Below are 576,716 nucleotides of genomic sequence, written 5' to 3'. Positions count from 1 at the left end.
CAGGTTGCTTTCTATAGAACCTGTTTCTGAACACGGGTAGGTTTTTTCTGTTGAGAGGCAAATTACTATTCCTTTGGTAATTGAAGATGCTCATTAGCATCTGAAAGTCTTGCAGTATAGACTCTGGTTTCAGTTATTTATCCATCCAAACAGTATTTGTTGAGCACCTATTCTGATCTGGACTTTGTTCATGAGCTGGTTACAGCAGTGAGAGATGCACGTGGCTCCGCCTTGAACATCTGGTAGGGAACAGAGTAATTAAAAATTGTAGTGACTGCTGTGAAGGAAAAGAACTGTGGGCCATGAGAGAGAATGATGGGGGATCTCTATTAGAGTGACATTTAAGTTGAGACTGATGGAGAGGTTGGTGTTGAAGAGTGGGCTAGGCAGAAAACACAACATGTGCAAAGACCATGAGGCAAAGAAGGTTCTGGAAATAAATAAAATGTTGGCAGGGTTGGTAATGGCAGGAATGAGAAAAGGCCAATGAGAGTGAAGAAGAGTGCAGAGGGAACTAGATCATTCCTTTCAAGCTGGTAGTTGGCTTGCCTGCAAGAAGAGGAAGCCAAGAGCTCAATGATCTTGTGTTTGCAACTATGTAAAATAACAAGAAAGGCAAGTAAGACTGTATCTAGCTTTAGTGTGCCTAACAATGAAATTCTGATTCAGTAGATCTGGGGCCTTGCCTGAGACTCTGAGCTCTGCCAGACTCCAAGGTAATGCCAATTCTGCTGGTACCAGGAAAGCAGTGTGAGAAGCAGGTGTGTAAACCCCCTTCCCCACCTCTCTCCCCACTCATCTCCTGGGCACCTGGTTCCTGCTTTGTGTGTTTAGGACATAAGTCAGTCAGCCCTCCTGCTTTTTTGTGAGAGAATTTTACCTTTTCTGGTACAAATATTCTCTTGTTTATCATCGTCTTACCTCCAGCTCAAAATACGATTGATTATCAAGATTTTAAAATTTCTTTTGTAAAGATTAGCAAATCTTACCCTATGGTAAGTAAACTGTGCACTTCACAATTCAAATAGTGGAGAGGTGGTGATAAGATAACTTCAGAGGAAGGCTTCCTGGCATTTTCTCTGGGACACTAGCTGGATCACTTGGGATAGATAGCAAAAGCAGGATGTGTGGTTGTCCTAGCGTAACAGTGTGCCTGTGACGGATGTTCCTGAAATGAAAAGTGGAGTGGGGCCTGAGCCCTCTCTGCTCAGTCTCCTTCCTACACTACTGAAATAGCTGTTGTCCTTTCTCCATCTGTGACATTCCTTTTTGCTTCAGTTTCAAGCTCATCTCCTAGAGGAAACATGTTCAGACAAGTCAGGAGAAGGTATGAGCTTTGGCCCTACCAGGCTCATCCCGAGACCCATCCACCTGGGCTTTGATTTACTTTTAATGACGTAGGTCCTGCTTTCTTGGGGGCAGAGCTCTGGTTTGGTGGACGAGTAGGTACGTAACATGTTTCCTGTGTCTGAGAACTTGGCTAATGGCAGCTGAGTGATGCAGATTATAAAGGAGTTCATGTAAGTTCAGGATAGAGGCTTCTCCACTCCGAGGCCTTTCGGATGATATTATTGCTGCTCTGATATTTATCTAAACTCCAGTCACATTCTTGGACATCTGTTGACTAGTTTCTGACTTCCTGAAGTGCTTTTCCAAAGTGAGATGTGGGTTCCAATGGGGGTGCATAAGATCATTTGGGAAGATGTACAGATGATATTATCTTTATTTTAATGAATTTGGGAAAAAGAAGTAACATGTTAAACCTGTGATTGGACTTACTTGATTTCTTTACATAAGGTCAGGTTTAAAAAGTGTTTTCTCTGATATAAGGAGGCTGATTCATAGTGGTGTAGGGAGGGGGAGCATGAGAGGAATAGATGAACTCTAGATAGGGCCGTGGGGTGGGAGGGAAAAGGAGGGGGCAGGGGGTTAGCAAGATGGCGGAATGTGATAGGCATCATTATCCAAAGTATATGTATGAAGACATGAATTGGTGTCAACATACTTTATATAAAACCAGATATATGAAAAATTGTGCTGTATATGTGTAATAAGAATTGTAATGCATTCTTCTGTCATTTAAAAAAAATTAATTAAAAAAATAAAATAAAAAACCTCCCAAAACAAACAAACAAACAAAAGTAATGCAGTAAGCTGAGGATAAAGCTTAGAGGTAGAGCACTTACCTAGCATGTACTAAGGCCCTGGGTTTAATCCCCAGCATGCAAAGTAAAAAAAATAAATAAAAATAAAATTTTCCATAAACTAATTTTAAAGGAACATAGTAAGTAAACAATAGTATGAGCTATGAGGAAATAAGAAATCATAAAGGTGATATGCAAATTATGGAATCCTAAGGTATTCAGCACTAACAATTGAAAGTGTTACTCTTTCCCAAGAGAAGTGCTGCTTAATGGAGAGAAATTATTTATTTAACACATATTTATCAAAATGAATATAATATGACTTTTGCCCCTGTGGAGCTAATGAGGAAAACAGACCCGTAAAAAAATAATCACTAGATAAAAACACCAGCTCATAATTATTATGAACCATCTACCTGTCAGCGTTTTGCATATAGATTATCACATTTCATGTGCTCAAGAATCCTCAAAAATATGTTAGACTTTTATGTCCATTTTGCAGATGTGGAAACAGTGGCAGAGAGGTTACAGTGATTTGTCAGATCATCCAGTTGGAAGTATGGCCTCAAAGCTGTTCTGCCTGGCAGCCAGGTGTGCCCAGGGCTCTGAGAGAACAGGGGAGTGAATGGCAGTGAAAGAGAGAGCCCAGGGGGGCCAACCTGGAAAGAGGAGCTCCGAGAATTCCATGTACCCATTGCACTAACTGCAAAGCGAGGGGATGGGAGAGTGCAGATTGATTTGAGGGATGGTCAGTATCTCAGTGCTCAGTGAGTGGGAGTTTAGGATGAATAGAGGGGTCAGTGGGACATACTTTTGGAACTCCAGGGCCTTCTGTGATGAGAGAAAAGAGAGGATCTGGTTTGGGAGTATCTTAGTTTAGGCTTTCCAGAAGCAGACTCAGCCATGTGTTTGTGTGTCAGATGATACAATTGCAAGGTCTCCAAGGAGAAGTGAGAGGTTAGAGAAGCAGCAGGGTAGGGAAGGAGAGGGAGCCAAGCGCTGGGAGATCAGAGTCCTATCGAGAGGAGCACTGGGCTGGCCATACAGGGGCTTGGAGGGGACCTTCTGCTCCAGGGCTGTCCCTGGCTGAGGCACCCAGATTCATGAGTTATGGGTTAAAGGTCAAGGGTGGGGGGATATTAGTTCCCAGGTAAGGAAGTCAGGCATGTAAAACTGCATCAGATCTGAGGGGACCTGAGGGGGACACTAATGTTATCTGCTATAATGGGAAAGTCTGGCATGATAGGGCATCTTTCTGGAAAGGCCACATCGAGGACAAGGGGGCTTGACATGCCTTCATCTTTTGCTATAGCTAACTCAACTGCACATGTTCATATTTTATTTATTTATTTTTAGTTGTAGATGGGCACAATAGCTTTATTTTTATTTATTTATTTATTTTGTATATGCAAATTATGGAATTCTAAGGTATTCAGCCCTAACAATTGAAAGTGTTACTCTTCCCAAGAGAAGTGCTGCTTAATGGAGAGAAATTATTTATTTAACACATATAGCTCTACCACTTAGCTACAGCCCCAGCCCACATGTGCATATTTTAAAGTAGAACCTATGCTCTTCCTAACCGTGACCTTGAGTTGTGTCCTTCTTGTCAAAATTCCTTTCTAATTTGAATTTAAGAAGTTAAAAACTTTTTGTGAATCCATCTTAATTCCCAGAGAGAGTTGACAGACAAAAAAATCTATTATCATGTCACTTATAAAAATCTTAATGAAAAATGTGAAGAGCAGAATGATTATAGAGGTGGTTTCGTAACACATGGTTAAGGTTGTCTTATTGCTTCATCTATTTAATATTTTTTTTCAATTCATTATTTTTTAGAAGATAAATTTGGTTCATATTGTCAGCCAGGAGGCTTTTCTTTGCTAACTGAGAATAGAATAATAGAGATGCAAGGTGCATTCTTTAGGGTGGAGGAGTAGGCCTCTCGCTTCTACCCCGTCTGTCTTCCAGCCTCTCCTAGCTGCATGCCAGGCTCTGTGTACCCATGTAAACAGTGGGACAAGGCAACAAGGGGCTCAGCTTTGGTTTGGACCTCACTTCCTTCACCTCAAGTGGTATAGACTATGGAAGCCCTGTGTCTATGTCTTTCCTCCTCTGAGTGTGTGCCTGCTAGTTATGTGTTTCAATTTTTTCATAATAAAGGGTTGGAAAATAAGACATGCCTACGCAGGTGAATAAAATAGGTGACATCTAAAAGAAAAAGGAATTAAAACTTTGAAAATTAGATGCAGTTCAGTGGAATGCAGAAAGTTCTAGACTTGAAGGTTCATAACAGATTATGGGATACATGAATATTATAGGCTTCTGGAACTTGATGGTTCTGAAGCCATTTCTAAGACAAAATAGATTGTGTGTCGGGGGGGGGGTTCTCATCAACTAGTAAAAATTATTTGAATTAATGCTTTCTTTAATTTGGTAGGATTGTTGAAGGAAAGGGAGAGTGTTCAAGTACTTTTATTAAGTTTAGCGTGTCTTAGTGATTCAAAATTTCAGTCTAGGATAATTCCAAACTAAATCTAGATCCCATGTCAGAGCCAATGCTATTCAGTTAGAAATGTGATACAAGCCACACATTTAATTTTCAATTTTCTGGTAGGCCATGTTAAAACTATGTAAGAAGAAATAGGTGAAACTAACTGTACAAGGTTTAACATAAACCAATATAGCTAAAATATTAATATTTTAAAATGTCATCAATATATAAAGTTTTAATGAGACATTTTACATTTTTGTGTATGAAATTTTTAACATCTGCTATGTATTTTATAGTTATAGTGCATCCTGCTTTGGAGTGGCCATTGTGTCGAATGGTGCAAAGCTAGGAAATATGAAAAAGCATAGTTCAATTATACCATATTTCAATTTATTTGATTCAAATTCAAATATGTGATTTTTCACTCTTCCCTCCAAAGAAGAAGAAAGTTATATAAGTAGTACGGGTTATTTTGTCTAGGTTTGGCTCCATGTGTTGCAACATGGACTGGATGTACTGTCACAGAAGTAAATCTGCTCTTTCCTACTTGGCCTGAGTCCTCACAGGCCTCATCTAATATACACTGCTTGCACATTGAGCATGTTTTTTAGTGTTTATGTATATGGATTATTTCTTACAAAATGGCCCCTAACACAAGCCAGCTTCTTTATCTGGCACTTACTTGAAGATAAGAGTTGTGGGTTCCACGGCTGGAGGGCAGCCTGACTGTGATGGACTCCATGTGGGGTATCAGCATGTTGGCTTCCAATACATAGCAATTCAGATGGTCGCAGCAAATCTAGCCATTGGGCTTCAATAGAGAAAACTTCCTATATTTTATGGGCAATTTGATGGAGTTTCAAGGGTAATTTTGACTTTTGTGATTTTCATCTTGAATTACAGACAAAGCTGTTACTCCTGTAGTAAAATGGGCCAATGGAACAATCATTTATTGGCTAGACGTGGTCTCCTTCTTGTCCCTGCTCCCTACTCCTGAAGAGGGACACTTAGGATCCTCCTGCTAAGTGAGGGCATACCACCAGTGACAGATGGATGTGCACGTTGGCCTGCCCCACCTGCTCAGTTGTCCTTGTATTCACCATCTTTCCTCAGTACTTTCCTTCATCCAAACTTATCTTTTCCTTCTCATTCTCTCAGGACCCTGCTTCCTGCTGCAAGCAGTTGGCCATATTGACACAGAATTCATCCCTTGGATGCTCACACCTGGATGGTCTAAGGAGGGGCTTATGTTGGAGGTTTTGCCTGGATAGACAGAGCTCCTTCAAAGAAAAGACTCTGAAAGCAAGAATAAAGTTGGGTGGCCCTTCAGATGGTTTCAGAATTACTTCTGGAATAAGATGATAGGGATCTTACAAGTGGTTCTTACTATTAAATGCTGTTGGTGCATGTAGGCAATCAAGTTAAGGTCTTGGCAATTCAACTTTGTTATTATAGCAACTCTTTCTGTAGATTTTGTCTTATTATGTTTTCCTTGAACTTTCTGCCAAAATTTCCTTAAAATGTGGCATTATAGACAGGAGTTGCCTAGAAAAAGATCCTCTACTTTTAAAGCTATTTATCATCAAAGCACTAAAATAATAATTTGTGATGTCTGTAGCAGAATGCAAGTAAATGAGTAAACATAGCTTTTATTTTAGTGTGAAGTTTATACTTTCAACTATAAAATGGTACTTTTATAGCTTTGTGTGCTTAGGTAATTGTAGGTGTGTATCAAAGCTAATACAGATTTCAGATTTTATGTATTTAAAATAGAAAATTAATACATTTCAACAATGCATTAAAATGTAAAAAATTGAAAATCAATCATTGTCTTTTTTTATACACATTGAATGAAAAAAAAAATCACCTGTTAATACAATATAAATTTGGCATTTTCATTGTTGTTCTCCAAAGGTGGTACTTAAGGTACCTCACTTGGCACTAGGTGATGTTACCTAAAGTTAGTAATTAAATCTGGCTCTGAAAACATTTCCCACTAGATTCTAAGTTTCTCAAGGTCAACACTAGGTCTCTTTATTCTTGGCATTTAACATATAGTAGGCTTACAGCATAGATGTTGAATAACACTTAACTTTGGATCTCTGAGGCCCTAAAAATTATGATTTGCAGAAATAATAAAAAGGCTTGCTGACACGATTCCTTAAATATGGGGTAAGAAAGGTCAAGGGAGGGGTCCAATGTTCAGGGAGCAGCTACTATGTGCTGGGTATTCTGACAGATTTTGTTATATCATGGCATCTATAATATTAGCCTTAGGTTCTATGAAGCTTTCTATATCCATTTTAGAGCAGGGGACAGACCAAATCATATGGCAGCTAAGTCAATTACAATGAGAAACCACAAACAATGAAAGAATTTCTAGGTCCTTGTAAGTGATTTCTTTATCTCAAGAACTTTCAAGGACAGGGAATGACTTTGCATTTTTCCCAGAGTTCACTATAATGGGATTAGCCTTAGAATAGTTTCTTGGTCATTATCCAAGTCTTCCTGACTCACTTCAGGGTCACTTCTGGTCCAGCAAAACGTTCTCTGTTCCAGAGGCCCAAGTTAGGGTCATGAACTCCTTTCTAACCATACTCCAGGGTAGAATTATCCAGAGCATGGCTTCTGTTGTATGAAGACCACCATCAAACCCAGCCAGCACGACTTTAGGTAGTTTATCTAATAGCTGTGTCAATGAAAATTTTAATATCTAACTTTTAGGCCAAGAATGAATGAGCTTATTGTTATGAAAATTGTTGACAGGCTGTATCAAGTATCCATTGCCACAATAATGCTGTGCTATAAACAACTGTAAGACTTCAGGGGTATGTAACAATAACTGCTGATTGCTCATGTGTTTGAGTCTGCTGGGGTTGGCTAGATGGTTCCATTGATCTGGGTCACGCTTGTACACATGTCTGTCACTGATTGATCTGGGCAGAGACTACGGGGTTACCTTGGCTGTGGTCCATATGTCTCTCTACTCTTTCAGGCTGGCCTAAGCATGTTCTCATGATGATACAGAGGTGTAAGAGAACAAGCCCTGAAGTACAAGTCCATTGCAAAATTATAAGTTTTGTGGAATCACTGGCCAACATGAGCACATGATTGATTGAGACCAGTGTCAAAGAGTGATGCAGGTCGTAGAAAAGTTATATGACAAAGGGCATGGACACAGGAGGAGTGTGAAAATTGGGAACATTCTTAATATATCTATCATAATAGACAGTGGGTGATCTAGAACAATTGTCAGGTTTTTGGCTCTTTAGCCTCTGAACTCCTTTTCTGTTTTGGGTATTCACTTTATCTCATGGGTCTTGGTGAGAGGCAGAACCAATCTTCTACTAAGAACATGGAAAAAAAAGTAGGTTAAAATATTTGCTTTTCTGGGGCCTAATGCCTAAAAGAATGAACCATATGATCTGAACCTGGCTATTCTTATGTACTTGCCTGAAGCTCTGGATCTGGAGCTGGGCTCCAAGAAAGCATGGAAAAGCCACACAGGCAGAGGTGGTAGAAATGAAATGATGGTGCTGTCAACTCCAAGGGGAGAACTTAGAATTCCTTTATTCATTATCATTACCTTGGAGTCAAAGGGATGAGTGTGCTTTCAAACTCTGCTTTGGACAAATGACTTAGCCTCTCCAAGCTTTGGGTTCCTGATCTCTAAAACAGTATACAAACCATGAGGAACTTGCAATTCCTTTATCCATTACCATGAGGACCAGACTGGCCTAGACTGTTGGGGAAGGAGAGTCCTGGAGCAAAGCTAAAACATTCTGGTTACTCCAAGTGAGGACCCCCTAGGAAAGCCAATAGCTGGCCAACGTGAACCTTAAGATTGGCCCAGCAAGATTACGGAGCTACTGGCCAGCCTCAGAGTGACTCCAGGGACACGAGCAATAAACATTTATCATTGTGTATCACACTTATTTTGTGTCTCTGGTCGTTAGTTCGATGGCATTATCATAGAAACAACTAACGGAGATACTGTACTAGACTGGTTATGTAATGGGATCTTCAGTAAAGGTTGCTTACCGTCTGTTGTTTCTGTCCATTTTTGGAGCAGGTCCTCCTGAATCCTTGACAATTATGAAAGTCACTCAGTATCTTTCAACAAATTCCCTGGAGCTTACATCAGCCAGGGCCAATTACTGTTTCCCACACTTAGGGACTCTGTCTAGCTCAGTGCAAGATGGCACCAGCTCTTGCTGTTCCCCATTTCTGCTGAAGGACTGCTGCTTTTCTTGCTGAACTTGTCCCATCTGAGTTACACAGCATCTGATGCCCTGTCTAATTGGGAGGTACCCATTCTCCTCACGCCTTCTCCTCTTAATGTGCCAGCTTCTTCCTGGTCTCACTTCTTACCCTCCTCACAGTGAAACAACTGCCGTTGTTCTCATGCAAGTGATTCGTCTGTTGGATGTTTGCAGAATCACCTGTGTGTGTGTTCATGTCAACATTGCCTCTCGTGGAGAGTAAATGTTCAGTGGACACAGATGGTGTTGATTTAACTGATTTTTTTTTTTAACACCACATAGCCATTCGCTTGATTAGGTGGGTAGAGCAGCCTTCTGAGGATGATGGTTAATTCAGCTATTGTATAAAGACAGGTAGTTGGTGGCCAGTTTGATTTTTTATGAAAGAGGTGGCCTGCACTGAGCTCTCTCTCAGTTTTTTCTCAATAGAATTAAAGAAGCTTGAGAGAGCATTTGACATAGTGAGAGAGGGGACCTTGGAGTTAAAGGAATGATGTGCATTTAAACTCTGCTTTGGACAAATGACTTAGCTTCCCTAAGCTCCAGGTTCCTGATCTCTAAATGGGGATACAAACCAAAATCATTCTTGTTCTTGGTTAAAGTTGTTGTAAACCTTGAAAGAAATATTTATAAATGTGTTTTGTGAACTGTAAGAAACTAAATGACCAAGGGTCTAATGACAGGTGCTGACTGTGTGGGGCTCCTATGACCCCAGATTTATTCTTTGGGGAGGCCAAGGGATGACAAAAAGCCAGTATAATTCTGGAGTTGGGAGTCAGTGTCCAGGTAAGATTTTGGGGTAATAAGATAAATATTTCCTGGATCTTTGTCCATGGCTCCTGCATACAGCTTCCAAATCCTTTGGATTTTCCTAGATGATAGGAACATTTGTTCCAATTTTAGCTTTCTCTTGCTGAGCTCCTTGATGGCTTCAGGATGTAACTATGTAGTTGAAGGATTGGAACTTTCAGCCCCACCCCCTGAAATCTGGGTAAAGGAAAGGGTCTGGAGACTGAGCTAATCAGCAGTGAACTGTGATTTAATCAGGTACGCCTATGTGATAGAACCATCATAAAAAGAGAGCTTTCACGTTAGAGGACACATTGAGTTTCTGGAAGGTGGGTGAGCACATAGGAAACCTGGGCTCCATACCATTTCACCCATAGCTTACTCTATGCATCTCTTCCATTTGCCTGTTCCTGAGTTGTAAGCTTTATAAAAAACCTAACCATAAGTGAAGTGACTTCCTGAGTTCTGTGAGACCTTCTAGCAAGTATGGAACCTGAGGAAGGGAGTCATAAAAACCCCAACTTAAAGCCAGTTGGTCAGAAGCATGGGGGTCCTAGAACTTGAAATGGTGTCTAAAGTAGGGCAGACGTGTAAGACTGAGCAGGTCTTCACTCACTCCAGGTAGTTAGTGTTAGAAATGGATTGAATCGCGAGAAACCCAGTTGATATCTGGAGAGTTGAAGAGTCAGTTGGTGTAAGATACATCAATCAAACAAATGTTTGGTGTCAGAATCACTGTGAGTTAAAGCAGTTTAGAGTAATAACTTCTCTGTCCTCGTCTGGAACCAGGAGCCACAGACCTGGCTGTGCCAGGCTATCAGACAGGGATGAAGAGTCCATAGCATGTGTGCACCAGGGCTTGGCTCAGGGCAGTGCCATCTGGCCTGGCTCTCTCACTTTTTAACAAGAAGGCCAGTGAAGAGACATACGTAGAATGAGTTCTCTAAGTGTAGGATGCGTATGAGTGTTACAGATGGGAATTGCTTTTGGCCATAAGTAATGGAGACCTGGAATGTAGCGTTCTAAATAGTCTTCATAAATTTTATCTTTCTCATCTAGAGAGCAGTCCTGAAGTCTACGGAGGGCTGGTGTGGCAGCTCCATGCTCAGAGACTCAGGCACCTGATAGTCGACTGTCTTCATTTTTATGGTGTAATACTTTTTTCATAAGAACTCAAGATAGTTGCTAAGACACCAGACATCATGTCTATATCTCAGGCTGGAAGAATGTCACTAACTGAATCACTCCCTTGAAAGGACTCCTCATAAAACACCCTCTAGCGACTGGCTTACATCTCCTTGCTCAAAGGAGGTTGGTAAATGTGGCTTGGGTATTGAGGTTCTAATAGTAAAATGGAGAGCAGATGTTGGAATGGCCAATTTGTTGTCTCTGCCCCAGGATTCTTACTACTCTGACACCCCACCATCATGATGTACAGTCTTCGTGTGGGGGGACACAAAGTGGGGACACAAACTTTTTGGAAACCATGTAGTAGTATTGTTTAAGAACCTGGATTTGGGAACAGATATTCCTAGTTTTAAATTTGCCTCCACCACTTACTAACAACATGACCTTGAGGTATTTTCTCAACTTTATTGAGCCCAAATTTTCTTGTCTGTAAAACAGAGATCATCATAATATTAATCTCACAGAGTTCCTGTGTGAATTTAGTAGTTCTACAGAGCTATTAAGCATACTGCTCGACTCTCAGAAAACACTTGAGAAAGAATTCTCCAGAAACACATGAAATGAGTTATTAGTGAGTCATAGGCTCATTTGTTCTATAACTGTGAGAAAAGGATATTTCACAATCAAGATGGGGTATTAGACCTAAATAATTGATTATCTAACTACTGGCATCAGAATTCCTAGTAGGAAGGAAAATGCCTTTGAGTTGGAAATTGCCTTGGTATGACTGGGGAGGAAGAGGGTAAGTCCTGAGAGCTTGAGAGTAGGGGAGATGTGAAAGGAGTGTGAAGGGGAGAGAGAAGAGACTAGAGCAGGTACCACCAGCTACAGCCCACTGGACAAACACCTCTGGCCCACAGCCTATTTTTATGGGTATCACAAACCAAGAATGGTTTTAAATGGTTTTGAAAAAAAAATCTAAGTGGTAACAATATTTTGTGACATGTGAAAATTGTACAAAATTCAAATTCTAGTTTCCATAAATAAAGTTTCATTGGAACACAGCTGCACCTGCCCATTTACATACTATCTGTGGCTTCTTTTATGCTACAATGGCAGAATTGAGTAGGTAGGTTGGATTGGAGATCCTATGTCCTGCAAAGCTTCCGAGTTTACCGTCTGGTCTTTCACAGACAATGTTTGCTGTCCCTGGACTGGAGAGGAATGTGACCAGACTGGAGAAGTGTGTGGGTGAGTGTCGCAAGGGGGCAAAATTGCAACATATGCAGTCAAGGGGAGAAATAAAGAATTTCCATGTGCTTCTGCCCCTTTCAATGCTTTATTCACTCAAATTACTCAATATAGTTTCACTCTATAGGTTCTTTATCAAGAAAACGACAATCCTTAATGCTAGGCACTACAATAGACATAATCAATTCACGGCACTGCAAAACACACTTAATCATGATAGGCTAATAACAGACATTTCCTCTGCAGGCTAAGTTCAAAAGTCTTAAGTCTTAGGCTTTGAGTCCAGCAGATGCACACTCACTCAGACCGCCATGATCAGGTCCAGAACCAAGGCAGGCTCTCACCAAGGTCCAGACGAGGCGGTAGAGTTTGAGAGCGGTGAGGATCATGCAGAGGCCAGGAACTATAACAAGTGATGGGATGTCAGGTCCTCATCAGGCTCTCCAGCTTGAGTGCATCCTTGTTTCGGCTGGCCGAATCCCTGTTCCTTTGTTCTGTCATTTATACTAAATTTGGGGCTTTTGACCCCCTTTTCAATCCTTATCAGCTACCACGGGATTTCTCAGTGACATCATTTACCCTGAGGTCAGAAACATCTGGTCTGGTGGTGTCCACCCTGATCTTCTGCCTTTCCCCTTATCAGGCCAGGACAGCCTGCCAGGGGCTTCGCTCTGTTTATCAGGGTGAGGGGAAGTGACTTGCTTGAGGCCAAACTGGAGGGATCTGTGGATGTGCCTGGTGAAACTGCAGGTCTTTTAAAATGAAGTTTTTAAAATGGAGTTGCTTAGGCTCAGGCCTAAGGCCATCCCTAACAGTGAGGCAGCCACCTATTGGTGGTGGAGTAACTGGAGGACCACGTATGAATGACGTATGAATGAAGGGGTGAGGGTTTGTTATGAGCCGAACTGTGTCCTTCCCCAAAGCCGTACGTTGAAGTTCTCACCCCATACCTCAAAATATGTGACTGTACTCCCAGATGGGCCCTTGAAAGAGATAATTAAATGTGATCTTGAGAGTGGGCTCATACTGGCTCTAAGCGGATATGCTAATGTCCTCAGGAGGAGGAGAAGGTTAGAATAGGCAGGGGAAAGACGTTGTGAAGAAACAGGGAGAAGAGAGTCATCTACAAGTCAAAAAGAGAGGACTCAGGAAAACCCGCCTCTGCCACACCTTCATCTGGGAGTTCCATCCTCTGGGATTGGAGAAAATACATTCTGTTATTTAAACTACCTGGCCTATGTTTTTTTGTGTTATGGCAACCAGCCCTAGGAAATGAATTCAGGATTCAAGTTAAGTTGTTTGTTTCCTGCAGTATAATTTCCTCCTTCATCTTCCTCCCAGATCTTTCGTCATGTCTATAAGCAGCCACAAAGTCTTGGGTGAGATTTTTAATTTATGGATATTTAAAGAGAAGGCAGAGTTTCCCGTCTGGGTCAATGTGGTCAAGAGCTGCGAGACAGTCCATTGATAGAGGAAGAGAGAGATGACTGAACTCTAAACCCTCTGCCAAGAAACCCGAAGGAAGGCTCTGGCCTTCCTCCAGCTGGACGTGGGTTTAAGCACAGTTTATCTAGATTTTAAAGCTTTGTATCAGAGCCTGGTTACAACACAATCAGAGCAGCAAACACCCCCCGTGTGGCGTGGAGAAGGAAAGCCACCAAGAGACATGACAGAGGCACCTGCCTGCATTCCTCCACCCTGATTCGGGGCTAAACCCCGAGTCATCACAAACCTCTAACCTGGGATTCCAGATTTTTTAAAAAAATGTCTTGTTTCTTCTATCTAAGCAATCAGAGTACTTTTTAAAATAGAGAAATAAGCAAAAAGAAAGGTGTTTTAAAAGCCACCTTGTCACAAGATCTGCCACTTTCATGTCCAAGTGGATGGTGCTCTCTCCCAGGCACTCCCCTGCCTGCACTCCTTCCATCCTAGAGCATCCCTTTATGCTCAGGCATCACATCTGGCTCAGAACTGAGGCCAGACAGCCTGCATCTATGGGAAATATTGTTTTGGGAAAGGCCAGCTCTCAGAGGACAAGGGTCATTTTCTCCCACTCCTCCAGAAACTTGTGATGAAGAAAGAGAATGCATGTGCATGCGGCTCCTTTCCTCACGTGGCCGTATGCTTGCTTTTGCTTTGACATGGTACTTCCCTAAAGTGGCAGCCACAGATTGGAGCTTGGTGCCCAGACTTGGTTCCCTGCCAATGCCCTGCTTTAGGACTAGTCTCTTTGCTTGGCAGCTGTGCACCAGCTACACAGCACGCTCTGCCTGTCGCCTAGAGGATGTTAGAGAATGGGGGTCGCCCTCGGCACTCTAGGGTTAACTTAGTAAATGATTACAGGGATCTGTCATTAACAGACCACTAGGAGGAAAGGTTAGGGGCAGCATCTGGCAAGTCCTGGGGAGGAAACCTGCCTCTCATTTAAGTAAAACCCATTGAATGACCAGGGTCTCCTTCCAGGTTCATATCCCCATCTGCTGAACTGCTGTTGTCAGAGGACCTCTAGCTGTCACCTGTCTTCAGAATTGCCTCCTTTGAAGAGAGCAACTTTGCCCAAGGACATTCCCTCTTCCCAGAGGTGCATGCTTGGCGAATACCCTGCAGACTCATCTCTGTCTCCAGAGCCTGCTTCCTGGAGAAACTAACCTGTCAAAAAACCAGCTGAACACGCCCAGCAAGGAGCACCTGGATGGTACCTTGGTCCTGTTGCCTCTGGAAACAGGCGCTCAGCCCACAGGCTATGGGCGCATTGGCACAAGGAGCTTGTTTCTCTGTCTCGGAGAATGGGGTTCAGAGAGCCTTAGCAGAGAACCTGGAGGAGAAAAGAGAAGGAGGAGAAGACAAATGAAAAGGAGAGGCAGAGATAGATAAAAATTGGGGTTTTCTGGAAGCATATATTTGATTGTACTTTCTGCTCTAGTAGAAATTCACACTAGATGTTTAAAACAAGACACTCGTGAAAGAGAACATTTCAGTGTTTTGAATCTACAGTATCAATGGGCAGTATAATAAGAGGCATGGAATGAATTTTCTGTCTCCAAGAATTTGTAAAACTTTCAGAGTAGGTGCAGAAGTAGGCCACACCTAAATAAAGTGAAACTCAGTATACCCAAATGCAAGAAATGGAAAAATGAGGGCAATGGTTTCTAATTCTGATTTAAATAACCCTATACTTCATTTATTCATTTGTGTACTTATTAGTTAATTCATTCTTGTATTTATCACATATTTATTGATACTCTTTTATGTACTAGGTGTCATGCTATGTTCTGGGGAATCCTGAAGAGCTCATATTTTAATGAGGAGGTGGGACCAGGAAGAAAAACAAGAAAATAATTACAGCAAAAATTTTAAAAAAAATGAAATATACTGTTGGTAAAGCTATAGGGAAACCAGCTCTGTCATATATCATTGATGATTTCAGAAACTGGTGCAGGAAATTTGGCAATAATAATCAAAGTTGGAGAGAGAGATATCCTTTGATCTAGCAATTCCACTTTGAGGAGTTTATCTTAAGGGAAAAAAATGGTGTGAAATATCATAAGCAAAAGATTATACACTGCAGAATTATTTATAATGAAATATTGTTAAAAAGTGGTGGAATGAGATGGACATCATTACCCTAGGTACATGGATGACTGTACATATGGTGTGACGCTACATCCTGTACAACCAGAGAAATGAAAAGTTGTGCTGCAACTGTGTACAATGAATCAAAATGCATTCTGCTGTTATATATATATATATATATATATATATATATACACCTAATTAAAAGAAATTAATTAACTAACAAAAAATATTGTTAAGTAACCAAACTGTCTCTAAGTTGTGGGACAGCCACACCATGGAATAACATATAATTATCTAAAAGAATGAAGCTCAATATAGAAATCTTTGACATATGTTAAAGTATAGGGTCAGACCAGAGTAAGAACGTGTATAAAAAGAGAGAAGAAAAGAATACATTTATGTGTATGTATGTACATAGAATGTCTTAGAAAGAATACTTAAATTATTGCTAACGTTTGTTGCCTCTGGTGATGGACAACCAAATGGCCATAGCATAGGTATATACACTGTTCTTACCTTAGTATGACCCATTATATGACCCTCCTACTTTTTAAAAAAAAAAATTAAAAGTTCAGCTTTTGGGTCTCAGAGGCAAAAGTGAGATATAAAGGGGGAACATCATTGTTTGGAAAGCCTGTAATAAGACTCATATGTTGTGCCACTGCTGTGGCTCTAAGACCTACCACCTTTAGGAGTTGACATGTGACTGATGTGGCTACCTGCCAAATGCAAGAACAAGTATAACTGGAGTGCCAAAGCTAGAAGATGAAAAGCCACCGGGACTGATCGAATGGGGCACCTAAAATCATGTAATGCAAATTCAGGCACCGATTCTGGCCAATCAGCCACCCCATGAATGTTCTGGATTTAAAAAAAATAAAAAAAAATTAAGAGTAAACATTTTATAAAGAAATAGTTAACGTTAAATGAGCAAAGTGCTAATAGAGGTTGGTAAAACTACTAATGGGCTGCACAGTAGACATGTGTGAATTATAATACATATAATGGAGAGCGTTGGGTTCAGACTCTATATTCTTTAATCCTCAGGATCCAGTGAGTCTATAAAAATAATGGCCTTAGAGCCTTTCAAACTTCAGAATTTTGTGATTCACCATTTGTAAAAAATTAAAGGAGAGCTGGGTACAGTAGCACATGCCTATAATCCCAGCAACTCTGGAGGCTAAGGCAGGAGAATCGAGTTCAAAGCCAGCCTCAGCGACTTAGCAAGGCTCTAAGCAACTTAGGGAGACCCTGTCTCTAAATAAAATATAAAAAGGACTGGAGATGTGACTCAATGGCTAAGCACCTGGGTTCAATCCCTGGTACCAAAAAAAAAAAAAAAAAAAAAAAGGGAGAGTTGGGAGAACACTCCCAGTAATAGTTAACTTAACGGGTTCTTATCACACCCAACGGCTGGTTCTGTAGTTGAAGCACACTGGCTGATCAGGTATCACTCCATTTCTCTCCTTAATCAAATCACAGCAAGTAACTTTAGTACCAGGAGTGGGAGGCTTCTGAATAATGAAAGATTTCCCTTTGTTGTCTGGATCTATATGTTTCTAGGAACACACCAGCTGTTTTGTTAACTTCCTGATGTGGGAAGAATGAATTTTGTGATATTAGAAATTGTTGAAGGGGCTTTAGGGGGAAAAAAACCTTAAAGATTTATTAGATTTATTTATCTCAGTTTTTAATAAAGCAGGGAAAGAACATTACAAGTCAAGGAGTGAAGCTGGGAAAACAAGCCAAGGCCAGAGACAGGAGTAATGACAGGAAAGATGCTGGCCTGCGGCTTTTTGCCGAAGTGAGCTGCCAGCCCACACTTCATTTTGAGCTGGGTCTCCCTCAGTGGTGGTTCCCAGACTGTATGGGAAAGTTGCCCTCTTGAACAATGCCATCACTGAGGAAGGCCCTGTCCACCCACGGAGCACTTGCTACCTAGACTAATCCACCAGAGCTCACTGCAGCTGGAGTTCTGATACCAGTCAACTCTGGTTTCCTGCACAAGGTTCTCGTGACTTCCATGGGGTCAGATTTACTAGATGTTTTATTCTCAGGCTGAAAGGCTGTTGATGCACAGTTTTTCAGGAACTTTTCTCTATTCTCCCCTCACTTTATAAGAGAGGCATGAAGCACCAGGGCCTGGGTTGCCTTGGACACCTCCGGGTGAGTAGGGATCCAGGGTCTGCTGTACACTTGGGGTGGTTCTCAACAAAGGACTTATCCTCCTTTTAGTCAGGTAGAAAGATTTCAGGTACCCAAGTCAGATCCTGTGAGAAGTCATTTCCTAAAGATGCCTGATGACCCAGCTGCACCTCCCAAATTCCAGGCCCACCTTCCTGCCCCTGAACCGTTCAGAGTGACATGGAATCTACTTCTTGCCACACCCAGCCTTCCACACACTCAAACCATCACACACCCTGTGTGCCACCTTTAATAAAAATATTGTGATCAGATGTACATAACACAGAATTTACCATTTTAATTATTTTTAAGTGTGTTATCCAGTGGCTTAGAACATCCACCTTGTTGTGCAACCGTGATCACCATCCATCTCAAGAATTGTTTCATCTTCCCAAACTGAAACTCTGCCCATGAACACCAACTCCCCATTCCCCCTCCCCTGTCCCTTGACAGCCACCATTCCACTTCCTGTCTCTATGAAGCATCTGCTGTTGCTGCCTCCTGTAAGTGGAATCCTACTCTGGGTGGGCTTTTGACTGGCTCACTTCCTTGGCATGATGTCAAGGTTCATTCGTGTGGCAGTGTGTTCCTCCATGGGTTTTCTCTCTGTCTCCACAGCCTTATCTCCATGGCTCGGCTTTCTCTTCCTCTCACCCTTGGCCCCGCCTGCCCTTCCCCATCTTTTTTTTTTTCTGGGTACTCTCTATGACCCTTGATCTGTGGTACACAGAATCCTTAAAAGGGTCATAGAAATGGCTTCCACCTTCCATAATGGAATCATCGAGGTTGAGATGCTCAGCCTAGAGCAGGTCCCAGATCATGTTCTTTTTTCAAAGGTGGTGCTTTCTCAGGATTTAATTTTTTTTGAAGTCTTTATTTTTGATTTCTCGGATTTAAGGATGCTGATCCATAATGTGCTGTGTGTGTTGGGGGTGGGGTGGGTGGGAGGATTAAGTGAACTCTAGATAGGGCAAAGGGGAGGCCCTGTCCACCCACTGAACATAGGGGTAGGAAAGATGGTGGAATGCGATGGTCATCTCAGGAACTGATTTTAACTTCTCAACTTGACAGTAATGATGGTAAGAGGATCAAGAAAGAGGGGTGGGGGAGACCAGAGAAAAGGTTGAAGTTATGATTTGGATGTGAGGTGTCTCCCCAAGAGCTCATGTGTGAGACAATGCAAGAGGGGTTAGAGGAGAAATGATTGGGTTATGAGAGCCTTAATCAAATCAGTGAATCAACCCATTGATGAGTTAACTGAGAGGTGACTGAAGGTGGGTAGGGTGTGGCTGGAGGTGGGCATTGGGGGCTCTGGGGTATATATTTAGTATCTGGTGAGGGGAGTCTCTCTTTCTCTCTCTGCTTACTGATCATCATGTGAGTTGCTTCCCTCTGCCACACTCTTCCGCCATGATGTTCTGTGCACCTTGGGCCCTGAGGAATGGAGTCAGCTATCTATGAACTGAGACCTCAGAAACCATGAGCCCTCAAATAAACTTTTCCTTCCCTACCATTGTTCTGGTAGGTCTTTTGGTTACAGCAATGAAAAGGCTGACTAAAACAGTTGAAAAGACTTTCTCCTGACAACTGATAACGGACACCCTGCTCAACCCATCCTTGCCATCTTTTGGGGGATCTGTTCTTCATTTTCCCACCTCCTTGGTGTAGCAGTTTCAAGTCTCCAGAAGGTTCCTTTCCACTTTTATGGAATTGTCTCTGGTTTTCCTGTATGTGAGACAATAGAACCAGAGCAGCGAGGTGGCAGGGGCTCCACCAACGTCCCAGCCTTTTCTGAGAACTTTATGTGAGGACCACACAAGGGCAGGGTGTGTGTGTGTGTGTGTGTGTGTGTGTGTGTGTGTGTGTCAGCAGCCAGCTGTAAACCAAGGCTGAGCCTGTGTGCATGTAAAGAGGTTCAAAACTCCATTGAAAAAAAAAATTACCTCTTTAATCTCTTAATTTTCTTCCTGTTGGTGATGTGAGGCTGATGTATCTGGAAGCCCATAGGTGGAAGATGAATGAATTATTTTGCAGCCCCCTCGGGTTGTTAATCAGGTATGTGCCAATCACCGGGCGAACAGCAGTGTTTGCTGGGAGATGGGGCTGCTCCACAAAACCCGCGCAGGTTAAGAGTGACCCAGTTTTAATGGGAGGGTTCAGACTCTGTGATTTTCCTATTATTGTACTTAATATGATTGCCTATTATTTCTAAGAAAAGGGAATTGCTGGCAGCCTCTTTGTGGGATTTTTCTGGAAGGGCTGTCAGCAGCTTAAATCTAGCCATTCTTTTCACCAGCCACTTGTCAGGTCATCTGTGATGGGCAGAATTGGACACTTACAAACAAATAACGTCTTCCCTGTTTGATTCATCCAAACAGTCTCTTTGCGGGGTGTTGGTTTTTATTTGCATTTTCTGTCTTAGCTACTGAGGTATGAATATTATAATTGTATTTGAAATAGCTGAGTTGGATGCCTGTGTGTGTAATGGCTCCCAGGTTTTGGTGCTTTGCTTTGGTTTTTGTTGGGTGAGAAAGAAATTAGTATTTTCTTAACTGCCATCAATGGTTGAAACTACAAAAGAAAAGGCCTCAGGGTGTTCTGGGCAGGGTTGGGAAGCCAAGAAGCTGGTCTGAATGAATTTGCTGTTTTACTCAATCTCTGCTGCTTAGAATATTCTGGAAGCTGTCTTGAGAAAAGAGTGAAATAACCTGAGTGGTATAACCACCAAGTGTGGGGCCTGTAGAGAGGTTGTCTGTCTGTCTGTCTGTCTGTCTGCACCTCACCCTGCCTGGCTGGCCTGCTTCTCCACCCTGTCTCCATGGGAGGGGCCAGCTGGGCTCCTCCCTGCATTTTCTTTTCCTTTTCTGGAATGTTCTTGTGCAAGCCCCTTATTTCTACTGTTTTCATCTGAGGGGGAGCCAGGCAGTCACGCCCTCCTGATGGGTTTACTCGGTGCCCATCAGGGTAGAAATTGAACTCTGCTGAATCACCTCTCAGTCTCAGGCTCACCAGAGTCATCACTGGAGGCTGGTGTCCTTTGCCCACACTGCCTGAAAGATCTGATTTATTCAGTGTGCCTTTGAGAGTTCAGGCCTTTGGTTTGCAAACCCTCATGGAGGGGGCCGTGCTCTGTGTCAGCAATTCTTTACTTAAGGTGGGGTGGAGAGGTGGGAGTGGTGGTGCAGGAGTGTGTGGAGGGGTTGGAGGGGTATGGATGCTGAAGAGTGCAGGATCTGATGTTGGCCTGCTTGGCTGGAATTCCCAGCTCTGCCAGGGGCCAGCTGTGTTTCTTTGTACAAATTACTTATCTCTCTGTGACTTGGTTTATTTTCTCTAAGATGGAATTATTTACTGAGTTTTTGTGAGGATGATGTAAGTGACTCCACATAGCACTAGGATGCTGCACAGTTAATAAATGTTGGTCCTCTTCCTCCTCCTCCTCCTTGTCATTGTCATTAGCACTCATTGTCTAGACATGAGCTGCTTGAGGACAGTGGCTGTGATTTACCCAGAAGGGGCTCAGCACATGTTTGTCGAATGAATAAGCGAATGTTACATAGTGTAGTCTTTCCTCTTCACTTTTTCTTTTAGGACTGATTCTGTATGTTTCCCTTAGTTTTCCTCCTTCCATCTTAAAGACAAAAAAAAAAAAAAAAAAAAGGATAAGTGTAATTTTGGAAAGAAAGGAAGATAAAACACCCATGAGCTCACCTAGCAAATCCTCCTCCTTAGTTTTCTCTGTTTCTATTTGGTCACTTAAGGTTGATTACTGTTCAAAAATGTTCAGTCCCTCTCCTCCACGTCCATGGGAATAGTAGGCTTCCCTGCTCATTTGATGTTGGGTGTGGCTGTGTGATTTTCTTTGGCCTCCTGGGAAGGGGAGTGGAAAGTACTCTCTCATTCCCTGTGTTGGACTCAGTCATTGGATTGGCTTTGACCAGTGGTGTATAAGTGAACACGAGGCACGTGGAGGATGGAAGTGCGGATGTGCAGTTGCACTTGGCCTTTGCTACCACTGCCATTGCTACAAGGGGAGCTTCCTCCAGGTGGCTGCTGGCCCTTCAGCCTGATTCCTAAATGGACTCACATGAAGCAGACCCAAGCCCAACCTGTATCAAGCTGGACCTGCAACTTGAAGTAAAGGTGTCCAGATAAGCCCAGTATCATGTGGATCCAGGGCTGCTAAGTAGCAGGCATATAAGAAATACGTGCTTATTGTTTGTTATGCAGCCATAACTGACTGATACACTTACCAAAGGGTGAACATAATTTGCTCATAGGCATAATGAAAACTCAATGCTATTTTTATATTTTAGTTCACTATGCATTGTATAACAGTAAAGTTTTTCCTGTTATTACACAGATTTTAGTCATTTTCAACCTGCAATTTAATAATTTAAAAAATTCATTTAGAAAATGGTAGTATAGTAATATTGACTCCCCTAAATTGAGAACTTAGTGATATTAGATACAGTGTTATGGATGTATTTAACCCTTTCAACAATCCCATGAGTTAAGCCCACTTACCACTTCATATTCTCAAGGCCAAAGGTGGTACAGCATAGATTTAAGCATGTAGACTTTGGGGCTAGACTGTCGGGTTTGAATCCTAGCTCTGCTACTAAGCTGTGTGACCTTGGGAAAATCATTTAACTTTCCTCACCTACTATCATGCTAATGATAGTAGTATCTATTTAATGTGAAGTCTAAATGAATTAATGTACTTAAAGATTTAGAGTAGTCCTTGGCCTATAGAATCTGTCTGTTTTTATTATGGTTGAAGGAACTGAATTTCAGAGACCCTGGACAGCTTGCTCAAAGTTGTTTGATTTGTAAATTATAGTTTGGGGATTATTTTCACCCCCGCCCCTGGCATTTATAAATTGAAAATACACAGAATACTCTGTTGCTCTGGGAAGTGCTGGTCGTGAATTCTTAAGCACTGTTCAGGGAAGAAGGGATTCTTGGCTAATAAGTTTGGGCACTAAGGCTCCACTGGCAAGCAGAATTTTAGGCAGAAAGAGAAATTGAGTTTCAGAGGTTCTAATGCTTTGCTCAGTCACATGTGTGGTTAGTGGTAGGGAAAGAACAACTTGTGTTTCTTTTAACCCAACACTGGAAATGTTTCATGGCACTAGTTCATTTCTCTGAAAACTATCAGTAATTGCTCATTTAAAGATAAATAAAGCCAGGTGCAGTGGGACACACCTGCAATCCCAGAGGCTTGGGAGGATGAGGCAGGAGGATCACAAGTTCAAAGCAAGTCTCAGCAAAAGCGAGGCACTAAGCAACTCAATGAGACCCTTTCTCTAAATAAAATGCAAAATGGGGCTGGGATGTGGCTCAGTGGTCAAGTGCCCCTGGAGTCCAATTCCCAGCACTTCTATAATAATAATAATAATAATAATAAAAGATAAATGAAGTGATCCACTGAAGATCAACTTTTTGTTGTATAACAGAATAACCTACTTAAAATTAGCTAGCTTTTGTTTTTTCTTACTGAATTAGGAGAAACATTGAACTACTTCCTTGGTTATGTTTGGGCTAGAGAACACGAGGTGAGGTAGGAAAAGGATTCCTGCCCCGTCAGGAAGAGAGAGCCTTTCCTGCACCCTGGACTCCCAGGGGGAGGTCTGGTCTCTCATTGGATGTTAGCATTCCTTGTTGTTTTGAAAACAGAAAGCCAGCAACTTCATATTTCAGGGTCAAAGAGACAAAGCCGCCCTGTAGGGTTTTTTTTTTTCTCCTATGTCTGAATCCTTTAGTCCCTCTCCAGGTGTCCTTATTGAACCGAGGGGGAGTGAAGTGAAACTTTGGCACTTGTGCACTAAGGAGATGATAGGTTGCAGGTGTGTGGCTATGAATACTTGGGGGAGAAAAATAAAATAAGTGATGCTTCTGGTGGGCAAGTGATGAGCTTTTGACTTGGCTTCTCTGGCTGGAGCCATGGAAAGGAAGGCTCTCTGCAGGAGTCAAAGGGCTGAGGAGCTGACCACTAAGCCAGGGGCACCTGGAAGGGGCTTGCCTCCCTCATAGGACAGTGGCTGCTGTGCGTGCGGGGAACTGGACCATACCTGGACCATGCAGCAGCACAATACAACTGCAGCCTCTGTTGGCCCTGGGGAAGCAGAGACAGTGGGGACAGTGGTGGGCAGGCAGATCCCCAGTGTCTCCCCACTGGTGAGGGAGTTAGGTCGAACCTTTTCTTCTAAGATTTGCAGCCTAGAGACTTGCATTTTGTATCATTCATGGAGAGGCAGTTGACCAGGAGGGATGATAAGAGTATCTATCACTTCCAAGATGGATCAGGAAGGGAGGACTTGGGCCTCTTCTATTTTGACTTGAAGACATAAGATAGATGGGAACATATTTCCACTTGAGTGTCATAGAGCTCCCCAAACCAGGTCCAATCATAACTCCTAGGAATTATTTAGAGAGAATATTGGCAATGTCCCTGTTTTTCAAATGGAAAAAAAAAATCGAGTGTGCCTTCTTCTGATTTACCCTCGGTCTTTCTGCAACACCCTCAGGAGATCAATGGTCGAGAGAGAGGATATGAAATTTTGTTAATTGCTTTCATATTCAGACAAAAGCTATCAAACTTTGTTCATATTGCAAAATAGAAAAAAAATATATTTAATGACATGGAAAAATGTTCTCAACATAGTGCCAAATGAAAAAAAAGCAAGTTCATCACCAGGATGTTCAGTGAGATCTCCTTTTGCAACATTAAATGGATGTATCTCTGCAGAGAAAAAGTCTGGAAAGATGTATTCCAACATGCTCACCGTGCTTATTCTTTGTTTGATGCACTAATGGATGCTTTTATTTCTCCATTCTGCTTATCTGCACTGTTTGAATATTTTTATGACAAACATGTATTGCTTTTATAATAAGAAAAAAAGTGCAGCATAGGTTTTTATTTAAAAAAAAAAACAAACTGAAAGCAAATCTAAACAACCCAAAAACCACTGCTGCCTTTGTGTTCTGGGTGGTGGGGACAGTGAGGCTCTTTCATCTAATGGGGTATGGATGTCAGGGCTGAGGAATAATGACTCAGTGCCAGTGGAAATACAGCCGGTGGAACAAGTTTCAAACAGGAAAGTGCTTGTGGGCTTGTGGGGTGACCTCTGAGGTCAGCTGCAGAGCTTACTGCAGATTCCACCAAGGGAGTAAGAAGATCCAGAGGGTGAGGGTACGGGCTGTGGGGCGGGGCACGTCCTGGTTTAAACAAAGCAGCTTTGATGTGCTTCCCAGGGTGCTGGCTCAGGAGTGCAAGGCCTGTGCTCTGTGTTCAGCCAGGAGGGGTTATAAACATCCATCTCCATAGGGAATAGCCACCCGCTTTGAATCAACCACAGAGGAAAGATTTACAGGTAATTTCCCCTCCCCCTGCAGAAATGTGATTAAGCAAATGCTTGGAATCATTTTTCTTCCTTCCTCTTTTCCTACACTGAAATAGAGATGTTTTTGTTTTTCACTCATTCTCCATGACATCTGTAATGACATTTAATAGACAGATACTGGCGTTCCGTAGGTGCTCACACTGTACTTTTCTCACATCTACTGGGAGAGCCAAGCATGCAGAATGTGCCATTCCCCATTCTGAGATGAGGAGGGACTGCCAAAGCTGCGGGTTCTGGGCTGCACAGAAGATGGGCTGGCTCAGGCCTCTTATAGGGAGCAGCCTGTCCTCCTAGGGTCTTCCCACTTTGGTCCCAAGTCCGGGTTGTCTGTGTGGTGAGGACTGGAATCTACCTCGACCACCACACTTTGGAAGAATGAGTTCAGAGAAAGCCTGGGGAGGGGCTGGGTGTGCATTTTAATGCCAACTCTCTTTGTAAGCCTTTCCTTGAACATGTGTAACATGATACCAATAACTTGAGCTGGACACAGTCATTTTTTTGAAACCGCACTTTGCTGTGTGTGATGTTAGAAAATTTAGTTGATTTCTTTTAGACTTAACTTTTGACACCTGTAAAAGAATATCCCCAAGGTGCTGGAAAAATAAGTGGTTCTTTCTACAAGCAAACACATTTGGAAATCTGGGCTAAAGGAAATTTAAAGGGGTTCTTCTCAAAGCCTTTAATATGCTAATGAGTCTTAGGAGTTAAAGGGGTGAATAAAATTAACGAGATAAGTTTGAAAAATGTATGGCATGGTGACCAGTACTGCTGAGAGCCATAGCCAAGTAGGAATGACGCATGGCAATTTCCTTATCAGCCTACCCAATGTTGCTTAGAGGGGGGACTCTCCATTGTGGAAATGGGCTTGCCTTGGACCCAGGTCATTTGCAATGACATTGCATGAATGTTTGAGAAAGGTGACCCTGCTCAAAGACCAGGGTGGATCCGGGTTTAGGGTGGATCCGTGTTTAGGGTGGATCCTGCTGAGAATAGGGTGGTTCAAGGTTTAGGGTAGATCCTGCTGGGAATAGGGTGTATCCTGCTGCCTCAGGCACCCGCTCCTTGAGTTCCCATTGAGTTCTCCTAGGATTCAGAGAGTATTTGGTATGCAGAGCCTGGTGGAGTGTGTGGATTTTCCCCAGAACATGCGTGTAGAGTGCCGGTGACAGTTCGAGAATAAAGAGTTGCTGTTTGAATCTACAAGGTGTGTGGTGGCTGGGTTATTTTGTGCCCAGACAGACTGTGGCACAGTACATAGTAATAACCAATAAACATTAACTTCTATAATTATTAGCTATCATAATTTGAGGCTTTCCCAAACTGATACATTAAGGGTCCCTATCTTCCCTCAACTTAGAATTCTATGGAACACATTTTGGGAAAGGCTGACCTACTCATCATTCCCTATGAATATTTAGAGACATTTGTGACAGAACCCAAAATGTAAAGGAATCTTCTATCTGATTTTGGGAGCATTTATAGTCCAGAAATAACACTAGATCTTATTTGAATGATCTGCTGACAGAATGTTGTCTTGCTTGGGGATGCCTAGTTTTTGTACTATTGAAGTCTTCAACTAACTGGATAAGGCTCACCCACATCATGGAGGGCAATCTGCTTTATTCGGAGTTCACCAATTTAAATGTTAATCTCATCCAGAAACACCCTCACAGAAACATCAAGTGTAAAGTTTGATGAAACATCTAGGCACCATGCCCATCCAAGTTGACAAAATCATTCATCACACCCACTATGAGTCCTGCATATCCGCAAACTATATTTCTTTAGTTTACATATTTGTAGGCATGAAATCCCATAGGATATATTTCTAGAGTAAACATTTTATGTAAAATTATAAATTTTTAAAAGTCTTTTTACTAAATTATCTTCCAAAACAACCATTTTAAATTTTACTGTACATACTGAGTTCATGATTCTATTAATCTCTCCACCCACATGACCCATGAATATTATCTTCATGAACTTTGGGTATTATCTTTAAAAAAAAATAAAAAAAGGAATTTGCTAATGTGATGGGAAAAAAGAAAAAAAGAAAGGAAAGAAAAATAAAAATAGAATCTCATTGATGGAATTTGCATTTGCAGTCTTGATTATTGTGAAACTTACATTTATTAGCATGTTTATTGACCATTTGTATTTCTCCCTTGGCTCTTGACCTCTTCATGCCTTGCCAATTTTTCTATTAGCCTCTTTCAAATCAGTGAAATTTAAATATGTGTTTCAACCTTCACCAGATTTCAAAAAAAAAAGAGGCAAAATTCCAAGCAGCACTGACAGCTCAGTGAGAAGCCAGACTGTGAGCCCTGCCTTGGTGTCCCTACGGGGTCAGAGCCCAGGAGCATTTCTCTCCCGCTACACCTTTTTCAGGTTAACACAGCAACAGTAAATACAGAAATAAACAATCTAAAGACAGAAAACTCCTGAGAACAAAAAGGCAAAACTCATAACAGAAAAATATCACCATTGCCCATAGCTCCTCAGAAAAGAAAAAAATGAGCTTCCTGTGGGATGTACTTATCTGATTGTCTTGTGGTCTTCAAAGCAGAGAGGGGGCAGAGGGTCATTCTGTAGACAGGGCAGGACCCCCTGAGACAACCATGCCAACCTTTTAGGGGTGAGTTATTTGTATCACCTCAAGGCATTGAGAAACAATTCTAGCATTGTCCACAGCATTTTGATATCCTGGCCCAACATTTTTAGAGAAAGGTCTTAAATTATTTTGTCATGAAATCAAGCACAATTTTATCACTCAACAGAGGATAAGAAAGCTTTAGGGGGAATAATAGGTACCTCTCTCTCTTTTGGGACCATCAATATTATGTGGGTGCATGGAAGAACTATAATACAGTATGATTGTTATTTTTACCTTTCTTCTTCCAAAGTACAGGGTAGTTCTTTGAATTATCGAGGGCCAGAACCTCTCCAAACCCTTCCAACCCAATAGAGGTGACAACTTAGGTGGTCTCTAGTCTTAAGACCAACTAAAGTTGTAAGAAAGAAACTAACCACAATCTTTGAAGCTTTGAACCTTAGCTATTTTAGCTTTTTGGAGCCCATTTCTAAGGGATCTGATTCCAGAAAATAATCAGCAGAGAATGGTGGTACTGCAGGAAAACCTTGGGGGATGATGGACCATTAACTAAAAAGGAATTCTGAGAAAACTGAAACAACTATCTTGTTCCAGTTCTAGTTTTCCTAGTTAACTTCTGGTTGTGTATTTGGAAGAGATAAAATTGAAACTTGGCCTTCCTGGAGATAGGGATAGGAGAGCTCCTGTCTCTGTGATCTTCTTTCAGCCACAATTCCTCAGTCACTAACTACACCAATGATTCTGTCAAACAGTTTGGTGAATGTCTCAGTCAGTTCAGGCTGTTATAACAAAACACCAAGGCTGTGGAGCTCACATAGCAGAAATGTACCACCTCCTTGTTCCGGAGTCTGGAAATCTGAGATCACAGAACCAGCATGGTAGAATGCTGATGAGGGCTCCTTTGCTGGCTTGCAGACAGCTGCCTTCTCGGGAAACATGCAATAGTCTGCAAACTAATTGGTTGTATAATCAATAATTATGGTTTCCAAAGAAGGAAATGCCCAGTGGTATCAGAAGAAATGATTATAACAGCTCTTAAAAGTTTTTAAATTTACAGTTAAAAACTTACTTTGTGTATTTTTAAAGAACACATACTATATTTATTATTTCTTATAAGGGCACTAACTGTACCACGAGGGCCTCATCCTTAAGGTCTCATCTAAACCTTACTACCTTCCAAAGGCCCCATCTCCAAATATCATCACCTTGGCGGGTGGGTAGGGGTTCAACATCTGAGTTTTTACAGACAAAACTTACTCGGCAGCAGTGAACTTCATTAAGACAGTGTGATGATCAGTTCCCGAGGCAGTTCTCCTTTGCTCTTCCTCCTTTCTCTCCCTTGTTTCCCGTTTTTCTCTTTGTTCTGTGTGTGGTGTCAGGTCCACATCCATGGACACTGTCAGGCACCTCACCAGCCAAGGCAAGGAGCTGAGCTTGTGAAAGGCTGCTTCCTTGAAACCTGTTAGTATTGGTTTCCCGTTGCTTTCGCTCGACCATAGTTCAGTAACAAACTGCACTGCATATCTTGGTGAGCAAGACATGGTAACCGTAGTCCTCCAGCCTACTGGGGAACAACTTGGACTGAGGGTGGGGGCATAGCTTTTTCTAAATGGCCAACTAGTAAGTATTAAGGTTTTATGAGCTTCAAGGTCTCTATCATAACTACTCAACTCTGCCGCTGTTCCATGAAAGCAGCCATAAACAGTATATAAATGAGTGAATGTGGCTATTTTCCAATAAGAACATTATTTATAAACATTAGGCAGGACACCCATTTGGCCCATTGACCACGGTCTGCTGACTCCTGAATTATCCCCTTTTACTCTGATTCTTGTTCACTTTGTTCCTCTCTGTGTTCCGGCATTTTTTCCGTCAAATATCTTTTTTTTTTTTTTTTTTTTTTTTTACCTGTTTCCTTTCTCCTATTAACCAATTTCTTTGACTCTGTCTTCAGAACTTGCACCTATTCTCTGAAGCTTTCTACTCATGGCTAGTTTGGGTAGTCTGTGATGTAACCCCTAAAGCCTGAATCTAGTGCAGCACCTAAGCAGATGTTTCTCTGTGGGAGGTAAAAGGCAATCAGACACAATGAGATGGTGACTGGATGCTTTCCCTTCTGCTTTGAACCACTTCAGGAATTTCAATGCCCATTATAGTGTACTACACCCCTGGGGAGGAGTTGGGAATCCACAGATCAATGGCCATCCCTCTAATCCTGGTTGCCAGGCACCTGTAGCTATGGCAATTCACCAGTCATCTTGATTTAGATCTTGACTGTGTGGATTTCTTTGGGTAGGAAGTCGATGGCACATGCTGACAGTCTGCAGTCTGACTTTCCCACTGAACAAGGATCAACTGTGGCTGCAGAACACCTTCATCTCAAAGCAGTCTTCCTTGGCCTGTCTTTATCCAGCTTTCCTTGTGGGACATGTCCAGTGAGGCTGATGCTGTCTCTTCCATAATGGATTTCATGTCTGGAGCTTCCTCCATTGCTTCCTCTCTGGTTCAAGCCACCATTGTCCTTCATGCCTGGATTATGCCCCCTGCTCTCACCCTTGCCCTCCCACAGCCACCACATGTAACCTCAACCGAGCAGATTGTGTCATCTTGCAAAACAAAACAGATCTCTTTGCTCCTCTGCTCAAAATTCTGTAATGGCTCTACAGAGCAAAACTCCAGAGTGCTTTCAGAACTTACAAGATCCCAGATGACCCCATCCCCCCTCCCTCCCATGGATATCCAGACTTTTGTGATTTTTTTCCTGCTGTTGGCTCTACTCCAAACAAGTCCTCTTGCTGTTACTCAAATGCTCTAACCAGGTTCCAGACTCTGCATGACTTCCTCACTATATTCAGGTCTCTGTTCAAATACCACATTTTCAGTGCAATCTTCTCAACTTTTTTTTTTTTTTAAATTAAAAGGGGTGTGCCACCACTTTTCTCTGGAGCACTTATACCAAGAGATTGTATGCTCTCTTCTTTATCTGGGTATCCTCTCTACTCCACTAGAATATAAACTCCATGAGGGCAGGGGATGCAATCCATTTGATTCATTGTTTCATCCCTGGTGGTATTTGACACTTAATGGAGAGTTCACTAAATGTTATATGTAGTGGAATGTGTGTGTGTGTGTGTGTGTGTGTGTGTGTGTGTCTGTGTCTGTGCATGCATGTACACACACATGCAAATTTGTGCATGTTTGCATATTTTGATGAATGGAGAAATAAATGAAAGTGAACTTTTTCTATGTTCCCAAAGTCCTTCCTTCATTAAAGTCACTTCTGTTAAAAATGACCCACATGTGTGATTGTGTTTGAGGTAAATATAAAGTAATTAAAACCATATAAAGATATTAAAACCATTAGCTCTGATGAGAGTGTCAGAATAAATGAAATGCTGCCCAAGTAAGAACAAGTCTCATTTCTGGACTATAAATGCTCTCAAAATCATATATGATTCTTTCATATTTTGTATATTTACATATGACATCATATTTCCTTTGCTTGTAGAAATGAGAAAAATATGCACATTAAATATTAGTAAGGAGTGATAAATGATTAGCCTTTCCCAAAGTGTGTTCCATGGAACTTTAAATTCAGGGAGTTGTTCTAGGTAAGAAAGGGACACTTAAATATGTCAGTTTGAGAAAGCTTCAAATTATGATAGCTAATAACTATAGCTGTTAATGTCAATTGGTTATTACTATGTTCTGGCCTCTGTGTCATACATTTTTCAAACCTACTTCTTAATCTTGTTTCAGCCCTTGGACTCATAAGACACATTAACATATTAGAGGTTCTGAGAAGGCTGGTAGTAAAGAACCCTTTTACATTTCCTTTAGCCCAGCATTTCCCAAACTTATTTGCTTATAAAACCACTTATTTTTCTAAAACCCTGGGGATACTCATTAACACCTCATGGATCTATTGTTCTATAAAATGCAAATTGAAAATGCTGCTCTAGATAAGGAAATTAAATAGAACAGAATTATAGCAAAACAGATTATTGTAAGGAACTAAATAAGCATTGACCTTTAGGGTCTTTTAAATTAAGATAGTTATCTGCTGGACTCCAGGTGATAAGTAGTGATACCATCTTCTTAGGCCTAGTAACATAATCTCCCTTTAATTGTCCAAGAAAATAAAATTGTGTTTCTAAGGATCGATACTTCCCTAAGCATAACTTTTTTATGCTCTCAGGATAGATCTCTGGTTTCACTAATCTAAACCCTGTTCGCTTAAAAAAAATGTTGGTTCTTATAGTCAGGAAGGGATTCTTAACACTTTTCATCTGGATACAAATTTTTATCATGTTAGGATGGAAACTACAGAATAGAAAAATAATGAGGTTGAATGAACATAGGCTGGTGTGAAAGTGTGTTGGAGTGTGCGGGTGCATGTGTGTTAGCGTCTGTTTTTTGGTAGCTTTTTCTGGCCATGGAATATGGCCTTCCATACTATGCCACTGAATGGGGACTATAAGGTCTCCTCGTCCAGTACTGTAGCTGGTGGACACCTGCCCGGGGGACTTGGGTGTCGTTGAAGAGTGGAGTGAGTTGTGTCTCCCTCCTCTATCTTCTTCAAAGAAATGAAAGTCTTTCCTCAGAGTCCGCTGTTGGAGATGGGTAGGGGAGTGGGCTGGAATTTAAAGAGAAAAGAAACTGTTCCCCAAGGCAAGAAAATCTCTATGGATGGATGAATCTTACCATCCCAGTCAGTCTTTTGTCTGTCCACACCTGCATTTCTATATAAATCTGTTCTTCCCAAACGAATCTTCCCTTGGTGAATTTTCACCCAGACTTAATGATTCTTGCAATGATAATCTGCCACAGTGGTTCCTACAGTGGTAATATGCTGCTCAAGTTTCCTTGAGAAAGCACCTGCTTTCTTGCTCTGATGGGAACTTGAAACATTCAAAGGCGATGAAGAAAGGAATGCAACGATTATGAATCTAACATCATCTACCTCTTCTGAAAAGTCAGTGGAGTGGGAAAATGATTCTGTTTCCTCAAATAAGCCTGTCATTCCTTGAGAAAGAGAAGGAAGTGACTTACAGTTTCACCAGGGAGAAGTCTGAGCAGAAAGATCAAGTCTGAAACCACAGGATCTCTCCATTGCTGTGTGCCACATGACTCTGGGCCCTGGGAGTCTGGTGCTTCATGGGGATGCAGGAGATGGCAGAGAGAGAGGGATGGTGGGAAGAATAAATGCTGCATCATTATTCAAGGCCCTGGCTTCTATTTCTGAGGTACTGGAGCATTGCACAGAGTGGTACAGGACAGGAATGAGAAAAAAGGCGTCAAGTAGGAAACACGAAGAATCCTACATGTTCTGTGTATTTTAACTTGTTCAGCCCTCATCATGATCATATGAGACGAGTTTCATTTTTATTTTCATGTAATATACAGGAAACTGAAGCATGGATAATTGATGGCTTTCCCAAGGTCACACAGTTGGGAGGTTGTGGGGCCAGGATTGGAACCCACATGGGCAAACTCCAGAGTCTGGGTCGGTGCTTCAAAACACTTCATTACACTGCCTCAGCCTAGTGCAGGGTAAGAGCTAACCCTGGAAACCATGCCAGCCCTCCCATCCACTTACCCTTCTTGTGTCTGAGTTTTCCCACCTGTAATCCTTCCCATCTCATAGGGCCATTCTGGTTATTATTTTTTTTATAACTTTTTATTTATTTATTTATATATTTATTTATTTATTTATTTATTTATTTATTTATTTATTTATTTATTTATTTATGTGGTGCTGAGGATCGAACCCAGGGCCTTGCATGTGTGAGGTGAGCGCTCTACCACTAAGCCATGACCCCAGCCCCCGCCATTCTGATTATTTAATGCAATAACACATCCATAAAATGCTTAGTAGTCTGACACCCAGGAAGCTCCTCAAAACCACAACAGCTTAAAAGATGAGTCCAGAAGGAAGTTTGGATCAGGTTTGTTTAACACTATGAAAGGGAACAGGAACCAGTATCTAGAGCCGTGCTGTCTAGTAGAAGGAACTACAATGACGGAAAGGTTCAATATTGGCTGTGTCTCAGATGGTGACTGTAAATGGCTATTGAACATTGAAATGTGGCTAGAGATACTGAAGAACTGATTTTTAATTTTACTTAATTGTAATTAATTGAAATAGCCAAAACAGTTGCTTGGAATGTGGGGGTTGGAGAGATGGGGAGTAGAGGGTGGATGAGTGGTACTATGGTCTGGGTAAGTGTCCCTCAACGGCCCTTGTGTTAAAGGCATGTTCCCCAGCTCATGGTGCTATTGGGGACCAGCAGGAGAAAGTTAGGTCACTGGGGATGTGCCCTTGGCCTATTCCTCTTGCTCCTTCACTTCCAAGCCGCCATAAAGTGAGCAGCTTCCTCTGCCTAGACTCCAATCACGATGTCTCACTGCAGGCCCCAAAGCAACAGACTAACAGACAATGGATTGAAACCCCATAGACTCTGAGCTAAACTAAACCTTTCTTCTCTTTAAGTTGATTATCTTGAGTTTTTTGCTACAGTGATAAACAACTGACTAACATAGGTAGGTAGGGCCAGCAAAAAACAAGAGAGAGTTTACCAACAGACATGAGAAAATTTTGGATATGATGGGTATAATCATTTTTTTTGATTTTGGTGATAGTTTCATAGGAGTATGCAATTTAAATTTGTTAAATTGTCCACTTTGTGAGCAGTTTTTTGGTATGTGTTTCATACATACCCTTATAAGGATGTTAAATGACAAAAAAGACCCCAGGATGAATCCTGCTTGTGCATGGTTTTCAAACAGAGTTTCTAGGGAGGCCTTGTTGTTTGCTGAATTTCTGGGGCTGGACACTGGGGGAGTGATCAGGGGAACAGGCTGCTGAGCTCAGCTTCCAGCTCTGCTTTCCGCAGAGGTGCTGTCCACCGCCCTCTCTATCTCTGCTAGAGCTTCTCAAGTCTTCAGGTCTCTGCAAAGCCAGTTAAGAGTGGGCCTGTAAGAGTGGGCTTCAAAGACTGGCAGCAGGTCATGGGAGACTGTCGGGAGGAAGGTTGGGGAGAGCATGACATGGCCATGGTGGGTGGGATGCAGGGGATGCTCTACACTCTGCTAGGAACCTAGGGAAGGTCAGCATTGCATCCCACTACAGATGAACTCTAGAGAAGGGCAGGTCCCTGAGAATGGACACACTGCTCACAGGGCTCCTACATCCAAGAGCAGATGTTAAAAAGGCTGGAATACGGGATGTGAGCAGCCGTAGGTGTCTGCGTCGTACTGGGAAGAGGTTTGTACATTGTAGTGCATCCATGAAAGTTCGGGAAAATATGCTGAATCCCAAGTCCTCTCCTCTGGAACTCTGATTCAGGTGGTTTGGAAGAAGGACTTGGGGATCTCTAAGTCCTCCAGGTGAGTCCAGGGACTAGGCAAGAAGCAAGCAGGTGGAGTGGGCTGAACACTGGCTCCAAATCTCAGCTGCCCTGGCTGTGTGAACGTAGGCATGTTCTAACTTTTTAGAGCATAGATCCTCATCTACAATGGCTTGTTTGGCCTTAGGTGATGTTGTGGGTTGAATCTGTATCCTCTGTCAGATTCATTATCTTGAAGCCCTAAAGCCCAGTACAATGTAGCTGTATTTAGTGACGTGGTCTTCAAAGAGGTGATTACATGAAAATGATGTCATTGGGGGTGGGTCCTATACAATATGACTGGTATCCTTATAAGAAGAGACCAGGACCCAGACATGCATAGAGGAAAGGTCACCTGAAGACCCATGTAGAAGATAGTAATCTGCAAACCAAGGAGAGGGGCTTTCGAAGAAACCAAACCCATCGCAGGCTTGATCTTCCACTTCTGGCTCCAGACCTGTGAGAAAATAAAGTCCTGTGGTTGAAGCCACCCAGTGTGTGGTGTTTTGTATGGCAGCCCTAGCTGCCCAATGAGAAGTTTGCAGTTCCTTGCAGACAGAAGCCCACGAAATAGGAGATGCAGTAGTTACTAGTACTAATCACTTGACAACAATCAGGAATTCCCAAGAGCCAAGAGCACATAATCTGGCTTGGGTCTGCTTTCCTGTGGGAATCACATTCCAACTGTGTCCTGCAGGCTGGAGAATCTCTGCCCAGGAAGAGCAGGCAGTGCCCGGTGTCAGCAAGCCATCTCTTGGGATGCAGGGAGAACAGAATTTCTTTTCTCCTGGCAAGGTGTTGGCGTGGGGCATAAACCTGTCAGGCGATTATGGTATTGTGCCAGCACCCGGTGGAGTGGAGACTAGATGGGGATAACTCTAACAAAATAGCAAACTGCTAACAAGGAGCCTGGTTACCAGGATTTTAAAAGGCATGCTGAGCTTTTCAGGGAATTTAAACAAGAAATCAGCAGAAACCACAGCCAGGAGGAAATGGGATGTATTTGCCTATGTCAGAACGATGTGGGGAAGTGTTAGATGAGCGTTTTGCCAAGATTTGTGCCCTTCCCCCACCCAGCCAGAGTTCCTTCTGCTGGGTTCCCACAGTGCCTACCTCTGTTCTGAGTCTGAGCTCATTGTTTCCAGTGTGTTTGCTTGCCCTCTCTCCTGTGGAATCTGTGGACTCCTAGAAACCAGGATTTTGCAATATTTATCTCTGTCTCTCAGGTGGGTGCTGAATGGAAGCTTGAGCAGTTAAGAATCTGAAGCTAGTACTCTCATTTTCTATTATAAGGTATTTTCTCTGAGCCAGGCACTGTTACCACGCATCTTAAAAACACTAACTCATTAAATCCTTTAACTGTCCTTTGAAATACATGATACAAGGTACAGAGAGGAAAAGCCTTTGCCCAAGGTCTCACACCCAGTAGGAAGAAGGATTCAGACCCGGGGAGACTGGCTCCGGAATTTAGCCGCAAAGCATGCCGTCACCAACATGGGTTAGTGGCCACTTCCCTTCCACATCAAAGGCTCTTAACTATTTCTGTGCTATGTCTTGGAGTTCCAGGGCTGTCTAGGAACTCTTTCCCTGAATAATATTTTTAAGTGCATAAAAAATGCATAAGATTAACCAATTATAATAAAACCCAGCTTTAAAACCAATTATAATGAAATGCAATTCTAATGACATACAGCTTTAAAATATCCTGATTTGTTAGTTTGTGAGCTCATAATATACAAGTTTCATCACTGACACATTAAATGTCAAGCGCTCACAGTGGGCCTGATTAGCACTGTAATTTCCAAACAGTCATGAGTAATGTTTAGAGACATCATAAAGACATCAGAAAGCAATATTTGGAGATAGGCATCTGTAACAACTGTAAAGTGACTGGAAGAGACCTGAGATTTCCACTGGTGACCGAGGCACAGGCGCTGCTCCTACTACTGTGCCTTGTTGTCTACATGCAAAATAGAAGGAAATGATAACGTTGAACTGGAAGAAAGCAAAACTGAAGATGTGCATTTCTTCAGACTCTCTGAATTCAAGAGTCCTGCATGAACCCCAGTTAGGAACCTCTGTTCTAGATGCTCTACCTTTCATTTCTCTTCAAACTATGGCACATGGGACAGCACCACAGCACCACCTGAAAGCTGTGAAGTACAAACTCTCAGGCCCGCCGGCCCCAACCTAGACTGCATTTCAATAAGACCTTGGAGAAGTACTGAAACGTATGTACTTGCTTTGGTTTCACCAGCGAAAAGCTGTCTTCTGGAACGTGTAGAAACATGACTGTGATTTGTGCCTACCATTCTCTCTGTCTTTTATAAGCAAATTCCAGAGTGAGGTGTAAACAGAGTGAGGTGTAATTTCACTGACTGGCGACATTGGCACAATGGCCATTGTGGTGTATTCGGCTTCTCGGTGCCTCCCTAGGGCCACCTGTGCTCAGGGCAAAGGTGCTCTTATTCTCTGTCTTTGCCTCCTGCCGGTGATGAGTGGACCGACAGGTATGTCTGCTCCTTGGAGCCAGTAATTGTCTGCTGTTCTGCTTGTGGCCAGGAGTAAATCAGTACACTTCATGTGTAGGTCATTTTGGCTCTCAGACCCAAGACCAGTTTTCCATTCCAGCTTTTTCAGCACTAGAAGAGAAACAGCGTTTTAATTCTCTTCTTAGCTCTATTTCTCAATTGGTCCTGAACCTTCTGAGGAAGAAGCTGATTAACTAGCCCCCCAAATCCCAACAATATTGGCTTCTAGAAAACTTAACGCCAAATGTCCAAAACTCTAAGAATGCTTTTTTTTTTTTCTGTAAAAATTTTATTCCTGAATCATTTCTCTGGCCCTATTCTTGTTTTTCCTCTTACTTTCTTCTTCTTTTGAATTTATGTTCTCTTTCTGTTATGTAAACTTGTTCTATTTTCTCTAGCCTGAGAGGCTTCCTTAAAGCACTCTTTGGAATAAATCAGGCACACATATTCATAAATAAACAAAGATGCAAATATAAAGACGAATCAATATTCAAGACTGAAGAGACAGAGGCCGAACCTATCTCAGGTCATGGCATTGCCTAACTTCAGGGGTGCCATTCTTGTTATTTAGGTAAGCAATGCTTTTTTTCAGTACAATAAGGGACTACAAGACAAACAGTGAGATTATGCAACTGGTGGCTGTGGTCCAGGACTTTTGACAGATTTAGTCTCTGTATACTAGTTGGCAATGTGTTATTGAGAAAGATAAAGAAATTTCTGGTAACCAAGGGCAGTTGGGGGAGGCTGTTCATTTGTTAAAAAAAAAAAAAAAAAGCAAAACTGTTCTTAAATGATTCTAAAAATGTTCTACACTCTTGGGATACATGGGTGAATGGAGTTGGCTTCCCTCTTCGCTTAGCTTAGAGTATTCAATGCTTTGAAAGCCAGGAATTGAAGCACTGCATAGAGATAGGATTATGCCATTTAACTGTTAAATGAATCCAACTACTTCACTGCACTTAGAATAACTGAGCTCTTTGTTTGGGCTACAGGCACTGTCAGATCTAGTTTCCCCTGCCTCTTTTACCAGCCTCACATAGTACCACTCTCTGAAGCTCCTTCCAGCCTAAGAGTCTCTGCATGTACTGTTCCTTTTGCCAAAACACTCATCCCCACTACCTTCACCAGTCCATCACCTGTTAGGACTCAAATGTCACTCTTTCCCAGAAGCTTTTGCTGAACCCTAGCTCCATCAACCCAAGTCCCCTGTTACATTCTTCACCACCCTCATCGTAATGTTAATGAGTTCTTTTTGCAGCCATTACTTTTTTCTCTATTGTTTTTCCTACCAGACTGTAAGCTTCTGAGACCATGGTCTGAGCTTGTCTTATTTATTACCACTGGATTGCCAAGGAGGCCTGCAGTGCCTGGCATATAGCAGGAGCTCTTTGGGTAATTTATTGAAGAAATGGATGGAACAATGGGAACCATCTATAGACATGGCTACAGCCTTGGGAAATATATTGGATAATGACAAACATAAATGTGAGAGGGAACATATTTATATCATTACAAAAAGAGGACAGAGGATGGATTCCATCCTGAGGTCCTGAGCATGCAGAGAGGCCATTGTGTGCGAAGTGGGTCAGCTGTGGGCAGATGAGCAGCTGTCCTATTTTCAGAAGTATGGGACAACAGAAAATGGGTTAAAACTGCAAATGAAGAAGAAAGTTAAGTCCTCAAGAAAATTTTGAATCTCAAGAAATTTGGATTAGCTCTGGAACTTTGGACAAATTCCCTTAATTCTCTGTGTGCCATTTATCTATTTCTGTTTTAAAAAGATGCTCATTGGTACCCACCTCATAGACAGCATGGAGATGTAATTTATTCTTCAAAGGAAGGCACTTTCCAGAGTAAAAGGAAGGCAATGGGTGCTATTAATAATTTTGCTCGGATAATAGGTGTAAATTGGAACCATACCCAGCACACAAAGTACAGTCTTTCTACTGATAAAGTTTAGAAGAATAAAGAAATGGATACACGTCACTCTCTTAGATACATATCTGAACATGGGAAAGGCTAGCTACCACCACTAAGAAGTGGTCATCTTTCTGGAGACTTCAGGAAAAGATGGAGAAGGATTTTATATTTCCAAGTTCATCAGAATTTAGTGGCTTTTTAAAAACCTTTCTTTCTTTCTAATGTGGTTCATTCCTATTGTTGAATGGAGCAGGTATCTATCAGTTTCATTGCTGTGAAATATTCCATTGTGTAAATACATCATGGTTTATTTATTGATCCCACTGATGATGAGCATTTGGGCAATTTCAAACTTCTGGCTATTATGAAAAACATTGTTTAGGACTCTTCTTATCTTTTGGGTGTACAAGTACATATTCTATAGGGTTTATGTTAGACCTAGGAGTGGAATTGATGGGTCATAGGAATATGCATGTTCAGCTTCAGTGGCCTCAGGTGAACAGTTTTCTAGGATTGTTGCACTAATCCACTCTTCTACCAGGATATGTGGGTGTTCAGTTGCTTCTCATTCTTAACAGGCATTATTGGTCTTTCCGTATTTTTCCATTCTGGAGGTTATCTTCTTACCGGTTTAAAAAGATATTTATAAATTCTACCTAATTATAACACTACCTCACACTGCCGTTTCCTAGGAGCTAAGTGTCAGGGTCTCTATCAGATACTTCATAGATTTGACTTCACTTAATCCATGCACAAACTCTCTGTGGGAGGTGCAGTTGTCTCTTTTACAGATGAGAACCAGATAGATTCAATAATTTACTCAAATGCATAGATCCTAAGAGGCAAGCCCAGGACTAAGACGCAGCACAGGTTGGTTCCTGAGTGCAAGCCCTCTTTGACCTCACTGTGCTGCTGACTCTGCAGGGGTCAAGATGAGGGTGGAGAAAATGTTGGCCTCAGCAGAACCATGAGGCAGCTGAGTCCAGTAGCTGCCTGGCTGCCTGGGTGATAAGACCTTGGGAGTGGTGGGGTGGGCAAGAGGTACCAATGCTCTCTTGGTCTTACCACAGGACACAGTGCGTACTTTTCTTTCTGTGCCATTAGAGATGCCCCCATTGTTCCCAGGGGACATGCATTTCAAGGAGGTGAGGAGATACCCTGATCTAGCAACAATGGTAGTTTAAGTAGAGTTGGTCCTTCTTCCTCCTACTCTGGAAGAAACATGAATCCTTAGACTACTCCAGGCTGGAATGGGTTGGCCTTGGGTTCTTTTTTTTTTTTTTCCAAGATATTGTTGTTCTTATTACCTCACAATCCTAGAGCTTCAGGAAGCTGTAATAATGACTTCAGAAGGAAGTTGTGGAAATGAAAATCATTCTGGGGAATAGCTCCATTTTCCCTAGGGTCTTTCTGAGGTTCCCCACTTGCCTACCTCTCTTCTCTGTGACAAACCCGGATCTCCTCATAGCAATGAAGTGCATTCCACCACAAGGACCAAAGGCACGTCCTCTGGGCACACTGTGTTCTTTCATGTGTGATGCGGGAATATGACTGGTTTCCAATTTCCACATTCCCACGATCCACCTGGAGGCTTTGAAAAACAAAATGTGTCTTTAACCCAGGTATTGGTAACTTTGACATTGCAAAATAAACGTAAATACCCAAACTATGAAACAACAAACAAAATCAAAACAACTGAATGTTTTTACCATCCCAGAGGCCCTTGTGTGCCCCAACCCATCATTAACCCTTCATCCTCTCAAAAGTATCCACTCTCCCTGTCTTGTGGGATATTGTTCCTGAGTTGTTCTATATAATTATATCACTGAAACATGCATCCTAGACACTTTAGCAGAATTTCTTTTTGAGGGAAGTCAAATGTTTTTCAGACCATGGTGCAGAAAAAATGGCCTTCAGAAGCCCTCTCTTGTCTTTCTCAGCCCACATGCTCCCCCTTTTTTTTTTAACTGATTTTTTTTTTTAAAATAAATGACAGCAGAATGCCTTACAATTCTTATTACACATATACAGCACAATTTTTCATATCTCTGGTTATATATAAAGTATGTTGACATCAATTCGTGTCTTCATACATGTACTTTGTATTGATGTCTTTCACATTCCACCATCATTGCTAATCCCCTGCCCCCTCCCTTTCCCTCCCACCCCTCTGCCCTATCTAGAATTCATCTATTCCTCCCATGCTCCTCCTCCCTACCCCACTACAAATCAGTCTCCCTAAATCAGAGAAAATATTCGGCGTTTGTTTTTTGGGGATTGGCTAACTTCACTTAGCATTATCTTCTCCAACGCCATCCATTTACCTGCAAATGCCATGATTTTATTCTCTTTTATTGCTGAGTAAAATTCCATTGTGTATATATGCCACATTTTTTTTTATCCATTCATCCACTGAAGGGCATCTAGGTTGGCTCCACAGTCTAGCTATTGTAAATTGTGCTGCTTTATACATTGATGTGGCTGTGTCACTGAAGTATGCTGTTTTAAAGTCTCTTGTATATAGACCGAGGAGAGGGATAGCTGGATCAAATGGTGGTTCCATTCCCAGATTTCCAAGGAAATTACATACTGCTTTTCATACTGGCTGCACCAATTTGCAGTCCCACCAGCAGTGTATGAGTGTACCTTTTTCCCCACATCCCCGTCAACACTTATTGTTGTTTGTCTTCATAATAGCTGCCGTTCTGACTGGAGTGAGATGCCATATGCACATTGTTCATTGCCCTGTGGTTCCTCATCTCCCAAGGCCAGCAGGCTTGTGCTTTCTAATCCCCATTTTGACTGCCTCTTTTTCTTCTGGAAAGCAGCCCTTAAGAATCTTGGTAGACATCACTCTCAGTGTCCTTCCTCAGGCCTCTGTATGAACTTAAGATGACTTATTTCCTCTCCGACTTTTGGAAAAGTCCAACACTCCCTTTAATACCTAGGTCTAGTGACTTTTCTTCTTGAACATTTCACTAACTCTCTCCACAGGCTTATTTTACTTTCTTTTGTGTTCTCAAGGCATATCTTAGATGCTTTAATTATAGTTCCCCTGACTATATAGTGATGCTTTGCTCACATGTTTGTCTCCTGGGTTGACAGGGGCATGAGAAATCTGGCACCTAATAGGTGATCAATAAATATCTCTTGAGTAAAGAAAGACTATAAAGAACCATGCATGTTCTTCATAATAAAGATGTTGTGTGAAATGAATGCTTGCAAAAATAATAAACTGGGAGTGAGCAGAAACAAGCATATTTTTAGCCATAATTGTCAAGTAACAAACCCACAGGATATCTAAAAACTATAGTCAGAAGATATGGGGTGAGGGGACACTTGGATATGTGCTGAAGAATACCAGATAATGCCCTAATGAGAGCATAAATTTTGAGCTACAAGAAAAATTTAGTTTTTACTTTTTAATTAAATGACATTTTATAGTTCAGGAAAATCTTTAAAATATGCCAACCACTTTTTAAAAATCAAAGTGATTAACATAATGGCTAGAAAATATTAAACATTAAAAAGGGAAAGAATTTTTTTAAAAAAGCCCTTTCTATCCCACCTCCCTCTTAAGCTACTTGTTGTTTTATGGAATCTTTTAAAGAAAAATTCTCCAGGACTGTTTTAGGGGATCATAAACCACTTCAAATATTTACTTATCAGTAGAGAGCCGTGATCCAGAGTGGACTTTGGCATCAATCAGATCTAGGTTCTAATCCATTACTTATTACCTGTTTGAGCTGACAGAGGCAAACTTTTCTGTAAAATCTTGAGCTACACGTTGGCTTAACCACCATGGATTCTTAAGGATGATAATAGTTCATTTTTACTCCTCTTGCTCCCTTTTTTCTAATGTTTTATAGTTTAATCTCTTGGATTATTGACTTGAAAGTAAGAAAACCCAAGTCCTGATTTATTTAGCCCCAAAGTCTCTGTGAGATCTTGGTAGTTTCTTCAGCCTCTACTCTGTGTGACCTTGGGCATCCCCCAGGCTCTGTACATGACCATGGACAGGTTCTCTGTGTGGCCTTGGGAAGTCCTCCTATGTTCCTTGGGTCTACTTCTTCATCTGAAAATAAGTAGCTTCTGCTCCCTTGGTCCTTTTGGCTCCAAAATCTTATGATTCTGTAGCTTGGAGATGTGACAGATCTCATGAAGCCACCCTGTTTTCCCATGTGACCTGGAATACATACACAGCGTAGGTCCCAAGATCCTTCTCAGAAATTGCAGTAGTGAATTCTTCCCTGCCTCAGAAGCCTGTTGTGAAATGAATGAATGAATACCAGAACTCTCTTTGATCTCTCTATTGCGGGATAAGGATGATGTGAAGACAGACCTTGCTTATTATTATTTTTAGAAATTGCCTGAAGGGAGACTAGACAACAATTTCAGCAAAAGGCCTGTGGCAGTCTACCTCAGCCAGCCTGCCTGTTGATTAGAAATCTTGGGGGCACTCAGGGGAGGAGTGGTTCTGCATCTCAGGGTGACAGAAGAATAGAAAATGAGTAGTCCTTCCAGAATATTTATGGGTCACTTTATGCTCCCAAGCACGGGCAGGGAGGCATGCTGCAAAACGACATTTTTAAATCAATACTGGAGATATTTTTTGCAGGTCTTACAGTGATTTAGGTTTTTTAAATATATGTAATGCTGTATTTCTAACATTCTGGAAGATAGAGAATATACTCGGTTCTTTTACCAGGATGCTAAATCACAGAGCTGTGATAGAGATGTGAAATGGGCATTCAGCAAAAAAAAAAAAAAAACAAGCTGTCAGAGATGAACATATCTAAACTGCTGTAGTCTATTTCAGTTTAAAAATGGAGTTGGGTTTCCTGGGGAGCCTAATATATAGTTTTCCATCTCTAATTAATACAATCTCTTAAGTATGGGTGGGGAGTGTGTGTGTGGAGGTGGGGCCTGGGATGGGAAAGAATTAAGGGTAGGGAAAAAGTAGAGAGAAGGCAAGTACCTTTTAGTAAATTTAATGCAATGTGAAGTTGTAAATAAGGTTGGCTTGTCACAAGGTGCATCAGACTTGTTCAAAGGAGTTTAGCAGGCACTTCACACACAAAAAAATGGAAATTTAAAGGGCCAATAAGGTTGTGTAAAAGTGCTTAACTCTATCGGTTACAAGGGAAATGCAGGCTTAAGCCGTTAAGAGGCACTACTCCATACCAATCAGACTGGCTAAAATTAAAAAGACTAACAATACCAAATGTTGAAGATATAGAACAATTGGAATGCTTATGTATTGCTTGGAGGAGTGCACATTGAAAATAACTTTGTACCAACAATCTTGGAATAATGTTTGGGAGTATCCTAAAGGTAAACATATGCCATCTTATGGCTTAGGTATTCCATACCTCATATCCATTAAAGGACATACATGAGACTGCTCATATCCTCATTATTCAAAATGGCCCAAACCAAGGAATAACTCAACTGTCCATCAACAGTATAATGGATAAATAAATTGTGTGACATTTGCACATAACACAGCAATGAGGGAGAGCAAACTATTATCACACACAGCAATTTGGATAAATTTCACAAATATAATGTTGAGGAAATTAAGCCAGTTCAAAAGAGCATTTATTGTGCAGCTCCATTATATGAAGTTTAAACAAACAGAATTAATCTACAGTGATAGAGGTAAGACCAGTAATTTCTTTTGGAAATGGTATTGATTAGGAGGGGAATGAGAGAACCCTTTGAAGTGCTAGAAATGATCTGTAGTTCAACTTAAGTGTTCACATGTATAAACAAATGTAAAAGTTTATTGAGCTTTACACCTTGGATTTGTGCTTAATATTGTATCAATCAATATGTCAATCAAAAAGAAAAAAAATCAGGGGCTGGGGTTGTGGCTCAGCACTAGAGCGCTCGCCTCGCACGTGCTAGACTCTGGGTTCGATCCTCAGCACCACATAAGAATAAATAAGTGAAATAAAGGTATTGTTTAAAAAAAAGAAAAGAAAAAAATAAAACTCCATTTGTCTCTAAATCACCATGAATTATAGTTTATTGTGCTATACTGGAAAAAAGAAACTTGCCTGTGTCTTCCCTTTATACCACAAGTTCCTTGAGGGCAGGGACTATAGAATTTCACTGTGGAATCCACAGTGTCTAGGGATATTGCCTATTGAGTAACTTTGCTAAATGTTTATGGTCTTACTTTTGTTCACCTGGACTGAGGTGCTGTTTTGATATTTTCTGTCCTTTTAAAAACTAGAGCTTGTATTTCTCAAGTCATGTTCCATAAGGCCTCTAGAAAAGGGTAGAGCTTCGTGATGAACTCTTCCTGTTATTATAAGTGATAAAGTGGGGGTACAGGGATAAAACCATTTCTGCCTTGGAGACACTTTAGAATCATGCACTTCGGAATCAAATAAGTTAGGGGCAGACTTCTAGCTCTGCTCATCTCAACTCTGTTTAAAATAAGGTCAATAGTATTTATATTGCAGGGTGGCCATGTGGGTTCAATTTTTAATTTTAGGAAAGCAGATGGCATAAGGTCCCTTCCCCATAGTAGGTGCTTAATTAATGTTGATCCCTTCACTCTTTTGTTATATTCTTTTTTCTTGTTGAGATTCATGATGCTAGATGACCCGGCAAGAAGTAACATTTTTCTGATGTTCCATGTCCTATCTCCCAATTATGTGAAACTGGGAAATTTCTCTCTGAAATTCTACTTCTTGTCTTACCTGTGCAACACAGAAAACAATTCCCAACTGCCCTCTGAGAATGATCAAAACTCTTAATGGGAGAAAAATAACCCCTTCAAGTTTGGGGTGAGAGTATAGAAGTCTAAAAGTAAAATTCCATCTTTCTGTGTCTCTTTATGCATTTTTTTTCAGAACTTCTATGTCTGCTCAACTTTAAAAGTTATCTCAAATCATTTATTAGACTCTTTGAGGGTAGTCCATTAACTAAAATCAAATACATGGCACATGCTTCAAATCCATCAATATTAAAAAATTTAAACCTCCACTCATGCCAACTGAGCTTCAAACTCCTTTCCCCACGATTTCCTCACGTCTCCCCAAAGGTCAATAGTAAGTTGTTAAAAGGAAATCAGGTAGAAGGAATGGGCTCCAACTTTTAATTTGAGGGGAAAATGAGACATTAAACCATATGCAATTATGAGGTCAATTGTCCTGAGTGTGGATGCTTTTATAATGCTAATGGAGGTTAAAGAAGTTAGGTTAGGAGACTGAAGAAAATGAGAACCTCATGTTAAGGGCCCTGGAGGGCAATTCCTTTTGCTCCATTCAAAAGGTGAAAGAATAAAGTAAGACATGTCAGCTTGTGAAGGTCGTTGAAAAATTGTGTCAAGTCAGCTTTTCATTTCGGGTTCTAAATACCTGAGAATAACAATTTAAGAGGAGGAAGGTTTTTGTTTTGGCTCAAGGTTTCAGTCCATGTTTAGCAAGTTTCATTGTTATGTGCCTGAGGTGAGGCAGTGCTTCATGGCAGAGAGAGAGTGTGGCAGACCCACCTGCTCACCTCAGAGTGACTGGGAATCAGAAAGAGAGAGAGAGAGAGAGACAGAGAGAGATAGAGAGACAGGGGCAGGGGGAAGGGCCAGGGACCTAGGGATGGGAAAGAATTAAGGGTAGAGAAAGAGTGGAGAGAAGGCAAGCACCTTTTAGTAAATCGTATGCCGTGTGAAGTTGTAAACATGGTTGGCCTGTCACAGGGAGCATCAGACTTGTTCAAAGGAGTTTGAGGTGGGGCCTCAAACTAGGCCCACATCCTACAGCATACACCATCTTCCAATAATGCCGTCAGCTACGAATCCCTCAATGGATTAATCCACTGATGAAGTCAGAGCCTTCACGATCGAATTGCTTCCCCAAACCCCTCACCTCTGAACATTGCGACACTGGGAACTAAGCCTTCAACGTACAAATCTTTGGGAGGATACTTCCATTCCAATCCTTCATGCCAGCAATGTAAAGTTATTCTCAGTTTGTGTAGTCTTTACTCCTGTCAATTTTTTTTCTCTCACCAATAATTGCCTACCCAAGCATTTCCCAAACTCTTTCCATGGAAAATATGACCTGCCATGTGATTTATGAAGCTAGCATCCTATAGACAAGGAAATTTGGGCTTCTCAGCATAGTGTATGTTCTACTTTGAAGATTTACATTTGCATATATGCAATAAATTCCCTTTGTTGCCAAGTCAGCATTTCTCCAAATAATTTGAATCCTGGAATCCTATTTTATTTTAAGAGAAATGGCCCACGGAATACAAGGTGGAAATTGTTGGCACATACATGCTGTGAGTGACTAAAACTTGATGCTAAATGCATCTTTTCCTATAAATGTAACTATTATATTTGGTTTTCTAGAGCTTTTCTGGAACCTATTCCATTAAAATTATGAACTAGTGTAATTTAGACTTAATTATATTATCTCTACAACTTAAAGCCTATCATCAGCTTCACATAAAACCTATTATTTTACTCTTTTTATTCATTTTGATTAAACCAAATATCCCAAATTCAATTATGTAAATAATATCCATAGAAAGCATGGTCTTAATAGTGCAGTTTCTCATGTCTGCTTCATGTGTTTAGGTCCATTTCGGTGTACACATATCTTTTCCAGAATATACTTTATTCTTGTTCTGATGTCTCATAGCGACAATTCTATTGTGTATTTCTAAACTTTGTAAAAGGATCATCATGGCTTTAGAGCCAGACAGCTATAAGTTTGAACTCAAGCTCTAAGCCAAGTTCCTCCAATTCTCTTAGCCTCAGTTCCATCTTTAAAGTTTGGACACCAAAATTTACATTGTACACTTGTAAGGATTCAATGAGATTTATTTCCTTCCTTCCTTCCTTCCTTCCTTCCTTCCTTCCTTCCTTCCTTCCTTCCTTCCACCTTTGTGTCTATTAGTCTATCTTTCTACCCATCCATCATCTATCTATCCACCAGTTTAACTTCACTCTCCAGGGTATATAATTATTTAATAATCGTGGGTTATACTCTTTTCTAGTTGGTTGATGACATTATAAACGTCTATTCCTCCTGTTTCAATTACCTAATACCTAACACAGACTGAAGGAAGGTTTGCTTTCTCTGTAAACAGCCATTACTGAGTAAGTACTGACATGATTTGTATCTGACAGAGTAACTTAAATTTATTTCCTGTCCTTAATATATTTTACAATTGTGTGGCTCAAACTTGCAAAAGTCATCTTGGTCCTGAAGTCACAGGTGAATTTTAATGTGATGCTTTTCTAGTGCAGGTTGCCTTGTAGTTTTCCTATATAGCTAGTTCCTCCATCTCATATGCTGAAGATGCAACTGATAAAGATTTGTTTCGGCTCTTAGATGAAAAAAATGAAAATTTGAGAGAAGTAAAGGAACATAAATTTCACATTTCTAAGGGAATAATACCAATGCTCACTGGGAGCTTATTGTATCCTACTTGTGTTTTCAGGTGGGAGCTCCAGACTGTAGGATGGCTTGGTTACCAAGAAAATTGGCTTGAAATGAGTTTTCAAGAGCAAATCAGAATATAACCGGGTTCTTTGCCTCCTCTTTAATTTAGGGAAGATCAAAATACATGCACGTGTTCTGGGATGTTTGACTCAAAATTTTAAAGACTGGGAATGTAAGTGGAATGTGTGTGTGTGTGTGTGTGTGTGTGTGTGTGTGTGAGAGAGAGAGAGAGAGAGAGAGAGAGAAAGAGAGAGAGAGAGAGAGAGACAGGGAGGGAGGGAGAAACAGAGCAGGAGATACTTGAGGGAAGAAATGTGTACACACGAGTATATGTGTTTTTGCACAGTGAGAAAGGCACGTGACTTGTTTAGGGTGGAACATAAGTTTACTGTGTTGGTTTAAAAGATTAATATACCACAAATTAAGGCTTTTGATTTTCCCTTATTTTTCTGTTAAAATCTGTCTTTCAGAAAGGAAAGAAATGCCATATTTTAAAAATGAGAATCTCTTTGGTAGAAATTTGTGAATTTATGACATTTTCTTGCAGAAATGTCCAGAGTTAACATTACAAATATAGTCAGAGAGAGAGAGAGAGAGAGAGAGAGAGAGAGAGAGAGAGTTTTCCCCCTAGTATTCTTCTCTACAAGCACCTAATATTCCATTATTTACTCTAAGTATCAAAGTTACGTTTTTCTTTTAAACCAGCTACTTTTGTAACCAAGAAGCTGCCAATCAAGAAGATCTGGGTATTTGCAGTGTTTATTTATAGAAAATTATCAATAAAAAGAGTTTTCTTAATATTTGCTTTGTAATTACATTTCATTGAAGGACAGAGAATGAGAGCAGATATTGCATGAACCATAAGAACTATTATGGGAAAGCCACCTTGAAGGATGGCTCTCAAATTGATCACAAGAATGCTTTTGTCAACCTAGGAGAAAGTCTTAGTGACTGAGAAAACTACCTGTAAGAAAGATGGTGAACAGTGATGAGATACACTGTACATTTTGAACTTGATCTTTAAAAACTATTTATCAGCCTGGCAACAGTAACAGCAGCTCTCTCCCCCATCAATAAGGCTGTATTGCTGTAATACTTGAATTTAAGTCTCTCAACTCCTGCAGCTTAAAAAAGAACGAGCATTTGTTAGGGGTTATATGATTTCATGACTTGGATCTGGGTTTCTAGACCTCAGTGCTATTGATGTTTGAGGCCCTTGAACTGTAGGATGCTAGGCAGGGAACCCACTTCCACACACCAGGTGACCCTCTTGCTCCAAACATACAGAACTTGCTTCTATTCCGTCATGACAAATGTCTCCAGACAATGCTGGATGTCTCAGGTGTGTTGGGGGAGGTGGTCCTTGATTAAAAACCAATATGTTGCAGTAAGAGAAAACAAGGAGAACTTTAACAAAAATATATACTTTGTATTTTTAACTGTGGAATGTGGTGTGATATTTCAAGACATGTATACAATGTGTAGTGATTGATCAGGGGAATTGGTACACCAGTCACTTCAGATAATTATCATTTCTTTGTGTTGGAAATATTCCATATTCTCTGCTAACTATTTTGAAACATTTCATTTATTTTGCCAACTAGAGTGTTACGGTTTGGATATGAGGTGTCCCCCAAAAGCTCACGTGTGAGACAATGCAAGATTTGGAGGAGAAATGATTGGGTTATAGCTTTAACCTATTCAGTGAATTAATCCCTGGTGGGATTAACTGAGTCATAACTAGAGGCAGGTGGGGTGTGGCTGGAGGAAGTGGTTCACTGGGGGTATGGCTATGGGGCATATATTTATATCTGGCTAGTGGAGTATCTCTCTGCTTTCTGATCATCATGTGAGCTGCTTCCCTCTACCACACTCTTCCAGCACGATGTCCTGCCTCACCCAAAGCCCCAAGGAATGATGCTGGCCTTCTATGGACTGAGACCTCTGAAACCATGAGCCCTCAAATAAGCTTTTTCTCTTCTACAGTTGTTCTGGTTGGGTCCTTTTAGTCACAGCAGCAAAAAAAGCTAACAAAAACATAGTTATACTGAAAAGCTAAGATCAGAAACCTCCTAGCCAACTATCTGTACTAGTCAACTGTCCTTTCCCATCTCCCACTCCCATTCCCATTCCAGCCTCTGGTGACTACTGGTCTATTCTCTACTTCTGCAAGAGCAACTTTTTAGCTTTCATGTATAAGTGAGAACATAGGGTATTTGTTTTTCTGTGCCTGACTTAGTTCCCTTAATACAATATCCTACAGTTCTATCCAAGTTACTCAAATGACAGAATTTCATTTTTTAATGGTTAAACTATAATATTCCATTGCACATATATACCACAAAGGATGACTGGTGAACATTCTGTGGTTACAAATAAACACAGTATTTCTAAGAACACCAGAGAAAGTAAAAAAAAAAAAAAAAAGTAGGTGATTTGAGGGGGCATAAAGTTTATTATCATCAATGAAAATGATAATAATTGCCAGTTGAAACTAGTTGGATTTGTAGAAAGTCATACTTCTGGTTGTGATTAAAAAAGAAAGTTAATATAAAGTATACACAAAGGAAAATATAATACAAAAAAAGGTGCATATAAGTGAATGTTTAATTTTTATTGTTTGAACAGGTAGCAAGGCATGCATATTTATGGATGCTTTCTATACTGTTAAGCAAGATTTATTTATAGATATATATAGTGTTTTTATCTGTATAAACAAGAAGAAATGAACAAAGCTTGTCAGTAAGGCAAAGAGGAAAGAAAAAAAAAAGTAGTGTTGATACTCCAAATAGGAAAGACTGACTGGTGTTCATGGTTTTATATAATAGCCAACTTGTAGCACCCAATAGTTGATTAACACAACAGAAATAAGCATTAACTATTTAAAAAGACAGTAATATACAACAGTATATTACAAAGTTATAAATTGGTCAAACAGTGTGAAAAATAAAAGTATATTCACTAATGCCTCAGGCCTCCCCCCCAAAAAACCTTTTAGTTTACTAATTTTAATAGTATTAAATTTTTAATACAATACTAATGCTTTAAACTCATCTACTGACTTCTTAATTTGTTATTGACTCCACCAGTTCTTTTTCCAGTGGAGTCTTTATAGTTTCCAATTGTCCATCAAAATTCTCCAAGTTATTTGATTTCTTTCACACATTAATCACAATTATTTTAAAGCCCTCATCTTATAATTTAAATACCTGGATCACCTGCATTCAGATTTTTTTGGTATTTATTTCCCTTTGACCTTTGGTTAGTTCTACTGTTTTAGTATGTCTGGTTACTTTCAGTTGAAAGCCAGACATGAAGTTTTAGCAATAGTTTAAGGTTGTGGACGACTTCTATTTGGAGAGGATTTGCGTGGTTATCAGGTTGCTGGGCTAGGAAAAGATACCTTTAATCTAAGTGAAGATATCTTCATATGAATCTTGGTGCAGTGTTTGATGAACTGATCTACATCTTAATATTTATCCCTCTGGGGGTCTCAGCTGTGATTCACAGCTGTCTAGGGTCCCAGCTGTAATTCAGAGCTGTCTACCTAGATCCCTCCTCAACAGTAGGACCTGGATTCAAATTTCTCTCCTATCTTTGGATGTAAAATAAAACTGCTCCACACTCTGCTTCTCAAATATTGTGCCTTCATTCTTGAACTGCAAATGCCCCCAAGGACAAGTGGAATCAAATGTTGGGATCACCTCTCTGAGCTACCATTCCTTCTGGGATTTTGTTCCCACATGTCCTTAATGCTTAGTTCTTCAGCACCTCCAGATTTCTTTGCTTGTGTGTATGTGTGTTGGGTTGAATGTATTGGAATAAAAATACATTATATAAATAAATATATATTTATTAACATAGTAAATATTAATATATTTATTTATATTGTATAAACAAATAAAATATTATATTACATAAATGAAATATATATTTGATTCCATTATGGTGAAACAAAAATTATTATAGTGAAAAGAATAGATCTTATGAGTTTAATGAGGTTTGACAAACTTAACCATGAAACCCATACACTAGTTAAGATATAGAATATTTCCGCTAACCCCCAAAGTTCCCTCATTTCTCCTTTCCATTTATCTCCAAGCCTCAAAGGAAACTGTTGTCCTCAGTTCTCTCAGCATAGATCTATTTTGTCTGCTTTTGACTTTTACATAATGGAATTGTGCAGTAGGTACTGCTTGTCTGGCTTCTTTTCATTCTAATTAATATTGTTGAGACTAATCCATTTTGGTGCAACACAGCAGCTTATTATTTCCATGGCCAAGCCATATTTTATTACGTGAATGTACTGTAATTTATTTCATTCTTTTGTTGATGGACACTAAGATTGTCTCCAGTTTTATTGCCGTGTATTATTGTACAAATCTTCTTCAAATGTCCTTGTTATTTATTTATTTTAAAATGTTTTTCATTTATCTTGAGTAAATACTTAGGAGTGGAATTTATGGCTCACACTGTCGTGTGTATTTATTTATATATAATAAATATCAATAGCCTTCCAACACATATATCTTTCATATTGCCAACAAATCAGGTCAATATTTTGGCACAATGGGAATGATACTGAAAGCCAAAGAAACTCACGGTGATGGAGAATTTCATGTGTCAACCCAAGTGGGCTGATGCTAAGACAAGTGGCAAAATGTTATTTCTGGGCATGTCCCTGAGGGTGCTTCTGGGCTTCTGCAAGGGATTAATATTTGAATCGGTGGAATGATCCAAAGAAGAAGCCCTTTCAGGTGTGCAGAGGGGGCGGAGCAAGAGAGAAGATGGCGGAGTAGGGAAAGGTAGCTCCACCCCGCAGCTCCTCAGCACCAGACATAGCGGGAGGACTGCGCCTCGGCAGGGTGAGTAACAGGGCAACCTCACTGAAACTTTATACTGAACTGAAAAAAAAGAAAAAAAAATCATAGAGCTACAGAGTCTGTGGCTTGAGCATAAGAAATAATACCTTAGAGACTCGCCAGCTCCTGCCTCCAGGAGAGCGTGGACAAGACACGTGTGGTCCGTGGGTAAGAATTAAAAAATAAAGAAAAGTCGACCTAGGGAAACCCGTGGTTAACAGAGGAAGACTGATTTTCATGGACATAAAGTTGGTAGGGGAGCATTTCCGTCCTCAGGGGTGGCGGTGGGGGCTCACCCTCCATGGGCGGGAATGGCTCACCGGGGCTGCAAGCCGTCTGTCCACGCGTGCGCCTTGCGCTGCTGGCAACAGAGACAAGGGCCTGGGAACCATAAGGGAAATTATTAGCAGCCTATGGAGACAATTCCCAGAGAGCATCTGAATCAGCGAGACTGAAACCTAGGCCATTCAGCCTCTGGATCCAAGGGAGCAAAGTCCCATGACAGCTGGCACCCCATAAGAGTGCGAAGACCCTCACAGTGGTGGACACCTGGTAATTCATATCCATAGAGATGAAGGGGAAACCTTTGAAGGCTTAGTCCTGTGCCCTAAAAGTGGAATTTACCAGAAGCCCCAGAGACCCAGAAGTCCAGCAGAGGTTGGTAGCTCCACACCATCAGGACATATGGATCAAATCTCCAATACTTACCAAGAGGATTCCAGAACATATGGAAGTCCAAACTCCAAGAACTGGAAATTCTAATCTAGCACTCTATCACCCCCCGCTATAGGATTACACAATTCTTCAGCACTCCACAGTGTGGCTCACCCAATACTGGGAGACTAGAACCTGAGAGCTCCTACATCCAAGTGGTAGCTAGGTGAGGAACACAAGGACAGTGGCCAATAACAGCCAAAAATAATATAAAGACTGAAAATCCATCCCTGCCAACAGATTTGACCACTGCAGCAGAAACAAACCCTCAATATCTCTCATTAATGTTTTTTCTTTTCCCCCTTTTTTTCTTATTTATTTTTTCCTCCATACTCCCATTTTTTACTCTGAAGCGTTTTTAAAAATTTTTTTAAATATAATTATATTGTATTATTATTATTCACTTTTTTTTCATTATGCATGATGTGTTATGTGAGTGAGTGTGTGTGTGTGTGGGGGGGTTGTGTATACTCTCACTGCACACAACTTCACTTATACATTGATAGCTCTCTCCTGCATGTGTTCATTATTCATACACTTAGGTGGGACACAGTTATATGAGAGTTTGAGTTGTCTTCATCTTACATTTGCTGGTTCATTTATAACTAGGCTAGGGCCCTCCTGTCTCCCCTTCTTCACTCTCTGCCCCCAGTGATAGCCTAAAATTTCTGTTCCCTCTTCCTTTCTTCTTTTTTCCCCTAACTTTCAGTTAACTTATTATTCCTTCTTCTTCATAGCTGACACTTGCACCCTATCTCCTGCCTCTTTTCTGATCACTTTTCCAAACATTTTAAACTTTCTCTTATCTTCCTGTCCTATTTCCTCTTACTCAAGAAACTGTAATCCCACTAAATAATAGAAATTATGTGGTTTGTGTAATTCCTATCCCATTCAAGTTGTTTGATTATTAATACAATGGATCACAAACAAAAACAAAAACCTGCTGTTGAACACCTGATAGTTCACTTTTTTTTTTTTTTTGTACTGATGTTAAATGCTGATATTGCACCATTCCTGTATAGGTGACCCGTAGTGTTATAGATGTCAAAGTAGACACTGGATATTTGCCTTAAGGCTGTACATCTGTTGCTGACATTAGTGATATTCCTGGTTCCCTCCTCCCTCTAAGAGAGGCTGGAAGGAGACTGGGATATTTCAAGATCACAGAGCAGAGAGATACTGCTTCTGAGAAATACTCATATCTCAACCAAGCAACAGTGAATCTCGCCCCACACACATTCTAGCCTCTCCTGAGCCTTACTCCAACTCAAAGAATTGAGGAGATGAAAACCCTAAACCCAAAACAAGGACTCCAGGAGGAACAATCAGAGAGGGACCTCAGCTCCTACCTCTTGACATCTACTCATATATCAGAAACAGAGAAGTCCTCAAACAAGATAATTACACACAAAAGGACACATGTAAAAAAGAGGAAGGGGAATCCATCTCAATTGATGTGCAAGTCCAAGACACCAGAAAACGTGAGGAAACAGGCATAAAGTTTCCCCTCAAATTTTACCATCACCCAACAAAGTGGATGAAGTCCCAGAGAAATTTACAAAAAAACTGATTATAACAATGTTCAATGAACTAAAAGATCTAAAGAATGAATTGAGAAAGCAAATACAGGAGATGAAAAACCATTTTAACGTAGAAATAGAAACATTGAAAAGACACTAATCAGAACTCCTAGAAATGTCTGGATGTGGTGGTATATGGTTGTAATCTCAGTGACTCAGGAAGCTGAGGCAGGAGAATCCCAAGTTCAAAGCCAGCATCATTTGGTTATATTTAGAAGCAAACCAGTAAGGATCAGGTCTGATTTCTCAGTTCAGACCCTAAAATCAAGGAGGGCTGGAATAAGATATTCCAAGCTCTAAAAGAAAACAACTGCTGTCCAAGGCTGCTAAAATCTGCAAAGCTCAGTTTCAAATTCAAGGGGGAAATAGAAACTTACCATAACAAAAATAAACTAAAAGTACTCATGACATCCAATCCAGCACCACAAAGTATACTCAAAGATAAACTGCACACAGAAGAACTAGAAACAAATCCCAAAGTTCCAAGTAGAGGAAGATTAATAAAAGAGTTACCAAATAAGAATTATGACAGTATTAATTATACAAAAAATCAAAATGGCAGGGAACCATAAGCCCATATGCATATTAACACTGAATGTTAATGGTTTCAATTTCCCAATTAAAAGACATAGATTAGCAGAATGGATAAAAAAAAATCCAACTATATATTGTTTACAGGAGACTAATCTCATTGGCAAAAGGACATTTACAGGCTAAAGGTAAAGAAATGGAAAAATATTCCACACAAACAGAATAAAAAATCCAAGCAAGAGTAGCTATTTTTATATCTGACAAAGCGGATTTCAAGCAAAAATTAGAAGAGACAAAGAAGGCCACTACATCCTGGTAAAGGGAACAATCCAACAAGAAGATAATGTAGTAAATGTCTATGACTGAATGTTAGAGCACCCAAATATCTATCTATATGTCTAGCTGTATGTAAATATAGATATACATAAATATAGTTGAACCAGGAAGATATAGAAGATATAGATAGCTAAATCTTACATTTAATTTCAGATAGGCCCCAACACAATAATACTGGGTGACTTCAACACAATTTTATCACCAATGGACAGGACATCAAAACATAAAATCAATCAAGATATTTCCAACCTAAATAAAAGTGTAAATCAAATGGACCTAAAAAATATCTACAGATCATTTCACCCCAAAACAGATGAATTGACTTTCTCAGCAGTTCATGAAACTTTTTCTGAAATAGACTGTATTTATGACAGGTCATAAAGTAAGTCTTAGCAAATGAAAAATAAATTATATAATACCTAGTTTCCTATAGGATCATAATGGAATGAAACTAGAAATCAACAGAAACATAATAGAAACTACATAAATTTATAGATATTGAATAATATTCTTTTCAAGTAAGAATGAATCAAAGAAGATATGAAAGAAGAAATCAAGAAATTCTTAGAAATAAATGATAACAGAGATACAACATATCAAAATCTCTGGGACAATATGAAATCAGTTTTAAGAGGAAAACTTATAACACTTAATGCCTATGTTAATAGAATGTAGAAATAGAAGATCCCAAGTCAATAAGGTTAAAGATTAAAAAGGAGATATCACCATAGACCCTTCTGAAATTCAGAGAATCATCAGACACTATTTTGAAAATTTATATTACAATAAACTGGGAAATCTAGAAGACATTGACAGATTTTTAGACACATACAACCTGCCCAAACTGAACCAGGAAGATATAGAAGACTTAAACAGACCAATGTCAAATAATGAAGTTGAAACAACAATTAAAAGCCTTGCTGAATTCTTCCAGAGGAAGAAATTAAAAGGGAAGGAACACTCCCAGATACATTCTATGAAGCCAAAATCAAAGACACACCACGTAAAGATATCTACAGACCAACATCCCTGATGAACAGATACAAAAATCCTCAATAAAATATTAACAAGCTGCATTCAAAAACATGTGAAGAAGATAATACACCATGATCAAGTGGGCTTCATTCTAAGAATGCCAGGTTGGTTCAACACATGCAAATCAATAAATGTAATTTACCACTTAAACAGAATTAAATATAAAAATCACATGATCATCTCCATAGGTATAGAAAAGACCTGACTGTCCAGCACCCCTTAATATTAAAAATGCTAGAGGAGCTAGGGATGGAAGGAACTTACTTCAACATCATAAAAGCTATTTATGACAAACCCAAAGCCAACATCATATTGAATGGAGAAAAAGTAAAAGAATCTCCTCTAAAATCAGGAAGAAAACAAAGCTGTTCACTCTCATCACTCCTATTCAACATAGTCCCCCAAACACTGGCCAGAGTGATCAGATAATAGAAAGAAATTAAAGGGATACAAATAGGAAAAGAATAAATCAAACTATCTCTGTTTGTTGATGACATGATCCTGGATCTAGAAGACCCAAAAAACTCCACCCAAAGATTTCTAGAGCTTATAAATGAATTAAGCAAATAGCAGGATATAAGATGAACATCCATAAGTGAATAGTTTTACTATACTTCAACAGTGACTCAGTGAAGGATGAAATCAGGAAAACCATCCCGTTCACAATAATTGAAACATACATACACACACCAAAACAAAAACAAACAAAAAACACTCAAAGCCTTGGGAATTAATGGAATTAATCTAACCAAGGAGGTAAAAGTTTCTACACTGAAAATTACACAACACTGAAGAAAGAAACTGAAGAAGACCTTATAAAATGGAAAGAGGCCTCCCATGTTCTTGGATAGGCAGAATTAATATTGTAAAAATGGTCATACTACCAAGATCAAAACACAGAATCAATGCAGTCCCCATCAAAATACTACTGATATTCTTCACAGAATCAGAAAAAATAGTCCTAAAATTCATTTGAAAGAATAAGAAACCCAGAATAGCCAACACAATACTGAGAAAGAAAAGCAGTATAGGAGACATCATGATAATTGATCTGAAATTATACTACAGAGCTATAGTAACAAAAGCAGGATGATATTGGCATCAAAATAGACTGTTACAGTTAGATATGAGGTCATGTATGGGACATTGCAAGAAATTTCAGAGGTGAGCTGATTGGATTATGAGAACTTTAACCTAGTCAGTGCATTAACCCACTGATGGGAATTTGCTGTAGGCAGGTAGGGTGTGGCTGAAAGAGGTGGGTCCTTGGAGGCATGCTTTTAGGGATATATTTTGTTACAGTGAGGAAAGCGTTTCTCTCTCTCTCCCTCTCCCTCTCCATCTCTCCCCCTCCCCCCTTTCCTTCCTTCCCTCCCTCTCTACTTCCCAGGGTGATGCTCTAAACTGCTTTCTTCCACCACACTCTTCTGCCATGATTTTTTTCCATGCCTTTGGCCCAGAGCAATGGAGTCAGCCATCTGTGGACTGAGACGTCCGAACATTACACACCCAATGTACTTCTCCTCCTCTTATTGTTCTTGCCAGGTCTTTTGGTCACAGCAGCAGAAAAGCTGACTAAGACAAAGACCAATTTAACAGAATAGAAGACACAGAGACAAGCCCACGTACCTACAGCCATTTGATATTTGACAAAGGTGCCCAAAATATATTTTGGAGAAAAGACAGCCTTTTAACCAATGGCTCTGAGAAAATGGGCTAGCTATATGTCGAGAAATGAAACTTTATTCCTACTTCTGACTCTGCACGAAAGTCAAATCAAAATGGATCAAAGATTTAGGAATTAGACAAGAAACCTTGCAATTCTAGGAAAAAAAACATAAGGTCAACAATCCATCGTATTAGTGCTGGCACCAACATCCTTAACAAGACCTGTAAAGCACAAGAAATAAAATCAAAATCAATAAGTGGGATGCCGTTAAATTTAAAACCTTTTGCACAGGAAAAGAAATGAGTGTGAAGAGAGAGCCTACAGAATGGGAGAAAATCTTTTCCAACTACTCCTCTAACAGGGCTTTAGTATTGAGAATAGATAAAAAAACCATAAAAATCTTCACACACACACACACACACACACACACACACACACAAATAACCCAGTCAATAAATGGGCAAAAGAACTAAATAGAAACTTTTCAACAGAAGAAATACAAATGCTGCTGGGTATGGTGGTGTATGCCTGTAATCCCAGTGTCTTGGGATGCTGAGGCAGGAGGACCACAAGTTAAAAGGCAGTCTCAGCAACTTAGTGAGGCCTTAAGCAACTTAGCAAGATTCTGTCTCAAAAGAAAATTTAAAAGAAGCCTGAGGATGTAGCTCAGTGGGGGTTCAATCCTCAGTACTAGAGAGAGGGGGAGGGGGAGGGGGAGAGGGAGAGGGAGAGAGAGAGGGAAGGAGAGAGGGAAGGAGGAGGAAGAGATAGCAAACAAAAAAAAACAAAAAAGGAAATACAAATGGCTAACAACTACATAAAACAATGTTCAACATCTACCAATCAGGAAAACGCAAATCAAAAGTACACTAAGATTTCATCTCACTCCACTTAGAATGGCAGTTATCAAGAACACAAGCAATAATAAATGCTGATGGGGATGTGGAGGAAAAGTACCCTTGTACGTTGTTGGTAGGAATGTAGACTAGTCCAACTATTCTAGAAAATGGTGTGGAGATTTCTCAAAAACCTAGGAGTAGAATCACTATATGATGCAGATATTCCACTCCTTGGTATTTGTTCAAAAGAACTAAAATCAGCATAGTACAGTGATACAGCCACCTCAATGTTTATAGCAGCATAATTCACAATAACTAAATTATGAAATTAGCCCAGATGCCTGTCATTAAATGAATAAATTAAGCAATTGTAACACACACACACACACACACACATACACACACACACACACACACACACAAAATGGAGTTTAATTCAGCCACAAAGAATGAAATGATGGCATTTGCTCGTAAATGGATGGCAAAGGAGGCTATCATGCTAAGTGAAATAAGCCAGACTCAGAAACTCAAAGGTTAAATGTTTTCTCTCCTATGTGGAAGGGAGGAGAAAAGGAAAAGAATATCATGCAAATATAGGGAAGATCAGTAGTGTAGAAGAAGGAGATCAAGAGGCAGAGTGGAGGGGTAACAAAGGGGAATGGATTCTTTAAAAATCATGTTATGTGCATACATAAATATACCACAAGGAATTTCACCTTCATATAAAGTGAAAAGAACCAATAAAAAATAGATATGTAGAAAAGGAAGAGTGGAGAACAAGGGAGGGGAGGGAGGATGGGAGGAGAAAGTTGGGGATCATGAACTGAAATTGAATTCCATGTAGTTGTGAGTTTTTAGGGAAGAAGTCAATTACTATGTATCGCTATAATGCTCTAATAAAAAAAAAAAAAACAGAGGAAAAGTGAATTCATTCTGTCTTTCTGAGCTGGAATGTTTGTCTTCTCCTGCCCTTGAACAGCAGTGAGCCTTGTTTTGGGGCTTTCAGACTTGGACTGTGACACCATTCTTTTCCAGTTCTTGGTCCTTTCGGTTTGGATTGGAACCATACCACTGGATTTCCTGATTCTCCAGCTTGCAGGTGGTAGATTGTGGGACTCACCAGACCCCATAATGATATGAACCAATCCCTTATAAAAATTCTATTTCTATATGTCCTATTTATATAAATCCCCTATATAAACAGAGAACCCTGATTAATACACTCATTTTTGAAAAGCAAAACCTGAAAAATGAAAGCTATGAATGTAAATTTCCCATAATTCAATTAGAGAAAGTTTGTGATAAAAATATACTTAACTTAGTGATCAGAGGATTGACAAACTATGCCCCACATTCAAAAATTAACAGGTCCTCAATCAAGCACCATCCTTCTAGATTTTTTTTGGAGGTGAAATTCATTTTCTTTGGGGTCTAGAAAAATTACTGAAAGTTTAGATAATTTAAAAAGTGGTGTCTGGCCCACAGTGAGATTTTTAAGGTGTCTTTTTATCAATAATATAAGAAATAAATGTATTAGGATGTGGTGAAAAAGAAATTCATTTTGTTGTGATAATATAAATTGGCACAGCCTGTTGAGAGCCACAGCCAAAGCTTAAAATAACCCTTTTTACTCTAAACTTTTTAAATTTGGATTCATCAGGGCTTAGTGCTGCGGCAACAGCCATTGTGGAAAACAGTATGGAAACTTCTAAAAAATTACATAGAACCATCATATGATCCCCAAATCCCACTTCTGGGTATATATCTGAAGTAAAATAAATCAATATATATATATATATATATATTTTTTTTTTTTTTTTTTTTTTTTTTTTTTTGGTACCAGGGATTGAACCCAGGAACACTTAACCACTGAAACACATTGCGAGATCATTTTTTGTATTTTATTTATTAGAGACAGGGTCTCTCTGAGTTGCTTAGGACCTTGCTAAATTGCTGAGGCTGGCTTTGAACTCACAATCCTCCTGCCTCAGCCTCCCAAGCTGCTGGGATTATAGGTGTGTGCTGCCATGCCTGGCTATAAATCAGTATCAAAACATGTGCTCCCATGTTCACTGTGGCATTATTCACAGCAGCTAAGATATGGAAATAACCTAGGTGTTCACTGATGGATGAGTAGATGAAGAAAATGTACACACACACACACACACACGCACACACACACACACACACAATGGAGTGTTCTTTAACTTTAAGAAGGAAATCCTGCCTTTTGTGACAACACGGATGAAACTAAAGGGCATTATGCTAAGTGAAATAAGTCAGTCAGAAAAAGACACATACTACAAAGTATTACTTATATGTGGAATTAAAAAAAAAAAGTCAAACCCATAGAATCAAAAAGCAGAATGGCGATTGCCAGGGCTTGGGGTAGGCAAAGTAGGGAGATGTTGGTCAAAGTGTACAAACTTTCAGTTATAAGATGAATCAGTTATGAGGTTCTAATGGACAATATGGAGACTACAGTTAGTAAAACTGTTTTATATTCTTGAAATCTGTTGAGAGTAGATCCTGAGTGTTCTCACTAAATAGATAAATAAATAAATAAGGTAAACTATGTGAAGTGGCAGATATTAATCAACTTGAGTATAGTAATCATTTCACAATGAATATGTCTATCAATCATCATATTTTATGCTTTAAATATGTACATTTAATTGTCAATTTTATCTCAATGAAGCTTAAAATAAATAAATAGATTAAATAAACGAATGGTGTCTGGTAGAATTCCCGAAATCCTAGGAAGTGATGGAAGCTGAAATCCTTAAAAAGGATGAACTTTTTTTTTTTAGGTTAAATCCATAATTTTAGCATTTATGAAGTCGTTTTATGACGTGGAATTATTTTAAATAGTATTGAAATCATTGTACTTTTGTTGTCTTGGCCATTCTTAAAAGGCACTGAAAGCTTTCAAAAGAATTGATGGTAATAAATTTGTAATTGCATTTTAAATAGTATAAGGGAATTGAATTAATCAAAATGTAATCAATGACTACATGCTCAAGAAAAATAGGCTTTCAAAATTTCCTTTATTAGGTATATGAGTCTAATGAATTGATCGTTAAACAAAATACTGATGGGTATTTCCACACACAAAAGTCCCACAGACACTAAAGGGCGAGCCTGTAATGATTTTAATTCCTGGAGTTATTAAACTTTGTCTCACCAAGAAAGATAAAGCAGTTGAGCCAATAATAATTAGATGTCTAGTTCCAATATGTGGATCTAAAGAGCTAATTACTCAAGGAGAAATTATTCTCTCATTCTGATATAACATCTATGGGGGAAATGGATAAGCAAGGGGCTTTTGTGAACTGTGAGTTGCTGGAATAACCTTGTGGCCAACTAAGCAACTTGGATATGACCCTAGAAGGTTCATGAATTTCTCTCCAAGGTCCACCACCTCCAACTTCAACTCAAGACTCTTCTCCTTGGAGGGTGGAAATCACAGTGGGTGGGATGAGCCTTCTCAGTTCTTCCTCCTTTATTCTTTTCATCTAGTGAATAAGAGTCATTTCTTTTAAAATAGGTGGGTCCAGAAGACACCTATTAAGTCTCATGGGGGAGGGTTAAGGATGATCAGGAAAGTGGTTTCTCTGGTGGACTTCAAGGCCATCTGCGTGCACATTCGAAGTCTAACAGGGAAAGGTTACTGTTTATGAAGTAGATAGGTAAAATCCAAACACAATGGAGGAGTCAGCCAGTCTAAAAGTCATTCAAGAGAGTATTTGTAAACATTGCCATCAATTTCCAAGATCATTCCAATTCAGCCATAGTGATGATTGACCATCCCTCATTAAAAAGCATGATTAATGTGGGGTTTTAACTAAAAAAGTGTAAACATAGTCATTTTGACTGTAGTTCTCATGAAGTCAATCATGCCTAGCGGAAGGGGGTTCAGTGTGAAGTTGCATAGTTGCTTGTACTTCCCTACTGAGTAGCACCCTTCAGGCTTACAAATGTAGCAGGGGGCTATATTTTAAATTAATGTATTTTCACTTTTAGAAATCCCTAGATACTTCTAATTGTCTTTTCTTTCTCTCCTCCCTTCCAAATCAATAGTGTACTTTGCTTTAGGGGAAGATGGATACGGCATACAACAAAGATGATGGACGTTGTTATCTTTAACTTTTAAGAGTTTTGAGAGTTTGAAAGCCAAGTTGATTTTGATTTGTGAGAACTAAGCACTTGAGATAAAAAGGGACTTTTATTTTGAGCATCCGAGAAGGCACAGTTTGAAATAAGTTTAGTCTGAGCTTGGAAACTTAGATCTGAGTACTAACACTGGAGTACAGAAGGATTAGGATATGGAATCTGAAACTCTTCCCCATATTAACAGAGATCCAAATTCTACACTTAATGGGGGGTGGGGAGGAGAATTGAAGAGGAGAATCAGAAAATTAGGTTGGAGCCAATTTTACTGTGGAGGTGTTGCAGTCAATGCCCCATGAGGTGTTGCTGTGAGTGGGGTGGGCAGTGATGTCTCCCTGACATTGCTGGTTTCTGGGTGTCCCAACATCACCCCCAGACTCCTTAACCATGTCCACACCTCTCTGTAAGTAGCTACTTTATTGAAGGTCCCTGAACCCAGTGTTGGATCACAGTGTCGCCTGCCAGAGCCCTGAAGTCTATAAGATCAGATGGCATCTGGACCCAACAAGAGCTCCACATAGTCTTTTCAAAGAGGGGAATTCCTGTCTAAGGGAGTTTACTGACTTATTTATTTAGTTAGTCAAAAGTTATATTTAACTGAGCAGTTTTTGAGGACTCATTATCTGGATCAGTTATCATGGTAGGTGTTGTGGTATTGCTATGAGGTGTCCCCCAAAAGCTCCCGGGTGAGACAATACAAGAACATTCAGAGGAGAAATGATTAGATTCTGAGTGCTGTAACCTGATCAGGGGATTAATCCACAGATAGGGATAGGGATTAACTGGGTGAGAACTGTAGGCAGGTAGGGTGTGTCTGGAGGAGACAGCTCATTATAGTGTGCCATGTCTTTGAGGTTTATATTTTGTCCTTGGTATGCAGACATCTCTCTGTTTCCTGATTGCTGAGTCCTGAGTGGCTTTCCTCCTCCACACCTTTCCACTATAATGTTCTTCCTCCCTCTGGGCCCAGAGCTATGGACTTGGCTATCGATGGATTGAGAACTCTGAAACTGTGAGCCAGAAATAGACTTTTCCTCCTCTATGTTGATTCTTTTCAGGTCTTTTGGTTACAACGACTGAAAGCCGACCAAAATAGTTGGCAATGCTATGATCTTCCAAATTTTATGAACTGGAATTCATAAATTCACTCTCTGAGTGCTTTATATGTCTGTAAAAAACACTATAGCATATACTATATGTGTTTTTGTAGGGACAAGACAAAATTGTCAGCAAATGGAGACCATGTGACCCCTCCCAAAACATGTGGTTTTGAGAGTTAGGTTATCATCTGGAGATGTGGGGAGCAAATTGAATCCATGGTAACAAATGGAAGACCACTGTGTAGGCAGATCCTATATTTGCTCAGTAGAGCCCTACTGGAAGATCTGCCTTCTTCTGATATGTCAATCTAATCATGTCAGCTCAGTCTCTTAAATCTTGCAGTGCTCCCCAGTGTTTGGATAATGAAAACTGACAATACTGCACCTGCCTAACCTGACTCCAGCCTCCTCTGGATCATGCTTTCTGGACTTGCCCCACACGCTTTCTTAAAGTCCTTTGAACTCATCGCCTACTTTCCTGCATTAAGCCTTTCCATATTCTATTTTCTCTACTGAGAAGCCATTCCATTTCCTTCCATACCTATCACTTTTTACTCCTGATCTTAGCTCAAGGGCCAATTTCTTGTGAGTGCAAGCTCCCTGACCAGGTTGCATTTTCTGTCAGACCCCTCCTGCCATAGTGTACCTCTCTTTTATTGGATGTCTTGGAATTTTGCATTTGGTAAATGTTTGTTTTTTGGTCTTTTTTTATGTACTTGGAATTTGACCTAGAGGTAGTATACCACTGAGCTACATACACAGCCCTTTTTATTTCCAGACAGGGTATCACTAAATTGTCCAGGCTGGCCTCGAACTTTCAATCCTCCTGCCTTAGCCTCCCAAGTAGCTAAGATTACAGATGTGTGCCACTACACCAGGCTGAATGGTTGAATGTTTGTCTTTCTATCATAATTACAATCATAACAACAATAATAGCTAATACATATTAGATACTATCTCTGTGCTGAGAACTCTTTCAAGGGATTTAGATACATGAGCTCATTTGATCTTCACAGTGACTGGGTGACATTGGAGCTATCATTAGCTGCCTCCATTTTATAGATGAGAAAACTGAGGCATAGAGAGGTCAACTTGACCAAGGTTAAGTAGCCTAGGAGGATGGTGATCACATCTGTTTGGCTTGCCCTTGGGTACTGCTATGAATTAAATTGTCCCTTTCCCTAAACTAATACATTAAGTCCCCAATTTCCATGTGACTGTATTTGGAGATAAAATTAAATGAGGTCATAGAGGCAATGTCCTAATCCAATAGGATTGGTAACTTTCTAAGAAGAGGAGGAGTGAGAGAAATCTTTTTTTCTATCAGGACACAGCAAGAAGGTAGCTGTTTGCAAATCAGAAGGAGAAACCTCAGCAGAACCGGACCATGCTGGTTCTGATCACACACTTCCAGCCTACAGAACTGTGAAAAGACAAAGTTGTGTTTTTCAAGTCACCCAGACCATGATATTTTGTTATGGCAGCCCAAATGGACAAAGACAAATACCCTCTAGCAAAGTGTCTGAAATGTAGCAAACACTCAATTACTATTTATTGACTGTCTGAATAAGAGGATATTGGAAGTGAATCTCAGATCTGTCAGTTCTGGTCATTAGGCTCCAGTGGTCACTGCCAGCCCGCGATGGGGTATGGGCACCAGAGTATGTTGAGAGACTGGGAAAAACAAGAGAAAAGAATCCAGAGGACAAACAGTGATTAAAGAAAAAAAAAAGCGTATTCTTTTTGCTGGTCTTGAGACATGACAGTATGTCTGGAGGTTTCAAGGTGAAGGGCTGGGCCCAACTGAATGCATGACAGATGTTAGGAAAAAGGGTTGCTATTTGTGATTGGCAGGGTTCCTGGGAAGTGGACCCTAGATAGGTGCTCCAAATCCTACTCTCTTGGAAGAGGCCACCTGGGGAAAGAAAGCTGAAGGTCACATGTTGTGCTCATTTATTCCAGTTTATTTTATTTAATCTTTCTCCAGTAGATAATACTTCACCCAAAGATATAATTGGACTCTTCCAGGCCAAGGACATATTTCATGAGGAAAGAGCTTTCAGAAGTCTTTCTGTTCTTCTGGACTCAAGAGAAAAGCGAGCAGGGGTGAAGAGCATGCAAGTATGATGGATTTTTCTGGGCAATAGGAAGCTGTAGCGAAATAATGAATCACTGAAATGCAGCCTTTCTCTGGGATCACAGGCACGTTTTGAAGACTTGGTCTTTGGTTAAGCTCCAAATTTCTCATACTGATAAACTGTCAGCATCAAAGGGGAGGAGCATGGGAAACAAAGCTCAGTAACAAGTGTCATTCTGTTGGTGTCCAGGGAAGGGCGTTAGACTGGGAATCCTGAGATGTATTACAGTTTTGGGTTTTAACCTACCCTGTGGTCCTGATCAAGGTTTTCCGTCCATGTACTCTGGTATTGTGGCTCTGCTGTTAAGTTTCTGTGACTCTCGATGAGGCAGAAGGTGTTGCCTGTGGCTTCTTCTTTGGCATAGAGGAGAGGAAGGAGAAAGAAGGACTTAAGACTGTTTCTTAAGTCCCTTTCCAAAGCTAATACATTAAGTCCCCAATTCTCAATGTGGGTTTACAGCCTAAAGGATCCTGGAAAAGATCTTGACATTCAGCAGCTCTCTGAGTCTGTCAACAGATATGGTGATGGTAGGTAGTAAGCATAATAGTTTCATGTGTAAACTATAGGGTACCTTTTAGTTCTATGGAGAATTCAGTAATTCCCCTGGGAGGCATTGCCGGCTGCTTCTGGATGCTGTTCCTGCCTGGGAAATCACGGAGAGTAGTGGGGAAGCATGTCCCCTTTATAGATCTGTTTGAGGATGTGCGCCTGATACCAGAAAGGAGAGATGTCCTTAGAGTCCTAGCTCCACGATGATGCATACCCAGTCGCACTTTGAAGGGAACAATTCTCATTGTGGAGATGAAGCAATATTATAGAGGCAAGATCACCTAGTATCATGCTAGAGTTTTTCTCACAATAAGCTCTCCCATCTCACAAAGTTCTATCTGGATCTGCTTCCATTCTTCCAGGGAGGGTAGGAGGAAAAGTGTATTTCCCCATTTCATGGATGGGAGAACTAAAATAACAGGGCTTACAACTTTGTCCAAGGTCATGTAACTGGTCAGCAGCAGGGTTGGACCTCTCAGCCTCGTCCTTTTTGTTGTCATTAGTAAAGTACTATGTTCAACATAAGCTTTATTTTAGTCTCTGTGTTTTTTCCCCCTTCTTTCAATAGCTCTGTCTATGTAGGAAGTTGCTTATTGATTTGTACTAGAGTTTCCTTGTGGAAGTCAAGGTCAACCAAAGAAACTCTGCCAGGTGAAGCCTCTGAAGGAATACCAGTTCTAGGGTATACGTAAGTCATCCAGCAACAATCATAATAGCTAAAGTTTGTCAAACCCTTACTGTGTGCCAGGTCCTATTCTCCTTATCTCTGTCCTCTCCGTCAATCCTCACAATCACCACATGAGTTAGGTACTAACATGATTGCTATTTAGCAGATGAGAAAACTGAGACTCAGGGAGGTCAAGTAAGTTTCCCAAAGTCACATCAGTAGTGGAATTGTGTGGTGTTGACGTGGCTAAATGAAATTGTGTTCTCAGAACCTCCTTTCTTTCTGTGGTCCTTGATTAGGGCTGACCAAAAGATAACTTTTCCTGGAATTTGGAAGGTGAGAGTTAAATAGAAGTCTTTACTCTCTAAATGTTATTGTGGTGAGAAGGAGAGATAAGTTCTTGGGTATCAGAAGATTCTAGCTTTCCTCACATATCATTTCTCCATGTCCAGTCTTCTTCCCTACGACCATCCCACCATCAAAGGCCTTAGACCCACCATGGGAGATAGGACAACAGCCTTCATTGACTTTCTCACTGGCATTCCTTATGGCCCACACCAGAGTTGGTCTTTGGGCTACCTGATGCCCCTTCAGCCTCTGACTGGCCCCCCTATGCCAGTGCTTTAGGAGGGCTGGTGAGTGATTTTTCTTTACATTCCACTCCCTTTCTTGGGAGTTCTTCTCATAATCGTATAAGGCTTAGGGCTATCTCAACCCCCTTTTCCATAGTACCTATGGTGGTTGCTTTCTTGATTGAACTGTGGCTGATATATTGTTGGTGAAAGACAGAGGTGGGATTTGAACCCATATCTGGCAGACTCCAAAGCCTACACTAATAACTCCTCATACAATGATTGGAAATGAAGAAAGACAAATTGTGCCAGCCAATCCTTCCAAATATAGATAATGAATTATAGCGATTTAAATAAAAATCATGGCTTTTCTCTCTTGGTGACACTTTTCACCTTTCACAATTTTAAGCTCATTTGCATTGACAAAAAATGATTCCCAGTAGCCTTTCAAAATCAGAAAGTTTGCCAGCTCTAGTTCTTATTTTGATAGACATTTGCAGAGAGCCAAGTTCTTCAACTGCATTAACACTGGCAATTGAGGCTGAAGGATTCTTTGTTGTGGAGACTGTTCTTTGCATTGCAGGTAGTGTCCTTGGTTCCTACCTAACAGATGCTAGTAGAAACCCAAAATTGTGATAATCAAATGTCTCAGGGGGTAAAATCACCCCCATCTGAAAACCATGGGTATAAGCAACGAATACTATGGAGTAAGAGGGCAATTTCTTAGAACTGGAAGTCACTCAAAGATTCTCCTCCTGTACCACTCTGTGTGATGAACAGCTCCCTTAGTAGTGCCTTCAGGTATTCTCACTGTGAACTCATTTTTCATCCTCTCCATCCTCTCCCTGGGTGACCGTGTCCACCACCTATGAGCACAGCACCCACCCTGACTGGACCTCAAGCTGGTCTCCCCAACCAGTCTCCCTGTACGCTCTTCCCTCTTCTCATCCATTCACTCCATCAGAATTTGTAAAAGACACCCCCACACAGTGAGGTTACCAATCCAATACTATGAGTCTTAGAGAGGAGAGGAGGAACAGGGTCGGTGGGACTATAGCTGTTTGGAATAACTGTCAGCTAAAAGGAGAATAATGAGGGGCTGGGGTTGTGGCTCAGTAGAAAAGTGCTTGCTTTGCACATGTGAAGCACTGGGTTCAGTCCTCAGCACCACATAAAAATAAATAAAAAGGGGCTGGGGATGTGGCTCAAGCGGGCTGGGGATGTGGCTCAAGCGGATGTGGTAGTGCGCTCGCCTGGCATGCGTGTGGCCCGGGTTTAATCCTCAACACCACATACAAAGATGTTGTGCCCACTGAAAAACTAAAAAATAAATATTAAAATTCTCTCTCTCTCTCTCTCTTCTCTCTCTCTCTCTCTTTCTCTCTTAAAAAAATAAATAAAGATATTGTGCCCACATATAATAAAAAATATTTAAAAAGTAAAGAAAAGAGAGAACAATGAAGTGACCTATGACAAATGTTAAATCTCAGCAGTGTTTGTGGCCTTCATCTTTTTTCCTGAACTTTGTGAAACATCTTATATTTTAAGAAAGGGAAAAAGTCTATCAAACAGTTATGATTAGCAATGTGTTAAAACAGCAACTTTAATTTTTTAGGTAACACTCATACAGTCATATCAAGGCTAATATCTACTTGTGCCCCAGAGATAATATGCTCCTCTGTATGAAGTAAGCAGATCCTGATTTGACTTGGCAGTCTGTCTTCTTCCCTCCCCTACACTGGGCTGCAGGGCAGAAGCCTGGAGAGCATGAACAGGCCCAGCTTGTTCCCCTCTGCCTGTTCATTCCCCCTGCTCACTGGGGTTGTTGCTTCACTTCCCAGTTATGTGGGAATGAGGAGAAAAAGACACACGTTATAGCTTAGGTATGAGGTGCCCCCCAAATTCTCATGTATGAGAGAATGCAAGAATGAAGAGCAAAATGATTAGATTATGAGGTTTTAACAATTAATAGATTACTCCACTGATATTAATTAACTATAGGTGGGTAAGGTATGGCGAGGAAATAGGTCACTGGAGATGTACTTTTGGGGTTCATGTTTTGTCCATGGCGAACAGAGTTCTTTCTGCTTCCTGGTTGCCATGTCCTGAGCTGCCTCCTTCTGCCACACCCATCCACCATGATGTTCTGCCTCACCTTGGATCCAGAGCCATGCAGTTGGCTGACCATCGACTGAACCTCTGAAACCATGAGCCAAAATAACCTTTTCCTTCTCTAAGTTGTTCTTGTCAACTTTTTGCAGATCCTCCCTTTTTCCCTAGGTATGAGACCAGATCTGAGAGAAATTTGCAGTGGTTCTCTCTTTTCTACTGGCTACAGTTGGCATCCACTCATCCCAATGATCTTTGAGAGGAAGTCCCAGTGACAATGGCTTTCTGCTTCTCCATCCCCAACAACTCTGAAAACCCTTAGATGTATTTCCTTGGTTTTCTCTATTTGGTAGTTTTTTGACTTTTCCACTCTACTTTCTCCACCCATCCAACTCCTTATCTGTTTGTCACTTTTAAACCTCAACAGATACATGGAGTAGGAAATGGAGCACGGTGGTCAGGCTTGAATTGCACTGTATCGTACTATACTCTATTGGATTTCTACCTGATGCTTGTTGCTTTCCATCTGTATAGCCATCTTCCAGTCTATCAATTATTTATCCATTTATTTTAATATTGACTGGGTACTTTCAACATTGAGTTCTTTGTCCCTTGCTTAAACTTACAACATCCAGTTTACACATACAGAAACCGAAACTCAGAAAGATTAAGTAGTTGAGATAATAGAGAGTCTGGTTGGCCATGTTCTTAACTCCTACACATACTGCCTTCTGAGAATGGAGATATGGGTGGCATCTAAGGGTACATGAGTGGTGATGGGGTGGGTGGAAAGAGAAAGAAAGTGTCCTGTCTCTTTATGTTTCAAAAGTTAAACCCAGCTTATTTTCTAGCCCTACCTTTGTCCAGGCCACAAGTTTGGGTATACATGTTGGAAAAGTGAGGGTTGAAAATGAAGGTTTAGCATGCTGTGAACATGCACACAATTCAGCGACCTGTTTGGTGTACTCTGGAGTCATGATTTTATGAATATATTAGTTTCCTAGGGCTGCCACAACAGATTACCACAAACTTGATGGCTTAAGACAACCAGAAATGTATACTCTTATAGTTTTGGAGTCCAGAATCAAGTTGTTGGGCAATACTGTGATCCCTCCAAGGCCTCTTGGGGAGAGTCTTTCCTGGCTTCTTCTAGATCCTAGTGGCTCCTGGCATTCCTTGGCCTGTACTAGCATCCTTCCAATCTGCACCTTTATCTTCAATTGTTCTTCCTCCTGGTGTTCTTCTTCCTTTTTTTTTGTTTTTGTGCAAATTTTCCTACCTCTTCTCTTTTAGTAAGGACTTGTCATTAGATTTAAAGTCCACTCTGGTATAACATAAGCTCATCTTGAGGTCCTTACCTAAATGACCTTAGCAAAGTCCCTTTTTCTAAATAAGGACACATTCTGAGGTTCTGGGTAGACATACCTTTTGTAGACCACGATTTAATTCACTACAATAAGTTTGTAATGCTAGACAAGTTTCTACAACCATGAAATATCATACTGTCATTGCTCTTTCACATATGATGTATATGGATGGATGGGAGGCCCAGCGGGCCATGTGCTTCTGCAAGCCAACAGAGTCAGATGGCACTGAGCTGCCTTGATTCCTTCAGTGCAGCCTCCTGTCTATAAATAAAAGTCTATGCACTTTACAAAGCTAATGTGTCTTTCAAAGTATTCAGGCTTTTTGAAGAGAAACCTTAAAAATGGGAAAATTGAGCTCAATATGTGTGAAAGAACAGTATCTTCTTCATGGGAAATCTGGAATACACATTTCAGAGTGTAAGAGTTTTATACAGAGACATGAACACATAGCAACTAAGTGAAAAATCATTGCTGCTAATATGCCCATCCTAGGGACTTGCTCTATTTCCCAAGCAGTTTCATGAAAAACTTTCTCTCTGAACTGCCTGGGAAGAATCAATACCAACTGGGTAAATCATCACAGCCTACGCTTCTGCTGGCAGAGCTGGGGAGGACTGCTTGTTGAAGTGTCTGTCAGGACTAATGAACACTTCCAGCAGGGTTTGCTCACCTTTCCTCTGACCAAGTTCAACTCACATTTCACCCAAAGAGGTGAGTCCCAAAGGCTCAAGTTTCACATGTCTAGAGATACCTGGTCATATTGACCAATTTAATTTTTGGTTTCTCAGGAAATAGCACAGATACTCATTTGTCCCGTGTTTGTCTTTTGGCAATGGAACATATTCAGTTTAGCTCTGTAAACATGTCCCCAGCAACTGCTTGGTGTGGGGTGCCATGTTTGCAGAGTGTGGAGTAGTCCAACCCTCTGGGGCTGCTACCTGGGGGACCCAGAAAGTAAACAAGCAGAGACAGGAAGGTAAGGGCTATTACATAAGACTGGACAGGACTCCATGGCAACCCACGTAGGCATTGATAAATGTTTTAACATTTTTTTCTTAATGCAAATGAATTAACATTTCTGATTTTTTAAAAAATAGAGATATGAAAAAAATTTAAAAAGAAATAACATTTGGCCTATATCTACATCTATGTGCACCTTGTATCTGGTCCTGTGCCTCTGCATGTATCTATAACTTTATCTATAACTGTATACACAATAGGCTTTTTTCTATATATAATTTAATAACAAGATCATTTTGTGTATGTACTCATGCATTTTGTTTTTATATACTTGTTTACTTAATAATATTGCCATATTTCCATATTACATGTATTCATCATCATTTTTATGACTTATATATTATTCTCTTATATAGACAGAACTTAGTTATTTAACCAGCCTCTTACTACCGTGAATTTCATTTTATAGATAAATCGGCATGAATCCATAATTTCGTCTTTTGGGGAAAAAAATAAAATCGAAGTCTCAGGGATAAAGTGAGCTGTATGTATAGAGCTTTTGCCACAAAGGAGTAAGGAAATTCTCCTGGGTTGGGAAGCAGAAAGAGGAATAAGAAGATGTGAGGATGTGACATTGGAATGGGGGCTTCAGGGAGGAGCACACTGTGGCAGTCAGTGGGTGGACAGGAGAAGTAGGGCCGTTTATGAGGAGGGAAAAAGGACAGAGGCTAGTGCAGGGTGTGTTCAAGGAGTTGGAAGTGATGCCCTGGGATAGCAGTGTGGAATGTAAAATAGTGCACACAGAGCTAAGGAGTGCATTCATCATCCCAAGGGGCCAATAAGTCTCCACGGAGAGAGAGCATGGGATGCAGCACTCTGAGTGTACCTGAATCTCCAGGGTTTTATGGTTCGAAGTGCGCACTCCCTGGCCTTTCCTTCTGGAGGAAACGTTCATCCTTTCTCTTTCCCTTTGAGAATCTTGTGCAATAAGGGACGTGAATGATAGGTAATGTTGCCTATAGTGATAGTGTGGAGTCAGGAAGAGAAGAGAAGAGAAGAATCATCATTAGGGATGAAAGGGAGCTGCTGAACATATCTGGGTAGAGGGGGCAGATTCCAACTTGAGGACGAGTCTCCTGCTTCTCCAACCCTCTGTGGTGAAAGACTGGCTGTTTGCTTCCCTTTCTTATGTATCACAGATGGATAGTTTTAGATGGTATAATAAAAATGAGTGATTAGAAAAAAGAAATAAAAATGTACCAAATGTAAGCACCAGTTTTTAATTATTAGTCTCATCAGACATAAAATTGCTTGTCAAATTGCTATTAAAGTTTCAAATGCTGCTCTCAGTCTCTGTTCTTACGTCATTGCAGAGCTGTTATCCAGGGTTGCTGATGACCCTATTTCAGGAACTCTGGGTGGCACAGGTGTAGTCTGTACATGAAGAAAACTGGTTAGAGGAAGAGAGACCATTTAGAAGGCTGTTTGCAATATTTCAGATGACAGAGAGCATATCTGGGCTCAGCGGAAGATAAAAGCAGGGGTTTGGAAAGAAGGGAAAGATAATTAACAAGTAAGGCATTTGCTTTTACTTTGGCCATTTAGTTTCATGCTTAAAAAGTACTTTCTGGGTTATTTTCTTTGCTTTCTTTCTTGTAGCTACATTAAAAAAAATATTTTCCCTAACCATTTGGAAGGTTTGTATTCTATATTTTTAGCACTACAAGTAGCTTTTACTATGTTTTGCAAAATAAAACTTAAAAAAGCCCTTCCTTTTCTCTAAAATGAGAAATGTTAAACATTTTAACTTCTTCCCAGCTTCTATTTTTCATTACATGACTTTTGATAGTGTCATTTGGGGATTTATACTTAAATTCTTGCTATTAATAAATGCTTTTTTAAAAAAATATTTATTTTTTAGGTGTAGATGGACACAACACAATGCCTTTATTTTCTTTTTTTATGTGGTGCTGAGGATCGAACCCAGGTCCCGCCCATGCTAGGTGAGCGCTCTACTGCTGAGCCACAATCCCAGCCCTTAATAAATTCGTATGTGGCTTATATGTCTCATCTGATGACTGCCGTTGATATATTGGAACCATATTCATAACATTTAGACATAGCCCATGTTTAAGTGGGCTTAATGTTTACAATAGGCATTTTTTCTCTTTGTTTGGGCTCTTTTATTCTGAATCACCTCTTAAGATGACTGATGAAAGCAATAAGCAAATTGCCAGGTAACCAACTGGTGGTTTGTAATGTGAGGAAACAAGTCTTTTCTAATACCTTCTCACCAACCTGCTTCAAGGCCTTCTTGTGTGTTCTACCTCACTGAAATGGTAATATATCCAGCATGATTGTTGAGTTCTGATGCTCTACAGCTGGAGGCATTGATGGGTTGAAGTTGAATGATTGCATTGATGGTCCCACTTAGTTGAGGTCTCCGGTCTACCTTCTCTGCCCAGGAGCTTTGTGACCCCTGCCCAGCCTGACTTTGGCTCAGTCATATGAATTGTTTTGACTTAGTGCCAGCCATGGGCTGGGAAGTACCCACAGTGTTTACTCTGTCTTTTGAACACTTGTGACCACAAGGAGACTGAGCTAGGATAATGGAGAATGAGACATGAAGAGACCTGTCAAGTGGACTCAGTTGTCTAGACGTGGCTGCAGACAGGTGAGGTAGCCTAGCTCAGACCAGCAGAACTTCCAAGCCAACCCATTATTTTGTAAACAAAAATAGTTTATATCTCATTAGGGTTTTGTGATTGTTTTGCAGCATTATGATGGCAATAGATAACAGGTTCAGTTTGCTGCATAAGAATATATTTCTTTTGACAACCTATTTGATAGAGAATTACTGGGTCATACACTTAGCTCCAAAACTTTATAGATTTCCTCCATTCCAGTGTTAAGACTTGATTTTTGCTTTGGGTTAAATTGTGATTTTTCTCTTGGTATCACCAATTATTTATAAGTTGAGTTTCTTATCTCCATCCTATTTACCAATTCCTTTTCATCTTTTTAATCTTTAATTGTATTTTTCTTTTTCTTGAATTCTATTTTTTTCTATCAGTTTCATTTTTGTTTAAGGCCAAAATTAAATCTCTTTTCCTGTCATACTTTCTTTCAATTCTTGTTTCATAGGTTTTACATCTGCTTAAATTATATTAGAAGTTCATTTTTTTTACTTGTAATTACTCTTTTTTAAATAAATGCTATTTCTTAGTATAGTCAAGGAACTATGTTCCCTCTCCAGTAATACAAAACTGCAGAACATTTTAACAGCATGTGACTATACATATGCACATATTTCTCTTTATATATATTTATTTTTATGTGATATATATTTATATATATGTGGTGATATAAACACACGCACACACACAGGCACACATATTTCTGGCATTTCCAACCAAAGAGTTATGGATTCTTCCTCATTATCTAACACCTAGGTAATGACATCCTCTTTGTATCAAAGTTGAAAGATGGAGAGATATATACAGATCCTAAGCAAGTTTCTGTTGTGTTTTGGGCACTTATCTGAAAAAGCTTTCCTGGATTATGAGCTCTTACTTTCTTCTTTTCCAAATATGATAAAGAAAGGTATTTGTAAGTAATCTTGAGCAATGTGTAGTTCTTTTGTCAAAGCTGCACAAGAAAAATTGCTATTCTTATTTCTTCTGGTTTCTCTCTTTTCCAAAGGCTGCCTAAAATCCCAAGATGCAATGCTTCATTTCCTATTTGCTTCCTCTTGGGGCCAATAGAATGATCATCTATGATGGACATGGAGCTGTACTGTTCAGTGTAGTAGTCACCAACTATCGGTGGCTATTGAGCACCTGAAATGCATCTAGTTCAAATTGAGGTGTGCTCTAAGTGTAAAATACGCACCAGATTTCAAGACATTTTACAAAGATGAAATGTAAAAGAGCTCATTAATAGTTTAAGATATTGTTCTATATTAAAATGATATTTTGGATAAATTAAAATATTCTATCGTAATTCATTTTACCAGTTTTGCTTTTATAAAAATGTAGGTATTAGAAAATTTAAAATTATTTGTCTAGTACAGATTGTATTTCCATTAGAAAAAGCTGATAAAGACAGATACAATAGAGAATGTAGCAAAAATTTATGGTCATTTCAGAAAGGTATTTTCTAGTGAATGCTGGCCCTTTTTCTCGGGCTTGAGAATACATAGGGAAGGTTTGTGGAAGGTACTGTCCCCAAACTACATAGATACAGGAAGGAATGAGAAATTGGGGCCTTACCTCCTCATTGCATTTAGGTGGAATTATTCCTAAAGTTTGGGAAAATACTAATATGTCTATTTCCACTGATATTTCAATTTTCCTCATTGAAAATAGAGGTGCTATCATGACCTGAAAATCTCTCACTCTGTTCAGAAGTATAAATTTACATTCCCCTTAAACTCTTTTGGAACAAGCTGTATCATTGCATAATTAACAGAAAAGTTTTATTCGTATTTCAGACAAATGTTAGAGGGAATTTTCTTGTGGTTTTCAAGCTAGTAAAAATGTTATTTTTTTCTATTACGATTTTATCATTATTATTAAATTTTATTATTGTTATTATTAATCACATGGAGAAACAGCATTGCATATATCAATAAGGCCAAAAATAAAACTTGCATTGTCCAAGTAGTAGCTGTTTGCCTGCACAGGGGTGAGCTGGTGTACTTGGAACAAGGGTCATAGTTTCTTATTGGAGCAACCAGCTGGATAGGAGGAAATGTTTAGGCCAAATGTTTGCTTTTAGTCAGTTTGTTTGACCATATTGAGAAAGGGTATACTATTAATTATGGAGGATGATATGAATCCAGGAGAAGTTTTCTTTGGACCGGACAGAAAAGACTTGCATTTCCACTTTGTAGCTCATTAGCCGTGTGATTCTAAGCAAGTTCCTTCATTTCTGAGAGTCTCCTTCCCTTATTTTGTAAAATGAGGCCAATGAATTTCTATCCAAAGTGGTGGCTAAAAGGGTGATATGAAGTAACATGGCGTTTAACAGGAGGCACACTTAGGAGAAGGTAGCCGCATTTGAAGATGTAAATGTTTTGGGGATTTCCTAATTGCTTCAACTCTGTCTCTAGTTGACGGTGGTAATCATTTAGCACAAGCTGAAATATTTTCTAGTTCCATCTTTTACCCATTTATTTGCATATTAATTTATTTATGTTTTTTGTTTTGTACTGTTCTGTTTTGTTCATTCATTCACTCAACAAGCATTTATTGATTTCACAGGTGTGTTCTCCTGGAAAAGACACTGAGATGGAGTTTGAGGAGGAAAATATTTAATGAGGTCCAACATCTGTGAAGGTAAGAGGTGGGAAGCAGAATTGTGCACAGGGCAAGTAGAACTATCCTACAGGTGAGGGGTCCAGAGCAGGTGTTGCCTATTGGAATTGTCTCTGGCAGCATCTGTACAACATGGCCATGTTGTTTACTGGATGCAAACGGCCCTGGGAAGGATGTGACCTCCAGCAATGCAAGGCACAGCTGAAGCAGCCTCTGAAGGAGCTAAAAGCCGAAGGCTGTGTGATGATTACTTTTTGTAGGGCCCATCAAGTCCTTCCTTGAAGAGCATCCAGGTGGCACAACTTCATGCCCACTGCTGATGGCTACTATGCACAGACACTGTACTAACTTGTGGGGTTGGCGTGGTGAACAGGGAAGATAAATTTCCTCATCTCATGGAACTTACATCCTAAGCTGGTTTTCAGAATTTTCAGTCGTCTCTATATTTCAAATGAACAATCTTCTTTAGATGGATTGTCTCACCATGAAACCAGAAGAATAGACTAATGTCCTCAGTTATTAATCAGGAGAGAAAGAAAGTCACAGGTGTCTCTGTTTTACAGTAACAGAGAATCCTCCTTCTGCTCATTTCCTGCTGATTTTAGCAGTTCCACAAATACTTATTTTCTCTCTTGTGCCATGCACACTGTTAAGTACTGGAGAACAACAGTGAACAGTGTACAGTTGTGTAGGGGAGACAGACACACAAAGATAACAGCATTAAATAGGGAGTTATGGGGCAGAGACCTAAAGGGACTGCTGAGAACACAGAGGCAGGGAACTTCTCCTGATCTGGGCATCTGGGGAGACTAGAAGGAAGAATATGGGTCAGACAGATAAATAAACTTTCTGCTTTTAAGTAGTTTCTTTCTTATTTCATAGAAAAAAAAAGAGCAAATCAAAAGTCTTAAACATTTATAGAAGCAATCATGCCAAGAGAATCAAGGTTATTTAATGGGACAAATGGATTTTTATGATTCTTAAATTAAGGTTCTCAAGAAGAAGTTTTCCTTCATTTTAAGACTTGAAAGCTTAAAAGGGTTTCCTGTGGGGCCAGAAAGCCTCACATTGAATGATGCTGGTTCTTTGTAAATGATTTCACTCTCTGTGTTAAACTGCAATCATGCCTGTAAGAGGCCATCTATAAAGAGAAAAATCTGTGCACTTCTGAATGTTATGTGCTGCACAGTCACTTGGCTTAATTTGAGTTCTGTTGAATTGTTTCTTCTTACCGACAGCATTGTGGGCATCCTGGAAGAGGTGGAAGGAAGGCTCATGAGTGTAAATGTGTCAGCCTCTTGCCCCTTAGCAAGTCTCCTCACTCAGTTTGCACTCCTCTCAGTTCCCTTGGCTCCTGGGTGACACCTATTAGAAAACAGGGGATCTTAACAGCAGTGTGCGTATTAGAGACTACATCCCCTCCTCACACAATGAATGAAATGCTCATCAAGATCCTTGTGCCCAGATTGTATTCGCTAATACAAAAGCTGGAAAACTTTAGTCAAAAGTTTTGCATTGTCCAAATATTGGTTAGTGGGATTTCTGTCAATGGTGGCTCCAACCCAGGGGAATATCAAGTGTGGGGAGGGAGTTGGAGGTTTCAGTGTGCCAGGGTTGATTTTAACTCGATTGGTACTGAATCTGCCTAAGGTGAGCTGTGTCCATAGGTAACCCACAAATCTGCGGAGTTCGGCATTCCTTGTGGGCTGTAGAGAAAACGGACTCTCAACCTTTATCCGTGATGGTCTAGGAGGTTCAACACTCTCTTTAATAGTTCTACAGCTTCTTTTGGCTTCACATGTTTCCTGGTCATCTCTGACTCCCATTTCTGGCTTTTCCTTAATCTCTGTGGACACTCTTGCTCTGGGGAACACTGGTGTCAGCCTGAATGATGGTCAGTGGTCCTTCCCCTGGAGTGTCTTTCTCTGTCTCCTCCCAAACATGCCGGATATTCACTTGTGATCGCTTCCACTGGAGAGGTGACAGAGGACAGGCAAGATCAATGATAGTGGATTTCTCTGTTCTTTAATGAGACCCTTAATCATGGCTGCACCTGGAGTTGGATACCCCACTGTTGCATAAGGTGCTCCTCTTTCATCTCTCTCAGCTTTCTTTTTCATTTTCTGTTCCCACCCAAGATTACTGTTCTACTCCGCCCCCCCCCCCCCCCCCCCGCACCCCGCCGCTTCTTTTAAATGATTTTGCTCTCTCTTTTTTGTTTCCTTCTAACACAGTAGGACTCAACCTTGGGCTTCAGAGTTGAAAATACTGAAGTTTAGGCACCATTCTGGAAGCTTCCAATTTAATCAGTTTGATGTGAGACTCAGATAGAGGTTTTTATTTCTATTTTACTATATTTTTTCAAATAGAGATTTTTTTTTAAAGGCACCTTCCTCTGTTTTCAAATATGCAGCCAGGTCTGCATCTTTGCAGACAAGATAAAGCCAGCTCATGTCTTCAGAGATTCATCAGGACTTCAAGAAGCTCTACCACTAGCGAATAATAAAAAGGAAATACAAAACAAAGTGTCACCTCTGTCTTCTAAAGGTGATGCCAGTCTTCTCATCATATTAATACAAATTGGGAGACTGAGGCTCAGGGAAGTCAGAAAACTGCTCGGGATTGCACAGCCAGGGAATAGTGGTTGGTGAATTCCCAAATCTTGTCCTGCTGTCTTTATTTTCAGTTCCTGCCACTGTACCTCGTGCTCAGGGTATTGCTTCTTCCACTCATTCCTGGTTCCCCAGCTCCAGTAGAATCTTTGTCCGTTTATATCAGCATTATGTTGTTCTTTCTGCAAAGAAAAGCTCTCTCTCTGTAGCCCAGAACATTCTCATTTATTTCCAGAATAATAGCTAACACTGATGAAGTGCTTATTATGTGCAGGAACCCTGAACTACAGAGACGTCATGTAAAAACTTGGCCAAGTTCACCCAGATTGTAAGAGCAGAGCCCTGATTCAGACTTGGTGAGCTACTCAGTAATATGTTCTAGAATCACCTGAGACCTGGTGGAAAGGTGGCTTCTGATGCTGTAGGTCTGGGAGGAGCTGAGATTCTGCAGCACTGACCAGCTGCCAGTCATCAGTGTCTACTCTCAGTACACAGATCTTGGTGGTATTGCCTCTGTTTTTCACATTTCGAATCACTGGGGGCTGAGTGCAGTGGGCTACATTTCTTTGCAATTTCTGAATTTTTCTTCCTTAGTAAATGGACTGGGGCATTCTGGTCCAGCGATCCCAAGAGTACTACAAGGTCATAGATTTCATTTAACATTAATTAAATGAATTAATTAAAAAGCAACCATTACTCAGATTTAAAAAAAATGAGGTTCCCCTAGGAAGGGCAGTAAAGATGGATAATAGGCAAGGTGATGTAGTGTTGGGAGGTAGGATAGGACATTTGATGTCAGGTGGTGACAGTAGATGTTTTAAATTCTGCTCTTTTGGCCCTTCTTTTATTAATTTAGGGAGAAATCTACTTTGGCCACCCCAAGCTTCTGTGAAATGCAAACTGCAGAGGGAACTTTAAAGACAGCTCTAACAGTTGCAGATCAGTCCACAGCTCTTTTACTGAAGGCAGTTTCTTCCACGTGATTTTTTTTTCTTTCTTTTTTTAGCTGCCATTCTTCATTTTGATGTTCAAATTCACCAAAGCTCTGTGACTAGAGCCAGGGTGATTAGTGCTGTGGGAGAGCCACTTATCACGGGAGCCTGCTGCTGTGGAGAAGGGCAGGGACACCCATGCTAGGCAGGGCATGGCCTGCCAGCCAGGGTAAGGGAAAGAGTTTCATTACATGAACAGGCAGCCCTCTGATACCCTCATGAAAGCAACCGGCGTTGAGCACATCGTACACTATGTGGAATACTTAATTACAGAGGAAACTTATGGGTTCCAGTTGACAGAATAATCTAATCAATATTGCTTACTCCAAACTCTAATTTACTTGTCTTACAACTCATTAAATTTGAAATATTATTGATTTTCAAGTAGATGGCTTAGAGGATAAATAAGTCCATTTTTTTTTTTTCTTGGGGGCCTTCCTTTGAGTTTGATCTGTGGACCTTCAGGCAAGGAAGCTCAAATCTCTTCATTAGGCAGTGTTTGCAAAATAATCTCACTAGACATACTCCACTGGTGCAAATAATTTGCCAGGACCCTGTATTTCCCAGTGACTGTTGCTGAGTGGGCTATTTTCCTGTTTCTGATGAGACTCTTTCCATGGCAAGGGCCAGTGAATTATATGATTTGAGGGGACACTTCAGAGTACATACTCCTCTGAAATGCAGTTTCTTTGGATTCCACAAAAGATACGATGAACTTTCATATTCTACTGCCCTTAAAAATCTGGACCAGATTCTATTCTTTCTTTTATCCTTTTTTTTTTTTTTTTTTGGTGGGGGGTTGGGGATGGAGGGGGAACTGCAGGGGATTGAACCCAGGGCCTTCTACATGCTAGGCAAGTACTCTACCATTGAGCTAACCTATACTCTCAGCCTTAGATTTCCAAGCCCTCTGCATTTTCTGGAATCTGTCAAGTCAATGGCTACTGTTAACCATTTGCCTTATCCAAATGCTAAAGTCAATGGGTGAATTGGCGTGAGGGCAGGAATACTCAAATGAATTAGACTTGGGCCGAGGTAGCATTTTTAAATTTAATTTTTAAATAGGTACCTATTGACGTGATTCAAAATTCCAAAATTCTAAAAAGCTATTCGGAAAAAATAATTTTCAACCCCTGCCTCCCTAGCTCATCCTGTTCTCTGCCTCATTCCTTCTCTTCCAACAGGAAAACACTATTTTTGTTGTTGTTTCTTTGTCACCTGCTAGAGTGTCTTTATTTTTTCCTGTTTTTATAAGAGATGGCATATTATACACACTGTTCTGAACCTATTGTGTATTTCATTTGTTTTTTTATTTACTGGGATACTTGGGGAAATTTTCCATATCAATACATAGAAAATACCCTCATTAAAAAATCCTTGATAACTTTCCATCATGTGCAGATATTATGATTTATCCAATCAGTCCTCTATTGTGGACCTTTGGAGCCTTTGAAATGTTTTGCTATTACAAGGGAATGATCAGGCACATAGATACACAAATGCAGAACGACTTTGTATATAAATCATTTTGCAATTGTGCAAGTATATTTGTAAGAAATAGGCCTCAAGGTGGAGAGCTGGGTCAAAGGGCACATGAAAACCATTGCCAAATTGCTCTCTGTGGTATGCCTTGTCCATTTTTGCTCCCACCAGCAATGTATGGAAATCTGAGCTGGCAATTGTGATTCACCTCTGCAAGTGCTTACATTTCTAGGTCAGAAACTACACTAGTCAGGATTGCAAACAACAAAGGAGAGTTAATTGAAGGCACAAAGGGTTTATTGAGATGGATAGAAGAAACAAACAAACAAACTGGTGCACAGACATTGGGAGGATGAGGGAAGTAAAATCAGCCAAGCCCTTTCTATGTGAACTGTCTTGTGAGAATTGTGCCACTGGGCATGATAGCTGTGGCCTCTGGTCATCCTTGTGTTGCCCAAGGACCCCAACCCCTGACCTTGCCCTTCCACAGGATACAATCTCTAATCTCCCCAAGAGGTGAAATAGGAGGTAATTTGGCTTTTATAGGGTTATAAGGGAGGGGGAAAGGGTAGGGAAACTCTGTTAGCCTCTCTTTGCCTCCCGGCAAGAACACTGTTGAGATGTAGGGCAGCCAAAATAATGTGCACTATGAAGACAAAGTTACCTCTTCATTTTCCTTTTAATTTGGGTGCATGCAGAGTTATTTTCTTGGATTTTGCAGGATTAGGACCCATATTTAAAAACTCTTCTGGCTTTAGGACCTGAATTGGACCTAAAATCTGCTACTGAACCCAAGACGAGATTAATGCATCTGTTTAGGGCTCAGTCGGGGAGTCTACCTCATTTATTGATCACTTCTGCATGCTAAGCAAGCACACTCTTGGCCAAAGATTCCGAGTCAGGAATTCTCCCAGCTAATTCTGCTTCTGCTCTTCTGATCAGTGGCTTAGCCTTGGGCAAGCCATTCTTCTTAAGCCTGTTTTCTCATCCACGAAGCAGGGATGATAATATTGACCTACTTTCCCTGGCTGTTGCAGGATTCGTTAATTGATAGCTGTAAAGAACTCTGGAAAGCTTTAGAACCTTCCCCACCTTTGTTTCCAAGCCCGTTTCCCCTGCAGCACCCCTGCCACTTGTGATCTAATTTGGGCTGGCGTGTGGAAGGGAACAGATGAGGGGCTGGGGCACAAACATGGCTCGTTTTGTATTTAAAGAGTGGGCTTGAACTAACCAGGAGGGAAGGCAGTTAGCAGTTAGCAACTGTTAAGGTTTCCATGGAGCCCCTCCGCCATGGGTCTAACATGCAGGGATCACAGAAGCACAGATGCCTTAGTTCTAATTGCTTTCCCTGGTTGTCATCCTCATACATAAATAAATTAGCAGCCCAGTCCTTGACTCTGATGGTATGAATGGCTCAACCTGAGCAGCTGTTGCAGAGTGTCTCTGATATTAATCACGCACTCCTTTCGATGGCGGTGACCTTAAGGTGAAAATGTCTTGCTCTCCTTCTGGCAGCTGAGCAGCAGTCAGCCTGGGGAGTGTGTGCAATGCACATGTAGGGGAGAAGGAATCTACAATTCTTATCCCAATTATAATTACAATAATAACATCTTTATATCGCATAAGGGTTTACAATGCGTTTTCATGTTGCTAATCTCCAGTGGGCTTCGGCAATGCTGGGAGGCAGGTAAAAATGATTATCTCCTCTTTGACTAAAAATCTCAAATTCAGAGAGGTCATCAGTCCTAAGTTCCTCTAGCTGGAAAATGAAATCTTTTCCCCAGCACACCTAGCACTCTCAGCATTTTATCATTTTTTTCTTTAAATGATAACTAATTATATCTAGTTCTTCCCTTTGATGTTGGTGCGAATTGACTCAGAAATGTTAAAGGGTGCACATCCACCCTTGATGAGGTGCTCACGAAATGGCATCTTTCTATTATAAGTGAGTTACATAGAGGCAGAAAAATATCATCTGATCCTCACTCAACTCTACCTGGTAGGTTATCATTGTTCTGCTTTACAGATGAAACATGCCGAGGTTCAGAGAGATTAATAACTTGCTCAGGGACACACAGACAGTCTGAGCATTCAAACTCAATTCTATACAGCTAACCCTAAGGGGGAAAAAAAAAAGAAAGAAAGAAAAAAAAAATACCAGGAGCTGAGGGTCCAGCATTGCCCTCATGGGGCAATGTATGGCTTCTGCATGGGGCAGAGTATGGCTTCATTTCCATGATATCAAGAGAAGAGCTCTTAACTAGTGAGGTGGAAGTTGAGGGTATTGGAGGAGCAACAGGAGGAAGTTACAGATGTTGGGTGAAGATGCTTCACTCCTCTGTTCTGGCCCTGCTGCCTGCTGTGTCTGGGCTGTCCCCTTCCAGTGCTCCTTCCCTGCAGGCAGGCCTGGACTGCTGCCTCACCAGGTCACCTTGGAATTCAGCCCAGGTTGGGACTCTGAGTTGGCTTCCTTTTGTACTTCTTATCACAGTGTCTGGCTTCATGTATGTGCCTAAGTCTTTGCCTACTATCCATGGCTCCCCTGACGCCAGGGACACCAGAGGGAGCTCAGCAGGACCTACATCATGGAGGGAGGCAGAGACCCTTGCAGAATGTACCCTCATCCTTCCTGTAGGAGCAGTTCTAGGAGGCCTTTTGCAGGCTCCTTGACAGTTCAAAAGAGTGAGTCAGCTGTCCACAGTGGCAATCCGATGCACACCTTTACTTTTCCTTTTAATTTTTTCCTTCCCTCTATTACCTTCTTCTGCTCCCTAGGATCACTTTCACAATAAACTTCCTGTGCCCAAGTTTCCAACTCAGGTTGTGCTTTTGCGGAACCCAAAATAAGAAATGGTCTTCGGAGCATTACTCACACTTACATCTTCCCATCTGGGGGCAGAATCATGTGGTACTTAGGACCTGGATTTTAATTTTGGCTTCTGTGTGACTCTGGACAGGTCAAAAAAACTTCTCTGAGACTGAGTTTACTATTTGTAAGATGGGAGTTGAAATAATCTTTTTCTTGTGGGGTAAAACTTTGTGTGTACCAAATGAATGATTATACGGAATTCAGCAAATGCTGATAATTCATCTGTTGTTGATCCAGTTCTCATATGTTGTAGTGATTTTAAGCACCTCCACCCCCCCAAACTCCTTCATCTAATATCTTGTGGCCTTTGGTTGGATTTCCTAATCTCTACCAAGAGGCTAATTTCCTAATCGGTTTCAGTTTCATAATCTGTTCAAAGAGATTAAAAAGACTGGCTGAATCGGGGACTGTGGGAGTTAATTACTGGGTAAGTAGCTAATGCATAACCTGGAACATAATAGTACATGTTTAGTAAAAAAGAGCTTTTAACCAAAACAACAACTGGTCCCAGCTAGACTTAATGGTTTCTTCCTTTGAGTTCACTTTATACTTCTTTGCACTTCCAATGGAGTTATTCTGCATTTCTCCGTCCCTCCTCCAAGACTACAAGCGGTAATGTGTCATTTCTCCCTGGACCAGCTGGAATGCACCTTGACTCAGTGGCAGGGGCTTCAAGAGTCACGTTAAAGAGTCCAAACTTTCAGAAGTCATTTAGATCGAATCTCTCCCTAGTTGAGGAGGCAGTGGCTCCAGAGTTTAGTAGACATTACCTAACATTCATTGGCAATGTCCCGACCAGGCAGGGGTGAGGCACATGAGATGAGGTGGAGAGGAGCTGGCCTCATTTGGCCAGTTGCACTGAGGCTCTTGTCAAAACAGTTTTTCTTAGAGAAGGCAATAGGATTGAGCTTGAAAGGGGGACTCTTTACCCACCAGTTTTGGCAAAAGATGCTCTTCCTAGGAAGCACCTGAGGCTTTCCGGATCATTTACCCCCCCGTAAATTTTCCCTGTCAACCAGATTCAGGACATTCAGAGTAACAGGAAGGGCACCTCTCAGGGAGCCTGGCCATGGGGCAGTCCTCGGGACTGAAGGGTAGAAACAGCTCTCTTTGATCTTTTCTCCCTGTAGTTCCAGGCATGACTATATTCAACCTCGGTCAACTAAGGGTACACATGCCCTGGGAAGAAGGTGGCCCTAATGTGTTCTGTAGCTGGAGAGGGCTGTGGAAGTGGGATGGGGGTGGGGGAGATGGGTAGCATCTGGCAGACAGCAGAGAGCCGTCATCTGCAGAGAAGCTTGGGCATCTCTTTAGGGCTGAGGAGGAGAATGGCTTCTTTGTTATCTGTCCCCTGGGTAGTTGAGCAGCAGCGCCCCCAATGGCCCAAGCTCATGGCTGGAGTGTTGGCCCTGATTTGCCTGGAAGGCTCCAAGGGAAATTTATTTCCTCTCATTGTTTCTTGCACCTCCATCCCCTTCAAGCACACACTTGCCAGCTAACCCCTCTGTGCTGATTTCAGAGGAGGCTAACATTTTAGTGGTAGAGGGAGATGGAAGTCAGAGGTGGTTCCTGAGCTGGGGATTGCTGTGTCTGAGGGATTGCCTTCCCATTTGGAGGCAAAACTGGGAACTGTGTAGGGCCGTAGCTGAGACCTAATGCAGCTATCTCGTCTCTGAATGTGGTGGAAACATGGGATCGGAACCTGGTTAAGAGGCCATCTCCTCCCCACGCCTCTACCATGCAGGATTCCACTTAATGCTTCACATGTGGTGACAGAGGCTCCCTTCCTCCAGAGATATCCTAACCAAATATTTCCACCCTGCCCGGATCTCATCCCACCTCTGTAAAACTAAACCCACTTCAGCTTCTTCTTACCCACCTGGCCTGTCTTTACTATCTTTTACCACATTTTCTTTACCAGGTCCCGTTTACAGGTTGGTGTGGCTGGACCATGGTTCTTGGGCTTCTTTTTTGATCACTGACTTAAACGGCCTTATGCAGGTCCATGACTTCCAGGTCTATGGTGCCATTCCTCGTTTCTCTGCATGGTGCGTATCCTTTATGCCTCCAAATTTGCATGGCCAAAACAGACTGTGTTAACTCCTACCCCCAACTGCCCTTTCTCTGCATTCCCTAGCTCAGTGAATGGAATCATCCTTCAAAGGGATTGATGTTGCTGAGTGTAGTCCCAAACACTCTCCAGCACCCCACACATACCTGTTACCAGAGGTGCTTTATAATTTCTACTTGTCCTCTGAACCAATTTCTTTCTTGTCTTCTCTGCTGTAGCTTCAGGAGGCTAATTTCTGGGACTGTACCATTTAGGATCTTTTACTCCCTGGTTCTGGGTTGGTTCAGTCAAAGGGAAGTCCTGGGAAGAGAAAGAAGTGGATTCTTTTATTCTTCTTGCTATTTCCCTATGAGGCTCTGGTTTGGCAGGGACTGTGATCCTCCCACTAGGCCCTGGCTTTGGTTGGACAGCTTTCTCCCCAGGGGTTCAGTTCTTTCCAAATTCCAACAGCCACTCCTGTCCTCACCCTTTCAGGTCAGGGGTGGTAACAGCTTCTTGTGTTCTTAGTCCTGGTGTGTGAGCGTCCATCTCGGTGCCTGCGACTCTGCTTACAGCTCCCTGTGCACCAATCCTTCAGTGGACTCTCAAGAGCTCTGTCTGGAGTGTCTCTACAGGATGCTGCCGGGCGTATCTGACTGTGTGCATGCCATCCACGGCTCTTTCCTTTGTATTTCTCAAATCTAACCTTGACTATTTTAAGGAAGAGGAAGCTGGTTTTCTGAAAGTTAGTCACAAACGGTTCTGTGAAATGGTTCCACCCACGTTTCTCATTATTGCTGTGGACTTGACTCTTGGTTGTTTTCATCTGCATGGTTCATGTTGATGGTCCTTATACTTTGGCTTTGTTTCCTGCCTGGGAAACATCATGACCTTTAGAATTCCCTGTAGTGGTTGAGGACTTTAAATTTCCTACATAACATTGATATCTGCTCATTCTCTTGGATTTTGCATTTTCTGTAGTGAACAAAGTATGGAACATGTGCCATCAAGACTGATTTCAGGGGTGGGAGGATCTGTGTTTGGTTTAATGCTCTATTGTCACAGTCTTTAAATAATTTTTTTTTAAACTCAGGATTTAACCCAGGGGTACGTTATCCCTGAACTATATCCCCATTCCTTTCTATTTTTATTTTGAGACAGTCTTTTTTTTTTTTTTAAAGAGAGAGTGAGAGAAGGAGGGAGGGAGGGAGGGAGGGAGAGAGAGAGAGAAGATTTTTTTAATATTTATTTTTTAGTTATTGGCGGACACAACATCTTTGTTTGTATGTGGTGCTGAGGATCGAACCCAGGCCGCACGCCTGCCAGGCGAGCGCGCTACTGCTTGAGCCACATCTCCAGCCCCCTTGAGACAGTCTTGCTGAGTTGCTTAGGGACTCTACATTGCTGAGAGTGGCCTTGAACATCCTCCTGCCTCAGAATCCTGAGTCACTGAGATTACAGGCATATGCCACCACACCTGGCTTGAAATAATTTTTAAACAGTTTTTCTTTTGCAGTAGATCTTGCAAATTATGTCAGTATTCCTGGGTAAATATTATACAGGTTATTTAGTTCATGGGTAGACACAGTAATGAATGACCCTGAATCACACAAAGAAAGAAATGATTTCCTTTTAATTTGTCTTTCAATCCTTTGATTATTTCAAGGAAAATGTTTTATTTTTGTATTCACATAACCTTTATAGCTCTCTTGATACTTGCTAATTCTCTCCTTTTCAATGGAGAGAGTAGGGCTCAGATTCTGTGCCTTTATGGGCACATAATATTATCATTTGCTTTCATGATTATCTTCTATTTATGGCAAATGATACTACTTTTTTCATTTATGAAACTAATATAAAGTTTCCTTTAAAGCAAATTTGAATGAAAATCCAAGTCAGTTAAAAGCAGGATGTTAGTTTAATAATAATAACAATTTTTAAGTATTTGTAAGAATAAATTAGGTCTGAATAACACTGGGTTAGGATCAAAACCAACCTTTCTTCTATTTTAGCTCCCTTGAAGCCAGTCTCAAGCCCAATCTGCCTTTGAAGATTCTCATAAAAGATTGTTCTGAGAATCAATATGAGAACTGGGTAGAAAGAATTTTAGTTACTTCTACTTAAAGTCTTTGAATGATTTGAGTAGCTCTGATTGAATAACATTCAACTTTAACCCAGAAGCAGGTCTAGGAGGAGCAGAATTAGAGGGCCCACTATAAGATCAAACCATGCATATATTGGTAGTCCTCACTCACACTGTGCCTGAACCCTGACAAGTGGAGAGAGGACTATGGTGACACCTTGGGTGACTGCAGTAAGAGGACTCATATTTCTCTATAAACATACAGTGGGAGCTCCTAAGTCATCTTAAACTTGGGGTTTCAGTGTTCAACTGATGGGAGGGCCTGGAGGTGCTCCATTTCCCAAGAGCCAGTTCCTGGGGTTCTGTTTGGACAGCCGTCCTGAGCCAGTGATGCAGATTCTGTCTGTGCACCTTTTCATCCCTTCATGTGACAGTGAAGGTGACAAAAAATTTTCCCTACTGGCTACATCCTTTATCTTATTACACCCATCATTGAGTTCATTGGCTGGTATTTAGAAGAGGAAGCTTGTTAAACTAAGCTGTTATGCTTGTGGTTTTAGAGGTTGGTATATAGACAGTTCTAAGGAAGGAAGAAATGTGCATGAGTGGAGAGAAATACACAAACTTCGAAGAAATTAAAAAAAAAAAAATCCTCACTAGCACAAAGCATCCCTGAGTTCATTTTGTATCACTCAACTCCTGATTTCACCATCCTTTGGTCTGCGGTCAGTAGTATGAAGTGATTTCATTGGATGGGAGAAGGGGTTTGATTTAATTTCCTGGGCCCACCCCATGTTGTCTTTGGGGGCTGTGAATGTGGTCCCACTCCATCCATTCCTCAGAACTTCTGGATGAGACAGGTCTGTTACAATGCCATCTTCTGCCATACCTTAATGCCTAACTCGGACATTCCAATGCAGGGAACCCAAGTGCAGAGGAGAATTTAACAACAGCATTAGTAATGTTAACAACATTACCTGTTCTGTTCCAGGCACGGTCTGAACGCCTTACTGAAATCATCCCCAGCTCTTGGAGAAAATTTAAAGGCAAACTTTTTTTTTTTTTTTTTTTTAAGTGCACTACTCATTGCCTGTTTGCTCTAATATCCATTCCTTGCCCTTTCTTTCTCTTGCAGTGTTCTGTATTGCAGGGAATCGCATTTCCTATGTTCCCTTGCCAGCAATTTTCAGTGACTTTAGCCGTTAGTGTGAAATTGAGGGTCAGAGACTGAGAATCCCATCCCTTCTGCTGCCTTGGGTGGCATCTCTAGCTCAGCTCTGTGTCCCTTAATTCTACTGGGGTCCTCCAGATCCATGACTCTGAGAGTTCTTACCACTTCTTTCCTCAGTTCTCCAACTTCTTGGGTGGTGGCAACTTCTTGTTGTTGCTTCACTGAGTCCTTGTAGCCTCCATCTCTTAAAACTTCTGGGTAACCAGTTCTCTGAGTCAGTATATCCCCATTGGAGCAGCTGAGATTGCAGCAGGTTTCCTGGATGGCCTGCCTGATACATTATGGCAGAGGTTAGCAGACTTTTTGAATAAAGGGCCGGATAGTAAACATTTAGGATTTGTGGACCAGAAAGCAAAATTGTGGCATCGATTATGTATAGTTATTTATATAACAAAAAATGAAAACAGGTTTCCTTTATCGGGTGTGGTGGCACATACCTGTAATCCCAGCAATTTGGGAGGCTGAGGCAGAAGGATTGCAAGTTTGAGGCCAGCCTCAGCAACTCTATCAAGGCCCTAAGCAACTTAGGGACACCCTGCCTCAAAATTTTTAAAATAAATAAATAACAATGAAAATAAAAAGAAGAAGAAAAAAGAAAACTGATTTCTACCTGTTATTTTTAGTCCACAGGCCCTAACAAAGGTAGGTACAAGACAGACTTGGCCAGTAGGAAAGTCTGAGATGAAACCAATAAAGAAGTCACTACAACAATCCAGGCAGAAGCGGGCAGTGTCTTGGGAAAGGGTGACAGTGGCCAGGAGATGAAGCACAGCAGCTGGGCTGGAGTCGTATTCTCAATCTGACGTGAAAGTATCTGTCCTGAAATACAACCTGGTCACGCCACTTAGAAAACCACCCCAAAGTCCTAGAGTGAGCTCTGTGGGTTCAGAATCCTGCACCCACCCCCGCCAATGGGAACAATGGTGGGAAGAGAAGAGGCTTCAGAGAAAGAAGAGACAGAAATGGTACCCTCCTTGCTCCTGTGGGGCAGCAGGCAAGGGGATGAATGACAAGGAGTTTGGAGAGATTTGGATGACAGGAGATATTGTCTGAATATGGTACTTTCCTTTCAGTCCAAGCCCTTCAAGACCAGCTGTCTCAGGGATTTCATCCAAGCACAGTTAAACTAAAGGTGAACAAATGCATGCTTTCTAGTAGTGCTCACTCTAAGCTGAGAGGGTCATTGTCATTTTAAATTACCATTCACAGCAGAAGTTCTTAACCTAAGGCACCTGGAGAGAATTCAAGTATCTGTCGGCTTGGATGGAAAAAAATATATATTACTTATTTATTTTTGACTATCATCTGAATGAAACTTAGCACTTCCTTGGGTGATAAATATAGACCAGAAACCCACAGTAGAATTAACAGTTCCAGTAGCCATTACAACATACCTCTATCTCACATGCCTGTATTGTGAATAGCTTGAAATATTCATTACTTCAACAACTCTTACTGCTCCTGCCACTAGCTCTTGTTATTTAATGTTTAATACAAGATTCACAACTATTAATACACCACCAATTTGATTTTTAAAAATATTTTGGTAAATATATTTCAAAATAATGTGTTTCTTTTGTAATCCTGTTTATTTTATGCTGTTAAAAACATTGCCCAGCCTCTCAAAACCTACAGAGGAGCCCCTTCCCACATGTGAATGCTCCTGCTCGTGAGAAGTGTTAGTGGGTGGTGTTGGTCCTGGTTTGGTGGCAGTTATCCAGCACCATTCTTTCTCTTAAGCACCTGATGGTTAAGAGGAGCCAACTGTGCTCCCAGCCTTCTTCAGCACAGAAGCACTTAGCTAATTGTGCTGAACTCAGGGCCAGACCTCAGGGAGAGAGAAGCAGCCAATCTGGGCCCCTCGGGCAATCAATTATTCCCCTGAGCAGAAAGATTGATAGCTCCTGAGCATCTCAGTCCAGCTAATAATACTGCAGATGCTGTTTTAATTCCAAGGCACATAGTCACCCCAGCCTTGCTTTTTAACTTCTCGGTCTAAAATAAGAGTGAGGGAAGTAGCTTCCAGAGATGGAGTCAGAGGTGCCAGTTGGGGGGCCATTTTAATAGTCCTGCATCTTGCTCCTGTCTATTTCCATATTCACCCATTTCTGGCCACTGATTTGAATTTTCTCTCATCCTCTGGTTATTTTTTTTTTCCAATTTCTTTTTCAGGTTAGACAGTTGTCTTCCTTGAATGTTCTGAAATTGCCTTTTCTTCTACTAGAAACCCCTCAAAATTTTCTTGTCCTTGTCTGGACCTCTCTAATCTTTGAGTCTGAGTGGAGGAGTTAATTTATTGGGTTTTCCCCCTGCTATTTGTTCAGACCCTTGCAACTCCTCTAGGGCTCTGAGAAGACCTTTATTTCTCTTTCTCTCTCTCTCTATATATATCTTTTTCTTTAAATCAAGTTTCCCCATGATGTTGATGAAAGCTTATCCCTGAGAAGACAACCAATTCCAACAACTTCAAGCTCAGCCTCAAAGTTCTGAAGTTTAAATAACAGTTTCCTGCAGCTTGCTCTGTGATTGGAAGTGTTGAACTTTCTTTCCCATTGTGGCTGAAGAGAACTTACCTGCCTTCCTCTCACTGCTAATTTACTCCCTACTTCTGCCGGTCTAATCCCTCTAGGGGGCTTTCCTCCTCAGGATGGATCAAAGAGAATATTGTCATAAGAAAGTACTATGAACAAGTATATGCTAACAAATTGGATAAGCTAGAAGAAATCCGTAAATTCCCAGATACATACAGTCTACCACTATTCAATCATGAAGAAATATAAAATATGCACAACACAATAATAAGAAGATTGAATCAGTAATAAAAATCTCCCATCAAAGAAAAGCCCAGGACTTGATGACTTTACTGTTGATTTCTACCAAATATTTAAAGAACTAATAATAATGGCTCTTCTTAATCTTCTGAACTCAAAAGTAAAGGGAATACTTCCAAGTTCATTCTATGAGGCTAGCACTATCCTGATACCAAACCAGTCAAGGTTACTATAAGAAATTAAATTTATAGGGCAATATCCCCAAAGAACCTGGATGTAAAAATCCTCAATAACACACTAGTGAATGGAATTCAACAACACGTAAAAAGGATCATACACCATGATTGCAAATCACTAACAAAGTGAAGGATAAAGTCATATGATCATCTCAATAGATGCAAAAAGCATTTGACAAAATTCAGCTCCATTTTATGATAAAAAAAACTCTCAATAGATGGGGTATGAGGAAATGCTTCTCAACGCAATAAAGCCACCTATGACAAGCCAATAGCTAACATCATTCTTAACAGTGAAAAGTCAAAGCTTTTCCTTTATGGTCTGGAACAAGACAAGGATGCACACTCTCAGTTCTTCTTTTCAACATAATGTTGGAAGTCCTATCCACAGCAATTAGACAAGAGGAAAAAAATAAAAGACATCTTAGTAGGAAAGAAAGAAGTGAAATCATATCTACTTGCTGACAATGTAATCTTATATCATAAGGCTTATATCTGAAGACTCCATCAGAAAAACTGTTAGAATTGATGATGAATACGGTACAGTGGTAGGATAAAAAACTCAGTAGCATTTTTATAGACTAATGATGAACTCTATCTGAAAAGGAAATTCAGAAAACAATCCCATGTGCAATGACAACAGAAATTTAAATACTTATGTGTAAATTGAGCCAAGGAGATAAAAGTATACTGAAAATTATAAAACTCTGATGAATGAAAATGAACAAAACATAAATAAATGGAAGGATATCCCATGTTAATGGATTGGAATAATTAATATTGTGAAAATGTTCACAATACCCAAAGCAATCTACAGATTAAATTCTACATAAAGCAACCTACAGATTCAATGCAATCCCTCTCAAAGTTCCAATGTCATTTTTCCAAGAAATGTTTAAAAAAATTTATGTGAAACCATAGAAAACACCAAATAGCCAAAACAATCTTGAGTAAAGAGAACAAAACTGGAGGAGTCATATTTCTGGATTTCAAAACGTATTTTAAAGCAAATTTGATTAGGAAAAAAAAACAACCCAACAGGGTACTGGCATAAAAATGGGCACAATGACCAATGAACAAGAGAGAGAATCCGGAGAAAAACTCATACATTTGGTCAACTGATTTTTGATGCAGGTGCCAAGAACACACAACGGGGAAGGACAATCTCTTCATTAAATAGTAATGGAGACTCTGAATATCCACGTATAGGAGAATGAAAGGTTTAACTTACACCATATACAAAAATCAAATCAAGTTATATTAAAGACTCAACTATTAAGGCCTGAAAAATGTAAACTGTTAGAAGAAAGCAAATTTGGAAAAGCTTCACAGAATTGTTCTGAGTAGAGACTTCATGACCTGAAAATAGATGATGAAAGCAAAAGTAGACAAACAGAATGGTATCAAACCAAAAGCTTCTGCACAACACAGGAAACAAAGTGAAGCGAGAATCCACAGACTCAGATGAAGTATTTACAGACCCGACTTCTAATAAGGGGTTAGCATCCCAAATAAGAAACTCAAACAATTCAATTGCAAGAAAATAAGTCAATTAAAAAATGGGCAAAGGATCTAAACAGATATTTCTCAGTTGAAGACCCACAAATAGCCAATAGGTATATGAAATACATGTGCATCATTAATCATGAGGTGAATGCAAATTAAAATCACAATGATATATCACCTCACACATTTTAGAATGGCTTTTTGTAAAAAAAAGGTGAAAGATAAGTAAGAATTAGGATGTGGAAAAAGGGGAACTCTTGTATTGGTAGGAGTATAAATTATGAAATTGTGGAAAATTATGCCATTATGGAAAACACAATGGAGTTTCCTCAAAAGACTAGAAATATAACTGCCATATGACCAAGTAATTCCACTTCTGGGTATGTATCTAAAGGAAATGATGTAAACATATTGGCATTTCCAAATTCCTTGCAGCCTCATTCACAATATTCAAAATACAGAAACAACCTATCCATCAATGGATGGATAGATAAAAAAAAATATGTACACATACACAATGGAATACTATTCAGCCTTACAAAGGGGGAGGATTTTATTATTTGTAACAACATGAATGAATTTGGAGGATGTCATGCTGAGTGAAGGGAGCCAGTCACAGGAAACAAATACTATATGTTCTTACTTCTGTGTGGAATCTAATAAAGTTGAACTTACAGAAGTAGAGTAGAATGGTAGTTAGGAGAAGATGGTGGGAAGGAGAGAAAGGAGGGAATGGAGACTCATTGATCGATGACTATAAAGTTTTAAATAGGTAGAAGAAATAGAGTTTGAGATCCATTGCATAGTAGGGTAACTATAGTCAATAAGGATGTAGTTTCAAAATAACTTGAGAGTAAATTTTTAAATGTTTTATCATAAAAATGATAACTATCATAAAATATCGATCACCTAGCTAGGTGATCGATATTTTAGTTTGATTTCATCATGCTACATTAAATAAATACATCAAAACACATTGTTTCACACAAAATTGATTTGTCAATAAAAAATAAAATAAGTAAATACTATTGCCTACATATGACACTCCTGGGAGCTTCTCTTGAAGTTCCTACTGAGGCATGGAGGACATGTCCGCTCACTGTAGCAGTGGGGACCTTTTGCTGTGCCTGTTTCAAGCATAGGAAATCCCAAGAGAGGCAATTCTTCCAGCCCTGCCTGGGAATGACCTTATATAATCCAGGTATTCCCACTGTTGTGCATGTGGTAGTGACAGGTACTGATTATGGCCAGGCTTGTGTACTGTTATCTCTCAGGATGCCCATGGTGGTCTTTAGCTAGTTTGTATTCCTTTTAATTGATTTCTTTCCTAATGATTCCCTCACCCCCATAACAAGGAACTTTCAAGATCCTAGAAGGAAGCCAAGTTCCACTCACACGGAGGAGAATTTAAAAAGGGTACCATAAGAGATGATGCATCCAGGGTCCAGGGAATACACACAGATGCTGAGGCACCCTGGGACCTGCACTTGAAGGAACAAGGGCAGAGGCTGTGCTGCTGGAGCCACAGGCCAAGGCTGTCCATCAGGGGTGGTCTCCACAAAGGGATGTAGCCACTGCCAGAAATGTGGTGAAGGAGGTTGTAGGTTAAGTCTACCCTTTCTCATTCCCTTCTCCCGCCTTCCCATTTCCTTCTAGTAGCGCCCATTGGCTGGATCTGGTCAGAATCCAGAGGACGAGGAGACATCTCTGGTCATCTGGGACACAGAGCAGAGGGGAGAAAAGCAAAGGTGGAATCTGGGCAGGTGGAGTGCTGCGGAGAGGGTGGCGGCAGGTGGGAATAGGGAGCAGTGCTCTTTCCTGGGCTGGGTGTCTCCTGGGGCACCATCTGTGTGTGGAGCCCTCCAGTGTGTGGAGCCCTTCTTCGCTTATCACCAAAGGTCCTCTCACACTGACAGATGAGTGAGCAAGTGACTGTCACAGAAGACCACACACGCTGCGACATTCAGTGCAGTGCCACCTCTTCCCGATGAGAACGTCCTCCCCAGAATGCTGGGGCCCTCTCCGAAGACCTGAGGTAGGCCTTGTCCCTCCTGTCCCCAAGCAGGGTGCAGTCTCCTAGTGCCTTCTTTAGTCTTCAAGCTGCCAGTCCCACACACCTCACCTGAAGTCCCCTTTTCCTCAGAGTGATCTGTCTGTCCTTCTTGCCTGGATGGATATCTGGACTTTCCATAATTGTCTCCCATTATGAGACAGTCAGGGAAGCAGTTTTTTGTTTTATTTTTGCAGAAGAGAGAACTGAGAAACCCTGAGTTCTTTGCTCTTTGGGCTGTTAAAAAAAAAGTGTTAATGTTTTGGATAATACCAGATTTTTAATTTTTTTGAAACTATTAATTTATTTTTAATTGCAATAAAAATACATAACTAAAATTTATCTTTCTTGCTATTTTTTTTTGAGGATTGAGCTCACAGGTATTCTATCCCTGAACTATGTCCCCAGCCCCTTTTATTTTTAATTTTGAGATAGGTTCATGCTAACTTGCTCATGCTGACCACAAATTTGTGATCCTCTTGCCTTAGCCTCCCAAGTCATGTTTTAGCCATTTTTAATGGTACATTTCACTAGTGTTAACTATATAGAAAACCTTTGGTAGCAAGGGGTTCTGAATCCATGAATTCAACCAACCCAGACAAAAAAAGAATGTAGTTAAATCTATAATGATTACACCTGTACTGAACATATAGATGTTTTTGGTCATTGTTCCCTAAGTAATAACAACTCTCTATATAGTATTTACATTGTTTTAGGTATTCAAAGTAATGTAGAGATGATTTAAAGTATGCGGGAAGATGTGGTTGATTATATAAAGAAGCTCTGCCATTTTATGTAAGAGACTTGAACATCTTTGGATTTTGGCATTCATAGTGGTCCTGGAAACAATTCCTCATGGATAGTAAGGGATTGCTAGCTTCACATTTTAATGCAACTAGTTCTTAGAATAATCTCATCAACCTTGAAACTGTGTACCCTTTGCATGGTTCCTGTAGCCCCACCCGCACTGTATATAGCCATCTTCTAGTTTATGCTTGAATTTTTCTACTTTAGACACCATGTATGAGTATTTATCTTTTAACTTATTGTCATATCCTTAGGATTTTTCCAGGTTGTAGCATGTGAAAGAATTTCCGTCTTAAAGGCTAATATTTCCTTGTATGTACATACCACCTTTTCTTTTTCTGCTCACCTGACAGAGGACATTGGATTGGGTTCACTTCTTGGCCACTGTGGATAGGGCTACAATGAAGCATGGGTGTGCACGTATCAATTCAAGATCCTGTTCTGAATTCTTCAAGGTATGAACCCAGAAGTGGGGTTGTTGGGTCACATGGTAACTGATATCTAATATTTTGAGAAGATTTCATATTGCTTTTCATAGTGGCTGAACCTTTTTACACTTCTACCAACAGTGCACAAGTGTTCCAATTTCTTCACATTTTCCTGGATGCCTAATATTTCCTTCCTTTCTTCTTTCCTTCCTCCTTTCTACCCTCCCTTATTAGTAGACATCCTAATGGGTGTGAGTTATTACCTCAGAGCTCACTGTGGTTTTGATCCGATTTCTCCAATGATTAGTGATATTGAGTGTCTTTTCATATGCTGTTGCCCATGTGTGTATCTTCTTTGGAGAAATGTTTATTCCTGTCCTTCGCTCATTTACTTGTTTTTGTTGTTGAATTATAGGAGTTCTTTATATACTCTGCATGTTATGTGATTCGCAAATATTTTTTACTCATTCTGTCGGTTGCCTTTTCACCCTGTTGATTCTTTTGAAAATAATATGAGATTTTACCCAACTTATCTAATCATAAGAATCTCTGGACTCTTGTTGAAAATGTGTATTCCCATCTTCTTGCTCGGGAAATTCTGGTTGAGACATAGATCAGAGACCATGTATCTGAATTTTTAATCAGAACCTCAGGTGATTCTAAAATCAAGCAAGTGTGGAATACTTTGGATTCCATTATCATAGGCTGCAGAGTGGAGTCACTTCAAAAGCTTTAAAGGATATACTGATGTCTTGTCCTACTTCCAGAATTTCCTGATTAATTGGGAAAAATTAATTGTCAATAATTTGAGACCTGGGTGTTGTTTTTCTTTTGAAGCCCCCAGAAAACACTATTGGCCAGCCAGAATTGAGGACCACTGCTCTGTGTGTGCCCCTGTAGGGCAGGGGCTCCTGCTTCTGATAAAGTACCTATTTGGTTTGTATTTGCTGTACTTCATATCTCAGTCTGTTACTTTGAAAGTGATTCTTTTATTTATTACATTTGGAAGTTGTTCTTGTCTGCTGAGGTTGAGGCCTTCACAGGTAAATCGGATGTTTCTGGTCAAATCTCTGCACTGTGGTGGGGGAGTTGAAAACACCTCTCAGTTTGCTTTATAGCTGACCCTGTAAAGGTTTTCCTGCTTCTGTGGAAATTACAGGAATAAATTGAAGAAGTTTGTCTCCACAACTGCTCAAAAGAATAAGCCTGTTTTCACTGGACCACTTACAGTGAACTTAACACAACTATGTGTAATGACTGGACCCTGTGAAATAGTCTCTTTATTCACAACAATTTGTTTTTTTTCAAAGATCACTAAACAATTAAAGTGATTTCTGTGCCAACTTGTATGGTGTGGATGTCTGTCACTGTAACTAAAAACAAATTAGGGGAATAAAAACCAATTGGAGAATTTACAAATTATCTTCTATTTATCTTCAAACATGCTAACTATTAATCAGAAGAATCTGATAAAAGAACAGAATCTGGGTTTAGATGCTAGATGTGATTACTTTGTCGTCTGTCTATAGGTCTGTTGGAATTGACATCTGACCTCTCTGGGTCTCAATTTGCCCGTCTTAATCAAAGCACTCACCTGGGAAGACAAAATGAGCCATGACATAAAAGTGATTTGTTAACCTCATATGCAAATAAATACCAGGCCCTTAGTAAGTGGAGGTTGTTACCATTGCTGCCTTTGTCATGAGCTGTTGTGTTTATGGATAGCACTTTCACAAATCTCTTCTCACAGAGAGGGGAACTCTCCATCTTCACAGTACCTGCCAAAGACACAGAGCCGTCAGAACATGGAATACTGTTGGGCTCACTTTCCATCTGGGTGTTTTTGCTAAGTTACTCCAAACTGTGACCTGCCTCCTGTTAAATGAGCACCACCAGTGGTCACAGCATGGTTTTCTTCCTTTAGCCCATTCAGATGGCCAGAACCTCCCCGACCATGCACATCCTTTCAAATGAAAAGAGAAATTGCCCTCATCGTTTGCCTGTAACTAGACTTCAGTCATGCTAAAGTGAGGACACTCCTACTCCCAGGTGCATTTTAAACCTTTTTATTTGTACTGTGGACCCGTTTGTCAGGTTATACACACAAAAAAAAGTTTGTATAAATGTTTATTCATCTGATAAGTAAATTTTTTAAAGAGTATGAATAAGTTTGGGTTTCTAACATGGGACAAGGAGACTTAGAGAATGAAGGCAGATGTTCTTGGGGGTGTCATCTGGGGCAGGAAAAGATTAACTTCTGGAGAGGTGATTGAGAACCTCTGATATTATGTATGTGAAAGTCATGTTGATGTAAGAGACAAGAAGGAGACCCTCCTTTCCTAAGCATCTGCTGCATATGACCACTGTGTGAGCTATGGCATGTCAGTTTCTCACTTGGTTCTCATAACAATCCCACTGGAGAGGCAATTATTTCAATTTTATAGAAGAGGCCCAGAAATGGCAGTGTGACTTGATCAAGTTCACACGGGTGAGTGATGTGTTTGGTTTCAAAGCCCACTTGTGTTCTCCTCTACCATGCTGACTCAGGGGAACCAACCACGGTGACACTGAAATGGATACTTGAAAGTTACCAAGGAAAAACACAAAGATTGTTGTTTGACATAAAACGGTGCTAGAAAGAGTCATTTATATCCCCTTTATGCCTAATTACCACATAGCACGATGATTATTATGATTAAATATCTGACAGATGAGTTGGCTGTACATTTTATTTGATCCAAACAGAAAGCACGGCACATAAGGGCCTCATCTTCATCATTTTCTGTCCATGCGGCATGGTCCTTTGTTCATGACTTCAATAAATTACAAGCAACATTGGTCAGCAGTTCCATACCACCAAGGGTAGTCCAGACATGAAACAAGGCAGAGTCACACATGGCCCACATATAGCCTTTGCATTAATGTCAACAGAAGAAAAATCCATTATTTACTAATTGTTCCTCCCTCCTGTGTATAAACATTATTGAGAAAAATAAATACACTTTGACTTAAGTGACTGAAGTTCCTGCTCTGGTTATTGAGTTTACTGAGACTGGTTTTAAATTTTGTAACCAAGATGAGTGGTGAGGCCCCCAGTGAATGAGCACATTAATTAATTTGTTCTTGGGAGAAAAGGGAGGTTGTTTCTTTTTGAAGTCTTAAGACATGCCAGATAAGGCAGATATTATCACTATCCTCGTAATAAGAAAGAAAAGGAGACACATCCGTAAAAGTTGCACAGCAAAGACGATCAAAACCAGGTTTCCTAAATCTTAACCCACTGCTTCCTGACCCATCACAGTGCCATCTCCCTTCCACCCACGCTCCCATCCTTTGCAGATTCAAACAACCTCCCTTTTCTCCCAAGAACAAATTAATTAATGTGCTCATTCACTGGGGGCCTCGCCACTCGTCTTGGTTACAAAATTTAAAACCAGTCTCAGTAAACTCAATAACCAGAGCAGGAACTTCAGTCACTTAAGTCAAAGTGCTTGAGTGTTATCATTACATGGTGTCTGACTTTCATCAGAAGTGGCCTGAAGAAAAGCAGCCTCTATACCTAACCTTAGGAACCCTATAACCTAACTCTTGTCATATTCTTGTTATGATACTTAGTATGATACTTAGTATGGTCCCAATCTGAGGGACCATATTTGAGGGGATTCAAGGGGGGACCATACTAAGATGGAGAATCAGGCTCCAGTTTTTGAATGGAGGAAGTTCAAAGAATTAACATATTTTAGAACTGCTGCACAGTTGGTGTGAAACTTGAATAATCTCTTCAGAATTTCCCTGAAAGTGGAAGAAGCTGGGTTATTTAGCTATCAGTTTCCATTGCTTTTGGTTTAAGATTCTGGGTGGCAACCCAAGACAAGACTGAGTGAAACTAGGAGAGGGAGATGTGAAGGAGACATAGCTGAGGTTCCAGGGATGCTAAAGAGCTCTGCGGACCACTTGGCGGCCGGCCTCAGACTGGTTCTGGCCCACAAGTGGAGTACCTGTAGGCTACCTGAGGGGTCTGAGTACAGTTTTAGCCTAGGCCTTCCTCATTATTTCCATTTGTTGTGATCAGAAAAATCGTCCTTTTTTGCCTTCATATTCTTCAGCTGAAAACTCAACTGAGGATTTTCTTTTATTTCCTCACGCCCCTCCTTGCTTGGACTAACGAATGATTTCCAAATGCCATGTAAATGGGAGGTACTTATAAACATATACACATACACTTGCATCCACAAAGACAAATTGCACCCTTCTCTGCTGTGCTATTTCTGGTACTAACCTTCATTTGTGATGCCATATTTATGTAATTACACTGCTGCAGTGGTGGATCATGATTCTAAAATACAATCATAATCACCATCAGAAGAGTTGCAGAGGAGATGAAAAACAAATGGAAAGCAATGAAAAGCCCTTGCGAGTGGGTTTTTCCTGTTGCCACCTCCTAAGCTCAGGCCACAGGATGCTCTGCCTCAAGGCATGTGCCTGGTGTGTGGATGTGCATGTGTTTGCATATGTGTGTGTTTTTACATTAGATCTTTTTATAAATCTGGGCAAGTGATGAGACTGTGAATACCCAGTGAAGTAGCTTATTATTTGGAGATTACCATTCTTCTGCTTGATTGGGTTTTTCTTTTTAATTATTTGTGGACTTAGTATTCAGAGGGTCTCGGCCACAGAATGTCCTATGACCTAGGTATCATGCTTCACACCTTATTACTGAGGATATCTTTTTTTGTAATACTTTCCTGGTAGTAATTTTTAAGCTAGTCTTCTGTGCTTGAAAATAACTTTTTACATTCAGAATCCATCTGCCCCTCCCTTCCTGATCCCTCCATTTCTCTTTCACCCATTATCTTTTTTGCAGCATCCTTCCACCCCCATCATTGACTGAGATGCCTAAAAATTCAATAGCATCCTATTTTCTCTGCTGGGCAACTTGCCAGCTAGAAGCTCAAGGGTCTGGGTAGCTTTTTTGGGGACACTTTCTCTTCTGCTTGCTATATTCTTGCAAATCATTTGAAATCCTGAGTGCCTTTGCAGTGCCTGTAAGCTGAATTCTTCTTTTCCACAATATACTTTGCCAAATCTTTAAACCTTAAAGCAGTTATGCTTCTAATTTGGAGGCAGTTTTTTTTTCTTCTTCTTCTTCTTCCAGAAAGTTCCCTATAGCTATTGCACATAAAATCCTATTTTGAATAACATATATTTGGACATATTGATGAAAATATTTCTTAAGAATGTGTCTGTTTGCTAGATTGGGGAAGAAGACTTCAGGAAAATGGAAGGGAATATTTTAAATTGTAATTTTTAATTAATTAATTTCAGGGGCTGGGGTTGTGGCTTAGTGGTAGCGTGCTCGCCTAGCATGCGTGAGGCATTGGGTTTGATCCTCACCACCACATAAAAATAAAGACAATAAAGTCCATCAAGAACTAAAAAAAAAATTAAAAAATTAATTAATTTCAACCAGGACTTCCAATAATGTTCACTCACTCCTGGCCAAAAGCTCTGTCACCCCTTAGGATCATCTGAGATCATCACCTATCATTGACACCCTATCCTGTTTGTTGCTGGTCATTGTGCTCCTGTGTGCATTGGGGACAAAGAGTCTGTGAAAGGGAGTATCAGGGGAGACTGTGAATGGGCAGCCCAGTTCCCTTTTATTTCTTCATTAACGTGTTGTAAACACCAGCCTATGAACATCTCAATAAATCTGTCTCCCTCGTTCAATGCTTCTTTTGGGTTTACAAGAAGGGGTAGTTGGAAATGTCATCTTTAGCCAGCATATATCCTGCCAGCTTTAAAATTTCATTTCTGTGACTTTATCATTCTCAAAATATTTTTAAGGTTCAATGGAGGGAGATCTTTTAAGATATAGGTTGAGGAAAGGAGTGTTTGTGTTGGTCTGTGAGATGCATGGCTGATATCAAAGCCAGGAAATAAGTAAATTTCAAAAAAATTCTTTTTTATTTCATAAATAAAAAATAATTAGCCATGACTTATTTCAAAATAAAATTTTAAAATGTCATAGGGATCCTTTTAGATAGATTCCTTTTACCGATCTAAGGTTAAGAGACCGTATTTCAGGAAGAATCTGTTCCTCTGACTCTGTTCTCTTCCCGTACCTCCCCTGGCTTCTGAAGTCTTGCTGTGGTTTAGCTGCAGGCTGAGGTGCTCCTAGCTATGTTTTCTTCCATCACTGATAGCAATTTCCCTCGTCTGTGGCAACAACACATATTTCTAATAAATTAACTGCTCAGGATTGCTGTGTTAGAGGTATGGGGTAGGACCCAGTGAAGTGTTGCAAATTATTTTTATCTCCTACTCCCTGTTAAGCAGCGGTTGTTATTCTATTATCTGTGTTTTGAATCTAGCTGTTTGATCCTTGGAGTCTAAAAGTAGCTTCCGTGCACAGTTTTATGGTGTTAGGGATGCCAGTTGCAGCTATAAATTCCCCCGCTTGAGCCACATCCGCTTGCCACATCCTGAAAATGTGTTTGACTGTATTTCCCCGCTGTACACCTATATATTGTGACCTGCGGTGATATCACTTCCACGTACATTTCTCTTTCCCTTCCTGATAAACCCACCAATTCTGAATCCATGGCAAACACATCGCCTCTTCCTCCACACCGTGCTGACCTTGTTGTTTCTTATGTCGCTAATGAAGTGTTACAGACAGCATTCCGCGGGGAGATTTGCAGGAACCAGCCTCTCTTTTTCTAGTGCGACAATTAGATCAACAAGAGAGAAGAGAACCATGATCAGAAAAACCTTAACTTCTCCAGACATTAATTCCATCTGGGCATTTTGAGAAGACTAAGGAAGAGCTGTGTGTCGCTAAGTGGTCAGTGCATCCTTCATAAATTCAACCTACACAGGGGAACTCAAGGGACGTGGAGTGGCGCATTTCCATCTGCTCTGATAACAAAACTCTGTTCCATCTGGATGGATTAAAGCCAAGAAGGGAGGAGATGGGGAAAGGAAAAAGAGAATGTAAAAAGGTAAGCAATGGAGGTTGGGGTTGTGGCTCAGTGGTAGAGCTCTTGCCTAGCATGTATGAGGCACTGGGTTTGATCCTCAGCACCACATAAAAATAAACAAAATAAAAGTCTATCAACAACTAAAAAAAGTTAAAAAAAAAAAAAAGATAAGCAATGGGAGTGGCTTGTACTTGCTCACATCCGGGGTAAAAACAGGTTGAGGTTAATGTGATGCAATCTTTTTTTTTTTTTTTTAATGGCTCTTCCATACTCTTCTTGCTTTGGGCTTACTTTCTTCTACTTCTGGTTTCCTCACAACTACTCATTGCTTCTAATGCTGTCCCAATGCCTTCCTTGATATGTATTTTCAGCATTCTCTCTTATCCATTTCTGGTTTTAAATACCCAAGAAAGAGAATTCTACAGGAGCAAATTGTGTTTTCACCTGCTGCCACCCCAAGGTTATGGGCAGGCCTCTGCCATGATGTTCTGCCTCACCTTGGGCCCAGAGGGATGGAACTGGCCGTCTACGGACAGAGACCTCTGAAACTGTAAGCCCCCAATAAACATGTCCTCCTCTAAAATTGTTCTTGCCAAACTAAATTGTTGTCAGTCAAACTAAAGGCTTTTGCTTGCTGTAGATTTGCACATCTGCAAGGAACCAGAATGGCCAGGTCACAGGGGACAGAATATAGCCAGAGGCTACATGTTCCACAGAGGCTGTGGGCAGGCGCACTTTGGGGAATGGTAAATAGCAGCCAATCTCACCTCAGCTTCTCCTCCTACACAGTACACACACAGTATTCATGCTTGTAATTAATTGTGTGCCCTACATGAACCTTGGGTCCAAAGGCTCACAATCAAAGGAATCTAGCACATGGCAATGGTAGGGTGCTGGTTGTTGATACTTTCAGTTCAAAAGGAGAGACTTCTGTGTTAAAATACGCAGCAGGAAATAACAGCAACTGCAAACAAAAAAAAATCCTCAAGAGTGACTTAACTCATGGAAGATATATAAACAATCATTTATGCCCATAGAGAATGAATAAAAGATCAAAGTTGGAATAACAGAACAAAGAGCCTTTCCCCCCCCCCTTTTTTTTCCTGCTTGAGAAAAGTCATCCAACAACTAGAGATCTCAATATTCAACTATTTCGATACATGAATATACAGTACGTAATCCGTAATCCTGAGTCAGCTGGAGGCTTACCGGCTTCCAGCCTTACGATTCCCCTGTCCAGGGAGATTTCGCTGCAAGATTTTGCTACTTCCCAAGGTAGAGGTGTGAATAGGGTGGCTGCTTGTGTCCTGTGGGCCACTTGGGTTCAACTACCTACTCTGTCCTGTAACACATCCCCTCTATTATGAATCTGCCTCTTGCTGGAGTGTGTGTGCTCTTCTTTGAAGGCTTATTCTTCACCTCTCCTCCAGGGTTCTCCCGATGGCCCCATGTCTTCTATTTCTCTTTATTTTTTGGGCAACTCAACTCTCTCTTCAGAAGTCTTCTCCCAAGCTATTCTTCTAAATCTTTCAAAAGAACAAAACAGAATTGAGGGATGTTATAGTTTAGATATGAGGTATTCCCCATAAGCTCATGTGTGAGACAATGCAAGACGGTTTAGAGGTGAAACGATTGGGTTATGAGAATTTTAATCTAATAGGTGCAATGATCCCCTGGTAGTGATTAACTGGCTAGTAACTGTAGGCAGGTAGGATGTGGCTAGAGGAAGTAAAAAGCTTGGGCATGCTTTTGGGGTACATATATTTTCCCTGGTAAACTGAGCTTAGTGTCTCTCTCTCTCTCTCTCTCTCTCTCTCTCTCTCCTTCTTGGTAGCTATGCCCTGATCTGCTTTCTGGTATCACACTTTTCTGCCATGATGTTCTGCCTCACCTTGGGCCCCGAGGGATGGAACTGGCCGTCTACTGACAGAGACCTCTGAAACTGTAAGCCCTCAATAAACATGTCCTCCTCTAAAATTGTTCCTGTCAGGTCTTTTGGTCACAGTGATGAAAAAGCTGACTAAAATGAGGGACTTCCACTTTATAGCTTCCATGCCTGTAAGGAGGCAGTTGCAGTTAACAAGTAAGGTGTATTGTACTTTATGATTATAAAGTCCCACAGAAGTGTGAGATTAGGACTAATATCTTCCTTTTGTCAATGAGAAAATGTGAGTACTGGGGTTAAGTGAGGCACTTGGGGTCACTACCCAATTAGCATGGCAGCTTAGATGCCAATGTGAATCTGTGTTGCTGCCAGGAGACTCAAGGAATGCCTCGGGCTCCACATACCTGCATTTCAGCAAAACGTTTTATCTCAATCTGTTAATGCCTCCTTGCTGGACCAGGTGGATTTATGTTCCTGGACAATTGGTTAGATTTATTTCTTACTGAATGGCTATTGCCAGAGTGTTTATTTGTGAATCACTATCAGATGAGAAAAAGTTAGAATGGACTTTGGGCACTTAGCCATGGAACTGTCCTATAGTTACATATCTCTATGCCTGTGATAAAATTGCATAGAACTAAACACACACACACACACACACACACACACACACACACACGTAAATGGGTAAAATATAACTAAGTTTGGTGGATTAAATCAATGTCAAACTCCTAGTTGTAATAATGTCCTGTAGTTTTATCAGGTGTTACCATTGGGGAAAACTGGTTAAGATTGTATGGGGTTTTTCTTCAACTTTGAGTGTGTCTGTGACTATCTCAAATTAAAAAATTAAAACAAACCCAAAACCTAGTGAGTAATCTCTATGATCCAGAGAGGACCTCAGCCAGTAACTGATATAAATTCAGCTATTGCGTGTTCCCCAGGGTAGGCCAAGATTTCCTCTACCTGTCTCCATGACTCAGGCATGTTCTCTCCAGGTGAGGCTACCTCCAGCTAACATCTGCTTCCTCCATCTAAGGCCTGGAGATCTCAGAATTGGACACTGGATGCTTCCCAAGTGAACGAGATCTTTTTTCTGGTGTTCACTGCTATAGTTTGAACATGGTTTGTCCCCCTGAACTCCTGAGAGGAGTTTGATGTTCAAAGTCATGATAATGGTTTAGAGGGTAGAAACCATCTGATTACTGTGTTTAGAGATTAAACCTTTGGAATGTGATTAGAATTAGATAAAGTGATTAAGGTGGAACCCCATGAATGAATCCTGAAGTTTTTTTTGTTTTGGGGGGGAGGTGGTACCAGGGATTGAACTCAGTGGTACTTGACCACTGAGCCAAATCCCCAGCCTTATTTTGTATTTTTATTTAGAGACAGGGCCTCAATGCGTTGCTTAGTGTCTCACTTTTATTGAGACTGGCTTTGAACTTGCCACCCTCCTGCCTCACCCTCTTGAGCTGCTGGGATTATAGGAGTGTGCCACCTCACCTGTCAATTATGTCTTTATAAGCAAAGGAAGAGAGACATTCAGACATAGACAGGTATGCTCCCTGTCTCTTACCATGTGATGCTCTGCACTCTACCTCAAGATACCCATCAGGAAGAGTATCACTAAGTGAGGCTCCTAGACTTTGCACCTGTAGCACTTGTGAGCTAAAACAAACATCTTTTCTTTATAAAGTAGCCTGCCCCAAGTATTTTTTATGGTAATGACAAATGAACTAACACACATTTTATTCTCATGCAGTTATCTCTCACTGATATTATTTTGTCACAATTATTTTAACAGTATTACATGACTAAATGACAAAGACGATAGATCATAAAGTAGGGAAAAAAAGGCAATGCACCTGCAAATACAGTAACAGTTTAGTTTCCAACTTTTAATGAATGGTCTATAGACCCCAGACTCAAAGTTGACAGTACAAATAGCCACAAAGAATAGTGAAGAAAATTATTACATGTAAAATGAATTGATGATGTTTCAGAACAAAATATTGAACACTACTTCAGTTAAAAATTTTTTTCTCAGTTTATTTACTTTCCAACACAGAATGGAGACTTCAGAGGTCAGGGCAATGTCACAGTAATTCTCTGAGTCATTGTGGTAAGACAAAACTTGGCAATTGTTTTGCAGAAAAGTTCAAGAATTGCTTTTTCCATTTGTCACTCAGAACAGAAGTTAATCATAAAAATGGCTATTTGAAAATAGCACAACTCTACAAACAGGGATTCTTCAGAGTCTTTCCAAGATCTCAGAGTGGTTCCTAGGGTATGAAGACAGATTTTCTTATTAGGCATCCAAAATGGCAAGTCACATCTTCTGTTATAGTTTTTGTTCTTTAATTCTGATTAGAGCATTGAATATGAAAGAGATTTTTTTTTCAAATTTAATGAAATTTATTTATAGGGATAATTTATTCTCTTATATGGCTACTCAGACATCCAACCATGGTCAGAGAAGAGGAAATGATGAGGAAAAAATGAAGCCAAAGATGGGACTCAAATTGTGCATTGCGTTTGAGGCTAGAGTTGAGAGTCGCTTCTGTGCAGCAAGGATGCTGCCTCTCGCCCCCATCCTCAGGAAGTTCTGGAGACAAGAAAGATCTCTGGAAAGATTATGCCATGCCCTAAGTTACTTCCTGAATGATCCATGCTACTTTCTGGAGTTGCTTCAGTATTCATCAGACTTCCTGGCAAAGAGAAAGCACTTGTTATTTGCTGGTTCTTGTTGCCATTATAATTATCTCATTTATTATTTCCACCGTCAAAGTTTAGTAATGAGAAAAGCATCACTGGATGGCCTATCGCCTCCTTTTCTTCTGATACTACGATGTCAGGGCTGGAATGAGATCTTGCGATGATGGAGTTTTATCATCATTGCTTGATCTTCTTTCTTCATGGGTGGAGGAACAAACTGAGCTTTCATGATTCCTGGACCAGGCAGAGATAAAACGTGGTCACTCCTGTTTTGAGAATCCTGTTATTTTCAGCAGTTCTTGGCAGAGTATTCAGAATCCCTGTGTCCCAGTCCAGCACTGTGCCCTGGACTCACACCCTTGGTGTATTCTGTCCTAGTGAAGTGGCTAACGCGTATCCTGAGCCTTCAGCATCTCTAAAAATTATTTCCTCATACAACTAATATAGTAGCTGTTTGACTTAGAGCCACATGCCTCGTTTTACTTAACGTTGAACTCTACGTCAACATTTCAGACTCTCCAATCTGCAGTGGGTAATGCTGACTTTGGCCCAGTAGCCAGAGAAATTTCTCTAACCAATTTATACCCAGTCAGAGCAGATGCTACAATTTCATTATTTTGGACCACTATCAGCTCTACCCAGAACCCGTTGCAGCCCACTATCCCTCGCCAGATTTGTCTCTATCTCACAGTGTCAAATTGGAGTGGCAGACACAGCTTTATTGATATTGCCTTCTGGAAATTTCCCACTTACCAATATGTTTGATTCTTGGAAACATGATTTAGTTTATCCCAACAAAATCCTATAACATCAAATGTGAGCAGAGGGCTTAAGATTAGGTTTTTGTATTGCTCATTTCTGGTTCACTTGGCCATTGCTAAATGGATAATTCTGAAAAATTAATTATGGAAATCTGTATTTTTTGACAAGGCCAGTTCAGTTGTCACATCTACATACTCCTTTGTCTCCCTTATCCAACACCATTACATTAATGGATACCCCTAAGCTATTTATTCTCCAAACTACATCTTAAACTTGGATTTCAAACTGAACCCAAGACAGAACATGCAGCTGAATATTTTATCAATGAACTGGTCAATGAAAGAAGAAGAAATACAAATCTCTGATAAACATGAAAATGCTCAACCTCTCATAATAAGATAAACATGAAAATGCTCAACGTCTCATCATAAGAGAAATGGACATCAAAATGAGACATGATTATAAAAACTGTCAGGTTAATAAAAATTTGTGTACGGGCAAAGATTAGAGCTCCATGCTTCTATCTCGTTCCCTAAACAATTTGCTAAGCTTTGTTTTTACAGGGGTAGAATTTTTAAGAATTCTCTTTAGCACATTGGGTTTGGCCTCTGGAAAACCATCAGGGAAGATAATCCAGGTACCAGCTTTGGCAGCTTGTTCTAAATTAGAGCAAATGGGTGTTAGGTTGGGTAAAAGTCGGAAAGCTGAGGAATGCCTCCAATATCTTGTTCCTTAGCGGTTCTTGGAAGTTTTAAATCATGAATGTGCTCTGATTTAACAGAAGATGTTGGAAAGAATGGAAATAATATTGAACACCTTTTGATAGGAAAGGTCCACTAGGCAGGCACTGGGCTAGTGAGGCAGACCAGAGACAATTATGACACAGTTTTTGATTTCCCAGAGCTGGGATAACTGAATTATCTAACAGACCAAATAACAAACATTGAAGGTGAAACTTGGTGCTCCATCCTAAAGTCTGTTGTGGAAATTCCAAGGACCAGAGACACATGAAGTGAAATAATCCAAGAGTTCTTTCTGAAGAGGGTGTTACTTGCATTGGAACAAAAGGAAAATTTGTACAAACTCGGAAGCAGCCAGGAGGCCTCCAGATGAGCTCTATAGTAGTGTGGGCAGACAGGCAGGAGGAGTAAAACTTGTCAAGAAAATAGCATGAAGATAAGCTTCATCAAGGTGGAGGTTCTTGTTGAGAAGAAATAAAAAATAAGTTTTGCAGCTGAAATTTGATTATGACAGCTCTCAAAAGCTTGGAAGAGAAGTCCAGAATCTAGGTAGGAGGCTGCAGGCAAATATTTGATCTCAGTGAATGTTCTTTGGGCATCTTCTATGTGTTCTCAAGGTTCTGCAGAAACAGGACAAACAGGAACTGGCTTGTGCCCTGAGGGCTTGCAGGTGATAGCAGATAATAGATGTGAAAGTGAGTCTTAGAAAGATTAGTTTGGCAGGAATATATCAAGTCAATGGAGAATTAATGAACCCTTAGGACAAAGCTTGAGGCAGAATGCAAACTGAAGGCAAGAATGTCCAGCAGCTCATTGGAGAGGTAGCATCGTGTTTGTAACCCAGTGTTTTCAACTGGGGAGCTTCAACTGAAATTTTTAGAGAAGAGAAGTTAAGGTTTCCAGATTTAGCAATCATGTTTTTCTTCAGTGTAAGTATGTCCTGTGCAACATACGTTGTTTATCTAAAATTCACTTCTACTGAGCATACTGTATTTTGTCTGGCAGCCCTAGGAAAAGTCCCATCTACCATCCTGTTACAGTTTCCGCAGCCCACTTCCTATGGCAAAGTCCATACAAGTTGGTGGACTGGGCTGAATGCTCAGGAGGATATCTGGCTTCAGTTAGTCTGAGTGTACATGTTAAGTTCTTGTTAAATTGACAAAGACCTTCTATTCCGTAACAGCCACCTATCACACAATAAAATTTCTCCTATCTGCAAATATCCTTTGTAAAAGAATACCTGTGTTATGATTTTAATTTTTTTTTTCTCATGGTACTACTGGCGATTGAACCCAGGGCTTTGTGCATGTTGGGGAAGCACTCTACCACTGAGCCATATCACCAGCCCCTGCATCCTACATAATGAAACTTTTACTAATAAATTCTCATAGGTTCTAATGAGTTCTTAGTGATAGGATTTCCCCCGCCAAACCCAAACACAAAGAACTAACCCTGTAAAGAATAATCTCTGCCACATTTGCTTACTCTGGTCATGCTCCTCAATGTCACTTACCCTCTAAAATTTATGTACTTGAATGTGTAATGTTTTCATCTCCAGAGGAAAGAGGAGAAGGTGAGTTCTTCACAGTTTTATCATTTTGACGTCAAAGATTCCAGCTGACTGCCACTTCCCATCTCCAACACCCAGCAAGTTAGCTCTCCAACTGCTTGTCAAACATAAAAAAATCAAATCAAATCACCAAAGAGTTCAGAAAATGGAGAGAGGTGTGGAGGGTAAAGAATAGTTGTGAGGGGCCTTTGACATCAATTTCACTCTCCGTGGATTCATAGGATTTCTTTTCTGCTTCTTTTACTGCAAAAAAGATTTGACTTAAACTCTGCTGTGTTACAGACTCTCGAAAACTGGGGATGCTATTTCTAGACTTGTAATTTATGTAATAAAATTTCATGGTCACAAAACCACTGGAAGACTGGCGCATTTGGAAAAATTGGATTTTTGTTGAAATACAGGATAATTGCAACAACAATAGCCCCAGAAAATGCAAATCACAATAAAGGAACAAGTGGAGGATATGCAGCCTGAGTAGGCATCTCTGATGGCAAGCAACAGGAATTTCTTAAGGAAGCTCAAGTGAAAAGCATTTTATCTCAGGACTCTAATGGGGTTTGCAGGAGTTATAACTACTGGAACCAGGAAGCTCTGAATCATCCACGTCTCTCTCTGCACCCCTTGGTATTGCCTCACCCATTCCACAAGAGAGTGGGTCCCTTAGTTTGTTTACATAATTTTCCGAGTCCTATTCTTGTGGCTGAATATCTACAGTGATGGCATCTCCATCCAACTGTCTACGAAGGAGGCTCTTCACTGCCTATCTCGAGTCAGGTATGCATCCATGATGGGCGAAAATGGATCCATGGCTTCCTGTCCCCTTAGCCTGACTCTGGGGATGGATTTGGGCAGAGGTTTAGACAGAGCAGCTACATCAAGTGACATGATAATGCGGGTGTTTTCCTTTGCATATTTTTCTCTAGTTGCTTTTAAGCAGAATAACTGGTTCGTTTGTGGCCTAATTTTTTTTTCTGACTTTGGATCAAGTTCAAAATTCACTGAGTAAATCCTTCAGAACATCTGATCTTGTGTTATGGGTTTTGTGGTTTAGGTTTCTCCCGGAGTCAATCATACAATGGATAGTATTGGGGTGGAAGTGCTGCCCCTAATATCATTTCTAAAATGTCCCAACTTCTGTCTTGGACTTTCTAGACCCCCTGTGATCTGTATTACCAAACAATTGATGCAGCTTAGCTTGAAGTGGGAGAAGAGGAATCTCTTTAAGTGAAACTTGCTAATCAAAGGCTTGAAACTTAACAAAGAACATTTCACTGAATAATTGGTTACAGCAATTGAGTTTTCTACAGTTTTTTTTTTTTTTTTTTGCCTTTTCTCAAGTCCTTTCAAGTGCATTGTGTGAGAATGGGAGTAGACCAGAGGGAGTCGAGATGGCCTTTCATAGGCTTCCAGTTAAGCTTTTAATTTACACTGGTTATCTATACCAGCTGATGCTCCCACATCATTATCTGTGAGATAGTGGAGAGAGAGAGAAAAAAAATGGCATTCTATTTTTTTGTACCCTCTTCTCCTTGAGCCCTTGCATCTTCATTTAAAAGAAATCAGGTGGGCAGGTGAGAGGATTGGAAGAAAGATGGCTTTTAATAGCTCTTGAGATCAAAGTTCCAACTACATCCTTAAGTGCTGACTCTGGCTTCTCTGATGTCTGATGTGGTATTCTCAGTTCCACCTTGTGTGTTTTAAGAATTTTGTACTTCTCAGATTAAAAACGTCTTAAGGAAGACAGCAGGCCATCTGGAGGTGGCATAAGTAGAGCGAATGCTCTTCAAAATCCACCTTGTTCATCCTACTAGTCAGTTACAACATAGCTGGCCCCAATGCTAGCCTTGGATTTCAGTCCACAGAAGCCCAGGATAAAGTGGTGTCTGTAAAGAGCATGTATAAAAAGAATGCTGTCCACTTGGGAATGCTGAGTGGTTATTTCTTTGACTTTATTATCCCCCTTCTCCTTCCCAAGGGACTTCAATTGGATAGAGACCATAGAGTTGGAATTTTATGCTGGAGAATGGACTGGTCAGCCACAGCAGGAAGCCAGGTGTTTGATGTCTGTGTAGACACTGAATTGAGGGCAGCAGCGGCAGGATCAAGACTAGGATTTTAGCACTGAAAGCTGAGTGGCAGAAGCCATTACCAGTGTCCGTGGAAAAACTTACAGTGAAGTGGCAGAGAACGGGGCCTGGAGAATGGGAATGGGAGAGGACTCAGGGCTGGTGTTGGGACTCTGAGTTTAAATATTGAGTGAGAGTATCCTGGTGCATGGGTTCTTAGCTGCATGTCATAACAGGGTCTGCCTGTGACTTCTGGCATCCAGCAAGGTTGTGGGTGTGACGGAGGAGCTTTCTCTTTTAGAACAGCCAAGAAGTTGGCAGAACCCTCTCTGTAGGGACAGCATGACCTTCCTTAATACCGCTGTGTTCCACAGTGTTTGGTTTACAGGAAAAACTTGCTCAAGATTTTGAGACCCAGCGTTTTAGTCGGCGTTTGCATTACTGTAACCAAAATATATGACAAGGACAACTTCGAGGAGGGATTGCTTATTTGGGACTTGCAATTTCAGAGGTCTCAGTTCATTGATAGCTGATTCCATTGCTCTGGGCTCAAGGTAAGACAGGACATCATGGGGACGCTGCTCAGCTCATGGTGGGGCCAAGAAGCAGAGAGGCCAGGAAGAAGGAACAATAGGAAGAACAGTCCTTCCAGGGGATGTACCCAGGGATCTACCTCCACCTGCATACAGGTACCATTACCACCCCCTCCATTCAAACTGGGATGGACTGGTAGGTTAAAGCTCTCACAGTTCAATCATTGTACCTCTGAATATTCCTGCCACAAAACAGAAGCTTTGGGGAGATGCTGCCTATCAAGACCATAAAGCCTAGTTATCTCTGCCACGCGACTAGCGCTGGCTTCATGAAAGAAGGTTCTTCGATTCATGAGTAAATGCTAGGGAGTTTTTAATTAAAGAGACAAGACTCTTATTACCTTTAATACCAGCTCCGGGACGGCTTCTCCTAGCTCCCGCCTCCAGCCACCTAATATGGTGGCGAGGTTTACAGAAGAGACTAGCAGGAGAGGGAGAGGGAGAGGGAGAGGGAGAGGGAGGGAGAGGGAGAGGGAGAGGGAGGGAGGGAGAGGGAGAGGGAGGGAGGGAGAGGGAGGGAGAGGGAGAGGGAGAGGGAGGGAGGGAGAGGGAGGGAGGGAGGGAGGGAGGGAGAGAGAGAGAGAGAGAGAGAGAGAGAGAGGGAGGGGGGGAGAGGGGGAGAGGGGGAGAGGGGGAGAGAGGGGGAGAGGGGGAGAGGGGGAGAGGGGGAGAGGGGGAGAGGGGGAGAGGGGGAGAGGGGGAGGGGGAGGGGGAGAGAGAGAGAGAGAGAGAGAGAGAGAGAGAGAGAGAGAGAGAGAGAGAGAGAGAGAGAACATGCCAGGGAGTGGGATTTTATTGGGGAACAAAAACTTCTGGGGAAAATCCCATCCAATGAAGGTTAAGGGGGGCAGCATCCTAAGGTCAGGGGCGATGATTGGGTCTTCCGGCAGTGGCCAGACACGCCTCTCTATGGATAATCCCTCGGACCTGGAGGAGGGTGGGGAAAGCTCTGACACAGCTGTGTCTAGGCGCCTCTCACCCAGCCAGGGAGGTAACTCAAATCACGTGCGAGGATGGCCTCCCACAGCTATCCATGGGTAACTGCAGCTCTGTGATGACTCCATGGGATTATTCAACAAGAAGATAAGGAATGGGCTTGTGATGCCATGGCAGAGGCAGCTGGAGGCACTTGTGGTCAAAGGTTAGCAGGTAGCTCCGCTTTAACCTTCATTCTTGGCTCAAGAGAGAACATACCTGCCACAAAGCTGTGTATGTCCTGCCTTAATATCTCAAGGAGACGAAAGTTGTATAGTTTTTTCAAGTATTGTGGCTGCTTATGCAAATGCCTGACTGGTCACTTCATGAGTGGGGTGGGTGGGGCAGAAGTGTTGACAGGCTCACATATGAGTCAATTGGATGGGGACAAAAACTAATTTTATAAGACATAGAAAGATAAGGAAATATAATGGTGGGCCAAATCAGAGACACCATGGGAATGCCCAGGGTCAGGCTGCAGGGATGTCACACATATACACCAAGTCCAGAGGGTTCAAGGAGGGACTAGGTTGGTAAAAAGAGGACCTGATCAGTAAGTGACAAAAGTCAGTAAGTGACAAGGAATGAGTGAGAAGGGCGGTGGTAGAGAGGCAGAATGATGTGCTGTCGACTACTCCACTAATCAGGAGTGTAATTTATCAGTTCGGTATGTCATTCAATCATTGAATAAGTATTGTTTATTAAAAGGTACTGAGTATTGAGTAAGTTCCAGGTTTTAAATCTTAGGGTATAATATTCACAGGACCCAGGCACCAAGATGGTAGCAGAAGTGCTGTGACTTGAAAGAGGCTTATAAGCAGATGGAAGGACAATGAGCAGATGGAGCCAATGGAGGCTCGGGAGCAAAGGGGAGGCTTCAAGAACAAGTAGGAGTTAAGTAGAAGATGTTGTTTTGGCCAAAGAGGACAGTGTATATAAATGTTCGGTGAAAACATGAAAGTCCAGTGCTTTGGGGGAAGCCACATCATGTTAGGAATCACTGGAGTATGAAGTGCTAACTGGGGTGTGGTGTGGGATGAGGATTCGGATAAAAGAAAGGACTTGAAGGACCTCCTAAGTTGTGGTGAGGACTTTGCACTTTATGCCCAATTTTTTTTTAAGAGCCACTGTAAGTGCTTTAGGGAAGAGATATGCAATCTGAGCTATGTTGGGAGCTGGGCTTGGAGGTAAGAGTGGAGCTGGAGAGAGAGAGATGGACTGGAGGAGATATAGGTTGTCAGAGTGACAGGGTTTGGTCATTGATGCAAGAGGTAGTGGACATGACATCTAGATTTCTGGACTGGACAATGGAAGGTGGATTTTGTAGTCATTTATCCATTTGTGGAAATAAAAGGAGGATTGTGTCTTGGAGGGAGAATAATGAGTCCAGTTTTGGATGTCTTGCCTGGGGAATTGCAGGGGGAAGTCCTGCTTTTGAACTAGGACAGTGCCTGTCTTGATGGGGGTCGGGGTAAGGACCAGGCCAACCTCATTATCAGTTAATGGCCATGGTTTATTTTTCCCTCTGGTAAAGAAGAGAATCCACACCGGGAAAACAAGAAATTTGGGGCTGGAATTTGCCAGAGGGACAAAGCTGTAATCGAGATGTGCAACTTCTGAGTGCATAAACAAATAAAATCTAAAGATTCGCAGTGTCACAAAAAAGAATTCATGGAATTTCACTTGCACCAGTGGTTCTTATTTTATGAACTCCTTGACATGCTTCTGAAACAAAGAAATTGTTTTGTTGTTGTGTTCTGGGAGAGCTTCCAGCAGGGCACACCCAGAAAATGGTGTACTTCACAAAAGATCGGCCATCTCCCTGGGCTCTGATTTTCTTCTCCCTGGGTCAGTATTTCACAGTTGTCAGGCTATTGCCCAATGCCTGCCTGTCTTAAGCCCCAGAAGAGAGCCATCTGTTGAGCTATAGAATGTTTTCAGCCAGAATACATGCATCGTTATTCTAAGCGGGGCGTGCTGTTGCTTGTAGAATTTTTTATAGGTGGAGGCCCAGCATATGTTCTGAATTAGAAGCTCTCATCTGCCTGTGGCAAACCGTAGCATGTGCAAGTGGAAATTCCCTCCTGGGTGATCCTGGAACTATTTGGAATACTATTTGTTCAGATATATCACAAGTCCTTTCGTATAGCTCTTCCTCCATTCCCATTTAATCTTTGAATACAAAAATGTCTCTCTGTGTGTGTGTGTATGTGTTTATTTTGGATTGTCTCAAACAAGAAGCATTGCCCACTTTCTCACTAGGAACCTTCTCTTTGTGTAGAAAGAGAACCGTATATAGAGATGCTGCCGTTTGGATAAGTGTCCCTAGAGCCCGCTGTGTTAAAAGCTTTGTTGTCAGTCTGTGGCACTATTGGGAGGTGGTAGAACTTTTAAGAGTCAAGAGTTGCAGGTAAGAGGAAGTTAGGTCACAAGGAGAATGCCCTTGGAGGTGATATTGGCACCTCTTTGTTTCCTAAGTACCATGAGGCCAGTATGACAGACACTCCCTCCACAATATTCTACCCCAAAGCTATGGGGCCAACTGAGCATAAAAAAACTTTAAAAATGTGAGCCCAAACAAATCTTTCTTCTTTTAAACTTTATTACCTCAGGTATTTTGTTACAGTAGTAGAAAGCTGACCAAAAAAGGAGAACACACTTTTTAGTTAAGTTTTTTAAAAGGAACTTTCTATACTTCAAAGGACGTATTTGGTCAATTTCAAATTTTTAAAGGCAGAAATATTTTGAATTTAAGGTAGTATTAGTGATGTCTGCTAGGAAATAATTCCATTTAACTGCTTCTGGTTAGATTAAAGTTCTTGCTTCAAGACAAAACAGCTGAAAATAAGAGGGGGTGTTTTGGGGGAGAAGTGCATTGTAGGGATAGATCAGTTGTGTGGGGTCATGATACAAATGCTGAGTGGTTGTCACCTTTCCTCCTTGCCCTGCATAAATCAAGATTGTTTCCCAGAGCTAGGAGACCGGGAACACTGTAGCACAGAGAGCTGAGTGTGCTCACTGGGTGGGAAAGTTCATGAATGTCAGGAATTTCTTTATCTAGAATAATTAAATTTTGCTGCAGGAGAAATATTTTAGGATTTTTAACATGTAATGAGGCAAAAATTCTGGAAGTTTTTAGGTGCAAGAGATTGAGGTATCCTGGGGACAGAAATAGAGTTCCAACAAGGATTATTAACGAAAGGTGGTGCATGGAATTTTCTCAATTTGGACCTGATTGCTTTTCCAGCCATTTTTCCTCCCTTCTTTGTCCATCTCTAACACCTTTTATCGTTTGTACCGTATCCTCCTTCCCAATATTTATCTTTAGTTTAAAATTAATGCATACTATTGTGAAAGAAAGAATATATAAATAAATACAAAAAAATGCCATTCTCTGAATCTCAATTGTAAATTTCTTGGAATAGACTAACAGAAAACCCAATTTGATTCCTGCTGAAGTTGGGAGGCCTGCCTCCATGAAGCAAGTACAATTTAGATACAAATGACCTTGCTGCTTTTCCTAAGGTCATGTGGTATTTTGGTGATGAAGCTCACCTTTGTTTCCTTGTTTGTAAAATAGGGATATTCCAATTCACAAAGTACAACTGTTGGGAGAATAAAATGAGGTCATTCTTGGAGAAGACTAGCAACTGGCATATGGTACCTGGCATATAGTTGGCACTGAATACGTGGTACCCCTTTAATTATCTAAGGGACAGCTTGACCCTTCCAATGGGTGATGTTTCTAGAGAAAAAGATGAGCTCACAATGCTTTTTCCTTCTGTGCTTCTCCCTACTGCACTTCTATAATGTTGTCTCTCTCTCTCTCTCTCTCTCTCTCTCTCTCTCTCTCTGTGTGTGTGTGTGTGTGTGTGTGTGTGTACACACACATGCCACATGTTCACATGTGGAACCTTATTGTACAGCATGGACTGTATCATACAGAAGTGGAGTTTTCTCGAAACTTCTCACTAGTAATATGCATTCTTATCAATCTTCTATTGACCCTACCATGTAGTTCAGAGCATCACTTAGATGTTACTGGCACCTTCAAGCACATCTGCTCAAAACCATGCTTGGAGGGTTGAAAAATGTGAGCGTGTGTGTATAATGCTATAAAGTTCTAAATAATAAATTAAAGGATAGTTTAGAGTCCTAATTATAGCCCTCTGGGTTAACTTCCCATTACAAATTAAAATATCCATCTTGACACAAGTTTAATTTTTTTCAAAACACCTGTTCTGAAAGGAAATATATTTTTTACATAATTGGAACTGTGACACTTTGAAAATATTTCACTTTACTAGAAAGTCAGTTATGTTCCAGAATAAATGTTCTCCTGCGGAATGGGGAAAAAATCAATCCTCAACAAAAATCCCAGCTAACACATGCAGAACTCACCCATCAATTTTCTTTCTTTTCTCTTCATCCTTATCATTTTTTAAAGTCAACAATAAGCCCCTTTGGTTCTCTTCTCACATTTTGAAAAAAATCATCAGAGAAGCAGAAGTGTGATCAGTTAACAACTATTGAGTTCTGAAAATAACAACAAAGCTTCTATCTTAAACCATCCACAAAAATCGGAGCAATTTCCATTACAACCTTGTGAATTAGGCAGCTTATTTGTACAATCCATTTTCCTCCACACCAGTTACCCATTTTATAAATAATATTCTGGTGTTGTGAGTGCACAACATACTGGTACTTCACTGATTATTCTATCAATCCAGAGAGGTAGGTGATGATACAGGTACCCTTGAGGACTGACTTCAATAGGACTGGAGTAAGAGAATTCTGGTTTACAACGGCTGTGCCATTTCCTAGGCATTATTTACCATAACTGGATAGCAAAGGAAATACTTGTGTTTCCTTAAAATAAGACAATTTGTGAGGCCTGTCACAAGAACTGGAAAGATTTCTCTCCCTTCTTGATTTCCTTTTAACTACCTCCATAAAACAAAGGAATTGCCAAAAACCTTTGGATGCTTCCTCTGTTCTTCATGAAAAGAATTGCTTAATTGAAGTTAGTGACCTTCTTGTCTTCTCCATTCAAAGATCACCTCTGCTCCTGGAAAGGGATGTCAGGGGAAAGAGTTCTGCCTTCCACTGGACTTAGAGAGTTATAATCATCAGTCTCCACATATTATACGCTCTCTTTAGAGTACATTAAAAAGCCATAAGATGCAAAACATACAGTGTATGTACTTTATTATCTTTGAAGGCCTGATGGGTAAGTTCAGATGTGGACAGCAGGAGAAGCTGGATTTAAATAAATTTCCAAGCACTTCTAATGTTCTGCAATGTTCTCACATATTCTAAGTTGTTGCTGTGAGTATCACTTCTAGGGGCTGATTGCCAGCTACTTTCCAGTGTTTATTTCTGTTGTCTTCTATACTTGGGCTGTTTCTTTCCTTCTGTGTCTTCTTCCTCAAAGATAGAAAGGCCTACAAGGGAGAGGGAGCTTGGCGTTTTGGGGGAAATACAAGTAGTTTGATCTGATCTGGATTTCAGACTGCTGAGTGGGAAGATGTGGTGATGAGGCTAGAAGTCTAAAAAGTCATGTCAACCTTTCTGCTGGGTTTGAAAATAATCCTAAGGACAAAGAGGAACCATTGATCATTTTACAGACCAGTGATACGGTAAGATTTTTGCTTTAAAAACATCACTATTAATTCTGGGTATTAGGAACATGGGTGTCCATTTTATCATTCTTTGTGTTTTCCTGGATGTTCCAAAGTCTGATTCAAATGAGATAGATAAAGAATGCTCATTCTGGTAATAGAGTAGAGAAGGGAGGCAATGCACCTCTCACTTGGAAAATTGTGACAGTAAGACTGGGGACGAGGGTGAGCTACCGTGGCACATAAGCTGTTGGACTGGGGCACACGTAGGAGGTAGAATTGGGGCTGGGGACAGGTGTTGTTGAAGTTTATGGAAAGACAGGTGGGTAAGTGACAATCCATACAGGAAGATGGGAGAAGATGACTATGTCTGCTTAGGACCAGTTTGAAGTGCCTATGAGTCATCTTTGTGGAGAAGTCTTTCAGGTATTTGTATCTTTGAATCTGGGATGTGGGAGAAAGTTCTGAACTGCCGACGTCAATTGGGCCCTGTCAGTCTGTAGAAGACAGGAGAAGTTGAGATGGTCAAGAAAATGTGAGAAGAGTATACAGCCAGTGGTGGATGACACTCCAGGGGTTATCTACAGGTATCTTCAGGCCTTGGAATGTTAGAGGAGGGAGACTAAGAAGTGAACGAGAGCTTATAAAGAGGAAAAGTCATCACGTGTCCTAAAGGGATCAAGTGTGATAATTCTAAAACATCATTTTTGCTTCAATGTAGCAATAACAAAATTTTAGGAAAGAGCAACGATAGTGGAATGGCAGGAGAAGAAGCCAGATTACAAAACGTTTAAGAATTAAATGATAATAACAGCTATCATTTGAGAGCTTACTATGTGCCTATCACTGTGCTAAGTTCTTTTATGATACATATTTTATATTTTGTATTCACAGAAACCTGGTAAGGACAATTAATATTTACTCCAGTTTTTCTTGAGAAAACTGAGATGCAGAGAAGTTAAATCCTGTGCCCACAACCACATAAATCAGGTGGGGAAAGAACCATTCTGACTTGAGACTGCTTTACTCTGAAACTCTCTCCTCCTTAGAGAGGAGGTGGGACAATGGTTGTAGGGCTACTTTCCATGAGTGAGGACATGATGTGGAAGAAAAGGGAAGAGAGAACCAGAAGGGCCAGCCCCTGCAGAAGAGGGGTTTTGTCTGTCTGTTTTCAAGATGGAATAACCTGAAGTATGTTTAAATACTGATGAGGAAGAACCGGGAGAGAAAGACAAGGTAAAGATCTGGAGAGAGGAGGATTGATCTCCAGGATCGTTTTCCTGAGCAGGTGACATGGGGTGGAATAGGATTCATAGTATTTCACCATCATCATTATCTTGGGATAGCACCAGTGGGATCCTGTTTCCGTCAGCTTTGTCAGTCAGCTTCTATGACCAAAAGACCTCACAATGACAATTTTAGCAGAGGAAAGTTTAATTGGGGTTTAAAGCTTAAGAGGTATCAGTCCACCTATGGCTGGCTGCATTGCTTTGGGCCCAAGGTGAGGCATCATAGTAGGAGGGTGTGGAGGAGGAAAACAGCTCAGAACAAGGCAATCAGGAATGAGAGAGAGAGAGAGAGAGAGAGAGAGAGAGAGAGAGAGAGAGAGAGAGAGAAGGGGGGGGAGAGAGAAAACACTCCATTCACCAGGGACAAAGTAAAAAAAAGACATGTCCCCAGTGACCCACCTTCTCTGGCCATGCCCTGCTTACCTACAGTTATTGCCCAGTTAATCCATATCGGTGGACTAACCTCATAATCCAATCATTTACCCCTGAACTTTCTTGCATTGTCTCACAGATGAGCTTCTGGGGGGTACCTCATCTCTGAACCATAACAGATCTCACACAGGTTAACTTGGAAGTAGATGGGTGAGGAGGCTCTTATGTTTCCTAATTCCTATTTCCTTGCCTTAGGCTTCCTATTTCCATGTGAAGGAGGAGGTGAGGGGCTTTCCTAAATAGAGTGTGGTGATAAGGTAAAAGCTCAGATGAGCATAAAGATTTGCATTTGCCTGTGCAGAGAATGGCAGAGAGTACTGAGCAGAGAAATGTGGAAAGACTCCAAGTAGCACTGAAGTAAGTCCCAGCGAGGGCTGGAGTGAAATAAAATTTGTAGTGAAATTGATCTGGGGCAGAGTGGAGGAGACAAAGGCATAGTATATGCTAGATGCTTGGGAAGAATTTATTTAATTATGTAAAATGACGTAGGTAGATAGATAAACATTGAGTTTGCATTGACTTATATTTCCCCTTGATGTCAATTTGTTTTAAAAATCAAATTTCGCACATCAGCTTGCTATTAGCCCTTTTCTCAAAAAGGGAAGGAAAAGAAAATAAATCCATGTATGTGATTTTATAGAAATTTAGATTTCAAAATAAAAACTTTCCTTAATAAGCTATGTCCTGGGTTCCTTTTTACTGCTCCTTTAGTTCTGTAAAGCTCTCAAAACCTGAAGGAAGCAGACAAAATTTAGAAAGATAGAAAAAAAAGAAGAGTAAGAAAGAAAAAAAGAAGGGAGAGGGGAGAGCAAGAAGAAGGACCAGGAGGAAATGGGGGTCGGGAGAGAGACAAGGAGAGGGAGGGACCCTGGTGTGGCTTTGGAGTCCTGATACACCAGTATTATTAAGAATTTCATTGTTCCTGGGGCTCACTGGCATTTCCTTTATCTGAATTTTCATTTTGTGGAAATCCTCCTGGGTCCTGGCCAGTTCACACAGTGACTTTGTAGTTCACAGCAGTGATTGACAGCTTTGCAAACCACGCTTGATGTCTGACAGACAACTACATCTCTCCTGCTAAGTGTTGGATTTAAACTTCTTCATAGCTTTGCAAACCCCAGCATGGGGGTTCCTCTCAAGACCTCAATCTTTGCCTGACTGTCTTCTCCCATTCTTCTCTAATTGCAAGATGGTGTTTCAAGCATTATTTTCTTGACAGAAAGTGGTGGGGCCCAGTTGAAAATCCAGGTGCTGCAGTGAGCAGTCTCCATCTGAATGAACATTTTTAAAATCAGGGCCAGATGGCATTAAGGATGGGAATTTCATATCTTCTCCTATGAGAGATCTCCTACGAGGGAACAGAGCCACTTTGGTGGCTACAGAGATGTTCCTTTCAGAACCTTCCATCAGACAACTGATGGGCCATGTCGCCACTCCCAGATGGCCTTAAATCAAGCACTCTTGAGCCAAATCATGGGGGAGTTGAAAGACGGGCAAGGCTTTTAGAATAAACTGCCATGGTTTGTGGTGAGTTCTTGTGAATACATGTGAAGGTCATGACATCCCATTTTGGAACACAGGGCCAGATTTCAGGAGATGGACCTCTTTTCCTGTCTGACTGTGCTAACAATGCACCCTTCATTTCATTCATTCATCAAATACCTCTTGAAGGCCTGCTATGTTCTCAGCATTGTGCATTGTGAAGCGGCCCTCCCCTCTCACGATTGCATTCCTCCTGGGATCAACACTGAGTATTTGCGGGAGGAAATAAAGCTCCTGCTCTTTGAGCACCCTCCAGAGCTTGCACTGTATCGTCTTCTGGCTCACCAGAACGCCTCCAGGTAAGAAATACGAGGCTCATTTTACCACCTGAAAACTGAGGGTTAGACATATGAGGTAACTCTGGCAGGCCTGAGATTTGAACCCTTGTCTCTCTTTCCACTAATTGAGCTGCTAGAAGACAAGAGTAAGGTGGGAGATTTTAGTTTTCAGAAATGCTGTTTCCTCATATGGCTGCATTTTAGCAATTGAAGCAGCTGTTAACTCCTTTGTGCAAATAAGGGTCCACTCAGTGGTCATTTTCTGAGCAGTGAAGCTGCATATGAAGATACAGACTGGCTAAAAAATTATTTAGTTGGGGGTATAAATCTGAAGGTCTCACAAGATAGGGCTAAAGAAAGAGCTTTTAACTACAGTGAAAAGCTGAGTGGTTTTAAAGACACATTCATTCTGTACTCATTCTCCATTCCACTTGGCACCAGCATAATAAGCTGATAGATGTTAAAGGAAGAAGAAAGGAGAGGAATTTGTGTTGGTCAAATGCCCTTGGAGGGCACGTCACCTGTGTCATTCCTTGGAGTCATTACACACATCCTGTAAAGGGGGTGCTATGGTTTGCATGTGGTTTGTACCCCAGGGTTTACATGTCAAGAATTTTGTTCCTAGTGTAGTGATGGTATAGAGATGTTGGGAACTCTAAGAGGTGGGGACATGTGGGAGGTCCTTAGGTTAATTGGAGGAGAGCCCTTGCAAAGGACCACAGGACCATAGCCTTTCAGCTTACATTTTGCCATGTGATCTCTTTTTTTTTCTGCATGTGTTCCCACCATTGACATCCACCCTGAGGTGATGACCAGACGGGCCCTCACTAGAGCCTGCACCACACATTTGGACTTTCAGCCTCTGAAGATGTGAGCTCAATAAACCTTTCTACAAATAAAGTTAGCCTGCCTTAGGTATTTCATTATAGTAATAAAAAATGGACTTACATAGGGGGATGAAGAAACTGGGGAGGGGAGAGATGTAGAAGCTTTGTCAGGTAAGAAGGTAAAAATAATCAGGATTTGAACTCAGGTGTATCTGCCTCCAAAGTATTTTTTTTAAAAGAGAGAGTGAGAGAGAGAGAGGGAGAGAGAGAGAGAATTTTTAATATTTATTTTTTAGTTTTTGGTGGACACAACATCTTTGTTTGTATGTGGTGCTGAGGATCGAACCCAGGCCGCACGCATGCCAAGCGAGCGCGCTACTGCTTGAGCCACATCCCCAGCCCCCTCCAAAGTATTTTATTTGCACTTTTTTTTTTTTTACAGCAATGAGATTATTTGGACCTGGGAGAGAAGGGAGTAGCTGAGGGGTTAGATGTCACCTCAGCTGGAAGCAGACCCCTTACTCAATATCCTGGGCTTTTTGCTGTTTCTTCTTTAGTTCCAAAGGGAGTTTTATTTAGAACTGAGAAAGCTGACTATAGCTACACACATATCTGTGAATTTTCTTTTTTAAAAAATTAATTAATTAATTTTAATTAGGTATATATGACAGCAGAATGAATTTTGATGCATTGTATACATTAGCAGCAGAACTTTACATTTCTATGGTTGTACATGATGTAGCGTCACACCCTATGTGCAGTCACACATGTACCTAGGGTAATGATGTCCATCTCATTCCACCATCTTTCCTACCCATATGCAGCCTTCCCACCCCTTTATACCCTTTGCCCAATTAAAGTTTCTTCATTTTTCCCAAGCCTCTCCCCCTTCCCATTATGTATCAGCATCCACTTATCAGAGAGAATATTTGGCCTTTGGTTTTTGGGCTTGGCTTACTTCATTTAGTATGATATTCTCCAACTCCATCCATTTACTTGCAAATACCATAATTTTATTCTCTTTTAATGCTGAGTAATATTCTATTGTGTATATATACCACAGTTTTTTATCCATTCATCTATTGAAGGGCATCTAGGTTGCTTCCACAGTTTAGGTGTTGTGAATTGAGCTGCTATAAACATTTATGTGGCTGCCTTAATATAGTATGCTGATTTTAAGTCCTTTGGGTACAGACCAAAGAGTGGGATAGCTGTGTCAAATGATGGTTCCATTTTAAGTTTTCTAAGAAATCTCCATACTGCTTTCCAGAGTGGTTGCACCAATTTGCAGTCCAACCAACAATGTATGAGTGTGCCTTTCTCCCCACATCCTTGCCAACATTTATTGTTGTCTGTATTCTCTGCCATTCTGAATGGCATGAGATAAAACCTTAGAATAGTTTTGTTTTGCATTTTCTCTAATTCTAGAGATGATGAACATTTTTTCATGTACTTCTTGATCAAATGTATATCTTCTTCTGAGAAGTGTCTGTTCAACTCCTTAGCTATTGATTGGGTGTTTTTTTTTTTGTTTTTTTTTTTTGGTGTTAAGTTTTTTGAGTTCTTTATATATCCTAGAGATTAGTGTTCTATCTGACGTGCATGTGGCAAAAATTTGCTTCCAAAATGTAGGCTCTCTGTTCACATCATTGATTGTTTCTTTTGCTGAGAAGAAGTTTTTGAGTTTGAGTCCATCCCATTTATTAATTCTTGATATTATTTCTTGTGCTTTCGGAGTCTTGTTAAGAAAGTCAGGGCCCAATTGACATGATGAAGATTTGGGACTACTTTTTCCTCTATTAGTTGCAGGGTCTCTGGTCTAATTCCTAGGTCCTTGATCCACTTTGAGTTGAGTTTTGTGCATGGTGAGAGATAGGGGTTTATTTTCATTTTGCTGCATATGAATTTCCAATTCTCCTCGCACCATTTGTTGAAGAGGCTATCTTTTATCCACTGTATGTCAAGTACACCTATGTCAGGGGTATTTGACCACTGAGCCACATCCCCAGCCCAATTTTGTATTTTCTTTAGAGACAGGGTTTCATTGAGTTGCTTAGCTCTGTGTATTTGCCTACTGGATCTCATAAGATTCTAGAAGTCTTTCCCCAGAAACTTTAATATCTTACAATGTTATAAGGTGGGAGAAGCACTGCTTTTGGACTTGAGAATCTTATTTGGAGCCCTGGGTCTACTGAGGAGCTGTGTATCATTGGGGAAGACTGAGATGCTTTTGGGCAAAGTCCTAAAGCCATTATTATTATTATTGTCATTATTATTATTTTGCATGTTGAGTGGAAACAAAATTACGTACATGATTCATTAACACATTAAATCATTCATTCACCCACTCATTACTGTGCGGGACACTATTCTAACAGTGGGAGTTATGGAGGTGAGCAAGACGTATTGCATGCTCTTTCTTACAGGGCTCATGTTCTAGTGGGGAGACTGGCCCTAAACAAGAAGAAAATACATGAATGAAGTAGCTTTGGGTTGTCTCATGTTACATAGAGGAAAAACAAATAAATAGGTTTATACGATGAAGCGATGATAATGGTATACAGTGGGGAGGGAGCCTATTCTAGACTGGTGGGCCAGAGAAAGCTTCCTGAGGAGGTGACAAGTGAGTCAGCATCATACTAACAGAATGAACCAGTGGAGGGAAGCACACTTCAGAGAAAGAAGAGAACAGTGAAAAAGAGGTGGACAAATGTGCTTAAAGTGTTCGAGGAGGAGAAGGGAGATCTAGGGTGACAGAGGGCAGGACCCGGTGATGTAATACATGTAAAAATATTTTGCATGTTATAAATCATTTCATAAAAGTTTGTTATTTTTATTTTTTTCTTACTGCTGCTGCTTTCACTTCCTCCTCTTTCCATCCCTTCCTTTCTTTCTCCCTCCCTCCTTCCTTCCTTTTTACCAGTATGGCTTCTCAAGTGCTGAGTTTTTTAAAAAGTTTTTTTTTTTTTAAAGTTTCCAATTAATTGTGATACTTCTGTAAAATGTCCCAGTCTTGCCAAATAACTATGGAGGCTTCTAAATGCTGGTTTTGGTTTCTGTGCCTCTCTCATGGTTGGCCAGTATTATCATGGTTCACGGACTACACCTCGAATGGCGCTCTCCTCTGTAGCAGGATTTCTCTGGCCCAATCTTGTGCCCAGGAGCTTTGTTATGGGCAGTTGCTGACAAGCTCTAGTAGCCCCATGTTTGGTTTGCAAAGGTGCAAGGAGCACTGAGGAGAGAGCATTGTGGCCTGCTGAGCTGGGCTCTGTGATGGGATCTGGAAAGAAGAGTGACATCTAGAGTAAATTGGGTTTGAAAGTTGAGCTGCGTCTGCCACACAGACAAGGAGGAGAGCTGAGGAGGGGCATCTACAACTTACTTTCCATATGTGTTTTATTTTACAATTTGTCCATGTAGCACATGAGTCGGAATCATTTTATTTCTGTGGGACATAGGATTCAAAACCACACCGTGGGCATTTGTGTAAGCAAATACTGTAGACTTCAGTGTGTTGTTCAAAGATCCTCCAGACTCTCAGAGACAAGCACCTGGAGGTTGGTGTAGAGTCACCTTTAGTTTCTCCTGATGCCATTGTATAATAAAAAGGCCCAATTAGCCAGGGCATCCCAGTGGGGGATTTCACAAAGAGTCTAGGAGGAGAGCAAGGACAGATGGGCATTCCCAGCAGGGCTCAATTCCCTTTACGAAGTTTGAAAGGCCAGGGGAAGTGTCCAACAAGGTAGAATCCTTGCCAAGGTGAATTTTGAGCTGGCTTGAAAAGGCTTGAATAGTGGCTGACTCTTAAATGGGGAACAGACAAGGTTATTGAAACCATCAGAGTGTGCCTTGGGGTGTTTCCAACAGCCTGACTGACTCTCCTGGGCTGTGAGACTGGTGGAGAGGTGAGGGCCCCAAGCCCTGGCTGGGATACAGAATGGAGATGAGGATGCCAGGTCCCGAAGGAGATAGTGTTTGTCAGGGGCGATGCAGGCATTTTTCTGATACCTCAAACAGTGCACAGAAGTTTTAGGCGGACATTTGGCTCTAAATACAGGGAACAGTAGTCTCCTCATTTCATCTTAATTGTCCACAACTGAAACTCAAGCAGAACTTGTTTGGAAGATTTCATGATGGAGTGTCCCTCTAGACAGGATAAAATTGCTTTGGGCTGTTTTGAATAGCTACTTTTGGTTTGGCAGACATAAACCCATTTTCCTTTTCTGCGATATTTGCCTTGCCCTGTGATTTAAAAAAAAAAAAATGCTTGAGAATTTAAAGATTTGAAAACAACCCACAAGGCCATGAAAGGAACTCCATCTTATTCAGTTTCAGGCTCTGTGGGTATAAGTGTCTCCACCAACTTGAACTCTGGTTTTGAAAGAGGAATGCCATCCACGTTCATGGCAATTTGGAGCAGAGCAGTTGAAAGCTTTGGAATTTGAAGTCGTGTATACCCAGGGTTGAAGTTTTACCCTGCCTCTTCCTTATTGGGGGAAGTAATTTCATCTCTCTATTTTTCTACCCTTGTGCATAAAATAAGGTGCTTATAAAACGTCCTTGTTAAGTGTTAAATGAGATACCTGGAACACAGTACAGGGTGCTTTCAGTCAAAGCCTGATGTGATCATCACACTATTTGTTATTGTCTTCTTGACCAACTAGAATCCAGAGGGCTTATTACTAGTTCGGTCCTCTCTGGATATCATTGCTGTGTGACCACTGGATCACTTCCATGCTGTTGGTGGCCCTGTTCCTTCTCATCAATCTAATAGGCAGTGTTTGTTTCTATTTTTTTTTTTAAATTTCATGCAGCAATGAGCTTATGCTATTGTACTAGCTGCTTTGGCAAACATAACAAATGGATTTTAAAATGACAGGTGGGGTGATGTAGCTCAGTGGTAGAGCACTTGAACAGGATGTGCAAATAATAATAATAATAATAAACAAATAGCAGAAGATAATAAATATTTATTGAAGATCCACAAATGGTTTTATTCATTTTATCTCATTTAGTTCCCATAATATGTGTGCATGATAGATATATTATTTTCATTTCATAGATGAGGAAAGAAAGCTTGGAGTGGTACATATATCTGTGCTCCCAGCTACTCAAGAAGCTGAGGCAGGAGGATTGCTTGAGCCCAGGAGATCAGAGTCAGCCTGGACAGCACAGCAAGATCTGTTCATTTAGGGAAAAAAAAAAGAAAGAAAAAAATGAGGGACGAGTTTCTGAAAGGTTAAGTGACTTGCCTAAGCTCACACAGCAATTATGTGGATTTACATTGAGCTCCTTGTGCCTCCTAAGACAGTGCTTTTCTTTTTGCACCATAACACCCCTTTGCCTTTGATGAGCTCCTGAGCTAGTAAGACAAGAGGAAGTGCACATAAGCAACAGAAAGCTAGCACATCCAGGTTGGAAGGGCAGAAGCATATCATGCAGACAGCTTGCCAACCTTGTCCTTTTCTCTTCCCAGAGTGAGCAGTGGAAAGTAGGGCTAGGCCCAGTAGCCATAGCAGTTCAGGTCACTGGTGGACTTGGGACCCAACTGAGGACAAGATGACTCTCTCCATTCTTTTGAGACACAGGGACTAGTTGGTTGGAGTTGGATGATTGAATTGGGAGATTGTTATGTGTATTCTATTATTGTGCAACAGCTTATCACAAATGTAGCAGATTAAAACCACACCCACTTATTTACGGGTAATTCCTGTACATCAGTCCTGTGTGCTGCATCCTCTGCTCGAGTCTTAGAAGGCTGAAATCACAGTGCGGGCCTAGCCGTGTTCCTCCGACAGCATTCTGGGGAAGAATCTATTTCTAAATTCTTTTGGGTTTTCAGTTGGATTCAGTTTCTGCGGTTGTGGTTGTCATAGGACTGATGTTTTCCTTTCCTTTCCAGTTGTGGACTAGGAGCTGTTCTTTTATTTCCTAGAGGTCGCTTGTAATTCTTGCTATGTAACACCTTTCATCTCCAAATCCAGCAATGGAGACTCTCCCTCGCATTGACATTCCTTCATGCTTCTCCTGTTTTTCTCAGGAAGAACCCAGAGCCTCTCAAGTCTCACCTGATGGGATGGCTGAGCCCACCCCCACAGTCCTCTTTTTTTTTTTTTTTTTTAAATCAAGTGTCTTGGTGGATTTTCTGTCGCTATATCTGAGTAGCACAGACAGGGAGATGTATAATGAGTAAAGGTCTATTAAGCTCACAGTTCTGAAGGCTGAGAAGACTCAGCTGTAGAAAGCACCCCTAGGAGCTGTGGACTCTGGTCCTCACATCCAGGCAGACTGTGGTCAAATGAGAAGCTGGGGGGAGATATACTCAAGCATTGCTCTCCTGGCCCCTCTTAGATTACTATTGATGTGCCCCATTAGGGGAACCCAGTTGGAAGCCAGAGGGCACCTAGCCAGTTGGTATCATCCATACACATCAGCCCCCTGCATATAGAAGAAGGTGGTGAGAGACTGGAATGGATCTGGAATGGATAGAAGAGACACAGTTTCCTCTAAGATCATATTACCTCTCAGGCACTGGCTTTATCTGGGACATGATACAGGGCACATTCAGTCCATGAAGATATTTGTTCACCTGGGGGAGGGTGCATGTGTGTACACATGCAGGGACTGGCTTGGTGGCCGTATTAGTTTGCTACGATTACTACAACAAACTACCACAAATTTCATGACTTATAACAACACACCCCTATTTTCTTATGGTTCTGGAGGTCAGAAGACCAAACTCAGTTTCTGAGGGGTAAAGTCAAGGTGCCAGCAGCTGGTTCCTTCGGGAGGCTCCCCAGGAGAATGATTGCATCATGCCCTTTTCAGCTCTAGCAGCCACCTTCTCTCCTTGGCCATTGGCCTCTTCCTTCATCTTCACTCCAATCCTTGCTTCCATCATCAGACTACTTTCTCTTTTCTCTAATAGAATTTCCCTCTGTCTGCCTCTTACCAGGACCTGTGTTTACATTTAGGACTCATTGGGATTATTCAGGAGAGTCTCCCCATCTCAAGATCCTTGACTAGTTTATATCTGCCAAGTCTCTTTTGCCATCGAAGTTAACATTCACAGACTGCAGGTATGAGGACCTGGTTGTCTTCAGGGGTCATTATTCAACTCAGGAGAGTAGGTGTGGACTCTTGTATCACATGGCTTGAGTTCAGATTTCAGCCCTGCCATTTACGAACATCATGACCTCAGAGGAGTTACCTAGTCTCTCTGTGTCTCACTTTCATCTCATTGTCTGTTAAATGGGGGATAATAACAATAACAACAATATGTGCACAGCATTATTTTTGTGGATTAAATGAGATAGTTAATGGAAAGTGGTTATCCCAGGGCATGGTAAACAGTCAATAAATGTTGATGATTATAGTTTCTACTGTTGTTCTCTGGTACTTATGTACCTGTCATTTTTGCTGCCAAAAGTCATTCTCTTCTTCTGCTAATAGCAACTTACTTTTCCTGGGGAACCTCCCTTTCTCCACTCTCTAACCATTCAGTGTAGGTGGGGCCGAATTCACTCCTAGCCCCAGTTCTGAATGTGGGACCCGGACTAAGCCCACCAAAACAATTTCCTTGACTTGGCCCGGAGAACTGGTTCAATGATGGACGTGTGAGCCAAGTTGGTACAAGCAGTGTGAATCCCCAACTTTCTCAGGAGTGCCCATGGAGGGAATATTTTTGAGGGATCACTGAAAGAGACTATGTGAAACTGTAGCCAGGAGCAGCCTCCCTAAACAACATTTCTAAAGTTTCACCATGTGGTAGAGCCAACCCAGATGATGAGAAATAGAATTAAGGGAAGGAGAGGGACCCCTGAAATCTGAGGTTAAGCTTCAAATCCAGTTGATCCTGAGACCAGCACTTTTGTTATGTGAGCCAATTAAATCCCTTTCTTACTTAAACCAGTTAAAATTAGGTCTTCTGTCATTTTTATGTGAAGGATTTTCAGAGTTATGGGAGGTGGGGAATCTTTTCTTTGGTGGGGGTTGGGTGGGAGGGGGGCAGGGGGTGGTGAATACAGACTAATTGGCCATTTCTCAGCCTCATTAGATTCACAAGAACCCAGAAACCTCAGCCCTTTGTCCTTGGCCCCAGAATGTCACTGGGGTACAGTGAATTATCTAATGTCATTCCCACTCCTTCCAAAATGATGGTGACTTATTGAACATCTCCTATGTGCCATCCATAAGGATGAAGAATCCTTTCTAATGCTCCCCACAACATTGTAAGGAAAAGATAATTTTACAAACGGAGAAATGGAAATTCAAGGAGTTAAAGAAAAAAATTCCACAGTCATGTAGTGAATGCTAGGAAAAGTAGAGGGTTCAAACACAAGGTTTGGTTGTTGTTGTTTGTTTGTTTGTTCATTCAGAGCTTGTCCCTTTTCTCTTCTGCTACAGCAACTCCCATAGGTCCTCAGGGAAGAGTCTCTACAATTGGGAATGAACTGGTCCTGTTTGCAGTAGCCTTAGCCTCTGGGCCTCTCAGAGGTTGGGATTATTCTTCTGTTCTATGCGTTACTCAGAAGATGCTGTGAACACTTAGATGCCAAGAACCTCCTCTCTTTGGCTGTGTTTATTTGTCCTTCTGTCCTTCCATACTTTCCTGTGGGTTGTTTACACCAACTCACAAGTTGGATTTGGTCTAGGAGATTTCCTTCCATGTTCAAATTAGACATTCTATGCTCTTGGGAACCTTTGATCCACTGGATTTATCACTCTATTTACAGGTATATGTCTAGAATGAGACATAAGGTATAGCATAAAGCAAATAGGAGGTAGCTACCACCTTTTGAGCCCTTGAATTCCAAAGGAGATAATAATAGCAATTGATCAGTGAATAATAATCAACAAACCAAACCCATACTCACATGCAAAGATGAAACACTGTGTTGAGATGATAAGGTTGGGCACCAGATGTACGTGTGTGTGAGCTTTACACCCACCAGTTTCTAACTCTGGGCAAATTGCTTAATCATTTATCCCTCAGGTTCTTCAACTACAAATTGGAGATAGTAATAATTCCTCCTAGGGTCACGGTGAGGATGGTTGCTATTATGTGGGAGGATCATAAATGCTGAATGGCTATTATGAATGTTAAGTGCTTAGCCCAAAGCTTTGCTCATAATGAGAACTCAAAAATATTAGCTATTTGTTAGTGTATGTATATGTGAAAGAAAGTAGAATATTTATAGTGTATATACAATCTGTCTAATATGTATTCTACTTTAGTCAAAATTTTGCCCTAGAGACCACACAGTTACCTAGCTAGAACACTTTTAATGAGAAAAACTGAATCTATTATCCTTTAGGACCTTGGTCAGGGACCAGAAGCCATAAGCTTGATACATAGTTTTTGGATTAGGGATGCAGAAATCAGCTACTGGGCTGGGTGGGACCTCTTCACTAACTCTAAGGGGCACCAACAGGTTCCTTAGAAGAAGAATACTCAAGGCTGGTCCAGCAATCAGAGCTGAAGTGCAGGGGTCCCTTGGTTTCTGCAGAGAGAACCAGGGAGAAAACACTGTCAGGTATTAAACAAATTCACACCAATCTCATAGACACTCATTTACCAACTTTTTTGGGTGGTCTCCCCTCAATCTTTATACAATAGTGGAACAGCCTTGACTTTTCTTTCCCAGCTGCCACCAAACGAGTACACTCTGGAAGCCCTGCTTCTGTTACTGTCCTGACCTTGCCTTCTGCCATTGTTGGAGATTTGGTTGGCTTCCTCAATCCCTGCCCTGGGATGCTGGAGTTGGGATGTGAAGTTCTTAGTGAACCTTCTGAACTGAGATCTTAGAGGGTTGGGAGATCTGGGACAACTCCAGGCATGAAATGAGAAATGACGTCAGAGAGAAGGGGAAGGAAGCTCTGCTTCCAAGTATTCTTCAATTCTTATTTTAGTCTTCTCCCATTCCCCAAGGGTCTTGAATATTTTTGAGTCATGATCAATGCTACTCCCTCTTTTTTTTTCTAATACTAGTTTCCAATGTGTCCTATTATTTCTTAAAAAAGGATCTACATAGGTAATACTCAACTTTTCAGATATCTTGTAATTTTGTACTTTTGAGATGGAGAGCACCTCTTCAATGATTAGGAGAGACACAAGATAGAAATAGGTTTCTTACTTAACAGATCCTGTGGGGACGCATGGCACACCTGGGGGCCACAGACACAGAGGTCAGGGAGTGCAGACAGGGAAAGAGACAGAGAGTGGGGAAACATGGGCAAATACCCATGAGCATTATTGAAACAAGTTTCCCATGGGAGTTTTTATTGATGGGGCAAGAGTGCAGAGGCCCAGCTCAGTGACTGAGCACTTGCTCACTGTGTAAAAGGCCCTGGGTTTTAGCCCTGATACCACCATGAAATGCATATAATTGATGGAGCATACTTATTAATTAATTTAGACTGGGAAGATATAGAAAATCTGGATGGGGACACATAGTGACCACCTACCTTATTGGTGGGCATATAAATTCTAGCAGTCATTCAGGAGAGTAATCTGGTATTCATATGAAATATACATATACTCCAATGGTCTGCTTCAGGGTACACTGCTTAAAGAATTCTCACACAGGGCTATACAAGGATGCATATGGCTCTGGCCATTCTAGCATTGCTTGTAGTGACAGGGAGCTAGAAGCACTTCTATTACCAGGAAAATACATAGGCAAAATGTGGTTTGTACACATGAATACCATGGAAGAGTCAAAAGATATGGACTTACGGCACACATAGCAAAGTAAGTGGACATTAAAAAGCTAGTGCTTAGTAGAAATTAATTAATTTTCTTAGAAGAAAAATTAAATATGTAACCATCTGTCTACATGGGATAAAAAGATGTGCAGAACAAATAGCAGTGCATACTTACAACATGTACCTTAAAAAACATTAGAATGTTCCCTGATGGAGCAGGGAACAGAAGAAAGAAAGGTTATAAAAGGAACTAAGTAATCAACTCACCTCCACTAGGATGGATAGTATTAAAAAACAAACAAATGGAGAATAACAAGTGTGGGTGATGATGAGAAGAAATTGAAGCCCTTGTGTTTTGATGGCGGGAACATGTACTATTGCAATCATTAGGGTAAGCAGCATGATAGCCCCTCAAAAAAGCAAAGAAGAATTACCATATGGTTCAGCAATTCTACTTCTGGTAATATACCTCAAAAAATTAAAGGTAGAGATCTCAAAAACTATTTGTACCATCACGTTCACAGAAATTCTATTCATAGTAGGCAAAGTGTGAAAGCAACCCAGGCATTCATCAATAGAAGAACAGATAAACAAAATGTGGTATACGTATACAGTGGAACAATATTCAGCCTTAAGAAGGAAGGAAACTCTAGTACATGCTACAACATAGACAAACTTCAAGGACATTATGCCTAAAAAAAAAAAAAAAAAAAAAAGTCAGTCACAAAATGACAGACCGTATGAGGTACTTGGAATCACCAAATTCATACAGACAGAAAGTAGGAGAGTGGTTGCCAGGGTTGGGAAGAACAGCTGGAAGTTGTTCATGGGGACAGAGTTTCAGTTCTGCAAGATGAAAGGATTTCTCAGGATTGGATGCACAACAGTATGAATGAATGAACATAACTCTACAATGGTTACAATGGTAAATCTTATACTATTTCTGTGGTTTATTTTACCACAATTAATTTTTTTAAAGGGGGATAAAATAAATAAATGAGAGTAGGGCATTATACACACTAATAATGCCCCATGGACCAAGAAACGGTTGACCCAATCCTTTTCACAAGAGATGCACATTTATAAGAATGTGGAACAATTTTTGTGGTCCTTGTTTTCCCTAAAAGCTTTAGACTATGGGAGTAGAGACAGTGATTTTAGGACCCTTGGTCTGGGTCCTCTTTGTGCTACTTGCAACCCTGTTCTACAAGATGAACCTGGTCGATTCAGATGAATTGGGAGGTTTTATGTTCCCATGTTTTTCTCCCATCCAATATGTCTCAACTTTGAATTGGCAGGATTTATTCCAGTTACAAGGTTATTTCTTTCCTTTTTCTTTGTTCAGTTCAATTCCATTTAATTTAAACCTTGCCTTCTCTTTCTCTGGATTGTTTTGGATTCAAACTTTCTGCCAGAGCACTACCAGCTCACTTCCACTTGGTATGGCTCACACAGTTGAGCTCGGCACAGTTTCAGTCTCTGCGTGGAGACATTTAACACAGCGTCCTCACTCAGATGACCCTAGAATGGCATAGGTGGCCTCTGTGTGCTACTACAAGATGGATAGTGCCCTCTGCATGGATTCTGAAGTAGCCCTGAATATATCCATTGGGTATGAGGCTAGAGGTGTCAGGACTGGACGTGGCTCCTAGGTTGGGGGCACAACTGGTCTGAGATTGTTTATGATTCTCAATCAGATTGAGCAATTCTTTTGGCTGATCACAGATTCAAAGTTTTATCCTACATTGGAGCTTAAGCTTTTCTCCTCATGATTTTACAAAAAATGATGCATCAAAATCCCCTTAAGTTGTGAGCTGACTTGATGATTCAGTTTCACTGGTGGAAATACTAGGCAACCATGTTTTCTTTCCTGGGTTGCTCAACTGAAATGCTTAAAGTTTTGTAAAATAAGTATGTGGAGGTCAGTTGTTCCCTTTCTATTGGTATCTGTTCAGAAATTACTACTTGAATGGTTGAAGTTTATAATCTTTGATACAGTTAGATACTTATTCTGGTTTTGATCAATAAAGCCATATTGGTTAAGATTCCTTCCCACTACAAAAGTGCAGGAGTCAATTAACAAGTTGGACATACAAACACACAAGGTGTGTGTGTGTGTGTGTGTGTGTGTGGGGGAGAGAGAGAGAGAGAGAGAGAGAGAGAGAGAGAGAGAGAGAGAGAGAAAGATATGAAAGTAGCCTGAAAACACTTATTCATGGAGTAATGATAACTTGAGATGCTCCTTGCAATAGCTAAAGATTTGAGATTTTTATGGCCAGTGTGATAAGGGATATGATAAGTAGAAAATCAGCCCTGTTTTTATGTCAGTCAGCATTACTTCCATTTCTTCCAGACAACAGCCACTCTAGGCCTGATTGCTTAAGAAACTAAAGCTGTAAATTATATGTAATTTTCTTATGTTACATTTGTTTTTATTGGGTAGGAGTGGAGTTGGTAAGGGGAAATAATTTTCTTAAAAACCAAAATGAATTGATACATGGTGCAGTGTGGATGAGCCTCAAAGACACATTTCTTCCACATTAAGTGAAAGAAACTGATGCCAAAGATCATACACTGTAGGATTCTACTTATATAAAATGCCTAAAAAAGGCAATTCAGAGTGTCAGAGAGATGATTAGTGATGGCCTGTGTTAGAAATAAGCAATGACTGCAAATGGACAGAAGAGAGCCATTTTGGTGGTGAAAATGTTCTTGCATCAATTTTGGGGAAGAATTGCATAATTGTGCAAGTTTACTAAAAATCATTGAATTGTACATGTGGAACTAATGAAATTTATGGTAGATAAAATATTTCTCAATATATCCACTAAAAAAGAACTATGCCAAACAAAAGCCATATATTCTTGCTGATTGCAATGGTAAATGTTGGCCCTATATACCGTCTCTTCTTTTGCCTCTTTACCTGAGGAGGAGAAGCAGATCCCCTGTATCAGGAGACAATAATTTTCTATTGGTTGCTGTAAACATTACCTGAAATGCTGTGCAGCAACTGTTCTGGGACTGAATGGACCTTACATCTTATGTCTTGGCATTATACTGGTCAGAGTTGTACCTACTTAGTGCTAGAGAGTGGTCCCCTGCCTGCCTCACTGCTTTGTTGCTGGCTCTTCATCTTCTTAATGCAGGTGGACAATGGGATCATCACTTGCCACCAAGGTGCTGTGTGAATTTTATAACCTTAACACTTGCCATACTTTATCATAAAATGGGGTTTTAATTTTCTGTTTGCTACTTAAAACACAAGCTCTTCCAAGCTGAGAGACCATGTGGTACTCTTCTCTGGGCTCTCAGGACTGGACACATGTAATGGATGCTTCATAAATGTCCACTGGTTTGAGATGACTTTGTTAGAGAGTTGCTGCTGATTTCATGGAAAGGGATGTAATGTTATGGTTGGCTAGTTCTGTAAGCACCAAGTCATAGGTACACATTTCATTGTGTCAGTTTTCTTATTATCTTATTTTAGGTCTTAATTGACACATACTATTCATGCAGTACAGTATGATAATATGATACATGTGAACAATGTGTGATGATGAAATTAGGGAAATTAACATTTCCATCTCTTCAAACATTTATTATTTCTATGTGTTGGGCACATTTGGGCTATTGAAATATGCCTTAAATTGTCATAGACCATTGTTACCTCCTGGGATGCAGAACATTATTAAAACTAATTCTCCTTTCTAACTCTGTTTTGATATACAGTGTGTAACCTCTCTCTAAACCCCCACTTTCCTAGCTTCTATTGGCTTCTTCTGTTCTACTCTCTACTTATATGAGACGGAATCTTTTAGCATGAGTGAGAACATGAGGGATATATCTCTCTGGGTCTGGCTTATTTTACTTAACAGAATGTCCTCCAGTTCCATTATTGTTGAGATAAATGGCAGGATTTCACTCTTTTTATGGCTGAATAACATTCCATTGTGTATATATGCCATATTGTTTGATCTGTTCGTCTGTTGATGGGCATCTTTGTTGATTTTGTACCTTGACTATGGTGAATAGTGATGCAGGAAACACAGGAGTGTGGTGTCTCCTTGGTACACTGATGCCATTTCTTTTGGATATATACCCAGAATTAGGAGAGCTGGATCATAGAGCAGTGCTATTTTAGTTTTTTTGAGGAATCTCTATATTGTATTTCATGATAGCTATACTAATTTACATGCTCGCTAACGGTGTACAAAAATGTTCTTCACAATATTTTTTGTCTTTTTTATAATAGCCATTATAACAGATATGAGATTATGACTCATTGTGCTTTTGATTTGCATTTCCCTGATGATTAGTAACATAGAGCATATTAAAAATGCATTTACTGGCCATTTGTGTGTCTTCTTTTAAGGATCCTCTATTCAGATCATCTGCCTATTTAAAAAAATTAGATTATTTATTTATGTTTGCTGTTATTTACTTCCTTATATTCTGGATGTTTCCCTTGTCAGATGGATAGTTTGCAAATATTTTCTCCCATTCCATGGATTGTATTTTCACTCTGTTGATGCTTTCCTTTACTGTGCATAAGCTAATTTTTAGTTTGCTATAATCCCATTTGTCTGTTTTTGCTTTTATTTTCTGTGCTTTTGGGGTCTTATCCAAAAAAATCTTTGCCTATGTCAATGACTTGAAGATTTTCTCCTATGTTTTCTTGACTTACATTCAGGTCTTTAATCCATTTTGAGTTGACTTTTGTATAGCAGAGGAAGGGGTCTAGTTTCATTTTCCTGCACATGTATGTCTCTGACATACATTAATTTTATTTTACTATAATGTTTCCTAAAATACCACCCCAAAACTCAGTGGCTAAAAACAACAATCATATTCTCATGGACGTGTGTATTGGTTGAGAGGTTGGTTTATCTAGGCTTTGTTCATGTTAGCTTGGCTGGAACCTGTAGGTTATATTCAAGTCCTCTCTACCTGTCTTTCTTCCTCCTCAGACCAGTGAAGCTACTGGCACATGTTGCCTTCTTGGTGATGGCTAGAGAGTAGAACATAAGTGGAAATATGTGATACTTCTTCAGATCCAGGCTAAGAACTGCTTAATGCCACCTACCCATTGACTAAAGTAAGTCATATGGTTATTTCCAACAGCAGGGCCTGGGGAAAATGCACTCAACATTTAATTTGAGAATCTGTGAAATTACCAGGCCAGAAGAATATGATATGGAATTGGAAATAATAATAATGTCATTTGCTCATTTGCAAATGCTTTCCCTGATTGAAATGATGAACCACAGAAAATTAAAGGGTGTATGTGGAGACATGAGAAATGAGGAGTAATCGAAGCTCTACTTGCCCTGGGATTTCCCATTGGATTGACTCATACCTCCTAGTTATGAAAATATTTCTGCTCTTTCATTTTGACCGAACTTAGCTTACTGATCTCTTTCATAAGCATAGGTAGTAAAAAAATGCCAGGTCAAGAGGCAATTACTCTGATGCGAGTTTATAACAGAGCTTTTGGTGAGAGCTGTAGAGGCAAACGCTTAGGTCATCATTTCAATTTCAGAAACTGTTGCTTTCACCTGCCAAGGAAACGATACTCCAAAGGGGACACAGTAGAAGGAAATGAAAATTGTCCCCAGTGCTTGTGGAGGCTGAAAAGTTGTTCTACCTGACAGAATAATAATGAGGTTTTTTTTTGGAAAGGTTTCCATTTTCCAAGGATGCCAACACAGAACGATCATTTAAATGAAATGTTTTGACCGGTGTGTTTGCAGGCAACACCTCTTACCTTGTCTTTCAGCAGATTCCTTTTCATGAAATAAAAGAAGTCTTGGGGAACAGTTACAACCAACCACAGAACAAACTCAAATATAGGAAACACATTACAAAGGCCCGGTTGGGAGCAGCAGCTCTCAGTCCTGACCTTTTCTTTTTTTTTTTTCTTTTTATGTCATTTTTGAAAAATAAGTGTTGTATTTCTGCTCCATTATTTTTTTGCCACTGAAACAATGTATTTTTATTTGCTTGCTTCTTTAATATCTATGAAGTGTTGATGTAGTACCTGCAGGCTACATTGTGACTACTGTGACCAACAATCTCATTTTGCCCAGGAATAAAGAGTGTCCCAGGATGAGGATCTATAAGTTTTAAACATTGGAAGAGTTATGAGAAGATAGTATGAGAAGGAAGAAAACAAGGGCCTAAGACAGAAAATAACAGATAGAAACTTACTTGGAAGGTGGTGACCAAAAGAGGAGATATCCAACCTCAGGTGCAAAGGAGACCTGGAGTTATGTCAGAGTGGAGGGGAGAATATTCAGAATGAGGCAACAAAATCAGCAAATGACAATGAACTTGGTGTATTTGAGATACTAAAGGCAGCACTGGGCTGGAGCAGGTGGGGGCAGGAGGAAGAAGGCTGGCAGGGCAGGAGAGAGGTTGGAGAGAAAATAATGGCTTTGTAGGCTGTAGTTGGAAGTTTGAAGATGCATACAGAAGAGCCAAAGAATTGTAAGCATCCTTTTTATCATATTCAACATACCTCTGTCAACACTCATAGTGGGAAACAGAAAATAGTCACAGAAGTCCCCTCTCACTCCCTTCCAGTAATGATGGCTCCATTCCTGCCCAGGTTATGGCTAAGTTGACTTTTAACAGAATCCAATATTTTGCCTGTTTTTGAATGTAGCCTAAACAAATCATGCAACGTGCACTCTTGTGTTATTTTTTGCTCAACAGGGATCTTTAGATTCAGCTGTATTTATTTCTATCTATGATTGAATTTATTTTTATTGCCATTGGATAATCTATTGCATGACTGTATAAAATTATTCGTATATCACTGATGAACATTTTGTTAGTTTCTGATTTGGGTATATTTATAAATAGTGCTGCTAAGAACGATCTTGTACGTATGCACGGTGTACTATTTGGGTGGACAGGAGTGTTGATTCCTAAGGGTAAAAGTGTTGGAGAATAGGGTATGTTTTAGTAAGCGTTGGGTCACTGTGACAAAAAGACCTGACAGAAGCAACATAGAGGAGGAAAAGTTTATTTTGGCTCACAGTTTCAGAGATTTAGCCACTGGTTGGCCAACTCTATTACTCTGGGCCCAAGGTGAGACAGAACAGAAGGGCAGAAGGGAATGGCAGAGGGAAAAAATCTCAGGATGTGACAGTCAGGAATCAGAGAGAAAGCTCTGCTCACAAATGACAAAATATAAACCCCAAAGGCATATTGCCAGTGAGCAACTGCTTCCAGTCACACCACACCTGCCTTCATTTATTGCCCAGTTGATGCGTATCAGTGAATTAATCCACTAATTGTGTTATATCTCTCATCTAATCATTTTACTATTCATTACTGCATTGTCTAACACGTGAGTTTTTGGAGCACACCTCATATCTAAGCCATAATGATATATATGTGTATACATCTGTAATAGATACTGCCTATTAGGTAGTTCCAGTTTACACTGCAGCTATCAGCGTGATAGCATTCCACCTGCTCCTCAGCCACTCCAAACCATGGTAGTATCCCTTTGCCTTCTTCATTTCCATCATCCTCATGCATCTAATGGTGATGATGCAACATGTCTTTAGTCAGTCCCCAGTGACTACTAGGACTAAATTCCTTTTTGTGTGTATTTGGACACTTGACTATTCTCTTTTGCCAAACATTTCACTCATTTTTCTATTAAGTAGTCCTTTCTTATGATTTGTCTGAATTATATCATATGCTAAAATTGAATTCCTTTTCAGATACATGTTTTACCTATACCTATTTTAAATTTATTTTTTATTTTTTATTTTATTTTTATTTTTTTATTGTTTTTAGATATACATAACACTAGAGTATATTTTGACATATTATACATACATGGCATACAACCCATTCCAATTAGGATCCCATTCTTGGGGTTGTGCATAATATGGAGTTACCCTGGTCATATACTCATATACAAGCAAAGGAAAGTTATGTCCAATTGATTCTACTGTCTTTCCAAATCTCATCCCCCTCACTTTCCTTTGTCTAATTCACTCCCTACCCTTCCTTGTTGTGATTTAGCATCCACATACCAGAGAGAACATTTGGCCTTTGTTTTTTGGGGACTGACTCATTTCACTTAGTATCATAGTCTCCAGTTCCATCTACTTCCCAGCAAATGCCATAATTTCATTCTTATCACTGAGTAATTCCATTGTGTGTATACACCACATTTTCTTTATCCATTCATCTGTTGAAGAGTACCTAGGTTGGTTCTATAGCTTGGTTGTTGTGAATTGAGCTGCTATAAATATTGATATGGCCGTGTCACTTTAGAATGCTGATTTTAATTCCTTTGAGGATATGCTGAGGAGTGGGTTTACTAGGTCAAATGGTGGTTTCATTCCAGTTTTCTAAGGAATCTCCGAACTGCTTTCCAGAGTGGTTGCACCAATTTACAGTCCCACCAGCAATGTATGAGTGAACCTTTTCCCCTATATCCTTGCCAATATTTTTTGTTACTTGTATTCTTGATAATTGCCATTCTAACTGGATTGAGATGGAATTTCAGTGTAGATTGAACTTGCATTTCTCTAATTGCTAGAGATATTGAACATTTTTTCATGTATTTGTTGACTGTTAACATTTGTTTTTCTGTGAAGTGTCTGGTTCCTTTGCCCATTTATTGATTGGGTTATTATTATTATTTTTTGTATTAAGTTTTTAGAGTTCTTTGTATATCCTGGAGATTAATGCTCTATCTGAGAGGCAATTGGCAAAGTTTTTCTCTCATTTTGAAGGATCTCTGTTCATGTTCTTGATTGTTTCTTTGTTGTGAAGAAGCTTGTTAGTTTGTACATCCCATTTATTGGTTCTTGATTTTACATCTTGCACTTTAGGAGTCTTAATGAGGAAGACTGAGACAACATGATGTAGAATGTTGGGCCTACTTTATATTCTAGTAGACACAGGTTCTCTGGTCTAATGCCTAGGTCTTTGATCTGCTTTGGGTTTGTGCAGGGTGAAAGATAGGGTTTCGATTTCAATGTACTACATATGGATTTCCAGTTTTCCCAGAACCATTTGTTGAAAAGGCTATATTTCTCCAGTGTATGTTTATGGCACCTTTGTCTAGTATGAGATAATTGTATTTATGTGGGTTTTTCTCAATGTCTGCTATCTGTTCTATTGCTGTTCACGTCTGTTTTGGTGCCAATACCATGCATTTTTTTTAGCTATAGCTCTAAGTACAATTTAAGGTCTGGTATTCTAATGCCCCCTCATAAATTTTCTTTCTAAGGACAGCTTTGGATGTTCTGGGCCTCTTGTTTTTTTCCAAATGAATTTTCTTTGCTGCTTTTTCTGTTTCTATGAAGAATTTCAATAGGAACTGCATTAAATCTGTATAATGCTTTTGGTACAGTGGCCATTTTGACAAGATTAATTCTGCCTAACCAAGAATATGGGAGATATTTCCATTTTCTAAGGTCTTCTTCAATTTCCTTCTTGTGTTCTGTAGTTTTCATTGTAGAGATCTTTCACCTCTTTGCTAGATTGATTCCCAAGTTGTTTTTTTTTTTAAATTTTTTGAGGCTATTGTGAATGGGATAGTTTTCCTGATTTTGCTTTCAGCAGATTCATCATTGGTGTATGGGAACACAATTGATTTGTGGGTGTTAATTTTATGTCTTGCTACTTTGATGAATTTGTTTTTGAGTTCAAGAAGCTTTCGAGTAGAGTTTTTTTTTTTTTTTGGTCTTCTAAATATAGAATCATGTCTTTTGTAAAAAAGGGATAGTTTGAGTTCTTTTCCTATTCATAAATTCATAAACCTTTAATTTCTTTCTTTTGTCTAATTGCCCTGGCTATGGTTTCAAGGACTACATTGAATAGGAATGTAAAAAGGACATCCCTGTCTTGTTCCAGTTTTTGGAGGGAATACTTTTAAGTTTTCTCCATTTATAGTGATGTTGGCTTTGGGTTTGGCATATATAGCTTTTACAGTATTGATTTATGTTCCTAGTATACTTCGTTTTTCTAATTGTTTGAGCATGAATGAATGATGAACTATGTCAGATGCTTTTTCCTGCATCTATTAAGAGAATCCTGTGGCTCTTGTTTGTAAGTCTATTGATGTGATGAATTATGTTTATTGATGTCCATATGTTGAATCAATCATCCATGGAATGAATCCAACTTGATTTTGGTGCACTATCTTTTAAATATGTTTTATATGCAATTTGCCAGTATTTTATTGAGAATTTTTGCATCTATGTGCAACAGGAATATTGTCTGAAGTTTTCTTGATAGGTCTTTGTCTGGTTTTGGTATCAGAGTCATACTAACTTCATAGAATGAAGGGTTCCCTCATTTTCTGTTTCCCATAATAATTTGGGGAGTGCTGGTGTAAGTTCCTCTTTTATGGTCTAGTAGAACTTGGCTAAGAATCTATCTGGTCCTGGGATTTTTTTTCATTGGTAGGCTTTTGATGGTATCTTCAATAATTGCTTGAATTGATCTGTTTACATTTTGTATGTCCTTCTGATTCAATTTGGGTAAGTCATATGTCTCTAGAAATTTGTCAATGTCTTTAGGATTTTCTATTTTATTGGAATAGAGATTTTCAAAACAGTTTCTGATTATTGTCTGTATTTCAATAGTGTCCAGGGTGATATTTCATTTTTATCATGAATTTTTGTGATTTGAGTTTTCTTTCTTTTTCTTCATTAGCTTGGGTAAGGGTTTATCAATTTTACTTATTTATTCAAAGAACCCATTTTATGTTTCATTGCTTTTTTAAATTTTTTTTTTGTTGTTGGTTTAAATTTCATTGATTTCAGCTCTGATTTTAATTATTTCCTGTCTTCTACTTCTTTTGGTGTTGATTTGTTTTTCTTTTTCTTGGGCTTTGAGATGTAATATTAGGTTACAATTATTTGGCAATTTTCTATTCTTTTGAAGAATGTGTTCAGTGCAATGAACTTTCCTCTTAACATTGCCTTCATAGTGTCCCAAAGATTTTGATAAGTTGTGTCTCTAATCACATTTACCTCTAAGTATTTTTTTAAAAATTTCATCCCTAATTTCTTCTACTATCCATCTGTCATTCAATAGATTCAGGTGTTTGAGTAGCTTCTATTTTTTTATTTATCATTGATTTCCAATTTCATTCCATTATGATTTGAGAGAATGCAAGGTTATCTCTACTTTTTGTGTTTTTCCAAAAGTTGCTTTGTGGCCCAAGATATGGTCTATTTTAGAGAAGGATTTGATTGCTTTGGAGAAGAAAATGTGTTCAGTCATTGATGGATGAAATATCCTATGTATGTCTGTTAAGTCTGAATTATTAATCAATTAATTTTTAGTTCTGTAGTTCTTTATTTAGTTTTTGTTTGGAGGATCTTATCCAGTGATGAGAGAGGTATGTTAAAAGTCACCCAGTATTATTGTGTTGTGATCTATTTGCTTCTTGAAATTGAGAAGGGTTTGTTTGATGTATATGGGTGCTCCATTCTTCAGGCACATAAATATTTGTGATTGTTATGTCTTGTGGCTGTATAATTCCCTTAAGCACTATGAAATGACCTTCTTGGTCCCTTCTGATTAACTTTTATTTGAAGTCTACTTTATCTGATGTGAGGATTGATACTCCTGCTTGTTTACAATATTCATGTGAATGACATTTTTTTTTTTTACATCCTTTTACCTTCAGTCTGTAGATGCCTTTGCCTTTGAATCAAGTCTCTTGAAAACAGTATATCATTAGGTCTTGTTGTTTTAAAATATTTTTTAGTTGTTGTTGAACCTTTATTTTTAAACTTATTTATATGCAGTGCTGAGAATTGAACTCATTGCCTCACACATGCTAAACACACGCTCTGTGACTGAACTACAATCCCAGCCCTAGGTCCTGTTTCTAATCCAATCTGCCATTCTATGTCTTTTGATTGATGAGTTTAGGCCATTTACTTTCAATGTTATTATTAAAAAATGATTTTTTATTTCCTGTCATTTTGATTTATTTCTGGTTTTTAATTTGAGTTAATTTTTCCTTTGATTGATTATTCTTCTAGTGTAGCTCCTTCTTTTGCTGTTTTACACTTTTATTTTTTATTTCTTCTTCATAAAATATTTATTGAGTATGTTTTGTAGTGCAGGTTTTCTAGGTGTGAATTCCTTTAACTTTTGTTTATCATGGAAGAGTTTTACTTCACTGTCAAATCTGAAGATTAGTTTTGCTGGGTATCATATTCTTGGCTGGCATCCATTTTTTTCAGGACTTATTATAAGACCTTCTAGCTTTGAGGATCTGGGTTGAGAAGTCAGCTGAGATCCAAATTGGTTTCCCTTTAAATGTGACCTGTCACTTTTCTCTGGTAGCCTTTAAATTCTATCCTTATTCTCCATGGAAGGCATTTCATGATAATGTGTCTTGGTGTAGGTCTATTGTAATTTTGTAAATTTGGAGTCCCGTAAGTCTCCTGTTTTTGGTTTTCCATTTCACTCTTAAGATTCAGGAAATTTTTGATATTATTTGATTGCAAAGATGTGCATTCCTTCGGTTTGTATCTCTGAGCTTTTATCTATTCCTATAAAGCTTAAGTTTGATCTTTTCATGTTATCCCATATTTCTTGGAAATTCTGTTCCCAGTCTCTTAAAATCTTCTCCATGGTCAACTTTATTTTCATGATAATATATTTTGTCTTCATTTCCTGAAACTGTGTCATTAAGTAGTCTAGTCTGCTGGTTATGCTTCCAATGAATTTTTAATTTGGTTTATTGATTCCTTCATTTCAAGGATTTCCAACTGATTGTTCTTCAGGATCTGTATCTTGTCATTGAAATGATCTTTCACTTCTTGTATTTTCTCTCTGTTTTTTTTTTTACATCATCTTTTACCTTATAGATCAGCTTAACCATGAACTTTCTGAATTCCATCTCTGACATTTCCTTCACTGTGGTGTCAATGGAGTCTATTGTTGAAGTATTCTGTGTTGTTTGAAATCATTTATTCCCTTGCTTTTTCATATTGTTTGTGTGTTGACATCATCTATCTGGATGGATCTGATGCTATAGAGTTTCTACCTTATGAGTTTATAGTGTCCCTCTATATTAGTAGTGCCTCACAGATTGCAGGAGGAACTCAATTATAGCAACATCTATGCAAATGATATATAGCAGTAGATGAGGTCCTTAGTTTCTATCTAGTATTAGTGGTACAATATGTAGAAATAACAGGATAAGCAATTTCAATAAAAATGGTAAAAAATTGTGCATTATACCTGGCTTAAAATCAAATAATAGTTGTTGTCTATGACTTCCACCATATTAGTTTTTGCTGTAATATTGGTGTGTGGGGGTTAGACATTATATACCTCAATTAATATTAAGAAGTGTTAAGGATGGAGTTGAGTATGAGAAAGGAAGAGATAGGAAGGGAGGAAAGAAGAGATAGGAAGGGAGGAAAGAAGAGATAGGAGAGTATTTGCAATTTCAAAGGGTGAATGGGACAGATGTCATTGGGATTTTGATTGGAATTGCATTAAATCTGTGTAGTGCTTTTGGTAATATGGTCATTTTGAAAATATTAATTCTGCCTTTCCAAGAACAAGGGAGATCTTTCCATCTTCTAGGGTCTTCTTTGATTTTTTTTTAGTGTTCTGTAGTTTTCATTGTAGATGTCTTCTTTCACCTCTTTCATTAAGTTGATTCCCAAGTATTTTATTTATTTATTTATTTATTTTTGAGGCTATTGTAAATGGGGTAGTTGTCCTAGTTTCTCTTTCAGAGGATTTGTTCAAAAATGCAGTTGATTTGTGGGTATTGATTTTATATCTGCTACTTTGCTGAATTTATTTATTAGTTCTAGAAGTTTCCTGGTGAAATTTTTCAGATCCTATAAGTATAGAATCATGTAATTGTCAAATAGTGATAGTTTGATTTCTTCTTTTCCTATCTGTATCCCTTTAATTTTTTTCTTTTGTCTAATTGTTCTGGCTAGATTTTCAAGGACTATGTTAAATAGGAATGGCGAAAGAGGACATCCCTGTATTATTCCAGTTTTTATAGGGAATGCTTTCAATTTTTCTCCATTTAGAATGATGTTGGCCTTGGGCTTAGATAGCATAGATAGCTTTTACAATGTTGAGATAGATTCCTACTATCCCTAGTTTTTCTAATGTCTTGGACATGAAGGAGTGTTGTATTTTGTTGAGTGCATTTTCTGCATCTATTAAAATGATGATAAGATTCATATGTTTAAATCTGTTGATGTGATGAATTACATTTACTGGTTTATTTATGTTGAACCAAACTTGCATTCCTGGGATGAACCCCGCTTGGTTGTGGTGCACTATATTTTTGATATGTTTTTGTATTTGATTTGCCAGAATTTTCGCATCCATGTTCATTAGAGATATTGGTCTGAAGTTTTCTTTCTTTGATGTGTTTTTGTCTGGTTTTGGAATCAGGGTGATACTGGCTTCATAGAATGAGTTTGGAAATGTTCCCTCTTTTTCTGTTTCATGGAAAAATTTGAGGAGTATTGATATTATTTCTTCTTTAAAGGTCTTGTAGAACTCAGCAGTAGATCCATCTGGTCCTGAGCTTTTCTTGGTTGGTAGGCTTCTGATAACGTTTTTTATTTCATCACTTGGAAATGATCTGTTTAAATTGTGTACATTATCCTGATTCAGTTTGGGTAAATCACATGACTCTAGAAATTTGTCAATGTCTTTGATATTTTCTATTTTATTAGAGTATAAATTTTCAAAATAATTTCTAATTATCTTCTGTATTTTTGTAGTGTTCACCATGATGTTTCCTTTTTAATTATAGATTTTAATAATTTGAGTTTTCTCTCTCCTTCTCTTTGTTAGCATGGCTAAGGGTTTATCAATTTTATTTATTTTTTCGAAGAACCAACTTCTGGTTTTATCAATTTTTCCAATTGTTTCTTTTATTTCAATTTCATTGATTTTAGCTCTGATGCACTGGTAAACTTAGGATATGTTGTCAATGTGAGAGAGGAATAAAAAACAGAAGAATATAAAGGAGGAGAGGGAATGGAATTTGGGTGTCAGCAATAAAGAAAAGAGAGAGAGAGAGAAAGGAGATAGAGTAGTGGCAATGATGATACAAAACAATATCAAACTATGCTAATCAAAAACCCTAAAAAACCATAAAAAAGAGAAAAAACCCTAACCCTCAAAATACAGGGTGTGGGAAAATAACACCTCAAAAAAAGAAAAAGAAGGAAAAACAAAAATCTAGGAATGAGGAGAGAGAACCGTGATGAAGATGTGGGCTTACTTTTTCTTCTGTTAGGCACAGGGTTCTCTTTTAGTGTCTGAGTCTTTGATTCACTTTGAGTTGATTTTTGTGCAGGGTGAGAGAGATGTTCAATTTCATCCTGCTACATATGGATTTCCAGGTTTCCCAGCACCATTTATTGAACAGTCTATCTGTTCTCCAATGTATATTTTTGTTAGAGTCTGTAAACAAGTCTGGATGGCGCCTGGCAAAATGTCAGAGGGAGTGGTTTGTGAAGTAACAAAAGTGAGCCATTAAGTGTGGAAATTCCTGATTGGTTGACTGCTGTATCTAGTTTATGTTAATTAGATAATCTGTGTGGAATGTATAAATACCGCTCCTGTCCTACAATAAATGGCTTCCACTCCTGCTGTATCAATGTACACAAGTTGTTCGTCACCCCCCAGTTATTTTGCTGCAGCCAGCCGGGCTGAGGCATATTTTTGGCTCCTTTGTCTAGTATGAGATAGCCATATTTATGTGGGTTTGACTCTGTGTCTTCTGTATTGTACCATTGGTTTACATGTCTATTTTGGTACAAATACCAGGCCATTTTTGTTACTATTGCTCTATAATATAGTTTAAGGTCTGGTATTGTGAGTTCTTCTGCTTCACTTTTTTTTTTCTTTTTTGCTAAGGACTGCCTTGGTTATTCTGCATCTCTTATTTTTCCAAATAAATTTTATGATTGCTTTTTCTAGTTCTATGAAGAATGTCATTGGGATTTTTATAGGAATTGAATTAAATCTATATAGCAGTTTTGGTAGTATGACCATTTTGACTGTATTAACTCTGCTTATCAAAGAGCATGGGAGATCTTTCCATCTTCTGAGGTCTTCTTCAATTTCTTTCTTTAGTGTTATGTAATTTTCATTGTAGAGGTCTTTCACTTCTTTGTTGGATTGAATCCCAAGTTTTTTCTTTTTTTTTGAGGCTATTGTGAACAGGGTGGTTTTTCTAATTTCTTTGCAGTGGATTCATTGTGTATGTATAGAAATGCACTTGATTTATGGGTATTGATTTCATATCCTGTTACTTTGCTGAATTCATTTATGAATTCTAGAAGTTTTCTGGTGAAATTTTTAGATCTTCTAAGTATAGAACCATGTCATCAACAAATAATGATAGTTTGACTTCCTCTTTTTCTATGCACATTTCTTTAATTTCTTTTGACTGCCTAGTTGCTATGGCTAGAATTTCAAGGACTATATTGAATATGAGTGTCTTATTCCAGTTTTTATAGGGAGTGCTTTCAATTTTTCTCCATTTAGAGTGATGTTAGCCCTAGGCTTACCATGGGTAGCTTTGAATGATGTTGAGGTATGTTCCTATTATGCCTAGTTTTTCTAGTGTTTTGAACTTGAAGAGGTACTGTATTTTGCCAAATGCTTTCTCAACATCTATTGAGATAATCATATAATTCTTGTCTTTAAGTCTATTGATGTGATGAATTATGTTTATTGATTTCTGTATGTTGGACCAAACTTGCATCCCTGGCATTTGGTATTTTATCTCATGTTCAGTGAGGATCCATGGATGATATAAGCAAGAAAAATGACAGGATCTGATTTGTTTGTAAAAGTTCATGCATGCTGCTTCCTAGAAATTAGAATGGAGGGGAAGGAGAGAAGAAGAGAGTTCATGTAGGGAATCAGCTTCCTGTATGATAATGCTCAACAGAAGATGGTGGTTCAGGACTGGCAGGATTCATAGATAATGGTGGGATTGGTATAGAGAAAGAGGGAGGAAGGGAGGGTTATCTTGGCTTGCGGTTTAGGTTTGTGTGGCTAGTGATGCCAGTTACTGAGATGTAGAACTGGGGGAATTTTGGGGGTGATAGAAAGAGAATGGAGTATTTTTTTAAAAGAAAAATATATACATGTTAAGTTTGAGATGTTTCTAAGGCACAAAAGTGGAGATATCTGGACGTTTATAGATACATTGATTTGAAGCTCAGACTTGGAACAGAATTGTATTGTTGAGGAAGGAGATGAGTCATCTGAACTCAAGGGCCTTAGATACTTTCCTGATGTCTCAGGAGGAAAAACTGATTCCTCCTATTCTATTTGTGCCTTTGTATTAGGTAGAGATTTCTGTCATAGTATCACTAAGATATTTTTTAACTTATTTTTTATTTTAAGCAAATCTGTCTTACTCAATTAGTCTGAGATCATTGAGGCCAAGGTATTCAATGAAGTACTTATACATTGCAAGAGTCATTCATTTTTGTTAATCAGATGAATGGAGTTCCTTTAAAAAGAAAAATATGAAAGTTAATAAAAAAGCTTTTTCAATCAAAATCTACCATTCACCAGAATTCATAAAATGTTCTGCAAATTCCAGTAGTAAGTCAGTAGGACAAAGAAAAGCTTCAGTACTTGAACAAATAAAACAAAGTTTGTTTCCAGGATATCCAGATTGCCTCCTGACCTTGAGTAATGTGAAGATTCTGAACTTGGTGCCTGGACACAAAAGGCAGGGCACTCAGCACCTCCCTGGGGGTAGCGGGGGGGCCCTGTCTCAGTAGACTGTCTGCTCTGCAAACAGAAAGAAGATGCAAATTTCCACTTTGAAAGGACATGAAACAAAGCAAAAAAAAAAAAAAAAAAAAACTGGGCAAGAGAAGGAAATTGATACCTCTTTCCACCTTTCTATTTCCTGTGCCTTTAACATCCTCCCAAATTGATTCCTTTTGGAGTCAAAGGAAGAGTTAAATGCATTAAATGGAAGTCCTGTTTGTTTTCTAGGCTGATTCTAAATATCAGGGCCCAAATTCTATCTCACTGCTCAGCTGAGGCTGATTTCAGACCTTCCCAGGGAAGCGTGAAGCTCAGTGGTCCAGAAGAAGAAGGCAAAACTTCAGTTTCGTTAACTTTTCCAAGAGTTTTGAAATTCTGCATCTCATTGCCTGGACCTGTTGTGTCCATAGATATGTAATGAGATCTGAATTGCAACTGGCAAAATGATACTGGTGAGATTAATTATAACAGCTTTAAATTTTTTTTTTTAAATTGTAGATGGGCATAATACCTTTATTTATTTATTTATTTTTATGTAGTGCTTAGGATCGAACCCAGTGCCTCGCACATGCCAGACAAGTGCACTACCACTGAGCACAACCCCAGCCCATAGTATATATTTTTTAAGTCAACATATTAGAATGATTATTTAACATGTAATATAAAAATAATTAATGAGCATCTAATATTTTTTGTTTTTGGTTTGAAGTCTTCAAAATTAGACACATTTACAAGTACTCAGTCGCCACATGTGGTGAGAGGGCACATATAGACTGCATGGGTCTGGATTTAAACACCAATGCAGCTATTATTGAAGTCATGCTATCCAGAAGTCTGGCTTTGGTATAACTTCTGTAGGTTTTCTGAGTCTAAAGACTTCCTCCTCCACTAACATTATCTTCTCAGAAACATCCCAGAATCTCCATTTAATTTTCTCTCCATTCATTCTCTTCTTTGGTTTCTGTTTCCCCTGAAACCAATTTTGGGCAAGACTTAGTCCTTCTTCTCTACCTTCCTCCATTTCCTTTTCAGGGCCATGGGTGCTTCGAATATTGAACTGTCCTGCTAATATAGTATGTGGAAACATGCTATATTATAAAATAATATATAAAATATATAAAATAACAAATGTGGGGGAAATATGATTCTGACAGCTTCAAAATTCTTCAAGCTTCTCCTTCTGCAACACTGGAAGCTTCTGCTGCTTTCCTACCTCTGTGCAGGGCCTTCAGCACTTGTTTTGAAAGGTGGGGCTCACCAAGACCCTCCACTTCTTCAGCTTTCCCTATTACCCATAGGAAGCCAGAAGGAGGCTTCCTATTAAGGGCCTGTCTTCCTGGCTGTCGGCCCTCTGCCACAGCAAGACCGAGACTGACAGGGAGACGATCTCTGAAGGGCCCTGAACTGACTGACATTCTCACTGAATGTCTCCCTCGGATGGGAAGGATCAGACACCTAGGCTATTTCCTCTTACAGGACAAATGGAGCATGAATGATTCCTAGGCTTGCAAAGGGGCACAGGGTTATGATGAAATGCAGAGTGGGTGTTAATGGGCTTGGACTGGGGTAGCGAGAGGAATTGGTTCCATTAGTTTGTGAGAATTTAAAGGACTTTCAAAGAAGGAAATAAAAAAGCAAAACCAATTTATTTCCATGCCAACACAGATAAAAGAGCACTGGCTAATGGCCAACTCAGTCACCTCAGGCATCTCCCACCCACTGGCAGCCTTGGCAGCTGGACCCAGGTCCAGGCCAACACGCCTCAGCATGGTTGACAGCACCGTCTCCCACTCCTCACTCTTCTCCCTTCCCTGTTTGCAGTGAAATGTCTGACAGGCACAGCCCAGAGAGGATTCTCTTTGTGATCTCGCTGGAGGATTTCACCTTCTGGGAGAAAAATCTCAATGAATCGTGGAGTTGCCCGGGACTTAGGAAAGGCTGAGTAAGCAAAACGGCAGCGGAGGTCCCAGGCTAAGTCAAAAAGCCTGCCTGAAGTGGTTCACGGCTGTCAAGAGAGGGCCGACAAGCAAACTTCTGTCTTTTCATTAGACATTCAAACAAAATAAGAATGTACTCTAGATGCTGTCTCCAAAAAACCCTTTGTGACCTGAGTTATCAATCATCACCTGCCTTACCCACACGGACAGTCTGGATATTAATAAAAGACTTCGAGGAAGCTTTCCTAGGCCTGGGTTCAGAGTCTCAGTGTGGATGTGTGAAGGGGTAGTTTGGCAGGGTAATCTGGGGCTGTCACGTGGTGCATCTACTCCTGCCGTAACTCTCTCTGAAATATGTCTGCATACTCAGATAAATGAAGGGAAAGGGCAAAGTGAATACCCAATCATTATGAAAAATGTTATCCTTATTGTGGGCAATTAAGATATATTAAGCTCGTTTCATGTGAGAAATATGCAGATCAGATTCATGGTAGGTTAATCACAGAGTTGAATGTTCAAACTTTTTATTTTTTTCAAGAGGATGATTAAAGATTCAAAATTCAATCATCGATGAAGCCAGTCCAGGAGCTGGATGACAGTTTTCACTTCCATATGCCATGGTAGATATTCTCATTTCCTCAAGCCCAAAATATCAGAGAATCCTTTTCTGTAGTAGACTGTCGGGTCCTACCCATTCTTCCTTCTTCTGTGATAACACAGCTCCAATTTTGCTTGAGTACTTCTACTGCTAATGTTTCCAAGGATCTGAGTCATGATTAGTTCAAGGGCTTCGAGTCATCCCATTTCTCTTTGTGATTGGTTTGTGGTTAGGCATGGATTGACCCTGTTGTAGCCAATAAGATGAGAGGGAAAGATTTTTATGGTCCTTCTGGGAAATATTTTCTTCCTGATAAAATTAGAAGAATGTCTGGAGTCTCCTTGTGGGACAAACCCCAGGTTTAAAGTCTGCGTGATTTGTCTTAGGTTGGCCTCTTCAAGAAGCCAATCCTGAGAACAATAATTAAGTTCGAGAAGTTTATTTAGTAAGTGATCTTGGGAAATAGCAGTAGGAAAGTAGGGGAAGTGCTGAGGAAAGGAAAGGAGAAAATGGGATGTGTTTAATGAGCAGATTCTTGCTGTGGGAAACTGAGAACCTACACTGCCAGGAACAGAGTTGTCCCACTCAAGGGTTAGGGAAACCAGAGTAGTGGATAACTACTCAACTCCTAGGAGACATTGTTTGAGCATTGCTCCTAGGATGTTTCTTCCTTAGTACTTCCAGCCTGCCTGGCACCTGGGATGAGAACATTCTTACATCTAGAGAGAGCCTTAAGGCAGGTGCTGGCCATCAGAAGACTTTGAATCAAGATGCATTTGAGGGGTGAGTTGTGAATAATAGGGGCGGGCCCTGGCAGTTTCTGCCAAGTTGCACAATTAACCAACTCTGGAACTGTCTTCCTCCAGCTTTCTTTTCATATGAGTAAGCAAAGCCCTATTATTTAAGCTATTTTAGGAAGATGCTGTCTTAGGACCAGAGCTGCTATTTGACTTGTATACACTGGAATAGTATTGTGGCTTGTTTACAGCTGACATCCATTCTGATGACTCAGTCACCTGTTTAAACGGATCAGTGCCAATACTGTGCCATTTAAAGAAGTATTTCAGTCATACTTGTTTATAAAAGTATAGAAGCAGCGTGTAAGAAATTTTGCTCATGGCCTTTCTTATTTATCCACTGATTAATAACTGACCTAGAATTTTTTCTAAAATACCATTTGCATCCTATCACTTTGTTTCTCAAGAGCCATAGTTTACAGATGAAATTTCTCAGCCTGACATTCAAGGTCTTCCCCATACAGTCCCAACCTGCCTGACTAATCTGCTTGCCCACTATTCTCATGCATAAACCTTTCATAATAATAATAGCAACCACTATTTGTTGAGCGCTTGTTCTGTTCTAGTTGTTGTGCCCAGTGATTTACCTGCTCATCTAATTTACAGCACAAATCCAAAGGGTAGGCAACTTATTTAATAGATGAAGAACACTGAGGTTTCATGAAGTCACACATGAACAGGAAATAGATTCCAGGCCTTTCTAAGGAAAGACATCATGTTATAATTTATTCTCATATAGACTCTATGCCTCTGGAGGGGATATTCATATATACTTTAAAATTTTACCAGTGCCTTACATGATTTTTGAACATATATTAGATTTTTGAAAAAGCATTTGTGAGGTGACTGCTCTCCGCGGTCCAGGCGGAAGACTGTCTGACACCACGACCTTTCCTTTGAATCTCTCCGCCCTTGTCTTCTATGGCACCACTCTGAAAAGGGAGGAAATTATCCCAAGATTGATAAGGAAAATAATATAAATCAGAACCAACTGATTTAAATATTTATTGAGGGCATGTGGAGAAAAAAGGATTTTCATATATTGCTGGCAGAAATATGAGGTGTTTCTGCCTTTTTCAGAAAGCAATTTAGCAGTTTCTATTAAGATGAAAAACATATATATTCCTTTGGACCCACCAACTAAAAATTGTAGGAATTTATCCCATAGAAATAAAAGCACCAATACATAAAACATATGCTAAAATGGTTTTTTTTTGCAACATTGTGATGGAAAAATACTAGAGAATATATGAATACCCATCAATAGTGAGATGGTTGAATAAATTAGGGTGTATAAAAGTATCAAGAAATCTTGTGCAGTTATTAGAAAAGACAAATTAGGGCTATTTAAGGTGATTTTAAGGAATTAGCACATGGTAATGTGGAATGAGAAATGCTAGAATCAGAAAAGAATGTTTAATATAATCTTTTTTTTTTGTAAAATAAACAATGGCTAAAGCTGTGTGTGTGTGTGTGTGTGTGTGTGTGTGCATGAATGATATGAACCAGGAGAAAAAAATAACACAAAAAACCTGTTTTTAGGGCTGAGGATGTAGCTCAGTGTTAGAGTGCTTACCCAGTGTACATGAGGCCTGAGGTTCAATCCCCTAGCATCACACCAAACCAAACCAAAGAATACAATATGACAACAAAATGTTGTTAGCCTGAATTACCTGGAGAAGAGAGCAGGGCTGGCCTGCAATGCCACTTTGGAGAGAGGGTAAAGAACACTATTTAGGAGAAGAAGAAAATTACATTTCATTAAAGAAAAAAATGTGCATCTAGGAGAATTACGTTTATATACATGAGTATGTGTGGAAATATTTTCAATTATAAGCAATAAAGTAATAAAGCAAATGACAACAAAACACTTCAAAATATTCTGCGATTCATTCTGACATTGTACCACTGATGTATGAATAAGGGAGATCATATCTACCCTTATGACTGGTGAGGGGAGGTGACTTTTGTCTACAAGAGAGTCCTTTCTTCCCCCCAGTCTTAGTCTTGTGATCACACTCATCTCCCCATTTCCCTTTGCAGAACACGTGCAGGCTTGACAAGCATTACTGTAGGTTGGGCCACAGCCATCTGTTGGATGCCTCCTATATTCTTGTTTTTCTTCCACAGGAGTTGCCCCCTCTTAGGCAACACTTAGTAACCATTAACCTGAAAATATACTTTTCCCTGGTCTGTTTTTCACATCCCTGCCTTGGTCAGCCTAGGACGTGTTCAGTTATTTCATACATATTCACATTTCTGTGAGTTATTGATGCTCACATTGAGATTTCTGCTTCGAACACAGAATCTTTATTTCTTAGAAACTCTCCAAAAGGAAAAAGAAGGGTGAGAAACACAAACACAAATTCCAAACTACAAACAGGTAAAAGGGCTGCCAAAAGCAGCAGAGTCCAAGCAAAGGGGTGCATAAGAAGCAGAGAAAAATGCCGTAGCTAGGGAGCTCAGAACTAGTCAGAAACAAGCTGCCTCAGGAAAGTGAGAGCATACCTCAGGTGGACAAATCTAAATTCTGGGAGTGGCTGGAACTTCCCATTCCTGTATTCCTTTTTCAGAAACAAAGGAGATGAAGTTCCAGGAAGAATCACATAGGTAAAGCCACATTGTCAGGAAGCAGACTACTTCTGTGGCAGATGAGTGGCGGAAAAAAGTCTTCAAGTTGCAAAAATCTCAACAGTTGTCTATCTCTATTAGCTGGGAAGAAGGAAAGGATGAGAAAACTCTCACACACACAAAGTCAAACAGTGACCAAGTGCTCCTGGAACAGGAAACCTACACAATACAAACTCTCTAAATATAGTTGTTATAGAAAATGAAAGAACAAACAAGGCTCATCGTCGGAGAAAATGCCCGTTTATTGAGGAACAGTTCTGCATATTTATAGAGCCGGGGGTGGTTTGACAGTTATGATAGTTTAATGGTTGAACGGTTTGACAGTTGGCATGGGGTGCTTTCTGATCGGTGGGTAAGGATCATGTGAGTCAGCAGGGCTAGTCTGATTGGTGGGTAAGGATCATGTGAGCCAGCAGGGCTCACCATTGGATGCTCTTCTTGGGGGATCGGAAAGTTAGTCTTTGAAACTGGGTGGACTCCCAACAGAAAACATTCACCAATCTAGGTGAGTAATGAAATATTTATAGCACAGGATCAACATAAAATGGAAAAGACAGGAAACAGTTGGCAGAATCAATTCTGTTCAAACAACAATGTTACTATCAAAAAGAAATCATAATCAAATTTCCCATCATAGAGTAAATAAACTTAATTTTTCTCTCACCTTTATTGAACTAGAACACAAAGTAGAAATTTAAGAGCTCAGAGAGTAGACAGTGTCTTTGTCAGTCTGGGCTGCTATAATAGAATACCATAGACTAAATGGCTATATGAGAGAAATTTATTTCTTATAGTTCTTGAGGATAAAAAGCCTAAGATCAAGGCACTGGCAGGTCTAGTGTCTGGTGTCTGGTGAGGTTCTACTTCCTTGTTTGTAGAAGGTCATTTTCTCCTTGTATTCTCACATGAAGAAAGAGATCGTCTCTCTCCTTTCTCTTATATAGGCACTAATTCCACTCATAAAGGCTCCACCATGATGATCTAATTACCAAAGGGGTCACCTCTGAAACCATCATATTGGTAGTTTAGGCTTCAACATATGAATTATTGGGAAATGCAAATGTTCAGTCCCCAACAGATAATGAGAACACAGGAACAGATCAAATACGACCCTGGCAAAATACATGAAAGAAAATAGTAAATATTAAATGACCTTATAAATGAACATTACAGAGTTCTTGAAAAAATAAATTAACTGACTAAAATTGGATCGTGAAAATGAAGAAAGGATGAAGAAGGAAGAGAAAATATTAAATTCATCTTTGTTTATAGTAAGGAATTAAGAGGTACTATGTAAGTTAGAGCCATAAAAGTAACTACTAGAACAGAAATATATACGACACTAAAGATGAGAAGAAACACAAAACAAAGCAAGAGATGACATGTTCAGGAATGTTTTTAAAGCAGAGAAAGAAAGCATAATATAAAACAGCATGACAAACGTACCTGTCATATCAGCACTTATAAATGAGTGAAAATCTGCTGTGAAAAGAAAAAAGCCTTTCATATAGGAATCACCAAGACATACCCAAACAAGTTTTCTGGACTTCAAAGATGAAGAAATAATCTCCTGGGAAGTCACTTTTAAGGAAAAAAATCAACTGGCTACAAATTTTCCCTAGCAATAGTCAGTGCTAAAAGACCATGGAGCCATAGCTAGGAAACTCTCAAGGAACCAAGTAGGATTCTAAGATTTGATACCCAGACTAAAGTTGTTCAAGGATGAAGACAACAGATCAAAACACAAAGCTACGCAGAAATATTTTCTGTGAGCTTGTCTTGAGATATCTCCTAGAACAAAGCTTTGAAAACTGTGGCCCTGGGGTCAAATCTAGCACACTACCTCCTCTGCCCTAGCCCCTGTGGATTTTTATTGGAATGCAGCCACATCCATTCATTTACGTACTCTCTATGGCTGCTCTTGTGCTGCAATAGAAATGTTGAGTAGTTGGGACAGAGTCCTTATGACCCATGAAACCTAATATGTTTACTTTCTGATGGTTTACAGAAAAAAAAAAAAAAAGCCAACTGGATCCCTGAGCTAGACTATAAGTTCTTTTAGGGTAGGGAGCCAGTTTTAGTTCTTCATATAGCCTTAGAACTTACTCAAGACATATATGATGTGCTCCATAAATATTTGCTAAATGAATAAATACTTCAGTTTTCATTCTTTCACCTTGGGCACACTCACCCCACCTGCCTCCTGAATATCCTTTCTCTTCGTTCCTCAAAAAAAAAAAAGATCTTTGGTAAGAGAGTGTTTTAGTTAGCTTTTGCATTGCCATGCCCAAAATACCTTACAAAAAACATCTTAGAAAAGGAAAAGTTTATTTGGGACTCCTGGTTTCAGAGGTCTCAGTCCATAGATGGCTGACTCCATTGCTCTGGACGTAAGGTAAGTCAGCATAACATGGTGGAATGGTCCATCAGAGGTCAGCAGTTCAACTCATGGATGGGGTCAGGAAGCAGAGCAATAGGGAAGGAGCTGCAGGGAAGATGCACCCTTTCAGGGAACACCCCCAGTGACCCACCACCACCAGCCACACCCCAGCTGCCTACAGTTACCACTCAGTCACTCCACTCAAAGGATGATTAGGTTAGAGTTCTCCTAATGACATCATTTTATTTCTTCATGTTCCTACATTAACAGAAACCATAAATAGAGAGGCAAAGAGAGGTTCAGAAACCGTGGGATAAAAGACTGCAAGAAACTGCAAAGAGTTAAAACACTGGCCAAGCATTTTGCAGAGTGTTAGTCTGAGCAAAATTGCATTTACTGAATTTCTTTCAGTTTCAAATATTGGTGAGAATACCTTGCATTTGTGCAATGATCTACAGATAACAATTTACTTTCTGTCTTGTCCTTTTTTTCTGCCCAACTCCCATTTAAATTTGTTCTCTTATTAAAAAAAAATAGTTTTCAGGAAAGAAAGACTACCATTAGCAAGTATATAAATTAAAGAAAAACATTGCTTATTAAATCAATCCTATTTCTCTTTCCTTAGAACTTTTCTGTCTCTTTTCCTACCCTCCTCTTTGATTCAGGCTGGAATAACTTGGAAACCTAGGATGGTTCTGAGCTCTAGGAAAATAGATTTCGTTCTGATTTGCAAGAGAAGGTAGAGTGATGGTTGAGAACGTGGCTCTAAGGCTAGGAAGCTCAGTTTTAAAGCTCTGTCTTGTCTCTTCCTAGCTCTGTGGCCTTGGGTGGGTTATTTACCTCTGCTATGCCTCGGCTACCACATCTGTGAAATGCACGTCCTGACAGCCCCTACTTCATAGCATTATGGGAAAATGAAATGTTTTAATATAGAGTAAAGCACTTACAATAGTGCTTGGCACATAATAAGCATTCACGAATGTCAGCTAACATTATTGCTGCTGTCCCCAGCTTTTACTGTTTGCTGTTAAGGGAACAAGTAACCATTGACTGGCTTATACAGTGGAGTCTGCAGAAAGTCATAACAAGAGTTTGGATAAGAGGGCCTGGGATGTGTATGGCTCTAGGCTCCTCAGATGAAGTGTTTTCTTTCCCTTGATCTCTGCAGGGTAGAGACTCCTGCTCTATGGTCTACAATATCTCCCCATGGTGCTGATTTCTGTGTGCCTTAGTTAGTGCAGGCAGTTCCTTAGGAATTCCACTTTCAGTTGATTATTCAGTGAAGATGGTAAAGATGACTCCCTACAGCTCCAGGAAGAAGTGGTTTCTGGTTTTTGTTATTTTTGGAAAAATTGTTAGTATGCCTCATCGCTGGTTAAATAGATAAGACTTCAGCTTGCTATATTTCCGTGCATTTGGGGCCTCTCAGGAAATGATACATAATGCTGCTTTAAATATTAAGTGTCTCAAGGAATTGCTTTCATTTGATTGTCACCAATAGGGTTCCCCTTATTTCAGAGACGAAGAAAGCAGTTCACGCTATAACAGTGTCTGAATGCAATAACAGTGGTAGTTTGCCTATTCTGGTTTGTCTGTCTACAACCATACTCAGACGTGTTTTTTAATTTTTTTTATTTAGGATGTTCTTAAGACATCAAAAAAGATTAGCTAAAAATGACCTAACCCACACCCTAAAATTAGAACTGTGTTACAATGACTACAATAAGATTTTCAACACTGTAACAATGCAAAAGCCACAAAGGTTTTCTAGTACATTATCTTATAAACTTGATATAAATCTTTACTAATACAGTTTTAAGTTCGATGTGCAAATCTAAATGCTGGGCTACGGTCTGATTAGGCAACTTGTAATTGCTTTGGAAGTAGCTACATACTAGAAAGAATTCTAAGGATTAAATTAGTTCATACCCTGAACTCACTCTCCCTCCACACCTGGATCATGAGTTCTTTAAAGATTATATAGAATTATTAAATATTTGTAAGATTCCTGGAATTCATAATCTTCAAATACTTGTTGTTTTCCTTTCTTCTTTTTCATCATGAAAATAGAAAACCTAAAACTGTGGTATATATGTGTATTAAGAATTGTAATGCAAAAAAAGAGTACATGTATAATGGCATAATTTTGGCATGAACATACTTTATATACAGAGTTACTAAAATTGTGCTGTAAATGGTTAATAATGAGTGTAAGGCATTCCACTAGTGTCATGAAATAAATAAACAAATAAATAAATGAAAATAGAAAACCTATTTGATGTGTGAAGGGTAAAAATTGCTCCCAAGGGGGCTGGGATTGTGGCTCAGTGGTAGAGCGCTCGCCTAGCATGAGTGGGACCCGGGTTCGATTCTCAGCACCACATAAAAATAAAGGCATTGTGTTGTGTCCATCTACACCTAAAAATAAATAATCAAATATTAAAAAAATGTGCTCCCAAGATGTAGGCTCTCTATTCACCTCACAGATTGGGACACAGCCACATCAATGTTTATAGCAGGACAATTCACAATAGCTAAACTGTGAAAACAACCTAGAGGCCCTTCAATAGATGAAAGGATTAAAAAATGTGGCATATATACACAATGGAATTTTACTCAGCAATAAAAGAGAATAAAATCATGGCATTTTCAGGTAAATGGATGGATTTAGAGAAGATAATGCTTAGTGAAGTTAGCCAATCCCAAAAAATCAAATTCCGAAAGTTTTCTCTGATATAAGGAGGCTGATTCATAGTGGGGTAGGGAGGGGGAGTGTGGGAGGAATAGACAAACTCTAGATAGGGCAGAAGGGTGGGAGAGGAAGGGAGGGAGTATGGGGTTAGAAATGATGGTGGAATGTGATGGACATCATTATCCAGAGTACATGTATGAAGACACAAATTGGTGTGAATACACTTTGTATACAATCAGAGATGAAAAATTTGTGCTCTGTATGTGTAATATGAATTGTAATCCATTCCATTGTCATATATAAAAAATTAATTAAAAAAGTAGAAAACTTAAACTTTAATTTTCAGTTAACTAAATTAAGGTGTTTTATTTGAGGTTATTCAGACCATAGTAGTAGACAAAGCAATTAATGACCCTACTATAACATCTACTATTCTGAATCTTGCATTATTAGCAGAGATACTTTCAACTTCTTGCTTGGTTTCTGGGATGCTGGTCATCATTAGGAGCATGAATAGTAAAATAAGAATATTTAAAGTGAGTGTTTCCTAGCTTCTTTGTTGTCAACATTTGGAAACCAACATTGATATCTTTTGTAGTCTGTTGTTCATTTTATAAACATAGCCGAGGCCTGCCATATGGCAGTTTGATTCACGGGTTAGTCTTCAACACTTGTGTCCTGATGCTTCTGAGCTGATGTTCAGGGAGAAATGATTCCTAACTTGTCTCTATGATAAGACCATAGCTCATCTGGGCCCTGCAAGCAGCTATGTTGTTTAGATTATGGACATCATTTCATGTCTTAAATCTGCAGTTAGAAATATAAAAAAGGTCTTTATTTTCCTTCAATTTCTGTAAAATAAAGAAATCTTTGGATCCATTCCTTCCTTTACTGGTCCCTCTGCAGTGGAGATTCCACTCGGAGGTGGTTAGAACAGAAGCTCCAAACTTTAATAATTTTTAGAAACAATGAAGAAATTCTCCCTCTGTGTCAGGGGATTGACTTTTTTCCTTAGAATCATCTTCTGATTCTGGATTTCACTTAGCTTTTCTTTATCACCTTGTAATATAGACATTTTATAAGCTGGCTAAAATTTGGTTTTGAAATAAGGTGTGATGTACATAAATGTACATTGCTAAGAGTTGCATTTTAAGTAAAAACGATCTGTGCTTGCTTACTTTTTGGTTTCTATCATCTGGGGACTACTCTGAGATCTACAATGAGATGTTTGTGTTTGGCTGGGATGAAGAATTATGGAGAAGGGTATGTGAAGACCAGGCAAGGTGAGAAGTCAATAACTAGCTTGAGAAGAGTCCAAGGAAAACAAAATGAATATGGCATGAATGGACAATGAAGAGGTTGGGATGGAGGGAAAATCCCCTTTGCTTCTTAGGAGCTCTGCCTGCCATCTTCCCAGTCCTCATTTATGTCCACAATTTAGTTAGTTTCTTTGCATAGCCCAGGAGGCATGAAATAATGAAAACATATTGACTTAGCCCAGTGAGTAACAAGAAAAGTGACCACTGGTTAAATAATTTAATCTCTTTTGGCTCTGAATCCTCATGTAAAATAAGGGAATTGTTCCTTTACTGCATTTGTGAAATTCACCCATGTTGTTCTGTGTGGTGGAGTGCTTTCTTTTTCTGAGCAGTAGACTCTATTTCTACTATACTCACTATTTACTGTAGGTGGACATGGAGTTTCTAATTTTTTGTCTATTTTGAATAAAGTTGCTATGAGCATTCTGCTCAATTTTGGTGGATATATATGCTTATTTCTTTAGGCTGTGTGCTCAGGAGTGGAATTACCATGTCATAATTTTATGTTTACTTTCAAGAAGAAATACTAGTTTTCCAAAGTGATTGTGTCAATTGGCAGTCCCACCAAGGATGACCAGAGTTCCATATCCTTATCAACACTGGGTATTCTTTTAGTAGGTATAAAGATAATTGTTCATTTATTTTGTCCTTTATTCACTCTTAATAAATATTAATTGATAAGTTAGAGCACAATAGGCACCATGCTATGGAGAGGGCATGAGCCTCATACTTGAGCTAGGGGCCCACAGACTTGCATAGTTCATGTTATATGCACACAAGCAATATACAATTTTAAGTGCTGTTAGGTACTATATGTTAGGGAGGAAACTTATTCTTCCATTCAAATTTGGGAATACACTGCAAAGAGGAGCATTGTACTAGACCATTTTTTGTTACTATAACAAAATACCTGAGGCAGGGTTACTTTAGAAAAAAAATAGTTTATTTAGTTCATAGGTCTGGAGATTCAAGAACATGATGCCAACTTCAGCTCTGTTCGGATAAGGTCTTCATGGAAGATAGCTGGAGCACGGGTGAGAGGGCAAATCACATTATCAAATAGGAAGCCAACGAGCAATCCAGAAGTTGAGCTTGTTCTTACAAAAACTCTCTCTTTCAATGGCTCCGAAGTCCCATGAGCACAACCTTGGATGTCCCACCTGGCCCCACCTCCTAAAGGTTTCCCACTACTTTTCAGAACTTCTACAATAAGGACCAAGCTCTCAGCACATGAATCTTAATGGATCACTCAAATCTTATCCAAAACAAGGTGGGGAGGATCTACCCTTTTACCCATCTCCTTGGATCCTCTGCCAAGGAGAAGTTGTGGACTAGACTGGTCAGAAACTAAAGCATTCACTAGGCAGCAACACTGGTGTCTTTCTGGGCATCAACCGCAGCCCTCCTGCAAGCTGTCCTCCTGCATCTGTCTTCTGTGTGTAAGGTGGAGCAACAGCTGGGAGGAAATCAGAGAAGGCTCAAGTGAGGAGATGAGAATTTAGCGACGTCTCAAAATGACAGGTGTGTCTATGGATGAAAAACTTGGGTATGGGTGATCTGGTTAGAGGGAACAGAAAAGACAAAGATTAAGATTGTGATATCCAGGAAGCCTTAGTGCTCTGGTTAGAATGGAACGGGGGATTGGAGACCGACATGGTAAAGCATGAGGCTGTAAGGTAGGGAACAGACAAATCTTCTGGTGTCCGTTACAGAGGGAGATCTGTGGAGCCAAAAAGACTGTGGGTGGCCTGTGACCACTGGTTCTTGCAATCTTACCCAAAGAGTTCCAAGTGAGTCACACATAGTCACAGGAAGGAGTTTATTACAAGGGAAAGAAAAAGAGGGGAAAGGACACTCTTAAGAGACAAAGGGAGTGGATCCCCTCAGAGAGATCCACTAGATATAGCCCTCTAGTTTTATTGGGGGGTCTCAGGGAAATTTCCAGAAAGTCCCACCAGGTTGACCTTTTGACCTTTGACAGGCTTGCATCAGACATGTAAGTCCCCGCCTCACACGTTCTCACCCCGTGGAGGGGAGATTTTGCTATTATAATGACATTCTAAAGATCCAAAGGCAACTCTGGGTCACCTTGATCTGAGCTGACCAATTCTAAGAACTTGTTATTACAGATTTTACGGGGGTGGTGGTGGAAGTCTTTGCTTCTAATTATCCCGTCTTCCTGAGTTCTGGAATCTGGTTTGTGTAAAGGCCACAAAGTCCCAGGGGCTTCAGGGTAACTTGTGTTCTTCTTATTGGCAGGAATGAGTTTTTGGGTCTGTATTTTTCCTGTAGATAACAGTTTTTTTCCTCCTAAGTAATATAGCATATCCTATTGACTTAGGCCAAGCATGACAGCAGGTAAATTTTCTTTTAAAAGAAAAAATATGTGTGTGTGTGTGTGTGTGTGTGTGTGTGTGTGTGTGTTTAGTAAATGTTATTTGATTGACACGAAGATAGTTAAAGGCCCGATTCCAATTTTCTGAATAAAATTCTGGACTCAACTAAATCAGCTGATATAGCATGTTGCAGCTGAAATCAAGAACTGTAAGAAACTTCACACCAGCTAAGACATCATGTTGCAAGGGACAGACAATCTAATTCCAATTGACCTTTTCAGTGAAAAGGATGAATTGCTTCATGTGCCTGAGCAACCAGAGGCAAGAGCAGCTCCGTAATTGGTTGATCTAGCAGCTTGGTGGGAACACCAAGGGCTTGGTTTCTTTCCATCTCCCTACTCTAGTTCAATTTTCTTCTAAGTCTAATTGCCCTTGTGTCTTTAAGGTGACTGTGATAGACATTGGGGTTGTGGGGTTCCTGTTCAATGATGGTGAGATACAAGGGTATTTTAGCAGTCTGAGCAAGAGTTCTGAGGTCAACTGAGGTACATCTTCAACCCTTTTTCAGAAAAATTTTATTTTGAGACAGGGTCTTGCTAAACCTGTACCTTGTATAGGTAATAAAATGTCCATTGTTAGACTCATGCCTGATTATAAACACCAGGGACCACTATTGGAGTGGGGACAGGGTTGAGCTATTTTTTTAAAAAAATATGGGTCTCAGGGAGAGGAGTGGCTATTCAGATAAAATCTGGGTGCTACTAAGGAGGGAAGGAAGGAAAATGTATTGGGTGTGCAATCAAAAGTCCTTAGCATAAACTTTAAACTTTTGTATACCATTAGACCAGCTTCTAAGACCTGGCATTAGGTTTACTGATTTATGTAGGTCTACATTTTAGCATGTTTTTCCTATTGATTCTGGTAATGCTCCATGATCTAAAGTACATGACTTCTAGTCAAATGTTTTTAAAAGTGTTTATGAATTCTTTCCCCTAACAATGGTACAATTCATACTAAGACTTAGAGAATACAGGGGGAATGAGACAATTTGAAAGGATTTTTTTTTCATTGCATGATGAGTGCCTGTTTTCTAAAAGGGGGTGAGGATAGTGTGTGCCAAGTGGAAGTACTAAGCATAAGCTTTGAAAAATCTATTGTTCCTTTTTAATGAATGCTTTATATTTCATTAGAATTCCTCTGCATATTCAGAGCCATTTTGGAATACTTGCCAACAGTTAATGGCCCTGCTGCACTGGTAACATGTGGGGACAGAGGAGCTTTGTCATGTCATCACCAAGACTGCTTTATGGAGCAAGTCCATTAATCAAGGCAAGCAGGGCACTTTGCACAGATTCAGGCCTGGGGAAGACCATCACCTCTACCAGGGAAACGTGTATCTAGAAGAATTGGGATGTGACTCAGTCTTCCCTGGAAGCAACTGAGCTTCAGCCTGAGAGACTCTACTCCCTGGAGGAAACCTGGATGGTTCAGGTATCAATTACCTGGATGTGCCCCCTTTGTTGACAATGAGCTTTTTTGTACACGTCTATGTTCAACTACACACCTGAACCTCCGGCTGGCCGTCCCAACATTTGAAGCCCTCTGAACAGGCCACCGCTTGCTCTTTTCATACCATGTCCATACCTTATTAGAGGGAAGTTTAATTAATACAGGAAAGACTTTATAGATGTGATAAGTTTTTAGAGCCGGTGATAGTAACATAAAATGCCCATATATATATTTATTCTTCTTTTTATTTACTTTACCTCTGCCATGGATTCTTTTGAGAATCAATCTCTCTCTCTCTCTCTCTCTCTCTCTCTCTCTCTCTCTCTCTCCTTCCCCCCCTCTTTTTGGTTCTAGAAACCCCGAGGTACTTTATTACTCAGCTATATCTTCAGTCTTTTTATTAAATTATTATTTCTTAAATTTTAAGACAGGGTCTTGTTAAATTGCTTAGGGTCTCACTAAGTTACTGAGGCTGGCCTTGAATTTGCAATCCTCCTACCTCAGCCTCCAGAGTTACTTGGATTACAGGTGTGCACCACCATACCTGGCCTCTCTTGAGAATATTAAGAAACCTATGAATCCTTTCCTTAGAAAAATGCATGTAAATATGCTATGATTTGGATCTTAAATGTCTCCCAAGGTCCGTGGATTAAAGGCTTGGTCCCCAGGCCATGATGCTATTGAGAGGTGGTGGAATTTTTATTAGACAAGGTCCACTGGAAGCAAGTTTGGTCACTGGGGGTTCCATTGAAAGATAATTTGGGCCTTGGCCGTTTCCTGACTCTTTTTGCTTCCCTGTCACCATAAGGTGAACAGTCCCTCCTCCATGTACTTCCACTGCATGATTTACTGTGCTGCCACAGGCCCAAAGCCACCAGGCCAAATGACCAGGGACTGAAACCTCTGACACCACGATCCAAGATAAATATTTTAAGTTGATTTTTTTCAGGTGTTTATTACCTAGACAGAGAACTAACTAACACAACATATAATAATTTCAGTGTAATTTTCAACCTATCCATGACCAAGTTAATAGAGCCCAGACTGAGGAAAATAGGCCTTTAGATGGATGGTATGAAAAGTGGAGTTCAGTTACCATAGTTCATTTATATGCCTGCTCTATTACTTATGCAGTCTTCAGCAAACTGATTAACCTCTCTGTCCCTGAGCTCCATTATCTAAAAACCAGGGATAATATGAGAACCTACTGTCTAAAGCAATTGTGGACAATAAGTGAGATAATATTATAACCTGACACCTACATGTCATGCTAGAAGTTGACATCCAGTTGAAGGAGGAGCTGGATCTTGTCCAAACCACATATTATTCTTTACCCATCCCCTGATTTAGATGGCAATGTCGAAGATGCTGTCCACCACATCACATAATGTCAGGCGAAGGTCAATTGACCTACTATACAATGGGGAAATATGGGAGGGTTTTAAGTAAGAAAGTGATATGATCAAATTTTTCATATTTTCCTTTTTCTTTGCATTGAGTGTGCAGATGGTACACGGAATGGAAGCAGAGTGGTCTCTTTGGGGAGGAGAGTCCAGGATGACACTCAGGATGCACACCAGGGAACATGAACAAGGGTATTAAAGAGTGAACTAGGTGGCTAGTTGGTGTGGGATGTGCAGGAGATGGAGGATAATTCTGTTCTGTGTGGCTCTGTGGTTTAGTGGTGCCATTTATCCAGATGGTAGCTGTGTTTGTTTTGATTTAGAAGTAGATATTATAATTGCAATAGCTTTGTTTCAAATGCTCGAGTGATGTTCACTTGGAGATAGCTGGTAAGAAGTTGAGTGGATGAGGAAGGTCGGGTGGATTATGGGAGGAACTCATCAGCATGGACATGATATGAAATCCTTGAGCAGTGGACATAACCTGAAGAGAGATTAGAAGCACATCAGCATTGACTGAGCAACAGGGGAATTAGTAAAGGAAACAAGGGAGCCAGAGAGGAGGGGGAAATGGTGATTTGAGTCACAGGCTCCAAAAGATGGAGAGAAGAAGGGAACATTCAGTAAAATCATACCATTCCAAATGCTCATGTGAGATTAGGACTCATTATACATTCTGTCTGCCAAAAATGTTTCACTGAAATACTTGGGGAAATCCTTCCCATAGTGAACTGGTAAAGGAATGGGTTTGAGAAAGGAAAAACAGGAACATACACAACTCTTTTTCAGCTTCTGAGTTCAGAAACCAAGGTGTAGGGGCTCACAGAATACAACGTGGGAAAAGCTGGATGCGGTGGCAAACACCTGTAATCCCAGTGGCTCGAGAGGCTGAGGCAGGAGGATGGCGAGTTCAAAGCCAGCCTAAGCAAAAGCGAGGCACGAGGAAACTCAGTGAGATCCTGTCTCTAAATAAAATACAAAACACGGCTGGGGATGCGGCTCAGTGGTTGAGTGCCCCTGAGTTCAATCCCCAGTACTCCCTATGCCCACCCCCCAAAAAAAAGAATATGGGGAGAGGGTCTGTTTTAGCTTGGGCCGCCATAACAAAACGCCACAGACTGGGTGGCTTGTGCAATGAACACTTACTACTCTCAGTTTTGGAGGCTAGGAAGTTCAAGATCAAGGTGCCAGTGGTCTGGTTTCTAGTGAGATCTCTCTGCCTGGCTTGCAAATGGATGCTTTCCCATGTGTTCTCACTTTCCCTTTCTATTGTGCTTTTGAAGAGAGGGAGGCACCTGCCTGGTACCTCCTTTTATAAGGAGACTAATCCTCTTGGATGGGGCCCCATGCTTATGACTTCATTTATACTTAATTATTTCTGTATCTCCAAGCATATTCACAGTGGTGGTTAGGGTTTCCACATATGAATTTTGGGAAGGGACACAATTCAGTCTATAGCAGGACATCCAGATTACTAGCAGATTTTTTTTTTTTTTCCCTCTGAAGATTTGGCCTACCAGTGGTAAGGCTGGCTGCCTTAGTTCCAGCTGAAAGGGACATTTTCTCTCAAGGACCCTCTATAAACTAGTTGTACTGGTTGGCTGTCCAGCATCTATTTCTCAGAGATATGTGAATACTGCTCCCTGGAGTTGTGCACAGCAGCCACTGGCCACTGTACCTTAATAGCTGTGTCCATTATAGTGGCCTCTGCTCCTGACCACAGTGATGGTTGGTGGATGGGCCTATATCTCATCAGGCTCAAGCCAAAGATACTTTCAGGACTTTGATTTAAACTCTCAGGGTTGCAAAGCTCATTTCCACCGGGTTTATACCAAGGAACATGCAGCCATAGAAGCTCCTGGAGGTTATTTTATGATCAAAAAGGGAGAACCTGCTGAGGAGCCATAGCTAAAAACAGGGAGAGAAGGAGGACTGCCTGCACCCGGCCTCCCCTCTAGTCACCTGGCCTCCCCTCTGGGCACCCGGCCTCCCCTCTAGGCTTTTTCAAATGTCATGCTCACAACTTCTTACTATTGCTTAGACCAGTTGGAATTGGGTTGCTTCTTTTATGTCACCAAAAGCACGGTAGCAAATACTGCTTTCCATTTCTTTGGACACAAATTTATAAATAAAAATTAAAACATCCATTTAGTTTTTACTCTGCAGTTCATAGGAGTACTTCACATCCATTATCTCATTTGATCCTGACAAATGGCATGCCATTTTACAGATGAAGGTCTTTAGTGGACAATTTGTAACTAGAATTCATAGCTCTGATTCTTACGCACCACCTCCCCATTAAACCCCTTTTAAAATAATCAGCAGAGTGTTAAATGCGTGGTTCCACGACTAGTGCTGTCTCCATGTTGTTTAGATTCTAAAATATTGTTTTGAATCACAGACGCCCTTTACAGAGGCTATGGCCTGAGTGAATAATCGACACCTTGGTATTAAACTGCATCAAATATGAATGAGTTCACAAAGACTCAAAAAGCGACTTCACACACATTCCTCCATCCAAACCCAGGTGGATTACAGCCCAGAATCCTAAATGAACTCCCATGCTGTCCCTTGTGTTTATTAGTTTAAGATTATAATTATTATTGTCCTTAGTTTTTAGAATTTTTGGAAAATAGGAGAGGCACAAGAAGGCGAAAGCTTGGAAAAACAGGACCTTATATTCAAAGCAAGTATTGCATACCCAAATATTGATATTAAAAATAAATCTAAAACAATTCTAGAAGAGAACTAAGGAGTGCTCTACTTGTGGAAATTTGGAGAAGAATTTGACAATCACTGGTATAAGTCCTGCCCGTCCAGCTGATTTGGACACGAATAACAAAGTTCGTTTTATTCATAGCAATGGCTCTTAAAGAATTTGGTTACTGTTTAGATAACTCAAAGGTATCCCACACTGTCCTGTGATTTCAGCAACATGTTTGATAATCTCCTCTAATAGCTTTACAGTGAAGATGATAAAATGAAGACTATAAAATCAGAGGTGCAGTAGATTTATAGGTAGTTTAAAATCCTACCCCAGAAGTCACTGTGCATCCCTGTGTATGTGACTCAGTTGCCGAGAAAACGGTTGGCTCCTCCTCTTTTTTAAAACGTTGTGTTTTCCCTTTCATCCCCTCTTTCCAGGGCCATTTTACCTTTTAAGCACTCATTCTGGTGTACTTAGTAAGGGAACTTCCTAGCCTTCTTGAATATATTTATTTTGACATTGCTGCAGCTTTGAAAATGTATGGTGGGGTGTGTGTGAGTTTAAATTTACACAGCGGAACTGAGATATAAATCAAATTCTCCCTCTTTTTTTTTCCTTCCACTCAGTGTTGTGTTTCTAAGAACTATTTATGTGTACTTGGTAAATCTGGTTTATTGCTCCTGACTATTATATAGTTTTCATAGCATTTCATGCATCCACTTGTCGGGTTCTACTTATATCTCTCCTAGAGATGAATCTTGCTTTCCCAACGATGTTGCTATGAATATCCCTCAATGCATTTCCTTATGGACACGTAGGAGAGGTTCTCTGGGGGATATGCCCAGGAGTGAATAATGCCAAATCGTTCATCACGTTGTCTGAGCTAGTGTGCACTTCAATCCGTGTCTACGGGGATTCCCTTTTCTCATAACTTCTTAGCATTTGATGTTATCCAGTTTCTATTATTGTCAATATTATTTGTATAAAGTTTTATCTTGTTTTTGTCTAGTTCATTATGAAATTATCACTTCATTTTCTCTAAGCCAGATGCACTTTCCAGTTTTTGAAGTTCTCATTTATATCTTTAGCCTACCTTTCTTTTGCTGATTTTCAGAAATTCCTTCTAGTTCTAGGTATTAATCACCCAGGCATTTGGATCTTCTCTCAGTCCATCACTGCCTGGCAATTTTGTGTCTTTGGTGAAATTTCCTCTAATTGTGAGGTGGTCAAATCCATATGTCCACCTTTAAAGTTTATAATTTTGGAATCTTATTTAAGAAATCCTTTCCCATTCCAAGGTCTTGAAGACATTTTCATACGTTTTCTATTCTCACCTGTATGATTTTATCTTTTCCATTTAAGAATTTAGAATATATTTGGAATTCTGCCCATTATGATATGAGTTTCCCCTTTATTTTTCTCCAAGTAGTGAACCAATTTTTAACTAGATTTATTAAGTAATTTAATTATCTCCTTTCTAATTTATGATAACAAATATATTATACATACATATGCAAACATGTGTACAGAATTCTACATTATATATCGTTGGTTCTTATTTTGGGTTCTTGTATTTTATTTATTTATTTTTTTCTTCTTGAACTAGTAACATGCTTTATATAACTATAATATGGCTTTATAATATACCTTACTTTCTGGTGGGATAAATCATCCATGTTTTTACTTATTTGTAAAAACTGCCTCTACTTTTTATGGAATTTTTTTTTCATAAAAGTGGAAGATTCAGTTTGTCAAGCTCCTTCAAACAACCCTGCTGGGTACAAAAATTAATTTGAAGTGGATCATAAACCTCAATATAAAAGCTAAAATAAAAATTGAAACGTGCTTATCAAAGACATCAATAAGAAAATTAATACACAAGTCACCGACTGGAAGAAATACAAGATAGGTGTCTAAGGAGTAGTATCTAGAATATATAAAGAATGTATACAAATATACATATTATAATATATGTATATAAATATATTAATAATAAAAGACATATAGCCTTAAAAAAGACAAAGGCAAAAATTTGAACAGATGTTATAACAAAGATACTGAATTATCAATAAGCACATAGAAAAGTGCCCAATATAATTATTCATCAGGGAAATGTTAATTGAAGCCACATACATTACAATGGATGAAGTTAAAGTAACTGACCATAAACTGTATTGTTTAGGATGTGAAGCAGCCACAAACTGGTGGTGGAAATATAAAATCACAACCACTTTGGAAAAAGGTTGACAGTGTCTTATAAAACTAAGTGCTCAACTGAAAACTTAACCATATGATACAACAATTTCACTCTTGATTTTTTACTTACCCAGGAGAGGTGAAATGTGTCTTCACAGAAAGACATATAAAAATGTTCAATTTTAATCATTATAGTTCCAAATAGGAAACATCCTGGTTATCCCCATCAATATGAAAATGGATAATCAAACAATGTTACATCCATTTGGTTAAATAACATTCAGCAATAAAGAAGAATGAACTACCCACACAGTTAGTAGCTTGGAAGATTCTAAGAACATGTTTAGTGAAAGAACCTTGAAAAATGGAGTATATATTGCATGGATTTGTTATGTCAGTTCTAAAATAGGCACATTTTTTCTTTCTCCAGTGGAAAATATCAGAAAACTGGTTGGTTGTGGTAGAGTGCTGGAGTTAGCTACAATGGGTACTGTAACTTATCTTGATAAAGGTTTAGTTTACAAATATACCTGCATTTGTCAGGACTGGTTCATACACTTTTAAGATTTATGCATTCGTTACATGCATGAAATATATTTGTGTGTATTTTATCTCAAAAGAAAAAAAACCCTGAAAATCAGTATTGAGCTCTAGTTAATAATATGCACACTAATATATAAATGGGGGATGTGCAGTGACATTTGCAATTTACTTTGAATTGCATCCATAAACTAAGATGGGTTGATTGATGAAGATAGAAATGGATAAATTATTTGATAAAGCAAATATAGAAAATGATTAGTGGTAGAATCTAGGTGGAGAGAATACCGATGCTTGCTAAAAAATTCTTTAATTTGGCTGCTTTAATAATTTGTTCATTCTCTTGAGTTTTCTTTGTAATTGATCACACAGTTTCTAAATAATGACTACTTATTTTCTTCTCTCTCAGTCTTCCAGCACCTGCAATATGATGCTGAACAATAATGATGATAGCAGGTGTGGTGGATGCTTTGCATTAGCTGGCTAAGCATCTTTCCCAACCTCATCTTTTCTCCTCCTCTGGAGAGAGTATACAGAATTAATCAAACATTTTGCTGGTATATATTGTAGGAGAGACTTTATGGTCCTGGAGCTAGCATTGCTGCAAAGGTCTTCCTGGTTCAACAGGCAGCTTTCAGACAATTCTTGTCTCTCATTTTAAATAAAAAAATCATTATCTAATAATTGATACCACAAAATAATAAGTCTATAACATATTATGTAAGTTACAATGCAAGATAACAAATTTAACACCTGTGCTAAATTACCACAAGCCAAATTAAGAACTGGAAATATTATCTACATTGAGTATTACTGTTCCCACTTCTATATCACCTCATTCTGAAACATTATCCTCCCAGAGGCAACTACTCTCTTGATTTTATTTCTAATAATTCTTGCCTATTTATTAGCATGTGTATGTATGGTGCTAGGGATGGAACCCAGGTCTTACACATGTTAGGCAAGGACTCTACCACTGAGCTACATCCCCAGCTGCACCCCCCCGTCCATTTAGATGCTTTTATTACACGTGAATATGATCTTTTTTTTTATTTGTAGTCTGATATAAATAGTATTATCTACATTGTGGCTTTCTTTCACGAACATATAAAGGTATCTTACTATATTTAGTCTTCTAGTTCTTGCCTTTTCCCCTTAATATTATGTTTCTAAGATTCATTCCTATAGTTATTTTTGTTTATAGTTCAGTTTTTAATACTCTGGACTATTATTTGAGCAGATTTTTCATAATTTATTTATTTATTCTGTTACTTGAATTTTTAGCTATCCCCTTATTTTTTATGATTCTATTATGAACATACTAGTAATAGTTTCTGGTATACATGTGCAAGAGTGTTTCCAGGGTGTGTCTAAGCAAGGAATAGCTGTGTCTTAGGATATGTGAATTCTCAAATTTAGAGGAGAGGGAAAAATTTCTCATTACGGTTGCTTTAACCATTAACCATCTGCCAGAAGTGTATAAGTTTTTATTGAATCATACCCTTTGGGACACAATGTTATAAGATTTCTTAATTTTTGCCATCTAGTCTATTTAAAATGACATCTTACTATGATCTTAATTCATTTTCCCTTCATGGGTAATGCAGTTGAACATCTTTTCCTGTGTTTATTTGCTACTTATAATTCTTTTCTATGTGAAATACTAAACCATGTCTTTTGCCTACTAAATTTTTTTAGTTTATTTTTGTAGTTGATTTGAAAAATTATTTCTATATTCTAGATATTAGTCCTTTGTAATATGTATGTTGAAATACTTTCTCCTGTTTTTGTGTTCTTTTTATCTACTTTTAGTATTTTTGATGAATAGATATTAATTTAATGTAGAATTTTTCAATCCTTTGTCTTATGCATAGTGATTTTGTTCTGATTTGCTGAAATTAGATTGCTGCTTGGGAAAGGAAATAGGATGTCAGGGACTTGAGAATGTACTTTATGCATTCAATTTAGAATTTTCTCCCCAAAGGGGAGCTTGCATCCCATGGAGCTATGTTTGAACAGGTATGAATGACTCTGGGGAAAGTTGATGAGTAATTCTTTTGATTGGCCTCTAGGACATTTCAAATATGGTCCATAAGGCCCAGAAAAGATAGATTCAATAAAATTAAGGGTGGTCACAGCTTATGTAATTTCTGCTCCATGTCTAACCAATGACTCCACGGTTCATATGAGTGAGAGATTTTACATTGCACACATCATCCTAATTGAGCACTTCACTGTCTTTTTGGTGTGAAAAATGACTGTGTTCATCCCATCAAGTGGAATAAGATGATTATGTGCACTGTTGTTTCATAATAGTTATCCCATCAATAAAACATGATTTCATATCTTTCAAGGGGAACTAAAGTGCTAACATTTATTTCAAAATAAAAAGGGAGGAATTTATAAAGGCTTTCTATGTAAAATCCTCTAAGCCATTTAAATATTAAGAGTAGTATTTCTAAATTTACCTTTTTATATGCTATAGCTAACATAAGGTGGGGACAAATATATAATAGCTTAGTTTAAAAGGAGCAGGAGAAATATTGAATTGGAAACCTCTCCCCTTTCTTGATCACACTGTAGTAGATTGATTGTGAGGACAAGTGAAGCTCTTTATTCCTCCCAGTATCCATACTGTTCACAAGGTGACATTATTACCCTCCCATAAAGAGTAGAGACTAGGTAGGGATTGTCTGAGGCCATTTTAAAGTATAGCTCCCAAATTCTTTGACACTCTTTCCACTGAGAAATGGGCCTATGTTCTCTCTCCGAGTCTGGATGCTGACTGACTGTGTTATAAAAGAAATATAGTAGCCTGCCTACCCATATGTTATTATTAGTCATTGCTGTTAATTTCTTACTGTGCCTAATTTATAACTTAAACTTTATCATAGGTGTGTACGCATAGGACAAACATAGTATATATAGTGTTTGGTTCTATCCATGGTTTCAAGAATTCACTGGGGGGTCTTGGAACATGTACCCCTGGATAAGGGGAGTCGGCTGGATAGTGGACATGATGTTGTATGGTGTCTGTCTAGGCCTCAAGAAACCAGCTGCCAGCATTTCCTGTCTCTTTTGATGGTTGCTCTTAGGACCCAGCCATTATACTCTAAGAAGCTACTCTGCCCCCTGTAATGTCTGACATGGAGAAGAATTTGCCTACCCAGTGGTGGAGCCATCTTGGAACTGGGTTCTCCAGTCCTGGTGGAATTGCCCAGCTGACATCTAGTGGAGCAGAGATGAATTGGCTGCATCAAGCCTGGACCAAATGGCAGATTTATGAACAAAAAAAGTGATGACTGTTTTAAACTACTGTCTTGAGCCAGTTTGTTCCATAGAGATAAATAGTTAGAATACTGCCCTTGAAGATGGGCTGGCTATGTATTTTACTCTGATAATAGGACATGGACAAAGTGATGTTGTGTCTGTTCAGAGCTTATATTTAGACTCTAAAGGCCTTGGGAACTTCTTTCTTTGTGCACTGCTTTTGGAACCTGTTGGAGGTTGAGAGGCATGTGGCTCAGTTGCTTAATGATCCAGGCAGCAGCAGCCTACCTTTGGAAATATGAGGACCTTCTGCCAGTCATCTTCCCATCAACTGACCGCAGATGCATGAGCAAGCTAGTCAAGAGCCACAAAGCCTGGCCCAGAGTAGAGCATCTTGAATATTTCTATTACTAGAGGAATCTTTTCCTCCATCATTAATTAATTAATTAATTAATGGGAAAGGTGACAGATCACAGTAGCAAGTTCATTAATAACAAGAGTAAATTTTAGAAATGAAATATCCAGACAATGAACGCAATATTCCACTGAAAATGTGTGAACTAAAGTTGTATGAATCAATGGGAAAAAAATCTCGCAAATACAATGTTTGGAGAAACAACTTAAGCGACAAACTCAAATATTTTCCTGTTACACTTCTGAAGTTTCTCAGTATTTTCCTGTGCAATTGGACAATGACATTTGAATAGGTTGTATGGGAAGAAGTGGGGATCATAGCTTATTTGATAATTAAAAATGGATTTAATCAGTTATGTAAGAGCTATCAAAAGTCAAAATCACAAACAAATTAGGTTTAAAGATGGGACTTGCTTTTGTTTGTGATTCTATAATTGGGCAATGGTTCATTATATGAAATAGAATCAGTGCTCCCAATGGGCATGACAGAACAGTTGTTTTTTGTAAGTTGGTAATAAAGAAACAATAATAATTTTAAAATAAGATCTTAGGTTACTTTTCTTGTAGGGGCTGAAGCAAGAGGGACTTCTTTATCATAATGACTCAGATAGACTGGCTCTTTCTGATTGGTTTCTGTGAATTTCCTGTTTTTAGGAAAAACTGGGCTGTTTGGGGGCTGTACCTGCATCCTTAAAGTTTTAATTTGATCATATGGCACTTAGCAATGGTTATTCCATTTTGGTGGGGTCTGGTCTGCTGGGGCCTAGAAGCTCAATCCAAAACAAAGGCCTCCCATAATTTTGTTTATTAGAATATTTCAAAGTTTTATAAAAATTTATTTATATAAAAATATGTCTAATGAGTCATCTGTCACAATCAATGAGCCCTTGGTATTTTAATGGGCATGATTCTTGACACTTATGGAGTATATACAGGCATAGCAATGAAGTTAGACTTTAGCTTTAGATTACTTTTATGAAAGAGAAAAGGGAACCAAATATTGCTCAGAATTTGCTCATGTAATAAGATTTTCAGAAGTTTTATTTAGTGTATTTAGGACATTCCTGTCCCCTTATCCCAAGGTCTCAGGTTCGACTTGTAGGACATGATTTACTTCCACCTCAATCACCCTAGGAACTAGAGTACAACCACAGGATGAATTATTCTGACACATCCTGAAGTCCATGCTATGGAGGCTTCCACAAAGCTTAAAGATTCTTTCATATTACTGGTGAATCACTTCTGTGCTTGTGATTTTCACACTGCCAAATAGTGTTGCAGATCTTTGAGATCTAAGATTCCCTCAATCAGGGGCTCTTGCCCCCTTGTCCCCTCCAAGTCTGCTCTGTGCCTGGATGCCAGCACTTCTGAAATATGCTTGGCAGTGCTTTTTCTCCTTCCTAGTTTTGTGTTTGCTGTTGATTTGATTACTCCTTCTCTGCTAGAGGTGAGCACACCCACTCTTAGATGTGTGACCAGCAGTTTCTTGTGGTAGGATGTATATACATCTCTTCTCCTCAGATTTGAAGCTCACCACAGTGACTTGCTTGGGCCAGTGGGATGCTGGTACACAGCCTGAGCTGAAGCTGCTGGCATGGTTGAGCATGCTCTCTCACTCTTTTGTCATGACCATGAGAAGAATTTGACCAAGACAGAAGAAAGTCCAGTGGTGGAGCAGACCTGAGCCTTACTCACATCTACAGCAGAGCCCCCCAGCTCCCTTGCACATGAGAAAAAGAAGTATTGAAAGTAGGAGCTAAAAACTGACTAATGTAATTTTCAAGTTGCAATTCTCAGAGCTATGTAATTCCAAATTGTCCATCATCTGAGGAAGTTGATAATATGTCAACAAATTACTATGACATAGCCATTTTACCATATGAAAATATATTGATAATACCCTGTATAGCCAATAATTGTCCTGTTTCCTCTGCTCAAATAACTTTTATTAAAATATGAATTTGGGTTTCTCCTTAGATGTTTACAGGTATTGTTTCTTTTCCCTTGTCAATATGTAATTTTCAAAAAGGCAAAAACAAATCCCATGGAATTACAGAATGAGTACATGTCAACCATTTAGCCAAATCATCAATGAAGAAACAAAATAATAAAACAGGTTATTTCTAGACATTAGCAAAAAGAATTTTAAAAAAAGGATTGCTAAGCTATATACAAAACTGGTTCATCTTCTACAGAGCAATAAACATTAACTTTGAGGTCTTCTTTACTGGACTGTGGAAACAAATACAAACCAACCAAATGAAAAGAGGCAAAGACTATCGGTCAGATATTGCAATGGAGTCAGTCACTATCACTTGTATTTTGGAAAAGACTCAAAGACCAGCAGAAGGGTAGGATAACGTGAGAGTGCCACAGAGAACTCCTTGGGTGGAGGTGGCCAGCGCAGAGAAGCTGTAGATGGGCTAAAGAGCAGTGAGGTGCTCCATGTGATTGGAGAGGCTGTGTATTTGGCTTTCTGTTTGGTTCTAAGTTAGAAGGAGGGATAAGCATTTAGGAAGTTGTCAGTTATTGATTGAGTTCTAGCCATTTGGGACCAAATGTTACCTAGGCTTTTGTTTGACTTCTTGGATTTTTATTAGAGAGTGAGTGGTTTGACTTCCTGGAGGTCAGGCTGGCTAGAAATTAGATAGGCTGGCTTCCAGGGCTGGTTACTACAGATTACAGATTGGTTTCCTGAGCTGATTCATACAGGTTGTGGGTCAGAGTTCTATTTTTACATATGATCTGACAAATATTAATTTGTATATTAAGTCTATTAGTAGAGAACTCTGCAAATTAAACGTAGTATATAGGCTTTATTCAAACATTAAGGACTAAGTCAAACACAGATCCATACTTCTAGAAAATGACTCAATCCCATGTATAGAGATATTAAACAAAATTCTAGTAGGCATTAAGAGATATCCCACTTCCCCTTTACCTTATTTCCAAGTTTGGGATAAATTTTTAATGCTGTGTATTAGGAAAAGATAAAAACTCAGGAAACTGGGAATTTTCTGTTCAGTACTGAAAAAATGTAAGAACTACAAAAGCACAGGATAGAACTACTCTTAAAACTTCAGTATAAATTTATTTCAGGAAGAAAAGGCAGTATTAGAAAGACCTATGTTGGCCACAGGTTCAAAAGCATTCTCCAGTCTATTTACCAACTATAAAACTTGAATTTCTAAATATTTACCTTATTTATTCTTTTAGTCTATTTTTCAATTCATTCTCAATGTGAATTGAAGACAGATATTGTCCTGAGTAATTACTTCCTACTAGATAACATTCAATAAATTAGATAAGACCTCTAACACTGACTCTTGAGCAGGAACATATGAGAAACTGGACACGCAAAACTTTTTTGACTTGAAATGCCTTTATTTCTCTCTATCAGAGCACATGTAGGATGATTGTTTTCAGCATTTTATTTTTGGATCAAATTTCCCAAAACTCTCAAATGTCTAAATGATGTGCATTTTATACTTATGTAAACTATCTCTTTTCCAAAAACATATAAAACAGGAAGCATCTCATACCATATTTGGGTGTTACTTGTCCTTATCCACATATAAAGTTTTTAATTTTAGTAGGCATCTAATTGTGGACCAACATGGAATAGTATCTTTAACAAGAAAAGTCTTTAAAATATAATATTGACTCATATGTAAATTTAGGTAACTAGTTTTGGCTATGAGAAAAAAATAAAATCTATATTTATGCTTCTAATTTTATTTTAATTGGGTTTTTTCAAGTACAGGTAGCCTTCTTATTTTAATAATCAGGTAGCCTACTTATTTTAGTAGTATATATGTGGCCAGTTGTCAACCATCTAGTTGTCCACTAGGTGTCAGTGCATCCCTATACTGAAGTAACTAGTAGAGTATCCATCTGGTGACAAAAAAAGAAAAAAGAAAAAATCAGGAGGTTACATTCCTGCCTTCCTCTCAGTGGTACCAGAGAGGCCACAATCAGGCCAACTCGCCATTGTTTTCATTGTAGGATGGACTCAGATTGCTTTTGTCATTGTCTGACTGACATCTGCAAACTCTGGTTTCAATAATCTCTTGCTTCCCTCTCATTAAACATGGCAGGCTCCAATTGAATTTGAAGAGGGTAATCGATGCTTTGTTTTACTGTGTTAAATTAATGACATGGAACAGAACTGAATGCCAAGACCAGATGACACACAAATAAACGTGTCTCTCAATCATGTGGTTCATTTATAATGACCACCAGAGTGAGCGATTGCACACTCAGTTACTACAGTCATCCTGCCTAGCATTATTTCAGCTGTGAGCGACCAGAGTTCAACAGCATCCTCTCAGCAGAGAACCAGACTTGTTTTGGATGTACAAAATATGTGTAAAATAATAGAATCATGTGCTCTTGACTTCAATATGAGGAAATATGCTTTTTAAAATGTATTTATTCATTTGTTTACTTTTGTGATGCTGGAGCTCAAACCCAGAGCCTTGTGCATGCTAGACAAGCACCCTATCACTGAGTTACACCCCCAGCCCATTCTGAACAAGTATTTAAATACTTGACCTTGGTATAGTCTCAGAGGAATTCATGTAGTTGATAACTATGGTTTCAGAAGTGTTTGCCTAGCACCCATTCATAGTGGCAATCCCTGAATTATATCTGGTTGAGTTAAAGCTACACTTCTCAAAGTATTCTTTGAAGAACATTGGTCTCATTGGAAGGGAATAGGCAATACTAAAAGTATTTCATAAAAAATTCTGAGAAAACCAAAGTAAAACATGTTTTTCTCATGTAGGACTTCCTAGCATCTTTAGTGTCCTTGTGTGTAAGTATGCAAGAAGAGAATATGGGATGCGGGGATTTTATATATATTTTATATAAAATTATCATCATGTATATAGTAGATGGACACAATACCCTTATTTTATTTACTTATTTTTTTTTTGTGGTGCTGAAGATTGAACCCAGTGCCTCATTTATGCCAGATAAATACTCTACCACTGAGCTACAATCCCAGCTCCAGGGATTTAATTTTTTTTTAACCATAGGATAATTATTTCAGAGTATCTTGCCAAATAAGTTGATTTTTGAAAATGTGAAAGAGACTTTATTTCCTTCTATATCATATATTGAGCACCCATTGTGTGTTTAGCACTCTATGGAAGTATATAATAATTTGGGTGACATATGAAGAACAAAGTGTACAAGGCTTAATTTTTCTAGTAATGTGTAGTTATCTTTGTATCTCAGGACATTTACATGTATCAAGTTTCAAAGCCTACAGACCACCTGAAGTAGGCACCAGGCATTGCTATTGGACTCATGTTGCACAGGAGAATGAGATATTTCCCTTTGTAGACAAAGAAATCCTTTCGGTTGGGGTGGAAATCTTTTAGCAAGTGGTTGACAAGAAAGATGTTTAGCCAAGGGGAATTTCATGGGAGAATGTGGAACCCTTGGCAGGTAAGAGGCAGGCGCTTAGAATGGAATTACATGATCCGAAAAGCAGGCCTAAAAATCTAACAAGCAACATTAGAAGCAAGAATCAGGGTAAAAATACACAGAGAGCAAAAGTGAAGGCATCTAATAGAAATGTTCAGTTTCTAATGGAAACCAAGGCCTTAATGCTGAAAGGAGAATTCTGGGTCTGATGCTTCTGTTGGTGAACAGCAGCAAGAGGCTTTGTGAAGTGCTCACGGAAACCTGAGTGAAGCAGACCTTGGCTGCTAGATACAGATGTGAGCATACCAAAGACTGGGCCTCATCTCCTCTGTGAGAGGTTTGCAGGGTGGGCACCATCTGCTATCAGATCTTTCAATTGGCTCGCAGTCATGTTCCTGGGATCGAGAACACCTTCCCTCCCATAGACACTTGCTCATCTCTGATCACAGATTTCTAGTATTTTCTCATAAACCTCAGCGAAGGCTTGTGACAAGAGTGTGATGAAGGAGTAAAGTCACATGTTTTCCCCTAAGAGAACACTGATAAGATGCTTAAAATATGAGAATGAGCTGCATCAGGTAGATAAATGATGTGTCCTGAATTTTCAACCAGAGGCTGTGGGCTGTGGTTGATTGATTTAAGTCTTTAATAATAATTCATGTTTAGATTTTACTTCACCAGCTGGAAATACAAAATAAAATCACTTTTTCAAAAATTTTCTTGAGATATCACATACAGAAAATTAGACAGATCATTAAGTATAAATCTTGATGGATTTTCAAAAACCAAATGGACCCTTTAAATCAGCTCCTAAGGAAGAACCAAGCCATTAACAGTGCCCCAGAAATCCTTCTGATCCCCATCTACCCATTACTCCATGACAACAGTAACCACTGTCCAGCTGCAAACTGCCTGGCTCAGTTTTGTCTGTTTTGAATATGTACATGGAATTTTATACTGTGTGTCCCTTTATATATGATTTTTTTCTGCTGGATTGTGTTTTGAGATTCATCCACATTATTGTGTGTAGGTGTAGATGGCTCATTCCCATTGGTTTAGAGAATTTCACCATGTGAATATCTTGCCACTGATTTATCCATTCCATGGCTGAAGGACATGGAGTAGTTTGGAGGTGACTGTTATAGTGCTGCTATAAACATTCTTCCATGTGAATTTTGGAAAATTCATGAATGGGTCAAATTAAAAAACAAACAAACAAACATTCAGATCTATTGGTATAGAACTGACAGGATCTGATTACGAAAAGTCCACAGTTCACTCTCATTGATCTCATTCCCAAGGTAAGTTCAAGGATGCCAACATTCAGCCCTACCACCTTAGAAAGGAAGCGCAAAAAGTCTAGTACATCTGCCTCTAGCCCTGTTCTTGGCTGCTCTTTCAGATGCTGTCTGCCGCAGTATGATACTTTTGCATCTAACCATAGGAGACAAGAACCTTTATGTCACAGTCACTACCTTACAGGGTAACCACAGAGATATGTGCTCACTGGACTAGTTCTTGCCACTCTTCTACATAGAGACCTTCCACATGTTGTGCCCATGAGCCAGGCCTGTTAGATTAGATGAAGTATAGGCCTTAGGTCCTCATCTGGAGTATCCATAACCAGCTATTCTCTAGTTTATAACAAAAAGTAGGCCTTGCTTTGGATTCTGAGTCTCAATTTAGCATCTGTTCTTTTTTTTTTTTTTTTTTTTTTTTTTGTGTGTGTGTGTGTGTATGTGTGGTACTGGGGATTGAACCTAGGGATGCTTTACTGAGCTACATCCTCAGCACTTTTTTTTTTTTCATTTTGAGACAGGATTTTGCTAAGTTACTTAGGGCCTCACTAAATTGCTGAGACTGGCCTGGAACTTTCCATCTTCCTACCTCAGCCTCCTGAGTCGCAGGGACTACAGGCGTGTATCACCATACCCAGTGGCCATTTCACTCTAGTAGTGAGTGTCCTCAGAATCACCCCCTGGCCATTTCACTCTTAAAGTGAGTCTCCTCAGAATTCTCTGTTGACATTTTTCTTCCAGGGCCAATATGATCTATAACATGTTGGAGCTCTGAACCCAATACCCCAAAATATGGAACCTAGGCATACCAAGTACTTTAAAGTGAAGAATACTGGGATTACAGAAGCAGGAAGGTCACTCTGGTATTCTCCTGACTTCTTCCCCTAAAGTAGGTCCAAAAAAAATTCATTGACCTACTTTCATCTGAAAGTGCAGTAGGTCAAAGACCCTCATTCCAGAGGATGCTACTCTAAACCTTGATGCCAAGAATAATCTGAACAGACAGGCCTTGCTGAGCTACCTACAGTTTATTATCGCCAGGCCAAACCGTCCTCTAATTAACTTCATTATGACTACCTAATCAGAATGCACAGTTTCCCCTGAAACTTTGGATCTTCATTTCTGAAGGCCCTGTGTCAGGTAAAACTTACCCTAAGTAAACTTGTGTGTTGTCTCTTGTTTATCTGTCTTTTGTTTTGGGGGATTCCAGCCATGAATCTTGCAAAGGATGTGGAACTGCTCTTACCTTTTCTTCCCTACATACACAACTAGAAACTTAGGAATAGGCTCTTGAGGTTGCTCCCATTTCTCTCAGAAGGCTCCCGAGTCCTGTCAGTTGATGAATTCACATAAACACATGATGGGTATGTACCACCAAAATCCATCTGCCATCAGCCCTAGGTGTGGGGCCTTGACAATGCTAACACATCTTCCCACAGAGCAAGGATGCTTGCTTTCCATTTGTGTTAGTAATTGGAAGAAAGAGTGTCCTTTCCAAGGTGACCTAATATTGAACCATAAAAAGCAACTTGTAAAAGGATATATACATGATACCATTTATGGAAAACTTAATCCCTCACAAAAAATAATGAATTTTATTGACAAAAGTTAAAAATAGTCCTGGAATTGAAACATAGTAGTCTAAGGATCCTGGTGACATCTGAACAGGGGTAGCTGTGGTAGAGTGGAGAAGCCACTGGAGGCAGGGGACAGTGTTACCTGTATTTGTGATTTTTTTTTTTCAGGTTCATCCCAAGCAAATATAACACACTGTTCATGCATCTTAAATCCTGGCAGTAGGGCCATGGATGATTGTTACATTATTTTCTGAACTTCCACTTACGCTTGAAAGAATCTCGTACTTTCAAATTAAATTTTCTAAAGTTTAAATAAATGCTAAGTTGAAAACACTCACTCAAATGCTAACTTGAAAAATGTTGAGAAAGCCAGAAGCAAAACTGCATATGTTGTATGATCTCCACCATGTGCCAAAGGAGCGAAAAGAGAGATGGGGAAACAAATCATACCAGAACCTTGCTTGTTTCTAGTTGGTGGGAATCAGGGTGGGGTGAGTGTTAGAGGGGAACATCGCATGCCCTTTGTATGCCTCCTTATTTTTCTGATGGTCAGAAAAATTATTTTGAGCTGAAGACATTTGAAAGTCCACATGAGCAGAAGGAGACTTTGCCTGTCGCCACACCCTTCACTTGCCCTTATCTGCCTAAGAAGGCAGAACCTTCCAAGTGAATCCAACTGCTACAAATCTTCCTTCCAGGGAGCTTCCCCATAGGAATTGAGGGTAGGAGTTGGGGCACTGATTCCTATTAGTAGAGGGACTGGGATGAGCAACTGAATAAACAAATATGGTCGCCAAGTTCTCATCCTGTCATACCTCCCCTCTGCTCTCCTCGGGGACAACTTACCTTTCCCCAACATCATTCATTCTTTTTTTTTTTTATAAGTGCCTTTTCTCTCTTTCCCTTCCTTCTATTAAAACAGTACACAGCCCGCAAACTCTGCTTCTTCCAGCCCCATTTTCTGTGAGTGCCTGATGACCTATTCTTATACATTTTGTCTTTTCTCCTGTTAATTTGACTTTTGTCAGTTTAATTTGCTGGCCTTCAATTTCAGAACTAAAATAGGCAGAGGAAATCTTCCTTCCTTCCTGACATTATCTGCTTAATTTTTACCTCATTATTTGAATTACATAAATGAGAGTGGGAGGAAAAGTGAAATACGGTAAAGAGAAGGAAAAAATAAAACCCTAAAAAACGGGCCCATGCATTTGGCACACCAAAGACCTTGCATGTGCCCACAGTCACTTTGCCATGTGGGAAGGGATGGCTGGTTTCTGTTAAAGGAAGGGGATGAGCTTCTGCCCCCTCTGACTGTGAGTGCTAGCAATTTACTCCACGAAAATTGGTTTTTATCTCTGCAGTGTTTAGAAGAAGTTGAAAAGAAGCCTGGCAGGCCCTACTTAGGACTTTCTTTGAACATTTCGGAGCTTCAGGCAGGGACTGGCTAATCCTGCTTAAAGGAGGCATGGGCTTGTTATTTGAGCCTCTTGTAACTTGCGTCAAGTGCATGCCTCTCAAATTGCAATAGGCATTTGTTTGAATAAGAAGTCAGTTAAGAACAGGACCAAGAGGGAGAAAATGGCTACTTAGTGGAAGGAGACATTGCTAAGGATAAAGGACACATGGAGTTAAAGCTTCAGCAAGCATCAAATCCGAATCCATCATACCCCCCCCCCCCCATTACCTGAAAATGTTCTTACCTGAATGCTGTGCTACCATTTTAGGGGGATCTCCACAAATATCTATGTTTTCTGAAAGCATCCTTCCTTCCGTCCACCCATTATCCCCTAGCAATTAGTCCACCCTTTATCCCCTAGCAATGCTTCTCAAACCTCAGTGTGTGTGTGTATCACATGATCTTATTACCCATGAGACTCTGGGGCAGCAAGTCTGCAGTGTGACCCCAGATGCTGTGTTCCTAACCTGCTCCCGAGTGATGGCCAGTTTTCTGGTCTACAGACCACACCTGCCAATTATAGCAACTGGATGCTCGTCAAAAGAATACTTATGACATGAATTGGATATATTGCCAGAGAAAAAGGCAGAAAAAGAAGAAAATGAACAGCTTTTGAGCATCTATCATATGCTGAACACTGTTAGCTCATTTAATGCTGTTTCTTACCTCAGTGTCTTTAATTAAGCCAGGCTTTCCATGTGGGAATGTGTTTTATCCAGGTCTTCATTTTCTAGCTACTAAGTTCTGCATTAGCTTTCAAGACTCAGTCCAGGTATCCAGTATTCAGTAGATCTTTTCCTGAAAGGAAGAAATCTAAACCTGATTCATTCTGTATCCTGGATTCCTACCAGGATCTGACACTCATTTATAGTTTAAGTATTATAGGAGAAAAGAAAAACAAAGCAAAACAAAACCAGGCCTTTTCTTCTATTCTCTTAGGTTCAGGATCTGAGGACTATAAATTAAACTGATAAGCAACAAATTAGGAGAAAAAGCATACACATTTTATTTAATTTTACATGCATGGAAGCCCCAAAGAGAAATGAAGACCCAAACAAGCCAACTAATAAGCTTATTACCATTTTAACAAAGGGATGTAAACTTGTGGAGAGGTGATTAAACCCAGCCAGGGCAGGAAGGGGTGGGGGGGGTGTTAGGCTTTTAGAACCAGTGAATTGTGGGGAAGCAATAATTTGGGGGACATTGGAAGACAAGGGTTATTTTGGTAAAGTGTCTTTGTGTGCACTTGTCTTGGTGCTAACTTTTCCATCTTCTGAAGAGGGGATTTGTCAGTCCTCAGTTCTCAGAAGTTTTTTTGCTGACAGATAAAGGAGGCTATGAGAAGGCCTGTTTCTGCATCTGTTGAGTTTCAATTGCCTTTAGCTCAAAATGATCCATCTGCCAAAGTGGCCTATCTTCAACATTCAATATATATTTCATAAGGAATGGGGAAATCTAAACAACAAACCTGGGAAATTGACATCAACCCAGATTTTATAAATGAGGAAACTGGGGCTTCAGAAGTTACCTGACTTTACCAAGATTATAATGGAAAGAGACAGTATTCACCCAAGAGTATATTAGTTTAAGATCAGAATATCTCAAGTCTCAAAAAAATATGTTGTTTGTACAAGTAGGAGGTATAGTTGGACATAACCTAGTTGTCCATCCTTTGGGGACAAGATAAGCAAAACACGTTGGAAGTGTAGTACTAGAATATACTAAGCAGCAGAAAGAAGCAACGAATCTGTGGAATACTTACACAAGCAATCTGGCTAAAGTTTAAAAATATTGTAGTACTGAGAGTAAAAGGTAAGAAATAGAAAAAATCCATAAACTTAATTTATGCACACCAAGTAGTTTCCAAAATAATTTTAAAATTCTAGATTATGCAATCTAGCACATTAAAGTGTTCACATGTAATAGGGAAGGAAGTTGAAACTGGAAATGGGAATGAAAAGCAATCATTGCATAAAATGAAGAGGTGGCTTACATGGAGTGAAAAAGTCAGCTCTCCAAATTTAGGAGTATGACCACCTCAACTGTCCATACCTTAAGCTCAGATGATACAACAATGTATCACCCAGAACCTCCTGAATCAAAGTGGAAAATAAAAGTGAGGGAGATGTAGAAGGATATAGATAGCCAGGGCCAGATGGCGAGTGAGGAAGCCAACGGCAATTCCAGACCAAAAGAGCAAGAAGAGTGTCTTCCAATGAGGTCCACTTCTTGGTTGATGAAAGTGCTTGTGGACACAAGTGAGGGGCCCAATCAGACAGACTTGTGTATACTTGTGCTCCTAAGCAGAGGATCCAATAGAAAAACTAAAATAGATGCATGAACATGGTGGGCACCAATTGTAAGTACAGATGACCAAGATTGGGAACAGACCTCACGGATAAGCAAGCTGTCTTTATTAGGTGGTGGTGGAATAGCACATGGCACATTTTCAATGGAGAAAATGGTGACTGATTACAAATGGTGTTTGTTTTTGATAGGTCTTAATGAGAGTTAATCATAGCAGAATGTTTATGGTGATTTAATCATTAGAGACTTGGGACATGCTGGCTAGGCCATCAGGAAACTAGTTGTACTGGTTAAAAAAAAATCTAACTCAGAAAAACAGCTGTAAAACCTTGGAACTCATTGTTACTGGGATAAAAGTCCAGAGCCTACAGCCCATCTGTTTTCCTTCCCCTCCAGGACTCAGTGTTACTGGGAAAGCATGACAGCGCAGAGCCCAGGGCCCATTGTGTGTCTTCCTCTCCTTCCCTCTGGATCACACTGTCCTCCTTTCTCCCTGGGGGCTGTTATTTTCCTGTTCTTGGGGGATGTTGTTTTCCATATCCTACACCAATGAACAACAGTGAGGCAAGCATGGAGAAGGGAGGAGAAAATACAAGGAGGAAATTACAGAAACCACAAAAAGAACAAACCCAACTTCCCCAACCTACTCCCAGCTCTGGAGCTCCTGCTCTTCAGAGAGGTCTGTTACTGTCCCTTTTGCAATGAACCTGCTGTTTGCTTGCTAGCCTTGTGTCCTGTTCTTTAATTCTTTGCTGAACAGAGGCAGTGAACCCTTTTTTCTTTTGTCTTCTCAAGTGATTCTTAGAGACCCCAAACAGATCTGTCTTAAAGCCACCTGGCTTTGGGTCACCAAACCAGGCCAAGAATAGCAAAACATAAGTTGCCAGAAGGCCCCATAGAATTCTCCCCAGTGTCAAATTTGTCCTTTGTGTATAAATGTGAGTTAGTTAAAGCTGCATTACCTCTGAGAATGAGGAGCTATATAAATGCTAATTATGCCTGAGCAAACTTAATCTCCTATTTATCACTTAGGGAATTTCCTTTTCAACTCGCCTTCAAAGGAGGAAAGAAATCTGTTGTTATTCTCACCAATGTTAATTATTATAAGAGTTAGGCATAACATGAACCATGAAGGAAGAAAAGATAATATCTGATGTTGGTGAGGGTGGAAGGGTAGGCTGCTTCTGCTGTTGTTGGTGGGAGTATAAATGGACACAGCTCGCATCCTGTCTTCAAATCCCTGGTTATAGGAATTCATCCTGCAAAACACTGTGAAGGCATATGCACCAGAATGGCTATTTCAGCAATGATTGTCATTGATAAAGGAGAGGAAACAAAACTCAAATATCCTTCAATATGGAAATAATAGAACAAATGGTATATCAGGAACTGTTCTAAAGAATGAGAATCTGTACATACTAATCTAGAAACAGCTTTTTAAAATGAAATGTTTCCAAAGAATATTGCTAATAGAAAAAAAAAAAACATATGGTAGAAGAGCATGTGTAATATGACACCAATTTGGTGTTTTAAAGAAGAAAAGGAAAATAAAACATTTTAGAATGTGTGAAAAAACAAAGTTGAATACATATGCTCTGATTTGTTAACAGTGATTATTTCTAGGGCATGAGATTGGAGGAACTTCCATTTCAGATATCATGTATATATTAAAGAGTTGTGTGTCAACCAACTCTGCATTAGATTTTATACTTAGAAAGAGAACAATAAAGATTTGTTGGTTCCCTAGCATATTGAGGAGATGGAAGTTCAAGAAGGTCTCCCTTAATCTTCCTACACTGTGTACTAAAGACTTTAAGACAATATGCTGTGAGAACTTGTGTTGATCAGTTAGATGTTTTATGGTCAAGGGAGTTTACTAAAAGAAAGTAGTAGCTTATTATGAGAACAAAATGTTTCCCTCATATCCAAGCAAAAACTACCAGCAAGTGACTCATAGTGGGGTGGGGGGGGGAGCATGGGAGGAATAGATGAATTCTAGATAGGGAAGAGGGGTAGGAGGGAAAGGGAGGGGACAGGGGATTAGCAAGGATGGTGGAATGTGATAGACATCATTATCCAAGTACATGTATGAAGACACGAATTGGGTATCAACCTACTTTATATACAAACAGGGATATGAAAAATTGTGGTATGTATGTGTAATAAGAATTGTAATGCATTCTGCTGCTGTCATTTTTTAAAAATCAATAAAAAAACTCTATCAGCAAGAAGTCCAAGCCAGAACAAGTATTTATACACAGAAGGACCCTAAGAAAATGTACGATGCTCTAAAAAGAAGCCACTGGTTTTTATAACAACATCTCTAATATTCTGAACTGATCATTCTTTTCAATATATCTTTCACTGAATCATAGGACATGTTCTAGTATGCAGTTGCTCTTAATGTATTTGTTCCATCCTCCTCCCTAAAAAGAACAGTGAGTCAGGCAGTAGGGAAAATCCCAGTACAGTGAAGAAGAAATTATTAGGACTTCAGTTGAAGTTACCTTGGGGCACGTTAACAGCATCATGCCTAGTTAGGACCCTGGATCTCCCAGGGAGGCTGCATGCAGTAAGCTGCAGGAAGCTGAAGAGCCTGAATCATCTGTGTGAGGAGGTGCATGGGAAGGGGTGTCTGCAGGTCAGGAGGTATACAGGAAGGGGTGTCAGCAGCCCACAGCTTTGCATTCTGTTTTCAGGGAACCAATATCTTGTGTAAGTCAGTCATGGTAGGGTATCAATGAAGAGAACCCTAAATAAGAGTTTGGAGATGTGTGATGAATCTTGTCTGTATCACCAACTAACTTGTTGATTTCAAAGAAGTCAGTTGTCTTTTCTAGGTATCTGTTTCCTTATTTGAAAATGAGACTAAACATAATACATATATAGTCAATCATTCACCAAATCAGATGGTTATGAGGATTAAATAAGATAATGCTTATTTAATGTTAAGCATAAATGCTTAACATTAAATAAATGCTTAGTTCAAATGATAGGTAGTTGGCATTTGATACATAATACAAATGATGACTGTCATTGTTGATAAAACAAGATATACTCTGAAATCAGAATTTTTTGGATGGATTACTGCTTATCTATGTAACAAATCACAATCAATGTTTATAATATCAGACAATTTCTATGGGTTAGGAGACTGGAAGTGATTTAGGACAGTGTCCCTCAGGGTGTCTCATGAGATATTAAACCAACGTAGTCTTTTCAAAACTTGACTGGAGCTAGCAGATTTCCCTTTCAAGATGGTCACTAACGTGTCTGGTAGGTTAGGGCTGTTATTGGTAAGAGGCCTTGACACTTTACCATGTGGACCAGTTCATAATTCTCCCTGAGGAGCCTCATGACATGATCTGTGGCTTCTAAAATGAGTGCTCTAAGAGAGCAAGAGGAAGCCTCAACTTCACTATACCATACCCTTGGAAGGTATGGAATAGAGGAAGTCACATTATTAGGTAGCTAGTCATCCATAGCAGGAAAAGAAGGACTTCCTTGGGTGACCATGAAGGCTAAACCCTGGAAGATGGGGGCCTGGAGAGTCAAAACCTCCCCAGCCATAATTAATTAAATACTGTTGTTTCAAGATCATGTCACACCCAACCAGGTGGCCAGGCTCTTCCCTCATCACCAAAATCTGTCACAACTGCCCAACCCCTCCTTGTGACCAGGACACTCCAGACCCTAATAAACTTATGCCTACTACTCTGAGCAAGGTATCTGAAGTCTTAATGGTGCTATGACAAGAGCTGGTAAGAAAGGACCGCTGTGACTGCCTAAGCTCCATGACAGACCCTGATAACATTTGGTGTTTGTTGCCCAATTTTGCCTGATCTTGTTAGGGGACAGACACACGTGAGTGGTGGGAACACAAGGTTAAGGGAATAATTCTATAAAATGGGCCCACGGTGCGGACCCCCACATGCTTTGTTTTCTAAGAAGCAACTTGCCTCCAGTCCTCCCTGGCATAAGTGGACAGGATATGTCCTATTCCTCAGCAAACTACCTGTTTTCTGCAGGAGAAGTACAGACCCCATATAATGTTGATAAGAGGAACCCAAGTTACTATGAAGGGGGAGACTTTTGTGACCCTTTTCACAGATTGGATCCTGGAGATAAAAACTGTAAGAATTTAGAACTGGTCAGCATGGACCAAAGGGACTTAGAATTGTACAGCAGTGAGGTCTTGGAAGTCCAATGTCATCCTGTTGTCTGTCAAAAGTCAAGAGGTGGACCTGGGCAGAACACTCTGGAACCTAATAAAGGAGATATGAAAGTTACAGATATGAAAATGTATTCTGATAAGGGAAATTAAAAGGAAAAGAAATGTTTCTGGATGAGAAAGTATTTTGTATGGAAAGGTCTAAATAAGTTACAAAAGATTTGTGGAAGATAAATCTCAAAAAATTTGTCTATGTGTTTATGTTGACTGAAATTGTCATATTCGTTTCAAGTTATTTCAGGGGTCAAAATTGAATGTACTGATATAAAACCAGAATCTAATTCTCTATGTGCTAAAATAGCAAGCTTTTCTTAAAACATGAATTTACTCTTGTTTATCAATACAATTCCTTGAATCTATAGGTTTTTATTATTATTATTTTTTATAGGTTTTTATTATGTAGGATAACTAAATCTTAAATGAATTAGGGTTTGTTTAAGTACCTGTCTGTTTTAAAGTCTTCTAAATGATTGCTTCATAACTGGTAAACAACTGTTATTTTAGGTTTGACAATGTATTTGACACCCTAAATACATGTGACTAAATATATGCATACATCTTAGGGCTAAATATGTTTGAGTTTTGTCTAAGTGTTACATAAAAGTTTATAGAATAAAAGCTACGTGGTTTAATATAAGCAAGTTATTGTATAAATATTCTCTTATACATAATATCTGCACTTTTTCTAATTTATTTTTTTTGTTTATATATGACACCAGAATGCATTATAATTCTTATTATACATAGTACAATTTTTCATATCTCTGGTTGTATATACAGTATATTCACACTAATTCCTGTCTTCATACCTGTACTTTGATTAATAATGATGCTTACATTCCACCATTATTAATAACCCCATACTCCTTTCTTTTCCCTCCTACCCCTCTGCCCTATCTAGAGTTCGTCTATTCCTCCCATGATTCCCCTCCCTATCCTACTACGAATCAGCCTCCTTATATCAAATAAAACATTTGGCATTTGGGTTGTGGGGATTGGCTAACTTCACTTAGCATTAAATATCTGCACTTTAAACATACAAAATGGCCACATTGTCATTTAAAAAATGGTTTATATCTGTTTGCTTTGACTAAATAAAAATGTTAATATTGTATAAATTGAGATGCACTGGGACACCAAATAGTAAGCCTATTTCTGATCATTAGCAGTGTTTCCTAAACTTATTAGGGATATAAAGGTATTCTTGGATTTTTATTAGTGCTACTGATCTATGCAGACCTATGATTATAGTTATCCCACAGTATGGATTCTAAATTTTACTTTGAAAGTTAAAATGAAGTTAGTCTAAGGACATCTGTATAATTTTGATCAATATTACTGGCTTCTTTGTATATTTGATGTATTCATGTTCTCTAAATATACAAATCTTTTAAAATGTGAAGCTTAGGAGGGCACTTTACCAAGTTGGTGTTCTCCAAGCTAAAATTGTTTGTAATAATAGTCTCTCAGATTTATATAAAAATTCCAAATTTAGTAGGGAATCTATAACTGTCATTTGATGTTTTGTAAGTGAATAACAATAACCTGTCATCAGTAAGTTACACATAAAAATTTTATGTTACTCTTGACAGTGGGATGGAAATTTAAGTGTATTTTTGGAAAGGTAATACAGACAGTCTGATTTACTTAAAAGTTGGCAATGTGGAACATTTTGCTACTTTTTTTCACAAGAAGTTAAGAGCTCTCTTAGCCTTTGTTTGGTTCATATTTCAAATGTAGTAATATATTAACTGATGTTCACATTGACTCAGGAAAAAATATATGAGAACTTTGCATAATGGTAGTTAAAATAAAACACCTTACCTAAGATTTGCCAAGAGGCCATCCTCACCTAGCAAGAGGCCCATGACTGTCTCAAATGAGATTTTGGCCAAGTGAGAATTAACATTCCATTTGGCCCAAGGATGGTTTTCAATCTGTGGGAGCCAGACTTTAAGATGGGTCCCATGAATCTCACCCCATGGTTTTGGCTCCCCTGTGTGCTTCCCTCCCACATTAGGTAGGCAGCTGATCTACATGACCAGTTGAGCACTAGGAAAATGATGCCTGTGATGCTGTGGACATTATAGACATTAAAATTGAAACACATTACTTCTACTTCAAGACGAGGGAAACTGGCCTGTTGGATGTTTAAACTATAACTGGAAAAAAGTCAAGGATGTAAAAGTACTAAGGATATTTTGGCCCTTGCCCTCTAAGGTCAGCCAGGACTCAGGGAACAACAGGATCCCTCTAAGGGTCCTGAAACTCTGGTGACTCACCTGTCTTCCCAATCAGGGTGATCATGTGAATCCTAAAGGACAGGAAGTGAACATCTGCAAAGAAGAGGTTATTGGAAAGGGAAATGACCCTGATGCTTCCAGGTGAAGCCATGTGTGTTCAGCAAGATCCTGACCCATCCTGGCAGATGACACAACTGATAGAAGAAAGCTAAAGGAGACGAGAGGCTTTTCACAAGTTCCCAAGAGTGACCCCTGATGAATCTCAGCTGACCTTAAAGGTAGATAGGAACGAGATCGATTTTGATCAATTTGATCTTAAACACCCAGCAGAAAAGTATAACCAAAGAAGACATACCATTATGAGAATGGAACTTGAGATGTACATTTGCATCAGCACTAACTAACCAGGAGTCCGCCAACTGCAGCTATGGATATCTGGACTAGCCTGATGCTAAATACTCTTATGTCCATGTCTTACCTGATAGAGAACAAAGACTTCAACTTTGCACCCTTTCAGCAAGAAGCAGCCAAACCAAATGCATACTTATATATTCTAAAAGAATTCAGGGACCCAAGACTTTGACCTGGAGGAATGGGAGACATGCTAGATAACTAGTCGCCATGATCAGGTGAGCAGGGAAAGAAATATAGGGCAACTGAAAACCACAGGGAGCTTTCTTGGACAAACACCTTGAAGATGGGGGCCTGGTATGTCAAAGCCTCCCCCAACCATAATTAACTACATCCCCTTAAGAAAAAACATTGTTTCAAAATCATGTCACACTCTATCCTTATTACCAAAAGTCTACTTCCCATATATTCACAAAAAAGTTTGCTGAGGGTTAGTCAAGAGATAATAAACAGATTAAAGGGGCATAAAGTTGAGAAAAGAACACTGGGACCTGGAAATCTTTTAAAACCCCTGACTTGGCCATTCCTTCTCCTCTCTCCCTTGAAAAGGTCCCCTTTTTACATTTTTTTTTCCTGTCACTTCTAAAAAACTCACACCTGCTACTCTGAGTGACGTGTTTATCATCTTCCTGGTCTGATTTCAAGAATGGGTGAGAAAGGCTGTCTCCGCTCTGGGATGGACCCTTGCCCTGTAACAACATGTCTTCATTCATTTCTTTTTCATTCATTTCTTTTTTCAAAAACAACAACAACAGCAAAGAACTTTATTTTGGCTTGTGGTACTGGTCCAAAGTTGAGAGTTTATATCTGGTGATGATTTTCTTGCTGATAGACTCATTGTGGTGCCGGGCATTTCATGGAGAGAGACAGGAGGCCTGGGGAGACCTAGCCAAACTGGCTGTTATAGTAGATTCGCTCTCCAGGTAACCCATTAACTGTTAATCCATTAATCCACTAATCAGATTAAATGGAGCCCTAATCATCTCATAGAGGTCCCACTGGTCCCACTACTTAATATCTCATAATGGGGATTATATTTCCACATGAGTTTCACAGAGGACCAACCACAGCATCACACATCATTTTCCTAGTGTTCAACTGGTCATGCAGGTCAGCCCTACCTAATATGGGAACAGGGCACACAGGGGAGCCAAGACCAGGGTGTGAGATTCATGGAACCCATCTTAGAGTCTGGCTGCCGCAGACTGAAAACCATCCTTGGGCCAAATGGAATGTTAATTCTCACTTGACCACAATCTCATTTGAGATAATCATGGGCTTATTTCTAGGGGGATCAGAAAAGAATCAGTTGGAAGAAAGCAAAGGCAAATAAATTATGATATCTATACTCAAGATATTTACTGTCTAGGAGAGAAAACAGCTAATGAGGGCAGGGAAAGAAACTTGTGAGTCAATATTTTATTTCTTGGGTAAACAGCAAATAATCATCATAATCATTAGCCAACACACATTGAGGGTTAGCTGTATGCTAGGGAATGTACTGAACTTCTTACAGGTAGTAGCTTCCTCAATGCAAGCAACTCTGCCCAGTGAGTACTATTATCATCCTGCATTTCAGATTATCATCCTGCAATTGATATATAGAGGAATTAAATAGCAACAGTCCCAAGATCAATCCAAGAGTTCAATCATGGATTGAAATTCTGTTTGGACAGGTCAGCTCCAATTTATATTTTTAACTGCTGCATGTATCAGTCTGGGTTTGATCAGGAAAGCAGAACCACCCAGAGTATTATGGAATGAGGAATTTATCATAACAATGAGACCTTACAGAGCAGTGGGAAGAATTAGAGAACTAAAGATCCACAAATAAATGTTGATGGACCAAAGAAAGGTCAGGTATTAATCTGCTGGGGCTGCCATACATAACAAAGTACCATGGAGTAGGTCATTTGAGTCGCAGAAGTTCATTTCTCACAATTCTGGTGGATGCAAGTCGAAGATCAAGGCGGCAGCAGGACCCGTTTCTCCTAAGCCCTCTCCCTGGGGCTTGTAAAGAGCTCTTTTCCTCTGATGTTGTCACATTGTTTGCCCTCTGGGCTTGTCCGTGTGTTCTAATCTCTTCTTCATATAAGGACCCCTTGTCACAGGGCCCACACATATAGTCTCATTTTAGCCTTATCACCTTTTTAGGGGCCCTAACTTCAAATACAGCTGTTTCTGAGGTCCTGGGGATTAGAGTTTCAACCTATGAATGTTGAATGCGTTCAGCCCTAAACCCGTTGCTCTTGAGCCCCGGGGTGGGCAAATGAGTCCAAGTTTTCAGGGAAACCTAGAAGCTACTAGACACATCCGGCAGCTTCAGGGGGACTGCAGAGGGTGTGAATGTAGCAGTCCATGGATGTTGGTGGCTCTCTGTGACAAGCGCTTTGCCAAGTTCACATTGGCGATGGGCCTGGGCTCAGCACCGCTCATCAGGACTGGCCAGGGGAAAGGAAAACTGGAAGTGCAGAGGGAAGGGAAAAGACCTCATCCCCGGTGTCTACTCCCAGTGCCTCCCGCTAACATTGAACTTCAGATGGTAACGGCTGCTGCTTCAGGTCCATGTCCCAAGTCTTACACAATTTCACTTTTGGCAACTCTAATTCAGACTATAAAAGAAAAGGAATTTGGGGAAATCCGGTCCCAAGTGTAACCAAGTTTTCAGAAGAAAATGCAACACACTGTGCAATCCTGCATCTCTGGTATTAAGCTGCCTCTGGAGAAGAAAGAATCTCTAAAATCTCTTATTTTGAAGTACTCTGGGTTTCCATGGTCAGCCCTTTAAAAAATCTTGCAGCCCATTAGAATCACAAATAAGCCCTTTGAAACCAGATCTAAAATAAATTATCAATTCATGATTACATACACCAAGGGGAAATAACTTGCATAAAATGTTTATTGTATGTCAGGCACGATGCTAGGATCTTTTTTATGTATTGTGTCATTTAATGTAATAGCTTCCTAAGTAGTGTTATTGACACACCTGATTTGAAAATGAGAGAACATTGACCCAGAGGGATAAAGCATTTTTCTCACAATCATATAGTTAGTAATAATAAAAGTAATGACTGACTTTTACTGAATGCTTGCTAAATGCCTGACACTGTGATTTAGCAGCATATTATCAATTCTTATTACCACAATGTTTGAGTCAGAGGCTATTATTATTCTTGCTTTTCCATGGAAGAAATTGAAGTACAGAATATTTCAATGTATGAAATGTCATCCAAGGTCATTCAGCAGCTCACCAGTGATGCCACATGTGGCAGGGACAATTGTGCTTATTAAACATTCTATCTGGTCTCTCATCTTCCAGGATCCTCAGTTGTGGCCATGTGACTACTTAGGGACAACGGACTTTAAGCAGAAAGTAATGTGTATTACTGAGCTGAAATGTAGAAGAGTGTGTGTGAAGTTTCTACTTTTTCTCTTCTCTTCCTGGAGCCCCTGGAATAATAACATTTGATGGAGTGACTATCAACCTGGGTCCCTGAATGACTGTGTGGTGCACAGCCATCACTCTGCTGACTGCTGGATGTAGAACATAAGGAGGAAGCAGACCTCTTTTATGTTGAAACAAAGGGGTTTAATTTTTTTTTCCTTAGTACATCCCTTGCTAGTGTGTCTCCTGGAACCTATGACTTTTTTTTTTTTTTTTTTTTTTTTTTTTTTTTTTTTAACTACCAAGCTATGCTATCTTTGCCAACTGATAGGGTGGAATGACAACTAATGTGTGAAGCAATATATGTGATTGTTTTCCGAAAATAAGAAAGCACAACAAGATAGCAAGATGTCACAAAAGATTCCCTCTAACCACAAATCCTGGACTTACTGAGGTCAATTATGGCAATCAGTGATGATCTTCCTTGGAAGAATCTCAAGGAATAATGGTAAAATTTTGCCTGATTACTGTGGCTGTGTTTCCTAGAAGTGGAGAAAGGAAAGGAGAACAAATAGAGATCTAGAACAGGGGTCAATCAGCTATGGACTGCCACCTGTGTTTATAGGCGAAGTTTATTGGGATACAGTAACCCCTTCACTCCTTCGCTCATCCAATTATATTTTGTTTATGGCTACTTTTTGGTTGCAACAACAGAGATGAATATTCGTGACAGAGACCATATGACCCACAAGGCCCAAAATATTTGCTCTCTGGCAGTTTACAGAAAAAGTTTGCTGACCTCTGACTTAAAGGTACTGAAATATGAGCAAGAGGCATGAGGCTTTTCAGGAACCCTGAAAGACCTTCCTTCCAGAGCTTCCCAAGGGGCCTGCTTATGTCCTGAAAATTCCCTTCTTAGTCACACTTTCAGGTTAAATTAAGGCCTTAAAGGGGCCCATAAAAATGCAAATGAATTATCTGCTAACTCATTACCCCAATTAACTCCAGGATACTAATTCCTTTCCTGGGTCCTGTCTGTCTTTATTAGTCTCCTGGGAGAGCAATGACTGCAGAGCAGGGTGGAGGGAGCAGAGGAAAGAGTTTGGATAGTCTAAGAGCAAGGTTGGAAGGTTTCTGTTAAACCACTCTTCAGCCTGACAAATGGAGAATCAGCATGAATTGCTTGAGAATTTAGATGGAGGGGAACTCAAGAACCACTCCTCTGTAGGTGGATGCAACCAAATTTCTGTGAATGTGTACCAAGATTAGGGTGAAGGGTGGGTAGCATCTCTCTGATTTGGGAAACACAAAGGCACATACTCTTGTAAATGACATAACACCTACTCTGTGGGTAAGTGTCCTCTTTCTAGAATCTCTGGCCCTGTTTTCTGATTGATTAAGTTTTTGCATATGTCAGGACTTAGTTTAAGCTCATCTCCTCCAGGAAGCTGTCCATCACTGACCAAGAGTGGGCGAGTTGTTCCCTTAGAGTCTAGCATTATTCCTATTATCAGTACTTCCCAGGAAATTGGGGCTCATATTCTAGGTCCCATGCTTTTTAGAGAACTTCCTTCCCTTGTGGACAGCATTTCTCCCATGGGGTGAAGAGTCCTGCCCTTCTTCTAGATCATTCTCTATAATTAAAATCCTACAATTTCCAGCTCATATGACCTTAGGCTGCTTCCAGGTACCTGCAGAGGCAAGTTCTATAGTCCCCATAAGTGCTATGGACGGGCCTATCTCTCACAGTGCTTTCCTTATGGTATTACTTTGATTCTTGTGCCATTAGACTGTGAATGAATTGGGGGCGGGCAATCCTCCCAATTCCTAGCTGAGTAATTGTCTGGGGCCTTGTTATTTGCTGCATTGCAGAGCAGCACCTTGAAACAGGGCTGCATGACAGCCCCCATGACTTCCTATCTGAAGAAATCCTTTTGTAGAGGCTGAAAATTCACCCAGATTCTCTCCTCTGTGGATCATCTGCAAAATTCTGTTGCCTGAAGGCTGCCGGGCTAGAAATGAGCAAGGAGTGCTTCCTGGCAGACTTTAATTCTACTACATGACCTATTTATAAATGATGAAGCATCTTTTAAAGAGATGATGAAATGAATGAACTTGCAAAACTGTAATGAGACTCTGCAGCCTAAGAAGGTTTGAATTGGGAATGCTTGGTGGTGGGCTAGACAGAGAGAGAGGGATGAGTTGTGAATGTGTTCCAAGATTTGCCCTGGCCAGCACAGAGTTTCCATTCCACCAGAGCAGAATCTGTGACTTGAGGTTCCTCTAACTTGGATCTAGAATGTCCTTCAAAGGCTCATGTGTTAAGTTTTGGTTGTCAATGCAGCAATGTATAGAGATGAGGATTTGGAGAAGTGATAGAATCATGAAAGCTCTGACCTTACTAATGGATAGGTTGATAGATTCATAATTCAGTGACATTCTTGGAAGGTGATAGAAACTATAGGCAGTTTGACCTAATTGGAGGGAGTGGGTCACTGTGTGTGGGTGACTTGAACAGGTGTATCTTGTCCCTGGCCCCTTCCTCACTTTCTTTTCTCTCTCTCTCTCTGCTTTCCAGCTGCCTTGAGTCAAGTAACTTTCCTCAACCATGCCCTTCTGCCGTAATGCTCTTTCTCACCTCAGACCCAAAACAATGCAGGAGCCCGAACATGGACTGAAACTCCTGAAACTATGAGCCAAAGTGAATCTTTTCTAAGTTGTTTTTCTGGGGTATTCTGATCCAGAAATGAAAAGATGACTAACACAACCTGTTTATTTAGGGCTTTGACTGTTCAGTTTTCTTCAATACTTATTTTTTAAAATTGATTTATCGAATTCCAGATTGTAAAATATTCAAAACTATTGTGAGTGACCTCAAATTAAACATGGTGGAATATTTCACCAAGAAAATCAACAGAAACTACCAATCAGGATTTCCATCAACCCCTCCCTGAAATCCACCTGGTTCACCAGCACACCCCACTCAAGCGAGGGGGCACTTATTTCTCCCAATTCTCACCAAGAATATTATCAATACTTTTAAGTTTTTAAAATATGTTAAAAATTATATTTTATGGTTGTTTTCAGTTGACATTTTTTCATTCACTGGTGATTCCAAGTGTCTTGTTTTCTATTTGTATTTCTTATTTTGTGAATTAATAATTCATCTTCTTTGCTCATCCTGCACAAACATGCAGGAGTCAGAACCAACATAGACCATTTCTGTTCTTTAAATATTTATTTCTAAAGTCATAAAGTGTATATGTTTCTTTAACAAATTCAAAAGAATGGAATATGTGGGAAATTAAAGAACATCCTCTATCTTCCAACTCAACATCTCCTCTTCTACAAAAGTAACTTCGCAGTTTAGCCTTATAGAAATTTTCTGCAGCTATGCAAACACGTGAAAACCAATATGCATTTTTCAGATAAATGGAATGAAATTACACATATTTTTACATCTTTTTTTTGTCTTATATTTTTTCCCTCTAAAAATATATCATAGACTTTTTTTCTGAGTTAGATCTACACCAGTCATTTGGATGACTGCAGAAATTCAATAATATTGTCTTCTTAATAGCTATTTAGGTCATTTCCAGTTGTTTTTCTTTTCTTTTTTGTTTCTAGAAATAAGGCTGCAATAAGCATTCTGTGTATGTAAGTGTGTGCATGTGCAAGTTTCTGCACAAGTAGGCTTGTTTCCTTAGGATGCATTCCAGGAACAAAAATCACTGAGTCATTAAATACTATATAGATAGGACTAACTTATCCTGGACAGAATTGTAGGCATGCCCCTACTTCCCTAAAGGAGGTAATACCTATTTTTCCAAATTCTTTCCAACAATGAATATTGCCAATAGTTTAAAGTTAGGAAAGTTAGTTAAAAGTTGCATTTTATTGTTATTTTTACTTGGCATTTTTTTTTCTTCGCTAGTGATTCCAAGTGTCTTGTTTTCCACTTGTATTTCTTCTTTTGTGAATTAGTAATTCATCTTCTTTGCTCATTTGCTGTATCAGTTATTTTTATAAAATGTAGTTTGGCAATTAGTTTATAATATGTACTGCAAACATTACCTACAAGCCTATTTGTCTTTTTGACTTTGTATTAGGTTTATATGGAAGTTCTATTAACATTAGACTAGCCAGGGGATAATTTTGTGAAATGTAAATTCTGTCAATACCTAAAGCATAAAAGCCTCATTTAATATTTTTCTAATACGTTTTGCTTTCCAGTTACATTTAGGTTTGTTTTTATCTACGTAGAATCTATTTTTGCATATGATGTAAGATAAGGAAGGAATTTACATATGTCAAACTATCATTCTTGCCTTGCAATATTGTTCACTGTAATAAAATTAAGAAACAACCTAGGGCGGGGGTTGTGGTTCAGTGGTAGAGCACTTGCCTAGCATGTGTGGGGCACTGGGTTTAATTCTTGGCACCACGTACAAATAAATAAAAAATAAAGGTATTTGAAAGAAAAAAGAAAGAAAGAAACAACCTAAATGTTCATTACTAGGGGATTAATTGAGTATATTGTGGTTAATCTAGACCTTAGATAAAGTGTACATCATAAAAAGAAATAGGTCGGTGTTTACTGACATGGGAGGATGTGGCTGAATATAGAACATACAGAATAGGCACCGCCAGGGTTTACCTCGAGGCCATGCAAGCTGTCCTGCCATCTCCATGGAGCATGATGGGATTGGTATTGCTAGAGCCGAGCAAGGCAGTAGCCCTATTCATTGAGCTGCCCCCTTCACTGACATGGGTGACACACACCTTACTCATCTGTCAGTTTCCTGCATCTCCTTTCTTCTTTTGGAATATTCTTGGGGTTTCTTTTCCTTGGTAGGCCCCCACATGGGTTTTCAATAAAGCTCCAGGAGAGCTGTCTTCATATCTAGTAGAACCATGGAGGAATGCCAACCTCCCAGCTAAACCTGAGCAGTGTGGATCCCCCTACCATAGCCTTTCCTCACCATGTCTTTGTGGGATCCCACCTTCATTTCTAGCTTTCTGACCACTCCTGGCATAATCAGGCATGTTCTGTATCTACTGCTCCCCACCCCAGACTCTATGTATCCCATGTCAAATTCTCCAACAACACTCTTATGCTTCTAGTAGGAGCAATTTGGGGTGGACCTATGAGTTTCTGTAGCTTACCAACTATCCATCTTGGAACTAATACCTTGGCATATAGGAGGGAACAATCTATGGAGGGGCATTGACAGTCAGTAGGGGATGAAAGACTGCATTGTAAGAGAAAAATTTTTCATTGCTTTCCTACGGTGGGAATACAGAGCAAGAAAACATCACTCTATTTGCATGGATTCCTGGTAGACTAGGTGTAGTTCCCTGTCCTTTGACTGTGGACCTGTTCATGCAGTTTGCTTTGACCAATCATATATTAGTGGATACAAATCGAGTAGAGACTTGGAATCATCTAGTGTGACTGGATTAGAGTTCTGCCATTGCTCTGAAAAGAACTTGCCCTGGGTAGCCTTTTAGTCCTACAAGAATGAGTCAGGAGAAGGAGAATGAATTGGAGCCTTAACTCGAAGTCAAGCCTGACTGAGCTCATCCCCAATCTATAAACCACAGTTAATCCAAGACATATACACAAATAAGAAAAAAATGTGTGTTGTCAATCACTGAGCTTTGAGATGTTCTCTTACACAGAGACAGCATTGTGAAAATAATAATTGTGTGTCCCCCCCCATTATCTGTAAAAACACAATCTCAGTTTTACTAGGGCAACAGTGAACTCAAACCAAAGAGTATATTTCTAAGCTTTATTTGTTTTTTGAAGCTTTTTTTTTTTCATTGCTAGATAAGTCTGTGTCACCGAGATCTGGCCAACAAGATAAAACATGGAATCGAAATTCTTGGGTTCTGATGAAAAGGAAAAGACTCAGCTGAGCATTGCACACAACCCATTTTGCCCTTTTGCTCCTTTTTCTTCCTGTTTCCGGCTTCAGTGGCTATCTCTGCATCATGAGGTATCTGAGGGATGGAAGTTCTAGGATAGAGCAGGAGAAAGAGGAGAGCCTTGGTCCCTGAGGGCTGTGATGCTCCCCCCAGCATGCTGCATTGACCCCCTCCAGACTGCTGAGAGTTGAGAGGAAAGGACTGGTCTGTCTTGTTTAAATCACTCATAAACCCAACTGATAATGCAGTATAATGTTGACTGAAGATGAAGAATATGATTCTCTACTTATGTTCTTACTGTAAATATAATACAATGCAACATCTATCTATAAGGACAGGACTAGAAGTTACTAGTTTCCAGTGAGATTGTGATGGGAAACTGTCTGTGGAGTGACGGATGAATGACTATATTGCTGTGAGGCAGCCAGACCGCAGGGCTAGCTTTGGCTTCTGATTCTAGCTGTGAGTAAATATTAGTGGTGTCATTTTGGAAATACCATTTACCTTCTCTCAGTCTGAGTTTTCTCATCTGCAAAATGGAAATGCTATAGTAAAACCCTCCTGAAAAGCTAATTGTGATTGTAAATCAGCTATGGTTAGAATGACTATAAAATTTATGGTACTTTCTGGGACATTTTTGAGAGTAGTAAGGATGCTACTGGGACTTTTCTAGCTATACTAGGTATAATGCAACTGGGGTTTGAGACTGATCTCCTTTACCCAGTGGAGGGATTTATGCTAAATGCACATTCTCTGTGCTAATCATTTTATGCACTAGCTAGGCATAATCAGCCTTGTTCTTACAAGTCTAATAATGAAAACTTTTTCTATTTTTTTCCTATAAGGTAGGTGGAAGAAAAACTAAAAGTGTATATCCTCATCAATTTTGCAGTAGTGCAATCTGAAGTTTTACACACTTACATTTGGGGGCTATTTATTCCAGATTACAGGGTCTTACTGTAATAGCACCTACACGTGACTATCTCCAGCATTGTCACAAGAACCACAAGCACTTGTAATGGGACAATGCTTTGAAAATTCTAAAAAAACTTATAAAAAATACTAGCAGATTTTATTGAAAAGAGAATGTGACTGACAGCTGTTGGGGTAACAATAATCACTCTGGATTATAAAGTCAGCAACAAAGAGATAATAAAGGGAGACGTGAGTTATGTGCAAACACAGTGCTAATAACGTACCCTCGGCAGACCTTATCTCCTGAGAACAGTCTCTGGTAAAATTGAGATGAAGACATCTTTAGATAATCACGATTAAGGAAATGGAAATGGAAGCAAAAACTAGTGTGTGTACAGTATTGCCCAAGTTGGATTCCTTTACCAGCTAAGCACATTATGATATAACCATTGTTGTTGCTGACTCCAATGTGTTATTAAATACAAAGAATTATTGTGATGATTGTTACTCTTGCAATTACATATTAAATTGAATTTTAAAAAGTACTTTGAAAACATTACATATCTTTCAGGTAGAAGTGGCCTCCAGGGAGGGGTCATTTGGGCCGCTATATCCGACTCCTGTATATATATATGAAATCCTGACTCAAACATGCCATTCACTTGCATAGTTTCCTGCCTGAAATCAGGCCATGAGTTCCTCATCTCATTCAGATTGACTCATGTGCATGCCTTTATTCATTCATGAGCACATTTTGGGTGCCCACTATCTTTCAGGTGCTTAATACAACAGTGAACAAGCCACAGAAGATGTTGTCAGTTTCCTGCACTTATCCCCTGTTACTTCATCCAGCTCCTTAGGGTTCCCTGCCAATATCTGCATCTTGTCACCTGAAGATATTCTCTGAGTAGTGGAAGATCACTTACCATCAGGGCAGGCAGCCCTTAGGCAATGACTAATAGGACTAGTATCCAAATACCCCTATTCCCTTTCCCTCAGATGAGATAACTGTGAGGCATGTTTTATTTAACTTCCCAGAGTTACTCCAAAATGCAGTTACCAGAGTGGCAATGGCTTGATAAAACCACCTCAATTCACTTCTTTTTCCTGATTATTGCCCTGTTGGGGCTGTATGGACTTGCTTCCTTAAATTCTTACATCTGATTTTGGTTCTAGAGTTCACTTCTGTGGGGATGCTTGAAAGCATACCCTCACATTGTAGAAAAAAAGGATTTCAAACTCAATTGCTGATAGGGGCCAAGAAGGTATGATAAATGAGAGAAAAAAAATTGCATTTCTACCTGGAGTTTTACCAATGACCAACAAATAGTATTCAAGGAGTTCTGCCTAAAGATGTTTGCTTAATACCTGTTATTTCCTACCAGGGTAGGAAATACTTCCCAGGAGGCCTGAGAAAGAATGACTGACTACATAAATTCAATAACCCTCTACTCATTCATAGCGATCTATCAGTTAACCACCCATGCATTCACCAACCATTGACTTTCCACACATCCTTCCGTCCCCAACCTGCCCACAATCCATTCACTCATCAACCATCCAATCACCACCAATTCACATGTTCCCTCACTGCTCACCTTCTTACCAACTATCTTCAAACTTTTAAAAAATCTTCATTCTGTGTACACAATCATTTTAGAATTTTTCTGAATACCTCAGGCTATTTCACATCAAGATGCTACTCTGAGTATTTCCTTTTAGTAAATCTTTCATTTTCTTTAATATGAAGATAACTTGTATTTGTCCTTCACACCACTCTTGAAAGTTAACATCAATGGTGGATGCTGTGGTTTGCCACAGATAGCCTGATTCGGCTATTGGGAGTGTTGGTTGTTGATGCTCATATACATCTATTCCTTGGGGACCTTGACTGGCTGATGTGGAGGAACAAAGTCCTTTAGGGTCTCTCTTAAGGTTCATCACAGCTCTAAAGCCTCCTGGGGTTGGCTGAGGTCTTAGTTATACTACAATGCAGTCTGTATTTTCCCCTGTCCGACTCTGCTTCCCTCACTCCCTTTCACAGCACTCCCTAATCAACCTCCTGCACTCAAAGCTCAGAGTCTCGAGGTTTGTTTCTAAGGTAACCTGACCCATGACAGTATCTTTGTAACATCTTCTTCATTTTTCCCAAAGACAGAATGAAAGACAGACTCAATCACTTTTAGCTTCTCTTTTATGCCCTGACAACTTGTACTTAGTTCATAGGGTATCTATAGGTTAGGAAGACAGAGCCACTATTAATGTTAGTGGAATATGAGATTTAATATATCAGACCTTTTTTTTTTTTTTACATGAAAATGGAAGATGTTAGGGAAGGGAAGCAGGGGGTGAGAGCTTCAGAGAAATAGTCACACTTCATGTTTACCAGCAGTATAGGCATTGGCCTGTAGGAAAATCTGATGTTATACATGTCTGGCTGCTGATGTGGGACTCCAAAGGAGATAATCATGGAAAGAGGTGCAGACATGGCTGCCTCTATAAAAGCTGTCCCCATGGAGTCTGTCACTTTGGCAGGCTGCAATCAAATGTCTTTTGGTGAACTTGAACCCACAGGTGGTCAAAAGGGCTGGTAATCAGGAAGTTAACCTAGATGTGGATGACAGGGGGAGGAGGACTTGCGGGGCCCATCTGGACATATCTCCATCTACTTGTCTTTACTTATGATCAATATAACCTTCTAAAGTGATGACCTCTGGTTTCCCAACTCTCACATGGAATTTCTGTCTTAGTCAATTCTAACCTAAAGACATAAAACAAGGGTGGTTCTGGAAAATATGATTTCCAGCCATAAACAGGAGCAGTGGAGCCAAACTGCCAACAGGTACTGTAAGCACTTTTGACCCTAGAGCATTTAACAGATTGCCTCAGTGTTAAATTTTTCTGCAGAGTGCCTCTTTCTGGATTAGGAGTAGATCAATTACAGCCTGTGCGTCCAATGCTGCCTACTGCTTGTTTTTGTAAATAAAGTTTTATTGGAACCCAGTCATTCTCATTCATTTACATACATCTGTGGCTGTTTTCTTCCTATCATGGCAAAGTTGAGTAGTGGTGACAGAGATAGTATGACCCCCAAGCCTAAAATATTTACAGAATCTTCTACTCTAGACTATGGGATCTGTGAAGCCTGGGGCTATCTCACTTCTTTTTGGGTCCCCAATGCATTGCTTCACACACTGCAATGAAGAGTCTAATAAATGTTTTTGAAATAACTGAATGGATCTGGGAACTAAAACCCCATGCAATTATTAACACAGAAATCTATAAGCATAGTTATTGGAAAACTAAGAACTTTCTTCCTTTGGAGAAAAATATATGATTATATTATCAAGTGGTGCAGGAGATATCAGGAAATTGTGGGTAGATTTGATGAAGGCACTAAGTTCCCAGAAGAGTAAGGAAAGAAGAATGGAAAATGGAAAATAACCTTAGGTTGTAGACCTGGCTCAGTAATTTTCTAGCAATGTCATCTAAAACAAGATATAGCTATCGGACAAGTATAAGAACATCAGCTTGGCCAAGTTCAAAAGATTTTTGTGATGAGCTACTGATTGATGATGTGAAATATTCTGGAAACTGCAAAGCACCATCCAGATACATGGGACAATTTTGCAGTCAGAAATTTTTTTTCAGAATTAATATGGAGCAACAGTTTGGCCGGACCCAAATTCTATTTGTGCTTTCCTAAGGGGTCTTTAAGCTCGGTTGAATCAACTAGGACCTAGGCCTGCACCCCTGCTGTGAGTTGTGATGCCTCACATGTCAGAACATAGGGTGGGGGTATTGGTGGAAAACAGTCTTTTCCTTCTAAAAATTGTTCATGTCTTCAATTTCTCCCTGGCAGTGGAGTTCAGCTTTTTATAGAATAGCATCTGATTTGTCAGCAACCTTTAGGTAGCTTATTGATTTAACATTTCTTTAGAGATGCTAAGAAATATGTGGTCTGCTGACAGCAACAGGGAGCTGTGCCTTGAAAGAGGAATCTGATGGCTTGTTCCCAGCTGTCCTGGCTCGGGGCCTTTGCAATCACTGTTTTTCAGAAAATTGTTTTAAATAGAGTTTATGCTCCATTTTCAGCATCCTTTATTTTTCTTCCTTTTTGCCCAGCAATCAAGATTGCAGTGTCTTTGCCTGGTATCTAACACACTACTGCTGAATGGAGTCACTTCATGGTGACATAACCTAAGTGTGAGAGAAATTTGCTTTGGCAAAATGCTAAGGTTCATTGTGTTAAAGCAGTCGGGTTCCAGAAATTTGCAAAGACCTATTTATCTATTGTTTCAGAGCACTGAGACTAAATAGAATTTGTGGAGCTCATCTATGAACAAGTCTCTTAAAAGGCAGGGGCAGGGCTCTTGAAGAATAAAAGGAAAGAACTCACCTTAGAATTAACTCCTTTTAGGTAGGAGGGTTTCCAAGTACTGATTATGCTTTTTTTCCAATCTTCTTCATAGTTCCTGACTTCCAAGGGAGAGCAACCTACTAATCTGATTGAAGTATGTTTTATTTGCAGATGGGCTACTGTGCCTTGGAATTGGACATGAACTGGAAGATTTTCTTTTGTTTCCTGATATCCATCAAAAAAGATTTAAAAGAAATTCCATTTTGGCTTATCTTGCATGAACCTGCTCTCTTATTTTGCAAGCCCTTTAGAGAGAAGGGGATGCGGGCAGAATTGCTCCTCTGTCAAAATTTTTCTAACAATGACAACATATAAACAGTGTAGGCGAGGTCAAGGTGTTCATTGTCCCTCTTCTCCAATTTCCTCTTTCTTGTGTCATTCCAAATAATGAGATCTAGGGGTGAATTAGAATGCTAAGATATTCATCCTGTCCTAATTTGCCTAGGACTTCTTAGGCTTCACACTGAAAGACTAGTATCTGCCAAGCCCTCTCAATCCCAGGCAAACAGGCCCAGTCCCTCACCCTAGACCCTATTTCTGCCTTCAGACTAAGCCATAGATTCCAATTTAACTATTGAAAAGGTTAAAATAAAAGTTTTTATTTTTCTTATACTTAATTGACCTAACATCTAATAGTTTGTTCAAAGTAAAAATAGCAACAATGCTATTAAATCCAACTTAACTTTTAATGGGGAGCCTTAGATTTGAGATTATGGAGGCTGCTTCAGCTACTATTTAATTGCTACTTGAAAAATTTTTAATTCCAATTTGACTTCTCTTTCTTGAAACTGCTTCGTCATTCTACAACTGCTTGGAAGGATGACACAGAACCAGGGTTCATCCCTTGCCAAAATGGTTCGGAAAGTGACTCATACCATCCAAAATGACTGTGTGCTTCAAAGACCCTGGGATAAGGAGTTGGGGGAGCAGGGAGAGCAAAGGACATGGTGGGGACAAAGATGAGAAGAAGGGAAACTAAAGACTTTGAAGAAAATGGATCAGTCTTCCAAAAGAAGAAGCCCAAAAGGGTTTCCTTTCTTTTTTTTCAACATTATTAATTGGTACATTATAGTTGTACATAATGATGGGATTTGTTACATATTTGTATATGCACAAGATATAACTATATAATTTGGCCAATATCAATTCCAGCATTTCCCCCTTTCTTCCCTACCTCCTGCCTCCAGGTCTCTTTCCTCCACTGACATCCTTTTGATTCTTATGAGATCCCCATATAGTTCCATGTCTCTGGCAGGCTATTAAAGCCCCATCACTCCAAATTTGAGATGATTTGCTCATCTTCTGGCCAGAGGGGTTACTTTTCATATCCTTTAAGGGATATCAATTGTTTCACAAGTGAATTATGGAGAATTGCCCAATTGTATTAAATGGACTACTTTTTAAATTATTATTCTGAATTTGGACATCATTACAAAAATCCAAAAATTTTAGTTCTTTTGAAAATTGGGCAACTCTGTGAAATACTGAACCCTATTCTTTGAATAATAGTGACCATCTAGAGTTAAATAAGGACTATGTCCTTCAAAGTCTGCAGTACTGTAGCAGACAGGCCACTTCTCACTCCAGCAGCCACTCTCTGGTTGTTATCTCCAGGAACCCAGGGGTATTTAACTTTGCCAACCTTGAGTGAGGGTCTGTCATTATGGCATCCTTTGTTCTGGTGGCTATCTCCTTGGACTTTTTCTGCCCTTCTCCACCTCTCCTCCCACATCATCTCACTGTGTGCTAATACAGCTTCATGTAGAATTAGGTGTGATCTCTAATGTTGATAGATCAAACATTTATGTACAACGTCCATTTCAGCACCATCCTCAAAAACAGCAGAATCCAAAGGCATTCAGGGTATAAAATTTGGGGTATAAAATCAATACTAGTCTCTAAATTAGCAGCTTCCCCTGATCAGCAGTATCAGCATCATTTGGAAACTGATTAAGGAAGCAAATGCTCAGGCTCCAGCTAGACCTACTGAATCAGAAGATCTGGGGGTGGAATCCAACATTTTTTTAAATAACCTTCCAGATGATTCTGAGGCACAAAAGTCCAAGTACTACTGGTCAAATTTTCAGGTGGCACCCATTTACTGAAAATATGCTTGTGTAAAAGAACGAATGTCCTTTTTTTTTTTTTTTTTTTTTTTTTTTTTTTTAGCTCTTGTTTGAAGAGGATGTAAAATACCTTCCTGTTTTTTTCTCCAGTTGTATACTGTGGAGGTGAGAGAAGTATCTGTTTGCAGTCCCAAAATCACTGCTTTGTGAGAGAGATCTGAGGGCTTTTTAGTTGGAGACTTGTTCACTTTCTGTGTGGTGGGATCTTTATTGTGGTTTAGAGCATTTCTTTTCCTGTCACTGACAAAAAGAGGGGAGGGTGTAAATATCCTCCCCATGGTCTGTTAGTTCTTGATGAGATACTATTTGAACTGCTCCTTTCTTTGTACCATGGACATAGATCTTGTCGGTCCAAGCAGACAATAAGTTCCTTGCAGCCAGGAGCCTAAAGTTCAGCAAAGCCCAGCTGAATGATCTGAATGAAACAGCTTCATTCACCTCCTTAGCCAAAGATTATGGAAAGGACTGAAAAACCCATTTCTCAGTTTCGCCAAGGATGCCCTTGTGAGTAAGAACTGCCAAGGTAGCTCCAAATCATGCTACCTGTGTTGCTGGTATCTTTTATCAAATGTCCCCGAGAATCATCCATATTAAACTGAGCAGCCAGTTCACTGAGGGTCCAGGCAGTTCTCTGAAAACAAAACCTGGAAATTGCTTTCTCCCCAGCATATGGACCATGATTCCCACTTACTAAGCTAGGAAAAAGAAGAACCCTGTTTCCAGGGTAGCTGGGAAGAGGCAATGGGTGTTGGGAGACAGGTGACAATTTGATCATGTGGTTATTTGGCTGGTGGCCAGGCTTTGACCTAGCTTGCAGGTTGATGTGATACATTTGGACTGTGCTTTCCACTTAACACCATGGTAGAGTCGACTCTCAATTCCTTCAGGCTCCCTGCTTCTTGTACCCAGGAAATTGAAACAAAAAGGAATAAGAGATATGTCAAACAGCTTCAAGGGGGGCATTAATTCAGTCAGTCAGTGCTTTGTTCAGTCTATCATTTCATATACTCCTATTAAGCTCCTGTGGTGTGCAGAACAATGAAAGAGGGTATGTGTGCATGTGTATGGGTTGAGTTTCTTTTCTGTTATGCTCCAAATAACTGTTTTGATATTTCTGTAATTGATTTCATTAGTTAATTTTTATTCATAATGTTGGGGGCATAAGAAAGAGATGCAAATAAATGCTAATTTGTGAATTAATATTTCCAGCTAAGGCCCTTGCCATTTTTAAAGGGAAGAATATTGCAGTGATAGTGGAATTCAAAATTGAAGCATCTTTATCGTCTCTCATTTGATCTGGGTAGACACCCACCCTGACAATGAAAGTCTGAATTCTTGAAGACTTCTGCCCTACTTGTATGTTAGCTCTTGGGAAGTATTCACGAGATACTGAAAATACTACCTTTTGCTTCCTTCCCTGCATCAGAGAGCTGATGAAAACTTATCTTCTCTTTCTCTTCCAGTATGGCTCTCCCTTCTTTGCCCCTTGGTAACAGCATGTGCTGAGAGAAAGGAAAAGGTACTTGGTGGGATGTGTGCACTTCAAACTCTCCTGCGGAATTCATCTGTCACACAGGTTTTGTGTTAGCTTCAGGCCCTGGGGGAATTCCTTCAGAGAATGGTGAAGTGGAAAACTTTATTTGCAGAAAGACAGCAATGACCTCAGCCTAGTGTGCTCTTGCAGGATTGGGCACCGAGTATTCAGTTCAATGGAGGGGTTTCACTGCGGATGAAGCCCCTGCCTCTGCTTCCCCCAGAAACCTCCAGGCTGTAATAATCCTTTCCTTCTTTTGAGTGTGGTGCGGGGTATGAGGTCATGATCTTATTTCTGCTGAGGGAGCAGCAGCTTCTGATTTCATTTCTTTGGTTATTTGGGACCTCCAGTGGGAGACAGGAGGGAATATATATTCTGGACCAGACCCTTCAGCCCAACCCACAAGACCTTTAACTATCCAACATTTAAAGCCTTACCAGTCTTGTCTCTTACAATGCCTTAACTCCCCGTGCATACTGCCCCATGGTCCACTCTATAGAAAATGGTTACCATTCCATACTGCTTAGCACCTTTTGGTCTTTGCACACCTGGTCTATGAATCAGTTCAACTTGGAGAACATCTGCTCATCTTTTAAGGCTTAACTCAAGCATCATCCTTTACGACAAGTACAACAGAGCTGAGGATGTAGCTCAGTTGGTAGAGTGCTTGCCTCACATGCACAAGGCCCTGGGTTCAATACCCAGCACCACAAACAAACCAAAACAAAACAAAAACAAAAAAATAAGCCTAATGGAAAGCCCATCAGAGCTCTATCTCTTCTGTTCTATACCACCCCTACATAGAATCAACTATTCTTTCCTTATGTTTGGTTTATACCCATGCTGTAGTGTTTATTGCACCTTTTGTAATATTGTTTTATAAATGATGGGATACAATCATAGTGTTTAAAAGTGAAGTCTCAGAAGCAAGACCACATGGATTCAGTGCCAGTTATGCCACTTCTAATTGTTTAATCTTTGGAATGTAACTTGTTCTCTGTGCTTTAGTTTCCCCATCTGCCAAATGAGGGTAATAATAATAGTGTTTACCTTATAAGTGAGAACTAGCCTTATGAATTATTTTGGAGCTTCTTGCCGGTATCAGATCCCAAGAAACTCTAGAGGATCTGAATAAAATAGGGTGAATCTTCCCTACTTCTGAGACCTACAGTGTTTTAGTTGCAGATGCAGCCAGAGAACCCTAAAACTTCGACCCAATACCTCCATCATGATGGCAATTTGACAGCTGGGTCATTAATGGTTCACAGGGCAGACTGTGCACCACAGCTGCCAGCTAAGTTGGCCAGAGGTCAGATCTGGGGAGTGCTCGCTTAACTGAGACACAACATGAGTCATATTTTAATATCCCTTCCTTCCTATGACAATACTGTTTTCAGAGATCATAGTACAGTATTCAGTAATCATTATTTAATTTATCATTAAACAGACATTCACAAAGAATAAATTTCAATTTTTAAAATGTTATTCACATTTAGTAAAACATTTTATGAATGAACTGAACTTTTTATTCTCCAAACAAAAATATTATGGCTTCCAGTTCATACTCCTTTTCATTTTAAAACATTTTTGGCACCAGCAAAAACTCCAAGTATTCACATACTAATAAAACTAAAGTGACACAAGTTCTATTTCTTCATATTTGTAGTTATTGTACTATTAGTGTTCATTTAGAAGTTATAGCTCAAACACAGAGATATGTACTATTGCAGGGATTTAAGTGTGAATTGCCTTTGAGATGACCTGGAGTAATCCAAATTCTTATGAATTTGTTCTTCAAGGTATAATAATAACAATAATAATTGAGCCTGGGTGTGTTGGGGGCCAACTATATAGTCAATTAAAGAAGTTGTTTCAGAAAAGTTTTGACCGTATAGTTGACTATGCAGTTCTGAACTGGAAGATCAAGCACAAGAACTGTTGTATTACTCAGAGCAAAATTGCAAAGAGAAGAAATCACAGAGAAAGAACTTATGTAAATTGCTCTACAGACCCATGAGACCTAAGATGTAAAGGGTAAGCAAATAAGATATGGAAGAGAGTATTTATAAGTGAATAATAGAAAGAAACTGATCTTAGGTGATAAAGAGTATTGAAAATAAAAAACAAACAAACAAAACAAACAAACAAGCAAAAATCCCTCAAAACCCTGAGTCTGCAGAGTTCTGAAAAATGTACTAAGCATTAGTAGACAGTATTACTAAGAGAAAAGCTATACAACTCCATATATCCTGGTAAAATTGCTGAACTTAAAGGGTAAAGAAAAAATTCTATAAACTTCAAGATTGAAAAAAAGTTATGTAGAATGAAAGAATCAGACTGTCATTTGAACTTTATTTTGGCAACACTACAAATTTATGAGACAGAGCAATAATGTCTCCATATAACTCTAAGAAAAAAAATCTATGTCTGGAGGATCTTATATTCAGCCAAGATGTTATTCACCTGCCAGGGTAAAAAAAAATAAAAATACAGTTTATGGATTGGTAATAAGCCAGAGAAAGTCTGTACCTTACTTGCCATATACCTATGGTGTGGGACAACTACTGAGATGGGGCTTGGAACAAGCAGACCCCAAAGTGGTAAGCAACCAGCAATGCTGGAATTAACGGAGGTATACAACATAAGAGGTAAGTGGAGGTTTTGAAGTGGAAGAGGCCCACTACCTGAATAATACTACATTAGTAAAAGTTCCAATCTGGCTTCATAACCCTGGATAATGGGAAAGCAAAAACAGTTAAATAGTTCCTCTTATGGAGTCTAAGGAGGTAGAAGAGTGAGACAGGCTGACTTTTTGGCTTGTGACTTATATCAGGCTCTCTTGCTCAGAAAGGTCTGTGCTTAATTTACTGCTCTGATGTTGCTGTCTTGAAATGACTGATCATTTTGAACTAGTGGCTTTGTGCTGTCATTTAGCAATGGGACCTGAAAATTGCATAGCTAGTCCTGAATAAAGAACTCCAAAAGACTGAATTTCAATCCTGAATTCAGCAAACTTCAATCCAGAAGACCCTGAATTGGAAGGAGTAAGAATTTTCTCCTGAATAGAAATGGTGGCTTGAGAACTAGGTTACAGTGAAAAATGAGAGAAGAAAAGCTAGCTGTTAGAACGCCAGCCTCTATGAGGTGTATACCTGATAACACACAAGCTGTTGCAGAGCAAAGGTCTACCTTCTTCATTTTTGGGTGTCCCTGTGGGACTTCTCTCAGGCAAGGTTCTGATGAAGTTAGAGCTAAGGAGCTGTCTGCCACCCTGCCCACCTCAACACACCTCACACCTCCTGCAGAAGTGACTGTTCTTGGGGAATGGCGGTCTTCCTGGGTGGTGGAAAGCATTCTGTATATGAATGTCCAATAATCTCTAATGTTTTGATTTCAATGAGAACATTTCAAAAGCTGCCAGGTTCTGTGGTACAAGTTGTCAGGAGACACAGGACAAACACATCGGGGCTACTGTTCACAATGTAGTAAGAGATAGTCATCTCTTAAATTCCCCTTTCCTAACTCATGAGCAAAATGGCTCTCTTATATTCTCTCCTTTCCAGCTTTCTAGGTTTTACCTGGCTCTCTATATTTCTTTTCTAACTTAAATAATCTCTTGTATTTCATCACACCTACTAAGGGGGAGGGGAATCTCTGGGTTTGGCCGTCCAGCTTCCATGTTCTTTTCTGGCTCCATTTTTCTCTACTCAAATCCCAGATCTACAGGTGGAACCCATGTCCACATGTATTTTGGTCAGCATTTTAATTGTTGTGACCAAAAGACCTGAGAAAAGCAATGTAGAGGAGTAAAAGCTTAGTTTGGCTCATGGTTTCAGAGATCATAGTCCACGGATGACTGACTCATAGCTCTGGGCCTGAGGTGAGGCAGAACATCATGGCAGCAGGGTATGATGGAGGAAAGTAGCTCAGAACATGGCAACTAAGAAGCATAAAGAGAGTCTGCTCACCAGGGATAAAATATAAACCCCAAAGGTATGGCCCCAGTGACCCACCTTCTCCAGCATTGCCCTACTACCTGTAGTTACTGTGGTTTTACCCAGTTAAACCATATTATTAGATTAGTCCATTGATTAGGTTGTATCTCTCAGAATCTGATCATTTTGCCTCTGAAAATTCTTGCATTGTCTCACACATGAACTTTTAGGGGACGCTTCATATCTAAACCATAATAAGGTGAGTCAGTTTCTGCATTCCCTAGCCTCCATGACTATTTGGGAAAGGATGGCCATATGCTCTGCTATCCTAGGATTGTTCAGAGAGTAAAGAAGGCAATATTCGTGACTATATTGGGTCAATATTTGTTATGATTTGGGTATTTGAGTTGTCCCTCAAAAACTCCTGTTAATTTAGGAATATTCAGAGGTGATATGATTAGATTATGAAAGCTGATGAGTCCATTCTACTTTGAATGGACTGATTATTAACTGTAGGCAGGTGGGGCATGACTGGAGAAGGTGGGTCACAGGGGATGTGTCCTAGAAGGTGCATCCTGTCTGTGACTCCTTCCTCTCTCTCTCTCTCTCTCCACCCCTTTGTCTCTCTCTGCCTCTTGACCCCACCATGAGCTGAGCAGCTTTCCTTTGCAATGCCCTTCCTCCAAGTGCTGCCTCAAGTTGGGGTCAGAGCAATGCAAGAGGCCATCTAGGGATGAGGAACTCTGAAACTGTGAGGCCCAAATAAACTTTCCTTCCTCTAAGTTGTTCTTGTCGAGTATTTTGGTCACAGTAATGAAAAAGATGACTAAAACAGAAATCAGCACCAAGAAGTGGGGTCATTACTATGACTAACCTGACCTTGTGGTTTGGAAGTCTTCAGATCTGGTTTGTGGGAAGAATTTTGAAAAGTTTAGAGATGCAAGCTGGAAAAGCTTTAGAATGTTGTCAGTGAAGCTTCTTGGGGAATTCTTATGGTAGTTCAGAAAACCAAAATGGTGATAAGAATGCAGACTGTGCATGAGATTTCAGAGGGAAATGAGAACTCTTTTGGGAATTGAACTAGAGGCCACTCATATTACATCTGGGCAAAGAACTTGGCTGAATTTTGCCCATGTTCTGAGATTTTATGGGAGGCTAAATTTAGAAGTGATGGACTAATTAATTTGGTGGAGAAAATTTCAAGGCAACACAGAATTTAGTTGGGGGCATTGATATTGCTGGTAAATTTGAGCCAAGTTTACTGTGATAATCAAAAGCAAAAAAGAGAGCTAAATGGGGCTAAAAAAATCAAAAAACTTGAAGCTTGGCCAGAAAAGTACATGTAAAGCTGGGGCCAAGAAAGTTGTACTTGTTAAAGATATTATAGCCACTAAAGAGATGTTAAGTACTTTCTTTGTACAGGAGCAAATTAAAAAGATGGCATCTCAGGAATTGATTAAACCATACTCATTACAGGTTTAAGGAGGTAGAAGGGGAAGTTCCATTGACAAGAGATAATGGGGCACCCTGTGTTTCCTAGGCACTTGTTTCACCATGCTGAGCTAAATAGGCACTCTGAGGTCACTGTAACCATGATTCCAGGGAACTCCGACACTCTCTAAGCTGGCAGTAGACTTCAGATTCATCAATCTGTTGCTGGTTCTGCAAGAATGTGGGGTGCTTAAGTTAAGAGGTCATGGAAACTTCCATCAACATTTCAAAGGAAGGCTTGGGAAGCTAGATGGATTGCAGCAAGGTTGGGGTCCCTGCAGGTTACATCTGAGAGGGTGATGCAAGCATCTGTGAAGGTGAAGTTGAAACTGGAATGGGGACCCCAGGAATTAAGAAATTCCAGTAACATGGATTCTCTGCCGAGAGAAACTGCTGGCTGTAGAGAGAGTCAGGCTAAAAGGTCATGTGGGCTGCACAAACCCTTAGTGGAAACAGCCATGTGTCCTAGATGCTATATGCAGCATTCTGGGACCTGTTGGAATGAGTGGGATTAGGTCTTGCTTTGGCTCCATTCCTTTTTATTCCCTTTTCTTTTGAGATGGGAGTGTTTACTCTCTGTCACTGTACGTTGGATATATGTACCTTGTTTTGATTTTTACAAGAGCTCATAGCCAAGTTTGCTTTGAATTTCAGAGGAGACTTTGGACTTACACTTTGGGATAATGCTGAAATGGTTAAAACTGCATGATTCCTAGAGATGGACTAAATGCCTTTTGCATTGTGAGATGGACATGAGCTTTTGGGGGCCAGGGTGGAATGTAATTGTTTGTATATGAGGAATCCCCCCAAAGTTCCTGTAAATGCAGGAATATTCAGAGGTAAAATGATTAGGTAATGAGAGTTATAACCTAACAAGTTTATCCTACATTCAGTGGATTGGGTGGTAACTGTAGGTGTGTGGGGCACGACAACCTGACTTAGCAGTTTTGAACTTAATGAGCATCTAGGAATTTGGAGGAAAAGGAGGAGCTTTTCTTTTCTTTTGGCTAATGCATTATGAGGGTGACATATTGGAAATTGATGTAGACACTATATAGCCATACTGTTCTCTGAATATGACTCAGGGAATCAAAACACAGAGGAAGACAGAGGTGGGAGCTCCAGCATCAATGCCGCAGGTCCTTGGTCCCTTCTTCCCACTCTGTCCATGAGAATCCATTTGTGTCCGTACGCTTACCTCTGTGTGGAAGCCTTCTTGGGAAGTTCTACCATTGTTTGAAAGGAGATCACAAAGCTGACCCTAAACTAGCTGTGTTCTAAATGTTCTGTTTTATTCATCATTTGTTTCATACTCATTTTGTCCCTTTCATTCAGGTTTTAAACTTGGAGCCATTGCTCTCTTAGATCTTCTTTTATCGCCAGAATTGCACAGGTGCGCTCTCTTCTGTAGATCCAGCTGATATTTTTCAAAGCCTCTTGGAGATATGTCTTTCTTTCCATGCTTCCTCCTGACTTGAAGCCTGCCAGGCTTCATTGTTGAATTGTGTCAACAGCCTCTGCACAGCCTTTTGGTTTCCAGACTTCCACTTCTTCTAATGTAAGAGTTATTTAATCATTTTTTTTTTGTATGTGGGTGTATCTGTGTGTGTGTGTGTGTGTGTGTGTGTGCGCGCGTGCGTGCACACACACATGCTGTGGACTCTCTTGGCATGACTCAAAGCCACTCCAAATAACGGTTTTAAGTGTACAAAGTAAAATACGTAGGATTACAAAGCAAACCAATTATACTAAAATACAGTTATTGAAATAGAAACCCTCCTCCTGTAAGTTTATGAATGTGTGTTTCTATAATAATGCTTATGCAACAAGAACCAATGGTGGGTTCTGTAACCACCATAATTTTAAAACAGTAACAGTAAAACTGTAATGGGATATGAAAATATCTATAACTTATATGTTGACAAATGTGCAAGTACTATTGATACTACTGTAGTCTGTTACTACATTCAAAATAGAGGAAAATGCCACATTCCAGTTGAGATTAGTGCAAATAAAACTTAAATTTTTCCCACCCAGGTATTTGGTCCCCAGGATAAGAGCCTCTGCCTTAATCCATCCTGATGTAGCTCTAATTTTCCCCAAATTATGTTTTCATCATCTCACCTCTTTCCTCAACCTACTCTGGCTGCCTCCTGCTTACTGGAACAAAATCAAATCCCTAAACTTGGACTTCATGAGCCTTCATGGTGTCTGCTGCCCTGCCCTTCAGCCTGCCCTTCCACTGTTCTTCACCTTAGATTCTGCTATCCAGCTAGGCTGAGTTCCTGACTATCTTGAGGACACAGCAAGTGCATCCCTGTATGTTTTATTGGGAGTTCTGTATTTGCTAGTGATAGAAATATTATTTACCTAAGCAAAAAAGATTCAAATATAAATGGATCCAGGTGTGCAAATAACACTTCTTGGTGTCTTTCTATATCTCTTAACTCTTCCTTATTCTGCACTGATTTTAATTTCAGGCAGGATTTCCCTCATCCTTGCAAAATAGCACAAGAAGCCCAGGTTTTCTTATATTTTTCAGCTTATCAAAGCCAAGAAAAAGAGAACTTTATTCTAAATGGTGCCAAGAGAAGCCCTTGGAATTCCTAGCTGTCATAAGATTTGGGTTCTATTTTTTTCCCTTGAATTAATTACAGTGAACATAGAGCTAAGTATTCAGACTGACCAGGCCTCAGTAATATGCCCAACCCCAGAGCTGGGGATGAGATCAGCCTAATCAAATTTCATGGGAAGAACAGGGAAGAGACAGATCCCAAGGAAAAATCAGTTTGCTGTTACCAGTGAAAAGATCCTTAAACTGGATAGGCAAAATCAGTTCTAGTTCCTTCCCTAAAATATGCTCTTCTCCTTTGTTTTTCCCTAGACAAATTCTTTCTTTCATTCACAGCAGAAGAGATAGTTGATATTGAGCACCTATTGTGTGACAGATGCTCTATACCCATGAACCAGTCTTAAAATTTATAGTCATGGCTTGCAAATACAGTAGTATAATTCAATTTATTTCTCTATAGTCAAATTAAATTTGCTGTTTATTTCTGGAGGGAGTTTTTGAAAATCAAAATAACTCAGATTCTTCTGCTTAAAACTTCATTATGGGAGCAGTGTCAGTAATTACTTCAGGCTTTAAATATAGTTAATTCAAAGTTGAAACTCCTGGTCAAGGCTCCTTAGGGATTCTCTTTTGCTTCTTTTTCTCTCTAGGATGGTACCTGAATATAAAAGGGAAATGTGCATGGAGCCATAGCTACAAGGGAAGGGTGTGTTCCATTGGCCATCCTCGCCAACCTTAGCTGAGCTCAGGTATTCAGTTCATGGACTGAGCATGAACTGTAATCATTATTCCTGTGTACCTGACACCCAGACCCCTCCCAATGCCCGGACCCTCCCTGCCTTCTTCTAGGGGAGATATGGATCTCTGGTACTCTTGCTGACTATATGCCACAAGCCTCTATTTTTGCTTTACTTTCCTACTTTCCAGTGAGGGGCATATTCTGAGGGAGTATTTTCCCAGAACTACTGAAGTGAGATGGGAAACCCCTTGGCCTTCAGCATGTCCTGAGTTCAGTGCACCTAATTGTCTATCCACTCACACATGTCTATGTCCACTTTCCCAATGGGGAAGGAGGACTAAATCTTTAATCTCATCCTCTCACATTTCTTCTAGGTCATCTCCTCCCTGTGTGGTGCCTGAACTGTTAGGACGCATCCTCTTCCTCTTTCCTCAGATCTTCTGAGCTTAGAAGCTGTAGATTTTCGAAACCAGCAATCACTGATTTTCCCTTTTCTCTTTAAAACTCCCAGCTCTTGAAAAACGAGTTATGACTTTCACAGCTATTGCCTCTGAGCCTGCTTTTGGAGCCAACTTTGAATATACAAAGCTGAACACCTAATTCTCTGTCCTAGTCTCAGTTTTGCTGTCCTCCTGAAGCAATAAAGCCTTAGTCTTAATGGTGCGTGAGCAGCAGTCAACAATCTTCTTTAGTCCCTTGTTGCTGCTATCATAAATTGCCTCAAATGCAGGGACTTAAATATAAAAAAAAATGCGTTGTTTTAGAGTATACTGGAGCTAAGCAGTTCAAAATGGCTTTCATTAGGCTGAAATTGAGATGTTGGCAGGCCTGCATGTCTGGAGCCTCTAGAGAGACTATTTCTTTGCCTTGTTCTACTTCTAGAAGTTCTCAGCATTCCTTGGCTCATGGCCCTGAATCAGTCTGACCTGTTTCTATTTTTGCATCTCCTTCTCTGTCTCTGACCCTCCTGATTTCTTTTATAAGGACTTCTGTAATTACACTGTCTCCAGATGATCCAGAATAATATCTTAATCTCAAAATCCTTTACATAATAACATCTCCAAAGTCCTTTTCCCATGTGTGGCGACGTACTCCTGGGCTCCAGGGATTAAGATGTAGACATCATTGGGAGCCATTGTTCAGTTGGTCATACTACCCCAAAGGAAAGTATTTATTAAAAACAAAAAGATATTACCTACCTCTGAATTCTAACTCCTTAAAATTTCCCAACAATCCTATGAATTAGGTGCCATTATTCTTTTTGACAAAAGAGGAATGTAAAAGTAAAACACAGGAACCTCAAATTCAGGTCTGTGACTGCCTGACTTCACAGCCAATGTTCCTTCTGCTACTTCATGAAGAGTATCTCTTTTCTATATGTCCCCAGACCAACCACAATCTTCTTTAACCCAAGTCACCATATCACATCTTCATGTCACAGCTCTTCAGTAGCTTTCTTTGTTGTTTTGAGTGTTGAGTGCAGAATGTGCATGTTAATGAGTGTGTAAAAATAAATCTTCCTTGCCAGACAAGATTGTAATTGCCTAGAACTGTGATGTTATCTATTACCTCTTTTGAACCACTACTCCATCAGAGAGGACACTGCAGTGTGGCCACAGAATATATATCATCATAACAATTTGCTGTTTTGATAGTTGGTACTAGAATCAGCATCATCCTATTCAGTTAGACAGCTAAAATTTATGGAGTTCTTACCATAAGAGCTCCAGACTCTGGGCCAAGCTGGGAGACAGAGGTAAAGGGCATCTTCTATGTGAAGAAGGTATTTACAGTCTGATAGCCAAACATAGTATCTACTCTTCCTCTTTCCATTGAACTTCAAACTATGAACCCTGTTGGACAGTATGTGTCAATTATTAAATACTTACATGAACCCTAAAATCTAGGGCTGATCTTATTTACTTTTGGTTCCTTTGCTTCCTTTTCCGTGATGTTTTCCTTATTTCCTAGACAATTCTCCTGGATGATTAAATCCCAATTTTGGATTAGCAAAATGGAAAGCAGTTTGGTGGTTTGATTCAAATAAGGCATGGTGACACTTGAAGATTATGTGGACACCAGGAGATGGAATAATTCAACCTGATTACTCTTTGAGACAGAAAGAAGGACCTCTGAATTATGGACGATTCAGTATTTAGATTTCCCAGATCCCTGAACGTTTTTGTCAAGGGATCATTGACTGTGATGCCACACTTTTGTAATTGGTGCAGTCAGAGGCATCTGCAGAGCTGGAAGTGACTTTGGGACCAAAGGGATAGCTACTCACTAAGCTCAGGTGCACAGCTGGTGGAGAGAGCCTGCCAGTGTCTCAAAAGCCACAGCTTCACTTACCCCAGCCACACTGATCTCTTATCCATCTCCTAGCCACCACCCTGGTCACCTTTTCAGGAGAAATGGTAATTAGACAGAGGTTGCCCCTAGAACTTCTCTTCTCCATCACCAGGACTTTGACCTTCTTCTCTCTCTCTCTCTCTCTCTCTCTCTCTCTCTCTCTCTCTCTCCAGTGATTGCTCTCATGGAAATGTCTGATAGTCTTTAAATATAGACCTACATAAAGATAAATATATAGATGTATATTTTAAACCTTATCATTACCAAAATTTTGGGTGCATCATAACTCCTTGGAGATTAGACTAGAAAACCTCACCCTTACTATCCTGCATTAGAACCTTCAGGCATGAGCATTTAAAAAAATGTATTTAAAAAGAAAAAAATTCTTGTCAAATAATCCTGCTGTCCCAAATGTTTAAGAATGGGGGCTTCAGTGCAATTCCCTCTTCCTGGTTTATCTCTACATCACTCATTGTGAAAGGACACTTCATGTATCTGTGAACAATCAGGCAACACTGAGTCCTTGATGAAGGGAGGCGGATGTGAGAAGGAATAGAGAATTTTAAAAGAAATGCAAAAACTATTAAGCTATTTTTGGAGTCCACTTAGGGCAACATTCAGTGGCGGGGGGGTGGCGCTTTATAAATAATATTTCATATAATCTTTGTCAATCTCGCTAAAACAAATAAATGTTATTGTCTCCATTTTTCAGAGGGGGAAATGGATCTCATAGCAGTTCAGTAACTTGACTAAGGCATGACAGCCAGGATATGGAAGAAAATCTGGTCACTTGGGTTTTTCAAGTCTGTGTTATTATGGCTTTGAAATACACCATGGGGACTGGAGGCCGGGAAGGCTAGCTCCACCTGCATCCATGGGGTTTCCTAAACTACATTCCTTAGACCAAGGGTCTGTGAAATATAAGAAAATATCTACTTCCTTCCCCCAAGTAAAAGGGTTCTGTGATCAGGTAAGTTTTGGAAATGCCCAGTTTCAGTAGCCCAGTCTTAGAGAGCTGCAGGAACATGTAAAAACCCTACAAAGCCATGAGCAGGAAGGGAACTTGGGTTGAGCCTGTCTTTTTCACGTGTTCCACAATCATGGTGCAGTGTTTTGAAGACATGTTGCTTCAACTTCTGGGGAAATATAAATATTTGGGGAAATAGCAGCTTAGAATATAGGCCACTTCCTGCTTTGTAGGGTATGGGAGAGAAACAGAAGAAGAAGATGAAGCCGTAGGGTGGAACCAGTGCTGCTTTGTCCTTCACACAACAGGGACATCACACCAAATCTTCCAAAAGGACACACACACACTCTTCCAGCTCCTACGTAATCCTTGGGGATGGAACATGGACACCAGTCACTGCTTATGGACCACAGAACTCTTGTTACACTTATAAGCCACCAAGGACTGACTTCTCAGTTGATTCTGATGTTGCTCAGAACACATTGCAATAATATCATGCGCTGATTTTCTGGGTCAATGAAAGCCAAGTAGCAGGAAAGAGCCTCTCCTTGTGCTCCCTCGAGTCTTGTGTGTTTGCCTGCTGCACAGCCTTCGGCTAATACACCTCAAGGTACAATTTTAAATTAAAAATCAAGAAAGTGTATTGGATTAATTCATCATGACTGGTTTTCTACCTGGAGCAAAACAGACTTTCCAAGCTACCCATTCAAGCTTGCCCGAGAAATGGCACAAAACCTTGATTTTCCCCAAAGCCGTAGCTTGCTGGCAGTGTGAGACAAAGGGCTGCTGAGCACCTGGGAAGGGAAGGGCAGGGCTCCTGGCATCTCTGAGGCACACCTGCTAGTTTGTTACCTTGGCTAACAGGACTGCCCTGTTCTCGCTGGGCTGTTTTATCTACTGATTCCATTGTACATTGCTGGAGGATTTTGAGTTGAAAATGCTATGCAGTTAATTATAGAGCTAATGAGTGCTGGGGAGCTGGCTTTCAGATTCTATCACTCTAGGCAATAAGAGGAAAAAGTGCCACATAACATTGCTTTGCTCTTGGGGAGTGAGTTAACAGAGTCAAAGTCAGATTTTTGAAAGGCAGCACATTCCGAAGAAAACCGTCCAGATTTCCTGGATCTCTGGCCTCCATCATCTCACTGAAGCCTTTTCCCTCTTTCTGGAAAGGCCCATTATGGAGAGCACTTCCCTCCACAGCATCACAGTTGTACCTAAAGTGGAGAAAAGACGTGATATTCTATCAACATCACTTCATCCAGGTCTCCCACTGATTCCACACCCGTGTAAATTCCGGGCCATCCGTGTGTTATAATTCACCAAAGAGACATTCCATGTAATGTAGACATGCTTTCTTAGGAGGCTACTGGAAGCAGGTCTCTGAAATAAATGAGACCCTTGATATTAAGAAAATGATGGATTCTATGCAGAAATGAAGTAAAGCTCAGGCCCTCAGTAAGGGTGGAGGGAGGCCATGCTGCAGACCCAGGGGCAGGACAACCAAAGGCTCCAGCAATGAGATTCTAGAGAATAAATGTGATTTGAGAGGTTATGGGACAGCGCAGAGGGAATTATCAATCATTATGGAAAACAAGAAGTAAGAAAAAGCCCTTTATTAATTCTAGGTACAATGAAATTTATAAAAGAAAAAAGTATTCATAGTATACGACTTGACATGGTAGTGAATCTGAACCGTATTCGTAATATGTAATAGAGTTATATTGAGATGAAGGATGTGTATGTGGGTGGGTGGAGAGTCATAAAACAAAAAAAAAACATATTGACTACTATAGATCATTAATAAATAATTTCTAAAACTGATAAATCCACCAAAAGCAAGATGATACGTACTTCAGTTAGCTATTAAAAGTAGAAACATAAAATAGCAAGGAGTTAACTCTTTACTAACTCAAGCCTTAAATTCATGGTTTAGCATGGCTGCTCAGTTTCCAGCTATTATATTTGCATTCTATCCATCAAGAAGAAAGAAAGTACAAAGAGAAAGTAAAGGATATTTTTTTTCAGGTTATCTTTTAAGGTTGTTTCCTGAACATTATGTATAATGCTTTTAGTTACTGTTTTGGTCAGCCTTTTCATTCCTGTGATTAAAAGACCCAACCAGAACAATTTTGGAGGAGAAAAAAAAGTTTATTTGGAGGTTCACAGTTTCAGAGGTCTTAATCCTTAGACAGCCGGCACCAATCCTCAGGGCTCCAGGTGAGGCCGAACATCATGGCAGAAGATAGTAATGGTTTTCTTGTGTTTCCATGAATATAAAGGAAGTGGACATCAAAAGCAATAGTTTGGGCCATAAATCAGTAACACATCTCAGGAGCATAAAGTAAGACCTATTTATTTCCAAGGTATTAGAAATCTTCTTTAGAGAATTCAGGCACCTTTCTACTATGGCTTTTCTCTTCATTCATAGTTTTAAGCAGTAAGAAATAGTGGCACTTACTCTAGAGATGCTGATTTAAGCTCATGCCAGATCTTATCCTCTAAACTTCTTTGCTGGAAAATACTTCCACCTTTCCAAATCCATATCTGCCCCTGACTTAGAGAAGTTCTAGTCAAATTCTACCTTTTTTATTACCATGAATACAACAGTGTATTTTAGGAAGGATCAATCCATGTGCCATGTTAAAATGCCCACAGCCACAGGGAAGAAGAGAAAATGCTGAGCTGAGACAAATAGGGTGCATACTTGTGATGGAAGGGTAATGATCTAAAATGATAACAATCCTATTATTATATTTAAAAGATAGCCTTTGTAATAATATGATTGCTGTAGCTTGATTTACTAAACACTAGGTGCTTTTTTCATAGACAGCTCTGATCTTCAGCAACTCTACAGGAAGATAATTCATCATCTCCACTTGAGAGATGAGGAATCAGGGTTCAGAGACATGCAGTTTCTACACTAAAGTTTAATAGCTAGGCAGTGGGGTTTGGGCTATCTGACTTCAAAGTCTGTGCTTTTGGGGTAGTTTCTTACTCTGAATTTTTGGTGGCTATTCCATCCTAGGACCATCTATCCAATATTTTCTGACCATCTCCTGTCTTAAGTACTGAGCTCTCTATACTGGAGAGCACATAACTGAACTACATAGAATGTATCCTAAAGGAGGATTGTCTCTTCCGTGTAGAGAGAGGCCACAGCACAGATGCAAAGCTCACAGTTAAAATGCAAGGCCATACGTGCTAATTTGCTCAGGACAGTCCTGAATATTGCCTATCTCAGAATAATTGTTAATAGTACTCTCTTCACTCACAAGAGAGAGGGTGATAGTAAATGATGCTATTATTGCCTCAGATCCTGGTGCTGCCCATTCAGGTCAGCCCACTTTCTAGCCCTGTGTTTCTTGCCTCTGGGGCTCTTTCTTGCCACTGGAGTCTGCTTTGCTAATGGTCAGAAGTGTTGGGAAGTGAATGCTTTGTGGGAGCATCTCTCCACCATCTCCATCACCGTGGATGACTGCTGGAGTGCCAGTACCACCCTCTGGGTGGGATAATAGAATGTCCTGAGCTGGCTCTTTCTTTCTCCACGGGATTAAGTCCCAGTGGTCTGCAGTGCTAACTGGCTTCAGGATATATTGGCTGCCTTGTTTCCCTGTTTCTCTCTCCTTATTATGTTTTTCTATAACTTCCAAATAATGTGTTTGCATTTGGACTCGTGTCTGTCTTTCCTTTTGTCAGTGATCCAAACTCAAACAGCTCTCTTACCTCTCAAAAATTCATGGACTGTGGTTTGATACCAGTCTTGGAAATCAGGATCAGGTCCTCATTCCCCTGATGTTGAAGATGAAACACCCGAAAAAATGCCCAAGAAAGTGTAGAAAGCAAGTTTTACTTAAGAAAGAGACAGACCAGAGATAGCAGACTTCCCTGGAGAGGAGTGGGGGCTCAGAGCTGGATGCCCACAGGAGGGGTGGGTCTTGCCCCTTTGTAGATCTTAGATTTCCTCTTCCCCTCCCCACCTCTTCTTCCTATCCTGTGTGCTTTCCCAAAGGCTAGAAAGAGCAGCCCCGGGGGTAATCATTTGTGTTAGAAAGTGCAGATCTGCAGAAGTGTTAGCAGCCCTTGAGCAGGGGGAGTCAGAGATGAAGGTGTTAGCAACCCATTTCCTTCCCTTTGATAATCAGCTACCTGTCCTTTGCCCCTGTCTCACCTTCATGGGTGTAGTGAGATTTGAATGTGACCTTGACATTTGGATATGATTTAAGTAACAGCATGAGGGGACAAGGATGGTGTTGATATTGGCCAGGCACGCAAGGGGACAGATGATAGAAAGGACAGGCTGGGGATGAATAGTGGCTCTCTGAGATGAGGAAAGACAAAAAAAAGCAGGAAATGGATCTTAGGCCAGGGAAGAATCTCTAGCTATCCCAGGAATTTAAGCAGAGGAGTGAAAGTTTGAGAACCCTATTTTAGGAAGCCATGTCCAGTAGTGGGCAGGCAGACAGGAAGAGGGAAAAGAGAGCTGAGTCACAGAAGCCATTTGGGGGAAGGTTGATGTGATTTTAATAGGAAGAGATGAAGGGCGAGCCCAAAGTGGAGGAAAAAATACAGAGAGGGAGGATGGTCATGAGTCATTTCAAAGGAAAGTCCATTTCAGTTTGGTGGGTGACTGGCCACAAAGGATGAAGGACAGAGATGAGTCAGTGGTGACTGAGCTGTCAATCCACACACCACCCTCAAGTCAAGCTGTGAATAGCAGGATGACAGGCTGGTGCACTGAAGAGAAACCAGCTCTCTGGAATACTGGAGTGCATTCTGCATCTTGCTCTCTACTCTCCCTTCCAAAGGTCACACGAAACGCCTGCTGATGGTGGCTGCTCTCTAGAGTGTGCCTTTCTTCCATCAAATGAAACATTGCTGAAGAATGCAGGCCCTGGGTCAGACTGAGCAGGCTTTAATAAATCTTCGCACTGTTTGTTGGGTGTGTGGCCTTGAGCAAGCTCAATGATGTCCTAAGCCTCAATTGCTTCATCTTTTTAATGTGGATATAGTTCATTGTTTTTCCTTTATTGTTTTAATATGGAAATAGTTCATTGCTTTTCCTTAAGGATTTTGTAAGATAATACAGGGAAGTATGTGGGACCCCTGCTTAGAAAAGGATGCCAGTTTTTAAAAACAATGAGGTGTGAACCGTCTCACTAGGTCTTATAGAAGATATAAAAAGGGGTCTGTTCAAGTATATCTATATCTATGTCTATGTCTATGTCTATATTGATATCTATATCTATCTACATCTAGATAGATATTTTTATATATCTATAGATATACTTATATCTATCTAGATATAAATAGATAGATAGAGATAGAGAGATGGAGGTAGCTAAATATCTCTATGCCATCCTTATCCTTGTCTCCATCCCTAACTCTGTCTTTGTACCCAGAAACAGCTACTGCTGTTCAGGATTCTGCAGGAAATGCAGCATTAGGACTGTAGATGAGGGAAAAAGAGTCTTCTCAGCTTCATTTAAAAAAAAAAAAAAAACTCTAGGTAACTACAATATTGAAAAATTTTTATTTTATTCTTTGCACTCGAGATCATATCCCATTTCATGGATGGCTTTAGGTCAATAAATAGGTCTATTTTTTGCTCTTCAAAAGGCTCCCAAACACAATGCATTTCAAACAAAAGTCACCACCCACTATCCTCCCTTTCACGCTGCTTACCATAAAAATGGTCTCCAGAACACAGAGCTCTGAGCCCCTAGTTCAGCTACTCAGTGGGGAGGATGCGCTGTGAATCCTGATAGACAGACCTGAGCTCAGTAGGCGCAGTGGTCTGGTGGGGATGCTGACAAAAGGCTGCTCACCGCCCCCTTTCATTCTCTTCTAAACTCAGTGCTGGTTTTGAGTCTTTAAATGGCCCATTCAAAACGCAGCTTTTTCAGAAACTGGCTATTTAGTTTAAAAAGGACTCTGAATTGACTAAGATGTCTCATGTGGCACTTTTCTTGAACTTCCTGGGCGTGTTTGACTGAGGCTTTGTTGTCACCCAGAGCATGGTTGGTCCTGCTCCTGCCTGTGGCCCCCTCTCCAGGAGTCTGGTTGGATGCAGACAAATCTGTGGCTTCCCTGGACTCTCAGAGATGTTCACTGGGATGGTCTAGTTTGACCAGCTGTGCCTGAAGCCTCCCACAGGACCATGTCCTGTGATTTCAGATACTTAACAGAAATCTGCAGCTGCTGGAAATGACTCTCCTAACTCTTTATCAAAAAGGTGAGATCCTGAACCTGTTCATCTTCCGGCTTAGACCCTGTCTGAGCTGGAAACAACAGATTTCCGTAATCCACACATCCTGTTTCCTTAGAGAAAGATCTCATGTGCTGAGAACAAAACCCTAAAGAATAGGCAATGAACTGGGTGAGGGACCCCTGGAGAAGGTGGGGAGCTAGAGAGGATGAGATATGCATCTTTTAGTATAAAGGCCAAAAGGCTAAGTTGCAAGAGAAAAAAGAAGTCTTTCTGTTTCATTGTGACTCCAGCCTTGGGTAATTATAGACTGGAATGATTTGAAGATTAGTTTCCTTCTTTAGAAAATTATTGGGAAAACTACTGAATGACAAGGCACACTACATAGTGAGTCTCCTGAAGTGGCATCTCCTCTGGGACATGGAGTTTTTGAGATGGCATGATGCTTTTGGTTCTCTCCTTAGCTGATGCCACCAGACCCAGAGATGCTGGGTGGTTATAACTCCCTGCCCTCCCCATCTCCTCCAGACAGCCCAGGGCCAGTGAATGACTTGCCAAGGGTCCAAGATACCAGCACCCTTGCTTCTGGGAAGGACACATCTAGAATTCAGTGTGGAGTCCCATGAGGTTAAACCTCAGCAAACACAACAACTTCACCTGCCTTTTTAAAATCTGTCTTCCCCCCTTCCCTCATTTCCCTCCAAGTTTCCTCCAAGGGCACCTCTCACTAAGTTGCCTATCCAAGAACCCTCCCTCAGCTCTAGTTCTGCACAGCACACCTAAAACACTAGGCTTATCAAAGAGGCAACCAGAACATGCACTGGCTCCTCAGGGGCAGTGAAAGGGGGCTGACTGTTTCTCTCCTTTTTACCACACCCTCAAGCAAATATAGGCTTACTTGTGAGCACAGAGAGGCTCCTTATAGAAAAAATAACTTTCTCAGTTGGTTGAGTATAACCTTCTTAAGTAAAGAGAGAGAGAGAGAGAGAGAGAGAGAGAGAGAGAGAGAGAGAGAGAGAGACTGCCAAGGCTCTTGATTTCCATTGGAGTTTTCATAAAAATGCTTACTGTGGCATGGGATTCTTAGAAGTTTTTTCTTCTAATTAGAAAGTGACTCTCTTCCCCACCAACACACTTACACAATTATCTGACTACTCTAGAAAATTACAATTTTGATTTTCATTCTGTGGGTTTCAATTCTTTTTGCCAAAACCCATGACTTTGAAATGCTTGAGTTTCCTTAGAGCTAATTAGCTGTAAGTATATTAAAATGCCCATTCCTTTCCAGAAAAATCTATCTGTATAAACATTCCACAAAGTGCAAGATTTTTATTTAATGTTTTCAGGGCTTTCATCCTGAGTGGATTAATTTAATACCAGTGGGAAGCACTTGAGCACATGAGTGGACAGTTGTGGAAGAAATATGTATAAATTCAAGGGGGGAGGGCTTTCTCCAGTATTTTTTGCTCCTTCTGTTTATGCTGCCTCCTAGTCAAAGGGGAATGTCTTCTATGGAGCTCTGCAGAAGCACCCATGAGATGCTTACTAAAGTATGTAAGAGGAGGAACTGGTGAAGGTGTGGGATAGAAGGCTGTAAAATAAGGCTGCAATAACAGGGAAAGTGCCAGAAAGGGGTTCTCTATGGGCACAAAGGATACCTGGAGCGTGTAAATAATAGCTGGGACTTGTCTCTGTTGGAGGAAAGAGACTGGGCTTCTGGTATCCCTCTTTTACAAGTCATAGGTCAGAGGCCCTGTTTAGTCAGTTTCTGGGTGACTTGATGAAAAGATCTGACAGGAATAATGTTGAGAAGGTAAAGTTTCTTTTGGGTTCACAGTTTCAGAGGTTTTTCAGTCCAAGGTTGGCTGACTCCATAGCTCTGGGCCCAAGGTGAAATAGAACATCATGGCAGAAGGGTGTGGTGGAGGAGAGCAGCTCAGGACACGGCCACCAGGAAGTGCAGAGAGAGAGAGAGAGAGAGAGAAGGAGGAAGGGAGAGGGAGAGGGAGAGGGAGAGGGAGAAGGAGAGGGAGGGGGAGGGGGAGGGGGAGGGGGAGGGGGAGGGGGAGAGGGAGAGGGAGAGGGAGAGGGAGGGGGAGGGGGAGGGGGAGAGGGAGAGGGAGAGGGAGAGGGAGAGGGAGAGCACTGTGATCACCAGGGACAAAATATAAACCCCAAAGGCAAGTCGCCACTGATCTGCTTCCTCCAGCCACCTCCTACCTGCCTACATTTGCCACCGGTTAATTCATATCAGTGGGTTAGTCTACTGAACAGGTGATAACTCATCATCTAATCATGTCACTGTTGCATGTTCTCATATTTTTCACCCACAATCTTTTGGAGGAACACCTCCTATCTAAACCACAACAGGCCTACAAGAGAGGAGTAGGAACTGGCATTTCTATTCTTTTTTGACGTGGGCAAAACTGCTCCAATAGTTCAAGAGCAGTTGTTCATAAAAAACCCACAAGTGTAGACTGTTCAAAATCAGATCAAATTAACGGGAGAGTGACCACAGGAACAATAAATGAGACCCAGTGGGGTCTGGGAGAAACTCTGATAGAGTCCACCATGAGGGATCAATGGAAGGAGAATGTATAGGGGGTGTGGGGCACTTGCTCCAAGCCAATCCAAGTTTCAGGCATTCAGACTAAAGAATGTGCTCCAGGCTACATATCAGCCCCCCAAGGCTGCTGCCAGGTAACCCAGTCTACTCTGGCCCCTGTGTGGTACAGTTGGCTGAATTGCTGCTTTGGACTTCCTTTGGGGCCTACCTTCAGGCAGCTCTAGGATAATTATGTTTTTGTGCTGTCAGTTGGAGTTAGACAAATTAAACCTGTTGTAGGGATGGGTGCTCATAATTAAAGATGTGAATTCTGAGATGTGAAGAATTCTGAAGCTGTGGATGGATGCAAGCAGCAAAATCAGCAGATCAACCTTTCTTCAAAGTGCTTGTGGGCCTAACAGTTCAGGTGTAAGAAGCAAGCAGAGCAGGTGCCCAACTCCTGAAGAACACCTTGGGCCTGTGGCCTTTCCCGGATCTCAGTGGGAAGAAGTGCGTAGAATCTGTTGGGAAGCCAATCAAATGGGCACGGATAAGAGAGCACAGAGAGGCCTTGGCAACATGAAGAGGGAAAACTGGAAATAAAACCACCTATGAGAGGTTGCTGATGGGCCCTCTTTTGAATTTCAAAATGTTGCCTATACACCAAAGCTGAAAATAAGAGTCACTTACAATCTAAGACAAATGACCAAGGCATAACCAACAGGGCCTGTTTTGTTCTTTTGTATTGCTATAACAAAATACCGGAGACTGGGTAAAGAATAAAAATCAATTTCTTCGTGAATCTGGAGGCTTGGAAATACAAGATGAAGGGGCTGGCGGATTCAGTTTATACTAAGGGCTTGCTCTCTGTATGATTAAAAAGTGCCTAATTTTGCATTCTTCAGAGGGAAAAATGCTGTGTTCACACATGGAAGAAGGGGCACAAGGGTAAAAGGGACTAGGGTATGTCCTTCAACCTCTTTTATTTTTTATTTTTATTTTTGGTGCTGGGGATCAAACCCAGGGCCTTGTGCATGCAAGGCAAGCACTCTACCAATTGAGCTATATCCCCAGCCCTTCAACCTCTTTTATAATAGCACTAATCCCATTCATGAGGGCAGAGTGCTCATGACTTAATTACTTCCCCAAAGTCCCCACCTCTTAATACTATCACATTGAGTGTTAGGTTCTAACATACAAATTTTAGAGGGACACATACATTCAGATCATAGCAGGACTCATGGGTTTACTAAAATCAGCAAAGGTAAAAACAGGATATCCAATATTTAAATTTTAGGTATATGATAAATTATTTTTGGTATAAGTATATCCTAAAAAGTTCACGGACATCCTTATACTGAAAAATTCATCATTAAATAAATATGTGCCATGCAACATTTTGGACATTCTTATGCTAAAAGCAATTTATTCTTTATCATAAACTTAAATTTAATTGAGAGTCTTTTATTTGAACTGAAAACTTCAGGCCCAAATTGTGGTAGATGCAAGTCTTCCTCTACCCACTCTGCACCCAATCCCACTGTCCTTCCTGTCTCTACAGTGGGAAGGTTGGACTGGGAGATAGTCGTTGTTGACAATCTTGCAGGAAGAACACTGTGGGGAAGAGAGAGGCTTTTCCTCCCTTCCATGTACAGGAGGAAGGAGAACTATCTTCTTCTGTCTGAAGCAAGGAAGGTGCATAGTCCTCAAGAACACTTATGAGACTGGAGACATTTGTTCTGCAACAAGAGATGTTTATTCTTAGGTTGGATACCTGCTTGGGCAGTGACCTTGCTGATTGGCCCCTGTTCATACTAAACAGGCCCAAGAGAGGAAGGACTTGGAAAGAGGGGAAGCAGCGAAGCTGACTATATCCCACCCTCCCCATTTGACTTGGAAAAGATGACATCAAAGACATGTTGTGCACAGCTGGGCTTCTGCTAGAGGATGCCTGCTAGATGAGGAGATCCTAGCAGCAGAGGTCGTGGGAAGCAACTGGTCAGAGGCCATGGGGCTGTGCGTATGGGAAGGATGGAGTTGGATCTGGATCTGGCTTTTGCTTTAGAGAGCCCACCCCTGTGCCTGTAAGCACTTGGAGGAGACCTGACACAGGGTCTTAGGGTCTTGAGAGCCAGGGATGAAGGCAAGAAAAGCAGCCACAGAGGACAGGAAGAACTGGTCTTATTATGTGCCTATGTAAGTAATGGCTTCTTCTCCTTCCATTCCTTAACCCAAAAACTTGGAAGAAATGGAGCCTCGGTAGGAGGGCAGGTGTGTGTGCCACATCCCCTCCTGTCCATACTCTGTGAATTCAGCTACAAGTCTAGTGGTTGGTTGATGTGGAAAGTTTTGAAGTGAACGCAAGACTGAAATTTAAAAGTAGTCCAGACCAGCTTTAATAGTTGAAACTTGAGGAAATAGTTTGGAATTTCCCCAAGCGTAGTTAAGAGACAGAAAATGTGGATTTGATAAAGTAAGGATAAATGCACAGATGAAAAAAAAAATCTACACTCTGATGAGAAAAGACACTCGATAAACCCATTCTACCCAGTAAATAGAATCCAACAAGGGTTGAACTTGTGTGCTGATGACCTCTGGTGCTGCCACATTGGCTGCCCAAGGAAAGGATGTGACTGACCACCCTTGTCTGCCAGCACAGAGAAGGCAAATGGGAAGGTACCCTGCTGTGCTGGAGGCCCCCCAAGAGAGCTCTTTCTGAAGACTCCTAGCTAAACCTGGACCCAGACTGGCAGGGAAGAGCCCCTCAAAGGGAGAAGAGTTCTAGGTACATGGATTTACAAGGGTATGGATAACAGCTGAATGAATATAGGTGCCTTTTAAATGAAGTGCAAATGATTTGGTTTGTTGTCACTAATAAGTGTTTAAATTGGAGCACTGCACAAAGTTATCACTTAAATAATGTGTCATTGATACTGGAATAATTTGTGCCTATATTTAATCTTGAGATGAGTGTCTATAGGTAAATACATTCAAGTAAAAATGCTTACTGGTGTGATGGATGCCATGATTCTCTTCCAGTTCTGATTGCATTATTAAGAATAAAAGTTTCTGGGTGAAAACTCAGCCGACAGTTGTGCTGATGATATATGAGGCAGGGTTGGACCTGGTTCACATCTCCACGTTTGCATTAGCCCTGTGCGGTAAGATCTTGCATATGTCAGTGAAAGTGAAGCCTTGACTCATAGGTTGCTGCTTTGGAAGTAAATCTGGTAAAAAGAAAGCAGGCTCCATTTTTCCATAGTCAATTCCAGCTGACAGTCCTTGCTCTGAGCACTACTTTCTACATCCCTTTCACCATGTCAGACACAATGCATTTCTTCTCTTGCTGCAAAAGCTGTCAGAAGAGTTTTTCCAGCTTCCTAATCTATGATTTTCTAAGATGATGGGTAATAATATTCACATTGATCTTGCAAATCAGTGTTTGCCATAACCAGTTCTTTCCCATGTACCACAATCACTGCAGTCAAAATGGACTTTCATAAGTTTGCAAAGTCTGAAGGCAAGAGGTGGTATTTTAAAAATCACAATTGTATTTAGTCGTATTGTGTCTTGAGGTTGAAAGCAAGCAAAATTCTCTTATCTTTTCCTTGGCTGGCATTATTAAGTAGGATGTTTTTAGAAAAGGATTGCCGATAAATAATTTCCATTTTCTGTAGCTTTGTGACCTTGAGAAAATTATTTAACTTCTCTGCACCTTCTTTATACCATATTTAATGAGGATATAATAATGTCTTCCTCTTAGAGTTGGCTTGAAGATTCAGAGGCCTTCTTCTGTGTATCTCTGTGTAGGTATAGGTACAGGTCTAGATAAAGATACAGATATGGATGCAATCTCAGATGTGTTCCCAGCACAAAGAAGACTCTTACTAGATATTATTGTTATCATTCCTACTATTGTTATCAGTTTTCAAGATAGTAATAGGAGGCAGTGTTGCATAGTAGAAAGAGCATACTCAGGTTTTAGGGAAAGTGAGTTCTCACATCCTGGCCCTGCCACTTACTGTGAGGGGTTGGGTGACATAAATGACTTTGAGCCTCAGTTGCCATATCACTAAATGCGCTAATCTTGGTACAAGATATTCTACAGGAAAATTAAAGAATGGAATAAGAGAATGTTTATAAAGAGCCCAGCACCTGTAGGTAAGCTCCTTCCTCCATCTGCAGAGGGCCACATTGAATGACACTGAATTTTACGTCTGTATATCTATCTTTGTCCTCCCTCATTTTGAGGAGAAAAAACACATGGTTTCCCAGATCCAACCCCATTTATTTCTTCAGCAGAAGGACTGATAGATCAACAGAAATCAAATAATGTATTTGTAGCTCAGTGGTGGAGTGCTTGCCTAGCATATTGTGAGGCCCTGGGTTCCATCTTCAGTACCATAAAATAACACAAAACAGAAATTCCCTCAAATAATAAAGCTGCTAGTACCAGCTGAGTCTAGATAATTAATTTAGTGGCCATTATGTGCCAAAGTAAATCAGAATGACTGATTCTGTTTTCCTCTCAGAACCTCCTGCTGGAATGGCCAATGCCTGTCAATCTGCACTGACTGAGTCTTAGCATTTCCCTGGCCTCAGAAGTCATCCAGGACACAACATGACCATGGTGTCATATCCCCTGGCAGAGGAGCCCTGGGCAGGTGAAGGAATTCACCACCTCAGTGGTCCTCCATCCTAGCTAGATGCTGGAATCACTCAGGGAACTTTAAAAAAATTCCTAGGACCAGGATGCACTATAGCACAATAAAGTTAAATTTTAAAAAGCTCTCCATGTGGTTTTGCTATCCAGTTAAGATTGAGAAGAACAATTGTAGGCAATTCCACCCAGATCTTCACTCAGTGGGGAAAATCAATACCTTTTAATGGAACTTCATAATTACAATTATTTAGCTATTCTTGCTTTGTGTGCTACCCACCTGTTTTTAGAATTCTAATAAACTCTATTGAGGTATTAATTTATATAGAATAAACTGCACCTATTTTAAGCATTTAGTTTAGTAAATTTTGACAAATACACACCTTCATATAATCATCACTGCAATTGTGATGTAGACTATTTACATCATGCCAGAAAGTTCCCTTGTACCCTTTTGAGTGACTGGGTACACCCCCAATCTCTGTCTCAGTAAACCAATAATCTATTTCCTGTCATCACAGGTTAGTTCTCCTTTCATGAAAGCCATGTTAATGGCATTACAATGTAAGTATTCATTTGTCTGGTTCCTTTTGCTCAGTGTAGTGTTTTTGAGATTCATCCATATTATTATAGGAGATATCAAACAGTTTATTCTTTCATTGCTAAGTAGTAATACATTCTATGATATTTCACCATTTGTTTGTACATTCACCTTTGGGTAGACATCTACCAATCTAATTTTAGTACTCCCCTTTTTTTTTTACTGTAATTCTCTGCTTGCTTTTTCATTTATAGCTATTTTATAGCAAAAACAGAGAAAGTGATATTTCACCAGGGCCCAAATTTATCTATGAATTCCTGGGTTGGGTTCAAACAACATAATTACTGATAATTGGGCAAACGGTCCAATCACCCTCCCTGATATAAAGTGGAACTGCCCAACCACACCATCTGTTTCCCTGCATCCTCAAAGCATGTGGTTTATGTAAAGACATAGACACTACTTGCCTAGGTCACCTCATTCATTCTGGGTCGATGTTTATTCCATTATAGTCAAGCTTAGTTATTCACCAAGTGCTAAAGTGACTTATGCCATAATCTCGCTTTGGTTTCCTACACTTAACTTTTTTATGTAATGATACTACAAGAAAAGAATGGAAAAGTTTAGCTTTATTGCTAATTTGTAAAGCTATTAAAATATTTACAAGGTGCTAATTATTCCCCAGAGGTAGTTTTGTAAAGCTGGCATATTATATACACACATGTATATTACATATGTACATATGGGAAATATACTAGATAGATAGATAGATAGATAGATAGACTTGTTACAGTAAACCTTCTTCATCCATGGGTTCCACATTTGCACATTCAACCAACTGCAAATAAAAAATATTCAAATAATTCATCTGTACTGAACATATATATTATTCTCAAAAAATATGGGATAACTATTTATTTATCCTTTACATTGTATTAGGTATTGTAAGTAATCTAGAGACAATTTAAAATTACAGGAGAATGTATATAGGTTATATAAAACTATTATATAATTTTTATAAGTGACTTGAACATCCAAAGATTCTGTGTATGAATTGACATAAATCCTGGTTCATCCCCAAGAATCATACATACCCAGGAGTGGAATTGCTGGATCATATGGTAGTACTGTTTCTAGTTTTTTTTTCTTTCTTTTTTTTTTAAAAATAATCTCTATGGTGTTTTCCATAGTAGTTGTACTAACTTGCATTTCAACCAACAGTGAATGAGAGTTCCCCTTTCTTTACCTCATTACTACCAGACACTATTTTTTTCTTTTAAATCAAAGTGTGAGTTTAATGGAAAGAATGGTGAAACACCCAGAATCGCATGAAGAACACCCAATGGATTAATGACATTACACCATATACCTAAGAAAATGGCAAAACATGCCCTGAAACTGGTTAATTCAGAAACTACCTTTTCTTAAATATTATTTTTTATTCGTTCTTTTTAGATATTCATGATAGTAGAGTACATTTGGACATATTATACATACATGGTCTATATAACTTTTTCTAATTAGGATCCCATTCTGTGGTTGATCATGATATGGAGTTACACTGATCGTGCATTCGTATATGAACATAGGAAAGTTATTTCTTTTTTAGAATTTATTTGTTAGTTCTAATCAGTTATATATGACAGTAGAAAGCTTTTCAATTCGTTGTCCACAAATGGAACAGAATTTTTCACTTCCCTAGTTGTGCATAAAGTAGAGTCCCACCATTCATGCAATCATACGTGTATCTAGGGTAATGATGTCCATCTCATTCCACTGTCTTTCCTACACCTTGGCCCCCTCCCCCCATCCCTTTGCCCCATCCAAAGTTCCTCCACTCATCTCATGTCCTCTCCATATGGATTAGCACCACATATCAGAGAAAACATTCGGCCCCTGGTTTTTTGATTTTTGTTTTATAAAAAAAATTCTGACAAATAAAAATTCTTATGCAAATATTTTTGTTGGAAAATTCTCCAAGATATTTGAAGAAGAAATAATATAATTTCTACAAAAGTTCTTCCAGAAACTAGAATAGAACACTTTCTGAGAGAAGTATTACCTGATGCCAAAACTAAATAAATGCATTACAGACCAATACCCCCTCTTGAATATAGATGTGATAATCTTCAATAAAATTTTAGCAAATAAAATCCAATATTATATAACAAAATAAGTGTTGATTAAGTAGGACTTATTCCAAGCATGTAACCATAATTTAATGCTGAGAGCCATAGCCAAGTAGGAATGATGCATGGCATTTTTGGGTTGAAAGGTGACCCTGCTCAGGGATTAGGGTGGCTTCGGGTTTAGGGGGGATCCTGCTGGAATAGGGCGGCTCCAGGTTTAGGGTGGATCCTGCTGGAATAGGGTGGTTCCAGGTTTAGGATGGATCCTGCTGGGATTAGGGCATATCCTGCTGCCTCAGGCGCCCGCTCCTTGAGTTCCCTTTGAGTTTTTGCGGGGTTCTGAGAGAATTGGTACGCAGAGCCTGGTGGAGGGAGTGTATTTTTCCCAGAATGTGCGTGTAGAGTGTCGGTGAGAGTTTGGGAATAAAGAGTTGCTGTTTGAATCTACAAGGCTTTGTGGTGGCTCGGTGATTTTGTGCCCAGACAGACTGCGGCAATTTAACATTAGAAAAATTAATCAATAGAATATACTCTATTAACAGACTATTGAAGAAAAATCATTTAAACATATCAATACATTCAGAAAAAGCACTTGTAAAAATTCAACATCCATTCATGATAACATTTCAGCAGGCTAAGAACAGAAGTGAATTTCTTTAATCTGATAAAGGGCATAAGGAAAAGCTTAACAGGAAACATATACCTAATGGTAAAATTCTGAATGCCATTCTCTTATGATCAGGTGCAAAGCAAGGATCTATGCTCTTGGAATTTCTATTCACCATCATACTGGAAGCTCTAGGCAGTACTACAGAGCAGGTAAAAGAAAATACTAGACATACTTGAAATGGGTGAAATAAAACTCTTCATAGTTGACATGATAATCTATACAGGCTATCCAAGGAATCTTAAAAAAAGTGTCTAAAGCTAGTATATGCATTTTAATAAGTTCATAGAATATGGGGTCAACACACAATTTGTAAATATATTTCAATATTCTAGTGAATAACAATTGGAAATCAAAATTAAATGTATTAGGTAAATTAATTTTTGCAGAATCTAAATGATGAAAGCTACAATACACCATTGGAAGAAATCAAAGAAGAACCAACTGAATGGAAAGATGTTGGCCATCTTTTCATGTGTTTATTATTTATGTGAATATCTCTTTGAAAAATAGTTATTCATGTTTTCTGCCTATTTTCAGGCTGGATGGTTTATTTATTGTTAAGCTTTGAGGGTTTTGTATGAAGTCTAGATATTGATCAGTAACTTTTAAGTTTATATGACAAAAAAAGGAACTAGAATAGCTAAAAGAATTTTGGAAAAGAATAAACTTGGAAGAATTGCAATACCTAGTTTTAATATATATTATAATGTGACAGAAATCAAGACAATGTGGTATTTGTGAAAAGACACACATAGATCAGTAGAATTGAAAGAGTGTCCAGAAATCAACTCACACAAATTTTGCCAACTGGCTTTTACAAAGGTGGGGGTAATTAAATGAAGAAAAGCTAATCTTTCCAACAAATGGTGGTCGACCAACTGGACATCTATATGTTGGCGTGGGGTGGGGACGTGAACCCAACGTATGTGTTTTTGTACAAAATTAACTAAAAATGGATCATAGTTCTAAACATAAGGTATAATGCTATGAAGTTCTCAAGAAAAAAATAACAAAATATTTGTGATTTTGAATTCAGCCAAGAGGTTTTAGATGCAACACTAAAGCAGAATCCATAAAATAAGCCAGACTTCATTAAAAATTGAAATATTTTGTTTTATTAAAAATACTTGAAAGGAAGAAAAATTAAAGTTATAGCCTAGAAGACAGTATTTGTAAATCACATATCTCTGCAAAGAACTTGTATTTGGAATATATAAAAAAAATTCTCAAAACTCAACAATAAGTAAAGAAAAACTCAGTTTTAAAGTAGTCAGCAGGGCTGGGGATGTGGCTCAAGCGGTAGCGCTCTCGCCTGGCATGCGTGCGGCCCGGGTTCGATCCTCAGCACCACATACAAACAAAGATGTTGTGTCCGCCAAAAACTAAAAAATAAATATTAAAAATTCTCTCTTTAAAAAAAAAAAAAAAAAGTAGTCAGCAGTCCCATTGTTTTGCAAAAAAAAAAAAAAAAATATATATATATATATATATATATATATATATATATATATATATAGCTTATGGCTAAGAAACACATAATAAAATCTTTAGCATCATTAGTTATTAAAAAATTGAAATTAAAATCACATTCAAATATTACTATAGTCATCAATTACTTTCAAAAAACGATGAACTCAATATTGAATATCAAATTCTATCCAATAAGCTAAACAGCTTAAATTCTTATACATTATTTGTGAAAATAAAGTGGAACGGTTGCTTTAGGAAGCAGGAAATTTCTTGTGAAGTAAAATGTTTTCCCTCCCTTTTAAATAATATACTTTATACATTTACAAAACATTCACAATTACACGAAATCCGCAATTTTTTTTAGTAATAGATTATCCATATTTACTGTTACATGTGTTTTAGGAAATAGAAAATGAAGTGTCATTGGAAAATTCTAAATAAAATTTTAGAATAAGTACAATTCAAAAAAAATTCAAATGGACTATTTTGGTATTATGTGTTTTATTCCTAATGGATGTGATACACACACACACACACACACACACACAAACACACATATACACACACATAGATTCATACTAGAACTATTTTTGTAAAAACAGCTTACACATGAATTTTTAAGATAAATGAAAAAGACTTAAAACATTTATCTGGAATTATCTTACTTCTAAAATGTGTAGAATATTATCCAGTTTTCTTGCTTTTTGCCTATCAAATACCATCATAAGTCACATGGAAATATTTTCTGCCTAGCTAAATTTCTTCCTCTTGCATTTTTTATTTTATTTTATTTTTAAATTTGTTTTAATTAGTTATACATGACAGTAGAATGCATTTATGCACTTTGATAAATCACGCTTAGATGGGCTATAATTTCTCATTTTTCTGAGTTTACATGTTGCAGAATCATATTGGTCATGTAGTCACATACATACATACAGTAATAACGTCTGTTTCATTCTACTATCTTTCCTATCCCCACATCCCCTCCCCTTCCCTCCCATCACTTCCCTCTACCTAATCTAAGGTAATGTTATTCTTCCTAGTTTCCCCCACCTTATAGTGAATTAGCTTCCGCATATTAGAGAAAACATTTGGTCTTTGGTTTTATGAGCTTGGCTTATTTTGCTTAGCATGATATTCTCCAACTCAAATAATTTATTGGAAAATGCCATAATTTCACTCTTCTTTAAAACTGAGTAATATTTCATTTATTATATATACCACATTTTCTTAATCCATTCATCTATTGAGGGACACCTAGGTTGGTTCCATAGTCTAGCTATTGTGAATTGAGCTGCTATAAACATTGAAATGGCTGCAACACTATAGTATGCTGATTTTAAGTCCTTTGGGTATAAAACAAGGCATACACTGGTCTGCATCTGGGTACCATACCCCATCCACCTGTATTCTTAAATTGCTTCTCAGTCTCCAATTTAACAACCCATATTCTACACAGCAGAAAAAGTAAACTTTTTTAAAAAGGTTGTGCTGCAGTTGTGTACAATGAATTGAAATTCATTCTGCTGTAATATATACCTAATTAAAATAAATAAATTTTTAAAAAGTAACCTTTTAAAAACATAAATCAGAGTTGGGCAGAATGGCTTCTGACTGCAACTGTAGTTGCAGCTGCTTGGGATGTTGAGGCAGAAACATTGCTTGAGTTCAGGTGTTGTCTGGAGTTTGGGGCCAGCATGGGGGAAAAAAGCGAGACCCCACCACTTAAAAAAAAAAATATATATATATATATATATATATATATATAATATATTTATATATATGGGCTGGGGTGGTGGCTCAGTGGTAAAACACTTGCCTAACGTGTGAGGTACTGGGTTTGATCCTCAGCACCGCATATAAATTAAATAGGGGTCCATTGAAAACGATAAAAGATATTAAAAATATATATATATGTATGATTATACACAAATATATATATTGATAATGTCACTCCTCCACATAAATGTGATCTATAACATTTCCTTTTGCACTTGAAACCATAATTTCTTACCATGGCTATATAAAAACCTCATTGGCATGTAAATATCCTCTCTGATTTCCAACTATATTTCTGATACCTCTTAGCAACTGGCTGACCTGGTTTCTCAGTCTTTGTCTCACATCAAGTAGTAGTCCCTCATGGAGGACTTCTTTGACCTTTTTAATGTTCCTCAACTTGGTTACCCTACTAGGCATTACCCATTCTTTTTTAGGGAACTTGATAATATTTCAAATATAACATTCACAGGTTATTATATTCTGTTTTTCTCTCTGTGATGTTTAATTTTATGCATCAATTGCACCAAGGTTTTAATCAAACACTAGTTTAGATATGCTGTGCAGAAATTTTTCAGATCTGATTAACATTTTTTAAAATTTTATTTTATTGATTCTTCTTAATTATACATGACAGTAGACTCCATTTTGATAAAATTATACAAGCATAGGATATATCTTATTCTAATTAGGACCTCATTCTTGTGGGTGAGAAGAAGTTCAGTAGATTAGACAATCTACTGAATCTCCCCTTTCGGGAGGGAGCAGAGATGGGAATAAGAAAGACAGTAGAATGAATCTCACATAATTTTTCTATGTGCACATATGAAAATACCTAAGAAAGCCCCTCCATTTGTGAAGTTATATTTCTACTTGCCATATAACTTAGTTATCCCCCAAGGCTTCTGATTATGATCATATCAGTTTAACTCCTAGTTGCCCAATATTAGAAAACCAAATGTCTTTCAGCTAGTGAATGGACAGGCAAACTGTCTCAGAAACATAAAATAGAGTACCACTCAGCAATAGAAAAGAACAAACTATTGATGGAAGCAATAATTGAGATGAACCTTAAAGGTATTCTGTTAGTTGTAGGAAACCTGTCTCAAAAGGCAGCATACAATCCTATTTCTATGTCATTCTGAAGTAGACAAAACTATAGGATCTGAGAACAAATTAGTAGTTGCTAGAAATTCAGGGTGAGGCAGGTTTGAATATGAGAGGAAAACACAGAGGAGTTTTGGAGGCAATGAAATTTTCTGTACAGTGTGGTAATGGTGATATTGGTCAAAGCTAATCAGACCATACACTACCTGAAAAAGTGAATTGTATTGTGTGTGAATTTAAAGAATAATATCTGCAACGACGAACTAAAGAGGTCTGTTGCCCTCAACCATTCTCTCTACCTTCTGTTTTTCTCACCAATTCCATATAAGTGGAAATCAGGAGCAGGGTCTGAAGAGAGACACCACAAGTCACTGGCCTAGCAGGAGAGTGGTTGTTATCTTTGCCCCCCTGCAGGGTGCTCTATGAGGGAGATGCGCAGTTGGATTTCTGTCTGTAGTGTATTTGCTGACTCTGCTGCCCTGTCTTTTTGAGCAGGTGGAGAGGAGACTGACAGAGACATTTCAGTGTGGAGAGAGAAGACGTTTTAAAATTTTACAGAATGCCCTGCATCTCCACTGCAGCTGAGAATGACAGAGAAGAATAAGTTCTCCCCAGTGGGTATGGCTGAGTTGTTTTCTGCTACCTATCCAAAAGGAATGTCAGCCATGTATGAAGACCTTATTAGCAGGTGGCATGGGAACTGACATTATGAAAAGGGACATATTATGAGAAATAAGTTAATGATCCAATGGTTTATAGCTGTTGTAATGTAGTTCCAGGGCTGGTGACAAAAATGGATTAATCAAGATGAGAAGCATGGCTAATGGGAAGTCAAGGGATTTAGTTTTCTATTTGCCTTAGTTCCTATAAAGCATTTACATTGATGTTATGCAGGCAATTAAAATCTAGTTTTTGAGTGGGGCACAGTAACGCATGCCTGTAATCCCAGTGGCTCAGGAGGCTGAGGCAGGAGGATCATGAGTTCAAAGCCAGCCTCAGCATCAGGCAGGTGCTAAGCAACCCAGGGAGACCCTGTCTCTTAATAAAATACAAAATAGGGCTGAGGATGTGACTCAGTGGTCAAGTGCTCCGAGTTCAATCCCCGATGCAAAAAAAAAAAAAAAAGAAAAGAAAAAAAATAGGGCATGAGAAAAGATTTAGGGTGGCTTATTTTTCAGTGCCATACCATCTTTACAGGCTTCAGATGGAAACTGTGTTCCTTTGACTCGGCCACACTGATCCAGCCCTTTGTCATTCTTTCCCTTGCCCACCATGGTTCCTCTTGATGCTGTGCAAAGCAAACACACAAGTAAACTCATCAACCAACACAACCAAACCAAACAAACAACTCCCCTCTGAAAATATCCAAACTAAAACCCCACAGCAACAACGACCCAGAAGAAGGGACAGGGGGCTGGGTCTCAGAGAGCTGTGCTGCAGTTGCCCTTCTCTCACCATCTATCTACTTCCACATCTTTACTGCTAAATAAAATATATGAGTGAAGTTTTCAAACAGCCTGGACTCTTAAAGTTGCTGAACAGTTGAGAAGTGTAAAAGCTGTCCAAGCTAAGCAACAGGAAGGGAGATTCCACAGAGACTGGTCAAAGAGAATGAGGAAAATCGAGTAGTTTTCCCAAGTGTCTAGCCACTGTTCAGACTTCTTCCACAGACCTGCTTGTATAGATGGTTTTGCATCAAGCTCCTTAAGAAGGTTCTAGTCATAGCAGATGAAAAGCAACCCTCCTTTCAATTAATTGCTCCCTGGATTAAGAAAGCCTCATAGCCCAGGATCCAGTGCTGGGTGGAGGGAATGTTGCACGGGGCAAGGGAAATGTCAAGATTGATTGATTCCACATGGGAGCACTTGAAGGCCATAGGCCAGGTACATAAACCAGATCTGCCTTAGACTTTTAGGGCACTAAAAAACAAATTGATAACATTAGTTTACCTAACATTAAATCCCACTTTTGAAGGCAAGAATTGAAGTTCATTGAGGGTCCACAGTATGCCAGGACTGCTAACTCTGATTGTGCTCTGGTTTGTATAATTCTCACCACCTTGTAAGATAAGAATCCAAGAAGATGAAAACTTACGTAAAAAGACAAAGTCACCATCGGTGTTATATAGCTATTAATATTAGTGCTGAGATTCTGTCTTACTTTAAAACTCTAGCTTTTCTATTGTTCTACAGAGTAACACAATTCAAGCAGAATATCTTTAGGAGTCCATTTCAAACAACGACGAAAATTTCCTTTCACCCACTACCACCTCTGATCTAGCTCTCCTCTTCCTTTGACCGAATTTATTGCCATAGGGCTACTGAAGCAGCCAAGAGCTTTTTAAATATTTGGGGATGAAAGGTTTCACTCTGTGCTAAGTGTTGGGACAGTCTGCTGTTTGTTCAGCTGAGCAGCAGATAAAGTATGTGTTTTGCATTTATGGAAATTACTATCTCAATAGGAAGACGATGCAGCAGGTCCTTATGTTCATGTGATGAGCCTCATGGGAAGGGAGCATGACAAAGTAGGTGATTCACTCCCTCCATCTCTCATCAATTTTGGCACAGCCACTGTCTGTGTATTGCCTGTATCCCCCCAGCGCTCACATTTCCTACATGCAAGGATCATTTTTTTTTTTCTACAAACACCTGTGACTCACAGCCTGAGGGCTTCCTCTGATGGCAGGAGCAAGCTCAGCCTGTGCTGGGATAGGCTAGAAGTGCCAGGGAGTTCATGCCCTCAGGGGCAGGCCTCTACCAATTATGCACAATTCTTAGAAAACAGATACTCCAACTTCCTCCATTCCTTTGAATGGGACACTTTGATTTTTTTTTTTTTAATATATATATACAGTCTCCCGGAGAATTCCAACTGGATTGAGCCCCCCCCCCCCCGCCCTCACAGCCATCTTCTGCTGCTTAATGCATTCTAATATATGAGTTTCCTTTTCTTCCATTTCCCTTTCCCATCACCATACCAAAGCTTCTTGAGATCACTTTCCTCTAATCCTTGTCTCAGGGTCTGCTTAGTGGGAATCCACCCTAAGTCACAGAATGGCAGAAATTCCCACACCTTTAAATATGTTTTTCTCTCTTACATTTGCTTTAAATTTGTAATCATGTATGTTGAATATGCATACAAGGAGACTCTGTTGTTTACATAGAGTCTTGTTTTCCTGGAGGCAAGTTGTGCTTTCCTTCTGTCATTTCTGTTTCTTTCCAGGTACACTGGGGAAGGCATTTACACAGCCTGCATATATTGGGCAATTTCCCCTCTCCTTTTGCTCTTCAGTGCCTCTTTATGCCAATAACCTCTTTGGGTTCAACTGATCCCGGGGAGCTATTTCAAATCGTTTGAAAAGTTTCCAGCGGGAGATCGTGGGCTTTCTCCTTCCTCTTATTATGCTATGGCTAAATGGATATAACAGAGCAACAGATTTGGACCAATTGTCCCTGAGCACTCATAATCAAAGCAGATGGGCAGTGGTGGGCAGCAGAGAGAAGCGACGTGGCATCTGTCTAAAGGGAAAGTAATGACTTGACATGGTTGAGTTCCACCTTTTTGGAGAGGTGGCAGGAGTGAGGAGGTGGGAACTGTGCTTCTTAAAATATAAAGGGGAGTGGAGTAACTGCCAGGGAAGCACTGGGGATGTGTGCCAGTGTTTCATACAGTAAGTGATCCTGTGAGGCGGACGTGGTGACAGTGACTCCTCTGCAGAGAGAACTAGAGTGTTTATAATTCCTTTCGGGACAAAAATAACTAAACACCAGCCATGATTGCTAATAGTTCAGGGCTGTGTGTGTGTGTGTGTGCGTGTGTGTCTGTGTGCATGCGCGCGCACATGTGTCTGAGAGAGGAGAGAGAGGGAGAGAGGGAGAGAGATGAGAGGGAGAGAGAGTATTTTGATTATCTTGGGGCTGCTGGGTGTCTTTCCTCCTTGGTAAATGAACAGCATGTTCACATCTTAACCCCCAGAACTTATGGATATTCCTTTATGTGGTAAAAGGACCTTTTTACAGATAGGCAAAGGATTTTGAGTTGGGACATTATTTTGGAGAAGCCTGGTAGACATTCAGTAGAACAAAAATGTCTGTATAAGAGGGAGGCAGACAGAGTTCTCACCATAGAAGAGGAGGAGGCAATATGGTCATGGAGACTGGAGCAATATGATCACAAGGCAAGTAGTGCCAGCAGCCACCAGAAGCTGGAAGAGACACGTTCTCCCTAAAGCCTCCGGAGGATCTCATTCTGCTGATCCCTTGATTTTAGCCTCCCAAGTCTCATTTGAAACTTTTAAGTGAAGAATTGTAACTGAATAAAATAACCCACTTGAGTCTAATGTATGAAATATGATATGTCAAGAGCTTTGTAATGTTTTGAACAACCAATAAAAAAAATACAGAAAAAAAATATATGTTGTTCAAAACCATTAAATTTGTTAGTAGAAATAGGAAACCAAAAAAGAATCCCCAAATGGCTGTACCTGCTTGAATTCCACCAGATCACTGATAAACTATCATGTGAACTGTGCAGGGATTATTTTTTTTTCCTTGCTTCTCAGTTTTGACTTGTTTCTCCTTATCATTGCTGAAGGTTTATGGCAGATATTTACAGCTACTGCTTAGCACAATGAAAGCTGCATTGATTGGACAGTTAATGGAGACTAGAAGCTGATGATTTTGCCTGAAAGGGAAAGTGCTCTGGGAAAGAGGGCCCATTTCTGTTCCACGTAAACTGGTGATGGGCGGCTTACTGGGTCCTGGCACTTGGACTAAGGGTGCCCAAAGTGACCATGTGGAAAAGCAAATCCAACTCAGAGACTCTCCAGTCTTAGGAATCTGGCTAAAGATATGATTAAAAGGACCTTTGCTGTCAGTCTTGCTGGCAATTATTAGAGTTCTATCCATGAAGATCAAGGCCCATTTGGTGAATTCTGTATGAAGCCAGATTTCACTGCATGGGCAAGGAGGTTAGGAGGGTGGATGAAAATTTTGCATCTATTCTGCTTTGTTTGCAGTCCTCAATTTCCCTGAACTCTTCTTTTAAGCATAACAATAGCCTGAGTATGCTAAAGGATTTACTATATGCCCAGAACCATATATATTTTCCAAATTAATACAACAGACCAACAAGAATATTATAATTGGGCCCTGTTTCATAGATGAGACTTGATCAGGTTAGGCACACTGTCTAGATTATAGGGCCAGAAAGCTGTAGAGCTGGGATTCAAACCTAAATCTGTTGTACACAGCAGTCTGATCCTAACCGATGGGCCACACAACCTCTCCTGGTTCAAGCATCCTGAATTAACTGAGGGCTCTTGCTTGTAGTCTTCTCCTTCTCATTTCCTAGATACCACACTTCTATCAGCCCTAGGGAACACCTCAGATGGAAGGATTACAGGCCACAAGTTTGAGCTCATCCAAGCCACCTCAATTTTTTCCTCCATCCACTTCATGCATGAAGTATTTATTTGATATCAAAGAGTCTTATGCAAGCAGAACAAGGAAATATTTTATTTCAGTTTGTCCTCAGTCACAGCTGTGAATGACAAGTAACACTGCTGAAACCACCACCATCAAAATAACCAAGGATGTGCGTGACATGTGGTATCTAAATTTTTTTTGTGAAACTCATTCACATATTTCTTCTTTTCATTTTCACAGAAATAACTAAGGCAGACAATGTTATCCCACTTCGTAGAGGACATGAGTTCAAAAAGGTCAAAGACATAAGAAGTCTCCAGTTTTATATCACTCCAAATTCTACTTCCCATTTAATTAATGAGAATCTACTCACAAGTTGATAGGATATAAGACATTTCAGGCATCTTCAAAGCCTTGGTTACCACTCTCTGGGGCAGACTTTGATGATGTGAAGGCTATTTTGGACACAATCAGTTGGACCACTTTCAGTAAGAAATTTCCATTTTTATGTAGTGACGCTTCACAGTCACCTCTGCCTTTGGAGGAAATGTCCTTCAAACTTCTTCCATCAGAAGAACAGACCAGCTTTCTGATAGTTCCATTGTCCTGGTCTGCTTTAGGCCATTGAGCTGCATCTGCTGCAATTTCCTTGTTATATCCATTCATTATTAAATATTTACTGAGCATTTACAATGTATTAGGCAGTTTGCTAGGTGATGGGAATGTAAAGATGAGCAAAACAAACACAAAAATTGCAACATAGAAAGAGAGATAGTTAAATCTTCAAAACTGCTCACGTGATCAGGTTGTTCCCTTTCTGCCAGGTGAGTGCAGCCTGGATCAGCACTGCCTCCCCACAGCCCTGCCACGCCCCTCAAAGGCACTTGAGAAATGGATGCTGATTGTTCTATGCCCTGGAGACTTTGTGGTTGTTACTTGGCAATGGTTGACCAATATAGTATACTAGACAGTTGTGAAGCATTGATCTTCATGAAGAGGGATTCAGGAAAAGAAATGCCCCAACTCACTTCTCTTTTCTCCTCTCCTTTCTATATCTTTCCAGAACTGGAGAGCAAAGGAGACCACTAATGTAGTTCATATTGATTCATCATGTGGAGCAGAGAGTAGGGAGATGGAGGTTAAGAGCAGATCTGGAGGGGAAATAGAAACTATCCAGTTCCGAGACCTAAAGGATAAGCAAGAGTTAACCAGTAAGAGGAACAGGCTCTAGGCTAATGATGAAGCCAGTACAAAGGCTCTTGGAAGCATAGTATACAGTGTCCTGAAGACAGACAGAGGCCAGGGTGGCCTTGTGATAGAGAGCAAAGTGGAGACCAGTCCATAATGAGAGTGAAAAAGCACATGCACACGAAGAACATGTGCTTGATGCCTCCTTGTAGGCCATGCAGATTACTTTTCTCGGTAACTCAACAGGTTTTCAGCAAGGATAATAGGCAATATATTTTTATTCATGTTTTTAGAAAGACCGGTCTGACTGCTGAGCCTGTAAGAGATGGGCAATGAGGTGGAGGAATATGTAGAGGTTCGTTGGGAAGCCATCGTATTTTACATCTTTGAACACTGAGATGTCACTACTGAGCCACTTGGCTGCCTCAACTACCTGTAGCATGAAAGTATCAGGAGTGCCAGGGGAGGAGCAGTTAGGCAAAAGTCGGAGCGGAAATAAGAATTGTTTCAAGTGATAGGGCAGAAATGAGGCTGGCCTCTGCGGCCTCAATAAGTGAAATAGTCTTTTCCAGCTAGAGAGACCTGTGTCAGCACATAGTTTCAGGGAAAGTCACCAAGTGATTAAGGAGGGATGCTCTGCTTTGGAGGCCACGCACCTGTCCACAGGGACCTGAGAATGATGACGCAGGGCCTTTCAACTCCTGCCACTCGGCTTCCTTTCTGGGCTTGTTTGAAGGATGCTTTTCATTTTCTCTTTCTATTGGGCTCCCCAGGAATAAGCAGAGTGGAGGAAGTTTCCAGGAGCCTCCCGTTAAACAATTCAAGACACATTCCTTCATGTCGCCTCCGTCCCCAGCTGCTGCCATGCTGCTGCTGCTCTCTTCTCTCACTGCTTTTTCATAGGGTGGTCATGGGAAAAACCTGCAGGGCCCCGTGGGACCTCCACATCCTCTGCTTAGCAATCGCTGCGGAGCCTTCTGGTAATTGCCTGCCAACAGGGAGGGAAACCTGCACGAACCACGACTCTTCAGGCCCTGGCTTCCTTCTCCCGCTCTTAATGCGCTCGTCTCTCTCAGCCTTTCCTGTGTTCCTCCCCTGTCCCTCTGCTCTATGTGCCTCCAAAGTAATAACCCATTTTCTCTCCAATTTCCTGAATGCGATAATCATTTCTGTCGGGCCCAAGAGGCGATCAAGTTAATGAAATTCCTGTCAATAAAAAAGGACATTTATTAAACAGAAATGATGCTTAAAGATGACAGCATCATTCAAGGCTAAGGGTTCAGAAGAATAAAGAAATTATTTTGATGAATGCTTCGGGAGGATCTGTATTAAGCATAAACATGTGCCATATACAGACTTCTTGCTTAGTGAATCAGATGGAAGAAGTGATAGAGTTTGGAGTTGAAGAGCCCAGGATCTAGGGTCAAATTGAATCCTGCCCATGCTGTAGACTAAGTGTGTGACTTTGGAAAGGGGACTTAATCTCTCTGCTTCCATTTCCTCATCCACAAAATGGGAAAATATTTATAAAATCCTACCTCATGGAGTTATCATATTCACTGAATGAATTTGTATCATATGCTCAAGACAATAGTTAGCATAGAACAAGCGTATTATAAATGTTTGCTGTTATTATTAGTCTCAAACGAGGTCAGTACAAAAAATAATTAATCTCATTTTACGAATTACAAAATTAATGCGGTAGCTTTCAGAAAGAAAAATAAAATGAGCATTCAGTTGTTTTTATAGATAATACATTCAAGAGAAAAATGAGGGTAAAACAGAAGATACAAATTAGAATGTAAATACTATAATTATACCACTTAATAGTTGAAAGGCTTGAAATAAAATAGAGATGATGATGATGACAGCGGTTTAACTGCACAGAACATACAGCCTCCTGAAATTACCGCACATTTTCAGGTCACCTCATGAAATGCTTCTCGTTGGCTACTCTAGTCTTATTTCCATCTCTGGATAGAAATATTGCCTTTCAGAAATGATTTAGTTAACCAGGAAGGGGCTGAAAGATAGTAAAGATGATGGAATCTTTCAGAGCACAGTCTGAGTCTGGCTCATCTCATGTCCCCTGGGGTCATTACAGATGCTTGCAGCACAACCCTGCTACATGGAGAGTCAGCACCCAAGAGGTGGTGACCAGAATATTACATGAACTCTTGAAGGCAGAAGATTCAGCACGTGTGCGAGCGCCAACACGCACACAAACATGCGCGCACACTCACAGAGATAACTAAAGACTGAGCAAACACTATGTATATAGTTACTATGTTAAACCTAACCTCATTTTATCCTCATTCCAATCAGTTGGGTAACACCTTCTCCCAACTGTAAACATGAGGAAACTGAGATTTATAGAGATTATAAATAGGTTCTCACACAAGTCATAAGTTTTTGAGCTAAAACTAAACCCCAAACTTCAATGTTTGTGTGCTTTCCACGTAATTAAAAAAATAAAATGGAAGGAGGGTGATTTTTAAATGAAGTATAGTTTGAAGTTTTCCCAAACCGCAGACATTATGTCTTTGGCAAAAGAGAGATGTTTAGCTTCTGTTTTCTAAACTAAAAGTATTGTCATAATATATCAGTTAGCTATTGCCACATAACAAAGCACCCTGAAACTCAGTGACTTTCATAAAATGAGTATTTATTTTTTGCTCATGCATAGGTAAGCCTGTGTTCAGCAGATCTAGGCTGGGCAGGAATGGCAGTTTGACTTTGCCCTGTTGAGTCCCAGGTTGGCTGGAAAGTTTTTCCTCTGACCATGGTGGCCGGGATGACTATGCTCCACACATCCCACCTTCTTCCTGGGAGTAGGAGTTAGCTAGGGTATGCTCTTGTCACGGTGATGGCAGATCTGGAAGAGGGAAACACCCCACTGGGCTTGGGTCATGTCAAGGCAAGTTACCTGGCCATGCCAAAGTCAAGAGGGGAAGAAACTTGCTCAGCCAGTGGAGCTTGGGGTAACTGCAACGTCAGCAGTGTATCACCTGGAGTGTGATTAGAGAAGCGGAACTAATGTGAAAGACATAGAGTAAGGTATCCATTATGCAATTGTGAAGTTGTTAAGGAGCCTCTATATCAAAAAAGGGGGGGATATGGTACTCAGTGAAAGGATTCGCAAAGCGAAGTTAGACAAATGTGGGTAAGAGCAAGGACTAACTTGAATCCACATCAATCTCTAATTGTCTCCAAATATAAAGAACTGAGTGACTTGCAGGAGTACCTGGTAGCCTGGCTGGTGTGTTTGGGGAGCTGCTCAAGAGCAGGTATAGGTGAAGGAGGATTTGCAGCAGGAGCTGGAGGGCACCCAGCAGGTGAGTGGGAAGGTGAATGAGCTGCTAATCATATACCCACTGTCAGAGCATAAGGTGGATGTCTTCCTTCCCTCTGCCTAAGCTTGCAAGTTTTTCTTGTGGCAAACTGAATTCAGATCCAAATAGAGAGGAATATTTGGAGAAAAGTAGTTCCAGTTGAGCTAACCTTAGGAAACAAAGCTGCCCACGTGACAAGCATATGGATTCCAGAAGGAATGTAATGTGCGGGCCAATGATGCAAATGACCACATAGAATAACTGCAGAGGAACCGAGTCGACGAATGGGAGGAAGACATGTGCCACTACCAATTCTTGCTTATTGAGACTGAAGATTTTCAATGCCCTTCTTCAATTTTATAAATCATGCTTTCCCCACCTCTCTGGAGAAGGACTGTTAGACAGAAGAGGGCAAGTTCAATGGTAAAAAAATCTAATAGAGCCACAGATAGAAGATCATGGTGATCTTTGACAACTCATATTATGCTTGCCATCAATTTCTGAGGAAATAAGGGCCACTTTGGGAAGAGTTGGACAGAAGCAACTGGAGAAAGTACCTGGGTACTATTTCTGATAGACCATGGCTAGTCAATATAGCCCAAAGGAAATTATTGCCCCTCAGAGTCCTCATCTGTAAGTGAAAGTGTTGGACCAAATAAACCTCAGGTGTCTTCTATGTTGTCTGAGTCAAATCAGATCTTCTGTCACCTGAGACACCACCATATTTCTCTGTCTCGTGTTTGCAGTATGATTTCAGACTTTAGGGGAAGGGAAGATTTTGAGTTTACAGTCATGTAGTCTGAATTAGATACACAAGTAACATACTATCCTGCTAGAAAGGCTGCTACAACTTTGGTTAGTCTAATTTACCTTATTTATGTCTTGATTTCTTCACCTATTTATACCTAAGTCAAATGTGTGTGAATATGGAAACTCCACTCTGCTCCTTGGGAATAAATCAAAACCAAGGAATTGGGCTAATATATATTCACATAAAATAACCGGACAAGAGGAAGGTGAATATATGGTGTTAGGGGTAGGAAGGGGTTGAAATGGTGTTTAAAGGGGAAATCTTTGCAAAACCTAATAGTTTTGTGATTTGCTACCAAAATTTGGTTGTGAATTGGAGTTTCAAGAGTGATATGCAAATAGTATGCAGTTGAAAGTATTTTTTTAATTGGAATTTTCTAAGAGCAATGAATGCATATATAACTCTGCTCTGAATTATTAAGAGTTATAGGATCCATGACTACCTAATTAACTCCTACCCTGAAGAGCTACCATAGTGTACAAATAAAATAAGCAATGCTGTTTGTGTGCTGTATAATGAGAAGAAGTATCTCCAAATAGCCCTGGGAGTCACCCTGGGTTACCTGGATCAGGACCCCCTTTCTGTCAGTGGAAGGAGCTACCTCTGAGATCTGTTTCATATAGAACTAAGGCTTTTCATCATTTCAATAGTCATTTCCCCACAGAATCAAAGCAGTTGCTCTTGCAGACAACTCTTAAAAACAGTTGGCATCACAAATCCAGACTACTTGGCAATAAGCATTGCTCATTCCCTTTGCCCTCGCCATAGCAATAGTCTAACATATCATGTCAAGGCAAGTTACCTGGCCATGCCAAAGTCAAGAGGGGAAGATACTTGTTCAGCCAGTGGAGCTTGGGGTAACTGCAACGTCAGCAGTGTATCACTGACCAAAGGTGGAAGTGCTACTTCCTCTGGAACAAAGGCCACACTATGCCTAACAGATATGTCTAGGTTCTCTGGAAAGCAAAACCAAGACCCAGCTAGTTGTAGGTGCAAGAAATTCACTGGAGAGAATGTCTGTGAAAGATAAAGGGGAGAGGAGTCAGGAGAAACAGTGAATGCTTTTCAAACCTCATCACGGATCTGACATCTGTGTCAAGAGAGGAGGAAGGAAGATAGGTTTGGAAAGAAGAATCCCAGACTCTGGTTATAGTTCTGAAATGGTTTTGGCAAATCCACTCAGGAGGGCCAGCACAAGAGTGGTCATAGAGGAGTTCTGCACTGGGCAAAAGTGATCAGGCTCTTGTACCCAGGTGATGCTCAATAATTGCATGGGAACTGCTGGAGGAGAGTGTGGCCTACCTATGGTGGATTCCCAGAAGCCCCCAAAGAGGAGGCTGTCAGCTAGCTAGCTCTAGTCTTCACTGCAGATGAGATTCAGGAGACACACAGCCATGCCTGCTTCATTGACCCCACATACCATTCAACAGAATATTGGAAGACCAACATATGATATGCATTTCTGTTTCACTAATCCTGCCCTTGTGAGTTTTCCCTCTCCTTAATAAAAATCTATTCCTTAACTTTCATAATGTGACTTTGTAGAATAATGTGACCTTGACATGTTTTTTTTTTTTTTTTGCACAAATTGGGTAGGACAATTACCTACTTATTATCATATGATTAACCCAAGTATGAAAGCCTCTACTCCTCATTTGCCTTCTATCCAGAGGCTATGGTGGTAATTCTGTGGCTGAGCAGGAGAAATATTGCAGTACAAGGTTGTGCCTATAACAATAGAGGTCAGCTGAGCCTCTTGGGTTTGAAAATACTCGGTGCTCTTCCAGACATGCAGATTGAATTGGATAATATGCTTGTGTTCTTGCCGTCACAAAGATGATCAGCTTCAGTGAAATGACTTCTATTTAAGTTCAATTTGCACAGAATCTATAAAAGCAATAGAGTGGGTGGGTTGCCATTGTGTTTAGAAAGGGAGTGTTGTTCATGTTCTCCAAGAATAAAGTAGAGAAGACTCAAGGGTGGCATGATGGTTGTTATTGCAAAACAACCTTTTAAAAGCAATTTCAGAAGAAAAGGTTGAGGAGAATACTAGGAGTCCCACTACTGTAAATTGTAAATAGGCCATGTAATGTCAAGTACTGTTCTCCATCTGTCCCCCACACGAATGTTTGATTCAGGTAGGGGACCCTGCACTAGATGCTGTTTACCAACCAGCATTTGCTCTCTTGTCTTTCTGTCTTCTTTACTTTAGAAGCTATATGTCTTTGAATTACAATTCCTGGAATTTCTTGTTTTCAGTACTATGTATACTATTTGTGGTTCCTTGGCTTCAAGCACTTACATGAAGGTAGAGTAGAAGTGGAAAACATTTCTTTCTTTTTCTAGAAGCGGCAGCAGATAAGTATGAGGGGCTTTGAATAGATGAAGGGTTTCTTCTTTGCTTGTTTCTTTCTTTCATCATTTTTTGTTTGTTTGTTTTTCTTTTCTTTTTTCTTTTTTTTTCTTCTGAATTTTCCAGATATTCATGTGATTCTGGGCAGAGAAAGTGGGGAATTAATATTGACTTTGGGTGACAGCAGAATTTCTCTGGTTTGTGAGACTATAATTGCACTAGTGAAGTGGAATCTAATACCTTCTCCTTGTCTTTAACTTCTCCAGCCCTTGAAACAGTTGTGATTACAAAATTATCTGTATTAATTTTCTCTCCAATACCTTGTCTCAGTCTGTTTCTGTAGATAGAACAGATACCCCAAACTGGGTAACTTATAAATGAAAGAAGCTTATCTGGGCTCAGGATTTGGGAGGCAGGGAAGTCCAAGAGCATGGTGCTAATGAGGGCCTTTTGCTGTTAGAACTTATGAGGAAGCAGCAGAAGGTAAAGTAGGTACATGTGGAAGACAAAGCATGAGCACCAGCCTCACTCTAAAACAACCCACTCTCAAAGCCACTAATCCGGTTCCACAAGAGTACAAATAAGAGAAAGACATTAATCCCTCTTAATGACCTAATCACCTTTTAAAGATCTCACTTCTCTTGGGCTGGGGATGTGGCTCAAGCGGTAACGTACTCGCCTGGCATGCGCGGGGCACTGGGTTCGATCCTCAGCACCACATACAAACAAAGATGTTGTGTCCGCTGATAACTAAAAAATAAATATTAAAAAATTCTCTCTCTCTCTCAAAAAAAAAAGAAGATCTCACTTCTCAAAGCTGCCAAAATGGCAATCAAAGTTCAACATGGGTTTTGGCAGTGAACTTCAACTGCACATATTGTTTCCACTTATAAATACCCATTCATAGTATCTTCTCCTGTAAGTTTTGCAGTTTTACATTGACCATCTCCAGAAACTTCATGGAACACCAAATCATAAGAATTCATGACTCTTAGGTCATTTCTTCTTTTTATATCAAGCCCAATTCTGTTAATTGTAATAGTGCACTCTTATCACTGGTGACTGTTAGAAATTAGTGTAAACTTCTCCATGACAGTTAAAATAGCTTCTTATCTTCCTTTATCTTTTAACTACCTACCCAGGATTCTCTTGTTCAGGCAAAATGATATTGGTTTCTCTGTATGCTCCTCAGCATCCGGCAGCTTTCTGAGAATGAGTTGTCCAGTCATTAATTTGACACTGATTATTTAAAAATTTTCCTACATATTGTAGCCAATATTTGAATAAAATGGCCCATAAACTAATTCAATTAAAAATATACCTGGAAGAGGGGCTGGGGATATAGCTCAGTTGGTAGAATGTTTGTCTTGCATGCACAAGGCCCTGGGTTTGATCCTCAGCAACAAAACCAAAACCAAACAAACAAACAAGCAAATAAGTAAATATATATACCTGGAAGAAGTAACTGTAATGAAGACCATATTCAAAATGTTATTGATATATATATATATATATATATATATATATATATATATATATCTATATATATCACATATACATTCATATATACATATATATACATATATATAATAAAAAAAGGAAAATTACAAATAACTATAAATAAAAATTAGAATAAAACCCAAGTGTATATATATATATATATATATATATATATATATATATATATAAACAAAAGATATAATTTAAATGGCTGTCAAATATAATATTCTCAAATTCAAATAATAGCCAGTGATATAAAGATAAAAATAACAAAGTCTTTTTAGATCCATTAGACTTAAAAAATTACTAAATGACTGATAATAGGAATTTATAGAGGGAACATGAGGAAATTTTTCCATCCGTGCTTTTATGATAAAAAAATGAAAGTATTAACACATATTCTGAACATGTAGTCTGGCAATACCAATTTAAATAAAAATTACATGCTCCTTTCACCTTGAAATTTTATTTCTGGGAATGTGTCCCTAGAAATATATCACAAATATGTAAATGTATATTATAAGAAGATGTGCTATATAGATGTTTGCAAGGATACAAATTGAAACACAAAATGAATGACCAGATATGGAAAAATTGATGAATAAATTATAGTGACCCACACCACTACTGGGTATTATGTACAGAGTTTTTTTTAAAAAAGGTTAAAGCTAAACTAAATCCCTTTGTGGGATTCATATGGGATTATTGAGTGAGACAAGCAAGGTGCAGAAAGGGATATGTGACAGGATTTTATTTTCTTAAAGTGAAAATTGTCAAACACATTCCCATATGTGTGTATATATAAAGAGAGGCAAACAGAGACAAAGAAAGACAAAAAGGCACACACACTCTCTCTCTCACACACACACACACGCAGAGATTGATTTATACTCATGTACATATGTATCAATATAGGAGTACTTGGCTACAGAAAAAAAGATTATTGACATGGTCTGGAAGGAGGTGGACAAGGTAGAAGGAAGGAGAAGAAACAGAGGAGAGAAATGTTCAGTAAAGAAAAAGTACAGCAACCAAACCAAACAAAACAGCTCTTTATGAAGCATGTTCTAATGAAAGAAAATGAATTTTAGAACTATCTAAGTAAATGGAGAGATATTCCATGTTCATGAAAAGGAAGACTCAATATTGTCGAGATGTAAGTCAGTTTTTTACAACTTTATTGATTCAACCCACTCCCAATAAAAATCCTAGCAACTTGTGTTGTAGATATGGACTGATCCTAATATATGGAAGAACCAAAGACTACCACTGTAATATTGAAGAAAAACAACAATGAAGGACTGACACTACCTGAATTGAAGACTTACTATAAAGCTATAGTAATCAATGCAATGTGCTGTTGGGAAAAACAGTAGACCAATAGGTCATTGGGAAAGAATATACAGCCCAGAAATAGACTCAGACAAATATAGTCAACCGATGTTTGACAAACCAGTAAAAGCAATTCAAATGAGAAAAAGTGTCCTTCCCAACAAATGATGGTGAAAAACTGGATCCTTGTATGTAAAAATAAGACTAGATGTAGTCCTTAAATCATTTACAAAAGTTAAGTCCATTGTAACATAGACCTAAATGTGAAACGTAAAACTATATCACTTTTAGGTGATAACAGGAGAAATCTAGGTGACCTTGGATTGGTTATGAGTTTTCAGACATCATTCCAAAAGTATAGTCCATGACCAAGAAAACTGACGAGTTGGACTTCATTAAAATTAAAATTTTCTGTTGTCAAAAATGTACTGAGAATAAAAACGCAAGCAGCATACTATGTTTTAGTCAGATTCTTTGTCACTGTGACCAAAAGACCAAAAATTGTTCTTTCTAATTGTAAGAACAATTAGAAGAGGAAAAGTTTATTTGAAGTCCATGGTTTCAGATGTTCAGCCCATGGTTGGCTAACTCTATAACTCTGGGCCACAGGTAGGGCAGAACATCATGTCAGGAGGGTGAGAAGCAAAAAAGCAGCTCAGGACATGGTAATCAGAGAACTACATTTAGCAGGGACAAAATGTAAATTCCAAATCCATGCCTCCAGTGATCTACCTTCTCTACTCATACCTTACCTACCTACAGTTAATATACAGTTGATAGAAGATTAATCCACTGATTAGGTTAAACCTTGTTATCTAATCATTTCACCTCTATACCTTTTTGCATTGACTTATATATGACCTTTGGGGAATACTACACATCCAAACCATAGCAGATTAGGAGAACATATTTGCAAAATCTAACTGATAAAGTGCTTGTATCCAAATATGTATGTAGTCAGACTTAAAACTTAACCATAAGCTCATAACACCAAGGGGACAAAATATAAGACACAAAATATAAGACAAACCCCACACATCTACAGTCACCGAATTGTTGACAAAAGTGCCAAAAACATACATTGAAGGAAAGACATCCTTTTTAACAAATGTTGCTGGGAATACTGGTTATTCATATGAAAGAGAATGAAACTAGACCCTTATCTCTCACACTGCACAAAAATCAACCCATAATGGATCAAAGAATTAGGACTTGAACCAGAAACTTGTAACTCCTAGAATACAACTTAGGGCCAACAACCCAGCACAAAGGCAGGAGAAACAACTTTCTCAACAGGACTGCTAGAACTCAGGAAATAAAATGCCCAGGGTTAACACATGGGATGGTATCAAATTAAAAAGCTTTTGCACCGTAAAAGAAACAATTAAGAATGTGAAGAGAGAACCTATAGAATGGGAGAAAATCTTTGGCAGCTACTCTTCTCACAGAGGGCTAATATCTAGAATATATAAAGAATTCAAAAAAAAACTCAACACCCCCCCCCAAAAAAAGAAATAATCTAATTAATAAATGGGCAAATGGATTAAACATATACTTCTCAAAATAATAAAAAAATTATCAACAAATATATGAAAAACATGCTCATCATTAGCAATTAGGAAAATTTAAATCAAAACTATGCTGAGATTTCATCTCATACCAGTCAGAATGGCAGCCATCAAGAATAAAAAGAATAATAAAACCTGGAGAGGATGTGGAGGGAAAGGAATACTTTTACACAGTTGGTGGAATTATAAATTAGTACAACTGCTATGGAAATGAATATAGTTTCCTCAGAAGACAAGGCACAGAAGAACCATACAACCCAGATATACTACTCTTCTGTATTTACCCTGAAGAATTAAAGTCATCATACTATAGTGATACATGCATATCCATGTTTATAGCAGCACAATTCACAATAGCCAAACTATGGAACCAGCTTAGATGCCCATCAACAGATGATTGGATAAAGAAAATGTGGTTCATGTACACATGGCGTTTTATTTAGCCATAAAGAAAAATGAAATTAGGTCATTTTCAGGAAAATGAATGGAACTTGAAAGCATTATGTTAAGTGAAGTAAGTCAAACTCACGTGGTCAAGGGTCATATGTTTTCTTTCATGTGTGGAAGCTAGAAAGGAAAAAGGAAAAGAAAGATTGTGTGTGTGTGTGTGTGTGTGTGTGTGTGTGTCTCATGAAAATCAAGGGGAGGTCATTAGAGTAGAGGAAAGGGACCAGGGGAGAGAGTGAGGTGGAAAAAGGGAAGTACTGGGGCATGAAATTGGCCAAATTATATTGTGTGCATGTATGGATATGTATAACAAATTCCACCATTACGTACAACTGTAATGCACCAGTTAAAAATAAGCCAGGCGCAGTGGCACACATCTGTAATCCCAGCAGCTCGGTCGGCTGAGGCAGGAAGACTGTGAGTTCAAAGCCAGCCTCAGCAACAGTGAGGTGCTAAGCAACTCAGTGACACCCTGTCTCTAAATAAAATAAAAAATAGGGTTGGGGATGTGTCTCGGTAGTTGAGGGCCCCTGAGTTCAATTGCTGGTACCCCCTCCAAAAAAAAAAAAGTGAAAAATAACTGAACAACAGAAAAACAAGCTACCTGTGATGGTTTGAATGTGATCTCCAAAGTTCATGTGTTAGAGACTTGATCTCCAGTATAGAAGTGTTGCAAAGTGGGATCTTCAAGTGGTGTATAGGTCTTGAGGGCTCTGCTTTCAGGAATGGATGAGTGCTGTCATGGGAGTGGATTCCTCTTACAAAGGACGAGTTGAATCCCTCTTGCTTCCTCGAGCCCATGTTATATAGCCCATGCTGCTATAGTCCAAATGTCCATGTTTCAAGGTCTTGATTCTCAGCATGTTGCTATTGGGTAATAACGGAAACTTCAGGAGGTAGGACCTACTAGGAGGTCCTTCAGTTTTTGGTTATTGGGGGTATGCTCTCAAAAGGGACTATAGGACCCTAGCCACTTCCTCTTCCTCTTTTGCTTCCATCCATGAGGTGAGAAGTTATTCCACTATGCATGACCATTTGGCATACCCATCAGAAGCCTAAAAATAAACTGTCTACCTGATCATGGCCTAGAACCCCTAAAACCATAAACCAAAAATAAATCTTCTTTCTAAACATTACTTGTCTTAGTAACAGAAAGCTAATATGGAGCCTTCCACCATGAGATCACACAGCAAAAAGAGCCTCACCAGATGCTGCTACCTTGATACTGGACTGCTCAGACTTCAGAACTATTAGCCAATCAATTTCTGTTCACTATAAATTACCCAGTCTCTCAGAACAGCACAAAGCAGATTAAGAGTCTCTCTAATTTAAAAATAGCCTAAAAGATCTGAACAGACACCTTACCACATAGCACATTTAGATGGCAAAGAAGTAATGTGAAAAGATGTTCAACATTGTGTCATGAGGGAATTGCACATTAAAACAACAAAGAGATGCCACTGCATATCTATTAGATAGCAAAACCCCACAACATTGACAACCTCAAATGTTGGTAAAAAGGGGAGTGACAGGAGTTCACATTCCTTCTTAGTGGGAATACAAAATTGTACAGCCACTATGAAAGAGAGTTTGACAGTTTTTTTTTTTTAACTTTTTAAAATTTGTTTTTACTTGGTTGCGCATGACAGTACATTTTTTTTTTTAAACATGGTTAACCACAGTTTTACGACATGATCCAACAATCACACAATCACTCTTGGTATTTACCCAAATGAATTGAGAGCTTAAGTCCCCACAAAAATCTGCACATGAGTGTTCATAGCAACTTGACTAATAATTGCTAAAACTGTAAATAAGATATCCCTTGATTGGTTCATGGATAAACAAATTGGTTCATCAACAGCTCATCGCAGTGGAATATCACTCCATGATAAAATGAATGGAATTATCAAACCATGAAAAGACACAGAGTAATCTTAAACACATGTGGCTACATAAAAGAAGCCAGTCTGAAAAGGCTAACCATTTCACAATTTCATTTCTTTTGTGTTCTAGAAAATCAGATCTGCAGAGACAGTACAGGATTAGGGTTGTTGGCAGCTTGAGGTGCGGAGAGGAAAGCATAGGTGAAGCACAGGGGATGTTGTGGGCAGTGAAACCATTCTGCATATAATTATGTCTACGTGCCATTAGACTTCAGCTAAAAGCCATAAGACTGAACTGCACAAGATTGGAACCCTATGTAAAATATAGTTAGCAAAACTGTTTTGATGTTGGTGCCTGAATTATAGCACATTTATCACACTATTGTCAGAAGCCAACAACAGAGGCATACTGTGAGAAGAGGAGAAGAAGGGACTTAGGAACCTACCTGCTAATTTTTTGGTAAATGTATTTTTTTAAAAAAATAAAGAAGCACATAGTGATTAGTGATTGCATTCATCCCCCCCCATGTATGTATGATCATTTCTTACTTAGCTTAATGAGAATTAAGAAGGAAAAAATAAGAAATTAAGAAGGAAAAAAATCAGCAGGGTTGTACCATTAATATCAGTTTTCAGATGGGTGAATTGAGTTGACCTCAAACATTAAATGGGGAAGCCTGTGCCCATCCCAATCTGTGCCTTAAGCCCATCATCTCTCCGGCACCTTGGCAGTACCATAACTTTGGCAGTACTCTGATGCTCGTATTTCTTTTAGCATTTAGAAAAATCTTGTTCTTTACTTTATTCTTTGCTGTTTCATAAATTAAATCTCCTATAGGATAGATTGTTTGATAAGAAAGAGTTCCTATTATGTGCTTGGCATGCTATTAAGAATGATTTAATCCTCACAACAATCCTGTATGGTAGACTACACCACAGCTCCATTTTACAGAGGAGAAGACAGGCCCAGGGATGTCTCTCAAGGTCATTCAGTCAGCACACTGTAGAGCAGGCACTAAAACCTGGAAGCTTGATTCACAGCCTCACGATGCTGTCTCAGGTCAGTGATTCTTCACCTTTGCAATGACCTGGGCCACTTCTGAGGAGCACTGCTCTCTGTTCCCACCTTAGGCATGATTCTGAAGGTCTCTGGCAGGTGTAAAAATCTGCGATTTTGACAGACATCCCAGGTGATGCTAGTGTGTGATTTTTGGGGACCGCTGTTTGAAAAACTCTGAATTTTAATCAAGGATAAAAAATAGACACAAAAGAAAGAACAAAGGTGAAGAGAATTGTGGTTGAGCCATCAGTGCCAGAAGCAGTAATATCAGAGAACAGAAACTGGATTCACAGAAATCAATGGAACTTGGCGTTTGACATTTACAACAATTAAACCCTCCCCATGACTGAGTGGCATGATACTGGTAAGGAGGAGGCATTAATGCTGAAAACACGTGGATTTATGGCTGAGAGACACACACCCTTCCCACCACTAGGAGAGGATAAGAAAAGGAGAGCAGCACAGGAGGCTGCTTTTCCTCCCATAGTGACAGGGTGACAGCTACTGAGCAGCTTGACAGCCATGTAGCAACGTTCAGGAATCCACAGCTCTCCAAAGGGCCTCTCTGCAGGCTGCCTTCAACACACCCAATCAGTAGCAACCATTTGTTTTCTGACAACCCCTTCAACTTTGGTGTAATTGGGTTTCTGTTTTGTGTCGGGATGTTAAAGAACAGAGGACTGCATGTTGAATGGAAGATGTTAGGTCTCTGTAAGGAGCAGCTTTTGGCATTAAGCGGGCAGCCATCTGTACCCTGGCATGCAGAGGGTCAGAGGGTGCATAGGGATACCCTTTGGAGGAAAGAAAGATAGCTGGACATGTCTGTGGGCAAAGTCAGCAGGCCAGAGGCCTGGGAGTTTACCCAATTCCATCTGTTCTTATTTGTTCTTCATGACAATCTCTGGTTGGCCTGGATTCCTTGACCTCTTGGACTTTCTAAAAACTTCAAGTGTAATAGAGCTGATAAAAATCCAGATGCCCAGGCTTTGACTCATACCAACTAAATCACAATCTCGGAGGATCCATGCATCAGTATATTTTAAAACCACCCAGGTGATACCAATGCGTGTCCAGATCCACAAGCAAGTCAGCTGTATGATAACCTTGCCAAAGAAAATTCTGCCTAGCACTCTTTAGGACAAATAGGACATTGTTACATAAGGTTTAATAGAAGAAATAATGCTGGAATTTAAAATTGTATGTGTCTTAAAAGGAGAAAGAACCATGTGAACAATAGACTGCAACCTTGGCTGCTCAATAGACTAATGTTGGTAACAGAAAAAGAATAGCCAGACCCCACTCAGAACACTTAGAACAGACTCTCAAAGCAGGGTTGGATGTGCATCATTTTTTAAAGCTACCAAAATGATGCTCATGACCTCCCAAGGCTGAGAACCATGATGTTGAATGGGAAATGCTTCTCTTAGGAGTTCTACCAAGCTTAGTGTTGCTGAAGGAGTAAGTGATCATTTGATTCACTGAACACCCACGTGGACTTTGGTTAAACAAAACAAAAGCTTCTCTGGGATTTTAAATCCTTGAGATTGAGCACGCAATAAAACTAACATCCATTACTGGCTAAGGAAAATCTGGGAGCCAACACTGGACTCAAAATCTTAATTCAGTTTTTGTTTCCTTTTGCCACTTAAAAGTTGCTAACCCACTGTCTTCTGATCTTACGTGGTTTTTGTTTTGTAATTGAACCCAGAGACACTTAATCACTGAGCCACATCCCCAGCCCTCTTTTGTATTTTATCTAGAGACAGGGTCTCACTGAGTTGCTTAGGCCCTGCTAAGTTGCTGAGGCTGACTTTGAACTTGTGATCCTCCTGCCTCAGCATCCCAAGTCTCTGGGATTACAGGTGTGCACTACCACTCTCTGCTACTTTCAGTGTTTTTGATGAAGAGTCTGCATAGGAGGTCTCCTACTTCCCCTCTTCCTGTCATTTGTCTTTTGTCTCTGGCTGCTAATAAGATTTCTCTCTTTGGTTTTCAGCAGTTTGACTATGAAGTGCTTATGTGGAGCTCTTTGTGTCTTTACTTTCTTACGGTTCTTTGAGCATTTTGCATGTGGTTTGATAGATCTATCAGTTTTGAAAATTCTCAGCCTTTAGTTCCACTCTCTTTCCTCTCTTTGCCTCCTAAGACTAATTGCCCGTGTGTCAGACCCTACAATATTTTTAATAGATCTTTGGTTCTCTTTCCATTTTAAATAATTTTTCTTCAAGTGCATTAGTCCAGTAATTTCTCTGGAGTTGCTGGGTGGGCAGTGATGTTCTCTTATGATTTTCTACATTCTAACTAGGAATTGGAATATTTTCCCTGGGTGATATTATCAACCCCATTTTACAAAGACATGAAGTCTCCATTGGGAGGAACTTTTTTTTTTATCTAAGCAGTAATATCTGTAAGCCGTTTACCACAGAATCAGTCAATGATCTCTCTTAAATCGCACCCTCTGTCCACATCTGCATTCATTTTAAAGATGGTTTTATCTTATATTTATATTCCATTTTGTGGCAGCAAAAACTTTCTAAGAATGAAAGGTATTGCTGAAGCAAGTTAATTAGAAATAAGTGACTATGTCCCCATATGTGAATAGAGTCAGATACCACTTGTCATGGTCCAAAGCCTGCCAATGTCCAGCAGGTGCCTGCCGGCTAATCACCACTGCAGGAGGAGGCTGCCCGGTAGCTCTGTCTCAGCAGGATTGGTGAGTGGCCATTTAAGTAGGAAATTCTAGGCAAAGTTTACCTGAGGACAAAGCCTTGCTTCAGCAAAGAATCAGCCCCTGCTTTATCTCATATACTCTGAGACCACTCTCAAATTCTACAAGCTGACAGGACTGGAAGTTGACAGTCATTTGGTGAAACCTAATTTTTTTTTCAGATGTATTCTTTCCCAACCTCCTGGTGTCCTTCTTCATTTTGGGTTTGCAGCCATTAGAATTTTATTCCTTCACTTACTAATCAAACTCTATTATCAGGCTGTGCTCCAGATGCTAAGGAGACAACTAGCCACATCAACAAGGCTCCTTCCCTCAGGGAACCTTCACTCTGAGGGCAAACTGACAAGAAACCAGTGAATGTGGAAGGAGCAAGATTAATATCCATGGTGATAAGGGCTTTGAGGAAAGTAATACAGGTTGATGTGTTGGGAATAACTCAGGGTGAGGAGTGTTAGTTTAGATTAGGAAAATATCTAAGAAGATGAACTTGAAACTGAAGCTAATCCTGTGAAGATCTTGGGTGGATTAGCTAAGAAGACACACCAAGTGCAAAGGCAGGAAAGAGCTGGTGTGCTTCAGGAACAGAGATATTGACAGGGTGGCTAGAACATGGTGATCTATGGGGAGAGGGGTGGGAGTGGAACTGGAAACAATTCTGGGTCACCTCAATTCTTGAGGCCATGGCAAGGTATTTGGATATCATTTTAGAAAGCTACTAGAAGGATTAAGAAAGTGATAGGATATTATTTATATTCTAAGAAAGTTGCTCTGACCATGTGTATTGCATGGGAAGGGTGGTCTGCTAGGGGATATTGCATCAGTATAGCCAAAAGACTGTGGTAGCGGGGATGGGAGGAGGGCAGTAGCAGCTGCCTGAGCGGACATTGAATTTGAGAAGCAGTTTGAAGGTATAACAAGTATCTATCATCGGTTTGGAGGTTTGGAGGTGGAAAGATAAGAAGAGGAAGGGAATCAGAAGATTTCTAGATTTGGGACAAGAGACTAGGGCCATTAACTGAAATGGAGAAAACTTGAGTTGAAATGGAATTTGTGTGAGTGTAGTGTTGTTGGTTATCTGTGTGTGTAAGAGATAGATAGAGAGAGAGAGAGAGAGAGAGAGATCACACATACCAGTGAGAGAGAATCAAGAGGTATAGGGGAGGAAAAAGGAAAATATTGGGAAATGATATTGGTGAAATTATATTGATATATTGTTTAGATGTACAAATGCATAACAATGAATCCCAGAATTATGTACCAGGATAATGAACCAATAAAAAATATGGGGAAAATGCTCCATTTTAAAGCATTAAAAAAAAGAGGTGTGATTTGCTATCTTGAGTTTCTGACATCCTTTAGACATCCAAGTTGTCAAAGAAGTGGATGTCCACGTGATGTTGGCACTCATAGGAGAGGTTGAAGTGACAACGCTAATTTGGGAGTCTTTGGCAGGGCCACTAGTTTTGGAGAGATCACAGAGCATTTAAAGAGAAACTTGTAAGTGTCCTAGGCTGATCCCCAGTAGTGCGATCAACTTATTCTAGAAGTCAAGTAAAGAGGGAGGAGTAAGCCAGGAAGATTGGGGAGGAGCTGTGAGATTAGAGGGCAATCTGGAGAGTATAACATCATCCCAGAAAACCAAGAGAGAGGAGTAGTTCAAGAAGGGTAGAGTTCAACTCTATGAAGCGGGGTAACTAAGATGGGAACAAAAGAATGACTTGTATTTGACAACCAGGAGATTATTGATAGCCCTGAGAAGAGTATTGTCATTCCAAAAGTTTATGTGGTTTAGGGAAAAAAAATAGTGTGGGTATGAAAGATAGTCACTAGAGTCAATTCTTTGAAAGTATTGTGATGGGAAACAAACGAGACTGTCTCTGGAGGAGGAGATGGGATGAATTAAAAGCATTTGTCTTAAGGATGGGAGATGCAGATGCTGGAGCACGCTGTCTGCAGTGGGAAAAGTTCCACTCAAGGGAGTGAATTGATATGCAGAAGACAGGGCAAGTGGAGGGACAGAAGAAAACAACAGTTGACTCTTGACTAGAAGGGGAGGTAGAGCACTTCTCTTTTCTTGGTGATCTATAGATAAGGTGCAAGCAGAGGTTGCTGGTTTTGCCCTGACTCTGTATGAAGACATTTGGACACTATACATCCATGGACATAGGCATTTTGCTTAATCTGGAGAATTGATACTATAGGAAGGCATAGATGGGATGGGGGTGATTTTGAGTAGGGAGCCTGCATTGGATTGAGGCCTTCTGGGAACCCCACCCAACTGGTGGTGCACATAAAGAACAGCATTGTATAACTTGGCTTCCCCTGGGGAGTAGGGAGCCACTAGGACGACTGTGGTTGAGGTTCCTGGCAGTTCAGCAGGATCAGTGGTGAACTGGCAGTAACATCAATCAGTTCAGGACAGTCTGAACTGACTGATGCATCGGGACAGTCCACTTTGTCAGAAGATAGGAAGAATTATTACAAGCACTAAGAAGAGCTCCAAGAAAGCATTGGGAAGGTCTCCAGTCCCCTGGTAAAGATGTGGCAGTGTTGACAGCTATTTATCTAGTCCAAGCAAGCTGGCGCCTATGCTCTACCAAGGGTTTGAATGACTGCTCTTGCCCAAGCCAGAGCTGCATTGAGGCTAACCAGAAATATCAGTCTATGTGAGTGGGAGGAGCTGGATGTTATTCCAGAGATAAATGTGGTCTAAGAAGGTAGAATAATGGATATAGGTGAAGCTGTAGAAAATTCTCCAAGTCAGTGAAACATATGGGAGGGAGACCTTTAAAAGATGGTCACTGGCTAAGGCCATAGGACAAAAGAGGGATGTTAAGAAGGATGTTAAAGGATATGACAGATGCTGAGTTTCAAATAGACAAGAAGCAGGAGTCCTTTTCTAGGAAGATTCAGGGAGGAAACAGGTTTTAAGCACAGTAGCCAGAGAATGAAGATGGAGTAAGCTCAGCCAGATGAAGCTCATTAGGAAACAGGGAGGAGTCACAGATGCATTGGGCCAGGATCCCTCCTGAGACCTGGGAAGATGCTGGCCTCACCTACCATGAAAGAGGCTGGCAGGATTAGGAATCAGTTAGGCCTGACCCACTTGGCCTGAGTTCAAAAGCTATGTTTAGCAATTTTTCACCATATGCACTTGAAACCTAAGTCCATGAAGAATCAGTCAAATTCAAACATATTCCTCAGCTTGGCCATAAATCTTGAAGCTGGGGATATATACCCAGAAGCCCCACTGTGATACTAAAACTAAATTATACATCGAGTCCTTAGTCTGGAATGCTATGATTTTTCTGTCTCAGACAGGTATTCATTAAAGGTCACTTGGCAGCCCCCAAAACACAGACTTCACACCTTAATAGCTGGCAGCTTGCACTCATTCCCTCTGCATTGCTCTAGATTTTGGCTTCAGGCTCAAAGTTGAGGAGATGGGGGAAAAAGAAAACTCTGTTCCTATGTGCTTGTTCATTCTGGCTTTTTTTAAAGTTTTTTTTAATTATCAAAGTGACAGTTGGTTATTAAAAATGTGGGAAAAATTTTAAAAAGTGGAAGTGTGAAAGCATTCCTGTCCAGTCCACTCACCAGGCTTAGATATTTTTGATGCTGCAGTACTGTCCTTCTGGTCTTGTTTTCTATATGGAGAGGTTTTTTCTAACCTTATTAAGATCACACTAGATACATGATTGTGCAGCCTGAATTTTTAATTTAATGTTATTTTCCAGATGGTTATCTTTTTATTAAATTTCTATCATGAGAAAAAAATTAAATTATAAAAGTTATAATAACACAATAAACACCCACTTGTACTTCACCCAGATTCACTAATTACTATGTTGCCACTTTTGCATTATCCCTGCATTTATAAGATATATGATATTATTAATAATATTTCTTTTCTTATTTTGATCATTTGAGATTGAGTAGAAGATTATGATTCTTTATTCATAAATGTTTTGACATATATCTCCTCAGAACAAGGATACTCTTTATAGGCACAAATCTACCAACACATTTAATGTATTTAACATTGATAAAATAGAATTATCGAACAGAAGTTCTTATCCAAATTTTAACAAGTGTGACAGAAGTTACAGCTGAAAAGCATCTGTTATGGGTTTTCAAGATAGCAGAATAGAGAAGGTCATGTGCCTGGCTTCTCTGTGGCATGAAACCATTAAAGCAGACAGGCAACTTCTCAGCAAGAAAGGTACTGGAAACATTCAGGGACACGCTAAGTCCACAGAATAGAAACTCTAGTGCTTCAGATTCATACTGTTAGATAGGTAGAAACACAAACAGCATGAAAATGCAAGGAAATATTCACCCCAAACAAACCAAGATACTCCAATAACAGAAGCCATCAACACCACAGCAGAAGAAATGTAGAGGAGTTTAAATGTACATAGTAAAAGTGATCTACAAAATAAAGATTGGTAAAAAGTAAAGGAGTGAAATCAGAGCAAAAATACAGGAAGTGAAAGATCATTTCAATAAAGAGATTCTGAAAAAACAAACAAACAGACAGACAGACAAACCAGAGATCCTTGAAATGAAGGAATTAATAAACCAAATTGAAAATTCAATTGAGGGGCTTTGGTTGTGTCTCAGTGGTGAGCACTTGCCTAGCATGTGCAGGGCACTTAGTTTGATCCTCAGCACCACATAAAAATAAAAATAAAGGTATTGTGTCCAACTACAACTAAATATATAAAATTCAATTGAAAGCATCACCAACAGACTAGATCACTTGGAAGACAGAGTTTCAGGCAATGAAGACAAAATATATAACCTTGAAAACAAAGTTGACTATGGAGAAAAGATGTTAAGAGACCATGAACAGAACATCCAGGAAATATGGGATAACCTGAAAAGACCACATTTAAGATTTATTGGGAAAGATGAAGGCTCTGTGATATAAACCAAAGGAATGCACAATCTTTTCAATGAAATAATATCAAAAGATTTCACAAATCCAAAGAATAAAATGGAAAATCAAATATAGGCTTACAGAATCTCAAATATACAAAATTACAACAGACCCACACCAAGACACATTTTTATGAAAATTCCTATCATACAGAATAGGCTAGTATTTGAAAGACTGCCAGAGAAAATCGACAGATCACATTTAGAGGGAAACCCATCCAGATCTCAGTTGATCTCTCAACCAAAACTCTCAAAGGTAGGAAGTCTAGGAATAATACATACCAGGATTTGAAAAAAAATGGATACCAGACAAGAATATTATACTCAACAAAATTGAGCTTCATAATTGATAGTGAAATAAAAACCTTCCATGATTAACAAAAGTTAAAGAATTCACAACTAGCAAGACTGCACTACAAAACATAAGTAATAAGATATTTCATGGAGAAGAAATGGAAAATAAAAGTGGAAACCAGCAAAAGGAGAAACCACACTAAAAGAACAGTGAATCAATGGAGAAACCAATTCAAATAAAAAAAGCATAAATAAATCAAAATGACAGGGAATAAAAATTATATCCCAATAATAACATGGAATGTAAATGGCCTAAATTCATCAATCAAAAGACATAGACTGGCAGATTCAATTAAAAAACAAGACCCAACAATATGCTGTCTCCAAGAGACTCACCTCACAGCCATCCATAGACTGTAGGTAAAAGGATGTAAAAAAAAAAAAAAAAAAAAAAAAAAAAAAAAAAAACGTATCATTCACGTGGATCTTGTAAACAAGCAGGGGTTTCTATTTTCATATCAGACAAAGTGGACTTCAAGCCAAAGATAATTTGAAGGGACAAAGAATGACATTTCATTCTGCTTAAGGGAATTATACATCAACAAGACACAACAATCATAAATATTTATGCCACAAACGATGAAACATCTATGTACGTCAACAATCCCTTCTCAATTTCCAGAAGCAAATGCACCATAACACAATAATGCTGGCTGACTTTAACATACCTCTCTCACCACTGGATAGGTCCTCCAAACAAAAACTAAATTAAAAATCCATAGAGGTAAAAAATACAATAAATAATTTAGACTTAATAGATATGTAGAATATTTCATCCATCAATGGCTGAATGCACTTTCTTCTCAGCAGCACATGGATCCTTCTCTAAAATAGACTTATTATCTTATGCTATAAACCAATACTTAGCAAATACAAAGAAAGAGAGATAATACCTTGCATTCTATCAGATCATAATGGAATGAAATTAAAAATCAACTATATAAAAAAATAGAAGTTACTCTAATACCTGGAGACTAAATAATAAACTACTGAATAAGGAATGGATAGCAGAAGAAATCAGGGATGAATTAAAAAAATATTTAGAGGTAAATGAAAATAGTGATAGAATGTATAGAAATCTCTGGGGCACTATGAAGGCAAGGCTAAGAGGAAAGTTCAAAGAAGAACTAACACCAATCCTCCTCAAATGATTCCATGAAACATAAAAGGAGTGAATCCTTCAAAACTCATTCTATGAATTTAATATCATCCTGATACCAAAATCAAAAACACATCAAGGAAAGAAAATTTCAGGCCAATACCCTTGATGAACATAGATGCAAAAATTCTTAATGGAATACTGGCAAATCACACACAAAAACATTAAAAAAAATAGTGCACCATGATCATCTGGGGTTCATCTCAGGGATAGATAGTCTCAAAGAAAATAAAATATTTGTGACTCAATCTAAGAAAAGAGGTGAAAGATGGCTACAGTTAAAGATACATGAAAGAGAGAAATTGAAGAAGACATTAGAAATGGAATGATCTCCCATGTTCTTGGATAGACAGTATTAATATTGTCAAAATGACCATAGTACCAAAAGCACTACACAGATTCATGCAATTCCTATTAAGGTTTTAATGACATTCTTCATAGAAATTGAAAAAGCAGTCATTAAATCTTTGGAAAAATAAGAGACCCAGAATAGCCAAAACAATCCTCAGTAAGAGAAGTGATTCAGGAGGCATCACAATACCAGACCTTAACTTATACTACAGAGCCATAGTAACAAAAATGGCATAGTTTTGGCACCAAAACAGATGTGAAGACCAATTGCACAGAACAGAAGACACACAGAGAAAAATCCACGTAAATATAGTTACCTCATACTAGACAAAGGCACCATAAACATACATTGGAGAAAAGATAACATCTTCAATAAATGGTGCTGGGAAACTGGAAATCCATATATAACAAAATGAATTTAGACCCCTATCTCTCATCCTACACAAAACTCAACTCAATGTGGATAAAAGACCTAGGAATTGGACCAGAGGCCCTGCACCTACTAGAAAAAAAAAAATAGGCCCAAATCTTTATCATGTCAGCTTAGGAACTAAATTCTTCATCAAGACTCCTAAAGCCAAGAAGTAAAATCAAGAATCAATAAATGGGATTGTATCAAACTAAAAACCTTCTTCACAGCAAAGGAAACAACCAAAACATGAAGATGGATCCTGTAGAATGGGAGAAAATCTTTACCACCTGTAGCTCAGATAGAACATTAATCTTCAGGATACAAAGAACTAAAAAAAAAAAACCTTAATACCAAAAAGGAAAAGCAAATACAAAAACCAAAAACAAATAACCTAATCAATAAATGGGCAAAGTAACTGAACAGATATTTTACAGAAGAAATACGAATGGTCAACAAACATATGAAAAAATGTTCAACATCACTAACAATTAGAGAAATGCAAATTGAAACTACACTGAGATTTCACCTCACTTAAGTTAGAATGGCAATTGTCAAGAATACAAGTAACAATAAATGTTGGCGAGGATGTAGAGAAAAAGATACATATCCTGTTAGTGCAACCACTCTGGAAAGCAGTATGGAGATTCCTTAGAAAACTTGGAATGCAGCTACCATTTGACCCAGTTATCCCACTCCTCAGCATACACCTAAAGGACTTAAAATCAGAATACTATAGCAATGCGGCCACATCAATGTTCATAGCAGCTCAATTTACAATAGTTAAATTATGGAACCAACCTAGGTGCCCTTCAACAGATGAATGGATAAAGAAAATATGGTACATATACACAATGGAATAGTAGGGCTATAAAGAAGAATGGAATTATGGCATTTACTGGTAAATGGATGAGACTGAAGACTATAATGCTAAGTGAAATAAGCCAATCCCCAAAACCCAAAGACTGAATGTTTTCTCTGATATGCAGATGCTGACTTACAATAGTCGGGGGTGGGGTGGGATGGGGTGGGGAGGAGTGGAGGTTTACTGGATTAAACAACGGGGAGTACAGGGAAGAGATGGAGGATGAGAATGGGAAAGATAATAGAATGAATCAGATGTAACTTTCCTTTGTTCATATATGAATACATGACTAGTGTAACTCCACATCATGTACAACCACAAGAATGGGAAGTTATAGTCCATGTATAGTATGTCAAAATATGTCCTACTGTCATGTATAACTAAAAATTATTTAAAAAATAAATTTTACCAATTGCTTCAAACAATGTTTTTTTATAACAATATTTTTTCAAAAGAGATTCTGTCAAGGATAGCACATTAACATTAGTTGGTATGCCTCATTGGTCTTCTTTAGTCTTAAAGTGCTCCACTTATCTTTTGACTTGTGTAAATAAACACTTATGCAGAGTCTAGACTTGTCATTTGATAGAATGGCTCTCATTTGCCACTTGTCTGATTATTTCCACATGAATATATTAATTTATCTATGCATTACAGGCTCGATATATATAGCCTAATTTGCCTAAGACTGAGGCACAAACTTTCTTGTTACTTCTAGTTGTCTTCTGTTGTAAATAAAGTTATGAATAATTTTTACTTAAAGTATTTTAGGTACCGTTTATTTAAAAGGGGGTCTCAAGTTTGAAATTATAGGTCAAAGCATATAGGCATGTGGTCAACCCTCCATACCTTGATAAATTGCTTTCCAAAAGGACAGTGCTGGCCTTCAATGATGCCCAATTGGGACTCCTACTTGAAATCATATCTATGTATTCCACATTGTTTGCAATTTCTTTCCTTCTTGGAATCCCATTGACTTTGTTTTTCAGCCACCAAACTTGACTTCCAACTTCTTCCTTTAATCTTCTCAAGTCCCTACATGGACGATGGCGGCTTGAGAATCGGCTAAGTATTATAGCACAAAGTATTTGTGGGTTAGTCACAAACCTGTCATTGATACAAAGAGGTTTCATTGCCCTCTCTATAATTCAGGGTCTGTCCTATAGAATAAGCATAGAGAGAACAACATGTCTTAATAACTGAAGAGTAAAATTTTTCCAATGTGCTGTTACCTGTTTGGAGGTTCTCTGATGATATTCAAAATAATATCTTGAATTAGCCATCACCCTGATTCAACAGAAAAGGAAACTGAGGCTAATGACTTGTCTGAGGGTCTGAATGCAAAGCTTGTCCTCTTTCCTATTATAGCCTCCTGAGCAGAAACTCCTTGGATGCAGGGCACTGTCAGTAGTGGAAATAATTAGTGAAGAATTAGAGACACCTTCCTTCCTTCTAACAGAATCCCAAGGCAAAATCTACCATTCCTTTTTTTTTTTTTAATTTTGGAGGAAAAAGAAAGTACATGAAGAGAAAAGATGAGAGCAATATAAAACTGAAAGAAACATGTTTCTCCTTTGCTTTAGGGATTCTGTTTCTGTCTCAGATGATGTTTCTGGCAGTCGAGAAAGTGAAGCCTGGATTCTTTAATATCTTTGTAACCAACTAGAAAATTCATCATTTTATTTGTGATAACATATTTCCTAACCACAGGCGATTAATATATTCATAGTTTGCAAAATTGTCATCGAGGTTTTTTTTTTTTTATTCTTCTTACAAAGAAAAGATCAGGATCTCTCCCTACCTTTGCAAACATTTGTCAGTAATGTTGTTATTATGTGAACCATACGGGCATGAATGTCCCCCTTTTTCTGTTATGTCGTTCAGTCTCTGGTTGAGAAAAGATAATTGAAGATAAATTTCCTTTCCTTCCTATGGGTGCAGCACACTTCAAATGTTTCTTCTGAAGTGATGAGCTTGCACTGAGCCAGCCGCTATGCATGTAAGAGGACTCGCAAAGAGGCTGCTCCTGCCAGCCATGTGGCAGAGCTTACCCCCCACAACAAGCTCGCAGTGTGCTGTAGGAGCACTTTTTCCATATGGGAGTTTATCATCACTGTTGGTGGAATCCATGCAGGCTGTGAACTTAGATCCTATTTAAGGACATTGTGTTATGGGAATGCAGTTGTACTAAAGGCCCATCAGACACACACACACACACACACACACACACACACACACACTCACACACGTTGGAAGTTGAAGTCAAGAAATATCATACTGCATTTCTCTAAGAGTACACATCCAGTTGGTATGGAAGAGAAGCCAGAGCCTATGTGTTTGTAATGCAAAGATGTTTGCAGACTTGATTGTGAGGGTGTGTGTGTGTGTGTGTGTGTGTGTGTGTGTGTGTGTGTTTTCCTTGTGGGCTTTGATTTGCAATGATTGTGACAGATTTCATTATTGGCCAGCAAAATTTCCCCCCTTCTCTGTGGGGAAAAAATATACTTCCCTGCCTCAGGGGTGCGGAGCTTGGTTACATGACTTGAATTTAGCCAGAGGGGGTAGAAAGAGTTTCAATGTGTGAGTTCCAAGCTTAGTCCTTAAGAGGATCGTATGTTCCCTCTGTTCATATTGCACTTATGCCATCACCATGAAAACGATATAACCTTAGATGGCCTATTGGTCTCAGAACTATGAGAGATAAGTGGAGCCGACTTGGATCTGACCCACATGCCGAGGCTAAGCCCAGGCTGGTACAGCCTGAGTCTGCCAGACTCCAGGCCTCTAACTGAGAAATAAGTTCTTATCGTATGTCACTGAGATTTTGTGGTTGTGATAGCATGGAGACAGCGCACTAATGCACTGATTAAAGTGTGTCTATCATTTCCTAGACTCACCAGCCTCTGGATATAGATAGGGTCACAGCGTAAGTAATAGCTCATATTTTGTTGATTCTTTCGCCTGCTTTTCCCTGAAGCCTGGGCTCCCTGCCCCAGACATTTCTGAAAACCCCCAGGGGATGACTGTGTGCAACCACAAACCAGGTCAGGGCAGCTGCACTCTTAAGTCTTCCAGATCCTGGTGGCCTCATGCCCAACAGGAACTGGCATTGCCATCAGTACAAGAGCCCGAGGGCAGGGTATGCCCATGGAGAATTGCTGAATACACTCCTTTCTCACGTCCGTGGGAGGTTTTGTCGCCAGGGCCCTGAAGCGGTACTACATTTATCTGTGTGTGGAGGCTTCTGGAATTAGACGCTTCCAGCTTAGCAACATGCAGAGGCATGGCTTGCCTGTGAGACCTCACTGTGCGACTCCTGCCATCACCACTTACTGAGCCTGCCTGTTAGGCAAGTTGCTTCACCTCTGCAAACTTCAATTTCTCATCTGTTAAAGAGTTTCAGTGTGGGAATAATAGTAGTGCCAACCACACAAGACCGCTGTTGGGACCAAATGGGAGAATGGAAGCCAAATGCAGAGAATTGTAAATACTCACAAAATGTTTGTCATGATATCTTCTTCCCTGTGGAGATTTGCAAAAGTAATCATTAATTGAATTCTTCTTCTCTGATTGAATTGAGGGGAGCACTGGCTCAGCAATCCAGAGGATAGACTCCAGAAGCAATAGGCCTGGGTGTGGCCTTGGACAAGTTACTTAACACTTCCTGCCTGTCTTTCCTCAACGATAAGTGAGGATAGTAGAAGCACCTAACTTGTATTAGCTTCCTGTTGCTGCTATAACACATTGCCTCAAATGTAGTGGCTGAAAACACAAATTGATTCTTATAATTTGGGAAATCAAAAGCCTGAAATGGGTTACACTGGGTTAAGTTAATCAAGATGTTGACAGGGCTGTGGCGCTTTCTGGAAGCTCTGGGGGGCATATATTCTCTTTTCCAGTTCCTGGAAATTACCTGTATTCCTTGGTTTGTGGTCTCTTCTTCCATCTCCAAATACAACAGTCTCTTTAAGTCTTTCTCATGTTGCACTCCACAGCTTTTGCCTCTCTCTTCCATTTTCTAGAACCCTTGAGAGTACATTAGGGCCACCTGGTTATTCTCACGTAACTTCCTTGACTTAGGGACAACTTCTATTATCTTTTGAATTCTGTACTTCTTTTTGCCATGTAACCTAACATTTTCACTGGTTTTGAGGATTAGAATGTGGACGGAGTTAAGAGGCTATATATTCTGTCAACCATGTATCTCATTGGGTTTTATAATGACTGAATTCTAGGTAACCTATGTGAAATACAGCCTGACACTTACTATGCATCATAAGACTTGGCTATTAGTATTTTTACATAAAATTTTTAAATATCAGGTTCATTCCTATAGATGTAGATTTCAGCATATGAGATACAGACAAAGGGCCAAAACGCCACTTCTCCCCTGTGGAAAGAAGCCAAGAAAAAATTCCACTGGGAAAGCAGAAGATCTTATGTCATGGGTCAGCAGAAATTCAGAGAGGAAGAGGGTGTTTTGTGCAATATGTCCATGGTGCATAAGGCTAGGCAGGGAAAGAACCATCTCTATCTTTATTGCCCCATTTCTTTACCCAGTTGCTCAGGACTGAACCTGCTCATACCCCCTTCAGATCAGATACACTTTCGTGTAACCCATTTCACTTAAATTGACTTCTCTTGGCTTAGTCCTGCTAGTTTATGAAAGGGGCCCATCATTGCTGAACTGGCTCTTATGGACTGAATGTGTGTGTACTCCAAAAGTTCGTATATGAAGCCTTAACCAGTGAAAATGTTAGGTTACATGGCAGCCTACATTCAAGTGGAGATGCTCCAGATAAGGGAAGCATCACGTCCAAGTACAGACTGCCGTAGACATGGACCCTCTCCTCCCTCTTCCTTCAGTCTCTTTCTTCCCTAGCACTGCTTTTCTTTTTCTTGGTTGGATGTATTAACAATGTTTGCTACAAACTACATATCATATTTAGATTTAGAAACAAGCACTTTTTTAAAAAAATTTATGTTTGATGTAAACTTTTTAAAAATGAGTCAACATTGTAATAGTTATCTCAAAAATCATTGTTTGAGAGAAACAATGACCCAAAGATAAGAACAAAAAACCATGCAAAAATTTCATTTTCAGTTCCGTTACATCAGCTTATAAGTTATCATAATTTCCTACCCTGGCCTGTTTAATGATGCTACGCTGTAATCTGAATTATAATTATTCAAAAGTGAATAATTATTCAAAAGTATTTTAGATAGGGAAACAAGGAATCTTGTAATAAAACAATGCAGCAGCATCAAGGGATTCTGCACACCTTTATGTTGAATGAAAAGAAAAATCTAGCTCATGGAGGAGAAAAGAAAGAGCAAAATTGCTTTCTCTTAGTTGAGATTAATTTGATTAATCAGCTAGGCAAAAGATTTTTACAAAATAATTTACCCAATGGAAAATTTCATTTTTCGAAATCCATATAGAGAAGAGAATTACTACATAACATCTGAAAACTATAAATTGCTGTTATGTCCAAGACTATTGTTGATAGTTTGCTTTTAATTGTAGCTGCATCTTTTCTTATAAGGATAGTCAAAAGTAAGGGCTTCGTATCTACCCTTATCAACAATGGCTCCTATGGACTGAATGTATGTGTACTCCAAAAATTCATATATTAAGCCTTAAGCTCCAATGTGATTGTGTTTGGAGGAAGGAAGTAATAAAGGTTAATTGAGGGCTTTAAGAGTGGGGCCATGATCTGTAGGATTCATGTCCAAGAAGACATTGGTGGTGTCTATCTCTCTCACTATTTCACAAACTGAAGAGCTCACATGAACAATCATACAGTGAGAAGATGGTTGTCTAAAGCCGGGAACAGATCCCTTACCATAAGCTGAGCGTGCAGGAATTTTGATTTGGGGCTTTCCAGTCTTCGGAACTGCTGGAAATAAGTTTCTGCTACTTAAACCACCTGGTCTGTGTTATTTTGTTTGAAGGTGTTCTCCAAAGCCTGCCATCAATTGAAGGTGTTGTTCAAAAGTTCAGGTGTTAGAAACTCAATTCTCTAATTCATATGTTGATGGTGTTTAGAGATGGGGCCTCTGGAAGGTACTTAGATTTAGATGAAATCTTGAGTATGGACCCATCATGGGGGGATTAATGGCTTTATAAGAAAAGAAAGGAGAGACCCAAGCTTAGCACACTTGCTCTCCTGTCATGGGAAGTTCTCTGCCAAGTTATGATGTAGCAGAAAGACCCTTGCCAGATGGCAGTGACTTCATATTGGACTTCCTGGCTTCCAGAACTATAAGAAATAAATCTCTGTCCTATATCAATTACCCATTTCAGCTATGTTGTTACAGTGGCACAAACACACTAACACTTAACTGCTCAAGCATGTTAAGACAGTAGCCAAGCCTCTTTTCCTATAACCTCTACATCAAGCCATTATCATTAGTGTCAGCTATGGGCATGTATCTTCTCCAGGCAGAAGCTTAAAAACTCGGTCATAGTTCAACACTTTGTCTATGCTCTGAGAGTTGACCATGGAAGAACATGTTGAGATGGGTTTCTGTCTGCCTTGAATCCTAAGGACTGGTTGAGCAGAGAAGCCGCCGTGCTGGATGGGTAGCATGAGGGAGAGAAATAGATATTTTCTGTAAACCACTGACGGTTAGAATATTTGTTCCTACAGTTTAATGTAGCCTGTCTTGACATATCTGTTGTCTCAGGATGTTATTGCTGAGCATGGATAGTAAGAGTACATTCAGGACTTTCAATTTCAAAAGTGTAGGGCCCAGATTCACAAGCAACACATTTAACTGAAATCCAACTTATCTTCCACTGGACCAAATAAGGATTCTTTGAACTTAGAGGAAAAATAATATTGAGGAGCCTTGCGATATTAAAGGCTGTAGATGCCAACATGTGCCCGAGTCCTCTTTTCTTGTCAGTATCTCAGGGAGGTGGGAAGTTTATTTGGAAACCCCACAGCAACTTGGATATTTGAGAACTGGAGAGATCTGGGTTCCTCTCCTTGAAACGCATTACATCTAGCTTAACCAGGATTAGATCACCAATTATAAAGTGTGTATAGTTGGGTTTCTTCAGACTTCTCACACTCTTAGGGGCACAAGATCAAGAGAAGAGCCTCACATGCCCCAAACAGGCAAGGATGCAGTAGGACACATGGAGGGAGGCCAGCCTAGCCTAACAGGATCTTCTCTTTGGGATGGGAAAGAATGCACAGCCCTCCCTGTTGGCTCCATGACTAGAATCAGCATTCAAGGTTTCTCCTGCTCAGGTCCCATCTAGATGTCCAGTCCATTTGCCACATATTCTTTTATGTGCCCTATGTTAGCCATATTGAGTGACTACCCTAATTCCACCAAACCATTCTATGATTCTGTATCTTGTATTTTTTTTATCTCTTCTACCTGCCATTTCCTTTCAATCCTAATTTCATTGAAAAATACTGATTCATCCTTTGAGATGCACATGATCTGTCACCTCTTGTGAAATCTTTTCTATTCATTAAGGCCATTAATAATTCTTCTTTTATGGTACTGATATACCTACCACTTATCTCTGTTCACCAAAACTTAGTAAATAATTATGGAATACATATTCTGTGCCAGACTCTGTTGACCATAAAGTAAAGACCAGTGGGCAAAGCAGAAGGGTTGTGCCTCAAGATCCCTTATTCCAGTTTTTATTGCTGCATAATAAATCCTTGGAAAACTTAGAACTGTATAGCAAGAGCAACCGTCCTGTCTCTCAGGGCTTCTGTGGATTCGAAATTCAGGAAGTCTCCAAGTGGGTGTCCAGCCTGTAGTCCTCATGGGTTGCAGCTAAAGGGTGGTTGCAGCTGGAACAGTGTGAAGGACAGAGAGGTAGAGTATCTGTCATCTGACTGAGTGTCTCTCTCTTTTAATGTGATCTCAGAGTCTCTCCATGTGGTCTCTCTGCATGGACTAGTTTGGAATTCCTTAGGACATGACCTCTTCAGGACTGCTTACATGGCAATTGAGGTGAGGATTCCATAAGGTAGGGCAGAATCAACTTGCCTTTTAGGACTCAACCATGGAAGTCACAGTGTCACTTTTGCTGCATTCTTTTACCTAACTGTGGTTCGCCCAGCCGGCACAGATTTAAGGGAAGAGTCATTAGGCTTTTCCTCTGGATTCAGTAGTTGCCAAATTCTAGAAGCCCATGTGGAATGGGAGAAGTCATTTCAGTCATCACTGGAAGACATGACCTGCCAGTTTCATCCAGTACTTTTTATAGTCTAACGAATGTTTAGCTCCATGTCTATTCTTAAGCTTGTTGAGGTATGAACTGAATCTTACTCTTCAACTGCTCTCAAAACTTAGCATAGTATCTGAAAGACAGAAGGCACTCAACATGTATATGAAATGCAATATGGAATGAAAAAATAAATTCTCTATTTTCTACCTCCACATCTAGCGAACTCTTAAGTCTATTATTTTAATTAAGATAATGAACACTTTTTCAAGGTTAATTTAGTCAATTAATGTAGCACATTTTCTAATTTTCCTGTAGATTATTCTTTTTCTTTTTTTTTAGCTATCGTATTAGAACTCTCCAGAGAAGCAGAAGCAATGTGGATGTGTACCTGTGTGTGTATGTGTGTGTAGGTTTGTGTTTAAACAGATTTATCATCTGAATTGGCTCACATGGTAATGGATGCTGAGAAGTCCCACCATCTGCCATCTGTAAGCTGGAGAATCAGGAAATTATGGTGGCATAATTCAATCTAAGACTGAAGGCCTGAACACAAGAAGAACCAGTGGTGTAAGTCCTATAGTCTAAAAGACCAAGAACCAGGAGGGCTGAGGTCCAAGGGAAGGAGAAGATGGATGTCCCAGATCAAGAAGAAACAGAATATTCCCTCAATTTGCTTTTTTTTTCTTTTTTTTTTTTTGTTTTTTTCTATTTAAGCCCTCAATAGATCATCTGATGCCCACTGATTTCAGTGAGGACAATCTTCTCTATTCTGTCTACCCATTCAAGAGCAAATCTCACTAGGAAACACCTTCACAGACATGCCCAGAAAGAATGTTTTATAAGATATCTGGGTAGCCTCTACCATGTCCAGTGGACACATAAAATTAACTCTCACACAATCAAATGCAAGTCTGTCTTGTACTTGTGCAGTCATCTTGGTGTGGGCCCACATACAAAAAAGTTTTTCCTCCACACAGTTCTCTGGATTTTCTGGTTCTTCATGCTGAAACAGATTAAATTTGGCTGCCATACAAAAACTATCAGAGCTCTTTAGAATGTTAAGAGTTCAATGGAAGATAAACTTCCTCAGAGAAAAGCAGGTCTGGATACTCAGTTGATTTGGAACCCTAGAATTATCTCTCCCTAGGAAACATAGCTCTTTACCCTTGAAAGGCACAGTAGAAAGACTTAAGTTCCTGTAACTGAATAGTGTCTTAGCAACCATCACGCACTGAGGATTTGCTGAAGTTGCTTCATTAGAGAACAAATTGATTTCCCTAAACACACTTTTACCATCACAGTTAGACAAAGGAGCACTAACCAGTGCTGTGCGGTATACATTTTTGTTGGTACCTTTACCTGTGAAGAACAATGCTGATTAAAGTCTCCTATTTAGGAAAAATTTCAGGAAGAACAAAATAGGACTAATACCAGATACTGACATCATGATACCAAAGTAGGCACTATTTGGAACACTTCCTTTGGTAGCTTTATTTGTTTTTTTATTCTGCCCATGTCTTTTTTGTAGTATATAATTCTCTTATATTTATTATTATATTTATATTATTATGGTCATACATTGTCATGTAAATCATAAATTTGGATGACAGCTTCCTTATTGGGTTTTATCCTCAGTATTTTGCTTACCCATTTCAACTCATAATCAAAAATATCCTATGATGTTTAAATATAATCTGTTCAAATAAGTTAAAATTTTTTGAATTTTAATAGAGGCTGCAGAAGTGGACTGAAGTATTTAAGGAAAAGCATTTTTCTCTAAATTCTTGAGGAATTGTGAATATCTGGGGAAGGTCCTCAGTTCCCATAAGGACAGCCTCTGTCTGTACAGGCTTCTTTCTTGTGACTGGCTTCTACTTATTTCTATACCTGTCTCTGTGTCAGTCTTGTTGCCTACGTCAGAGAGGTTGACATGGTTTCTTATAACAAGCCCAACTGTTGCTCACTGCTGCGGGGGTTGGTGTGCTGCAGTCTTTTGGTGAGATGCTTCACGAACCAATAGAAGGAAAGATGCAGCATCATTTAGTGTAAAGAGCTTGGGGTCTGGAAAAAGAAAACCATGGCCCGAGTGTTTGTTTTTCTGCTAGCTGCATGATACTGAGCAAATCACTTAGCTCCTCTGAGCCTCAGTTTTCTCATTTGAAACAAGAGTTAATGATACCTGGATTCCTTTATGGGTTATAGTGACAATCAAGTGACTTCACCTTGGGGGAAACTGCTTTGTAAATTGTGAAGTTTTACATAATGTTGGTTATTTTTATCGAGGATCATCAGCAGGGTGGTTTCCCATAGGAGATGGCTGTGATGGAGGAAGTGGTAATGCAAGGGGAAGTAGAATATGGGTCCCTGAGGATTGTAACTGCTGGAAAGAATCTTTAAAATGTCAGATTTTGTTGTTATTGCTCTTGGGGAGGGATGAAGGATAGAGGGATGGGATGATACATTGGAGGTCAAGAAACCATTATATTATGAAACTGTTATCAGTTCTATATTAAAATGGATAAAAATTATGATATTTTGTCAATATATGATAAAGATATCAAAGCACACACATGTAGGGCATTTATTTAGTCCTTCAGATGCCTACTGTGTGCATAGCACATTAGCTATTGGAAGAAAATACTTAGATACCTGTTCACATAAATTGATTTAAATAGTTGGATCAAGTGAAATGTTTATATGACTATTTAGAAAATAAAGATATATACATGATTTGAAGTTTCCCAGCCTCACACGTTTCCAGTACACTCAGTTTCTTACATCTGCCCATTGCATGGCAGAGACGTCTGGGGAAGAGGAAGCAGGATGTGCTGCGATTTGTGTTGTTTCCCTTGTCTGGTGACAGCTCACTTGCTCCTGGCTCTTGACTTTGCACAAAAGGACTTCTCCCCTAATCTCAGTTTTCCCGGATAAGTGTTGGTGCCTCTTGGGGCCACCAGGAGATTAAATGGGATTACAGCATCATACTTAGCAAGTGACGTACAGTCTGCACATGGCAATGCCCTCTGTTGTAAAGGCTGGTGGCTTGTGATGGCAAGAGCTAAACCCCTAACCATGGCTGGTCCATTTGCTCCCTCCCTCCTTTGAGCTCCTGATACCCTATTGTCACGGGCCCCACTGGGGCAGTAACCATGAAGTTGACTTCCCTTCTGAGCAGGAGATGTGGATGAGAATTCAGGACAGAGGTCTGCCACTGGGAAGTCTTTGTCTGCAATCTTAGATGGGTCGGTGGCACCTGAAGGGTGATGTACCTGCAAGATCTCATCTAGTCTGTTCTCTGCTTGGAGAGTTAGTGCAACCAAAGTGAGAAGATCATGAACCCTCTGCTTTTCTTGCATATAAACTAGAGGCCCTTTTTCATATCTGCCTGCCTTTGTAGATTTAAGGGCTTTTATTGGCATTTCACTGATTTTCATGAACAAAATGATCCCACAGCATCATCTGTTACCCACTAATCCTGGGATTTAGGCAGTGGATGTAGCTGGCTATACAGATATCCACTTTCCCCCTGGAGTCAGAAGGAAGGCTAACTTCTGTAATCCACCTTTCCATTTTTGTGGCTTAACACAATTGTTTACTTTTTGCCAAAGTCCAGTTGAGTGTTTCTGGCCAGTGAGTAGCCTTCCAAAGCTTCCAAGTGATCATTTCAGGATCCAGCTCCTTTAGTCCTGTGGTTGTGCCTTCTTTTAAAGCCTTGGAGTTCTCTTCACTAGCCTTGGGCCAAGAAGGTGAATGGAACATTGCATATGGAGGCATCTTCAGGACACCCCCTGCCCCCCGCCCCAACACACACACATTCTCTGTCCATTCCATTTCAGAGCAATGCCAGTCTGGCTTCCAACACCAGGGTCACCACCTGCAGTTTTTTCTTTGATGGTCTCTGGACTACCTGAGCCTGCTCTGTTCACATATATACTAGACTTAATATACCTAGAAACCAATTTATAGTCCTTAAACAATGACTTACGAGGGTTAGTATACAAAAAATCCAGCAATCTTGAACCGTGGGTGGAATAACTCTAGGGGCTGAGGATGGGGGAATTCTGTACTGTTTACCAGAGTTTGCCATAGGATTAAATTTTAGTTGCTTAGAGTGGTAACTTGCCTGATTACACATCATTTATTGAATTCCTTCCTTACCTCCTTTCTTCACTCCTCCACTGGTGTTTTCTGAGATTATCTTCCAATAATATACTTACATTCTCTTATTCTCATGATCTATTTCTGCAGTAACTGAAACTAAGAAAAATTTTGTGGGTCAGGCACAAAATGTGCCTGGAAAATATGTACTGTTCTTCTCTTCACATTTTCATGGTCAGAACACAGGAACATGACCTCATCTCAGTGCAAGAGAAGATGGAAATGGAATCTAGCTGTGTGCCCAGGAAAACAGGATGGGGTTTGGTGAGTAACTAGTTCTCTTTTCTAGATGAGGACTTTGAATCTCAGTTATGCTCCCTGTCCCACAGTGAATAAGCAGTAGACTCAAAATGGAATTCCAGTGACTTCAGAATCTTTACTTTTCCAATTACCACAGAGGTGGGATCTGGCCCAGAGAGGTGAACTTATGGCTAAGTAGTGGCTACCCCCTCAACATAGGTCAGGAACTCTCATGTTCAACAGAGTCCTCAATCCTATTTTTTATCAGTTCTCCCACTCAGATATTTACATGATTTAGGAGGATACTATAAGAATTTACTCAAGTGATTCTAACCCCATAAAATATTGTCTCCAATTCCTACTCCTTCCTATCCACAATGATCAAAACCTAGCAGTAATGACATTTTGTACAATAATAGCCAATAATATTATATGGGACTCTGGTGAATTATATCAAGGGATTTTATAAGTTAGCATATAATACAGATGCATAAAATAGTTTTATTATAGGTAAAAAGGGACAAAAGTGTATTGCAAAGTATTAGAAAAAATAAAAAGAGAAGGCAACTCTGCTTAGGGAGTTTTGGTAAACTTAACAGAGAGTAATATCTAGGGCCCTATGTTGAAAGATGAGTTGGAATTTTCCAGGTAGTGGCAGCTGGCAAGGCTGGACATTCAGAATTAAAAGCATGAGCAAAGCTATGGAAGCAGACATGTAGTAGTTTAAAATGGTTAGACTATTAGGATTATGGAGAGAAAATGTGACTTGAGATTGGTGTGAGAGGCTGATACCTGGTTGAGAGAGATCTAGTGTGACAGACCAGTGAGAATAATGCTTAGCAACAAGGAATTAGGAGAAACATTAAGGGAGTTTATCAATTAAGAGTTTAAGGGAAATATACAATTTCCAAGTGTGTATATTTATTCACGTATGTGTCTATCATTGTTGTCATCTTCAGAGAAACCACTTGAAACTCCCATTTGAAATTTCACATGAGTGAATTTCAGTCCAGTCACACAAATTCAAGTGAATTTCTTGAGTCCATTGTTGGCCTTGCCCAAGGCCACACAACTGGTCTGTAACAGAGCTGGGACTAGACTACTGGTCTCTGAATACCCACCATAATCGAATGTGCTTCATTTCAACCCTAGAGTCAATTCACTGGGGAAAGATATGCAAGTCAAGTGTAAGGAATTAGAAAACCTTATTGCTAATCCTAAAAATGCTGAGTGGTTTCACAAGTACTTGAGTCTTAAAAGTTCCTAAGTGCTCAGATTCCTTTCTATGTTCCTCCAAACCCAGGCCCCATCTCATATGTTTGTTTTGCTTCCTGTCAGTTTGTGGTTTTTCTCTCCTCCTGATTTGTGACTCTGTCTCTCATCTTTGGGCTCAATTTTCACTTCTGGGCTCAGTTTTATTAGTTGTTGTCCAGAGTTGTCCCTTAACATAGATGAGCATCATCCTCATGCTCCTGAGGGCAATGTGGGGAGAATACCCTACCCTTACTGGTCCCCTGAGCGATCCATTTCCTGACCCAGTCTTCCCTGCTGTGGAATATTTCAGAGCACCAGAGCAGTCAATCAGAGGTTTAAAGAGTTAAGTTTGAGACTGGCTTTGCCATTTAAATTCAGTGACATTGCACAAATTGCTTCAGTTCTCTGTGTTCAGGGTTTTATTTTTATTGTTGTTGTTTTTTCCCTACTCTGACAGGCAAATAGTTCTGGTAGGTGTAGAATTTTGTGATATGTAGAACTCTTGTAACTAGAAGTGATAGAAAACCTATCTCAAACTGGCTTGAGTGATTAAGTGGACTTTGCTGGAATATGTAACTAAAAAGAACATGGTTAGAGCTGGTTTTACATATCAGTGGATTCGGCATTCAAACTATGTCTCCTGTAGGTGGTTTCTTTCATTTCTTGGCTCTACCTTATGTACTGGATTTTGTTTCCCCTCAATATCCAAGTAAATAGGAAAATAGCTTCAGTGTCTTCAAGCTTAATATTTTCTCCTCTTTAAGCAGAAAGAGAAGCTCTCAAGTTAAAAAGAAAAGCAAGAATCTGATTGTTTTTCATTGGTTCTTTTTGAGTACTGTACTCTTCTATGAACCAACCACAGTGAAACTAACTGCCCTGTGGTGATTGGCTAACCTGGGTCATGTGCCCTTAGTAGTATAACCCCATGTAAACTGTGACTGACATGGGAACAGGAGATCTTCAAACAAAGCAGATTGTTGCTGGAGGGTGGGATAAATGCTGAGAGGTAAAAAGCAGATGTCTCTGAAAGTCCCTTCTTCCTCTGGGAGTCTCTATTTTCTAAATGTGGTTTATGCTTTTACTAAAATATTTCTAAGAGATTTAAGCTGGTGGCAATGTGAATAATGTATTAGCATTGGAGTCTTGAGTTCTAATTCTTGCTCTGCCACCTGTGTGACTGAACGAGTTAATTCTCCTCTCAGAGCCTTACAATCACCTATAAAATGAAGCATTTGGACAAAATCTTCTCTAAGAGTTTTTACCGCTCTAATATGCTGGATTTCTGTGAAGTCTATATTGTTCGGTTGTTCAATTAAATATGCATCCAGAGGGGAGAGGAAGTCAAATAGAATTTCCCCACTGGAACTGAAGCTTTAGAAATGTAAGATGCCAATATAAATTCCTTCCTATATGCTGTTTTCTTTCTTAACTTAATAGAATACCAAGGTGCTATATTTTAACTATGGTTTTCATTGCCCTTTTGGTTAATCTAGCAGTGAAATTATACTTTTGCATTTGGGACCACATCCCCTATTTCCATAACAATAGGCTAGATAAGCCATAAGTACTAAAAAATAATGATGGTTAATATAAAATCTAGTGGAAACCAATTCTTTGAAACACTTTGCCCTTTCTTTAGAAAACCATTTTATTGCAAAAGATTTAATCCATCTGATCATGATTTAGTTTCTATTGACTCATCATTTTTCCTCAGCAGAAGTAATTTAACTTCTAAAAAAGTTTTTAAGGAGTACCTTCAACATTCTTTTTGCCAGCACAGAGAAAATCACATTTTATTTTCCTCTAGAACAAATGGATTTACAAAAAGTTTTTTTTTTTTCAGCCCCAAACTATGAATGTATGGGATGCAATCTGGGATTTAAACAAAGGGAAATGACTTCTTATCTTGGCTCAGGGAGGGGACAAAGTGAAATTGGAACACAATGGTACTGTCATACCAATTGTTTATGGTTGTGTCTGTTTTGATTGGTAGTCCCCCCTATTTTGTTTAGAATATCATTGCTGACCAAATCCTCGCCATCTTCAAAGCTGGGAAATGTGGTGGTGTTTCCTTTTGTTTCACATCTGGATGCAATGTGTCCCTTACTGACAGGCACCTCTACCTCTTAAGAGCAAGAGCTTCATGTGTCTTTGTTCAGGCAGCACAAGAAATGAGTCTATTAAGGTCAGAGGGAAGACTGGAGAGGAAGAAAAGAGGAAGGGAACTAAACTGGGGCTCAGAGATCTGGGATCTGGCCATGCTCTGACATTGTATTTCTGGGGGAACCCTGTGCAAATCATGGATCCCCATTTATCAATTTCCTCAGCTGTGAAGTTAAGGTCATGGGTCTTCATCAGTGGTGAATGAGCCTCAAATGAAGTATAGTAGATGTAAATTTCAGTGTATCCACTGGATTTGCTAAAATTATATTTTTCTTCCTAGTGAAATGTTTTGATCAGATTTTCTTTGCCCCAAATGACTACAGTGATGTTTTTGTTTCCATCTGCTGTACAAGGGCTTCTCAGAGTCCCTGTCTTATGTTCATGTGTCTGGGCAGACTTTTGTGACTGGCTTGACTATTAGACCACAACATAAATGATGTTCTGAACCAAGTGCTGAAAGAAGAACACTTCCTCCCTGGCTCTTTCAGTCAGAAGCTGCTGTGCTGTGGAGGCCACAGGAAGACAGATATGTGAGTGTTCCCATCTGTTCCAGCCCCTACTTTTTGAAGTCTTCTAGTCCAATTGCCAGTCATGCAAATGAGCCAACCTTCAGATAACTCTAGCCTCAGCCACTATCTACCTGCAACTAGATGAGGGACTTGAATGAAACCATCTGGCCAAGCTCATTCAACCCCCGGAAATGTGCAAGAGTAAAAATGATTCCTGTAAGAGTGAAAATCCTTCCCCTAATTTGGGAAGGATTTTATGCCAACATAGATAACTAAATAATTTCTCTGTCAAGTTGCCATTTCACTGGGTGGTAGGAATGAATCTGTTATTTCAGCAATGCTACAATTGCTTAAGTTGGGAAGAGTTACAAGGTATTACACTGTCAGGGGGAACATCTGGTCACAATGGCATTGATGTTATAATTTACATGCTGTGTCCCTTCCATTTCCTTGTTCCTCTCTAGTCCTTAGATTTTTTGTTTGTTTCTTTTGTTTTGTTTTTTGGGGAACCAGGGATTGAACACAGGGGTGCTTAGCCATTGAGCCACATCCCCAGATTGTTTTATTTATTTATTCATTTGTTTGTTTGTTTATTTATGATTTTAGGGTCTCACTATATTGCTCAGCGTATCACAGCCTCTGCCTCTTAAGCTGCTGAGGTTACAAGCTAGTCTTCAGCTATTAATCCATAGTTGACAGTTTTGTCTTTTCCTCTTCCTAAACACAAGACCTTCTCAAGCCTATTAACTTTTGGAATTATATACCTGCTACTCTCAGACTCAAAGGTCACATTCTAGCACTCCATTTGGGGCTTCTGGATGCTTCACTCTCCTTAGTGGAAGAGGATATTTCTGCTGTCCTATCATGTGCATAAGAAAGACTGTGAGGTTCTTTCAGACAGATTCTTAATCAACCTAGTAGTTTGCTAACATCATTTATGAAAAAATAAAAGAATCCAGGTATCATGGCATATGCCTATAATCCTAGCCACTTGGGAGACTGAGGCTGGAGAATCACCAGTTGAAGGCCAGCACAGGGTACTTAGTGAAACCTGTCTCAACATAAAATAAAAAGGGCTGCAAATGTAGCTCAGTGGTAGAGCCTCCCTACCTCTTGCGATCTGTGTTACTCCAACAAACAAACAGAGAAACAAACAGGAGTACAAACAAATTAAATAAAAAGTGTCAGACTCTATTACACGTTGTTAAGGTAATTGTAATAGCTACTTTACGTGTGCGTCAACTTGGCTAGGCCACCATACCCAGAAACTTGGTCAAACTCTTCTCAATACTGCTGAAAATGTATTTTCTAAAGATGAGATTAACAGTTAAGTACAGTGAAATTTAATTGCAGTAGATTGCCTTCTATAAAGTGGATGGGCCTCATGCAATCATTTGAAGGCTTCGAGGAAAAGACTGATGTTCCTAAGGAAGAGGGAATTATGCTGATGGATGTCTTCAGACTCAGCCTGAAATATCAGCTCCTCCCAGGGTGTCTATCCTGTTGACCTACTCTGCAGATTTTAAACTTACCAGCTTCCACAATCATCTGAGCCAATTCTTTAAAATCTGTCTGTCTAGAAAAAAATATAGTGAGTGGGTTTTGTTTAAGTAACAAAACAGAAATACAATAATACTGTCTTATATTGTGGTTGGCACTTTCTTTTCTGGGAATGTTCTCTCTGCCTGTTCAGGTGATGAGATACAGGATTACACACATGCACACGGAGAGTCATGCATCACTTAACCACAGGGATACATTCTGAGAAATGCATTGCTAGCAATTTCATCGTCCTATGAACAGCAGGGTGTGATTATACAAACTCAGACAGGTCCATGTTGCTAGGTGATACAATCTTATGGGACCACCATGCAATCCAAATACCTTCATATGACATATGACTGTGTGTATATTTGTATATACTTGTACGGATTTGTATATTTCCATATTTTGGAGGATAGTGATTAATATAGTAATTATTCTTTCATGAATGTTTGATTTCAATTTCAATTACACACACACAGAGTTGTTATAAAGGTCATGTTTTTTTCACTGTGAATCACAGTCAAAATGTCTGGAAGACACCATCTCTCTCTTAGACATTTCTATTACTTTCATTGAGGCTGTGATCTTGTTATCTCACTGGGCTCCCCAGAAATCTCTTGGTTTTGTCTTTTGTTCTTTTGTTCAATCATCTTTGTCTCCTTTCCAGAATTCAACAGAGCAGGAAGACAGCAGGTGAATAGACGAAGGTGGCAGGGATGGAGTCACTTGTCCTTGTCCTCCCTTCTCACATTATCTTTACCCTCTCTTTCCCTCTCTCTCTTCAGGCCCTCTTTACTTGAAGAATCTTTTCAAATTGAGGAGATACACTCAGGGTCCCACCAGTTAGCACAAGGGTGATCTCGGATAAGGGACTTTCCTCAGGCTTTATCATGTATCATTGGGAAATTAATGTAGTCCTCATGCTATTTTTGTGCAACTGTGCAGAAGTGATCAGGTTCTGATGTATTTTAAATACAAAATCTTAGTTGCCTGTCTTTTCTCACCTACCATGTAGTATTTTGTTAAGACAGACATTCTTCAGGATAGAAGATCTCTCTGGTTCTTCTGACAGCATAGCATATAATAGCTACTCAACACTTACTGAATTAAAATTCTCAGTCCAAATTGCCATTACTTCTTTGATCCTTTTTTAAAATTAATTTTTATTTGTTTTAATTTAATTCTATATGACAGTAGAATGCATTGATGCACTTTGATATATCACACATAGATGGGATATAATTTCTCATTTTTTCTGAGTGTACATGTTGCAGAATCATATTGGTCATGTAGTCACATATATACATAAAGTAATAATACCTGTTTCATTCTACTGTCTTTCCTATCCCCACATTCCTTCCCCTGCCCTCCCATAACTTCCCTCTACCTAATTTAAGGTAAAGCTATTCTTCTCTAGGGCCCACCACCTTATTGTGAATTAGCATCTGCATATTAGAAAAAACATTTGGACTTTGGGTTTTTGGGATTGGCTTATTTCGCTTAGCATGATGTTCTCCAGCTCCATCCATTTACTGGAAAATGCCATAACTTCACCCTTCTTTAAAGCTGAGTAATATTCCATTAAGTATATATACCACATTTTCTTTATGCATTCATTTGTTGAAGGACATCTAGGTTGGTTCTATAGTTTAGCTATTATGAATTGAGCTGCTATAAACATTGACATGACTGCATTACTGTAGTATGCTGATTTTAAGTCCTTTAGGTATAAACCCAGGACTGGAATAGCTGAGTCAAAGGATGTTTCCATTCCCAGTTTTCTCAGGAATCTCCATACTGCTTTCTACAGTGGTTGCACCAATTTGCAGTCCCACCAGCAATATATGATTGTACCTTTTTTCCCACATCCTTGCCAATATTTATTGTTGTCTGTATTCTTGATGATTGCCATTTGGACAAGAGTGAGATAAAATCTTAGAGTAGTTTTGATTTGCATTTCTCTAATTGCTGGAGATGTTGAACACTTTTTCATATATTTGTTGACTGATTATATTCCTTATTCTGTGAAGTGTATGATCAGTTCCTTAGCCCATTTATTGGTTGGGTTATTTGTTTGTTTGTTTTGCTGTTAAGTTTTTTGAGTTCTTTATATATCCTAGAGAGTAATGCTTTATCCGAGGTACATAAAGATTTTTCTCCCAATCTGTAGGTTCTCTCCTCCTATTTTTGATTATTTTCTTTGCTGAGAAGAAGCTTGTTAATTGAATCTATCCCATTTATTGATTCTTGATTTTACTTCTTCTGCTTTAGGAGTCTTGTTAAGGAAGTCAGATCATAAACTGATATGGTGAAGATTTGGGCCAATTTTTTTCTTCTACTAAGTGTTCTTGTGCCTAAGTCTTTGATCCACTTTGAGATGACTTTTGTGTAGGGTGAGAGATAGAGGTTTAATTTCATTTTGCTACATATGGATTTCCAGTTTTGCCAGCACCATTTGTTGAAAAGACTATATTTTCTCCAGTGAATGTTCTTGGCACCTTTGTCTATTATGAGATAACCGTATTTATGTGAGTTTGTCTCTGTGTCCTCTATTTTGTACCAATCGTCAACAAGTCTATTTTCGTGCCAATACCATGCCATTTTTGTTACTATAGCTCTGTAGTACAGTTTAAGATCTAGTATTGTGATGCCTCCTGCTTCACTTTTCTTGCTTTGGATTGTTTTAGCGATTCTGGGTGTCTTAGTTTTTCAAATAAATTTAATGATTGCTTTTTCTGTTTTTATGAAGAATGTCATTGGTATTTTAATGGGAATTATTTTAAATCTGTATAATGCTTTTGGTAGTATGAACATTTTGACAATATTAATTCTGAATATCCAGGAGCATGGGAGATCTTTCCATCTTCTGAGGTCTTCAATTTCTTTCTTTCTTTTTTTCCCTTTTTTTTTGAGAGAGAGAGAGAGAGAGAGAATTTTTTAATATTTATTTTTTAGTCTTCAGTGGACACAACATCTTTATTTTATTTTTATATGGTGTTGAGGATCGAACCCAGCACCCTGTGCATGCCAGGTAAGCACGTTACTGCTTGAGCCACATCCCCAGCCCTTCAATTTCTTTCTTTAGTGTTCTGTAGTTTTCATTGAAGATGTCTTTCACCTCTCTTGTTAGATTGATTCCCAGGTATTTTATTTTTTTGAGGCTATGTGAATGGAATAATTTTCCTAATTTCTCTTTCAGTGAATTTATTGCCGATGTATAGGAATGTATTTCATTTTATATCCCACTATTTTGCTGAATACATTCATTAGTTCTAGAAGTTTTCTGGTGAAATTTTTGAATCTTCTAGATATATAATCATGTCATCGGCAAATAGTGATAGTTTGAGTTCTTCTTTATCTCGTTGTATCCATTTAATTTCTTTCTTTTGTCTAATTGCTCTGGCTAGAGTTTCAAGGATGATGTTGAATAGAAGTGGTGAAATAGAACATCCTTGTCTTGTTCCACTTTTCAGAGAGAATGCTTTCAGTATTTCTCCATTTAGAATGATTCTGGCCTTGGGCTTAGCATATATAGCTTTTACAATGTTGAGGTATGTTCCTACTCTCCTTACTTTTTCTAGTGTTTTGAACATGAAGGTGTGCTGTATTTTGTCAAATGCCTTTTCTGCATCTATTGAGATGATCATAGGATTCTTGTTTTTAATATGATGAATTATATTTATTGATTTCCATATGTTAAACCAACCCTGTATCCCTCAGATGAACCCCACTTGATCATGGTGCATTATCTTTTTGATATGTTTTTAATGCAATTTGCCAGAATTTTATTGATAATTTTTGCATCTATGTTCATCAGAAATACTGGTCTGAAGTTTTCTTTCCTTGATGTGTCTTTGTCTGGTTTTGGTATTAGGGTGATATTAACCTCATAGAATGACTTTCGAAGTGTTCCCTTCTTTTCTATTTCATAGAATACTTTGAGGAGTATTGGTGTTAATTCTTCTTTGAAAGTCTATAGAACTCAGTTGAGAATCCATCTGGTTCTGGGCTTTTCTTGGTTCATAGGCTTTTATGGCATTTTTTATTTCATTACTTGAAACTTATCTGTTTAAATCATAAATGACCTTCTCATTCAGTTTGGATAGGTCATATGTCTCTAGAAATTCGTTGATGTCTTCAATATTTTCTATTTTATTGGAATATAAATTTTCAAAATAGTTTCTAATTATCTTCTGTATTTCAGATATGTCCGTTGTGATATTTCCTTCTCCATCTTGTATTTTAGTAATTTGAGTTTTCTCTCTTTTTCTCTTCATTAGCATGGCCAGGGGTTTATCTGTTTTATTTACTTTTTCAAAGAACCAACTTTTTGTTTTGTCAATTTTTTCAATTGTTTATTTTGTTTCCATTTCATTGATGTCATCTCTGATTTTTAATTATTTCCTGTATTCTAATGTTTTTGGTGTTGATTTGTTCTTCTTTTTCTAGGGCTTTGAGATGTAGTGTTAGGTCATTTATTTGTTTACTTTTTCTTCTTTTCATGAATGCACTCAAAGCAATAATAATTCCTCTTGGTACTGCCTTCATGTGTCCCAGAGATTTTGATGTGTTGTATCAGTGTTCTCATTTACCTCTAAGAATTTCTTTTATTTCATCCTTTATTTCTTTTACTATCCATTCATCATCCAATAATGTATTATTTAGTATCTATTTGTTACAGTAGCTGCTATTTTTCATTTTATCATTCCATTGTAATCTGATAGAATGCAGGGTATTATCTCTGTTTTTTTTTTATATTTACCAAGAGTTGCTTTGTGGCATAAGATATGGTCTATTTTAGAGAAGGAGCTATGTGCTGCTGAGAAGAAAGTATATTTGCTCTTTGATGGATTAAATATTATATATATGTCTGCTAAGTCTAAATTATCAATTGTATTATTTAGTTCTATAGTTTCCTTATTTAGTTTTTGTTTGGAAGATATGTCCAGTAGTGAGAGAGGTGTGTTAAAGTCACCCAGTATTATTGTATTGTGGTCTATTTGACTCTTGAAATTGAGGAAGGTTTGTTTGATGTACATAGATGCTCCATTGTTTGGGGCATAAATATCTATAATTGTTATGTCCTGCTTATATATACACCCCTTAAGAAGTATGAAGTGTCCTTCTTTGCCTCTTCTGATTACCTTTGGTTTGAAGTCTACTTTATCTGAGATGAGAATGGAAACCCCTGCTTGTTTACACAATCCATATGCATGATAAGTTTTTTCCCATCCTTTCACCTTCAGCCTGTGGATGTCTTTGCCCATGAGGTGAGTCTCTTGAAAGGACAGCATATTGTTGGGTCTTGCTTTTCAATCCAATCTACCAGTCTGTGTCTTTTGATTGATGAGTTTAGGCTGCTAACATTCAAGGTTATCATTGAGATATGATTTGTACTCCCTGTCATTTTGATTTATTTCTGGTTTTTGATTTGTCTTAGTTTCTCCTTTGGTTGAAGGTCCCTTTAGTGTAGATCCTCCCTTTGCTGGTTTTTCACTTTTTTTCCACTTCATTCTCATGGAATATTTTATTGAGGATGCTCTGTAGTGTAGGCTTTCTAGTTGTGAATTCTTTTAATTTTTTTTTAACTTCATCTTCAAATCTGAAACTTAATTTTGCTGGATATAAAATTCTTGGTTGGCATCTGTTTTCTTTCTGGGCTTGAAATATATTATTCCAGGACCTCCTAGCTTTAAGGATCTGGGTAGAAAAATCAGTTGAGACCTGAATTGGTTTCCCCCTATACGTAATTTGATTTTTTTCTATCACAGCATGTAAGATTTTATCTTTATTCTGTATGTTAGTCATTCTCATTATAATGTGTCTTGGTGTGGGTCTGCTGTAATTTTGTATATTTGGGGTCTTGTAAGCCTCTTGTATTTGATTTTCCATTTTATTCTTTAGGTTTGGGAAATTTTCTGCTATTATATCATTGAAAATATTGTGAATTCCTTTGGTTTGTATCTCTGCTCCTTTTTTTATTTTGATAACTCTTAAATTTGGTCTTTTTATGTTATCCCATAATTCTTGGATGTTTCTTACATGGTTTCTTACCATCTTCTCTGCATGGTCAACTCTACTTTTAATATTACATATTTTGTCTTCATTGTCTGATGTTCTGTCTTCCAGCTGGTCTAGTCTGTTGGTAATGCTTTATAAATTATAATTTGGTTTGCTGATTTCTTCATTTTGAGGATTTACACTTTTTTTTTTTTTACAATCTCTAACTCTTTATTGAAGTGGTCTTTCACTTCCTGTATTTTTTCTTTGGTTTCACTCCTTATTCTATTCTGTACTTCACATATCAATTTAACTATGTACAATTTGAACTCCTTCTTGGGCATTTTTCCTACTGTTTTGTCAATGGCTTCTGTGTTGAAGCATCTTGGTTTATTTGGGGTGCTTTATTCCCTTGTTTTTTCAGGTTGTTAGTGTCTTTCCCAATCTAAAAGTATGGATCAAGGCAGCATAAATTCTACCCTGTAGACCTATAGTGATCCTGATAGTTTCCTGCACTTGCCTTTGCTGGTGAGGTCAATATCCACAGCACCCAGTGTATACAATATATAGCCTTAAACCTAATAGCTCCCATTAAGTTGTCTCCTGCTTTCTTGCATTAAACCAAAATGATGAGTTCAATAACTATAGTACAAACAGAATATTTGTTAAAACAGTTTACATTTTTAAATGGTAGATGAGTGAACAGAGGTAGTATAGTATGCGATATTTTCGAGGGAGGAAGAGAGAAGCTAGAAGTAAAAATTCACAGGAAGTATGGAAGAAGAGCCGACAGAGATTGGCTATTGGTTGGAGAAAAGTTGGAAAGAAAATAGACAAGAGAGAGGAAGAATAGGAACAAAGAGGAAAAAAATTAAAGACATAAGAATACAACAAAGATGCAAAACACCATTCATATATCATTGTCCTCCACACACTGATGAATAAAAAACGTCCTGTTCCAAATATGGTAGAGAGATTTGCGAATCGAAAAATAAAATAAAAAAACCTTTCTGGAAAGTCAAGCTGTCTCTGTCAGTGTTCAACACTTTCTTAGCCCTGTCTCTGAAGTCTCCAAACCAAGACCAGCCTTCGCAAACCCAGTCTCTATCCCACAGATCTGGGCTTCAGATACATCAGGCTGGGCCACGCTGTAGTCCCAAGATCTCAATGCTGCTCCTACTTGCAGAGAGACCACCAGGGATACACTCATGCAAAGGAGCAACCCTGAGATGCATCAGCAAGACAAGGGCCACCAGCACTCTCAGCAGGAAGACCCCAGTCTCCTTCAAACCCACAGGCACCCCCACAGTGAACCTGCAGGTCCTGAATGGAGTCCCAAGACAGAGGCTCTTGTGATAGTAAACCTGCTGGCACCCAGGCCCCAGGCCTTGTTTGGTGTTCCAAAATGGGTGTAGCCAGGTGCAACCACACCTTGAGGTAGCGTGGGAAGTAGCGTCTGAGGTAACTGAGGCTGTGCCCAGAGATGAGACCTCTGAGTGCAGTGCTGCTACCATGACAGTGGCATCCACAGGAGCAGATGCAGCAGCCCTTCTTTGATCTTTGACTCTCATTTGTTGATTTAGGAATTCTGAATCTGTGAAATCAGGAATTGTGCTAATCTCCTGTATAAGGTTATATAGAGACTAACAGACACACATTAGCCACAGATACTGCAAAATAAAAACATTATCCAATTGTAAGTGAGGCCAGGAGTGCTTCTATGTTGAAATGTTTTCTCTTGAGGGTGCTGAACGTGGGAAGAGTGCTTGGGAATCAAGTGTTATAGGAATGGCCTTGACATTGGGCTTTTGACCTTGAGCAAGGGGCTTGATTGTCTCTAGGTAATACCTACACATTATTAAGCCAATATTACTAGGAACTGCCTACAAATTTACCAAGAGTTTTCTCTAGTTACTAAAATAGAAGTTTCATTCTTTTCCAATTTAGTTAGTTGGACAGCATAATCCAAACTGATAGATGAGGGTTGGTTTCCTTAAGACCCTTGACTTCATGAGTTCTTTTAGCAGCTACATAACAAGCTAAGCCTTATATAAGTAACACCATGGAAATGAAACAATACCTTCCTGTCTTCTGCTAGTTAGCACCTGCTGTTCTCTCCTGGAAAGGGCTGTTTCTGCCTATTTGGATTGCAAAGCAGTTAGTCATGGATACTAGCTAAATCTGTGTCCAATACTGACCATAATGTTAGTTAGATACATAACATTTAATTCTGTATCATTAGTCTGCACCCTACAAGTCAAGCAGATACCATCTTTTCTGCATTGAGTACCCTATTGCCACTCATAACAAATGTGAAATAATTAATAAAATAATCTCTTTCAAAATTGATTCATTAGTTTCAACAGCTTTGGTTTATATGCAAGTGCTTTGGGTGAATACAGTTATTTAACGGTTTAAATCTAGTTTCATTTTGAGTAATAGAACATTGTTCAACTATTAAAATGACTAAGCACCCTTTTTATGTGCCCTGCAAGAAACACAGTACATCGGATGTTGTTTTGCATGGTATCTGTTTTCTTGAGCAAAAGGTTCATATTTCATTCATCTTCTCAGAATCCTTGAGTTAAAAAAAATCGTCCTTTTACTTTCTGGGGTATTCGCTTCCTTTTTTATCCATTGTCCTTTTCTCATTCCTGACTCCCCTCCACCTTTCACTTCCCACAATTAACTTTCAAAGTTTTCTTCTACTCATTTTTCTCCTTCCTTCTTTTGTCCTTTTCTTTTTGGAATGGCTGCATTCTTTGATGCAGGTCCAATGCCCCAGCAAGTCAGTCAAGGACTAAGCAAGAAATCGTCAGGACTGGTTTATGTTATATATGGTTAATAACTAAGCTATCCATTGGAATGTATAAATAACATATAGGTCATATAGGGAAGAAGTTTCCACCACAACTGCTTACTTTGCTAAAAAAAAATGTTTAGCATAAAGTTCTGAACGCATTTGTTTTTTGCATCAAAGATCATTATAATAGAGAGCAAGATTTAAAGAAATGCAGTACATGGGTATAGATTGACAAGGTCTTTCTAAAAACCCACTGTGATTTATTCCTTCTTGCTGTGGACCAAGTGTCAATGCCCACTTTTCTAAATTTATATGTTGAAACCCTAATCCCGAATGATGGTATTTGCCTTTGGGAAGTAAATAGGATTAGGTGAGGAGGCAGGGCTTGTCGTGATGCAATTTGTGCTCTTATAAAAAGAGGAAAGGATAACTAACTGCATTTCTCTGCTACGTTGAACACACAGCAAGAAGGTATCAATCTGCAAAAGAGCATGAGAGTCCTCACCAGGAGCCAATTGGCCAATACCTTGATCTTAGACTTCTTAGTCTTCAGAGTCATCAAACATAAATGTCTGTTGTTTAAGCCACTTAATGTACGCTTTTTTGTTATTGTTGTTGCTATCACAGAGTGAATTGACCTAAGAGTCCCCGACCTGCAGAAATCATTCCCCAGTGCTTTTTACCAGTTGGGTCCTCTGGCTCTGTGTCCTCATGGCTTCTGAGAGACTGTCCACAGCAGAATGACTCGGTTAGCAGGAGTGCTCACCATTTGAGCTGCATCCATCATGCTTCTTCTGATCTCCACCAATGCCTTCTGGATACCCAAACCCTTCCCTCGGTTCTTTTGTTGTAGCAGATGGATGGCCTTCATGGACCCTGCAAGCTATGAGGTAACAGCAAGAATGTTTAGCTTCCAGAGGAGCTTCATACCCAAACTTCACATTTTTGAAGCCAGATTAAAACCGTAGCTGTCCTGCTCTGTTTTGGTCTTTCCCATGTGTCCATATTTCCCTGGGACCTCTTTGTCACGTACACACATTTTGCCTTCACTAATGAGACCTGGATTCTCTCCCTTACAAATATTGGCTTTGATATAAAATGGGTTAGTATGAAATGACTGATGTCACAGTTTAGAAGACAGAAAATGTGCTTATTTAATCTTTCAAATTTATTTTATCCCCCTTCCTCAACCATTAGCAAAATGAAACAACAGAAAAAAAAAAACCAGTTAAATTGTGGTTTCCTGTTATAGGCTTTTAACAAGTACAAAGAAAAATACATACGAAGGTATAAAAATACACATAATAGGAATAAAACATTAATTTACAAACTTATAAATCCATCTTCCTCCTTTGCCTATTGTCAAAGGTCATCGCAAGTGGGATTTCCTCTGTTGTACAGAAATTTGTGTATTTATTAAAATGTCTTTACTTAAAAGTAAAAGAAAGATGATTCAAATGGGCTTGGGAAAAATTTGTTACCTCTCATGTCTGGAATTCTGTGGTAAGGTGGGCTCCAGGTATGGGACCATCAAGACTCCAGGATTGTTTCTCAGAGACTTTCTTGTTTTATTTAAACCTCTTGCAAAGCGGTTGTCAATAGTCAACTCTGGCAAGTGTTATAGGAATGACCTTGACATGAGGGAAAGCAGCAGGGAGACACACAGATTCCACTGTGCCAGGGAGGAAGAGGATACTGATACCATAAAGCCAGAGAGGGAATGGGAGAGGAGAGGAGGGAGGCTGCATGAGCTGCATCAGAAAGAGGACTTATTTGATCTTAAAAGGGGAGAGGAGAGACACTTTAGGGCATCAGTCATGCATATGTAGATATTGACAATGAGATACGTAAAGGGAAAAAAATAGAAAGGAGTTTAGTTTTGAGTCATCAATATACACTCCTTTGGTGTTTCCATGAAAGACTGTAAATTAAGATTTACATTGATTTTCAGTTATTTTGGTTGCTGGAGTATGACATATACTAAAGTTTGGTTTGCTCAACACTTATTTTGCCATCCTCTATTATAGAAAGGTTAATTATATAATTTATCATCCAAACAGGGGCACTTGAGGCTGAAAGGGAAGCCTGTTAATGATTATGTTGGTCATACCAGTGCAAGCCAGGACTATCCCAGGCAAACTGAGACATGATTTACTATAATAAGTAAAATTTTAGCTAAAAATGCTGCTAGAGTGGCTGGGAAGTAAGATACTCAAACTCTCCACTTCTCTTGCTCTAGGATGGTAAAGTTTTACAGTTCTTCCATGAAATGGAGAAGGAAATCCCTGAATAGATCTTGCCTTTCTAAATAAATCAATACTAGAGAAGAGACATGGCTTCTTTGCCCTTCATCCTTCTTGGGCTATAGGTGTAGTGCCAAGAGATCCATTCATCATTTCATAATCACTAGGATGAGAGCCAGATGCCCAGGCTGGTGAAGGGAAAGATGGAAGGATAGTGGGATATTGATGATTTCATGGAGGTGCTACACTGACATGGCCAGCTTACTTCCAGACTTCTTGTAACATGAGAAAAATTAACCCTAACTTGGCATGAAGATAGTCTCCACCCCTCAAGGGCAATTGGGTAAGTTAAATAAGATAGGGTTATAAGTCACTTTCTGCCATAATTGACACACAACATGTGCTCAAGTCTTGGTCATTATGGCTATTGTCTTACGAACTCAGTTTGACTTTCATGAGTTTCTTCGTTTTTCATCTAGGACAAGAGAGCCATAGAATGACAAGAGGAAATGCAAAAGTGTCTATTTATATAAGTTTTATGGAATTAAACATTATATAATGAGGACTGGCAATCAGGACCCCATTTTCCATACTTTGAGACTAAGTTGCTTTTATCAAAGCGAGAGGTGGTCACTAGGGGCAATGGTGGACAAATGGTTGCAGACATATTTGTTCTAGGGACCCCAGGTTGGTCACTTTACTACAGCAGTGAGCATCAGGGAAGATGTTTATGTCTCAGATCCATTGAACATTTCCCATAATCACATCCAGAAGGGAAGCCATTTGGTTTTGGAGACTTAGAAAAATTTAAAAGGAATCATTTTGGTTGAGATGTTCACAAAAACTACAAGTCAGAAATCCTCATATCCAAACTATTGGAGCTCTTTGGTAATTAAATCTCACTTTTGGATTTCCCAACATGTTCTGTAGAATAAAATATGTATTTCTATTCACAAGTAGTAGAGAGAGAAGAAAGGACCATTCATACCAAGAGTCGTTGGTATCACATGGCTCTCCTATCTTGGAGCCAAACGGGTTTTCTGTAGATTAGGTAGGTGTCTCAGGTGTGACTTCTTAGAAACAGAGTCTAAGATAGAAATTTGGTGCATGTTGGTTCATTTCACTTCAAGGAAATGAAGCTAGAATAGATGCTAAGCAAGGATGTAGTTTTATTTGAAGTCTAGCTTTTGCTTAATTCTCTGGGGAACTCTAGATCATAACTTGTGTTCCAGAGTTGAGCCCACCTTGAGGTAAGGGGCTTTTGTATTCTCTGGTCAGTCAATGGCTGTGGAGTGGCTCCAATTGGGAGAAGATGAAATCTCTCAGATGGGTTCTTTTGCTTCTGAGGTCATTTCTCCAAAGGAGGCAGCTATGAACCATTAGCAATCTTGAAAGCAGCTAGGAGGCAGGTACACTGCCTAATAAGGTGATCTGAGAGAGACATTGAGGAACCCCCTACAAAGGAAGCCTTAGCTTGAAGTCAGAAATATGCCTTCTATTGTTGTTTTGCCAGAGAGTATGTTTGGAACCAAGGGGTTAATGTCTTTAAAGAAATTCCCCTTGTTTCTCAAGCTTCACTAATAGGTGGTTGTTCTCTTAAGAGGAGAAAGCTTTCTTAACTCTCAACTTGGCTTAAGTTGTTTTTATTATAACTTTACTTAAATATATATAAATCTCAAAGTATTAATAAACTTCCTGTGCTCATGTTTCTTAAAAAGGCATGAAACCCAAACAAATTACAAATTAAAATTTAAAAAGTATGAGACCATAAGAAATCAAATTGACAACATAAATTCAATGTGATGAATGATGCTATTTTGCTGGAACTAAATTGCCAATCCAAAGTAAATATGTGACTGTGAAATTGGGCAGATTGTTTCACGTGGCCTAGGTTATATGACTCTGTGGGAGGACCAAATTTCCACCACTCTCCTTTAACAGAGATTCTGTAAATCTCTAATTTGTACAGATCATGAGGTTCTCTGATGTTTTCATGAAAAGAAGGAATTACTTAGCATCATTAGTCTCTTCTCTAGTCATCAACCTACCATAATTAAGGTTGTACCTCTTGGCCATAGGTATCAGGAAAATTCAATACAGGCATTTACATTCTGTGGCCATCTTCAATGAATAAACTATCCAGAACGTACTTGTACAATTTTATCTATTTTAAGATTTATTTAAAGAAATCTTTTAGAGTGCTTAGGAACTACAGAGTGTGTTTGCAAAATCCTCTGGTGTGAGGCAGAAGGTCTTTCCCATGAGACAAGAACTGGTGTAGGGTGAGTTCATCTAAGTGGTGACACTTGAAATAATCAAGTAAGCACCATTCTAACACCTACTTCCTGGGATAAGACAATAGCATGAGAATGGTCAGAAAATTAGAGGGTGAAGCACTGACATTTTGAAAGACACTGGCGTGGTTTCTTTGCCCCGTAACTCGTTGCAGTGTTGTTTATGATTTAACGACAGTGTTCTTATCTGCCTGGTGGTTCTCATACAGAACTTACCCCTTATGCTGTATGAACCTCCAGCCCTTCCCACAGATTGAACACAGAGAAAGTTGCAGAGAGCCATGGGCTCCTTCTTAGGAGAGTAGGTCAAGTGAGATGGAACACTGGAGTTTGGGTTGCATCCTGAGTAATTCTGAACATCGCCATGTTGTCTGCAAGTTATTCCAACTGCTGGAGCTCAGGGACCCGAGGGCTTGTGCTTCTGCCGAGGGAAGTTCTGACTTCCTCACCTCCCCTGCTTCCTTACAACCAGCTGGATCCCACGAGGTAATCTGAGCACATCTATTCTTCACCACCTGAAAGATCCTAATGAAGGCAAACAGAATAGTTAGGAGATTATGTACTGCCATTGCTTGGGTTCTTATTACTTAATACAGTAATAAAACTTGCATTGAATCAGACAGCCCAGGGTGAGCCACAGTGGGTTAAATTAAATGTGAGGGGAGAGGGCAAGCATTAAAACCCACTGTTTCAACACAGAGGGCAAAGGAAAAGGAAACCCAAGTGGTCAGCTACAGGAGCTGTGCTAAGAGATCATCCCTTAATTAACATTGAAAAGAAAGAGTTCTGCAAGTTTAAGTGCCTGCACTCACAGTCTCATTCATTTATTGAACACTGGTGTAGTGATTGTTTATCTACCAAAAGTGGGATGCTATACTTTTCCAGATAAAAACAGACACAGTCAGGAGCAGCTCCCTGTCCTCAGGAAGCTTCAGCTTTAAAGAGGAGATATAGATGAGCAAAGAGGTGAATATGGATCAGGGAGACCAGTACCATGAAAGAAGAGCCATGGCTCCCTGTGGGCATATAAAAGGGCCATCTAACCTAGCCTGGCACAGTCAGGGGAGCTTCTGGGCTGATAGGCAAAAGAAGCAGAGAATTTGGGTGTCCTTTTCCATTACTGTGTTAGGTCCTTGTGGGTGGATTCCTGAGCCAGGGCTCACTGCTCCCTAAGGGTAGAAGAACAACTGGCCCAACTTCTATTTTCTTCCAATGGCATTAATTGAAAGAAGGGACCTACTCAAAAAGTCCTTGCCAATTTCTTCCATTTCATTGCTCACACGGTGACCAGAATGTTTCCAAGATCTCCCGGCACAAAAGTCTTCGACTCAGTTTTCTTCCTCATAAATTCAAATTCTCTGCCAACTTTTAAGACCAAGATCATGCCTTCTTCACCCATCTTCTCTTACCTTTCTGATCCCAGAATGCTCCTTCCATTATTTGAAATTGCAGATATATCCTACTTGGTAGCAATCTCTAACCTTCATCTGAGAGTGACTGAATCCATATTGTGAGATGTGGAATACTCTAGAAGAACCTTGCCACTCAAAGAGTGGTCCTAGGATCTATAGCATCAATATCACCTGGAAATTTGCTGAAATTTTCACAATCCCAGGCTCCCATTTAAACCCACTAAATCAGAACTTTTACCTCAATTAGATCTTTAAGTGAGTCTTCAAGTGAGTCTGAAGAGATAGTATATTTTAATTCTAAATAATACACAGATACCTAGAGTAGCTTTATTTGTAAACATAACCTCACTTTTATTAAGAAAAATAACAATAAAATCTTGTATTTATAATGTTTTGCCTGTTGTTGGACAACTCAAGCATTTTGGTAATTAATTTGCATAATATGAGGATCATTGCTAACTTTTTAAAGTATGCTCAGGAAACAAAATGATTTTTGAAATCAACAATTGAATAAATACATTTCAAACACAAAAACATAAAATTTATTAAATGTTTAGAAAATTATAAATGCATTGAAAATGTAAATGCTAACTACACAGTAACAAATTATTAATAAAGTATTTTTCAAAAAATGCACAAAATGAAAAAAATAAAGAATAATCATTAATAATTTAAAAATATAATTTGCTCATTAAAAAATAAAAAATGCTAAACCTGAACATAAAATGGATGATGTGTGCATTGATAACATAATTGAGGACATATTTTTGTACAGATTTTTCTAGCTGCTGAAATGACTCTGTATGTCCTCATTTTGGAATATGAGGAAAAAGGTTTTTATCTTCAAATAATTGCATAATTGTTTCTTCTGTCTGGGGAACACTTTTTAAACAACTCTTAGAGGCAGAGAGAGAGAGAACTATATTTTTTATCTGAAAGAAAGTATTTCATGTTGAACTCTGTCTTCTTGAGTTTTATCTTGTACCACTAGAATCTTCAAGCAGGGTTACCTCTTCCAATTTCAAAACTGTCAGATTTATATACCACTTGTGCAGAAAGCCTTTGAACTGGATAAGAATTATTCTTGTGAATGAAACTTTATCAATTCTCATTTTCTTCCTCTTCTTGAGGATTCTGGAGTTTTGGAAAAATACTCTCTAAACAAGGATGCTTTGCTCAGTACAAAATTTGAATGCAGCAGAGAACCTTTTATGTATGCAATCAATATGCAAATAATTTTCAGATTTCAGATTTATTGATTCTGAAATAATGGTATCACATCAGCAAAAATGCCTGAATTTAGAGCCACATATATCAGAACCCCAAATATCCAAACGAAGAGGATAGTCAATAACAACTGTAATGACTAGCAATCCTGACAAATCAGGTGGAGGTCATTGTGAAAGGATTTAATGAAACAGAAGTTCAAGAAGTCACTGAGAAAGATGACTCCTTGGAAACTGTTTTTCCCAGCTTTCACTATGCTAAAAGTTTAAAAATTTTTATTCATTCACCCTGAATTAGAATACTGAATTTTGAGACAAGTCATTCTCACTTTTAATTCAAGTCTATGATGCCTCGTGTGTTCACAGATGCCTATGCTTGCTGCAGGGAAATACGCCAGGGAAAGGAATTTATCTTCCAGCTAAACTTCACTGATTCCTATTTTAACAAACTTTAATGAGACTTGTACCTACAGAAACCAAACGCAAGTGTTAAACATAAAAAAAAACAAAAACATTCAGGTTCCTTTCATATATTCCTGTGATTGTTTTGTTGAATCTAATGGTTTTTCAGAAATAAAACCCAATTCATCACATTTTACCTGCAGGAAATAAGAATTTGATTTATAATGGTGTGACTCACAGCCTTCTTCCAGGATCTTAGTCTCAGCTTGAAGGTCATCTGTGCAGTGGGGCGCTGGTGCGTACCTCGACTTTCTCTTCCTAACATTGTACTGAAAACCCATAGCGTGCCTAGGAAAAATCTTTGTACATTCTGGATTTCTTTTCTTCTAGGTTTTTCTAGTTATCTTCTGTCTTTGTCCCACATGATGGTTAGAGGCAGAATAGCTAAGGGCATCTACTCAGCCAACACATTGCCTGGATTTGAATCCAGTATTTGCCACTTACTATATGTGTAAGTGGGATAAAAAATGCCTCCGTTTTTTTCATCCATAGAATGAGGAGGATCACAGCAATATCTGGCACACACGATTGTGACATGGATTCAATGAGATGTGTAGCTAGAGTACCTACAACAGGACAAAGTTCATGTTAAGAACTATACATTAGAACTACATCTATCGATGATGATGGTGATGATAATGATGATGATGGTGATGATGGATAGGAGATAGTGAATATGCTCTTCTATTCTCTTCTCTGGGTTCCCAGAAAGAACTGAGAAAAGAGCAGACTTTCTCATGTATCTTTAGAAGCTATATGATATGGCAGGAGGAACATGGACTCACAATCAAACCTCATATGTTATTAGCTGCTTACACAAAGGCATAATTTCTATGCTCTCTCAGCTTCAGATTTCTCATTTTCAGGGACAAGAGTACATACCTCAGAAGAATGTTATTGCTACTAAAATAAGTTAACATACGCTTAAATAAGTTAAGCATCTAGCCCCTTGCATGGCTTGCTGCTCAAAATGGCCAATAAATATCAATTTCTCCTTTTCTTTCATAACCTACACATTTCACAACTTTTGTTTTCTTTCTTTCTTTGCTTCTGTGAATAACCTTATGTTACGCTTCAGTTTCTGTTTGCTCTTCAAACTTACGCATCCTCTATCCCAGCTCTTTAAATCCTTAATCCTTGCTCTTTTCAGGGAAGGCATGTGTGTCAATTCAACTGGGGCATTAGCTAGTCTAGGAGTTCTATCTTCCAGTATAATCCCTTAATTCCTCTGAAAGAGGAGAGAGGCTGTGTGTGTCTGTGTGTGTGTTTGTGTGTGTGTATCTCATCTGTTCTGCATTTAACTAATATTCATTCATTCAGGCTGAGACTGTGCAGGTTCTAGGAATGAAGAAATGAGTGTGTGTGCCCATGACCTGGCTGAGCTTATATACTCTGGTGTGGAAGACAGACACAAACTAGTGCTTAGGAAGCAGTGCAGTGAGTTGAAGGGTGTGAGCGGAAGTGATAGGGAGGGACAGCCAATCCATCTGTTGGAGCAGCTGGTCAAATATTTAGAGGAAATGGGGATTTATGAGCCCTACAGGATAGGCAAGAGTTTCCTTGTGGGAAAAGAGAGAAAGAACAGATGGAGGGGGGCATTTTGGGCAGAGTGGATGTGTCACATGAGCAAAGTACTAAGGACAGCAACTGCCCGGTATTAGCAGGATGACCATAACTGGACACAAAGGAAGAAAACCCTGAGGCTGCACAGAGATCGGGAGGGCTTAGAGGGACAGGAGTTTGAACTACCCCTGGGCAGCTACCTGATTGTATTTTAAGCAGAAGGGTCTGGCCAGATCTAAATCTGGGGGTCCATGGAGAATAAACTTGAGGAAGATGTGAATGAGAAGCAGTGCACAGATCAGAAATTTAAGCGAACAGCTAAGTGGAGAGATGGCGAGGCCACGGATGACAGCCGTGGTGGGCAGGATGGAAACGAGGGGGCTGGGCCGGAGCAGTAGTGTGAGGTGAAACACCAGGCCATCCAACCAGAGATGGATGAGGGAGAGAGGGCAATGGTAAATGTGTTGAGGGGTGAAAGAAATGGAGGAGGCAAAGCTAAGGTCATTGCTCCTGGTCAGGATGTCCAGGTGAATAATGAGTGAACAGGTTGTGTTAAGAGGATTTTAGACTGAGTTGGGGTAGGGGGTGAAGTTCATTACTGAATGCTAGTAGGGAGTTCTTTAGCCCATATTCACCTCAAAATAAGCTTGCTACTTGGATTTGGTTCTTAGATCAGTTCAGAGTCTCAATTAACCAACACAGACATGCAGGAAAACCCATTTTAAAGACCTTGCAACTTCATTTTCATTTTGATTCACCCCTGTTTACCCCTTACAGGGGGTGGGGGCACTGCCTTCCAGAAGTCCTGCTGGTCCCTTGGGGTGTCTATTGAGTGCCAGGCACTGGGCTGGAACAGTATGCCAGCCTCTATCTTCTGTGGACACTGGGACATGCCAGGATGTCCTTTGTCCCAATGTCACACACCTCTCAGGTCTAGGGTTCTCTGCCCCATGTGGGCTCCAATGAGTATCATGGAATTCAAGGGAAGCCTGACATCTCTTTCTCCCCCTTCACTTTCACAATCTTGGTTTCATCTCTCTTAGGTCTCTTCCCAGGAAACACTGCAGAATTTGCCTTTATCTTAGGACTTTAAAGTCTCCGTCTCACATCTTTTCCCCTGTTAACTCTGTTGAGACAGTTCCTCCCGCTCTGCATTTTTCCCTGAGACTCTTTTCCTTGATGTCTGACCAGCAAAATTCTTGATTAGCTAAGAATTTTAGAAACCAAAGTCTGAAATCCATTTTCTAAGTAATTTCCACCCTCGATGCAATAGATCCCTCTTGTGAGGCAATTATCAAAACCCCCATCACCTTGAAAGTGAGCAGGAGAGGAGAGAAGAGGTGAGACAGTGAATAAAAACACAGGCCAGGCAACATAGGGGAAAAAATTCCGCCTCACCAGAAATATAATAAGCAACAGAGTAAAAGTTTTTACTTCTTTTTAAAAGTAAGCCATTGACTGAAGGCAGAACATGGAAGGCATACAGAACAAAAGTACTTGGGGTGAATAACTATAGATATAAATATCATTGCCTTTAGCTTTAATAAAGTGCTAAAGTGCGCGTCAGTCTTGGGGGAGGGTGTGGTTTTGTTTTATTTTGTTTTGTTTTTCGTTTGTCCCAGCCCTTGTTTTTATAAGTTCAGGCATGTAACTTGCAGTCTTTCCAAAACTATCTGACCAGAGGGCTCAGAGAATTGAGAGAAAATAAGATAATAAAATAAGATTGGAGTGAGTCAAAGTCTTGGCTAAGGTTAGGTGAGAGATGGTTGCGTGGTGTTGCACAACTGTCAATAGAAAGATTGTTTCTACATTACTGAGATAAGAAAGTGGAGAAATTTCTGGAAAATGATGAAATTTCTTGTCATCAGATGTGTATTTACTGTTTAAGTACTGTTTCATGTTTCCAAATTTTGGTAATCAAGGCCTTGGGCAAGTGTTAACTTTTTTCGTATGGTTTGTTCACCCAGGAGACCGTAGATCAAACATTTTATTCCGTTGGGAAAACATTTTGTGCCACTTTAAATCCAGCAGGAGAATGAATGTTTTCTAACTGCAGAGTTAGGCTCATAGAATTTAAATACCTCTATGGTCCCATTGAAGGATGACACAGTTCACTTGAGGGTGTTTGTTCTCTTTGAGCGTTGTGAAGTCAGGTGTGAGAAGGCACTGGTTTGTGTATTTGAATGACAGAAAGAACATAACTGAGGCTGCAGTCTCCTCTCCTCCTCTAATTGGTATGCTACAATCAGTGGATCCTTAGCTTCTCTGACTTCAGTTTCTTCCTCTATACAATGACAAGTCAGTTTAGGCCAGGAAACAGAAATACAAATACCTACATGGCCAGGACAGGTGGCATAAATGTACTAAGTGAAGTGTACATTACTGCATATCACAACAAGCCACTTACTTACTTTACTTTCACAAAAACAACTGTGTTGAAATTTCAGTCTCTTTTACAGATCATTAAGCTTTTCATCAGGCGTCTTTTCCACATACCAGTCTGGGTGTTTCTCATGGTTTGTTTACCTAATGGAGGCTTAAGCTGCGTTCTTTTGCTACAGATGCACTTTGTTGGTACATTATACCCAGAAATCTTTACTATGTTCCACTCATATTTTTTTTTCTTGAAACGTGGTTCTCTCAGTCTTTGTTTTTATTTTATTTGTCTTTTGTTTGTTTCCATTTTTGAAAAATACATGGTATGAGGCTAAATGCTTCCTTTTTTAAAAATTCTGCTACAAAAGAAGCAATAGTGTTCATGATATAAACCTGGAAGTTGACACTTAGCTTCACTGTGGGGACTGTGAGAGAGTTGGTGGGGACTGTGGCAAATGGTGAGCTTGTACCTTGTGAAAAAGTGGAGGAGCGACTGAGCTTTCTGCATCAGGGAGTTGTCCTTTAGCACCACTTGATTTAGGCTTCTGAGAATATGAGTCCAGTATGCATGTGATTTCTGAAGTTTTTTTAAGAAAAACTTTACATCCCAATTACTTTACATGGAATTTTCCTGGACTTTAAATGTTGGGAACTAAATTTAAATTTAAATAAACATCAACAGGTAAACACTTAATAGGTAATGATTCATGCTACCCTGAGAAAACTATGCCTCATATGCTCATAAAAGACTGAGACTTTTCAGCTACACATTTTTTTTTTTTTTAATGCAATACGAAGGATTGGATCCAGAGGCACACTACCACTAAACTACATCTCCGGCTCTTAAAAACAAGAACAACAACAACAAAAAACCTTTTTAAAATTTGAGACAGGGTCTTATTAGCCTTGAACTTGTGACCTCCTGCCTCAGTATACCCCCCTCCTGGAGTCACAGTGATTAAAGGCATGTGTCACAGTGCCTGGTTAGCCACATGACTTTAAAAATCCCTTTCCCCTAGGGGGAAAAAAATTAAATAAATACTCATGTTCCCCTGTTATGTATTCTCTGGACATAGATTAAATATTTTACATGTCCTTACTCATTTACTCTGCACAGCCTTAAGACATAGGTGCTGTTTGTTCTTCATTTTGCAGATAAAGAAATTGAGGCCCAGGGCAGTTAAATGACTTGCCTAATGACACAGAGCAAATAAATAGTAAAACCATAATTCTCTGGCCTCCTGATATCAGAGTCCAAAAATCTCTTGCTTATATTTGTGTAAATTTATATCTTATTTTAAAATCAAGTTTCCTTAATAAAGATGAGTTTATGAAATTGTTGTTGATGACAATGAGCATTTTTATTTGGATTTGTGCGAAGTTAGTAGCTTAGGATATTTTTATTTTGCATATGGGGAAAAAATGACTTATTAGGTGGCTGAATGTTAGTGTTGGTCAGATCTATGCACTCCCTGCCTTAGTAAGATTGAGATGCTGGTTAGGGTCAGTCTCTTCCAATCAGATCTCATATGTAAATAGGCAACAACCATTTGATTGGCTGCTGATGATCCTAGAGGAAATGATTAATGTTCTGCTTTTCCAGCTGCCTCAGTACCCAGAGAATGTTAATACAAATGGAAATTCAGCCATATATTTAAAGAATCTGTCACAGCAAAGAAATTTCCAGAGCTTTTTGGTTAAAGAGATTTTTGAATGTATGTATGAGCAATATACAAGTCTACTTTTTATTTCAGCAAATATGAAGATGTATTATCCCTTGAGGTTTGTTATTAACCTCAGTTTCACCTCCGTTAATATTTACTCCGCAGGTCAATAAATCTTGATATTCGCTTCAACAGAAGCCAATATCTTCAGATTATGAGTTATTAATCTTGGCCAAGCTAAAAAATTGTGAGAATATTTTTCTTTTACTATAAAAAAAATGATGACTTTTTTCATCCTCGGGCTCTCTAAAAAGGGAAAGTTAATTTTTATCCTCAATCACCAAACTTCCTTTTCAGATTTGGTGCTTGTAACTGGGGTCTAAGTCTTATGAGTTCTGGAGACTATCTCATTGAAAGAGCTACAGGAAGCAGGAGTTAAACAAACCCTATTTTAAATCATGAAATATCCTGATTTTTAAAAGGAACTAACAGAGGGCCAAATTATTGCTGCCCATCTTTATATTGTTTACCGACTTCCCTTGATTTGAATTAAACCAAATGAAATGTGTTTCTAGGACTTGAGCAGCTGCATCTGGCCCATCTCAGGATGAAAAACAGCAAGTAGGAAAAGACATAAATGAGTGCATTTAGTTCCCAACATCATAAATTTGGGGATTAAAGTATGCAATAAAAGCAATTAGTTTGCTTTTTCTAAAGAATGTTTATAGTCCTATAATCTGTAGAACCATGTCTATAATGGTAACAAAATCCAAGACTAGAGATTGTGAACAAAGAAGTCAGAAGTTATCCGGTGACTAGTGATTGTTACTCAGGTTTGGCTGGAAAATGTGGCTTTTAGAAATAGCTGCACAGAGGGCAAAGGGTCTTCCCAGAAGTTGATAAAGGGAAGATTTTCCTAAATATTTGACCAAGGACAGAGAGGAGATGCGGAATGCAGTGTGGGGTGTGGAATCTGGTTGAGGCAGGCAGAACTCAGGAACTGATTAGACTTGCAAATTTTCAGCCTTATACCAGAGCCATGGAATCAGAAACTCTGGTGTGAGGATCTAGTCTTCTGTGGTGAACAATATCCAGGTGATTGTGATGTACACTGGGGTTTCAGATTGCTATAGCAGAGTACTGACTTTTAAACTTGAACTATACATATTACAATTCCTTGGGAAGAATTATGCAGCCAACCTACGTGCCTTTCAACAAATGAATGAACAAAGAAATTGTGATACACACACACACACACACACACACACACACACAAATGGAATATTACTCAGCAAAAAGAAGAATGATTTTATGACATTTGCCAATAAATGTAGGCTATCATGTTAAGTGAAATAAGCGAATCTTAAAAAAATCAAAGGTCAGATTTTTTGTTGATACCTGGAAGCTAAAGACAATAAAGGGGGTGGGAGGGGAAGAAGAGAATTTCAATAGATTAGACAATCAGGGAATGAAGGGAAGGGAAGGGGGATAGGAATAAAAAGACAGTGGAAAAAATCTGACATAATTTCCTACATACCTATATGAAAATACCTAAGTGAATCCCACCATTGTGTACATCCACAAAAATGAGGTCCTAATAAAAATAAGGTATAACCTATACATGTATAATTTTATCAAAATCAATTCTATTGTCATGTATAACTAAAAAGAACATAAAAAATGAAATAAAAATGAAAATATGATGTCTGGGTTTTATCCCTAGCGGTTCTTCTGATTTAATTGGTCTGGGGTCTGGCCTAGACATCAGGATGTTTTATAGGTTTCAAGGTGATGTTAATGAGCAGCCAGGGTTAGGAAGTACTCTAGGGCAAGCCTCCATCCTGAATTCCTTTTTCAGATGCAATACTCTCTTTTCATACAAAATATTTTGCCACGCTTCCTTTACCATACTGAAATGAAATTTATGTGAATATTATTACTTATACACATATTCTTAACTGCTCTATAAAAGAGAAATAACAGAAAACCTAGTGAAGCAGGCAGATGCTTTCATGAATTACAAAACGTGATAGCTGCAAATGCAGATTGATCCAGATGTGTGGAATTGACAGAAACAATGAGCATCATTACTGTGGGTGACATGGTTTTCTGAAAAGAGGAACAGACCTTGGGAAAGCTTCTAACAAATTAATGAATAATTTTCACTTTTTAAAGTGCTGGTTTATAGCTTGCACTTAAAAGGAGCATTGACTTATTGTAGCAGATACCAGGACACCCCACTAAGCCTCCCCTCCAGGACTAAAGCTCTTATTTACTCAGTCAGAGGGAGCGCCCATGGCAGATGCCCCTCAGGGGGTCATCTTCTTTGGGACTTCTCTTGGCCAAAGAGACTGCCTTGACTATGATCAAACACTCTTTCAGGCACAGCCTACGTTCAGTGGCTGTTCAATGTTGGGTTACAAAGTCCAGCTCTCTGTCTCAATTCAGGACAACTCTGACGGGCCATCTCTGCCCTAGATCTCCCTTGTTGAATGAGCTGAGATTTTTGCTGCAACTGCATTGCAGTCCAGCCTTTCTCCCTGTCCAGTCTGGCTTCCCCCTGCCCTTCTAGTTGTTGATTCTGAGAGTACTGTCCAATAAACCTGCCATCTCAGAGACCACCCCCACAGGAACTGACCAGAAACCCTGTCTTTAGAATTCTTTATTAGTCAGCTGGGTCACAGTGGTCTAAAAAGATTCTCATTCAGCATTTTCATCCCCTACAGAGTATCTTCATGGAGACAGAGACAGCATCTGCAATGCTCTTAGTGGTGTGACTTCTAGGGAAATAGAAGCAACAGGTAGAGGAGGAGACAGGAGCTAGACAGCAGAAGGATAGAAGAGCTGAGGCCCAGCGGGTAGATTAATGGGATGGCTGGCTGGAGTTGTAAGTGCTAGGAACAGATCTTTGGGACTTGATCTAATAGAGACTTGCGCTAAATTCAGAAGCAGGGTGGCCTCAAGCTATTCACTATAAATTGAGCAACATTTGTCTTGCTTTTCCCCAGTGCCCTTTTCTTTCCATGAGCCTGTAACTATCAGAGCCCACTCTCTGGAAAGGAGATGATAAGCTATTTACCCCTTAGTGTGAATCTAAGTCAACAGTTTTATTTTTTCCAATTTCTAGAGATATTTGCATTTTGAGTATTTTTATGGAATAAAAATTGTGGTCCTTTGTTTCAAGCAATTTCAAGAACTTCCCCCAAGTAAAGGGATTGGGAAGAGAATCTCTCCTCTTCCCAACCACTCAAAATAGATTTTGAGTCACAAAAGGGTGGAAATGGGGGTATTCTAGCAGGAGTGCCTATAATCCATTATTTAGGATTATCAGTGTATTCTGTCATCCCATTCCCTTGAAATGTGTGCTATATAAAGTTTCGGAGCTAAGCCTCATACTTTTGGCTTTTAAAGATAAATGTGGAAATCTGTTGCTTGAAGAAATTTCTAGAATAATGAGTTTGTGTTTTGCATAGAAACCATAAAACTTTGAAAAAATATTTGAAGTTTTAATTTATTAGTAAACTCTTTACCAGAAGATAGAGTGTTGGCCTAATAATTTTGTATCTCTGGCTTTCAATTGCTTTTCTGTGGAAATGTATTATTACTCAAAAGATTTATCTCCTGAGATTGTTTCTCATCTTTATCTTCAACTGTCTAAATGACATTAAGAGATAGAAGAAGAAATACAAAAGGAACAGCAAAAAGAGAACGACTTTAAGAAGTTCCCATGGGATTCTGTCCTCTTTAGCAGCTATATATTCATTCACTCCATAATGGCTGACCACCCACACCATGCGGGGCCTGTCCTATGTGCAGAAGCAGAACAAATAGAGATGCCTGTGTCCTTGAGCACTCCATGGTAGCAGCATCCTTCCTGATCTGCTGACCCACGGGGCAAGACTTTATTTACTGCTCACATTAGTTGTGTCCTTGGCCATGAATTAATCATGGCATTGTTTCTTGAGAGCAGTGTGTGGGGAAAGCCCTCTGTGTGCTGTTGGCCAGGGTGCTGTTTGCATAATGTATGGACTGTGCATGTTTAAACAACACCTAGGCAGATCATTAATACCAGGTACAGTTACTGAGATGTAACCCCTGAGAATAGCTTCCTCTTGAATCTGAAGACCTGCCAATTTTCAAGGCTTTTCTGAAAGCAAATGGCTGTTTTTTTTTTTTTTTTTGATGTGTCCTTTTTAAATTCTTTCAGCCACCATCTACTTAGAAGTGACTCTGCTAAACTTTCTGAACCCTAAATGCAATATTTTTAAATTAAATGATGCAAAAATCGAAGGTGGAAAAAAAATCAACTATAGGAAATCCCAATTTGCTGACCCAGAGTGTTCTTATCAATAAAACAATTTAATACAGTTGTTATTAAATGCAATAATTTTATGATAAGTGCAAGGTGATCAAGTTAGTAAGAAAAATTGGAAGTTATATACAGCAAAATTTCTTACTGAAATAATAGGCAAAGTCATCTCTCTGAGCCTTAGTTTTCTCATTCATAAAATGAGAAAATTTTTTCTATTAAATTTTTTTTAATTGGAATTTTTATTTTTCTGGCTTCTCCTCAGAGAGCAACCAATACCTCCTAGAATAGTATGTACCAGATTTCACTTTCCCCTCTAGTCTATAGCAGCGATTTTCAAACTATGGCTTTTGGACCAAATCTGGCTACCTATTTTTTTTTTTCAATTAGTGCTCATTAATCAGACAGAATAAGGGTTTTCATTATGTCTTCTTCACATATTCATATAATGTATTTCATTATTCTCACCCCCTCATTCCTCTCCTCTAGCCTTCCCTCCCCCCATCCCCTCCTTTTCTCTAGTGGTCTCCCTTCTCCCTTGTACTTACATGTCCTCTTTCTTTTTCCTCCCATAACCCATATATGAAAGACAAATGTGCCATTCATATCTTTCTTCATCTGGCTTATTTTGTTTAACATGATGATGTCCAGTTCCAGCCATTTTCCTGCAAGTGAAATGACTTCATTCTTCATGGCTGAACAATATATATATATAATGGATGTATATATATGCCTATATATATAAACACCATATTTTCTGTATCTGTCTGTAAATGGGCACCTAGTTTGATTCATATGTGATTTATGTTAATAAATATCTATGTATGAGATCATATTCTAAAAATATTTTATTAGTATAGAGGGCATAATCCAAAAAATTGTAGACTATTAGTCAAGAGACAGGGCAATTGAGGACAAAATCTATGAATGTCATCAATGAAATGACAGCAAATATACGCTGTCAGTACAACAAAGGCCAGGCTACAGGAGACACTTTCTATTTCAGTAACAACAATCAGGGAACTTCAGGAAGAAATCTTCAATTTTGATGATTTGAAAACTGCACCTTTCATTTATATTTTCAATCAGTGATTCTCTAACTATCTTTATGAAGTACTAGAGTATTTTTGTTTGTGTTGTTTATTTCCAAGCCCTTATAAACCCATATTTTAAAATACAATAAAAATGAATTATCATAAGATAAAATGAAAAAAAAATTAATTTCTCTCTTTTTTTAGATTTAACATATACACAAGTACTATGTCAAATTGCTATGAAACATTCTAAATGCTCTCAATGACCTCTTATTTTATATGTAGATGAGTAACACAAATGCTTGTAGTACAGGAAGGGTTCACTGCATTCTCAGAGTAGCTCTGGTGCAGAGAATTCAAGGGCTTACAGTGAAAGATTAGGATCCTGTATTGTCTCCATGTCACGGTTTTGGGGTGGTAGATTAAGTAAGTGGGTAATATGGCAGCTATGTTTTAGTGTCTAAAGATTTGTAAATTAAAAAATATAAGTACAGAGTATCTGTTCAATTCAAATTTCACTTCTTGGCCTATGAACAAGGATGTATGATAGCCCTATAAAAAATAAAATATGAAGAAGGACTTCTTTTGCCTTCATAGCACTTAAAATTAAACAGGACAGGATTTTTCAAACTTTTTGGACAGAAACAATTTTAGAAATATATATATCTTATATCACAATCTACTATGTGAATATATATGTGAAAGTATTACTAAATATGTAGTTACTACTGGGCATGGTGGCATACACCTGTAATCTCAGCAGAGACCAAGGCAGGAACATCACAAGTTGAGGCTGGGCTTAACTCTGTCTCCAAATAAAAAATAAAAAGGACTGGAGATGTAGCTCAGCAGTAGAGTGCCTTCAGATTCAATCCCCAGTGCAAAAAAAGAAATCTGTATATCTGTATCTCTATTTAGATATAGATATATGTATACTAGTATATGCAGTTAACTTGATACTTTTATCTGTTATATTTGCATTTACATTTTATTGATATTCTATTTCTAGCCTATTATATTTCATATTCTAAAATGATGGTTGTGTGAAACAGTCCTTGATTTTGTAACACATTATGGGTTGTAGTTTGAACATTCTGAAATAGGAGGCAAGATACACCTCTACTTCAAGGGAGAATATGCTATCAACAGAAATTTAAAATAAAATTCTACAAAATATCAGGAATGTAAATACAGTGTTTCATTGAGGAATGAGGATATGCATGAGAGATTAAGAAAGGTAGAGTAGACCTTCCAGGAAAAGTTATTCACTCTATGGAGCAGAAAAGAATGGAATATTGTTTCCACAGAGGAAAATTAAAAAAAAAAAAGTATGAAAAAGGCATGGGAAGGGTATGTTTTGGGAACAGTGAAAATTGAACTAAAACTTAAGACACTTCAGGACAGAGGGTAGCTAATTGGCCAATAAGTGTATAAGATATTCAATTTTATAAGTTATCAAGAAAATGCAAATTAAAACTCAGTGCGATTTAGTGATCTGCCAACCAAACTGACTAAAATTTGAAGGAGAGAATAACAATTGAAAATAGGAAGCAACAAGAGCTCTCATATTGAAGATAAATTGGCTCAACCACTTTGGAAACAATTTGAGGTTATCTATCAGAATTGAATATACACATGCCCCATAATTCAACAATCCTACTTTTGGATATATGCCCCAAATAAATGTATGTTTACCTCCAGGGATGTATAAGAATGTTCATGGTGGCACTATTGATAGTAACTAAAAACTAGGAATTAACCATCGGTAGAAGGAACGAGACTTAGAGGTATTCATCCTTTACATTTCTATTTAATTAAAATACCAAAATATTGGGCTGGGGAATGTGGCTCAAGCCGTAATGCGCTCACCTGGCCTGTGTGCAGCCCAGGTTCCACCCTCAGCACCACATACAAACAAAGATGTTGTGTCCGCCGAAAACTAAAAAAATAAATAAATATTAAAATTCTCTCTCCTCTCTCTTTAAAAAAATACTAAAATAATCAAAATGAATTTATGCAGATATTGGATTCATTCTATTTGTTCTCAGGATGATGTGTTAGTGACAGATGGTAGGTTTTGGAGATGCTAGCAAATTTCTATTTCTTGATCTGAATACTTGTTTTGTGGGGTATATCCATAGAAGTTTATTGAGCTATACGTATGCACACTTATCTGTATGTATTTAAGTTAATAAAAGATTTTTTTAAAGTAAACACCTAGGGGCTGGGGATATGGCTCAAGCCGTGGTGCGCTCGCCTGGCATGCGTGAGGCCCGGGTTCGATCCTCAGCACCACATACATACAAAGATGTTGTGACCGCCAAATACTAAAAAAAAAAATAAATATTAAAATTCTCTCTCTCTCTCTCTCTCTCTCTCTCTCTCTCTCTCTCCCTCTCTCTCTCACTCTCTCTTTAAAAAAAAAAATAAACACCTAAAATAATTAAGACTATTTTGAAAAATAACAAGATACCCTAACAGATCTCAGGATTTATAAAGTTACAGTAAATAAGACAGTATGGTAGTGATGTGCAGAGTCATAATAAGTCAGAATAAATCTTCAGAACAGACAAATACATGACATTTATTAAAACATTATAAATCAGCCTAGAAGGGATGGGTTATTTGATAAATTGTTTGGGGAGAACTAATTTTCCATTAGAAAACAAATATTTCCCTACCTTACATAAAAAATCCATTTGTGATAAATTAAACTATATATGAGAAGAAAAACTTTAAATATTTTCAGAAAGTATAAGAGAATATATTCACTGCTTTGGAACTTAGGAAGAAAATCTCAAGCAGAGATTTAAAATACAAACAAATAAAGTAAAAATGGTTTAATTATAGCATGTTAAAGTTAAGATATTCTGTTCTTTAAAATCCATGTTGAAAAAGGAAACAGACTGGGAGAAAATATTGGCAAAGGATGTAACAGGTAGAACATCAGTGTATAGAATTTTAAAAGTATTCCTACAAGTCAATAAGAAAACCAAAAACAAGTGAACAAGATATATACAGTTGAGCCAGACCATATACCTAATAAACATATGAAAAGATGTTCAATTTTCATTTATCAGAGAAAAACAAAATTAAGGTACAATTTCATACCCTTGAAATTGCTAACAGAAGTCTGAAAATTCAAACTGTTGGCAAGAGTGTGTAGAAATTAAAACTGGCATATATTGCTGGAATGGTAAACAGGTTCAACCACCTTGAAGAGCAATTTGACAACATCTAAATCATTTCAAGCAATTTCACTTCTCGTTCTATAGTCCGTAGAGTTTCCATGGACAAGCAGCCTCCGCAACACCTGGGAGCTTGTTAGACAAACAGAATCTCAGGCCTCCCTTCATCCCCACTGAGTTTTATATTTTAACAAAGATCTCCAGGTGTCTCAAAGTCACATTAGGAGTTAAGAAGTGCTGATCTAGAGGGTTTCTCACACAAGACCCTGGGAACATGTGCAAGATTCTTCCCTAAAGTACTAAGTGATTTAGAGAAAAAGGTGACAACCCAAATGTCCATAATCATGTGTATTAGGCCAGATTCTTCAGAGAGACGGAGTCAATAAGATGTACATGATAAGTAGGTAGATTAAAAATAGATACATGGGAGAGGGTGTGTTACAGAAATTGGCTCTCATGATTATTAGGGTGAAGAGGTCCCACAAGAGATCTTCTGCAAGCTAGAGAACCTGGGAATCCACTAGTGTGGCTCAGCTCAGGGCTAAAGAACTCAGACCTGGAAAGCTGGTGATACCATTCTTAGAGGCCATAGGCCTAAGAACTGAGGAAGGCTTCTGGTGCAAGTGCCAGAATTCAAAAGCTGGAGAACCTGGGGCCCTGATGTACAAGAGCAGGAGAGAAAGAGCGTTCCAGCTTCAGAAGAGAGAGCAAATTCATCTTCTTTCTGCCTTTTTCGTTCTATCTGGCTCTCAGTTGAATGGTGGTGCCTGCTCCTACTCAAGGCGGATCTTCCCTCAGTCTGCTGATTCAAATGCCACTCTCTTCCAGGAACTGCCTCACAGATACATCCAGAAATAATCCTTTATTAGCTTTCTGAATATCCCTTAATCCAGGAAATAGGGACCCAACATGAACTATCACATCATGCAAATGGAAAAATTAATTGTGGCTTATTCTTTCAATGAAATAATCTATAGCAGGGTCTGGTCACTATATCCGGTGGGCCAAATTACTCACACCATTATTTTTTGCAAATAGAATTTTATTGGAATACAGCCACATCCACTCATTTATACATTTCCTATGACTGCTTCCACACCAATGCAGCAGAGTTGTGTAGATGTATGAGGTTGTAAGCCTGAAAAACCTACAATATTTGGATTTTTTGCTCTCTCTAGACCTTTTCAAAAACAATATGCTGACCTTTGCTATACAGAACTGCATGGGCCAGGATGAATATGTCACCAAAACTTAATGTTAAAAAAAAGAATAATATGTACTTGATGATAACTACATACTTGAAAGCATGTAGTTGAAAAAACAAGCAAACATGTAACAACAAAATGCTGTGTTGCTGACAGATATGCATATGTCTATGGTAAGTTTATCACATATGGAGAGAGAAGAATAAAAATATACAGGCGGGTTGCACACTGAATTCACCAACAGGAGAAGAATAACAAGGCAGAAGAAAACATAAGGGAATTTTTTTCTCCTTAAAGTAAAATACCTAGCTGAAATACTGTCATTGTATTTCTTAAAATTTTGCAGTGGGTGCTTGGACCTTAGTTATACTACTTCCTATACTTTCCTATATGTGAAGTCTCTTATAATCTAGACTTGAACATAAAAGTTGACTTGACTTATTAAAATCCATTTGATTTTCTTGTCCTCATTTTCATCATCTGTTTTTTCCTCTCTTAAACCAAACATGTAGATTTTAATATGTATTGTAATACCAGTGTAGTTATCCAGGTGGAAAACTTAAGATAATAATAGCTACTGCTATCTATCACCTCCTATGTGCCTGGCACAGGTTTAAGAAATGTTTGTTTATATTCTCAGTCCTCCTATAGGCTGTTTCATCCCCCATTTTACAAATAAGGAAACTGAGGCTCAGTGTTTTTTATTAAGGCAGTAGTAAAGTTGGATAACTGGCTGAAGACTGATTCTAACTGCTTTAAAATAATAGAAGCTAAACTATAAAACCAATAGACTGCTTTGGGGTATACCAGACCTGTAAGCAAAGTTCACTGTATCCAATATCCTTCATACTGCCTGGTCTTTATTACTATTGTCTTAAAAATTGAAGGAAATATACCTTCTCTTCTAAAATTCACAAAGTTATGATCTGTACTTCAATAGATGTCTTTCATAAGAACTTAGATGGTGGGAGAAGTCAGCAGAACAAGGGATATGTAGGTCAGTTTTATGATTTGGGTTTTGCAGAAATTCTTGGCCCTGTCATACTGCTGTTCTCAAAACCGAAAGGGCCTGTAGAGTAATCTGTTTGTGGTTAATAAACTAATTTCATTTAAAAAATCTTTAGCCATCCGATGTGTTTTGAGAGCTTACTGAATGTCGTTCACTGTTGTAGGCTGGGCATGTAGTGGAACAGGCAAATATCTCTGGTGCTGAGATACTAAGCAGGGGGAGAGAGGAAACAAGCCTATCAGTAAAGATGACGGGCACAATAGAAAAAAAGAAGAAGAAAGCAAAAAATAAAATAGAATAGAACAGAGAGGAAGTTGTTTAGGTCAGGGATAAGTTTAGTATTAGATAAGGAATGAAGATAGTTCTCCCTGAGAGGGTGACATTTGAGCAAAGACTTAAAGAAAGTGAGGAGATAAAGGAAGGAGATGATAGGAGGAAAGGGCACTTTGGAAAGGGAGCCATACACTTTGACTGGAGACAGACCTTAAAGTGGAAACTCTTGCCTATTCCAGGAACTGCTGGATGCCCATGTAGCTTCAGCAAAGGGAGTGAGGGGGAAAATAGCAGGAGAGGAGCTGCCCTGGCCCGGGAGACCACTGTGAAGACTCTTGCCATTCCTGTGGCATATAGGAGCCCACTGGGAGTTTCTGAGCAGCAGAAGAAAGTAATTTGAGTCATATTTTAAAAGTATCCCTGGTTGTTTGTTGAGAGTGGACTGTAGGGAATGCAGATAGGATGGGAGCATATTGCAATAACCCAGGCAAGAAAGGGTGATGGCTGGTGTCAGGATGGCGATGGTGGTTATGATGAGAAATCATCAAGTTGTAGCTTAAAAGTGGAACCAAAAGGGTTTTCTAGCAAATTGGATGTGGGTATGAGAAAATGAGAGAAGTCCAAGATGACCCCAAATCGTGTAACTTTGGAAGGCTTGGGTAACTGGACGGATGGAGTTGTCAACGGAGATGGGTAGGCTTGGAGGATTCTAAGGATTCAATTTTGGAGATTTTGAAATTGTAGTATTAGACTTCCAAGTAGAGACAATTATATGCATATGAATTTAGAGTTCTGTTTGGGCTGGAAGTCTAAGCTAAAAATGTAAATTTGGGATCCACATTTCTAAATTTTCTTTCATTCCTCCTGGTCATTGCTCTCATTGCTATTCTATTTAATAATAGAATAGAGGAGGGGAGCTCATTTTCTTTGACCCTATCTTCCTAAAACTGGCAGTTTGATTTGAGAAGCAGCAGCTATTTTGACAAGAGCTGCTTTTCTATAAAAGAACTGTCTGGATATTGAATCATGGAAAGGGAAATTAGAATTATCGGGTGGCCATAGTTTATGTGATGGATGCATTACTGAAAGCATCTGACAATTCAAAACTCAAGTCATTCAAGACACATTCAGGACAAGAATGACAGGTATTTTTTGTTCAACAGCTAAGAATGGTAGCTGCATGCAACAATAGCATAGACACAGTTCATAACTCATTTCATCCACTCCTTTTGAAATATTGTGTTTCCTTACATTTAATATGAAGTAATTGGCATATTTCCAAATTCACACATCAATTGAAATTTTAATCATGTTTTCAAAATCAAATTTACATAAAATAAACCTGCTCTATAAACTTCACCCAAAGACCTTCAGAAGAGATTTAGTCCAACTTACAGCACAAAGAGACAATGCTTGCTGGCCTCTGATTCCTGTTGCTCCCTATTCTTGTATTATTGGAAGCCTTGATTTCTATCTTGACATTTAGATGCTCTGAGTGAAGCTATTTCCCAGCCTGCCTTGAAGCTAGGGGTGGCATATGATACTTGGGCCAACAGGATGTGAATGGAAATGAAGCGTGCAGTTTTCAAATTGGGCTCATCTTTCTCCCTTCCTCTGTTCTATTCCTTGGGTCACAGCCATTTTTTGGTCCTTGCAGGGCAGAGAAATATTACAGAGATGAGGGAGCAAGAGGACAGCAGGAGCCTGGGTCTAAACATGATGCCTTGCACACAGCTGCTACCCAGTTCTGTTCTATGACAGAGAAATGGCTTCAATGGTTTCACTTAAGCCACTATTATTTGGGGTTTCTAGAACATGCAAACTATATTCTGATTAATAAACATATGTAAAATATTCATTTCTCCAAAGTGTAAAATAACACACAGGGTAGTTTCCTGGCGAAGCATAATGTGGCAAAAATAGAGTGGATTTTGTTTTTTTGCAGTAAGTGGCCCAGATATGAATTTCAGCTCCTGCATGCACCAAATGTATGCCCTTGCCTAAGTGATTCAAATTCTTGATGCTTAATATATATCTATGAAATGCTAAAAAAGAAAAAAAAAGAGGGTAAAATATCTTCTGTGAAATTAAATGAGAAAACAAATAGAAAGTCATTAAAACCAGGGAGCCACACAATAAATATTAGATCTTTTCCCAATAGGTCTTTCCCACCAGTTCTTTCTGTGTATCTTCAACTCTGATTGTTCTCTGCTTAGAAGTATAGTGAATATTTCAAACTCAATAGGTCGAAACAAAGTTTTGCTCTCTCCATAAATTTGCTCTATTCACAGTCTCTCCATCTCATCTTTCTCATCTTCCATTTGCTCAAAGTTGAAAATCCTTGGAGACATTCCATGTGCCTCTGTCTTTCTTGTAACATACATCAACTCATCAGAAGATCCTTTGATTCTATCTTCAAAAGAGACCAAGACTGTAACTTTCTCACAGCATTCCTGCTTCCTTCCTGATCTGAGCACAAGCATCCTAGATGGTCCGTATTGCCTAGCTCACTAAGATTTTCATAGATATGGTCCTAATAACGTGGTCTATTGCAGATGTCCACCAACTAGATATTAAGGAGTTATTGTATTAGGAATGACTTTAGCTCCATGTCCTTATTAGAGAGATATATTTGAGTATCTGAGAATTATGCACCGTAGTTTTACCTTGTAAATTATTATTCAGCACCTTGCAAATGCTCTGTTTTAGTGAAACATGGATGGATGCTAAGCAGGATGGATTTTTATTGCACTCTTGGCACACCCTGCACTTTGTAAATTAATTAGTCTGTTTTTCCGTTTTGTTTTCAAGAAGTAATTGTTTGCAGCTGTCTAGTGCGGCACTTATCTCCCTTCTGGAGGCTTCATTTTAGTGCTTTTAAAAATGAAACTGGCTGGGAAGAGGGCAGATTCTGTATTTTGCCATTTATCCATCCTAAAGAAATTACTCCCACAATCAGAGTGAGGCATTCTTTTGTGATCGGAACGCAGCATTGTTTATCTCTCTCCTTTTAGACATTTCATTTTTGTCTAAAAAGAGGAGCAATTCTGAGGAGGACATGGCACTTCTGGAACCTCAGCTACTGATCAAGTAAATTCAAATAACTTCTCAAATAAATCACCACCATTCTACTCACTTCCATTGTCATGAGCCAAACCCTAGTGCAACTCATTAGGGATAGCCTGTCTAATTCATCTGATGCACCCAGCAGTTTGAACCATCACTTTTAAGTTCTGTTAATTTTTGTCCTTTCCTGGTCATCAATTAGTTGTTTTCTTCTCATTTAATTTCACAACAGGAAAGACAAATGTTTCCGTATCATTGATGAAGTTAATTTCTAGAATGGAATGTCTCACAACATCGGGGCATATAATTACCCAGAAGGGTGAAAGATTTGGAGAGAAGGGCCAGGCTGAAATAAGTTCTGAGGTGCCCTCTGGGGAGGTTACAAAATTGTGCAACACGAGGTACTGCCACCATCTCCTCTGGAATTGTAAGGGATAAGAGTTTAAATGGCCTTTCCTCAACTTGTTCTGCACACAGCTCCAAATAATCTCCAGTTTCCTCTTGCAGATGCTCTTAAAATAGAAAAAAAAAAAAAAAGGAACCATGAAGCCAAGTAAATCTAGGTACATGTCTAAATCTTGGGCAAGGGGGTTTCACCTCTCTGAGCCTTAATTTTCTAATCATTAATTTAGATCAATGATTCAATGTTACTCACCATATTATTTATAATAATATATACAAAGTAGATATTGCATGGTAGGTTTTCAACATTATTAATGGCCTTCTCCATTGATACTGGTGTTTTCAGATAGAAATATTAAATTCTGGAAATATTGCAAGAGTGAACCTCCAGCATTGTTTAAATTGGAGAATATATTATAGGAATAAATGAATTATATATGTAAGGTTTAAGGAACAGTGTCAGAATGAATGGCTATTGTACCTGTGGCCTTTTTTACTCCACATAATGTTTCTTTGATATTGATTCATATTATTACATGATCAGTGGATCACCAAGTATTTTCTTTTAACTCCTGATTTATTTATATATTTTTTATTTGTTCTTTTTATTTTTTCTTATTTTGGATATTGATACTGACTTAGCTTCATAATTTATAAAGCCTATTAAATGTATCTCTTATTGTCTTATCACATTTCTGTGGGTTATACTTTTTTCTGTTTAAGAGGATAGAGGAGTTGTCCCCTGTCCCTTCCTCTACTCTTCCTATACAATGCTGATTCATCATGCCCCGTCGATTTCCTAAAGTTTTCATGAAGCTAAAGCCACTATAATGTTCTTCTCGAGAACAGACATTGTCATTTTCCTGAAGAGCCTTCTTAAAGTAGAAAATTCCCAAATTGTGCTTGCTCATGGCAAAATGGATGCAACCAAGATTATTCCAGAACATGTATCTCAAGCATTCACCTAAGAAACAGCATTCACCTGCCCAGAGAATATCCTTATTTTGTAAGTAGCCCAGCTTTAGGGTCACAGGAGAGCAGCTTGGTGGCTGATAGTGAAGTAGCTGTACCTCTGGATTAATGTGAACCTCTTCTTGTGGATCCCCAGCTTTGTGAAAACTCTTCCAAGTGCAGTGAGCAGAAATGCACATGGGGTCTGAGAATAAGAATGCAGAGGCTTTGCCTATAGAGGGTTTATGCTTCCTTATATTTTTTCTTTTATTTTTTCCCCCAATCATTTCAAGTGCTGCTGGACTTGTCATTATAGAACCACTTTGTCTTCTTTACATCTGCATAGATGAGTAATTTTTAATTTTATCATAACAATAGGTGAGTGGTTCTTAAAGTGAAAAGGTTTCATCCACTAGATTAACAGGGAGATAACTCTGGGCAGTAGGTGGGGTGTGACAGGAGGAAGTAGGTCACTGGGGGTGTGCCTTTGAGGTGCATATTTTGTCCTTGTTGAGTCAGTGGAGCTTTCTGTTTCCTGGTGGCCGTGTCCAGAGCTGCTTTCTTCCACCATGCCCTTCCTCCACGATGTTCTGCCTCCCATCAATTAAGCCTACGAAATTGTATGACCATGGACTGAATCTCTGAAACCATGGGTCAAAATAAACTTTTTGTCCTCTAATTATTGTTCTCCTTAGATCTTTTGGGTGCAGGACAAAAAACGAGCTACCACAACCTTATTCCTTTCAAATTGTTTTATTCATCGTGTGTATGCATCTGAGATTACTTATTGTCTATCAAAAGTCCATTTTCTCCTTCTTCCATAAAATGATTTCATTATTTCCCAGGCTCCCTAATATCTATGGTATCCACATGGTATCATATGGACATCTGTAATATCCATATGGTATGCTCTAGTCAGTTAAATGTAAACAGAATTGTTTTATATTCTAGCAAAACTAAGAAAGCTGTCTAATGGGAGCTGATTCAAGTATAAGTCTAGTTCTTTTGGTTTTCTACCCATTTTTCTTTCTACTTCTTGAACTGAATGTGAATTTGGGGTCATGAAGCTACTTGAGTTTGGAAGCTTACCTAAGCTCTGGATTTATGAAATATTGTTTTCTTTTGTTATTTTCATAGAAGGGCCTATGTCCTTGCTGACTCTTAAAAATCATAACCATCCTATAATGCCCACTTGGACTTTTATTAAAAAGTAATATTAACTTTTCTTTCATTTAAGCCATTTTAATTTTTCATTAGTGCTTACATGTAACCAATCCAATCTCAATTCTTGATGTCAAAAGCTTTTTAAAAATATCAGGGATCTTTGGAAAGCTAATCATAATTTATATGCAGTGCTAAAATGCTGATTGGAATCTCTGAATATGTGGGTGGATTTTGTCAAACAACTGTGTTTCATTGAAGCTGAGTCAAGGAACAGGCTGGCCTTTGCCACAGGTAAATGTATGGCTCTTTCTCTTGAACTAATTATTCCTACAGAAAGATATTCCCAATAACCTGCCTTGTTATAATCCTATAGGCTAGCACACTGTAGCCAGCAGAGGAGGACAGAAATCTCTCTGTTAACTCTGCAGATGTTTCATTAATTCTCTGCCTTCAATATAATACTTACCATACTGAAGCTGGATCCTCTTTCTTCAATATCTTCAGAGAAAAGAATTCCATCTCTTTTTTGGGTAGACTGATTCTCATTTAGTGGGTGTGGGTATGGGAGGGGGCATCTACTTTATACCATAACTTCTGCTTTCTGCTGCACCTTTCACCTAGCAGCTCTGATTTCTAAGTGTTTCCAAGAATCTCTGTGCATATTGCTGGCATCCTTCTTTGTTGATCTTTAGCATTCTTATTATTCTTTATTCTCCTTATTATTATTATTATTCTTTATTATTATTCTTTATTCTTATTATTCTTTCTGCTAAGTCTCTTACCACTCATCCATCATTTTCTATCCTCACCTAACATTGTCTTTCCCAATTTCTTCATCTTCATAAGTATATCCCACATTTTTTGTCTTAAAACAATCATTATACCTTTTTATAAACTACATTTATTTTAACTGATACATAAAGCATCCAAGTTGTATGTATTAATGGAATAGCATAACATTTTGATGCATGTATACATAGTGCAATGTTTGAACAGGTGTTGTAAACTGGCTATAGAGGTACCATGGATATTGCTTCCTGCAAGAACAACTTTATCAGCACTGAATCCTCCTCACGTGTTATCCTGGAGTCTCCTATGAACTTGTGATTCATTACCTGGAAGACCTTTGTGCCTTTATTAGATGTGAAGATTTCCATATGCTCCTCCTTCCTCAGATATAGGCAAATAAGTTGGGGAACCAGGAATTTTATGGCTAACACTCTTCAATCCAGAAAAGACTCATCTGTGGGTCTCAGCTGTGTTCTCCTTGCTCAGACCCAGCCTCTCTCACTGGTCTCTGACTTCTGTGTATTCTTTTTCCAAACTCCCAGATCTGTTCTGCCCTCCAGCTCCCTGAGCGCTTCCTCTCACTCAGGTACAAGGAGTCCCCAGCTGGAGCACACCCCAATTGCCTACTTTCACCACCCATCTCTGAAGTGGGTAGTTTCAATGAGGCTTCTCTAAGGCCTTCCACCTTGATAACTCCCTTAGCCACTGTGAATTCACCAAGTAAGAGCCACACCAGAGGCTTCAATTCCCTACAAGAGCTGTAGTTTCCTGGGCTTGAACAAATGAAATGGAAAGCACAAATCAATTTTATTTAGGCTTTTTCTTCATCTTTCTGTTATTGAACTCAGATGGACCTTTCTAAAAGTCTCTTGCATCTAAGTTCAACCTATCTTCCCTCAGATTCTTCCTCTTTGAACGTATTACCTTCCCGCGGGCTCTCCTATTTTGCTAGCATAAGTCCTTGGTCCATGTACCATAATAGATAACTGTGTTCTATGCTTCCAGGCAGTTGCTTCTTGGAAGCTCTAAATTTCTGCCTCCATAAAGTTGACTCTTGCAAATAAAAAGGACTGTTTTGCCACTGAATGTATACATACCCATTCAGCATATCAACTGATCTCTCTTTCCATGACTGTTTTTTTTTTTTTTTTTTTCATTTCCAAGGACAGTGCTTATAGAATCATGCCCTGAGCAATGGGAGAAGGCAATGGGTAAAGGAAGCAATGGCTACCCAAGCAGTGTCTGAGGTCTTGTGGCTTACCTGGCATACACTGCAGCACCACACTGTGCTAACCACTGACACAGTTTTTACGCACACAAGTTGGCTATGAGTTAGCTGATCTAGGATAAGGTGGGCCCAGAGTGGTTCTGCTCCTGGTTATTTTTGTTCTAATTACTTTGAACTAATTATTCCTACAGAATAATTTTCCTGGGACCAGGTGGCTAATCCAGGTACATGCTCTTGTTGCTGAGGAGGAACACAACCCTCTCCTCCATGCAAGCCGCTTGCCTCGTATCTCCTGACTTCCTGTTGGCCAAAGCACATCATATGGCCAGGTGCAGAATCAAAACACAGGGAGCAAAATCTAGACTGAAATAAGAAGGGAGGGAGGATTTATTTGTTTTTAATCTACAGTGTGGAAAAAACAATTTTCTAAAACCTCCATATACCCCACATAGGAATTTGCCTTAGTTCAAACAGAAGGCAAAACACAGAGTTGAATTAAGTCGGAATGATTTCAGAACCTGCACTTTGTCTGCTGCACCACTGACAGCAACTCCTTTTCAGATTTTTAGAAGCAAAATAATGTGAAAGAAAAGACATTTTGATAGACCTTAGCAAAAATGCAACCGCTTTGTCTGAAACCCCTAAACTCATTACTAGTGGCTTAAGTGCTAAGAAAGTGAAAAAAGGAACAGGAGTTGTTTTTTTGTTGTTGTTGTTGTTGTTTTTTAAAAAGTTCCTTTCCCATTTCCATCTCCCACCCTAATACAAAACAATCTACAAAGATAACATTTGCTAAAATTTTGTTTAATTATCCAGGAGTTTGATGGGAGAGAATGCTTCATAATTTATAAGCCAATTCTTGTTTAGCCAAATTAGGTCTTTAATTCTTGCATATTATAGCAACTATAAAGTACAATTACATGTTACATAGGAAACAAAACCCATAAAACAAAATGAGCCAATCAATATAGCTCATTCCCCATAGAATTCTGTTTGTTATTTTAATGAGCCCAACTCCCAAACTAAGAATCAATATCCATTATGATCCTTTCGGAAAGGAAGAGTGGTCACATCTCGTTACAATGAGTTTTATCAACAGAAAGTTCCCTTTGGCCGGTTTCTCTGAGGCCCAGGCAGCAGCCCATGGCAATAGTGCTTGGTTGATCTCATTACAGTGACATTTGCTACTACAAATAATTTAGTAGGAGCACATTCATCTATGTCAAGAGCTTTCACTTTCATAGAAGGATAGGATGAAGTTGTGGAAAGACAGGCAAGGCTTTTTCACTTCCAAAACTGAGGTTTCTCCAAAGGGTGGCATGAGAGTAATAGTGAAGCTTGGGCTGAAATGTCACAGTGACCCTAGATCAGGAAATGAAGAGAACAGGGGTATTTTACTAGGAAAACACAATAACAATATCAAATTAAACACAATATCAAGTTATGATTGGTAACTAGAAACTCTCTGCTAAACTTTCTGTTTGGGAGAATGACGGAGGGAGGACAAGGAAAGGGGGAGGGAAGGAAGGAAGGAAGGGAGGAAGGGAGGGAGGGAGGGAAGGAGGAAGATGGTCACAGTCACTCTACCCTGCAGTGAGTTATATTTTTATGCTATTGATCTTCCATTATCTACTTGGAAATAAAACATAACATGGAAAATGTGGGAACTGATGTGTTCTTAAATAAAACAGGCCCAAATGCTAGGCCCTAGCACCAGAGATTTGGATTCAACCCTTCTGGGATATGACCTAGAAATATGCATTTTCAATTTCCCGTGTGGTTCTAATGCACTAGTCTGAGGTTCACATTTGAGAAACACTGGGCCTGAGGGCCAGGGCAGAATGCAGGTCTGAGCTGCCTCATAAGTGACTCAGTGATCTTGGGAAATAACCTTCCTGTCCTTAGCTTCTGAACTATGAAGCAGGCTATTTTAATAATATCCACCTCATGGAGTATTTTGTGAATTAGAATAAACTTGATAAAATACTTGACACCAAGCCTGGTGCCATGTAGGCACTCACTAAATGGTGGATATTAAGATAAAATATATAAAATTGCAATTTTGTAGTTGAAAACCAATCAGGAGTGATTTTTTTATATGGTTCAACCTAAGTAGTTAAGTAAGTTTTCTTAAGGTTTCTTTTCTTTTTTTTTTTAAACAGGGCTTGAGACTGAACTTAAGGGTACTCTGCCACTGACCTATATTCTCAACCCTTTTATTTTCTAAGTTTGAGACAGAGTCTCCCTAAATAGCCAAGCCCAGCCTAGAACTCAGGATACTCCTGAGTTAGCCTCTCATATTGCTGGGATTACAGGTGTGCACCACCATGCTGGACTCTCAAACCTTCTTGAAATTTATTTCCTGAAGTATTTATTTTTTTTTAAAGTTGGTACATTATAATTTTTCATAGTAGTGAGATTCATGGAGATATATTTGCATATGGATATAATGTAATTTGGTCAGTTTCATTCTCTAGTAACTTCCCTTTCCCTTACCTCCTTCCTCCCCTGGATAATCCTTCCTCTATCTTACTAGTCTCCCTTCTATTTTCACAAGGTCCTTCCCCCATTCCATACCCAGCCCCCCCGCTTTTTCTCTCTAGCTTTTGCCTAAGGGAGAAAACACAAATCTTGACTTTCTGAGTCTGCCTTAGTTCACTTAACATGATGCTCTCCATTTCTATTACTGCTAGTGACAATTTATCTCTTTGTGGCTGAGTAAAACTCCACTGTGTAATATATCACATTTTCTTTATTGATTCATCTGTTGATGGAAACCGAGGCTGGTTTCATGATTTGGCTGTTGTGAATTATGCTGGAGTAAACTAGGTCATGCATGTATCACTAGACTATGCTGACTTTGATCCTTTAGGATAAATACTGAGGCGTGGTATAGTTGGGTCATGTGGTGGTTCCATGCCTAGTCTTGCTCTCATTATTCAGAATTGCTTTGGTCTTTCTTTTTATTCTTTTATATGAATTTTAGTATTATTTTTTTCCAGTTCTCTGAGGAATGTCATTGGTTTTTTGATTGGGGATTGCATGGAAACTGTAAGATTGTTTTTCATAGTATGGCCATTTTAACAATATTAATTCTGCCTATGAAATATTATTCCTTGAGTATTCAAATAGGCCTTGAACATGACAGGTTCTTTGACGAAGTTAATGGGAACTATAAACTGAAAAGAGAAATGATGTTTCTCACTGAAGATCTCAGGCTGCTATGTTGACCCAATCAATATTTATAAATGTTAACACTCACATTTATATGGCCCTTGTGAAAATGCATATTCAAACTCAGTGGTGGACTTGAGACTGAACTACAATTCTAATAAACTTCCGGGTGATGCAGATGCTAATGCTGCTGGTCCATGGGCCCCCACTTTGAGAAGCAAGGATATAAGGAGCTTAAAGGGAGATCAATTTATAAAGCTGTACCCAAGGTCTTGACTCTCCAGCGAATAAAAATGAAGTGCTCATCTTCCTAAAATGAATGACATGAATGAACATCTCTGGGGCATTATGGTGCCCTTAAGTTAATTGCTTTTTTGAAAGTATTTTAAGAAAAATTACTGTGCACTTATCTTAACATAAATCCCAGAATTTGGATATATCCATATTCTGATAGATGAAGCAGCTTCTTATTCAAAAGAGTTCCCTATGTTTTATTATTATTATGCAGAGAAGCATGAAATTTTAGAGCTTAAGTGTATTTATTCATTCATCAAACATTTCTTTAGCATCAATTTGATGCTCAATGCTCTGCTACAATGTGGGATAAAAATAGAAAAGCAGAAAGGGGCCTGAGAAAAGGTTCCTGAGCAAGTTAGAACAAAGCCGGGACCAGATTACAGAATTCCTGGCCCACAGTGTTTCTTCCTTCCCACTAGGTCATGCTGCAAGGGTAGCAAAGTGAAGCGATAATCATTCTAAACGGAAGGGTTTGAGAAGTAAAATTCTGTAAGCCCAAATTTTATTTCTCCCATTCTTTTCTATTATATGTGTATGTGTATATGTGTGTGTGTGTGTGTGTGTATACATATGTGTGTGTGTGTGTGTGTGTGTGTGTGTATGACACTCTATTATAGAAAGACATTACCAGAATTAGTAATTGTTCCTTTATGACATCTCCACTTCTAACTGCAAAATTCTACAATTCCAAGCAGACACAAGTCTTTTGGTCTTAGTCTACATTTTCTTTCTGAACCATTGTTTCAGTCTGGGACTGTATTCAGCTTTCCTCACTCTCTGGCATAACAGCATCACCCTCTCTCCAGGAAGGTGAACCAAGAGAGATAAAGGATAACCAATTCCTGTCCGGCTGTTGTGTTGTTCCAGAGATTTTTAAGCTGAAGCCATGAATTGTATTCTCCATCAACTGAGCTATACCTAAGTATGGATTTAAATTCATGAATCTGCTCCTAGATCGATATGTTCTATAACTGAGAGGTCTGGCATCATGGCTACTCCATATAATATGGGGAAGGATCAGAGCCTAATTGCTTGCAGTAGACCTCCCAGGCCTGAGGATTTAGCATGGCGTGTGTCTCTGAGTACATTATGGGGCTGCTGGCTTATTAGCCAAAGTATGTCATTTGGGGTTGCTGAAAGATCACAATCCACTTTTTCACCCCTATATGAAGCCAAGTGCTCATTTGACTCATTGACATGCCAGAAAAGCCAGCCAGTACTCTTGTCCTTTTGGAGATCCAGGATGGCATTTCCTTTATTGATTCTGATCTGCATTTTCCCGTCACCGACTTTATTTTAATTTCTGTTCTCTGTTATTTTGTCTAAAGACATATAACTTTCCAAGAAGCCTATATAGATGGATGGATGGATGGATGGATAGATGAATAGATGGATGGATGAAGATAGATGACAGAGAGAAAAATAGATTGTGATTTTTCATCAATGTACGAACCTCAGCTTGAGCACTGACCTTTGAACTTGACTGCAGAAGACACACTCTGGCTTCATGGTGCTGGGTTGTTCCTCATATCTGGAATTTAACTCTGAAAAGAATGTTCTCAGAGCCATGGAGCGAGCTATGTGCCAGGCACTGGGCCTGTGAGTCTCTGCATGGATGGCTGCTGATTAGATACCAGTGAGCAGAAAATGTCTGCTGTGTCATGGGTCCTGTAATACCCAGGAGAGGAGGGAGATGAGATCCTGGGGACTGGTGGTCATTTCCTGCATGACTCCTGGTCCTGTGAGACTGGGATAGTCTCAGCTTCAGAGGGTGCCTCATTGTTGACCCTCATCCCCATTTTTCAGATGAAGTTCCTCTATTCTGGATGGCACTCTGGGAACCTTATGTCCTTCCCCAGCACCTCCTTCCCCTCTAGCATGCCTACGATGCCCAGTGGACAATACAAGCCTGTCTAATCCAGGATCTGGGCTTTCCCTGCTCACAACACCCCTGCTGTCTCCTTCACCTCCTCCTCCAAACCTTTCGGTCAGTTCTACTTGACTAACGCATAGTTGGTCCTCTTATTCCACCTTAAGGGAATACAACATGTTTAAAACATCTCTTGTTTTAAACTCTTGTTGGAGTCCCCACATTGAACATCCATTTCCAGCTCCACTCCATTCACTAAACCCAATAACCCTGCTCTTGGCAGCCTAGAACTCATGCTTTTAAAAAAAAATATTTTTCCAATTTTTCAATTTTAACTTCTAGCTTTGCCCAGTCCTCTGGTCTTTCTGGCTCTCATGAATATTCCCCGCGGCAGTCATTGACCCTTAGATCGGTCTCTAGTGAATTGGTCCTAGACCCACCTGGTGGAATGGATCAGCCACTACAAACCTTCTACGGTTCATGCCAACACTTCAGTGAAGAGAATTCATTTCACCTTAAGTGAATATAACATGTTTAAAACATCTTTTTTAAATTGAACCCAAATCTGATTTTGTATTAAATTTGTGTAAACTGGACTAGCTCCACCTTCTTTGTCCACCTAGGAAAATATTGGTCCCGACTCTACCCCAACTACTTGTAGGCAGATGGCAAACTATATTTCACAAAAAATAGCTGCAAAACAGCTTCTGATCCTGTAACCCTCTCAGAATCTCACCCTTCCTCATTAAGAGGTGTAGTCTAAAGTAGGCCAGCCTTTGTGATTAACTTGATCTTAAGCACGTGAAAGTGACACTGTGTAGCTTAGAAAAGGCAATACAGCTACTACTGGACTCTCTTTCTTGGTACAGGTACCTTTGAGCTTGAGCTTCCACAGGAGTCCAGCAACCCTGTCACCCTAACACTGGACAGGCATAGGCAAAAATACCCTAGAGACAGAGGGAGATGCCTAAGGAGCCCCAGCAATCTTGTTTTCCCAGCTCAAGCTTCAGACAAGTGAATAAGAAACTTAAGGCTTATCCCAGTGGTGGGTTCAAGATCGACTATGGCACCCTGGTATTTCAGAAAACAGCAGAAGCAGGAAGGAAGCCTTCACATTGGTTCAGTCTTCTCCCCTGAAGCAGCTCATAAGACCCTCCCTGGAGACCTGCCCTCTCTATATACCTATTCTTTCTCAGCTCCCTCATTGGAGGAAAGGAAGATCTTATCTCTAAGGACAACAGCTACCCAGAGAAGAATCTGAACAAACAGGTTCTGCCTAGTTTACTACCATCAGTGAACACCCTCTGTCCATCACACTGCTCCACAGCTACCCAGTCCTTCGTCAAACTCAGCATAGAAATACTCTGGATTATTTGTTATCCCTAGATCTTTCTGAAGGCTCCTGTATTAAATAGATTTGTCATTTGTGATAGGGGCCTCAGCCATGGGTCTCAGTCTAAGCTGGGTAAAGAGAAGATATTTCTCTTCCCTCACACCTGTTCCCACCACCATTTAACTGCCAAAACTTGAGACACTGAGTAAGAATCACTTGTCTAAGCCCAGTCAACTCCCAGAACCCTAAGTGATAACAATAACAAATGACTGTTAAAAGCCAGCATTGGGAGGTGGTTTGTGATGTAGCAATATGTAACAGAAACAGCAGACACCTGGGAACTTTTTGGAAACTAAAGCCATAACAAATGTTTACTGAACACCTACCGTAACAGATCAACTTGCCTACTCTGTCATTCCACTTGTTGGACCTCGTGTCATGTGTTTGTCCTCTTACTGGTCTGACCATGACAGTGTCTTCTGGACATCGGCTAAGCTTTTCTCATGCTCTCTTAATGCAAAGCATCCCAAACCAAACCTTGCTCTTGATTTTTCCTTGGACAAACCCAGAGGGTGTGAGAGCCAGGGCTGCATTTCGAAGCTGTGGTATCCCCCTGGGGTTCCTTCTGATTCTCAGCTCCAGTGTTTACTAGCTCTGCAACCTTGGCCAAGTCATTGAGCCACTCTGGACCCCAGATTCCTCATCTAGGAAATGAGATTACTAACACCCATAAGGACAGGATGATGTGGCTATGAAATGAGGCAATGTATGGGAAATACCTGGCTCTGTGCCTCACCAGAGTGAAGGCTGAGTAAATGGTAGAGGTGGCGACTGTTTTCATTCTCTCTTCTCTTCTAGAAAAAATACTGTCTTAATGTACCCTGAAATCAAGTTAGCAGATCCAGTTAGCTTTGGCAGCCACTGATATTCCTGACAAAGTGGAATTTTCAGTGAGAAAAAAGTCTTGAGTCTCCACTTCTCCAACAAGTATGGGATGATGGCAAAATTCAGAGGGAAGAGACCCAGCCACACAGCCAGTTCGTGCCCTGATGGCATCTGGGCTGTGTACAAACCTTTTCCTCTCATACTCTTGTCTTTTCCTCACTTTGACTTTCCTGGTTGACTGTTTGATAAGAAACACTTTGTAAATTTTAGCCTGCTAACACTGGCTGTTAGTCATAGTATGTCGATATATTTTTAGATGATTAATTCTCTCATCAAAGGTATTCTAAGATAGTCCTTCGGACTTCTGTCCTCTGTCAATTTGACCAACACGTCTTGTATATTTTCGCCTGTCATTGATAAAAAGCTTCAACATGTTGAACAAGAGTCCATCAGCCTTCCACCAAAGAACTGCCTCTGGCCTGACGCTGGCTCCTAATCTATTCCTCTAAGGGATGGATGTTCAACCTGTCATAAATCTACCTTGCTGGGCTGTCATCGGAGCCACAACTTCTTCCTTCTTTATAAAGATCATGAGAGACTTTGATAAATGCTGTGCAGAATCCAGAGGCCTTATATCTACAGGATCTCTCCTACACGCCTGTCAGAAAGACATAATAAAAAAGAGGAAAGTCTTGAGCAATCTGTCATGAGAAGAACTTGGTGATCTGAGCCCCTTCCTTCCTTCCTTCCTTCCTTCTTTCTTTCCTTCCTTCCTCTCTTTCTCGTTCTCTTCTTTCTTCCTCTTCCTCCCCTTTGTTCTTTCCTCCCTCCCTTATCTATTTATTTACAACTTTAAATTTAGAGACTTTCAAACACGGTGGAATATAGAGAAACTCCTATGCTAACCCCACATTTCATCATTCAGCTTCAAAGCGTTTTCCTCTGGCTGACCCATTTGATCCAAATCCTATTTGCTCCTCCCCCAGCTGCCACTGGATTGCTTTGAATGATACTGAAACACCAGAGCATTTCCTTGTGAAGTATTCTAGTATGTATCTCTGGAAACACTAAAAAATGAAACAAAATACCATTTTACAACTTCAGAATGAAAACTCCTTAATATCATCAAATGCCTGGTTAGTACTCAAGTTTTCTGGGTTGTCTCACAAAATTTTCATTTGTTTGTTTTGATCCTAGAGTTAAACTGAGGGACACTTTACCACATCCCCAGCCATTTATTTTTTATTTATTTTTTATTTTGAGACAGGGTCCTGCTAAATTGCTCAAGGCTTTCCTAAATTTCCTAGTCTGGCTTTGAACTTGCAATCCTCCCACCTCAGTCTCCTGAGTTGCTCAGATTACAAGCATGTGCCACTGTAGCTAGCACTTTTTTTTTTTTCTTCCTATGTAGTTTGTTCCAATCAGGCTTCCAATAAGGTCCTTATATCACATTTGGTCAGTGCATCTGTTCAGCCTCTGAAGACACTTCTCCATCCCCTCTCTTGTTTTTCCTTTGCAAGAAGTCAGGTCAATTTACCTTAGAATGTCTTATATTCTGGATTTTTCACATCCTGTGGGTATTATTTAACAGGTTTCTCTATTCTCTTATGTTTCCCCTACACTGGTAGTTATGTCTAGAGGTCTGACCTGATTTAATGTAAGTTTTGGCAAGAATATCCTACATGTGGTGCTGTGTCCTTCCTATTGCACCACATCCCAAGGCACAGAATTCCTGGTTGCCTGTCTTTATGTAATCTTTAAGGGCATCCTGTCTTTTTTGAAAACCTGAACCATACATTGTGTATGTGTTACAGTTGGTTATGTGATGTCCCCAAACAAGCTCTTATGCAGGAATCTTCAGAGGTGAAATAATTAGATTATGAGGGCTGTGATGTAATCAGTGGATTGATGCATTTGATATATTAACAGAAAGGACTACTCTACTGGGTGGGAAGCAGAGGGGTATGACTGGAGGAGGCAGATCCCTGGGAGGCATTCCCTTGGGAATTGTATCTTGTCCCTCTAGTTCCTCCTCCTTCTCTCTCTCTCTCTCTCTCTCTCTCTCTCTCTCTCTCTGCTTCCTCGATGCCATGAGCTCAGCAGCTTTTCTGCTCCATGCCTTCCACCATGATGTTTTGCCTCACCTCAGGCTTAGAGCAATGGAGTTGACAGACCATGGACTGAACCTCTGCAATCATGAGCCCAAATAAACATTTTCCCATCCAAGTTGTTTTTGTTAGGCATAGGTCACAGAGATGAAAACCTGACTAACACGATATATATATATTTTTTATTTATATTTGTCATTAAATTCCTATATCTTATGTACCTTGATCTCTGAATGACCTGTGCCCACACTTTAAGACTTTTATTTTCCTGTTGTCTTGGTTCCTTGAGTGCAATTTGTCTGTATCAGAACTTATTTGAAGAAACCAGCTAAGTGTTCCTAGGAGTTTGTTAGGATCATAGAATCTATGGACTCATCCAGAACTTCTTCACCTAATAAGATCCCTTCATGATTCATAGACATTCCAGTGTTCGAGAAACTCTGTACTAGAACATCAGACCCCTCCACACACATGGTAAAGAAGAAACCTGAGATCTTGAGAGTTCAGGAATGACAGGTAGACTTCAGTCTGTGAATGGAACCCATGTTCTACTGTAGCATATTGAGATTATCCATGGACTGAAAAGTCTGTCATTCATTTTTCATTCATTTTTCTTTTGGCTCCCTGTACCACCCTTCCTGTTTTGTGAGTACTGTGCCACTCCTGGGGCTTGAATTTCAAGTCCAGGAAGCCTCAGCATTCTGAACTCCTGTAGAAATAAAGATGCACACGAAACAGCTTTGCATACTGTCAGGGTAGTTTGGAGGGAAAAGCTCCAGACTGAGTCAGGAGCTGTGAATTCTGGTCCACAGACTGTCATTAATTGCATGATGCCGAGAAAGTCATGTAAGTATCTTGGGCTCAGATGTCCTTATATGCAGAAAGAAGAGGTTGATCTCTAAGGCACTTCTGCAGTAACTGCCATGATTTCAAGACAGCAGCATAGATGTTCTCACCCTGGCCCAAGGGCCAGACTGCAGGCTCTGTAACTCATCAACTATGAGTGTTAGGGTAAAGCAGGTAAGGATTCATGGCTCAGTGCTTTGTGTGGAATACATGGATAAAGTTACTGCCTGTTTCAAGGATGATTAAGAGACTTAAATGAATTTTTTTTGTTAAATGATTAAAGGATTATCTACACATAAAATGTGCTGTGTACAGCAAATCTAAACATATATTATTTATATCTACTTTGTGTATCACATATACTTTTAAAATATATAAAGTCTATATTAAAATGCAATATGTACTTTAAAAATGTAAATTTTAAAACTATGTATATTACTTTAAAGTACATATTATATTTTTAAATATTTTGATGTAGAATAATATCCTTTAAGATAATATATGTACTTTTAAAAATTAAAAAAATTCTCTATTTAAAATAAAGTATACATCTACAAATATACTTTATATATTAATTAATTTTAAAAAATATATAAAGGTCTTTAAAGTGCATATCATATTAAATATATCTTAGTATATACTTAAATATATCTTAGTATATACTTAAATATTTTAGTATATTTTATATGCCTTGTTTTTATACAGTTTTAAATAGTTATGAATATACAAAGTGTATGTATACTTTAAAGAACTATTATATTTTGGCTTCTATATATTTGTTAAATTTTAAAAGCAATGGTTTTCTGTGACCATTTGAGACTATTTCCTATAAGAAAATAGCTTTTGCTGGCAGTCTACTCTACAGCTGGTACACAAAGACAAGTCATAAGTGTTCATGAGTTGTCAGGCTGCTTATTCACTCAACAAACATTTAATTGAGCTTTTTTTGAGTGCCAGGCTCTGGCCAGCAAGTCAAGCATAGTTCTGTTCTCATGCACACCCCACCAGCTCAGAAGGGAGCTGCTGAAATTTGTTTCCACCTTTGTCTGTTTGCCACCATGTTTACATGTCATGTTTTGCATTTGGATATGATGGGGTTTATAGAGTGTTCTGACCTTCATGTTGTAGAGGATCCAAGTTTGCAGAACTTGAGTACCAGATTATTCAACTGGCACATAACCTGAACTCTCACAGCTGTCTGTGTTGGAGAGGGATGGTTTAGAGAACTCCCTATCACAGAATTGATTCTGAAATGGTATATCAGTTAGCCATTGTGCATGCAAACCCCACTACATTTCGTAGCTTAAATTATCCTTTGCCTAGCTTGTGATTTTAGTGGGTCAACAAGTTAGGTGGAACTGAGCTGGGAAGTTTTGGTCTCTGATGAGCTTCTATATATACCTATGATTAGTTACAGGCCAGGTAGATGGGTTTGCTGATATTGACTGGGCTTTTTCACAGCTATAAGGCTTTGACGGAGATAAGGACTAACTTGGTAGGGTACACATCATCTCTCATCCTCCAACAAGTTAGTTTGGACTCAGTCACATGATGGAAGCAGGAATCAAAGAAGAAAGTGGAAGAGGGCCATACTCACAGCCCGCTCATTGTCACCTCTACCACATTACATTGGTCAGCAAGACTTAAGACTCACTGGGAGGTGAAATCATATTATCTGTTTTTTTTTTTTTTTTTTTTTTTGATAAGCTGTGAAACCACAGGGCATGCATACAAGGAGGGATAAAAAAAATGTGGTCATTTTTGAAAATTAGACTTTTTACACGTAACTACACATATGATATGACTATCTGAGGATGAGGGATTAGAAATAGATACTCCTTGAGGCACCTTCTGCCTGCGTCAAAGTAAATGACTTGTCCTCTAACAAATGAACAATCCCTGACAATGAATCACTTGAAAGTGGACCATTTTGAAATTTAAAATGTGCAGAACCAAAGAAAAGTGTATCTCCAGCTGAGGACTCAAAGCTTCAAATTCTCAGCCTTGCTTTCTGTACTCCTAGAGATTCCAGATAAGGTTTAGGAAAGAGATGCAAAACACATTTTTTTGCATTGATCTTTGAATAATCTTAAGCAAGTCACAGGGACTCCCATCGGAGCTGTCCCCAGGCATCCCACCTCCCCTTGTGTGTTATTTCCTTCTAACATAGCATGCTTGTCAAAGCAGTGAGGTATTACAGAGAAATGGGCTGTGGAAATGCATGTAAAGTAGTATTTTATACTTTGATGCACTGAGAGTTGAAGTGAACATCATACAAACCATTTAATTTTGAAACCAAATCTTGTGAAGCTTGTTTCATTGCTGTTCAGAATTCAATTGCCCTCCCTTTGCAAGTGCCTTCTCCACCTACTGTTTTTCCCCTCACTTAGCATACGGGGGACTTGTTTAGTGGAAAATATGCATTATGACCTGAGACAAAAAACTCTCCAGGTTGTTGAGGAATTGATTCTGCCCAAGAGCTTCACTTTTATAATACTTTTTGATAGTCTACCTGATGCCTCTCAATTGAGTTCAATGCTTATTTTATTATTTTTATTTCAATTTAGTGGGAGATTATGCAAATTACTGTTTCTACTTCTCTTGTTCCCCATTCTTCCACCCCCCCTACCCAATAAGTAGGCAGATTTCCTCTTGGGGGTGACTTTCGTTTTGTTTCTACAAAGACATGTCATCATATTTTGATTCATTTGGGATTTGGGGGACTTTAAAATACCTTTTATTGATCAAAGTCTTAGGTCTTTCTCTTTAGGAGCCAGTCTGCTGTTGTGCGTGCCCTGGGCATGAATAGCGACATAAATAACTTCCTTAAGAAAGCAGCTTGGCATGGGGGTTATGAGTTTGACTTGGTGTGGAACAGCCTGATTTAGTATCCCAATACTGAAGTTGACCTTGGCAAGTCTCTTTGCACTGTTAAGCTTCAGTTTCCTTAAATAGAAACAGGGCAGTGTTCACTCCTGGGGTAATTGTGGTGATTGATGATATAATGCACAAAAGATGCTTAGCAAGGGGGCTGGCACATAACAGGAGCTCACTAAATGTTAGCTGTTGTTTGATGTCATTCTTGTTGTACTGGATGGTGATGGTGGTGGAATTATTCGTTTTGCTTCTGAGTGAGGTCACTGGCTGGAACAGGCGCTCAGCCGAGAGCCAACTGAAACCGTTTTTGGAGATACCCCAAATGTCAAATAAGTTTAATTCAGTTAATAAAATGCCCCAAAATGGTCAAAGAGAGACAAAAAATACATTCTTTCCTTTCCCAAGTCCTTCCTTCTTGCCTTCTTCCTCTCTTCTCTGCTTTTATTCTCTCTCCCTGGACGTTTATTAAGGGGCTTCCACGCAGCTCAGGGCTAGGTGCTAGATGCGAAGGCGAATGTAACACAGTCCTTGTCCTACAGATGTTCCCGATTTCCATGGGGCGATGTAGAGAATCAGCCATTAGAGTTGAGTATTGCAAGGCCATGGTGGGCCATGTCTTTATGCTTTACAGGGAGGAGTTAATACTAAAGTTGAGCATGGCAGGTGAGCAGCTTTCAGCCAGGTACTGGAGTGGAGGGTGGGCCTCATGAGAAGAGAAAAAGACAGGAAGAAGAGGAAGAAGGGGGAGAACAAGGGTTGCTTGGAAGCCACAGCAGCTTGTAGGGTGTTTTTGTTGTTGTTGTTGTTATTGTTTTTCTCTTTATTTCTTTTCCTTTTTTTTTTTTTAAAGGGGGATTGAACCTAGAAGCACCTAACCACTGAGGCACATTTCCAGTCCTTTTTATTTTTTTATTTTGACATAGGGTCTTGCTTAGTTGCTGTCTCTCCCCTTGAACTTGTGATCCTCCTGTCTCAGCTTCCTGAGAGATTACAGGAATGCACGGCTATGCTGGGCAGCAGTTTGGCCTGTCAGAAGCAACAGGAAGGGACCAGATGAGCTGCCTCTGTGTGATTCGATCTTGCTGGAACCTGGGTATGGATTAAAGCTGCTCCCAGAGCTGAGTCCTCATACTTCCTATTCATATTTGCTGTGACTGGGGAGGCAGGATCAGGGATGGCAGAAATGGACCCTGGAACAGGGAACACCAGAAAAATATCTGGAGATTGGCAGAAGGAGATACCATATCCCACTCCTCAGTTTATACCCAAAGGACTTAAAAATCAGCATACTACAGTGACATAGCCACATCAATGTTTATAGCAGCTCAATTCACAATAGCTAAACTATGGAATCAAACTAGGTGCCCTTTAATAGATGAATAGATAAATAAAATGTGTACATAATACACAATGGAATATTACTCAGCCTTAAAGAAGAATGAAATTATGGCTTTTGCTGGTAAAGGATGGAGTGGGAGAATATCATACTAAGCAAAATAAGCCAATCCCCAAAAAACAAAGGCCAAATGTTTTCTCTGGTAAGCAGTGGTTGATCCATAATAAAGGAGGGTAGGGAAGAATGAAGAAACTTTGGATTGGGCAGAGGGGAATGAGGGGAGGGGAGAGGCTGTGGGAATGGGAAGAACAGTGGAATGAGACAGACATTATTAACCTATATACATGTGTGACAACACTGCCTGTGTTACTGCACCATGTATAGCCAGAGGAATGAGAAGTTGTGCTCCATTTGTATATAGTGTGTCAAAATACATTTTATTATCATGTATAAACTAATGAGAACAAATTTAAAAACATATATTTTAAAAAAAGAACCTAAGGTGGCGAAGGGGATGAGCTGAAATTCAGAGCCTCTGATTTCCTCTCTCTACTATAGAAACAGGGATACTGATCTTGAGAGGTCTTATGAGAATTAAATATGATGTTTGTAGAGTATGAAACACTAGGCAGATCCTCCAAGAGTGACAACTTTTTTTTTTTTTTTTTTTTTTTTTTTGGTAATGGGGATTGAACTCGGGTACTCAAACACTGAGCCACATTCCCAGGGGCCAGTGCCTGGTTTTTGCTGAGGCTGGCTTTGAACTCCTGATCCTGCTGCCTCAGCCTCCCGAACTGCTGGTCTAATTGTTTTTATATTAACCATATATTAAAATCTGAGCTGTCATTCTGGGAGCTGTCAACTTCACTTTGAAATTAAAAATCATGTAAAGCGTGCAAGAACAACTTTAGAAAAAAAAAGAGATATAAGATACAACCTATTTAAATATATTTTTAAACAATAATCTTCAAAGAACTCATACATTTAAAGAATGGCCAATTTTTTATACTGCTGTTTATACTTAATAGCTTCAGAGAAATAACAAATAAGACATCTTGGGGAACCAGGTGTTTTCAATCATTATCGATTACAGTTATTACATTTCTTAGCATTTTTACAAGTAATGTCTTTTGGTTTTATTGGTGCAGCATAGTTGTACATATGGTGGGATTTGTTGTTACATGTTCATACAAGCACAAAACATAACAATAGAATTTGGCCAATATCACTCCCCAGTATTTCCCCTTTTCCCCTTCCTCCTCCCCAACCCTGGTCTCTTTCTTCTGCTCTACTAATCTCCTTTTGATTTTCATGAAACAACCTGCCCTTCACCTTTCTTTTCCTTTTTCTTATTTAACTTCCACATGTGAGAGAAGACATGACTCTTAGCCTTTTGAGTTTGCCTTATGTCACTTAACCATGGTTAATGGTCTCAAGTTCCATCCATTTTGCTGAAAATGACATGATTTCATTTTTCTTTATGGCTGAATAAAACTCCATTGTGTAAACACACCACATTTTCTTCATCCACCCATCTATTGATGGACATCTAGGCTGGTTCCATGGTTTAGCTGTTGTGAATAGTGCTGCTGTAAACATGGGTATGCATATATCACTATAATCAGATGATTTTAATTCTTCAGGATAAACACCAAAGAGTGTTATGCCTGGTTCTATGCCTAGCCTTTTGAGGAACATCCATACTTATTTGCATAGTGATTATACTAATAGACATTCCCACTGACAGTGTGAAGGTGTTCTTTTCCCCAAAAAAAATCCCCTCCAGAATTTATTATTATTTATATTCTTTTTTTCCTGTATTTTTAAAAAATTTGTTCTAAATAGTTATACAATTAATTATATTCTTGATGGTTGCCGTTATGACTAGGGTGAGATGAAATATCCCTAATTGCTAAAGATATTGAACATTTTTCATATATTTGCTGGTCATTTATATTTCTTCTTTTGAGAAATTATTGATTAATTCATTCACCCATTTATGATTTGGGTTGTTCAGTTTTTGGTGTTGAGTGTTTTGAGTTCTTTATATATTCTAGATATTAATTTTCTGCCAGAAGAGAAGCTAGCAAAGATTTTCTCATATAGAATGAGCAAATTTTAAGATTTAAGTATTTTTCATCATTTAATCACTGCACTGGTCAAGGATCCTACAGAACAAGAAAAGTCTAATATGAATAATTATTCACAGGGGAAAGAAGTTTCAGGCAACTGGCTAAAATCAGGTAAAAAGAACTCTTAAGGATACTCCAGGGCTGAGGGAAGGTACCAAAGGAGGGAACTAATTTGAGACTTGGGACATAGGGAACTTCCTATGGCTGGGATGCAAGTCTTGTTGGCGAATGCATGGTTAAAGTCTGGGAATCTGCAGAGAAAATCAGTGTTATGGCTAAATGATTCAAAGTCAGCAGGATGAGCCTGGGTTAGCGAGCAGAGAACCATCTTCTGGAAGGTTAGATAAATTCAGCAGGCACCACGAAGCGGAATAAGAGGAAGAAGCCACAGAATTCCTGGAAAGCTAGTCAGAGACCAGATGGATTTTCTTGAAATGTTTCTGGAAGATGTCTGAGGGACTGGCAGGTACCTTTGACTCAAAAGGATACTGTCAGGAAATAACCAGAAAAAAAAAAATGTTCCAGGTGCCAGGGATACACTCAGCTATCCTCAGGAGGTTAGCAACACTCAGTACAAGCAGATGATTTTTGCTGCTGGCTATGAGGACTGTCTTAGTCAGTTTTCTGCTGCTATAACAGCATATCACAGAATGGTTAATTCATGAAGAAAGAACACTTGTTTCCATCTGGGGGCTGAGAAGTCCAAGGTCAAGGCATCTTGCAAGAACCTTCCTGCTGTGTCATTACATGGCAAGAGATAGAGGGGCAGGAGAGCATGCATATGAGAGAGGAAAGGGGGATGAACTCATTCTTTATGTTACTAACCTGCTCCAGAATTCTCACCTAAACACCTCTTAAATGTCCCACCCCCAGCACTGTCTCAGGGGTATCAACATGAGTTTTAGAGGGAGTAAATATTTAAAACAAGGCAGCGATAATGACCCCCAAATACCACCACTCACAGGAATACAAGTAGCTCCACAAGAAGAACATAGCAAAACCAAGAAGACAAATCCCCTTCCATTCCTGGGTTGTTCAGTGTCCTCCACTGACAAGGTTTAACATGGTATCTGTAGTTAAAGGAGAAATATTGATAAGGCTCCCCTCTCTTGTCACAGAGAAGGCAGAGGGATACATTTGGTAAGAGACAATGCATTGATGGCTTGCACAGTCACAAGGGAGGAAAGAGATACTGGAAAATTTAGAACCATTTGTATTTTTTCTTCCATAGAAAAGAAAGGATGGGTTTATAGAAAGACAATGTGTCTATATAGTCCCATATTTCCAGAGAGATATCCCAGAAACTGCATGCTAAATTTCTATAACTTCAACGAATAACTCTTGGGAAATGATAAAATTAAGAATGCCAGTATAGAGCAGAATTCCAAACTGCTTGGACAATATTGTATTAAAACTATTGATGTGATTTCATCTATGGTTTATGGATAAGTGTTAGAAAAACTACACATTTAAGCAAATGATTGCAATTGGATTTCTTAGACTTTATGAGCTGTAGCAAAATATTGCTTTCCAGAACCAACATTCTAATTTCTAGAAAGGTAATATAAAAACTTCAAAAGCTATCTTAATGCAGCAACACATCTTGAAAGACTTGTTTGATTTAGTTCAGTTCCTTCAGTCTAACAAATATTTATTACCTTATAGTCTTAAAATTGATTCCCCAGAAGTGTGCAAGTGATATATTAAGGAATTATTTTCGGTGCAGTTGAATAATGGGTGGGAAGCAGGACAGGGAAGTAGATTGGGGCTCTGAGGTGAAGTCCTGCCGAAGGGAGCTTTATCTCAATCCCCTGGGCAGCTCGGGGTTATAAACACATCAGCACCACAGCTGTCAATATTTGAGCAAGGGAGCTGGGATCATACTTTTGCACCCAAGGAGGAGGCCAGTTCTCCTAGCACCTCCAGCTCTCTGTTCAGGAAAAGAGGACTCCATCTGGTGGAGAGGACCCTCATAGACAGGACTGTTGGAAGTGAAAGCACGTCAATGTCCCAACACTAAAACAATATGGAAATAAATGCTATAAAAGGATTCAAGGGGATCTGGACAGAGTGATGATATTTTCTTTCCACCATTTTATCTCCGTTCTCCATTTCTTTTTAACTAGCATTAGAAAAAAAAGTTAGTGTACTTTGGAAAGTTAGGGACCTCAGTAAGGGCTTTTTGTTTTGTTTCTTGTAGTACTGGAGATTTAACCCAGAGCCTCTCACATACGAGTTAGGCAAGCACTCTACCATTGAGCTATAATACCCCCAGCTCCATAAGGACTTTTTAAAATTCAATTCAGTACAGGGAAATATGGACCAAAGTGCTAAATAAAATCAGGGAGCCAATGAGAAATAGAAAGTCAATAAGAAATGAACTGAACATTGTCTTTTGTGTACAGGAGGTAGGCAGTAATCGTTAACTTAGAGCATTTTTCACTGAATGGTAGAAATCAGGAATTATGGTAGAAGACAGGAGTTATGAAGTTCCAACTGCTCACATAGACTGTTGTAGGAGAGATGGGTGTTTGTCTACTTACTCCACATCTATTCTTGGAGAATCCCAATATGGTTAGAGTAAACAGAAAACTCAGATTTAAAAACAAACAAAAAAATTTATCTTTTTCAATCTCTCTTAAGGTCAGGGGTTATCTAAGTTCTGGCCAATAAGATGTAAGAAGGAGAGTACTCTTGGGAAAGATCTTGGATGAAAGAGCTGACCTGGGTGGCATGGATTTTTTGCCTCATGTCCACCCATCACCATTTTCCTTCCTTAAACCTAGAGGTGGTACTGAAGAAGGGGACTGTCCATGAGGTTTCTAAGATATGCAAAGAATTGAATTTGGAAAGACCTAAGATACCTGGTGCCGCGTCCGGCTACGAGTCCGGCGAGGGACCGTGAGGTTAAGAAATACACAGGACACCAAGGTTCTTCATCCAGGAGGAAGCGTGTGCTGCCATGCTTTATTGCCAAATTTGTTCCCCTTACATATCTTTTGAAACAGCTGGGGAAATGACTCAAAAGCGAGGAGGGAAAAGTAATAACTGCGTCCTTGGGTTACCGTCATAGTCCCCTATCAGGAGGCTCCGAACAGGTCAAGATGTTCCCAAAGAGGCACATATGTCTGAGGCAGATAAACGGGAAACCGCAAACCTGCGTCATGACCCTGTGAACTGGCCACTTTGACATGCAGAACAAGGAACTGGAGGCTGAGCCCCGGGGGCCAGGGTGGGCCTGCTACCAGCAACCTGGGTCCCTGATGACGTTGTATAACTGCCATATCAACCCGGAGATTCACAAGTTCAAATTTATCATTTCATGATAACAAGAAAACCCTTAAATTACATAAGTCATTTGGGGTTATATGCACCAGTAGTAACTGCTGTATCTTAATGATATGATTTTTCTTCAAGAACCTTAACAGTAAGAGGGGAGTGAAAGGTCGTGTGATCAGACTGTCAAACAAGGTTGTCCTGGTTTTGTGTTTTCCCAGAAGCTGACTTTGGGAACATGGTTTCAAGGGCAAGTTGTTTATTTTGGAGGGAATCCCAGGAAATGCTTCTGGAGAAAAACTGAAATGGGACAGAGAAGGGAAGCATTAAAAATAAAATGTACTATTTGGGGCAACTGGAGTTAAGGCTCATTAAGGAAATTTGATGATAATACAGAACATATACTTTAGAGTTTATCTCACCTGGCCAGCGATTTATGGTTCATTTATGTACTATTTACAATTAATCATTAGTGGAGGGTTACTCTGTGTTGAGAGCCACAGCCGAAGGGGCCCCAGCAAACTTTCAGACTGCCAGCTGATGATTGGCTCACAGCGGCCCCAGCAACATCTAGCTGATTGGCTCCTCTGCGGTGATGCTCATTGGGCTGTTTCCCTGCCCTTTCAGGCCACAGAGCTGCTCATTGGAGGACTTTTTTGGCTCCGCCCACGCGACCCAGCCAATCAGCCTCAAGAGCAGGAGGATTGTGGGAGGTGGAGAGGCTGGTGGTTGTGAGAGTGGCTTGTGGGAAGCCGGTGGTGCCAGTTGGGCTCTGAGGGTTTTTCCGGAGGAGCTGTTTTGTTTGGCGTGTGTGGTTCTAAAAATACAGTTAGTTTCTTTTGACAAGTGGCTCCTGAATTGTGCCCAGCCAGACTGCGGCAACTCTGGCAGTATGGCAGGTTCATTAATCCCATGGAACTTGTCAGCTTGCAGAATGAAGGCAGAATTGCTCTGGTGGCCAGAGACACAAGGATACAGATATCAGCAGTGTGAAGTCACACTGGTGTACCCCCAGATGGAAAGGATGTGTGGGTAGCATGCTCATGATATCTATTACACAAGGGTATGTCCTGTTCTTCATTTAAGCTTGAGAAACTTTAATATAAGTTGAGGGGAAAAAAGGAGTCACAAGAAAGTGCTTTAAGATTTAAGAAAGATAGGAATTGATTCATGTGGTGGGATCTCAGAGGAAAGGAGGTGTCTAGAGCTTGTATAGGAGGATGGAACAGCTGTAGAAGAGGTGGCCCGTGTTTTGGAGGTGGATGTAGACAATTGTTTAAGTTGAGGACTGAGAGATTGAGGTCTACCTTATATAATGATTTCAAATTGACAAGATTATGGAGTCATATTTTAATGGGCTAGGGGATTGGATATATTCTTTGGGTAATTTGGAGCTAGTTCTGAAGGTTTGAAATAACCAATAAGGGGAATGAAAGGGGCTGCTGACCAGTGGTGCAGTTGCATTGTGTAGCTCTAGGAGCGCCTTTACACAGTGATGTGCACCATCAACAGATGAATGGATAAAGAAAATGTGGTATATATACACAGTGAAGTGTCATTCAGCCATGAAGAATAAAATTATGAACATTGATGAATAAAAATTTGAAAAGCACCTCAGAGCAGTTGCAACTGAACAGTAAAAATTTTTAGTGGCCTGAAGATTTATATTTGGACACCAGCAGGGCTCAAACTTCAAAGTAGACTGGTCAGAAAAACAAACAAACAAACAAATAACCCAATTAAGAATGTGCAAATGAATTAAGCAGACACTTCTCAAAGGAAGAAATACAAATGACCAACAAATATATGAAAAGATGTTCAACATTATTAGCAATTAGGGAAATGGAGATAAAAACTACATTGAGATTATTTGACACAAGTCAAAATGATAGTCATCAAGAATACAGACAATAATAAATTATGGAGAGGACGTGGAAAAAAAAAAGAACGCTTTTATATTGGTTGTGGGGTTGTAAATTAGTACAACCGCCATGGAAATCAGTACAGAGATTCCTCAAAAAGGGTAGGCTTGGAACCACCATAGGACTCAGATATACCACTCCTTAGTATTTATTCTAAAGAATTAAAGTCATCTGACTATAGTGATACATGCACACCCATGTTTATAGCAGCACAATTTACAATAGCTAAACTCTGGAACCTGCATAGGTGTCCATCAACAGATGAATGGATAAATAAAATGTGATATATATATATATATATATATATATATATATATATATACATACACACAATGGAGTTTCATTCAGTCATGAAGAATAAAAATATGTCATTTGCAGAAAAATGACGGAACTTCATATCATTATGTTAAGCAAAATATAGCAAACTCAGATCAAGAGTCGTGTTTTCTCTCAAACATGGAAGTTAGAGAGGAAAAAGGAAAAGAAAGGTTGGGGGGGCAAGGATCTCATGAAAATCATTAGAGGAAAGAGACAAGGGATGGAAGGTGGGGAGAGAGTGGGGAAGTGCTGGGGGTGATTTTGGCCAAATTATATCGTTATATTGTGTGCACGTATAAATATGCAACAACAGTTCCCATCATTATGCACAGCTATAAGAACCAATAAAAATGTGGGAATAAAGTAGACTGGATTAACTTGACTATACGAAATATTCACATAAAGTGCAATGAAAAGACAAAGGAGAACAAATTTAGCATCTTAAAAGAGTAATTGAAGTAATGAATAATAGAGTCAAGTACACTGAAAAAAGGGGTCAAGAAGTTGGGAATGTTCTTAGAGTTCAATAATACAGGTGTGAGAGGAAGAACTGAGGGAGATGGAAGAACAGGTTGTAGATAGAGGTTGGAAAACAGGGGAGTATAGACATGGTTCAACCCTGAGAAATAAGATTCAGGAAATGACCCTGGGTTTGGATTGACACAAAATCGGTACAAATGAAAATAATCATCAAAATGGAAAGTAAGTCTTCTGGGGCTGGCAAGGTTGGGAAGTATATATTAGGTGTGTTAATTTGACCCTCTCCACATACATGGCAGATATTACGAACCCACCCACCACAGCACTGATGATGTCATGATTCTTCCCAAATAGCATTCCATGTAGTCACTGCTAATTGGTACCAAATTATCCCAGAGCCTGTGGATTTCATACAGAAGGCGAAAGAGACTGACAGTTAATCTACCTTGCTATTTATTAAAGTGGAAGGCAATGGCAACAGCTTGGATCCATAGTTGGAGGCTTAGGAGTATTCTTGCTATGTAACCTTGAGCCAGCCAGTGACTTAGGTAATCTGCTCCATGTTTATAAACTGGGACAAATTACACCTACTCTTCAGTCTCCCTGGGAAGTGGTAAAACTTCTGCTCTTGAAGAGCTGAAGATAACTCTACAAACACTTGTCACTAATATTATTAGCGGTGAAGAAAGCCAGAACAAGTGGCGAAATAGAATGGAGAAAATACGGGACTAATTGGAGGAGGCTACGCAGACTCAATGAGGCTACACAGACATGATTAGATGTGTTTATCTTTTTTTTTTTTAAATTGCCACTTCCTGCGGATATTTCAAACTAGAGCATTCATTCCAAGTGACTGTAACAGCTATTAAAGGAAAAAAATGAAGAACCCAGTTATTTAAAGAACTGTTTAAAAGAAGGTCAGAGGGAATATACAACATGGCCCCATCATGCAAAACTGAATCACTCTGGTGGTTCTTCTTGCTCCTTATTTTCCCTGCAAGTTTCCTCTCTGCCAGAGACCCTGAAAGGCCTGTGCCATTGCACGGAGGAGCGTTCATGGTCAAGTGTGAATTAGACCTGTTGAATTTTACCATTTGCCAATTTCTATGTTGACCTAACGGCTGCCTCTTATATTTTTCCAAGGAGAAAATGAAATGTTATTATTCACATCTCTCCTGCCAAAACTCACAAATAGGCGGAACTTCTCTCCCATAAGCTGTGAAAGGATTCAAGCGCCATGCTGATTCTTTTCCCCCTGTGGTCAAAACAGAAACTTGTTTGTTTTCTCTCAAATTTATTTGGAAAGGATGTTGTTACAGCGATGCTGTTTGAATTATTATAGCTAACCTTTTCCAGTGTACATGTCCAGAGGCATAATTGGATTCTCAAAATGAGCTCCATTGACAACAGCTACAGAAAGATGCCTCAGCTTGTTTATTCTTAAAATTAATGCTGCTCTCGTCCTCTTTCTTGCTCTGTCTCTGTCTCCCTCTTTCTCTGTCTCTCTCAAAAATGTACTAAGTAAGCAGGACTTAATTGAATAGCGGTTTTTGTTAGTTATTTACGGAAAGAAAAAAAAAACTAAAGAGTAAAGATGTCATAACAAAACTGACCACAGTACCTGCCTCTCTTTTTCTTACTATGTCTGTAGAGCATTTACCTGGATAATGCGTTTGGTTGGGTAGAAGAGGCCCCATATTTCTCTGCTGCACTGGTAATCTCTTGTGACCCCTCAGATAAAATTTAGTGGCATCAAGCTCTAGTATCCACTTCTGCTCCTGCAGGATCATTATTCTTACAAATTGCACATCATTATATTTTTATGAGAGGGCTATTATGTGTTGTAAATAGTACAAGCCCAGCAGCTGTGACCCAGCAGGCCACAGTGAGGATACAGACAACTGAGTGGACAAGAGAGTCAAGAGAAAAAACAGCTCTTTGCCCTGAAATTCACACACCTGGATGCCGCAGGGCAAATGTCTGTCCCTTTGGGAAGCTGAGTGTTGGGTGGACCAAGTGTGGATTTGTAGGCTGAGCAGAAGGACTGTGGACCTTGGTTTGGCCGCTGATAAGCAGGAGCAAATTCCTTACTTTTTCACACTTCAGCTTCTTGAGCCTTAAAAGGAGGTAATAGTACTACCTCTTGTGGGTGTGAAGTGTTGCAGCCATTTTAAAAGCCAATAGAGCAGCATCTGTTGAAATCAAAAATATGTTTACCCTTCCAACTGGAAACCCTGCTTCTGGAATTTGTCCAGGACATAAGGGCAGGGGTGTTTCTTCAGCATTATTTCTATTACTCACAAACCATCAGGGCACAGCTGGATGGACTGGTACATCTACACCAGCACTAATAATGTTGTGCCTCCTGCGGGATGAATAAGTTAGAGGGCTTCCAGGAAGTGTTTTCATGTGAATGGTTGAATAGGAACATAAAATGCAGAAAGAGGTGAATAAGACATGAGACGAGGGAATTCAGAAAAAAAGGATAAAGAAATAAAAGACTACACCAAAACAAGAAAAAGTTTATCATCTGTAATGGGCTGAATATTTTCCCCTAAAAGCTCAGAAGTTGAAGTGTTATCCTCAGGACTCAGAATGTGACTCTATTTGGGCCTTTCAAAAGGTGATAAATGAGGTTAATGGTGTGCACCCCGTTCCAATACAATGGTATCCTTTTAAAAAGAGGAAACGAGGCGCTGTAAAATGATATCCACAAGCAAGGAGAGAGGACTCGGCAGAAATCAACCCTGCTGACACTTTGAACTTGGACTTCTAATCTCCAGACCTGTGGGGAAATAAATTTCATTTGTTTAAGGCTCTTAGTCTCTGAATGTTATGAGAATCCCAGCAAACTCATCCATGATCACACCTATATGTAATTATGTATTTTTGCATATGGGCACGTGTATAGCTAAATTAAATACATAGAAAACTTTTGCATCAGGTATGAAGTTTCAAGTGCTCAGTAAATACTATTATTATCATCATGGTTAGTAGTACTCTCATTTTTATCACATTCACCCAACATTTCTCAGCTATTGTTTTCATTATCATTATTTTATTTTAAAATCTTTAATTTTAATTTATATTGAAAGTGCTGTTATAGAGATTTTCCAGGTTCAGGTTGAAGTCTCTGCTTTGTTGTTATTTTTATTGTTATTAATTCTAGTTTCATTGCAATATGACAAGAGGATACTCTTCCTACTATTTCTGCTTTATGAAATTTATTGTGGTTTACAGGTAACCTAACATCAGTTTTTCCACACCTGCTTAAGAAAGTATATTTCCATTAGGGGGTAAAGTGGAATAAATATTTTTATGGTTTACATTAATGTTTTATTTCTTGATTACCCTTACTTATCTGTTGTTTATGCAATGTTGTGTGCATTTTGTCTTCTATTTTTGCTTTTGTATCCCCAAGGTAGTCTTATTTTGCTTATTTTTTTCTTTTTTATATTTAGAAATGGGTGTATATTTTTGTTCTATATTTACTTTTCAAAATGTTCTTCTTTTCTCTTTTCCTTATTTTGACATCTGCTATTGTCTTCTTTAAGTGATGTCCTCCTAATAATACCTACTACCTATGTGACAATCAATGAGCTTATTCTCCTTTCTCCTTCCCTTCTACTCTTTTTAAACTATACTATTTTAACTTTATCAAAACATATGCCACTTAAAATTATTCTCCCATCCTTACCATACCTTTGTTTTACACACATACACACATACACAGACGCATGCATGTGCCGGTTGACTCTGAGTTTCAGGAAATGTTGCTCCAGTTTTATTTTACTTTGCATGTTGTCATTGAGAAGTCTGCTGCAAATCTGATTTTCTATCCTTTGCAAATGACTTGACCATTTAATTGAGAGGCTGGTGGTATATCTTCTTTGTCTTTAAAGTGTAACAGTGTTTTTAAATTCCAACAGGTTATACCTTGCAATTGACAATTCTGGTCATGGTGGCCTTTTCATTATGTAGATTACATATTTTTCCTTTGGACTGTTTTCTTGAATTGTACTATAAAATATTAGTTATATCATATTTTGTTTTTCTTCTTCATGGATTCCAATTATGCCTATTCCAAAAGTAGTTGCTCTCAGTTCCTCTGATTTACTTCCTTTCTCTTAATTGGTTTCATTCATCTGCTCAATGTTAGTTTATTTTTAAACAAATTGATTTCCCCTTGGAGACCCTGAAATTTATTTTGACCTCTATTTTTAATTCTGATTATTTCCTAAGTTTGATGATCCATTTTGTGTATTTCTATTTTATGCCCATTTTATTCTACATCTCTTATTTGAGGTGTTCTCTCATACTGAATTTATTTATAAATAACATAATTCATGTTGAAACGTATTGCAGTTTTATTGTTTTTCCTTTTTAAAAAACCATTTTCATTGGATAAGAATAGTTGATACCCATTTTCTTTTTTCTTGTAATAATTGCTTTATATGGGTAGCAACCATATTCTGTTTTTAATATCTTGTATTTAACTGGATCATTAAGTGTAGCAAAGGAGGGGTTTGGATGAATAATAGGTTTCTTAGATTAAGAGTGCCCTCTTCTGTCAGGGCAGTGAAGTGTACTTTCGTTAATGTGTAACATCTCTTTTGGAAAAGAGCTAATGTGCATTCTGATTGTTGTACTCAATTGTTCCCAGCCCCTCTTAATTTCTTCCACTTGTTTACTTCTTTCTTCTGAGACACATTCCTGTTGAATTTGTCTACCTTCTCTCCAGAAAGGGTACTTTATCAAGATTGCCATCTCTTGGACCGTGGATTGCAACACTTTACCTTTAGATTCTTCCATAGGTAGTGTTCCATTCCAATAGGTCAAAAGTAAGATGAAAGTGACCAGCATTGGAACCTGCACACTCTCCAGATTAGGAAGAACCAGCAGCTGTGTAATATTGGTTATTTTCAATGCTCAATACCTTTTGTTAGCAATTGATCTCAATAAAGTTTTGCAGCTTTTAGTGTAGGGAATTTGTACAACCTTTATTCAATTTATCACATTTTTGATGATCATATTTTTCTAAGTATATAATAATTTTTAAAATTTATTTATATAGTCCAACAATCCAAGTCATTATTTAAAATATTTAGCCTACTTATATTTAATGTAATTATTGATATTTGGGGGTATATATCTACCATCTTTTAATTATTGCTTTTTCTCGGCATAATATCTTTCTTTTTAGAGTAATGAAAATTTAAATAATTTTGTAACTTATTTTGAGATTAACTATTTTAAGATGATTCATTGAGGATTTCAGTTATTTACTGCAAAATAAAATTATTTTTCAAATAAAGTTACTCTTCAATATTAATGAATCTCAATAAAAATAATCTTTTAAAGTTGGTTTTACCATTGTATTTTGAAAACTTTTTTTTTGTTTGTTTTGAAGGAAGCAGGAGAATCCACACAGGTTTTTCAGGAGTCATACAGGACTGAATGTCACAAGACCTTGATTTATGTGAGGCAAAAAAAATATGTTCTCATCTCCTTGGAACCTCTTTGAGGGTTTAGTCAGGACATCATCTTCATCTTCTTCATCATCATCACCATCATCATCATCATTGTATAATAGTAATAATTTTAGGCTTTGGAATTGGATTTATGTTTCTTCTGTGAGGTAATTCTGTTGCAATTGATCATAAGGCCTATCATTTGCATTATATTTTGGTGATTTGCCCAGGGTTTGAGTACCAGTCAGGGTTCAGCCAGAAAACAGTCCATTTTGAGTAATTTCATGGAATAAATGTACTAGGAATACTTGATAACTAAACTGTTTGGAGGCCTGAAGAAACAGCAGAGGAAGGTAAGCCAACTCAGAAGAGCAAGAGCAGGAAGCTGCTCCCATCCTTTGGAGAGGGTACCAAGGGATGTGGGAAGGGTTATATGAAGTTAACAGAGTCCAGGAGCTGGGATCAAGTGGTGGATGTAGTAATCATCCTGGGGTTTGTCTGACAGAGCCTGCAATCACTTAGCTATTGCTGGAGATACAACCCAAAGCTGAGAAAGAGGGGCTAGAAAATACCTTGGCTTCTTCTTCCAACTGTACTGCATTTCCTACCAAGAGCTCACATTAGCTGTAACTAAGTGGATGGCAAGAAGTGAGGGAAGCTGGGAAATGTAGTTTGCAAGACTCAGTCCCTGATGATGCCAAGCAGAACAAGGGGCTGAGGGAGGATACACCTGAGAGTCAACAGGCAAATAACTGGTGTGGCACATATGATTTAGTCTCACGTCTTTCTTATATGTGCTGAATGACTGCTAGGCACAAGGGGATCATGCTTTAGTTGTCCCTCTTGATAACCAAGCTCATCACACTAGACGCAATGGAGGCATGCAGGATAGACCTGTCATTGCCTGGCTCTAAGTGTCCTGATCTGGGTTAGGAATTGGTTTATTTTCACTGACTAGAATCTTAGAGGTAGGAGGTGTTCCTTGAGGAGGCTGGGTCCTTCTTATATGACTTCTGGTTCCATGTCAGAATGCAAGTTCTTTATGGGCTCCTCTTGGAAAGGGAAAAGTTCCTTAGGGAAGTTCTTTGTGAGGTAGGAGATCTAACCTAGTTTAATTTCTCTTTACGTCTCCACCATCAACTCCAGCCTTCACCAGTTCTTTAACTTCTTGTGTTGAGTACCCCTTTCTGGTGGGTTGGGTTCTGGCAAGAGAGCTTACTTAACATTACTCAGAAGTTGAATCCTTGGTTGACTTAATAACTTTCTAATATCATTCTTTTTTTAAAAAAAAATCTACTTCTTTGTCTACTTCCTCACTAGAACATACTTTCTGTAAGATCGGAACTGGGGTGCCCTGTTCACAACCCTATCTTTGGCACCTAGGCCAGTGGCTGGCACACATTAAATGACCAATAAATTGCTTTTAAATGAATGAAGCTACAAAGAGCCTGAGAGGAGCTAAAGAAGTAGGAGTGATACATAAGGATGTCTGTCCTCTAAAGGAAACAAGTTTTGATAAGTAGAGTGATCAACACTATCAGATATTGTTGATAGATGAAATAAAAGTACTTAAAAGGAACCACTGGGCTTGGTGAAAAGGAGACCTTGGGAAATAATTTCCAGTGAAGTCTTAGGAACCTGAAGAGTGAATGGTAGGTTGGACTCAGAAACAGTGTCATCAAGTCTCAATTAGTTTACTAGTAAAAGGGCAGATGGAAGAAGAGCAGGAGCTGGAAAAGGGTTTCTTTCCTTCTTTTATACTTTTTCCCATATTTTTATTGGGACATTATAACTCTACATAATGGTAGCATTTGCTGTTACATATTTGCTTATGCACACAATGTAACAATACAGTTTGGTCAATATCATTCCTCAATATTTCCCCTTTACCTCCCCTGCAGCCCTACCCCATCTCTCAGCCAGGGCCGTTAATTCAGAAAAACACCAGCAAGGAGCAAAGGGGGATTGAGAAAACACGAAAAGAAATACATTGAGAGAGAAAAACCTGGGGCTAGGTGGGACACTGTTCTCTGATGGAGAAACAATGTCCCAGAGCTAATACAGCACGTTTATTATATAGGTTTTTATTATCAAAATGTTATTTGTGCGAAAGTTTCAGCAAAGCATGTATCTGAAGGACACAGGATTGGCAAGGCAGTAGGGTCATCTTATTATGCTCAGAATTTCCTATCCCTGAAAGTTGGTGACTAAGCTCAAAGTCCAGACTGATGCAGCTCTTCACCTTTGCATGGAGACTCCTGGCCTGGGCATCACCATAGCAACTGGGCCACTTGACCTGAACCTTTTCACAAGAAGTTCCCAGGGCAACGCAGCCAGAGAGACCATGATTCAAGTCACCGCACTCCACACCCTGCTTCCTCCTCTGGTCTTTTTCTTCTACTCACTGATCCTATATTGATTTTCATGAGCTCTGTCCCCCACCCACATGCATGCACCTTTCTTTGGGAAATGGTTTCTTTCAAGTTAATAGAGCCTGAGTGTCTTTTTACATTTTAATGATGAGGAGCCAATAAAATGGGCAAGTTGAAGACATAGACAGGAATGGGAGTAATTAAGAGTATGCTGTATGGAAAGGTAGAAAAGGCTGTAACCCAGAACACAGGAAGGATTAGCCATAGGTAGGACCAGCATGTCTTCAACTGTAACAGGAGGGAATGGAGAAAGGATGGGAAGACAGGCAAATTTGGAGGCTGACAGCAGGAAAATGAGTGAGCTCTGGTTAGTGATTTCTTTTTTTCCCAAGGAGAGGAGAAAAGGTGACCTATTTTCTCATAAGTACTTGTGGAGGGCCTACTTTTGCCCACACTCTGCTGAGTACAGTGAACAGTAATAAGGAAAGATCAACATGGGCACAGCCCATGAGAAGCTTAGAAGCTGGTGGGGAGATGGTCCTTCATCCAATGATCCTATCCCAAATGGTAAATGTCCAATAGCACTGTGATTTAGAGGAAATGCGGTGTTCTGTATGGATGTTTGATTCTTCTTCAGGTAGAGTTGGCAATCATAGAGAAGTTCAGAGAAAAGCCCAGGAAAAAAAGAGCACAGGGAAAACCTTGAGTGGGTGTGAGCAAAATAGTTTCTTAGCTCAGAGAACACGATATAACTCGTTTTGGAACAGAAGTTTGCCATACCGGAGCTGAGCCTGACCTAGTCACTGCCTGGCCAATGTTATGGGGCAGACTGCTCAGAAAACATACCAAGTCCATTTTGTCTGAATTGGAGAGTCTTTATTGAGCAGGCCTGCTAGCGACTGCTCCCCCTAAGACCCGTAACTGTCTCTACAAGGAACAGCCCCGAGCCTCAGCATTTCAGGATCTTTAAAGGTAAAAACCACATCTGGGTTGACGTAGCTGCAAACAGTCAGGGGTACAGAAGTTGAATTGAGCAGTTAGCGAAACAATGCAATGGGCACGTTGGTATTTCCCACGGGACTTTCTAGATTGGCATAGCAGCAAGCAAGCAGAAGGGAAGTGGGTTAAAATGACCCTAGTTGAATATAAGTTAGAGAATGGTTACATCTAGACAGTAAATCTCTGACAGGGTACATTGTCCAAGAAAAATGGAAACCAAACAGAGAAAAATTTTACATTGCATAAGAATTGCTATTTTATGTTGCCAAACATGCTATGCTGAGCAACTATTGCTATCAGAGAATAGTGGAATCCTATGGAGTTGTTTGATGATCTTTCAATGAATTAGCATTACCAGAATGTTCAGAACATGGAAGAAGCCTCTCTTACATGACATGGAGTCTCAGGGTAAAATGGAGTCTGGTCATTGCCCATATAGCCTGGCCCATAACAGCAAGAGATTGCTAGGTTTGTCTAACCTATCAGGAGATAATCCAGCTTTGCTATTCCTCTCTAGAGTCCTTTCATTGCCACCATCACCTTTCCCATGGAAAATTTCTAATTACTTTGAAAAAAATGTTACTTGGTAGCAGATATGATCTGGGACTCTAATTTGCATTTATAAAGTAAAGATAACATCAAAAACTTAAATGAAATACTAAACTCTATAGCTAAGAGAGAAGCTTTACTCACTTTCTAGAACTTTGAGATTCTGTAAGGTGAATGCTTGTCCCTTGCTATTTGTCCATCTTAATCTTTAAAAAAAAAAAATGATAATCAACAGTTTAAAGATCTGGAGCCTAATTTGTGTCCTGACTAACTATTTGACTTTGTCATTTACCATCCTATTCCTAGATTTCCCTCTCATTGGATTAGATGAGCTTTCTGCAGTATGATCCTGCCTATTACTTTTTTAGAGGATTTTAGAAAACGTCTAACTTTTTTAGAGGATTTTAGAAAACGTATAACTTGATTTTTTTTTTAATTGGGCATCAAGCATTTTCTATATGTCACAATAATTTGGTAGGTTGACTAAATGTTGATTTAATTACTAAGCTCGTTTCTCAGCCATCATTTTCAGGAACATCTCTTACCACCCTATTATGTTCTCTACCCTTGATGTGTTTACTTTCTTACCTTAGCACATTATCTGCACTTGCCTTCCCCACATTTCTGCCTCTTCATTTAATACAGTGACTACACTTGTCCTTCTTTGAACAGATGATTTTTCAGGGTGCAAGTTACAGTTAACTATCCTTAAGCAGAGCCAGTGTTTCAGAAAATTAGAGACCTCATTATTTGGAAACATTAAAATGAGCATTTAGTTTCATTTGCTCAAAGACTCTTGAAAAAAGGGGCATTGCAGGTCATTGGTTGGGAAAGACGTTCAGCCAGATGGATAAGCTTCTTGTCATGTGCTTACTTGGCTTACACTTCAGTGCTTCCAAGGAAGAGTCCCAGAGAATAAAAGCACCCCCTCTACTTTGACTTGTGCAATCAAAATTCATAAAAAATTTATTACAAATATGAATCACCTGTAATTTAGTAGAGACAAGGATAAAATGAGCATTTCCTCACGCGAGATCCCTAAAGCAGGAGGCTCCTCGCCTGTCTTCCTCTTGGCTTGAGTCCATGTGCTAAAATTTGGCAAAATCATCTACATAGGGAACCTAGTTGTCTACTAGGTTCTACTTCCAAGTAGAACTATCTCAGGTCCTAAAGAGCTTTTAACGACAGTGAAAGAAACACAGTCATCAGAGCATTAATGGTAGGTTCTAGAATTAGATAAACCAGGTTTATAATCAGTGTCCCATCATTACCTGCATATGAACCTTGAGGAAGTTCCTAAACTTGCTGAGTCTCAGATGTCACAAATAAAAGAAAAAGAATGGTGGAATCCTATGGAGTTGTTTGATGATTCAATGAATTAGATTACCAGAATGTTCAGAACACTGAAGTAGAATATTGAAATTCTGTAAATGATAACACATTGGTTTTCACTGTGTATCATTATCTCTTAGAACAATCTTCTAGGTGTCAGTTCTATAGGGGCTACCTAGGCATTGACTGGTCCTGTTAAGGATGAGTACACACCAAGTTTAACCAAACCTGTGAGAGTCATACTTTGAAAATAGAATATTGAACTATGATTTTGAAAAATATTATACTGAGAGGTATTATTAAAATATTAAACATTTTGCCTATGTCTCCCTAAAATTGTATTACCTAGAATTATAGGAAAACAAAAAACAAAGATATTAGATGCTTGGACACCAGAAAGAAGTCCCCTGGGATGTTATGAAATTTCCTAATTTGTTTCTTATGGCTCCTGTTTACTAGAGATGTACTACAACCAGTCATTGCTGAGTACCCTGGTGGGTATGTTTAACAAGGCCAGTGACAGGGGTGTCATTTGTCTCATAATCCCTTTTGTTTATCACCACTCTGACTCCCAAAGGAGTAGATATTGATAAATTAATCTCTTTTCCGGGGTAATGTGTTCTATACTCTTGTTTGGTTCTTCACTATAGATTAAGACAGAAGCTAATTTAAAAAAAATAAAAAGGACTCCACACACCAAACACATCAATTAGACATTGCTATTGATCCTGAGATAATGTCAGCCTTGCATGAGTAAATGAAGTCTATTTCTGAAGGATCTAAGGTTACTCTGTGGCTGTTGGCAGCCTCAGAGCTTGAGGGTGGTGTCTGAAAGTGAGACCAAAATTGCTCCCAGGGTAGGTGTGTGCCAGAGCGGTGCTGAGGATTGTCAGAATGACGGACAGCAGGAAAAGACCAAGAGAGAAGTTGGGAGTAGGGAAAAATGCAGGGCAGGGGTGACAGTGTCCAAGGCATGAGAAGGGTGTGCTCAGAATTTTTCTTACTTATATGTCCTAGAAACAAAGGGACTTAGATTTGAGACAGTCTTGGGTTTTTTTTTTTTTTTTTCACTTCTACTAATAAAACCCAGTAGTGCTCTACCACTGAGCTACATATCCAGCCCTTTTAGATATTTTATTTTGAGATAGGGTCTCACTAAGTTGCCAGGGTGGCTACAAATTTGCTATCCTTCTGCCTCAGCCTCTCAAGTAGCTGGGACTACAAGTGTGTGCCAGTGTAATTGGCCAGGCTTGTGTGATTTTACATTCAAAAATTTTAGTGCCTTTTTTTAATATAATGAGAACTGTTGTAGTTCTTACCCCACAGAATTGTTAAGATTAAAAATATTACATACATAATGCTTGGATGGCTTCATATTTGAGTAAGTGTTTAAGAAATATTGGAAGTCAGGCACAGTGGCTCATGCCTGCAATCCCAGTGACTTGGGAGACTGAGGTAGAAGGATCATGAGTCTGAGGCCAGCCTGGGCAATTTAGTGAGACCCTGAAATTTAAAAAGAAAAATGAAATTTAAAAAGAAAGCAAGCAAGAAAGAATGGTGACCTGGCCCCTAGATAGAGAAGGATTATTTTTTTTTCAGAGGTCATTGGTAACTAGAATCTCCAGATGGACAGCTGAGATGAATCTAAGGGATTAGCAAAAGCACTTTTAGTGGAAGTTCGGGTCAGATCAGATTCTGGAAGAGCATGAAGGTAGAAATTAAGAACCCAGGTTAAGGGCCTCACTGACGTAGTTTGGCCGCAGAAGTCAGATTCTGAGCATAGAGGAGCTTCTGAGGCAGTGGATTTGGTATTGCCTTGGGGATGGTACAGGTCCAGTGGACTGTGAAGGGCTCATCCTGCCCTTCTGGAGACAGAGGAGTGAAGGCAGGTCAAGTTGTATCCTCCTTCAGTGTAGACTCACTATTTTCCCATTCTTCTTCCATCTCAACTCGCACTACCCTTATTAAACCTCCACCTCACTCTAACAGGTGGGAATGGATTTTGCTGATTCTCCATTGCATGAGCAATAAGGGCGTTTGTTTAATCATTTCACCCAAAGAGTAATCCAAGTTAGGTGGTTTCAGGTTTTATGCAGTCTCTCTAAAATGCCATTAACAACTCACCTCATGGTGGGTCTCCTAGGATATTTGGAGACACACACACACACACACACACACACACACACACACTCTTTCTTTTGCATCTTCATGCATCTTCAGGTGTCATATACTCACACCAGTGGCCATGAGAGGAGGGAATCAGCAGGGACAAAAAAAAATTTTTTTTTCCGCCGTGATACCCTGTCTTTCTATTTAAGAAGTGGAGTTCTTCAGCACACTTCTCCTTACATTTATCAAAATCCCTAAAAATCTAAGGTCCAGGTGAATAATTAGTAACAAAGACTGAGATCATCAACAATTGTTTAAAGTGATCCTGATTGGCACCCTGGGACTAAGGTCCACTGTCCCTGTGCTGAAGATAATCTCACAACCTGTATCAATTGAGAACCCCAAAGCAAACAGATGACACATCCAAATGAGGATACTTTGGGGAGGATGAATTAATTATGAAGATATAAGGGACTAATCATGAAGATATAGCTTAGGGACTTAGGCAAGTCTCATAGGTAGTATAAAAATACAGGTTGCCAGCAACCCTGGGTCAATAGAGTGAGATTCTGCAAGATACCAGAGGAGAAAGGTTTCAGGAAGTCAGCCACCTTGACAGGAACAGCAACTTTCCATCAAGGAACAGAGCAAGGGGAAAAGCAAGAGGAGCCTGGAGAGCTTTACCCTCCCCTCCCTTTATTCTCCACCTGGACTCCTCACTGACACACAACCAAGAGCCAAAGGACTTGGGGGCTACTGGTGCAGACAGTAGGGTAGAGAAAGATGGAGGAGACAAGCTCTCATGGGAAAAATGGGGGAAACACAGCATGCCACCTGAACACAAAGACAGATTCTGTTTGCAGGGAAAAAGATGGTGTGTGCCCATGGCAGACCAAGTGTTTGCTGCATCAGGCTAAACTCTCCTACTTTCCCAGTGGGAGAAAATGTAAGGGTCCTTGCTATTTATTCTCAGTGATATGCAGCAAAGGGTAAGGAAATATATCCATCAGGCATCATATCACAGCCTCTTTTACTACTGTATTTTGTCAATGTTCAGATGCCATAAATTGTACTGCATGCAATCAATTTAATAACATCCTCTCAGGTGAAGGATGGATGGAAGGAATGTAAGGAGAAAGGAAAAGGAGAGGGAAAGAGGACATGACATTAATTATAGCTATCAGTGGTATGTGGAAACCTTCATTTCTAAGACATTGACATATGAAGAGGAAATATGTCAGGTACTGCACAAGAGATTTTTAGGGGAGTGAAACTATACTGCATGATTCTGTGAGGAGTATGGACTCATAACATCATATATTTGTACACCAGAAGAGTAAACCCTGATGTAATTATGGTTTTAGTTAATAAAAATGTATCAGTATGGGTTCATCAACTGTAAGAAATGGACCACACCAATGCAAGTTAATAGTAATAGGTAAATTGAGTGGAGGGGCTAAGGAGAAAGGGTGTATGACAACTTTCTACATTCCTGTAAGTCTCAAATTGCTCTAGAAATAAAGTTTATTAATTAAAAATTTATCTAAAGGAAACGTATTTATTATACCAATCTTAAAATGCTCTTCACTCAATGACGGTGTAGTGGGTGTGAAAATAAACCAACCCAAGCAAATAGATACAGGAAATATGTCCTCATATGACTGTTGTGATAAGCACAATGTTATCTCATTTGCCGAACTTCACTAATGCAATTATGAAAGACATCATCTCCTGGTTATGCAAGACAAAACAAAAACAGAAGCAGATTTTTTTTCTTCTTCTTCAAGACCTTAACTTTGCTTTGTGAACAATAATGTGAGAAGATACAATAATAGGTGGCCATACCTTTGAATACCTCATTTTCCTGAACATTAATCAGACCCTCAGTGGGATTGTAATTAACTACAGTATAGGCAAACAAATGATGTCTGTGGGGCAGGGCCTGCCAGTCCTTGAGAGTGTCCAATTGAGTTTACACTTCAGTCCACTGAGGTGCCAGCTCTCGATGTCTTTCTGTGAGCAGAATTCCATGACTAAAATTGATGAAATAATTTGACTGCAAGATAGGGGGCAGGTAGTCTCCAAGATGGCACCCAATAAGGGCATTCTCCCACATTCATAGCCTGGTATCATTCCTTCCAGGGAATCTGTGGAGGCCCTACAATTCTCTTTTGACTATAGAATACAGCAAATGACAAAACTCTTGCAGCTTCCGACTGAGGCTCTTCCAGTGGGCTCACTCTGAAGGAAGCCAATCACTATCTGAAGTGTAATTCCCCTGAGACCTGTCTCAAGTACTCTTTGAAAATGTACCAAATAGTAGGGTGACATCTTTGTAAAACATTGGAAAACTGTTTTTGTTTACCTGATTTCTATTCTGTATAATAAGCCACTTATAAATTCAGTGGTTAAAATAAAAATTTCTTTTTCTTTCTTTTTTTTTTTTTTTTGCAGGGGGGCAGCTACTGGCTATTGAACTCAGGGGCACTCAACCACAGAGCCACATCCTGAGTCCTATTTTGCATTTTATTTAGAGACAGTGTCTCACTGAGTTGCTTAGCATCTCACTTTTGCTGAGGCTGGCTTTGAACTCATGATCCTCCTGTCTCAGCCTCCTAAGCCACTGGGATTACAGGTGTGTGCCACCGCGCCCACCTAATTTATTTTTCTTGAATGGGTTAGTTTGTTGATTAGCCTCCACTGAACCATTCTTGAAAACTCTTAAGAGAGTCACAAGGAATGGAAGCTAAGCCTTGAGCTTGGACACACAGATCCAAGATGGCTTCCTCCATCATATGATTGGCATGTCAACCAGCAGGGGTGGCTGAAGAACTAGGAGCTGGCCCTGCATCTCTGCCTCACCCTGCTGTCTATCCCTGCTACCTCTCCAGGTATCTAGCTTGAGCTTCCCTATAGTATAGCCATTTCAAAGGAGTGAAACTCAGACTGAGGGGTTTAAAAGTTTCAGGTAGAAATCTGAAGACTCTGTTTGAGCTTGCCTGCATGTGATATGACTTCTGACACATTCTATAGTCAGAAGTGGATCACAAGGCCTGTCCACATTCACTAGAGAGAATGATACCAGGACATGAATTGTAGGAAGCTTGGTTCACTGGGGACCATTCCTGGAGACTAACTACTTCAGAAAAAAAAAAATAAAAATAAAAAAGTTAGAGTGCTCCTGTTTTTCTCTACTAGTGTTTTCTTTTGTTTTTAGCAATCCTCCCAGATTCTTGTTAAGTAGTTAATTCAGATGCTGATAACAAGGTGACTGTTTCCTTAGGCTTGCAATGTGCCAGGTACTATCCTGAGGATTTTATCTCTCACAAGCATTTTATAGTACACAATAACTCACAAGTTTTTACATGTTCACCCCCATTTGGCTGATGAGTTCAGCCCTGGAGAACAACATAACTGATGTCATTTCATGAGTCACGGATGCTCCCATGTATAGATTCCACCTGATCCAACAGATAGCATCCAGATAAACATGTTAAGTTCTCACCATTTCTAATGCTTTTGTTTAAACGACATGAGAAGCCAAGACAGTCCTGAGATAAAAACCAAAAAGAAACTGCCATTTAAGCAAAAAGGGAAGATGTTGGAATTCACATCCAGGAAAAAAAAAAAAAAAAAATCTTGATTTTTCCTAAGGGATGCACAACTTCCCATCATAAGCCATGCTTGACATCCTACCCGCTTTCTTCTCCTTTACCATTCTGTTTGCTCTTCACAAGGCTTGCTGCCAGCAGTTCCCAAATCTGGATATGCATTAAAATCACCTGGGGAGCTTTTTAAAAATCCCGATGCCTAGGCCATGCCCAGACCAATTAAACCAGAATCTCTGGGGTGGAATCAAGGCATCAGTATCTAATAATTCTTCTAGACCCAGGGAATCCAGTGTGCAGTAACTAGGATAACCTCCACTCTCATCATTAGGAAGAAGGCATAGTTCACCAAAACCACTAAGCTGTTTAGTGTTACTGTCTTTTGCTTTGGCCAGCTCTTTCTGTTTGTTAAAGGCCTACTCTTCTTAGAAGGAGAGGGTCACTACCTGGCAAAGTCACATTAACTTCACACAACTCTTGTTTAAGCACAGACCACACTTCCCATTGCATGTCAAACTTCTTTTGTTTTTTGTTTTTTTTAAGAGAGAGAGAGAGAGAGAGAGAGAATTTTTTTAATATTTATTATTATTTTTTTTTTAGTTTTCGGCGGACACAACATCTTTGTTTGTATGTGGTGCTGAGACTTGAATCCAGGCCGCATGCATGCCAGACGAGCATGCTAACACTTGAGCCACATCCCCAGTCCCTGCATGTCAAACTTCTATTGTAGCAGCATCTAAAACACATTATCTCTCTGGTCTATTCACCTTACTTGGTCCCTCCCCTGTGTTTGTACTTCAGTACCCAGGAATCATATTCCCATTGAAAGCAGTTAACTTTTTATTTTAATATTTTTTTAGTTGTTGATGGACCTTTATTTTATTTGCTTATTTATATGTGGTGCTGGGAATCGAACCCAGTGCCTCACATGTACAAGGCAGGTGCTCTACTGCTGAACTACAACTCCAGACCCCAGTTAAGTTTATTTTACTCAGTTCACAGCACAGTGCTTGGCACATTGTACAATCTCAATAAATGTTTGTTAACTCACGGATCAATGAATGAATGAATAGATCAGTAGAAGAATGAATGAATGGATGGATGGAATTTAAAATCTGCTGTTTGCATTTGCATGTTTGAGGGCTAGCATTAGGGGCAGACTCTTATTCTTGGAGACTGAATGAAGAATGTTAGAGTTGTTCATTTGTCTATTAGGCACTTCTTTCTACCTTCAAAGGAAAAAGAGGTGGGGAGAGTCCTGGTCAAATTCCTTATTCCCACCAGGGTGAATTGTAAGAGGTATAGTAGGCTGAATAATGATCCCAAAGATATTCTTATCCTGATCTTTGGGGACATGTGAATGTTTCCTTCCATGGCAAAAGGATATTACAGGTGTGATTATATTAGAAACTTCCAGATGGGGAAATTCTCGTGGACCTTCTGGTCCCTAATTGTAATCACAGTTCTTTTATGAGAGAGAGGCAGTGAGAGATTTGACTGTAGAAGAGAAGGAGGAGGCAAGCTGAGGACTAGTTGAAACGCTGACTCACTGGCTTTGAAGCTGGAGGAAGGGCCTGGCCAGGGAATGCAGGAATGAAACTCTAGCAGCTAAAGAATTCCCCCTCTAGATCCCCCAGAGGGAGCACAGCCCTGTCAGCAATCTGATTTTGGCCCAGTGAAACGGATTTTAGATTTCTGACCTCCAGAATCATGAAAGAACAGATCTGTGTTGCTTTATGTCGCCAAGTGTGAGGTAATTTTTATAGCAGCTCGAGGAAATGAGTATAGACTGGGGCCATGATAATTTTGTGACTTCTCAAAACCTTGGGTAAGGTGGCAGTTTCTTTAGTCTAGAGAGGTATTTGGGGGCAGTTAAGCACCTCCCAAAGAGAAGCATTAGCAGAAAGTGAAAGTTGCTCCTATAATGGGGTACAAGTCCCTGCGATTAGTAGCAAACAGCAGTGTTCCTCTAATCAAAGAGCTTGCTAATACTGCACAGAGACACTGTGTTCTGTGTATTGTCTCATGTAATATTTACAATAGGCCCGCTGGGGTTAAAAAAAAAAAAAAAAAAAAAAAAAAAAACTTCCAATGAAGATATGCAAACACAAGTCACACCACAAGTTCTAAGTTCTATTGGAATATTTGGGGGAAGAAATTCCATCCATTCATTCATTCATTCTTCAAGAACAACACTTCATAGTCTCTTCTAGGTATGGAAGATGAGACTTCAAGATAAGGTGATTGTCAGAAAAGGTGGTCAGAAAGATATCCTGAGCGAGCGCTTTGGAATGAAAGAATTCACTTCCCTCCCTTTCATTTCAGTAAAGTCTGCTCCACTTGGGTATGTTGCATGACAGACTGTAGGACAAATCAAAAGAAACCTAAGGGAGGGAAGAGTCGCAGAAAGTGAGGAGAAAGAACAGAGACCACTGGAGGAAGAGAGTAGGTGACTTCCTTCTGGATAGTCAATACACTGTTGGAAAGCATTTTTTGTACTTTTCCAAGGACAGGTGGCCACGGATGAGATCTAGGCCATGCAGAATCTCTTCTCTACCTGGGTACTCCTTAAAATAATTTCATATGTGAGAAGTGTCTGAGAAGACCCACTGCAATCTCTGTGCCAAGCATAAGCTCTTCCTTGCTCCCATGGGGTTGCAAGTGAGGCCAAGGGGCACAAAAAGTTCTAATTTACCATTGCTTTTCAAAAAAATATTAATCATGCTGTCTTTAATCCAATATATTAAAAACTTGGATCTTCAGCATGCAGTTACAATCCAAGACACTAATAATGACATCTTTTACACTGTCTCACAGTAACTTTCTGAAATGAAGTATGCATTCTACATTTTGGGTGCATCTTGGATTAGACCAGTCTCATTACAGCTTCTCTGTAGCCACAGGCACCTGTGGACAAGCAACTCTGATTTTTCACAAAGTTCATCCTCCTCTTCTACACAGACCTTCCCTTTGTCGAAATTACATTTAAGAACTCAAATACCTGAACTCCATGGTTGGAGTGCAAGATATGTCATGCTCTCTTGTCCCAGGGCAGTTTGTGAAGCTCTTGCAACTGGTGATTTTTTCCCTATTACTTAAAGGTAGTGGTAGACAAAAGTTCATAGAGATGTATAATATTATTTTTAAAAACTTCACCACTCAGCAACATTAAATATTTTGATGAACATACTACTTAATCTACTGGTTACAACTGACTGAGCATATAATGGTTGGATGAAATCTAATAATTTACCAATAAGGACATGGCTCAGAAAACTTTGGAGAGTCTATTTTTAAATACGTAGGAAGCAATGAATATTATGAAGTAGATATGTTTAGCAGTTAGAGTCCTGGCAGGAAACCAATGTCACCATAAAGTCAGAACAATGGAGAGATTAATAAAGTAGTTGTTTTCAAAGTGCCAGCAGGCCTTAGGGAAACCACTGAGGAAGGGTGCAGCATCCTCACACACTGGCGACAATGGGGATGATCCCTTGGTCATCTCTACCTGCCTGAAGGGCGAAGGCAGGGGTCTAGTTACTGGAACTCAGAGAAAGTAGCTGCTGGGACAGGGCTTCCTGGCAAGAGCAGGGCTAAGGGGTCACAGCCAGGCTGCAGAGAAGCAAAGTGCCATCCAACTTGCCTTTCTTCTCTGAACTTCCACCAGTGTTCATCATTTGGCTGAATCAGGCTGGACACCAGAGGGCAGGGAAACCCAATGGGATGGCCATACAGGCCAGCTTGGGAGCCTCATACAAGTGGAGAAGAAGGGAAGGAGACTCTGAGAGGACCAGTGGAAAATACCCAGCACAGTAAGATGGGGTGACCCTTGGTGACAAGTGGAATGGTGCTTCCTATGGCTGATGCCATGTGACTACTGTTGTAAGTAGAAATTTTTCAGGAGCATAATCTTGAAGTTTTTATTTACTTCCCCTTAAATACATCCAAAATTGAGGGTTTCCATGGATGTGTGTTACTGGCAACCTCAAGAGCAGAAGAGCAGATAGAGAGAGAGAGAGAGAGAGAGAGAAGAACATCCCAAAGCTTCAATCTTGCACTACAAAACTTAGTGAAGAAAGTGTTCTGAGATTTCTAATGCATTGCAGAATTGGCCTCCTTACTTCATTTCCTCAGCAGGTTAGCTCTGGTCCTCCTCAGATGGCAAATTCCTCAAGGCAGGCTCTTTTTGGGCAGAAAGATGCTAAAGAATCTCCAACCACTCTCTTTTCTTTTCTTTTTCCCCTTGGTGCTGGGGATTGAACCGAGGTGTACTTTACCATTGCCAAGACCCATTTTATTGTGGATACAGGGTCTCCCCAAGTTGCCCTGGCTGACCTCAAACTTGTGATTTTTCCTATTCATCCTCCTCAATCACTAGAAATTCAGACCTGCACCACTGTGCCTGGCAACATCCACAGTCATTTGCATGGTTTACAGCAAGGGTCACAAATGCAAACACATAGAAGCAACACACCTCACAGAGTCTTAAATACATTGCAATGGATGAAGACTTATTAAATGCCAGGAACTGTTTTAGATAAATCAACCCCTCTGCTTATGGCAGCACCACGAGAGGAATAATTATTACCCTCACTTTTCAGGTAAGAATACCGAGGCACAGAGTCATGAATACAGAGAACATGTTTGTCTCCAGCTCATTGTAATCATGTGGTAATAATAGAATGACCCTGTATTTTTTTAAGAACTTGAAAAATTTTAACGTGAACTTTTCCCATTAAGGGAAAAAAACTGGCAACTCTTTAGAAACTTTAAAAACATTATGCAGGCCTAAAAGGATACCTCTTTAGTCCAGTTATAGCTTCAGAGATCCCATTTGCAACTGCAGATCAATGGTTCTACAAGCCTTTTAATCAACCAAGCTCCAATGTTTTTAATAATAAAAAGAAAATATGAAGACCCCGAAAAATTGAGAAGAATCTGCTCTGGATTGGGGGGGGGGCAGGACAGAATTTGACCATGTTGTCCCCTGCCTTTCTTCAGCCTGAGACCCCAGGACATGGAGAACCTGTGCCTCAACTTGAGCCAAAAGCCAGAGTTCACAGTAAGTCAATTCAAAGTTGCCCAGTGGGGAAAAGAAAAGCAAGAGGGACTCATCTGCATTGCACATTGCAGGTCAGACACCTGGCTTTTCTTTGCAATTACCCTTCTTCATGTAGAGTTGCCAGGAGGAATCTAATTTCATCTCCAAACATCTTTTCCATTACTTTTATTTATGTAAAGAACCATTATTTGGTGCCAAGTACTCAAGTTGAAATTGTAGACCCTCGACCCCTTTGGAAGAAAATATTTGGTTTGTCGAGCCCATTTTAAGTTCTGTTGTTCTTGTTTTTTGTAATGTCAGGTTTAAAACCAGCACACATGGTACTGACTCTGCTATAAATATACCAGAAAAAATTGTTGCACATCTCTGAAAGTTAGTTCCTACACACACATACACACACACACACACACACACGTACACACGTCTCTTTTCAACTTGTTCCCTCCCCATTTCAAATAAAACAGCAGTAGCAATTAAGGCAGAAAAATGAGGAATTGGGGTGAAAGTACTTTCAGAGTCAAAATTTAAGAGCAAACATTGTTTTAAAATTCTACATTAGTTCCAGCTGGCAGCCCATTCTGTCCTCACTGTGAATTTTCCTCAAGAAGCATCAGGGCTATCCTAACCAGACCGCATGGAAGTGGAGCTGGGAAGAAGGGCACAGCCACCCTGGAGGTTTCAACCTACAGAACATTGGTTCTGAAAGTGTGGTCCAGTGCTCATCCACACCAAAATTACCTTTCCAGAGAATGGGCTTGTGTAAAATGCAGAATTTGGGGCCCTACCTCAGACCAACCCCATCAGAATCTCTGGGTTTTCAGCAGTGGAATTGGAATTTTAGTACATTTCTCCAAGTAATTTGTGAGCATTCCATAAATTGAGAACCATTATGGAAAAGGGCGTGGAATAAAAATAATGTGTCCACACGAATTGTGTATTTACCGTGTACTAGGAATTCTCCTCCCTGGGCGGATTCATTCACCACTCACCCTTGGAGGAGGCAATATCACCTCCATTTTTTTTTTTTTTTCAGAACAGGGAAATGAGGCATAGAGAAATTTAATGAATTTTCCCAAACTCATAGACCTGGTTAGTGGGCAGAGATGAGAATTGAACTCAGGGAATGTAGATTGAGAAGTCAGTCTCCTCACGCTTTCTCCACAGCCTTCTCACATGGCAGCCTTCTGGTTCAAGCCTGGTTAGAAGTGCAGGTCCTGGAATTGACCTCCTAGATATAATTATTTTATGGGTCCTGGGGAGGCCCTGGAGCCTGCTGAGCTTAGTCAGCATCAGAGGGAGGGCTCTTGTGCTCCACCTGTCCAAGCCTTGAGAAGTGCTAGGTTTCCCTCAGGACAGCTCTTCAGGTCAACCTCCCTTCTATCACCCTTCTCAAAGCCGGCCTGTGGACTCTTCCTCATTCCCAGGCAAAAAAAAACAGCTTTACTTAGAACAGCATCTGGAATTTTCAGCCTCTCTCTTTTCCCTAGGCTCTTCCCTCTCCCTACAAATATGTTCAAGACTTCTCCAGTCTAAAAACTAACACAAATCTGAAATGCCACAACTGTGGCCTGACTCTTGCCTTAACTTACACATGCGACTCTTATAATCAATAGGCCACCTTTGCTATTTGTACTCTCACAGACCCTGAGATCACTTCTCACCAGCCCTTTACTATTCTAACTTCTGGTCATCACCATCTCGATGTGGCTTTAGCCAAGGTCATCAGTGGCCTCTTAATTAGAGAATCTCATGTATATTTTCCTTGGAGGAACATATCAGGGTTTGGGGAACTTCCACTCTCCATTGGCTTCTGTTGTTCTAGTCTTTTCTATTTCTCCAGTTGTCCCCCCCCCCCCACCTTTTCCTGGATCCTCCTCTGTTAGTCCCTTAAATGCACAGGTTCCCTAAGGTTTTAGCCTGGGTCTTCCTGTTCTCCTTCTGGCAACTTTAGCCTTTCCCATGGCTTCATCAATCATTTATGAAATCTCTTGCTCTTTGGAACTTCAATAACTTACGTTGGATAAATCTTTTTGAAGTTCCCACAGTTGTTTCAAACTTGCCTTAAACAACTCATTATCTATGTCTCTCCCCAAACATGCTTTTTGCTGTTTATTTTTCAATCTCTGTTGACAGTTTCATTATGTACCCAGTCTCCCCAAATCAGAGAGCTGCTCAGCTCCTCTGTCTTATCTCCCCCGCGTTTAATGTAAATTGAAAATGCCTCCCTAGAGTCACACTATTGTCACAGCTCTTGTTCAGGTTTGCAAACAGCCTCAGAACTGGTTGTCTGGCCAGACTCAGTGGCTCACCCCTGTCATCCCAGTGGTTTGGGAGGCTGCGGCAGGAGGATCACAAGTTCAAAGCCAGCCTTAGCAACTTAGCGAGGCCTTAGGAAACTCAGTGAGGCCTGTCTCAAAACAAAAAATAAAATGGGCTAGGGATGTGCCTCAGTGGTTAATCACTCCTGGGTTCAATCCTTGGTACAAAAAAAAAAAAAAAAAAAAAAAAGGAAAAGAAAAGGAAAAAAAACTGGTCTAACTTCAGTTCTTGCCTATTCTCTTTCATTTGCCACCAGATTTTTTTTGCCCCCAAACAAACAAAGCTGATAATACTGTTGAGTCTGCAGTAAACTTGCAAGCTCAAATCTCATTACTTTGACTGTAAGATACAACTTGATCCCAAACCCTCTCAAGTCCCAGGCACTCTGTTCACTTGCTCCCTGTTCTTGCCACACTACACTGCGGCTGGTGCCTGTGTACTTCCAGCCATCTCTACTTGCACAAGAGATTCATCTGTTATAATTCTTTCTTTTAACTTGTCTTCACGTAGTCAGCCTCACCTACTCTTAGCAATTCCATCTCCTCCTGAAAGCCCTGATTTCTCCAAGCAGACCACTGTGCTCCCCATGCTTTGTCTGCTCCTGTGTTCAGCTCACCCTCCGAACTGGCACACATCCAACATTTCTTAATTTCTCTCTCTCTCTCTCTCTCTCTCTCTCTCTCTCTCTCTCTCTCTTTAAAAATATTTTTAGTTGTAGACGGACACAATACCTTTGTTTTATTTGTTTATTTATATGCAGTGCTGAGCATCCAACCCAGGGCCTCACACGTGCAAGGAAAGTGCTCTACCACTGAGCCTCAACCCGAGTCCCTTAATTCTCTTTTTACACCACTGTCTCCATCCCCAGCTCAGAGCATCACAAGGCCAGAAAGACTCATGTCTGATCCGTCTTTGGGACCTTGCCACCTGTACATGGTGCCTCTTCACTGAATGATTCTCTCACTGACAACAAGTGTTTCCTAGATTTCACTGTCACTTACTTTCCTAAGGTCTGTTAAGTTTGGTTTGAGAGTCTCTGAGGTTGGTTAGGTATTCTCTGGCAGTGGAATTTAGGGGCCCCTTGAGAATTGTAAGACCAAATGATTAGTGATGGGAGAGGATCCTATCCACTAGCTAGTGAGTGAGGAGTTGGATGGGGGCGGTCATTGTTGCCCAGGAAGACCATTTCCCTGGCTCAACTTCTAATGGACAACCAGGATGATCTGGTGTCTGATCATTTTGTAGGTAATCTATAGAGCCCACCTCCCTCCAAAGGTCAAGAGACTCAAATGTTAGTTACTATAAGCATTTGAGTCTCTGAGCTGCCCTCCCATGGGCCTGTAGTGTCTGTGGCCCTATCTTACCCTATCAAATCCTTGGTCCTCTCTGTTTCTCCAGCCATCCAAATATTTGCTCTGTAGGCTTAGCCTAGGGTCTGCCAACTCATAATCCTGAATGGGTCAGGAGGTGGGTGTGTCAGGGTACTGCTGGAGAGAGCTGAGGACAGTGGCTACTTTTTAGTTTTATTCAATTGATGCATTCAGAGAAGTTGGGCCTAGTGTCACCAAAAGATTCTGATTCTGAAAGAGTGTCTGGGAATGGGGATTTTTAGGAGAAATAGATTAGCAATTGAATATTTGAAGGTAAATGTGAGAGCTCAATAAAACCTGTCTGTAGATAAAATTCAACCTGTGACTAGCCAGTTTGTAACATCTGACATAGGCCTTTCTGTCATTAAAAAAAAAAAAAAAGTCTTTTAGGGTTTGCCTCCAGGATGGCCTACACATTACCTATCAAATTTTCATCTCTTCTTGGAATCAAAGAACTCTCACACCATAATGGAGTATCTAGTTCTGGCTTCATCTATCTTTACAGCAGTGATGACAATGTTTAAGATTTTCTCTCATGGGCTATACAAGGAGAAACATAAAAAGCAGGTAACTTCTCCAAAATTCATCTTGTAATGTTGGGTCATTATGGCAGAGGGATTATGGATACAGCTCAATGCTGGATCCCTTCTCCTAAGGACAACTTCTCTATTTCAGTAGTGACCTATATCAAGGTTTCAAGCTGTATGTGGGGAAGGGATTGCTCATTTCAATCTGAGTAGTAGTAAGTATAATATAATAAATTACTAAAAAAGTGAAATAAAAAGACACACAAAACACAAGCCCAATTTAATTTTTGCACCATTGGTGTCAACAGGCTAAAAATTACTCTGTCATAATGCTATAAAGCAGTGGCTCTCAACTGGGATTGTTTTGTCTTGGGGGGCCTTTAGCAATAAATGGAGATTTTGTTGTTGTTGTTGTTGTCAACTGGAAAGAATTTGTGTTGTCAAAACTGGGAGGAGGTGCTACTGGCACCTAGTGGTAGACGGTGGGGATGCAGCTACACATCCCACAATGCACAGGGTGGCTCCACTGCCATCATGGGGTCCAAGATGTCAATAGTACATAGATTGTTCTACTGTGACACTGTCTAAATGATAACCCTGAATTGTATCCTTATCTTTCTTGCGTCAGTTATGAGCACTTCCCAGATGAGCACTGGACTGCAGACCATACTCTTGAGAAGTCACGTCCCAGAGATTTTGCTACTTCCTTTCTGATTAGGCCCAAGGTGTAACTTTAGTGGTAAGAATTTTCAGAAAGGCTTGTGTTATTATTAACATAAACATTTAGACACTAGTACTACCATACTAAAAGACGTCTAGAATACAAGTGTAAATACCCTCTGATTGCCCTATGGCACCTCGCTGACCTGCCCAACACTGTCGTCCTTCTTGAGTAGCAATATTTTAATCAACTTGGCAGGTTTTACCACATTAATCACTGTTTTTATTTTTCACCACTAGTCAATATTTCTTTTTGAAAATAGAAATTTCAAAGTTCTTCTCAAGACTGAGGAAATGGGCAGGAGACTGCTAGGAAATCTATATGTGTAGTGGTGGCTTGTGTGACCCCAATGATGGGAGAACTCTGAAAACCACAAAGAGGAGGGATACCCCATTTGGCATCTGGCCATTGTTTCTGAATCCAGCTCCAAGTCCTGCAGATGCATTCATATAGCACCTCCTTCTGCAGGGCCTCCTCCTGTTCTGGGTTTGGGGGCTTCAGCAGTGGAAAAGGCAGACAGAGGCCCTGCTCACAAACAGCTCTTCCATGCTTTCTTCTGTTTTTTTTTTTTTTTTTCCTCTCTGGTTTTACTCTCCTTGCTATCTTTTAAATTATCATTACAAATGTGAACTCATATTAATTGTACAAATAAATGGGTTTCACTGTGACTTTCCACACATGCATATCCAGTGTTTGAATCCTCTCCACCTTCCCTGATATCTGGTGTTGCCCTCTCTTCCTGCCCTTTGATCTCCTTCCCCTTCCCTGAAAGTTCTTCTTCTACCTTAGAGTTATCTTTTCTTTTGTTTTGTTTCCACATATGAGAGAAAATAAGCACTACTTGTCTTTCTGAGTCTGGTTTATTTTACTTTCTGAGTCTGTCCTCCAGTTCCCACCATTTTTCCTGAAATGACATGGTTTCTTTCTTCTTTATAACTAAATGATACTTCATAATGCATATAAACCACATTTTCTTTATCCATCTGTCCGTTGAGGGGACCTACGTTGATTCCATAACAAGACTATTATGAATAACTCCACAATAAACATGGGTATACAGGTGTCTCTTTTCTATGCTGATTTCATTTCCTTTGGGTATACACTCAGGAGTGGTATAGCTGCATCATATTACAGTTCTATTTTTAATTTTTTTTGTCTTTGATTTTTAGGTGGGGTACTGGGGATTGAACTCAGGGGCACCTGACCATTTAGTTTTTTTCAGCCCTATTTTGTATTTTATTTAGAGACAGGGTCTCACTGAGTTGTTTAGCACCTCACTTTGGCTGAGGCTGGCTTTGAATTCTCTATCCTCCTGCCTCAGCCTCCCAAGCTGCTGGGATTACAGACCTGTGCCACTGCACTCAGCTACATTTTTAGGGTTTTGAGGAACCACCATTACTGTTTTCCATAGTGCCTGTACTAGTTTACATTCCCACCAGCAATGTGTAGGGTTCCCTTTTCTCCATAGCCTTGCCAGCATTTGTTTTTGATTTTTATAATACTCATTCTGGCTGGGGTGAGATGGAATCTCAAGGTAGTTTTGATGTGCATTTCCCTGATAACTTGCCATCTTTAACCTGAATTATTACAATGGCTGGTCTCCTCTTCTGGGTCTTACCCTCCCCACTCCCCTGCCTTCCAGTCATTTTCCCTAGTACCACCATCTTTCTCTTGAGTAGGTCTTCCAATACCTATAGGAGAAAGTCTAAGTTCTAAGCATGGTCTTGAAGTCCTTGAGGCCCTAGGCACTGATCCCTGGACCACCCTCATCTCTGGATATCCATCTCCTCACTTAACCCTCTCTAGGAAACAGCACCCTAGATATCATGATTTTGTCCATATCAACACTTTGCCTCTGTCTGGGAAACCAGTATTGTACCTCATTTTCCCAATCTCATAAACAGACCAATTTTTTTTTAAATTTTTCAAACCCTGGCCCAATTATTACTTTTTTATGCTAATTCCCAACAGTAAATGTTCTATAGGCACTGTGCTAAAATTTGTTTCATCTGTTCTCTACAGTAAGCCCACAAGTTAGGTATAATTTTTATTTTCCACTTAGGATTAAGGAAGTCAGATTCAGTGTAATTTTGGTAATTTTCCAATGGGATTCAAACCCAGCCTGAGACCAGGGCTTTCTTTCCGTCTAACCTCTTCACATTCCTCCTCTCTGGGGAAGCTTCTCTATTGCCACATTTCCCAGGTGAAGAATATTTGAACATGGTGTTCATCAGACCTCAAAGACTGGATTCTTAATCACTGATTTTTTTGCCTATATGCTGAGCTTGCCAATATAATTTTCAGACTCATACAATCTTCGTGCCTTCTTGATCAGTATGAATAGTAGAAATGTCCTCATGGGAATGCAAGCTCATGATCTTCTTTCATCTCTTTCACTTACTGTCCAGTAAATGCACATTTCTTAATTTCAAGTAAATTACTCCAGTGGTCAGTTCTGCATGGAGAAACACTTTTTCCTTCTCTTCTTGAAAAATTCTAATCCCTTAGAACATTATTAGAGAAATCTGTTACTGGGATGAAATAAGTTTCCAGAAAAAGTGTGTGTAATATAGTAGGTGATCAACCAATGTTGAATTAATTTATGAATTAACGAACGCTGCTCTCCCTGAAGTCTGGCCTGGCTCTTCCTTAAGGGTCATTTGTGTGTCCTATCTTTTTACAGAAAGTAGAATCTCCTTGGTGGAGAATTGTGACTTCCTGATGTAATCTGGTTTACTATAACACCAACTGGCCGCTTTTGTTGTTCAAAGAACACATTTTTCTTTGAAAGGTTTGGTGAGAATGTCTTACCACAAAGATTGGGGAAAGAGCATTTGCTAATGGGTGCAATGTGGTATAGAGACAGGGCACAGGCTTCATAAATATGGAGTCCATTCAGATCATAGTCCTGAAACTCTTCACCTCTGTGTTCTTCAGCAAGTGACTTTGGAGCTTCAGTTTGCCCATCTGTAAAATGTGGACAGTAGTAAATCCTGTTCTTATAAGGATTACAAGAGGGAATATACGAAAAGCACTTGGCAGAGCTCCTAGATCACAATATATGTTGTCCGCTCTTATTCATGAAATTTCCTAAATATTTCACACTTTCCACTTTAAGTTAGAAGCATTTTTTTAAATTCCCTATGTAGAATTAGCCAGTCTCTCTCTAAGGCTCAAGACCCCCATATCTTTCACAGAACATAAAACATCTGAGGAAGGTAAGCTGGTCCTAAGCCTGTCCCTTTTAACTCTGAGGATGGAATTTTTCTTCAAATCCTTAGTGCCTGGCACAGGGAAAGAATGCAGTCACTGAAGAATAAATGCAAGAAAGAATATAATACGATGCTTTTTTAAAAAAACAGGAATAAATTTGTTAGTTGAGATAACTCAGTAAGAGGGGAACTCACAGGGCAGGTTCTGGTTGTCTGTCTAAGGAAGTTTGAATGGCATATGCTCTGCTTGGCAGGGAGGTGGGAGGTGGCAGAGAGGAAAGCCCTTGTCCATGTTTGTAAATGGACTTTTCTGTAATCAACGGTAGCCCTGGCAAGCTCTGGTTTGTCTCACACAGTGAAGTATGTAAACTAACAGCAGCTGACATTGGTCACCATTCTGATCTGGAGTGAAGGGTGTTCACTTATTGTAATGCTAAAAGAAAAAATTGAAAACATTCCAGAGTGTACCCCTACTCAGTATTTTTAATAGAGTGGTGAAAGGTTAACTCCTACAATTTTTAATTATGCTCCTTTTTATTAGATTTCCATACTTTATTCAGTGTAACTTGATACAAAAGAGTAGATGAGAAGAAGATCTCAAATTTATAGCGCCTTTCTAAAATTTAACTTCAACATTCCTGAGGAAACTATATATTAGAAATAATCAATAATTATTTGGGAGAAAAACTCTGCACTCTCTTTGATGTTGTGGACTTTACGCTTGCCAGAGTAAGTGATTAATTCACCATCAAAAAATAATACTAGGCTTTGTCAAAAGTAAAACAGGATTTTTTTTTTTTTAGTTCAGGGATCTAGATTACAAATGCTGTTCCATAATGTACTTGTCATAAATGTGCTTTGAAATGGCATTAATCGATCCTATCATTTCAATAGCCTCAGTCAAAAGCCCCTAAGAGAATTTAAACATAATATCTGTTGGAGGAATGACTAAGTAGTGCTCACCGATCAAACTTAAATTTACAAAAGGAACATGACTGAAACTAAACTTCTGGGGACTTGCAAGTGCAAATACAGTGTTGGGGAAATTTTAATCCTTAGAGAAGGAAAACATTGAGCCATTCTAATTTATCACCTCCTTTGGCTCTTTACAGTCCAGTAATAACATGCTCACCCCATTCCCTTCTCCAAACTTAGAATTTTGCAAAGGCAAAAGGCTGAAATAGGATCAGGAAAGGGATTCAGTTGCAGAACTCTTAAATGTCAGGGCAATACTGAATGAATGGGTAGCAGATCCTGTTCACTGCAGCTCCCCTAAAATAGGTCTCCTGAGCTGGTGGCCTGGAGCAGGCATCATCATATTTAGCTTGGGGCTCCTCCGGCCAGATCAGACCCTGCAAGGTGATTACTCCTAAAAGCTAGATTCTGGGACAGTCACCAGGCCAAGGCTCAATCTCTTGTCCTTCCCAGTTCCTACTCTAGAAGAGCTGGTAGAGGTGTTCTCGTTCCACGGGTGTCCAGAAAACTTATCCACACCCTTGCAGACTGTTGCCCCCTCCTTCCCGGCAAGGACTGAGGAATCCTGACTCTGCATCAAGCTGGTGGCACAGCCCCGGCGCTCCAAGTATTAATAGAGAGTCGCTGGCTCTGGAGGCTGGCACTGGAGGCTCGGATGGCAAAGTGAAAGCAGCGCCAAGCGCTCCTGTCCTGGTCCCTCCCCTGGCCCTGGCCTGCGCCTCGACGGCCCGGTGCACCTGCGCGTCCCGGAGGAGGCGCTGCCTCAGCAACCGCAGCCGCCGCCCAGACTAAAGCGAGCAGCAGCCGGGAGTGCCGGACCCGGAGCCGCGATGAGCTGCGACTGGGACAGCCAGGGCCGGGTGGACGGTAACGACCTTTTAGGCGCGGGTGCGTTTTTGTCCTTAACCGCCCTAATTTCTGGGTTTTCATTTCCCCCGTGCTTGTTGACCTGGGCACTCGGAGCCCGGTTTTTGCCTCTTAGAACGGCTGGATGGGTGGGAAGTCCCCATTTTTTGTGCATGTTTGCACCCTCTTCTGGACCTTTTAGAATTACATTTAAAGTCAACGGAGTTAACTTTTGCAAAGTACAGAGAATCGCGCCTGGGGCAGAATGGGGTTTGCTAAACGCGTATTGAAGTTTCACTGTTTGGCGCGCTGCTGCGGGTATCCTTAACCAGGGTGGGGAAATACTTTCCCTGAAGGAAAGATAATTTTGCTACTACTACTATGGGACAAGAACAGCCAGTCCTCCTACCTCCACCCCACTACTTCGTAAAGGTGTTAAAAGAACCAACTTTGAGTTCATTGAGTGTTGCCCTAATAATATTCTATTGATTGGAAAACTGGGACCTTAGTTACTTAACATAAGACATTTTGCAGCAGAATGTCTGAAAATGACTCTATAACTTGGGCGTCATTTAGTTCTATTTCTTTAAAATAATGATTACCAAACTTTTTTCAGAGGAAGGTTTTCAGATTGCTTTGAAGTTGTGATGAAATATTTTGAACCCTGCTCCCATCAAAATTCACCAATTAATACACATTTGAATCTTTGCTGACAATTTCAGAGAGACCCCCTTGACTTGGTTTTATCCCCAGGTATTTACCCCTTCTTTGAAAGGTCACTGCGGTTGTTATTTAGGTTTTCTCTCTTAACTAGTTACTTGTTGACCTTTTAGAAGGAGCACTCTGCCAGGAATAACTCCTCTTTGTATCAGAACCCTTCTGGATTGTACTGAGCATGGCTTAATGAAGCCTCTTTGGAGTTAAAACTCCCCCTCGGGCTTCTTCTCAACAGGTACATCAGGTAACTTCACCAGAGTTCCCTGTGGATCAGTCATTTTCAGAGTTGGGTATTTTGTTCAGTAATTGGCAAGACAAGAATCATAGTACTGAAAGAAACATTCCATTCTTTCTTATTATTGTCCCAAAGTGAGTTCCCAACATAATTGCTCCAATGATACTCTTTTAAAAACACTTTTTTTAAAGTTGCTTTGCTCCCTGAGCAGTGATTCATGCCTGTAATTCCAGGCTGAGGTAGAACCATCACAATTTGAGGCCAGCATGACATCTTAGCAAGACCCAGTCTCAAAATAAAAAATAAAAAGGGATAGAGATGTAGCTCAATGGTAAAACACCCCTTTGTTCAATACCTAGTACAAAAAAAAAATAAAATAAAATAAAATAAATAAAAAGCTGAGGAAATAAAATGACATTGTTATTGTTGTCACTAGAGAACACAAACAAACAAAAATAGCACTTTAAATAGCTGGAAATTTTTGTCACACTATTACTTTTGTCTTTCTGCTGTAGGTCCATACTATGATTTAAGACATTTGACTTTTTGAGAACTGATTAAGATTAAATTGTTGGTTTAAAATATAAACTCCCAAAATTATATGGCAGCCTTTTTTATGTGAAGCAAGGATGGGCAGGGCAGTTGTGTCTGACCACCTTACCCCGCTGTGTTTTGCTCGTTTTAACTTTAATTTCTATTTTAATACCACATGGTCTTTAGAAATGTGATAGAAATATTTAAAAATAAGTACCAACTCTTCCCAAATCAAGCACGTGTCCTTGAAAGAAAGAAAGAAACTCATTGAAATTTGTTATGAACTCAGCACGCAGCTACTGTCCCCAGAAGCCACCAGAGGCCCAGATAGTAGCATCTTCTGCAGGCCCACCTGTGTGGGTGGGTGATAGAATTGCAAGGGTAGCTTCAATGACACAATATGCAAGAAGGCCACACACGGAGGTCAGAGAGGCAAGCAGAGAGAGACAGGGAAACTCTGCACCTTTATTGGTTCCAGGGCTTTATCCAAACCAGCCCCCAAGGGGAGCTTTTATGAGTGGGCTTAAAACAAGCAGGACTAGTTCCAGGAGGTCATACTGTGACTCCCACAAAGTTCCCAAACATAGAAGTCCCTCTAGAGGAACAATGAAAAAGCAAGGACCCTACCTGGGAGAGATGCCTCTTAAGTTTGTAACAATGACTACTACTTGGAATGATTCAAGTGGGATAGAGCATTGGAAATTGTGTCAAAGGTGACAGATACCTGCTTCTGAGAAAGTTAAACTTATATTTTAAAAATGAATGCTGAGGCAAAAAGTGCTCACTAGACCAGATCTCTCTGTAGTTTAAAGTGACTTCAATAGCTGCAGTAAATGAATAGAGAATTTTGACATTTCACCTTAAATCTAAATTCCTTGGAGCATCAGAAGGCTTTATTCACCTCCTGTCTGGTTATCCTTGAACAAGCGATAAGGTTAAAAAAAAAATGTTTAAAAACACCTAATTGTGCTAAAGCTTACTATGACATCTTTAAAAAGTACTGGATGTATCTGTCAGACTTAGGACATTTTCAAGGATTTATGATGAGATAATGCAAAGAGACATTTGATGAGTACATTAAATGATATGTTTATCTTAAACTCTCCTGTTGACTATTACCAACCTCTACGTTATGGAAGTATATCATAGTAATCCAGCTGCAGATGAAGAATTCTTAATCCATGCTTCATGCTTGATACAGTTTATGACCTTGCTATAATACATCCAAGAAAAATCTATGCAATTAGTTACACCCAATTTGAGGTTAATTTTATTACAAATAAAAAATTCTTTGGATCCAATATTTGCCCCTATTTTTTGAAATGATACCACCACCCTCCACATAATTCTGCCTAAATAGATTTGGTTCTTGTTGCAAACTCTTAAAAAGGAAGTAAACTTTCAGTTTTCATGGGAAGGAACGGAAATATTTTCTGTTGAAAGGCTGACTTTCATATGTTGTTATAAAATTGTAGACTGGTATGTGGGAATAAAGTTGAAACCATGATATTTAGAAACAAAATTTCTTGATTGTAATTCTTCCCACTGCCTCTAGGTCTCTTTCTCTGTGATGTCTTCACTTTTCTGTATTCCTTTTTTCTACCATTTAAATGTTTAAGAGAACCCACTGTGGGCAAAACTCATTACCTGGGATGTGAGCCCTGCTTTGCTTTGCTGAGCTACCTGTTCTCTCTTATCTAACCCTCATTTGCAAGTCAAGGAGAGGGAGAGTAATGTCCCTTAAAACTGAGGCTTGGAGAGGATAATGTTCAACCAAGGGGTCTAACTTGAGAGTCGACATCTTAGCATTCAACCTCTGGCCCTGATGGGCTGAGGATGTTGAATGTGGAGAGGTGATCTGGAAGAGCATTCTCTGCCTGCCTCTACAGATAGGACTGCTAGAAAGGCCCTGAGATGTGACTCTGGGCTCACTGACATGACAGCAGCTTTCTACAATCTTCTCTTAGGATGGGAAGGACATGAAAGGCTATGACTATTTGAAGGTGTGTGGAAGCAGCTCACTGTCCCTCTTGCCAGGGTAGGGATGTCTGCTCTGCCCCTGGGGTAGAGACTTCTGGTTGCTAAGAACAAGAAGTGGCTTATCTCTGAGGGAAATATGTAACACCCCATGGGACTCACTGTGTACCAGCTCTTCTCCCAGGGCAGGATTCTAATTTGTGTTCTTCTCAGACCATGATGGATGGGTCCATTTTCAAGGCAGTGCCCTGGGAGCAGACAGACCCACCTTGATCCATAGGTCTCTTGAGGGTAACTATAGGAATGGAGGAAGAAGAAAATGCTCTGACTCACAGCCTGGTCAGACTGTGTATCCCTGCATATATGTGATTTAATCTCTGTGAGCTTCAGTTTCTTAATCTGTAAAGTAGGAATGAAGATATCCATTGGTTAGGGTTATTGTGAGGATCAGGAAGAATACACAGAACATATGGCAGGTAGTAAGCTCTCCATAAATAGACTTATTATGTTCAGAAAATTGTTTGTGCAGGTAACTGTAAAGTGGTTGCACCATGTGCCTTTGTAAAAAGATAGGCCAGGGTAACAGTCACTTAACTCTGATGCTACTGGGTGCAATCCAGTTTTGCCTATTATGCAGGGAGCTCCACAGATGTGTAATTATCTAATCATCATGAACTTTATATGTGGAAGCTGTTATTGAGTTTTTTGTATTTGGGCATTCAGTTTTGGAAAAGAATGAAAACTTGATTTTATATATTAAATCAAAGAATGAACTAAGAGTCCAGGTGATCCTTGGAGAAGTGATTTTTTTTTCAAAAAGCAATTTGGTCCACAGTATAGTAGAGTTACCACCATAGATGGCTTCCCAGTTTTTATCCCTGCTCACTGATTTTTCTAGTGTGAGTAATTTGGAAAACTCTGAATTGCCCATTTAATAGTTCCAAAGTTTTTCTAACTCACTGGGTACAATGATGTTCACTGTAATCCCAGTGGCTTAGGAAGCTGAGGCAGGAGGATCACAAGTTCAAGAACAGCCTCAGCAACTTAAGCAATTTAGTGAGAACCTGTCTCTAAATAAATAAGTAAATGAATGAATAAATAAATACAAAGAAATAAAGAAAGAACTGGGCTGGGGATGTGGCTCAGTGGTTAAACACCCATGGGTTAAATCCTCGGTATTCCCCCAAAAAACCTTGCTTCTAAATGTCTATATCCTTTTTTCTTGCCTGAATTCTGTGAGGACATGGACCACATCTGTTTACTGCATTCTCAGCATCTAGCAAAACACTGAGCACATAGTAAGTCCATCTATTCAACATATGTTTTTTCAGTGAACTTGTGCATGAAGTAATGATTCAGAGGGTGATGGGACAATTTGCATAACAATGCATGATTCCTAAAATATTTAGTCCTGTTCACTATTGCATTTAAATTTGAGTACATATTCACTTTTTCCTTCTTGGAGCTATTTTTATTAGTGAAAATTGGTAACTATGTACACCTCAAAAAATAGGATATTGTTTGGAACACCTAAATATTTAATAGTTGAATGGTTTAAATAAATTATAGTAGGGTATAAAATACTATATGAATGCATTCCATGTTTTGGAAAATGATTATATGTTGTAAGAGTCTAGGTGGATAAATGGCAAAGGATTAATAGAGGTGGTCTGTCTCTGGGTAGAAGGGATTATGGATATTCCTTAAATTATTTTGCTTACTTATTATTTCTGATTCTTAGGTAATGAGCTTGCCTTGCTTTTATAAGAAAGAAACAGAATAAATACATGCTTGGCATATTGTAGATTATTTATATGGTACCACCTGACGCTGAGTGCTTAGCTCATTTTCTGAATTTACTCTCCTCTTTTTGAGCATTAAGATAGTTCCCACTTCTCAGTGTTCCAAAACAGCAGGACTGATTTAAAAGAGATGAGCTATTGAAAAAAGAACTCAAAGTAGAAAAGTAGAAAATCCACTCAAAGCCAGTGACCAAGGATATTAATTTTGTAACCTGTTGTTAAGCCAAATGCATTACTCTGCTGTAAACAGTTCAGCTATCTTTTGGTCTCCCGTTTACTTTTGGAATTTTCTCCTTTGTTACAGAATCACTTTATGACAATTCGTGAGTGCTTAGTTAATTTGTGAGTGTGATCAAATTGTTTGGTGCATGAACTTGAGATGTTTTCAGGGTGGTCATTGCTGAGTAGCATTTCTTTTTCTGGAGAGTTAGCTCCAGGAGCAAGAACTTTGTAGAGTGCCTCCCCTTCTTCCTCCTCCTTTCAACCAGTACTCTGTGGAAACAGATTGTGAATGAGTAACTTTTAATTTTACCTATTTATATACTTTATAGAGATGCTCCTATTGCTTCAACATCTTCTTTTGGAGAATTATGATCTTGTAGTCTTCCTAACATCCCATGCTTCTTCACTTTTGACAGAGGAGGTCGCAGGTCCCTTTTCCCAGGATCAACCAACAACGTCACTGTTCCATGTGGGGAACTCTTCTTCAGTCTTAAAAGGAACCCCACCTCATTTTTGAGATTATCTGCACAGACACTTATAGATTCCTCAAGTGCCCCTAGACCCACTCCCTTCCTGTTATCTGGCCTGGTATACTTCTTCTCTAGAAGTCCACATCCTTTTCCATCCTTCTGTGGTAGAAAGGACGTGGAAGGGGAAAATGCCTGAAAGACAATAATATCTCAGAAGTCGGCTCCTGAGAGCTCTCTCTTCCCTACTCTCTTCTTTCACCCCGAGTTTCTGAGGATTCCTGAGTGACTCTGCTGCTCCATGATGGTGGCTTCCGTTTTCTGTTCATGGAACTTTATTTTGGGTTTTGAGCAATGAGCAGATAGGACACCTAGTTACCATTTTGTACACTTGTAACCATTACTCTGATGAGGAAATACAGTTTGTCTGTCATTCTAGAAGCCCCTTCTATGTGCCCCACTCCATTCATAGCCCTCTCCACTGTAAGAAATTATTACCCTGGTTTTGATAGCAATTGCTTTTAAAGTTTTACTGTCCATGTGTGCATTCTTAGACATAACAATTCACTATCATCCATCTTAATCTATGATATGCCTATTTAATGTGCAGATTTCCTCTCTCCTCTTATTCTGTTCCTATAATTTACTTGGTGAAGAACCTGGGCCATTTGACCTATAGAATTCCCCATAATCTGGATTTTGCTTCTTTGCACCCATGGCTTAAATTATTTTCTAAAAGATTGCCTTCTTTTGAGCTCTGGCTTATGTCACCCCAACCCCTCTTCCTTCTCAGTCCTTGCCTGAATGCAGTAGGGCCTATTATTTAACAAATCCTAGAAGATTGAGGTGACACACCATGTTGGATTCTAGACTGCACCAGTTACTGAACTCTCAGCACCATAGTTATTAAATTATAACCTCTATCTTGCCTCTGAATTCTCTGGTCTAGCTTCCCCGTCCATAACTAGTAAGTTGCTTCCAGAGTTGTAGAGAGCCTTACACAGTCCTGGTGATGAGATAATCCACATAAATACTTAGCACTGGTTTAGTCATTGTAAATGCTTTCTCTATATTCACTGCTCCTATTATGATTATTCTCATTCAGTGGAGAGAAGAGGCAGGCTGCATTTGTGACTGAGGCTCCAGTGTACCATATCAACTCAATGTCCCTGCTTTTGTCCACTGCCTACTTTATGCTTCTGCTGGAGCACTAAGCCTGGACCTCATGTGCAGCAATACCCCAGAGCAATCAGGACCCCCCAGTCTTCTCTGCATGAGATAGCAGTGGTTGCGCAACACAGCAAAAGGTTGCAGCACCAGTCATTGGCATGGGGAGAAGTTTGCATTCTACTTCCACGGGCTGTTAGAACAGCACTGTTTAGGTCACCAGGGCCCTCTCCCACAATGAAGCCTCTGTTTCAGACATCACTAACCATCCCACTCTGCATCCCAGCCCTGGCTGTCCTTTCCTCACCAGAGCATGTTTGTTCTTGTGCCTATTTTTTTGTTCTTTATAACGTGAAACTGTATAGTTGCTTTCTGGAAAGGCCCTTGTTGGCTTCTGCAGAATCTCTGGATACTGTGATTAGTCTGAGAAAGCAGTACCGTATTGTTTAACATGTAGAAATTTCTCTGTAGTGCTGCTTCCTTTGGACATAGCTAGTCCTCTTGGTTAAGTTGCATTCTTTCATCTGATTCTTAAATTCTACAAACAAGCATGAAAGCATTGTTATCTACTAGACTTATTATTAGACAATTTTTATATTTCTCCTATTTAACTCCTCAAATCTTTCATTAACTTCTCTAAACATTATGATGAGTTGGTTAAAATTGATGCTTTTATTTACTAATTATTTTAAGTATTAGTAGTTGGGTGCATGATTGAGCAGTTTTGCAAACTTTTCTTTTGTTAAAAAAAGTGTAGTTATAGATAGACACAGTACCTTTATTTTATTTATTTATTTTTATGTGGTGCTGCGTATAGAACCCAGTGCCTCATACATGCTAGGCAAGTGCTCTACCATTGAGCTACAACTCCAGCCCTCAAACTTTTCTATTTTAAGCCTTTTTTTGATCATATTAATTTTTAAAATATTTTCTTCTGTTATGTTTTGGTATCTATTAACTTTTAAGCAATTATTTTTCTCATCATCATCATCATCATCATCATTATCATCATAAAGCATTGGTGGGTATGAATTATTTAGAAATAAGGATTTGTTTGAAAAATGGACATATTGAGAATTATTTAAATTATAGTAAATTGCAAAATAGTGCATAGAGCAAGAGCTCTATGGAAAGTAATAATTGGAAAATAATAATCCATTTATACATAGGGAACTGGAACTGAAAAAATATGTATCTAGGGATTAAAGCTACTTGTGGATGATAGGATAGATCATGGATTTTTCTTAGCTCCTTCTGCTTGTTTGCATTTTTTGTCGTGAATCTGCATTGCTTTTTTACAAAAGGAAAAAAAAATGTGGAAGAAGAGGCTTGGGATGGGGTTTTTGTTTGCTTAAATGTTTTTCTCATTCATTTTAGGCCAGACTTTCTCGTTGTATTCATTTGGGTTGGTTTTCATCTTTCTTAAACAGGCATGAATGTCACTTCTATTGTCCCAAAATATCCTTAGACTGGATTTTGAAATTGTTCTAATTAATCTCCCATTACTGAACACTTATGTTGTTTCAATAATTTGTTTTATAATAAACAAGACAGAACATAAAGCAATTGGCTGAAAATTAATTAAAAATACAGAAGAAAAAAATTAGGGGAAACCTACCATTCTGGAAAAGGATTGAGAGTATTGTAAGGCATATTAGAAAGTTGAAAATTTGCCCAGGAGTGCATCAAACGTATGAGTTCTTGGAAATGCAATGTCTGGAAATATTCAACATTTTGACAAATGGCCATCTTAAACAATTGAATGGAATCCAGTACCTGCTGTTGGGCAAACCGTGGGCTGCTATTAGGGCTGTGAGCGGGGAAAGCCAGGCTTTGAGTTTTGATTTCAGGTAAACTGAAGCTCAATTTGTGAGTAATAAGAGTGAGGTCCATTCACACACCAAATACAATGAGGCTATAAGGGACATTACTTACCTCATGGTTTTTGTGAGGATTCATGGGTAGAGCTTATATAAAAATACCTGGCACATTGAAGGCAAGGATGTCCTACATTCCTCTTTCAATAAATATTTATTGCCTTGAATTGTATGGTTAAATAAGCATGGCAGTCTGTGGGGAGTATGTTTCTAAATGTGGCTTAGTTAAAGTAAATCCTCCAAACCAAATAACAAACACACTGTATAATGAGGTAGGAAAACCTTTGACTTCTATCATTCTTAATAGAGTAATTGAAAAGGGGCAATTGTTTTTAAGATTCTTCTGGCTCAGAGCTGAAGCAACTCAGGTAGACAATGCAATAGAAAAATATACTATGGGAGATAGAAATTTTTTTCTATTGGCTAAGTTACAACGATTGAGGTAGATGTCTCCCTAAACTTATACAGGGACAGATTTCATCTCTGTTGGATTTAGGGAATTGTAGTTGGTCCTATTTGCACCACCACTGTTTTAAGGGCTGTGCTGCAGATTGCTCAGGAAATGAATCTCAGAGTTTCTACTATGGGTTTTTTGCCTGACTCTCATTTTATGAACAGTATTGCAAAGTTCTCATGGAACAAGATTGTCACAGGACAGGCATTCCCCTATTCCACCTGAGGTTCTACCAAATCCCAGCTGTGGTTTAAGTAGTTTACTTAAAATTATCTGGTCTGTGATTACTGTGGCTAAGTCACTTCATGCTGGGGGTGGTACCCAGCTAGTTTTGGTTCTCAGACAGAAAAGGATAATATGGAATACATCTTTATGGACCAATTATAGTTTCTTATTGACTGCGGAATGGAAGATTGTGTAGACTGAGACATGGGTGCATTTGAAGTTGGGTAAGTAAATAGGATATTTAGAATAAAGTGGACTAATTCCTGTGGGTTATCAGCGGTCTCTTCCACAGCTGGCTGTCTCATTGCTAATCTCCTTAAAAGTTAAGCATTTAAACTTTTATTTTTAAAAGTCATGATTTACAGTAGTGTCAAAAAGAATACTTAGGAATAGATCAGATCAAGAAGGTGGAAGAATTGAACACTGAAAACTATAAAACATTGCTCAAATAAATGAAAGACACAAATAATTGGAAATATATCCTGTGTTCATGAATTGGAAGAAAATATTGTTAAAATAGTTATACTACCCAAAGCAGCCTACAGATCCAGCACAATTCCTACTAAAATGCCAATGATATTTTGGGGTGGAATTTTTAAAAAATGACTCCTAAATTTATATGAAATTTCAGTTTTGAAAACAAAACAAAACAACAACAAAATAAATCCAAAACAAAGTGGGAGGACTCACACTTCTGTGTTCTTCAATGTTCTTCCAGAAGCGCATGTATTGAAGGCTTGGTCCCCATTGCGGCCATGTTCAGAGTGGACATTCTTGGAAAGTTATTGAATCATGAGGGCTCTGACCCCGTCAGTGAATTAATCCATTGAGGGATTCATGGCTGAATGATCACTGGGAGATGTTGAATACCGTGGGTTGTGAAGGCTGGTTGGAGAGAGTGGGTGCATCTCATCCCTGGTCCCTTCCTCTCTCTGTTCTCCTGTGCCATCTCCTTCCACCTAAATGTTCTGCTTTGCCTTAGCCCCAAATTTGTGGAACCAGCTGACAATGGACTGAAAGCACTGAAACAGTGAGGTTAACTAAATCTTTCCTGCTTTTACATTATTTTTCTCATGTATTTGTTGTAGTGAAGGAAAGCTAACTAACACTTTCTGAATTGAAAACATAATACAATGACAAAATAATTGAAACAGTGGTATTGTGGCATATAGACAGACATAATGAAAGGAACAGATTAGAGAGCCCAGAAATAAACCTTCACATGTTTGGACAGATGCTCTTTGATGAGGGCAACAAGACCAGTCAATGGGGAAAGAACAATCTCTTCAATAAATGGATTTGTGAAACTGGATATTCACATGACAAAGTTGGACTTTTACTTTACACCATATACAAAAATTAACTCAAAGCAGATTAAAGATCTAGATGAGAAAGCCCAAACTATAAAACTCTTAAAACAGGAAAAGCTCCATGACATAGGACTTGGCAATGACTCCTTGGATAGGGTAACAAAAGCTCACAACAAAAGCAAAAATAGACAAATAGGATCACATCAAACTGAAAATACTTCTGTGCATCAAAGGACATAACCAACAGAGAAAAGACAACTCATGGGGTGGAAGGAAATTGCCAAACCATATGTCTGCCAAGGAGTTAATGTTCAGAATATGTAAAAGACCCCCACAACTCAACTGGTGAGGCCCTCAACTGGTGAGGGCCTTCTTGGTGTATAATCCCGAGACAGAAAGCAGAAGTCAAAAGAGAGGAAGAGGGCTGAACTTGCCCTTTTATAACATCAGCAGTCCCACACATAAGGAAGAGGACCTAATGGCCTAATGAGCTCTTTAAAGATCCTACCACTAAATACCATCACATTGACAATTGAATTTCCACTTGAGTTGTAAAGGCAACAAACATTAGCACTCCTTGAGAAAGTTTAACCTTTGTGTGTGCATCTTGGCATTGTCAATGTAAGCATTGATCATATTGTAATACTCCGAGAGGTGTCCTGCTGTTTGTCCCTTAGATTGCTATTCATGGTTCATGTATCTTCTTTTATATCGTTGCTGTCTCCTTCAGCACAATCTACTGTGTCATCTATACTTTCTTCTCTTAGTCATAGTAGCATCTTTGAGCATCACTCGCTATGCCTCTTGTAATGTATTGCTTTTAACAAGCTTGGGCATCATGTCATCTTCTGGAGTTTAAGCCACAAGAGGATAGGATTGTGCTGCATGTGATGTAGATTGCCTCTATGTGGGACGTGAAGAGCCTCCGTAAGAGGAGATAATAGGTGTCTGTTGCATCGACATTGTCATATTGTTTTTGCATTCTATTGTCATATTGTTTTTGTTATTCTTTTGTGTGTCCCAGATATTTGGTTTTGCTAGATAAGAAGCTTCTATACCAAGTTTATGAAAATTAAAAAAACATTTTTATGTAAATGTTTCTGTAATTGTTGCATAGTTACAATTCACGTTCAGGAATTGAAGAAACTGATAACATTTTATGACTGAAGATACATATGTAACCAGAGTTAACAGATTAAGTCCCAGCTTGAAGGAAAATTACAGCTTTCGACTCACTAAACCACACTGGGAGTGTGACTAATCTCTGAACCTAGGGAGAGGACAGTGCCTGTCCCTTTCCTTCTCTATTCCCACTGCTCCCATGAATAGCACCACTGAGAGTCAGTAGTACAGCTTACAGGAGGGTAGGCAATTCTATTGCACTCCTTTCTCCACCTTAGATGACTTTTAAGGAGCTTTATTGAGATAGTGTTTACATTTATAAACATTACCTATTTGAGTTTATAGCTCAGTTCTTAGTGTATTTGCAGAGTTGCTGAGCTTGTACCATAACCCATGGACATGATATTTTTGAATATCATGTTCATGAACATATTACTGTGGTTTTCTTCTGCTGCCTTTCTGAGTACCTGCTTCCCTCTGCAAGCAGCTCTCTGCCTGAGAGAGATTATGAGCCTTGTAAGTAGAATTCAAAGAGGAAGACAGTTGCTGTTTAGATCCCAGAAGTCAAAACAGGAGTTTCAAAACAAAGTGATAGTTTTATAAGCCATACTATTGCCTTGAGGTAGCATTTCTAAACTCTTTCATTTTCCCTTTAGCCCACTAAGCCTGATAGAGAAAATTATGGGGTCTGATCCACAGTCCAGAGAATATACTCTGGTGCATCTTTCATGTTATCCATGAGGCTAAGGCCAAGAAAAATGAATATTTGACATAGAAGAAATCCATAAAAATTCTCCATTTCTGGCATGAGGTGATAATGGGAAGAGAAAAACTGAGGCAAGAAAGAGGCGAATGAATATACCACACAGTCTCCATGTCAGATTACTTTGGGCTCAACGGAAGGCCAGAAGCCAGCAGTTAGTGCATGTGGTAGTTTTATGGAAGTATGGAAGGCAACAACAGATTGTTGCCAGGCCCTCTTGGAGAATGCCATCTTGTAGCTTGGTCAATGCCAAGATGGTGGCTCACTGAAGTTGGAGAGAGAGAGAGAGAGAGAGAGAGAGAGCGTGCTTTGCTGTGCACCTCAGATAGTGATTCAGAAAGATCCCCTTGTCTCAGAAGATGGTTAAATCAAGTCCCCTTGATTCTCCCAGGGGTCCTTCTTTGATGAGGATAGAGACAGAAGTCATGGGCATAAGCCCAGAGTGATCTACCCCATCACCAAGAGCCAAGGTGAAGCTACCTCAGCCAGGAAGTCCTGCCAGCCTCTGGCCAAGGTGAGAGAAAAAAGACCACAAGAATGCTCAGCCATGACCACCAGATGCGGAAGGAGCAATGATGTAGACAAGTGAGATTGTCCAGAGAGGAAGGTGCCAGTGTGGTGAATCCAAGGCTCCACCTCTCTTCCTTCCCCCTGCACTTGAGTGAGACAGTCCTTCCTCCCTGTGTACGTAGAAGCTGTCAAGAAGAGTAATAGGAAAGAGAGGGGTGGAAATCTGAGATATCAAACATTTTCAAACAGAAAAATAGACCATTGCTTAAAAGGATCTTCTAAATTTATTATATCTGATCCAGTTTTAACCAGATTGGACTCAATAAAGTAAATTTGTTACTTCTCTCCAGCAATGGGAACTCATGAGGAAGGCAAGATTAAATAGAGATCAAAACAAAGATACAATATCTTCTCTGTGTACCTTAGCGTCATAAAAGTAATGGCACCACAAATAGCCTTAAAATAAATGCAGTCATCTCTGCAGCCAGTGCCTCTGGCACTGTCTTTGGAGAATTCAGGTGTCCAAGAGAAATATGTGCAAAGCTGGTCTTGGATCTGCTGTTGAAGGGTCTGTGGTAAGTGAGTTTAGTAGACCAGTTCTCCATTTTTTAAGAGGGAAAAAGATGGGTGACACATGTCCATCAGTCATCTTATTATTTTAAACCAAGGTGTTCATACATTCATTTCTGCCTACAAACTCTTTATTTAAACATAATAATATAGTGAGACTAGCGATAAAGTAGCATTTCCACAGCTAAAGTAAGATTCATGGGCCTGAAGAGCATGTGATCATCTTCTCCCTTACTTCTTCTACTTCCTGCCCTGAGCCACCTCCATGAAGATCCTGGTTTTTCAGAAACTTGTGGTTCTGCAGAACAGTGATGAAGGCCATTTTTGAAGTGATAGAATGTGATCTGCATTAATTATGTGAAGAATAATTTAATTGAAAAATGGGCATTAGCCATGGGATTCTTGTGAGAGGGTCATGGCGTCCTGTGGAGCATCATTTAACTGAGAGCATCAACCAAGGAAGTTCAAGTACTTTCAGTCACAGAGCTACTTAGGGTCAGAATCAGGGCGAAGACTCTCCCACCCCAGATTCCAGAACCTTCTTTATTTGCATATTGTGAAGGCAGCTAATTAAAAGTAAGAAACCAACCCTGTAAGATACTGATTAAATCAGACTTGGAACTTATGTTTCTTTCCACCAGCATCTGAGACTTCTTGGTGCATGGCTAAGAATTTCAGCATTTAGAAGTTGCTTAATCCTAAATATTTCGGAACAACTATCTAAATTACTTGATGTTAGTCAGCCATCGTTAATATTAACATCCATTTTGATGATTTAGCCACAGCATCAACAAACTTTTAATTTCCACACTCTGGTTTTTGCCCATTAAATATATTGTGCAACGCTCCCTTTGTTTGAAGTTGTTAGCTGATAAGACTATTCCCAATTCGGCACTCTGGATGTTGGGTTGTTTGATCTCCTAATACTTTGTATTGACTTATAAAGTCAATAGAGATTTAGTTGGTATTTTATGATATATGTGTTCTTTCAATGCTATGCAGGCCAAAGAAATACACCCAAGCAACATATTTCCTTCATATGCATTTTCATCCTGGTATATTCTGTGATGCCATCAGCCCAGTTGTATTTCACTACCTAATTTGTATGAAATAGAGAAAGAGAAGAAGGAAAATCTATGAACAATTGGATTTTGTAAAATTAGTCAGTGTCCTTATTTTTCAGTTTGATGGCACAACAAAAGAGAATTTTAGAAAGTAATTGTGGAATGTAAGTGTGATGACAGTTTTGCCTCGAAGAGTTCAATACAGTATGTCAGCTTAGCAGTTAATTGTTCTTTTATTGTTTCATATGTAAGTCCACCCTCCCGGGTGCAAGAGGCTGCATAGTTTAGTGGAAGAAGAAAAGACAACGAAATCAATGGTAGTCTGAATATTAGCTCTGTTATTTATTTTGCCAGCTCTGTGATCTCCATAGAATTAAGAAATCTCTTTGATCTTCATTTCCATATTTGTAGAGCTGGGTATGATACTTGCCTCCTAGGGTGTCATAAAGATTTATGCAAGCAAGGATGGGACTGCACACTCCAGCTCCTAGGGAGGCTGAGGCAGGAGGATCACAAGTTCAAGGCCAGGTTTGGCAACTTAGCCTGTCTCAAAATAAGATTGGATTCAATCCTCAATACTGCCAAAAAAGACAAAACATATATGTGCCTAAAACAGCTTCTCTCTGGTTCACTGGCATTCAAAAAGTGGAAAATATTTGTTAGATTTGGGCTTTCTAGAAGCAGACTCTGAATGGAGGATTTGAGTGTAAATAGTTACTTGGTAAAGTGATCCCAAGGAAGTAGCCAACAAAGGGGGCATAATAAAGTGTCACTGAAGGTAACTGAGGCTTGATCTCACTAGGTAACCCCAGATGTTAGGGAAGAGCGCACACATCAGAGCTGTCCCATCTGAAGGACAAGTGACTCCTGGTTTATACATTCATTACTATCACTTACTGTTTAAGGGATGCTGAGATGTGGTATTAACTTTTCAGAGCTTCAGACTTGACATGTGAGAAGGAAGATCAAAATAGAAAGACCGCAGGCAAAGACACAAAGATGACGGCCCCGGGAAGCTGGCTGGCTCCCATATGGGCACATGTATGAGTCAGCTGACCAGCCACCCCACCATGTCCCTGATAACTATTGCTGCGTTGTCAGTGATGAGCTGATGTTTTCCTAGCTCCTAATTCAGAGGAGTGTTGAAACCACCTCAGACCAGTTCCAGCTCCTGAGAGTGTTCAACATTCAGAAATATTGTTGAGCCTTTTTTTTTCCCTCCCTTTTTGGTGCTGGGGACTGAAGCCAGTGTCTTATGCATACTAGGCAAATGCTTTGTCCTTGATCTACACCTCCAGCCCTGTAAGCCAGATGTTAAAGGATTGGTGCCATGAAATTAGCAACAGTAAGAGTCTTTGCAACACAGAAACAAGCAAATGATACCCTTTTTTTTTTTTTTTTTAGCTATGTAGCCTTAAGCAAGTTACTTAACTTCTCTGAGTCTCAGTGTCCTTAAGTGTAAAATGAAGATGTTAGTATGTAACTTGTACAGCTGTTGTGAAGATTAAATACAATAAAATATCCAAGTAAAGAGAATGATGGAATTATGGAATAAGGAATTTATTATAGGAACTGGACTTTAGGCAAAAATGATAAAATCTAACAAGGAAAAAGATCTGCAAGGGGACTTGGAAACCAGAGAACAGTCACTAATCAGCCTGACAGAAGAACTGGCAAGGGCAGCCAAGTTAGATCTTATCGGGGGAATTTGGGAATCCAGACATGTCTGATTGACAAACCATGACTGTGAAAGGGGCTGGAGAAAGAAAGCTGTTTCCTCCGGGTAGCTGGCCTGTCTTTGGCTTAACATCCAAGCATGGAGCTGAGGGAAGAAGAGAGAGAGGACCAGCCTTAGCATGCTGGCATGCCTGTGGGTACCTATTACCGTATTTGACCTTAGAGGTTGTTGGAGAGGCTGAACCTCTGCTGCACCTCTGCCAGAAGGCAGAGCCAAGAGTCACACAGAAAAATGGATTAGGAAACCACCACAGAGGGCAGAACTTGACCCTGTTGACCACGTGCTATGCATGCCCTGCTGGATTTCAGAACTGTGATGGACTACTGATGATTGCCCTGTGCCTCCCAGTCTTTCCTGGGAGTTCTGTGGTGTTGCTATGTCCTGAATCACTATTGTATGTTGGGCGTGGTGTTATGTTTTTAGTTTGTGGGTTGCTGGACCGAGATCAACTGCAGCTGAGCAGCCTTATTTGCCTGCAGGCAGATTCAGATGTGAATTCTTGAATTTTGAGACTAATTCTATAATGGGATACGAGAGCTTTGGAGATCTCAGGATGGAAATGGGTATATTTTGTGGATGAGAAGAAAATGGATGATTTATGGTTAGAGGCCGGAGCGACAGATTGCAAACATGGCTTCAAAGGTCCTCCTTCCCCGCAAGCACACCGCTGGGCAATTGGACATTGCCATCAGTCAGCAGGAGGTGAGCTGTTTTCCTGTACCTTTGAATCCAGCTGTCTTTGTGATTTGCTTTAACCAGTAGCATGTGGCAGAAGTGAGGTTGTGTGACATCTTATCTGAAACCTCAAGAGTCTCTGTAACTTCTTCCTTCGCTGCCTTCAAATTTGTGAGCAAGAGCAGTCTAATCTGTTTGATAATGAAAGCCCACATGGAGAGAGAGAGGCTCAGCCACCTCAGTCTTCCCCACTGAGCTCTGCTCTGAGACAGTGAGCAATTTGAATACAGTGATGTGAGTGAGCCCAGGAAAGACCAGCAAAATCACCCAGTCAGAATCTAAGAATGAACATATTATTTTGGTTTTAAGCTACTAAATTTGGGAGCAATTTTTAATACAACTAGAGATAACTGATATGACCTCTCAATAATTTATTTTCCTGCTTAATTCAAGTGTGTTTTAGTTGTTTGTGTCTTTATGGGGTTGTTGTATTGGATAAGTGCCCAGCTATTTATAAGAGTCTTGCCAGAAATCTGACACATAACCCAAAATAAGTGGTGACTATGATGACATGAAATGAATAGTTCAAGATGCTCTTGAGGGGTGGAGTGTTGACCATTCTTAGTGGATGTGGTAGACCTGGAGCAGGAGTTTCATGAGCATCAACAGCCCTGTACCCTTAAACCCCAGTTCCCACAAACTCAAAGGGAGAACATTGGCTAAATAATCTATACGTGTTTGTAAAGCTCTATAAGGTCCCAAGTTCTTCCACATAATTGATTTTTTAAAAATCCTTGGGATATATTCTAGATGTATGTATCCAAACTCCTATTTTGGTGGGTCTCAGTTGAGAGGGATAACCCATGCCAGTGTGGTTGCCATCTGCTATGAGCTATTCCGTGAATGCTCTACCTCTCAACACCAGGGCAGCACAGAGATGCGTGGACCTACCCCAGAGTTCCCATGTTGGTCACTGGAGGAACGTCACCTTCATCACTGTGGTGGCTCTCAGGCAACATCAGAGTTTTAGAAGATTTGCTCTAATTTTATGTTGAGGAGGTAGATTCTACCTGATGTAAAAGATGAGAAGGAAGAGGTTGGTGGCATCCCTAGCCTCTGCCTGACTTCACTGAGCCATTCAGCTCTGGCCTCTCTGGGTACTCACAATTCAGTTGTGCATTATCCCTTGGAGTGACAGAGTAGTCCTCTCTTCTCAGAAGGCAGTTTAGACCACTTTATATTTAAAGATACCCCTTGGAGAGATCTTATTGCTGTTCCAAGCAACTTCTCGGTGTTTTCTACAACCATATTTAGTAACTTCACAAAGGAGTTTTGGTGGGTTTTCTGCATCTGAGGATGGCCACACGGAAATGTCCCAGGTGAGTGCCAAGGTGCAGAAGAACTAAAAGTAACTGCCCCCTTTCTTGCCTAGAAAGTGATTTGCCAAAGCCCTAGACATAAGTTACAACCCTAGGCACAGATGAGGCCCACATCAGAGTTAATCAACAGATCATGCAAATTAGGCACCCATTTATAGCATTTATTTAAATTTTCACTTAAATTGCTGGTTAAATGGAATACATTTAAAATTCTGAAGTCAACACTTGAGCAAATTGGTTTTAAAACTAGATATTAAATTGCAGCACGTTGCAATTTAATACATACTTCCCATATAATTGCTTATTGCTTTAAGAGTACAAAATATGTGTCCAAATAGTTTAGCGTGGTTGATGAGACACAGGAAGCAATATCTTCTTGCTTGCCTATTTTGGGAAACAAAAGCAGAATGTGATAATTATTAACAAGGTATCTGGACTCTGGCTATCTGGCTTCCAATTCTGGCTCTGTCACTGCTTAGCTGTATGATTTGGACCATTCTCTTCATCTTTCTGGCTCAGCTTTTCTATCTAGAAAGTGGAATTAATGAAGATGCTTTCATCAAAACATTGTATTGGGGATGAAATGGAATGAGCCATATGAAGTGCTAGCTTTGCACGTGGTTCATTGTAAGTAACCATAAAAGATTCACTGTTATTATTTTGTAAGTGAAGTTATAGTTTTGCTTTCTTTATGCTAAATTACAACGAGGAGATCTGCTAGAAAGATAAAATTATCCAGGTGGCTTGGATCTGTGGCTTGAGTTATATTTCTGTTTGGCAGCATCGGCCTGGACTCTTTTCATGAAGACGGCTCTACATTCCTTGACCTCAAGCATCCAGAATTGTACATAAGTGGAACGTTAAAACAAAACAGAAAACAAACAAAACAAAACAAAAAACCCACCCTGCTTATTTTGTGATAGTAACTGAAAGACCTTTAAGTTTTGGAGAACAATAAAAAATGATGAAAAACTCCCATTGTTCTGAGACTTGCTTAGTTAAGTGCCAAGATGGTTTTAATTTTCCTTAGTTGTAAATGGCTACAGAGTCCAAGTTACTTGAGTATTAGTCATGGTTCTCTAGTTTCACATAGTACAGAATGACTCCTGCTGTCCAAGAGGGAGAGTATATTGGGAGGATCTGGGGAAGCACATGGAATTGGAGAAAGGTGGTTAATGAGATCTTGGGAAATACAGGAACCAAAGCAACTCTGGAGAGATGGAATACTTGGAGGTTCCAACACTAGTTATCTTTCTTCACTCAATGGAGAGTCTTACAGAGACCAGGTCCTGGGGGAAGGATGGCTTCATTTGGAATACTAACTAGGCCAAGAGTGTCTCCAAATAAACAAGCAAACTGAAAATGAGCATTCATGCCACTCAGCTTTATAGCTCAGAAAACAGAATAAAGCCATGAGTGAAATCTAGTATTTCACGTGTATCTGTAGACAAGAAATAAGATGAAGAATAATTGAAGACATACAGCTGAGATGGCAGAGGAGGAAAATGCTGTGACTTACAGGGTAATGGTGGTGACCAGGAGGAACAGGAAGTTAAGTGAGTATAGCTCCCAGGAAAAGTCCTGTACTATAGTGCAGTAGCTATCCCCATATCATCCACAGCTGGGGCTGAAGGATGGGCGTGACATTACCCAGGATGTATGCCAAGTCCAGTTTTCTCATGGTGCCCACTGCCTTAAAGGCCTTCCAAGATAAATGTTATTCATCAGAGAAACCCATGAGATTTCAGGGGTGGTTTAGAGACCTGTCAATAATATGACAAGCATCATGTATAGATTGTCAAGTCCTCTTTGCTCCAACAATTGGGACAGATGTCTCAGAAAAACTCCCCTGAAAAGATCAGAAGGGTATCTAATGGCCGGCCTGGTGTCCTTGAAAGAAGACCATTTTTGAAATTAAAAAAAATAAAATAGGATTTATGGCTCACCAAGCACTCAGTGTCCACCGCCAGAGAACTATTTTTGTGGCTGTTCAGAGATGGCCTTCTGAGGAGCCGGTGGTTTTTATGGACCTGGTCCTTTGTTAAGGAGATGACTTGGGGTTTCAGTAGAATCTGAATCATCTGTTGGGTATCTCTCATGCTAACCAGCAGGATCTCATAAAATAAAACCCTGGGTGATGGGGACATGCCACCTCCCAGAAATGTTATATAGTTATCTGGGCTCTCTGCAAGAGAGAAATTGATACACAAAATGATTTTTCCCCTTGTCTTATTTTGTTCACTATTTCACCCAAATATTATAGTAGAACACAGAAAAGCTATCCTCTCCACGAGCAGTGGTTGGGCTCATTCCAATATGTTCTTGTAGGGGAAAGTACAAAATAAATACAAACCTCTGTCCTGTTTACTACTTAGTTCATGTTCTCCCTCTCCCTGGCCTGTATTATTGTCATTATATCTCTCTGCCTCCAATTCTTGATTTCCCATCTGAACTCCACACCAATACCCACTTCATCTTTCTAAAGCACTCTTCTCATCCCATCAGAAGTTCTAAGTGGCTTCCTATTGACTGATCATCAGACTCGCCAGGACCTCTGCACTCTCTGTAAGATTGGTCTCCATGCCTTCTCTTTCAGCTCCTAAAGCATTCTGGACTCACGTATGGGTATACATACTTTTCTGCCATAGTTCACGTTATTATTATTATTATTTTTTTGTACAAGGGATTGAACCCAGGGGTGCTTAACCACTAAGCACACCCCCAGTCCGTTTTATAATTTTTTATTTTGGATTTAATTTTTTTTTTTTTTTAGTTGTAGACAGACACAATCTCTTTATTTATTTATTTTTATGTGGGGCTGAGGATTGAACCCAGTGCCTCAAGCACTCTTCCACTGATGTATAACCCCAGCCCCAAAATGTTTTATTTTGAGACAGGGTTTTGCTAAGTTGCTTAGGGCCTCACTAAGTTGCTCAGGCTGGCTTTGAACTTGTGATATGCTGCTTCAGCCTCCCAAGCCGCTGGGATTACAGGCATGCGCTACCAAGCCAGGCTGACATTGCTTTTTATGTCACAAATGTCCCTTTATGTCTTGAGTGTCCTTGCCATGATCTTTGTTGCCACCCTGTTATCACCAGTTCCTATAAATCAGTCAAAAATTTTGATCTCCCACATGCCACCCTTGCCTAACTTGCTCTTTTTCTGGTGTTGCCCTATGTCAATATAGGGTGCCCCACCATTCGCCATCAACCCATTACTCAGACTTCTATCCTGATAGCTACCTTAGATTCTTTTGTTTCCTTGACCCCCATGTACAATTCCTCAGCAAGTCCTTTTAGTTTTACCACCAAAATGTCCCCCCAGTTGTATCACTTCACTTGCGTCTCCATGACTGATTTCCAGACCAAAGTCACCATTATCTCTTGCCTGGACAATTGCTGTAGCATTCCAAGCAATTTCTCTGTTTCCACGTGTATCTTCTGATAGTCCATTCTCAACACAGCCCCCAGAGTAATGTTCCATAATGTAAACTAGCTCATGTCAGCCCTCTGTCTCAAACTCTCAAATGACTGCCTGTTCTTTTATAGTAAAATACAAACTTATCTGGCCTGCTCCTAGTCTGTCTTTGCAAATCTCATTTTATTTCTTCCTTCCCCTTGTCCTTGCACTTGGGCCATGCTGATCAATTTATTTATTTATTTATTTATTAAAAAGATCAATTAATTGAGTATTTATATTGTCTGCTCTTTCTTCCTGGACTAGTTCCTTTCCATTTCTTTTCATATCTGTGTTCCTCCTCTTTCAGGTCTTAATTCAAATATTCCGACTGTAGACATATTTCTTCCTAAACATATCTGAAATAGCTCCCTGTCCTTATTTTATCAAGTCAGATAATTTCCTTCAAAGCATTTATCAGAGTTACAATTATCCTAATGATTCATCTGTTTGCATTTTTATTACCTGCATCTCACATCCACCTTGTCTGAATGTAAATTGGCCTGTCTTCTTGTTCATTCCTCAGCCATAGATGCATCATGGTATTCTGTGCATACCGGGCAGTAAATAAGTATGTGTGAGTGACTGAACGAAGAGCCATCTCAAATGCCACTTTTCCCAGAACTTTCTGCTTCTCACATTTAGAAGCAATACTCTTCTCTGAAATTTCTGTGCATGTTTTGTCTGACCTCAAGGATCATACTTTATTCTTCTGTGGTGGGATTCCAAGCATTTGCAAATATATCTAATTCTTATTGGATTTTGAGGTCACCATCTGTGTGTCTGATTCATATCGAGTTTCCCATAGTACCTGCCATAAGGTCTTGCCCATAGTAGGAATTCAACTGATATTCCATGAATATTTTATGAAAGTATAAATTAAAAACATACCTGTTTTCTGTGGATTTCAGCTAAGAAGAATTCAATCCTAAAATGGGACTCAAAGAATGATTTAGGTTTTCTTTTTCTCTTATCTTTTTCATTCCTTTTCCCCCTTTTGCAGGTAGGCCCCCCTCTCCAGATAACTAAGGTTATTATCTGGAGAGGGGGGCCTACCTGACTTTTGTATCTGCTGTTGCACTCTGAAAGCTATTCAGCCCCTAAGCCTGCTGCTTTCTGATCCTCCCCAGCCACAGGGCTAGGTTGAGAGAAGCTAATTTGCCATTACACAAATCACAAATAACTGCCCTGCATCACTGTTATTTCTTAATTTTTATTTTCTGTACTCTTCTTCTTTGTAGTTTACCACAGATATCCTCTTATTGGTATGTTTATTTTTCAGCAAAATGGCTTAAAAGTGGTATACCTTTTCAAAGGCATGCAAATAATGTCTGAGTCTGACTGCACTGGCTACATCCATAAAACGAGGTAGGGAGGGGCTTAGGAGGGTCTCCTGACTCAGAAAACTTCTGAACAGAGAGATGTATCTTTATTTATTTATTTTTAACTTTGATTTTCCTTTGCCTTGTTTCCCTAAACTGTTTGTCTTGTCTAATCCTTTGGCTACATGGGAACAGGAACTCTGTATGGTTTACTTCTCTATCCCCAGGCACCAGGCTGAGTGCTTGATACACAATAGTTTTTTTTTTTTTTTTTTTTTAACCGCCCTAACTTTCCCCCCAAACTTTGCTTCTCAGCCTTTCCAGGTCTGATCTACTGGGCTCTCTAGGTCCCAACCCTCAGGACTTCATTGATCTCCAATGTCTTTGCATGAATTTTCTGAAGAGTTCCTTAGCCTCCCAACCAGGTTGCTGGGATTCACTTTGGATCCATTGTTTCTCCTTTTCTGTCCTTGGGAAGCAAACATTATTTTTCTACTGTTAATTTGTTCTTAACAATTAAAAAGCCTTGGATGGGGGTACTTTGCTCTTGTTGGCAGATGTTCTGATAAAAACTGAAGGCTGTTAATTATAACCTCTACCTGAGCCAATAGCGTCTGTGCATGCCAAAATAGAATCCATATGGACTTAGTCGCCTTCGTCGTTACCATTTATTGAGTTCTTTTACACTGTTTCTGGCACTTTCCTAAGTGTCTTGCATGAATTACCACATTTTGACCCCTTCAATGACTCAAGGTAATAGCCTAGCAATTTCCCCCATTTACCAGAATAGAAATATGAATTTCATGGAAGTTAAATATTATGGGTATGTTCACAGCAGCAGATGTAGAATTTGGGCCAGGATTTGCCTAGTTCAAAGCTTCAGCTTTGGAATCCACTGGGGTGCTAATAGGAGCCCATTAACAGAATCATGGTAACCAGAGGACAGGAACCATGAGTTCACTCTATTTAGGGTTAGTGAGGACTCACCTGGAGTTGTGCTACCCAGCATTTTATAAGATAAAAGCAAATTGGCTCACAGTAAGTATCATGGGCTATCGCAAACTACTGAGAAAAAACCTGGAGCACTTTTAACTGTAAAAATGAGAAATTTAGACGAGCACTAATAGAAGTTTTGCATACTTGAGTTAGAGTCCCGATAAAGAGAAATTAGACTTGTTTTGTCTTCTCATTTACTGTAAAATCTTGTACAAATGACACAAATGCATATTTGAAGTCAGTCTTGGGAGAAGCTTTGTGACCATTCCAGCTATAGTGGAGTCACTGGTTTAAGAAGTGATGAGGTTTCAAAATTATTACTATTTATTACCACAGATATTCTAGAAGACAAGTCTGCTATTCAGAGGTCCTTCCTGACACCTCCGCTTCTCCTATAGGCTCAGGCCTTAGCCCCAAATGTCTACATTATTTACATTTAAAATGCTTTCTTGGTGTTTTTCTCATGGCACTTGACACTTCCTACCTTCTACTGCAGTTATTCAACCTCTGAGCTCTTAGTCACCAAAGCCAGGAACTGAGTGTAATTCTTCTTACTGTTGCTAGTTACTTCCTAATATTGTCTTGCGAACTGTAGATGTCCTTAAAACAGAACCTACTGCTCCTTCACAGAACTACAGTACCCTGTTTACCTCAGTGTCACTACTAACTGCTACTATGACCTTGGGCAAATCAATTAAACCCAATTAAACCCCGCATGCCCTAGTTTCCTTACCTATAAAACTGAGTCACTAGCTGAATTTTTTGTTACAACTAAGTTTGTCAAATCCATTAGACTTTTAGAACAGAGCCTGTCACATAAAAAGCACTATATACGTGTCTTATAATTGTTCAGCACTTCATTTGCCAGTGAGACATTGGGCTACTCAATTGGAGGCTTCAGTCTCTTTCCCTTATCTGTTATTTGGTACATGGTAGGAGATTGATAGATGTTTATTGAAATGAATGCATAATCATTAAGGATGAGAGAGAAACCAGACCATTGAAGAGGGAAGAGTTTGGAAGGACCTCTAAGGTTATAAGTTCCTTCCAGAATTGTTGATTCCCAAAGCTGCCTGAACTTTATTTAGTCTATTTTAGTATTATTGGTATAAGTTAGGGTGCTCCACCTAGAACTGAATCATTTGGGGGTAGGAATCCAGGAATCTGAATCTTTACTACTTCCTCCAGGGACTTCTAGAAGCTAATGCAGTACTTTTCTTTCATTGTATAAATTAGGAAACTGAGCCATAGACATGTTGGCCCAGGAAACAAAGAGCTCAGGAGTGACTGAGCAGCGGAACTTAGGTCTCTTAACGTCTAGACTGCTGGGTTGTGGAAGGGAATTGGGGGTTGTCTGAGAAGGTTAGATGACATGACCTCTAAGACAACTATACTGTCAGGCATTCAGTCCTCAGAGAGCTGGTGAAAGCCAGTTTACTGAACTCTGACAACAGGAGACGTGGATATTTTCCCTGTAGGAGTTAACAATCTGGAACAAGAAGGAAAACCTACACAGATAACCACAGTGGAAAGTGACAAGGTGAGCTGTGTAGACAAGTGCCCATCCAATGGGGGCTGATCTACTTGGCAGCCCTGTGTGTCCCAAATACTTGGAGGAGTCCTTCTCTCTTCACAGGGGCCACTGTGGCCCCTCATCCAACTCTTCCACAGAAGACACCTCAACCGCCTCTTGGTGTAGAGTTTGTGGTACTGGCCAGGTGAACATTCTGAGAAGACGTCCCTTTGTCCTGTCATAGCTTGCCACCACATGCAAATTCCTTTATGGATTTCTGTACTTAATAAGTATTATTACTGTCTTCTATAGTTACTAACATTTCTTGAGATAGTTCATGTTATAGGATAGCTAACTTTAATGAGTGCCCACTCTGTGTTGTTTTAAGGCTTCATCTCTATTCATTCATCCAATTCTTTGCCAAAGACAAAGGCCACTTCTAAATGTTTGGAACAATATTGGAGGCTGGATTCAATGTTTGTGAAGTAAGAGAGAGTTGTGCATCCTCTGAACAAAGCAAACATTGAGTTTATGTACAGTTTTCAAAAGGATGGATTTGAGGTATTGGTAGAAATGCAGGAGTGGAAGTGTTTAGGGATTGACTAGTTTCAGAGGGCAGAGTGATTCCTGGGTGGAGACTATAGTTGATGGACTGATTTTCAGAAGTCAAGTGTCCCCCAAAGGAAAATAGAGAGAGAGAGAACAGAAGGAGAGTGAGCAGACAGAGAAGAGGGGAGGAAAGTGAGAGTCTTTTCTGTGTGGTCTCCTTTTCTAATACAGAGACCATGGACTCAGGCGCACCTCCTGACTCTGTTCCCAAGTTCTTTCAGCCCCCACTTCCTCTCTTCTCAAGCCCATCAGTTCTATTCTGTGTCTTTGCATCCCAGCCAAGGGTGTCTCCTGCTTGGTTCGGTCCAGGCTCCTCCCTTTGCAGGCAAATCAGGGAGGCCTTCAGATAACCTGCAGTGGCATCTCAGAGCATATTTTCACGGGTTGTTTGAAGGAACCGGAGCAAGAGTCTTTGGATTAAGAGTTAGCAAATACTTACCAAACCCCTTCAAACTACCAGGAATGTTCTGGGTGCTGCAGAAACAAATGGTGAAACCAGCAGATCCAAGCTCATGTTGGCATCAAGCTTAACCCCTTCTGGAGAGACAGAGGTTTAAACAGATGCATTAATTCATGCAGGTATCACATGTCACAGGGTGGTCCCTGCTCTGGAGTCAAGGTAGAGTAAGAAGGTAGTAGAGAGAGGGGGGTTATGGCATCATATAGTATTGCCGAGGAAGGCCTCCTCAGAAACTGATGGTTAAGAATAGAATTAAGTAATAGTGATGAGACGAAAGGTAAAAGGGTGGGGTGAGCTTAGAAGACTTAGGAAGAGAGGAGATCAGAAGCTGAAGAGATAATGGGGGAATGGGGGCTCCTGTGAGGCATGGAGGTCTTTGTGAGGATTTTGGAATTTAGTTTGAGGAGATGAGAGGTTGTGAATGGTTTGAGTAGGGGAGTCATCATGTGATATCACCTCACAGGGACATAGGAGCTGCAATAGTAAGAACAGTCCACAGGTCATGAAGAGAGCGTGTGGAGGCTGGAGGTTAGCTGGGAGGCGACGGCAGTGATCCCAGCATTGGATGATGGTTTGGACTAAGGTGGTAGGAGAAGCAGGCAGTTTCTGGAAGATTCTTCCAGTTAAAAGACTTCACAAATACCACCATTATCTCTAGCAGTTATAAAGAAAGCCTGGGATGTGCACCCTCAGAGGACTCAGTTTGGCCTATTAGAGGGTCTCCAGGGGTATTTCCCAAAGCAGACAAATGAAGGGGAAACAGAGGCATATTATCACCTTTGGCAATAGAATAAAGCTTGACTATGGAGAAAATAGATAACCCAAACCCACCTCTTCATAGACTTGCCGTAGTATTTTTCTCTTAATTATATGAGTTATAGGGATTTCTTTAATTGATGGATGTGAAGACATTGATGTTTTAAATCTTATTGCTATTCTGTTTGGAAGTGGGTGTTTGACAGTTTTTGTTTTATCTTCTGTGTGTGTGTATGAGAGCGAGAAAGAGGGAGAGACAGAGAGAAAGAATAAGTGAGATAGGGGGTGGGTGGGAGGGACAAGGACAGGCTGAGAGGTAAGAGCTGGAGCTGCTGTTATTCCCTGAGCAATAAAGGCCTGAAATCCTACTAATGAGGTTAAAAAAGCCTTTTTCTGTGTGCTTAATAATAGCACTGCCTACTGACATAACCAAGGTTCCCAGAATAATTGCCCTCTTTCCTATTTTATTTTCAAGACCTGAAAAAAATAACAAAACAAAACAAAACAAAACAAAACAAAAAAAACACCATTTTTTTTTTAGGGGAAAGTACCTTTGGATACAGAGCATTTTCATCTAAAATTTCAATTCTAGTGCTTCAACATTTGCCCCTAAACCCTGTCAAATGCATCCTTTCAAGTGAAAGATAAGTGAAAGTGAAGGGTGAAACCGGAATTCATCGCTGGAGTTTTCTGGATGGTTTGTCTTTAGTAGGAGGATGCGAGATTGAGCCTTTGCTGCAATTCGGTCTTCCCCAAATTGGAGGCTCTTCCCATGACAGTTTTATCTGGTGCCTTTGTGGGCAACATTTGTAGTTGTCAATAACAAAATGAAAGGGTTTAGAAAGTTGCAGAATTTTACCAGAACATTCAACTTGGAGGAAAAAAATGATCTGAGGCATAGTATATGCTAATACAGTTGGAGCCCTCCATAAGAATGGAATTATTTGAAACACATATATTTAGAGAGTTTTGTTTTGTTTTGTTTTGTTTTGTTTTGAATAGGCTCTCAGCATGTTTAGGTGGATTTAAGATGGAAGGTATGTTGAGAGGTACAATTCTGAAAAACACTGTAAAAATTTGTTTCTGTAAATTTCTGCAACCAAAAGTACCTTATAAGAAGGAGACAGATACTGATTTTTAAAAAAGGAGAGAATATGATCAAATCAGAGCTTGTGAAAAATGTTGGTTGACAATCTGGATTAGATTGCCAGAATTATTTTTGTGGTGGGCTATTTTGAGTAGGCAGTAACCTTTCTTTTGAGATACAGATTCCCATGTTGACTTTTTAGCCTTTAGTCACCCCCCTCACTGTTGTACAATCCTGTGCACATTCTGTCCCATCTTTCTGCTATAAAACTGCACATGTGAAAAGTCTAACATTATTAAAGACAAGCTCACACACCCTCCTACCACTCACTTTTTTCTCATTCTTTTTGCAGGAGTTGGCTGTGAGTTTCAGGGAGGGGAAAGACTCTCATTAACAAAGCATTGTCACTACCATAGAGGGTCATATATACAACTAGAGATATGAAAAATTGTGCTGTATATGTGTGATAAGAATTGTAATGCATTCCACTGTCATTTATTTTCTTAAAAAATCAATAAAAAAATTAGTAAAGTGTTTATATTGCTCCTTCTCCCTTAAGAATAACTTATTAAAAGACGACATATGGTTAAATTGAACAAATTACAATACAGCAATGTGTACCTGAAACAGACCTGAGCCGGTGTTACCAAGATCTTTCCATGCATGTGTTCAAAAGATGTGTGCTGTGTTTGCCTTTCTTGAGCTCCTCCACGCTCCCTGATGCTAAACTGCATGCTTCACGAAAGGAAAATAGAACCACCTTCCTGTGCAGATGTTGACATTTAGTTCATGGAGACACGGACCAAGAACTACATATACCTAAAGGAAACGGGTACCTACGTTTAGAGAAACATGCTTATGCGAGCCAGTCTTCTAGGAAGAAAGCAGATAGCTCTCTCTGCCTTTGAAGATTTCAATATTTACTTTTTTGAAGGTGACCAGATGAACCCTCTCAGTTCCTTCTGTAATTCAGATACATCAAATACAGGATGGAACTTTATAAAATTCAATTTGGTATTCCATTGCAGAAGTGCATTATTGCTTCCTTGAGGAAAACAATCTGTGTCTGGCCAGGTGCCATTTCCTTTACTTCTGCACAGAGTTTCCTCCGAGGACTCAGAAATGCTGAGTTAATTTGCTTAGGGAAATGTAGACCTAAGCCTGCTACCTCAGTTGTATGATTTATCTACTCAGTGTACCAGATTCTGAAAGTTAGAACAAATATGCTTTATATTTCAAAGGGCTACTTACAAAATAAAGGTGGTGTTGATTCCAGGTAAAATTTGAAGGCCTCTTTTTCTCCTTCCTCTTCTCCAAATGCCTAGTTCCCCTCCCTTTAGCACACACCCTACTGTGGAGGGAGGAGGAATGTATCTAAGGAAGGGATCTGATGGCAATCATTGGTATATGTTTGGGAATGCCAGAAAACGTTCTACTCTCTTTTAAGTGTGATAGTTTTGTAGACCAAATCTCTAATTATGGAAGACATTACTTTTGCAACTTCATCACCAGTCAGCATGGGAAATGTTGCATACAATGCACCCTTCATGATCAGATCTGAAATTATACTGAACGGGGTCATTCACTCCATGTGCTAACTCAGCCTAGCATAGAGTAGCACAGATAATAAGGTAGATTTACTTACCCACAAATCATAAGCTTTATGAAATTTCCTTAGCTCTGTCATGCCACTGGGTGCCATAAGAAATTGTTGATTTCAATACCTCTAATGGCACCTTCATGTATTAAAAGAAGGTATACCACTTGGAGCTGGGGTAGTGATTCTGTTTCTTTTTTCCTTTATCTATTTTTTCATCCTGCCTGTGTTTTACTGTATGAAATAAATAGATTACCTCTCAAACACAATTTGTCTTTGTGCTTCTAGGCGATATTGATCAGCAAGAGGTTCCAAATAAGAAGAGTGCTGTTCTTGTGGATGGGGTTGTACTGAATGGCCCTACAACAGATGCAAAAACTGGAGAAAAATTTGTTGAAGAGGCCTGTAAGCTAATAATGGAAGAGGTGGTTTTGAAAGCTACAGATATAAATGAAAAGGTAAAAATAATTTATCTGTATGAAAAATCTGGGCTCATTGTTGCATGTCTATAATCTCAGTCATTTGGGAGACTGAGGCAGAAATGGGAAAAATAGATCTTTCCCATATCTATATGGCTTTATATAAGGAAGATGAAAAATACAGGCTTTCATTTCCCAGGTACCTTTGTCTCAAGGGATGATGTCCAGATACCAGTGTTTGGGTCATTTCCCTCCCTGATCCCCACCCAGTGTCTACTTCCCTGAGGATTGACTTTTGTCAGCCATCATTTGTTGGGAGATCAACTGAGACTCCAGGGCTTAACCAGATTAGGCTCTGAAACACAGTGATGAAGCTTCCTGCCCTTGGTAATAATCTGGATTATAAATAATCTGCTGCTGCTATGATTTGTACACTCTAAAACATACTGTTTTCTCTATTTTATTTTATTTTTCCTTCCTTCCTTCCCTGACTCCCACCCCCTGCGCGCGCTCGCTCTCTCTCTCTCTCTCTCTCTCTCTCTCTCTTTCCTTCTTTCTTTTGCTGGGGATGGAACTCAGGGCCTCATCCATACTTCATGAGCACTCCCACTAAGTTTCATCCCCCGACCCCTCTCTATTTTATTGTAAATATCCTTCATATTGCAAGTGAAAAATCAAACAGAAGGTTGAAAAGGCTATGAAATATCTTTTTATTAATCTAACATTCCTTCCCAGAATCTTGTCTGAGCTTAGACTAGAAATCTTGGGTTATTAAATCTGATCCCTGGCTGATACCAATTACTTATTCTAGGTTTGAAATACAAGCTCAAATTCAGTTTCAAATTGTTATTAGAACTACTAATAATAACATTGACTCTCAAGAGTTTTTACTCCACGCTAGGCTCTGTTCTAAGTACTACCTCATATGTATTTGTGTATTTAATCCTTAATGTTGGTTAACAGAGCCTGGGGTGAATGGGGGAAACAGATATGGGGAATGGCTGGTCAAGGGGTGTTAACTTACAGTTAGAGGAGAAATAAATTCCTTGATATTTTATTGCCCAACAGGGTAACTGTAGATAATGTACTATATATTTCACAAAAGCTAGAAGAAAGGATTTTTGAATATTTCCATCACAGTGAAATGATAAATCCTTGGGGAGATAGATATGCTTTTCCTGATTTGAACATTATTTGATGTATATAAGTATTGAAATATCACATGGACCCCATAAATATGTACAATCTTTAAGTGTCAATTAAAAACTAAAAATTAAAATTAAAAAACCCTAAAAGACAGGTACTAATTACTGTCCTATTTTAGTGATGAGGGAAAAAGTTAGGCATACAGGGATCAAATATATTGCCCAATATCACCCATTAGTGAGTATCTCAGCAGGAGCTAAATTGCAGGCAATCTAGCATTAGCATCTTCACTCTTTAACTTCTTCATATACGACTAAAAATCACTAAATTACCTTTTATGACACTGATCAGTTTTCATGTTGGAATTGGATTACTAATAAATGAGCATATGGGAGAGACCCTCCCAATTATATTAGCAGGAAACAGAACTCATATTAAAAGGATTTTGAATGTGGTGGTATTTATTCTGAATTTTTGGTCATATTCCTTTGAGAAAACCAACAGAATAGGTTAATATGACCTGTGAACTTGGAATAGTTATGTTCAAGGCAAAAGTGCTGATGGTATTTCTTATCCATTCAAATTATATATTTAAAATTGCATATTTTTGGTCTTCTCTGTATTTGTGAAATACTGTGGACCTGGTTTGCATTGGAGCCCACAGCTCCTCTGGCAAGTATGTTTTTAAATTGGCCTTTATTCAGTCATTAAATATTAACTGAGTGTTAGCTACTGGTGAGGCATTATATTCAGCCCTGGAGGATACAAAGAAACATAAGATAAAGACCCAGCTTTGAACAGAATTCATAATCTAATTGGAAGGATAAATTTTCATTGGAAAAAGAGAAAAGAGGTCCCAGTGAGAATGTGATAAATGCTGTGAGTTTGGGGCAGACTTTAGGGATTTCACAGAAAAATGGGAACTTTGAACTTTGATGCAGAGTGTAAAGTTTGAGTAAGATTTTGGTGGGTAGAGAGAAATCTCCAGTGGGCATGCTTCTTTCTAGGGATATTAAAGAAAGCAGAAACATAAACAATGGAAAGAGTATTGCAGAAGGCCAAGATGCACCCGAGTGCAGAGGTGCAAGCCTACAATCCCAGCCACTCAGGAAGCTGAGGCAGGAGGGTCACAAATTTGAGGTCAGCCTAAGCAATTTAGTGAGACCCCATCTCAAAATAAAAAATAAAAATGGCTGGGAATGTAACTCAGTGGTAGAGTGCCCTGGGTTCACTTGTACAAAAATAAAAGAAAAAAAATATGTATCGAATATAGCAAAGGGCTTTTTATTTCTATTTTTCTTTGGAAAGAAAGGCTCATACACTGGGTACTAATTGGAGTTGTGAGGCTTGTGATCCTAAGTTATTGATTAAGGAAGCACACATGGAACACAGTATGGTAGATGTGCAGGATGTCCATTCATATGAAGTTTGATTGAAAGCATTTAGGGGCTGGGGATGGAGGTAAAGTTTTTATGCCACTAACTTGACCTTTGTCTGAGATTCAATAGGACACAATTAAAAGGTGACTGCAATACTCTTGGGGAGATGATTACTCCTAGTGCCCTCTCTAGTAGGCATTCTTTCTCAGCCATTTTTTAAAAACTTGATTTATAATTTAGATTCAGTAAAGTATACTCCTTTTGATGTGCAGTTTCATGAACTTTGACAAGTCATGCAACCATCACCACAATTAAGATATAGAACAGTTTCATCTCCCTCCCAATTTCCCCGTGCCCCTTCATAACCAACCACTCATGGCCCCTCCTGCCCCTGGAAAACCACTGGTCTATTTTCTGTCCTGTAGTTTTTATCTTTTCCATGGGTGTTGTGCAGATGGCATCATGTCAGAAGTAGCCTTTTGAGACTTGCTGTTCTCCCTTATCAAAATTCATTCGAGACTCATCCACACTGTGAGTGTATCCACAGACATTTCCGTGGGCTGTCTTAGGCACTGTGCTATCCCTCTTCCGGTCATAGCTACACCATCAGTTTAATTTCATGCTTCTCACACAACTTGCTATTTTCCCCAACTTCCCACCTCCCAGGCTTCTCACTCCCTGGCTATTCCCTGGTCTCTCTCCTCCCCACTTCACAAGCAAACTTTTTTTTTTTCAAGATTGTCTACACTCCCTCCCTCCATTTTGTCACCTCCCACATCCTCACTTCACCACAATCTGGCCTCCACCCGCACCTCTCTAAGTCACACTGCTCTTGCCAAGAACACCTCCTTGTTGATAAATCCCATGAACACTTCTCAGTCTTTATCTCATTTGGCATCTCAGAAGTATTTGGCAGTGGCCACCATCTTCTCCTTAAAACATTCTTCATTTTTGGTTTTGGTGGTGTCAAGTTCTCCTAGTCTCTCTTCCTGGCCTGTCCTCCACCTGCAAGGTGAGCTCCTGTGCCCATCCCTTAAGTGTTCCTGTGCCTTCTCCTCTTCTCTGTAGATTCTCTCTGGACTGTGACATCCATCTCTGACCCTGATCTTTAACAAGAGCATCAGACTGAGTGCTACACCCCTTTTGGATGTTCTAAGGGTGACTTAAACTAAGTCTAAATCATCATCCTCACCCTACTTCCAAACAAACTCTTCTCCAGCTATCTCATTGCCACCATAAGATCTTGTGTCTAAGACAGAAACCTCATAATTCTCTTTGACTTGTCCCTCATTTTCATCCTAACCATCTTACTCATTTCCAAGTTCTATTGATTCTGCATTCGAAATACCTCTAGAAACCGTATACTTCTTTTCTAAAGCACCTACCTTTATCCAAACGGCCATCTTCTCTTGCCTGATCTATTATAGTTACCTCCTTTTTCTAATTCATTTGGAATTTCTACTTAGCAAGTAAAGTTATTGTCTAAAACACATATGACATTTCCTTCCCCTATCTTGAACATTTTAATGAGTTTCTCAGCCAAAGCAAGCTCAATAGTAGTTCTCATAAAGCCTGTCATGTTTTAGCTTTATCTCTCCACTTATTCATCTAGTTATTCAGTACCCCTGTATTGAGCACCTATTCTTTTGGAGGCTCTATGTTACTTGCTTGGAATCAGTGAATGAATAGACCAAGTTCTCCACTCTCATGAAGATTATGTAGGTCATAATAAGTGAGTAACACAGTATTTGAAACATTACAAATGCTGCGGACACAATAAGAGAAAGGGAGACACTGATAGAGATTGGGAAATGGACAGGTAACTTTTGCTTGAGTCAATTCTTTTTTATTTTGTGTCACAACTTGGATATAGGTTCCTCCAGGAAATCTTTGAAGATCTGAGGCCTTTCTTCTGTTCCAACAGTATTTGCATTATTCTCATAGCTCTTTTGTGCTGAAGTAGGGTGACATGCTCAGATCTCTACATCTCCCAATTATCTGGGAGCTTTGTAAGGGTCAAGTTGGTGCTTCTAACGTCTTCCTGATCTTGGGCTTCTGCCATGCTCAGTTAATTACATGCTGTTACTGAATCTCCAGGTGTGTGAGTGGCAGCCTCCCGAACAACTGAAACAGCTTCTTGATTTGGAGGTGAGAGACACAGGTGAATCACATGACCGGCTGTTGAAACTCTGCCAGGATGTCATACGCTTCAGCGTCAAAACAAGTAAGAACCTCAGTTTACTTCCTTCAACTATACTTCTGACAAGTTCTTAGATTTTTAAAGCATTTAGTTACCTCTTAAAAGAGCAATTCTGATAATGTTTATGGGATGAGAAACCTAGATTTAAAAAAAATAGTGGTTATGATGTTTTTTACAGTGGTTCATTTAATTCCTAATCCAGATTTGTTGTCAAGTTCAAAGATAATAGTAAAAATTTTGGTGTTGGTGTTTAATGTAAATATTATCTGTTCCTTGCCAGTCTCCATCCTCCATCTATAAACAAGACCATATATTTTTATCACTGCTACTTATCATTTCTTGAGTTGGTCCAAACTGGCAAATGATATTTTGATTCTATGAATTTGCCAAGGGATTTTAAGTCTTTATGGCTTTTCTAGAATATGCAAAAAAATATGTTCAAGAACATATCTGTAATATAAACAGGAAGAGATTTATCTGGAAGACACTGATTAACTCTTGGCAGTTGATAATCGCTAAATTATTTTTATCATATCTGGCAGGATCAAAAACTGAAAACCTTCAGGCAGATATAAGCAAAATGAAAGTGTGGCAAGTTTTGCTGTGATTGCTTCATACTAATGCCACAGCCACTGTGATCTGTTGTACATGCAGTGGCTTGACATCAGTCCTACATGGAAGCACTCTTCCAACTTGACTGTTAATGACTTATACACCCAATGAACAAATTTCAAAAGTGGGAGAATAACTTTCCAAAGTATGCATTTCTCTGTGTGATTGTGAAGGTAATCCAGTGCTGAAAACCGTATAGGCATATTATGCTTTGTGAATTCTGACACTGGACTAAATTTAGTGGAAAGAACATAATAAAATCCTGGCTAAATATAATTGGTTTATATTCCCTTGGGAAAGTCTGGTGTATGTATCAAAAATTCAGTTAGCATTTCAAAAGCAGAGATACATATCTTATTATTATAGTGCATGTCAGAAGTGTAGAATGACATTTAATGCAGTAGATTTTTTAGTTTACTGGATATTTTCCATAATGTTACCATGGAAATCAATCATAAATTAACACAGAACTAAAAAAAAAATCTTATTAAAATTACTTGTAGCAATGTCTGGTTTCCTTTGCCAGATCAGAGGAAGTTTTCCATGTTTTAATTGAAAAGACATTTTCTTTTGAGATTTATTTTTTCTTTATTGAATTCTTAGTTTAAAGAAGAAAGAAGAGCATTCAAGTTAAATTCTGTAAATTGTAATGAGGGGTCAATAACTAAAATGATTCCTGAATCCTAAAATTAGAACTAGACCTCTCCTATCTCTTTGTTCCTTGTCCTGCTGAGCTCCCTATGACTGAGAATGTCAAGCCGGTTAGCCTGGTGTTTGGTGTGAATATTCGCACTGTGTTAAGCCAAGAACCTTTTGGGACCTTTCATATGAGGAAAAAAAAAAAAAAAAAAAAGAGGTGGAAAGTTGGAACTAGATGTTGAATCTTAAAGGAGGCTGTGTTTGAAGTCAATTGAATCATAAAGTGTAAGTACGCTGCACGATGAGTCACATCCCCATCTACATAATGCCAACCATACCATCCAATCTGGAAAATGCAAAGGCCCCTGGCAGCCTGTAGCCTGAGGTGAACCCTATTGGTGAGTGAAATGCATTTGAAGTGAGGGAAGTCAACCCTACTACTTTCAGGAGATAAAGGCAGCAGGCCATGGTACTTGGAACAACAGTGTTCAGATCCATTTCTCAAGGGTTCCAGTTGAATGTGGATGGTAAAGAGCAGGATGTCATCAGAGCTCTTAAGAGAAGGCTCAAGTTTTACTTAGAAACATCAGGCAATAGAGAGGGTAATGAGAAAGGTCTTCAATATCACTTTCCTATAAAATTTTCTTTTGGGTGTTTTTTTAAAACTGAAGTGTAATTCCTATTTGATAAAGTGTGTAAATCTTTCATGTTCAGCTCAATAAATTTGCATACCTCTGTACATATGAAACCACCACCCAAGTCAGGATTGAGGACATTTCTAGCACCCAGAGGCTCCTCGATCTCACTCCCAGTCAACAGTTCCTTCCCCAGCATACCCAGAGTTCTAAAGTCTCTCTCCATAGGTGGCTTTGCTGATTTAGGCTGATTTAGAGTGTCTTATAAATGGGATCATGCTATGCATATTCTTTTGTGTCTGTCACTTTCATTGTCTGATGTATTCATGTTATTATTGTACTGATACTTTTTTCTTTTGATTACTGAATAGTGAATACTTTGTTTTAAATTTACAGACCACCCAAGATTTTTCAACCAGTTGTATGCTGGACTTGATTATTACTCCTTGGCGGCCCGATTTATGACAGAAGCATTAAACCCCAGCATGTAAGTGCCATGTTCCTGGAATTTCTCACCTAACAAGGATAAGAGATGTTTTCTTAAATAGATGCAATTTTATTTCATGAATTACTGTTTAATGGTTTCTTTTATTATAAATCATGGGATAGTCTTATGACACCAGTGTTCAAGCAGCTATTTGAACAGTGGTACGGTAAGAAGGGTCAGACAGGTAACCTCCATGTTACCTTCATTGAACAGAGGAGAACATGGACTAAGCAAATTTTCATTCATTCCTGCATGAAAAACCATCTGTGCTCAGTGACAGAGAGACTTTGAATAAAAATAAACCTCGATTGTGTCCTCATGAAGCATAAAATCTGGTGAGAGAAAGAGCCATGCTAGTAAAAATTGGCATTAATATAAAATTCAGTCTCTTAAGTGCAGGAGAGGTGCACAGTGCCATAAGTGTAAGTGGGGAAGTTTTTTCTAGTTGTGAACTTAGGAAATTTTTCTCTGAAAAAGTGACAGCTAAGAGCTGAAGGACGAGTAACAGTTAACTGGGTGGAATGGGAGGAACCGGTTTCCAGTAGAAGGAATTACACATACAAAGGCCCTGTGGTGGGGGCAGCATGATATACTCAATGAATGGAAAGGTCAATGTGGGTGTAGTTTACAGAGCAACAGGGAGTGTAGAGGAGGATAATATGGAGGAGAGAGATAGAAGCCAGACATGCAGAGCCTTGTGGAGTATGTTCATGAGTTATTCTAAGTACATTGGAAAGTTCTTAAAGGTTTCTAAATCACTGGGTGACATTTGCTATTAAAAAGATTGCTAGAAATTTGAAGAGAGCATTGGAGGAGATCCGTCAGCAAGGCATCTCCTTAGTCAGATGAGAGACCTTAGCAGTTTGGACTTAGGTGGAAGCAGAAGGAATAGAGAGGAAAAAAAAAAAAGTTTGGAAGATAAAACATGAAGGACTGGATAATATGTTGGATGTTGGAAATGAGGACAAGGGGGAATTTTCTAAGATAATGCCTAGGTTTCAGGCTTTCATAGTTGGTTTATGGTCATGTCACTCATCAATTCGGGAGGCCTTGGAAAAGGGGACCAGTTTTCAAGTATTCACTGGAAGAGCCCAGATCAAGAATTTAATGTTCAATTGTGGACATTTGAATTTGAGATGTCAACAAAAAAGACCAAGTGATTTGAGACATATATGGGCCAGAAATTCTGGTATCTATAGGAATTAAAAAGTTGTTGGTGAAATGACAGTAATTGGAATGAAGAGTGGGTATGCACGAGATTGCCAAAACCAGTGATTCTCACTCCACACTGACCATTAGAGTCAACCTGGGAACCATTAAAAACAGAATTGGTGCCTGGATCCTACAGACCAATTAAATATGAATTTCCCTGTGTGTGCCTCATACAGGGTTATATTGCATGTGATTTTAGTGAGCAGCCAGGAGGAAGAATCACTATCATGAGGAGAGAGCATAGAATAAGGAGAGAAGGGGGCTGTTTTCTTCTCGACTGGGCCTTGAGCGCATCCAACAATTAATGATTAGGAGGTGCCAGATCAGCCCACAATAGAGAGAGACCAGGAGAAAATCAAGGGGATAGGTATGGAAGCCAGGAGGAGAGTTTGTCTAGGGTCATATGTTATTGGGCAGTTAGCTAAGACCAAGACTGAACAGTGTCCACCCGATTACCACATGGATGCCATGGGTGACCTCAGAGATGTTTGGTGCAGTAATGAGAGCAAAAACCAGCTACCTTATGCAGAAGAGGAGGGAGGTAATACATAAATTGGAAAAGACAATAAGATTACACAACTCTGTGGCTGTGCATGGTGGCACATGCCTGTAATCCTAGTGGATCAGGAGGCTGAGGCAGCAGGATTGCTAGTTCAAAACCAGCCTCAGTAAAAGCAAGGTGCTAAGCAACTCAGTGAGACCCTGTCTCTAAATAACATACAAAATATAGGCAAGGGAGATGGTTCAGTGGTCAAGTGCACCTGATTTCAATCCCCAGTACCAAAAATAAATAAATAAATACATACATACATACATACAAAGATTACATGATTTTTTGAACCCTTGGCTGTCCTAGGTATTTAATCTGAAAATTGATAAATTTTTATAAGTGTTAAACTGCTGCCAAACTGAACCATCCATTCAAAATGTGGCTCATCCTTGAGTGTGTTCTCTATCATCCTCTCCACCTGCAAGCCCCTTTCTCAGATGTACAGTTGAGCTAGTTTTCAATAGTACATGTAATCCTAACTCTTTGTTACAAAAAAAAAAGAATGATTATTCTATTAATATTTTAGGTACACCTGAATGTATACGTGTTTTTCGCACCTCTAGTATGTGTGTAAACTGTTTTCAAAGTGTGGTTGAAAACAGAGCCTATCTTGTTTTTTAAATGGTGTAGTATTTGTAGAGTTCTTGGCACGTAGGTAGGTGATACCGAGTAGATAATGTTTTTGCCTCCATTCCAAAGCTTTCCCTTCCAGATGTTAAAATAATTGCATCAAATTCTGTGACTATAAATCTAAATGAATCTACTTAGCCTACATATTTAGAGAACACATTTATTCAGATACAATTTAATGTAATCACCTAATTGAGTAGGAGATTAGAGATGTTTAGTCATCCTCAAGTTATCTGGAGGAGAAAAGAGACTCAAACATTACCAAACAAGGTGCAATAACTGATGTCATCTGGGTTCCCTGGGAAGCCCCTCTTTAGTGGATGCTCATTAGGGAGTAACCTTGTCCTGAACTTGAGTGGCTGGGGGAACAGGTGGCAGGAGTGGGTAGGGACAGAAGCCAAGCTGCTGGGCAGCCAAAATGATGATCTCTGGAGTAGATCTCTAGATCTCACTCTGAGATCTCTGGAGTGACCAGTCATTAAGTATGGACTGCCACAAGAAGGGATGTGATCTGGAGGAGGCAGCACCCTGCAGCTGAGGCTTTCCCAGTCAGGGCTGATGTAGCAAGGCTTTCTGACAACAGCATTCCAGACTAGAGCCACAAATGCTTCACGGAGGAGGAATCTGGATAGAGTTTGCAGTCGGATCATCACACAGTGAGAGCTGTTCCCCAGAATACTTCTCCTCTGTTTTGATTCATGAAGTGTGGTGGAGGAAGCCACAGTTAGGGGTGACTCCATGTAAAGCATCTAGACCTGACTGTTAGCATGCTCCTAATAGTAACCTAATAAAACCTGGTTTCCAAGACAATGGCTTTTCTGTAACCAACATCAGCATCCAGTGCAGCATCCAAAGTATTCAAATACTGATACACCACTGCCTATGGCTAATACCAAGAATCTCAATACCCTGCCTTGTTCTCTCCTCATGGAATTGATGGTGTCTTCTCAACTAGGGCTGCTGAAATAGCTTGCCTGTCTCCTACACCACTGGCTCCTGGCATTATCTAACCATGCCCAGTGCTATTACTGAGGGAGCAATTCTTTATTTCCAATGGATGAATTTCCAAAGACGACCTACATCTCAGAAGCCACTTGGTTTAATAAAACTCTGTGCATTTCTTGGGACACCCAAGGGATGTTTTGACTCTAGTCATAGAAGTGAAGTGTTTTTTATATCTATCTAGTTATACGTATGAGGTGTCCCCAGTGTTTCTGTTAGTGGAAGAAGCGGTTCTGAAGAAAATGATTGAATTTATTGGCTGGAAAGAAGGGGATGGAATATTTAACCCAGGTGAGTACAATTAGTTATTGCCGTCACCCTTCCACTATGAGCATCTAAAATTGTATTCATTTGAAAAAAAAAAAAAAACTCCTTGCAGATTTACATATTACAGAAAATTGGGTATTAATGATGCTACTTGGTAAGCAAATAGCTTATGCCTTTCTCCAGAGTGATAATATTTTGCATAAATGCTAAATAAATGACATACATACTTAACAAATAAAATGTCTACAATTTAGGATTTATGTCTAACGCGAATGAATTTTTCTGCTGTTGGGAATTTGGAAAGGCAATGATAAGTCCTCCAAATTTTAAAACCAATTTTACTAGAGAAATTTCCTAAAGTTCATTTGTTTATCTTACAATTATTTTTTGACCCAGAGATGAGCACATATTTTTATTTCAATTTTCTTGATCAGGGGACATACAGAAAGGATATTACTAATTATGTGAAGACTTGGGCCAGATTTGTTGGTGCTCATCTGCAATCCCAGCTACTTGGGAGGATGAGGCAGGAGGATCACAAGTTCAAGGCCAGCCTTAGCAACTTAGTAAAGTCCTAAGCAACTTAGAGAGACCCTGTCTCAAAAGAAAAAATAAAAAAGGACTGGGGATGTGACTTAGTGGCTAAGTGCCTCTGGGTTTGATTCCTGATACAAAAAGAAAAAAAGAAAGAAAGAAAATTATGGAGACTTGGGTACGAAGCTCAAACACTGAAAGTGTGGGATATCACTGAAATGAGAAAATAGACCAAAGCTTCTGTCTCAGCTGACATTGAAAAGTTCTGGAGTTGGTGACTAAGGAATATTCAGAGTAATGGGAGGAGGGTGGTACTTGGGTGCCTTTTACATTGGCATCTTTAGCCTAGAACAGCCATGAACATCCCTGCTTTCCACTGTATTCAGTACTTTAAGTAGTATAACTCCACGCCATAAGTATGACATTTAAATTTTGTTTTTGCAGGTGGTTCAGTGTCCAATATGTATGCAATGAATTTAGCTAGATACAAATATTGTCCTGATATTAAAGAAAAGGGGCTGTTTGGGTTGCCAAGATTAACCCTTTTCACATCTGCAGAGGTAAAACATTATTCTTATTATTAGACATACATTTTTCTGGGTATGCATTATTTAAGAGAACTCATTTGTTTGAGGACCCTTGTTGTAATTGTATCCTACACTCTTGTGATTAATATGCCTAGGTATAATATAATATTGCATTCCAAAGGGAATTCTGATGGGCCTAGTTTTGAAACCCTGGCCCTCCAAATTTGTACATCACCTTTGGAAAAAATAATTTATAGTATGTTACATTTTCTTTGAGTCAAGAATCTTTCATTTGAAGTGCTGTCTTTGCATTTTCTCTATGAGTATCCTGTGTCTTAGAACTTAGATGACCACTACTGTTCTCAGCTATGTTTTCTACTCACATTTTCTTGTAAAATTGCTTTAATTGGCTAATATAATGGGTTCTTATTTTCATTTTCAAGGTGAAAGGACGATATTTGGTAACAACATTGCACGCACGTGAACGTGCGCGCGCGCACACACACACACACACACACACATACAATTTTATGTTGCCACAGTCTCCTGTCTCTAATCTTACACTTCACTGAAGTCCAAGGTCAGGTTGTAGCTACATGCATTGGCTTTGAGCTGGACTGGCTAGATTCAGTAACCATCCCCGTCACTTCCCATTTGAGTGACATTGGATAAGTCGATTAACTTCTCTGTGCCTCAGTTTCCTAATTTGTAAAAATGAGTGCATCTATTCTCATACCCAATAAATTATGCTAAAACCCAGTAGCTTAGAACTAAAACTATGCATTATCACCTATAAGTCTCAGGATACCTAGGCAGTTCTGCTGTCCTTGGCTGGACAGTGCCTTATATGTCCAGGGACTGGCGGGCTAATTGCTGATGTAGGAATGGCCCAGCCGAGACAACTGCAGTGGCTCTCCTCCACCCCAGGTGTCTATCAGCCCCTGGCATGTAGTCTTGGTATGTTCTCATGGCAGCCATGTAGGTGATCAACAATATGGTAACATACTGGGCTTTTTGAGTCCTAGACTCAGAACTGACACATTGTCACCTATGCCTTATTTTCATGACAAAGTAAGTCTCATCTCTGAACCCAGATCCATGGGAAATAGACTATACCTTTAAGGAAACATGCTGCAGTCACCTGAAAGATATAGGTAGCAGTGAACAGCTGGGCCCATAAGGCAGCCCAGCAACTACATAATAGTCACTGATGAGTGAGTAGTTGCAAAGACTAAATGAATCTGGGACATGGATATCAAAAATATTAGCTACTATTAATAGGAGGAGAACAAGCCACCTATAAGAGGTGGATAGAAATGGATGGCACAGATTAAGTACAGTCTTACCTAGAAGATTCTTATTTTCTCCTTTTTCTATTTCTGTGTGATTCCAGTGGATTCCTTTGTCCTTCTGACACTGCTTCCTCCCCAGGTCCCTGGAAGGGAGTTTAGCTTCTTCACCTTCTGTGAGAATACTAGGTCTCTTATCAAACAACTTGAGGTGGGCAAAATCTGAAATCTCTATATAATTTCCAGCTGGGCTTTTCTAAATCTGTTATTTTATTCTAAGAACAAAAGTTACTTGATTATTGCAAAACAACAAATTGGGCCCAAAGTGACCCAAAGTGCAAGGAAGTCCAGCCACCCCCATGTTTTCCTCCCGTCCTGTCTAACCGTCACTGTTTGCATCAGCACTAAGGTGCAGAGCAGGAGTTGAGTGGTAGGAGGCACCTGAGAGGAGTCCCCTGGGAAGTGCCATCTGTTCAGATCCTTGACCCAGCCACCCACAACCCTTCTTCATACCATGTTCTTGCTGTCGCAAGAGAAGAATGATAATGGGGACAACTGGGGAACATACCTGGTTATTTGGGATTATTGCAGAATAGGGCTTCCCTCTCCAGGTTCCAGCCTGGATATTTCAGTCTGAGGAAACTTAGTGGGTCAGAAAAGCACCGATCTTTCAATGTTTGGATCTCCAGTTCCAAGCCTGGGAAAGCTGATGGAATGGGGCCCGGCTGTCTGTTCAGTACTTTTATTTTTGCCCTCTTTTCATTTGGGTTTAAAATTGGCTAGCATTTCCTTTGTGGCATAATTGCCCTGGAAAGGGGGGAGAAATCGTGTTGAAAGCCTAGACTAAACGTCCCACCTGGGAAAGACCTGTACCACAAGTGTGACTGGGGAATGGAGAGTTGCAAGAAATGGAATTCTTATGTCATTGTGAAACCAGAACTCAGGGATTCAGTGAGGTTGTTCGGCTTTTGTTTTTGTTTTGTTTTGTTTTTCCCAAGAGGCAAAATGTATGCCAGGGATAACAAGCCAGTAGAAGTTGGTGCCAGAAAATCCAAGAGCTGGATGTGAATTCCCCAGAAAAATTCCAACCCTGTGAGCCTACTGTGGCCTTGAATATATATTTTCATCCCTCCCTCCAGACTCCACTTTGTAGCTCATGCCTTCCCTGATCTGCCTGAAGAGACTGGGGCATGGCATTTGCATTACTTTAATTTATAATGTAATAACCACCTTTACTCTTATTATAACAATTCAGTCTATTCTCTTGTTAAAAAAAAATTAAAGAATGTTGTTTTCACTAAACAGTCTTCAATCCTATGGAAGATTTTTGCTAGATCTTTGTTTGTTTGTTTGTTTGTGTGTGTGTTTTAGGTGTGTGGTCCAAGGCCCAGAGGTTGTGTTCCTCTACTGTCTTATTAGGTGTCCCCCGCCCCTCAGTTTTCATGCTTCCCCAGGTGACTCTATCTCTGTCTTGCACCATTTTTGCATTGTTCAGGTTTGAATTTGGATCCAGCTATTGGTAGAGATCTGCAAGATCTAACAGAGTCCCCCCTGTGCTATCAATATATCCAAAAATAGCCTCCCAGGTGCTAAATGGCAAAGAGAAAGGAAATTCTGGAGAAAAGTAATTGAAGTCATAAATTTATGACTTGATTAGTTCTTTGATATGAATTCCTTAGGCATGCTGAAATATTAGATTTGCAAAGTTCCTGAGTAATTCAAATCATTTTAGGAATCCACATAAAGCAGTGATCACTGACCGCCATTGAAAGGTGAAAGTACAGAGAAACTCACCTCCCATGCCAGTGACCAAGGGGACCAGTTTGTCTTTGTCAGGCTCCTTGCTGGAGGGGGCAATTGAGGTCTTGGGGGTGCGTGGCTAAGGGTTGTCCCTCCTTACACTCTGTACCCTGGTGCCTCACTGAGTTGGGCTGGGATGTCACCTCCAGTCTTCTCGAAAGCACACAGGGATACCTTGGGCTCTCCTGATAAGCATAAGTCTAAATCCATCCACCTGGATTCTTAATTCTGTCTCTTTAGGAATTGAACCTGCAGAGTGTTTTTGAAGAGATCCCCTGGATTCTATTTCATTTCATTCTGCCTTAACATGTAACATGTATCAACTCCACTCTCCCTACCAGCTAATTTGAATATCAAAATAGTCAAGCCCTGGAAGGAGTCCACATGTCCAGGGCACAGTGCATGTTGAGGAGAGAGCAGTAGTTCATTGAGAAATCCAAGGTCATAGGGGAAAAAAAAAAAAAAAAAGAAATCCTTGCAGGAACCAGAAAGTAAAACTTCAGCTCAATGCTGTCTTTCATGTAGGCACTTTCTGTTTTATCTTGATAGAAATGAGCACCCGCTGAGATTTTTGTGCCTTCTGTAGATTTATGAAACCTACAGGGAGGTCGGGTCTCAGAACGACTGCCTTATCTTTTGCCAGTGATGGGAACAGCCGTCGTTTGTTTCTAAATGCGGTGGTTACTTCTGAATCCCAGCCTTCCAGGGTTTTCCTTGCCTTGAAACTACTCAGCATGTCAGAAGCATCCCCCTCTCTCTTTCTGTTCCCCTTCCAGGGTTCTTGCCTTCTTGGATGTTTTCAGATGTTTAGACTTCAGTTTTATAGACTTTTTATCTGTCCCTATCCATTTGAGATTGACTTGGGGCTGTACTTTGCCCTGAGGTACTTAAAGACAGCTCCACCGAAGCTATTCTTAGTCTGATTACAAATTTTTTTATTCAGCACATCTATTGGTTGGAGATATTTTGCTAATTCTCGGGAGTAAAGCACTGTGATTTGCCCTATAGTCAGATGTCGGTGGAGGTAGGCTAGCGTTTATCATTATGAAATCAATAGCTGTTTTGTTGCCATAGCTCAGATCTCTGGTGAGAAATAATTCACCTTAGCTCTGGCAGGCCTGTTACCTCCAACCAGCATAGGCTGATGTATCAAGTGGAGAATTAATTACATTTTCATGTACATTATTTCTCTTCAATATGCATATGTTCTTGTAACAACCTGAAATAAATACATCCTACAGGCATTTTGGATGTGTCCTATTTGATATTTGGAAATTAATTATTTAGGATGGTTTCATTTTTTTTTCCTGATGGTGTTACCTCTGCATTTTATATTTACAGAGTTAAAAAAAGAGCTCCCAATAAAACTCTCTTGACAAAAGAAGGAAAAAATTACCACATTTGAGGGAATTCATCAAGTGTGAAGGCATGACTACTCTTTTAATGTATTCATACCTACAAATTAAATTACTAAGGTTTTTTTTGGTACAATAATGTCCTTTAGCACCTTCATTTTTCTGGCATGAAAAAGAATTAATTGACCACCTGTCCTCACTAATATATAAAGAACGACATCTCAAATACTAATTATTTTATAGATGGCATGTGGTGGTAGGGGGAAGGCCAAACAATCTAAAGAATATTCCACTATTTGCTAAAAAGAAATGGACCAGATCTCATTCCAGAAGCATCTATAAGCCTCCTTCGTGCCACAGCTGTGTAAAGTAGAATTTCTACAAATTAATATTAGTTTTATTCTTAGGACTTTAGCCTCATTCCTATATGATTTAATTTCTGCCTTACATTCAGTATTAAATAAGACTGGTCATGTGTCTGATCAGCATTTATGACCCATTGTTTTCTCTTGGAAATAATTAAATTCTTCTTTAGTCTGTGATTGCAATCTTTGATACACATTCTTACTCTCTCCTTAGAGGATTTTGAGTCAGCAACAGACTAGATTCTAAGTTTCCATTAATAGTGAGCCTTAGAGCATCAAGAGAAACTTTTCTCCACGTTATAGAGAATAATAACCATCAGTGACCAAGTTTGTTCCATGTGTTTGGCTTTGTGTCCATCCCTTTTTGTATTTTGACTCATTTCATTCTCTAATAAGCTGATGGAAAGCACGTTATCGATACAATCCCTTTATAGATTAGCAAACTGAGGTTCAGAGTGTGTGCATTATTTGTTCATAAATCCTGGTTCCTCTGACCCCAAAGTCAATGTTCTCAGCCATTACACTAAGGAATGGAATTAAATTACTGTTATCTTTTTCTTTTGTGCAATAGTGTTCCAAATATTGTGCTCAACTATAAAGACATGCTTATTTAAATAACAACTAATACATTTTTCATGCTATGCATTCATCTCTCTCCCTCCTCTCTTGCCCTTTAATTCAGTGTCATTACTCCATGAAGAAAGCAGCCTCCTTTCTTGGGATTGGTACCCAGAATGTGTGCTTTGTGGAAACAGATGGAAGGTAATGGGGACAGGATCTGGAAGCTTAGTGGGTGGAAGGGGAAATTTATACTGTTTCCAAAGCAGTACCATTGCCTGTTAACTACTAAACATAACTGAAAGTCTTAAATCTGTGTCCCTTAGAGGTAAAATGATACCTGAAGAACTGGAGAAGCAAATCTGGAAAGCCAGAAAAGAGGTGAGAGGGGGAGAGAGAGATTGTGCGTGAGAGCGAGCACAAGTGCATATGTGTGCATCTGGGGGAGAGAGAAAGAGAGAGAGAGAGAGAGACAGGGAGAGAATGCAAACAGCCAAACCCATTTCTATGTGTGGGAGAGAGAGAGAAGAGAGCATGTTGGAGTTAAAATAAGGAAGCTCATTTACAGATGTTCTATTTTCAGGTGCGTGGCTCTCCATGATCTGTGGTGTTTTTTTTTGGATATTCTCATTCCCAGGCAGCCAGAGCCTATTAAAACACTGACATCACCATATTCAGATTTCTTGGCAAGAATAAGCCCTAAAGATGAACGTAGCCTCTCCAACCGAGCCTTGGCATGCACTCTGCTATCTATGTAGCTCCTTCCTCCCAGAAATCTGTAGGACAAACAGTTGTCTTTGGGCTGCATTCAAAATGATTGTTGACTTCTTTATCCATCCCTCCTCCCAGTTGCTTCAAACTCAAAGCCCACCCATTAGTGCCCCTTCATACTGGGTCTGGGTCTAGCCTTTCAGTAGCAGAATATCCTGTCTTCCCCACCTGCTAGGATATATTCAAGCTGAAATGCCGGTTGTTAGAGAAGGCAGGGCATGACTCTGGTTACCTGCTTTTTGAAGAGGAAGCTGATTATTTTTGGTACTAACCATTTGCTCTTTGGACCAAAAACTTGCTGGATTTGGTGCACCTACCTCACTGCCTCCGCCCACTTCTTCCCTTGCTAATGGAACTTCAGATAATTTTATAGTAACTTTCCAACAGGTAGCAAATGGTCAGGCCCAAGAAAATTAAAAATCCCATCTTTTGAGCTGGGATGTAAGGTATACCTATCACAGGAGTTCACACTGTAAGAATGATGGGTAATTTTTTAAAAGTTTTAATACTGTATTTTTGTTCTTGTATTCTTAAGGGTTTTTTTTATTTTCATAAAAATCAGCTTGTCCTGGGGCATGATAGATTACTGTATTTTGTTTAAACTCTATATTTTAAAAATTCTGCAGTTCTTGTGGCTGTATTGGCTTCAGGTGTGTATACTTAAATCTGTATCCACTTATTTGTTTGTTTTTCTTGCCATTCTAAGGACAAGTAGATTTGATAACTCTCTGGTGGTTCAATTAGCATATATGCCTTTGACTTTTGTGTAAAATTCTGCAAAATGCTGGCTGTGAACTACAGATACTGCTTTTGAGTCTTAGTTCCATCTTATTCTACAGAAGTTCTCGTTAAAGAGAATGTTCATGATGTCCTAGATGTTTGATGGTGGGGAATGCTGATAGTGCTTCTTTCCTGTTTCACATTTTTTCTTCCTTCTTCCTTCCCCTCTTTCCTTCTCCCCCACCCCCCACCTGCCCTATCCCGGGGCTCTTTTCTTTCTTTCTTGAATTTTAAACTTTTGATTACAATTTCAAACCTACACAGAAACAATATTATGAGTCTTCCTATGCCCTCAATGTCTCTCCAGCAATCCTCAGCTCCTCCTCCCCTGTGCCTCATCCACACCCCTCACCACTGCTACATGAGTCTGAAGCACGCCCTGACATTATCTCCTTTGAGATAATTCATGGAGAATATCTGTAAGGTATATGTACTCTTTAAAAAAAACATGATTATATTTAAAAGCTAAAATTTCTTAATGTTATCAAATATTCAGCTTATAGTAAAAATTTCCCCATTGCCTTTTTAAAAATAATTGGCTTGTGTACATTGGGATTCAAACAATATCCAAGCACATCTTTTTTGATCCATAGCTTGGTCCTCCTCCTTGTTTGTTGTCTACAATTGATTTGTTGAAGAAGCCAGGTCCTTTGTCTGGTAGAGGGTTCCACATTATGGATTTTGTGGATTACATCAAGAATTGAGATGCTAAGTGCTCCCCCGCGCACTGTGTCTGTAGTGTAGAATTTAGATCTTGAGACCCAGTGAAATTCTAATTGGATTTTAAAAACAAAACAAAACAACAACAACAACAACAACAAGCAGGAAGGTTTCCTTTTGTCTTTCTGTCTGGAGATATCTCATGTCCCTTTTTGTGCTAACACTGCAGTAGGGTTTGGTATTGTTATAAAGTCTGCAGTCAGTCCCTCACCTCATGGATTTTGCTACCATTGGTGATCATTGTCCAGACCCATTATTTCATCAACTGATGTTCTAATTCAGTTTCTCATTCCTTCCTTATTATTGGCAACACTCTCCTAAAGAAAAATGTTTCCTCATCCCTATTTGATTTCCCGAAGGAAGCAGTTTACACATGCAAGGCAGGATCAATGATTTATTCTTTCCCCTTATTGACCAATTTTCAAAATACTGAGTTAATTTTCTATAAACATGGTCTCCCAGATTTTTGGTATCATTAATGATTCATATTTCTTTTCTTCTTTTCCTTTCCCTTCCTCTCCCTCCCTCTCCCTTTCCCACCCCGCCCCCTTCTCTTTCTTATGTTTGGTATTGCTGACAGTTGAAACCAGGGCCCAGCATGTGCTAGGCGAGTGCTCTACCACTGAGCTATACCAACAGCAACAATTCATATTTCTAGCAGAGTGAATTTTATTTCATCACAGTCACTATTATTTAGTTGCTCCAATTTTTGTTTTGACAATAATATATATGAAGCCAACGTAATTCTAAAGTTGAGAGCTTAATAAAAGAAGTCTTTAAAAAGTAAAAAAAATTGCTTTAGGCACATTTAAAAGTAGGACAAGAGGCTAGAGCTGATATGTCTTCTTGGTTTTCTTTCAAGTCAGCTGATAATTTAGCCTGGATTTACTTCAAACAAACCTGTACCCATTCAAAGATGATAATATATGATGAGTAGTTTATTTTCCTCAGTAGCTTAGACCTAGTTGTTTTGTTTTAAGCTTTTAACTCATACTGTTTCAGATGTAGGCAACAGTATTTCAGCTTTTTTTTGTGTGTGGGGGGGGGATTCAAGTATCTAGTGGATCACAATCCATTAAAAACTCTTTTAAGCAGTAACCTTTACTTGATGCTATTACAAAGACAGTGAAAACCACAAGGCACCAGAGGTTCTAAAGTGATTATTGACAAGCCCAAACTAGTATGACCACCGAATATTTTGGAGGTATTTTTGTGTATGAGTACTTGAAATGACAAACTTTCTCAGGGAATATAGCTCATTGGCAGCATGCAATCAATACCCTTTCTACTGAATTTTCTTGTTAACAGTATGAGGTATGAGGAAGGAAAAAAAATATGGAAGGTTAAATCCAGATTGCAAAAGTTTAATTTCTGGACCTGACTTATAGGAACTTTTTTTTTAAAGGTGAGAAAAACTCATTAATAGGCTATGATGGTGTGCATAGGTATTTTCTCACAGCTGTCAGAATGTCATATAGTCTGTGGCAGGATAAGCCCAACCATTAAAGACACCTTAAACAGCTTTAGCAAATTACTTCTTTTGTTGCTTTTGATGATTGATGTACATCTGTTCTCATTTCATTTAGGTCACTGACATGATAAAGACTTAATCTGTTGTGTTTGAGAACAGGGAAGAATTTCCAAAGCCCATGGTTTCCCAGGGGCTCTCTCACCTTCTGGCCTGGCTGAGAGGTTTGGGGTAGACTCGATTCTGTGTGTCACAGATGTCTCCCAAAAATGGCAACTGGATTCATTATGTACCATCACTTTGATTCCTGTGCATCTCAATTTGGAGATGTGGGACCAAGTGTTCTTGCTCTGCCCCACTTTCTGTTGAGAAATAACATCTTTCTGTCAAAGGTCAGTTAAATTGGAATGAGTTTGTTTCAAACACAACCACTCTTGGCATCAAAGGATAAAAAAAGAATGTTGCAATAATAATGCGCTTCATGATAAAACTGAGGGGAAAATATACCTTCATGCTAAATGGAAGAAGAATGACTTTCAAAGGTGGCGAAGTGACAGGAGTCACTTATTCCTCAGGTGTTCTAGAATCCTAGGATCCTAGTTGCTTGTCACCACCTCACATTGGTCTGTAAGTTTTCCCTCCAGGATGCTTCCACAGTAAGCAGCTCATCTCTGCTGCCACGCTGGGATTCATCTATTTGGAAACAACCTGTTGTATTCTTCCTCTGCCTGGTTGACATAAAGTTCCTTAATGGGGTCAGGGTGCCTGGCTAGCATAACTGCTGTTACCATTCATCTCTACGTGTGCCCCCACACGCTCCCTTTTCTCCCCCATCTTCCAATGGCATCTGTTTTCTCTGCAAGATGCAGCAATCAAGTGTAGGAGGAGGAATAATCACGGCAAGAGTGATGCCGGTTCTGTTTTCCAGTACCTTCCAGTGAATTTCTCTACTGTAACACTCATGTGGAGAAGGCCTCCCCACAAGGTTGCCTGACTCTCTGTATTCCGATTTTGCTGGGTTTTGTACCTGAACACATTCTAACTTTACAAGGAGATAACCAGAAAGGCCTGTATGGTTTACCCACTGGGGGTTTGTCTGCCAATCATGTTCCTTCTTGTTTTGGAGAAGGGTGACAATGTCACCATGGAGGCCCAACGTATTTCCCTAGGAAGGAATTGGGACCCACATACAGATTGTCAGTTTGTCTTTGCCACGGAGGCAGTTTATGCTCTGTCTGGGCCATGCTTAGAGCACAGAATACTACAGAGGGAGAATGAGAGCAATAATAGCGAGGCTATATACATATTGACCTTGCACAAAAGACTACTGCCTTCTTAGCATTTTTTAACCTGTTTTTTAATTACAAAAGTCCAAATAGAGCAGAAGTTTAAAAACACCCATTGAATTAACAGTCACCTTCAAAACGCCAGTATTGATGTCTGGATACATAACGCTTTGTGTTTCCAACAAAACTTTGATGGTGACGGTGACAGTTCTCTCTGTGTGTGGATCCTTCTCACAGGGGACAACGCCGTTTCTTGTCTGTGCCACCTCTGGCACAACTGTGCTGGGTGCCTTTGACCCTCTGGATGAAATCGCTGACATCTGTGAGAGACACGGTCTCTGGCTTCACGTGGATGTAAGTTCACCTGCGTACACACATCTGTCAAACTTCCTCATCATTTTGTAGCTTCTTGCAGGTTCTCAGAACCTAGATGCAAAGCCCCAACTACTTTTAATTGTGCTTCTAATTTGGGGAAATTAGTATGTCATTTCTGTGAGGGTTAAAGAGGAAAATTCCAAGACTTTATGGACACTTGTATTAATTTTCTGGATTCAACTTTACTTTTCCCTGTCTTGAGTGGTATTTTTTTTTTTTGCCTCCCTGAATTATGAGGTGGCATAATGTCAGGATACATTTTGGACTATGGAATCAAGAAACTTTTTTTGGGGGGGAGTGGTTATAATCTGCCTCTTCATTGTGATCTCAGGCTTCCTGATTGCAGTTTCTTCCTTTGTAAAGGGAGATGGCTGATATGGTCTGTAGAGTATCCTCTTGCTCTGAAATTTTACGATTCCAATCAGCCAGAAAATGTAAAAACTACATTACATAATTGCATGCAATAATTAAAGCCAGTTTTATATGTATCTCTCATAGATAATTATTTAAGAGGGATTGAGATGACTTACATTCTTCATAATTTTCTAACTTAAAAGATGGGCTTTTTTCCTAATTAATTTTGTGAGTCCTGAGGTTATTCATAATAAAGTTTCCCTAAAATTAAAGATAATTTTTAAATCCACTTATTCAAAGTTAAAAAGTTGAATTCAACTAGTTGAGAATATTGAGTTTGAGTTTTTTGTTCCCCTTATTTTCCTCTTTCTTTCTTATTTGATTATTTAGTGAAACTAGAACTTAACTAGTTTTATTCTACCCATGAAAAGAGGTGTTTAACCATGCTGATGAGACTTTAGGGAACTTTCCTCTGGTAGGTGTGTGGTTCAGATACTCCTTATCAGAAAAAAAAAATATATATATATATATATATTTTTTTTTTTTACTTGTTAAACAGAAGGTGACTATTTGCCTTCATAAAATTTTAGAGTTCAGGTGATTTTTATGCTTTCAAAATTAAATGTAGATGATATGATGTGGAGGGAATTCCTCAGAAGTTCAAGATTTTCATTAAGCATGTGACAATATTTGGTGAAAGCAGAAGCACTATGAAGTGTACGAGAGGCACAGACATGATTAGCATGCCGGTAGGGCTACTCCAGGTAGATTATTTGCAACTTCTTTAAATGAGATTTTTTTTTTGTATCTGTATTTTTTTGTATGAGTATTTGTATCTGTTCATATTCCAACTTACATCTTATTGATTTTTATAGACTTAGAAGCATAACAATACATTATGTCATGAAAGATAATATGAAGTGAGTCCTTTTGTCACTGTGGAAATAAGGAGAAACAATTTAAAACATCAGCAATTGTACTTAAATATTCTACTCTCATAAAAGAAGCATCAAATATGGATTATATAGTTTATGTAAAACAGAGTAACTACAACAGTTGTTAAATTGGGAATGATATTAAGAGATTTATGGGGCTTAGAGAAAATTGTGATTTATACATATGAATGAAAAGCTCCCTGGGTTTTCGAAAAATTAAAGGTTGAACTTTTGAAGTAAACACTTTTTTAAGGAAACACATAAGCCAAATTAAATTATTCTGTTTGCACATAGTAGGCATCTGGCAAATGCCCATAATATTGGACTGAGTTTGACCACACTCTTTCTGACATATTAAAGAAATTAATAAGCTCTAAAATTGAGATAGTCTTTGCCCATCCTTTGCTATTTCAGGGGTTCAATCTGTTGAAAACATTTCACTACAGCAATAGGTAGCGTATCTGGAAGAAATTTCACATAACACAGGAAGTTCATTAATTTTGAAGATAGAATATTAACAAAATTGCCATAATTGCTTTGACCTACTAGAAATCGGCTAAAGAGTATTTTAAAGAGATTTTCAAATATTAAAACTGGTATTTATTTATTTCTCTTTAAAATGCCATTATGATTACTTGTTAGTCTGGGTTTTCCATAAAACTGATTTGCCCTTGCCTATATACCATACTTTATTAATTCTAACTTGCACTTTTAAAAAAGTGTTTTTACATCTTTGATATTGGTATTTTGAAAATGTCTTTTTTTCCCCCTCTCAGTGGTATACAAATGATGGTGAATATTTGATATCTTAATTCGATTAATTATAATGCATTTTGATTTTTTTTAAAGAGAGAGAGAATTTTAATATTTATTTTTTAGTTATTGGCGGACACAACATCTTTGTTTTTGTATGTGGTGCTGAGGATCGAACCCCGGCCGCAGGAATGCCAGCAAGCGTGCTACCGCTTGAGCCACATGCCCAGCCCAATTATAATGCATTTTTAGACATTATAAGAATAAGAAAAGCCTTAGTCTTATGAGGATCTTTTCCCTTCAGGACCATCGTTCCTCCGTGAGAGGGGATGGGATTCAAGTCTCTAACTAGAAGGAGGCAGGGCTGCCCTGCTCTCCTTTGAGGCAGAGTCTGATGGCTTCTTCGGGGACTCAAGTGCCCAGCAATGCTTTTTGCTGTCTCCCCACTATTTATTACAAGTCCTAGGGAGACTGTAACATTGTTTTTAAAAGCATGGACTTTAGAGGCTGTAGAATCTAGATGCCACTCCTGCTTCCACCTCTCTTTTAAGGTTGGTTTTCCAATTAATTTATTAACTAGTTAATTAAGGAGAAAAATATGCGAATTAACATATTGTGGTGTCTGGCATATATGTTAGCTCCATAAATGGCAATTCCCCATAGAGATGCAAAATCAAGCTCTTTCATCACTTAAGTGGTTGGTTTGCTGTTCTTGAAACTCTAGTGTTAGAGATTGAGAAAGAGAAGCAAATAGAAGTAGGATATGGACATTGGGAGTTTTATTGATTTCTCCTTTTTTAGCTCATTGTTGTTGTTATTTTTGTTTATTTATTTTTGTGAAATGCATAATTTACATTAGAGTCCACTCTTGGTGTTGTACATGCTATGGATTTTGACAAATGTATAACGACATGGATCCCCCATTATAGTATCATACATTTTTACTGCCCTAAAAATACTCTGTGCTCTACCTGTTCAACCCTTCCTTTCCCAATCCCTAACAACCATTAATCTGTATCATGGTCTCCATAGTTTGTCTTGTTTCAAAAAGTCATAGACACTCATCTCTCTGTATCCACAAGGAATTGGTTCCAGGAATCTAGCAGATCAAAAAAAAAATTTTTTTTTAAATTGTGCCTATATTGAAGATGCACAGATTTTTATCTTGTCATGATTTCCTTGATATTGCAGTGCAACAATTACTTATATTTATATTTTTTAAGTATTATAAGTTACCTAGAGATCATTTTAAACTATTTGGGAAGGCTACCTAGGTTATATGCCATTTTATAAACGGTGCTTTAGCATCTATGGATTTGGGTGTCTGCTGGGCTCCTTTTAGCTCCTTGGAGGAGTGAATTTGTGACTGAGCTCTTCCCAACCCCTGCCAATGACTTGGTAGACCAGTGGACTAATAATGCCTTTAAAATGTGCTAGTATTTAGGGTGTGTAATGGAAGTAAGAGAACCTAATCCATAAGTCATCTTAATGTCTGTGGCGGATCAAGATCTCAAAATTCAGACTTGGGGACCTTCAGTTAGTAAGCTAGGATGCTGAAGGCAGTAGCTTCTGTGGTCCATCTTAGTCACCCATGGTCTGTTGTGAGTCCCAGTAGGACTGGGGAGACAGTATGACAGTATGGCAAGAAGGTCACTTAGCTGGCAGCCCCAAGACAAGGTCTCTTTACAAGGAGTCTGTGGGACTCACACACACACCACCCTCAAGATACATCGAGTACAGAAGCCTTTGGGCATCTCATGGAGTTGTTCAAGACATTATTTCATGAAATCAGAGCTGTAACTAGGATGAGACCAGAGATGTTCAAGGACTCAAATGTAAGCACTTTAAATTCACTTTTAGGGCCATGCAAGAGTCCAGATTTGAGACCAAGTTCATTTTTAAATTGTGTAATTAAGTGACTCACTCACCTCAACCCACTTCCAGCCCTTAAGGGGAGAGTTGCCTTTTAAGTGGGAGTCAAGGCCACAGAGTGCCCTCTGCTATGTTTTATCTTCATTGGTTACCAATGGGTTCAGCTTTGGTAATAAACTGAGAATCATAGAAGTGTCTCATTTCCTTTATCTTTCACATTTATATTGAATACAATCCTGTCATTTCTTTCTATGTGATATTGTTATCCACCTATCTTTTTTAATTCTATAGTTGAAGTAGGACACCTTTTCTATATCCTTGGCACCTCTTGAACTCACCTCTTGCCTAAAGTATGTCCATTACCCTCAGTTCCCCATTTTAATACTCCCCAAGTTTTCCAATGGTCACCTTCACTAATAGAAAATTGGTTTTGGATCCTAGATCTGATTTTATCATCCAGGAGACCTTGGACAATTAGCTTCCCACCTCTGAGCTTCCATTGATCTGTAAATATTGAGGTTGATAATAACTCCACCCCCAGGGTGATATTGTAAGAATTAAATAAATGCGAGAGCATTCAGCCTAGCCCAAGCTAGTTCCCCCAGACTCTTCCACAGCACTCATGCTTCCTTGTCCTACTAGATTAAAATTTGGAAGACTGAACAATTTTCAAGGATCAAACTGACTTTTGTATTTCCTACCTTGATCCCTTCTTCCTACTTTCCTGACCTATTGATTGTGGGACTTCCTTTCATTTCCCTTTTCTCTGCTCCCTTCTCCTGTATGCAGAAAATTTGCCTCTCCAGTGAATAACTAACTTCCTTGAAAGTCCCAAGGTTTCCCTCCTCCACTCCCCCGCCTTTGATTTGCAAATGTGTCTGAATGCCATTTGACTGAATAGTTCTTTCATTAAAGGGTAGGTTGCCACCTAATCATCCCCGTGAACCTTTCATCCACTTTGTCAATAATGTGCTTCATTCATTGCTTAGAATTCCAGCCATTGGCCTATGACTCACCATACAGTGTGAATGTCAAAATGTCAGCTTTGTGAAAACATTGTCCCTTTTAGAGTCTAGGCTTCAAGTGGGCATGGACTATCTTTTTAAAAATCTCATTTTATCTGCACAAATTCAAGTGGTTAGTGTGCCAATGTATTTATGATGTGTGAATATACATTCTAAGGTTCACTAAGGGCCCATCTATTGTGATGAGATTCTGGTTGCCTAAGTAGAGCCAGAGATTAAAATCCCCTGGAGCTGGGATGTAGCTCAGTGGTAAAGCCCTTGCCTCACATGCCCTGGGTTCAATCCCAGTTCCAAAAAATAAAAAGATTTAAAAAAAAAAAAAATCCCTGGAGTACAAATTGGTTAACAGAACATAAAACCAAATACCAAATAACACAGATTGAGATTGTCACTGAGGATTTTCTATATGACAACCCACTGGTAAACAAATAACATGGAAGTAACATTGCCTTGGTTATATAAATATCTCAACAGGCTTCTTGGGGTGGCTCAGCTTTGATGTCAAGGAAGCACCGCAGGCTTCTACATGGTATCCACAGGTAAATGTCCTTTCCTCATTTGCGACTGACTTTTATCTGGGAAAAAAAGAATGTCTTTGGACTTTGCCCATTGAAGTAACATTTTGAAAACAGGCAAAAATGAAATAATTGTTTTTCCTGAAACAAAACAAAAACCTTCTAAATTCCCCCAGATGACTCAGACAAGGAATCCTGTAGAGCAGTCACTTATGTGTGAGGACTGAATGTCCTTTTGCCCGTGGAAACTAATCAAGTCCCCTTCCCACTCTGTCCCTTTCTTTAACACAATAGGGCTGACTCGGTGGCCTGGAACCCGCACAAGATGCTGATGGCTGGAGTCCAGTGTTGTGCTCTCCTGGTGAAAGACAAGTCTGTGAGTTTTCCTTTTATGGTCCTCTGGCATCCGAGGGGTTAAATTGTTGTGTTTGTAGAAGGCTTGCCATTTTATCTTGCTCTTTAATGCCTTGGGCCAGGCGTACATGAAGGTCTTTGGGAAATGTTGATGGCCTTGAAAGGGAAAAAAAAAAAAAAAAATGGGCCCAGTTAAAAGATCTAGCGTTTCTTCTCAGGTAATTTTGGGGGTTTTATTTAGGTATTATATAATCTCATTAGTTACAGCAAAATGGTCTCTCTCGCCCTCATTTGGATTATATTTTAAAACTCAGTTTTAAACACTGCCAAGATTTTTTTTTTTTTTTTCCCTCGTTGATTAAGTCTGGGACTTCAGTTGTCTTGAAACTTCTGCTCACTGAGAAAGTGGAACAGATGTGTGTCATACATTAAATTGAATGTTTAATATGCTTAGCTAGGGCTGAACAGCCCATTCACTAGGAAGATGCTAGTTCGGGGCTGATCATGGAAGGCTGATTTATTAGAGAATTGCTGGTCTCAAGTGACTGGTACTTAGCTTCTCTGAGAACACTGGGGACAGTTGGAAACTAATTACTGTGAGGCCATGGGAAAGGGTTCAGGTTCCCCTTGGCCCATGGTGTAAGCTTGGTGTTTTCCATGGGTTAAACAAGGATCCTTGTGGGAAGTGGCCCAGGCTGGGAAGTGCTACTTCATTCTTAGAAATGCCTCCTCAAGATCTGTGTTCTGCATGTGGGTGATCTTTCTCAGCCATCTGTTTATATATTTTTTTTCTTTGGGGGACTCCCTTTGCCAATGTTAAAGTCATTTTTTGTTTTTAAGCATTTTTTTAAAAAATTTCAAATAAAAAAACACTTAAAATATGAAACCTACTCTTGCATGTGTTGATATTTAAGATTCTTTTTTTTTTTTAAATGTGATGTTTGTAACTCAGTGCCCTATGTATTTTGACAGGACCAAACATAATGCCCATCAGAAACTAAGCAGAAATTCTACATCTGTAGAAATAGACACTCTCAGGAATGTGAGTGTGCCTCTAAGTCTTTTGTTAGGTCGGTTATAGCTGACTGTACTCAATATCATTTGCCTTTTTTAGGTTTTTAAATTGTGGGGTGACTATATTTATAACTGAAAGGTTAGTTTAAGATTACCTTATCATTTGCCATCCAAAGAACATAATCAACTTGCACATAGGTATGTACTTAGGACATGATAGAAATAGGAGTAAAACCTTCCTTTTGGACGAGATATAAGAACTAAAATGCACCTAGCAACTTCTTGTGCCCAACATTTTACATTTGCCATCTTCCTATTCAGCCAACCTGAATTACAAACTTCTCTGTTGGTGTGATTCTTTCAAGGGTAGAAAATTTAGACCAAAAATTTTATATCTGTTCTTTTTAAGATTTTATGTACTTTTGAATGATATTTAAATGATTGAGCCAAGAATTAACTTATATGTATGTACAGAAGACAGTTTAAATTGTTCGGGATCATATAACTCCTTAACAGGGTTTAATAATTTATTTTAATTTTTGAAAATATTTATTTTTTAGTTGTAGTTGGATACAATACCTTAATTTTATTTGTTTGTATGTGGCGCTGAGGATCGAACCCAGGGCTTCACATGTGCTAGGCAAGTACTCTACCACTGAGCCACAACCCCAGCCCTAAAATTTTATTTTTTAAAAATAATTCATTCCTGGATCTCAGTGATAAAAATAAGACCCTGTATCTACCCACGTGGAAGGAGTTGGAGAGATTAGGAAAGTTGTAGTCACTGTGTGAAGAATTGAGCACTTATTAAAAAATGTCTAATTTTTTGATAAAAGCATTATTTTCAATTTAAATGGAATCGAAAGTTCAACCATGAGATTTGAGATAGGGCAATCAGTTTAAGTTTTGTCTCCTTTGAACCTGCTTTCTGCTTCTGCTATTCTCTTTAATATTCATTAATTTGATCCTTCTATCAACACTGACTGACCTATGTGGGCCCAGCATTGTGAGGATTCCAGGCTTATAGCAGTGTGTAAAACAGATGTATTTCCCAGAGTTGAAGCCATTATTAGCTCAAAGAGAAGACAGTGAACAAAATGGACATATTTATTCCTTTAATGGTTTTGTCTTTTTTTCTCCCATCATCCTTTATTTTCCATTTTTTATTTGTGCATTATAGTTGCAGCTAATGATGGGATTTGTTGTTACATATTCATACACGCAAACAATATCTAATTTGGCCAATATCCCTTCCCAGAATTTCTTCCCTCCTTCCCTCTCTTCCACCCATTGATCCTTTTCCTCTACTGATCTCCCTTTGATGTTCATGGGATTCCCCTGAATTTCTTTTCCTCTTTCCTCTCTAGGTTCCACACATGAGAGAAAACATATGACCCCTCACCTTCTCAGATTGACTTATTTCACTTAACATGATGGTCTCTAGTTATATCCATCTTTGATTGTTCTTTTGATCAGTACATTAAAGAATGGCAGATGCCACTGATTGTAAAACCAACAGCCATTTCATCCCCTTTTTCTTCTTATCCATCCCCAGATACTCACCAAAGCAATCTTTCATCGCCAGGTGATGCAGAACTGGCCAATGCAATGGAGGAGAATGTGATGAGGGCTTTTTTTTTTTTTTTTTTTTTCCAATCTGGCAGGAGGTGATACACACACAAAATGAGCATTCTTCCCCCTTATTTCTAGCTGGATGTAGTCATATCAGAACATGGAGCACAAATCTCTGACAGTAGTTAGGTAATGGACCGTAAATTAAAACATAAACATGCACAGAATGGCAGAGAAGAAAAGGAAAAGTGTTGGTCTCATACCAACCTTGGAAGTGCCTACTTTCAGATTTTTTGTGACATACAATCATTAAAATTAAATGTCTTCATTGCTGAAATCATCTCCATTAGGTAATCTATTGCTCACAGCCTAATGTACGCATATCTGGTATAGAGATGGGTGTCATGCTTTGATCACATGTAGCATGGAGACTTGAGATGTTCAGGTGAAAGGAACAGTATGTGCAAATTCTCTCAGAAGAGAAAGTCCTTTGTAAATTTTAGAAACTGAAATAAATTTACTGTGGCTAGACTAATGTGAAGATTCACATGGAATGAGACTTAAAAAAATAAGCAGTAAGCAGATCATACAGAATCTTAGAAACCATTCAAATGATTTTAGACTTGATCTTTGGAAAATGGGAGAACTTTAAAACCAGAGAGTAATTGGAAATTTGCATTTGAGGCAATAATTTGGAGGCAAGGCTGAATGCAAGACTGAAAGAAATTTGGTAGAGTTGATGGCACGGGAGTTGAAAAAAAATGTTGTGAAATCCTAGATATATCTTAGGTATCACTGGACACAGCCGAATTGCCAAATGTATATTGTAGAAGAAGGACAATGAGGGATCGTGTTTGATTCCTTGGTTACTCATATGGCAGCTGAGTGAACGGTCCCATTTAGGAAGACGGAGAAGGAGAAGATTCAAGAGTGAAATATCTTTTTTTTTACATTACATTTGAGATTTCTATGGGATATCCATTTGTGGCAGTTGACTGAGTCTAGGAAAAGAAGTATTTGATAAAAAGTCAAATTAAGAAGTTATTGACAGAGGTGATCTCTGAGGTCATAGGAGTGGATTGGATGCCTTGGGAAGAACCTCAGACTGAGATAAGAAGATGGGCTAGAACTTAATCCTGAAGAATTTCAGAGTCTAAAACTTGGATAGAAGAAGATCGCCTCATGAAGGCTGACTCAGAATTGTCGGGCAGGTAGGAGGAAGGCCAGGAGAGAGGGATGCCAATTAAATTGAAAGAATGAATGGAGAGAAAAGGTCATATCTTTTCCTCACTGATCACAAGATGTATGACTGACACTTCTATATAACCAAAGATAGATTACCAAGAAAAAAAGCATTGACAAATTTATTTAACCAAAATTTTGTGGGGCATAGATGAGGACTCAAAAACCCAGGGAAAACAAAGCATTTTTATGGCTGAGGCATACACAATTGTGTGAGGAGAAGGGGTCTAATCTGGTGGTGATAAAATATGAAAGCTTAGCAAGGTTTGCTTGTCCGGGTTCTCCTTGGCCTCCAGAGATGGGGCAGGAACCTGTGGAATAAGGATCTTGTGAACTGCTCTCACAGGTGGTAGGTCAGAGGAGGAAGGCAGGAGAAGGTCAGAGAGTGACCTCCAAGATGCCATATTTTGGGGGTTGTGATCTAAACCCTGACAGTGTCATGAGGGATGTGAGTGATTTTCATCCTCCATGTCACAACCTAAGTGCCACTTCTTCAAATGTTCTGGGACCAACCAAGGTAAACTAACCTCTCCCATTGATCTCTCTGAGACGGTGTTCCCCTGCTTTGTGGTACTCATTACTATTTGTAATTATGGTTTCTCATGGGAGATGTTTCCTTCCTGCTAGAATGTAAACTGCATGAGGAAAGTGACTAAAATCATTAGAGTCACCCCTATCCACCTAGTATCTAGGAAGTATTCACTGAAAAAGGGAAAAAAAAAAAAAGAAAAGAAAACTAAAAACCATGGGGAAATTTAATGATTAAGTACATTAAAAAATCCCCAAAATATCCACTTCCATGTCAGCAGTAACTAGGAGTTTTCAGTTTTTCCCCTACCCCAAATTATCCCTTTTGAGGGCTCTGAGATACAATGATTAAAATTTTAACTGATGAGATCTGTTGCTGGGCCCCAGACTGGGCTGGAGTATGCCTTTGGCAGTAGTGGATGAATAGGGATTTTAATTTGGATTCATTTCTCCAGTTGATGGAAGGGGTAACTTGAGTTAAAAGAAAGCAAATTGCTTAGTGAGTGTACTGCCTAGGCAGAAATTAACTCCCTAATTTGAATCCCGAGAGCACTGAGAGCTCTGACATTGCTCACAAAGCCCATCTTTTGATTGACTGGCTGTTCCTGTTTGTGTTTTTAATTTCCTGCATTGGAAAGGACTGGTTCAGAAACTAAGCATCTCTGATACTCTTGAAGTGGTACTACCACTAACCATCTTTCATGGTAGAGATGAAGAGAAAATCAGGGATTTAAAAAAAAAAAAAATCTGTGATTCTAAATAAGTTGACTTCAGATGTAAATGCTGGATCTACAGGGCTGTTTTGTATCAAAGACAGTTTTGATGCTTTGATCTAAAATAAAAGGCAATATATTCTAAGAATCAGTTTCATAGATAACAGCAAATCTCAATATCGGCTTTTTGATTTTTAGTGTTTATTAGAAGGACTTTTTAGTGTTAAAAAACTTGACGCAGAAGAACAGGAAATCTGCTAATCAGAAGGTTTTTGAGTGTAGATTGTTCCCCTCCATTTCTATCTATCGTTGTCATCTGATTTTAACTTACAAAGCCTTCCTGGTGAACTCAGCAGCCACAGTGAATTCAAATGAGATATTTCATTTTCTTTTTTAGAAAGATTATGTTGCACCTACACTATGGATTTTCAAAAATCTTCTCCATTTTTAAAAATTTTTATTGCACAAGTATGCATATTAATCACAGATGAATCAGAAAATTCAGATAAAGAGAAAGATGAAGAAAAGGAGACACAAAACACTAATATCCAAAGATGCCTTTGATGTACTTCCCAAGACACACATTTCTCATGGGAGATGTTTCCCTCCTGCTAGAAGCTACACTTAAGTGTATACATAGGCACCATACCTAATCTACAAAATTTGGAGCACATTTTGCTTTTAACATGCATTTTCTAATTTAACAAAATTGTGAACATTGTTCTACATCAGCATGAATTCTATAGAATTTCAAATAGCTGCATGGTGCTCTGTCATTTTAATATACTATAATTAACTTGGCTAATACTTAGTACTGACCAATTAGATGGTTTTGTTTTTGGCTATTACAAAGTTGGTTGCCATCATTGAGGCTAAATCTTTGTGCAGATTCTTTAATCTCCCACTAGGACAAATCCCCAGAAGTAGAAGAACCACAATTAGCTTTCAAAGTGCTTTTTTATACGTGTTCCATAATTCCCTTTAAAAATCATTTACATTCCCACTGGCAGAGTATGTCTGTGTGTGTACGTGTGTACATTTTAACCTTTGACATTGAAGGGATATTTACTTATGTCAATTTGATAGGCAAGATATTTGTTCATTTACAGACACAAGATACTGATGTTTGCCAATTTTATCTGTTGACATTTTAGTTCTTCTCAAGCGACTTCTTTGGCTCAAGGTATTGACATGCAATTCCTTGCTACCCAGGTTTCAAATTCGAGGTCTTGGGAGATAGGATTGCAATTCTTTTCCATTCATATTCATTTCAAAAGAGGCTCAGAATGTAGACCCAATTTTTCTTTAGAAGGAGTAGGAAGAAGAAGAGGAGTAGGAAACTCATCCAGAACACACTGGTTGAGGATATGCTGTAGCCACATACTCCACTGCACACACACAATAAAATAAAAGAAAATAAAAAAAGAAGAGAAAGTCTCTGATGTCATTTTCCAGTGTGGCTCCGAAGAAGAAGGCAGAGAATTTTTGCCTGATTATTACATCTAAGAACTAATTACGACTGAGCCCCATTTCAATTTATTTTCTAAATAGTAAATGAGACTTTAAATGACCCCTGTTATATGCCATTTTAAAAATTGTGCAAGAAAAGAAAGTAAATTTATGATGGAAACTAGAGCAGACAATATTTGTTTTTGTGAGGATTTCTTTTTCAGCTCTTGTTTTTCTTTAGAGTTCTCATGGAACTGCCATTAGATGCTTTGAGAATGAGTAATCTGATCACCAAGGCATTTGTTTCCTCTCATGCCAGAGCTTACTCACACCTTCTCCATATACATGCATTCTAAATTTCTTTAGAATGATAGTCTCAAGCTAATGTCACAGAAAAAGGGGAAGGTAGGTGTTTAAAACTGATTAGAAAAGAGAAACATATCAACTGTAGGGAAGACATCAATCTCCTGTGCTTGGTGCTGCCAAAATCATTCTCTGTATCTGGATATTCTCAGTTGAGCCGAGAAAATTCTTCCCAGGCCTTTCAGCAAAGTTGTAAATTGTATTGCACTTGCAGAATGCATCGGAGCTTTGGTAAATGGTCCTTTTCTTCTTGAATTCTATGTTTTTAAAATTATAATAAACAACAGGTAATTTCCTTTTCATGAGGCTTTTGGAAATTTGGTGCCTGTGCCTGCATATATGGGAGCATCACATTAAAATGTGATGTTAACAGCAGTAGCAAACACTTTGATCATTTCTGCTTTCCTTTATGAGAAAAGGGGATATAATGATGTCGGAGTCTCATGTTCAAGATTCACTGTTCTCCCCCACCAAACAAAGCAATATAATCAGGTTTTAATATTTGTTGGTATTACCCTTGCCATTAAGTTTAACAAGGGAATTTGCACTGGTACTTTGCTTTAAATCTATTCCCCTTAAAGCATAGTATGTTAATGCTATTGCTGATTGTGATCCCAGGGGATGTGTCATTGCATAGTCATGATTTACCCACCTAATTTCAGTCACCAGTCACCATCTAGTCATAAGCATTTGCAGGGCCTAAAGCAAGACTTGAGCAGCCTATCAGGGCCTATTCCATGGTTCTTGGCATCATCTCAAGTAGACAGAACTACTTGAGGACAGAATGGTCCTTCTTTGCCACTCCAGTCTGACTGCTGTGTACAAGCTCTGGTGTCAATTAATGCTCAGTAAAAATGCTTCTGGACACGACTGAATGTATCTCTTTTCTGTATGACCAGATAGTAATGTATTTCGTAAAAAAATTTGTTACCCACAGTGTCGAGTATTGTGTCCTTTACCCCACAATTGTATCTTTTAAGTGTCAAAAAGTGTCCCTGCTCACTATTAAATAGGAATTCATGATGGGGGATAGAAATGATAGTTTGTCTTATCCATAAATTTGGATATATCCCCTTATTTTCTTTGTCTCACCTCATGTTTACACTTCAAAAAGAAGTATTTACGTGCTACCACCATTTGGCCTTTTATTTACATGCCTCAGAGACCAATAATAAGTCAGTGACTCATGCTTTCCTTTTTCAGAAGCCTTCTTGTCTTTCCTCTGGGAAGTTATTTTTGTCTTAATGTCTAATGACACTGTTCTTTATTGGAGACTGGACAAGTGGATGAGATGCTTGCTTCTCTAAGGTTCCCTGGGTCCTCTCTTGACCCTTTCTAATGAACAGAATGACGTTCACAATCTGCTCTTTTGCTGGCAATGGCTGTAATATTGGATCCAGCATCTTGGCCAACAGCTTCCCTATTTCATCCTTGAATTCCTTCAAAACTCTTGTGTGAGCACCACCTGGTTCTACTGATGAAGCTACACTTATTTCATCAGTTTGGCTTTTTGATGAGTTGGGGTTTTGCCCACTATTGAATTTTATTTTCTATCTATTTCTAGAGAACACTGGGGGCATGGGAATCTCTCTAACCCCAATTCCAGGTAAATATTTCACTCATCTTGGGAGATATCCCATTTCAGTACGGAACTCCAAACTTTGATTCTTTACCAATCACCACGAAAGACTTCAGATTTGCTAAGAAATGACCAAAAAGTGAGAAAGAATGAAATTACACTGTGTGTTCTTTTGTTGTCACCAATTCAACAAAAATCAGCAGTTGAGAAATACCTAAGGGAGAGGTCTTTGTTTACAGAATGATTTTTTTCCTACCTTACCATGTAATAATACCGATTAGGGTCCCATAGTACAGGAAGAATATATAAGTGAAAATCTAAGGAAAAGGAGTAACATAAGGGTAGGGGCAATAAAAAGAAACCTGAAATGAAGCTAATGGAAAATTTTATGCCATAATTAGCATGCTACACCTGCCTCAGTGGGTAGGATAAATTTGTTTTTAGTGTTTTTAAAGACTCCCAAGCATCTGCCTTCTTCTGCCTTTTATTTTACTTTTGATTTATAGCAGCAAGATCTTCTCTTCTATTTTTGCTCTCTAGTGTGACACTTGACATCCCTTTGACTTCTTGGAGTGAATCATTCCATTTCTTTTACTTGGCATATTTGTTATTTTTCAGGGAAGATGTCTGAAAATATACCTGATAGTCGTAATTAGGCTTTCTAGCTTTGCTATTCCAAGGACAAAACATTTCAGAGTCATATTTTTTTCTGGATTTTTTTTCTTCCATGGTGATTCCAAATGTCAATATAAGACCACATGAAAAGAAGACGTGTTCTAATTTTGGAAATTAGTTCAGAAGTGTTAAATATAGACATAAATTTTAGTAATTGCATTCAAACTATAATTTGTACAGAAATTGCCAATGACATATAAAAAAGAAATTATTTGCAATTTGGTTAGAAAAACAGAAACAATAAAATAGCAACCTTATTTTTTAACATAGGGATCCCAATGCCCAAAGAAGGAATATCTGAAAATAGAAGTGTTACCCTAAACTTGAATCTCCTGCTTTCAACATGTGAAGGTGCATGTAACTCAGGCATGTGAGCACATGTACACATAACCTCATACAGAAAGCATTTTAAGTCATTAAAATACTGATGGAAACAGGGCAAGGTGGTGTATGCCTATAATCCCAAAGGCTGGGGAGCCTGAGACAGGAGGATCACAAGTTCAAAGCCAGCCTCAGCAACTTAATGAGGCCCTAAGCAACTTAGAGAGACCCTGTCTCTAAATATTAAAAAGTGCTGGGGAGGTGACTCAGTGGTTAAGTGCCCCTGGGTTCAATCCCCAGTACCAAAAAGAAAAAAAAAATATGCTGATGGAAAGATCACAATGTAGACAGTTTTTTGATTGCAAAAGCAACTCAGCATATTCTCTGGTAGATCATTCTGAGAGCTATTTAGGAGAGTTTGAATGTGGTCAGCCTTTCTTTGAAATTAAAACTTATTATGAAATATAAGAAAAATGTAAAAATACAGTTGTCCGTCCATATCCATGGTTCTAGATCCACAATCAACCTCAGATCAAAAATGTTTGAAAAAAAGATTGATCTATTCTGACCAGGTACAGTTTCTTCTCTTGTTGATAACATCAATCTGTATTTACATTTTAAATTTATTGTACAATAAATTATTACTTATAACTTATATTTATAAGTAATCTAGAGAAGACTTAAAGTATGCAGAAAGATGTGTAGGTTACATGAAGTTTCAGATTGATAATTGGATTAGAGTTGCTTAACTGGTAAAGTCTGTGCAAATATTCCAAAGTCTGAAAAACTCCACAATATGAAACACTTCTGGGGTCAAACATTTTGGATAAGAGACACCCAACCTATACTATGCCATATTATATAAGGGACTTGACCATCTACAGATTTGGGTATGGGAGAAGTCTTGAAACCAAGCCCAATGGATGCTGAGGCACAACTGTATGCTAAATGTAAATGGGCAGCTGAATTTATTGTCAAATGAGAAACCAAGTTATTCCCGCACCTTTTAAAACCACAAACATAACCAGAAACCCAGAAATTTTCCATGTCCTCCTTCTCCATATTGAATTTTTTTGAGTTTTAGTTCTGTTCTGTAGCTACACAGTCTCAAATAATATAATTTACTTTTGCCTTTTTGATCTTTATGTAATTGAAATGTACTTTGTGCATTCTCTTCTTTTTCTTTGGTACCAGCGATTGAACCCAGGGGTGTTTAATCACTGAGCCACATTCCCAGCCCTTTTTAAAATATATTTTATTCAGAGATGACCTTGTTGATTTGCTTAGGGCCTCACTAAGTTGCTGAGGCTGGCTTTGACCTTGTGATCTTCCTGCCTCAGCCTCCCCAGCAGCTGGGATTACAGGTGTGCACCTTCAGGCCCAGCTACAGTTTGCATTTTGTGTGTGTGTGTGTTTGGGTTTTTGTTGTTACTGTTGCTCTGATTTATTCTGTCTCTAAGATTCATGCATGGTGTGGCACAAGCTGAAGATTATATTTATTCTGTTATACTATCCCACAATTGAACAATGTTCCATTCTACTATTTGTGGGCTTTTGGGTTATTCCAATCTCTGGTTTTACAAAACTGCTGTGAGCATTTTCGTGGACATATCTTTACTGTTTGCTGAATCTCCGAGGTTTCATCTGCGACAATTTTTCTTTCTAAAGACCATATGTAGGAATTTCTTCCGGATTGCCTGATAGCATTTTGTTAGATGTTGCCTCATTGGAAATGTCCTCATTTCATTTTTCTCTGAATGGAATTCTGTCAGTGGTTTTCTTTCAGTATATTGATGATAAATTTCCCTACACATGCTTTTGATTTTTATACTTTTTGCTTTAGCCTTTTGATATTGTGTTAAAATGTTAACTATCATTTATTTTATATTAAAAATGAACTTTTTTTCCTATTGGTTTCTTTTAACATTTTTAAGTTTCTTTGTTGTTTCACCGTGTTGTTCTAAATGTGGATTTTGTGTTGGCTTCACTGGACTTGTTAACTTTGGGGATTGATGTGTTTTATAGGTTTGAGAAATGATCTGTTTAATTACTGCCTCTGCTTCCTTTTCTCTCTCTTTTTTCTCGGGCAGTCCAGTTAAATGAATGTAGACTGTCTCATTTTTTTTCCCCTCTTAGTCTTTGTTTTGTATGCTCCATAATTGTATCTTTCCATGCTTCATTGTGGGCAATTTCTTCTGACCTGTCCTGGATTCTACTAATTCTCTCCTTGGGGTTACTAAATCTGCTGTTAAAGCCACTCCTCATGATCTTATTTTGTTATCATCTTGCCCTTTTCTAATTTTTAATTGATTCTTTTCCACCTACATAATGTCTCTAGCTTCTTGTTGACATTTTAAAGATAAGTGGTTGTCTTCCTGAACACCATGAACTATATAAATTGACAGCCCACCTTGGTTGACTTCAAAACCTTGATTCTCTCTGGTAATATTCCTGTCATTTCTTTTTTGATTCCTGGCTACTGTATTATCAAGAGCAGCACCTTATGCTTTTTGATGGTTACTGAATATTGTATTTGAAATTTTACTTCTAGCAATAACTTGAGACCTGGGGTGAAATAAATTTTTTCTCTTTGGAGGATTTTATATTAATTCTATTGGGCATTTGGGTAACTTAGAAATCCAAGACCAAACCTTAAAGACTTTCTAGACCTTCAGGATATGACCTGTATCTCCACTTTAGGGTAGAAATCTTTGGGTCCCAAACAAGAAACATAGCTCTTCTAGCCTCAACGACACTGAACTCCTTAAACTGTTCTCTGAGCCCCTGGGATATCTATTATTGAGAAGTGATAGAGAACATCATGTCTCCAGACTTGGTGGCCACAGGACCCTCATCCATGTTCCCTCCCTTCTCATCTTTCTGCTTCTTGTCTTCGGTGTCCTCCCAGAGTCTGAAAATGTCATGGGACAGAAATGTCTCAAGAATCCCCCTTTGAGTTCCTTTCTTGTTCCTTATATTAGTTCATCTCTGTCTTGGGCAGTGCTATATATTTTATTAGATGCAATTTCAATGTTTTGTCTCAGCATTTTGTTTGTGTTTAGTGAGAGGGTTCTCGATTTCTCTAGTCCTTTCTTGCTAGAATTGATGTGTGCCAAGCTTTGGATTTTTAATACACAGCTGCTATTTAGTACTACCAGCGGGGATAAATAATCATTCATTTATTCCTCTTTCCATCTACCCTGCAAATATATAAAGCTTACTATGTGTTTAAACGAGGCATGATCCCTACCCTCAATGAACTCAAAAGCTAATAGGGACAGTCAATTCTAAGTGAACAATTAAAATATAATGCATTTTAGTACATAAGTAAAAAAGAAGTTGTTTGGGGTATATAGTTCAAATAAGTGCACATTGCTGAGGGGGTTAGTCAAGAAAATTTCAGTGCAGTAGAGATGAATTTTTAAATATCACTTATTGGTATTTTCTTCCCATATTTAAAAAGCATTAATATAATTGCCACAGCAAACAGAATCAAACATAATGAAGATCATAAAAATTACTTGTAATCATTAGCCAATGTGAAAGCATTAAAAATTATTTTGACAGAGGCATATTATTGTATTAATATGTCTATACCATGCTGATAGAAACAGATTATTTGGCTTCTGTAATCAGCATCTTACTTTCTGTGTCCTGTCCTTTGCTGCCTTATGATCTGAGAAACACAAGGCTACTTGAGCTTGTAAAGTCCCAATGACATCATTCCTTTAATGATGGCCATACTTATTGTGGAAGCAGCTAAATCAACACCTCTGCAGGGTGCCTCCTATGAAAGTTCATGTATATTTTTGGAAGCCCCTTTTCTATTGAAAAATCTACGATGTCGCTCCCCTTGTTTCCATTCCCATCCACACACACCCCTCACACCCATAACTGCTCAGATTATCAGGGACTTTGCTACAAAGACAAGAAGGTAACCCTGCTGATACTAATGTCTCCTTCAATTAGGAGACATTGGTATTTGGAAATCTCATCCAGCCATCTCTTCTTCTCATGGGATTTTGTCATCTGTCTCTTTTTTTTTTTTCTTTGACACATATTAACTTTCATCTATAGAGAAAAAATTTCAAAGTGAAACCAGACTTCCATAGATACAAGTTATCCCGTTAGTTGCACCAGATGAGGCCCAATGTTTCATAGCCCCTATCTGCCCACCTGAGGACATGAGAAACAGTCTACAGTGAAAACCTATTTGTGTACACATTGGGAATTTCAGAATGAAAGAATAGAGGAATGTTGATTAAAGGTCCGAAGAAGATAGGGTAAGACAAGAATCTAACAAAATGTTCTATTGCTAGAGCGACCCATACATAGGACCAAATGGCTCTGATTGCTTCACTGAGTCCATGTGGCTGCCATTTTTATAGCTTCAGAACTTGTCTCATCTAGTAGGGCAAGACTTCATTCACTCTCTCTCTCTCTCTCTCTCTCTCTCTCTCTCTCTTTTTTTTAACATTGCTACAATTCTATTAACTCTTTCTTAAATTTATTAATTCTAATCAGTTATACATGACAGTAGAAAGCTCTTTGATTCATTGTACACAAATGGAGCACTATTTTTTACTTCTCTGGTTATGCATGAAATAGTCATACCATTTGTGCAAGCATACACGTACCTAAGGTGATGATGTCTGTTTCATTCTACCGTGTTTCCTTTGCTCTCTCCCCTCCTCCCCTTTGCCCTATCTAAAGTTTCTCTGCTTATCCCATGACCCCCCATATGGATTAGCATCCAATTATCGGAGAAAACATTCAGCCCCTAGTTTTTTGAGATTGGCTTATTTTGCTTAGCATGATATTCTCCAACTCTGTCTATTTACCTGTAAATACCATAATTAGGCCCCAACTTCCTTAACAAATCAAGAATCAATAAATGGGGGCTGAGGCTGTGGCTCAGTGATAGCGCACTTGCCTGGAATGTGTGAGGCATTGGGTTCAATCCTCAGCACCATATATAAGTAAATAAAAAAATAAAGGTCTATTAACAACTAAAGAAAATTTTTAAAAAAGAATCAATAAATGGGACAGATTCAAACTGAAAAATTTTTTCTCAGCAAAAATTACAATCAATGAGATGAAGAGAGAGCCTACATTTGGGGAGCAAATTTTTTGCCACACAGATGTCCAATAGAGCATTATTCCCCAGGATTTATAAAGAACTCAAAAAACTTAACACCAAAAAAACAAACAACCCAATCAATAAATGAGCTAAGGAGCTGAACAGACACTTCTCAGAAGAGGAAATACAATCAATCAACAAATATATAAAAAAATGTTCGACATCTCTAGAAATTAGAAAAATGCAAATCAAAACTAAGATTTCAACTCACTCCAGTCACAATGGCAGTTATCAAGAATACAATCAACAATAAGAGTTGGCAAGGTTGTGGGGAAAAGGCACACTCTTAACATTGCTGGTGGGACTGCAAATTGGTGCAACCAATTTGGAAAGCAGTATGGAGATTCCTTAGAAAACATGCAATGGAACCATCATTTGACTCAGCTATACCACTCCTTGGTCTATACCCTAAAGACTTAAAAACAGCATACTATAGTAATGCAACCACATCAATATATTTTATAGAAGCACAATTCACAATTGCTAAACTGTAGAAGCAACCTAGATGCCTTTAATAGATGAATAGATACAGAAACTGTATACATATACATTATGGAATATTATTTATTTCCTTGTTTACAATATGAAGTATTCTCATCTGTTCTTCTGAATGGTTTGGGTGAATTTTTAAAGTTTAAAAACCTTCCACTGGAATTCCTCTGTAGAGTTATATTTAATCTACTAAATAACTTGAAAATATTTAACATCTTTATACTATTTTGGCCTTCTCACCTAGAAACATAGTAATTTCTCTTCATTTATTCAGATCTCTTTTATATCACAGAAAAGTTCTTTTTAATTTTTTTATGGAAAATTTGAAACATAAAGCAGAGATAAACTTTCATGAACCCACCACTTAACTTCAATAAGGATCAATTATAGCCGATGTGATCACATCTGTCCCTTCCCCATTCCCAGTATAATTGAAGGGGGAGAAAGGCATCAACATTATACCATTTTACTTGGAAATATTTCAACTTTTCAGACTTTCATTGACTTTTCTCATAGGAGAACTTAATATGATTTGCTTGGATTATTTATAAATGTTTATAATTGTTAATATTATGTGTAGCATCTTGTATATTTTTAACCTTCTTACTGTTAATGCTGGTATAAAGGAAACTTTTTAAAGTATTTACTTCTATTTAACTATTTGACCTGATTTCTTATTAGTTCCCAGAGATATGAAATTCTATTTTTTTTATAGCAAACCCAGGTCCTCACACTTGCTACACAAGCACTGAGCTACATTCCCAGCCCATTTTCTTGCATTTCTCAGAATATAATCATATCAGTCTAAATTGTAATTTTGGTTCCTTTCTAACATCTAAGGTTCATATCAGTTACAATTACAATGCACTGTGACATTCCCAGAAATATGGTTAGTATAATAAATGGAAGTAATAATAGTATAATAAATGGTTCTTATCTTCTTTGAGATATTTTTGAGTTGCCTTAAGATACAAATTCTTTCTAAATACTCTTGAGAAATTACCTAAGAATGAGTACTGGATTTACCATATTCTTTTTTATTATCTAATAAGGAAAACCTATCATTTTACTTCTTGAACAAAGTTAAATGTGTTAATAGATTTTCTTCATTAATGATTAGCCTCATTTTGTTGCAGTAAATTGTTATTTTACTGTATGAATGTATTTATATTTTTAGAATTTTGCCTCTACACAAGATTGATCTATTCTTTGTGTGTGTATCTTATCTTGATTCAATTGTATTTGAGTGCTGGTTTTAAAACACTCCCTTTGCTTTAAAATAATTATTTCAGCATAGGGATCATCAGTTTTAGAAATGCTGGAGAAAATTAATAATGAAGCTCTTTCTCAGTAATCTTAGGAGAGATGATTCTTTTTGTGCTCATTGTTCACAATTTTATTGAACAATTAAGAATTTCTTGCTCTACCTGAGTCAATTTCAATAACATATTGTCTCAAGTACATAATATGCTTTATTAAAACTTTCAAACATGTTAGCATAAAGTATCATTTTCTTATTCTTATAATATTCTTATCTTATATCCCTGCCTTAAATCTTAATACTTAGAATATTTTAAAAATGTCTACCTGATCTGATTTGCTTATCTTATCACCTTCTCTCTGTGAGGAATCAGTTCTTGCACCTGTTTTTCAATTCATATCATATCCTTAATAAGTTTACTTATTCATTTTTTCTTCTTTCTTTCTTTATGTTTTGTTTTATGAGAATGTTAACTAACAGGTGAGGGCATTTTTGCCTCCACTTCTTAAGTTTTGTTTTCGGGTGTCCTTATTTAAAGTATTTTCCAGTTAATCTGTAATTAAAGTGGTGATTACTCTTTGAGAAAAGAGTGACTTAATCTTCCAAGGACTTTAAGAAATGCCATGACAACTGGTTGCAGTTGTGCACACCTGCCATTGCAGCTACTTGGAAGGCTGAGGCAGGAGAATTATAAGTCCAAGGCCAGCCTCAGCAACTTAACAAGGCCCTAAGCAACTTAGCAAGACCCTGTCTCAAAAAATAAAAAAGTCTGGGGATGTGGCTCAAGGGTTAAGCACCCCTGGGTTAGATCCAGTGTGTGTGTGTGTGTGTGTGTGTGTGTGTGTGTGTGTGTAATATATAAATATATATTAAAATATATGTGATTTATATACAATATATGTGTGAATATTATATATAAAATGTTTTCATATATTATATATTGTTTATATATTTATACATAGTAAAATATATATAAATATACATATGAAATATACATATGAAATTCTGGCATGTTTCACTATAATCGGATGATTATCAGAATGAAATTGGAGATGGAGTGACAAATCTTTACCTTTTGATTTCCAAAGTTACCCTTGTTCTCCAGAAACCAGTTTTTTGTTCACACCCTTTTCCCCAAGCAGATAAACAGTTCTCAGAATTGAGGGGAGAAGAGAACAGGAAGAGGAGGCAATTGTTAACTCTGAATGTGCAAACCCAGGGCAGGGAGGAAGAACAGAGCCTCCTTGTAAGTGTTAAGACGCATAGGCCCTTTTCTCTTAGGCTCAAATTCTAGATGAAGTTCAGAGAGATGGGAGGCCTCTCCTTCCATCCCCCATGTCAATATGGGAAAGTGGAAACTAGAGATGCCAGGGAGTACATCTAGGCAAGAGGGAGAGCCCTAGTTTTCCCACTGGCTTCAGGGTGGCTAGTAGGGGATCAACCAAAAGTGACAGATACAAAGGAACCCGAAGAGAGACTGGAAGCAGGGAATGTGACTCCTTGGGATCTGACAGTCAGAGGTCCTGGCAGGACTTTAGACTTGGGCAGGAAGAAGGAAAGACCTTGTTAGGAGGAGCTGGGAACAGAGCTGGTGGTCAGCAGAAAGACAGCAGTGACCACGCTGGAAAAGCAGATTTCATTCCCCGATGTAGGGTTGACAGATGCAGTAAATAAAAATATAGAATACAGTTAAATTTTTATTTAAGGTAAATGACATATGATATTTTAGTGTAAGTATATTCCAGATATTGCATGGGGCATAGTTGTGCTAATGTTTTGTAAAATTTATGTGAAAATCAAGTTAAATAGCAGATTTTATAAATTAACTGGGAACCCTTCTCAGAGGCATTTGTGAAATCCACAGTAATGTTCAATGGAGAGCAAGCAGAGGAAGAAAAGGCTTTCAGGGGGAAAATCTTAATCATGTTTTACACCTACATAGTGTGAGAAATCATTCACTTTGAGTATTTTAGAAGTGACCAAACTAAATATACATTAGAAATAATGGTGTTTCCAAAATTGGAAATGTTTCAATGAAAAAAAAAGAAAATGTCATATCCAAAGTAATATAATTTTGAAATTTGCAACAATTATATTTGCTTTTAATATCTTGTGACAGGTAAAATGTGACACCTCCAAGTGCCCAAGAGACTAGTGCTGCTAAATTAAAAACCTCTCAGTATTGCTTCCTTTTTCTTAGCCTCCCTCTGTCTGAATGACAGTGGCAAGGGATGGGTGAGAAAGGAAGAAAGGGGTCTTGGTGAACCTGGCATAGAAGGGAACTTGTGTTTGTTGCAAACATCTTTCATCTCTTGCATGATTGCCCGATTTTAATGGTGGTCCAGAAGCTGAAAGGAAAAGGGAAGGTAGATCTCATCTGCCCCATTTGTAACTTCACAGCAGTTATCAGAAAGTTCACAGCTTTTTCAGAAGGCTACTTTCTTCCCAGGACATATCATTATACCCTTGTCTCGGAGTAGCGCGTGTCACTATCGTGTGACCTTTGGATCTTATATTGGCACGATTCTTCTGTTTTATTATCGGTTTTAGCACCGTAGTGCAGATTAAATCCTCTGCGTTCCTTTGCAGAAATACAAATGCATTCATTTAGAGTACTGTCAGAATCTTTGTGTCATTTCTGTATCCAACTTGCCAGAGGTGTAGTGAAAGGCTGTTTTCAGAGCTAGTGAGAACTAAGAATTTATACATAATAAGGAAAAGATTGTTTTCTCCCTGTGAGGTAGCAACATCAAGGGTGAGCGGTTTAGCAGCTTCAATAGGTTTTATTTCCCAATTACAAAAGCCACAGGGCCCCCTTCACTTTGAAGGTTCAATTGAAATCCAAGAGGAAACCTTCAGGGGAGTGGGATTTTTCAAATGTCTCTGCTTCATTTAAAAAAATCGTGATGGAGGAAATGACTCATCCATGATTCGTGGTGAGGTTCATTTCATGGAGCCAGAGTCTTAAGTATATTCTAGAGTGTGATGTTGGCTGAACAGCATAACAATGGATTAATGTGAACCCCTGTGGTTTAACTTTTCCTATATAGTATTTTTTTCCCCCTTCAATGCCTTTATTACTTCAGGCATTCTTGAGAAAAGTTGTCACTTGTATTCAAGACATTTATCATCATTATCTGGAACCAAAATTGTTGGACATCAGTGTCAGGCTAGGAGAGGTTTCAGGGAAGATGTCACTGTATCAGTTTTGAGGACTGTGTGAGGCAGAGATGTCTGTGGCTCACTGAAGGTCACCATGGATCTGGGACACTGCATAATCCATTAGTTGAGGGTGACTTCCTAGAGAACACACTGAGCGTGACCGGCTTGGGGACTGTTTGTGCTTGGACAGAGGACAGGGGTAGAAGCATAGTAGACTTGATGCTATGAAATAGTTATTACTCAATTTCTGACAAGTGCTAAAGCGTCAGAAATTAAGAATGTGAGGTCCCTGGGACAGGAGGTAATGTGCAAACAAGGCCACAGGCCAAGTGTCTGCAACTGGGGAGCATTTTGCTGGTGTGCTGGGAGATGGGGCTGAGAGACAATCTCTGCAGGGCATCCTGTCGAGTGCTTGCATTTTCCTGTAGGCAGGCTGTGACCTCTCTGCAGAAAACCAGGCATTCTCTTCCTGGCCTATGTGATTCCCACAATTTTTTCTCACAAAACTCAAGTAAGGAATGGCACTGGGATTTAAACCAATCAGGCTCACATTTCCTATATCAAGATGGCAGGTAATGAATCAACTTCACTTCCTGCCATAAACTATGAGTGTTTATTTGTTTTGTTTTGTCTTTTTTTTTTTTTTTTTTTTTTGTGTGTGTGTGTGTGTGTGTGTGTTTTGTGGTGCTGGGGATTGACCCCAGGGCCTTGTGCATGCAAAGCAAGCACTCTACCAACTGAGCTGTGTCTCCAGCCCCATAAACCATGAGTTTTAAAGCTACAATAATGTACAGAAATAGAAACTATTGATTTAGAAAGGTAAAGCCTATTTAATCTCCTTTAGAACCAATAGAAAGTCAAATAGTATTAGTGATGATTTTGCTAATTCTAATTCGTTTCCACATACCCAGCCCACCTGGTAAAGCTGATCTATAAATCTCCTCCATGATTTAGTCTTCAGACCCTCGCCTGTAGGTTTTTCTTATTATATTTTTTCTCTGCCAGCCCAGGATGTACAGAAACTCTGTAGGCAGAGTCACTCTCCCCCAGGATTTGCAGTGTGGTTGTCTAAATACATCCGGTTCTCTTGTCCCCAATGGGATACTCTCAGTTTGTCAGACAAGTGTGTTCTCCTTTGATTTGCTAGTTATAATTCTCATACCTAGAGACTGACAGGGCCAGAGGCTCCCAGAAGTCATCTCCTCCCCCTGTATCTAACTCACCAGAGAGCCCTTTTGTCTGCCTGCCTGCATTCCTTCCTTCCCTCTCTGCTTCTTTTTTTTTTTTTTTTTTTTTTTTAACCAGGAGTAACTCCTACTTGCTGTTTGCATATAAAGAGCTTTCAGGTTGAGATTCATAGCCCTTCCTGACATGACACATTATTTCAGTAAAGATCCATTACAAATGGCAGAATACAACCTTAGAATAAAAACAGAAAATGAATCCAGATTTAACTAGTTTTACACAGAACAATTTTTTTTTTCTTTTTTAGGGCATTGTTAGATCAATGGAAATTAGAAATGATAAGCCAGTGTGGGTTCAGATCATCAAATGTCATCCTCTGTGGAACTTGTATGAAATGTTTCTCAAACCAAAAAAGAAAATAAACCATTTTTTTCTTGTTCTATCCAAATTGAGGAGTAAGCCACATGTGAATGTGTAGATTTTTCTGTCTGAAGCATGTCCACAGTATGATGGAGAAATTGTTCCTCATTGTAGCACATTTCTGTATTTTATCATAAATCTTTGAAAAAGAAATGCTCTTGTCCACTACACCTTTAATTCTGAACAAAGGATTGAACAAGTGCTTCCTGATTCATTTTAAACTCTTGTCCAAGGCTAGTTTAAATAGAATTTTTCATGGTTATACTAATATCAGCAATTTTCAACAATTCTTCAATGGGGATTTTACAAAGAAGAGCAAGGAACTCAGCGTTTCAGAAATTCCTTTCCCACGTTGCATTTTTCTCTTCAATATAATCTATCTCCTACCTCTCTTCCAAACCTCAGAGGGCAGATCTCTTTAGGGTACTCCAACTCCAGGATATGTAGACCAGAGGCCTTGCTGTTGAATGTGTAAAATTCCTTTTGAGAAGAAACCATGCCCTGGTTAACAGCATCAGAATAAGCTGGAGACATAGATTGATTTCATTAAATATTGCGCTCTTGGCATGAGACTGCTTTTCTAGCCTCCATCCCAAGCAGCATCCTTGCCCCCTGGCAGTTTTGTCCAATTTGAAAGAGAGCATTTCCATTCATTCCTGTCCACCTATTTTAGAGAGGTGCAATTAATCTATCTAGACTGAAGAATTATGCCTTGTGTTAATGAATTTTTGTTCCCAGGCATTCACTTAAACACTGTGCCACAAATAATCAAAATATCCTCAGGAGGTGGGCTGTGGTGCAATATCATTATCCTCAATTACAGATGCACGAAAATGTGATATGATGAAGCAAAGGGAGGTGGTTGACAGTCACACAGTAAATACCCAGGGTTTAAAAGCAGCAAACAAATAACTACGGCATGCTTTTGCTATATGTGGATAACTGGGATTTTACCAGGTGTGCCAAAAGTTGGCAAATAATCCTTTTCCTTTCCTTTCTTTTCCTTTCCAATGCACCTCTTTGTGCAGGTGTTACCCTGGGCTAAACTGTATTTTTTTCATCATACTTTCTTTGGACTTTGACCTCATCTTTTCTTCAAGCTTCTCTCCTTCCTCCCTCAACTCTCTTTGCTCCTCATCCTCTTCCTCTGCCTCTTTCTTCTTCTCTTTCCCTCCCTTCTTCTTTTCTCTCCTAATCCTACCCTATTGTGAGCTGCCTTAAGTCTCTTTTGCAAGAAATTAGGGTGTAAATAAATATAGATCAGATATAATCACAGAAAGTTAGAGTTGGGTGTCGTGCGCCAAAGGAGCAAAGATAACAACTCTTCATCTCCCAGGGGTGAAGTGAGCAACATTTGCTCATATCTCTGTTGATGTGATTAGCTTCTGAAACAAATGCTTTTCTCCATGTGACAAAAATATAGTAAATCAAAAAGTCGAATGGATTAGTGTTCTTGGTTTGCACATTACATCCATTCCATGATCCATAGACATATGTTCATAGTTTGGAGCTTCCTTCCCCCTAAGAGTCCAGCATGATCACATTCTCTTTATTTTGGGTTCATAGAAGGAAGCCATTCCTCACTTACACACAAATAAGGTGAGGATAATGGGCACTAATTGCACCAAAAGAAATCCCATAATCACCCTAATTTTATGTTCTCATAAAAACTCACCACTTCAGATGTCACTAGCTCTAGTATGAATGTAATATAATGCAGGCTGAACATTCTAGATCAGAATTTTTTAGGAGGAGGTCAAGACCCTTCAGAGCAGTAGTTCTTCATGTTGACTCCACAGGAGCATCACCTGGGGAGCTTCAAAAATTAACATTGCCCTTATCCCACATCGGAAATTCATATTTTTTGAGTCTTAAATAAGAACCATCAGTATTAAAAAAAAAAAAAAAAGGAAAACTTTTCAGATGATTCTAATGTTATCTGGGCTAAGACCCATCACATTAATTGGTTTTGAGTTATAGTGTCCATTGCAACTCACACCAGCTTTGGGTTCTTCCCTTTTAATGAATAGAACAAATTAGAGTGGAATAGAAAATGCCCCTGTGCATTCTATGTGTCAAGGAGGCAAACGGGCCCACCAACTTTTGTTTCTGTTCATGTACATTAGTATGGATATTGCATCACTATTAAAAATAAAACAATTACTTACTGTGGGCTGTAGTCAAAGTTTGGAAAACACTTTTAGATTATCTTTAATAGAGAAGGTGTGCTGATCGTTACCTAGGGAAAATCAAAACCTGTCTGTCCTAAGAGAGAAGCCCAATCATGCTATTTGTAACTGCTCGCAGGGTGAGCAGAGGCATTGCCAGATGATCTCTGCACTCTCAGATGCTTCTTGCCTATTTATAGAAGCACTTAACATTCTCTAGGAAACTGTGTCCAACTTTCCTCACTCCTGTAGGCAGTGTCATGGTTTAAAAATTATTAAGTTGCATTTCTTAAAAATATCTTTTAGTTCAGTGTCTTCATTTTTCAAATCAGTTCATCCTCACCCTTAGTTAGGGGAATTTAAGGAAGATTTACACTTCAGGAGAAAAATAAAAGATCTCAGCTCATGCACTAAAGTAGTCTCAGTTTTCTGAAAATCCCTATGTGGCCTGTAGGCTTAGAACTTAACACTACTTTCTCAAATCTTCCAGGAGGCTTTCTGAAAGGAGAAGGGGGCTTTGGTATGAACCCCAGGTGTTTCGATATTTCAGGGTAGTCGATGATTTTTACAGATATAGCAAGGTGTTTCAGTTCCTTTGATCTCTTAGAGGTCCATATACTGATAACTGCATAAGTCCTGTGGTTTCCAAGCAGCTATGCCCCTGGGACATGCTGTGTCTGCCTCCAATCCCCCCCACCCCCACCCACCTTTGCTTTCATTCCTCTGTATGCCTGAAGACTGCTGTCTCCTCCAGTCATTTTGCTGAGTCTGGGAGGAAAGAGATCTAGGGTAACAAGTACAGAAGGCAAGTGAGCTGCCAGAGGATTGGACTCTCTCAGCTAAGGGAGGCCCAGAAGTGAACTAAGGAGTCCTATCCAATGCACCCAGTGATCCTTCCTACCCCTCCTGCCTTGAGTTGGGCACAGAGGTATAGGACCTGTTTGATGACCTAAAGCAGTACACACAGTGGGAAAGTGATACTTTTCAAAAGCACATCCAGTGCATTTAAGGAGAAGCTGAATTCAGTTATGCAAAGCAGTTTGAGAGCTTTCAAAAGAATATGAACCTGAAGGCCAAAAGTAGAAGACAAATATCATATAAAACTTTTATTTCAGAGGATCCCAAAATGAAAGGGTTTTCTCAAAGAATGTCCCTTGGCTGTTGACTGTGATGTTGAAAGCATCATGTCCCTGAGCTGAAACAGGGGAGAAAGGCACATCTTGTTGGACACCTATCACATAGCACCCAAAACCTTCTGGAAAAAACCTTATTTCAGGCAGACCAGGAGCCAGTTTTGCAGAAGTCTGACAGCAGAGCGGTATTTTGAGAAAACGGAGGCTGACGTGAATTACAAAAGGAGATGTTGAAATGGCAGGACAGCAAGCTCACATATGTCACCACATGCAGAAGGGAACAGGGCAGACTGCTCACCAGTCTTTGAGAAATTCAAGCACAAGCCCCAGAAGTATCAGCAAATTTCCAAACCTCACATCATCCCCAAATGCCAGCAGTCGGGGAAGGAGGGCAGTGGGAATTGGAAAATGAGTCGGAGACAAAAGCAGACATTGATTTGTGGGGAAATGAGTGACTGGAAAATGCTTAAAAGGGATGGGGAAGAGATCAATCAATTGATCAAAAAATGATCATCAGAAGCCTGTGTGTCAGGATATGAATCTCCTACACACATCCAAGTAGCCAATGAAGCACAATATGTCTGAGATTAGCCTTTCAGGGTGCAGAGGAGAAGGCAAACAAGAACTCAGATTTGGTAGCAAGTTTAAAAAAAAAACAAAAAAATGGATATCAAAATAATAGCATTTTCCCGCTCCAAGCTGAATGCAGTACTAGGCATTTTAATTTTTATTCTAACAGAGAATGAAAAAAACAACAACAAAAAGAAATGAATTAAATAAGTCCAACAAGACTGATCAATGAAATGCCACAAGAAAAATGAAAGCACCCTATCCAAAGAATTCAGAAATGAAAAAATATTTGGATACTTGCTTTGTAACACAGGTGAACATAAAGGGTCAAATGTAGAAATACTGTGAGCAGCTGAGCCCAGTGGTGCACACCTATAATCACAGCAGCTGGGGAGGCTGAGGCAGGAGGATTACAAGTTCAGAGCCAGCCTGGGCAACTTAATGAGGCCCTAAGCAACTTAGCAAGACGCTGTCTTTAAATAAAATATTTTTAAAATGGGCTGGGGATGTGGCTCAGCTGAGTGTCCCTGGATTCAATTTCTGGTAGAAAAAGGGAGAGGGAGAGGGAGAGGGAGGGGGGAAGGGGAGTGGGAGGGGGAGGGGGAGAGGGAGAGGGAGAGGGAGGGGGAGGGGGAGGGGGAGGAAGAGAAGGAGGAGAAAAATATCATGAGCAGAGGGCAGATGAGGCCTGGTTGATTAAAGATGAAGGCAGATTCCCAATAGTAAATGAACAGTTGAGTATTGGAAACGCCAACTCCACCATCAGTCAATAACTGTGCTTAAGATTAGGAAAGACAAGTAGGAGACACATAGAAGGACAAAGATAGGAGAGTGGAGGTGGATGAGTGCAGTGTCATGATGCTGCAAATGATTTTGTTGATCAGCTTTCATTTCCTCTATGGGCCTTTGATATATTGGTTTGTGCTACACACTTAGAGAGTCAGAAAGAGGGAACATTTGTGATGCTGAAGGTGGAACAAAGGAAGATAGAAGTCGTGGGCACACATCATTGGAGTAATGAAGATGGAGAGTTATATTTCCACTTTCCTCCTTCATTCATCAATTTCAATTTAGACACAAATGGCAAAAAACAAAAAATTCTAAAGGTGGCATGCTAATACAAGAGTCTCAGTGTGTTGGGGGAGAAATCAAATGGTCAGTGGGTTTCCATCCGCTTTAAAAACACTCAGGTAAACAGATGCCTTGGACTGAACTGTACTTCAGCATGTGAAATCTTGCCTTGGGTAATATCCCCCATTACTATTCATTCATTCTTGCTTTCTTTGTTTCTCTCCCCTTCCCTCTCTCTTCCTTTTATCTCTCTTGTCCTTTTCTCCCTCCTGCCCTGGTTCCCTCCCTCCTTTCCCTGGTCCATTGGCATTCCACACAATGTCTTTCTGTCTTCCATTTTAGCATGCTGAGACTTGGAAAGAGCCAAGGTCTCTAAGAAGAGTATTTAGAATCGGTCAGGCTCAGCTCCTTTGGAGGACAAAGATCATGGTCAACCCTTTGTTTTGCTCTAAGATTTCTTGTAATGCCCTTAATCTGTTCTGTCATTTTAGTCTACCTTTATGACCCATAACAGGCAGAGAGGTACCACTAAAAGGGGAGGTGAACAGGGTTGTAATGCTCATTTCATAAACAGTGAGGAAATCTAGAGCTGATACCCTGCCCTACAGCTCTTCTGAGTAAGCCAAAGGAAGACTGAGTGACTGGGTCAGGATGGGAGAGGTCAGGATGCTCAAGAATGTGCTACAGAGGAAATGGCGAATAGGATTTTGGCCAAAGACTGAGGGGGCCTTCCCAATGAACGTTAAATCATTAGATTTCACAAGATCTGTGGATGTAGTATAGAGCAAGCATCCTCATTTCCATTACGTTGATGAGAAAAATGAAGCCCAAGATGTTAAGTGACTTGATTTGAGCTCTGACACCAAATGACTAAATCAAAAGCAGAATCCACATCTGCTGATTCTCACTTTATTCTGCCAGATGAGTAATGAAGTTCAAGTTGTAATATCCGTATCAGCTCGTGAAGATTTTGTAACAAATCATTCTAATCATGGCAGTTAAGATTCCTGGTGCCTTGGAATCTTACTCTACCTTTGTAGCCAGGCTCTCAAAGAGCTGTGCCCGGCTTCATTAATTAGCTCCAGTCATACTGAATTAATTCTCTCCTCTCCTACTCGGCTGTTCCTCACCTCTCAGCTCTCAGATGACACATTTCTTCTGAAAAGCCCTGTGTAACATCTCCAAGGAAGTGGCTGGTGACCCTTCTGTGGCTCTGGCTATTTCTCCTGTCCTAGCACTGTACTGTTATTGCCTGTTTTTCTGTCCCTTTCCCTTCTGAAACTTCTTAGGGATAATGACTTTCTTATATACCATGACATCACCAAGCTTGCATAGCTTTCTCCATCTATTAAAGCACTCAAAATATTTACTCAACAAATAAATAAAGCCAATATGAGTTGGCATAATAATTTTTAAAGTTCACTTTTATATTCCAGATTAGAGCCCAGCCTTTCTTCTATTGATGCCTAATTTGAGTTTGCACATTCAATTAACAAATATTAGCTTAGATGCTTAATACCTCCCTGGGGTTGTATGCCCATGATCCTGGCATCATGGTGCTTGCTATATAGCAGGAAACTAATACATAATTTGGGAATGAATTAATTACAACAAAGATTTTGACTTAAAGTAGCCCATGTGGTCACGACACCTGGAGAAGGGTCTGCTGATTCTGATCTGGACTGTGGAAATCAAATGTGGCTTAGCCAATCTTGTCAAAGAGAATCTGCAACCTACTGACTCAGTTATGTGTTTCTAGTGATATCTTTCAATATCACCAGTGTCACAAGTATCTCAGACGCATGTTTGAGTGTCCACTGTTGATAAAGCAGAGTGTAATGGGCTAAGAGTTCAGGCCCTGAATCTAAGCAGCTTTGGTTTGAAACCCAGCCCTACTTTCTTGTGGTCACATGACTTCAGGTAATTAAATGGACCTTGTTATGTAGCAAAACACATATAAAAGTGTTGGCAATAATAATATTAGCTCATTGGTTTACTGTGAGATTTAAATGAGTTTGTGCATATGCAGTGCTTGGCAGATAGTATGAGCTTAATAAATGTTAGCTCTGATCATTATGATTACTTTGTGCTAGGTGTTGTGCACATAGAGTCCTCATGCAGCATGCGTCTCACTGGCTCTCTTTATTGTACGATCCATTCTTTACCTTCCTCTCCTCTGCTGTGCAAAGAGGCCTGACTCCTACATGGCATATTTCCCAGACTTCCTTGCCAATTGGCTTCCTGCTAGGTTTGGCTAGCAGAAGATTCAGGTAAGAGATTGAGGTGGGGAAGCCAAGAGTCTCTCTCTCTCTCTCTCTCTTCCTGGGTAATGTTAAAGAAAATCAGAGTTGGACAGTAAACGTGCTAAGAACAGAATTTGTTCAGGAATTATTCCAATTAGGAAACAGAGACCTATTTATAGAAATGAACTCAATTCTTAACATAACATAGACCAGTGAGGATTTATAGCCAAAGAGCAGGTGAGGGGTCAGTGGATGGAAAATTACTGACAAAACACTAGCAATGAAAGGGAGATACAGGTTAGCAGGGTTCTTGCTGAAGGCAAGCTAAGGGTAACCAGACACTGAGGAGGAGGAATGAAGAGTTGGGTGAGATACCAAAGGTGATCAGATATCCAGGTTGTTGTTGTTGGTGGTGCTGGTGGTGGTGGGGGTTGGGGTGTTCTCTCTAAACCAACTCAGCAAGATCCTTGCTGGAACTTGGTAGTGCAGACCCAATAAGGATGGATGCCAAGATGGGGACCCAGAGGGTCTAGAAGATCCTACTAAAGGTTTAGACAAGTAGTTGCTCTTCACCAGTAGAAGCTATTTCTTCTCTATTTTTCTTCTCTCTCTGAACAGCCCATGCTCAGGGCTCCCACTCAGAAGCCCTAATTCCTCTGCCTCCTGCTGGCTCTCTTCTTGGGGAGTGACAGTACAGAAGACAATAGAACAAAAGGAAAAGGCAGATTCCTGATGATGGATATCGTTTAATTCCAATCCAACTGTGCCTGAAGATTATATATGACTAGACCTCTAAATATATGAGGCAAGCCTATAAAAATTCCTCTTTCTTTTGCTAAAGCTTCTTTCATTTGCCACTATGCAAGTCCTAATGCAATGTCTGCTAATCCCTGAGAACAGTGTGAGTTAATATCACAATACAAAGCAATTGGTATTCTCACTGGGTATTTGTTGCCAGAATTCTTATAACTGGTATTTATTGTCCTGCTAGGATTAAAGCTATGAAGATGAGTAAGTTAAGCCCGGTCCTTCTTTTTGATAGCACAGTAATAAGTAATTATTTTTTTTCAAAAATATTAACTTTTTATATACTTAGTTCAAAATGTTGTTTTCTCTAGAGATCTGAGCCTCTTCTCTTAGTTAATGTGTTTCCTGAAACCAAAGGACCTCTCATCCATTTTAATACAAGGACATTGACTAAAATGCAAAGCAGAAACTTTATGGGGAAGTTTTCATTTATTCTTGATAAAGTAAATCCCAAGCCTCTAGTTGTTCTTTATGAAACCTTCCTGAGGCAGGAGGATTTTTCTGTGCAGTGAAATTAACCGTGGCACTACTGCAGGACAATTGCTCGTTCTTCTATGTTTCCTTGGCTCTTTTCTTCCCTATCTGCCTCTGAGGATGCAGTTTGTCCTCTGATAATGGTTGGGAATTTCCTTCATCTCAGTCACTAATATAAGCCCCTGAAGCTTCCTGGAGACATGGTCAAAGTTCATTTCTGTGGGGATTTTTAAAAAGTCTTTCATGTTTGATAAAAGCAAATTTTGAATCATGGTGCAAGTATGAGTGGGTGTATTATGGTGTTTTGAATGTGTGTGCATATTTTGCACTTAAAATAAATGCATTATACTATAACATTATGCTATATAGCAGATAGTATGGAAACAATAACCAAATTTTTTGACCACTGAGGTAGGGAGGGACAGTGGTGGCAAATAAAAGTGAACATTTAAGAGTAGGGGGCTTTTTTATACTTTAGTGTTTACATCTGAGCAATTTACTCTTCCCCTGTGTCCACCAAGAATATGGATCAGAGCCAGCCTCACATCTAACTAGTATTCCCTTGATTATTATTTTATACTCGTTTATTGTGAATAGTGAGTGAGATTTTGGACTTCCTGATCATATTTGGTATATAATGGTTTACCATTATGTAAAATCATGCTTTTTGATAATGGAACATACTTAGATGGAGATTAGTGTCCACAAAAGACAATGCTTCTATTAAAAGGGCAGATTTGTCTTTTATTTGGAATTTGATGCCTTGAAATTTTCTTTTCACTCTCTCAAGTGCAAGCTGATCAGTCAAATGGAACATACTTAATACATTCTCTGATTAGAAAGGAGCTTTACTAGGATCTCTTTGTCTATGGAGGAGTCTCACTGTAGCTTCTGGTACAGACCTGGCAGGTTTACATTGTTAAAGTTTGGAAGATGCACTGAATGAGAAACATGAGTAACTGGACTTTTTCTGTTCGTTCGTACCCCATGTAAAGCATGGCTTTGGGGAGGGGCATCATGTCCTGGTGCGTAATGAGGGCACGCTGTGTCCAGCAAAACATTAAGCTCTATGAAAATGGAAATGGGTAGGAATGACTTCTGTGCTCAGGAACTTGCTGGAACACACAAGGAAAATGTTGTGACTACTACTCATTAAGTGGGAACAGCATGGCAGCAAGGCCAACAAATGCAGCTAAGTATGAGTCTGATGGAATGGACCAGAAGCTTGTCTTGTCAAGAAAAACTTGATAAGACCCGCTGAAAGGGTAGACCTAGATAAAGATGGAAGGCTATGATTAGTGATGGTGATCTTCAGAATTTATAAATGTACTGATTGCGTGTATTCTTTTGAATGTGTCAAATCTTATAATAAAGCTCAAGCAAATGATGTGAGCAAAGGTACAGATGGCACAAAATTCCATGTTTAGGGACATTGAGAAGATTGACTACCCTGGAAGTGCAGGGGATTCCAGCAAATGTGTTGCAGGCATGAAGGAGCTTAGGAGGGTGTGAGGGATATGGATGACAGGTCAGGAAATCTGGGGTTTGTAGATGCCTGATGACACCAAGGGCAACGTGGTTTGAACTCTAATAATTTGGGGTCAAGGTGAAGACCATAAAATGGTGATAAACAGGAAATTGTTACTGGCTTCTTAGTGAAAAGTAATCAATTAGTAAATGTGAAGGGAGTTTGGTTGTAAAAAAGACCAATATGAAACAAAAACAAATGTGAAAGACCCCTGGGGTGGCAGTTGATGCTCTGTGACTGTCAGAACTTGCAGGTCATGTTGAGCGCTTCCAAAATTCCTTCCTTAGGTTTCCATCCCTGGGTTATTGTCATGTCTGGCCTTTCATTGTGGATATGAGTTGAAAAGAATAGGGTTTAAAAACCTAGCTTTTTGCTTATGTAATAACATCATATACAATAGGTCAGATATTTTGTCCTCATTTTGGAACTTTGAGTGAGTTCCAGATGATTCATCTTGAGAAACTGGCCACCTTGATGTTCACAGGGATGAAGGCATAGTCTCCTCACTTCTCCTGTTCATCAGTGAAACTGTGAAGCTGAACCTAGAATTGTCAACTCTGATGGTTGTTTTTGTTTTTTGTTTTTAACTCAATGAATCAAAATTCTCAAAATCAGAACATAACCAAGAGTGTCCAGGGACTAGACATAAAGTGGGACTGGACATATTCTACTACCTTTGGTACCAGTAGTAGAATAACTTACAGGTTTTGTTTCTGTGTGTTTTCAAAATTCAAGTAGTACACATATGAAGACATGAATGTTGTGAATATACTTTGTATACACCCAGAGATATGAAAGATTATGCTCTATATGTGTAATATGAATTGTAATGCATTCTGCTGTCATATATAACAAATTAGAATATTTTTTTTAAAAAAATTATTTAAAATCCAAGTATTTTTTAAAAATAAACAGTCCCTTCATCTTTTCTTATTTTTTTTCCAAAGGACCTTCTTAAGAAATGCTACTCTGCCAAGGCATCCTATCTCTTCCAGCAGGATAAATTCTATGATGTCAGCTATGACACAGGAGACAAGTCCATCCAATGTAGCAGGAGACCAGATGCATTCAAGTTCTGGATGACCTGGAAGGCCCTGGGCACATTAGGCCTTGAAGAAAGAGTTAATCGTGCTCTTGCTTTATCTAGGTAAGTGTGTGTCTCTCTGTGACTGTGTGTGTGCGTGTGCGTGTGTGCGTGTGTGTGTGTGTGTGCGTGTGTATCTGTCCATGTGTCTCTGTAATAGGAAGACCAAATGAAGTAACATTTGTAACCCTGGCAAGATCTCTACATATTCTTTTATTTGTGAATTCCTCCTTTCATACAATAAACATTTTTCTTAATACCTACTATATGTTAGGAATTGTGAGCAGAGCAGTCTTATCAACTGCCTTCCAAGATCCTAATTAGAGTTGCTTTCAAATGAGAAGGCAGATAAAATACAAGTGTCTCTCCTTTTTGGTAAAAGAGGTTCATGGGTCTCCAAGAGAACCCAGGAGGGTACCCTAGTGAGTTCTCAAGGGACATTAGCTGAGGCTTCTTAGAGGAAGACATTTCAATGGGACCTGATAAGGAAGAGTGAAGAATAATCCAGGCACCAGCCCAAATCTCTGGATAAGAGAAATTTGGAAATCGCGTGTAGCTTTAAGGACTCACAAAGCGGGTACATGAGAATATGGAGACAGTGTAAAGGCATAAAGAAAAAGGTACTGCAGAAGCACCATGTTTGCTTGCCTTTCAGTATCATGAAAAATAAAGCTTTTGTCATGACTTTCAAGGACATTAGAAAAGCTCTTGAGATACAGGTGCCAGACACTTGCCATCTGAGCAAGACTGACCTGCTAAACTTAGATCAGTGGGTGCAAAAAGACAGACCACAGCTGAATTTAGATTTAAATGTGTTCTGTTGAACATTCACTGCATAGGGTTGACCTTCATGGTGTTAAAAAGTATTTAGACATTTAAAATACTTTAAAATAGATTTCTCCCAAATCTGGACTTTGGGTTTCTATCAAAAGGTTGGACTCTTAATTCTACATTGTTTTAGTCATGAACATGAAGAGGCCTTAACCTATGGAGAACAATAGTCCTCAGCATTGCCTACTGATTTTTTTTTTTAAATCCAACCTATTTACTATAGTATACCAGTCAAATTGGATTCAAAACTTAGCATTGACTATGTGACTTGAGCATGTTTCTTTATCTCTGTAGTCCTCAGTTTTATCTCAGTAAAATAGTAACAATAAGAGCAAATATTTATTATTGCAGAGATTAATTATGTACAACATAATTATGCAAATCACTTGGAACGATGCCTGGCATATGCTGCATGCTATATAAGTTGTGGCTATTCTTACCTGCTTGGCCACTGATTAGCCCTGAAAACTCCCTATTCACTCGCAAAATCCTGAAGAATCTCCTTAGATATTTATAAATTTCCTCTTCTAATTCTGGGAATGAAATGAGTATTTTGTGCATCAAATTCTGAAACCTAGTATCTTAAACAGGAATTATTCATTCTTTGGGATCTGCAGGTTAGCTAGAGTGGCTCCACTTTATATTGTGGTGACTGAAGTATTGGGGTCTACTCTCTACGTTTCTACTCTCTACATTTCTTTCATCTTCCTTGGACCAACAGGCATGCTGAGGCATCTTTTTGTGATAGCCATAACAAGCCCAAGAAGGCAAGCCCATACATGCAAGCTCACTTTAAACTTCTGATTGCATTATATCTACCAGCATTTCATTGGCCAAAGCAAATCATCTGGCCAAGACCAACTTCCAGAGGTAATAGGTAGCCTCTGCCTTTTGGCAGGAAGAACTGCAAATTCTGTGGAAAAGGACCTGGATATTAAGGCTGGTAAAGAGATGACTTTGGCACTTTCAAAAGACTTTTATAAGTTGATATGATATGTTACATTGCATTATATTATTAGGACTCTTTTTGTGGTAAAAGAAAACCTCTCAAGCTATTATGAGCAAAGAAAAGTAAATTATCACCTGGAGTGATTTATAAGGTTAGCTTAATGATGGCTTAGCCTAGGAGTTTAAAGAATATCACCTGGCCTGAATCTTTCTATATCTTTCAGCCCAGCTTTCCTTCATGTTGGGTTTATTTCCATGTAGGAAGGTGGCTGTCAGGAGTTAGATATATATTCTTCCAGGTTCCAGGTCAAGGTCAGAAGGAGAGTTTGCTCCTCTTCCAAAAATCTTAAGGATAATTTATTTGTGAGTGAGGGAAATGTCCATCTCGGAGTCAGTCACTGTTCTCAGGGAAATATGATGCACACATTGGTCAATACTGTCTTTGCTTAGTACCAGGAGGGTATCAAATACTTCTATAAGGGATGTACTGAAACTGGGTGAAGAATGTGCTTTCAGTAGAGGTAGGGTTAAAGTGTTTCTATTAAAAGTAGGGAGATAACTATCCAGTTGTGAAAAAAAGCAAGTCTACCATAAATATTCATAGATGCCCATTAAATTAAAAGTCCAGGAAGCTCTGTTTCCTGCTTTGTATTTTCTTGTAGCATTTAAATGTGTTAGAATCTCTGCATTATTTTGTCAAAGCTGCTAAGTAAGTCAATGACAGGTGTCTTGAAATAAGGCTAGGTATAAATATTTGATGGTCGTATTTATTATGAAGTTAACATTCATCTCAGGGTAGAATTTATAGTCTGAGGATACTTTCTAATTTTTTTGCAGAGAAATATCACAGGAGGATAAATGTTAACATTTCAATTCAATTCAACAAACTTATTGTTTGTAAATGTTTGTCAAGTTGAATTGAATTGAATTAACATTTCAGTGATTATCATTGCAGACTCTGTGACCTATATTTAAATATTTGAAAAAGAGTCCCTCCTTTTTTCCTGCTGTTACTCACAGTAGTTATTATTTTTTTTTTCTTAACTTTCCATACTGTTGATATCCAACAGTGTATTCCTGGGGTCCATAAAGGTCACCCTGTTTTCCCACCCCTCAATGCCAAGGAAAAGGACAGTCTTTGTAGGCATGTGGAAAGGGAATACACTTGGGAATTAATATATAACTATAAACTTAAAGTTTCTTTAGATCATATTAAACTAACAATAGAAAGATTCTATTTTCATGTCTTCTTTTCAAATTCACTGGTTGCTTTATGGCCCTACTTTTTAGGAATATTAGAATATCTTCTCAATTCTGGGATCTATTCTGTTTGCTTGAGCTTATATGCAGTGTTGTGCTGCTAAAAGAAAAAAAAATGTTTGTAGTGTCTGCCAATTTCCATGGTGTAAACATTTTTTTTAATATTTATTTTTTAGTTTTAGGCGGACACAATATCTTTATTTTACATTTATGTGGTGCTGAGGATCAACCCAGTGCCCCTGCATGCTAAGTGAGCACTCTACTGCTGAGCCACAACCCTAACCCCCATGGTATAAATATTTTAATCATGGTAAATTGAAAGCTACTCACAGCTGTGGGTTGTATAACTCTGGATTATTTAGCAACTGGCTCTCACCTGTCACAGTAAACTAACTCTCTCCCTCTTCCCTGGGAAAGCAAGAGCAGATATTTTAGCTCTGGAATACTGTTGATTATGTGGGCTGCAGAGTTCAAACCACTGAAGGATTAGAGTTAAAATAATTTTGTCCTCAAGTCTACTGACCAATGGGAATTTGCTTCAGAGTTTAACAAATAAAAATAATTCCCATCCATGGTCAGAAAACTCTATCTGGCATAATTTCTAAGACTAACTGATTTATTTCCAAAAAGTATAAAATTCTTTCATAGATAACAGTCTGGCACAGTAAGTCCAGCTCGAAATCTGTATATTGACTTTAAGATTTAAAGACCAGATTTTGATAGACATGATCCCTGCCCTGGCCGTGGGAGGTGGTACACACCTGTAATCCCAGTGACTCTGGAGGCTGAGGCAAGAAAACCTGAAATTTGAGGCCAACCTGGGCAATTTAGTGAAACCCTGTCTCAAAAAAATAAAAATAAAAATAACCAGGATGTAACTTTATGAAAAAGGACCTCTCTGGGTTGGGATTTTAGCTCAGTGGTAAAACACTTGCCTGGCACATGCAAGGCCCTCAGTTTGATCCTCAGTACCACATAAAAATAAATGAGTAAGGGTATTGTCTACAACTTAAAAAAAAAATGTTTTTTTTTTTTAAAGTTGTAACATTTAATTAAAAAGAAAGAAAGAAAAGGGCCTCTGGGGTTAAATCCCCAATACCAAATAAATAAATAAAACAGAGTGAGTACTGCTGTCCTAACCAGATAGCTTTTTCCCTCTTCTCTGGTAAAGCAAAGATTTTAGGAGGACAATGATTCTGAAGTTATGGGTTGTCAGAAGTCCAGCAAGAAGGAAAAAAAATGAGCCTAAAATATATCTCAGGATTTTCCCAATTTCCATTTGACCCTGTCATTCCAATTGAGGAGAAAATATTTCTCTCATGAAATATTAATTATTAAAATGCTTTATCCAGCCAGGTGTGGTGGCACACACCTGTAATCCCAGCATCTCAGGAGGCTGAGGACAGAGGATCATGAGTTCAAAGCCAGCTTCAGCATTAGCGAGGCACTTAGCAACTCAGTGAGAATCTGTCTCTAAATTAAATACAAAGTAGGGCTGAGGATGTGGCTCAGTGGTGGAGTGCCCGAGTTCAATCCCCAGTACCTTCTCCCCACCAAAGAAAAGCTTTTTTCATTTTGTTATTGGAATATCAGTGATACTGGGAGCCTAAAACAACCTGATTATTAAGCATAATTGAAACCAAGAGGACTGGGGTTTAAAACCACCTTTTTTTTTTTTTTTTTTTAAGCACAAAGCATGTGATCATGCATTTCTCTTTTTTGCCCAAAAGAGTTGTTGGCGTTTTGCAGTGGGGCAGGGGGTGGGGGTAGTTACCTGTTATCTGCTTACAACCTATCTACCCACCTCTCCATCCTGGTTGCACCTTTGTTGTGGCAATCCGGTTAAATGGATTCTCACTAAGGGGTGATTTTTAAAGCAGGCTCAGAAGAGTCATGTGTGTGAGTCTTTTCAACAACAACACATGGCTCAGAAACTCCCCTTCTGCTACTTTATTTGGTCTCTAGCGTGTCATTTATCTAGTCCCTTGACATACAATCTCTGCAATCTCTCAGGTGGAATTTATTTCATAGACTTGCAGGAGTGCTGAGGGATGTATCCTTATCAGTCTGGAAAAGGTGAGCAGTTACACAATGGGGCTTTTGTGCTAGTCGATTTCTCTAGGCAATGGGAGGGATGGAGTCTAGAAAGGACAATGTTTTCATTCTTTTCTTTAAATTGGTTACTTTTAAAAAAAATCACAGTAGGCTAGAGTATGTGGGTGTCTGTGATGAATCAGAGGAAAGCTATGAGATAGGATATATGCAGAGCATACTGAAAGCAGATGGAAAAATCTCAAGAGTCCTGGGAGGCTTGGTGCAGCCATCAGAAGAAATTTCAAGGGATAAAATGAGATGGGAAGAGAAACTTACTTTGTCCCGGGTGGTCCAAGGGGACTCTATTGTGGCTGGCGAATTGAGAAAGGGACTAGAAAGACTGTTTCCAGAAAGAGAAGCACAACTTGCAAAACAGACAAGTGAAATCCAAAAAATTTAAATGGACTCATGTAACAACTTGGAGAATTGAGAGTCTCTAATGTTGAGAACACATTTGTAAGGAAAGGAAAGAGAACCACTTTGGAGCCAGATTATCATTAATATATGCTTCAGAATCAAGTCAGAATATTCATATAAGATTTACCCCAATAGGACTGCGGAAAAACTCGTGCTGATGTGTATTTTTTCTTCCCTCTTTTTTGTGTCAGGCTCAGTGGGAGGGAGAATGAGGAGTTTGGACTTCACTCCCTGGCTTGCCTTTGATAGAAGTAGTTTCTGATTTCTGCATTATGTCCCCAAAACTGAATGTACATCTTTTTATGGCTTCTTCCATGTAAGAATAGTTTTTTTAAAAAAAAATGTATCTTATTTTTAGGATGTTTCCATAGATTGAAAAAAGAAGTTGTGAGGAATAAGTCATCCCTATGAATATAGACAGAGGTGACCCAAAATTTATTTGGATTCCTTCCTAACAACTCATTTCATTTAAGCATTTATTTAGAAGAGGGTAAGATTCCTTATAGAAGAAGTACTTCTCTTTTTTTTTTTACAATGAACTTTTTAAAATTTATTAGTTCTAATCAGTCTTACACGACAGTAGAAAGCTCTTTGATTCATTGTACACAAATGGAGCAGAATTTTTCACATCTCTGTGCATGAAGTAGAGTCACACCATTTGTGCAATCAACAATGAACTGTTTTGTTAGTTCATTTTAGTTATACATAATGTTGGAGTTCATTTTGACATAATTATACAAGCATTGGATATAATTTGCTTTAATTCAGTCCTCAGGATTACCCCCTCCCTCTTTTTCTCCCTTCTCCTGTTTCCTTTTCCTCCACTCTACTGATCTTTATTCTATTTATTTATAGCTTTTTTTTTCAACTAGTATTTTGGAACTATGCTCGGTGGAATAATAGACTTCCAGAAGATTTTAATAGATGATCCCTCAAAAAATAATTCCATGATCAAACATGAGTAGGAAATGTTAACTAGTGTTTATTCTTCTCTTAAAAATTCAAGTGCTCACAAACGCAATAAGAGGCCTGTAGTAGACATTTTTAACTTTGCTGTCACCAGTAAACAGGCACCCAACAACCAGGCTCTCTTCTTACTTGCCATTAGAACCATGTTTTATTTAGATAATAGTGTTCCATCTGGGAGCATTGGTTTAACCCAACCCACACATGTGGCTGGGTGTATGACTCAATCAGTAAGATGCAGGAAGCATTCTGTGAACACTTGGGGAAAATGTTCTCACCTAAATGGAGAGGTGCATGTAAGAAAAGAAAGCGCTTTGTCTCTCCTCTGAGGACCCTTGTGCAAGGACCTGCTAGTTGTAGTTGTGGTGGTCATCCTGTGAACATGAGAGGAGACTCTACTGACTTCTCAGCATGGTGGGCTGAATGATAGAAAATATCTGGTTCCTGGTGATCCTCTCAAGCCAGCCAGCCAGCTGATAAGTGGCCTGCTGAATGAAGCCAGGCATACTTCTAATCATGGACAGAAGCAGTCTGTTAGGACCGGCAGGGCTCAGGTTTATTTGACAGTGGGACCTCTTTTATGTGGTGCTATTAACATGGTTACCATGAAGCATAATTTGGAAATTCTCGTGTTACACTTTTTTTACCCATAAAACAGCAGGTTTCCCTCTTCCCCAGATCACTTCTAGTCTCAACTCAGCTGGAGAGTAACATGAGGTTTTACAGACTTTAAAAATGATTGCAGTGGGAACCTTGACCCCCAACAAAAGGCTCAGGTCTACTTGGTCAGCAAAAATCAGAGTTTTAACTGGAAAAATTCAGTTCTGTTTTGGAACACTTTCTCCCAGGAGCAACATTAACCAGTTGGACAGAAATATTTTAAGTGGAGATAACAGATAGTGGGTATAAGTTTCACATAGTCACAATCTACTAGGGAAGGATGTCCCTGATTTGGTCCTACATCTCCAGAGGAACTAAGGCAGGCTCAGGCAGGCTAAGAAGTTGCCAGGTTACAAGTCGATTTGCTGCATCTTAGCCTTTTCTAACCTAGTCATTGCCATGGTTTCTAGAGAGTCAAAACATTACTCAGAGCCTCTGGATGCTGAGGTCAGCTGGGTCTCCTCAGGATGAAATCACAGCGTGAGGTTGGAGTAAATGGATTGCTTGCACTTTTGTGCCTGAGAATGTGAACAAAGGGGTGTTTCACAAAGATTTCTTTGCACAGGTAGAGATTGTAGTTGTCTGCTTTGTGGTGTGCCTTATAGTTATCTTTCAAGTTCCTTTTTAAAAAAATTACACAAGTAACTGCATCTATGAATCTTAATAATTCCTACCTAACCTCAAAAGTAAGCAAACTTGAAGGATATAAGGTATATTCTTCCATATTTTACTCTATGCTCAGATATGCATGTGGATAGATAACTTATTGTTCCTTTTAAAAAAATTATTTAAAAATGGAATCAAGGGGCTGGGGTTGTAGCTCAGTGGTAGAGCACTCACCTTGCATGTGGAAGGTACTGGATTCGATCCTTAGCACTACATAAAAATAAAATATCGCCATTGTGTCTGTCTACAACTAAAAAAAAAAATATTTAAAAAATGGAATCAAATTATTCACGATTCTTGGTGTACCTCACTTTTATCTTTTACTAATACATCCCCAACATCCCTGTGGTTTAACTGAAGGAGATAGAATGCATTCCTCCTAATAGCTGCATTGTATTACGCTGGGTCACTATAGTATATTTTAGTGTACCATTCCCAATTTTTGGATATTAATCTTGTTTCTGGTTGTTTTTGTGTCATACACACACACACACACACACACACACACACATACACCCCACCCCACCACACACACACACAGGGAACTTTATATACAACATATATGCATATGTATACTTATCTTTCTGCATATCATATCTATATCTTTGATTATCCTTAATATTAATCTTTTTCCTAGTATACTAGATCCAAAGTGATTTGCTTGATCAGAGATAGGAGTGTAAGGGTCCGGCGAAGCGTCGGAGGAAGAGACCACCAAGAGACTAACTTTATGCAATGTGCAAGAGAGAGTTTATTAGGATCCGGTTCAGCGCGCTGAGTCCCCAGGCCGGCTCGCACAAAAAGGAAGAGCAGCCCAGGGCCCAGAGCAGAGGTTAAGCTGAGCTTAAGTACACCTTTTGGAGAGGGCGGGGGGTTTTGCATACATCAGAACAAATCAACAGGAGACGCGGGAAAATTGAACAACAACTCTTGAGTCAAGATTAGCACATTTACTTGCGGGAACAGATTGGACGGGGGTGATTGGTTACTCTTAAGTGGGGGGGAATATTTAAACTGATTGGTTCTGGGCCCGGGGTGCCTAGTGCCAGGCGACTCAAAGTCCCAAGTTATCAGACCACCAGAGGAGTCAGTGAGAATGTTTACTGGGGCAGCTCCGCTATTGTCCTAACAGCTACAGAGATCAAAGGCTCCGGGGTAGCCGAGGAATTTAACATATCAATGGTCTCTTACTTTACAACCCAAGCCTTGCAGTTTAGAAACTTCACAGTGCCCAGTCCTTTACAATTTAACTCTGGCTCTGCGGCTTAAAATCAGCTTAAAAATTTTACCTTTACAGGAGGATCATTAACTTTAAAAGATTTATAAAAGTTTTCTATCAGATGATCAATGGTACCAGATGTAACTGCTCTTTAAAATTTGTTTCCAGTATTAGGTGTGGAATATGGGTTAATATTCTTTTTATATTTTATCTTTTTAAATTAACAATGACCTCAAGCCTTATTTCTGATGTTTGTTTATTAACTACTGGGATTACTTTTTCTATAAGTTAGGAAGTTTTTCTAAAGGTTCCAAAACCTTATAAATTCATAATGCCTCCTAAAAAGTATTTGGGAACAGGGGTATGTATTTAGAGACTCTATGCTTTGTGAGTGTGTGTGTGTGTGTGTGTGTGTGTGTGTGTGGTGTCACTTTATTGCTCAAAATAAAGAATCGACATTAATAGTTAATATTTATAGGATATTTATAAAATTTTGTACATTTCAAAGACAAGACCTACATGTAGACATCAATATCGAAACTTATTTGCGAAGCCATGTAAATAAGTTTTGGGAAAAAAGGAACAGCGTGTTGTAGCCTAAGGCATTCTGTATACACATTCTAGAATGGCATTTAGTAAATAATGTGATAATAAATACCCCCTCTTTCTATAGCTTTTTGACTTTACAACATTTTGTGTATGGATTTATTCAATTTTTTACAATGATACTTTCAACTTGGGAAGATTGGTTTTAGTCCAGTTTTATAGCTTAGGGAGTTGGGGCCCAAGAAGAACATTTTTGTGTGTGTTCTTCAGTAATTAATTGGTGATACATTATTTAGTGACAGAGTCATGGTACCATAATTCCATGAGAAGACCACCGTTTTCCACATCAGTCCTTATTTATTGTTGGGTTTGATGTTTTCCTCTTTCTTTGTTTCTGCTTTTGGTATTATATTTAAGATGACAATAAATCTCTTGCAAATACATCTCTTTCAGCACTTTTGACCATTAATTTACCTTTTACCCCCAAATTTGAGACACTGGGTCAGAAATTGTGAACTTTTTTTTTTTCAGCTCCTATGTCCTTTTATTTTATTTATTTTCTCATCTTTCATACATTTGATTCAAGTGAGTTATGCACTTCCATTTTTACCCCAAATACAAATTGCAGAATCACATCAGTTACACATTCACAATGTTTACATAATGCCATATTAGTGACTGTTGTATTCTGCTGCCTTTCCTATCCCCTACTATCCCCCCTCCCCTCCCCTCCCATCTTCCCTCTCTACCTCATCTGTTGTTGTTCAGTTCTCTCCCTCCCCCCCCCACTTTCCCCTCACAACCTCATATATGTGATTTCGTATAACGATGAGGGTTTCCTTCCGTTTCCATGCAATTTCCCTTCTCTCTCCCTTTCCCTCCCATCACTCATCTCAGTTTAATATTAATCTTTTCCTCATGCTCTTTCCCCCTGCTCAGTTCTTAGTTGCTCTCCTTAAATCAAAGAAGACATTTGGCATTTGTTTTTTAAGGATTGGCTAATTTCACTTAGCATAATCTGCTCTAATGCCATCCATTTCCCTGCAAATTCCATGATTTTGTCATTTTTTAGTGCTGCATAATACTCCATTGTGTATAGATGCCACATTTTTTTTATCCATTCATCTATTAAGGGGCATCTAGGTTGGTTCCACAGTCTAGCTATTGTGAATTGTGCTGCTATGATCAGTGATGTGGCAGTATCCCTATAGTATGCTCTTTTAAGGTCCTCAGGGAATAGTCCGAGGAGGGCGATAGCTGGGTCAAATGGTGGTTCCATTCCCAGCTTTCCCAGGAATCTCCATACTGCTTTCCATATTGGCCGCACCAATTTGCAGTCCCACCAGCAATGTACAAGTGTACCCTTTTCCCCACATCCTCGCCAGCACTTATTGTTGTTTGACTTCCTAATGGCTGCCAATCTTACTGGAGTGAGATGGTATCTTAGGGTGGTTTTGATTTGCATTTCTCTGACTGCTAGAGATGGTGAGCATTTTTTCATGTACTTATTGATTGACTGTATGTCCTCCTCTGAGAAGTGTCTGTTCAGGTCCTTGGCCCATTTGTTGATTGGGTTATTTGTTATCTTATTGTTTAATTTTTTGAGTTCTTTGTATATTCTGGAAATTAGGGCTCTATCTGAAGTGTGAGGAGTAAAGATTTGTTCCCAGGATGTAGGCTCCCTATTTACTTCTCTTATTGTTTCTCTTGCTGAGAAAAAACTTTTTAGTTTAAGTAAGTCCCATTTGTTGATTCTTGTTATTAACTCTTGGGCTATGGGAGAAATTGTGAACTTTTTAAGGCTTCTGATCAAATTACTAGTTTTTAAGGCCAAACATTTCAGGTTTATTTTTTATATAGACAAAAAACTAGGCTTGGGAAGAAGAGTCAATGTTATTTTACTCTATACTCCTAATGTCATTTTAGTCTTCTCCCAATCATATTCCATACCTCATGTACCTGGTCCTTTGCTTCTAGTTGATAACTCTCTTTGTATTTGAGATGACATCAAAGATATTCTGCCAATGTCTAGAGTCCATTTATTTCTTAACATGATACTAATTATCTCGGGAGAAGATGTTGATCTTAAATTAACTTACAAGTAAGGATTCTGTACCCAAAACATTTTCTTCCAAGCAAGAGAGGTAATTTAAGTGTCTATGCTAAACCACCCCCTTCTGTAATATTGATGTGAAAACCACATAGTCAGAGAAATATACCCAATCTCCTTTATTTGCCTTTCACACTGCAGTTAAAATCTGATGTTAACATGTTTGATAGACATCATCTCATTAAAAAGTGGATCTCTCCACGGAGACCCAGAGGACTGCAGTGGGCTCAGGAATTATCTGTTCAAATCCATATCTGTGCCTGTACCTATACTCTTAGCTCTATCTTCTTCTGTGAAAGCCCTGTCTCTGCATCAGAAATAACAGACTTGTCAACCATGTTCATGGCATTTTCAGATTGCAATTATAAACATTATTGTAACTTCTAATTTTAGGTACCTAGTAGAAGAAATCAAGAAAAGAGAAGGATTCAAGTTACTGATGGAAGTAAGTAATGGTGGAATTGTGCTCACAGTGTGTCAGTCAACAGTGATAAAGGTGGTAATTTTCTAATCTATTATATTTCATTGGTTTTTGTGTTGCAGACTTAAAAACAAGTCATTAGCTTAATTCATAGAGTCCATTATGTTAATTTACTCTATTAGTGAGCATTTTTCCTTTGTTGGATTCACAGGGAATACATTTGCCTTTAAGTACTGAAAATTAAAATGCTCAATAATAATTACCAGGGATAATAGTGAATAAATTATGACCTCTATCTTGATATATAAATTGCATAATGAGTGTAGTGCAAATATTCAACTGTGCCTGCATGTGAAAAATCAATTATCAGAACGCACAATAATGCATACATTTTTCTCTTTCTATAAAATAATGAGAGCATATTAGCTTTGAAGCATTGGGAAAATAAGTCATTTTGTTGTTGATGTCATTGAATTGTTTGCTACACATAAGAAGTAAGGTGGTTACAAAGCTAGAGGAATTCTTTCTAAGATATGAGAATATTGTTTAATTCTGATTTAAAAGAAAGTGTGAGGTTTTCTTAGATCTTGTTATAGCCTATACCTTATTGCATTTTTAAACCTAATATAAAATTACTGAGTGGTTGCAATCTAGGAACTTGTGCTGTGTATAAGAAATCCAGCAAATTTTTGGTGAGCATTTGTTTGGTAAGATATATTGAACAATGACTATTTGCTGGGCACAAGTCTGGGTATGCTGGAGATGGGACAGAGCATGTTCCTACCCTGATAGTGCTGACATTCAAATGGAAACGGAAAGGCACTGAACAAGCGAATAGATACTTGGAAAATGTCAGGTAGTGAGAACTCATAAGAAAGTACACCTATTCAGGAGAAATAATCTAGTATACAGATAAATGTTATCAGTGTGGCAAGTGCTATAATGGAAATGATTAAGATAAAATTCTGAAATGAGGAGTGGGAGCACTGGTTTGGCTTGGATGGTTAGATCAGGGCCATTTAAGCTCATCTTTGAGCTGAGACCGGAGTGATGATAAATGAGTGCAGATGTCTGAGGGAAAAGCATTGTAGGTAGAAGAGAATTTGATGTGTTGGTGCCCTGGAAAGAAGGTGTCTTCAACAAAGAGGGGTGAAGTACATGATGCAGTTGGAAATGTGGGCAGAAAGGAGATCAGGTGGGTCAGGTTGATCAAAGTAAGACCTTCAGTTCTTGTTCCAAGTACAGTTACTGGAGATGTTTCAAGAAGGGTGTCGTCTACTCCAGTTTGAAAATATCATGTTGGATGTCATGAAGAGAGAGGAATGTGATGGGGTGGAGTGAAGGGAGGACAAGAAGAGAATAAACTAGACAAACTAGGACACTGTTGTAGTAGCCCAGGTGAGATGTCATGACGGTCCTCAGCAAGTTTGAGAAGCACTTCTCAGGGAATCCAGAGAACAGCTTCTACCACTATCTGCAAAGGAAGCATCAGATTAGGAGGTTCTAAATCTTCAAAGTTCCTGAAAATCTGAGATACAAATGAACTTGCAAAGTCACATTTAAATGACATTTTAGTCAGACTACCAAGAAGCAAGAAGACAAATTTACAATGTGGGATGTCTAAAGAGAGGCAACCTGGTGCCTTTGACAGGTCAGTGGGTTAAAGAGACACAAAGGAGGAAGTGGTGATAATTGTTTTAGGTTCAAAGAGACTAGAGATACCTAACAACCAAATGCAGCATGAGAGACACTAGTAGAACACTAATTTGAACAAACCAACTATAAAAATTCATTTTTTTTTGGAAGAGTTTTGGGGAACTTTGAATATGAACTAGTTATTGGAGGATATCAAGGAATTGTTGGTAATTTCATTAGCCATAAGAATGGACTTATTACTAAGAACCTGTTGAGTTTTTTAAGGTGCCTTCCTAATCATGTAGGGGAGAAACAACAGTCATGTGATTAACTTAAGTCAAGTCGAAGTCACTTTTTGGATTTTCTCGAGTCTGAATTATTTCTTTATTTTTTCAAATTTGAGTTGCCTTAGTTTCTCTTAACAATGGGAATTATAGTGCTTATGGAAAATACTGTATACCTTGGATCTGCACAGTCTTCTGATAGATGATGAAAAAACGTGATGAGAAAAAAAGATGAGCTGCTGAAGATATTATGTAAATATTCTTCCTAAAGGCTTAGCAGTGTGAGGAAGGAACCTCTTACCATCAACTTTCGGGAATTACATTCATATCTTTGTGAAGAAAGTTAGGGTGGTTTTTAATCAATGGGCAGCTTCTGCTCCTGAGTATTTTCCCTATGGAATTCAGTTGGCCCTCACAGTGAAGGTGACTTCCTAGGTGATCCTCCAGAATTTCTACTATAAGGAGTGTTTTCTTTGTGTTTTTGTTTGTTTGTCTATTTATTTATTTATTTGGTATTGGGGATTAAACTGTAGGCCTCTTGCATATGTAGCTCATGCTCTGCACTGAGCAACATCCCCAGCACCTCCTATAAAGATTTCTTTGTATGTGATCTACGTCTTCCACTTCCTCTTATTTGATTTCAAGAAATAAAATAGAATTACACCTTGAATTTCACATGCAAGTGTCGAGTTGAGGAGGATGGAGGGAGGGAGAGACAGACAGACTGGTGGTTAGCAGAGAGCATGGGGAAATCTAAGCAGGACATTGAGAACAGTAAGTGAACACAACAATCGAGGACCCAGCACTTGAATATCTGATCCTGAAGCAAGCAAAAGCAATGCATATCTTCTTGAAGATGATTGAAAGTTATTATTTTAAATAAATTGTACATTATTCATCGTCACCTGAAAATCATATCTCTACTTTTCCTGGATTGGATCTAAGATCTAATAGATGTTTTCCTAGAGGTATATTCATTCTTATACCATCATTCGCATATTTTATTTTCATCTCTTGGGAGAGTCCTAATTATTTAACTTTTGGTTTTCCTTTTTGAGTTCTACATTAGGAAGAGGTATTTAGGTTTCATAGACTTGCAGAATTATAAAGCATCTTCAAGGACATCTGGTTGGCCTCCTGTCCATTGCAGGTAGTCAACAGGTGATCAATCTCTGCTTGTACACTTCCTCCTGCATAGAATTCATTAGTTCATCTCTCTCCAAGGTAGCACAGATTACTCACATTCTAGTATTCAGTGAACCTTACTACTAAGATGTGTCAAGCATGTGTGTTTTATGTTACATAGTCATTTTGTTATATAGATTTGTTAGATCACAACAACCTCTTTGCCGCAGTCTGGCTGGACACAAATCACGAGCCACTCAAGCAGGAACAAACTTTATTTCCGAACTCCACCAGCACACTCCACACACGTTCCCTGGGAACCTCTCTCCAGCGGCACCCACGTGACTCCTCCAGGCACACACCACACCAACTGGAAATCCCTCCTCCAGACCTTCCCCAACCAATGGGAACCCTCCAGGAATCCCCACGAGAACTCCAAAGCAGCCGGTGCCTGAGGCAGCAAGATCCGCCCCATTGCCGACAGTAAACGTCAAATAGAGCCACCCCATTGCCTGACAGTAAAGGTCAAATATACAATACAATCAATCCAGCATCACAGCAATTATATATAGCTTAACTCAAATCATCATCTCAGTGGTTTGCTGGGTTACCTTTCAAACATTCCCTCTGGCAAATGCCATGCTTCATCCCGACTGGGCTGTGGCTCTTAATTGCCTAATCTAACATATAGTGCTTAATCTTCTTTTTTGGATATTTGTAGTATTTTACAGGTGTTATCCACTCTACCCTTTTTGAAATTTTCCTGTTTTGTTTGCTTTGACATTCTTTCCTAGTTTTCCTCTTTTCCAAGGGTTCTTTATCTGAATACCCTTGATGTTAATATGATATATATATATATATATATATATATATATCATATATCCTCAATATATGATGTGTATATATATATATATATCTTCAATATATGATGTGTATATATATATATATATATATATATATATCCTCAATATATATCTACATCCTTGACTTGCCTCCTAAACAGAAGTCCTTTGTATATGAGTGTGTTCTTCCATTTTTATCTAGACTGCACAGGCACTTCAAATTTGACATTTCGTACACTGAAGTATAGCCATTTTTCTTACCAAAATTCTATATTCTCCTTTTGGTCATTAGAACTATGATCCCTCCAAGCAAAACATCTTGTTTTTAATTTATATTTTATTTGTTCTCCTTAGATATACATGACAGTAGAATGTATTTTGACATATTATACAAACATGGAGTGTAACATATTCTAATTAGGATTCTATTCTTGTGGTCGAACATGATATGGAGTTTCACTGGTAAAAGTGTTGATATATGAACATAGGAAAGTCATGTCTGATGCATTCTACTGTCTTTTCTATTCCCATCCTCCCTTCCCTTTATTCCCCTTTCTCTATCCCATATTTCATCATCTCTCTTTTGTTTTCCCTATATATCATTGCGAATTTACCTTCTCCTCTCCCAAAGCTACTGTCTTAGTTCAGGAACCCATCGCTCTTCAGCTTTTCATTGCCTCTTGTGTCCCACTTCTAGTCTTTGACCTCTTCAGCCCATCCGCCATACTGTAGTATGAGTGGCTTTTCCAAAGTAAAATCTGTTCCCAAGGATGAAACTCTGCAGTGACTCCACATTACCTCTGGGATCAAGCCCAGACTCCGGACCGTGGTCTATGAGGAAACCCCACATGATATGACCTCCACCTCCATTTCCAGCTTCACCTCTTCTCATTAAACACTGTCCCCTCTTCATTCTATTTGCCATTCCTCTGAATTCACTGGCTTCTACATGTGCACTATTCCTTTGCCAGGGTATTATATTGTGAAAAGATCCTTCTTCTGTAATGCTCACTCCATTATAGTTTATCTGCCTCATCTAGCTCCCTTACTTGCATCTGAATTTCTAGAGGTGAGTATACCAAGTCATGTTCTCATCCCAATGCATAGTTCAAGGAATTCTGGACTATTCATAGTATAGGAAATTCTGATTATTATGTAGTACTGTTTAGTTGGCCTTCTGTGGATACTCTGCAAGATTTAGTGTTCCCCTTCAAATATGCTACACAGAAATTAACACAGTAATATATCTCAACTGATTTTAATGAGGCGGTATATCCACTTGAAAAGTCATCTCTTTCTACCAATATGGCCTCAAATAATCTCATAGAGTGCAACCGTGAGCCAGATGTGGTACCAAATACTGAAAATAAATTATCTTTCTGTTCCTCAGACCCATGCTGTGGCACAGGCAATACCATCTCCATCTCTGTATTATAGTTTAGAAAGCAGATACTTAGAACATGTGTTTATATTCAAGCAAAGACCATTTGGAATTCAACCCCACATCCTTGTGAGTCTCAAACCCATGCTTTTTGTACTACCTAAGCCTGCTTTTGACATTTTTCAGTAGTCCAATCTTATTTAAAACCTGGAAGCCTGAAGTCAGTTATAATCCACCATTCCAGCTTGCCTTCATTCAATATTTTCCTGATTGATTATTTGAATCTGTGTGCTGGAGTTCACATTCATACTTATTAAAATGCACAGGACTCGATTTGTTTTTATTACTACTATTCTGATTTAATGACTTTGCAAAGGAAGGGGATGACTCCTTTTATATGACTCAGTTTTACTGAACTGCCATCTCTTGGTGACCATGAATTGATTTCTCAAGTGGTCTCTTATCATTTACTCAATAATCCATCCTGGGATTCACATGAAAGCACCTTGGAGTATATCTGTTTCTTTTTCCTATTTGAAAACCAGGATAGATTCATTTTTTTCTCTAATGGCAATTTAAAGATTATGACAGTGTTCTTGTTGCTACAGGGTTTTTGTACCCTGCACGACAGAGATGAATTCCTTTTTATGCCTTTCCATTTTTATGGTTTTTAAAGAACATAGACTAAGCGTTTTCCCAAGATACCCAAGAGGTCATACTTTCATATATGAAGGGAATTAAAATTAAGTGGCATGTGAATGGTTCTGCTCTGGAAATACTCATTAGAGCTTTGAAGTGTCTTGAAGAAAGCCAGTGTATGAAATACAAGCTATAGTGCGAAAGAGACAGGGGAAAAACTCAAATATGTTCTTAGTGAACATTCAGAGACTGTCTTTCAACTCTCAGTAATTTTGGAAATGATTAAAGTGAAGGTATTCCACCAAATGGAGCATCAAATTTCTTCCAAAGAAATGAAGTGTCAAAAGAGCTTTACAGGTTTTCAAATGTCTTTAGCACTGAAATCATCCCATTCTAAAAGAGAATGGGCAAAAGGAATCACAGAAATGTCACTACCAAAATATCTAAACAGAAACTTACTAAAGGAAATAAATTTACAAGGTTTAGGCCTCAAATTGTGAAATATAGCATCTTTTGCACCAGATCGAGTTGTTATAAAATATTTTATGATATTCTCATGAAAAAAAGAAAATCAAATGAATATAGTTAATGATATGTTAATCAGGGTCTACTTAGAAGAACAAAACTGTCCAATAATTTCAAGTGGAAAGGATATATATATATATATATATATATATATATATATATATATGGCAAGGGGAGAGGGAGAGAGATGGGGAGATTATTAACATAGAATTACAGTCATGAGGAATTGCCTCATAGGAAAGAAAGAGAAATTAAAAATGTACAGGAGTCGGGGCTGGGCATGTAGCTCAGGGCATAGTGCTTGCCTAGCATATACAAACCTTTAGTTCAATCCCCAGCACCACAAAGACAAACAAATAGAACAGGAATACTGATATAGGGAGCATCCACCACTCCTAGGACCCAGACAGAGCACCTGAGGAAGAGATATTCTGTCTGCCCTCTCCCAGACAAAGATCCAGGCCTTTTTGGAGAGGTGTCACCATAGTGCACAGGATCTCAGAGAAGTTCACTGACATCATGTAACACTGGCAGGATTTGCTCGGCATCACCCTTTGAAGCACTGAGGGAAGCCATCTCCAAAGAGGTGCCATCACTTGGAGCTCCTTGCAGGCTACCCACTGGGTGACTAGAGAAGTCATGCGCAGCCAGATGCTTGGCTGGTGTCACTCCTCCATGAAACTACCTGAGGGACATATGACAGGAAATACCATTCATGCCAGTTGGCTATGATGCCTTTTGAGGGGAGAATGCACCTGGAGCTGTTTGCTGTTAAAAAGAACCACAGACTCCAGGAGGCCAATGAAGTTTGCATATCAAACCAGGAAGACATACCCACTTCCTTCTCCAGTGTACCTCCAACACCCTCCATCTCCATTACTGCAGAACACCAAGAGAGGGTGGATTTGGAACTGAAAGGCAATAAATGTATAGCTGACATAAATGGCATCTGGGGGAAAAGTCCTCTTTGATATACAGACATAAAGTGCTAGAATCTAGTAATGGTTAACTATATTTTTCTTTTACTTTCTAATCATAGTTACTTTATTTGGAAAGATTTTTTCACATTAAGTGATCAAAGAAGTCGGAAGCCCAATACATTCTAGCTGAGAGTAACCAAATCAATTATAAATCAGAAATCCAAGTGTGAATTATGCAGACTTTAAAAATCTATTGTAGTCTTGTGATAAATGTTTGTGGAAATTGAGTTCAATTACATAGTGCTTCATTTTAACTACTCTATATTTTGAAGATTTGTAACTCTATTTTTTGTCATATCCAATAGGAATGTTAAAAATTTTAAAGATGAAAGGGTGATCAGATCAATGTTCTTGTTAAGCTGGAAATGTTCCCGAGCACTCACTTGTGCCTTAACATCCACTAAAATCAGAGTGCTATATGATATCAGTCTTGATGTTAAGATATGAGGTTATAGTTGTTTGCTCACTCTTTGTGCTTTGTACTGACATTCATGCATAATTCTGATGGTTATTGAGAACTATCCTCACTTTGGTTATCTGCAAACTGTATTTGTCATGGAAAAATGAAAGTCCTTTCAAATATTGTCAGTGATAAGCCTCAAATGAAGAGTATTCTTTCCCGAATATAATTTCCCAGGTGTCCAATGTGTGAATCCCCAACATAATGTCTCAGATCACCTGGTTATTATGATTGCCTTTGTCATGGCTCTTGTTATATGGTTTAGTGAGGACAAAGCATTGTTTGTGATAATGGCTGGGTTGAAGCCTATTCTGGAACATCATCCCATGTTTAACCAAATCATGTCTGATAGGAACACAGGCTAGTGGGAAAGGTAACTGAACTAGAGCCCATAGTTCATACCATTTTCCCAAACAAAGATCACATACTACCCACTGTAGAAGATGTCAGCTCTTTAGCCTCAATAAGACCCTGGATCTGAGCACAGGAACTTGGGTCCCCTTGTTTACTCACATTTTTATTGAAGTTTGAGAACCAGGAGTCAAGGTGATATCATCGTCATTGTTACCTCCTCCTTCTTTCTCCTCCTCCTCTTTGTCCTCCCCCTTTGCCTTCTCCTTTTTATCCTTAGTAATATTGGCTAGGGTTGCGGCAGTGCTGGATATGAAGCCCAAGTATGTCACACTGCTTTCAATTCACAGGGACTTTTGTATTTATCAGGTACAGTTAGTAACAAAAGGCCAATTTTCGCTGCCAAAAGAAATTTTGAAAGGATACAGTGGTGAAAAAAAAATAACTTAAGGATCACTGTTGAAAAGGAAGGTCCTGAGCATATGTCTGTCTATCAGGCACTGATTGATGGTCAGCACTGCTTTGAGTCAGCTCCAAGTTCGTTCAGCTCCACTTTTATGTAAGAGAATCTCCTAGGTGCAAACATGGGGAAAAGGGTTTACCAATAGGCTGTTCTTAGAAATTAATTAGAATGGATGTCTACTCTATAAGATTCTGACTTATTATCAAAGTTATACACACAAGATAACTCTAAAAGGGATGACCTAAGAATTTAAGAAGTAATTGTTTGTTGTATTCTAAAATAAATCTTAAGGTAATAAGGAAACTTTCAAATTTTCTTAATCCTCAGCCTGAATATGCCAATATCTGCTTCTGGTACATTCCACCAAGCCTTAGAGAGATGGAAGAAGGACCAGAATTCTGGGAAAAACTCCATTTGGTAAGTAATGAGGAAATTATATTTTTTCTTTCTAATGAGATAAACTCAATGCTCATGTCTGTTGATGCTATAGATAATTCTGTACTTGTTGTGGCCTCTTGAAGATTCCAAGAGGTGGCTCCTACTGTATTAGAAAATAACAGCTTGTCAAATGATTCCATCTAACAAATCAACAACACTTGAGGTACACACTCAAATTCAAAACAAAATTGTGCTGTTTGCAAGATGAGTGGAGAATTAGTTAGAAGTTCTGTTTCCCAGGGTACTTCAGAAAATGTGGTCTGGTAATAAACAGGACAAAGGTGAAAGTTGCGTGATGAACAGCTCCTGCTCTCAGCTCTGCGGGAGCATCTCAGTGATTGCTGCATCCCCTCAGTTGGAAATAATGTTAGAAGTCTCAATCTGACATCCTTTCTAAGTGTGCTGCATGTGCCCTCTTCACCAATGAAGTCCTGTGCATTATACCAAACAGGCTCCCAGGAAAAAATGAAAGAAATTCCAGGAATGGTTTTCAGTTAATCACCCAACAGAATGTGCTTAAAAGAGTCTCCACGCCCAGCTGTTGAGGACTGAAAATCTAGAGTAGGGAAAAGTCCAGACTCCAGGGCCAGCTGTGTCTCATCCACACCTTGCCTATCTTGCCTCTAATCCAGAATCCAAGAACTTTGAAGTCTCAGGAGCCAAGACTACTTGATCCCACCCCCTGCAGTATGAACATAATGTATGTTGAAAGTGAACTTGAGAGTTCCCATAGGGATGTTGTAGCATCAGAACTCAAGATGGTTTGGTACCATTAAACTTAAACAATCCCTTATCCCTGTGTCTTCCCTCCCAAGCCATGCAGGAGACTCCATGCCCTTGGTTAGTAAAAGGCTCTGACTTGCAGTCTGCTTCCTCTCCTCAATGGAGAAAACAATAATTATTTTAATAACTTTTATAGTCATAGCCCTCCTACATGCCCTTTGAAGGAAAGGACAGACTTATCTGTCAGGCAACAGTGCACATTGACTGAGTGCTCACTGTGTTATGCTCTGGAGCTACAAACATCAAAGAGCTTTGTCTCTGCCCTTGAGAAGTTCATGTTCAAGGAGGCAATGAGTAAAGAGACAATCTCGAGGTAACCAGTAAGTGGAGATAAACTCTGTTTGCAGTCAAAGTGGAAAGAAATCTTCCTCAGCGTGCATCTCTAGAGCTGTGTCTTAGACAACACATGGATGCTAGACAAAGAACAATTGTAAAGACATTCATGCCAAGAAGAATCACAGCACAAAGACCCAGAGATTCAGGTGGGGAGGATGGGGTTCAACACCATAGGGATGCATAGGAGAGCAGCAAGGTTATGGGGCTCTCTCTCCCAATATAAAGAGCTTGGAATTTTTGCCCTGACATTAAGAGAAATAATATCTTGCCTTGCCTTTCAGCCATGTCCATCTCTAGTCTTACCTGCCGCAGGTCTTTTTCTGTTTCCTCATGATGCATTACACCTCCTGCACTGGGACATGGTAGATGACTAATACATATTCCACCTATTATCAGACCTGAGGTCAGGCAGCAAAAAATGGGGAGAGGTGGCTGTTGTTACCTGGGCCTGGGCCTAGACAAGAACTTCACTACCTATTTCAGGTGGTTAGCATAGTCCTCGGGATTTGTCTTGTATTTCTGTCACACAGCACAAACAGGAAAATGCTTAAGAATAAATTTCAGATGGTAAGTAATCCATAAAAAGAAGCAGCAACTGGACAATGTGAGAATTTAATAGTGAGGTTTAGAGGCACATTTTTCACTTTGATAGAATGCGACTGGTGATTTTTGGTAGGGTGGGGAGAGAAACTGCTTCCAGATGAGAAAGATATGATTGCCATCTTTCTCACTAAGCTAGAAATAATTTTTTGATTTCTAAGAAAGCAAATGGACAGTGTGATTTTTGTGTTTTGCTGACTCAGTAGTATTGTACAGGTAAGGATGAAAATGAGCAGATCATTTCATTGTACCGGGGGATATTTTTCACTCATTATTTTACTTTCTATTTTCATAACATTTGAAATTGAAATGATTTGAAATCAGAGAATTCAAAATATTATATACTTTTTAAACTTAATTGGAAATTAAACATGAATTGAGACATTCTCTTTTATCTCTTCTCTTATGGTTAATGCCCAATCTTCTTATGGTTCCTATCTATCTTTCCGTTTTGGAAATACTTTTCTGCCATTTTAAACCATCTTTTCCTATTGTCTGATCTAATATTATATAATTTTAATTCTCATGGATGCTTTTGATTAATAATAAGGTATGATGAACACAAATTATTGTTGTTCCTCGGGTTCTTAGTTTCCTATTATTCTGTCTTTCTCTGTGTGGGTTCATGTGCATGAATGTGGCAATGTGGATGTGAGGTATCTATATCTATTGTTGATCTCTATGGTTTTCTGCTTACTGTAGTACAAGTAGGTGATTTATAACCTGCAGTGTACTTAATGCACCCTTGAAATTTATTTCAGGATTTACTTTGGATGGAGAATCACAAACAAATAAATAAACCAAATAAGGCTTTGCCCCTTAGATTCACACTAGTGTCAGGTTGTGCTGTCAGATTTCAGAATCACTGGTAGTGATAAGTCTTCCCTTTGAAAGGAGAAGGGGGAAGGATTATTTGATAATGAGTTTGAGTTTGGAGTGTTGGCGTACACAAATGGGTGTGTGTGCTTGCAAACATGTGTGCACATATGTGACTATTTTTGAAAACAGTCACTCTGCATCTGATACCTTGACAGTTACTCTGTGACACTATACTGAAGGATATTCAAGCTCTGAATTTCAGTGACTTCTCCTCTTGAGATGTCCTCCCTGAATGTGTTTCTTTCTGATTCTTTTAGGCATTTTGATATCCTAGATCTTTATTAGCTCCCTGTTTAGATCGTATTTGCCTCTTTTCTGGTCCCTTTGCCTCCTGCCATGCTTTCTCCAGTTCATTTTCTTTTAATTTTTAAATTTTTTGTTCTTTTTAGTTATAAATGACAATAGAGTAAAATTTGACTTATTCATACAAACATGGAGTATAATCTTATTTTAATTAGGATCCCAGTCTGGTTGAACATGATGTGGAGATTCACTGTGGTATATTTATCTATGTACACAGGAAATATATGTCAGACTCGTTCACTGTCTTTCCTATTCCTGTCCCCCTCCCCTCTGCCCACTCCCCTTTGCCTAATCAGTTGAACTTCTATTCTTCCCCTCCTCCCCTTGTTGTATTTTAGCATCCACGTATCAAAAAGAACATTCAACCTTAGGTATTTTGGAATTACCTTATTTCACTTAGCTTGATAGTCTCCAGATCCATCCATTTTATGTCAAATGGCAAATGTTATAGTCATTCCTTTGTGGTACCATGGATTGAACTCAGGAGCACTCAGCCAGTGAGCCACATTCCTAGTTCTATTTTGTATTTTATTTAGAGACAGGGTCTCACTGCATTGCTTAGAGCCTTGTTTTTGCTGAAGCTGGCTTTGAACTTGCAATCCTCCTGCCTCAGCCTCCCCAGTCACTGGGATTACAGGTGTGTGCCACCACGGCTACCATAAAGTCATCCTTTTCCTCCCTGAAGCTCTGCTTTATCTTCACTCTCCTGCTGGAGGACTCTGAATTGCTCCCCATTATTTGAAGCAGCCATTTTTAAAACTGTCAGACCCAATGACCACTCTTCATAGTAAATAATGTTCTCTTTACCCTCCTATGATGAAACCAATAGAAAATATGGTTTACTTATTTACATAATTTCATAAGGACTGTATAAGACCTCATATGTAGTATAAAGGAGAAATCCATTTATAATAAAAATGCTTTTCATCACATCAGTGTTTGAATATGACAATATCACAAGACATGTAGAAGTGATAAGATTCTTAGAAATAGTGAGTGTAAGCCATACACAAACGCAAACTGTTGTAAGTGGGTGATGTTGGTGATGCAAATAACAAGAAAGGTGTGGTAATGGTAATATAATTTTCAAAAATGGTGCATAGGGCTGGGGTTGTGACTCAGTGGTAGAGGACTTGCCTAGCATGCATGAGGCACTGGGTTCAATCCCCAGCACCACATTAAAAAAAATCTAAATAAACAAAATAAAGGTAAGATATTAAATATTTTTTAAAATGGTGTACAGATCTTAATAAAACTCTGAAGAAAATACATTTCCCACTGCTTTATATGGTAGTAGAAAACAGTGGTTTAAAAAAAATAGATACAGAGTATTTGACACTGCATGGAAAACAGAGTTATCTGAAGGGCTTGAATGATTATAATCAGGATTTTCATCTCCTGCATTTTCAGTAGAACATTTGAAAGTTGGGCAAGTCCTGGGCCAGTTCTTTGCTGCTTTGCCCTACACATTGAGGGCATCTGGAGTCTCTGGTCTCCACTCACTGAATTCCAATAGTAATCCCCAAACATCATGAAAATAAAAAATATTTGCACCTATTTTCAAGATACTGCTTACAAGTGTAGTACTATCCCTTGAGAACAACTGGTCCATGTAATAAAATCTAGTCACCTCTGCTTGGCATCCAAAGCCCCCATAGTGATCCTAAGGTACATTCCTAACTCAGTCTAATGTCACTTCTAGTATTGAGATCCCTGTACTGAGTAAATGACCAGAGAAGTTTCACTGATTTGTCTAAAATGAGGAAACACATTAGGAACTAGGTCATGATACCCTTTCACTAATTAAATTGGCAAGTAACTGTACTTCTTACGGTTGATGAAAGTCTCAGTGGATTCCTATACGCTACCTATGGGCACATAAATTTGTACCTTTTATTTTAAAGAATAACTTTATAAAACACATTACATGCTTTGATTTTGCATATATTTTTTCTTCCAAAAAATTCCACTTCTACAAATTTATTCCTTTGAATAGTTATAGAATTGTGAGGGGTGAAAAGCTACTCAGAAGTTCATAACTATTATTTAAAATAGCTAAATTTTAGAAGCAACTAAATATTCAAATTTAGGAAATTGCTTAAATTTTAATAAAGAATTTATACACAAATTTATAGTGTTCAGACAATTGGTATTCCATTCCACAGCAATATAGTCATAATATATCATTGCTGGGAAAAAACAAGTTATAAATCAGCCAATATAGTATGATACCAATTTGGAAAATTATGTGCATATATACATAATACATAAATACATATAAAATACTCTGTGCTTGGATTAAGGGCAGATAACAGGCATCAAAATATTTTAAAGACAAATTTATATTGCTTTTTCTTTTAAAATTTTTATGCAACTCCCTAATTTTCTACAATTAATTTATATTGCTTTTTTGAAAATAGTTACAAAATACTAATAATACTGTAGAAGTGTACAATTATTGACCCAGAAAGCCATAAGTTTTATTTTAAGCAGAAGCTAGCTAGTAGTTAAAGAACAACTGTGCCTTTTCTTTTATATTTGTCTACATGTATTACTTTATAAACACACTATGTGCATTTAAAAAATACACACAAAGTTTTTTATATATAAGTTTGAGATTTTTAATTTTTAAAAGACATTCTCATCTTTTCTCCTAGAACCACAGGAGATGGTCTACTTTGGAGACCATGATTAAACAATATTCAATCAATATGCCTACTATTATTTTTTTCTCTGTATTTTCCCAGCTATAACATATAGTTGACATCCCTTTTCTCTTCTTCTCTTTTGATCTTGACCTCCATACTTTGTCTGCATGTGTCTCTCTCTCTGCCCCCCTTCTCCCTCTACATCCATTTCTATCCCTGTCTCTACCTCTGTGTCTGTCTCTGCCTCTACTTTTATCTCATTTACCACAATGTGTGCACCATCTGCACTGGTTTCAACTTCAGGGTCATGGCTCTGATGGTTCACAGTGAGATCTCCTGGTTTCCTAGGAATCCCTCAAAGCTTCAGGCATCGAAATAGAGCTGTACTTTACATGCTAAAGCCACAGCCTAAAATAAGTTTGTGCAAGATTGTTTCTTCCAAAGCTGGTCCACAGTGATCAGATCTTGAGGATGCGGATGCTGGAATGGAATGTAAAGATAAATTGAATGCATAAGCTCCACAGATGTAACTGAAAATTCTATTAGTTTGTTTTGCCTCACCATTACTCAATGTTCAGAGGCAGATTTCCTCTTTTGTTGGTGTTCCATAAATAATTCTACTTTATACCAAGAAAATTTACTCTTGAAAGTACTAAACAAGCTGTCATTTTTTATTCTTGCATGGTCATTTGAACCTTTTTTCTTTTTTAAATCTGCTGATGTGCAGATTTGTAACTAATGCTGGTCATTTATTACAGGCTACTTTCTCCTCCACAGCAAAGGAAGAATAAATCTTTTAGAATCCACTAGATGGGTTTGTTGTTTTATTGCTTGTTTGATAATATAGCTTGATATTATATTCCAGATAGCTTTAGAGAGAATTTGGAATTGTTACTGACAGGCTTTGATTGACAGTTCTTGAAGACAAGACTGCATGATCTGGGAATGGTCATTGCCTCTATAGAAGCCTCACAGATGTACAAATAGCCACTTCTTGGGATTGTAGGCAGGGTGTCAATGTCCCTTGTCTTGCTCCATTCATTTCCTGATTATTCTTTTTCACTTTCAATGTCTGGACTCCTCTCTCCTCTCTGACATATATAATACCTTCTTCTCTCTTTGGTGTATCTCTGCATATGCTGGTGTGTATACGTGTGGTTCATAAAAATTTCGAGAGCTTCTGATTCTGATTTGTTTTAATCATCATCTGTGATAATGGTATGTCCAGTCTCTCATTTTTGGATTATGTACTGAAAAAGCCCTGTTTATCTAAAAGTGTAGAGGAGTTTAAAAAATAATAATTAAAAAATAGGTCTTAAAAATTTTTTTGGCATATAATTCATAATATAGTCTTCAAAAATCCTCAGCTTTTTAGTGGATAGACATCATTTTTAAGCTGACATTGCTTCAAATTTCGTATTTAAGGAGAGTCTAATCTAGAAGTTCCATTTAAATCAAGAGTTTCTGGATGTGACTTGCTCTGCTGGTGTCTGGGACATGATTTCAAAAATGCCTAAACAGTGAATTTCCTACATATTGTAAGTACTGTGTGCTTTTTTCCCATGCTATTAAGACCTGAGATAAAATACCTCTATTTTGAGTAGTGTCTCGGGTAGAGATATGACTGTGCATAGCTTGTCAGACATTGTAGTTATTATCAGTTTTGTTCAGGTGTCATTCTGCATTTAAAGTCCAAGAGCCATGGGCTGGAGATATAGCTCAGTTGGTAGAGTACTTGCCTTGCATGCACAAGGCCCTGGGTTCAATCCCCAGCACAGACACACACACACACACACACAGAGAGACACACACACACACACACACAAAAGAGCCATGTAGGCTCTTTCCACATGAGAGTGCCTTTGTAAATCAGCTGGAGAAGCTGGGGTGTCCCTTTGGCTGAGGAACAGGGGTACTCCAGTGTTTTGTGGCTTTTATGCTCATCTTTATTCCCTAGTGCTTAGTCATAGTCTAAGTAGCTACTCCAATGAATTTATAAAATTTCAACCAAATAAACAAACAATAATAACAACAAACAACAAAAACATTCCAGCAAAATACTTGTTTATTATGCAGTTACAACGGGGAAAATTCACAGCAAGTTTTCTATTGTATTTAACAGCATCTTTCAACATTTTATTTTGTTGTTAGTATTAGTTCATATATTTATTTACTTGCTTCATTATATTGCTTTTTGACCTTTAAATATTTACAAACACAGATAGAAGATTTTTTCATGAGTAATGACTTAATTCTTCAGCAAATAGTCAAGTACAGATGTCCTTATTTAAAAAAAAAAGTTTTTTTCTTTCTTTTATATTTTTTCTCTCCTGAGTTTAATAGCTTTCTCTCTTTTGCTTCTGTTGGACTATTCTAATTACTGTGGGAGAAGTTCTGAGCTTGGCTCATCTGTTGAAAATTAAAACTGAGCAGAAGGAAGCTGTCTGAGGCTGATCTCATGGTGGTCAGGATGAGGCCCTTTCTTTAAAGAAGGGTTTCCTTGTAGGTGGCCTCTTGGGCTCATGCCCACTGAACAGTGGTTCAGTCGAGACTGGCTAATCCACGAACACCCTCCATCACAGTGATGGAAATGAGGCTAAGGAACACAGCTACAGCTGCATCTTACAAACATCATGTTGTCCCTTGGGTCTGCCATTCTACACATGTGCAAGGTGGGACTATACTATGCTCTGTGCCTGAGTACTATAGGCCTTATCTATAGCATTTGTATATCAACCATATTTCAATCTTCAGTTTCTTTACTCTGTTCACATCATTAAGTCCAACTGAAATAATTCTGAATTTTCAAATATAACAGAGTGGTGAGTATTGAGGAAATGAAGAGACTTAATTAAATGTTCATGTAACACTTAACACTGTGTCCCTGAGTATAGTGTCATTTAGTTTATTCACTCAGGAGTTGCAAAACCAAATTTCTATAGAAGCTGAATCTATGGGAATGTTGAATCTATGAGGAGGTCGATGTAATACAATAGGGATTAGTGGGGACTGTGGCAAACTGGAGAGAACTGGCCCAAGTCAAGGGAGCAATCTCTACACAGCTCCTGGTAATGACTGCCATATGGGAATGAGGGTTTGGGTTGCCGGTTCTTCTCTTTTAGAAGAAGCTATAGTTACAGAGACTATGTGAACTGTCTTTTGATTTTGATGTTTTAAATACTGGAAAATATTTTTTAAATTCATATATCTGACAGTGGTATTTCAGGCTTTCGGTCAGCTTAAATTTCACCTAAATCATCATTCCTCAATTGTCTGTCTCCACGCCTGTGACCCTGGATGCTCCTAGACATGAGGGTGTGTCACTTCTTTGTCTTCCTGCTCTGAGGGACACCTGGACTCTGTGTCATCTGTAAGAAAGAGAAAACTGTCACCTGCTGTCAGACCTAAAAGAGGGTATTTTTAGGACTGTGACCTTGTGGCAAAGGTGACAGCACAGTGAAGATACTTAGATGAATTTTCTTTCCTGTGTTTTCTCCTTTTTCCATCCTCGGGACGAGGCAGGGCTTCTGGGCATGAAGCCCCTCTTAAGCCTTGCCTGGCCTGGAGTCTTCCCTCTTCCTGCCTTTTCTGAAAGCCTGAGCTGACCTGTGAAGGTAGCATAGAGGAGCCAAAAACACAGGAACAAGGGAGGGAGGAGAAATTGCCCTCAAGCTGAAGGAGAACAGGAGACAAGATCTGAACAGCTTCTCTGCTTTGGGTGTCCTAGGAGGTACTTGTCCTCATCTCTCTGTTCCAGATGCTAGAACTTTTGCCCCTATCTTTGGTAACGGCACAGCACAGCCACAGTGTGCCAAGAAGTCATGTTGGTCCAGATCCTAGTTCAGTGATAACAAGGAAGCACCGACAACCTAAACGTTCGCCTTGGCTAAGAGCCTGTAACCTCTGCAGGACCCCCCGGTGCTGTGGGAGCCATAATCATGACAGAGGTTGACTTTCAACCTGGCCTAGTAGGACACAGGCTTGAGACTGGATTTAATTTTATTTAAAGGAAATAAAGTATGATGACATTTCTTGCACACCTGAGTTTATGGAACAAAATTCATACCCACAGCACAACCATTAAGGAAATTGCTCTGGACTTGATGCAGTATTTATTGTTGCAAAATAAAGAATGGACCCCGTGCTGAAAGGAAGAGAAAAAAAAAAGACTTTTTTTTTCATTATCTTTGAAGTTTCTTTGCCAGTGCCAAACCTGCCCCCTGGTGGCCCTTCTGCTCATTACTCCTTTCATAGCTGAGAACTGAGGGAGTAGATGCCCACCCAACAAACACTGTTACAATGTGACAGAATGACAGCATCACCGCTGTCAGGCAGCACAGTCTTCAGACCCAGAGAGGCTCACCTGAGGAAGACATTCTCCAAGGATCGAATTTTTCCTGCTTCACTTTGAATGTGCTTTTGTTTCTCTTTCTGCATCTTCTCCGTGGAGGTGGTGGTCCCTGTCTCCACAGCCCGCTTTCCCACACATGCCTTTGGGGCTGACTTTCTGTTCAGGACCTCATTCCAGCTGCCATCACCACCTCCCCTACTCTCCCCTCTCCCAAAATCTCCATTCTTCTCTCCCTTCCTCTGTTTCTCAAAGTTTCACTGTTTTTCCTCTACCGTATTGCTCCCCTCCATCAATAAGCATGTACAGGCTTTGACCAAGGACAGGATTACATGATTTCCCCCTTCATTTTTCCCTCCAGCCACATCACTGTCTCTTGCTCCATCCCATTGGATGGCACTCCAGAAAAGCTCAAACCCTCTCACCCTGGCCAACAATCCCTGTCACAGGGTCTCAAGCTGTCCCTGTAGTTGTGGGTACTCAGACCTCTCCCACCCCCACCCAGTATTTTGCCATTGTAAACAACAGCAGATAAACATCTTCATGGTCACATCTTTTGTTGCTTTTAATATTCCAGAATGTAATGTGCTCAAAGTTTAATTGCTGATTTATGAAAACCAGTGTGATTTTGAGTCTGATTATGGCTACACATTACTAATTTTGAAGAAGTTTATATCCATTATAATACCTCCAAAATGGAGTAAAGACTGGATTCCATTTAACCATGGAAAAATTCTGTTAAGTTTGCTTTTCTCACATTGTATTTGTATTTGTTGATGGGCTGAACAATTTTTTTCTCTCTTTACTGATTTTTTTTTCACATTTTACCTTTTATATTTTGAGCTCTGATGTTTTCTTATACATTTGAATGAAGGTATATATCGTTTGGATTTTAAAGCTCTCTTTGTCACGTGGAATACAAATACTGCCCTCAGAATAATGTCCTTTTTATTTTAGTCTTGCTGTTTTTTCATTGTACAGAAGTTTTAAATTTTTCATGTATTCAAATCTGTCAGTCTTTCCCTTCATGATTTATTCCACTGCTTCAAAGCTGAAGTGACTGTTCTTTCACAAATCTGATAAATATTCTATTCCATCTCCTGCTGATTTTTCTGTCATTCAATTTTTGTATTTAACTCCTTAATCCATGCAGGGAATAATTTTGTTTACTTTGTCAAGTACCCATCTCACCTGGTTATTTCCCCCAAATTATCCACTAGTTATTGCAGTTTGGTTTATTAAGTAATTCTTCCTGATATTTTTATTATGAGAAGTTTGTGTTATCATGTGTTACATTTTTTAAAACACTATTCTATTTCTGGATTTTCCAATCTGTTCTATTGATCTGTGTTCCTGTTTTTGTGCCAGGAACCAAAGATTTTTAAATGGTATTACTTTATAATATGTTCTCAAATCTAAAACCACCCTCCTGGCTCTTTTGAAAATTAGCATTCTTTAATAGGATATGTATTTTTTCATTTTAAATGTCTTTTAGAACCTTTTCCTTTCCTTCCTTCCTTCCTTCCTTCCTTCCTTCCTCTCATTCTTCTTTCCTTTCTTTGTATCTTTTTTTGAGTCAAAAAGAGATCTTAAGATTTTTACTGATTTAAATGTAATATTTTTGTCACTCATTGGCTGTGTGACCATGGACATGATGGATAAGTTACTTAAAACTTCTGTGCCTCCATAAAGTTCCCATCAATAATATGGAGGAAGTAAAAGTATCTATCTTGTAGTATTTTGACAGGGATTGAATGGGAGCAAAGTGCTTAGCACAGTGCCGGGGACAGAGTAAATTCTGGATAAACATGAGCTCTCATTACTATGAATCCTATTACTTCACCTTTGTAGGACTTTAGGAACCTCAAATATCTTTCTCACTTTTTTCCTGTCCCTCTCCAAAGCATCTTATGCACTGAGGCAATAATAGATCTCCTAATTGTAAATGCTCATGTTTCTCCTTTGCCCCATAAGAAAGAGTCCATAATCATTTAGGGACTGATCTCATTGAATAAAACTCTCTCACCTATCTCCTGCTAATCCTCATCCTGTCCCCTGTACTCTAGCCAACTGAGTTACCTGCTCTTGTCTTCCTATGTAAAAACCAGCACACCACTATTGTCAAACACATGGAGGTGCAGTTAGAAAAATCCAAGTTCAAATCCTGGTCTTTCCACTGCTTTATCCCTTTGGCAGAGCACCTTACCACCCCATGCCTCAGTTTTCCTCATCAATAAATTCATAGTGCAGTGCTGGGTCTGGGGTTCAGTGGTAGAACGCTCACCTGGTAAGCATGAGGCACTGGCTTCAAATCCTCAGCAACACATAAAAATAAAATACAGTGTATTCTGTCCACCTACAAGTAAAATAATACATATTCTTTAAAAAAAAATACCAGTGCAGCTTCAATATCCTTTATCCAAAATGCTTGGGACTGGAAGTATTTCAAATTTCAGAGATTTAGGGATTTTGGGACATTTGCCTAGACTTTACTGGTTGTGTCTTGCCGCAATCTGGCTGGGCACAATTCAGGAGCCAGTTGTCAAAAGAAACTAACTTTATTTTTAGAACCACACATGCCAAACAAAACAGCTCCTCAGGAAAAACCCTCAGAGCCCAACTGCCACCACCGGCTTCCCACAAGCCACTCCCCCCACCACCAGCCTCTCCACCTCCCACAATCCTCCTGCTCTTGAGGCCAATTGGTTGGGTCGCGTGGGCAGAGCCAAAAAAGTCCCCCAATGAGCAGCTCCATGGCCTGAAAGGGCAGGGAAACAGCCCAATGAGTATCACTGCAGAGGAGCCAATCAGCTAGATGTTGCTGGGGCTGCTGTGAGCCAATCATCAGCTGGTAGTCTGAAAGGGCGGGGAAACAGCTCAATGAGCATCTCCAATGAGCATCACCGCAGAGGAGCCAATTAGCTAGATGTTGCTGGGGCCGCTGTGAGCCAATCATCAGCTGGCAGTCTGAAAGTTTGCTGGGGCCCCTTCGGCTGTGGCTCTCAACATGAATATATTTGGAGCATTCACGATGGGTGTTTTTCTTGTCATTTTTGGAAAAATTACAGGATGCGATGACCAAAAAGACAATAAAGGATTAGATGGTAAGTGGTTATCAAATGAAACATTAGATTTGCACATGATTATTGCCCAAGTATTTAACTCATTAGCTAACTCATCAATTTGATTCATAGTATATGGAGTAATAATTTTATTGGGAGAAATTCCAAACACTCCCTTTGCTGCTTTCATTCCTTTGAGTATTAATTGTCCTACAGCCTCAGGATACCTAGTAAGAATAGTGTTAGGAGAATAAGATAAATGTATCCATAATAATGGACCTTCTTGCCAAAATACTCCTGTAGGACTATTTTTTGTTGGTAGTACAATAAATAATAAACATATCAATTCTATCCAAATGCATATTTTCCATATATGTATCAATGATTTTTAATGCCTTTCTTGCTTCAGGCGTTAACATTCGGGGTGAATTTGGATCTGATGGCCCTTTTAGGATATCAAATAAAGGTCCCAACTCTCCTGTTGGTATACCTAGATAAGGCCTTATCCAATTTATGTCTCCTAATAACTTTTGAAAGTCATTAAGTGATTTGAGTTGATCTACTTGTATTTGAATTTTTGTTGGACAGACCATGGTTGAGGATAATAGAACTCCTAAATAATTAATTGGAAAATTTAATTGTACTTTATCTATTGCTATCTCTAGATTATAATTTTTTAATAAGTTTGTAAGTGTGGCATAACATTCTAGCAATGTGTTTTTAGCTTTGTGTGCTAATAATACATCATCCATATAGTGAAATATTTGTAGTTCAGGATTTTGATTTCTAAGTGGCTGGATTACTTTGTTAACATAAATTTGACACATAGTTGGGCTGTTAGCCATCCCTTGAGGGAGTACTTTCCATTCATATCTCTGATCAGGACCTTCATGATTCAGTGCAGGGATAGTAAATGCAAAACGTGGACTATCCTTAGGATGAATTGGAATTGAAAAAAAAACAATCTTTAATATCTATAACTAAAACATACCAAGTTTTTCGCAAAGCAGACAATTGAGGAATCCCCGATTGAGCAGGTCCCATAATAACCATCTCATTATTAATGGCTCTTAAATCTTGCAATAATCTCCATTTACCAGATTTCTTTTTGATGACAAAAATGGGAGTATTATGGGGAGATACACAAGGTTGTATATGTCCTTCCGCTAATTGTTGTTTGACCAGGTCATGGGCTGCTTGTATCTTTTCTTTAGTCAGGGGCCACTGAGGAACCCATACTGGTCTTTCTGATTTCCAAGTAATTTTTATTGTCTCAGCGGCCCTTTCTGAAAATCCAACCCATGTCTGTCTGTTCCTTGATCTATTTGTATTGGTGCTGCTATAGCTTGTTCTTGTTTTTCTAATCTTTTTCCTTTCCTAAAACCGTGTCTAGTCATAATAGTGGGTGCATTTTGGTTGATGTTATTTGTTAATGTCAAACCTCTTTGATCTGGGACATCTCGTCCCCATAAATTTACGGGAAGATGATCCAATACATATGGCTGTATAGTTCCCTCACATCCTTCAGGATCCTTCCAATCTAATACCATTGCACTTCTATGGGGATTAGTCGCCACTCCTAGGCCTCGAAGCATTTGAGTGGCTTGTTGTAATGGCCAATGTTTTGGCCATTCTTGACGAAAGATGATGCTAAGGTCTGCACCTGTATACAGTAGCCCATTAAATTCATGTCCTTGAATATTTAATTTTAGCATGGGGCGATCTAAATTTAAAGAAAGCATAGCTCAATCTACATCTGTGGAGCCTAATCCCTTGGAACCTCTTTCTACAGCATGACTGGAAAATTTATCATGTAGGCTTGGTATTATTAGTAATTGTGCTATTCTATCTCCTGGTGAAATTACTGATATACCCTTTGGAGAACTGGCTATAATTTTTATTTCACCTTCATAATCGGGATCAATTACCCCAGGACTTATCATAAGTCCTTTTAGAGTAGAAGAGCTGTGTCCCAATAATAAGCCTACTGTTCCTTTGGGAAGAGGTCCTTTCGCCCCTGTGGGAATGATTTGAACTCCCATCTCTGGAGTTAGTACTGATCTGGTGGAGGCACAGATGTCCAACCCTGCGCTCCCTCTGGTTTGTCTGATGAGGGATCTGATGGACAATGTGTCCTGGGCACTACCCTGATGGGGTTGCTGGGTTCCTCCAGTGCTCCATATATTTTGGTTTTGGGCCCCGGAGCATTGGGACCCCTTGTCCATTTTTTGGCAATGGAGCCCGATGCCTTTCTCCACGATATCGTGGATAAACACTTGGTCCTTATTCGTTTTTTGATAATGAAGTACCCTCTATGGTGGTTTGAGAACGGCATTCATTAGCCCAATGTCTCCCTCTATGGCATCGTGGGCAAATACCCGGTATTCTACTCCTTTGTTACCTAGTTTTGTTAAACCCTCCTCCTATGGGGCAATTCCTTTTAAAATGTCCTGTTTGTTCACAATTGTAGCATGTTCTTGGCCTGGCATCTAAAGCCTGTTTTACTGCAGCTGCCACAATTTGCCCTTGTTCATTAATGTCTCTGGCATCTAAAGCCTGTTTTACTGCAGCTGCCACGACTTGCTCTTGTTCATTAATGTCTCTACATAATTTAATATATGTGTTTAAATCTTCATGTTTCCATGGTCTAATGATATCTCTACACCAATGATTCGCTTGGTCATAAGCCAGTTGTTTTATTAATGGCATTGCTTGTTCTGTATTCCCCAAAACTCTGGTAGCTGTTTGAATAAGCCTATCTACAAATTCAGCGTAAGATTCATTAGCTCCTTGTATTATCTTAGATAATTGACCTTGTAAACCTCCATGTCCTTGTAAGGTCTTCCATGCCTTAACTGCATCTACAGCAATTTGTGAATATACACCAGGATCATATGCAATTTGTTGCTGCTGATCCTCATAAGGTCCCTTTCCTAACAACATATCTAGATTTCTTTGAGGATAACCAGTTGCTGCATTTCGCCTAGCTGTCTCCTTGCAAAATTCCTCATTGGCAACCTTCCATAACAGGTATTGTCCTCCATTTAGCACAGCTTTACACATATTAGCCCAAACTGCTGGCGTCATGTTCAAGTTGTTAATGGATTCGACCAAGCTTACAGTGAAGGGTGCTTGAGGACCATAGGTTGTTACAGCCTCTTTTAGCTGCTTCACTGTTTTGAAATTTAAAGCATGGTAAATTCGCTGCCCTCCTACCTCAAATACAGGGCATGTTAACACTTGAGATCCTGTCTCAGGATCCCAGCTATCAACTGTGGGGGTTGGGAGCCTCCCAGCATATGGAGGTGGTGCTGTTGATTGGACACTTACACCCTCTGGTGATAGAAAGGTGTTAGTAGCAGTCTCCTGTTGTAACTTTTCCCCTGATGGCTTTTTCTGCTCTAAACTTCCTTCCTCTGTCTGACTAGCTCGAAAGACCTTCTCTTTTACTTGAATCTTTTCCTCTTTCTGACTAACTTGAGAGACCTTCTCTTTTACTTGAATCAATATGTCTTCTCCTTCCTCTACCTTTGTCTGAATTGAAGGCTTTGGACTAAGTAAACCAGATACGAACGTCCACAATGGCAATGTGCCAACTGGCAGAGTTCCTGGGCTGTTCTTTTCTATTCTTTTTAAATCTTCACCATGATGGTTCCATTGTGATATACTTAACAACTCCTCCTTAAAAAGCCATGGGCTACATTTTTGTATAGTATCAACGTATGCCCTAACTGTTCTTGATTTTACTGAGATGCCTCCTTCCTCTAACAATTTACTTAACACTCTTTCAGTTTGTTTTTTACTAATTTCTGATCCCGTATTTCTATTATAATACAACCCAACAAGATGACGCCAAACAAAACCGAGACAGAATGAAATAAAAAGGGAACAACAAAAATTCATTATAGCCTTTCTATCCTCCTGACATGTGCATCCTTCCTTTCTCCCTATCTGTTCCTCAGACATAAATAGTTTTTCCTCAGATGTGAGCGGTTTTTCTTCCGTCTCACTCATCTCCAGGGACAGGCAACTTAAAACAAAAATGAAGCAAAACAAAAGAGGAATCTTAAAATGGCTACCCATCCTCTTGCCCTGCCCTCAGGGGCGAGCAGTTTACTTACCCTCAGTCACTCCCCGTGTGAGCCACCAAATGCCGCAGTCTGGCTGGGCACAATTCAGGAGCCGCTTGTCAAAAGAAACTAACTTTATTTTTAGAACCACACATGCCAAACAAAACAGCTCCTCAGGAAAAACCCTCAGAGCCCAACTGCCACCACCGGCTTCCCACAAGCCACTCCCCCCACCACCAGCCTCTCCACCTCCCACAATCCTCCTGCTCTTGAGGCCAATTGGCTGGGTCGCGTGGGCAGAGCCAAAAAAGTCCCCCAATGAGCAGCTCCATGGCCTGAAAGGGCAGGGAAACAGCCCAATGAGTATCACTGCAGAGGAGCCAATCAGCTAGATGTTGCTGGGGCTGCTGTGAGCCAATCATCAGCTGGTAGTCTGAAAGGGCGGGGAAACAGCTCAATGAGCATCTCCAATGAGCATCACCGCAGAGGAGCCAATTAGCTAGATGTTGCTGGGGCCGCTGTGAGCCAATCATCAGCTGGCAGTCTGAAAGTTTGCTGGGGCCCCTTCGGCTGTGGCTCTCAACAGTGTCTCCCTAATCAGAAACTCTGAAATCTAAAGTGATGGGGGTGATTGTTGATCTTCTTACCTTCTTGCATCTGCTCACATTGTTCCCTTTGTACCCTGGTGTTTTGCTTCCCTGTCCTACTACCTCTTCCTTCTTTAATATTTACCTAATATACAATGTTGTCCTGGAGGCTACACACACAAACACGCACACACACACGCACACACACACACATTTATACACATACACTGATGAAGCCACTTGTAGCTTTCAACCTCGTATATAGGCATTTTTATGTCTGACCATACCTCAAAATAGACTGTCAGCCCTTGGCTTTCCCAGGAAATATTTCCTGACACCTGATTGTTTGTACCCTTTCCACAAACTGCTGTGATACATCTGCTCCCCCTGAATTGGCCCCTAATATAGCAAGATTTGGGCGGGGGGGAGGTTGAAACTATGGTGACGAACTAGACATGAGAAACAGACAATGAGAAATTGCCCCAAAGAAGAAATTTCTGGTGAGTTTTAGCACAGGGATGATATATGATAATCTCTCCACTCTCAGCAAAGATTCTCTCCTTTGTATGAACGGTGTTGCTCACCAGGGGAGATGAAGACACTGGGAGCACGCCCCACCCTGGGGTTAACCATAGTGAATACAAGTCTCCCAATCTGCCTAGCACAGAGCTCAGAGCAAAATAAAAAACAGGACCCTTTGCCCCAAAATAATCCAGAATTTTAAGATGATGCCAGCAGAGTATTAAACCAAGCATGCTTTTCTAAGAGCAGGGCCCTGTGCAACTGCCCAGGTTGCATGCCCCTGGAGCCAGCCCCAGTGCTGAGTGTTTAGTAATGATTGCTAGTAGTCTTACTTTCTTTAATTTTCCCATACTGTTTCTATCACACAGTAAATGCACAATGTATGTTTGCTAAATGAAAATCAATGACTTAAGGCAAGAATAGTGTGTTACTCCTTTGGGTAATTCAATTGTATGCTTATAGTGGTTTTCTAGACACACAATTGTCCTTACCTTCCTTGTCCATCATCATACCTATAGGAGTTTTAAAAAATATGGTCACTCAGCCTGAGAGTAATGGACCTTAGGGTCATCTTTTTAATCCAGCTTTTCTGATGTGCCAGGAGGGCTGAAAGTCTGTAGTCCTTATAAGCGATGAGGTGTGAGGTTAATAAAGAAGACATTTGAGAGGAGATAAACATTTTAATGAGTCTGCTGAAGTTGTCATCCGCCTCCTCGGTCTTGTGTAGGTCTAGAAGATTTGGTGTTGAAAGCTGCCCTCTACTTGTGTTATATTGGTGAAATCATCATATATTTAGGGGGGAAAAAGGAGTCAAATTTGCAGGTGTGACTTCAGATGGCCAAGCCTCTCTTGGGCTTAGTTCAGATTTTTTTCTACTACTTATCCTTGAATCATGCTCTCTTTCTCGTGAATGTTCCCTGCCATGAGGGTGGCCAAGAGATAGTAGTCCCTCACTGTTTTAGGGGGTAGGGATATTTCAAATGCTGGCAGGACTGCAGTGGAGCTTGTCAACTGCATTATCCCACGCCTAACTCAGAATGGGGACTGTCTATACTACACCTTGGGAGAGCCGATCGTCAGGTGGTTCTGAGGTGGAGCAGAATATCATGACCAGTGAAGTCAGTACTAATCATCTCTGGCAGATAACTGACAAAGAAATAGTCAGAGAGACAGAATTCTCATTTGAGTCTCTGTGTGTGTGTATGTATGCACACAAATGCAAACACAAACACACACATTTTGAATACCTATGGAGGGCCCCCCACTTTTAAGGATGCCTGGGTCACATCCCTCTTCTAACAACATTTTCTAATAAAGTGCTCATCCAGGGTCTTAGAAAAATGATAACTAAAGGCTGAGGTTTCACGAAAGCTAACAGAAAAGACAAGAAACTAGCTACACTGAATGTCTCTTCTTCAATTTGTGCAGAAGAAGCTGGTTTTCAGCATGTGACGCCGCTGAACTACAGCTTTATTTTTCTTAGACTCATGCAAGTGTAACCTGACAGAAATGTTGCAAAACCAAGTTATGATTTGTTTCAGTCTAAACACGAAAATCTATCAAATCATGTCTTAGAAATTAGTTTCTACTGCATATCTTCTTATAGTTTGAACAGAGGAAATACCTTGGGTCTGAATTCTCATAATTCTATAAGAATTATATCCTTCATATCCTCAGTTATTATTTAAGAGAGCTAAATTTTGAAAATTGCTTAAAGCAGTTTAATTTTTAATTATTTTTTGGTACAAAGTGTAAACATAAAATCGCTTTTCTAGTAACTTCATTAAACATAAATACGAATATATCAAATATAAATGTGATATATAAATTTATGTACCAAATATAAATTTACTTTGTAAAATATTTACTATATTAATATTTTCTGTGCTATTATCATAAAATTAATAGTGAACACAATATTTTTAAATCCTATTTTTTTTAGAGAGATTTAAAGTTTAGTTTAATAAGAATACCCTATAAAAGTTTGGTTCTTTTTGTTACAAAGGAAAAAAAAATCAATGAGAAGGTAATTGTTTTTACTTTATTGAACTTATATTTTCCAAACATAGATAACCAAATCTTCACCATTTAAAAAATATATTTTCTGATAGCTTCTGATTTCTTCACTTCACAATTTTAAAATCTCTGGTCAAAAGCTGACTAAAAATTTTACCTATAAAATGTTTCACATATTCATATGTATACTTTAAATGTATGTACATTTATATACAAGTAATTACATATATATGTTGAATGTGTATACAAATACATATATTTGTACACACAAAGATTTTTGGTAGAAATCAGAGGGTACAAAGTATGTTCAATAAAAAGGGCTCATAAGCTTATGAAAATACCTTTTTCAAAATTTCTATTGTCAGATTTTTGGTCAGTCTATTGAATAGACCTCAGGCGTATGTTGTGTGTTTTTTAATATATTGGCAATTCAGAAAAATTGCATGAAAACTTTGAGCATAGTCCTATTGAGGACTCTTATATTGAAGTACAGGGTAGAAACTGCCACAAACCATCTCCACCTAATCCTGTTGCTTCTAGCACTACCTCTACCCCAGGCCTCTCTCTCCACAATGTTAGAGGACCGTGTATAATCAGCTGCAGAAACATATTATCTCATTGTCTAAAGAACTTTCAGGGCTTTCTCTGTCAAGTACAAGCTTCTAAGCAGGACAAGAGAGGTATCTGACAACAGTGACTTTGCCCCACCTGGAGGCGCGCCTTTCATCTGTCCAGGCACATGGTCTTTCAGATACCTGGGATCTGTGCACCTCACTTTCAGGTACTTTCTTTTCTTAGAATCTCACTGGCCCCAACTTCCCTAAATACTGCAGATGTGTAATACATGGTCACATGCACATGTATCCAACTTCACATTAAATGTCGTGTGACACACAGCATATTCATGAGTGGCACCTGTTCAGCATTGACTTTAAAACTGCTAAATGCAGATTTGCCCATAATTGGTGGTGATGCCGAGGGGAGGGTGTGCACTATTGTGAGGACAGTGCTCTGAGTGATTTTGTGACCTAACTGCTGGTAGAGTACAGTCATTTTCTCTCCCCATTCCCTGGCACACAGACACCTCTAAAAATCTCATTCCAGTCCCCTTTTGATCACTGTGGTCTGCTTGGTATAGATCTTTTGAACTGGGTAAAATTTGGTGCAGGCTCAAAACTCATTGGGTTAAAAACAAGGTCTAGGCACAGAGTAAGGACAGGGAGCTTACCCCTTACCCAGCTTCCAGTTTTCATTTGTGCACACACACACCAAATCTTATCTAGATCAGAAAATAAAGGATACCTTGAAGTAAAAATAAACATATAAAACCCCAGATTGTAAAGGTAATGGAATGTGAAAATAAATGTGTGTGTGTGTGTGTGTGTGTGTGCGCACGCGCGCGCTAACACTGGGGCCCAGGAAGAGGGCTTAGCCTCTTGTTTTGTCAAACAGTCCACATATATTTTGTAAATTTATTGTTCATGCCTATAGTTCACCCAATAAATATATTTGAGTCAATTTTATCTCAGCACCTGAGTAAGGAACTCTGATAGGCTCTGGCTGCCTGTTTCCTAGAGGCTATGCTCAGAATTCTCATTGCTACCCGTGAGAGAAAAATCTCTCAATAATGTACAATGGGTTAGAAATTCAGTCAGATTTAGGGGAAGACTGGGACTTTATTAAATGAGTAAATAAATCGTACTATTCAAAATTTATATCCAAGGTCTCTTCAGAGGTTCTTCATTAAATGCCTATGTGAAAATTTATAGTGCTGTATCCTTTTAGGAATGGAAAAAAAAAGAGTTGCAAAATGTTTTTATGGGCTGTGTTCTGCGTGGTAAGTTTTAATCCCTGTTTTGCCAGTTTGAATTAATATTGCTTCCATTTCTGATTAGCCATGGATTTTTGAATAGGCCAGCACAGGAAATCAGCCTTTAATTTTGCTAACCCAAGTGAGAATGGCTGCAGTTGCCTTGCGTCTTCCCTCCCTCCATCAAATGATTACCCACAGTCTTTTTTATTAGTACAGGTGAGCTTCTGCCATCTGTCCATCACCACCGGAATCCCAATTTTTTAAAAATCATATATAGTAGCAATTCTGAAATTAGAGAATGCATTCAGAGCAGAGTCACATTACCAAAGTCACTCTTCACTTTCCAAAAATTATTCCAAATGGTATTCCCTTAACTTGAAAGCTCTACTTACCTAAATGATTCCCCTTTGAGTGCTTATCAAAGCCATAATGATTTCAACTGCAAGATGTTTGGTAGTTATTAAATGTGTGTGATTGGGTAAGAGGAAGATAACTATTTGTTACTGATATTTTGTGTATGTTTGGCCTGGAAGATGGTCAATAAAAGAAAGAGGTAACAGAAGGATAAGTCTGAAGAAGACATTGCTGAGTGTGATTTGGTGCATTCTGTGTAGGAAATACCTGGAGGAACGCCAATCAGAGACAGTCTGACGGTAAAGAGAATTCAGTGGCTAGGACACAAGGAAAAATTTAGGAATAGGGATAGAGTCTGGGGAATTTTCCACAGAAAGTGACTCAAGTCTCTGAAAATGATACTCAAAGGAAAGAAAACGCTTCCCAAAGAGAAGCAAAATTCTTGAGTCACGTCTATTGATAAGGTGGAGAGTGTTAAGATAAAGTGAGAAATGGATGGGCCTTGAGCATTATCTATTTCTATGAAAATTAGAAAGTTGTCTCAAGGAGGACGAGGGGTGTAAAGAGAAAGAGATGAGTTGGAGGAGTTTCAAATTACATATGAGGCTGTGCCTTCTCTTTTTAATACAAATGATCTTTGAAAGAGAGAATTTCCTTTCTTGTCTTCCCAGAAACGTGACTTATTGCCACAACAATACTGAGAAACAAACCATCACAAAATTTTAGTGATATAAAACAGTAAGCATGTATTGCCTATAGGGAACTGGGAGATGTTGAGTGTTGTTTTTTTCAGACTGGACCCAGCTGGAGATGTGAATCTTTTATCTTCTTTCTTGAACCAGTGGATATCTGCAGCATGTTTTGTGGAAATAGAAGAAAGACAAGAATGTTTCAAGAGTCTCTGTCTTACCATGCCTGCTAATATCTGATTGACCAGAGCACATGGCAGAGCTGAGCCTAGTATTGAAAGGTAGTGGATACCAATGCTCTGCCCCTGTGTTGGTGAAAAACAGCCATATAGTCAAGTCTAATGTCAATGGAGCCACAAAATATATTACCATCATGAAAGTGAAGAAATGAGGATAAATATTTCTAAAGAGTAACTGAATCTGTCATGAATAAAGATGCAGTGTAAGCATAGTTTAAGATACAGAATATGGAATCATAAGATCACATGATAATTCAAAACCTGGCTATGGGAACCTACCTCAGTGCAACTCAGCAAGCACTCTGCCAAATACTACAGGAAAATCAAAGATGAAAATGACAGTGTTTCCCATAAAGCTTCCAACTTGAGGATAAGGTTAAAATATGCCTAAAAATTACACAATAAAAAGTCAAGTGCAATAAGAATTATGGGCGGGAACAAAATATTTTAGGTTATGAAAAGGAGAACAAGAAGAATTCTACTAAGTTACTTCTTAGAGATCCAAGGCAGAGAAGAGAATGTACTCCAGTTAATAAAGGAAAAAAGTGATATATACTGAACTAAAGATTTACAGAATCATTTAAAGAGCTAAAAAGGCCAATGTCTCAAAGTCATGCACCAAAATGGGCTACTTAGGGAGCTCTTACCTCTGCCCCAATCTGAAGTGGCTTGTTGGACTGTGACTCTGCTGCAATACATGACAGCCTTAGAGCTGGCCACCTCTACCATGAGAGGCCCTGTCAGAAATGGATTCCTGTCATGATGACTCTTCTCCCACTTAACTCAATTCTGAAATTATGGCTTGTGCAAGTGCAGCCCGTGAGCTGACTCTCAATCCCATCAGACTCCTGAGCTGCATGGCAGTTTCGTGAAGGTGTGATTCTGTACAGGAAGGGATTTGGAAGGAGGCTGGATAGATGCTGAATGATTCCCTAGAGTCTTCCACTGGACTTTCAGGGAAGATCTCATTGGAAGGGTACATTGGCACCAGGTGGTGCAACTTACAACAATGGGACCTGCATTTATGGTTGCTGGATACCAGCCTTGCCATCTGAAAGCAAATATTTTTTCATAATTTTCACTGACCTTTCTGAGAAACTTTGCCGCTGATGTCTTCTGGTAAGAAAGAAGAGGAAAGTCTGGGTTTGGAGAAGATAGAGTTTCAAAAGAGAACCCTTTAAGCAAGGGTGGGAATATGCTTGTAGGGAGTTGTAGAATTGCTTCACATTCTTGTAACCCTGTAAATATAATCTATTCATTGTGAGAAAAATGATGGTTGGGGAGTTCTAAGCTTTTCTCCTATGCTTATGAATATTCTATGGGAGGGTTTTTTTTGCATCAGGAAATAAACAAAAAGCAAATATATAGCAAAAATCCACTAATCCATGGGTCTGTTATTATTTCAAAATATTTACTAATGGCATTTCATTAGCTTTGGCTGTACATGGCCAGAATTCTGTGAGCAATGGTACACTAACTCATAAAAATCATTTGACAGGTCACCCTTTCATCTCTGTTTTATTCTCTTTCCACTTTCCATGGCAGATTTTCCTGTGCATTTGTGATTTTTATAGGCTTCTGAGGATCTAGCTTCTGATCTGGTCTGTTTTCTACTTTGGCTAACTAATACTTTCCTGCTTTCTTGTATCAGCTGATTTTTAAATGTCAGGCAGGGTAGGTTGGTTTCAGAAGCTATATTTAAAAAAAAAAGGTGGCATGCTTAAAGAGAGATTTGATAGTGTCCAAGAAGCCATTTCTTGTTTTCTTTTTAGATCATATCTTGGAAACAGAAGCTTAGCCATTTGTATCCTGTTCTGTGAATTAAGGGCAGTTGTTCTGCTGAGATCAGAAGCCCTGGTACTGAGGTCAGCCAGGAGCTGTGGCTAAAACCACCCTGGAAATGCTGCAGGAGGCTAGGGGAAACCTGCGGCATATAGCAGTCACTGGTTCTTAAGACTCATACATTTCCTGACTATTACCTCTTCTTTCCTGGACATGTTCTCAAAGACTCTTGTTGAGGGGAAACTGCAATATATCTATTAGCTGTTGCTACCAAAGTCTTCCCCCCTCCCCTGCAAATTCTAGTGGTTTAGAATCATAAGCTTTTATCTCTCCTCAGGAATAAAAGATCTTCTGGATGACCCTTCTGGCCTTGGCTAGTCTCACACTGATAGCTGCAGGCAGCTGTGGGACAGGGAGCAGCCTGTTGATCTTGGTAGGTTTGCTCCTACAGCCTGGACTAGGACTGGCTCAGCTGAGATGAATGAGCACCTCCATGTCATCTTCCAATATCCATAAAATAATCCAGGCTTGTTCTCCTGGCAGTGATAGGGTTCCAAGAGAGCAAATGGATATTGGCAATACTTCTAGAAGCCTAGGCTCAGAATGGTCATTCTCTCACTTCTGATGTCTTCTATGGACCAAAACAAGTTGCAAGACCAGCCTCTCTCGGAGAGGAGGTGAAGTAGAAGAATAGACTCCATTTGCTTGATGGGAAGAACTTCAAAATCATATGGCCGAAAGCGGCCTAAGAGCAATCAATACTAGATTTGTAACCATTCTACTACAAAGACACCTTTCCTGGTATACATTACAAGGTGTTTTATGGTTTGACAAGTATTCCCACATCCACAATTTCACTTAATTTGTATAAGAATCCTGCAAAGTCAGTTTCATTCTTTTTTTTTTTTTTTTTTTTTTTTTTAATTAATTTTTATTGTAGGTTGTTCAAAACATTACATAGTTTTTGATATATCATAATTCACACTTTGATTCAAGTGGGATATGAACTCCCATTTTTACCCCATATACAGATTGCAGAATCACATCAGTTGCACATTGATTTACATATTGCCATTCTGGAGTCTGTTGTATTCTGCTGCCTTTCCCATCCTCCGCTATCCCCCCTCCCCCCTCCCCTCCCCTCTTCTCTCTCTACCCCCTCTACTGTAATTCATTTCTCCCCCTTATATTTTCCCTCCTTTCCCCTCACTTCCTCTTGTATGTAATTTTGTATACCCCTGAGGGTCTCCTTCCATTTACATGCAATTTCCCTTCTCTCTCCCTTTCCCTCCCACCTCTCATCCCTGTTTAATGTTAATCTTCTTCTCATGCTCTTCTTCCCTACTCTGTTCTTAGTAACTCTTCTTATATCAAAGAAGACATTTGGCATTTGTTTTTAAGGGATTGGCTAGCTTCACTTAGCATAATCTGCTCTAATGCCATCCATTTCCCTCCAAATTCTATGATTTTGTCATTTCTTAATGCAGAGTAATACTCCATTGTGTATAAATGCCACATTTTTTTTATCCATTCGTCTATTGAAGGGCATCTAGGTTGGTTCCACAGTCTTGCTATTGTGAATTGTGCTGCTATGAACATGGATGTAGCAGTGTCCCTATAGTGTGCTCTTTTTAGGTCTTTAGGGAATAGACCGAGTAGTGGAATAGCTGGATCAAATGGTGGTTCCATTCCGAGCTTTCCAAGAAATCTCCATACTGCTTTCCAAATTGGCCTCACCAATTTGCAGTCCCACCAGCAATGTACAAGAGTACCCTTTTCTCCACATCCTCGCCAGCACTTGTTGCTGTTTGACTTCCTAATGGCTGCCAATCTTACTGGAGTGAGATGGTATCTTAGGGTGGTTTTGATTTGCATTTCTCTGACTGCTAGAGATGGTGAGCATTTTTTCATATACTTGTTGATTGATTGTATGTCCTCCTCTGAGAAATTTCTGTTCAGGTCCTTGGCCCATTTGTTGATTGGGTTATTCGTTATCTCATTGTCTAATTTTTTTAGTTCTTTGTATATTCTGGATATTAGGGCTCTGTCTGAAGTGTGAGGAGTAAAGATTTGTTCCCAGGACGTAGGCTCCCTATTCACCTCTCTTATTGTTTCTTTTGCTGAGAAAAAACTTTTTAGTTTTAGTAAGTCCCATTTGTTGATTCTAGTTATTAACTGTTGTGCTATGGGTGTCCTATTGAGGAATTTGGAGCCCGACCCCACAGTATGTAGATCATAGCCAACTTTTTCTTCTATCAGACGCCATGTCTCTGATTTGATATCAAGTTCCTTGATCCACTTTGAGTTAACTTTTGTGCATGGCGAGAGAAAGGGATTCAGTTTCATTTTGTTGCATATGGATTTCCAGTTTTCCCAACACCATTTGTTGAAGATGCTATCCTTCTTCCATTTCATGCTTTTAGCCCCTTTATCAAATATAAGATAGTTGTAGTTTTGTGGATTGGTTTCTGTGTCCTCTATTCTGTACCATTGGTCCACCTGCCTGTTTTGGTACCAGTACCATGCTGTTTTTGTTACTATTGCTCTGTAGTATAGTTTGAAGTCTGGTATAGCTATGCCGCCTGATTCACATTTCCTGCTTAGAATTGTTTTTGCTATTCTGGGTCTTTTATTTTTCCATATGAATTTCATGATTGCTTTCTCTATTTCTACAAGAAATGCCGTTGGGATTTTGATTGGCATTGCATTAAACCTATAGAGAACTTTTGGTAATATCGCCATTTTGATGATGTTACTTCTACCTATCCATGAACAGGGTATATTTTTCCATCTTCTAAGATCTTCTTCTATTTCTCTTCTGTCTCATTCTTCAAGTCTGGGAAGTTTTCTCATATTATTTCATTGAATAGAATGCTCATTCCTTTGGTTTGGACCTCTATACCTTCCTGTATCCCAATGACTCTTAAGTTTGGTCTCTTTATGTTATCCCATATTTCTTGAATGTTCTGCTCATGGTTTCTTAACAGCTTTGCTGAGCCGTCTATGTTCTTCTCCAGTTGAAATACATTGTCTTCATTGTCTGATGTTCTATCTTCTAAGTGTTCTACTCATTCTTAATATCATTCCCACCTCACATAGGAGGAAACTGAGGCCTAGATCACTTGAGTAACTCAGAATTTCAGTATAGTCAGGACTTAAATTTAGTTTTGCGGCTGCCAGGGAAAAAAGAGAGTATTTTGGTACCTGTTTAGATCCTTTTCCATCATGACACACATTTCAGAACATTTAGTTTTAATTTCATTCACCCATTTATTTAATAATTTTTTTATTTTTTATTAGTGCATTATAGTTCTACATAATTCTATGTTACATTCATTTTGGTGTAATCAAATATGTATGGAACATACTTTGCTCCACTTGAGTCCCTCTCCTCTTCCCTCCCCTGTTCCTCTTCCTCTACTCTCCTGGTCTTACTTATATTTATTCATAGTTTTAAATTTATTTTTTCATTCATTTTACATATACATGACAACAAAGTATGTTTTGACATATTATACATACAAGGAGTATAATATTTTATTTAGGATCCCAGTCTTGTAGTTGTACATGATGTCAAGTTTCACTGGTCATGTATTCATGTATGAACGTAGGAAAGTCATGTCTAATTCTTTCCACTGTCTTTCCTATTCCTACCCCCCCCTTCCCTTTATTCCCTTTGTCTAATCCACTGAACTTCTATTCTCCCCAACCCCTTGTTGTGTGTTAGCATTCACATATTGGAGAAAACATTTGGTCTTTGTTTTTGGGGGGACTAGCTTATTCATTTAGCAGATATTCTCCAGTTACATCCATTTACCAGAAAATGCCATAATGTCATTCTTCTTTATAGCTGAGTAATATTGCATTTTATATCTATACCACATTTTCTTTATCCATTCATCTATTGAAGGGCACCTAGGTTGGTTCCATAGCTTAGCTATTGTGAGTTGAGCTGCCATAAATGTTGATATTGCTGTGTCACTATAGTATGCTGATTTTATCTCCTTTGGATATATACCAACGAGTGTGGTGACTGGGTCAAATAGTGGTTCCATTCCTACTTTTTTGAGATTCTTCAAAAAGAGTGGTTGCACCAATTTGCAGTTCTGTGAGTAATGAGTATACCCTTTTTCCCCACATCCTCACCAACATTTATTGTTACTTGTATTCTTGATAATTGGCATTCTGACTGGAGTGAGATTGGATCTCAGTGTAGTTTTAACGTGTATTTCTCTAATTGCTAGAGGTATTGAACATTTTTTCCATATATTTATTGGCCATTTGTATTTCTTCTTCTGTTAGCTTCCTTTGTCTATTTATTGATTGGGTTATCTGTTTTGTTTGTTTATTTTGGTGTTATAGTTTTTAAATTAGTGTTTTATAGATGTTCAGAAATTTGAAATTCACTGTGATCTATTCGTATGTATACATAGCATAATTTGGTTTCATTCTGTAGTTCCTCCCTTTCTGTGTCCCCCGTCTTTCCGTCTCAATTCCCTTCTCTGCTCTACTGATCTGCCTTCTATTTTCATGGGGTTCCCCCTTTTTTCCTTATTTTGGCTTATCTTTCACATATGAGAGAAAACATTCGCCCCTTGACCATCCCAAGGGTGGCACACACTGTGTCAGAAGGGTCCTTATTCTCAATGTGCTTAGAGTCATGGGGGGCATACAGATGAGCATATACATATATAAATAACGGTAACACTACCTCCATTCTGCAAGTGCATATTCTATAAAATTGCCACATCTCAGAGAAAGAAAGGGACAGTTTCCTTAGAGGAGACAGCCCTCAGAGAACTGGCCCTACGGAGAGGAAGAATCTTTCCCTATCCCTTAGGTTAGTATACACTAAAAGTATAGACCAACCTAATCTTAGTATTTCTCTTAATAATTCTTTAATGTATATTTATATATTATGAATGTCAATTATGTGAGTAATCACTTTTGTATTGATTCTAGTGTTGGCTTAAATAAATTTTTGCTTAGGAAAGTTTTAATATACAGAAAATCTGAAATTTTTTTTCTAATAATATCTTCGTCCAAGACCTGGTGTAGAACTCTGTTCTTTTATTGTTGCTGTTTAATAACTAGAAAGAGAATCCAGATTCCTTAATGAATTAGACTGATAATTTTATCAGGTAAACATCTATTTGTGTTTCTTCAAGTCAACAATTGTCTCCTATTGCATATGTGACAAATATGGTTTCAGTATCATTTACAGTAAAGGTTAGTTCTAGGTACAAGGGATCATACTCTGGCTATCTTGCTAGAACAAACAGTATTCTTCTTCCAGAATCTTCTTTGGTGATGCAGTAATTTTGTGTGATTGTCCTTTTCTCTGCTTTCTCTATGAAAGTTTCTTCATTTTTCAGTAGTTAGCATTTTATTAGTTACTGGAAATTTTTACAAATTCTTCTCAAGCCTGTGAGAGGGTATTTTTCAGAAAGGAATTAAAAAAAAAGAAAGAAAGAAAGAAAGAAAAAAACTAGTGCCCCACAGTTTGTCCCCTCATAGCACAGAGTGAAGATTCATTTTGAGAAAAACATACTAGGTAATTACATCTTCTCTGTTTGCCAGTTAATCTCTGTTAAACATAGTAAACATCTCACTGCTAAATTTGCTCTGTCAGCCATGGCTTTAAAAAAAAAAAAAAAAAATGGAGCTCTCGGGCCGTTGAGATTTTATGCCTGCAGTATAATTTCACAGGCAGTATTTTTTTTTTAACTTTGTATTCTTGGCTCATTTATAATCAAGTATCTTCCCCTCCATGAAACTTAAATATTGAGCCATTGAGGGTAATGCACTCTTCATCATCTGTCCGTTTTAGCTGTGGAATCTGGACCCCATTTCCATGATACACCAGGTTCCCGTCAATTCAAGTGTTTGTCACTGGTGTTCTCATGAGATTGTCCTTTCCCCTGTTTCTTTAGGACTGAGACTTCTTCATGCTCATCATGAAAATGCTCTGAAACACAGTCACAGCACATTCCTTTATTTTTTTTCCTGAAGAGATCTAAAAGATATCATTACATGATAATTTTTATTTCATCAGTTGGACAGCATTACTATTTGTTCCCCCCAAAACATTATATAAGTCTCTCTTTATAAATCTTGATAAATATAAATTGGTGGTCTGTCCACCTCTCACACTACACTGAACTCATAACCATGGAGAGAGCGAAAAGGTTATAATCATAACCTTTGAAGGAAAGACAGGATACATTTTTTTTTCTCTTTTTATGAAAAAGGTCTGTAATCATTTGCAGGCCACATTAACAAAGAGATGCTTCTCAGAAAATCCTGTCCCTAACTGAACTTATCATTTGAAGGTGGAAAATATAGAATAAAATTAGTAATGGAAGTGGCCCTCAGGCCTCCTAGGGAAATTTGGGGGTGTCGTGACTTTTGGTGTGCTCCTAACAAAAGGGGGATGTTTTTCAAGACAAATGCTTCCTCTTCTCTGATTAGTCATGGTTCTAGTTATATTATTTACAGCACCCACTAAAATGAAGGTGCTGAATGAGGAACCTCATGAAGGGATTTAAGTGTACAAGGAAGCTATCCAGTTTTCTTGCAGTTTATGAATTAGATAAAGCATATAGGGGAATACATGTCTTTACAGGTTTAACAGTTATAAAACAAGTGAGATTCCAGTAGTTTTGTTTTGTTTTGTTCTGTTTTGTGTGTGTGGTGCTGAGGATTGAACCCAGAGCTTTGTGCATGCGAGGCAAGAACTCTACCAACTGAGCTATATCCCCAGCCCACCAGTTGTTTTCTTAATGGTGGTTTATATGGGGGCCACGAGATTCACCTTGGTTTCTTTCTATTATTATCTAAGTGTCAGTTGGGATCCCCTATAAGTCTCCCACACAAATAAACACAAGGTGAAAAGAGTAAATTAAAGGATTGCTCGGAAGAAGAACTAAAAAGTAGTTTACTCTTTAAGGTTTGTTGATCTTTGGTTGTTTTGTTGAAAGAGAAAGCAGCCAAGTGGGAGAAAGTTATCCATTAACCACTCTTTTATAAGAAATTGTTTTTCCTTAACAGAAATACTTTGGTTTCTTTTATGATTGAAAAATAAATGACTGAGAGAGTTGCTTTAGTTTGAATCTGGAATGTTCTGCAGAGGTTCATGTGTAGAAGTTTTGGTTTCCAAACGCACCAGTATTCAGAGGTGGGATTTGGGGAAATGATTGGATCAGGAAGGCTTTGACCTCAACAGTGGATTAATCCACTGATGCATTCATAGCCGAATGCACTATTTGGAGGTGGTAGACACTGTAGGAGGTAGGACCTAGTTGAAGGGAGTCCTGTGGGGATGTCCTTGGGGTCTATATCTTGTCCAGTCCCCCTCCCCTGCTTTCTCACTGCCATGAGATAAAAGCTTTATTTCACCAAGCCCTGCTACCATGATGTTCTCCTTCAACATAGGCTAGAATCAATGGAACCGAGTTCCCTTGGACTGGAACATTTAAACCATAAGCCAAAATGAATCTTTCCTCCTCTAAGTTGATTTTCTCAGATTATTTTTTCATAGTGACAGAAAACTGATTAACACAGGAATTTTATTCTGTTTTCCCTAAAAATAAAAATGAAGAAAATATTGATATAAAAAATAAGCAAAAATCCCAATTAACCAGATAAATAGGCCAAATATATATTATACACAAAGCGGTCACTGATATTTATAAAGATGTTTTTGGAACTAGGATTCAAAATTCATCTTTTGAGGAAGGATTTCCGAGTTCAAATGTCAGAGGAAAAAAATGCTGTTATGTTATATTAAACTGTAATATAAATTGGAGCTGTCTTCGTTCATATAATTGAAGGCAATTTCTTTCAATTTTCAAACAGTCATGGGTGGGGTCTTTGGAATGTGGTGAATATTTCACAAGGTTACCTTGAAGACTGAAGTCACAATGGCAGTAAATCACTCTCACCAGAATGAGAAAACATTACATTTGTTTTTTGGCAGTGAGGATATTCTGTTTTTAAATATAACTGATTTAAAAGATGCTTATCATGACTCTTCCTTTAGGAATCTGATTATGCTTAAAATTGAATATTCCAGTATGTAGAGAGGGTAGAGTGTTCCAAGTGAATTGAAGTTGGTGGGGGTGATCATTCTCAGTTTTCCACAGAATCCAGGAGTCCCACCATTGTGTTCTCACCACTCTTAAACTGGTTTGACTGCCATTCACTCTTGTTTGCAGTTTTTTTTTTTTCTTTTTAAGAACTTGAGAAGTTACGATCTTTTTAAATAGAACAAGCACTTTAATGTCTTCCAGTAGTCCAAATTGTTCTAACACATCATTAGCCTCGCTCACTGTTGACAACTCTTTGGACTCTGACACTTTCTAAGAATGAACTAAGGAACTTAGAGATGGGATTTATCTGCAGTATTGAATCTGCCGCATCTGCTAGTGTCCTCCTGCTGTGGACTCTGCTCCCAGGACTATTTTCTTATAACCATCAGGTGTTTAAGGTTCAAGAGAAAAAAGATAAGGAAGTGGTCACCTCTGACTCCTTGAGACTGTTTCTAAGTGATCCTGATGCTTTAGACATGTGAACCATGTCCCATATCATCCTTAACTCCAGGACGATCATAAATGTAACAGTTATAACTGGGAGATTGCAATAATGCAGGGCACTATATAAAAGCTGAGATTGGCTGTGGCACAGACTTGTGGTGCCTGTCATCTTTCCCCATCCGTTTCTGTATCTCCACGCAAAGGGCACCACTTAAATAGGCTTTGTGCTTAAACTGTACCTTACAACTGACGGAGGCAGAGGTAGGCCCCACAGAGTCTGATATGGAAGTGAAGCTTCCTTTCATGCCAGCCAGTGTTGGTACTGGGATTTGTGAATCTGGCCTCCCTTAAATCTAAAAGAAGAAAAAGCTGTTGGTAATAACCCCGAAGCCATCTGAGCAGACCTGATGAGTGGCGCCAAATCAGCACCGTGTCTTCTGCTCAAGTTTCTGAGTGAAGTACTCAGTCAGGTGCTTCTTTGTGTGTGCAATGAGAAACCACAACAGGGCTTTAATGAAATAGGTTTCAGCAGATGATGGACCTAGGTGGCCTTTGGAAATGTTCTGCCTGCTGGTTTTAATTTCAGAATCTCATCCTATCTTATTCAGACACCTATCAGCAACTCTCTCTCTCTCTCTCTCTCTCTCTCTGGCCTCATTACCCTTTGCCATTCACTTGTTGGGAAGAGAGGGAACAAGACTGGTGGGAAGGGGGAGGAGGGAAGCTAGATTTAGCTTTGCTGTTTAATCCTATTCCTGTGTCTAGTCAAGGACACAAAACCTGTGGAAAATTTTCCAAGGGGCTCTCCCCTGGAAGCTGTGAGCAGGGAAGTGGTATGACCATTGGGGGGCGCCAGCACAACAGAAATCTAAAGTTTCTAAATCTAAATCATGAGTTTCTCATGGTCTACAGGACACATCTTTAGCAAAAAGTAGTTGTGGGGGTCGGGAGTGTGTGCAAACAGTCTCTCGGATTATTTCTTGAACATTTCATGTTAGAATACGTTCCAAGATATCTCCACTCAATCCGGAGGGCTTTTTTCCCCATCTGCCTGATATATTCAGTTTGCTTATGAAATAGCTCACTCAAAACACACTTCCTTTACATCTGCTATAGAGGTTGCCCTTGTGGTTTAGATAATGTCCTGTGTCTTCCAAAGAAAGGTAAGATACATAATGCTCTATTGATTATAGGCTCTACGAGGGCCTAATGTTCGCTGTAAATAAAGAGCTTTTTAAGTCAGGCAAATGAATTAGTAATCTTTGAGTCCGGCTAAAAATAAACTAGTTTGAAGAAGATATGAGTTTAAATCAAGTAATATGAGAACACAGAGTGAACTGCATATATGAATATGTATATCTTGTGTTGTGTGTGCGTTGCCAGTATTATCGATTAGTTGTAGCAATCCTATTAAAAGATTAGCTGCAAGGAAGAAAGGAAAGGAGAGATGGGAGATTTTTTATTTTATTTATTCTAATTTGTTACATATGACAGAAGAATGCATTTCAATTTATAGTTCACATATAGAACACAATTTTTCATGCCTCTGGTTGTTCACAAAATAGAGTCACACATTCATTTCTTCATACATGTACTTAAGGTAATGATGTCTACCATCTTTCCTATCCCCATGCCCACTCCCTTCCCCTCCCTCCACTTTGTCCTATCCTTCATTCCTCCCATGCTCCCTCCCACATCCCCATTATGCATCAGCATCCACATATCAGAGAACATTCGGCATTTGGTTTTGGGGGATTGGCTTACTTCACTTAGCATTATATTCTCCACCTCCATCCATTTACCTGCAAATGCCATGGCTTTATTCTCTTTTAATGCTAGAAATGGAACCACCATTTGACCCAGCTATCTCACTCCTCAGTTTATACCCAAAGGACTTAAAAAGCATACTACAGGGAGGCAGCCACATCAATGTTTATAGCAGCACAATTCACAATAGCTAAACTGGAACCAACCTAGATGCCCTTCAGTAGATGAATGGATAAAGAAAATGTGGTATTTATACACAATGGAATATTACTCACCATTAAAAGAAATGGGAGTTTTTATTCAGGAGATGTTTCTATCATTTGAACACATCAGTTGATACTCTCTTGATGGACAATGGCATTTCACACAGCCTCACCTGTGGAATGTTGTTTGGGCATCTCAGTAGTCCCAGTATTTTGGAATCCTAAGCAGAGAGAGGCTGTCTGTGATAGCAGTGCCCAGGGAAGCTTACAATGCAGCAGGCCCACTTGAGCCACTTAATGCCCCTTTGCACTGTTCACGAGGCCCAGACTATTTATATGGATCTGATGACCAGAGCGTGTATTGCCCAATTCAGGACACTTTTAAAAGTGAAGTAGGTCCTATTCATTGTGAGAGCAAAATAACACACATCAATCAGGACTCCCCTGAGCAAACCAGCACCTCTAGTTTTGTATGGCTGTAAGTTTAACCCTTGCTCTTCCATTCTTGAAAGCACATCAAAGCAGGATTGGGAGCAACATTATGTGGGAATCATCTAAATATTTTCTACCTTACTTTGAAGAAGGAAGGGGGGTAGGAGTTACTTGAAAATTTCTGTATTTTAACCTGAAAAAAATAACAAGTTGCCTATAAAGCAAACAAGATTGGGTTCTGGCAAAATCTGACCCTTGTCTATACAGAATGTCCTGCCCAAAGCACTCTTCCATTACACCTGATCCTTGGGTGTGGGATACCAAGTCTTAGATCTCCATCACACTTTATTATTCATTTATGATTCTTAACCATTTAACCTCATATCATAGTTGTTTGCAGGTATCCCCCACTCCTTGAGCAGTGATGTGCTTCTTCTGAGCACTTGCTATTGAGGTGCCTCAATGGCTTACCCTGTTGGGTGCCGAGGTAGAACAAATGGCAGCAACTGTGGAGTTCCAAACCATTATCTGGAGGCACTTGCCTGCCTTCAGGTGCTTTCTCAGGTGTTGCCTAGCTGATGGAGAATTTATTGACAGGCAAACATCTCCCTGCCTTATTAAAGGACCATAAAGAAATATCAGGATGTTTTGAACAACCAATAAAAAAAAAGATGGAAAAAAAAAGAAATATCAGGAGAGAATGGGTGAGATGTTTGAAATTCTACATTCACTAGATGGGTCCAATTGGTCTTACGTGTTGGCTTCTTGAAGATATGCTCACTTCTTGCTAAAAGTAGGCCTGGGCTACTCCACGCATTAGTGGGTTAGAGACAGTGAATTAGCCACTGGTTGGGAGGGGAAACTAGAGGGATGATTCACCATTCTGGTCAGTCTTCTGATTACAGCAAGAAGACCAAGGGTATGTTAGTCCATTGGCTATCCTCCCAGTGACCTCTAAATGAGATTTTGAGACCTGATGGAGCCTTTCTTGATTCACCTAAAAAAGGAAAACCTAGCAACATAAACAATTCAAGTACAGCATTTCCTTCCACTGAAGATGAACTGGAATCAGCTACTCACAAGACTAGACACCATGGCAAAATGGCAGGGTGACTATGCGACTGCAGAACAACACCTACAAATGACAAAAGCAAGCTTCCAATCAGGAGTGGTGAGGTGAGGTTTTGCGAAAATCAGAAAAAGTTGCATGAAGGCAAAAGTGGTTGGAGAGTATTGAGAGTTAATTCTAGTAAAAGTAACACAACACTGAGCTTGGGGTCTGACTGTTATTTTGCTTTGACTTTTCCTTCCACTGTGGGAAGTTTAGGGGCAATTGTATAACATCCATTCAATACTGAGCGCACGTAGATCAATGTCCCAAGGGACGTGACTTTGAAATGTGGGGTTGAGAAGTTCAAAAAATAAATAAATAAATTGGGAACATAGTTTTATATAGAGGAATTCAAAATATAATGTTGAATTATATTCAGCTTTCTTCCCAGGTAAAAAATTCTAGCTTCCACCTCTAGTTATTGAGCGATGTTATATATATTGAGTGCTTTTGGTGTGCAGCACACTGTGAAATAGGTGCTGTTGATACTGATTTTTCTGGTGATAAAAGCTATTGAGTTCTAGAAAAATTTTAAATTTTTGATGGATAAGGCCTCTTATGTGTATACTGTTTAACTGAAAAGCATCATGGCTAGTAGATGCATGTTTAAAACTCTGGTGCCCGAGTCTCCTTCATCTCAAACCCTTGGGAGCCAGTCCCAGAGGCAGACTTTCTGGCAGGAGGATTGCTTGTGCTGACTCCATTCTTCCTGTAGTCAATGGGAAAGTGCTAAGAGTCAAAACTGACCATTCTATCCCAAGAGGCAGGTGGGATAATTTAGCTGACTCTGGTTTGTGCTTAAGAATTCATTCTTTTCAGAACCATTTAAAATTGTCTAGAGTGAAGCAGTTGAATTAGGATTTGGTTTGGGATTCCTTTCTTTGCTCATGCACTTCCTCAAATCCTTCACTAGATGGTGTTCCAAATCAATCCATAGTCTCTATCTCATTGCACTGGTTCAGGAGAAAGGTGGGAAAACACAAACCCAGCCCTCAGTAATCAACCTAAACTCCCTCCTCTGGTTTCAAGAATGACTGGACCTTTCACCACCATCTGATGAGCAATTAGGCCTGCATGTTGTTGAACTTTTTTTGGAGGCCATATTTGTAAATATTTGGGGGCGGTTCTGGCAGGAAGCACTTTGAAGCTGTAGAATGGTTCTGGGTGACTGATAGGAAGCTTTGCTAGACCCGTCATTAGTGGCCCCAATCATCTAGCTGGTGGTGAGCTTCAGGAACAAATTTATTTTAACTCCCTGGTGAAGACAGTCAGTCAAACCACAGGCCACAATTCTAACAGGAACTAGAATCAGGTTTGTAGAGAGCGGTGAACTGATGCATAATAGAAATTATTTACCAAATAAATAGGATAAATCGGTGCAAACAAATAAAACTTGCACTCATATTTAAATATTTGGTTCACATTCCCTTGGATATGATCATGACTGGAGCCTTCATTCCAAAGTAGATGACAATTTAATGTTTCTTTTAAAATACTGAAAAATTCATTTGGTTGAGAAAATTTATTGAACACTATCTTTTCAAAAGAAATTGGATTTGAGGATTTTGCACAGATGTCCAAAGAGATGTATGAGTTGATGTGAATTTATCCTTTACCCGAATTACTAAGTATGTGTGGTTTCAGACTCGATTTAAGTCCACATTTCTCTCACTCTTCCCTCTCCTCCCTGCTCTTTTATTCAGAGAGTCAAACACACCATCATTTTGACAGATATATAAGCAGTTGATTCATTATTGTCAATAGTCAAGGAGATTGAATTTTTTTTTTTCATGGTGCATTTGAGGTCTGGAGGCAGCTCTGTAGAAAGAACTTTCAGACAATTGGGGCTGGATGCAAAAATTCCCTGGGAGGGAACAATGACTTTTGCTTATCCTTAGGATCCTTTAGCTGTTAGCATAAACAGAATTGAGCCTGATTCTAATTCAGCTAATGATGTGCTTCACATGCAAGTCATTTATTTCAAGCCTGTGATGATGAAAATCATTAGAAGGGCAAAAAGAAAATCATAGGATCCTGAAAAGCACCAAGCTGTAGAGACACCCTTGTATGCATGGTACAAAAAGGGCCTGTGAGGATAAAGAATGCAAAATTCTTAGCCTAAATTGCATTCCTTCACTGAGGAATTTTTCAGTACTCTTCTGTCCTTTAATGCTTAAACTCATACTATTTCATTTTCATTCCCCTGCATTGCCGACCCCCAAGACCCACAAAAACACAATATTGAATTTAATAGAAAATGGTTTTGTACATATGGTAGCTGATTTTTGTTTGTTTTTGTTTGAGTTTTTTGTTTTTTTGTTTTTTTGCAATTATTTTAATGGCAGTTTTTTCCTTGGATCTCCAATTTCTATGTCATTTTTTATATGTTGGCGTTCCTAAGTGTAAGACTTCAGAGGCACTGGGGTTAGATGGGCAAAGTACAAAGTTGAAACAGCTGGAAACATCTCATAAGAAGTGTTTTCTCACCTGTCACTTTAATGCCCAATGAGATAGGCCCTGGTGCTATGTTCCTGCCCCCATGAAAATATTAATGGTGAGAGTATTAGGTCATTTCCCAGGTCTGTATTCCCTTTCCGGTATGTTCACTCAAGCACACAAGATTGTCACCTCAGAGGAATTTCACTCACACTAGAAATGATGCCTACTGTGAATAAAGTGAAATCTCTCAAGTTCACACCCAAATTTTACAGAAGAGTATTTCTACGTTGCTCTTGACACCGTGCAGAGGAGAGGTCTTCATGCCCATGTGGGTCTCTTCTGTGGTCACTGTGAGATTCAACACATGTCCCGTTCTCCCCGCTTGTGGACAGAGAAGGTGGGATGAAGTTGATAATGATATTGATCATAACTCTGGCCATAGAAAAAATGGAATGAATCAGGTAGGGGATGGTAGTATTTTAGGAAAGGGTGAATTCTAAGAGGAGATCTAAGAATGATAAATTTAACATGTTAAACCAGGCAGGAAAACATGTTGGAAAAATATACTTTTCTTTGGTGGCATATAGACTTGCCGAGAAAATATGAATGTGGTCATTTCAACACATGTCACTATGATCCATGTGCCAAAGATGGTAGATAGGAGCCACTGGGCTCCTGCTGTAGTTTGGATCTGAAATGTCCCCAAATGCTCACATCCAAGGCTTTGTGTCTAGTGCACACACTCATGGAAGCTGGTAGAAACGGAGGCCTTGTTGGAGGAACTTAGGTCATTGGGGGCATACCCTTGAAGAGAATATTAAGGGCATATTGGGACCCTGACCCTTTCTCTTTCTCTGCTTCCTGCCACCAGGAGGTGAATCTTCTAAGCACTCCTGCCATGACCTACTGCGCCTCCACTGAACCAAAGTAACAAGGCCAAGCAACATGGACTGAAACCTCTAAAATCATGAACTAAAATAAACCTTTTTTCCTTTTAAGTTGATTATCTCAGGCATTTTGTCAAAGCTTGGCTACATGGCTCCTGAACATATTAGACCCTAATTATTTATGAGAGAAGATTTAACAGGACATAAAGCAACATATTAAGATTCATTGCTTTTTGTAAGAAACTTTAAGCTCTCAGCCTGAGTTCAACAAATCACAAAATTGACTTTAATTTAGTTCAGCAGTCTCTTATATAGCGTATAGCACCAGGATTTTATTTTTCTTTTTTATCCCTCATCTGCACAGGACAGCTATAATGCAAGACTTTAGAAATTTCATGTATTGGCATGGTAATTATTTTCTCTCATTCAAAATATATCTCGCATTAAATATAAAGCATTCCCATGTCATGTCAATATATTTAGGGATCTAATTAATTGACATGTAAATTATGACATACATTAATATTTGTTCTTCATTACTGTAAGTTTGTCTTATCAAACCAACTGCTCAGCAAATGTTGACTTAAAGAATTCTCTGCTTGACCTCATTAACTTGATGTGCATTAACTAGGCCTTCATTGAGACTTCACTCTGAGTGGTGTGTGGCAGGACAAAGAAAAGTGAAGGGAATTGAAATTAATTGAGCTCTTACTGGCCCTTTGTATTTAATCTTAATTCATACAAAAACTTTATGAAGTAGGTTTTGCTATCTTTTTTTGTGTGGGAAAACCAAGGACTTATTCATGTCCTTCAGTGGTACTGGGTAGCTTTCAGTGGGTAGCTTTATAATTGTTTTAATGGTGGTACTGTTAAAACAATTGTAGAGCCAGGTGCAGTGGTGCACACCAGTAATCCCAGTGGCTCTGGAGTCTGAATCAGGAGCATTGACAGTTCAAAGCCAGCCTCAGCAGAAGCAAGGCACTAAGCATCTCAGTGAGACCCTGTCTCTAAATAAAATACAAAATAGGGCTGAGGATGTGGCTCAGTGGCCAAATGCCCTGAGTTCAATCCCCAGTCCCCCCCCCTCACCAAAAAATAAAATAATTGTAGAACATTCTTCTACATATTAGGCTTGTTTTATATCATTTTTTTTAATAGTAGTGGTCAGCCTGTTGCCTGCTTTTGTAAATGAAATTTAATTAGTACGTGGCAGTACTCACATGTTTTCTGTGGTCTATGTGTGGTTTTGACCTGAAAATTTGCAAGAGACTATATGGCCTATAAAGCCTAATTGTACTATCTGGCTCATTATGGACAAATGTTGCCAGTCTCTGTGTTAAACATTGATATCTATGGATAGGACTCAATCACATTTATGATGGCAGACACCATCAAATAATAGCTTAGAATCATCAAGTTGTTGCTTTGACTCTGCCTATGGAAATGCAAATTTGTGGCATTCCCAGGATTTGGAACAACAGTCTCATATGTCTAATGCAGAGAATATTTAATGAGAATCAAACTTCAAACAGAAGTTAAAATGGAACTTCAAATAGAACTTCAGATCTAGTTTGAGTCCTGTGAATTAAGTTTCACTTGGATAATTATATTACAGCAACAAGTAGGTTCTCATACCTCTAGCCAAATACCAGTGATTTACGACGAGGGTTTATTTCTTGATCACATCATGTCCTGTAGGTTAGTGACAGCTCTCTTCAGTTCCAGGCTGATGGAGGAACCTGGGGCATGCCAGCCTTGTGACAAAGAAGAAGCACAAAGAGGCAGGTAGAAACACACTTGGCTCTTAACATTTCAGCTCAGAAGTGGTCAGATGACAGGGGACTGGAGATGTGTACTTCTCCTCCAAGAGGCACTGAAGGTAAGGAGTGATGTGGTTTGGATCTAGGAGTATTCCCCCAAAAGCTCATGTGATAGGTGATAAAGCAATGTTCAGAGGTGGAGAAGTGGGTTCTGAGAGCCGTAACCTCATCAGTGAATTGATCCAATTGATGGATTAATAATTTGAATGGACTGCTGGGTGGCAACTCTAAGCATCCACGTGTAACTTGAGGAAATAGGTCTTTGGGGGGGACACTATTTGTCCCTGACTTCTCACTCCTCTGTTCTCTGGCTGCCATGAGCTGACCAGCTTTCCTCTATCATGCCTTTCCACCTTGATGTTCTATCTCACCTCAGGCCCAGAGCAATGGAGCTGGGCAGTCATAGACTGAACTTCTGGAACCATAGCCCAAAGAAACTTTCCTTCTCTAACTTGTTCTTGACAAGGGTTTTGTCATGGCAACACAAAGCTGACTAGTACCGTAATATATGAGCAAGAATACATATGCTTATAGCTAGGACACTTGAAAAACAGAGAACAGTAATAAAATGTACCACCGGCCAATGCAATTGGCCCTCCATGTGCCAAGTAGACCAGCATACTTCCTTTTGATCATCCACTTTAACATGCAGTTATTGCTTACAGTAAGAACCTCACTATTCTGCTCCTTGCCTAGGTGGGTCGTTGTCGGTTTGGTTCTAGCAACCCAGCCTTACCTAGTCTTCTACACATGTGTCTCCATTTTTCTTTCTGGGGTGAGTGCCTATAACTTGACAAATAATCAATGCCAAGGTAAATGCTGGTCTAGCCAACAGCTTTGGATTTACTTCCATCAATAGGCACACACTAGTCTGAGGCACTTTAGTTATTCCACATCTCTGCTTTCTATTTGCTGAGGTGATAAAATACAAAGTAAAAGCACTTAAAAAGCTGCCTTGTGATATAAATTTCAATTTCCTTTTTAAAGAAAGCCAACCCCTTTGTGAGCCGGAAGATGAAAGTTGCCTATTAAATGTGGATATTTCTGGCTATTCTGCCTGGGGTCAGTGAAGTAGAACAAGATATTAAAGATATGCTCCCAAACTGGGTCAAAACTGTGTTAAAAGATGAGAGGATTATTTCAGGGAGCCACACAATAATCCACTCGCACAGGTTGAAAAAAAATTTAATGTAGCATTTTTGGACTCAGAAATACTGTCTGAGGAGAGGGATTAGCCAGCCAGCGTAGCGCACAGTATCGCATGCAGGTTCCGTTTCTAGTGCTCCATTCAGCAGAACTCCATTATTTCAGAAGCTAAGCAATAGCAGGCCTCAAAAAGCAATTTCATCATTTTCTACCTGTCTCTGTACAAGCAAATAAAAAACAGAATCTGAAATTATTTCTCCCACTTAAAAGGATCAATGGGAAGAAAACCTTAAAAATTTGCTAAAATGCACGTGTTAAAGGACCTTAAAAATTAATAGGAAGGCTTAAGGTTATCTCACAGTGAATATTCTTTTGTTTTCTGGTATGATGTATTAGATTAATATGTATTAAACATGGAAAGCTTCCCCCAATAAACTCAGCAGCAAATTAGTAATGTCTGCCCCCCTCAGCACTAGCAGTTAATATTGTTCTGGGCATTCTGGACAATACCATGACCAGAAAAGACATGAAATTTAAAATATTTAAAAAGGAAAGGCTAAAATGTATTTACTTTAGACTATGTGATGATTATATATATCTTAGATATATATAATATATCTAATATATATCATATATCATATATATCATATATATATATGAAAGGTGATAAAGCAATATATATATATATATATATATATATATATATATACCTTAAAGGCATTAGATAAAAAGACTTTCAGAATTTACTTTGATAGATGTACAGATATGAATATCTAAAAAGAGTTTTTGTCTTTGTTTTACCCTTACATAAGGAGTAAGAAAGCAGGTACTAGGAAAATGAATTTACATCAGAAAGCAGCTCTTTAGTCAGAATTACTTTATCGTCATAAAAGCAAAGATACATTAAATAATGATAAGAGATAACTGAAATAAAGAACAGTACTTATAGAAGAAAACTATAAAACTTTAAAGGCCAAAACAATCCTTAGTGTAATAATAACAATTTCTATTTTATAAATTACTCCAAATGTAGCACCTTTTAGCAGCTCATTTTATTACACTCAGGAATTCGGAAAGAGCACTAAAGGAATGGGATATCTGGAGCCTCATCTGAGCCAAGAATGATTCAATGTCTAGGACTGGAATATTCTGGAACTTCTCACTCACAGGTTTGATCGTTGATGCTGGCCCTTGGGGCTCACTTGGGGCTGAGCACCTCCATGAGGCCTCTCTATGTGGCCAAGGATTCCTCAGAGCATGATGGGTGCAGGAGAGCAGGACTTGGGGGAAAGTCAGTGTCCCTGAGAACAGGTTGGACACTGGTCTGCTCCTCCTGGCCTCACCTGGGAGGCTACACAGCAGCACCTCCACGGCACACTACTGGTAACTAGACTGCCAGGAACACTGTCCCATTCAAGAAATTTCTTTGAGAGGAGTGCCAAAGGATTTTCAGTCGTACTTTTAAAATTCTACCGCATTTAGAAACAGGAAAACACATAATTTTAAGTGAAAAAAATTAATGTTCCCTAATTAATATATGAGCTTAATATAGCTTTAGTCATACTAAAGAGAGGATTTATTTTAACTTGTCAAAGGATTTTCAGAGATTATGTAGGAGACAAGGTTGATGATAGCAAAAATCTTTTAAGAAGGAATACTAAAATGAGTTCTCTTCTCATGCAATTTAGCATTATAAAACTATAAAATAGCTTGGGTAAGTCTGAAAATTGATTAATCCTACAGAATAGAAAGTTCAGGTCTGAGTATTTATAGGAATCACGTATGTTCCCAGTCACTGGGAAAAGGCAGCCTTACTCCATTAGTGGTACTGAGACCACTGGTTAAATGTTGGGTATTCGTTCTATCTCTAATTTATGAAAGGTACAAATAGAATGCTTGAAAGCATTTAAAGTGTCAAAATCAAATCAGAAAACAACTGCCATTTATTTCATCTTTGGTGAGGGTAGCACTGTAAAAAAACAGTGTTAGAATTCGTTGGATTATATGTATATTCATTCTATACACACACATACATGTAATTGATAGGTTTGGTTACATCAATGTTAAAACTACACGAAATAACTAAAAACAAAGATAACAGAACATCATAAGTTACGACATGTAAAACGGACAGAGAGTCAATATTCTTGATAGTAAAGAGTTCTATATTAGTAAGAAAAAAAAATTGATCACCCAAAACAGAAATGGGTAAAGGCCATGAACAGGTAATTAACAAAAAGAGAAACATTTAGATGGCCAGTGGATAACTTGAAACCCTGCAGAAACATGGGGAGAGTAAGAATGCAGGAGTGGAATGAGGACTACCTGTGAGAAGCAGAGAAGTCCTTTGGCAGGTGATAATGCTTTGTTGTGTAACTGCACTAGGAACACATTGGGGGTTCAATTCTGTGAAAGTGATTTGTTATCTTCATCGCTATACTTGAACATGACTCTCAAGGAAAAGAATGTTGCTTTTAGCAAATCATTGTGGTTCTCTGTGATCTTTCTCAACAGCTTCTCCAATTTGGAAAAGAATTTCAGACTCCAAGACCCACCTCCTCTGCTTAGACTTGTCATGTAGGAAAAATTCTATTTGGTAACATCTTGAGGGCTACATTTCAGGTATTCCACAATGAAAATGTAAAAATAATAATATATCCCCATTTCTAGTTCATACTTTTTCTTTTTAAATACCAAAGGCCTTTAATGCTAAACAAAATTTTACATAGAACTTTAATATACATAAAACAGGTAAAGTGGAGCTGGGAAGGCTCCTGCCTGCTTTTGCCTCCTTTTTGCCTTTTGTGGTGGTAGCTCTTTTGTACCCCTCATTAGCCTGGAACCCCCAGAATGGAACGGGACCACAGTGACTTTGAGGAAAGAGCCATTTGCAGTCATAAGCACATAGGTGAAGCGTGTGGAGGAAGCTCTATAAGACTATGTAATTCACTTTCGTTACTTCTCTCAAAATGTGCAAACCTAAAGCATTTCATTACCTAAGTGAGCTGGATTGTTGTTAAAGACTATTGATTAATATTCGCAACATTAATTGTAAGGATCTTTTATAAAGACTTATAAAGATTTTAAGATTTTAACAGTTTCTTCATATTTTTATGAGCAGTAGAGAAAAAATACTATTTTAAAATATGCTCCTGGTAACTTTCTTTGCTTCAATAGCAAAAGCATAGTACATAAAACCTGTGACTTTAAAAGTTCAGGTTTGCCTCTGAGGTGGAAACCCTGGAATGCTTTGGGATGCACTGAAGCTGAATAAAAGAAGTGCAGTGAGCTGTATGAAAACAACTTATAAATAGAGATGCAAAGAAAAGCCATGGGGTGAGCTGGGAGTACTTCCTGTGTGTCCCACTGACTCTGTAGTGGATAATACACACCTGTATTCAATTGGACAAAAATAAGTGAAAAAGACAACTCAGATTTCAGTTTACTCCTGGAGCAAATACTCAGAGAGGGAGAAAAAAAAACAAAAAACAACTATGAACAAGGAGGTAGGTGCTCAGGTTCAGGGGGTTGAGCAGGAAGGAGGATGCAGACCAGTGGATACTGACATCCCAATGAGGCACGATTTGAATGTTGTGGCACCCTGCATGTGGCCATATCCCTCAGGTACTTCCTTTTCACCTCTGGCCTTATGAAACCCCAGAATATAGTTGAAAAACCAATAATTCTACAACTCAGGAAGCTAATTCACCCAATCCTAATATGTAGGTTTAGTACCTTAGAATTATTAGTGTGCCCATGCCAAGAGAGCCTTCCACATTGGTGCCTGTGCTGCTAGGTAGGGTTTTTTTTGCATTTTCACCCCAAAGAGCCTCTTTGGTTCTTGGATGCAATCAATCAATACACAGAATTTCAGATGCTAAAGGCCCAGTGCAAAATATTGTAGAGGAGTAAGTTTCTCAGGAAAAATGACCTTGAGATAAACTGTGGAATTAGAGCAATTAGCATTTTTGCCCTTATTAGAATGGTTTGGGGGTATTCTTCATCTCACTGAATGTGCAGGAAGGTTTGAATGCACATCCATGTTAGTAAAACTTTAGGAATCTGACCCACTTATTGTAGTAAGCAGCCATGCTGGGATGAAAACACCATCTCCCTGCTGAAATGACCAGATAAAGTGTTCCAAAACACTGGACCACTACCCATAAGACCTAGAGAGACACCTGGGACTATACCCATATTTTGCTCGCCAGTAGATTGGTACTTGTTGAATATGTTAAACAACATGAATATGGGAATCAACATGAAAATCCTTTTAAGCTCTTAGATCCCATTTACTTTGCTGTCCCATCTTTTTTGTTATCTACTAAGGGCTAAAGCAAGCTTACCAAATCATGACCCTGGCTTGTCAATGGAGATCCTGAAAAGAGGTTCTCAACAGGGATACTCTTGGTCAGGTTTATTTTAAGCCTGGTGAGGTGTTTAATATCCTTGATCCAGGAACACTAAATGCAAGTAGCACCCCAGAGTCATTGCAACAATCCAGAATTTTTCCAAATGCCCCCAGGGAACTGGTATCACCTTTGGCTGAATGCTGCTGCACAACTCCTCATTTTAGGAAGTGAAATAGGGCTCTCTCAACATGAGCTACAATTTGGGTTTTGGCCCACAACAATTACTCAGGAGCTATTAGCTCTGATGGCTGTGGGGACACAACTGAGTATTAAGCTTTTGCTTTATAGAGTGTGTAAAATGTTTATTGTGTCCATTCTTCAGCTAAAGCTTTCAGTTCAGTTTGGTTTGTTTTTATGACTGTTCATTTCAGCTGCCTTGAATATATGACTGACATTAGGTTTATTAGAATTGCTGTCACCGTCATTTCTATGTTGTAAACACCAAATGGGAAGCTAACTGTGTTCTTCAGACTTTTTGAGACTCTAAACTCTGTATTTGTGGCTTTCCCCATTTGTATTACAGAGCATGCATGAATAGGTCGTTCTTTTAAATTGAGGCATTGTTATTTTGTGCATGTCTGATTTTTCAGATGTACTCTGGAAGAAAATAAGGGTAAAAATTCATATTTGAAAAAGGCATGTCCAGTCAAAATATAGCTTATTTCTTCCTGTTCTGCCAAGCTGAAATGATCTCTTAGATACATATGATTTCATGGGCTATAGACCATCAATTTTGCATAATTTAAGCTTGAGAGACTTATACTGATACATTTCACCTCTGAATTATGGAGAGGGGATATCAGGGGACATGAGTAAGAGTTGTGCAAAGGAGTCAGACAACAGTCAGACAGGTGACAAATGGCAGAACATATATGAAAGAGGAAATTTTAGTCTTCTTCAAGTGATCAAAACAAAGAGGCTCATTGTTTCCTTGGCCATGGATAAGTGTGTTGAACACTTTCACAGGTTTTATGATTAACAAAAAAGTTGACTAACAACTTCTTTGAAGGTTACTGGCATTGTTTTTTGTTTTTTTTAATTCATATGAACAATCTGAGATTGTCAATCACCTCTCTGCTCTCTCAAAATTGCTTTTTGTATCCAGAACACCTCTCACCTCCCACCCCACCAGTGCCTCTCCCAAGTTCCAATTAAAGGACTTTTTTTTCTCCAGTATTTCCTCAACTCACAACATGATAAAGACCACTTGAGTTACTTTATAAAACTATACATACCACTAGGTCTATCCCATCAAAATTCAAATTCAGGTGCTCTGATTGGGTCCCAGATCCAGGTGATTCCAGTCTTCAGGTACATGTGGGAAACACAATACTGTTTTTCTACCTTCCTTTGATAAAAATATAAATAGGAGGACAACACAAGGTGACTGCACAATTCTGGAGATAAGCACTGGAATTTTGAGGATATGGCTTTTTCATGTGTCCAAAGATGTAACGTTTTTACTTATAAAATATTACTGTATCCTGACAACTTATGCAACAGATATAAATTTCTAGAATACAGTAAAAACCGATCCCTGTCCCAATAAATTTCAATGGTATGGTCAAAAACTGCCAAGATTATCAATGACTATCTTACTTTTTAAAGGGAAAAGTTTATTTTGTGAATGTTGGAAGAAAACATTGGAATTCGAATAGAAGATTAATGTCATAGTACAAGATTTAATGTCGAGGTGCAATATTTAATTTCTAAAACTGCTAGCTCAACTTCTCTTACAAGTGTTTAAATATAGTTTAGATGCTTTGGGAGAAAGAATAAATTGCAAGTGATGTTTTTCATAATACTTTAAAATGCTCCACCTCAAGAATAATGAAGTAGTGTAATAATAGAACAGGTATAAATATAAATTTATTAAAAATAAATTCATTTTAAGAAATATTCATAATAAATAATATTAATTAAATTAATTAATTAATTAATATTAATTCCTATTATTTAGTGCTTAAAAGATGCCACACTCTGCCCTCCATATGTTTATGTACATTGTTTCACTTAGTCCACTTAACAGTTCTACAAGAGATTATCAGTTTATTTTTCTCTCTTTTTTTCTTTTTTGGTACTAGGAATTGAACCCCAGAACACTTCACCACGGGGAGCCACATTCCCAGCCCTTTTTAAATATTTTATTACTTTATTTAGAGACAGGTTACTGCTGAGTTCTTAATATGATTCTCAGAAGGGTTAAATATTTGCCCAAAGTCACATAGAATTTCTGGAATTGGGCCTGAGTCAGTCTAAAACTAGTCTACCTGTCTGTGGCCAGTTGAAATCATACAGCCTATCATCTTTCACAGTTTTGAGAGTGAAAAGGAATGCTATTGATAATTACAGAAAAGCAGGTATAGGCTGGGTTTGTACTAAGCAAACTGTCTATGTGGTCACTCTGGTTTGAACACAGCTAGTTTGTTTACCCATCAGGCAAAGTAAGTGTGAGAGGTAGTGGGATAGGGACACATAAAATCATCTCCCAGCTTTTAAAAATGGTTCCAAAATACAGAAGGAAAGCTGCAAAATGAAACATGATGAAATTATTCTAACCAAATAACCACAACTTGAATGAAATCTTCTATAATTAATCTTCTATTCAAATTCCAGGTTTTCTTCCAACATTACATATTCTGTAATTTTATATATATGGTGGGTACATTTAAATGTTTTATCTCATTTGTGGTACATGCCCCCAAATCCTTGAACCCCAAAGCCTTTCCATTATTCCACTGTGTGTAGAAAAGCTTCAAGTGTCACATCCTGATAACTCCATCATTGGCACCTAAGTCGATGTGACTCTTCTTGCTTCCAGACTTACAGAGAAGTTAAGTGACTTGCTTAGGGACATGTAATTAGTGGTAGAAACAGAAGAAAACATCCCAGTTCAGAATTCCACCTCCTTCTTAGAGTTTCTGCTGTAGGTTCTTCTTGAATAAGGATGTCAATCTTCACTGCATGCTGCCTTTGGTCCACTGGGTACACTCCTCACCTCGGGCATCGCATGCCATCTGTAGTCAGCAGAAAGGTAGAGAGGTGCTGTACTCTTGTTACCATCTCTTGCCTACAGTTAAGGAAATGGAGGTGCTGGGAGCTCTACCTGTCATGTAGCTACATGTCCTCACAGAGCCTCATCTCTATTTAAAGTTAATTCATGCATTCATTTTAAAATTCCCATGCAGGTCGAGTTCACCTTTTATGGTACACAGTAGTATGGGTTTTGCCCATTGCAAAATGTTAGCCACTGGTAAGATATTAAAATTTTCTCTGTGGGTTATAAAGAAAAATAAAGACCCAGCTTTTAAAAGAATTTGTAGTTCCATAGTCTGTATATATCCACCATTGTAATATCATATGGAACAATTCTTTCACCTGTAGAATTCCCTAGGGCTGCCTCCTCAACCTCTCTGCTCACCCTGTGCTCCTAACAATCACTTATCTGTTCTCCATCCCTATGGTTTGCTTTTTCCAGAATGTCACAAACAATAATCTAAGAAGGTTAAATTGTACAGTTTTTTTTTTTTTAACACAGAGAAAGGGGAGAATCAGCTTTCTGTTCTCACTAATCAAGTTGTTTCAACAGAAGACAGGATTCTATTTCCCATTCCAAAAGGAAAATATGTAACTTGATGAAGTGACAGCAAAATAGGATCATTTTACCTAAGACTAAAATAAGTAAGAAAATAAAAAAGCACCAAACAGAGAGATTTTGATGGTACCTGGACATAAACTAAGAAGGTGGCAAATTCTCTTAAGGAACGTAGATATATTAACACTCATTCTGGCGATGTTAGTGTCTTCCACAGTGGGGTGGAAATTATCAGTGAGATCACACGTAACCAAAATCTCTGCAGTTAAGAGTTATGGGCAAAAGCAAGCTTCATTGGGAGGGTAAAGGCCTGGTATGGAGGTTGTCTTGTTTGGAGAAAGAGACAAATTATTCAGACCAGTTTGGAAACACAAAGGAAAACTTCTTTAAATTGTGAGCTAGGATTTTTTTTTTTTTTTTTTTAGATATATCAGGTGAGATATTCCATTTATATAAGACAAAAATGTAATCACTTTTTCTGTTGCACTATGTTAGGTTTAGATCATCAGGAAATGCTTTATCTTAATAACTATTCATTTGGTACCAACTTCCCTGGGTCACATGGAGTTTTCAAGCTGGAAGATATCCAGGTGTATATATTTACCTGGATTAAAAACTCATTTCAACTCTACATGTTGTGAGTTGTGTAAAGGAAAGGAAAACCCAGTTTATATTTACAACGAGAAGAAATCCAAATATCTAATTAAAATATGAAATATTCATTAGGTTTTAGGAAGTTCTTATATGCAGCACATTGTTGAGTTTTTCAATCAGAAACAAATTAGATCTGGTGTTTTGTTTTTTTTTTTCATTTCAATTGAAGCTAAAAGGCAAACAGAGATGTAAATATCCATGTTTCATGTTTTGTAATCCAGTGTGTATGTTCTGATCTTCAAACTCACTGACTCATGAAAGGGCAACCATAATGCTTTATTTATGGAGACAGAGAAATTAGTAAACAAATAATGGGACTACACACTTTAACACATGGCTAATTTTCCATGTGTGCAAATGGGGCCCTCAGGCTGAGTCATCTCTCTAGGTTTGCTTATCTCAGATGGTTGACTGACCTTCAGCTGGTGAGGACTATGATTCCTGTCTTCTTAGAACACTTAGTTTTTATATATCATAATGTAGTTTTTCTTTTTTTTTAGACCAGAGAGATGATAAATGATGGTCCAAAACTAAATTTACCTTATGTCCTTATTTATTTATCCATAGCCTAGGAATGTGGAATGGGCTTTATGTTTTTGAATGATTTCAAAATAACCAAAACAGTATAATATTTTATGACATGTAAAAATTGTAAGATACTAAATTTCTGTGTCCCTAAATAAAGTTTTATTAGAACACAGTCATGTTCATTTGCTTATATTTTGTCTATGACTACTTTCATCCCATGATGGCATAGTTGAGTATTTGCCACTGAAATTGCTTCGATTGCAAGGCCTAAAATATTTACTATCTGGCCCTTTAAAGGAAGTAATTCTAGATAATCTGCTTTTGATATGTACAAGAAAATCTTTGGAAAAAATTTAATTGCAATAAAATTTTTGTACTTCACTCTTTAGTTCATTAGTCTGTCTGCTTGTCCCATGCAATATCCACAGGATTTACAAATTACTATGTATTTAGCCTTCCACCCTTCAAATAATTTTGACTACCTTGGAGGAAATGGAATGTAAGTTGATAAAATTGAAATTGAGAAGAAAGCCCTAAAATCTAGAGTTTGAGGAACATATATTTGCCATGGCTTAGAGGAGGATTTAGCAAAACTTAAGTTGCTTTGGGTTTATTACAGGTTCTGAGTAGTCTTGCCATCCTGGTGTATAGTAGAAGTCTATGTAGTCTTTGTCCTTCCTATTTGCTGCCAAAGGATCATTTCTTTTAATTATAGGGTTTGTTCTTGTAGCCAACCTGGGTGATGTTCTACCCCATATTTTATAACTGAAAATTTTGACTATTTTACCCATATAGCAATTGATAGGAAAACATTGTATTGCAATCCTACATTCTAGGATATTTTAACCATTTATTATTATGATCTCTGGACCCCACTTTGAAGAACTGATTTAGAGTTTTCAAGATTGGGACCATGGTTTCAATGAAATGCATTGAAATGTAACTGAAGCAAAGCCAATATCTGGCAATTGGGAAATGTTTAGGTCAATTATAGCACAATGATATAGTGGAATACAAAATCACCATTCAAAATAGTGTGGAGACCATGCCAGTAAGCAGAAATAAGTCTGCAAAATGACATCCAATGTCATGGTTAAAATAGTATGCCCACGGAGACAAGAGAGTTCAAATAGAGCAGTACTCTTCCTACTGTGGTTATAGCCCCTCACAGATTCATGAGCTGCTCAATTACCAATCAGTAAGAAAAGCAGAGACACCCAGAGATACCATTCAGGAGTTTTTTTTATGGCAACTTAACAAATTAGCTTTAGTGTTGGACTTAAAAATATAAACCAAAATTAGGCTTGTATTTTTGTATCTTTTTATTTATTTTTCCAGTAATATACAACAGTCACTAATATGGCATTATGTAAAAATGTGTATGTGTAACCGATGTGATTCTGCAATCTGTATTTGGGGTAAAAATGGGAGTTCATAACCCACTTGAATCTAACGTATGAAATATGATATATCAAGAGCTCTGTAATGTTTTGAACAACCAATAAAAAATGTTTATTATATTTTACCAAAGTCTTAAATCTATAATGCATTGAAAAAAAATAAAATAAAACTGAACCCTTTCCCACAGACAGTTTGAGACATACTTTGTCTAGTGAAAAAAAATATGTTCTTGTTAATATTAAGTGTGGAACACATTTTTCAAAAGAAATGGCATTTTATGGATATTACTATTTTATTTTAATCCAAGGCTGGGATGTTGCCTGGTCAGTTGCTTATCAAATTTCTGTACTTGGCCAGAGAGAGAGAGGAGTGTCATTTTATTTTATTTCCCCTTGAGTTTAAGTAACATTTAAATATCAAATGCTATCATGTGCTGCAGCAGTATGACAACAGAATTCTGTTTAAATGACTGAATCATTGCTCGAACATAATTTAAGGGGGGAGAAAACAGAAGTTCTACAGAAACGTGTAGATTGAGTAGCTGTGCAACCAAATAGAAATGTCAGGATCTTCCTCAAGATTCAGAGTCCAGTGCACTGAGGCACAAGCACAGAAAGTGATTTACAATTTGAAGGAAAACCAGAAGTAAAATAATTGAGAGCTGGAAAGCAATCTCACTGCTGCCAAATTGCTTTCCGCCATGCATGCTCCATTTAGGGGTGATATTTGGATACTTACATTTAGTTTGTGCATATTTTCTTTCCCTTGTGAATATTCCATCCTGTCAGATTAGGACTGCTTCTTTGCTGTGATCAGCAAAAGGGAATATCCAAATTACCCAACCTTGGACTATGCCTGCAGCTTTATAAATAGAAAATGGTTGATTTTTTTTTTTTAAGTGCAAAGGTGATAAGCTGGCTGTTAATGAGAATATTCTTGGTCCCTAAATTGCAAAAACATGGATTCCTTTCAGATAAGCTTTAAGTTGAATTTATGGGAATAAGACACACAAAAAACAACTGCAAATTGTAAAGGATTGGTAAACTATTTGTTAAAAATAACAATAATTCCCTACTACCACAGCAATAATAATTTGTGAGAGAGATTTAATGAGTATCAGCCTTGGGGTTGCTTATGGCCTTCTTTCCCATGAAGTATTCATAGAAAAAGGAGACCTTCCCTGTTTATCTAACAGCAACTACCTCTAGGAATTGATCTTATGGTTCATGGATACATTGATAAAAATGTCTGTTGGACTGTCAGGCCCTTGCTTAATTGGTTCTCTGAATCACATAGATGATTAGTCATCTCTTTATAATCTTTGGAAAGCCAGTGACCAAATTTGACGTAAAAGTTTGGTTCTTATTCCATGTCTTTTGCCCACAGAACACACTTCTGAATTGAACATTCAGAATATCTTTGCATTAAAACATCCAAAGTGTCCTCTTATTGTTATCTTTTTTGCTTACTTTAAAAAATATTTCTGATTTGCTTTCAAAAAAAATGCAAACCCGACAGATTCCTATTGATAATTGCTTCATTTGTGCCTCGGACACATTATAAACTGGACTCAAAATCCTAATGCTCTCTAAAGGTAAGGCATAAAATACCCCCTTTTCTGGAGAAAAATAGAGGTACTGAAAAGTAAACAGGAATAAAAACTATGCAAATAAGGCCTAAGCCAAGAATAGATCTGTTTTGATATTGGCTGTATGTCAAAGCTGGTTATTCCCTGGATAACTAGAGAATGATGGAGATGTATCTGAAGGGAATTTTTACTTAAAAAATTCATAGAATCACAAGTTCTAGGTTCTAAAATTAATAGCCTGTGGCTCTCTTGGATAGACATTTGGCTCTTGTGAGCCAGGTCTTCCTAATATTGATTAGCACTGAAACTATCAGTTTTTTTCCAGCTAGGTTCAGTTTATATTCCTTAGGACAGAGACCATTTATTTGAATTAAATTAAATGTGCTTTTGTCATGAGTGTAAGCTGGACTGTGGTTCTGTGTTGTCCTGTGACAAAGCAGGAGATTTTAAGAGTGATGGATGATACTTTTGAAGTTTATATGACCCGTGAGCATGCATGCACATATTCACATATACACGCATTTACACACATGTATATCAGAAGCCCTCATACTTAAGGTGATGAGGATGAATCACTTAAGCAGATAATCCTAATCCTTCAAAAATGTGAAGCATCCAAGCATACACAACTTAAATATTTTTATCTTATTTGCATTTTACATTTAAATATTTTTTTCCTTGTATGTCTGTACACATTTATTTCCCCATCTTTTGATGGAAAGGTTTCCCCCACCCAACAAATGAGTATTTCCAAAGCTTTTTCAAAGCAAGTAAGATTCTTCCTGAGTAGAGGGCTGGAGATTAGGCCTGCTCTCCGTTATTTAAATCAGGCTCTAAGAGAATCATCTGTCAAATCCTGCTTGAGTATCTTTAGATATAATGAGTTCCCAGACACCTACGTAGCAATCTGAGTGCAGAATCAGTCCAGATTCTCAAGATTTTGTGTTAACAGCTTTACAGTTCTCTTTCTACATCTACCTTGATGGCACCTCTACCTAGTCTTTCCAAAAGATGTAACTTAGTCTTTTTAGAAACTACTCTGTTTGGATACTTGCTTTCATGGGCTTACATACATATTTTTTTTAATTTTCTATGTCTAATAACAAACAATACTTGCATAAACAGTTTAGGGAGAAAATGTGCCTTATAATGCATTTATGAATCCAAGAGGATATGGGTAAGCATAGTAGAGAGTTTCCTACCAGCTTCCTGCTTTCAGTGTTCACTGAATGCTTGTCACTAAGTTTTGCAAAGAGAATGAGGGCTGTTGTTTAATTAGTCCTGTTTTTCCAATCTCTAGAAAGCTCAAAATAAAATATGTGACCCATTTCCAGGAACTTATAGACCCTGATGGTCATTATTTCACTGTTTTACCCTTAGATTTCATCTTCTTTTTCTGTTTTTTTTTTTTTAACACCCATGCATTTTCTTTTTGTCTTGTTATATTCTAAGAAAAACTGCCAATCTTTTAATGCCAAGGTGATTTTGCTGACGGTGTTGGTTGTTGTCAACATGGTGCAGTCTATGTTTTGAAAGATTTAGGTTCTAAAATTAGCATGTCTGGAAAACAAACAAACAAAAAAAAACTGCTTAAATTACCCTTGAACCTCCCTTGAGAAGGATCTGTGGCTAAGCTCAACACATCATATCTCCAGGGGTCCAAACACCTGCTTTTTCCATCACCTTTGGGAAAGATGGATTGGATTGTGTTGAGTGTCAGATGAAGTAGACTGGCCTTGCCTTCAGGGACATAGCTGCCAAAAAACATAGGTATGTTCAAAATGTAGAGTGTCAAGGGTGGGTCACCCTATGAGAAAGGCTCACGAGAGCTGACATTTATGCCCATACCTAAGGAGTTTAAAGCCCATTCTGCCTGGTATTATTTCTAAATGCATTCCTTGCTTTTGGGCGAGCTACAAGTCTTTGTACTAAGACAAGGACAGAATTTCATGAAGTTCCCCTCCCACATATTCACAGAGGGCATGCTCAAAAGTTTTGAAAGAGATAAAATAAAGGCGAATGAAAAAACTTTTATGTATGTTTTCAAGTCCATAAGGATGCATTCTTAATTTTTTTTATTGTGGTGTTTAAAAAATTAACTTCACTATTTTAAACTTGACAACCGACCTCTTGTGTGGGCACATTACTGCTTTGAGAGATTGATTTTCCCGTGTGATTCTTAACTTGGATTAACTTCTTCAAACATTAAACTTTTTTTTTAAAAAAAGTGTGCATTTGAATTATCACTTCTCAAGTCAGCTTCAAATTCTTATCCTTAAAATACGAGTTTCCTAATTGTATTACCACCTTTACCCTTAATAAAAGACAGCATTTGTATTTTATATATGCAAGGATAATATCAAGCTTTCATTTCCTTCCATGACTTTTTATTTAGCAAATATTTTTAGAGCACAATAATTGACAAAAAAAGTACAGTTTCCTGTTTATAACCTAATAACTATTAGTCTTTAAAATAGAATTACACATAATACCTATATTGTTTTTCCTTGATAGACACTGTAAAGTGGTTTTGTTTGTTTTTGTCTATGATTAATTTATTTCATTCAAGGTACTTTAACTAGAGGATTTTTTTTTTTTTTTTTTTTTACTGAGGATTGATTCCAAGGGCTCTTTATCACTGAGCTATATCCCCAGCCCATTTTATGTTTTATTTTGAGACAGGGTCTCACTAAGTTTCTTAGGGCCTCGCTAAGTTTCTGAGGCTCACCTCAAACTTGCAATCCTCCTGCCTCAGCCTCCCAAGTTGCCGGGATTATAGGAACTGGAGTACTTTCTACTTTAGACATATTTGGGAATATAACATTTGGTGCTTTTGAAATGGTGACCTCTGTGGACATAGAAATTGATTTTTAGGAGGCAGTATTGCAAAATGATTTAGGTGTTGAGTCTGAGCTTGCAGTGAGACTGCCTGGGACCTGAGCTATTTGTTTAACCTCCATGTGCCTAAGTTTCCTCATCTGTAAATGTAATTAGTAATATTTAATTCAGGGGGTTATTATGAAGATCAAATGAAATAAGAAGTCTAGCGTACTCATCAGTATTCATATACTATTAGTTCTCAATGAATTATTGTAACGTTGGCCTTGAGAGTAGGTTCCCCACCAGCAGTTGGCTAATGAAAATGTAGTTGAAATGCTTTGGTGTTCTGGTTGTTCACCTCCTTCCTTCTCTCCCCTTGCAGGTGGCCCCAGCCATTAAGGAGAGGATGATGAAGAAGGGAAGCCTCATGCTGGGCTACCAGCCCCACCGGGGGAAGGTCAACTTCTTCCGCCAGGTGGTGATCAGCCCTCAAGTGAGCCGGGAGGACATGGACTTCCTCCTGGATGAGATAGACCTCCTGGGTAGAGACATGTAGCTGTGGCTTTTGGTCCCCCAGAGACACGGATCCTGTCCTGGGGAGGGCATCTGGAGACATGTAGTAAATCATAATACTTCTGATGGGAAATGGGACAGTCCAGACACAACAAAACCAAAATGCTAAGCAAATGGTATTAGGGATTCTTGCTGTCTGGGAACTACTGTTGGTATAAAGGAGGAATTTTTTTTTTTTTTTTCAAAGATGTCTCTGGACACAGCCTTATAGAGAGGTCAGTAAATACCATGTGGATCCTGTGTTCTAAACTTATATCACTAAAAGAACATATAAATTAATAGTTTAAGGCAGGGTTCTCAAGGTGCGGTCCCTGTTCTAGCCACATCAGCATCACTGGGGAACTTATTAATATTTAGATTCTCAAGCCTCACCCCAGACCAACTAAATCAGAAATTCGGTGGGGAAGCGGGGGCGGGGGAATGCAGCACCCAGTATTCTGTGTTTTAACAAGCCTCCCAGGTGATTCTGGTGCATAGTAAAATCTGAACACACTGGTTTAGAAAACGCCTTTTATTGATTGAATAACTAGTGTTTTGCCAGCAAGACGATATCTAATATCTTAGTAGCCCCTGAGCTACTCTTTGAAAATACTGCTGTGGCATTTTAGTATGGTTTTGTTAAGGGTATCAGAAGCATGTCAAAGTTTTTTTTTTTTTTTTTTTTTTTTTGAAGACTATACAAAATATTCATCTTATAAAAATATATGCTTTTATGCAAGCTAAATTTTTATTTTCAAAAGCTAAAATTAACCATTGTCTGTTCTAAGTACCTACATTAGAGATTAGGATAAAAACTAAATACTTTGCAGTGTGATCTTTCCATCGAGGAGCAATAGTTTTAATTCACTTCCAAAAATCGGTCACATCATGAGCTGGGGAGGAACACTTCATACGTATGTTTGTGTGGGTCTCTTTTATCTGTAGGGGCCCATTTCTTGTCTTGCTCTCTGCCTTGTAAGAATAATGAGAATGAAGTCCAGGGTTGAATGACATTCCCTTTCCCAAGCTTTGAAATGTCAGTGTAGACTATTACATGGCTTATAGTGGGCAGAGAATCTGGGAATCAGAGTTCTTTCAATGGAAATACCTCCTCCATTTTTCCTGGAAGTGGATGGTAGTCTGGTCCTAGATTCCTAGCAGACTTTCATGTGACCAAGATGTGGACAATATTTGAAGATGTGGGTACAGAGTTAAAGTTCTGCTTTGGAAGGTGAATGAAGAGTTTTCAAGGGTTAGACTTAGCACATACAGTAACCTTCCTATACTTCATCTTTAGCTCATGTCATTTAAATTTTGAGCAGATGTTTAGTGTTTTGTTTTTATTGCACATTATTATTTTAGTGTGCATGTTTTCTCAATATATTCTTTAGCCAATATATTTAATTTTTTTCTGTGCTGGGGATCAAGCCCAGGGCCTTCTGCATGCTAAGCATCTTTTAATCAAAGAATATTTTAATTTTTGTTTTCTGAATTACTTCACATTCTGTGGTGATAGTTCTATGTGTGTGTATGTATTTTGAATTTCTTGTTGCCTTTTTTGGTTAATATCTACACAAAATGGTCCTAAAATTGATGCTTACAATAATTTGGATTTCATGAAATAAAGAGCAATATTAGTGTCACTCACCTTGCTTTTCCTGTCATCTCCTCTTCACCAGATTATAACAATACATTTTTAGAAGGGAACTGGATTAAGTGGCAATTTAGTTAAACAATTGAGGAAATAGGAAGCTGGCCATTTTTCAGTTAATGTCTTGAATAAAATGGAAAGAGTGGTTGTAGTTCAGTGTGGGTTTGTGCCTTGTGTCGTCTGTCTTCTCCTCGGCAATGGGAAACCACAGCCACAGCTCAACTCCTGCTGTGCTTCTTCTGAGAAGTGGCAATTCCTTCATCAATGGAAAAACAACTGCTAACAGGTATTTGATGAAAGGGTGATGACAATTCAGTTATTCCTTTATTCACTAAAAATGTTGGCGGTGTGCCTGCCGTATTTTAGGTAATGATGTTAGGTACTAAGAATAAAATAGGGCTCTTACTCCTCTCAAACTTTCATTCCAGGGAAGGCAAACAATTAGCCCATAAATATATTCCAAACCAGGTGATGGCAAGTACTTTGACGAAAAATCAAGAGAATAAAGGGTTAGATTGTGGAAGTGAAAGGGGTCCTGTGAGCTATGTAGAAAATTTGGTTGGATGAGGCCTCTGTTGAGCTGATATTTGAGTGGAGACGTGGAATAGAGGGAGAGAGTCTTGTGGCAGCTGGGGAAGGCTGGTCCAGAGGGAGGGCATAGCAAGTCCATACTTTTGCTCTGCTGTCCTGAGGAATGAATCCAATCATCAAACCCATGTTTCCAGCCATGTTTTCCACATTTCAGACAGCAAGAAACAGAAGGGAACTCCACCACCATCATTTGCTTTGGGGAACACGTGTTTCTTGAGGTGAGACTGGAAAACGTAGCTTTTTGGTTGGTTTGTATGTGGTTTCATTTTAACTAGATATGTTGATGTGGAGATGTTGATCATTTTAACCAGGTATGTTAATATCAACATCTATACAAGTAGCTCTGTCATTAAGAAAGAAAAATGTCCTGTCAGTAATAAAGAATGGGCAATGGAGGAGACTCATGGGCCTTACCATCATGCCACAATTGTGGAGTGACAACAGTTCTTAAAGCAAAGTTTTATTTTTCTGACAGCTCATTAATTAACCAAGGCTGATAAAGTGTGATTCCAATTAGAACTACTTGTAATCCAGTCAGTCTGTCTGGTTCATACTTATCTAATCCATCCTGAAATGGATGGATAGAACTCGAAATGCTTTAATCCCCTTGACTCCCTCAGAGCCTGTGTGGAACTAGAAAATAATTATTTTCAATTTTAGATCTTCAGGACCAGTTTGATTCTTCTTAATTTAAACCGATCTGAACTGACCTAATGCACTATCCAATGGGGATTTATTTCAACCAATGACACCTGGTTTGATTTGTTCTGATTTCTGTAAGGTTTATTTTACACAGTTTAACTTAAGAAATATTGGATGAAATTTCCTTAATCCAACTATATTTGGAAAGACATTCCCTTTTCATGATGGCGTGACTTTGGGGAGCACAAGTGAGTCGCAGCAGTACCCAGCAAGAGGAATCTTTCCTGGATCTTTGGGGATAACTCATTGTTCAGTAAAAAGACAACTCCAGGTTAAACCAGAGTCATAAGTGGAAAAATGTGATATCTCCCCCAGCTCTTTTTCTCTACCCAGGCTCTTAAATAAAGATTCATGGGGTGGAGGTGAATATGGGCAGGAATGTGGAGTACTCTAGCCAAATTACAAAAGTAGCATGGGCCTCTTTTTTCCTTAACCCCTTTGTTCTGCAGATATGTCATTTCTTATGGAAAAAAAAAAAAACTATAAATTTCAGGATATTCTAATGCAGAGATCAAGGATAATTATGACAATACCTAGCACTCCTACTATATGCCACCTCCAATGCCACCTTCTTGACAGGGTCTTCTGTATCCTCACAAACCCCACCAGATGGGAGTTATTATTACAATGGGGGAGCTTGTAATAACTTGTATTATTATTATAATAATAATTTTTATTATTTTTTAAAATACTTAAGATTGCCAAGCTACTGAGCAGTGATCCAAGATTTAAATGTAACTCATCCAGAGCACTGCAGGCTTTTTCCATTTCCCTTTATTGGAGGGTACATGTGGAAAAAAGAGTAATTCCAGCAATCTGTCTGTACCTGACTTTCACAGTTACTTAGCAAAGAAAAGCACCAATAACTAAGTTGGTCTCAGAGGATATTCATTCTATCAGACTGCCACAGCACCTTTCTCAAACTAGAAAACAGGAATTTTTCTTTCTGCTTTTGCCATTGAAGACAGAGGGTGGTAGTACACAAAGAACTTTTTGAGTTAAATTATTAAAACTTTTTAACAGGGAACACATTGAAGGTGAGAAGAATAACAATTTCTGAGTACTGGGCCATTGTTTTAGTTTCATTGGCCTTTCCTGAACTCCATGACCCCATGTTGAAATACTGGGTTTGTGTTAGTCAGCTTTTTGTTGCTGTGACATAAAAGCTGAGAAAAAACAATTTAGAAGAAGGAAGGAGTTATTTTAGCTCATTGTTCAGAGATTTCCATCCAAGGTTGGCTGGCTCCATTGTTTCTGGGATTATGTTGAGGCAGGACAGCATGGCAAACGGATGGGGCCCAGCAAAGCTGCTTACTTTGTGGTGGTCAGGAAGGAGAGAGAGAGGAAGGAAGGAATAGGAGCAAGTCATAATCTCCAAAGGCATGTTTCTAAGGACCGAATCCCTTTAGCTTATAGTTTCTACCACCTCCCAATAGTGCATTCAGTTATGAATGAATCCCTCCATGAAATAATTCATTAATGAAGTCAGAATCCTCACATCCATTCTTTTCTCAAAACGACTTGTCTCTGAACATTTCCACATTGGAAACCAAACTTTTATCACATGAGCCTGTGGGGGACCTTCCGGATCCAATCTGTAACAATTGATAATTCCATCTGAGTGTCCCAATGGCACTCAAATTCAGCATGTACAAAATGGACTCATGATTTCCTACCCACAACCCAAGGTCACTCCCCAGGCCTGTTCCCTTCTCCATGTTATACACCTCAGTTAACTCACCATTTTCTATCTAATTTGGCAAATCCAGATGCTTCATACTTCCATCTCCCTCTCTCCTTTACTTTCCACCCATTAACAGGCCTTGTCGGATTTACCTCTAAAATATTTCTCCACTTATCTGTGTATGCCTGTGTCTGGTTTCACATCCAAATCTCAAGTTTCTGTTACTTTCCCCCTGAACTATAACCTCTGTTACAGTAATGACCTCTGTTACGGTTTGGATAGGAAGCATCTCTCCACAACATGTGTGATGAAGACTCAGCCTCCAATGCAGTAATATCAAAAGTGGGGCTCTTGGGAGGTGGTTGGGTCACGAGGGCTCTGACCTCATCAGTAGATGAATCCATTTTTGGATTCTTCGCTTCATGGGTTTTGAAGGAAGGGTTTTGGTATAAAATTGAGCTTTCTCTCTGCTTCCTGGATCAAGTCACTAAGTGAGAAGCTCTACTACACCACGTGCTCCCCTCCGCCATGTTCTATCTCACCACAAGCCCACAGAAATGGGGCCAAGGGGACATGGACTGAAACATCCTAAACCAAGAGTCAAAATAACTTTCTTCCTTTTATATTGTTTTTCTCAAGTATTTTGTCACAGTGATTAAAAGCTAACACAGCCTCTTTGCTGCATCCATATGTTGCTTCTGAATCTTGTCCAATCTTGCTACTTAAGCTACATGGAGGCAAATGATTCTAATTTTCAAGATAAAGATCAAATTCTACAAGCAGCTGCCAAGAACCTGCAT

General features: G+C 39.2%; 1 protein-coding gene and 1 long non-coding RNA gene across 9 annotated transcripts; one reads left to right on the top strand and one right to left on the bottom strand.

Moving 5' to 3' along the window:
* Positions 1-67,565: 67,565 nt before the first annotated feature.
* On the bottom strand, positions 67,566-90,003 carry LOC143408840 (uncharacterized). Of its 2 annotated transcripts, XR_013092527.1 has the most exons (4): positions 89,837-90,003; positions 80,897-81,029; positions 68,369-68,472; positions 67,566-67,658 (listed from the first exon to the last, which is right to left on the bottom strand). It is a non-coding gene; the product is annotated as an uncharacterized LOC143408840 (long non-coding RNA). The 2 variants fall into 2 exon arrangements; XR_013092526.1 differs by lacking the exons at positions 67,566-67,658; positions 68,369-68,472 and adding an exon at positions 75,654-75,780.
* A 27,845-nt stretch (positions 90,004-117,848) lies between these two features.
* On the top strand, positions 117,849-572,935 carry Gadl1 (glutamate decarboxylase like 1). Of its 7 annotated transcripts, XM_076868738.1 has the most exons (16): positions 400,421-400,456; positions 404,199-404,256; positions 430,388-430,557; positions 435,141-435,267; positions 437,526-437,616; positions 441,195-441,301; positions 442,256-442,371; positions 447,830-447,909; positions 448,032-448,086; positions 452,968-453,084; positions 458,519-458,583; positions 458,854-458,935; positions 490,971-491,170; positions 503,218-503,269; positions 512,258-512,347; positions 571,119-572,935. In XM_076868738.1, the coding sequence occupies exons 3-16, from the start codon at positions 430,516-430,518 to the stop codon at positions 571,290-571,292; spliced, it is 1,398 nt and encodes a 465-aa protein (XP_076724853.1). In that variant the 5' UTR covers positions 400,421-400,456; positions 404,199-404,256; positions 430,388-430,515; the 3' UTR covers positions 571,293-572,935. The 7 variants fall into 7 exon arrangements, with proteins under 7 accessions (XP_076724838.1, XP_076724832.1, XP_076724826.1 ...); XM_076868723.1 differs by lacking the exons at positions 400,421-400,456; positions 404,199-404,256 and adding an exon at positions 117,849-118,191; XM_076868717.1 differs by lacking the exons at positions 400,421-400,456; positions 404,199-404,256 and adding an exon at positions 399,402-399,516.
* Positions 572,936-576,716: the final 3,781 nt, after the last annotated feature.

The sequence above is a fragment of the Callospermophilus lateralis genome, chromosome 1, assembly GCF_048772815.1.
Source record: "Callospermophilus lateralis isolate mCalLat2 chromosome 1, mCalLat2.hap1, whole genome shotgun sequence".
In the NCBI taxonomy this organism is placed as follows: Eukaryota; Metazoa; Chordata; class Mammalia; order Rodentia; family Sciuridae; genus Callospermophilus; species Callospermophilus lateralis.
This window is presented reverse-complemented; position numbering and strand designations above follow the sequence as displayed.

Coding starts and splice junctions, on each gene's coding strand:
- Gadl1 (XM_076868701.1), top strand. CDS start 416,837: ATGGATGATTTATGGTTAGAGGCCGGAGCGACAGATTGCAAACATGGC. Junction 458,584..458,853: donor CTTCTACATGGTATCCACAG/GTAAATGTCCTT, acceptor TTAACACAATAG/GGCTGACTCGGTGGCCTGGA. Junction 458,936..490,970: donor TCCTGGTGAAAGACAAGTCT/GTGAGTTTTCCT, acceptor TTTTTTCCAAAG/GACCTTCTTAAGAAATGCTA.